The 574714-nt window shown below is 36.8% G+C and overlaps 48 protein-coding genes and 4 long non-coding RNA genes across 80 annotated transcripts; 22 read left to right on the top strand and 30 right to left on the bottom strand.

Moving 5' to 3' along the window:
• Positions 1–2222: 2222 nt before the first annotated feature.
• Positions 2223–5382, bottom strand: LOC119084026. Its single transcript, XM_037193847.1, has 3 exons — positions 5003–5382; positions 4369–4568; positions 2223–3520 (listed from the first exon to the last, which is right to left on the bottom strand). Exons 1-3 carry the CDS (start codon positions 5259–5261, stop codon positions 2255–2257), a joined length of 1725 nt encoding a protein of 574 aa, XP_037049742.1. The 5' UTR covers positions 5262–5382; the 3' UTR covers positions 2223–2254.
• A 7522-nt stretch (positions 5383–12904) lies between these two features.
• On the bottom strand, positions 12905–20002 carry LOC119084046 (glycine N-methyltransferase). 3 transcript variants are annotated; one of them, XM_037193881.1, is made up of 5 exons: positions 19984–20002; positions 13677–14027; positions 13357–13613; positions 13001–13265; positions 12905–12954 (listed from the first exon to the last, which is right to left on the bottom strand). In XM_037193881.1, coding segments are annotated over exons 1-5 (879 nt in total). In that variant the 5' UTR covers positions 19988–20002; the 3' UTR covers positions 12905–12952. The 3 variants fall into 3 exon arrangements, with proteins under 3 accessions (XP_037049776.1, XP_037049777.1, XP_037049775.1); XM_037193882.1 differs by lacking the exons at positions 12905–12954; positions 19984–20002 and adding exons at positions 14439–14441; positions 17302–17595 and having other exon boundaries at positions 12961–13265; XM_037193880.1 differs by lacking the exon at positions 12905–12954 and having other exon boundaries at positions 12961–13265.
• A 6460-nt stretch (positions 20003–26462) lies between these two features.
• LOC119084072 lies at positions 26463–26726 on the bottom strand. The gene is made up of 2 exons (XR_005088991.1): positions 26575–26726; positions 26463–26500 (listed from the first exon to the last, which is right to left on the bottom strand). It is a non-coding gene; the product is annotated as an uncharacterized LOC119084072 (long non-coding RNA).
• Positions 26727–33467: 6741 nt separating this feature from the next.
• LOC119084076 lies at positions 33468–52900 on the bottom strand. The gene is made up of 3 exons (XR_005088995.1): positions 52891–52900; positions 43300–43309; positions 33468–33554 (listed from the first exon to the last, which is right to left on the bottom strand). It is a non-coding gene; the product is annotated as an uncharacterized LOC119084076 (long non-coding RNA).
• Positions 52901–71429: 18529 nt separating this feature from the next.
• Positions 71430–77082, bottom strand: LOC119084077 (GRIP and coiled-coil domain-containing protein 2). The gene is made up of 12 exons (XM_037193912.1): positions 76927–77082; positions 76740–76854; positions 75971–76684; positions 75043–75819; positions 74448–74975; positions 74197–74387; positions 74027–74129; positions 73126–73964; positions 72288–72484; positions 71836–71998; positions 71662–71770; positions 71430–71598 (listed from the first exon to the last, which is right to left on the bottom strand). Exons 1-12 carry the CDS (start codon positions 76942–76944, stop codon positions 71543–71545), a joined length of 3810 nt encoding a protein of 1269 aa, XP_037049807.1. The 5' UTR covers positions 76945–77082; the 3' UTR covers positions 71430–71542.
• A 2363-nt stretch (positions 77083–79445) lies between these two features.
• LOC119084079 lies at positions 79446–81173 on the bottom strand. The gene has a single exon (XM_037193914.1). The coding sequence runs from the start codon at positions 80551–80553 to the stop codon at positions 80200–80202; it is 354 nt and encodes a 117-aa protein (XP_037049809.1). The 5' UTR covers positions 80554–81173; the 3' UTR covers positions 79446–80199.
• Positions 81174–93978: 12805 nt separating this feature from the next.
• Positions 93979–109889, top strand: LOC119084080. Its single transcript, XM_037193915.1, has 7 exons — positions 93979–94707; positions 103742–104044; positions 107333–108275; positions 108333–109054; positions 109121–109291; positions 109607–109724; positions 109788–109889. The coding sequence occupies exons 2-7, from the start codon at positions 103768–103770 to the stop codon at positions 109810–109812; spliced, it is 2256 nt and encodes a 751-aa protein (XP_037049810.1). The 5' UTR covers positions 93979–94707; positions 103742–103767; the 3' UTR covers positions 109813–109889.
• On the bottom strand, positions 109879–118672 carry LOC119084084 (structure-specific endonuclease subunit SLX1 homolog). 2 transcript variants are annotated; one of them, XM_037193921.1, is made up of 5 exons: positions 118668–118672; positions 115697–115889; positions 110680–110731; positions 110416–110610; positions 109879–110348 (listed from the first exon to the last, which is right to left on the bottom strand). In XM_037193921.1, exons 2-5 carry the CDS (start codon positions 115870–115872, stop codon positions 109959–109961), a joined length of 813 nt encoding a protein of 270 aa, XP_037049816.1. In that variant the 5' UTR covers positions 115873–115889; positions 118668–118672; the 3' UTR covers positions 109879–109958. The 2 variants fall into 2 exon arrangements, with proteins under 2 accessions (XP_037049816.1, XP_037049815.1); XM_037193920.1 differs by lacking the exon at positions 118668–118672 and having other exon boundaries at positions 115697–116005.
• Positions 111541–114739, top strand: LOC119084082 (UDP-xylose and UDP-N-acetylglucosamine transporter). The gene is made up of 7 exons (XM_037193918.1): positions 111541–111734; positions 111804–111903; positions 113363–113579; positions 113651–113782; positions 113851–113929; positions 114026–114135; positions 114198–114739. Exons 2-7 carry the CDS (start codon positions 111821–111823, stop codon positions 114612–114614), a joined length of 1038 nt encoding a protein of 345 aa, XP_037049813.1. The 5' UTR covers positions 111541–111734; positions 111804–111820; the 3' UTR covers positions 114615–114739.
• Positions 116066–117602, top strand: LOC119084083 (deoxyhypusine hydroxylase). The gene is made up of 2 exons (XM_037193919.1): positions 116066–116435; positions 116906–117602. The coding sequence occupies exons 1-2, from the start codon at positions 116156–116158 to the stop codon at positions 117520–117522; spliced, it is 897 nt and encodes a 298-aa protein (XP_037049814.1). The 5' UTR covers positions 116066–116155; the 3' UTR covers positions 117523–117602.
• On the bottom strand, positions 117552–120561 carry LOC119084085 (mediator of RNA polymerase II transcription subunit 31). 2 transcript variants are annotated; one of them, XM_037193922.1, is made up of 4 exons: positions 120415–120561; positions 119955–120158; positions 118527–118616; positions 117552–117977 (listed from the first exon to the last, which is right to left on the bottom strand). In XM_037193922.1, the coding sequence occupies exons 2-4, from the start codon at positions 119983–119985 to the stop codon at positions 117640–117642; spliced, it is 459 nt and encodes a 152-aa protein (XP_037049817.1). In that variant the 5' UTR covers positions 119986–120158; positions 120415–120561; the 3' UTR covers positions 117552–117639. The 2 variants fall into 2 exon arrangements, with proteins under 2 accessions (XP_037049817.1, XP_037049818.1); XM_037193923.1 differs by lacking the exon at positions 119955–120158 and having other exon boundaries at positions 120415–120559.
• A 1501-nt stretch (positions 120562–122062) lies between these two features.
• On the top strand, positions 122063–124045 carry LOC119084081. Its single transcript, XM_037193916.1, has 2 exons — positions 122063–122200; positions 122269–124045. The coding sequence occupies exons 1-2, from the start codon at positions 122126–122128 to the stop codon at positions 123769–123771; spliced, it is 1578 nt and encodes a 525-aa protein (XP_037049811.1). The 5' UTR covers positions 122063–122125; the 3' UTR covers positions 123772–124045.
• A 2186-nt stretch (positions 124046–126231) lies between these two features.
• On the bottom strand, positions 126232–127945 carry LOC119084086 (calcyphosin-like protein). Its single transcript, XM_037193924.1, has 6 exons — positions 127768–127945; positions 127522–127679; positions 127269–127455; positions 127007–127086; positions 126826–126940; positions 126232–126553 (listed from the first exon to the last, which is right to left on the bottom strand). The coding sequence occupies exons 1-6, from the start codon at positions 127849–127851 to the stop codon at positions 126452–126454; spliced, it is 726 nt and encodes a 241-aa protein (XP_037049819.1). The 5' UTR covers positions 127852–127945; the 3' UTR covers positions 126232–126451.
• Positions 127946–140467: 12522 nt separating this feature from the next.
• LOC119084087 (BTB/POZ domain-containing protein 2-like) lies at positions 140468–142065 on the top strand. The gene has a single exon (XM_037193925.1). It carries the CDS (start codon positions 140598–140600, stop codon positions 141912–141914), a length of 1317 nt encoding a protein of 438 aa, XP_037049820.1. The 5' UTR covers positions 140468–140597; the 3' UTR covers positions 141915–142065.
• A 1157-nt stretch (positions 142066–143222) lies between these two features.
• Positions 143223–145105, bottom strand: LOC119084091. The gene is made up of 3 exons (XM_037193930.1): positions 144796–145105; positions 144562–144732; positions 143223–143288 (listed from the first exon to the last, which is right to left on the bottom strand). The coding sequence occupies exons 1-3, from the start codon at positions 144958–144960 to the stop codon at positions 143259–143261; spliced, it is 366 nt and encodes a 121-aa protein (XP_037049825.1). The 5' UTR covers positions 144961–145105; the 3' UTR covers positions 143223–143258.
• A 3759-nt stretch (positions 145106–148864) lies between these two features.
• Positions 148865–150142, bottom strand: LOC119084089. The gene is made up of 4 exons (XM_037193926.1): positions 149686–150142; positions 149605–149626; positions 149370–149540; positions 148865–149303 (listed from the first exon to the last, which is right to left on the bottom strand). The coding sequence occupies exons 1-4, from the start codon at positions 149839–149841 to the stop codon at positions 148966–148968; spliced, it is 687 nt and encodes a 228-aa protein (XP_037049821.1). The 5' UTR covers positions 149842–150142; the 3' UTR covers positions 148865–148965.
• Positions 150143–154839: 4697 nt separating this feature from the next.
• On the bottom strand, positions 154840–156232 carry LOC119084090 (general odorant-binding protein lush-like). 2 transcript variants are annotated; one of them, XM_037193927.1, is made up of 5 exons: positions 156054–156229; positions 155911–155986; positions 155494–155549; positions 155275–155425; positions 154840–155214 (listed from the first exon to the last, which is right to left on the bottom strand). In XM_037193927.1, exons 1-5 carry the CDS (start codon positions 156126–156128, stop codon positions 155126–155128), a joined length of 447 nt encoding a protein of 148 aa, XP_037049822.1. In that variant the 5' UTR covers positions 156129–156229; the 3' UTR covers positions 154840–155125. The 2 variants fall into 2 exon arrangements, with proteins under 2 accessions (XP_037049822.1, XP_037049823.1); XM_037193928.1 differs by having other exon boundaries at positions 155075–155214; positions 155271–155425; positions 156054–156232.
• Positions 156233–159365: 3133 nt separating this feature from the next.
• On the top strand, positions 159366–161119 carry LOC119083972 (tetraspanin-33-like). The gene has a single exon (XM_037193775.1). The coding sequence runs from the start codon at positions 159588–159590 to the stop codon at positions 160431–160433; it is 846 nt and encodes a 281-aa protein (XP_037049670.1). The 5' UTR covers positions 159366–159587; the 3' UTR covers positions 160434–161119.
• Positions 161120–170817: 9698 nt separating this feature from the next.
• On the bottom strand, positions 170818–172726 carry LOC119084468 (putative inactive cysteine synthase 2). The gene is made up of 7 exons (XM_037194452.1): positions 172308–172726; positions 172097–172228; positions 171946–172026; positions 171795–171880; positions 171559–171735; positions 171301–171503; positions 170818–171204 (listed from the first exon to the last, which is right to left on the bottom strand). Exons 1-7 carry the CDS (start codon positions 172390–172392, stop codon positions 170991–170993), a joined length of 978 nt encoding a protein of 325 aa, XP_037050347.1. The 5' UTR covers positions 172393–172726; the 3' UTR covers positions 170818–170990.
• A 3238-nt stretch (positions 172727–175964) lies between these two features.
• On the bottom strand, positions 175965–181969 carry LOC119084430 (tubulin-specific chaperone cofactor E-like protein). Of its 2 annotated transcripts, none has more exons than XM_037194407.1 (7): positions 180965–181969; positions 177915–178040; positions 177392–177855; positions 177171–177330; positions 177002–177100; positions 176523–176939; positions 175965–176465 (listed from the first exon to the last, which is right to left on the bottom strand). In XM_037194407.1, the coding sequence occupies exons 2-7, from the start codon at positions 178022–178024 to the stop codon at positions 176279–176281; spliced, it is 1437 nt and encodes a 478-aa protein (XP_037050302.1). In that variant the 5' UTR covers positions 178025–178040; positions 180965–181969; the 3' UTR covers positions 175965–176278. The 2 variants fall into 2 exon arrangements, with proteins under 2 accessions (XP_037050302.1, XP_037050303.1); XM_037194408.1 differs by lacking the exon at positions 180965–181969 and adding an exon at positions 178113–178185.
• A 3055-nt stretch (positions 181970–185024) lies between these two features.
• Positions 185025–191545, top strand: LOC119084164 (dopamine N-acetyltransferase). Its single transcript, XM_037194019.1, has 4 exons — positions 185025–185372; positions 188079–188287; positions 188351–188620; positions 188681–191545. Exons 2-4 carry the CDS (start codon positions 188090–188092, stop codon positions 188861–188863), a joined length of 651 nt encoding a protein of 216 aa, XP_037049914.1. The 5' UTR covers positions 185025–185372; positions 188079–188089; the 3' UTR covers positions 188864–191545.
• Positions 191546–192242: 697 nt separating this feature from the next.
• LOC119084162 lies at positions 192243–213465 on the bottom strand. The gene is made up of 8 exons (XM_037194017.1): positions 213049–213465; positions 197312–197605; positions 197007–197235; positions 195636–195873; positions 193363–193539; positions 192933–193077; positions 192656–192863; positions 192243–192593 (listed from the first exon to the last, which is right to left on the bottom strand). The coding sequence occupies exons 2-8, from the start codon at positions 197511–197513 to the stop codon at positions 192515–192517; spliced, it is 1278 nt and encodes a 425-aa protein (XP_037049912.1). The 5' UTR covers positions 197514–197605; positions 213049–213465; the 3' UTR covers positions 192243–192514.
• On the bottom strand, positions 201648–202971 carry LOC119084163. The gene is made up of 2 exons (XM_037194018.1): positions 202838–202971; positions 201648–202783 (listed from the first exon to the last, which is right to left on the bottom strand). The coding sequence occupies exons 1-2, from the start codon at positions 202877–202879 to the stop codon at positions 201890–201892; spliced, it is 936 nt and encodes a 311-aa protein (XP_037049913.1). The 5' UTR covers positions 202880–202971; the 3' UTR covers positions 201648–201889.
• LOC119084451 (probable dimethyladenosine transferase) lies at positions 206425–209161 on the bottom strand. Its single transcript, XM_037194432.1, has 2 exons — positions 209156–209161; positions 206425–206925 (listed from the first exon to the last, which is right to left on the bottom strand). Exons 1-2 carry the CDS (start codon positions 209159–209161, stop codon positions 206425–206427), a joined length of 507 nt encoding a protein of 168 aa, XP_037050327.1.
• Positions 213466–219144: 5679 nt separating the features above from the next.
• On the top strand, positions 219145–232566 carry LOC119084166 (cysteine and histidine-rich protein 1 homolog). Its single transcript, XM_037194022.1, has 10 exons — positions 219145–219346; positions 219671–220038; positions 226385–226443; positions 226508–226622; positions 227351–227474; positions 227536–227688; positions 227752–227912; positions 227982–228098; positions 231633–231718; positions 231790–232566. The coding sequence occupies exons 2-10, from the start codon at positions 219745–219747 to the stop codon at positions 231815–231817; spliced, it is 1137 nt and encodes a 378-aa protein (XP_037049917.1). The 5' UTR covers positions 219145–219346; positions 219671–219744; the 3' UTR covers positions 231818–232566.
• Positions 232567–238227: 5661 nt separating this feature from the next.
• Positions 238228–242131, top strand: LOC119084177 (aminopeptidase N-like). The gene is made up of 9 exons (XM_037194037.1): positions 238228–238901; positions 239008–239316; positions 239385–239479; positions 239819–239904; positions 239975–240131; positions 240190–240271; positions 240406–241069; positions 241138–241704; positions 241769–242131. Exons 1-9 carry the CDS (start codon positions 238267–238269, stop codon positions 241988–241990), a joined length of 2817 nt encoding a protein of 938 aa, XP_037049932.1. The 5' UTR covers positions 238228–238266; the 3' UTR covers positions 241991–242131.
• Positions 242132–242140: 9 nt separating this feature from the next.
• Positions 242141–248272, bottom strand: LOC119084178. 3 transcript variants are annotated; one of them, XM_037194039.1, is made up of 10 exons: positions 248171–248262; positions 248042–248097; positions 247878–247973; positions 245593–245640; positions 245456–245521; positions 245307–245393; positions 245174–245242; positions 244986–245110; positions 242292–242320; positions 242141–242227 (listed from the first exon to the last, which is right to left on the bottom strand). In XM_037194039.1, exons 3-10 carry the CDS (start codon positions 247941–247943, stop codon positions 242172–242174), a joined length of 546 nt encoding a protein of 181 aa, XP_037049934.1. In that variant the 5' UTR covers positions 247944–247973; positions 248042–248097; positions 248171–248262; the 3' UTR covers positions 242141–242171. The 3 variants fall into 3 exon arrangements, 2 of the variants coding, with proteins under 2 accessions (XP_037049934.1, XP_037049933.1); XM_037194038.1 differs by having other exon boundaries at positions 248042–248272; XR_005089018.1 differs by lacking the exons at positions 247878–247973; positions 248042–248097; positions 248171–248262 and adding an exon at positions 246367–246404.
• A 5293-nt stretch (positions 248273–253565) lies between these two features.
• Positions 253566–256537, top strand: LOC119084179 (L-gulonolactone oxidase 5-like). Its single transcript, XM_037194040.1, has 7 exons — positions 253566–253686; positions 253754–253872; positions 253948–254655; positions 254714–254942; positions 255239–255485; positions 255550–255658; positions 255863–256537. The coding sequence occupies exons 1-7, from the start codon at positions 253607–253609 to the stop codon at positions 256336–256338; spliced, it is 1968 nt and encodes a 655-aa protein (XP_037049935.1). The 5' UTR covers positions 253566–253606; the 3' UTR covers positions 256339–256537.
• Positions 256538–257554: 1017 nt separating this feature from the next.
• Positions 257555–275786, top strand: LOC119084181 (choline-phosphate cytidylyltransferase B-like). Of its 5 annotated transcripts, none has more exons than XM_037194042.1 (5): positions 257555–258062; positions 263087–263706; positions 274111–274434; positions 274494–274656; positions 274751–275786. In XM_037194042.1, the coding sequence occupies exons 2-5, from the start codon at positions 263428–263430 to the stop codon at positions 275272–275274; spliced, it is 1290 nt and encodes a 429-aa protein (XP_037049937.1). In that variant the 5' UTR covers positions 257555–258062; positions 263087–263427; the 3' UTR covers positions 275275–275786. The 5 variants fall into 5 exon arrangements, with proteins under 5 accessions (XP_037049937.1, XP_037049939.1, XP_037049938.1 ...); XM_037194044.1 differs by lacking the exon at positions 257555–258062 and adding an exon at positions 258636–258652; XM_037194043.1 differs by lacking the exon at positions 257555–258062 and adding an exon at positions 258729–258744.
• Positions 271890–274115, bottom strand: LOC119084180 (scoloptoxin SSD14-like). The gene is made up of 3 exons (XM_037194041.1): positions 273292–274115; positions 272588–273235; positions 271890–272529 (listed from the first exon to the last, which is right to left on the bottom strand). The coding sequence occupies exons 1-3, from the start codon at positions 273846–273848 to the stop codon at positions 272028–272030; spliced, it is 1707 nt and encodes a 568-aa protein (XP_037049936.1). The 5' UTR covers positions 273849–274115; the 3' UTR covers positions 271890–272027.
• A 2591-nt stretch (positions 275787–278377) lies between the features above and the next one.
• LOC119084183 lies at positions 278378–289831 on the bottom strand. Its single transcript, XR_005089019.1, has 3 exons — positions 289703–289831; positions 286413–286414; positions 278378–278405 (listed from the first exon to the last, which is right to left on the bottom strand). It is a non-coding gene; the product is annotated as an uncharacterized LOC119084183 (long non-coding RNA).
• Positions 279620–282178, top strand: LOC119084182 (L-gulono-1,4-lactone dehydrogenase-like). The gene is made up of 6 exons (XM_037194048.1): positions 279620–279710; positions 279777–280276; positions 280342–280894; positions 280949–281195; positions 281361–281469; positions 281528–282178. Exons 1-6 carry the CDS (start codon positions 279640–279642, stop codon positions 282040–282042), a joined length of 1995 nt encoding a protein of 664 aa, XP_037049943.1. The 5' UTR covers positions 279620–279639; the 3' UTR covers positions 282043–282178.
• Positions 289832–294208: 4377 nt separating the features above from the next.
• LOC119084184 (adenylyl cyclase 78C) lies at positions 294209–352475 on the top strand. 6 transcript variants are annotated; one of them, XM_037194050.1, is made up of 25 exons: positions 294209–294469; positions 302981–303247; positions 322858–323050; positions 323121–323292; positions 327748–327983; positions 328748–328892; positions 328959–329143; positions 330759–330951; positions 332230–332363; positions 335783–335872; positions 335999–336160; positions 336361–336497; positions 336561–336701; positions 336768–336978; positions 338653–338757; positions 338924–339218; positions 339518–340116; positions 340174–340333; positions 340393–340568; positions 340623–340910; positions 340983–341153; positions 341219–341344; positions 341414–341639; positions 351984–352120; positions 352180–352475. In XM_037194050.1, the coding sequence occupies exons 2-25, from the start codon at positions 303159–303161 to the stop codon at positions 352297–352299; spliced, it is 4491 nt and encodes a 1496-aa protein (XP_037049945.1). In that variant the 5' UTR covers positions 294209–294469; positions 302981–303158; the 3' UTR covers positions 352300–352475. The 6 variants fall into 6 exon arrangements, with proteins under 6 accessions (XP_037049945.1, XP_037049949.1, XP_037049948.1 ...); XM_037194054.1 differs by lacking the exon at positions 294209–294469 and adding an exon at positions 341918–341960 and having other exon boundaries at positions 302729–303247; positions 352183–352475; XM_037194053.1 differs by lacking the exon at positions 294209–294469 and adding an exon at positions 341918–341960 and having other exon boundaries at positions 302729–303247; positions 352180–352310.
• On the bottom strand, positions 344746–347127 carry LOC119084186 (acetyl-coenzyme A transporter 1-like). 4 transcript variants are annotated; one of them, XM_037194057.1, is made up of 5 exons: positions 346880–347127; positions 346131–346790; positions 345924–346055; positions 345099–345844; positions 344746–345023 (listed from the first exon to the last, which is right to left on the bottom strand). In XM_037194057.1, the coding sequence occupies exons 2-5, from the start codon at positions 346750–346752 to the stop codon at positions 344829–344831; spliced, it is 1695 nt and encodes a 564-aa protein (XP_037049952.1). In that variant the 5' UTR covers positions 346753–346790; positions 346880–347127; the 3' UTR covers positions 344746–344828. The 4 variants fall into 4 exon arrangements, with proteins under 4 accessions (XP_037049952.1, XP_037049954.1, XP_037049950.1 ...); XM_037194059.1 differs by having other exon boundaries at positions 346131–346795; positions 346880–347042; XM_037194056.1 differs by having other exon boundaries at positions 344747–345023; positions 346131–346817; positions 346880–347042.
• Positions 352476–354710: 2235 nt separating the features above from the next.
• Positions 354711–355503, top strand: LOC119084187 (39S ribosomal protein L30, mitochondrial). The gene is made up of 3 exons (XM_037194060.1): positions 354711–354911; positions 354984–355113; positions 355173–355503. The coding sequence occupies exons 1-3, from the start codon at positions 354784–354786 to the stop codon at positions 355464–355466; spliced, it is 552 nt and encodes a 183-aa protein (XP_037049955.1). The 5' UTR covers positions 354711–354783; the 3' UTR covers positions 355467–355503.
• Positions 355504–356295: 792 nt separating this feature from the next.
• LOC119084188 (UDP-glucose:glycoprotein glucosyltransferase) lies at positions 356296–362274 on the bottom strand. The gene is made up of 18 exons (XM_037194061.1): positions 362002–362274; positions 361711–361946; positions 361053–361647; positions 360794–360989; positions 360521–360734; positions 360057–360461; positions 359959–359987; positions 359527–359897; positions 359182–359452; positions 358406–359121; positions 358228–358348; positions 357854–358167; positions 357625–357795; positions 357440–357563; positions 357150–357383; positions 356849–357082; positions 356451–356781; positions 356296–356383 (listed from the first exon to the last, which is right to left on the bottom strand). Exons 2-18 carry the CDS (start codon positions 361922–361924, stop codon positions 356364–356366), a joined length of 4560 nt encoding a protein of 1519 aa, XP_037049956.1. The 5' UTR covers positions 361925–361946; positions 362002–362274; the 3' UTR covers positions 356296–356363.
• A 2164-nt stretch (positions 362275–364438) lies between these two features.
• LOC119084452 (39 kDa FK506-binding nuclear protein-like) lies at positions 364439–365594 on the top strand. The gene is made up of 2 exons (XM_037194433.1): positions 364439–365334; positions 365558–365594. The coding sequence occupies exons 1-2, from the start codon at positions 364439–364441 to the stop codon at positions 365592–365594; spliced, it is 933 nt and encodes a 310-aa protein (XP_037050328.1).
• A 1922-nt stretch (positions 365595–367516) lies between these two features.
• LOC119084189 (sortilin-related receptor-like) lies at positions 367517–390266 on the bottom strand. Its single transcript, XM_037194062.1, has 21 exons — positions 389901–390266; positions 380779–381048; positions 380533–380694; positions 379440–379563; positions 379141–379352; positions 378867–379048; positions 374602–376016; positions 373760–374545; positions 373518–373697; positions 373343–373449; positions 373133–373274; positions 372904–373065; positions 372597–372840; positions 372418–372522; positions 372266–372354; positions 371626–372203; positions 371080–371560; positions 370785–371007; positions 370430–370720; positions 370206–370374; positions 367517–370137 (listed from the first exon to the last, which is right to left on the bottom strand). The coding sequence occupies exons 1-21, from the start codon at positions 390141–390143 to the stop codon at positions 369829–369831; spliced, it is 6474 nt and encodes a 2157-aa protein (XP_037049957.1). The 5' UTR covers positions 390144–390266; the 3' UTR covers positions 367517–369828.
• On the bottom strand, positions 383909–402181 carry LOC119084195 (vitellogenic carboxypeptidase-like). 2 transcript variants are annotated; one of them, XM_037194073.1, is made up of 3 exons: positions 401870–402181; positions 400675–401775; positions 383909–383919 (listed from the first exon to the last, which is right to left on the bottom strand). In XM_037194073.1, the coding sequence occupies exons 1-2, from the start codon at positions 401937–401939 to the stop codon at positions 400709–400711; spliced, it is 1137 nt and encodes a 378-aa protein (XP_037049968.1). In that variant the 5' UTR covers positions 401940–402181; the 3' UTR covers positions 383909–383919; positions 400675–400708. The 2 variants fall into 2 exon arrangements, with proteins under 2 accessions (XP_037049968.1, XP_037049967.1); XM_037194072.1 differs by lacking the exon at positions 383909–383919 and having other exon boundaries at positions 400018–401775.
• On the bottom strand, positions 396079–398077 carry LOC119084196 (FGFR1 oncogene partner 2 homolog). Its single transcript, XM_037194074.1, has 6 exons — positions 397793–398077; positions 397526–397723; positions 397431–397459; positions 396446–396529; positions 396247–396375; positions 396079–396172 (listed from the first exon to the last, which is right to left on the bottom strand). The coding sequence occupies exons 1-6, from the start codon at positions 397872–397874 to the stop codon at positions 396116–396118; spliced, it is 579 nt and encodes a 192-aa protein (XP_037049969.1). The 5' UTR covers positions 397875–398077; the 3' UTR covers positions 396079–396115.
• On the top strand, positions 399826–410697 carry LOC119084190 (ornithine decarboxylase 1-like). 3 transcript variants are annotated; one of them, XM_037194064.1, is made up of 9 exons: positions 399826–399925; positions 404639–405523; positions 405583–407347; positions 407432–407681; positions 408142–408265; positions 408323–408496; positions 408555–408863; positions 408927–409150; positions 409204–410697. In XM_037194064.1, the coding sequence occupies exons 3-8, from the start codon at positions 407161–407163 to the stop codon at positions 409107–409109; spliced, it is 1227 nt and encodes a 408-aa protein (XP_037049959.1). In that variant the 5' UTR covers positions 399826–399925; positions 404639–405523; positions 405583–407160; the 3' UTR covers positions 409110–409150; positions 409204–410697. The 3 variants fall into 3 exon arrangements, with proteins under 3 accessions (XP_037049959.1, XP_037049960.1, XP_037049958.1); XM_037194065.1 differs by having other exon boundaries at positions 409216–410697; XM_037194063.1 differs by lacking the exons at positions 407432–407681; positions 408142–408265; positions 408323–408496; ... (1 more) ...; positions 408927–409150; positions 409204–410697 and having other exon boundaries at positions 399830–399925; positions 405583–406493.
• Positions 410698–420236: 9539 nt separating this feature from the next.
• On the bottom strand, positions 420237–437483 carry LOC119084197. The gene is made up of 3 exons (XR_005089020.1): positions 437474–437483; positions 437008–437013; positions 420237–420370 (listed from the first exon to the last, which is right to left on the bottom strand). It is a non-coding gene; the product is annotated as an uncharacterized LOC119084197 (long non-coding RNA).
• Positions 430724–432377, bottom strand: LOC119084192 (vitellogenic carboxypeptidase-like). The gene is made up of 2 exons (XM_037194069.1): positions 431954–432377; positions 430724–431858 (listed from the first exon to the last, which is right to left on the bottom strand). The coding sequence occupies exons 1-2, from the start codon at positions 432291–432293 to the stop codon at positions 430777–430779; spliced, it is 1422 nt and encodes a 473-aa protein (XP_037049964.1). The 5' UTR covers positions 432294–432377; the 3' UTR covers positions 430724–430776.
• Positions 434822–436564, top strand: LOC119084191 (D-alanine--D-alanine ligase-like). The gene is made up of 2 exons (XM_037194066.1): positions 434822–435706; positions 435766–436564. Exons 1-2 carry the CDS (start codon positions 434846–434848, stop codon positions 436510–436512), a joined length of 1608 nt encoding a protein of 535 aa, XP_037049961.1. The 5' UTR covers positions 434822–434845; the 3' UTR covers positions 436513–436564.
• Positions 437341–440201, top strand: LOC119084193 (ornithine decarboxylase 1-like). The gene is made up of 7 exons (XM_037194070.1): positions 437341–437540; positions 437635–437884; positions 438773–438896; positions 438953–439126; positions 439185–439493; positions 439563–439708; positions 440079–440201. The coding sequence occupies exons 1-7, from the start codon at positions 437354–437356 to the stop codon at positions 440164–440166; spliced, it is 1278 nt and encodes a 425-aa protein (XP_037049965.1). The 5' UTR covers positions 437341–437353; the 3' UTR covers positions 440167–440201.
• Positions 440202–441784: 1583 nt separating this feature from the next.
• On the bottom strand, positions 441785–443006 carry LOC119084194. Its single transcript, XM_037194071.1, has 2 exons — positions 442887–443006; positions 441785–442831 (listed from the first exon to the last, which is right to left on the bottom strand). The coding sequence occupies exons 1-2, from the start codon at positions 442989–442991 to the stop codon at positions 441788–441790; spliced, it is 1149 nt and encodes a 382-aa protein (XP_037049966.1). The 5' UTR covers positions 442992–443006; the 3' UTR covers positions 441785–441787.
• A 43179-nt stretch (positions 443007–486185) lies between these two features.
• LOC119084199 (elongation of very long chain fatty acids protein AAEL008004-like) lies at positions 486186–491866 on the top strand. 3 transcript variants are annotated; one of them, XM_037194077.1, is made up of 5 exons: positions 486186–486412; positions 486474–486661; positions 491173–491422; positions 491491–491627; positions 491684–491866. In XM_037194077.1, exons 1-5 carry the CDS (start codon positions 486355–486357, stop codon positions 491861–491863), a joined length of 813 nt encoding a protein of 270 aa, XP_037049972.1. In that variant the 5' UTR covers positions 486186–486354; the 3' UTR covers positions 491864–491866. The 3 variants fall into 3 exon arrangements, with proteins under 3 accessions (XP_037049972.1, XP_037049970.1, XP_037049971.1); XM_037194075.1 differs by lacking the exons at positions 491173–491422; positions 491491–491627; positions 491684–491866 and adding exons at positions 486725–486974; positions 487059–487195; positions 487469–487655 and having other exon boundaries at positions 486201–486412; XM_037194076.1 differs by lacking the exons at positions 486186–486412; positions 486474–486661 and adding exons at positions 490540–490634; positions 490923–491110.
• Positions 491867–493010: 1144 nt separating this feature from the next.
• LOC119084200 (elongation of very long chain fatty acids protein AAEL008004-like) lies at positions 493011–494605 on the top strand. The gene is made up of 5 exons (XM_037194078.1): positions 493011–493199; positions 493621–493808; positions 493884–494133; positions 494233–494369; positions 494426–494605. Exons 1-5 carry the CDS (start codon positions 493142–493144, stop codon positions 494597–494599), a joined length of 807 nt encoding a protein of 268 aa, XP_037049973.1. The 5' UTR covers positions 493011–493141; the 3' UTR covers positions 494600–494605.
• Positions 494606–535737: 41132 nt separating this feature from the next.
• LOC119084211 lies at positions 535738–537805 on the top strand. Of its 2 annotated transcripts, XM_037194106.1 has the most exons (3): positions 535738–536059; positions 536099–536125; positions 536224–537805. In XM_037194106.1, the coding sequence occupies exons 1-3, from the start codon at positions 535997–535999 to the stop codon at positions 537784–537786; spliced, it is 1653 nt and encodes a 550-aa protein (XP_037050001.1). In that variant the 5' UTR covers positions 535738–535996; the 3' UTR covers positions 537787–537805. The 2 variants fall into 2 exon arrangements, with proteins under 2 accessions (XP_037050001.1, XP_037050000.1); XM_037194105.1 differs by having other exon boundaries at positions 535739–536125.
• Positions 537806–547055: 9250 nt separating this feature from the next.
• Positions 547056–549253, bottom strand: LOC119084212 (4-coumarate--CoA ligase 1-like). The gene is made up of 5 exons (XM_037194107.1): positions 548910–549253; positions 548642–548849; positions 547980–548582; positions 547727–547923; positions 547056–547659 (listed from the first exon to the last, which is right to left on the bottom strand). The coding sequence occupies exons 1-5, from the start codon at positions 549042–549044 to the stop codon at positions 547138–547140; spliced, it is 1665 nt and encodes a 554-aa protein (XP_037050002.1). The 5' UTR covers positions 549045–549253; the 3' UTR covers positions 547056–547137.
• Positions 549254–560759: 11506 nt separating this feature from the next.
• On the bottom strand, positions 560760–568778 carry LOC119084219 (multiple inositol polyphosphate phosphatase 1-like). Of its 3 annotated transcripts, none has more exons than XM_037194117.1 (2): positions 567450–568778; positions 560760–560969 (listed from the first exon to the last, which is right to left on the bottom strand). In XM_037194117.1, exons 1-2 carry the CDS (start codon positions 568631–568633, stop codon positions 560810–560812), a joined length of 1344 nt encoding a protein of 447 aa, XP_037050012.1. In that variant the 5' UTR covers positions 568634–568778; the 3' UTR covers positions 560760–560809. The 3 variants fall into 3 exon arrangements, with proteins under 3 accessions (XP_037050012.1, XP_037050011.1, XP_037050013.1); XM_037194116.1 differs by lacking the exon at positions 567450–568778 and adding an exon at positions 561028–562645; XM_037194118.1 differs by lacking the exon at positions 560760–560969 and adding an exon at positions 567178–567380 and having other exon boundaries at positions 567450–568775.
• Positions 568779–571630: 2852 nt separating this feature from the next.
• On the top strand, positions 571631–574483 carry LOC119084453 (ionotropic receptor 75a-like). Its single transcript, XM_037194434.1, has 7 exons — positions 571631–572100; positions 572163–572334; positions 572396–572697; positions 572758–572969; positions 573050–573415; positions 573980–574094; positions 574167–574483. Exons 1-7 carry the CDS (start codon positions 571631–571633, stop codon positions 574423–574425), a joined length of 1896 nt encoding a protein of 631 aa, XP_037050329.1. The 3' UTR covers positions 574426–574483.
• Positions 574484–574714: the final 231 nt, after the last annotated feature.

Raw genomic sequence — 574714 nt, forward strand, 5'->3', positions numbered from 1 at the left:
TTGCGTCACACTTTCAATGTTCAAGTGGTTTTTGGGGCGATGATCTTATCCTACTTCCTTTTTAGTCAGTGTGAAGAGAAAGTTTACCGTGACCTTAATTGTATTTGCATTTGAAAAGCATTTGTTGTGGCAACATTATGTCTATTGACATTGATGGCTGTTTTAATAATTAACAACAGGAATGAAGGGTCTGAATTTTCATTTACTTTGATTTAAAAAAAAATCAATTTCAAGTAAATAAGGTGAAAGTAAATTAAAATTAAAATGGTCGATTCTGAGTGTATCGTGATTTGAAAGCCAGGAGAGGGATTACGACATCAGTTCTCTTTTCTCTATTCAATCAAAACTCTACCGATAGAGAACGAAGAGTCTTTAAAAAGGATGTGATGAAACGGCAGCAAACGTTCTTTCAGACCCTTATCCCCTTACACGATGGCATTTAATTTGACTAAAATCCGTCGAGCAAAAAATTAATTATTTTTCTGATGACATTGGTTTTGTTGCAGCGACATCTTTCAATGAGATAGTGAATCGTCCTCTATCGGTAGAGTTTTGATTGAATAGAGAGAAAAAAACTGATGCCGTAATATCTCTCCAGTGCATAATAGTCTTACATACCGACCATTTGAACGAAATTGTTCGAAAGCTCGTTATTAAGTCCTGTACTTGTTTACCTTTATTCAAATCACGATACGCTAAAAATCCTCATAATCGATCATTTTAATTTACCCTGCTTTTAATTCCAAATCAGTTTCAACATAACTGACAATATAGAACGAATGCCACAATTTGGTAACCAAATCAATATTCAATTATTAAAAACGGATAACGAGATTTTTTTTTGTGTTGTGTACATAATTTGTTAATTGATACTGATAATTAAAAATCGTAGAGTGGAAGTTAATTACCTCAATGGTAATTAGAAAATATAAAAAAACCAATTCTGTATTTTATGCAAGGAATTTATTCGTTTGCAAAATTCTGTGTAAAATCTTCTAGGTACAATATAGCACAATATTCAAGTAAAAATTTAGGGTTCAGGCTTTTTTGCGTGTGTTTACAAGTGAAAATGTATAAAAATCGCCGGTCAAGACAGATACGCACAGTATTTTTCATATAAAGGGCTGAAAACCCGACAAAATTTCTGCAAAACCCCTGTTTTCGGCCTCGACGCATGACAAAGAGAAACATTAACGAGGGACGTGAACTGGTGAAAACATGAAAAACTTGCAGATTTCTTAAGATTTTATATGTACACGGTGCGGCTAAACCACTTTTTTTTGACAGGTCATGCGCCATTGCTACTTTTAGATGTTAAATCACTAGAGGGCGTCCACAAGTAGTTTTGACATGAATTTAAAATATTTTACTTGGCGCCTTTTGAAGAAAGTTGATTTTATTGGCTGTACTGTACAGTGTACCCAGGGTGTAGTTTTTTTGCAAAAAGTTTTTTTAATTGTTTTCCAGTGATTTCATGCAAAAGTAGCGAAAGTACATTCCAAAAAAAAGTTGTTCAGTCGCACCGTGTGTACTCTTCAATTAATAAACGAATTTCACAGCGGTCATTTCAGATTTACGTAACTTTTGCAAAATAATATCGGTATAGTGCACAGTGAACTTGAAAAAAAAACTTTGACCAACGCACTTCAAGCAAAAGTAATCATAGTGTTTAGTTGCAGAAAGGACTCTATTTTACATGAAAATATTTTTACAGTGTTTTACAGTTGTGTGACACACTGTCAAATTTCAGTACCCTATTTAGAGTACCATGCTGGAAGTGCGTTGCTGTGACCACAACTATAAACTTCTAGTTTTATTTTTGATCGATCAACGACTGACAGTTAATTTATAGTGAATGGTTTCGGCCACGGTTTCGATCTGTGAACTGATTTGAAACTTCTTTGAACGCTTTATATGTCTCATTATGGTCCCTGCACTTTGTTGCACATTTATTTTAAAACTACAAATATCTATCTCTCTAACAGTAAAAAAAACTTCTGAGAAAAAATAATTCTTTAAATTTGTTAATTCATTTGTTTAAACTGTCTCGTAATGTTTGAAAGAAAATCTATTACTTCAATATTTCAATATTAATGTTTGACTAAAAATTCAAACCACTCCCTGGTAAAATACTGATCTGCAAATCAATCAAATCCATAGCCTTATGAGGGTCTGATTTGCATCGACTGTCGGTCGTTTATCTATACAATTTACGAAACAAATCAGAAGAGATCTAGATCTAGTATTGATCGATCTAGTATTTTAAATATTTCAGGTTTGTTACTTTCCTGAATACATTTTTCAAGGGACAAACCGCCCCATCACTGGGCACATTTTTCAACAGCCATAGACTGATGTAAAAAATTCCAAAATCAGTTAGCAGAGCGCCCAATGATGGGAACAAAAATATAGTCATCAAGAGCAAAATGTGCAGAAAATGTTCGAGGCAACCAACGAAAGCCAGGCTCCATAATTTGTAATTGCCATTTTCTTCATCGTAAATTTCTGCAATTTGTCCATATTGTAGAACGTCAAGCTTAAACGGTACTATCATGTAAATAGTCATGATGGAATATACAAAAATTGCCATTACGAGAACCGGTGGTTTAAACTTCATAACATCCAAGCAACTGTAAGTCACATAGATGACAAATGCACTCAAACCCCACACGAAGGCTAATTTATAGCAAAATCGATTGATTTTCCATTTCATACCGAACAGTAGAAGAACTACTCCACACGTAAATGCAATTGTCTTAAATCCAAGCAGCACATCCAGTGAATATTCCATCTCTTTGATATCATATGACATTGTCTCATTATAGAACCATTTGAGATTCGTCTCCTCATCAAAAAGTAGTACACGCGTGAACATGACGGATACAAAAATGCTGTTAAACAATAAGCTCAGAATGCGAGTGTGATATAACAACATCAAAGATTTAAAATTTTCTTTCCGGAAAATGTGCATGGAGTGTTGTGGATGCATCAAAATAGAATTCTTCCATTTCTCAAATTCGCCTACTGAACTTGAGTCATTTTCACTTATCTGAGCAAGAGCAACGAATTCCTTGTAAGCAATCTCGTTGCTCTTGTTACGTACTAAGAACGGTATGCTTTCTCTGGTTATGAATGGTGTCAATATTAACGCTATGCTTGCGATCACCATAATAACCATGCCAGAGATCGAAACAATATTTAGATCATCAACCACATACTCCCTATCTTCGAGTGCAATTGTAGCATTTTCAGGATTTTCAATTAAATCCTCATTGAAACCCGTATTGCCGATTGCGAGTCCTGTTCCCATCCAGATCGATAACATGTTGATAAATGCCAAAGATGACAGAAGTTTGATGCGAATGCCTTTTGTTGTCGCCTCGGATGCATAAGTGATTACAGTCAGCTGAGCAATTGAATGTACAAGTCCCAGCAAAATGCGTCCGATTATATGGTATGGTGCTACGTAACAATTTTTTAGGAGTTCACCACTGACGATGAGAAGAAAGGCGCAAACCAACTGGAGACAGATAAGGAAAAAGACAAAGTTTGAATATAATTGTTGGTGGTGCTGCGTACATATTAGGGGTAACTGTGCTTCTCAATTACTATTCTCACATTTTTTCGGAAAAATCTCTGTGATAGCCATTTGTAGCCATTTTGACCACTTTTCTCATTGGATTTTGTCACAATCTTCAATTGTAGACTGACAAAAGTTTCGCAGTGTCATAAAAAAAAAATTAGAATTTTCCCTGCCAGCTGCAGTTATTACAACATTTATTACAAGATCTTGTTCTGGAAAATGTTTCCTTAATAGGGGCAGCCAACGCTATTCTACGAAATTTCATAAGGATTCCGGGTAAGGTCTAAAGTTGAATATTTTGCAATCAAATGATTTCCATGAATGTAAAACGTTTCACATTATTTTATTGAGCACCCTATGCGAAAGTTGACCATTAGAAGACAGTTTGCCCCCTGCGAAAATGATCCATTACACAGACGAAGAATATTTTTGGTTCATTTTACGTAAGTTCCTTTGTGATAATCAACTTTGTGTTTATATAGTAAAATAAATGTTAAAAAATTGAAGTACAAGATTTGAAATCAACCGATAAAAAACAGATTGATCTATTGAAGTAATAGACCTGATGATAATATTGGTCATATGCTTGCCGTCTGTAACAGGTTAATATTATAGAAAATATACGAAAAACCAATGAAGGACAAGATTTTGCATTAAAGTACGCGATATTTTAGACAAAAGATTTAAGTTGATTGTTCAATATCAACTTGACATTGAGAGAATAAGTGATTGAGAAAAGCTCACATTTCTACTCACTGTATGATGTACCGAAAACGTATACTCACATAAATGAATTTCTTTCTCAGATGAACAACTAAAATTGCACCAACCAATTGACCCAACATTGCTCCGAGATAGAAACCGCATACTATTATCATTCCAATTTTGTATATTGAATCCGAATACATTTTGTTGTAAACAGCCATATCGAACTCTGACACAGCCCAACATAGTTGTATCCCGGTTAGCAAAAGTATAATTATGCCTAGAAACAAATGTATCGAACATAAATATACCTCAGACCTGGCACACTGACTGAAAAATGCAGGTGAACATTTTAGGTAATCTGATTGAATCTACATTGACATGAAAGGTTGAGCCCAGGACAAGTGCTTCTCTTATATTTCGGGGTCTGGCTTTTCCGAGCTTTTTTCCGAGTGGTGCCGAACTTCTTCTTACTAAATTGAATCCCCTGAGTCCCGACTGGGCTCATCCCATTTATCCCGATATGATTTAGTCCAAGCAGTGCGGCAGCTTTTATTTTTTTTTGAACTTTATTTTTAAAAAGTAACAAACGCATTTCAAGCAAAAGTGCTTCTAATGACAGCTGCCAAGTACAAGTATGCTTGAAGTGCGTTGGTAGTAGGCAAATGTAATGAACGATAGCTAGTCAGCATAGAACTAAAATTGAATACTTGCCAGGTGTAATACCAATCAGTTGCCGGAAAAACTCCTTTACGCTACTTCGATGCTCTGGTTTAATTTTTTCTGTTGGTAAAGATATTACTTCGATCGTTGGTACGTCCAAGTCAAATTCAGCTGGCTCTATCGATTTCGGAGGTTGAATCGAGGCAACGGTCTGTGAATCAGTTGTATCCAAATTTAACTTTTCATTGTAAGAATTATCGGTGTTTGGTCTCGACATAGGTGTCTCCGAAGAATTAAATGGAATTCCCATTGTGACGCTTTTCAAACGACCGTGAACAGGTTAATAGTATTAACATTCAACCACGCCACAAACTGAATGATTTTATTTTATGCAACCTGTTGACTGCACCTTTTAACACTACTGGATGGACGAATAATGTTGTAGCACGATACGGTTTGCTATAAATGCGTCTGCGGCAAATGAATATTTTAAATGCAAGTCCCCTATGCATATGGTGCATGTGTTTCGTAATATGAGTCGAAATAGCGTGGGAACGTTTTCAAACATTCAACAGATCGATAAACTAATCGGAGAAATTTATAAAATATTGTGAAGTTCAATAGCAACACGGTGATATAATTAGAAAGCATAGGTAGACTGTTTCGCGAGCATTTTCACGTGTATTTTACTGGGATAAAGAAAAGCCTTTATATTGTAGATAACGATCAATTTCTTCAATTAGCTGCAGTTCAATTTCGGCTAACTCCGAAACTAATCTCAAAATCCGATCCGTGTAAATGCATCCCCAATGTTTCGGGATATCTTCCACAATTCATCTATATCTATATGTTCAATTAGGCAGAATGGAAGTCGTGTTCAGCTATTTAATTGATTTGGTAGACACAACAGCAGGTCGCCTCGCCTATTTTTACGGACTAACGAGTTTAGGATCCACAGAGACGATGGTTTGGTGATGGCCCAATCGCTAAATTGTCTTCTATCTGTTAGGGACTTGAGGTGCAAGGTAGTAACATAATTTTTGCTAACGATACGTCAAAAATATATGGAAAAATGGACAGCTCGTGACATAGTGCTTTGGGTTACGAGCAACGAAAATGGATTTTTTTTGGACTAGTCGCAAGCTTGTCCAAACGAGGCGAAGCCGATGCAATTGTTAAATGTTCTTCGGAATGGAGGAAGTAATTTTTCCGTTCAGTTACGACGGTCAGCTCGACAATGTACATAAGCTTTTGCACTTCATTGCCTTTCGAATACGTCGGTGTGGCTTGATTTTGTTCCAAATTATTTCGCAAATAAAGGCAATTGAACTTACAGTCCAGCCACACCAGATAACTGTCGGTATTGGAAATTCATTCAGGTCCGATGCTTCAGTGATTGTAATTTGATGGCTTACTTTCAGCTCCAATACTCCTTCCTGCCCTATTTCGTTAGCTTCTTTTAGCCACTTATCGATTAATCCTGCACCATTCAATCGGTGAATTATGTCGTTTATAGTTTCCATGAATGGAAAATCCGATCTTATTACATATGATACCAAATATCTACCAACTGACTCGCCCAATACATGGTACGCCTTTAGGGTCAACCGTTTTTGTACTTCTATAAGTTTTAGTCCCTGAACATCGGGCAGCACAAACGCTATGGAATTGTTAAATGTTTTGAATTCCGTTGTTAGTTGATGAAGAGATATCCCATGGACCTTGTCACTCCATCCGCCATGCTTAGAAAAATCTTCCAACAGTTGAACCAACCTGTCTTTCCATTCGGTTTCACTAGCCACAATCGGAATTGTGGATTTGTAAAGATCTTCAATTGAGTTAATTTGCGGCTGGTAGATAGGCGTCGTAATGTAACTGTGGAATCTTGACAGAATGCCGTTCATCACAATTAGTCCGGTAAAGGTTAAAGGTACCATGATGAAAGCGTCTGCACAATGAAGATTTCGGTATCGGATGGCTCCATTATCGTTCATTAAGAGATTGACGACGTCGGCGATACATTGGAAAAGTAAAATTTTCTTCTCATGCAAATAGCTAGAAACGATGAGTAGGAACGATGATGCCACAATTACGACAAAAGTGTACACAAAAAGAAGGGTCCACGTTCCAGTTCCATTTTGCAAATATGCAAGGAAACTTGTATACGGCTGAGCATGAGGAACGATCAACAGTAAAATGGACTGTCGATATGGGTACAGTACTGTCGAAGTTGGTTCTACGAAATTTTCGTGGGAAATTATATCTCCAATTAATTTGCCGTTTGCAATCTCCGCGTAACCTATAGGTAACTGCGTCATCGAGGCATTTAAAACCATCCGAACTGTTTCAAAAAATTTCCTTTCAATGTAAGAGTTCCTTATTTCACGAACTTTTATAAGTCGAAGCGGATGCTTGCGATAATTAGGTGTCTTGGAGGGAAAGAGTTTCCGAAGAGACTCACCACTTGTCACATTAATCAAGTCAAACGTTCCAAAAGGATCGTATGTGAAAACGTTGAATGATAGGTCCTTAAAACTTAAGTAAAATACACTAAAAATGTTGACAATACTAATACTCCAAATCCAGCGGAACAATTGCTCTATGATATCCAATGAAGTGACTCTGCTAGTGAAAAACATGCCAATTTTAACATTGATTTCAAACGCTCGAATGGCTTTAACCGGACCTAACAATTTCGATGCATTAAATTTTAAACCTACGACAACAATTAGAAATGTATTTTTGCCAGTTTTAGCCTTTGCTACTGTCTGTTCCGCGAAGTCGTCAAAAGTAGAGACTGTTTGTGGTGTAAAGTTGTCCGACTTCGAACTTGATGTCGTCTGTGGAAACCAACGACAGAAGTCGACCGAGGGGTCCAACAAGAAAATATTATGATCGAAATGATATAATTCATTCAGTCGATTGATTAAATCAGAGTAATGATGGCACCAGACCGTTGCTGACAGAAGAGTAATAATTATTTTCAGCTGTAGCATCATGGCGTTGATTGTGCTGAACGGTAAAACTTTCATAAATCAAATGGATTCTGCCAACGCAAGTTCTTTAACACTGTGACTCTGCGAATGAAAATCGGGTGACTACTGAATGAATATTAGCTAGCACGCACATACTGATTGTTGCTTATGAAAGCTCTGATGAGTAATTAAAGACCAGGACCACAGCAATGCTTTTAAGGAGCAGTGCTGTAAAAATTAGAAATTACGTACGTCCAATAATAGTTTTCTTTCTCTGCTGTTTTCTTCTTTAAAATCCTCTCTTAATGATTGAATTGAAACGAGCGGATATTCTCGAACAAGTTATGAAGGTTTGGCTCTCAATATGAAGGGTAAGGTAGTAATATAAACGATTGTGCAACAATTACAAAGATTTTATGATAAACTAAAAATTATTTTAATTACTACCTCTGATAGATAGATCTATCGATAACAATTATTTTTTATTCGAATATTTTTACGAACAAGCTGCGAAATAGAGAACTCCAACGAATGATTTTGTAGCAAAGACCGACATACATTCACCTCAAAATACTTAGCAATATTAATGCGCATCTTTGTTCTTCTACGTCCCAGACGTTCTTTATACTCGGATTAACTGCTAACGCTCGCACGCATAGACAACTGGCGTAATGTACACAGGTGCGTAACATGTAGTGAGAATTGGAATTGTTGAAATTTAAGAAAAACACTCCGAAGACATGAGTTATACTAACAATTGCGGTGTAGGTGTATCGAATGTTGAGCCTACGACAACAATTAGAAATGTATTTTTACATACTCTAAGAGTATTACTCTAGCCTTCATTGCTGTCTGTTTCGAGAGGTAGTCAAAAGTTAAACAGTCTTGTTGTAAAGTTGTCCGACTTGGAACTGGATGTCGTCTGCAGACACCAATGATAGAGGTCGACCGTAATGAAATACCGACCACATGATGTGTCAAATGTGGTACAGTGTACTACACTGTTATTATTTATGTCCGAGCGGATTGTAAATTAAGATAATCAATTATGCAACAATTATACAAAGATTTTATGACAAATTGAATTGAAAAATTATTTTACACTCGCCTCACCATGAAAACACTGAAAATCACACGCCAAAAGTTATCGGAAACCACATTTTTCAGCAGACCTTGTAAACAGGTCTAGGGATGTGAGCAATGTTTTACTTAACAGTGGCATTTACTGTGGTTATTTACGTTATTCGCCAAAGAGAGAAATTTGATTTTAAATGAAAACGAAGGTGGAGCTTACTCTCCGTATTATAATGAACATCGAACGATCGACTCGTTTGGCTTTGTATCGCGTATTTTCGGTTTCGTTTTTATTCTTATTCTTCTTCTTCTTCTGTACATTTAAGTTTAACCTTGAACGATGTGTACAAATGCGATAGAAATGCTTTGTATTTGTTTTTGTTGTTTGTCTATTTCATGGTGTGGCAAGTGTAAAATTTTGTGCATCACAGGATTGAAACCACTCAATCACAGTATATGTGTGAATTTGTATACCACGAGAATAATTTTTGCATACGTATGTATGATTCGTCTCGACGAAACATACATACTCAACTCATGCAACAATTATTCTCTCGGTATACGAATTCTCACGTATACTGTAACTTCGTGGTTTCAATCCAAGTGATGCAAATTAACTATTAATTACTACTTATCGATTTCCATATCATTTACGAACATTTTTCCGAACAAGAGGTCAAATGGAGAACGCCAACAATTCGCAATATCTTCGAACAGACGGGATTCAAACCGACGGCGATCCCGAAAAAATTATGTTGGAATGACTGACCATTTTGAAAAAAAAAAAAAAACAGAAATTATATCGAAAATCGTTTTTCATCATTAACTCCAAAAAGATGTGAATAATTTCAAATTGTGTGCGGCTGCTAGGAATTTCGCGCCGCGTCATTCACAATAATTGACAAAATGACACATTTTGTATAACGAAAATGTCACTTTGTGGGTTATTGTGAATGACGCGGCGCGGAATTACTCAACACCCGAAAAAACTGAAATTTTTGAATGGCTCTGGGCGGCTAGGAAAGTTAGAAGCAGGAAGCTTTAGCCTGGAGTTTTGTCGTTGACATCAAACACTATTCATTGATATCCCACCACTCGGCCATAGTCTTTGTCAGAGAAATAAATTATGTTGATTTTTCACAATTCATCACAACCAACACTCTCTCTAGCAAACAAACTACTTTTATTAAGGTGGTGAAAGAATCGCCTTTTGAATTTACATATAAATTACAGCGTTGTCGGTCAAATGTAGAATAGTGTTTGTAGAATAGGTGTGAATTTGACACATAGAGCTGAGAGTTTGTTTTCTAGAGAGAGTATTGTCTGAACCCATCAAATTTTGGAAAATTTTCGAACTTTGACGTTCCCCAAATAACGTTTTTTCGAGCACAAAATTTGATCTTATTCACAACTTGTTGGAGTTATTGACAAACAGCGATTTTGGCGACAATTTTTCTAATTACCATGACATCCCAACAAAAAAATTTCGGGAAATATGTTGTTACGCGAATGGAGCGAAAATTCATTTTTGCCATAGATCGTTTGGATCGCCGTCGGCTTGAATCCCAATTCCATATAAGTTGTTCGAAGTTTTGGTGAATTCGCTCTTGAGCATTCGAGGTGGGCGTTCTCAGCGATTCCATGGTGCGATTTGTCACAAGCCTCAAATTTTCGCATCTCCTCTTTCCCCATACGATTTCGAAAAAGTTTGTGATTCAGAGATAAGATTATAAATGACAGATCAAAGTTCAACATTTCTGTTTTACTACCTTAAGATTATAAAATTTCCATTTTCCTTCAAAAGTAGTTTTTGAAAATTAACATTTTTTCTGGATTACGGAGTAACGAGTATTCCTGGTAAATCCATTGATATAATATAGAATAGATAAGCAAACACACTACTACTACACAAAAAAAAACAATAATCACAACACAAATATCGAGAACAGCGGCAACGGCGGCAACTAACACAAACTTTGACATTTTTCAAATTAAGCGCCATTTTCAGAACGTGAGTTGCAAGACTGTAAATTTTGGGGTCATCAGACGTGGTGTGTTCCCGCGTATCTAATAAAATGACGGTCTGCGTGACCTCACCAAAGTTTAGAGCCTTACGTGAGTTGTACGTAGAGGTGTGCACCGCCGATTTTACGCCGGCGCACCGCCGATTTTTTTGCTAAATTTTCGGCGCGCCACCGCCGAAAAATAATAGCTCACGCCGCCGCCGCCGCCGATTGTATTTTCGTCGCGCCGAAATTTTATACGTTTAGTCTCGCGTTTAGTGCTTTCAGAAATTTTAATGGGCGACAATAAATATAAACTTAAATTGAAAAATCTATACAAAAGTGTGTGCCTGAGTACATGTACAAGGTTTTAGCAAATGTTTATCGCTCTTAATTTATAAGTCAGGTTTCTATATGCTGCTATGTTTCTATATGCGTAGAAAGGAGTTTTTTGTTAAAAATTTTTTGTTGAAACTTTGGGTTTTTCTTCTTACTTGCACTGTACGACGGTGATTTTGTTTCTGATGCTACGATAGGGTTATCTTCGAAGTAGCTTTCTATAACGTATCCTATTTCTATCAGTAGATGGCAAGTGTTTTATGCATATTTTTAAATACTTCTTCTTCTTCTTTTTCAGCCTGTTTCTATCCACTGCTATCCATTGCCATTTGCTGCCAGTTTGTACCTGCAATATTCTTAATTCCGTTTGTCCATCTCTCTGGTGGTCTACCTATAGCTCGTCTTTTATATGGTCGCCATATGAATACTAGTCCAAAGAAAAAGTTTGCTGCTGTCTTGGGAAGGGTATCGATGGATACTACTGAGGATGGTCAGATCACGCTGGCCCGAGACCGCCATCGATACCCGAGGTCGAAACAGCATTTGTCTTTTCTGTATCCTCACTTAACGTGAACTCTTGGGTACGTTACTCTATTTTCTGTGCATATAAGAGGAAGAAGAAGGAGAACAAAATTCAGTGAATCAGTCAAAACTACTGTAATTGTAAAGTGGCAAACTTAAGACCTTATGTGGAATTTGGGTGGAAAATGGCGCAAATCACGTGTTTTAGGAATTTATAAAGTGGAAAATCTTTCCGGTTTCAAGTTTTTTCGTCAAAAAGACGAGACACGGGTATCTTTATTTTCAATTTTTAGCTGCTTTATTTAAAAAATTTGGGAAAAAAAATCATTTTGGGGTAGTCTATGCACTTATTACTTATAAATTTAAGTTTATCTAAATCTCTTATTTGCGAAAACCTTCTACTACGATCTCACTCCTTCATCGAAGATGGACTAAAGGCAACGGGAACGGTTATTGCATAAATCGAAAGATAATAGTAGTGAGTTTGCGTAAATGACATAAATTATAAGTTGGAAATAAGAAGCCTGCAGAACATCTGGTATGAAGATGTGACTTAAAATTTCCAAATTATAATTTGACTTATAGCTTACATGTCATTTACGCAAACTCATTAATCATTCTTGGATTCATTAAATTAGATGTTTTCAAAATAATAGGTGATTGTACATTGTACACAATATAAAAGGTGAGATACGCCTCAGTTGATTCCCCTTGTATAAGTGGTTGATACTTCAGATTACAAGATAGTAAGATTTCAGTGTTCGGAAAAATGATTGCGCACGCTTTTTCAAATGTTTTTGCATTATTTTCGAAAGTTTAGATTTTTTGTAAATTTATCGGCGCGCCGATCGGCGCACCGCCGCCGACTATAAATTTCTTCCGGCGCGCCGCCGCCGATCCCTTACCAGTCGGCGCACCGCCGCCGACTATTTTAAGATCGGCGCACACCTCTAGTTGTACGTTACACATTCCTACAACTTTGTCGACTCATTTAGGATCGGATCCGGTTGACGGTCTTAACATGAAAAATTTGCAACGAACGACTGTTTACAGTGGAATAGTAGACTTTAATCAATTCATCGAATTATTTTTGGCTCAGTCATAGCACTGTCTACAGTGCTTTGACTCTGTTCATAATGTTGATTTTTCTATCAAATGAATATAAAATCCTGGTACGTCAATTTCTTTCAGCTGTTTGAAGTCTCCATAGATCTCATGTTTGGTGGACGTCCCGAAAACGTCTGTCAACATTTTACTGAACACGTCCAATTTGTGCGGGTAGTAGGAAAGTCGAAATTCACTGATCTCGTCACCAGTATCGATCAAGTAGTCTAATGTTATCAAATATGGCTTTCCTTCGATGTATAACACAGATGTTTTGATGTCGGAGGTATGTTTGCTCTGAAAATTGAAATAGAGTTTTCTGAGCACAAGTCTCTCCGGAGCGGATGCAAACTATTAGAAACCATGGCGTCCCATAAATTTTACTTACATTGTAGTAAATGCATTTCGGTGGTGTGCATCCGGTGTTCATAATGTAGTCATAATTTCTGTGATCGATGAGCAACAGTCCTCCTGGCTTGACGCATTCTTTGAAATTTTGAATGGCTCGTTTCTGTTCCCGTTGATCGCCGAAACTGTCCAACATATGAGCAAATGAATTACCCAAACACAGTACGGCGTCGAAACCACCGTTCACGAAAGGCTCAATATCTTTGGCGACGGTTAACCAGTTCGCTTCCTCGATCACTATTTTGCAAAGTTTTTTTTTATTCAAAGTTCACAAAACCTCCCATTAGCCTATTATCATACCCCATTTGTCGAAACCCTTTTCGTGGCGTCGGTTCCATCTCTCCTTCAACGCATATTTCAACATTTTATCAGAAGCATCCACTGACACAACTTCAAAACCTTCCTCAACCAGCATAATGGAGTCGATGCCGGTGCCACATGCCGTATCCAATATACGTTTGCAGCCCTTTTCACGCAGTAAATTCACCAAGAATTGGCGATAGTTATCGGTTCGAGAACTTTTGTCACCAATGTACACCTTCCAGACTTTGGCTGCTTTCCCATCGGCGTATTGATCGCGTACACCTTCTGCGGATATACCATCGGATCGGGCACGGAATACCGAATCAGCTTCTGGCATTTCGACGAATTCTAAACAAAGAATAATGGATGTGATCGTTAGACCAAGATTGTTAGCTTTGGGAGGTCACGCAGGTGACACACAACTTTTCTATAACTGAAAATTCTGAAAGTTGCTTCGAGTGACAGATGCCAAATAGAGAGTATTATTTTATATGAAAAGTCTTTCCAAACGTGTTTACAGTGCCAAAATTTGTATGATACACTGTCCAGTTTGAGTACTCTATTTAGAGCTCCACTCATGCTTGAAGTGCGTTGGTTACACGAACTCTTTCACATACAATAGAACAAGAAATTTGTTCTGACATTATTCGTTCATCAAGCGAGTCGCCACCGGTCATCGGTGAGTTTTTATGTTTTTATTGTTACCAGTTGGCACACATGCATTGGTACACTATACCGAGTAATAAACACAAACTCAGCGAGCTAACCTGAATTCTTTTGACGAATTTCGTGAGTTAGATATATTTCAACTTTGGGCTGAACACTTTGGGGAGGTCACGCAGATACGGAAACGCCTCTAGTGATGATTATCGTCATAGTGACCATCAGAAATCATCGTTAGTGTTGTGTTCCCGCGTACACCTATAAAAAAAATATTTGGGTATGGTACCCGTGCAGTTCTTTTTACTACACAGCTGAACATTAGTTTTCAGCATATCTCTATATTGTACTATTGTACGTAATTGCTGAATTTTGAACGTAATGACAGTACTATGTACAGCTAAGATGTACTACTGTTCTGTTACGTTAACAAATATACTGCTACGTTAACAAATGTACTTGTCCCGAATTTGTACAGCAGAGCAGTACATGATTTGTGACAGATTCAAAGTACCATTCAGATGGACAATGTACACTATAGCTGAATGAATGCCAATTTGAATGTAGTGGTCGTGAAAACGTCCATAATGTTAAATGAGACTAAACACTGCACGAACTTTCGAGACAATTTAGGAACTATTTGTAATTAGTAGAGGGGCATTTGGTGTCTAGCCATCCTAAATTATTAGCGAAAATGTTTTGATGGGATTATTTTGAGTATTATTATTAGTAGTCAAAAAAACACTAATTAGAAATTTTTTAGGTCGCGGATCAACAAGTTTTTTTTAACAAACAAAATTTCGACCGCCAATATAAAATCGGCGGTACAATATAAACAATCCGTTTCTTCGGCGACATTCCATGATTTTCAACAGAGATTGTATATAAAATATAAAATTAACTAAATAACGCGACACTTACGTGGAATCCGAAATATGAACGTTCGCGATCTTTGTTAACGTAAGTACAAGATGCACTTAATGACGTCGGTTCTTCATTCATGCGTGCATTTGTACATACGAATAAAGAACCGACGTATATGTAGAAGAAGAAGAAGAATCGTTTTTACCTACGTTAACAAAGTACGCGAAAGTTTAATTTTCGATGATGATTCCACGTAAATGTCGTGTTGTTTAATTAATTTTATATTTTATACACAATCTCCGTTGAAAATAATGGAAGAAATGAAGTGTTTATATTGTACCGCTGATTTTATATTGGCGGGTGAAATTTTGTTTGTTAAAAAAAACCTTGTTGACCTTGAATTTTTCTAATTAGTGTTTTTTTGACTACTAATAATACTCAAAATAATCCCATCAAAACATTTTTTATAAAATCCATAGGAAGGCAAATCACTTTTTTTGACGAAATGCCCCCCTACTAAATTCAGATATTCAAGTTTTGAATAATAACGTATTTGAATAATGAAGGCTCAAGAAATTTTTTAAATAAATGACTTGGTAAATGATTTTGTTACACTATAAACCTATTTTTTGACATTCGTAAATATCAATCTTTCTCTTCTGTTCGAAAGTTAGCACTTAAGGAGCACACGTTATTCCACGAATTTTGTCATAAATGTAGCCGGCGAAAGAACTCAGCCTCGATGCTTGTGAGAAAGAGGCACTGATTAAGTAAATCCACGCAATCGATTCTTAACACATTTTCAAACATTTTGCTCAAAAAAATGAATAAACAGCTTTTCCTAAGAAAAATTTCTCACTTTTAGTTTTCATTCGCATACAAAATCATGAAATGAAAAAACTGAAGTCTGCAAACAAAGGATAACAAATTTGACGTACACATGTGTAGTACTAGTTGCGTTTTAACCGCTTTTGAGCGAGACAGCAATGACGTATTAGTAAAATTGACTATGTTGCTACCCTTAATTTTAATAAGCTTCTGTCAGACTGTTGGGTGTCTAAATAATATGTGACAAAAGCCCATCTGCCGGAAACTTAACTTTTTCTTTCAAAATATTTATTCTTAGAATTATAGAATAGGAGAAGAAGACTTAAGTCTTACAAATTCCTAACAAATAATTTACAGAAAAAAAACTTCCTTCTTGAACATTTGGAAATTACATTACCACACAACAGTATTAAAATACGAGAACTTTTAAAGTTCAATTTCACAATACTGATCAACTGAACATAAATGTTCAGCAAGACAGTACAGTGGAGACGTACGATGTTATAAGATAGCTTTCCCATAATGTCTTCCAAACACAAGTACTGAGTTGGGACATGGGTAAGGTGGTGGACTGGAGTGTCGGAGGTCCCGAGTTCGAATCGCACGGACGGCAGTTTTTTTTTTTTTTTAAATAAGTTGACGTAAATAAACGTACTAAATAGTTTAAAGATGAAAATTTATGAACTCTGAATAATATTTTCTGTACAACTTTTATTTTTCGATGAGACAACATTGATACAGCTGTACTGTAAATATTACTGCTACGTTAACATAATGTACTTGTCCCGAATTTGTACAGTACATTCGTACAACGACTACAGCTGAGCTGGACAAAATTTTTATAGGTGTATCTAATAAAATGGTGACCTGCGTGACCAAAGTATATAAACACTGAAGGTAATGCAAATGTGTAGTGACGCACGCAGTTACTTTCAGGTTAATTTAGTTTCGTTATGCAGCACGCTTATTGAATTTGTTTGCTTCAAGTTTCAGTTAGTGGTGAGGTGAATTCGATTACATAGCTTCCATACAAACTTAGGTGCAACAATATTGGTCACAAGATAATATGACGATGGCAACAAAAATGAATTCACCTCACCAAAGTTTATAGCCTTAGTTGTACTGGATTACATATTTCCTTGTAACACAAGAAATGCATAATTATTCTTTCTAATCAGTACACTACATTTCAGCAGCGTATTCACTTCATTATCTTGTGGTCATGAATAACGTTTTTAACTTGGTTTAAAAAAAAATGTCGAAAAATCACTCACAATATCTAGAGGTGTTAGCTCTTCACTTCGTTCCAGTGAGTTGGAAGCAGTTGTAGTAATAATTCTTATTATTCCCTCGATTCAGCGATAACTTTGACGATAGGCGATTGAACAATCTACTTTGTGCTTTAAGTCTTTTCGATTCTTCTTCGTCTCTGCCGATCGGTGTGATATTGTTCACGTACCAATAAATCATTTAACACTCCAGTGCGATTGACCGACTAAACGAGAAATTGCAATTTGGTTGCTACTTAAACGGTTTGCGAGTTAGTGGGATACTGATTTGCGGATTTGAACTTATCACAAGCGCAAGTACATCCAATGGAAAAAAACGAAATTTTGCGCGATCAGTCGCTGGTAAACAATAAGATAACGAAATGTAGACAAAACTACGCAGGTTTCAATTTCTTAGTTCAATTTGGTTTAGATGAATAAACAAAACTACGCACGTTTTCAATCTTTTGGTTCAATTTGGATGAGTTAACGGATGTCTGATCCATATTGAAACTAATGGATGATATGTTTTGGTGTTTCACGAAATGTTTGGTTCAGTTGATGGTCTGAGTATGTGCAGAAGAGTACACTTATTTGATTTGTCACCTGTTATCGACAGCAGTGAACATTAACGAGCCTATGTAGGTTTGTATATGTATATTAGAACATTTGTTGAATCAAGTGAAGTAAAAGATTTGGTTTTTAATCCTAGGCTAAAAGAAGTAATAGACTTGAAAAATGTCCATTGAAGCAGCGCACTCTAATAACAGGTACAAGAACAGATTTTTTAACGGTCATTTGCCCTCCTATTTAGACTCGTACGAAGTACTGGGGTCTTATAGGTTTACGCATACGTTTGTAACACGTCGAATTGGACTCCCTGAGTAAGGGGAAACCTATTGTGGTTGTCTAGAGATGCCAAATCCGCGAAAAAAAAAATGTCCGTCTGTCTGTCTGCACGATAACTTGAGTAAAACGCATCCGATTTTGAAAATTCTTTTTTTTCCCGTTTGGTAATGTCAAAAGACAGGCTAACTTCGAAGATGAGTGATTTTGGATCGACCCCTCCCGAGCTGTGGCCCAATAAGTGCTTTTCAGTTTTTCGAAGATATCTCCGGACATTTAAACGTTAAACTTGTAAGTGATACGTCAAATAAAAGGTATTTACAATACCGACCGACAAAAAAAAAGTTTATGGAAATCGGATGACCGACTCGTGAGTTAGACCCCTTGGTGTGGAACAGGCATCGGGCGGCAAGCAGTTTTTGCTTGTAGGTCGGCCACATTTGAACATATTTCGTTCGTTTTAGCTTTATTAGATAGGTATTGACCGTACCAATCAGGGAAAAAAAAGTTTATGAAATTATGTTCTCCGGAGCGTGAGCTAGGTCTCTTGGAGTGAGCTCTTATCTGGTACTCGGAAGTACAGTGAACGTGGTGTATTTTGACAATATCTCGAGTAAATTTTGACCGAATTTCATGAATTTTTTTTTGTTTGAAAGGTATTAACGAATATAAAGCGTCGGTACTATTTCCGGTCTCCTAACAAAATGGCTGCCGGCGGCCATATTGGATTTTAGTAAAATAGAAATATCTTGGGAAAAATGATACTTAGAGAGTTTCTGTTAACATGGAAATAATTTGTTATGTGTGTGGGGTTTCAGGGATTCCATATAGGGACATCTATATATACCTATATACAGCTATATTGAGCTATATACAGGCATATAGAGCTATATAATAGCATATATTTATCTGTGAAATGTTTATTTACAGTGAAATATAGGTAAATATAGCGGTATATAGCTGTTTAAATAGGAATTTATGAAATTTGTCTTCGTACGGGGCTGTCTATATTGCCTCCGGCAATTTAGTTGTATATGATAACAAGGCAAAGAGTGGATAATGAAAGTGATTTTAAAGGGAGAATAGTTTTTCAGCAGAGAAGAAAATGAAGTAAGAGAAATGAAGAGTTTCACATTAAAGGCTTTTGATACGAATAGGTGTTTCGTACGGGTCGGCGTTAGCTATGTTTTGTATGGAAAATTCGCAGAGTGGCATATACCATAACACTGTCACTGACAGTGCGTTGCCTATACCAACATAAAAAAAAAGATTTTATATGAGAATTTTAGACTATACTGCATCGTGAAAGCCTCATATTTAAGTTATTTTTTCCGATCCATTTTGTAGCGCTTACGTGCATATTAACGTCAATTTTATGTTATCTCAAATCTATCATACGGATATACCTTCCTGGCACAAATATGTCCTCCGCCTATAAATGATGAACGTATATATTCAACGCACTACAAACAAGCACATCAGAGCAAATTTTTTAACGTTCGAAAAACCTCTTGTTGTGGGCTTCCTTGGTGGTATATCATACCAACATAAAAAACTAAATTTATAAGAAAAAATAGGCTTGTTGGAAACGTATTTTTGAAAGCCTTCATATGACATCAAATATCACCATGTTGAGCCACTGACTTTGAACGTCCACAACGCAATTACCTTTTGATAAAATTAATAGAGAATCTAACAAATGGGGATGGTTTTCGAATTTCTGATATATTTTTTTGGCATTGAGTACCGGCGCCGTGAGAGGTATCACTGTGCAACATTATAAAAATGAATTCACCTGAAAGTAGGGATCTAAAATAATTCTAATCTGCCGAGGGTATGCATTTTATTCAGTGTTTATAAACTTTGTGTGATACTGCATATCGTAGTCGTATGCTTAATATACAACATGTCGAAGCTACTAAAATGTCGTCTATCACATAATTGAAAATAGAATATGAGATTAATTACAGACTAATTTTGACTGTATTTTTGGCCAATACAAAAAAATGCCTAAAGTCTGCGATTAGCTAGCAATTTCATACTTTATTAGGTATGGTAGCTACGACAACGCACTCTTATCTCGAGTAAACAGATTTTTTTGTCGCAGACGATATTCTAGCTTAATATTTACGACACCTTCGACCTATGTATACGTGATACGTGAGCGATTTTTTCGTAATAAGAATCTGTTAGGTTATCATCTTCGCAAAGATTCAGTTTATTATTTTTGCTATATTAAATAAAATTAAAATAAAAACAATTTGACGATTGTTATTGTAGGTTATTTATAGGGGCTTGGTGTGTTGTTGTTTCGTATTAGATTAATAAACAGCATAAAAAATCGAATGGGAGCAAGAGAACGATTACATGACAGGCTGATATTAAGTAGAAAAACCAGGAACACAAATGGTAGATTAATGTATCAGTAACGTAAACGTAAAATCAATTTTTACGTAACGTAAAATCAATAGACTATGCCAATCATATTTAACCAATGATGCCATTTTAAAGGTCATCAATAGTGGTGACTTTATCACTATTTTATTTTACCGGAATCATGCACACATTCAAATAAAAGCATTTCCGCCAAAAAAATCATTTTTTAAATTAACGGATAAAAAAATTTCAGTTTTGTGGTGTCACTTACGACTATCTTCACAACAGACATGTCAAGAATTTTGTTTACCTGCATGGCAACATATTTTTGTATGTTTTCTTCACATTTTACCGATTGAATTAGCACGAAACGTATTGCAGGCAATTTCTAGGCACATAAAATTAAGGAATTGAACACTGAATGGCACAATTCACACCAAATTACTTTTAAAAATGAGATTTTCACAACACCTACAATGTTTGACCAAATTAATTTGTCTTTAAAAGTATTTCGGAGAATTTGTCCTAAATTCTGTTTAAGACACTAGCATGAGCACACTCGGAACTATTTTCTGTGCGAAATTTAAACTGAATCACTTTGTTTTACGCGAAATACTCCAAATTTTCGACACAAACTTGTTTGAGATTTAAAATTTACTGTCCCGATTTGACATTTCATCAAAACAAAATTCAGTGAATCAGTCAAAACTGGATGAACTGAGTGAACAATACTACTCATACTACTGTAATTGCAAAGTGGCAAACTTAAGACCTTATGTGGAATTTGGGTGGAAAATGGCGCAAATCACATATTTCAGGAATTTATAAAGTTAAAAATCTTTCCGGTTTCAAGTTTTTTCGTCAAAAGACGAGACACGGGTATCTTTATTTTCAATTTTTAGCAGCTTTATGTAAAAAACTTGAGAAAAAAAATCATTTTGGTGTAGTCTATTATAAAACCCGGGATAAAAATAAAAAGTCTCGTTTTCATGTGTTTATTGACCTCGGCATCGCGAAAATCGCACAAAAAGTCAACTTTTCAACTTTTTATCCTTTGATATGTAATAGTACATTACCTAACAATGGGGCAAATGATAGAAATGGTACTAATTGTGTGAAATTTGCCGATCGAAGTGTAAACGAGGTCGGTAAACACACAAGAAGTACCATTTCCATCATTTGCCACATTGTTAAGTAAGGTATTTTATTCAAAAACTTGAGGTAAAGTTTTGGATCTGTGCAGTAAAGTTAACTTTACCTCACGTTTTTGAATAAAAAAAACTATTTCCGAAGCTCTACGGAAAATGAAAATAATCCCTAATTCAAAACATCAGCAATAGAGATGTGCGGACGCGAAAAAATAAGTAAATCGATCCGATCGGACCCAAATTGGTCCGATATGTTAAAGCGTATATGCGTAAGGGAAAAAATTTCAAGAACCTACAATTACAATACAATTTTTGTTAATTATTACACCAATTAAACGTACGATATCGACGTTATTATAACGAATTAATCTGATAACAATGAAGTTTAAAATTAATTAACTTATTAGGTAACTGTCATCGTACAACAATAATATTTTATGTAGGTAGATGTTTCAAGTGCGTAAATTTGTTAGAATTTCTAATTATGAAAGCATTCAAAATGCATAGGTGACAGAGGTACGGGAAATCATTATTGTTAAAAAAATCCAAGTTTTACGCAGGTCTTTGGAATTCTTACAAAAATATCATAAAATGGTCCTACTATACCAATAATTGCGCATTCATTCCTTTTATGTTATTCAAATCTAATTTTCAGAATCATGACTAACAGTTTAAAACAAGCAATGCCTATAGATTGTGGATTTGAGCACTATTTCACAGTAATATCAATGACTGACGCTGTCGGCAAGTCGGTCACAGCTGTCACTTCACCGAACAATATTTTCATGTGATCGACAACAATCTATTGTCTACTAAAAGGTGCTACAATAATAAATAGTTTCTTGCGTACCTATTAAATAAAATTGACTCGTGTGAATTAAGGCCTTCGTTTCGCTCTGAATTTGCACTCGTTGAAGAAATCAGAAAAAAATTCTTTTTGGAATAACTCCTGAAATTTTACTCCAGTATTTTCCATTAACGAACTTAGCCAAAGGTATTTATTTTCTCGTAGAATAAAAAAATTATTTCGATCCGTTGAAAATTACTCGAGGTATCGAGTTTTCAAGGAATTAACTGGGTTTTTGACCATGCATTTTCTATGATAGTGAAAATTTGGTGACAGACATTTTCGAGTATTTTGTAGCGTAGACAGTTGCACGTCTGACATATTTAAAAAATGAAAAAAGCAATTTCCCGCTTGGCTTTTCATAACTCAAGGAAGCAACTTGTATCAAAAATGATTTGTGATGATGTATTAGTGTCGAAGGTTGTGAGGCATCCAATGTACATTCACTTGTCTAACGTTACTCACGAATTACTCCTGCTAGTTACCATGATACTAACAACAATAATTGCAAACATTTTATCAACACTGGTTTGGTGCCACCAGTATCATGATCCACCACACTTATTCAATCGACTAATGGACTTCTATCGTTTTGACCTTCACATATTTCTTACGGACTCAACAGCTGATTTCAATTGCTGGTGTACAATGTCATCATCACGTTCTGGAAATAAGCTGGACAATGTTACACCTCAAACTGTACTCACTTTAGACGAGTATCTATCTGATGACTAGAACATTAAAAACCATGCAGCATTAAGGGCGATGCGCAGCAAAAGTACATTTCTGGTTGTCGTCGTTGAGGGTTTGGCAACTCAAAGTTTAATACCATTGTTCTTTCAAATTCAAGCCATTCGAACACTTGATTGTAATGTGAAAATTGGTGTGGTTTTCACTCGTAACGTAATTTCGTTAAACTTCATAGAACTATTGTTCCGTTGGAGTTGGAGTGTTAGTATTGTGAATATTTTTGTCGCATTTTACTTAAGTGTCGAGGATGATAAACCATCATTCAACGTTTACAAATACGATCCTTTCGAAACGTTTCACTTGATTAATGTAACAGAAAGTGAGTCACCCACCGACTACTTTCCGGACAAAGTGCCTAATTATCACAAGCACCCACTTCTATTTTCGAAGTTTCGTGAGATTGACAACACTTACACTGAAAGACAACTTTTTGACACCGTTCGGAGTGTTCTTAATGCCTCGTTGTCGGAGTTATATATAAGTTACGCGGAATCAACTGATATCGGCCAAGTAGATATACTGTACCATGAAAGACATGCAGAAAACTCATTGGTAGAACTCTATCCGTATCGGCAATCAATGTTATTGTTGTTTGTTCCCCATGCACAGCCGTATTCCGATTTCCTCGCATATTTACAAAATGGAACTGGAACATGGACTCTTCTCTTCATTTACACATTCATTGTGATTGCGACGTCATCTCTGGTGCTTATTGTCTCATCCTATTTGCATGAGAGAAAATTTTTACTTTTCCCATGTGTCGCCGACGTCGTCAATCTTTTAATGAATGATAACGCAGTCATCAGATATCGAAATCTTCATCGTGCAGACGCCTTCGTCATAGTACCGTTAACCTTTACCGGGCTTATTATTATGAACGGCATTCTATCAATCTTTCAGAGTTACATTACGTCCCCCATTTACCAGCCGCAAATTACCTCAATTGAAGATCTGTACAAGTCCTCAGTTCCGATTTTAGCTGATGAAATCAAATGGAAGAACAAGATTGTCGCATTATTAGAAGACATCTCGATGCATGGCGGATGGATTGACAAGGTCCATGGTTTAAATGTAGATCAAGTAGTAAGAGAATACGCTACATTTAATAATTCAGTAGCGTTCTTCATTCTTGCTGAGGACGGACAAAAAGTGTTAGAAGCACAAAAGCGGTTGCGGTTAAAAGCGTACCATTCAATAGAGGAATCACTTTCTGTTAGATATTTGGTATCACACGTAACTAGACCGGATTTTCCTTTCGTTGAAGCTATAAACGACATAATTCACCAATTGAATGGTGCAGGATTAATCGATAATTGGATTCAAGAGCAAAGTGAAGAAGGGTTGCGAGGATTATTGAAAATAAATCGTAAGCTTAAATTCACTGAAGCGACAGGCGTGGATGAAATACAATCTGGAATACCGACTGTTGTTTGGTGTGGCTGGATTGTGAGCGTAATTGTGTTTATTTGTGAAGTAATTTGGCACAGAATCAAGATATACCAACGCGTTTCTAGGACACACATATCGGTATCTAGGATCGGTATACAATAACGGGGCTAGCAAAATGGTCTAAAAAATATTCAATCCATTGCTGGTTTCACATTAATCTTTATTGTGCTGGTTTTTTATTCGTACTGTATGTTTGGACCAAATACAGTTTTGTTAATTATTTATTAATACAACGATTGATAGAAAATAAGAAAAGTTGTGATGGTGATGGATTGTTGGTGTTTCAGTTTCATATATAATTTTAATTAAGGAAGTTGTTCCAATGGGTGTCCTTAGATTCGGGATCTGAGCGAAATCTCAGATTCCATCAGGTTTTTCGATGAATTCAGGTTAACGATCTGAATATGCGAATATTTCCAGACCTTTTTTTCCTGATGTCATTGCAAAATTAGGATTAAGGCTGCTATTGGTATTATTTGTATCGTTAGTATATTTGAAGTGGTAAAACCTCTAAAACCCTGCTAGCTGGTTTGCTCCGGCATAACCAACGGGCTGACGTCGACATGACATAACCAATAGTAAAATATGAGGTAGAATGCGTCAGAAAAAGGTTTTACCGTTGTCTTGTATTTACGCTATGTTCCGTAAATGTACCTAGGATTCAATCAAAGGAAGTAAATAAATTGTTAATGAATTGAAGAAGGAAGATTTACATTTTCAAATTGTTGTATTGCTGCTCTGGTAATATTAAATTACAAATAGGCTGTCAACAGAGCAGCACCCAAAGAACAAGTAATACGAAAAAGATCCGATCCCAAACTTGTCCGATACGTTAAGTTAATATCACTACCTGTCAGGGAAAAATTGTAAGGACGGAGACAATTTCAATTCAGTTTATGTTGATTGTTACATATGCACTGATTTTGAAGGTAATTAATTCATTGGGTAATCGTCATCGAACAACAACACATTCGATGCAACTCGGTATAGAGGCGGGCAACATTTTCAATTTGTTTGAAAGCAGTCACACTTCAATTATACGTGACGTAACAGAGGTGCAGGAAATGATTATATTGTCAAAGACGATCGGTTACAGGATCAAGTAAAATGAGTAACATTATTCTGTAAGAAGTTGATATTTGAGTAAACAATTGAAGTTCAGTTTATAACTATATGCTTCCTTTGTAGAGTTAAGTAGATTTTTTTAGCAAAAAAACGTCGGTCATAGACGGTGACTTTTTCGAGTAAGAGTACTTCGAAGTGTAGGTCAGGTGCTATATAGGAATTTTCCTGTATTTTGAGATCAAAAAAGTTTCCCATGTTGGTTTTGTTATTCTGTCACATAGTGCACATCATTACCTTTACAATGATACCATACAAGCCAGACTTCAAATTTGCATTTTCAATTCCACCAAAAACATTTCAAGTTGGACTTGTATGGTATCATTGTAAAGGTAATGATGTCTTCTATGTGACACAATACCAAAACCAACATAGGAAACTGTTTCCGATCTCAAAATACAGGAAAATCTCTTATACAGCACCTGAAATTCTCTAACTCGAAGAAGTCACCGTCTATGAACAACTTTTTTTTTGAAAAAAAAAATTCTAATTAACACGAGGAACAATAATCAATAAAAAAATTGAGTTACATCACACTTTTCAATTTAAGTCCAATTCAACCGCACCATGTTTTCTTGTTGACCTGGGATATAGCGGCGGATTGAAAAGACAGTTTTAATTTTGGTGCAATATTTCGCTCTGTTTATTTAGAGCTTCTTCAGGCTGTAATTAATAGCACAAAATTTTTTTTTGAATTAGATTCACAAATTATTCTTAAAATTCTATCGTTAATTTACCATCAACTTATTTACTAAAAATTTAACTAACTGATTGCACTTGCATGAAAATATCACAGAGTCATTTCGGTTTGTAAACAAAAACATTGACAACTCCTATTTCTTCTTCTTCAAAATTACACATTCAGGTCCAGACTTTGTTCAGACCTCCTCTTATCAGTGTTGACTATTCATTATTTTGTGTTCGGATGTTTTTTGAAGATGTTCACATAAGACGAGTGGATGTTGTTGCAATATTTCCTGTAGTTGACTGCGTTCGGTTCCTTCAAGATGTGAATAGCTTCTGCTGTTAACCTTGACCAATAGTTGTCCACATGTTCAATTATTTCAACGTTATCCGTGTCAAAATCGTGATTATTGGCTGGTGCATGTTGAGTGAGCATAGACGATCCATCCGTTTTCTTATTTCTGATGTCAAGGTTATGTCTGTACATTCGATTTTTCAGTTTCTGCTTCGTGTTTCCGATGTATTTGCCTGGACAATTACGGCACTTTGCTCTGTAAACTACTTTCGACTTATTGCTGGTTTCGATCTTGTATTTCGTTCGACTGAACACATTGTTGACTTTGTTGGTTGTTTTCGTTGATAGGATGATGTCGTGTTTCTTTAATGCCTTTTTTATTCGCTCTGATAGTCCAGGTATGTAGGGCGCTGAGACATACTTTTGACGATCTTTTTGTTCAACTTTCTGCTTGTCATTGTTGTAAAATCTGTGGACTCGATTTTTTATGTTTTCTTCGATGAATTCTCTGGGGTATCCATTTTCGCTCAACAGTTTTCTCACTAAACTCAGTCTTTCGGGTCTATCCTTCGGATTTGTAAACGCTACGGCTCTGTCAATCAATGCAATGGCAACGTTTCTTTTGTGTCCGATCGGATTTTGTCCTTTGTAGTTCAGGTATCTTCCAGATGATATTTCTTTTCGGTACCAAATTATGTTCAACGTTCCATCTTCTTGTCTTACAACCGTCATGTCCAAAAAATTTAATTTCTTTTCAAACTGTCTTTTCAATCCGCCGCTATATCCCAGGTCTACAAGAAAACATTGTGCGATCACGGCAAAGTAAATTGAAAACATTCAACCGCACCGTGCTACCTAATGGGATTCTCTATTCAGTTTGTAACAACTACTTTAGGCTTTTAATGGAATCGCAATCACTCAAGAGGGAACAATTAATATAATAAATGTTAAAATCCCACTTCAATATATTAAAAAAACGTTATTGCAGAAGGTTGTGCAACGATTTAATGTTCATTCAGAGATCGAACGTTACTCACGAACAGAATTGCTCCTCTTAGTTATCATGATACTACCAACAATAATTGTAAACCTTCTATCGACACTGGTTGGGTGCCAGCAGTATCTTGATGCGCCACAGTTAATCAATCGACTGACTGACTTCTATCGTTTTGACCTTCTCATATTTCTTACGAATGCATCAGCTGATCTCCATCTCTGGTCTCCAATGTCATCATCAAGTTCTAGAACTAAGCTGGACAACATTACACCTCAAACTGTACTCACCTTAGACGATCTACCGGATAAAGATGTAAACATTACAAAACATGCAGCATTAAAGGCGGTACGCAGCAAAAGCACATTTCTGGTGGTTGTCATCGACGGTTTAACGACTCAAAATAGCTTCAAATTGTTGATTCAAATTCATTCCATTCGAACAGTTGATTGTAACGTGAAAATTGGTATGGTTTTCACCCGCAGGGTGACATCTTTAAACAACATAGAGGTGTTCCTCCGTTGGTGTTGGAAAGTTGGTATTGTTAATGTTTTCGTCGCATTTTACTTAAAACGCATGGACCATAAACAATCGTTCAACGTTTACAAGTACGATCCTTTCGAAACGTTTCACTTGATTAATGTAACACGAAGTGAGTCACCTACCGACTACTTTTCGGACAAAGTACCCAATTATCGTAAACACCCACTTCAGTTTTTCATGATTCGTGAGCTTGGCAACGGTTATCCTACAAGGCAATTTGTACACACTGTTCTGAGTGTTTTTAATGCCTCGATGTCGCAGTTGTTTATAGGTTACGAGTCGCCATTTTTGGGAGATATGTTGTACCATGAACGAACCACAGAAAATTTACCAGGAGAACTGTATCCATATCGGCAGTCAAAGTTTATGTTCATAGTTCCTCATGCTCAGCCGTATACAAGTTTCCTCGCATATTTGCAAAATGAAACTGGAACGTGGACGCTTCTCTTTGTCTACACTTTTGTCGTGATTGTGTCATCATCGTTACAACTTATCGTTTCCGGCTATTTACAGAGAAGGAAAATTTTCCTTTTCAAATGTGTTGTCGACGTAGTCAATCTCTTAATGAATGATAACGCAGCCATCAGATACCGAAATCTTCATCGTGCAGACGCCTTCATAATAGTGCCTTTAACCTTTACCGGGCTTGTTGTGATGAACGGCATTCTATCAATCTTTCAAAGTTACATTACGTCTCCCATTTACCAGCCGCAAATTAACTCAATTGAAGATCTGTACAAGTCCTCAGTTCCGATTTTAGCTGATGAAATCAAATGGAAGGACAATATTGTCACATTGTTGGAAGTTATCACGAAGTACGACGGATGGATTGATAAGGTCCATGCTTTAAACTCAGTACAAGTATCAAGAGAAACCGTGACATTTAACAATTCAGTAGCGTACTTCATTCTGGCTGAGGACGTACAAAACATTTTAGAAGCTCAAAAACGGTTGGGGCTGAAAAAGTACCATTCATTAGGTGGGTCACATTCCGCTCGATACTTGATATCACATCTACTTAGATCGGATTTTCCTTATATTGAATGCATCAACGACATAATTCACCGATTGAATGGTGCAGGATTAATCGATCAGTGGCTGAAACAACAAGGCGATGAAGAGTTGCAAGGGTTATTGAAAATAAATAGTAAAATTAAAATTACTGAGACATTAGACGTGAATGATTTCGCAATACCGACCATTGTTTGGTGTGGCTGGATTGTAGGTGTAATTGTTTTTATGTGCGAACTGATTTGGAACAGAATCATCAAGTCATACCAACGTGTTCCTATCATGAGAGGTTTCCAGCACGAGCCAGAGGCGAGTTCTGGAATCGAATTCGCTAAAAAAAGTTTTTTCAGCATAGGTAAGGAACAACGTTTTTCCTGAACGCACGGCAGAGTAAAAGTAACCCAGGCAGGAGCGCTTGTTTGACTAGGGACCTGAATAATCTAGTAGCCCTATGTTTTTTGCGAATTAAATTTTTCAACTTATGTCAGTGTTCATTTGAGTTCATTTTCATACAGTGCATTAGGTCCCTCATTTGACGTTTCAATAATGAACCGCTCCTGCCAGGTTCACTTTTACTCTGCCGTGCTAAACGACGTTGGAAATACTCGACGAAGTCACGATATTTTGTTAATGTGTATCAGTGTAGTCACTTCATTTTGATGAATAAATGTAGCATATCAAATGATCAGTACAAACGCTTCATGTCCTACATAACAGGGCATTACTAGAGGAATAACCAAGGCCGCAGTAAAGATAGTTTTTTTTGGTGGGATATGGACTCTGTCAATACTCTCTCTAGCATACCATCTCTGTGTCAAATTCACACCTTATTTCTTTGTATTCTACAAATACCATTCTAAATTTTGACTGAGTACTCTGTAATTTACATGTAAATTCCAAAGACTACTTGACACTTTCACCACCTTAATTAAAGTAGTATGTTTGCTAGAGAGAGTATTGGTCAGTTTCATGATTGTTGAAACTTTAACCCCTCAAAATTGACATTTTTTTAAACTTTCGGTACCCATAACAAGCAAGTGTCGTAACAGAGGTGCGGAAAATGTTCATTGAGCAAGCTTGTAATTTTGATCGGTTACAAGATCAAGTATAACTTGCAAAAATTAGGGCTTTCTAGTGGATATGGCAAGGCATTTGGGTCAGCAATATGACATTTGTCTACGCTTTCGACATCGAAAAATTTTGCTGCACAGCACTTAAAGATACTCCACCACAAATGTGTTAGCTTTAAAAAAAACTAGACTACTTTGTGACACAGTCCATTGTTTGTATACAATTAACATAGACAGCTGCAGGTCTGTCATTATAATATTGAAACAAGCACTTTTCCTTATTGCTTTTGACATAGAAACTGTCTTCCAAGCACTAACATAGAAAGAAATGGTTGTCTACTGCGTATAGTATCTGCGTTTCTTTCGTTGCCGCACATCTTCTTTGTACGAGTTAAACCACACACAAAATGCAATTTCGTGGGAAGGTATGCGTGAAATGGACTCCAAATTTGACACCTTACAATTGAGTGTACTTGATTCGAGGTAGAGTTCTATGCTTTTGATCACTCAAGGGAGCAATTTGTATAAAATATTGCTTTTGATGATATGTTAGTTGAAGGTTGTCTGCTATCTACTGTCATTCAGTGGTCGCAGCGTTACTCGTGAACAGAATTATTACTGCTTGTTATCATGGTACTACCAACAATAATTACAAATCTTCTGTCGACAGTGGTTCTGTTCCAGCAGTATGATAGCGAGCCACAGTTAATCAATCGCCTGACTGATTTCTATCGTTTTGATCTTCACATATTTCTAATGGACTCATCAACTGATCTTAGTCGCTGGCCTCCAATGTCAAGCTCTAGTACTAAGCTGGAGAACGTTACACCTCAAACTGTTATCACTGTGGACGATCTGTCGGATAAAGATGAAAGCAATACAAAACATGCAGCATTAAAGGAGATAAGAAGCAAAAATACATTTCTGGTTGTTGTCGTCGAGGATTTGTCAATTCAAAATGGCTCCAAATTGTGGGCTCAAGTTCAAGCCATTCGAAATCTTGATTGTAATGTGAAAGTTGGTCTGTTTCTCACTCGCAGGGTAACTTCTTTGGCCACCATAGAGCTATTGTTTCGTTGGAGTTGGAGTGTTAGTATTGTGAATATTTTTGCGGCATTTTACTTAAGTGACGAGGATGATAAACCATCATTCAACGTTTTTAAGTATGATCCATTCGGAACCTTTCACTTGGTTAATGTCACACGAATTGAGTCACCTAGCAGCTATTTTTCGGAGAAAGTACCGAACTATCGCAAGCATCCGCTTCGATTTGTGCAAATACGTGAAGCTAGCAACACTTACTTTGAAAAACAATTTTTTCACTCTCTTCTGAGCGTTTTTAATGCCTCCATGTCGCAGTCATTTGTAAGTTACTCGGAGTCGACTGGAGATGATAACTTAGAGGGAGATATGCTGTACCATGAAAGAATTAGATATAATTCACTGGGAGAACTGTATCCACATCGACAGTCAATGATATTGTTGATAGTTCCTCATAGTCAACCGTATTCTGATTTCCTCGCGTATTTGCAAAACGGAACTGGAACGTGGACGCTTCTCATCGTTTTAACCGTCATTGTGATTGCGATGTCATCACTTCTACTTATCGTTTCGAGTTATTTACACGGAAGAAAAATTTTTCTTATTCAGCCCGTTGCCGACGCTGTCAATCTTTTAATGAATGATAACGCAGCCATCAGATACCGAAATCTTCATCGTGCAGACGCCTTCATAATAGTGCCTTTAACCTTTACCGGGCTTGTTGTGATGAACGGCATTCTCTCACTCTTCCAAAGTTACATCACGTCTCCCATTTACCAGCCGCAAATTAACTCAATTGAAGATCTGTACAGGTCGTCAGTTCCGATTATAGCAAATGATATCAACTGGAAAGACCAGTTTGTTGAATTGCTGGATGGTATATCGAAGCATGGCGGATGGAGTGACAAGGTGCATGGTTTAAATGAAGATCAAATAACAAGAGAAACCGCTACATTTAACAATTCTATAGCGTTTTTCGTTCTCGCTGAGTCGGGACTACCACTTTTAGAAGGGCAAAAACGGTTAGCATTAAAAGCGTACCATCTATTAAGCGAGCCATTTTTGGCTAGATACTTGATATCACATCTACTTAGACCGGATTTCCCTTTCATTGAATGCATGAACGACATAATTCACCGATTGAATTGTGCAGGATTAATCGATAAGTGGCTTAAAGAACAAAGCGAAGAAGAGTTGCAAGCTGTGTTGAGAATAAATCGTGAAATTAGAATCACTGAAGCATCAGGCGTGGATGAATTTACAATACCGACTGCTGTTTGGTGTGGTTGGATTGTAAGTATAATTGTCTTTATTTGTGAACTAATTTGGAACCGAATCAAGTTATGCCGAAGCGGTCCTACATCACACATTATCGGAAGTGTAAGGGGATAGCTAGATCTGATAAAAATTGGAAAATATGCAAATTATTGTTTTTACGTAAATTTTGTGATGTGTAATATATTCATGTTGCGTTCAATTATAGCGTATTGGAGTTTTAAGCGTATTGATTTCACAACTTCTGTAAGGGACTTTGCGTGACGAAGCAAGGGTACAATGGGTACAATAGGTACGATGGGTACAATATCGTGACGGTAAACTCGAAACTTAAGTGAGGCTACGTCTGAAAGTACCGTATCTTGAAGATGATCTATAGGAACACGCTCCGACCATAACCTAAATTACATAAAATAAATTATGAAACGCTCACCCTGAAAGTTGAAACAACAAAAAATCAGGAATATTTTTGCATGCATTAGTCGTAGGCAAAATAACCCGTGGAATAAAACAATGAATGTAGTCAGGTTGCTAGAGAGGGTATTGGTGACTCACAACACCCTCGAAATGCAATTTCCAACTATTCTTCCCTCGTTCAACAATAGTATATTTCAACATACCCCAATACGCACAAGACTTGTGTGCACGCGCGGGCGAAGCCCGAGCGAAAACACACATCGAATTTTTGAAAGATATTTTCTGTAATAGTGAGAGTGTGTTGGTGCATTCCTTCCCACCGTTACTTTCCCTACCGACCGGTTCATTTCATAGCTCACCAATACACTCTCACGTATACAGAAAAAACTTGTAATATTCTCATAACAATACTTCGCTTTTCGTACTAAATTTGAACTGTCGATAACCAGATTGTGCACTTTGAAAAATGTGCAAAATCGTGCCAGGACTATTTTTCGTCGTGCGCTATTTGAATTGCCCCATAGCACTGTTTCCAGCACGAACACTAACTTTTCCAGTATGTGTTGTGTGTTTTCATTCACACCAAGAAATCGTGATTCCTATTCGGAAGGCTCCAAATATTTCTTATGTAAAGAATCGGCCATACTTGCCATACTCTTCTTTCAATAAACAGTTGGAAAACGTTCAGATCTACTTTGCGACACGTAAAACAACCGAACATTACCTTATCTCAGTACGAGGGGCGCCTTTTAAGTGGTGAGACTCAGCCAAACTAGCTAACAAATGATGAAGATCTCAGCAAGCATGAAAAATTTGACATTTTTTGTGGTATGTTCGCGAACAACAGTTTTAATTTCGACGCGAAGTTGTATTTATAAAAATAGTTCGAAAAAAGTCTTACCACCGAAAAATGGAATTGACTCACGAAAATTTCCGTGCAATGATTTTTTATGACTATCGCCGTGGCCTCACTCAACAAGATTGCATGGATCAACTCCAATCGACTTTCGGTGACGAAGCACCATCCAAGGCCACCATTTACCGTTGGTTCAATGAATTCAATCGAGGCCGTGAATTCCTCCAGGACGAGTATCGTGAAGGACAACCAAGAACTGTTGTCCTCAAACATAACATCGATGCCGTGCAGAACTTGTTAAAAGAAGATCGGCGTGTGACATACCGAGAGATTCAGTCATCCTTGGGCATGAGTTCGACCAGCGTCCAAGCAATTTTACATGAACACCTGGGTGTAAGAAAAATTTGTTGCCGTTGGATACCACATAAATTGACAATCGCTCAAAAGGAGGCTCGTGTGAATTGGTGTGAGGAAATGTTGGCAAAATACCGTTCCGGAACGTCCAAAAGCGTATTTGACATCGTCACTGGTGACGAATCTTGGATTTATGCCTACGATCCGGAAACAAAGCAGCAATCGACCGTTTGGGTCTTCCAAGATGAAGTGAACCCAACGAAAGTCACACGCGCGCGAAGCACATCCAAGCAAATGGTTGCTTGTTTCTTTGGAAAAACCGGACATGTTGCCACTGTACCTTTGGTGGAACGGAAGACAGTCAATGCGGATTGGTACAAAACCATCTGTTTGCCGGAAGTGATTGGTGAAGTACGGAAAAACAACCCCAAACGTCGCATCACGCTTCATCATGATAACGCCAGCTCACATACTGCTATCGCGACAATCGAATTTTTGAGCGCTCATAACGTCAATTTGATGGGTCATCCGCCATACAGCCCCGACCTGGCACCCAATGACTTCTTTTTATTTCCTAACATCAAGAAAAAAATGCGTGGTCAACGGTTCTCGAGTCCTGATGAAGCGGTGAGCACATTCAAAAACCACGTTTTGGAGGTACCGGATTCAGAGTGGCAAAAATGCTACGAAAATTGGTTCAAACGTATGAGTAAGTGTATTGAGCATCGTGGAGAATATTTTGAAAAACAATAAAGCCATTCGTTATAATAAATAATTGTTTTAAGACAGCGAGTCTCACGACTTAAAAGGCGCCCCTCGTATATGTCCAGCTTTCCTTCCCTAACCTAACTAAAAGATTAAACCATTCAAAAATGCGAAAACAAAAGACATCCTGAATCTGAATTATACAATGCCAGTCCAGGAAGGTTCCGATTCCGAAAGCAGTAAACGTCTAAAATATTATGAACAAAATGTACGAATAACTGTCCAAGTCCATGTATTCCTTTGAGTATTTCTTTGTACACATACGGAATCTTGAAAACCGACACATTTTCTGTTTCTAAGTTTTACTTAGTAACTTAGTTAAACAGAAAATGTGTCGGTTTTCAAAATTCCGCGAGTGTATGAAACTGTAATCTGATAATAGATTATTTTTTAATTGCGTTGAGAGGACACAACGGACATAACCCTCCGTTTTGTACTACGCTAACGACCACTAATATTTAGCTTGGTTTTTATTCACTCAAGGGATTAATTTGTTAAATAATCGTTGAAGTTGATGTAAATGTAAAGTCAAAGGCTAAGTCTTTGATTAATATTCGTTTAGTTGTCACACAGTTACCTTTCACTGCAATTACTTTTGATAGTTACCGGTCAAACGGAATGAATTCTTTGCTACCATCGACAGTTATCATGAGTCTTCTGACTACCATAATTTGGTGTCATCAGCAACATGATGCCCTACATTTAATCAATCGACTGAGTGATTTCTATCGTTTCGATCATCACTTATTTCTTATGGACTCATTGATTGATTTGGATCGTTGGTTTCCAATGACGTCATCGAATTTAGAAACCAAATTGGACAGTCTTACACCTCAGACAGTTTACACTTTTGACTACGCACTTGAAAGCGATTTTAACTTTACAGAACATCTTGCAGCATTAAAGTCGAATAAAAACGCATTTCTAGTTGCTGTGGTTGAGTCATTGGAATTTGAAAATCACTCCCAATTATTGACTGATATTGCAGCGATTCGAGCGCTTGATACGAGCGTGAGAATTGGAATGTTTATCGAACACAATATCACATCTTTGGATGTTCTAAAGAGAATATTCCGTTGGAGCTGGAGTGCCGGTATTGTGAAAATTTTTATTGCGTTTAATTTGAGTGTTGAGGATGAAGAGCCTTCATTGAACGTTTTCAAATACGATCCTTTCGCAGACTTTGAGTTGATAAATCTGACAAGGAGTGAGTTTGTTGGGGACTTTTTTTCCGACGAAGTTCCCAATTATCGCCAATATCCTCTGCGATTCATGAAGCTTCACGAAGCGAACAACTATGTTGTCGTAATCAAACTTTGGAAAACTGTAGTTTGGGCCTTTAATGCGTCGATGACACTGGAAGAAACCAACTATGCGGAACTCATAGCAATGAAGTTCATAAACGGTAATGTAATACATCAAGAACAGGAACTGTCAAGTAGGACCAATGATGTACAATATTCGTATCCACATCGCCAGAGCATTTTATTGTTGATGGTACCTCATGCTCAACCGTATGCTGATTTCGTAGCATATTTACAAAATACGAAATGGACGCTTCTCTTCGGTTACGCTTTCATTGTGATTGTGACGTCAACAATCTTACTTGTCGCTTCTCGCTATTTACAGGAACGGAAAATTTTACTTTTCCAGTGCATTGCCGATGTTGTCAATCTCATAATTAACGATAATGCCGCCATCACATACCGACATCTTCACCGAGCAGATGTCTTCGTTACTGTACCTCTGACATTTACCGGGCTGATTGTGATGAATGGTATTTTGTCGGTTTTCCAAAGTTATATAACGTCCCCAATTTACCAGCCGCAAATCAATTCGATTGAAGATCTGTACAGATCCTCCGTTCCAATTTTGGTCAATGAAATTGAATGGAAAAGCAAGATGGTTGATCTGTTGGAAGATCTCTCCAATTATGGCGGATGGATGGGTAAGGTGTGTGGGACAAACTTGGAAGATCTATCACACGAAGTGTATACGTTTAACAATTCCATATCATTTATTGTACTTGATCAGCAGGGACTGACACTATTAGATGTACAAAAACGGTTGATTTTGAAAGCGTTTCATTTGTTGCGAGAAACTTTTTTGGCTAAATATCTCTTGTCATATCAAATCAGTCCCAATTTTCCTTACATTGGACCAGTAAACGACATCATTCACCGGCTGAATGGGGCAGGACTGATCGATAAGTGGGTCAACGAGCAAAATGCCAAAATGACGAGAAACGTGTTGCAAAAAAATCCTCGTCAATTCAAAATCAGCAGCGAATCGAGCATGGATGAATTTACAGTGCCGACTGTTGTTTGGTGCGGTTGGATTGCAAGTGCAATTGTTTTTATTTGCGAAATAATTTGGAGCAAAATCAAGTCATACCAACGCACTCCCAAAACAATTAGGAGGAAAGCTTGCAACGTGAAGAAGCGAAACACTACTGTGCAGTTTCTGTGCAGGCCTGTAGCTAAATGTGGACACAAGGGGCATAAACAATATCCTCTCTAGCAACTTAGCTAAGGTCCCTGACAATTTTTAACTTTGTGCGTCATTTTCTTGGAATCATTTTATATCCAGTAGTAGTGGCTAACTTTATTGTGAAGATTGAACATTTGGCTTTGATCAAAAATTAATCAATATTTAAAGAATTTCTTTAATTAAGTTTAATATTTTAATTGGATCGTGATTTGTGTTATGGTGTCCGTGATTTGCGGTATTTCATATGAAATTCAATAGAGACCGATATTTGGAGGTATCTAAAGCGTCATACAAATTATACCGCAAATCAAGGTCCAATAGAATCGTGATTTGCGGTATAATTTGTTTTACATGTAAATTTACACAAGCAAATCATGGTCAGATTTTCGCATCCGCAAATCACGGTCAGGGACCTTACATTTATTAAGGTGGTGAAAAGGAAACGTGACCTTCGCACTTTAAATGTAAAATTAGAAAGTAGTCTATGATTCTGAAAACAAAGGAATAAGGTGGTATTTTGACAGCGTCAAAATGAAGTTTGTTTGCTAGAGAGGGTTTTGGCATAAACCATAATTTTTCGTTAAAAAAAATTTAGTTAACAAAACAAATCAACACCAAATTTAATCAATTATCAATTCATCCTGGCTATTCGAATTCCAATTAAAAGCACTCTGACAATGCACTGAAGTAGACTCTACAAAGGCTTAAAGATGAAAATTAAACATTTACATGATCCAAATCCATAATTTTGTATTTTGCATTTCTCATGAAGCTGCGAAATTTACGTAGAACAGCTTTATGCTCTCTGTGCCGAAAGTGAAACGAGCCCTATGCCAACTACAAGATTATGTTTTTTAGCCAAAGTCAATGTGATTTCCGATGTCCCTCGACAAATAATTATATAGTTCGAGGCAATTTTCATTATACGTTTGTACAAATACGGGATTCTATTGACTTATTCTACAAAGTCAGCTACTCCAAGGTCTCTAATTTAACTTTCGAAAAATCAACCGTTCCATCCCATCCTTTACTGCGTCGTGACAATGGTGGAGTGAATTAGATTGATAAGTGGGCGTGGGGTAATCTGGCACATCATACAAATTGAATACGAAAATATCACAGATAAACTAAGTCACTCACTTCATAAATTCAAATCCAGGTTTTCCAACCACAAAATTGATTCCGTAGTCATTGAATGTATCTCAGATATGCCACCTGAGAATCGTCTACCAGGACAGTATGATGTGACTCATTGATTGTATCGATGAACGGTCGCAATCGCACAATGGAGAGTCCACGTAACTCCATTGAAACATTTTCTCTGCACAGCACCCATGTCCGGTGCGCAGTCGATTTATTGTTTTCCAAAGCTTACGGGGCATACACAAGCCAGGAACAGCTTTGGTTGGGTCGTCGATGAGAAATTTGTTTTCAAAATCCGGGCATTCCATCCATTTTTGTCGCTCCTCAATGGAATAGTGTTCGTCAGTGACAATATGATCCTTCCAAATTGGGCGTCTGGAACTGAGTCGATGCGGTGGTGGGTTCGTCAAGTCATTTACGATCGGCAATCTGTCGGCGTGTTGGTGGTTCATACACTGAAACCAGATTCTCTGAGCGGCCTTTTCTCTCCTCAGTTCAGGAGGAGCAATGTTTGACAGCACCGGTAGCCAAGGACGTGGCGTTGATTGCACTGACCCCGTGATAATTCTCATGGTTTCATTTAATTGCGTGTCAATTTTATCTACGTGTGCGCATTTGTACCAAACAGGCGCCGCATATGTAGTAAAAGGACGCATACTATGATCGCGTGTGCCATACTCCCCGATGCCGAATTTAACTGGTACAAAACAGCACCGCTGCAAATAAAAAACAGAGAGTTGCTAATATGACGACTGGGTCGTTTAGACGGGTAGAGGGAATATGTCGAGTGACAGTTGGGTTTTTGAGAGAGAATTCAATACGTCAGAGAGAGCTTTTTTCTCCTTTGTTACGATCTGTCAGTTTTTCTTTTTTTTTGCGATTTAGTATGGAAATGAAAACTAAAATTGAGATATCTTTGCTGTTTTTGGTCCAAAAAAATTTGAAAAACCACTTAAAACAGCAAAGATATTTCAATTTTAGTTTTCATTTCCATACTAAATCGCAAAATAGAAAATGACAGATCGTAACAAAGGAGAAAAAAGCTCTCTCTGACGTATACATTTATACGACTAATGGCGTGGAATTCAAAATCATTCGCCATTCCGTCGAAACGAACCAGTCGTCATATTAGCGTCTCTCTGATAAAAAACAATCACGAAGATCATGACAACATAACAAATGGAAGAAGAAGAAAAACAAAAAATATAGTGAGGAGGTAATGCCATATATAACCGAACCAGATGTGCGGTGGCACGAAAGTTCGATACAAACGCCAACTCACCCCTTCGTTGAAAGCAAAAAATGGAATAGAAAGTCGGGCCATCTGTTGTGAGATTGCGAAAATATTTTTGTGAAATACAAGTAAATCGTAGTCAACCAATTAAAATTGGCATCGAACTTATGTGTCAACCAATTAATCGGAACCAATTATCGGAAAATTTTAGTTTTTTTGCATTATAAGAGTCGATATTAGTGAAATTATTGATACTGAACAGTTTAATCAAGGGAGACTTGGTTTGTGCATACAAAATTCATCTAAAGTTGATATTCTTTGAATTTTGCATGGAAAGCTGAATTTCGATTAAAATAAGCGATTAAGTGAGTTTTCAGCCTACAAAACGCAATAATAAATGTTTGTTGAGCCTAACCTAAGTGATAACAAGCATTTCTAATACCAATTTGTGATTTTCATATTTCGTTTTTAAACCTCTAACAACATGACGTGTAGAGATGAGTGGGTATAGCAAATTTTTGTGCCCACATGCCCACTATGCCCATCATTTGAGAAAAAAGCCCAGTGCCCGGCCCAATGCCCGCAAGGGAAATGCCCATGGGCACTGGCCCAGCCCACAAACTATGTGTACACAAATCGTCGAATTGTAAAGTTTTGAACGTTTATTTTAATTGTTTTCGCTTCATATTTCACGTTGTTCTGATATGTACAATGAGTTTCAAAGTGTGGTGATGTAGACGGCATACAATATAATAACATGATAAAGTCAATGTTCCAAAAGAACGTTGTACATATCGCACACACTCTTCACTCACTGCTCCTGCTCCCTGTGAAATTTCATGCCAACTATTAAAAACGATACATTCACGACGGCTAAAATTTGATGAATCGCTGTACTTAACATTTTCAATTCACTCAACTTTCTCATATGAAGAATGTTGAGGGCTCACCTCGCCTCTCCTTCTTTCTTATTTTATACCTGAAATGCCTAACAAAAAAATAAAATCGAATAAGACTTGCCACAGATAAGGCTTGCCATAGAAAAAGCTCGCCAGAAAAGCAAATCTCTTAACAGAGTTAAAAACTCTGTCCTTACCCAGTCTATCATCACGTAGTGTGAACTTTGATAGCTTGACTATCGGACAGAGAGCTTTATCTATGGCAAGCCTTATCTATGGCAAGTCTTATTTGATTTTATTTTAAATTTGTTAGGCATTTCAGGTATAAAATAAGAAAGAAGAAGAGTCGGGTAAACCCTCAACATTCTTCATATGAGAATGTTGAGTGAATTGAAAATGTTTAGTATTCGTTGAAAATTCATCAATTTTATTTTTGATTTTGTTGACAATTTTGAATTGAAGGAAGTACGATGAACAGTCCTAGTTTGGTGGGCGCCCACGTTTTATGAAAGTGCCCATTCCCTGCCCACCGCCCGCCAGTTTCTGAAGCCCATAACACTTATGCCCATGGGCCCACTCATCTCTAATGACGTGTCGAACCGCGATTTTTGCCATACTGTCGATTGTCGAACCGCGATCCAAAATGTCGAAGCCAGAATTCGATTAAAACTTTAATAATTAACTGAAATTAACATTAAAATTAACATAATTAGGCTAGTTTCGTAGAAAAATAATTGTTCCCATAGTCTAAAACAATTACCGCATACATATCTTCCAAGAAACGGAAACAATCGAGTTGAAACTCAGATTTTCAAAATTCTTGTCGAACCGCGATACTTTACCTTATATTAACTCGATGAAGGCAAAATGTAGTGAAATGTATGGGATCAACAGAATTGGAAATGAGTTTTCTCAGGTTCTAATGCATCGTTTTTAGTGATACATAGCTCGTTGAACTCGCATTGAAGTCTATTTTCATTATCGAAAGGAATTTTTTAGATTTTGGACAATGTGGAAAAGTTGAAATGTTCGCCTATGGTTGCCTTGTTCGTAGCGCTAGCTGGTCGCTTCCTTCGTTTTAAGAAGTATACAAACTGCGTCAAGTGGAGTGGAGTTATCGCTACGCTCATGATCGAATAATACAAAAAATTGTTTTGTATGGCAAAATTAACTTTATACAACAAATAAGCTACACTCAAAATAAAATCTACCAAAAACAATGTTGATTTCGAATGAACATTGCAAATTGATACACTATACCAATTACCATGATTCAGTGTATACTAATTTTTAATGTCGATTCCAAATCTGCCTTAATTTGTAAAAAAAATAATAACAAAAATTAAAACAAAAGATTTCTTTTGTTTTATTTTTTGATAAAGTTTTTTTTTTAAATCAATAATAGTTGAGCTAGCTAGGATTGTAAATATTGCGTTGTACATAAAGAAGAGTACCATTTTATATCATAGTTTCTTTTAAGAACTTGCAGCAGCAATCAATTGTAATATTTCCGTCTTACCACTTTGACTCAAACTATGAGCTGCTAGCCTTACGTTTCTTATCCAATTACCAAGAGAATTTATTATATCGGGAAGAAAATAGATTAAAGCAGAAACCAAAAATGTGCCTATGGAAATTAATGGATGTTCAGCAAAAACAGCACACATAGTAGACAATATCATCTCTCCCATTGCAATTAAAGCGGCAACACCTGGTAAATGCCGATTCATGTAAAGGACATCCAGAGCGCTTCTAATAACTACCTGGTTTATCATAATTTTATTTTTTTATTCTGTGGAATGTAACAAATTTTATTAATCTTTGGAAGGTCGTGATAAAACTATTAAATTATTACCTGTAAGTCTGCGTAGTTCAGTTTCTTTTAAAGCATCAATAGGTGCAGATATAGCAAACAACAATCGAGTTACGGCTGAATTAAGTCGTATAAACCAGGACTCTACACAAGAACTAAGCAATTCACCGAAAATAGATTTGGTATTTTTAATTAGACTTGCTTGAAGTCCATTCATTCGGTATGGCATACCTACCGGACTGTTTTTATGTCGCAATAGAGCAAATTATTCTGTAACGATCCAATTTTCTGTGTTCTACGAATATTATCTTAAAAACAAAAAAGTGTTATTCATTGTTTTATTTTATTGATAACACCCATATTTTTATAACAAGATAATAAGTCCAAGATGATACAAATCATCAAAACAATCAAAGGAAGTATCCACTCCTTGGACATTTTGTCACATCGCTAATCTTGATGTGAATAAAATCGAACAAAAAACTTTGTCATGGCTTCGTTGACGTATATCGATTCCACATCGATACAGCCTGATACAGTTGTTTGTGATATGACCAGTAACTAGACAAGACAAGTACCATTTTCTTTCTTTTATCACCATCCAGCGTTGATCAACATTTTTGCTCAAAACCACTTCACACTGCCAAGGTTTTTGCCATGAACTATAGTAAATCCCCCCAAAAAACCCTAAAGGGTGAAAGTGTGACGCAAGTCCCTGTTTCTACTTACAAAATAACTGATATCTCTGATGGTGACGCTTTCTGCGCCTCAACGCAAAAGTTTTATCAACAAAAAATTGACTCAAAAAATTTAAGAAAGAAAATTTTAGCAAATATTGCGTCACAAGTGGCAGATGTTGAGGAAACTAATGTTAGGAAAATAGTTAAAATAGGGAAAAATATGTCCTGAATCATCTGCCACATGTGACACAGTTTTTTCTAAAATTTTCTTTCTTAAATTTTTTGGGTCAATTTTTTGTTGATAAAACTTTTGCGTTGAGGCGCAGAAAGCGTCACCCTCAGCGAAATCAGTTATTTTGTAAATAGAAACAGGGACTTGCGTCACACTTTCACCCTTTAGGGTTTTTTGGGGGATATCAGTTCTTTTGGAAGTTTATGGGTAAGGGTCCATCCATCGAAAAATCCGGTGGAAGTTATGAAGTGCCAGGAATCATCTCTCATCTCAAAATTTAGGAACCAACCTCGGAACACCTCACTTATATCGAAAACAACCCAAATCCATCGAAAAATCCGATGGAAGTTAGGTAGTGCCAGAGAAATCATCTGTCATCCCAAAATTTAGGAACCAACCTTGGAACACCTCACTCATATCGAAAACACCCCAGATTTATCGAAAAAACTGATGGAAGTTAGGAAGTGCCAGAGGAATCATCTCTCATCCCAAAATTTAGAAACCAACCTCGGAACACCTTACTTATATCGAAAATAACCTAAATCCATTGAAAAATCCGATGGAAGTTGGGAAGTGCCAGAGGAATCATCTCTCATCCCAAAATTTAGGAACCAACCTCGGAACACCCTACTCACGACGAAAATAATCCAAATCCATCAAAACACTTTTTCCAACATTTACCAATCATAATTAATAATTACTAGCTGAAAAAAAAACTTCTGACACACACACACACAAACACGCTGTTATATGGCATTGTATGGAAACTTCCGTGAGTCCTAACTCCCAAAAAGGCTTGCATACCCCAATTTTTTAAGGCCGTTGCTAATCGCCCGCGCGGGCGAATAGCATCTTATGGACTATTCGCCCACGCGGGCGAATAGCATTTTATAGACTATTCACCCGCGCGGGTGAATAGCATTTTATAGACTAATCGCCCGCGCGGGCGAATAGCATCTTATAGACTATTCGCCCGCGCGGGCGAATAGCATTTTATAGACTAATCGCCCGCGCGTGCGAATAGCATTTTATAGATTAATCGCCCGCGCGGGCGAATAGCATCTTATAGACTATTCGCCCGCAAATGACAGTTATTGCGCGATGAACATATAATATACAGTTAGTGAAGATGCTAATTAAGTGTGAAAATAGCGTAGAAATATACAGATCAGATGAAAGAGTTACAAATGAAATGTGAACGAATCAAGAAAAAAGTGGTGTTTGAAAAACTTTTGATTCTAAACTCCAAGGTTAGCATAGTATTGTCAAATTTTGTGGCTCTTTTAAAAGTCAAAAACTTTAGTCTTTCTTTTCGGCCAATGGTTCCGCCTGTTACATTACTTCACACTTTCAGTTTATTGTATTACAATTTCTAAAAGACATCCTTCTATTCGTAAGTTACTTAATGTAAAAGGGAGTAATTTTGTAAACCACGGCATAAGCAACATGTGTCATATTATGTAAAGGGGAGCATAAGCTCCTTCTGTCACATTATGTAAAAGGGAGCATAAGCTCCTTGCGTCGCATTTTGTAAAAGGAGCATAACACGTAGAGAAATCTTGTGTTTATCACAAAGGTAATTTAGGGATAACAGAGAAAGTCTTTTGTGAAAAACGATTTACCTTTGTACGAAACGACCGATGTACGAAGCGAAAGAAAATATAATTATTTTTTCTGCACTTCTTCCTACATTTTTTTTTTCTTCAATTTATCGGACTGTGTTGTATGCAGTGGAATATTTGGTTTATTTCAAAGATTTTTTTTTCATTTAAAAATGTTTTACCTTGTAATGGTTTTGAGCCCCCGACCTCATGATCTTCAGTCCACGATCTTACTAATGTTGCTGTTTAGTCATACAAATAGTGACAGCTTATTTCGAACAATTGGTACAGAAGTATTTCTTTTGTTACAAACGTTAATCTTTTGTGACAATCGTCAAACTGAAACTAATTGTTTTCGTAAAGATTGACTAGGATGCGGCCTTTAGTTCAGAATAAAAAGCAGGTAGCTTTTCGATATGCGATCCGAAATTAATTTTCGAAACTTGGAAATCCAACTCATCTCGAAAGTTACAGCGATCTACACCTAAAATAACCGTTGTGTTATTGATTTCATCGTTTCTCTTACTTCCCTCATTTCTCCATAACGAAAGTGTGAAGATATGATAGAAATATGAGAAACAATGAAATCATAGCACGACGATCATTTTAGATGCAGATCACTGTAAAATATCTCGAAATTGTTTGCACAATTAGTCGCACATAAAAATAAAGCGAGAAAGAAGAAGAGAATTCAACTTTTGCTTAAGAAAGTATTGAACCCAAGAAAAATTCCTTCAACATTTTTTTTAAACGCAATCGTTTGGGAAAAACGTTAATTAGCGGTTATCACAAAAGAAAATGGCCAACAGAACTAGTCCAAAAGAGAAAATTTTTGTGAGAACAGATTTACCTTTGCTACAAAAGATATTTCTTTGAGGTAAACGAGAATCGTTTTACACAAAATAAAAACGTTTCTCACAAAACAAAAACGTTTTTCACAAAAGTAATCGGTTTCGGCTTTTTTCTCCGTGAAGCTTCATGTGTCACATTTTGTAAAAGAGATCGTAAGCACTTTGCATCATATTTTGTAAAAGGAAGAAAACAAAGAAGTTGTTTTTTTTTTACTACGAAAACAACTGTCACCGATAATTTTCTCTAGGCTTTTTTTTGCGAATTCGATTCCACGTGTCTAAGCTAAGAAAGCCTTAAAGCATGCGTTAGTAAAATACCTATTTTAAAATAAAAAAAGGAATTTGCGGGCGATTAGTCTATAATATGCTATTCGCCCGCGCGGGCGATTAGTCTATAAGAAGAATTCAAAAAGTTGCTGTAATATGCTCCGCCGTCCTCCAAAAAAATTTGTAAAACATTTTTGGTAGTGGACTTGCGTCACGCCCGCTTACTAACGTGCGGGCGTGATACGACAATTAGCAGCAGAAGATGACTCTGGCTCCTCGTACTTCGCAACCGCAAATTCTTTTTTTTTCGAATTTTTATGTTGAAAAGGAAAAGGATCCAACGTAAATCGACGGCTAGCGGCTTCAGCTCCTCGTTGCATCCGGTCCCTAAAAGTTTTTAGACCCGTACGAAGTACTAGGTACGACTCCCTCAATTACGGTTTTGTAAAATAGTGCGTTTGTCCACTCTGTAACTTGAGTCAAACGCATTCGATTTCGAAAGTTCTTTTTTTTCCTCGCAGATAAAAATATGGACCTAGATTTAAATCTCTTTGGGATTAACAGTACGCGACCGAATCTTTCTTAGATTTAATTTAATCCCTTCGGGGATTTTAATTTTAATCTGACTTCTTACTCCTCGAGGGAGCATAGAGAGTCTACAAATTGTCGCCATCGAATTCGGTTTGGTGCGAGGGATTACATATCACCAAATGACTAATCCCTAGATATTGTATATAACAAGTGAGCGAAGCGAACGCGTGTGTTTACAGTATGTACATAAGATAAGCCTACCTCGGGACCTGAAAAACTAAATACATTGCGTGTGAAACTATTCATACGCCCGACGGTTCTCGTATTTTCATAACTCCAAATATTCGTAACTTAACAGTTACGTGTATTAAAACCCATAAGAACTCTTACGTTATGCATTCTTAAAGTTACGAACGCTACGAGAATCTACGCCCAGTATATATTACTGAAGGTGTTTGTTTTCAAGGTTCTGAAAGACACATCTGAGTTGATCACGAAGGCGGTGCCACACAAATTTTGACAAATAGATACTATTTATTGAACATACTCATAACATATTGTTTGAAGTGTCAACTTGAAGAAAAAAACGAGCCATCAGAACAGTCGGAGCGTTTGCTGCGACTGAGCCCCGTACAAACCCGTATATCTATTGCGTACGTGACCCTAGTGCGTCTGTCACCCTACTTTGACCGTAAGCCTATTGCGCCGGTTAATGTAGTTAAAGTAAAATTATTATGTAATATGTACATCTTACAAATTGCGCATAGCGCAATTACGAAGCCCCGTACGACGTTCCTTTCAAATGAAACAAAAATTTCAAATCGCCCTAAAATTTTATTTTTTTGAAGGGCCTAGTATCGGCCTCAGTCCGAGGACCCACATTTAAAATTTTTTTCAACTACATTCTATTCGGACCCTAGTAGTGGCCTTAGTCCAAGGACCCAAATTTTTTTTTTTTTTCAACAACATTCTATTCGGCCTTTGATTACCTTCCAAATCAAACAAAAATTACGAAAAACGAATGAAATTCGAGTTCTATGTAAAATACACATAGGGCCCTAGTAGCATTTCACTTCTAAGGCACTAACTCACGGTCCACTCACCCGATTTTAAAAAACTTTTTTTTCCTGGATTGGTATTGACAATACCTATCATTTGCCGTGTCATTTACATTTCCATCGTTTATTTTGCCATAAATATCACCAAAAGACCTTAAATCACTTAGGTGGCCCTAACTCACGAAGGGCCGACCCGAATATGCCCATCTTCGAACTTAGCCTCACTATTTCGACTATCTTTCAGGGGAAAAAAAATTTGAAATCGGATTTGATTTGCTCAAGATATCGACGTGACAGACGGACAGACGGACAGACAAAATTTTTATTGCAGATTCGTCATCTATGAACATAGGCAAACACTTTGCCCTTACCGTCTGCTTCGAATTCCATCAATTACACACAGCATCGTAATCCTATAAGCCCCTTTGTACTTCGTACGGGGCTAAAAATGGTTTTTATCAAGTTGACATTTCAAACAATCTGTAATGATGTTCAATAAATAGTATCTATTTGTCAAAATTCGTGTGTCAGCCGCCTTCGTGGGTGTCTTAACCTGTTCTTTCAGAACCTTGTTTGTTTTAAGGGGTAACAAGATCTATCGCGTAGTGTTTTAATAGCCTGCTTTCAACTACTTGATTGAGCTGACAGCGTGAGAGTTCAACACTCAACCACAGAGACAGATTTAAATCGATTATTGTTTAGATTTGCAAGGAAAACAAAGCTGATTGAATCGGTTCAAATCAATTGTTGAGTGCACATGGCTCATCAGAAACATCATTTTTGAGCTTTGCATAGTAAAATGGTTCGGTAATCAAAGAGTCTCAAAGGATAATTTGAATTTATTAACCAACAGAGAAGTAGTACAAAATAACAAAAGTAACAATCACATTCTTCGAAGTGCAGTAAATCTACTATAACAGCAGGGCATGTAGGAAAAAAAAACAACAAAAAAAGAAATAAAACGATAACATGTATATACAATACACTGAAAATGTTGAGTTACAAAATCGGCACTGTTGATTTGGGTCTGTAGTTGGTAAATCATTAACCAACAGTTTTTTAGTATTAAGTACGAAAATGTCAGTTGTATTTACAGATTCGTGACTTTACTAGTTTACTGTTGCGACTGTTGATTTTACCAGTTTCGATTTTTGTACCTACTTGTTATCGGGAACCATTGTCGCTGTTAATTTTACAGATGTTTAGCAACTGTTACCTATTTTTAAGTTTCTGCTTGTAATTTTTTGTTACGAACTGGAGTTGGTAATAACAACTAATTTTCTGTAATGGTTACGAATTTTCGGTTTGCTACGATTTTTGGCAGGTAATGGCATTGGGAACATGGTTTAGAAAATCTCGTTAGGTTTCTCGATAGGTTTCTCAATAGGCTTCTCGTTAGGAATCAGGGTCTGTCTCTTGGCAACAGTTACCAATCAACAATTCGTATACATAACCGAAGAAACTCTAATTTGTACAAATTTACAGCATTTTTGATTAGTAAATGAGTAAAGCTTTATTTGAATGTGGAATGTTTTAAGAAGTTATGTTTTGTAATGGTGACGAATTTTTGTTTTTCGCTGTTTTTGGTGATTAATGACATTGCGAAAATTATTTATCAACTTGGATTGGTAACTATTACAAATTTTCTGTAATGGTTACGAGTTTTCGGTTATTTACCATTTTTGATGGTTAATAGTACTAAAAATGATATCTGCCAACTAGCATTGGTAACCATTACAAATTTTCTCTTCGAAAATTTGTAGCCATTACAGAAAATTTGTAACGGTTACCAATCCGAGTTTCTGATATCGTTCTTAATTCTTAATGCTATTGACCAGTAAAAATCGTAAACTAAAAAGTAAAAGTGTGTAAACTACTACGCAAAGAGGTGAAGTTTTTGAAATATTGTTTAATAAAACAGTTAACATAGAAAATGTTAATGCAAAATTGAATTAACCACTTTTAGTAACCGTGAAATGTTTTTATTTGAAGTCAATGAAAATAAAAGCGTTGAACTGCTCGAAAAAATATCTAAACGTTTAGACCTCAGGCTAAACAGCAATTATATTTTTGTGATCAAACGAGTCACCAGTGGAGTCCGAACAGTCTTCAAAGCTTCCCGCAGGTTCCAAAAAAATGAAAAATCGATTAATTAAAAATTTTCCCATCGAAATATTTTCTTGTTATGTTATTCTTATTCGTGGTGCCGCCCTCTACAAAAACCACTAGAACTTTTCATGTCCACGAGAGGTCGAATAAAAAAAATTTCAAGCTCACCGTGAAAGCGGTTCATTATTGAAAAGTCAAATGAGGGACCTAATGCACTGTATCAAAGGCTCTATATAAAGGTATAGAGCCTTTGACTGTATGAAAATGAACACTGACATAAGTTGAAAAATTTAATTCGCAAAATATATAAGACTACTAGATAATTCAGGTCCCTAGTCAAACAAGCGCTCCTGCCTGGGTTACTTTTACTCTGCCGTGGCCATAACAATAACACTTTTGGGAACAATTTGTCAACAGACCTAAACATCTTGTGAGAATTTTGGTTGAATGATTGAACAAATCAATTGAATCGTAAATGGGAGTGATTCAACATATGGTTTGTTTAATCCTTACCACTTTTGATTTTGAATTTTCAGCGGCCTTAAGGCGTCAATTGCACGACCGTTCCTTTAGTAAATTGTTCCAATTTTTGTTTGAGCTAGCCAATTCTCGATTCCCGCAACTTATACCAAATTTTTTCGCAAATAAAAACAATTGCACTTGCCACCCAACCACACCAGATCACAGTCGGTACAACAAATTCACCCATATCCGACTCGTTACTGATTTTAATTTGACGATCTCGATTTAAATCCCACACAACTTTGGTCGTTCGTGCATTACGTTCTTTCAGCCACTTATCGATCAATCCTGCACTATTGAGACGGTGAATAATGTCATTTATGGCTTCAACAAAAGGATAATTCGATCGCATTCCGTATGATATCAGAGAACCAACCATAAAAGAACCACTTACTGAATGAAAGATTTTCAGGTCCAATCGTTTCTGTACTTCTAAGAAACTTTGTGCTTCCTGATCGGATAGAAAAAATGCTATAGAAGTGTTAAATGTCCGGGCTTCGTGTGTAAGTTGATTCGAATTTATTTCATAAACTTTGCCAATCCATCCACCATGAGGCGAGATCTGTTCAAACAACGCTACCATTTTATCTTTAACTTGCACTTCGCTAACAAAAATCGGAACCGTGGATGCGTAGAGATCTTCAATTGTGTCGATTTGCGACTGGTAAATTGGTGACGTTATGTAACTTTGGAAGATAGACAGAATGCCGTTCATAACAATTAATCCTGTGAAGGTTAGAGGTAAAGTAATGAAGGCGTCTGCTAGACAAAGTTTTCGGTATCTGATGGCTCCGTTATCGTTCATCAAGAGATTCACGACATCGGCAACACATTGGAAAATTAGAATCTTCCTTTTCTGCACATATCCGGAGATTATAAGCAGCAGCGATGATGCCGCAATCACAATGACGGTGTAAACGAAGAGAAGCGTCCACGTTCCAGTTCCGTTTTGTAAATATTCAAGAACATCAGCATACGGTTGAGCATGAGGTACCATTAACATCATAGTTGACTGTCGATGTGGATACACAGTATCATGTGCAAACCTTTGTTCATGAAGCAACACGTCTGCCTCTATAGGTATGGATTCTCCTAGGCTGATATCAATCAGTGATATTGATGCGTTGAGGACAGAGACAACGCTTTCCCAGAACCTGTGATCAACAAGAGTGCTGCTCACTTCACGATACTTCGCAAATTTAATGGGATCTTTGCGGTAATTGGGTACTCTGTCGGTAAAATAGTCCCGAAGCGACTCACAACTCGTAATATTAATTAAACCGAAAGTTCCGAAAGGATCAAATTTAAAAACGTTGAATAAAGGCTCATCATACCCAATATTTAAATGAAATGCGCTAAAAATGTTCACAATACCAGCAGTCCTGCTCAATCGAAACAATATCTCTATGATGTCGAGAGAGATGACGTTTTGAACAAAAAATACGCCAGTTTTCATGTTGAAACCAAACGCTTGAATGACCATAGTCAGATTCAACCATTTCTGCCAATTAAGGGTTAACCCGTCGACGACAACCATCAGAAATGTATTTTTGCCGGCTTTCGTCTGTATTAATGGCTCAGAAACATCATCAAAAGCATAAACTGTCTGTGGTGTAAAGACATTCAGCGTGGTACTCGTTGATGAAGACATTGGGAACCAACGATCGAAATCGGTCCCGGAGTCTATTACGAAGATGTTATGGTCGAAACGATAAAAATCATTTAGCCGAGTGATGAAATGAAGACCGTCAGTATTCAGCTGGCACCAGACCACTGTCGACAGTAGACTTATAATCATTGTTGGTAGTATCATTAAATTCACTTTGAACTGACAAGTACTGTGCCGCGATTGAATATCGTTTGACCATCTAGCTGGTATGGCCTTCCAAAACCAATGACGATTAATAACAGACATTATTTTCTTGTGATTCAAAGGCCAGATATGTATATTGTAATGGCAGTTAAGACAATGAATTGATGGGTTGGGTTTTTATTTCAACGAAACTGACAAAAGTACGCGATTATTATCGATGGTGAACTGTGAACTCTGATCAGTTAAGAAACGAAATTACGCGTTGATCGGAAATGTAAACCTTTATGCTTTATTAACAGATCTAATGAAAATTTCAAATTACATCCTATTAAATACCACAAAAAAAAACACTCCTGAGCGAATTCCAACCTAACTCTAGAAAAATCTATTTTATCTGGACGTTCATATCCAGGTGTGATGCAGCCTAAAATCGTCCAGATCACAAACTTCTAATAGTTTCAATCGTGGTAGACGCAGGACAATTTAAATGTGAACGGTGTGGTACTCAGTAGTTTGTACTTATACGAGCGCCTGTGCGTGTATTATCGTATGTTGAGTATGAGCTAAGGTGTAAGGGGAGACATTTTATCGCAATGGGAAAACTAGTTTAGTATATAGTGAAGCCAGGGCCTATTTTAAGGAATTTAATTTCCAAAAATTTCACAAATTTCACAAATTTCACAGAAATTCTTAAAATTTCTAAATTTTGTTTTCTCTTAGATCTCATTTCAAAGTGATCATTTAAGCTCAATGACATGAAAAACAACTAAAAATGCAGTAAAAACAACATTTACATCAATCTGAGTGTTTTTAGATAAAATGACGAAAAGTGAATGAAAATTTTAAGAATTTTTGGAAATTTAATTTCCTTAAAATAGGCCCTGAGGGAAGTAGCTTTGCCTGCAAATCCGTCACCTAGATATATGCATTTTACCTCATACCACTATGTTCAGTTAGGATTTCTACACCTTATCCACGGCAGAGTAAAATAAACCAGGCAGGAAACGTCGAAACGTCAAATAAGGGACCTAATACACTGTATGAAAATGAACTCAAATGAACACTGACATAAATTGAAAAATTTTATTCGCAAAAAATATAGGGCTACTAGATTGTTCAGGTCTCTTGTCAAACGTCCACTCCTGCCTGGTTAACTTTACTCTGCCGTGCCTTATCCCAAATTACTTCGCAAATAAAAGTGACTACACTGACAATCCAACCGCACCAAACAATAGTCGGAACTGCAAATTCAATAGTGTCCGATTTGCCAGTGATTTCAATTTGACGATCAAAATTTCTTTTCAGCAAATCTTTGACCATTTTTGCATAGTCTTCCTTGGTCCACTTATCGATGAGTCCTGCACCATTCAATCGGTGAATAATGCCGTTTATAACTCCATTGAAAGGACAATCACATCTAATTTGATATGCTGCCAAAGAGTTACCAACAAAATTACCCCTTAACACGTGATACGCTTTCAAGTTGAACCGTTTCTGAACTTCTAAAAGTGATTGTGCTTCCTGATCAGAGACGAAAAATGCTATGGAATTGTTAAAGGTCCGGGCTTCCTTTGATAGTTGAAACAAATTTATTTCAGAAACTTTATCAATCCATCCATCATGCTTCGAGAAATCTTTCAATAACGCAACGATCCTATCTTTAACTTGCACTTGGCTAGCAAAAATCGGAACTGAGGACACGTACAGATCTTCAATTGTGCTGATTTGCGGCTGGTAAATTGGCGATGTAATGTAACTTTGGAAGATAGACAGAATACCGTTCATTACAATAAGTCCTGTGAAGGTTAGAGGCACAATAACAAAGACATCTGCTCTCAGAAGTGTTCGGTATCTGATGGTTGCGTTATTGTTCATTAAGAGGTTGATAACATTAGCAACACGTTGAAAAAGTAAAATTTTCTTCTCGTGCAAATAGCCGGAGATAATAAGTAGCAGCGAAGACGCCGCAATCACAATTACGGTGTAATAGAAGAGAAGCGTCCACGTTCCAGTTCCGTTTCGTAAATATGCAAAGAAATCAGAATACTGTTGAGCATGAGGTACAATCATCACTAGCGATGCTTGTCGATGTGGATACACATTTTCATGTGAATACCTTTGTTCATGGAGCAACACGTCGCCGTTAAAAGGTTTTTTATGGTTGGTAGTTATCAGGGACATTGATGCATTTAGGAGCCAAATGACGACATCCCAGAATTTAATGTCAATTACACTGTTGTTGATTTCACGATACTTTGTAACTCGGAGTGGATGTTGGCGATAATTGGGCGTTTTGTTGGAGAAATAGTCTCCCCAGGAATGAGTTGTCACATTAATCAATTCAAATGTTCCAAAAGGATTGTATTTGAAAACGTTCAATGAATGTGGCTGATCATCTTCAACACTCAAAGTAAATGCGGCAAAGATGTTAAAGACACCAGTTCTCCAGCTCCAACGGAATAGTTGCTCTATGGTATGCAAAGATGTGATGTGTTGAGCGAAAAATACGCCTGTTTTTACATTGATATCAAGCGATCGGATGCCCCTAACCTGAGCCAATAATTGCTTGCAATCAAATGTCAAATCGTCGACAACAACAACCAGAAAAGTATTTTTGCCGTTGGTCCCTAATACAATCTGCTGAGAGAGATCGTCAAAAGCGTAAACTGTTTGTGGTGGAAGGTTGTCCAGCTTGGAACTCGTTGAAGATATTGGCAGCCATTGATCAAGATCTGATGAGGCATCCATTAGAAAGATGTTGTGGTCGAAATGATGAAAATCATTCAGGCGCTTGATGAGTTGAAGACCATCATTTTTCAGCTGGCACCAGACCACTGTCGACAGTAGATTTATAATCATTGTCGGTAGTATCATTGAATTCACTTTGTTGTTGAACTGATAAGACATGAAGTACATGAAGTTTGATCATTGAGTACTGTCCTCCAAAAATCAATGACGATCAATTACAGAAATTATTTCGTTGTGATTCAAAGTCCAGATAAATTTCATTGGCAGTTGAAACAATGGATTAATGATGGGTTGGATTAATTGTGATCGGATATGGAAGCAAAGGAATATATCATTCGTTGATCAGTAATAAAAACATTTTTCCTTTATTATCAGATGAAATGAAAAATTCAAATTACTCTAAAACAATTTATCAAATATCGCAAAGAAATTCACTTCTGAGTATACCCAACCAAATTCTAGAAAAACTTCCTTTCACTGGTAATCATATCAGATCACAAATAAGGTCCACAAACTTTACTTGTGGTTGGCATAACAGTTTATGATTTTGTCGCTGAAATAGCTGTATTGCTAACTTGTTAAATAGTAAATGGAGTTTTTCGAGCACTGGATGTGATCATCATTTTACCAAACCTTAATCCACCAATCTTTTGAATCTCACCATCGTTCCCAACCATCTATCCCTAATCGAAACTTCCCTAAAGACTACCGTTTCGGCCCGCTAGTTTCAATGATCTCGACAGTTCGTATCTATTTTATTATAAAATATAGAGTGAAAACAAACTCTTCCAGGGGCCATCGGCGATTTGGCAACAGACCAAATGTAACACTGGAACTCACCCACAGCGCCAGGCTATAAATACTACCGAGGCAAAAACAAAGAAACAGAGCAAACAGCTCTATCCTTACCCAACTTGATCTCGTGAAGTGAAAAATAGTGAAGCTGTTTCGACCGCGGGATTCAGTGGCGGTCAGCGGTCATCATCAGTTGTTTCCACTAATCCCTTCCCGAGACAGCAGTACACTTTCAGTTGAACGAAAGTTTACAAGACAGTTTACAAGACTGACAGTGCGTGGGTAGTCCACACATATATGGATATATGAAGCACCTAGGTGTTGAGGAATTTAGCGCCGTGTCATTCACAATAAACCACAAAGTGACATTTTCCTTATACAAAATGTGTCAATTTTACGCAGGCAGGGGTACAATTATGAACAATTTGACATTGCAGTTAGTTAAAGTTAATTTCGACGTATGTATTTGGTAGTAAAATTGTCATTTGAAAGCTTTGATGCACTGAGGTATTTTAATCAAGGCAGTACTCATTGCCTCCATAACTCGTTGCCGGTTATTGTGACTTTTCAACTTAAGGCACACCGGAAAGTGCTAAGTAAGTCGAGGAATACCTCCAAATAAATTTCTAAAAATCAAAAAGTTTACTCTTGATTTTTAGAAATTTATTTGGAGGTATTCCTCGACTCCCTTAGCACTTTCTGGTGTGCCCAAAGTGCCTGCTCATACTAATGAAGGTGCTAGACACTAACATGCGTACGCTTATGTTTGTCTGTACAGTGCCTACTGGTGATGCTGAATTTGATTTCACCAAACTTAGTCAAATAAATATCACATTAAGCTAACTGTTTAATTACTTTCTGTTAGCACATACCTCACACCAGTAAACTTAGGATTTCTGAACTTTATCCCAAACTATTTCGCAAATAAAAGTAACTCCGCTGACAATCCAACCACACCAAACAACAGTCGGCAATGCAAATTCAATCGTGTCCGATTTCTCGGTGATTTCAATTTGACGATCAACATTTCTTTGCAGCACATCAGCGACAATTTTTGCATTTTCTTCTTTGATCCATTTCTCTATTAATCCTGCACCATTCAATCGGTGAATAATATCGTTCATAGCTCCAATGAAAGGACAATCAAATCTGATTAGAAATGATGTCAGAGAGTTACCAACAAAATTTCCGCTTAACTTGTGATACGCTTTCAAATTTAACCGTTTCTGCACTTCTAAAATTGATTGTGCTTCCTGGCCGGATGCAAGAAATGCTATCGAATTGTTAAACGTTCGGGCTTGCTGTGATAGTTGTGACAATTTGATTTCATAAACCTTATCGATCCATCCTCCATGCTTCGAGAGATCTCCTAGCAACCCAACAATCTTATCTTTATGATGGACCTCACTAGTCATAATCGGAACTGACGACACGTAAAGCTCTTTAAGCGAGTTGATTTGCGGCTGGTAAATTGGTGACGTTATATAACTTTGGAAGATAGACAAAATCCCGTTCATTACAATAAGCCCGGTAAAGGTTAGCGGTACAGTGACGCAAATGTCCGCCCGATGAAGGCTGCGATATCTGATGGCTGCGTTGTCGTTTATTAAGAGGTTGACGATATCGGTGACACTCTGGAAAACTGAAATTTTCTTCTTATTCAAATAGCCGGAGATGATAAGAAGCAACGATGATGCCGCAATCACAATGATGGTGTAAACGAAGAGGAGAGTCCACGTTCCAGTTCCGTTTTGTAAGTATGCGAAGAAATCAGAATACGGCTGAGCATGAGGTACAATCATCACTAGCAATGCCTGTCTATGGGGATATACAAAGTCACGTGAATATCGTTGTTCGTGGAGTAACACGTCTCCTTTCAAAGGTTTTCCATAGTCGGTGTTTATCAGTGACATTGATGCATTAAGGACACAAACGACGGTTTCCCAAAATTTGACTTTGTAGCTCTCAACGGATGTTTGCGATAATTGGGCACTTTGTCGGAGAAATAGTCTCCAAAGAAATCGGATTTTGTCACATTAATTAACTCAAATGTTCCGAAAGGATCGTATTTGAAAACGTTTAACGAATATGGTTGATCATCTTCAACACTCAGAGTAAATGCGGCAAAGATGTTAAAAATACCAGCACTCCAGCTCCAACGAAATAGTTGCTCTATGGTATGCAAAGATGTGATGTGGTGAGCAAGAAACACGCCTGTTTTTACATTGATATCAAGCGCTCGAACGACTCTAACCTGAGCCAATAATTGCGACAAATTAAACTTTAAATCGTCGAGGACCACAACCAGAAAGTTGTTTTTGCCGCTAGTCTCTAATACAATCTGCTGAGAGAGATCGTCAAAGGCGTAGACTGTTAGTGGTGTAAGGCTGCCCAGATTGGACTTCGTTGAAGATATTGGCAGCCAGTGATCAAGATCCGTTGAGGAATCCATCAGATAGATGTTATGGTCGAAACGATGAAAGTCATTTAGTCGAGTAATTAGATGCAGACCATCAGTATACTGCTGACACCTGACCACTGACGACAGTAGGCATATAATAATTGTCGATAGTATCATTGAATTCACTTTGTAGTTGAATCGATAAAAAATGAAGTGCTGTGCCGCGATTGAATATCGTTCGACCATTGAGTATTGTCCTGCCAAAATCAATGACAATGAATTACTGAAATTATTTCTTTGTGATTAAATGCCCAGATTAATTTTATTGGCGGTTAGGACAATGAATAAAAGGACTGGATTGATTGTGGTGAGATTGCAAGGAATTTACCACGCGCAAAGCACCTAGCAGGGTAATACCTTTTTTTTATTGTCATTGAAAAATTACCATGAAGGCTGCTAATGGTATTATTGGTATCAAAATACTGCTCTATTTGACGTGTAAAAACCTCTATTACCCTGCTAGGTGCTTTGCCACGCGTTTATCGAAATGAAAACCTGTTTCGTTTATTATCCGATCTAATGATAAATTCAAATTACAATGACATAACTTGTCAAATACCACAAAAGTTACTGGTGTATATCCAACCAAATTCCAGAAAAACTTCCTTTCACTGGTAGTTCATATCAGATCCCAAATTCCGCAAATTTCACTTCTGGCTGACAATTTATGATGTCTCGTCGACACTGAAAATTTAATTTCGATGTGGAAATTGGTCAGGAAGAACATTAAAGGGGAGGTAAATTAATCAAAACAATCCTCATTGCCTCCAGTTAGGTCCGCTTTAAATACAACTGTAGGTGCTAGGTCTTGCTAGGTACTAACGCGTAAGCCTATGGTCGTTTGTACAGTGCGGATCGATGGGGAAGCCACTCGGGTAATTGATTACACACCCTGCTCGGAATTGACGGAGAATCCGGTAATTAAACGGAATTGACAAGAATTGAAAGAAATTGACAGGAATTAATGGGAATTGACAGGAAGTGATAGGAATTGAAATGAATTGAAAGGAAGTATAGCGAATCCGGCAATTAGATGAATTGATCCGGTAATTGAGGTAATTAAATGGAATTGACAGGAATTAAAAGGAATTGACAGGAATTAATGGTAATTGAAAGAAATTGACTGGACTATAGAAATTGAAAGGAAATTGAAAGAAAATTGAAAGGAATTGAAAGGAAATTGGGCGAATCCGGCAATTAGACGAGTTGCTCCGGTAATTTAGGTAATTAAACGGAATTGAAAGTAATTAGAAATTGATTTGCCACTTTTTTGGCCAGTGACTTTTACCCATCGGTGCGGACTCACAAGTAGACCTACAAGTTATCGGTGTCGCAAACACCATTTTAGTTTAGTAAATCTAAATATCATCAGAATTGTAAATGGAACACTAAAGTAAGATTGCTCACGAAATTGTATTATTTTTAATTAATTTGAATTAAATTTCTCAGCAAACTTAGTCAAGTTGATAGTACATAATAACAATTGTCTTTTAGTAACACATACCACTACGTTCAGTTAGGATCTCCACATCTTATCCCAAATTTTTTCGCAAATAAAAGTAACTCCACTGACAATCCAACCACACCAAACAACAGACGGCACTGCAAATTCAATCGTGTCAGACTCCTCGGTGATTCCAATTTGACGATCAACATTTCTTTGCAGCACATCTTCAACCATTTTTGCATTATCTTCTTTGATCCATTTCTCTATTAATCCTGCACCATTCAATCGGTGAATAATGTCGTTCATAACTCCAATGAAAGGACAATTAAATCTGATTAGAAATGATGTCAGTGAGTTACCAACAAAATTTCCGCTTAACACGTGATACGCTTTCAAATTTAACCGTTTCTGCACTTCTAAAAGCGATTGTGCTTCGTGGTCGGAAACAAAAAATGCTATCGAATTGTTAAACGTCCGGGCTTCCTTTGATACTTGTGACAATTTGATTTCATAAACCTTATCGACCCATCCACCATGCTTCGAGATATCTTCTAATAACCCAACGATCTTATCTTTCTGATGGACCTCGCTAGTCATAATCGGAACTGAGGACACGTAGAGCTCTCTGACCGAGTTGATTTGCGGCTGGTAAATTGGTGACATTATATAACTTTGGAAGATTGACAGAATGCCATTCATGACAATTAATCCTGTGAAAGTTATAGGCACAGTGACACAAACTTCCGCGCGATGAAGGCTACGATATTTGATGGCTGCGTTGTCATTCATTATTAGGTTAACTACATCAGCAGCACATTGGAAAATTAAAATTTTCTTCTTGTGTAAATAGCCGGAGATGATAAGTAGCAACGATGATGCCGCAATCACAATGGCGGTGTAAACGAAGAGAAGCGTCCACGTTCCAGTTCCGTTTTGTAAATAGGCAAAGAAATCAGAATACGGCTGAGCATGAGGTACAATCATCGCTAGCAAGGCATGTCTATGGGGATACACAATTTGATTTAAATATCGTTGTTCATGCAGTAGCACGTCTCCTTTCAAAGGTTTTCCATAGTTGCTACTTATCAGTGACATTGATGCATTAAGGACACAAACGATGGTTTCCCAAAATTTGGTCTCAATAACAGTGGTGCTGATTTCTCTAAACTTCGTAACTTGCAGCTGATGTTTCCGATAATTAGGAACTTTGTCGGAAAAATAGTCTCCCAAGGAATGAGTTGTCACATTAATTAACTCAAATGTTCCGAAAGGATCGTATTTGAAAACGTTTAATGAATGTGTCTGATCATCTTCAACACTCAAAGTAAATGCAGCAAAGATGTTAAAGATACCAGTACTCCAGCTCCAACGGAATAGTTGCTCTATGGTATGTACAGATGTGATGTGGTGAGCAAAAAACACGCCTGTTTTCACATTGATATCAAGCGCTCGAATGACTCTAACCTGAGCCAATAATTGCGACAAATCAAATTTTAAATCGTCGAGGACCACAACCAGAAAGGTGTTTTTGCCGTTAGTCTCTAATATAATCTGCTCAGACAGATCGTCAAAAGCGTAGACTGTTAGGGGTACAAGACTGCTCAGCTTGGAACTCGTTGAAGATATTGGCAGCCATTGATCAATATCTGTTGTGGCATCCATTAGAAAGATGTTGTGATCGAAACGATGAAAATCATTCAGGCTCTTGATGAGATGAAGACCATCACTATTCAGCTGGCACCACACCACTGTCGACAGTAGACTGATAATCATTGTCGGTAGTATCATTAAATTTACTTTGTTGTTGAGCTGATAAGAAACGAAGTACTCTTTGCTGTGATTGTATATTGCCTTGAGCATTGTCCTCCCAAAATCAATGACGATTAATAACAGAAATTATTTCCTAGTGATTTAAAGCCCAGATAAACTCTAATGCTAAGATACTGAAATAGTGGGTTGGATTTTTCTATTTCAACGAAACACATAAAAGTCCACAATTATCTGATAACCAGTAGCAGCACCTTTTTGAACATTTAAAAAACGAATCTTTCTCCCAGGGTCGGCGTATCCTTCGGGCAAAGTGGGACGTTGAAATGTTGTTAATTTTTTTTAGCTGCGCTGTAAGGCTCATTGCACAGGAAAATGCGGGCCTGATCTCTCCTTTCCTCAAACAATACATTTCATAGTCTCCTAAGATACAGTCTACACGTGAAACCATACTTTACATTGTTGTGTTACATTGTGTTGACATGGATGTGGAATGAATTGGATTGACATTTTCGTGCATTTCAATATTAAATACGATCTCCTGAGACGGCTGTCATCTGTTATCGACAACGACAGCAATAATAAACGAAAACAGTCTAATGAGGTCTTATATAACAAAGAAATATGTTCAAAACAATTGAAGTAGCAGATTTTTGACATCAATCTCTGAAAATCTTCGATCAAATGAAGTAATAGATCATATAGTAAAACTGTTAATATGCCTGCCGCCTGCGACAGGTTAACCACAAAAATTATTAGTTTTGTTGCTGCAGACAATTTATTTATGACTTCTCAAAAGCCGATGTTACATTAATTGTGTTACTTTAGACATATTAGAGTTATAGACTTGCTAAGAGGGATTCCTTTGAAAAACCGCCTACCGAAATCGGACGCATTTTCTAGTTGATTTCTTTATATGTACCTAGAAAGGACTTCGACCCTAGAAGCCAAAACCACTTTCAAAACAATTCTTCGAATCTTGTGAAAACTTGCACTGTTCTTACAAAAATTTCTCCAGTTTCTCAGGGTCGTGTGGGGTGTCATTTGAAAGGAAATCACATGTTCTATTGAGTCGAATAGCGACTTATTGGTTTTAAAATTCATTCACACTGAAATATGTGCAGTTAAAGTTTCCAACCGGAGACACTGTTCTTACAGAAATTTCTCAAGGTACACAAAACGTACATGGTCGTGTGAGATATCATTTATCAAAAATACTTTCATCAACCAAAACAAGTGGATAGAGAATTGACAATGTTTTTATGTTGATTTTTTTACCTTTTAGGGCGTACCACTACGTTCACTTAAGCGTTATAATTACCCAATTTCCGCACCTTATACCAAATTATCTCACAATTAAAAATAACTCCACTAACAATCCAACCACACCAAATAACAGTCGGCACTCCGAATTCAGATATGTCCAATTGGTTAATTTTACGATCCAGATTTCTTTCAATCACATCTTCCACCATTTTTAAGCTTTCCTCCTTAACCCACTTCTCCACCAATCCTGCACCATTCAGCCGGTGAATAATGTCGTTTATAACTTCCATAAAAGGAAAATTCGGTATGATTCTATATGCCACCAGAGGATTGCCTATAAAATTACCCCTTAGCACATGATAAGCTTTCAAGTTTAACCGTTTCTGTACTTCGAAAAGCGATTGTACTTCCTGTTCGGATACAAGAAATGCTACAGAATTGTTAAACGTCCGGGCCTCCTCTGTTAGATCTATCAATTCTATTTCATGAACTTTGTCAATCCATCCATCATGATTTGAGAGATCTTCCAGCCACTTAACAACTTTGTCTTTATAATGGAGTTCACTAGCCAAAATCGGAACTGACGACACGTAAAGCTCTTTAAGCGAGTTGATTTGCGGCTGGTAAATTGGTGACATTATGTAACTTTGGAAGATAGACAGAATGCCGTTCATTACAATTAATCCTGTGAAGGTTAGTGGTACAGTGACACAAACTTCCGCGCGATGAAGGGTACGATACCTGATGGCTGCGTTATCATTCATTAAGAGGTTGACGACATCGGCAACACATTGGAAAATTAGAATCTTCCTTTTCTGCACATAGCCGGAGATGATAAGCACCAGCGATGATGCCGCAATTACAATGATGGTGTAAATAAAGAGAAGCGTCCACGTTCCAGTTCCATTTTGTAAATATGCAAAGAAATCAGAATACGGCTGAGCATGAGGTACAATCATCACTAACATTGCCTGTCGATGTGGATACGATGATTCTGTTGTATATCTTTGTTCATGGAGCAGTACTTCTGACCTTAGAGGCCATCCAAACCTTATAGGTATCAGCGACATTGTTGCATTAAAGACGGAAGCGATGGTTTCCCAGAAGTTGATATCAATAACTGTTTTGGAAACTTGATAATAGTTCGTAACTCGAAGTGGATGTTTGCGATAATTGGGCACTCTGTGGGAAAAGTAGTCTCGAAGGGAGTTGCTCCTTGTCAGATTAATTAAATGAAAGCCTCCGAAAGAATCGGATTTGAATATGTTGAATGACGGTTCATCATCCGCAACACTGAAATGAAATGCGGTGAAAATGTTTAAAATACCAGCGATCCAACTCGAGCGGAATAGCTTCTGTATTGCATTCAAAGATGTGATTCTGTGCGTGAAAAACACCCCTATTTTCACGTTAATATCAAACGAGTGAATGAACTTGGCCAAATCTAACCATTCCTGCAACTCAATTGTGGAACCATCGACAACAACAACCAGAAATGTTTTCTTGCCGGTTTTAGCTGGTAACAGTGTCTGCTGAGACAAATCGTCAAGAAAGTAAACTGTATACGGTGTCATCGAGTTATCTATAGTGGAACTCGTTGAAGATATTGGGATCCAACTATGAAGATCCGTCGAGGAGTCCATTAGGAAGATGTTATGGTCGAAACGATGAAAATCATTCAGGCGCTTGATTAGATGTAAAGCGTCAGGATAATGCTGGCACCAGACTACCGGCGACAGGAGATTTATTAATATTGTTGGTAGTGTAATAGAGCTCATTCCGTTCAGCTGGTAAAGCTTGAAACTATCAAAAGACCTGCAGCAAGAGGTGTTATTTGACCAGTAAACGTACAGTAGATAGCACACTTGGCGACTGATTACACAAATTATTCTTTCGAACGATAGGACAGCAATGAAATAGATGGTTTATGTTTTTCAAATGAACGAAACCAAAGAAAGCTTCAATTATCTGATTGTGATCTGATTCGACCGCCAGGAATATTATTGTATGGTAATAACGTGGGCTAATTTGTAAAATAAACCTTGAGTCAGGTCCACTTAAACAAACGGAGTGTTCATCAGACATTTTTTTTTACACTTGGATCCGTTGAACCATTCGCGATCATAAATATCGAAAATAGACTACTCACATTAATATTCATAAAAAGATCTGAAAACGATGTCCCCAACGTCGAAATAGTATATTGTGTTACTAGCAACAAAAAGGTGCGTTTTTGATCCAGGTGGTGAAAGCGTCCGAGTATGAAGCACCTTTTCATCAAAGAATTTCGTTTAAGCAATTCACGCCGTAAGTGCGGCCGAAATTCAAAATGCAAAGTGCGGAGGTCTTTCCAACGTAGCGTCATTTTCATATAATGAAGCGTTGAAATGTATTTTTCGGTTCACTTTTTCATCGAATCGATCACTTAAAATTCAAATTTTAGTCACACTTACGCTACGGCGTGAATTAAGTACTAGAACATAGCACTCAAGATCATAGTAGTAGAATCTGTGTTGGTAGTACTAGGAAACCTTGCTTGACCTGTTGAGGTCCTTGCACTCTATTTTCCTTGAACGAACGAACGAACGATTTCATCCACCCACAGAGATCGGTTTTCATATGTTTCTGTGGATGAAATTGACAATTCATATTCCGTTGGAACAGACCTATAGATCATATTCAAGGAAGTTTGAAATGCCATCCATACAAATGAATGAATGAACCGAACTTTGATGAAACTTAAGTGAGGTTACGTCTGAAGAACCGTATCTTGAAGATGATCTCTATAGTCATTCAAGTTGGTTCACAAAAAAAATAGAGCGCTGACATTAGTAACTTTATGACGAATTTTATAGATTTACACAAATATCTATTGCACTAGAGCCTAGAGCTCTAGTTTATTATTATTGTTGGTATCAACTGCAGTTGATATAACGATCTTTTTAACCTTGCGGCCTTAGCAACGGACCACTCGTACATACCTAAATCTTGATGGTGTTAGGACCATCGAGAGTAAGAAAAGACAAACACAATGGCAACGCCAAGACAGAAACAGAAAGCCAGAGTCAACAGGGTAAAGAGGTAAGTGTAAGGTCAGCGAGCCGTAAGTGCGGTCGAAATTCAAAATGGAAAGTGCGGAGGTCTTTCTAACGTAGCGTCATTTTCATACGAGGAAGCATTGAAATGTATTTTTCGGTTCACTTTTCATCGAATCGTTCACTTAAAATTCAAATTAACGACGTGAATTAAGCAAGGTCCTGAATTATTATTATGTTCTCATTCTGCTTATTGCAACTCAAAACCTTGAAATTATCAAGAGAACTGCGGCGATGGGTGTTTTTCGACCAGGAAACATACAGCCAGTAGTACCTTTGTCGACTAAATAACACAAATCATCCTTTCCAGTGATAAGATCGTTAACAGTTAGCAACACAACCGATGGTAGATGTTTTTCAAAGCAACGACATTGAGAAAAGGTTCAATTAACTGATTGTGAAGTGTATTATAGTATGTTGTATGTTAGTATTATAGTATGTGAGCCAAGGTACATTTTTGTAACGCGTGAAAATAGATTTTTGGGGAAAATTTACCATCTTTCCAGTTCCAGAATTTTGGGATTTCGAAGTATTGTTGAGATTTCTTTGGAATTCTCTTCCAAACTTATGGGATGATTGAGGTGATAGCATGTTGGTACTCAAAACTTCAGCACTCCAGCTGCACACGGGGCAATACATTTGAGGTGTTTTGGGTTCCTTTCTGGATTTCATTTGATTTTATACGAAAGTCACATCGTATTTTTAAGAATGACTACTTCCAACGTACTCCAATAACAGGCACAAGAACAGATTTTTCGATGCCTCTTGGCTACTTTTGGACTACTGTGTCGTGGGACCTCTTATAGTAACTGTTAACACGATTTTTTACTGGCCGAACGAATACGATTGCATTCATAGAGATCGGTTTTCAAATAAATATTGATGAGCTTATGTCTCTATGGATGAAATTTGACAGTAATTTGAATATTCATATGGCCTTGGAACAAACCTATTACAATTCTGTTCCTGTGCCTGTTATTGGAGCGCGTTGCTACCTCCTGTAAAGTTGTACGTGTCGCAAAAGGTACGCGAGATTGTACAGGACTAACGTCACATCATCTGCTACGTTTTCCACTTGTTTAAATATGAAGTCGGTTTCAACGTTTTCTAACAGTATATTTCAGATAGATCAGGTTCAGACCGGGTTATTTGAAACAATGGCTCAAAAACTGAAATTTTCACCTGGTACTGTCTTACAACGTGTCTGTAAGTACCATTTCCGCCCATTATACCAAATTATTTCACAAATGAAAACAACTGCACTTGCAATCCAACCACACCACAGAACAGTTGGCAGAGCAGATTCCCCCATGCCGGACGCATGTTTAATTTCACCACTAAGTTTCGTTTTCCACTCGAACTTTGCAAAGTATTCTTGATCTTTTTTTCCCCATTTATCGATCAGTCCCGCACCGTTCAACCGGTGATTTATGTCGTTTATAGAGTCAATGAATGGAAAATTAGAACTAAGTTGATATGTCAACATTTGTCTAAACAAAAAATGTTCGCTTAACAAATGGTACGCCTTCAGGTCTAACCGTTTCTGTACTTCTAAAATTACACTTGCCTGTTGTTCGGTCGCAAAAAATGCAAATGAATTGTTAAATGACTTGATTTCTTCGTTAAGTTGACTCATGTTTGCCCCATGAACTTTGCCATTCCATTCACCATATTTTGTGGAATATTCCAAAAGTTTGATAATTTCATCTTTCCATGCCACATTATTCGCCATAATCGGAACTGAGGAAGCATACAGATCCTTAAATGAGTTGATGTGCGGCTGGTACATTGGCGATGTAATGTAACTTTGGAATATTGACAATATTCCGTTCATCACAATGAGTCCGGTAAAGGTCAAAGGTACCATGATGAAGGCGTCTACACGATGAAGAGTGCTGTACTGGATGGCTCCATTATCATTCATTAAGAGATTGACAACATCGACAACGCACTGGAAAAGTAAAATTTTCTGTTCCTGTAAATAGCGAGAAACGGCAAGTAGCATCGATGATGACACAATTGCGACAAAAGTATAAACGAAGACAAGGGTCCACGCTCCATTTTGTAAATATGCCATGAAATCAGAATACGGCTTGGCATGAGGAACTATCGCCACTAACATTGTCTGTCGGTGTGGATACATTAAAGCTGACGCTGACATGCTATTTCCCATAGTCATTTCATGCAGCAATATACCTTCGCTTCTACGTTTGGCAATCATTTCGGCATATGTGATATTTATCTGTGACAGTGATGCGTTAAAAGCGTCAACAAGGGTTTTCCTAAAGTTTATTTCAGCAATGGTATTCCTTATGCGGCCAATCCGTACAAATGGAAGTGAATGCTGGCGATAATTGGGACCTTTGTCGGAAAAATAGTCCTGCAGTGATTCACTTCTCGTCACATTGATCAAAATGTCAAATGTCCCGAACGGGTCGTATTTGAAAACATTGAACGACCTTTCACCTTCACCACTCAATTGAAATGCAGTGAAAATATTCACAATACCAGCGCTCCAACTCCAACGAAATAATTGCTCGATGATATCCAGGGAGGTGATGGTATGATCAAGAAACACGCCAACTTTCACGTTGATGTCAAACTCTCGAATGGCTCTAACCTGAGCCAACAATTGCGAGCTATTTTCAATTTTTAATGAGCTAACGACAACAACTAGAAATGTACGCTTGCCGCTTATCGTCCTTAAATGCCGCATGTTCTGTAATATTTTTTGTAATGTTAACACGACAAAAGAATTTTCTTCAGATTTTGAATTTTAACCGCTCTAAAACTAAGTGGAAAACTAAATTTCTTTAGTCGATAAGTCTGAATTCACAGTCATTCGGTTTTGCATGATAGTTGACGTAGTTGACTATTTACAGATCCTTTTGTTTGAAATGACAACTGTCACGTAAACGGAGGCAAAACGGATGACTTTGAGCTTAAAGCTCAAGGGTGTCGTAAGAGTCAAATCTTATACCGATATCTTATCACAGCGAAATAATTATATTACGGAAATTCAATTTAAGTAAGTACGTACCCCTGTTAGGATGTGATTCACAATATGACATTTTGTGAAAAAGTAACTTTCAATTTGTAAATGACGCTGAATAGATGCGAAAACATCTCTCATTGTACAAATAATTCATTTTGAAGTATAAAGCTGTCAGGGGACTTACACCATTTAGCACTTCTTTTACGAGGGAACAATTGAAGCTCTTCCCACTTTCCATTGTTAGAACGTAAACGGGAGCTAAACGGTGTAAGTCCGCTGGCAGCCTAAACATACGCATAGTCAGGAGCAGTATGTATGTTTATACGTCGGACATGTACGATATACATGTCTGCCAGCCATTTCATACATACGGGACGTGTGATGACGAAATGTTTTTGTCAGTGAAAAGTACGTCCCGACCGCAAGAATTACATATGATAGACCACAGCTCTTGAGCGTTTCATTTTCCACTCATGACTTTCTTCGAATTCTGAGAATGAAGATCCGGCCTCACCCTTGAAACTTTTATATTGGAGGTGATTGTTCCATATTTTTGAGCAGCCAAAATTCAAATATTGAAATGTTAAAATCGTCTCTGCAATATTTTTTTTACTGTGAGTGTATCCGTGAAGTCGTTCGCAGTGTTAACTGTCTGAGGTGTAACATTCATTCCTGAATTCAATGACGACATTGGGAGCCAGCAATTGCAATCGGTTGCCGAGTCCATGAAAAAGATGTGATGATCGAAACGGTAAAAATCATTCAGCCGATTGATGAGGTACACACCGTCAATACATTGCTGGCACCAAACCATCGTAGACAGAAGATGCATGAATGCTGTCGGTGGTATCAAACGATTCATAACCGTTGAAATAGTAGAATCGGAATGAATCTATCAAAAGGACTGATGCAAATCAAAGTCATTTGACCACTGACCAAACATTGAATTAATAACACTTAACCTTTGGACACATTAATCGATGACGATTTATCACACAGAGTAATTATGTTTCCTCATAAATATATGCTTAGCCCTTAGCAACCATATGTTTACGTTTTCAACGGAACAGAAGTTTTTCGATTTCTTTTCGTTCAGCAACGTGGTACAGCGTTGAAAGGATTTGGATTAATTGGTTCGGTTAGACTTGAATGTTTCTTCTAAAACTAGTTTACCTTTACTCAAGGACTTGTTTGCTCGATGTGTTACGTGCAAAGTTCAAAGTTTTTTTTACACCAGGTGTCGCTTGTCTGACTAGTATAGTCCTTTTTTTTATTGAGTTTCACCCTAATGTCCAAAAGTTTTTTTTTTAACGACAGATTCAGGCCGGGCTTTTTCTGAAGTTTACTAATCTGAGAACTTTCAGGTTAAGAGTCATATCGCCAAGACTTTAGGCGATTGGGGAACAAGCGGTCTCCGATTGTAATGAGTGACAGCTCGTTGGATTCGTCTTCCAATTCTAGCAAGCACGTTCACGACATAGCCGTTTTTCTATTGATAAGGTAAAAGAATAGTAGACGATAAAAAATGACTGACGTAGTACCGTTCCAGATGTTCTTCCAGCTGTAGAGCCCCCAGAAATAAGGAAAAAATCTACATTTTGGCACCAAATTTTTTCCAAGACTTTTGTAGGCTTTTATATGTGGAACGATAGTGGGTGAGGCCAGCTACAATACCCTATACTCAGTTCCGTGGAACATCGAAGCTGCGGGGAAGGCGGACTCTCCGAGCATTCACTATATTTTTAGTCATAACTCTCGTGGTTGTACTCGCACCAGCCAGTGCGTATACTCTACGAGTAGGTCTTTCCAAGGTCGACATTCGTACAACATTACAACAATTTAGAATAATTTTTTCTTGAGATATTGTCGAAAAACTGTTTTCGGTACCCTCTGACACGTCTTTACTTTTGAACGCTTTTCACAGAAAATATTTTTTTTTCGAAAAAGTGAAAGATACGTGTTTGCTGGAATTGAAAGACGAATCCAACGAGCTATCACTCAGAGATCGCTTGTTCCCAAAGCTTATAAAACCACCTGAAGTTCTGCCGATATTACTCAACATCGTCACCGGTTTCGATCGGACTTTGCTTTTGTTTTTTTTACACGTTGACCTAATTTAAGAAGTTTTAATTAGAAAGTTACGGAGACTGCTTGGTGCACGTATAGACATATATTTCACACTGTATTGTGTGCAACAACGTCCAGACACTTAATGTCAAAACCCACCGAAACTCAGTGCTTCCACCGTATTTACCGACCTAACGAATCTTAGTCTACTCTACTCGACAGCAGTTACAGCACACCGTATCATGGGCGCGCGTTAGCATAGCCCCCGTGACGCAAAATTTTTTTTTTTGTCATATAAGTGAGTTAGCTTCAATCCAATAAATGTAACAAAACATCGCAATTCCCAACTCGGTGCTTGGATTCATTCGGATAGACGATGGAGTATTTTAATCGGAAAAACTAATTTTTCTTGCAATTTTGTAACATGTTATTGTAATCTGAACAACGTAACGGTCAATATAACGTTCAATTAGGTTCCGTTGAACCAGAACTCTGTCCACACATATTTGATTCTATTTACTGGTTGCCGGACCATCCCGGTAGGTAACTACCCCATTTCCGTTGACCTTCACCTGATAAAAGAAAAACAAAATTCTGAAAATCAATACAAATCGATCCAACCATCCGGTACAGACCTCTGGCTGCCCTTTCCAGTTTTTGTGTCTCCTCCGGGCTGAGTTTTAAGATCGTATTTAGCACAGGAACTAGATGCGACTTCTCATCGCCGCAATTGATTGTGAGAAACTGCAATTCCGCATCAATCGGTCAATACTTATAACACGTAACGTAATCGACCTCAGTCCACTCACCTTGAAGATGACATTTTTCAAATATTCCAAATTGTGTAAATGCTGTTCACGGGCTGTAGATCGTTCCTGACGACGGAGTTCCTCCTTCAACACATCGTTCAATTGCGTCAATTTGACCAAATCTTGTTCAGCCTCGGCAAGTAATGACGTCAAGTGCTTGACACTGAAAATGAATAAACCATTTTGAAGGTGGCATTAAGTGGATGAGAGTTTGATATCCCGACTCATCTGACGTTTAATTAGAAACCCCACGAAAATATTCAAGAAGCATCACTGACTTGCAAAGACATTGAATTCTACGAGTTTTGAAGGTTCTAAGACCACTAGGTCAACTCTCAAGATATTTCCAGTCTCAACATTCTGTACATCTGATCTGACGAGTCGCTTATCTCAAACACTCTTAATAAGACAGACCGTCACATAGTTACTGTGACACAGTATCATCATTTTACCTGCTTTCTTGGACGGTAAGTTTAGCTTTTGTTGTCTCCAATTCAATAGTCGGCGATATGGAACGGTCGGTACTAAATGCGGTCTCATCAAATGAATTGTTGAGCAGTTCGTCTAGTGGAATTAAGTCTCTGCGACCTTTGGCTGACGAAGTGTTTCTTTGAGCCAGGAAATTGGAATTGGTGGTGTTTTCGGAACCCTGCGAGTTTGATTACGCAATTTGACTGACTCAAAGCACAAAATAGTACATTGAATGACAAGGGGCGAAAGTAAAAAAATTCAACCGTGTGCGAGAGTTGATGCCCGCGCCGAAGGCAAGGGCCTCAATCGCACAGGTTGAATTTTTTTATTTTTGCCCCGAGTCGTTCATACTATTTTTTTTGATACCAACATCGAAAGTTGATACGTATCGCAAACAGCAGAACAAAATGTTGAAATATGAAGGCATTTAGCCAGAAAATGCGGGGGTCCAGGGGGCGGCAGCCCCCTGGTATATAAAAAATTTAATTATTTAGCCATCACAACAACAACACACACAAAAATTAACAAATAACTAACAAATCATTCAGCAACAAAAAGTATCAACTTCGTATGTTAATTTCAATAAGCGCACTGGCGCACGCTTTATTTCAATTTTGATCGCAGTACACTTGTTGACAAGAGTCGACTATTACATTATGTAGTCGACTTTCGCATTATGTATATTGACTTTCGCTTTATGTATTCTTTCTTTCTCCCCGCTCAAACACATAACTTGCATTTTTTTACTTTCGCCCCGGATTTCGAGGGCGAAAGTATCAACTTTCGATGTTGGTATCAAAAAAAATCAGTTTCATTTACCTCGCCCGCTTGCCTCTCCATAAGAATCCAGTCGATCTGCTGTTCATCGGTTAGCATCGACTTGGTAACATTACGATTGTCTGCGGTTGACTGTGACATCTTTTCGTCGATTCGGGACGTATTATTCCGTTTCAGGTCTTCGATCTCCTTGAGATATTTCTCTTCCAATTCGGCAACCTGCTTCTTGTAGCAACCGGTCAATGTGTCGATTTGAAGACGCTGCGACTTCAGAGTTTCTTGACGCTCAGCCAGTTCTGACCGATTTTGCTCTTGGATGTCATCGATTTGTTGGCGCGATTCATCTAACAGCCGTAAAAGCTCCTTGCATCGGTCCTTCAGATGATCACGCTCTTGTTTGATGGCATCGAAATCTGCGGACATTTTACGATTCTGTTCACTCAGCGATGCAATCTTGGTGTTTAGACTATCGTTCGTTATGCGAACGGAATTCAATTCTTCATCCAGCTCCTTCTCCCGACTGCTTTCCTTCGTCTGATTGTTGCGTAGAACCGATTGGGCCCGCACTTTGTAGCTGGAGAATTCGGTCTGAGCGTCAACCAATTCCTGTTCCGTTTCGGCCAATTTCGCTTTCATTTGATCGATTTGCTCTTGCTGCTCGCACACTTGTCGAATGTTTTTCTCATTCTCTGCCTGCAACAATCGGATGATTTTCTCCTTTTCGCTGATATTCTTGGCGGTGTCCAAACGGAACTCTTCCAGATCCAAAATCGTTGAGTTCTTCTCCTTGCTCAGCAGATCGTTCTGGATTTTCAATTCGGATATGCTGTGCTGGGCTTCTTTCATATTCAGTTGCTGAAGGTTGATCTGCTCTTTGAGATCTGTGAATGATGGAGCGGTTGAAAAGCTGATCTATTTCGACCTGACAACCTGTTGATCTTACCAATGGAATGTTGTCTCTCCGACTCGAGATTTTCTTCCAGAAATTTAATTTGACTTTTCAGGGTTTCAATGGAATTCTCATGTGAGGAAATCGTTGACTTAAGCTGCAAGATAAAGAAAAAAGTTTCCTTCAGTCACGCCCATCCAATCAGTTACAGTCGTGAATTTTACCTCGACCGTTTGCACGTTCATCGTTTCCAGTTTTTGAGTCGCTTCGTTCAGTGACTTTTCATAGGCATCCATTTCTAGGCTCAGGACATTCGTCTGTTTCAACGACATTTTGATTTTGGTTTGCTCAGCTCTCAGCGATTTCTCCACTTCTTTAAGCGAATTTATCTCCTTGTCCTTCGCATTCACTTCGCCTACGAGAATAGTTGGAGCATTTCAGTCAGACCAATTTGCATACCAGTCACCATTCTTACCTTTCAACTTGATCAGCTCGTTCTCCAGTGACTTCTTGTTCACCAAATTCTCCGAATTTTCATCCTTTAAAGCCTGTATCTGCTTAACGTATTCCTTGATCGCTTGACTAGAATTGACCTTCTTGACATCACTCTGAGCCTCGGTGCATTTCAACTCAATCAACTCATTGGCCACTTTGTCCAATTCCATTCGACTCTTGTCCAACTCCACTTGGTCACGCTTCCAGTTACTCTTCACCGTTTCTAATTCGTCCAGCAACCGATCGTTTTCACTCTGAAGCAATTGCAGATTCTTGACTTGTACCTCCATTACGCCCAATTTTGAAGTGATTTGCTGACCTTCGGTTGTGTTATCATTGTTCCGAGACTCTAACGATTGAATGATGGACGCTTGTTCGCCAACTTTTTTCTTCAACTTCACCGCCAGGACGCGCAACTTATTGTACTTTTCTTCGAAACCTTCTTCAATGTCTCGCATGCGATTCACTTCTTCCGCCCGGGATATGGTAGATACGGACATTTGGGAGTCTGGAAATTTTGAGAGGAAAACAAAATCTTTGGGCTGCAGATCGAAAACATGACTGAATGAACTTACCGTCGACAAAGCTTTTACTTTCCAATTCCTTGACACGATCGTTCAGATGGTCCACCTGCTTGTTCGCAGCATCGTTCGCCACATTCAGCTGTGCATTTTCAGTCTGCAGTCGATCGATTTTGTCATTCAATTCGCCAATGGATTGTTTCTGCTTCGAAATTACGTCACCGCGATTCTTTAAGGCCTCGTTAATTTCCCGCATTTCACTCAACAATTCGTCCGTTTCCTGTGACCGTTTCTGTTGCAGCTGCTCCAAGGCACCGTTTAGGTCGTTCAGTTCAGCAGTCTTCTCGTTCACCTGAACTGTCCTCTCTTCCAATTTATTTATTAGGTCGGCATTGGCATCGCTCAATGCGTTCAGTTTCGATTGATGCTCATTCAACGTTCGGTTTAGGGTGTCAATATCGTTCAAGAACTTTGACTTTTCACATTCAAAATCGTCGGAAGAGGATTGACGATCCACTTCATGGTTACTACGAATATGTTCAATTTCAGCCGCCAATTTTTGATTGTCCTCGTTCAAACGACTGCATTGGGTTTGTAGTTCGGCAATGGTTTTCTTATCTTCGCCGCGATCAGACTCCTCATTTTGCGATTTTTCCAACATCAAATTGTCGTGGTCGGCAAGCTGTTTCTTCAGATCTTCAATTTCGCTGGTCAACTCATCGTTGGTTGCCTGGAGCAGATGAATTGCTTTCTCTGCAGACTCCAACTTGTCGGAAATTTCGACTTTAATTGCACTTTCTGACTGAAGTTGTGTTACCTCGTCGGGTTGGTCTGGAATAAAATAAATGAAGGAATTGAGGAATCGAAGAGTGCAACGCGTGTCTTTCGTCACCACTTATCTTAACTAACACATAGGGACTGGTGGTGACGACATATTGACCGAAAATACTTGCTTAGCATGACATACAATCAACTCACTCACCTGTCGATTTACTTCCGATTTGTTTCATTGCAGCGATAATATCGGCTTGCCACTTCGTCACCGACTGCGAATACTCAGCGACAATTTTGGCCAGAACTTCCTTGTTTGACTTAAGTTGCTTCAGCTTAGCGGAAATGTCTACGATTTTCGATTTGTACAATTTCAGTTTGTCGGCCTGTTTCCGGGAATGTTCACTTAATGCTGATAGGTCTACGACGAGTTTGTCGTTGGTTTCTTTACTCGCTTGCAGTTCCAGCGCAATTTTATCGAACTGCTCCTGATGGTCACTCAATTTGATCATAAACTTCTCGTTATTTACCACCGTTTCCCTCAATTTCTCGTTCTCCAATTTTAAACTTTCACAGTTTGCGATGTCGGCCAGATGATCCCCCTTTGACTTAGCTTCAAGCTGTTCCATTTCACTGATCAGCTCCTCATTTTCGTCGGTAAGCCTTTGGATTTGTCGCCTCAACGACTCATTTTCGATTGCATGCTGTTGGAGTGCATTCACTTCTTCGTTCGTTTTAGCTATCTGCGCATTAGCCATCGACAGACTCTTCTCCAGATCACAGATTCGATTCGCTGTTTCCAGTTTCGTTTCGGTTAAACTGTCCACAATTTCTTGCATCGCCTTCAAACTCTCCTTGTCGGCCAGTTTTTGCGTTTCCAATTTCTCAATGACACTCGCTTTCCTGGCGTTTTCTTCTGCATAGTCTAGTGGAAGTCATGATCTTATGATCGGTTCAACGGCGAAAAGGAAATTACTCACCATCCTTGGCCTGTTTGGCATTCTTAGCGAGTAGCAACAGACCCTTACACTTCTTCACCAATTCATCCCTGTCGAGATTGTCGAATGGGCTTTTCTTGGGCACGTCACCATCAGCCTTGAATAAAAAATGTTTCGGCTTTTACAATGACAAACGGACTATATTTCAGATGTCATCACGCTTTATCACCTGATCCTTCTGATCCATTTTCTTCAAATCGTCCAACTCAGCGTTGTGTTCAAGCTTTAACGTTGAAAACTTATTTTTGTTTTGCTTTTCATTCGGACGATACACGATGATGTGATAGAAAATAAATAATGACAGACTGACAGCTCAGTTCTTCTTCTTCTTTGAATTCAGATTGGGCTTTGCACCGGTCGAAAAGTTGTTGTATAACCGGAGATTCGGCGACTATTATTTTCAAAACTCAACCTGATCTAATCGATGAAACTATAGAGTGTTTTATTTCGTTATAACACTAGCACTAGTGTGTTGAAAATCTACTAAGTCCCACAGATCAACTGTATGTAATAACTTCACAGCTAAAACTGTGCTAAATGTTCCAAGTAAAACACTCTATAAGTTCACACGTTCATTGACAAAAGCATCTGAGTTTTTTTTCTTCAAAAATTGTTGATTTGTTACTGTTGTTTTTTATAGCAACATGAAATGTTGAAACTGAAGAAGTACAAGAGTTTGTCAAATCGTTAAAACATCTAATTCACTCAATTTACATTTTTCATCAGTTTTTAGAGTCGGTTTTTTTTAGTTGTGCATTCTCATACTTGTCTGATTTTCGAAATTACTTTTCGCTTTTATTCTCAGGTAATTTATTAAGATGGTCTTCAGGGAATTGTTGTGTCATATCACAGAGATTTGAACCAATTTTACGAAATTTTTTACCTAGGACTTGGCTTTTGAGGAAAGTAATAGCTCGTTCAGTTCTTGTCTCTTCCGGGAAATATTTAATTTTCTCCTTTTGTTGCCTATTTTTTTGTGTAAAGAGGTCAAAAGTGTAAGGTATGCATGTCATAGTGTCGCGAAAACAGTTTTTTTTTGTCAATTATTCGAGTCTTTAGAATATTCCTAAAAGTTGAAATGTTGTCCCGATATCGGTCCCTGGAACAATGATCACTTCCTATAGTGCTGTTGGCTTGAAGCAAACAGAGCTCTTTCACCAAACCCTTGTTTCTAAATTGATTCTAGTTTTAGCAATATCACTCTTACGGAAAATGTCTCCAATGAACTAATGTAGACGAAAAAGATGCCCTGTATCCGGATAAAGGGTTCACCATTATTACGATTACTAAAATCCTATCTCGTCAGCTCTTTAATATTCAAAAATTTCGTTATGTCCCGTTGTTGTTAATCCACATGAAAATGACTTTGAGTGGACTGATATTCTGCTAGTGAGTTTCTACATTCTAAGACCAGAAATAAAATCCATAACCTACAGTCTCTAATCAGTAAACGTACCGCATTTAAGTTTTTATGTTCTCATTCGTTTCGCTTTATTCCTTCGTTCCACTGGTTCGGAACGAGTCGTTCCATATGCATTTCTCTGTGTTAAATATGTGAACCAAACAAATATTTACCAACATTTTAAACGTAAAAATGCGGTGCTTTTACAATTGATAAAATATTTTCTAAGATTCTCTTTAATTTTCGAGACTTTCCTCGAAAAATGTTTTCTCCAACAATTTGAATATCCGTCCATCACGGCGAGCTTGAACGAATTTATATATAATTTTGTCCTGCACATTGGGTTCGTAACTTGACAGTTCATATGGGATTTTATGCATGTAACTGTCAAGTTACGAATATTTGGAGTTACAAACGTATGAGAATTGAGTCGCAGGATTAAATCAACAATTAAAACGAAATACCAGCGAGCTGTTTAAAAAAACAATTTGGTGTTCTTCTTATCATCAGACGGTTGGTGAAAGTTTTTCGCATTATTATAAATTGAGTTAAAGGCTTTACATCATAAATTAATGACAACAGAAATCAGTGAAAAGAAGGTTATTAAAATCGGTTCTTGGGTCATGAGTCAAAGCCCCTCAAAGCGGGGGTCAGTCATGGTACTCGGTCCTTGGAATAAAGTGTTCAGATTTTCGCATACTGCGATGGTAGCATAAACATAAAACACACAACTCCGTTTATTGTATGCGAAGAACTTTCACCACCTTATACAGAGCACCAAAGAAATTTGTAAAAAAAAAACAATCGCGGGCTGGTATCAAGGTTCTGAGTTGATCATGAATGCAGTGGCAATAATGATAATTCTGAGATGACCCCTAAACAAAATTTGAAGTGCAAGTCAATATGCACGACAGCTTTATTTAAATTTGTTCAAGCGCGCCGTGGCGTAGAGTTGAAAAATGTTTTCTGCTTCCTTTTGACGCCTTTTTGAGTTTTATGGACTAAAATAATTTAATTCCACCACTTTTTCAAACAGTTCATAATGATGAAGCAATCCATCGGTACCATGCTCTTGAGAATTTGGGATGAGATCACTAGGCGATTGATCGAAGAACTCGTGATTTCACTCTTAAAAGTGTATTTACTTATAGAAGACGTTTCGACAGGAACAATTGTTTGAAAAAATTTTAGCGATACTTTACGACAATGTGACCTTGAACTAAAGATGTAAATGTTCCCATTCCATCGTTCGCAGTAAATGAAACCATAGATACGTGGGTTGGGTTATAAATCGGATTTTATTTTACACTTTACACAATCATTATTAACATCATTCGCTAAAAAGTAATTTCTGGAAAGAATAAATTCCCAAAATTTAATAATTCGATTTCCAGAAATTCATTAATCGCACAACAATGTAAGTACCTTAGTTTAATGAATAAATTAAATAAATAAATTAAATCAAAATAAATAAATAAAAATTCTGTTCTCACTACACAATTATTATGAATACAAAACAATTATATCTACAGAAGAGGCACCATAAAAAATCAATTATGAATGGATCGCAATTATCGCATGTTCCAGGCATATCTCATACACACAATGGTGATGATGATTTGTAAAAAATCACCCATTAAAAGCATTAATCGTTTGATGAATCTAAACGCATTATTCTGCTGTTTACACAAAAATTTGTGCTAACAACAGTTGATTTTCATATCTTCACCAATGTTGTACACATCAAGATAAACAAAGAAAGAAAGAAAAAACACACTTTTCGCCTTCGTTTTTAGTGGTTTTGCTGTAACAGTTCTCTTCGTCTGAATAAACAATTTGAAGATTTCACATTTTTTAAGAAATAAATTTAAAAAAAAATCGCAAAAACCGTTACGAGCTCGCTGATATATTGGTATGATAACGTTATTAGAAAGAATGCCATGACATCATGTCTTAAGTAGGTGCGATCTGGATGAATTTTTAATTTAAAATTTCTCTGTTGTATGTGTCACCGCCAGCCTCATTTCTTCTCCACCTCGCTTAAAAATCAAACAAATCGTCACCACCACCATCACCAATCTCGCCCAGAAAACCGCCCAATCCACCGAATCCATCGTCATCGTCGGCATTCGGTGGCACAAAGATACCATTCAGAAATCCCGCTAAACGATCTTCGGCTCCGATCTGCACGGCAATGCCATAGATCAGTCTCATCAACAGCAGACGCAGGAAATTCGGAGGATCCGTTTCGCGACTTTGTAGTAAATTCTGGCGATCGTCACCGACAACATCGGCTTTTTGACTTTTGGTTTTTGTTTTCCGTTTGCCATTTGCTACGCTGGCCATTACAGCGATTAGTATCACAAATATTAGCACTTTTCGCGTGGTTATCATCGTGGATTGTTGTCTGTGTATTCTTGCTGCACGAGTTTCTTGCTTATCACTTTCTGGTAATTCAAGTTCTCTTCAATTATATAATACAACACTGTGTACCACAGCGTGCGAATACACTTCGAATTCACTTTCTTAACAACATTAACAGTTCATAAAAACGTATCGCCTGAAGCAATCTCATTCAAAATAGACTTCCGATCATCAGCTCACATCAAATGTTTAAAAACTCATTAATCTTTCCGTAGAACAAAAGATCAAATCACACGAGTAATGGACTGTCTATCTAATAATTAAATCGTTAACTCACAGCTCGGGTGATAAAAGTTTTTTTTTAAATGTTCGTACGCGCGCTTCAGCTGTAAATCTGTCTGATTCCGATTGAGAAATGAATTGGTAAAATTGGAGACCTTATCCACACCTCTTTTGTGTGTGATTCACAACAGAAATATAAATAAGAAATGAAACATAAAAATTGAATCGCACAGATAACCGTTACGAAAATGAAGTTCTTTTTTTCTTCTTTCTTTTTTCGTATAAAAATATTGTTCGCTTTGATATATATCTTAATAAGACACACCAGCCAACAAGAGTGTGCTTCCTCACTTGTGTTATTACTATCATTTTTTTTCTTCTCTCCACTCTTGCATTCGGACTTAATAAAACGATACGCACACGGTACCATGGCATATAAAAAAAATAATTCTTAATACGGTGACGCTTTAAACGGTTGTGTGTAGGAATTTCACTTCTTTTCTTTCAAACCTTTGTATTATGATCGTTCAATTCAGTGCCACACAATATATCGAAATCACATAAAAATATATTCAAATTGCAGGTGATGGGCTTTTTGGTTTGCATATCTAAGGTCGACGGCGATTTTACGAAATCAGCGAAATAAACGAGGGGATACTCACTTTAGTAGCTTGCAAAAATCCGAAAAATCTCTATGGGAATTTTGAGATTTTTAGGACAAAGATTTTATGAAGTTTTTTTTTTTTAATCTTCAAAAGTCTCCTGATTTGACGATTTTTATTTTTCGAATTTTAGAACCCGAGCTGTGATGTTTAAAAATCTACAAGATGCAGAAAAAATGTTTCCATAAAAATTCAGAAGAAAGATTCTCATGATATTTTAAAATCTTGTATAAGATCTCGAGTGCGTACCTGCAAGAATCCGAAAAATCTCTACGGGAATTTTTAAATTTTTAGGACAAACATTTTTCTGAAGTGATTTCTTGGAGTTCGTAAATGCAAGAAGCCGAAAAATCTCTACTGTAGCGTCACACACATTCAAATATTTGTGCGCTACCAACAATCAAACATCAATCAGACAACATCACCAACAGGTGGCATCAACACACAAGTCAATGTCAAAGTCGAACTTGGAGGAGAACAGAAAGAAGGGGAAATGCAGCGGCCATATTGAAATCAAGCGTATATAATCAGGACAACGTTGCATGGAAACTCATTCAATGTTCAGCCTTTGCGTGCTCGCCTTAATGTTAGACAGTACCTAAGTATATGAATAAAAGAATATTGTATTTTTGGAGGAAAGTTGTTTATGTATGACGTCGATGCTATTCTTTGAAAAGGAACACGCCTTATTTTAGACTGTTCTAATCAAATTGATTAGCACCTGGCCAACTAAAAAGTACCCCATAGCAGCAAACCTCTACATTGGCGCCCAACTAGTGGATTAACCATCGACCAAGTGACGTCAACAATACGTGACGTCATCAAACATTTACATCATATCCGACTACGGACTACCCGCAAAATCAAATTTCGGCTACGGTATACCCACACGACAAGAATTTGAATTTTGGCTTCTGTATATACGTACAATGAAATAACGTTTCGGCTACTGGGTCAACTACAGACTACCCGCACGATTCAATTTCAAATTTCGGCTACGGTATACCCACACGACAAGAATTTGGATTCTGGCTATACGAAAATCACCTTTCGGCTACTGGTTCGAACTACGGATTACCCGCACGACATCAATCTGGATTCGGAATACCTACACGATCTAAGTTTGGTGACAGAATATCCAGACTCGGCAGAAGATTACCAAATCGACACAACCACATCTCAAAGTTTACCGGATCATCAGCAACAAGTGATGGCCATACAAATGACACAAGAGCAATTTGCTCACATGATACAAGCAATCGCACAGGCTCGTACTGAAGGCAGTTTGGCAGATTGTTCTCTGAAGTATGATGGAACTCGAGATTGGACCATCGTAGAAAACTTCATTAACAGTGTGACTACGTACATCAATTCAAAACATATCCAAGAGCAAAATGCCATACGAGACTTTGGACTACTGCTATCTGGCAACGCCTTGAACTGGTGGAACGGAATAAAAACTTCAATTCGATCTTTCGATAATATCACGACAACGCTTCGTGATGCATTTCAGCCACCTCAACCAAATTGGTTTCTGATCAATGACATTGGTAATGATAGACAAGCTGACAAGGAAACGACCGACACTTATGTGACTAGGCAAATGGCCCGGATAAATCGTTTAACCAATTTTCCTCTGAATGACAATCAGAAAATTGATCTACTCTACGGACATTTACGCTTGAAAATCAAGAAAACTGTCGATCGAAACTCAGTCTCAACCATTACAGCTTTACTAGAGAAAGCGCGCGTTACGGAACAACATGAACAAGAAACGGAAGCGTCAAAACCAGCAAAGAAAACTTGTTCATTCTGTCACAATTATAATCATACGGAATCCGAATGCAGAAAGAAGTTACGTGCTCAAACCAAACCGGCGGGTGAAAAACCACAAAACAACGGAAATTCACAATTGAAACCAGCAACTCCTCAAGGAAATTCATTTTCCTGTTATGGCTGTGGAGCACCAAATACGGTAAGGAGCAAATGTACTACTTGCAAGAAGGTCGCGAAACCACTTCCTGCAAATAAGGAATTTTGTTCGCTATACCAAGAAGTCGGCACCGATCTGCCTAACGTGACTTGCAATATCAGCAATAGGTTGACAACAACATATCTGGACACTTGTGCTAGAGCTAGCATAGCAAGTCGTGAACTATACTTGCATTTACTGAATACTGACCATCCGTTCGAAGAAGTAATGATAAATATGAAATTGGCGGACGGATCACAGACTTACAAATTAGTCATGCGGACATCAACTACCATCGTAATTGGTTTGAGAAAATTCCCGATACAATTCATTGCCATTCCGGATGCAACTGCAAATAAAACATTAATTGGAGCTGATTTCATCAAATCCACAGGACTTATAATCAACCTAAGTCAAGACGCCTGGTGTTTTTCAGACGATTTAACAAAATGGCATCTGTTCGACTATACTCAGTCACTCCCGAATGAGCTAACTCACACGTTAGACGAAGAAATCGACCCGATTCATTCTATGCCACCTCCAGCTGAAACAACAGTCAAATTATCACGACGTCAACGAAAACGTGCCAGGAAAACGAAGAATTACAACATTGCCCCATTGGTTGATTATTCACAAGACATGTCGAGTGCACCACTGGATTCAGCAATAAAACCATTGCCAGCAACTCCTTACATTCCATGCTCTCCAGTCTCATTATCAACCCGTCCACCGCAAGAAATACTTGAAGAAACGGAAATACCAACGATTTCAGATCCAATTATGGAAGAAATCAATTTAATGGGACAACAATTATCAATCAACGAGATTTTGAAGAAATTCACCAGCCCAAGCTACTTGCCAGCGATGATTTCTCCAATAAATTCAACTCCGGAAGCTGCTAGAAAAATGGAGGAAACTCAACACGAAATTCAGTATTACGAGCCACCGACTAGAAATACTTCAGTACAAGATATACCTCTGTTAATGATAGATTTAAATTTACGAGCTGAAGAAGCCCCAAATTTAAAAAATCAGCAAAAACACAGCCTGAATGACCTCATCAACCAACACAAGGACATTTTTAATGAAGCTGGACCAGCCACAACGAAAATCGAACACCGAATCGATACACTAAATCACTTACCTGTAGCATCAGCCCCATATCGATTACCTGCAGCAAAAAGAGAAGCACTCAAAGTGGAAATTCAGAAAATGCTCGACGATGACATCATCGAGGAAAGTGATTCTCCATGGGCATCAAATGTCGTAATGAAACTTAAGCCAAATGGTAAATGGCGAATATGCATAGACTATAAACGCCTGAATGAAGTTACAATCTCAGATAAATATCCTCTACCAGTCATCGACGATTTATTACAAGATGCTCGGGGTACACTATTTATGTCAACAATTGACCTTCATTCAGGATTTTGGCAAATCGCAATAAGGGAAGAAGATCGGGAGAAAACAGCCTTTGTTACCCCTTTCGGAATGTACCAGTTTAAAAGGATGGCGTTTGGACTGAAAAATGCTTCAGCCACGTTCCAGCGTCTAGCAAACAGTTTCAGAAACAGCTTACCAAATATGAAAATCCTTACCTATTTGGACGATATAATTCTGATCTCAACGACTTTCAACAATCATTTACAAGAGCTTGATAAACTCTTCAAACAGCTTCGACAATTTGGTCTAAGAGCAAACAGAGAAAAATGCCACTTTGCTTGTTCCGAAGTTAAGTATCTTGGTCACATCATAACACAGCAAGGAATAAAAGCAAACCCTGGGAAAATTGAAGCCATCCGATGCAGGAAACCACCTCAAGATCTAAAGCAATTACTTTCATTTATCCAAACGTGTTCTTGGTATCGCCGTTTTATCAAAAACTTCGCCGAAATCATCAGACCTTTAACCAAGCTAACAAAAAAGAATGTTAAATGGGAATGGACACAAATGGAACAAAATGCATTCGACCAACTGAAACTAGCACTATGTTCTGCACCAGTACTTCAACAGATCGATCCAGATAAACCTTTTATCATTAAAACGGATGCTAGTGCCTACGCAATCGGTGCAGTACTCGTACAAGGCGAAACCGAAGATGAACATCCTATTGAGTATGCAAGCCGGTTACTTACAAATGCCGAACGAAACTATTCTACGATTGAACGGGAAGCTCTAGCAGTTGTCTGGGCCATGGAAAAGTTCAGAGGGTACATTGAAGGAGGAGTGACCTTAATCTCAGATCATCAACCGCTGAAATGGCTTATGTCTATAAAATCACCATCAGGCCGATTAGCCAGATGGGCCTTGAGACTGCAAGCATATGACTTCAAAATACTGTACCAACCTGGAAGAACGAATGTAGTTGCCGATTGTTTATCGCGACCTCCGTGCCCGGATGAATCAGAAAGACACAACGAAGCACAAGACTGTACTATCTGTATGCTGCAAATCGACATACCATCGAGAGGCGCAAACGATATCAGAGAACAACAGCTTAAAGATGAGGAATTAGCCAAGATCATCAACATCTTCGAAAATGATTCGAAACATGAAGAATTCACAAGATATACAACAAGAGGATACTTCATGAATCAAGGAGTTCTATATCGCTACAATCAATCAGCCGACGAAGACTCGGAAGACGCACTTCTAGTGGTACCATTACATGAGGTCCAACGCATCTTGACAGAGTATCACGATGCACCGACAGCTGGACATTATGGAGTGCAAAGAACCTTAGCTAGAATTTCAGCCAGATATACGTGGACTGGCATGAGAAAACAAATAGCAACGTACGTCGACAAATGTAAGGAATGTCAGAAATACAAGGCACAAAACCTCAAACCAGCAGGATTAATTCAGAGCACAGCTTCACATCAACGATTTGAAACCTTGGCAATGGATTTATTTGGACCACTTCCCACATCAACCGACGGATTCAAACACATCCTGGTAGTCGAAGACTTGGCAACAAGATGGGTCGAACTATTCAAACTCAAAGAAGCGACAGCAGAGGCATGTGCTGAAATCGTACTAAACGAAATCTTCATGCGATTTGGGCTGCCCAGACGAATCGTAAGTGACAATGCAAGTCAATTCGTATCATCGGTAATGCAGAAATTAACTTTCTGTCTCGACATTGAACATATCTTGCTGCCTGTCTACCACCCACAAGCAAACCCAGTTGAAAGAAAAAACAGAGACCTGAAACATCAATTGGCCATACAAGTTGGAACGAATCAATCAAATTGGTCAACACAATTAGCCGCGATTAGATTTGCAATGAATACAGCTCGAAACGCCAGCACAGGCTATACACCGGCCTACTTGACATTTGGTCGAAATCTTCGAACGAAAGAAGATTTACGCAACGACATACGACAGATAGTAATCAGCGAAAATTTTGTACCTGAAATAACACCACGATTGCTTCAACTTACAGAGACGTTTCGGCAAGTAAAAGAAAATGTGGAGAAAATGCAAAATCAAAATCAAACACAGAGCGACATACATCGACGACCGGATCCAGGTTATCAACCAGGAGATAGAGTACTAATTAAAACGCATTTACAAAGCAACAAGGACAAGAATTTTTCTGCAAAATTAGCACCTAAGCGAGATGGCCCATATGTGATATTACAAAAAATTGGAGCAGCAACATACGAAATTGCATCCACTCAAGATCCAGACAAACCAATTGGAACATATCATACATCGGACATCACACTGTTCAAGGAAGAAGAAGGCAAGCAATCAGCAACTGAAGAGCCTAGCTATCCATTGAGAAAGAGAGGAAGACCAAGAAAACAACAATAAGCTGCACCATACACTAAGTTCAGCAGCCTCGGAACCCTCACCTTCTAAACTTGGGGGGGTATGTAGCGTCACACACATTCAAATATTTGTGCGCTACCAACAATCAAACATCAATCAGACAACATCACCAACAGGTGGCATCAACACACAAGTCAATGTCAAAGTCGAACTTGGAGGAGAACAGAAAGAAGGGGAAATGCAGCGGCCATATTGAAATCAAGCGTATATAATCAGGACAACGTTGCATGGAAACTCATTCAATGTTCAGCCTTTGCGTGCTCGCCTTAATGTTAGACAGTACCTAAGTATATGAATAAAAGAATATTGTATTTTTGGAGGAAAGTTGTTTATGTATGACGTCGATGCTATTCTTTGAAAAGGAACACGCCTTATTTTAGACTGTTCTAATCAAATTGATTAGCACCTGGCCAACTAAAAAGTACCCCATAGCAGCAAACCTCTACACTACGAGAATTTTGAGATTTTGAAGTTTTTGCCTAAGATTCCATCAATGTTTCAAAAAAAATTCTATTCGATTCATAGTCTTTAAATAAATTTATATCGAGATTTATAAAAAAATCTTTATGTGATCCTGGAGAATTAGAAAATCATCGATGTTTCATAATCGTCTATTAAGGAAAAATACCTTGGATTCTCGACACTGAAAATCATTCCGATATTATCGACCTTTTTAATGTAGATAAAACATCTTGCAGAATTAGAGAATCTTTGATGTTTCAAAATCTTTTATTAAACGCGGATGATTATTCTTACAAGAATTTCTTTGTGTTAGATTTGAAAGCATCAGAAGGATTCTTTGTGTATATAACCGCCCTCTAAGAATCCTTCTGATGCTTTAGATTTTTTTAGTGCTTCAAAAAAATTCTACTACGGAAAAACATCTTTTGATTCTAGATAAAGAAAATTCTTGTAGAAAAAAATCATTCGTTCACAAGGTCCTTCCGAGGTTCCTTCAGTGTATGAGTTTTATAAACGTCTTATAAAGCTATGGTGAACAAAAAATGTATGTAAAGCCTTAGCGTCTGAGAATATATTGCTAAAATCATATTGTGATTCTTCATATGACAAATGTATGTAGAGAAATTTTCATTTAGTGAACGACAGTTCGAAAATTCTTCAGATATTTTAAAAATCTTCTTCCGGAGAAACAAGATTCTTCTGATGTGTAAAAATCTTCAGTGATGTTGGAACGATCTTTCCACATTTCTAAAGAAAGAAGATTCTTCAGTTGTTCTAAAATCTTTCATAAGATTTTCTAGAAGAAAGATTCTCATGATGTTTTAAAATCTTTCCTTTAGGAAAAAGATTTTTAAGAAATTATTTAAAAATTTTCAAGTCTCTTAATTTAAAGATTTTAGAACCCGAGCTGTGATGTTTAAAAATCTACAAGATGTGGAAAAAATCTTTCAATAAGAATTCAGGGGAAAGATTCTCATGATGTTTTAAAATCTTTCATAAGATTTCCTGGAGTGCGTACCCCCTCGGAAATAAACGAAAGATTCAGCTAAGGGAACCTCTGTCGAATTAAAAGAGTCAAATAATTTCTTGTGGTTCTCAACGCCAAGGCGTCGGTGTGACGCATTTCTTGGCCGAAATTGAAAAGGGGGCTAATTTCATTTAATGGAATTTCGCGCAGTCCGACCTTTTGATATGTAAAATCCGTTTCATGTAGACTTTTAGAAACTCCTCGACAGATCACTAGCTTGAGTCACGCTTCCACACAAATAGAAACCCGAGAATGTCATCTGCAAAGTCAATTGTGGTGTAAAGAATGATGACTGCATCAATCTATTACTGCTTTTGATCTAAGCATTTCAACAGGTATTTCATCCGTCATTTAAATAACTAGGGATAAAAAGATGAAAAGTAGAGATTTCATCTGAATTTTGTTGATCCGAGGCGTAACCGAGTTCAATAAACCCAATGCAACGTAATTTCCTACTTTTTCCCACTCGTTGAACAAATAACTATTGCACACCGGAACTTGTGTATTGTAAATTTTCTACGCATGGCAAGCGTTTCATTTGAAAAAAAAAATCCTACTTTCGAAGTTCGCGGCCGACCTAACAAAAATGCTAGACATTGAGATGTGAACGAGATATATGACTTTATTGAACGAACCTACATAAAAGCCATTATATATTGTGTACCTTTCGGTTTTAGCACGTTCGAAGATTGACAGAATTAACGACCTAGATATATCATTTCGATGTTGACTGTTAGTTGTCGTCGCATTATTATGGCGCTGACAATATGACGAATGATAATTACACTGTAATCAAATAGATCTTTTCGTTTCGAGTGAAATTACTATTTTCGGTGCTAATCAGCAATGAAAAGGGCATTCACATGAACTGTAGACATTTCCTAATGGTGAAATTATTCACACCTATTTAACGTCCATTGTTTACATAATGATCACATGTACATAACTTTAGAAGAGAATGTAGAATCATTTCATCATTTTTATACCTGATAGACCATCATCTACTTGATTTTATAGTCCCGTACGTAGTACAGTGTGTAAATTGATTATGTTGCCATTTCCAAGGCTATAGGAGAATGATGTTTAGAAACTAAGAAGAAATTTAATAGAGTTTTCCCATATTTTAGTCTGCTGTCACTGCGCTTATTTTCATGTGAACCAACTTCACTGCTGTGACATTTCAAAGGAATGAATCAATGTGAAGATGGTTCACAAAAAAAAGTCCAGTAAGTATGAAGTACTATAAAAAATGTGGCGCCTCTACAAGCCAACCGACTAGGCGAATAGGTGCAAATTGTTTCGGTGTCGTTCTAAATCGGATACATCACCATTTGCAAAAGATTAGCTCATCGAGAGAAGAGGTAAAAATTAAGAAAGGAACTTTAGCTAGTGTGACCTTGTAATAACAAAGCGAATGTTAAAAACTTTTGAAGCAATAGATTTGAAGTTATCGGTTTATAGTGCTTGATTAAAAAACATGATACTTGTCGCCTGTGGTTGAGTTTTAATCTAGTACTTCAATTTTTGTTACATGTATTTTACCATATAAAGGACCGTATTACCCATAGCTTGTCATTATTTCTGTCGTCGGTATCGATAACAGATGTACAGCCGTATGTGATCGATTTTTTGCAGAATAAAAACTTTCGATGAACATCTCTGATGGTTATTGGAATCTTTTTTACACGAAAAGTATGAGGGAGATTTCGTCATACAGTGGTTGCATCTTTGATTTTTCGAAAAAACGTTTCACTGAATCGGTTTGAGTACTTGTCCCATGCTCTTGCAAAAATAATATTAAAACTACTGCATAGCATAGGTATGAAGAGATTGACAAGGGCTTAGGGGCTGTCCAAAAAATACTTCTAGATTAAGGGAGAGGAAAAAGTTCGATAACATCGGCCAAACGATATCGACCGTCTTTCACGAGTTCAACGGCTCTACGATCCATGATGGATCATCCATCACCATATTTTCCGTAAAGTTTCATTAATAGGGAAGACTGTCAATCATCTGATAGTATAATACTTCGTGCTGGGCTGTGCGTAGCTTGCCTTTTTTCTTCTCAAATATGAAATTATGAAAATTAGCATTTCTCTTCTTTACAGAGTCAAGAATTATAATTGACGCTGAAACCGTTCGAAGAATTTAGCATAAAATTAAAATACCGAAAGAATCATCACATAAACAACAGTTTCGATCCTCTTTCACCGATTCTAAATCACAGTCGTTCAATAGAAACTATTGTATTATCATCCCACTTATACACGCAACATACTAATGTTAGACCGATTAAAGGCGGGCAAAGAAATGGCTATGCGGATATGAACGACGAAAATTAGCTACTTTGAGATCGATACAATTCATAAAAAGCGAACAGAAAATGACGATGGTATGAATATTGATAAACCATATGACACGACCTAGTTGTTGTGTTTTTCGGTTGAACGAAAAAATTAAATGCAAAAATCTAATGATGTTAAAGTCGCGCGAAAGTCTTTGACTGAATCAATTAGTCTTGTGTGTCTGTCAAACATACCCATTTATACCCACCAATAAATAATATTTTTTGCTAATTTCATGAATTATGCATTGGATGATACGAATTTGAATTTAATCTCTCTCTGTCGTGCACATACCATTGAGTACAATACTCATTCATCATCTTTAGGTTGGACTTTATTTACGCCCAGTTATCGCCTTAGATCAATGTTTGAATATCATTAGGTCTTGGAAAAATCTTAAAATTTTGGAACTGAATTATATTGTCATCTTTTCAAATTAGGCACAAGCATCATCATTGTTAGTATTGTACAGCTTCAATAAAATGAGCACAAATCAAATTATGGCACGCAATTTGATGGAGTACTCTAAGTGGGTCTCTTAAATCTGCTGTTGGTTTGAATTAGTACGTAGGTTATTATGGAGTATGTATGCTCTGAGTGGTTCTCTATAATCTGCTGTCCGTCCAAATAAACAATCATAATGGTCTTTCAGTATACTTTTATAGTTTGAATATGGCTCCGAAAAAACATTCTAAGTCACACCAATCATAAACAGCAACAACCACAAAATAAACAAAAATTTAGTTTCCACTCATTGAAACTGAATTAAATCTTAGAGAGATATTATAAGTCTTCCTATTCATACATGCTGTGCCAATATACCCCTATAACTATGTAACTGTATCACTTTTCGTTCAGCTGCTATTACACCTTCAAACCAATGATTTTGGTTCTGTTACGCCTCTGTTACGCCGTTATTCGGATCGCCTAAATGTATGTTTTAAAAAAACGAAAATAGTAGGGGCCACTTGAACGGTTTGAAGAGCGACTAAAAAAACTGATCGGACCAATCAATTGAATTTTATAATTCTATGCATAGCACTAGAGCTAGAAATGTTTTTGTCTTGGTCAGCACTTAATTTTGACACATTTCTACGTATTTTGGCTAACTCAGCACTACCAATATTCAGTTCTGCCATTTTCATGTATTTCGGCTTATTCAGCACTTCAAATACTCAGTTCTGCCATTTCCATCCATTTTACCTAATTCCGTATTCCACCAACTCAATTCAGGACTTGTATTTTGTCGAACTCAGCAGTCCACACCCTCAATTCAGCCATTTCAATGTATTTTGGCTAATTCAGCACTATTTGGTATTTTCTCCTAAGTTATCTCTTCGTTTGTACCATTTCCTTTTACGATCCTTTTTAACTCATTTCCACTTACGTAAAAAGTGCGAGAGACAAAATGATTTTTTTCAATCCACGCCATTAGTCGTATAAATTTATGCGTCAGAGAGAGCTTTTTTCTCCTTTGTTAGAAATTTTAAGAATTTTTGTGAAATTTATGAAATTTTGGAAATTTTTGGAAATTAAATCCCTAAAATAGGCCCTGAGCCATGAGAGAGCGAGCTGTCAAATAAAGAAAGCAAAAATCCACGCCATTAGTCGTATAAATTTATACGTCAGAGAGAGCTTTTTTCTCCTTTGTTAGAAATTTTAAGAATTTTTGTGAAATTTGTGAAATTTTGGAAATTTTTGGAAATTAAATCCCTAAAATAGGCCCTGAGCCATGAGAGAGCGAGCTGTCAAATAAAGAAAGCAAAAATCCACGCCATTAGTCGTATAAATTTATACGTCAGATGGAGCTTTTTTTCTCCTTTGTTACGATCTGTCAGTTTTTCTATTTTGCGATTTAGTATGGAAATGAAAACTTTCTTAAAATTTCCAAATTTGGTTTTCTGTTAGATCTCATTCCGAAGTAATCAGTTAAGCTCAAAGACATGAAAAACAACTAAAAAGGCAGTGAAAACAACATTTACGATGCAATATATTGTGTTTTTAGATGAAATGACGAAAAGTGATGGAAAAATTTGAGAATTTTTGGAAATTTAATTTCCTTAAAATAGGCCCTGTCTCACGGTGTACTTTTTGTTGAGTGGAAACCATACTTAAGTATACAGAACTACAGAGGGGTTACAATTATCTTTGAATGTTTGGTAAATAGCTGAAAGAACAAAATTTCATTAAAGTATTCTGATCCGATTGCCTCGATTGCCAAGTTTTGAGATCCTCAATCCCACATAGCCCATCTTCGAACTTAAACTCGTGAATTTAATTCCACTCTTTTTAAGAAAGGATTCATCCAGATTGATACAGATATTTCACATTGTTTCTATGGCTAGTAGCCATTGGCTACAGTCCAAATAATGTTAAAGAATAATAGCGATTTACATGACTAGAGATAAAGAGTTGTTGTTCCCAGGCGAGGTCAATCAACACACGAAAACTAGACTTTACATTTTTATCCCGCGTTTTGTAATTGATTTTATATGCTAAGAGCGTCGAAAGAAATGCCTGAGAAGTACGATTTTCGACGCAGGTAACATGAAAAGAAAATACGATTCGTTCTTACATTTTGCAGTTCTTGGCAAGAAGTTCTTGCATCATCATCATATCGGCTAATACAAACGTATGTCTCATCAACTTAATTGAACTAAAAAATGTTCTTGACTCGACAAACAATCTGACTAGAATGTTTACAGAGGGCACGTCGATCCAAGTACAATTGCCATACTTGAACCATATTCAATTTTTAGCTGCCACCGCACAATACATTATTAGCCTCATCAATTTCACGAAAAGCGCAACGTTGGTACTTTGAACATACATATACTTTCATGGTTACATACTCTCAATACTCTCAGTTCATTCCTACACACATTGCTCGATTACATTTTTTATTTTTCGGTCAGCAAAGTACAAATGTTTGTATTAACCACAAAATAGTATCAGCCAACTTACGTGTTTTGATTTCCATTAATTCGCTCTCGTACATTCAGTTGTCGATCGCGTTCCATCAACGTAAGACCGTTCTACTGGTAACACTCTTCGCGTTCACCTGTTGAACACTTCGCGCATATATTGTTTATGTTTTTTGTCGGACGAAAATATTATGGTAGTTCAGTGCTCGATAAATAAGCTCTCATTGTGCAGCACGTAGAGTAACAACAAAATAAATAAACAGCCACAGCATAACAACAATAAGACAATAATAATACTTTTTCGTTGTTGCTGGAATTTATGAACCAGCGTTTAATAGTTGGATGGATTGAATTAAAGAAAGAAAAAGAATTTTTGTGGTTTACAAGTTGATTATACCTCGAAAAACCATCATTAATCGAACAAAAAAATTGCTAAAATGACAATGTTGTGAGATGATATACGTTAATGTATTGTCGAAGGAATTTTAGAAGAGTTAAAAAAGAACAGCAGCCGAATAACTAGTTTTCACAGGTCATTAGCAGCTTGGCTATTGAAGGCTTAATAATCTGTGTGATGTATTCCATACGACTTTGGTGACTTGACTATACATACGGTTACAACACGACCAATAAATGATGTGAACTTTATCGAATCCAATAATTTTCTAACAAGGTGAGCTAATAAAATTATTAAAAGTTAAATAAAACAGGTAAAATGATCGAACGAATTCTTGAATTCTTGTTTGATTATTATAATAACATAGAAGTGGTCGCAATCAATCACGTTCACTCACTTCAATAATATAAATTGTAACGTCCTTTCTAATTGACATCGACTCGGAGAATGTATAAATTATCGTGTTTGGTTGAAGATACAAAGTACGATAGATAGGGTTATTAATGGTGTTGGAATAGTATGGTTTGATTAATTCTTAGTCTTAGATTGATTTAAGGGCTAAGCAGCTTCGGAATATTATATCTCAATATTCGATAGTATCGCCAACTGTCTTGATATCATTTGACTGTGAAAATCACAGTCCTTCTAAAGTAATTCTCATACCACTAGCATCAGCTGGTCTCTTTTCTGCTGCACACTATTAAATAGTTAAATTTTCATTGTTAGGTCGATCTTAATTATTCGGATAGTACCAGTAATACATATATTTAAGGGGAACACTTTGATAAACACAGAATCAAGCAAACGTTGTTCCAATGTTGACCAGCTGGTTATGATAATGAAAATTATTTTTCGACCGTATGATTTACTGCCTGCCTGATTACTTAGCAATTATAGGCCTTAGCAATTATATAATCTCGAATGTCACTAACGAGAAGAGAGCTACGCTTTTCCTTAGGCAGAGACTATCCATAGACATTCAACGTGGAAATTCATCTTCTGTGCTCGGAACATTGCCGTCAACCCAAGCATTGGACGAGGTTTATTATCTTCTATCGAATGAGAATAAAAAAGCGATAGTTAATGTTTTCCCCTGATTGTCCTGAATCAGGCCCGTTTCCATGGTTCTGGATAAATAGAGTAATTTTTGTTAAGAATAGTAGCCACTCCATGGGTTTGTGTCATGTACATGTGGAAAATTTTCTCTCCTTTTTTCGTGAATTTTTATGTGATATTTAAGTTTCGCATATGGTCGGCAGTAAAACAGAATACATTGGATGGATGCTGCTAGTTCATTAATTCGGACACTCCCTCGAGTATGTTATCTTATGTAATGATTTACTCTCACAGCATCCAATACAGCCTGCTATTACATTATTGCGGATAAAAATTAAGAAATATTTCAGTTGTCGTATGAATCTTATTTATTCGAGTCGAGGCCGAGTTCAATAATCACACTAAAATGTAGCATTCCCTGAAAATCTTTGATGGATCCGGAAAATGTTACAACGAACTTATAAATCCTTTGTACATGTATCTACAATAGCTGCCACAGCTGTAGCACCGCATACAAAAAATGCAGCTGTCGCAGCAATTGTAGATTACCTGGAGCCAAAACAACCAAAACAACCAAAACAACCTCGGTGTAACAGTAAATTACGTACTGATTTTGAGATTTTTATTTTGATGGGTGTGGCGCCTGAAGCTCGAGCCGACGGCGAGCGATGCAACCACACAAGTCAAAATATCAGTCTTTAAACCAGTAGATTGTATATTTTACTCATTGAGACCTCTTTAACACCACTGTTATTGACGAAAAGCGATTTCTTGGTAGTGCAACGCGCAAAATAGAATTCCTGCACAGCATTTTCAATCAATCAAAAAACTAACAGGGACATAAATCGAGAGAAAACATAATCAACTCTGCAATTTTTTTGTTGTAACTGCGATTCACTGACTAGGAATTCGAAAAAAATAAATACAAACAAGAAGACGAGGTGAAGCAGCGGCACATAAATATATCTGGAACATAAGAATCTTGTATTTATTCAGGTTGCGAGTACATTCCTCATATTCAACGAGATCTGTGTGTAATTCTTGGAATTAAATTGAAATATTTTAACCATTCGAACCGTCTATTTCGTATGGCTACACATGATACACATGAGAACGAATTATATTAGTTGCCATTACAATAACATTTAACGAAATGAAAAGCAGACGTTTATCGATTTGACCAGACGAGTTAAATAAATAAAATAAAAAACTGGTGATTGATGATCCAGCACTTCACAAAGCCGACAACTAATTCTTTTTCGTTGAAATTAGAAACTTCCTTTTATAAAAAGTTGTAATTTGGTATCATTTATGAAAATTAGCAGTTTTAAAACGGAACGGCGAGACTTCCCATTTATTTTCGTAAATGTTTCTGCAATGTTTACTGATTTTCGATTGGGCTGTACTGATATGTAGTAGAGATGAGCACAGGTTAAATTCTCAGATTCTAGTTGCTCTTGCAAAGGTTTTCTAGATTTACTCGCTACAGTACATTTTCAAGAACAGAATACTTTAGTTGATCTAAAAGCGCAAAATTCTTGTTAGCAGGGACTATTTCCAGAAAACATCTTCTTACAGATGTCGTCATTTTCTAAAAATCGTTCCACGCTTTTCCGAAAATATTTCTGGGAAAACTTAGGAGAAATTTGGAAAACTGTAGGAACACGTTTTCTGAAAATAGGCCCTGTTTGATAGTCTAGCTATTTTCTGTGCAAGGAATATAAAACGACGACCATTGCACACGCAACATTGCACCAACGGTTTTTTTTATTGTACAGAAAGTTAACGTCACATAAAACTAATTCGCGATGTAGATGACTGCGTACGAACAAGGCTATTCAAGAAAAGTCAAATACTTTCAACACTTCTATTGCAACAAGTTGAATAATCGTCAAATTATTCTAAGTTATGAAAAAATAAATTCGTAAATTTGCTTTGCTTTGATGGGCTTCGTAATTTGGCATGTCAGATTCTGCCATAAAATGTTTTCATAAGGCAGTTAATGATAAACCACCAGTAGAAATGAATATTTAGCATCGACGTAAACTATTTAGCAATTCGAATTAAATTGGCAACATTAAAAAAAAACCTAACGGCGCTAGTGACTCTGCAGATATGACCAGTAAAAATACAGTAAAGTATAGTACTCACTTCGTTCGGGCTGCAACTCGCGAAATCTAATATATACTGTCCACAACAGATACATAAATAAATATTAAACTAATTAACACTCATGTCAAACAGTAGGACATACTATGTAGGCGATAGGCGATACATTAATAAGACGAAGTAGATCTGAAGATGATACGCTTTCCGTTTGTGAAAGTCTTATGAGGAAAGGAAATTATTTTCTTTGTGTTATGCTTCAACGTTCAAGAAATCATCAAACTCTATCAAAATGATGGAAAAGCATCGTAACAGCATCGGACTGTGAAACTGTTCGTTCATTGTATGACCCATCCTCAACTTACCTTCGTTTCATTGTTATTGTAAAAGTCTCCAAATTGTGTAACGTTTGCCTATTGACGAGTTCGGTTCATTTCTCTACGAAATTGAAATTTACATCACTTTTTGTTCGACATACAAAGAGCGACACGAATTTCACTACAATAATTTGTACATTTTGTGTCACACAATTCAATATTGAAGACGATAGTCCAGTTTTTTTTTATTGTTATCAGGTTCACATTTCTTTGAGCTTCAACAACAAAGACACCAATATTTTTTCGACGAGACTTTTTGTTGTTATGTCGGAAGTGATAATGTTATGTCGGAACAATGATTGAATACGATTGAGGGAATTGAGAAAATCGTTTGATCAAGTAATTTATTTTTATAGATATTTGATTAGAGCCACAGCAGATAAGAATCCCAATTTCTTAGGAATGTGTAAGTTAAATAAAAGATTAGTTTAGTGAAGAGTCTATCGACTATTTATAATTTTTTGTCTCTTCAACTTTAAGCATTTAAAAGTCTTGTCCCAGAACTAAAGCGAAACCACGCACTTTCTTGTGTATATTGACCTCGGTATCGCCTCGGATCAATATTATTCACATGAAAACTCTACTTTTCGACTTCTTACTACTATTTATGAAAATGACTCTTGCCAGAAAAGACTTCTTCTGAAGATACAGAGCTGAAGTGGCTACTTGAAGGCCTATTGGATGATATCTGAAGCTTCAGCCAAAATTAATTCGGTCCGAAATGCATGTAAAAAAGCTAGCGGCCTATCGAGCTCCGTTCGATCGCCCAACATGACCAATTAGTGCATGCAGAAGAGGAAAACTGCAACTGGAGTATGTGACTGCAGAAAGTAAGGTATTTTAGTCAACAAAAATTAGAAACGGTTGAGTATTATCTCAAAGCTAGCACTAATGCCTTCTGGACCTCTTTCAGTCCGCGAACACTTAGTTCAAATGAAGTGCTTCGAGTCGTATTTTATAGACAAAAGACAAAGAGGGATTCTTTTGAAAAACAGAATCTTGAAATCGGACGCATTTTCCATTGGACTTTTTTATTTTTGCCCAATAAGGTATTCTACCCCAGGAGCCAAAACCACTTTCAAAAAAAAAAAAAAAATTCGAAGCTTGTGTGGCTAGTGTGAGGTGATCAAAAATCGAAAACATGGACTTTTCTTACAAAAATTTCTCCAGTTACACGAGTCGTACAGGGTCGTATGGGGTGTTATTAGAAAGGTAATTGCATGTACTTTCGGGGGAAGTAGAGCTTACGGAACTTTGGTAGCATCTACGATGAATGATGTGAAGTTGAAATGTTTAAGTGCTTATATTGCATCGAAGATGCTACCAAACTTCCGTAAGCTCTACTTGTTCTGAAAGTACATGCAATTACTTTTCATATGACACACCACACGACCATGAACGTTTCGTGTATCTCGAGAAATTTCTGTATGAAAAGTGTGAGTTTTCAGTCTTTTTTCGGTTGAAAACTTTAACTGCACATATCTCAGTGTGAATGAATTTTAAACCCAAAACTATTTGCCCCGAAAGTACATGCAATTACCTTTCTAATGACATCCCACACGACCCTGTACGGCTCGTGTACTTGGAGAAATTTCTGTAAGAAAAGTCTATGTTTTCAGTTTTCGATCATCTCCCATCAGCCATATAAGCTTCGAAGAATTTTTTGAAAGTGGTTTTAGGTTCTAGGGACCAATACCAATCTAGGCACATATAAAAAAAGTCCAATGGAAAATGCGTCCGATTTCAAGTTTCTGTTTTTCAAAAGAATCCCTCAAAAAGAATATTTGAAAAAGATACTGAGTGACCAGGGCATTCGTGAAAATGTTTTAAGAAAATAGCTAAATTATTCGAAAATTCGCGACAATCCACGAAAATTTGCGACAATTATTAAAGATTTGCGACAATTAACGAGAACTGGCGATAATTCACGATAATTCGCAACAATTCACCGAACTTCACGTAAATCAAGATAATGTTTTTACGCCCTGGGGAGCTTCGTAAAAGTTAACAAATTTCTTCAAAATCTCCACTCGAACAATCGGTCAGTTTGGAAATCAATGCACTCGACTAAACATTCATGATTTTCTATCTTTTGAAATTGTGCTGTATGCGTACGTACACACCACTCATCATATTTTCTATTCATCACTACAAACAACAATGTGTTTCGATAATTTTAAATATGTTTTTTTCTTCTACCATTCATCGCAAATGACTGGTTAAATATTATTTAAAAACATTTTTATTTTTATGATATTCGTTTTGATGATCGATACACATGATGAATTACTAAAATAATAAATGGATTATAATAGCCATGTTAAACGAAATTTCTTTTTTTTTTCTTCTATTTACAAAATATGTTTGCCTTCAACACAATTCAATAAAAAAAATTAGATTTTTAATGCTCCAATTACTATGCCATTTATAACGAAAAATATATATTTATAAAAAAGCCAACTTTGGAAGCAATTTTTTCTTGTTATAAATTAACGAAACGATAAGAAATTCGTTCGTTAGAGAATGCAGGTATGAACATTGTTGATGGTGGTATGTCTTAATAATACCAGATCATAATATGGAATGCATATCTCTGGTCGGTCAGTGTACATTTCCAAACAGAAACTTATAAACAGGTCCGCACCGAACAGGCCTGATAACAATTTTTTATAGTACAAAAAAAACTCTGGCTCTGCGGTCGAATAGGCTGAGTGACCACTAAATTAAATATTTTTTGAATAGTGGGCGCAAAAATTAATATTTTTGCGTAGTGCATTGCTTAATCGGGCCTGAATACTCAACTTTCTTAAACAATTTCGTATGTGCGGTGTGATTAACCTTATTTTTCAGAAGTGCGTTATTTACCTTATTTTCTTCCTTCAATATGCCATGAGAAAATTGCGTTTCGCCAACGAATGGTCGAATGACAATATGACATATCTAGTGAGAATAGTACAGAACTTTCTCTCTCGTGGGGAGAAAATAGAACTTTTCTCACGTAAACTGTCACTTTGAGTATGAAATTTCTTACTTTTTTACTAAGGTCAACAGAACGGAGGCTTCCGACATTTCAGCTAAGGTGAACAAATAACTATTCTCTTGCATTGTGAAGACAACTTCTGTTATGAATAGATGAGTGAACCTTTCACAAACGGCTAACTAATCTTTCATCGACTGTACAGTGAATAGCTCTGACAAATATGTTTTTATGTGGCCAGATGTTTGCTTATTAAACTAATGAAGTAAAAGATTTGGTATCAATCTCTACTTCAACCCTTCTCCCTTCTATTTCAAAAGAAGTAACAGAGTTGGTACCAGTGTGGATACGATATGATCTTTTTCTATCATAGAACCAATTGGCAACCAATCCAGCCCTGACTTCAATATAGTAAGTTGAATTCAAAACAAAGGACATTCTTACATGTTCTTTCCGTCACATGAAATTATTCACGGTAAAGGTTTGAGAAATTAACTGATTTTAAAATGGAAACACGAAGATAGATGAAGTGAAGAACTCTGTCAACCGAAATAATGTATGGCTAGTTGTGAAGGTAAACAGCATCAAACCATTTCAAAGGTCAAAATCTTTTAACATTTTTGTACACAACAGTTCGATTTCCATCGTTCACCGTCCATTCGATTCTGGCTCATCAATCTTTCGTTAACGATTCTGTTGAATGTTTCTCTTATCTGTTTTCAACTGGACGATTGTAATAAATTGTGATCGTGTTGATGGTTAGAGTGTTTTCGATGAAATTCGCAAAAGTTTCTCATCATCGTTAACCAGATTAACCTTTCATTGATCGGACATTGACTTCGACAATATTCCAGTTTCTAATCAAAATTACAAAAGAGCAATCTATTGGCGTGCGCATTCTCGACGAAAGCTCTTAATTTCTTATGTCACTCACGGCCTAATACCTCTGAGATAGATGTACTTTCATTGTATATCCAGTATTTTATATGTTTGCTCATAACGGCATATCATACCATACCACTAACAATGTTTACAAATCGAATAATTTCTCAATAATAATCGCGCAAATATTAAAAGCAATCAAATCGCATAAAATCGTGTACCTTTTTTATAGCAAGTCTCATAACATATTCTGAATTTTATTAGTGAAAGTGTTGCTTTCTTACGGATTTAATACAATAATATATTCGCTGTTTATGAGCGTCGATGCCTAGTTATGCTTTTAGGTTTTAGTAAAATATGAAAAATCAAAAATTAAAACGAAGATATTACACAAACGGTTGAAGAAGAAATTGCACATTTTCTGCACAAATTCTCCCATTTATCATTTTTTAAACGACTGAATATTTTTAAGAGGAATAGGTACGACTTTTCAGATTTTAGTCAGGACCCTCAACAATAAACCTTACAGTGCCCTACAAAAATGAACCCTGGGCAACGAGGCCCACAAAAATACTATTCAATTTTTAACCAGATTTTTCCGATCTATTCCACTTTTTCTTTAATTTTCTACTTTTTCTACGCCTTGTATTGTGCCGGGGAAGTTGCCATATGCATCAAATCCGGACCTGGTTTTAATTGCACTGATTTCCCTTCGTATTAACTTTTTAACGATATGTCGATAACCAACAAAAGCAAATAAATGTTTCGATTAATTTTTGAAAGTACTCTGCAAATACAACCAGTGCTCAAAATACATGAACATTGTGAATTACATGACTACGGCTCGTTGTGGGTACCGAAACTTCGAACTATTTTTCCTAACTCATGCTAAGGGGCTTTTTTTAGCGAATGAGATGTTTCCAGGACGAGCCGGAGGCGAATTTCGAATCAAAATAGTTTGTGCCACCGAGAATTGAAATACGACTCTTTTCAGCACTCATTTTAGTGTTGTAAAGTGACTTATTTCAGCACCCGTTTGATGTGATATTACAACACTCAAAGCAGTGTTGATATGGAATTTGTATGAGTTGTTACTGCATTCGTTTCAGAAAATGCAAAGCAATGTGATCGATCAAATTTGAAGAGTGATTGTTTACAATGAAAATTATGATTTTTTGTTCTCTTGTCTATTTCAATTCTCGGTTGGCACAAAGCATGATGTGATGTGTTACACGTATTGTAATAAGATTTTTTCAGCACAAGACCCAATTTTTTTTTAACTTGGGTCTAGTGCTGAAAAAATCAACATTACAATACTTGTAACACAACATACTATTATGTAACAAGAATCGTATGAAGGTATTTTTCCTAACTAGTGTTGAAATATCGCGACTTCGTCCGTCGTGTACTTCCAACGTCGTTTAGGAAAGACGTTGTTCCTAACTTTTGTAAAATTTTTTTTAATCGCAATCGAAAAAAAAAATCACTTTACCGCACTAGTTCGAAAAAGACGTACATATCCAGAGTACAGTAAAAATTATAAAATGAAAAACGAAAGGCTTCTCAAACCTATCGTTTCAAAAATCAACCTGTTCGCGGACCATACTAAAATCTTATATTTTAATACAAACAATAAATTTATTTATTTATTCATTTTAGCAATATTGCTGCGGGGTATGTACGAACGTATATAATACCGTACCATATACCATTACTTTGCATAAAATTAAGCAAAACATTGTATTTTAACCAGAAATAAATAAACTTTTGTATACGTACCACACAAAAATATTTTAAAATTGAAGTCGTACTCTTACATAATGCATCTCCCCATTTAAATTTAATCTTTTTAGCACAGAAATTATTATCATTGTAATGATCTAATGAACGCCTCAATTCAATTTCTGTTTAGATGACTGACGACTTGTAATTGAAATTATGAGACTGTTCAAAGGGAAAGCAACTCATAATCAGCATGTGTCCGTGTCACATGCAGCGAAAAATGGTGCGATAATAACGGCACACGAATATAACGATGAAGACGATAACGAATTAATTAATGGAAATTCAAATGTTGATGCAAATAACCGTAACACATCATCGGAAACAGGCACCATAGAGGCTGACCGATCGAACGAGAAAGTGGCAAAAAATGAGGATAGGAGTCAGCAAAAGAAGAAAATTGGCGGTGGAGAACATCCGATGGATAAAAATGGTGAGTGGAAATGATAGAGGGCAATTTGAGCGGTAGGTGGGTCGTACAGTAGATGTTTGTTTGATTGCATTCTTTTAATCAATGGGAGAACTTGGGAAAAGTTGCAGCTTAGGAAGCTATCGCGCAAATGTGAGAACATACGTTGAAAACCGTTGCAGTTTAAAATCTTTTACTACATTTGTTGACATGCGGCTTTCGACTTAGTGCTCTTCTCATATTTTTGTCACCGAAAGGTGTACGTCGATTATGGACAGTCCCTTAACCCCATCTCATGTCTAACGTTGTCTAACCTTTAAAGTTGTCTTTAGCCGCCAATATTTTTCTGCTAGCCGACGACGTCGATGCTTTATAAATAATTGTTGGAAAAGTTAAAAAGAATCGCAACAATTCTTTTACCGAGACTCTCAGCCTGAGATTACCAAGAATTGTGTGGGGTAAATTCTTTGTAACCTGAGTCTATATTTAGCAAACATTGTCTTACCAAACCTGAACGAAAAATTGTGCGTCTGAGATAACCGTAGCAAAGTTAAATTTATTCATTTGTTGTTCCCAAAACATTTCCCACATTACGAATTTATCAGAGTTATTAAATATGGCAATCTTAGCAACGATTTACAAGAGCATTCACGTTACCACTCGCCATAAAATCAATTAATTTACAATTCATTCTCTAAATGAAGCTACCGTTCCCTCGGATTATTTTATGTCGTTCAAAATCAATTGATCGCATTTTTGTGTGTGACGACGTGTGGGAATTGAATATGATTATCTGCTCGCGTAATCGACACTTTTGTTATTCCGTGGTAATGTATACCTAAAAACTGTTATAGTTGATCTTTCAAATAAAATTTGCATGACACGGCGACAACGAGCGCAGAAAAAAAAACGAATTGGCTTAACCTTGATTTTGTCTTGTTAGAAGTCAATAAATTTATCGATTCATTTTTGTCCATCGGAGAAAAATTGTCGTGTTCGTTTACTATATTTGAATTTGTGTAAAAACTGAAACCGGAATGCATAATCCAATGTGGAACGCCTAAGTCGGCTTTACATCCATTTTATTTGCTACAAATATTATACGTTCTGGGTGGGTGGTGGATATGTGAAGCATTTTAGTGATAAATCAAAGGGCCACAGTTAGCTCAAACTGTTGACTCACTTTTGTTGTTATTGCTTTTTCGACTTTTTCGGTAACACTTTTGTAGGCATATCTTATGTCTTGTTTTGTTCATTAAAAAAACCTTAATTTTTGTTAAATCATAATTATGGCGCAAAACAAAAAACTCGATGACTGTACTGGTTTGCGGAATTAAGTTTTTGTTTCGTTTGGATTTTTTAATTACAAACAAAAAAGGAAAATTTTTCATTAAAATCGAATCAAGTGATCGAGACGAACTAAAAAAAGAATTATAAACGAGCGACGTAGGGAGACCCCGCACGATAAATGTATACATTATGGCTTGGTACGAATACCTTTTAATTGCAAACATTTTTCCACAAAAGTCTTGAAGAACCTACACAATGGTGCTTCTGAAAAACTGTGCACCTACACCTTGCATCCAATTGTGCTCTATGGATCGCTTATTTACTGTAATTTACCGTGAATTCAGTATGATGTTAAAGTACTCACCAAGTATTTTAGTTAATGGTCATCTGGTATGTTCGTATAGGGAGAGTTTAAAAAGTTTAGGGACCCATCCTTGCCATATTGGGCGATTTTTATATATAGATTGGACCGAATCGGAAATTAGTGTATATCTCGACAGAAGGGCGGTTATGTGAGCAATTCTGTCCTTATCCATATATTTCCCTGGAATTTTAAAAAATATTTCAGAGGTCGGGAGCAGTGGATTCTTTCAAAACTATGAATACACGGGTTAGAGGGAAACAGCACGGGATGTTTGAACTCTAACAAACGTGTTTGCACGTTTGTATGAATCCCTAGATATTTGTAACTTTGAGTGATTCTTTTGAAAGCGTGAAAGCGTTTTGAAACCGAAATCAGACACATGTTTCAGCGGACTTTTTGATAAGTGCCTTGAAAGGTATTGGTCCCTAGGAGCCAAAACTATAAAAAAAAATCCTCGATGCTAGTAGGAGACAATCAAAAACCGAAAAAATGCACTTGTTTGTGGAGTTCTGGTGTTGTTGGAAAGTAAATGCGAGTACTTTCGGGACAGATATGATCTCATTGTGTTTTAAATTCACCTACACAGACATTCGGCAAAATTGTAACGGTTCCTCTGTAACCTAAAAGCAACAGAAACACCGAAAAATAGTTTTCCCTGGCTGCTACTAGCCTCAGCTTCCCAACGACACCAAATGGATAAACATGCATGGGTAGTGACACGATGAATGAACCTCTTCTGATTTTCCACATCGCCTAGTATCGGATGACATAAGAGACTTGCATAGCATGATCAGTTATTAAATGACATTTTAATGCAATAAGAACAGATTAATCCTGTTGCTGGTTGATGTTGTAAATGATCTGCAAGCGCATCTGTTATATCTATGATGTTTTAAGTTCAGTTGACTCTTACTTCTTAATATTCCAGTTCGAGAACAGATTCGAAAGAAACAGTTTGGTATGAGTAATCAGATGGTCATTTCTGGTGAACATGGAGTAATCACTCCCTAGACCGAATAGAATCCTATTACAATATTGTCTGCGATAACTTCCACTGTTAATCATGATAAGGTGCCTAACTGAGTATTAAATCGTATACGATTCTCTTCAGTGTAGAGGAAGAGAGTGACCATGCTAGCTCCATGGTCCTATTTCACAATGTTTCCAACTGCCAAACTGACCTAATATACCCACTGTTTCTCGTACGGGCTTGAAAATGTATAAATGGATGGTTAAAGTAGACGTATACATTACACATTCACTTCACCGTTATTGAATATGGTATAAGTTATAGCGCAAGTGACCTTCCATAATATGGACATGTTATGTCTTAAGTCTGATATACACTAACCATCATGCATGCCTACGTAACAACAGCAACATCTTCAAATTAAAAAAATCTTTGTACGACTGAAAGTACCGTCACTTTGCACAAGATCTCACATTTCGGATTGATTAATGAATGCAATGTTGCAACCAGAAATCTTTCCGATTAATTGCGGAGATTTTGACTTTCGAAAATTAAGACTCTTCAACTAACGTTACCCTTCAAAATATGAATTTGGACTTAATCTTAGTTCTTACCTCTCAATAGCAACATTTTTAAACTTCAACCGTTCAACCCGATTTAACTTATCACCCTACCCTTTCCATTCCAGTGTTTACATGGGGACGTCGCATGAGTAAGAAGCTGGAACAACTACAACGAACAAATAGCCAAAAAGCGAAACCGAAAATCAAAAACAAATCGTCGCACACCATCGAAAACAACCGCCCCGTATCTGTGTTCAACGATGAGCCCAACACACAACCGAAAACAATTAAAACCTTTTTCCATCGCATCGGTTCCACTGGCATGCTGTACCATCGTTCGCACAAATCGAACAAACCAATCGATCCGAGTCCGCTGTATCGAAGTAGTTCAACCAGTCAGCTCAATTCGTACGTTAAATGCGAAGATCCATCCGATGGACTGAATTTGAAAAAGAAATCCTCGTTCGATGCACAAATTAAGTCGTCCAGCTGTGATGATATCGCTCAGGTTGGTGATGGCAATCAAAAACGAGGATTTCCCTATGCGTTTCTACGATCCAAACTGTCCGTTCTGCCGGAGGAAAATGGTGGATCTGTACTGAAACCGAAACAACTGTCCAACGAATTGCAGGACAGGTCAACAACTACATTTAACAGGAATGAAAGATTGAATGAGTCCAGTCAAAGAATGACTTATGCAGCACCATACCAAAGAGTCAATAGTTGCCTAAGTTCTAACGAATCTGGCTATGATAGCGACAGTCGATGTACCGAAGAAAATGTTAAGCTCGACGTTCCCGAAATAAGTTTCGTGAATCAGCATCCGTTCAGGTTTCACTCGGATAAGAGACACTCTATGTCGTTCCGTGACAGCGACCTGATGGAGGAAAACTTCGATTATGGTACGATTCAACGGAAATTCAAACAAATTCAGTTGACAATGAGACGTAGTGATGACCGAGTCGGAATAACGTTGAAACTGCAAGTTTACAAATGGGGTAATGTACATTCCGAAAAGGAGAGGCGATATCTTATAGGTGAAATGGCTCCTGAAGGTCTGGCATACAGGTAACTACAGCAGGAAAAGTTATTTGAAAGAAATCTAAAATTTTAAAACCTTTACAGTGACGGTCGCCTGCGTGTCGATGACGAAATCGTCAACGTAAATGGGCATCATTTGCGTGGAAGTCTATCCCTTGATGCTGCTCATAAAGTTCTGCAAACGTTTATCAATGGCAGCATAGAACTAGTTGTAGCGTATGATTGCCAGTCCTCAAAACCACTAGCACAATCTTCCTATCACAACCTAGACAAAACGAATGGTTTCAACAGTCGTGGTGATGTGGAAAATACGTACGATGATAACTGGGATCGAGTCGCTTCCGAGATCCCAACAGGACTCGAAAACGGAATCGTACTACAAAGGTTTAAGAAGATGAGGCACGATGGTCAATTATTGTCTAGACGAAGTTCACTGAATAAATCTTTGTCGCTTACACCGCTCCAACATTCCACCGAATACAAGCCGGTGTATGCCAATCGTGTAACAAATGCAATCAACGACGATTCGAAAAAGAAATCGGACCGAAATACGATTCACATCGAGAGCTTCAGTGATGATGCGCCTGGTAACAATGATTTCAATTCCAAAGAAATTAGTGATAGAGTTCTGAACGATTCAATGTACGCTCTTTACCGACCGTCTAATTGTACAATCGACGGGATGGGAATTTTCCCGAAATGCCAGGCCAAACGAAACGAGCCGTATGCAACTTCCACATTTGATAATCAAATTGTCGGTGAAGTGAAAGACAATGCATCAAGCGACACCAATACTGCTGGCGACGGTATGGACAATTTTTTCTTCTACTTTCGTGGTAAAATAACTGCAGTTGTTGCATTTAAACTTTCAGATGTCAACAAGGGCATTGAATTAACGGTGCAATACACAAAAGGATACGGCATGAAGTCCCTTGGCTTTAGTATTGTGGGTGGTAGGGACTCGCCGAAAGGTCAAATGGGAATTTATGTGAAAACTATATTTCCGAGTGGTCAAGCTGCTGATGAAGGAACGCTAATGGCAGGTGAGTTGTGTGCATTGTGCAACCCATTCATGTTTCCGGAATTTGTTAAAAAAAAAAGTTTTTGAAAAAATTTAAGATTTTGTTCGAGTTAGGAGGGAGAGATGATCTTCCATTTTTTACGTTCCCAAGGGAATGGGTTTGAGAATTTGATTAATTGTGAACGATGGGGTAGAGTCAAAATTATGAGTTTAATATGAAGATCATGAATGAGCTCTTTTCGTTCTAACTTTCACTTTGAAAACATTAGCAGTAAGCAAGTAATTTTGCTGTTAAGTTCATTGAACTAACTGTGTCACATTGTTCATTTTCTCCAAGGCGATCAAATTCTTGCCGTCAACGGAACATTGGTTCAAGAGATGAGTCACAGCGAGGCGATATCGTTGTTTAAGAATATACGCGAAGGAGCAGTGATTTTGAATGTCGCGAGGAGAAGGTAAAACAATATGTTACTTAAGAGCAGGCTGATTATTCAAAAAAAAATTCTTTGCTTTTACAGAATCCAAACGACCAGATCCACTTAGAGATACCTTTTCGGTTATGCTCGATGTAAACCAAATTGCGAACATTTAGATAAATAAATTTGGAAATTTTGATTGTTTTCGCTTTCGTTTTTAATTTAAACAAAAATTTTTGTCTTAAAGAGAGCCCTGATGGACCTGCTATAATTCTACAAAATATCATTATCGTCACTGTCACCATCCTCCTCACTCTCGAATTCCGAACACTTTTCCAAATCCGAGCATCCATTTTTCTTACGCATCAAATCACCCCACAACACAGTTTTCTTACAACTAGGACATGTCCCTTGGATTGGAACATACTGGCCCGGCTCCAAAAATAATTTCGCCAAACATATCAGATGCCCAACAAAACAGCAGCCCGGCGAAATGCAGCGTACAACATTGTCCGGTCTACAATAGTCGTAACATATTTTACAGAGGGTGGTCATTGCCGTGGCATCGTTGGCAAGTTGATCGGTCGCGCTCAGTTTTGGAATCTTTTTTATTTTAACCCGACCGTGACAAATTGGCATATGTACTGGCGGTGATCTACCAATCTGAATGCGTAAACAATTTTCGTCCGTTTTCGAAAAAAATTGAAAAAGAAAAATTAAATCAACTCACCGGAAATGTCCGTGCATAATCATCCGATAACCATCTAATCGTGAGTGGCAGACGATTCCACGGTCCTATCCGAAGCATTACAGCAAGTACACGAAAATTATAGTCGAAATGGCTCTCGCGCGGTTTTCGCCTTTGAATATCGGGGACCACTTTCAGCCGTCTTGATTCATTTGGCTGCTGCCAGGCCCATTCAAACTGGAAGTGGATGTACACGATCATTCTATGATGCTGGTTTTTCTAATGAGCACAAAGCGTAAACTATACCCGAAGAGCTGATATGTTATTAGGGAATCCATGAATTGTCATTACCATTTCCCTGGAAATTAACAGAATTGAAGTTGAAAGCCTGATGTGTCTGCTATAGTTTGTGTGAATTACTGTTGGATGGTTTCGTAGAAAATACTGTCGGAAATTTTCCTCATACCGTTTTCTAATTAAGAAAATATTTCCTAACCGCCGTGAGGCAAAAATTGACATTTCCCGCAACTCCAACAGCTACATATAACTTTCATCATTTATTGGAAAATTCGAACATCGTTTTTCAGAACAACGGAAGCTTCAATTGAAAAATTAATTTTCGTATGAGCGGTGTTATTTACCTTATTTTCTCCCATCAATGATCAAGATGCTATTTGTTGACGATTGGTCGAATGACATTTCCAGCCAGAAAAGAGCACCACTTTCCCTCCCGTGGGGAGAAAATAGAACTTTTCTCACTTCAACTGTCACTTTGTCTATGTTTTTAAAAATGTTATGGCGAATTGATGTTTTTTGTTTTGTGTAGAAAAACAATAAATCACACCTTGAAAATATGGGAAACGCTGTGTTCACCTCTCTGAAAAATGTGAAATTCCACCTCAATCAAAAATGCGGCCCTCGCTTCTCTGGCCACAAACATAGTCTTGTTGGAATTTTTTGTTTTATCCCTCGGTAAACCAATAATTTTTTTCAAATATCAACTGTTTCACCAGATACAAGCGATGCAAAAGCACTTCTTCATGTTTCAGCGCTAAAACACGAAAAAAATTGGTTTCTTTGACTTCCTCAGCTCCATCTTTTACTCATTTCTTAAGTCACATTGCGTTACTGTAACACACAGCTGATTGTGACACTTGTGACAGCAACCTTGAGCTAGTTTATACCCAAAATATAATATCAAACAACAAAAACTTTTCCTGTTTAGGTTAACATTTAGACGAAGATTGTTTAAATTTTCGTCTTTTTTGTTTGTTTCAATTAAATTTATGTGAAACGGTATTAGTGTTAGACTAGTGAATATTAACAGCTGCAGTAGATAGTATTATTACAGTTAATTTGTAGGTAAGTTGATACATTGTTCAAGGAAGCATTCCGACTCGTATCACTAAAAGTTCCTTTCAAATAATTTCTAGGATTTAAGACAAAAATGAATTACAAAGCAGCTACTGCAATTTTAATGGTGTTCGTCGGATGCTGTACGAATGTTGTGTTTATGGAATTTCTTGTAAAGTGAGTGCCAAGTGGACAAAATCGACTATCATAAGTGTTCGGAACCTACGACGCGACATACCTATGTTCGTTGATAATCATAATGACTTTCAATTTTTTTTTTCGTATCAAACTACATGGTATAGCGAACGCTTGTCTTTGCTACTGTGACGTGTTATTACACCTTGTCTGATTTTATTGTTAGGTCATTAAAGTTTTGCTGTCGATAATGTGAAATTAGATTAAAATATTCGATGTGTGAGACTGTATAAAGCCTAAAAACAGTTCAATAAATAGTAGAATAGGGTACCCTTTTCTGGGCCAGACTGGATACTAATACTAAAAAGCGATGAATGATGAAAAGGCTCTTATCTCATACTAAAAATCAAAAAGAGCATCGACCATCGCCCATAGGATCAATTCGGGCCTCGTACCCGTTACACTAGTAATTTTGGTGGTAATCTTTAGTTTCTATACTGATCATCTGGCCTTTAACCAGAAATGAGTTATGTTATGCGCTGACCGTCACAAAAAGACATTTCCCAAATAAAAATAAAAATTTGGTTCATGCATACCTCTCCTTAACCTCATATCCCATTTTTGAGGTTCTAAGTGCAGACGTAACTTCTAGTAATTACTGTGTCAACTTCATCTTTTGTAATTAATATTTTCCTCAAATAAAATGGTGCCGAATTCGTGTTACTTAGAAAGTTTTTTGCTCATTATAAAAACCAAAATTAAATTGTTAGAGATTTCGTTTAAGCCATTTTTCCATGCACACTTTTTGTACATGACACGAATACATTGACTCGTGTAACAGGCGACACGTAACAGAGTCTGTTAAACAGACGGTACCGGTACTGTATATGTTTCAATGTAATAATAGATGGATTGTATTTGTGGGCTGAAGAACGGTTAAAAAGTGAAAAAAATCTAAGTAATTTTGGTTGGGTGCAAGGACTCCAACGCATGAAAATCGTTTGGGTCGAATTATACGAAATTTCTTTCCCAATTCTAATTTTTCTTTGAAGAAAATGGAAGAGTCAGAGAACTTTGAAATAACTTTTGACTTCAGGTCAGACCATATCTGTCATAGGTGGTAAGGTATTCCTCCTAAATAGAAGTTAAATATATTTAAGAGAACGGGTGAGTCGAGAAGCGGCGGGAATAATTTTTCTGGAATCTCGAAAGTGATACGAAGGGTAGAGTGGTAGATAAAGAAAAAAATGTGAATGGTGGGAGGTAGTAGAAACCAGGAAGAATATGGTGTTACAGCTTTTGCCGTTCATAAATGACGTCATGATCGCAACGTGTGGGATTTACAAGAAAAAGTGACGTTTCTAACAAATTTGGGTGAATTTTAGCCCTAATTTCCGTAAAATAGTGTCAACCGCCACTATTGCACGACACAGTAAACTCGATGTTCCACAACCTACATCCAATGTATTAATGAAATCCCTTTTCAAACTTCTTTCCGCAGAGCCGACCCCGGCTGTGGCAACCTAATAACATTCTTGCAGTTTCTATTCATCGCACTCGAGGGCTTCCTATTCACCGCCAAATGTGGAACTGCAAAGCCGAAAATTGCGTTCAAAAACTACACCACCTTGGTGGCGATGTTCTTTCTAGTGAGCGTTTGCAACAACTATGCGTTCGACTTTAATATTCCGATGCCGTTGCACATGATATTCCGAGCGGTATGGTCCATTCATTTTTTTGTGGAACGTGGAGTTGAAAATTTGTTTTTTTTTTTCTTCAAATTTTGCAGGGTTCACTCATTGCCAACATGATAATGGGAATATTGATTTTGAAGAAGAAATACGAATTTTCGAAATATTTGTCGGTGGTGATGATAACGGCGGGAATTGTGACGTGCACAATAGTCTCTGGTACAGAAGTGGTAAGTGTGACCTGATAATATTCAGGTTGTGATTCTTTGACTGATTTTCGTAACATTTTCTATCATAGAAAAGTACGGCGAATCCAGATCTAGTAAAAGATGGTGACGAGCCCAGTCAGTTTTCCGTATTATTTTGGTGGGTCTTAGGTAAGCAGTCACTCACAATTCCCATATATTAAGACACCTATCCCTCACAGAAAATCGTTTTCAATTTCTCAAAATTTCGTATCTAATCACTTGCAGGTATCACATTACTCACAGTCGCACTCTTCGTTTCGGCACGAATGGGAATTTATCAGGAAGTTCTCTACAAGAAACACGGAAAACATCCCCAAGAAGCTCTCTACTATACGGTTTGATTTGCATGTAATCAAAGTTCATCCTGCGATTCCAACAAAAAATATTTCCATTTCAGCATCTTCTTCCTCTACCCGGATTCCTGTTACTGTATCAAAATATCTGGCAACACTTGCTCATCAGCTCGGCTAGCGAACCAATGGCTTTGCCATTGATTGGATTTTCATTACCCAGCCAATGGGTGTGGACCATTGGCAATGTGATCACGCAGTACATGTGCATTAGTTCCGTTTATGTGCTAACAACGGAATGTTCATCGTTAGTGGTCACACTGGTGGTGACGCTACGGAAATTCGTTTCGTTGCTATTTTCCATCGTTTATTTCAGCAATCCGTTTACGATCTACCATTGGATCGGAACGATTTTAGTGTTCGTCGGCACTATTATATTTACGGAGGTGATACCAAGCATTCAGAGATCGTTAGCAAAGAAAGACACGAAACAAAAACTAATCGCCGGAAAGAAGGTCGACTAAATTATGTCTCCTTACTTTTCGTTTGTTAGCAATGGGACGCAGAACCTTTTTTAATTTTATTTCTCTGTACATAGCTCCGCTGTCAGCATTACCGAATTGTATATTAAAACATTTTCTTCGCCAAATTAATTCTTTTTCATGGGAAATTCCGACATCATTTATAAAGTCATTCAAACAGTCAATCAGGTAAGAACTTCCACTCCATGATTTAATCTTAATCAAAGAAGAGGTTCCAGACAAGTAAATAGGTCGGTCCAGCAAATAACTATATCATTGGTATCGTCAGGCAATGGTCATGAGCAATTTTTTCCATCCACCAATAATTACATTGTGTTGAACAGTGGTTCAGGAGCCGACCGACCATGAGAAACTTAAAAAAAAGTTGTGATGGAAACCTAACCCCTACAATGCCCCGTAGGCTGATCAAGAGATAAATTGGTCTTCACTGAAAGATTTCATATCGAAAAATGCTGAATGCTCGTGGAACCAGACCTCTCAATTTATCGCTTCTGAGTTGACAAAGTCAGGTAACGCTTAGAAAATTCCAAGTTGTCTGAACCTGATCTTGACTTGATCCTGAAAGGAACCTGAGAACGTGAAACCTTCAATTCAAGTGAACATGAAATTGAACAGGTCGCAGGTCAGCCTTAACCAACATGAACTTAAACAGGTCACACGCCATCCTCATTATTTTGAAATGAAATACAGTGTTTACCACAGGTAACAAGACACCGATTCAATTGATTTTCCAATGTTTCATCACTACCTGACCTACACTACTGACCTGACTTCTTAAAGGTGGGATTACAAGAATTAAAAATCAAATTCACGCCACAGTTGATTCAACAATCTGTAGCCTTGGATTCTTGTAGATGCAATAGGACTAGAAGAAATAGATGTTCATATTTCAACGAAAATTACGTTTGTTTCCACCTCCGACTTCACTACACCCAGCGACCGATGTATTTCAATCGTAATGTCTCATAGACCAGCCAGACAAGTGGTGAAGCACAAATTGTGCTGCACAATACATTTGTTTCCATAACAACATCACAACAAGACCATACTCTTCAAACACTTACCATGGTCCACGATCGCTTGTCTTCTTTGCTCCGCCGAATTTGCGACCTTTGTTGTGTTGATTGATTCGTCGGTTAGGATTTACGGTGTAGCCAATGTAAGTCCGGTTTCGATACTTTGGAATTTCACTTTTACTACACAACATGTACACACCATGAAAACCTTGAACGGTTTCCATTGCGAAAATGAGGAAAGCTCTAATGAGAGGGGACTATAGCATTACTCACAGACTAAACAATCCATCACTAACGACTAGAATTGATGTCCCCCCCGATACAAATGCGCGAACCGGGTACATAACACTATTTGTTTACATTATGCAGTCATTAATAAGTACGCAGCCATCATTGCCGTCATTTTTACAGCAGTGAGGTTATGTGTGTTTTATGTCAAAGATTCACTCAACACAAAAAAATCCGCACGCAGTTTTTGTTGACTAAACAGAATCGAGTCTGAAAAATATGGTTAAAGTGGACGACAGTAAATTGCAATCAATTGGCAACGTGCTAAACGATCCCAATCGACCGCTAAAAGAACGATTTCGTGCCCTTTTCACGTTGAAAAATATTGGCGGACATCAATCCATCAAATCGATAGCGGAATGTTTCCGGGATGAATCAGCTCTGTTGAAACATGAACTGGCCTACTGTCTGGGTCAAATGCAGGATGTTGCCGCAATACCGTGTCTGATAGCCGTATTGGAAGATGTTAACCAGGAGCCGATGGTACGACATGAAGCTGGTATGTAAATGAATTTGCTCCTTAAATGATCTGTCGCTTTTAGTATTGTCATTGTCAGGATTTTGTTCCTGTGACACGTCTAGCTGTCAAACAAAGAACAGAGAATTTTTTGCGTTCTTAGGAATCCTTGAAAGCTACGAATGTCTGTAAGCCTTGAATCCTTGCAAGCCCTGAATCCTTATAAACCCCAAATCCTTATAAGCCCTGAGTCCTTACATGCCACTAATCTTTGCAAGTGACGAATCCTTGAAGGCCATAAGCCTTTGCTTACAAGCCACCAGACCTTGTAAATTTGAACATCTTCTGAGAGTGACTCCTTGTAACTGCTCTGCAATCTTCCAATAACTTACTGACATTTCCACAACAGTTGCACGGAACTTTAGCCTCCAAAGCAATTGTACGACGATTCACTGTTGTCTAAAGATCTCTCTTATTGTCCATATTACTAACCCAAAACAATTCCCTTTTAGCTGAAGCATTAGGAGCGATTGGAAACATTGAAGTCAAAGAAATTTTGGAACGATTTGCAAAAGACCCGGTTGTCGAGGTGGCGGAAACATGTGAAATCGCATTGGACCGAATCAATTGGCTGGCCAATAATAACGATCGTGTCGTAGACAATAACCCATATGCATCCGTTGATCCATCGCCACCATCGAGTACGAACAATATTTCCGAACTGAAGGCAACATTATTGAACGAAGATGCCAAGCTGTTCGATCGCTACCGAGCCATGTTCAGTTTGCGCAATTTGCGTACGAACGAAAGTGTTTTGGCGTTGAGCGAAGGACTGCGATGTGGCAGTGCTTTGTTTCGGCATGAGGTGGCGTTCGTTTTGGGCCAGTTGCAGGAAGAGTGTAGCATTCCGTTTTTGGCCGCAAGTTTACGAGACATCAACGAAAACGAAATGGTTCGACATGAATGTGCTGAGGCCTTGGGTGCTATCGCTAGCGAGGAATGCGTCCAGATACTGAACGAGTATTTGAACGACGACAAGCGTGTTGTGAAGGAGAGTTGTGTTGTTGCTCTAGATATGTGTGAATACGAAAACAGTCCAGAATTTCAATACGCCAATGCACTGCAATGATTGTACCGACAAAAGCAAATCGTCCACCGTTTGTTATAAGAAATTTCCGATTTTTATTCAATAAATTTCAGTCAAAAAAAGACTTTGGTCCAACCCTGCATTTCCATTGAAATTCGTTCAAGTGACCTTTTGACTGCCGCCGATGCCATTGGTGCCATTTTGATTGGAGCTTGTCGTTTCCCGTTCCATCTGAATGACCCCATTGTGAATGGAGAACAATTTCGTTCGTCGCCGTGTGTAGTGTTGCCACAGTAATATCGCTTGATCATCGATGAATTTACAGCACTGTGAATTGACTATCTCGCGCCGGAAGTGTTCGTACTGCAGCAAATCCAAGAAATACAAACACATCGGATATTTTAGATAACGGGCGTATTCCGGCTCCTTCCAGTACAGTAAATATTTCAAATAGTTGATGAAGGCCGAGTCTTTGAAGAAGCCGCGCTGAGCGATGACTGAAAGGGAGAAGAGAAACGTTAGAAACGGTAAGTCGTGGGAGTAGTAGATTAGTAGTGCCAGCAAGTACTTTGAATCATTATTACGTTTCGACCTTTAGACCTCCAAGGGTATGAAAGAAATTTGGGAAAATTCATGAAGATTCGGGAAAGCTTCAAAACCAAACGGAGCACCAATCCCAGGATTGCTTTATCCTCTTAATTTCGATAACTCTCGGTATCAACCATTGTCCATCACCATTCAGGTAATGTCTCAATTCAGCTTGGAAGAATTTCTTTTTCCCGAAAATCGGGCGTGTCGCCCTATAAAACATTTTGTAACTACGGAGGAAGTATTGATGCTTCCATGTTCACGCACTCCGTTCAGTATTATCTTCTCTGTCTCTTTCTCTCTCTCTGAAGCCTGATTTGGATTAATAGAAAAGCAGCTGCCGTAAGACCCATGGGTGCACCTTCCATTACTCAAACAATGTCTTACTAATAAGGTCGGATGTTGCTGGCATTAAAGCAGCGTAAAAAGTGTGTAGAAGTTTGTGGTCGAATACTTACAGTGAAGGTAATTCGGATTTGCCAGACACTGCACAAACTCCAATTCGACTTGGAATCGTAATCGTTGCTGTTCCTCATTTTCGGCTGGTACTGAAAAATTGCATTTTGAATTTAATTATGTGCAACGGTTCAGCCAGTAACTTCTGAGAGACGTAAAAGCTGTCCGAAAATCAGCCGCTGTTCTAGCAGTGTGGAAACTGAAAATTTTGTGACCCGGACGCTTTTTGATAAATAGCAATTTTAAGGAACGAAAGTCTAAACAATTTAGCGTGTTCAGTGCGGTTGTTACGACCGCTCATAAGTGGTTTGTGCCTGGTTTCTTGCCTTGAACGGTGTGTCACTGTAGTACCGAAATGATATACTTTCCCGTACAAGTGTTTCTGAATTCAAATTCATTACGATTCAAGTGCTGACACGGAGTGTTCTTATCGGCACTAGTTCCCAAAAAAATGAGAAACTCTTTTTTGAAACCGAATTCAATTACAATACAGTCAAAGACAGTCAATTTTCATCATAAATTTGCTTCAGCTGTTTTTCAGCTGATCCACACATACAATCAAAACTGGTTTTCCTTGTTCATACGGTTGAAGCTGCTACACGCACGCGCATGATAGTGGTAAAACCGAAAAAGACGTATAAACGGTTGTGATTGTTTATATGGATCAGCTGAAAAACAGCTGAAGCTAATTTATGCTGAAAATTGACTGCCTTTGACTGTAGCAAATTTAAACCTTTTTATATTGATGAGTGTGAAATTTGTTGTTTCAAGACGAAGCCGAGGCAAAGGCTTTAATCCAACTAGTCAAAATAACAATTTCCAGATAGGTTACTTTACATGCTTGCCCGTCGAAAATCGTTCTTAAGATATACAATCCAGGATTACAAAAATCAGATAAAAACTTAAAGGTCACATTTCTCCAAGAAACAACAAAATTCACACGAAAATTAAAATTTTCGAATTTTCATTCCTAATACTCGTCCTTGCTTGAAAGCTATTAGTTTGACTAGTTTGACCATATCAACCCTTTGTCTTCCTTTGTCTTCACATTCGTCGAAACAACGACTTAGTCTACAATTACATAACTCGAGGATAACAATGAAAAGCCACGTCATCGTGTACACATTTCTTCGCCTCGGATCAACAAAACTCACTCGACAATTGGCATTTCCCCCCGATTATTATTTCAGCTGTGTGTAGCAGACTACCACCGAAACTTAATTTCGGCTAGTCACAGTCTCGGCATTTTTTCAACAGCCCTCACGTCTCATATGTCTGAAAAAGTTCTGATTTTTTCGTTTATCAAAATGTGTGTCGATTAGTTGTTTTGTGATAAGAAGTGAGCAAATGATACGAATAAAAAGAAAAAGGAAAAATGATGAAAATAACAAAAACAAGAAAAAAATAAAAATGCAAAATTCTTTACTTACTTTTACCTTTCCCATACACTTTACTAGCCATTGTATTGTGTGTTTGTATAATAATAATTTAAGGAAAAGGTTCAATTTAACTGTAGAGTCGGTAGTTTAGTGTCTGAATTTATGTGTAATGTGGGTGGTGCGTATTCATAAGATTTATAGATAATGTTGAAGGGAAACAAAATAAAAATGTTCGAAGTGGAGAGTTGTTGTGAACTAGAAAATTGTATGTACAAAAAATTTAATCAGTTAATCGGGACAAAAATACAAAATTAAAGAAAATTAAACTAAAAGTGGAAAAACTCTGTAAACCAATTTTTGTAAATTAAAATTGAAAGAAACAAAACAAAAATTTTTTTTGGGGTGTGATAAGAGTAAAAGAAGCGCTTCTAAAGAGTCGATCTAAAAATAAGGTTAAAGTAATAAAAAAAAAACGTCTGATAACCATCAACCAATTATTTCGATTACTCACAACAGAATGTATTCATAATATCTACGAAAAACTCGGAAAAGATTCTACGTTTTGGTTGAAATCTAATTTATAATTTTATTTTTTGTTGCTGAACTGATGTTACAGTCATTTTATATTTTTGTTGTCAATCGAACTGTCAAATCACAATTAAACACAACATCGCACGCACACATGTACAATGCAAGAAAGAACTCAACCAATAATTTATAGAATCGGTAAGTCAAAGTCCAGCACACGATCAGACTATAATCCTAGACAATCTCACACCTACCAATATATAAATGTCAAGTTATCATAAACAGATCAAGTTTCAAAGTTATTCGAGACGTTAAAAATCATCCACAAAGAAGAAAACCTGAAAATATGTGCAGGCGCGTTTGAAAATAAACCCAAAGGATTAATTGGTTTTCATACTTTTTATGTAAAATAATGAGCATTAAAGACTTGCGTCGTATCAGAAAAATTATAATTTAATCTGAATTTTAACATTTTTGTTGTTCCGAACATTACTCAAAATTAAACGGTTGGACTTGGACTTGGACTTGATCTATAGATAGAGTATAGAGTGTTATGATGAAAGAGAAAGAGATATTTTGACAAGTACCTCAAGGCAAGTTATAATAAACTGGTCTTAGGTCCTCTCGCTCTCAACGTAACATGTTGAAAGTTAAGTAAATACTTAGACAAGTACCCCAAGGCAAGTTATAATAACTAGTCTTCGGTTTTCTCGCTCTGATCATAACACATTAGAGCACAATGAAAATTTGTATAAAAAATGTGTATAGGTAGATGGTGTAGATGATTGAGTTTTATACTCGAGATGTGTCATGGTGGCGCTGGCATTGTTTGAGCATGCCTGATTTACCATATATTCTTGTGGTTTCATTTGATCGACAGCGTCCCCATGCCACTTCTCGAGTACAACTCTATGGTATGGATGAATGGGATGGATCGTCTTTCATATTGTCGTTATGCGAGTGTGTGAGAAGTTATTCGAACTTTGAAATAAACAAAAGTTTTGAGGGAAGGTTACACAAAGTTTGAAAGGTTCCGAAAGAACTGGTTGAGACACCCACCAAGGTATCTTAAACTGTTTTTTACAGAACCTTGGTTAAGACAGAAAACTGTGTAGAAATACATTTTTTTTTTTTAAATTAAGTTGAAATCATAGAGTATAACTCTATGGTTGAAATCGTCAGACTTTCACAAACCTAGTTGGCATTTGCGTCATAACCTGTTCTTTCAGAACCTTAACAGTGTTAAGTTAACATAGCTCGCGGTAACAATGTCGGTGGCTCTAACTTCAATACGAAATGTCAACTGAACTGAAATTGTACTAAAAAAAGTATTTCTCCTATCAGTAACTTAAACTTCATTTCATACAAAATGTCAACTTAACTGAAATTACGCTACAATTTTGTCTGAAAATAACAGCAAAGTGGATTTTTTTGTCCCAGCAGTCGGCGTAGACTCCTCATATACAACCTTGTGTGGAACCTTGCAGGAAACCCACCATTTACGAAGCAAGCAGATGTCATGTGATTCGATTTAGTACACACTTGACAATCAAAATATCGAAATGTCATAAACTACTTTGACAGTCGGACATGTGTCATATTGTAGTAAACAAGGCATCTTTATAGAAAGATACATCGCGTGAGTTCAGAACGTTCAGAAGTTTTTTATTGTTTGCATTGAAACCTGTGTGAATATGAACGGTCAAATTTTCTACACGGAGTATGGGTTCCCAGTCGATACACTGTTCCTGAAATCCTTGCCGAAAGATGTAAGACTCGCATTTGGTTACTCATTGTACATGTGTTTGCATCCATTTTGTTTTTCTTCTGCGTTTAGATGAGAGACGACGACCTCTTCAACCATTTTTCTACATTCGGCAATGTCCGAAGCGTACGAACTTACATTCATGCGACGGATTCGTCTGGATTTGTTCAATTTCAGGAAGCCGAAGTGACTGCAAAAGTATTGAGAATTAAACATCATTTAATCGATGGTCACAAGGTACATGTCGAGATCGCACGTACATGGCATCACAATGTATCGTCGACAGCGAAAGACGATTTACCATTAGAGTCGACCAATCTCACTGGGACAATGTTGATGGATCTCAATGATGATTGCTTGCGTGAAATATTAGCCCGCGCAGCACCCATGACATTGTGTTCTTTACTTGAATTGTCGGAGAACTGTAAGAACAATCGTTTGAAGGCAATCACCATCGAAACATTTGCACGAAAATACAAAACCTGCCAACTGAATCAATGTGCGCCTACAGTGGATAAAGCACACCGACTATTAGCCAACTTCGGACCATTGATATCGAATTTGGTGACAGCAGAATATTACGCAGCAGACAAAACTATGTCTCATGCAGTGAAATCGATAGGACAATTCTGTAGTGGAACGGTGACATCACTTTGTCTTGTATCATATACATTTGATAAAACTGATGCAAAGGCTTTGAAAGTTCTGTTTAACAATCTAGAAAAACTCGCTTTGTATTTTTGCCATTTCGAACGCGATGCAATGGATTTATTGGCCCACTGTGAGTCATTGGTTGAAATAGACCTTTCTGATGACGGTTTCATGGGCCATCACGACAAAACAGTCTACGAAGCTTTATTCCAACATACGTTTCCTAATTTGGAGGTCTTCACCGGGGACACGACAAGCTACAAATTAAAAAATTTCATTTCACGACACAAAAAGCTAAAAACATTAAGTTTGTCATTACAAGATCACTCAGACCTATTGCCAACAATCGCTGACAATTGCAGTGAGCTGAAGATATTGGTGATATGTACGGGAAGATTCGATTCTTATCCTGTTCAGCAGGGGAACTCTCATTATTATCCTATTAGGTATAAAATGCCGGTCACTCGCATTGCGTCTTTAAAACACTTGGAATTTCTACAAATTGCTTACGTTCAGAATCCGTTGGAATGCATACAACAGCTACATCATTTGGAATCGTTGAAGGAACTTATATTCGAAAGTAAATGTGGTAGCAGTAGGTTCATGTCTGCTCTATCTCAGCTGAAAACGCTGGAAATGCTACATTTTTTTTGTAGCGACAAATGCGTAGATTTTACCCCACTCGCGAAAATGGACCGGTTGAAAGATTTGCTCATATCATCGAGTCATGGAAAAATAGCTAATTTAAACCTAGTCTATATGGTCAGTCGTTTAACCAATTTAGAAAAATTTCACATTTATATGTTCCCAGATTTCGAAATTGACGACAAAACGAACGCTGAACTTGTCGATGCTCGATCAAAAATGATCGGTCCTCGAAGAAAGCTTGAAATTATGTTAAACAGGAAATTATTCAATATCTAGCACGCACTCGCCAAGACGGGGTTTTTTGACTTTGTTAAAAAAAAGGGCAAACAAAATCTTGTAAACCAGTAGAACACTCAAAAATTAAATTCGTAAAGCAAGTGCTTTTCGGTAATGATTGAGGAGAGCTATGCACTAACAGTTACAAAAAGACTTTTCCCAAATAATTTTTTTTTTCGGTTCATGTATATCTCTCGTTAATTGTAGTAAGTCCATACGCAGGACTTTTATCATAATTATGATGTGCGCACATTTAATGAAAAAATAAACGAAAACGAAATTCTAACAAAAGTCATTTCATTTCAAGTACTCAGTCGAAAAAAGACAACCAAAGATCTGAAAAACAAGGACTGTACGAGTTCATCCGGATTATGATAGGTAAATTTGCGAAACCATAGTTTTTTAGTTCTCTCTGAGCAGACCTTGTAAACAGGTCTAGGGATATAGATGAAGTTTTACTCACATGCGACCTGTTTTGAATTGACGTAAACGAAGGCGGAGCTAACTCTCTCACTTTCTTTTGCCCTATTTTTTCTGTTTTTCGTGTCATAAAGCGTATAAAATTGTGTTCATCGTATGGAGAGAACACACTCAATCACAGTATGTGTGTGAATTCGAATCCCACGAGAATTATTTTGCAGACGTATGTATGTTTCGTCGAGACGAAGTCGATGCAAAATAATTCTCTCGACATACGAATTCACACGTATACTGTAATTTCGTGGTTTCTCTCCTTATGATGAAAATAACTATTGATTTGAATGATGATATCCATTAAAATTTACCTGAATAACAGGCCATTGACATTCCAGCCGGTACGCCACCACACACAATGATATCATAAAGTTTATTCCATTACGGTATGTAGCTAGTTGCAAAACATTTCCCATTTGTCTGTGGTCCAAGGTTCTGAAAGAACAGGTTAAGACACTTTCGAGTTGATCACGAAGGCGGTGTGATCAAAATTTTCCTGTAGCAGGAAAACTAGGTTTGGAAACTTTTATATGACGATTTCAACTTAACAAAAACAAAATCTGTTTTCAAGTTGACTTTTCAAACAATATACATGTCTGAATTGTCAAGATTTGTGTTTCACCCGCCTTCGTAAGTGTCTTAACCTGTTCTTTCAGAACCTTGGTAAAATCGTTGGCGATTTTAAAATATGTTTAGTGACTGTGGCCACCACTGGTGCCACTTGACTTTGTTTATTTCAATTTTTCGATTACTTTTCGTATTTAGGCACCATCTGTTTGTGATTTTATTGGTATGTGTGATGGTTTCGAATGGTAAACGTAGCGTGAATGAATCTTAGACGAATTATTAGTTCGTCCAAGGAATGAACTAAATTCGGAAATCGTGTTGATCAAGGTCGATTGTTATTGATTTATGTTTGTAGGTAATTGGTAGGTATGACGCAATCAAAGGGTAATGACTTTTCGAAATAATTGGTATTTTGAGAGAGTACCTTAAAATTTAGAGTGTACGTTAGTAAGCGGGCGTGACGCAAGTTCACTACCAAAAATGTTTTACAAAAAAAATTTTGGGGACGGCGGAGCATATTTACAGCAACTTTTTGACTTTTCTTCTTGGCTTCAATGGCCCCAAACTAAGATATCTAGGAATCCATACGAGTTCAACGAGCTATCACACGTTACTGCAGCTTCAAAATTGGGCGAGATATTGAACTTTGAAATATTGATGTTTGTATGAAAATAAGCAAAATTTCGTATTTTTAGATAACTTAAATTGGCTACGTTAGTTAGTTAGTTCCTTTGAAAAAGGACGATTTCGTAACTCCTAAACGTTTCTTACGATTTTCCTGAAATTTTGGTTATAGGTCAATCTCGGGCCCCAGATTAAAATAAGATTTTAAAAAATAAGGGTATGCAAGCGTTTTTGGGAGCTAGGACTCCAGGAAGTTTCCATACAATGCCATATAACATCGTGTTTTGTGTGTGTGTGTGTCAGAAGAATTTTTTTTTTCAACAAAAAATTGACCCAAAAAATTTAAGAAAGAAAATTTTTAGAAAAAATTGCGTCACAAGTGGCAGATGTTGAGGAAACTAATGTTAGGAAAATAGTTAAAACAGGGAAAAATATGTCCTGAATCATCTGCCACATGTGACTCAATTTTTTCTAAAATTTTCTTTCTTAAATTTTTTGTAACAATTTTTTGTTGATAAAAGTTTCGCCTCAGAAAGCGTCACCCTCAGCGATATCAGTTATTTTGTAAGTAGAAACAGGGACTTGCGTCACACTTTTACCCTTTAGGGTTTTTTGGCGGATTCTCATCACAACAAAATAACAGGAAATTTTGCATATCATTGTTTCGTTGCATCCATGTTCAAATAAATCTTTTGCAGCTCAGGCTAACAAAAGTATTAAGTACAAGCCACTAGGCTACAGGTTAAAGTTCAGGGGCTACTTACACGTCAAATACTACTGAAAACACCGTCGTTCAAATGTGAGCTAAAATTTATTTGTGATGATTTTACTACAAGACTGGTAGCGCCAGTTTACACTGAGTTAAAAAAGCAAGCTACACTCTTTGGTTGCAAACAAGTGTGAGTTTCCGTTAAAAATATCGCAGACAGTGCCAGTTACAATGAGTTAAACGAGCCATCTACACTCTTTGATTTTACAAACAATTATAAATATTAAATTCGAAATGTTTAAGCATTTAAAGATTGTACTCCTCTCTGAGCAACAGATCGAAATATCCATCCTCCTCAATGGTGGCGCTTATTCCGGCATAGTAATTGAGAAATTCTTCGATAGTAATCTGTAATTGAATGAAAAATGATTATTGGTTTCGCGTAGATTTATAATTAATTCAAGACAGTCTGGTTGAAGAAGCAAAACGTTAGTATATCATCAATGTGTACGAGTACAGATGAGAGGTTGTACACAAATTACGTCACGCTATTTTATCTCCATTCCCTCTGCGTCACAATAAGTGTCAAAATTGATTAACATTGATGACTACCAACCCGCATGAATCATTCAACCGGGTAAATTTGAAAAACCGACTACGAAAACATAACTCCGACATACCTCAGCCCGAAGATCTCCTCCCTCCTCGAATGTAGCCAAAAATCGCTTCATTATGGTTTCCTTGTCCTCGTCACCATTCACGTACAACGGGTGATGTTTGACGGAATATGATCGTCTAAGGGAAGATTGGAACGAACAGTTAGCAATTTACTGAAAATAAGGAAAGGTAGAACTAGCCAACCTTAGATCGTCAACTGTGATAACATCATCATTGTCTCTGTCAGTTTTCTTAAAACATCTGTGAACGAGTGCTTCTCGTGCCTGAGGGAATCGAGAAAGAAATTAATTTTTGGTTTTTATTGATAAGTACTGGACTGGCTATCCAAAGTCGGTTCGAGCGATAGCACTTAGGGTGTCAATTTAGGATTAAATTTTCAGAGGATCAGCCCAATCCGCCCTTGCATAGTCAGTCTGGGTCTGTGTTAGTCGATTTGAATTTTTACCAAACTCATCAGTCTGAGCTGAAACAAGAACTCCTTCGTGTCAACATGTCCAGTTCCTTCAGTGTCAAAGGCGGTAAAAATTTCATCTGCCTCTTCTGGAGTGCAATCAATTTCGACATCTTGCAGTGCCTCAATAAATCCATCCTTTGACAACTTATCACCTTGACTGGCCAAACGTCTGAATGATCTGAATGGAAGAAAAATGAATTTGGTAAGTTTTCCAATTGAGTCACACCCTCTTTTCCAGTTGTACCTTCCCAAATTGTAAATTCCGGATGCACCGCGAGACAAACACAACAAGCGAATGCGATCCATTGGGTTCTTCAATTTGCCATCAGTCAGTGCACGTCTACAATCATTAACCAATTCCGATTCATTTGTCGGCATTGAGCTGGTTGGACGATTCGACATCTGTTTAAATGTCGATGATTTGAGCATTTCATAGAACAGATGGTCAAAACCAATAAATGGAAAAAAAGCCGATTCGACTACTACTTACATTGACGAACTTTGCATTTGGTTCCAGTTGCTGAGAATCGACTTGGGTATCCCAATGAGTGGATTGTGTATGAGTTGAAAACATTTTAATTTTTCTTTTTCGTTTTATATTTTCTTTTGCGTTTGATTTGTTCTCTTCAAGGCTGACTTTGCAATTAACTAGAATTTAGTTTGAGGGTTTGAAGTATGGTCTGAAACTTTTGGTCTTGACACCCAGTCGAAGACCAAACATACTATTAATGAAGGTATATACAACCCATACAACCTTGGTTTTATTATAGACGAATAGCTGACATCAGGGTGTGTATACAAAAAACACAATTTTTTTTCAAATAATACCCAGCCGGCACATCAGAACAAATGAACAGAAAATATATAGCAAAGAACATTAAATTATCGAAAATCAAATACAGACACAGCATTGTTAAATAAAGAAAATGAGATATAGATATAGCACAACACAACAAGTAGCATTGAAATGTGGTACGTTGTTATACCAAGAAAATTGTTGTGCAAAAAAAATGGGAAGTGTTGAATGTAGGATTATTTGTTGTGTTTGGGCAGCTTGTGAACATTTTAATAGCGTCTATATACCGATGTACCGAAGCAAATGTTGTGATATCACAACATTGAGCCTCTCACCGAAAATAGGAATCACCACAGCGCTGTTACTAGCAATAACATTGAAAATATTCGGAGGTGAATGAAATAACTGTGGGCACTGCGATTGTAAAGATCGATAACTTGTTTTCGTTGAATATGATGAGTTAAAACATACAATACAAACAATCCTAAGCGGTAGCTCTTCCAAATTTGACTCTTGTCAATTCAGTGTTCATAAATTATTCAAAATTATACGTTGTCCTAGAAGGTGTAGTCGTTAGTTGCCTGGTTTTCGTGTGTTTAATGACCTCGGCTTCGCCTCGGACTAACAAAATTCACACAACTTCACGACTTTTTAACTTCTTATCCCTTGTTATGTAAATAACTATTAAATTGGGTATAACATAGCTACCCATATTGTCCATATATACATATAGTCTAGGAAGAGATCCTCAAAAAAGATTTTAAGTTGCACCGCTACAATTTACACCGAGTCTGCAAGCGATCAGTGATCGTGACACTACCTGCACATGTTTGGTCATGGCAAAGCTGAGACCAGTAGCGATAATGAAAAACAGTTTTTTGATGTTAGTTGCGTTTTGGATGTAGGTACATCATGTAGATGAACCGCTACAACCAGTTTAAACCAAGGTTTAAACCTAATAGGACCCTATTCGCCCCGAAAATACATGCAGGAAAGGTACATGTTTTCGGTGTTTAGACGATTTACCTGTCCATGTAATAAACAAGACAGCTCTCTAGCAACCGAATACACCTTGTTTACAAAATTAGCAGGCTTTAGAACTGACAGTGTCCAGTCCACATGCAAATTTCGTGACTTATTTTAGACCTTCTAATTTTGAAGACAATGTGTGTGCGTGCGGTTGCTAGAAAACTGCTTTGATAGAACATGTTTACTCCAAAACAGATTTTTTTTATCCGGTCATTTGGCCTCTTATTTTGTATGGAATGACGTTCCATTGCAACGTACGTAAAGCAGTGGCCTATAGATCTCTTCGTTTGGTGAAACTGATGACGGAAACGTGAGGAATGGTGGGGAAAAGTGTGCAAACTAATCGAAACCAACTTCACAATTTCACAAAGTAATGAATAAGTGAGTGGGTCCAATTCTTTGAAATGAATGCAAATGAACTAAATACGGGGAATTCCCTTAGAAGCAAAGTTGGTTGTCATTAGTTTGCACACAAAACCGAACCGTCGATCGTCACGCCAGCGATCATTTTAGTGATCTATACCAACATAGAAAACTGAATTCATATGAGAATTTTGGACTACTGCATCGTGGAGGCCTCTTATTTAAATTCTGTTGAAGAACTAGATTTAGATCACGTTTCTAAAATTGTCGTTTTCAGAGTTCATTCTTTTGAATAAATTTTTTTTATGGAGCTGTAAGCGGAAAAATTTATTTTTATCTGTCTAGAACGATAATCTCGAGCTTATCCCTCTAGGGAGTTTTTGTTTATCTCGATATATCTGTTCTCGACAGATAAAATATGATATGCACCTATTGCCAGACTGTTATTTTGACGTGTAGGCATTATGGCCCACGCCTTCGGCTAGGGCAATAATGTCCTACACGTCAAAATATCAATCTTGGCAACAGGTGCATAATATATATTACTCAACTAGATTTATATTCCGCCTTTTATGGACACACTTATGGACTTAGTACAGAATATCAAAACATATACAAATCCGATATACTCTGAAAATTTCTTTGTTCTGAAGTTTTTCGTCCAGGGCCTATTATTTGGGAATATTTGGGAATATTCGGGAATTTTGGGAATATTTGGGAATATTTGAGAATATTTGGGAATATTTGAGAATATTTGGGAATATTTGGGAATATTTAAAAATATTTGGGAATTTTGGGAATTAATTCCAAAAAATTGATCATTTTGAATATATTCTGCCAAAATGTTAGGTTTCTTTTTTTGTATTGTTATCAACCAGGCTTTACGAGTCGTGTCTAAATGCCACTGACATTTAATGACATCCATCAGAAGTTTTTTTTAGAGGGTATTCTTTTGAATTTCGACTGACCGAAATCAGCCCCATTTTTTTCGGAACTTTCTCATATATAGTGGTAGAAAGTCCCGGAAAAAATAGCGCTGATTTCGGTCAGTCGAAATTCAAAAGAAAGCTAAGATTAGCTGTTTACGAGTGACTTAGGAATATACAGCGACATTACAGCAGGTATTTTCTATCGTATACATTTCTTCAATCTTCTACTTCCCAAATATTCCCAAATATTCCCAAAAATTCCCAAATATTCCCAAATATTTCCAAATATTCCCAAATATTCCCAAAAATTCCCAAATATTCCCAAATATTCCCAAATATTCCCAAAAATTCCCAAATATTCCCAAAAATTCCCAAATATTTCCAAATATTCCCAAATATACCCAAAAATTTGGAATTTCGGACGTAATGTGCTTGACGTGATTAGGCAATGTCAATACATATTCCTTATGAACAAAGTGTTATTTTCATTGCACTTAACAGTTAAATCTTTTGGGGTTCCTCCATCGGCTTAAAACAGGTCATTTTGTGTATTAAAAAGTTTATTAGGATAATATCCACTGATCGTTCAAATATTTAAAGAGTAGCTCCTGAGTGAAAAGACATCTCCGTCTCTACAGACGACTTCTTCAATTCTGTTCAATATTTGGGAATTTTTGGGAATATTTGGGAATATTTGGGAATTTTGGGAATTAATTCCCAAATACTAGGCCCTGTGTCACACGCTACGATTTATAAAGTGTAACAACCGCAGACGAAAAGTATTTGGCGTACACTTAGGATCGATTGGGTAAAACAATTTTTTATTGAAACTCGAAACATTTTGTAACAATACTTACACCATTTATGGTGATGCTGTTGTTGTTGTAGTTGTAGTGGTCGTTGTAGTGACGGGCTCAACTGCCAGATAGCAATAGTTTGCCGGGAACGACGGACAAACGTAATCTGGTTGACATTTACCTGTTGCCTTACCTGCTGTTGGTGAGAAAAGTGTTCCCGGTGGACAATAACGAATTTCGTAACTCGGTTCGTACAGTATGCGCTCAGTAGTATCGTCTTGGCATTCAATGAAACTCCGACAACTATCGGATGGATAATTAACGTATCGACCAGGTCCACTGCTGCACGGATCCTTTGAACAGTTTTCATTGGTAACATGTGCACCGTAGCATTTTCTCAGATGCGATGAAAAGAATGTTTTGGCGGGACATTCCTGCTTCAAAATGCCGTCTCTGTTAACGTAATTACCATAACTATAACCATCATGATCTTCGTACCGACACGATAAATACGACTTCTGGGTGCTGTCAAAGGGATTTGGAATAATTGGAAAATTTAACTCTTCACACGGATCCACCCCGTCGTGAGGATCATTTTGATCACAATTGTAGAACGAGTCACATTTGTTAAATTGCGGATTGAATCTTGAATTAGATGGACATGAAATCACATTCGAGTGCAATGTGGTGATAGGACCGTTGTCAAGCCACATTTCACGTTTCCAGCATTCAACAAAAGTCAAACATTCAACGCCGTTTGGGTTCGGAAAGACACCTTCGCTGACGCATGGATAATTGGCACACTTATAACCACTCACACATCCCACATCCGGTCTGAAAGCACTTCCAGCGTCGCATTGTATGCTTAGTTGTTGTAGACATTAGCCACTTCGCATTTAAAATACTTTGAACAGTCTGCGGAGTTCGAATCGGGTATATCATAATAATCGTACCCTTTGCAGGGATTCTCATTGCCTGGAAAATAATCTTCAGCGCAATTGTATTGACTGAAGCATCCTTGTTTGGCGGGCCAGAAAAATGAATTTTCAGGACAACTATGAACTTGTGGCTGCATATTGTAGTTGCAACTTACAAATGTTTTGCAGTCATTCGCGTCGGTGTTCGCGAACAAACCCCATGCGGTGCATGTGAACGCTGGAAGCAACAAAAAACAAACAATTTTATTCTTATCCAATTCCGTTTCAGTGCAAAATCATCCACGAATAGGCGAAGGAGTGGATATGGATGCACACAAGATTGTATTCATCTTTTTACAAGTCCACCAAAGCAAAGTTTTAAAAAAATATTCTTAAATCTTCACCATTTGTCGTGTTGCCGAAGCATCCAAATATGATAGCGATGGAAAGTCCAATTAGACTTTTCATACTTTAGTGTTGAAGTCTTCTTATTTTGTCCGGGTTATTTTGTCCGGAGTTATTTTGTCCGGGGTTAATAAGTCCTAGAGCCCTGTTGGGCTCTAGGACTTATTAACCCCGGACAAAATAACTCCGGACAAAATAACCCGGACAAAATAACCCGGTCAAAATAACCCCGATCAGGTCAGGACAAAATAACCCCTGGACTAAATGATGACGACATTGAAGGGGGGATACTCCCCCCTTCACCCCCCTCTGCGGGGGCTGCCGCCCCTCGACCCCGCTTTTTTTTTTTTTTTTATTTTCCACGGCCTGCGGCGCAGCATATAATCTATTAAATTATATCAATTATATACTTGAGTATATTCGAACATATCGACTATATACTCAAGTACATTCCACTCCACTATATTCGAATATATCGACTAAGAACTAGACTATATTCGAATATATCGACTACATACTAGTATGTATGTATCGCCTATATTCGCATATAGCAAACATGATCGATTATATTCGAATATATCGACTATATTCGCATATATCAAATATATTCGACAAGATACTCGAATATATTCGAATACATCCACTATGTACTCGACTATATTCGAACATATCGACCATGTACTCATGAATATTCGAATATATTGAGTGTATTGAAAATATTCGAGTAACTATATCGTTTTTTTTATTTGGGAGTTATTCTGTCCGGAGTTATTTTGTCCGGGTTATTTTGTCCGGGGTTATTTTGTCCAGGGGACATTATGTCCGGATTTATTTCGTCCGGGGTTATTTTGTCCGAACGCCCTTCAACAGTACTCAATCCTTCAATATACATCTGCGAACTGTGTGCAACTTCAACGCCGCGTAGCTTTTATACGTTCCCGAAAAAAATCTATTTTTAATTGGATGATCTGCAGTTTTCAAAAGCCGTCGATTGGGAACGCTCGAAAAATATTTTCGATTTGATTGAAGGGCACCAGTCAGAGGTTCGTTTTTCTCTCACTTATCGAGCACTTCTCATTAGTCATTTGGGGTATTTCCCGTAACAAAACTGCTGTTAAAACATAGCCTTGGAAGCGGTTTAATTTATTCGGTTGATGTTTTCTTTAAATTTTTTTTAAATTCCGTACAAGATTGACAGTAGATGCAAATTGACACCAGATGACATTTTGAGCGACACGTTTTATACGACGTACTAAAATAGTCTTCTGCAAATCGAAAAATCCAGCGAATCCATAAATGTACGCGTTATGGCAACAACTAAACAACCTGTTTCACCTGCTTCAGACGGCAAGCATCCCTTCAGGAATAAGTGAACACAATATCAGCGATATCTCTACGATTTCGTAAATATTCATATACCATTATTATCAGGTCTATTACTTCCATCGATTTAAATATTTTTAATCGATTGATTTCAAATCTTGTACTTCGTTTTTTAACATGCATCATTTTACTATATAAAGGACTATATATATTACCCACAGCTTGTCATTATTTTTGTCGTTGTTATCGATAACAGATGATACTATCCGTATGTGACAGTTTAAGGCGTGGCTGGTTATTAAGAGTGTATGAGAATCCTTGTGTTCGTATAAAAAAGATCGTGACAAAAGCAATCCTATTGGGATTGTTAGTTCTTGAGGATATCTACCAAACGTCTCAAAAAATACCACAGGAGCGTTTTGAGAAAAGTTAAAAATTTCTCGCTTACTTATTTTTTTTGAAAGCTTGTGATGTGACGATAAGTTCTTGTAAATATCATACGAAATGGAAGTCAAGTTTGTGTTTTTGTAGATTGTTACGCTCACTGAGAGATCTTTCGATAGGTCCAATGCCTGAGTGATGATTTCGCGATTGGACTTCTAATTCTGTGAGCACTTGGCAAACATCGTCCACAGTTATGAAAAACGTAATGTCAATGTTAAATTGGTGTGTCGGCATGTTTAGGTTATGTCACTGCTGTGATTCTGATGGCGTGCGATAACGCTTATTGTTTCAGTTGTTTATAAAAAAAACTTCATGCATTCCTAGGTCCAACAGCAGTAAACGTCTTAAAGAATAGCTTTTTTCGTTGGAAACTGTGAAAAATCTATCATTTAATCAAATATCCTTATAAGAAAATGACACGCGTTAAAACGATTTGCGTGAGAAAGAATTTGAATTTCGACCGCACTTACGGCGTGAATAATAATAATAATAATAGTCCTCGGAATCCTGCTCGCTCTAACGAGTTTTTATGGAGGTCTTCACATCCACTTCGCGAAAACCTTGATTTCTAGGAATGTTGAGAATTAAAAATTTTCTGTTTTGTCTCTGTTTAACCACGTCTTTATATTATTCTAAAGCTCAGAACAAGACGAATGTTTTTTGTTGAACGGCACTAAACGACCGTATTCAGCTATGAAAGGAAATGTAATAGAGTTTGTCCACATTTTAGTACATTCTGTACATGAAAATAAGCGCAGTGACAGCAGTAGTTTTATGACAGAATGTACTAAAATATGGGAAAACTCTATTACATTTCTTCTTAGTTTCTAAACATCATTCTCCTATAGATCTTTTAAGTTCGAAAAAAGACTAGATGGTCTGGAGGGATGAATTGACAGCTGACAGGTGTAACCGGTTCGCTTTTGATTACTTTCGTTCACTTTAGTTGAATAAAAAGTAAAAAGTGAACGAAAGTCATCAAAAACGAACCAGTTACATTTGTTAGCTGTCAATTCATCCCTCCAGACCATCTAGTCTTTTTTCGAACTTAAAAGGTCTATTACAAATGTGTAACAACGTATAACACTTAATGAAATTTAATTTAATTTAATTTAATTATACAAAAGCCAACGGTAGACAAAAACCTACTGGCTCAAGTCACAACAATATTCGTACATATCATCTCGGTAGTTCGTCAATAACATTACAGCTCAGTCACAGCATTACGGTGAAATGACTGAAAAGGCAGAACCGGAAGCAGCCATGTTGGCCCAGTCGACCCGTCGGAACCTCATCTGCCCTCTGCCTTGTATGCCACCAATGAAAGTTGGTTAAATTAAAGACGTCCACAGAAATCGAATGACGCATATCACACGGCTCCACAATGTCGTTCCAACGCAATTGACGTGAGAACTGCCAACATCAAAAATAGCCGCGTTCAATCCAGTTTCGGTTAATGCCACAACGTCATTGGAACAGCATGTAGATGACAGCTTGAAATTCTTCGTTTTTGTCCGAAGACCCCGCACGTTCTGATAGTATATGATGATTTTCCGTAACGAAATCCGGATAGATTGAGAAGTGATGGGCTCATTTCGCGGTACGTCCAAAGTCGACTCAGTCACAAAATAGTTCATGCAGGGTCTGATGTCCTTATCCAGATGCTCACGACGATTGTCAAGATTGTCAAAAGTATCCATTGAGCAATCCATAGGTGAATTGACTGTCACATTATCTAGCTCGAAACTAACGTCAAAATTGTCCAGATTTCCATCTTCATCGTTCAGGCTTTCGAAACTCTCACTTCCGAAATTGTCACATAAAGCTGCTTGTCTTAATCGATTTGTTCCATATTCGAGTCCAATTGAAAGGTACACTGTGTGATTTTTTGCCTCCAAATTTTGACGACAACTCATGTGCGGTTGCTAGAGAGCTCGGTTTCGTTCAAATTTTTCATTGTTTTAATTTCGTAAGCGTCAAAAGCGACGTTAGAACAATGAAAAATTTGATCGAAACAGAGGTTCTCAATGCTTCGTCTGTTTTAAGCTTAAAGACTTTGTCATCTGAATTGTCAATCATGTCCGGAGCGATAGCGGAGGACTTGACGCAGTCTAACTTCCAAAAAAAGAACGAAGAAAATTTTTTGAGACGCGGCAACTATATATAGGCGAGAATTTAAGTTTCTTTCCTTTGACCTGTATCACCACAAATCCTATTCTATCTTATTCGCGCTTCAAATACGAGCAAAACGAGCTATCACTCGACTATGTAACTTTAAAATTGCCGGAGATACATCGTTTTGAAGTTGGTCATTTTGTTAGAAAATGCACCAAATTAACGTTTTCCAAACAATCAAAATCTTTCAACTTACTCTGTATGTTTCTATCTGTCTATCTATCGACGGTCGATCTCGGAAACTAGTCATCCAATCTCCATGAAATTTTGCAGGAACCTCAGGGTGGGCATAAAAATGAAAATGTGATACGCCATTACCCCAGGAAAAACCAGAATTTTGTTTTATTGGCTTCGAAGTGGTTTCTGAGTGAGGTTTTCGAGGGTCGGGAACGCGTTTTCGGTTGTAGCTTAGCTGTATTGAAACCTACAGAGGCGTGTGACCCATCAAATGAAAGGTATTCACGGTGAGCTTGAAAAATTTTTTATTCGACCTCTCGTGGACATGAAATGTTTTTAATGGTTTTTGTAGAGGGCGGCACCACGAGTAAGAATAACATAACAAGAAAATATTTCGATGGGAAAATTTTTAACTAGATCCATTTTTCGTTTTTCTGTGCCCTGCAGGAAGCTTCGAAAACTGTTTGGACCCTACTGGTGACTTGTTTGATCACAAAAATATAGTTACTGTTTAGCCTGAGGTCTAAGCTTTACAGCGATACCAATCATGACATTCATGACTACCAACAAACATCTTTTATGAAGGAAAGTCATTCTGCTATGTCGATGTGAATTTTAAAGGCTGTATCATACGTGGATTACTTTTATTTTCTCTTATAAATTATTTTTAGTTATTTTACATAATTTAAGGGGTTAATAAAAGGTCGAAAGAAGATTTTTAACTCGAAATAGGTTTCTTTGTAAATTGCACCCATGAGTAAACTGCATTATCTCGAGTCAAAAATTAACAAACCTTTCTTTTGTTTCGTTCGTAGTTTCTCCAATAGTCATTCTAAGCTAATTCTGCAACATTTTAGTTGTTTCCACTAAAAAATGAGACATTATACGAAGAAATTTGGGTGGTCGTTCAGGTGTACCAACAAAGATTTTGTCAGAATGAAATCCAAGCTCATCCTTTGACCTTTTATTAACCCCTTAAATTATGTAAAATAACTAAAAATAATTTATAAGAGAAAATAAAAGTAATCCACGTATGATACAGCCTTTAAAATTCACATCGACATAGCAGAATGACTTTCCTTCATAAAAGATGTTTGTTGGTAGTCATGAATGTCATGATTGGTATCGCTGTAAAGCTTAGACCTCAGGCTAAACAGTAACTATATTTTTGTGATCAAACAAGTCACCAGTAGGGTCCAAACAGTTTTCGAAGCTTCCTGCAGGGCACAGAAAAACGAAAAATGGATCTAGTTAAAAATTTTCCCATCGAAATATTTTCTTGTTATGTTATTCTTACTCGTGGTGCCGCCCTCTACAAAAACCATTAAAAACATTTCATGTCCACGAGAGGTCGAATAAAAAAATTTTCAAGCTCACCGTGTATTCGTAACACGATTCGAACAAAAAAATAATTACTTTCTTCGGCAAAGTCTCAGAGTTTTACGAGTAGAACAGAGGGGCATATGTGAAAAATGTCGAAAGTTGGAAATGGGTGGGTCAATTGGGGTTTTGGAGATATTTCTTGAATGGTGGCAGATAGAGAATTACTTTCGTCAAATTTTCGATTTTCGTCAAATTTTCTGAATTTCGTCAGATTTTGGAATTTCGTCAAATTTTCGATTTTCGCCAAATTTTTGAATTTCGCCAAATTTCGTCAAATTTTCGAATTTCGTAAAAATTTTTGAATTAAAACTGTAAACTGTTATAAAAAGCAGTGTTGAGTCTAAATAAGAGTATCCCAACAAAAATCTCTTCGAGAAAAGTGTGACGCAGTCTTTAAAAAACAATTTCTAAAATGAATGATATCGCTAGAGTTGACGCTTTCAGCTTCGTTACGCAAAAATTAAATTTTACACCCAATTAGTTCAAACAAGCTGGCTTAGGTTTTCTCATCATCTGCCAAATAATTTTTACAAAAAAAAAATTAGACTGGAAACAACCAAAATTTTACCAAAAAAATCTGCGTCGCATGTGGCAGATAAATTTTCTTGCTGGTCTGTTCCTGAACATCTGAAACTTTGCGACGCAGATTTTTTTGGCAAAATTTTGGTTGTTTCCAGTCTAATTTTTTTTTGTAAAAATTATTTGGCAGATGATGAGAAAACCTAAGCCAGCTTGTTTCAACTAATTGGGTGTAAAATTTAATTTTTGCGTAACGAAGCTGAAAGCGTCAACTCTAGCGATATCATTCATTTTAGAAATTGTTTTTCAAAGACTGCGTCACACTTTTCTCGAAGAGATTTTTGTTGGGATACTCTTATTTAGAGGATAACATCAACTTTTCAAAACATTTGAGAGGACACAAACATGAAAATAAAGTAATATTATCCCATACACGCGGTATTCGGATGTCAATCACTTCAGGTCAATGTTGTTGTCTCGTTTTCGCTTATGTGATAAAATAGAGTACACACTTGTTACTATCAGTCTCGACAAGTCTCGACTTCTTCGTGACAAGTGTGTACTGTCAATACTCTCTCTAGCATCAAAACTCTCTCAAAAAATCGATGTAGGGGGGAAAATAAGTTTGAGAAACGCTGATTTTTAATATGACTTAAAACCAACAACAACAACACGAGCGAACAAAGTAGCAGTGATTCATAAACGTATCTACCACCTTAATAATTGTAGTTTGGTTGCTAGGGAGAGTATTGGTACTGTACAAGAGAAGGAATCTGATATTTTGTATCCGAGGTACTTTAACTCATCGTGATATGAAATATCAAATTATTTCCCGAGTGTAGTATGACGTTTTCCATTACGAAGGAGGGAAAGACTTTTCCCTAGGGACGGAAAGTCCATTTTCCCTACCTAGTAAAGGAAAATATGCAATACGTACTCTTATGTGTATTGAAAGCATTGAAGTATACTGAACAATATACAATTGCTTCAGGTAAAACTTAAACCATTAAATACTGCACAACATGTAACAAATATATTGTGTACACCTGTCGTTGGTTTTTTTTTTCACTAGATCGTTAATTTATATATACAAAATCTATTCGTTTATTGTTGTCGCTCTCTTCACTTTTCTATTCTCTGAACACAGCATGGATCTGTGTGTGCTGATATTGACTATGCAATCGTCTAAACGTGAAATAATAAATTACATCAGTGTATGAAGAACAAGTATAGTTATACCTCAACCTTTTCAATATTTTTCATTTTTGTTCTACCTTCGCAATTCTCTTTTCATAAAAAACTTTAAAAATTTAATTTGTGAAAAAATTCTTTCCTATTATGTTCTTCATTCCCTTTATCTCTAAATAAGTTACTGTGTTTTCTGAGCAGCACTTCAAGCATTAACACTGATTTGCCAAACGTCAGATTTGAAGGCTTTGATGATACGAGTTAGTGTGAATTACTGATTGAGATTATATAGAAGTTTTCACAAAGTTTTATTCAATCGACCTAATCTAAGCCCCCAAAATGCACCGCTGAGTGTTTGACTAAACAATTCCTTTCTAGTTATTTTAGCCTTCGCTAAAAATTTTCGTCATAGTTTAAGGGTATGTTATATACTCGCTGCGCTCTAATTATATAAAATTTTATTTCTATGGGTGCGCCTGTATCTATGGATGAATTTTCCATTATTTTATATATAAGGGAAATGCTGATCTCTATTACAGCGAACATTATTACACTAATACCCCTAGATGCATTTTCCCGAAAGATCATGAGTCACACAGTGAAGTCCCTTTTATAACCGCTCAAAACATAACAGGCAAAATATAAAATTCAAAAATGAAAAAAAAACTGTACCTTAAAGACCCTTTATGTAACGGTGTCTTTGTCGTTCTCTTCATTTTTATTTTTTTTTCAGGTGTGCAAAGAGGAGTAATGATTCAGTTCACGTACATCTTTTACCAGTTCAGGACCGATTTTCTATTCTATCTTTTACTTTGCATTTCGTGTGTCGGTCGTTGAATTTAATTTTTTGCTAAATCAGTCAGTGCAGTTAAAGAATGACTACCAAGTTTATCAATCCGATCCCACGGAAAGCAACGACCAGTATGTTTTTGGAAGGTGATTTGTCCGACCTGAAATTCGCTTTCGTGGTAGAAAATGTAACAAAAATATTACCGGCACATCAATGCATCTTGGCACAGAATAGCTCAGTGTTTCGCAATATGTTCAATAGTTCAGTGCCCGAAACAGAGGTCACTATTAACATTGTCGACGCATCTTACAGTGAATTCGAAGAATTTCTGCAATTCTTTTACCGAGAGGAAGTAGCATTGACCATGACAAATATTGAAGGTGTTGTTCGTTTGGCTGATAAGTATGACGTGACCGAGTGTTTGGATATATGTGTCACGTTTTTGGAGGGCCAGTTGACGTTCGCTAACCTGTTTTTGATCTATCAACTGGCCGAAACGTTCAATATTTCCAGACTGACAACGCTTTGTGAGGATAAGATCCAGTATTCGACGTTGGAAATGCTAAAATCGTCTGCATTTTTGGACTATACCAAGGAAGTGTTGAACAGCATTTTACTGATGGACGGATTGGCGTGTACCGAGTCTCATTTATTTGATGCTTGCATTGAATGGGCTAAAAATTCCTGCCGCAAAAATGAATTGGACGAGAGTGAAGCGCAGAATTTGAGACAACAACTCGGGGACAGTATATATTTGATACGGTTCCGTGCTATGATTGGTGAAGAGATCGTACAGATCATGACCAATAAATTTTATGCTGGACTGTTTAGCCATAAAGAACTTGTTGAGGTGTTGTGCTTGAGAAACGTGGCTGATTTTAAGTGTGAAACTTTCTGTCCAAAAACACGAGCCATTCTATCGTTTCAACTGAACAGAAGTCCGGTACTGATTTGTAGAGGTGGCGAATGTCACGTCGAAATTATTCGGAAAGAAAGCGAAGTTTTTTTTCAATCTAACGTTCCGGCTTTATTGAACGAAATTCATTTTTTGGCTATACTCGAACTAACATCTTTGAAGTTCAGCATAACATTAACCGAGAACAATGTGCCGAAAGTTTTGTTCCATGGATCGGTAACGTACGGTTCATTCAATTCGGTCGGGCCGAAGTTATCTCTCACGAAAGTCGTCCTAATCAAACCTAATACAGTCTACCGAATTAGTATTGCTACCGACGGTTTCAACGGTACCTTGCCTAACACAGTAATTGGTACTGCGGATACAAGCGATCTGATGAAAGATGTCCCACTAAGTTTTGTCAACGATCCATCTATGCCACCACCGACAAGGAAGTGCAGCGTATCAACGTCCATTGTGAAGGCTTTGTATCTTAAACAAATCTAAAGGTAACTTTTTCATTTCTTGTAAAGACTTTATTTTAAGCGCAACTTAATATGTATATCAAGGGGTTGGTATTGGCAGGGTTCTTTCAGAACCTTGGGCATTTGTAAATTTCGTTAACTAAGGATTTTCAAAAAGAATGAATAAACTACTCACAGACTCAATAAACTTAAAACATTGTCCTATTCATTAGAGGAGTACTAACGTATGTGGACATCCATGAAGGAAGGGGCGTTTATTGTCCACATTTAACAAAAGCATATAAACACTGAAGGTAATGCAAAAACACAAAAGTCGATGATGCAAATTGTACGAATTGAATCTTATTCTACAATCCATTCTAAGTAAGTATTCCACATGAAATTACCTGTCTGAAGCTTTTCTACTTGAAAATTTGTTACTTGAGACTTACGATTTTGGCTTCTTTGTTCCCTTTGCTGAAAGTCAAGGTTTCAAGCCAGAAAATCAATTAAAATATCCGCCACAATAAGATCCAAATGATTTTTAGGGAATCATTTGTTACGATCAATATGCCATTTGTAACACATAGAACTTGATGCAGACGGTATAGAGGGTAAGGTTGTAGATGATGAGTATATAAGAGTATATAAGCACTGAAGGTGATGTGTAAGAGCTCGCCTCCTACTCTATAATGAATCACAATCACAAATCACATATGTAAATGTTTGTACGCTCATCTTATCCCTAAACTTGTAAATAGAGATTCATTCCATTACCGGCACTCGAGTCAACACGCAATAAATATTCGTCCAGTAAAGTCTTCTGTGTTTCAATTATTTGATAAAGGGACAGCCTTTCCAGGTGTAAATACGCACGGATCTCTACTTTCAGGTGAATTTAGTTACTTTATGTTGCACACTTATTGCATTCGTTTTCTTCAAGTTGCATCTAGTGTTGAGGTGAATTCGATTCCACAGATTCCATACAGACTAAGCAGGTACAACAACATTAGTCACAAGAATTCACGCCGTAAGTGTGCCTAAAATTTGAATTTTAAGTGAACGAGTTCAAAATGGAAAGTGCGGAAAGCGTTGAAATGTATTTTTCGGTTCACTTTTTCATCGAATCGTTCACTTAAAATTCAAATTTTAGGCACACTTATGGCGTGAATTGAGTGATGTCAAAGACAGCTTCGGTGCTTGACAGTACATTGGTATTAACCAATATAATTTTTTTTTCTTTGAATTAGAGTAGTTATTTATTTTCGTATTAAAATTGCAACAACAAAGTCAATAAATCAATAAACAAGTATACAAAAGTGTAAATATGAAAAAACGGTTAGGGTTGTTGAAAAAAAGAAGAAAACGATTACAACTCGCTTCGCTTTCACCATGGCTTGATTGACAGTTGATGAGCCTAGCAACAAACAATTATTTTTTTTAGTACAAATTTAGTTCATTAATTACGTAACGCTTGGCTCGTGTTCGCATATGAAAATATTCTCGATCATTAGACTGCAAAAATTATTCTCGGGCAGTTGAACCCGAAATCAATCAGATTTCCCTCAGATTCCTGTCCAATTGCATCTAAAAGTTTACATTGAATTTTGATCGGAACGTGACAAGGACACAGTCTGTTTAATAAGTGAGGTAGCTGTAAATTGAGTCTGAAGAATATATAAGGAGAATGTGAGCTCTCAACAGTAAATGGGTCAACAGAAACCTGAAAAATGAGACTTGCCTAGGTGATTTAGGTCGTTTATAAACCTGAACTAGATCTGAACTTTATCCAGAATAAAATAGAAAATGACAGTTATGTAATCATCCTCGCAGTAGTCTGACAATATGTGCAGTTATTCTATTTCAGGTGGAATCAGGTTTTACGTATAGTCAGGTCAGTTAATTTTATTTCAGGCAAGCAAGTACTCTATTTCACAGTTGTGTGACACACTGTCAAGGTTCAGTATCTTATTTACAGAACCACTCATGCTTGAAGTGCGTTATTTCTGGTCAAATCGGATTGACATTTCGATAGTTAATCTCTCCGCTCACACCTTAAAGTAAAATGTAGTGAAATTTCAGCATGAATTGGCTTCAGTGGTTTTTCAGCTGATCCACACAAACAATCAAATCTGTTCACACGTCTTTATGCGGTTTTAACACTACCACGCAAGTAAAACCAGCATAAATAGTTTTGATTGTTTGTGTGGATCAGCTGAAAAACAGCTGAAGCAAATTCATGCAGAAATTTCACTGCCTCTGACTGTATTTTCTGAAAAGTTTTTTTGAAATATGGAAAAATTTTGGAAAATTGGAAAAATGTTTTCTCAAAAAATAGTGGCGTCGATACTCAGGGTCAGGATGTAAAAGTTTTGAATGATGATATAGAACAGCTGTTGCATAGACACAATAGTCTTCTAGTCCTCTAGTTTATCAGGTGCTGAGCATCATCGCTACAAACTACACTATAAAGCCTGTGAATACGTTTTCCCGAATTTTCGTGAATTTTTAATAATTTCAGTGATTTTCATGATTTTCACTAATTGTGAGATTCACGAAATTCGGGAAAACCTTTTCACAGTTGCAGGCTCTTGGCTCTCTAATAGAATTTTCCTATCATTTCATTATATCTCCGAACCCGATGCTCTTGGCGTTACGTAATTTTAGAACCGGATTGATGTTGTACTAACCCGCAAGAAGGGGCTGCGTAGTTTCCAAATTTCATCGTCGTAAAATGAACTCTTCCACCCATATGGCATTGTTCCATCGTCGACAATGCTGCAATGCTTTTCGATGACGGTTTTATTCTTTTGTGGTCCACTATTGTTGGCACGTGAATAGTAGTAGTCACACGAATTTTTCTGCAAACAAAATTTTAGAGACCATCCTCTCTTTCACGTTAGAAAAAATGATTTTACACTTACACCGTCGGATCGATGAGATATCGACACTGATCGACTTCCGGATTCCTTTGTATCGGGAGCAAATTTAACTTCCGCTTTAGTTGAAGCTAATCGCCTACACAATCGATCAGTTTCGTAACTAACGAGTGGCTTGTACAACCAACGATCACTTCTGTCGTAAACCATTTTTATTTAGAAAATTAAATCAAAAAGCAAACCGAAAATGAAAACGTTTTGTTGAAGATATATACGAAATGGGAAAATCGATTGAAACTTATTGTATTCTACTTATCGACCGGTTATCGTTGCAAAACTAATCGGAAGCATTCTGGTACATCCTCTATTTATATCGGAAAATTCTATTTCGTTTTTCCATTGATTTATTCACAAATTTTGTACGAATGTCTCCATTGATAGATGAATGCGTAACGACAATAATTAGTTAACTGATAACTTATGCCTCGTCTACACCGATCAATATAGGTACTCGCACGACTTTATGATATTTAGCACAGCACTGCTACTAGCACGAACATAGAAAATATTCGAAGGTGATGAAATGACAGTAGGTACTGAGTTTCTGTTATACATATAGATGACTTGTTTTCGTTGTATGAGTTAAAACATACATTACAAACAATCCTAAGCGGTAGCTTGTATCACTAAAGCCTCCAAATTTGAATCTTGTCAATTCAGTGTTCATGCTGTCTATTTAGCGTAAAACTTCAAGCATCTCTTTATCGTTGTCGTAGATTTCTCAATCAAATAAGTTTTCGTATGCATTAGCATTAGTTTCTGTCGGACACCCGACGACCCTGCAAGTTTAACGATGAGCGTCCAAGCCCACCATTAAATTTAACTAGATGCTCTAATTCCTGTCAATCTCGGCTCTAGACATCTGATAATGTCATGAAGCTTCTTGTCTCAAACTGAAGCAAATGAAGGAAGGTGATGACTGTACTAGACATTAATGAATCTGAGTACGAAGCAGCACAACTCATATCACTCTTTTTGCACCCATGAACGGACGGGTCTAATACTTGTCACCAAACTATGCAATTATGCAATCACAATAGATTGTTAAAGCGTACCCAGCTTTGGTTGGCTGCTATCTCGTTTGGAAGAATTTCCTCTTATTAGCTTACCACAACGAACTCGAAGTTTTTCATCAGCTGAAAAGATCTACGATTTATGACATGTTCAGTTCACTCATTAACCATTTGGCTAATTTTTTGCACAGTCCTCTTCGCACAAATGTTGAAACTTTTGGGACACTTGGAAATTTTGGAAGAAGATCCAATTTGACGAAAGTTAGATTTTTCTAAGAAAGATTGATACCAAGTGTCCTTGAAGTTAACCGCTCGCGAAATGACCGCTAACCTCTAATTGAAACATGGCGTGTCGCAATTGGCTAATGATAAGTCAACATATATTAGTCTGTATGCAGCTTAAAGGGTTATAAAAAAATTCAAAGGTTTCGTCATAAAAACTACTCGCTCCATGGTACCCAATGGGCCAAAAGCTTATATTGTGCGGAATAATATAAGGGTCGTCGAACAAGAGTTAGCATAAATAACACTTGCTTTATGTAATAACACGGCTGAAGTTCTCGATTATTAATATGATTTTCTCTTCATAATTTAGAATGTGGGCGGACATCATACAGAACGTATATTATTTGTGCAATTAGCTTCGTTGTTGCATTATTTAAATGGTTCGTTCAGTTATTCTATGAAATAATTATTGTGTACGAAAAATTCACATCTTTTTGTTAAATAATTAATTAACATCATTAATTATGGAATCGTATCGTTGTACTGTAATAAGCTTCGGTGTTGTCTTCTAAATTTGGCGACAACTTATTTATTTACTTAAGGTTCGGTTATCAATTCGAGATTTTTATCAATTTGTAATTAATAAATTGAACATGCATTTTAACACGACGATTAAACACATCAATTTGACTTCATTAATAAATCGAATTATAGATTCTGCAACTGCGCTGCGAAAAGTGAACTTTTTCATGCCTACTTTGATGAGCGTAATGGGGGTCTTTTTTTACTTGTTCAGTGCCGCTTTTAGCTTTTGGATCTCGGGCGCCATTTTCTTCTGCTCCACTTCGGGCGCCACGGGCATTTGCCCATTTGGCCATATGGAAAAGGCGGCACTGCTTGTTGCGAAAACTCTTTTTGCAACTAGTGTCGAAATAGTAAGTTATGTTACAAGTATTGATTAATGTTGATTTTTTCAGCACTACATCCAATTTTTCCTTTCGAGTGGAGCGAGTATGGAAAATTGGGTAGTGTGCTGAAAAAATCTCATTACAGTAAGTGTATAAGTGAAAACTAGAGTATGTTGTACACCGTGTGGTGCATTGCTACAAGATATTTGTTAAATTTTCAATCATTTTGCATTAAAATGCATCATTTTGTGTAAATTTGGTGTTTGTCTAATCAATTCAATGACATAATAATGACTCTATTATGATATTGAATCAATTAGTCGGTGACTGGAAATTAAAACTTTGGTAAAAATTTGTATTAGGTTTGCATTTCAAAAGTTCACTTTTCGCGCCTCTTGCAGAAAACGTTGTATGTAAAACGTTACGAAAGCGGTTGTTTTCGTCACACGATGTGGTTATCATCTAGTGACTAAAACAATCACTTTTCGCAACTTGTTGCATAAATAACTATTATGCAATTCAGTGATGATATTTGTAACTTACGCAGCCTGTGTGTAATGTCGAATGAACGTCTTTTATCGTACTAGTGGATAAAGGTATTTATTCGATTTTTTTCGTTGCATGAAACGTTGTATGCAACACGAATCGTATGCTGGTATGCCTCCATACGATTCTTGTTACATAAATAACTATTATGAACGCGTCAGACGAGTGGGATTTATCGTTGAAAATGCGATCCTACCTATTATGGTCGCCAAGGAACAGTACAAAGAAATTCACTTATCCCAGGAGGTGCAAAAACACAAAAGATGTATTAGATTCAAGGCCGTTCATATGTATCAGTATTCAGTACAGTTTTTAAGTTGAACACCCTATGTGTTTAAAAGGATTACAGAAGCCTCTTAGCTAGCATGTAACATATATTACCTCATCACGTCCATGGTTCACAAATTTTATTTTGACGAGCGAGGACGTTTGCCCGACCGGAATGGGAAATGTAAAAAGTCTCACCAAAAAAACCCTTCCCCAAGGCTTTCCCGTAAAATATCGACAAAAACATTTTTTTGTCATTTCGATTTTTTTTTACTCGGCTACACTTCGGATCAACAAAATTCACACGAAAACTCTAATTTTCATCTTTTTATCCCTAGTAATGTAAATGACTATTTTTATTGTTATCTTTGCAACATGGTAAATTTTTCGGTCGGTTATAATGACCAAAAAATTCTTTGGATTTAGGTCTATCTACCGATTAAAGATCAATTTATGCAACTCAACATCATAAAATGTGGAATAATGAATCGGTTGTGACGTTTTCATCAACACACTCTAATCTATTACAATAAAACTATGTTTAAAAGAGCCTAATACTCCCCTCTGGCGTCACCCTCGGTGTGCGTACATACACACATTGTGATGATTCGACTATGTTAAAATATACTATGGTGAAACACAAGTAAATCATAGCCAAGCATATAACGGCAGCATATTAGTGTTGTATACGAAGGCTCCTCTTGAAAAATCTAGTACTTGCTTCTGTGCTATGTATTTATACAAGTAAATATATAGTTTTTATGCGTCAAATAATCCACTATAGAATGCAAAATAAATCGTTGTTGAACAGAGAGATGATAACAGATCCCTATCTATTATTCACTCTTAGCCTTTATGCCTAAAAGACCAAAGAATTTAACGGAAAATCCGCAAGTCGAAGTTCGCAGGTTCTTCGCAGACATGCAGCATCATCCACGTGATCTACCTATAACTTTACACAGCCTTAACAGATTAAAAACAAAAAACCCTAACCAACCTTCGCTTGGTGTCTCTAAGAACTCGACATCTACAAAAGTTTTCCTGAGATCGAAAGTCATTGTGAAACGTAATAACTGACTGTAATTCGTACGGGCTAACACTTCTTCGCTGTTTGCAAAATCTCTCAGTATATTAATGCCAGCTCATTCTTATCTTTACATTAAATTTCACAGCAATGACACTCAATCAGAACCTTTTCATGATTTCTCCGGCAGAATACTTTCCCTAGTGGTTCCAATAACGTCTTTAAATTGTTGATAGCCACTCTTAAGCGCAGCGATCGAAGAAGTTACGATTGTGATGCACAGGAATATTTTCAGAATCCATCTGACTTCCTCGGTTGCATATTCTCGAATAGTTCGCTTCTCGAAGCCGTAATACAATGCAGCCATTCCCAATACGAAAGTGACCAGAGCCATTAAGTTGTGAAAGAATCGTTGGTACACCGGTTTGACCAATGATCGCATTTCCCTTGAAAACAAATTCGTTACGCCGTTCAGCATTGTTAAGATGAGAAAGGCAAACGATGCTAGGCCTAGCAGATCAATTGTTGTCGTCAATGTTCGTACAAAGAGTCTTAAATTTCAGTTAAAAACTTTACCCAGTTTTGAGTGAATGCTGCGGAAGTGTGATGTTCTACCCCAGTACTCGTATGCCATACCTATAATAGCAAAAGCACCACCAAATGCCTGCATAGACCAGTGGATTATAGTTTTTGTGCGTCTGGTAAAAAATATCGTCCAAACATTAAATGGAGCCAAAGCTAAGATTCCTGTAATTGAAAATCCTCTAACATTTGCATGATATGTCCCACACAATTTATGCATCTCATTTACCTTCGGCCATCAGAAGCTGATACTAAGAAAGAAATGAAATTATTAAAGAAAGCTCTTACTGATCAAACTATAGAAACATACTCCCAAAGCGCAAAGAAGGACATGCATAGATATGTTACTGTAGCCACGTTCGTAAGCCACATAGCACATGTAAACACTGACAAATCCGACCATAACATGAGTCAATGTGTTTACAGCGTTTACAGTCACCTCCCAAGTACTAACTTCTCGGCCCATTTTCTTTCTACAATTCTAAGTTTTCCTTTGAAAGTAATTGCAACGAACCCGGAACAGCTCTTCCAACGTACTGACGGGGCCAGTATAGTTCTGATGAAACTAAGTATATCGTCCACTCGATTTGCGGTCATTTGTTCAAGTGTTGTTTTTTATCAGCACCGAAAAAATCGATGCTGATTGATATGAGTGATTTTAAAAGTGTTTGGATTGCACGTCGTTTTACGTGAACTACGGACAAGTCAGCAAAACTGCTTGGCTGCATGAGAATATTTAAAATCGAATATCGTCTGTGGAATCGAATACATACATGTAGACCCGGCACAGGTGGCAGTTTGAAAAGAAATTGGTCTGATCAGGGTCTATTTTCGATTAATTTAAAATTTATCGCGAAAATAGGTCTTGGTCCTATTAATCAATGTATTTGCAAGTTGAGAAAACATCAACTTGAAAATGATCACATAGTTGATCGAAACTTTTGGTACAATTTAAAAGGCGTTTTATGGCTTCAATGAAAACCGTCAGTATTTGATCATTGAGATTAATTGTGCCGTTCTGTTCGAAAAATCTTTTAATTTATTTGCAAGTCGTAAATAGTATAATAGTGTGTGCAGAATACAAAGGCATAGGCTGTGAATTTGACACAGAGAGCTGGGAGGTTGTTTGCTAGAGAGAGTATTGTTCCCGCGTTTTTTATAAAAATGGAGACCTGCGTGACCTCCCCAAAGTTTACAGCCAAATGACTGTATGAAACTAATTTTTCTTTTATTGATTTTTCAATCTGTTGTAATTCTTTCATTTGACGTTTGAATCTAATTCGAGCAACAACTGACTCTTACTCGTGAAGTTAGGAATTTTCTTTAAAATCTGATTTTACACCAGAATCACAATTATGGAGAGTATTAACCCGGAAGCAACCAGGGACAACAAAACATCCCGAATCCATGCAGATTGTTTGGATGCATTGACGAAAGATGTTGGCATCAATATCAAAGAGTTAATGCATGCAATAGCCCGGGACTCGGACATCGTATTTGACGAAGAGGAAGCGAAAGATGCTGCTGCTTCTGGTGAGAAAATTTACCGGAATGCTATTTTAGCTGGAAGCTCGTTATCTTGTGCAGAAATAAAAGCATTCAAAGCTGTCATTCCAAACAAAGAATGGGGATCGGAAGAAACTTGGAAAGTGACCATTCAAGACGATATCAATCAGGCACTCAACGATTACTGTGCAACGGGGGCTTGCAAACGCTTTGTCGTGTAAAGAAACAGAATAAAGAGATTTCTTGGTTTTTTAAAGAGTTTTTCAATTTGACTTTGACGCTACAAAAAAGTCAGTAGATTTAAGTGCGATTCTACAAATTTCCGATTTTTAATTAAAAAAACTAAAACAATGCTTGCGAAGCATATTCGCTGCAAAGTTATAACTCTCTAAAAGCGAAGAGTAAAGTAAAAGTAAAGTGTCGAAATTGGCAATAGAACTGTAATAGTTATTTGTGTATCTGTTTTGGACGATTGTTTTTAGGCAATTTCGCTTGTTGTAGCCCGAACGAAGTGCCTAAAATCAATCGTCCCAAACAGATACTCAAAAAATTTTTCATGTAAGGGGTCGAAAACCCGAGAAAAATCTCGAAACTCCCTCATTTTCGGCCCCGACACATGAAAATAACTATTACAGTTCTATTTCCAATTTCGACACTTTACTTTTACTTTTAAATAACTATTACGTATCGATTGAATAGGCCGAAAGAGTTACGTATTAAGTTTTATATGCTGCCTACTTGGGACGAAAGTTGAAAAATGTAAACCGAAGGGGCGAAAGCGAAGCTTTCGCCGCGTATGCTTACATATCTATCACTTTCGACCCGTGCGTTTACATTTTTTTCTTTCGTCCCGCGGTAAAGCATATAAAGTATAGTTTCCACTTCGCTTTCGCCCTTTCGGCTTACATTTTTCTGTCACTTTCGGCCCTTGGGCTTACATTTTTCAACTTTCGTCTCCAGTAGGCAGCATATAAAACTTAATACGTAACTCTTTCGGCCTCCTCAATCGATACGTAAATAACTATTCCACTTAATAAGAAGGAAAAAATTGAAATAAATTCAATTTCCACTTCGTTTGCGTGACAGTTCTTTTGTTCTATTTTACAACTGTCATGTAGCCGGAGGCTAAACGAAGTGCTCTTTTAAGTGGAAACTATACTTAAATTGTGACACTATACGTTGTCAATTCATGCCGTAAGTGCGGTCGAAATTCAAATTGGAAAGTGCGGAGGTCTTTCTAACGTAGCATCATTTTCATACAATGAAGCGTTGAAATGTATTTTTCGGTTCACTTTTTCATCGAATGGTTCACTAAAAATTCAAATTTTAAGCGCATTTACAGCTGAGTTGATCACGAAGGCGGTGAAACACAAATTCCAGTTGCCTATAGAAATCAAACAAAATTTTTGATTACATAAGATGACATTACGACATACAGTGCACTGTATACACGTTTTTCTAACTTATCATAAAATACGAAATTGAATTGTCCGGTTGAGATAATTATTAAACTTAATTGCTACGTTCTGTCCACAACTGATAATTTTATTGTTTGTTATTTTAATTGCACGTTAATGAAACCCATGAGTTTGAATGTGCAAAATAATTGGTGAGGTATGAGTCGCTTGTGGGCTTGTGTCATAAAAGACCCTCGAAAAATTACGTCAAATTACTTGAACCTGTGTGAGGAAAAGAAAAGCTGATTTTTCAAGGTCATCACTAACCACCGAGAATTGATTAATGTCCGCTGCCAGTTGCACTCTATTGAGCACTATTTGCACTGTATTTCTATTCGCACTCATGGTAAATAGTAGCAACCTAAATACATTTATCAAGGTAGTAAAAAAGCAACGCAGCCGTCGGGCCATCTGTTATGAGATGGCGAAAATATTTTTGTGAAATACAAGTAAATCGTAGTCAACCATTTTAAAAAAAGATGTCATTGGCATCGAACTTATGTGCTAGGTCGCCCGTCTGAATGGCATTACCTCCTCACTATATTTACCTTGGTAAAAGTATCTGAGGGCGGCAGCTCGAGGTACTTTTACTCACCGTGATACGAGATAACTAGTTACTTCCCAGTTATCAGGGCCTATTTTTTGGAAACATGTTTCTAAAAGTTTCTCAAGTTTCTCAAAAGTTTTTCAAAGTTTCTTAAGTTTCGTGGAAACTTCAGAAACTTTAGAAACTTTGAAAAATTTTTGAGAAGTTTAAAAAACTTTTGAAAACATATTTCTAAAAAATAGGCCCTGCCAGTTATAGTATGGTGTTTTACCTTACGAGGTCGGTAAAGGCTTTGCTCTAGGGCAGTAATGGCCTTAATACTTTCCTAGTAAGGTAAAATAAGAAATTAGTTAACAGTGTATGTGTTTGCAAACAAAGGAATAAGGTGGTATTTTGACCTGTCAGAACGGAGTTTGTTTGGTATTGGTGTTAGACATGATTTTTTACTTGTAGCGGCGAGACCCATCGACCCAGCAACGTTTGTTGGTCGTCAGTATTCACCTCATTGCCCTTCATAGAAGTCATTTTTTAACAGTACACTTAACGGTTGACCTAAAATATTCGCCAAAGCCACAGAAATTATATCATGACCAATCATGTGAACAAACAATATAACTCTCGGTGATCTGCTGATGTGCACGTTAAAATGTTTTGCACGAGGTCTCGATGAGCCTGCAATTCACATCGTGTCATCTATTGCGTTGTTTTTCTTTGTTTATCGGTTTCATGCAGCGTTGAATGTTATGCGTTAGACTATAGCACTGTCAAGCGACAGTGCTTTGGTCTAACGCATAACATTCAACACTATGATTAGACGCATGGACGCAGGTTGGACAACGGCAGTCACAGAGAACGGACGTGTTTATGCGTTGCTCTCTAAAAGTGTTTCTTTTGTGTGGCTGTGTGTGAATTCATTTTCGATTTTGTCTAATTTCTGTGCCAACTTTTACGGCTTTGGTGTTTTTATTTTGCTGTAATGTTTAAATGGTGAAATTATTTTAAAGGTTTTATTAACGAAGTCAAAGTGTTGTTCTCGTAGGTCATTTTCTCTTTGATCAATAAAGTCGTTCTCGCCTCATTGTGCGATATCAACAATTGTGTTATTTCCTTTGTTATTTAACATGTGCTTCGTGGCGTCGGTTTACGGATTAACAATCGACTCTACCAGAAGCTAATGCTAAATTACGTGCTCGATTAATGTACGAAAATGACACATTGCCGTATGGCATCTGGCAGTCAATTTTAGTGCAGGTAAGGTACAAACGCTTCGGGTTCTCATTTGACACCCCAAAACCACATAGCAAATTTTTACAAATTTGCTGTGGTACAATCCCAAGATACAGAAACTATCTTGTACTCCAAAATGACCGCGAGGTTTAACAGATCTATTGATTGATACGTTGTATGGATGTCAAGGGATATGACGAAATACGAATCATTCAGACGCTACAACCTGCAACGCCAGAACGAGTTCAGTCACATGGTGGCATGGCGATTTATACGAAGAGGCAACTCATGGCCTATGGTGATTAGACACTTGCTATTACCTAAAACTAATAGCCGTAACCGTAACAAAGTCGGAAATATCAAAAAACCCAACATTCGCTTTCTCCATAAAAGAAACCATATCGACATAATGTCAATAGTAGAAAGAGCTACAACATGACAATGTTGATAGCGCCATCTTTGGGAAAATGTACAGGTCAATTAGTGATGGTTGTGGTATTCGCATACCACCCACGGCTTGGAGAATTCACAACGTATGGGACGTTAACACACGGTCGATTTGTGAACAATCTAAGTCGGGAGAGATATGATGTAAAATCACAGTCCATATGATCAAGAGACTTGTACAATAGCACAACAGGCCCATCTGAGGCTTAGGTGCTGGGCTTACACCCTCCCATCTAATCTAATCTAATCTAATGATTAGACGCATAAACAAGAAATTGTAGGTTAATTTCGTAATTTTTATTATAGTTTTCATGAGGAAGGTAGTCAGATTAACCTTTAATTCAACCAATTTTAACAAATTAAACTTAGAGCTTAAAGTATTCTTATGAGCCGATAAATCCAAGGCTGTAATAGTATAGGTTAGTGAAAACTTGTCTCTCTTCTGACGATTTTTTTTTCAGCATTTATTATGCGTTTATAGTTTAACGTTTTGCTTGTGGCCGACCGTATTTTTAAGTTAAAATAAGAATAAAGCACGCTGTAGACATTTTACCATCAGGCCAGTGTTAGGGCCACACAAAAAGCTTTCCCATTTGTTCAGCGCTACACTTTGCGGTGAAAAATACCTTGTCGCACGGGTCCTTATAAGTTTTTTCTGTGTGCAATAAAAGTTTATGAAAAAGACAGTTGGACGGACTGTCAGATAGATACTTACGGATATCTTTACAGTGATGAGCTGCATCAATGGCCGATTGCTTATTCTCCGATTGATACATGGCGTCGATTTGCTTTAAGGTTTTCTCCAAGTGTAATTCGTTTTTCTTGGTCAAAACGCCTGCCATTTGGGCGGTGCAATGCAAATAGCACTGAAAGTTATTAGAACACGAAAACAAACAAAATTCAAAATTTTCTTCGATATCATTTCAATTCTCACTTTCACTTCTTTGTCGTCATTGTCGAAGTTCCCAAATCGTAATGCGTTTAACTGATCTGAAAAGTCAATCAATTTGTAGGAGAAGCGTAACAAATCTTCCAAATAACACAAGGTCTATTTTCAAGAATTCTCTCAAGAGATTATTAATTATTTTTGAAATTTAGAGACTTTACGAAGTTCGAGAATTTTCCATAATTTTGGAGAAAGAGAATTCACGAAAATAGGCCCTGAAATGTTGCTAGTTAGGAATGGTTTCTAACTAAGTGGTATGTGAAATTTTGAAATTCTGTTAAGCGTGTGGAATTTTGAAAATTTCACAGTCTTGGCATACCTTATGAAATTATTAAATTACTACAAATAACTACCCGATCTTCTAATATTTGCAATCTATCCACAAATCACACTCTACCCACTTACCTGCACTAAGTTTGAATTTTGGAGTGCATAGATTCCTTATCGTATCGAAGGATTTTATCATTTGATCGCGTGTCATCTACAAATTGAAATACCAATCAGCAAAAGGCAAATTTAGTGAAGAGGTCGAATAAGATTTTAGTTACAGCACAAAATGATACGCCAATAATATTGAGAAGCAACACTAGGCTTATTGGCAATCCGAACCACATTCGTCTCATGTTGATGCAAATGTTATTTCTTGTACAGAGGAAAATCTTTGTCTGTTGAACGGAACGCAAGACACACTCAATGTGACTCGATTGCCGATCATGCTAAATCATTTATTCGTATCTTAGCAAGTTATGAGTTGGAAGATCTTTTTAAAACTAATTAAAAATCGTTTAGATGTGCAATTAAGTTTTGACACACTAATTATCGGATAGAAAATTACATTTTTGCCAAATCAACACTTTTTAAACTGCTTAGTCATAAACAGGAAGTAGAAAATCAGTTAACGAAGCTTTTGGACATTTATTTAGTTTTCATAATTGCGTCGTGTGGACAAGACTAGAGGACATTTATTTGTACATTGTTTTCGTTTTTACTCAATACTGTGACTTTGAGTTTCCCATTCTGTTCTTAGCTGTGATAGATCATGGGCAAGAAAGTCTTCCAAGCCAGTTTATGCAGACCGGTGTTTTTCACTAGGGCAGTAACACAAACATTACTGCTTGTCAGGTTGTACAATTCCACAGCACCTTCTAGCATGAACATACAAAATATTCGGAGGCTGATGAAATCACAGTAGGCACTGCGTTTCTATTGTAAAGATAGATTACTTTTTTTGTTGTATGAGTTAAAACTTAAAATACAAACAATCCTAAGCGTCAGCTCTTATCACTGTGTTGATGCTAGGAACAGTGTTGTGACAATTCAAAAAGTTAAAGATGCAGATACGCGTTTAGGTTTAGGTTTATCTTTGCATCGACACATAAACTGATCTCATCATAGGAATGTGGTGGGTTTCGTTTGTTTCTTTCGTTTTATTTGTTCCACATGTATCCCACCACATAGAAGTAGCGTTTGTCTTTACGTTTCTTCACGGCAGAGTAAAAGTAACCCTGGCAGGAGCGGTTCATTATGGAAATGTCAAATGAGGGACCTAATCCTTTGTATGAAAATGAACTCAAATGAAAACTGACATAAGTTGAAAAATTTAATTCGCAAAAAACATAGGCCTACTAGATTATTCAGGTCCCTAGTCAAACAAGCGCTCCTGCCTGGGTTACTTTTACTCTGCCGTGGTTTCTTCAATTCCACACGTATACGTGTGAGTGGAGCGACACTCTTTACTCTTCTTTTGTTGACAACATGTAGAACGATGTGGAACAATGTAGAATGCTAACCAATTGCAAACTTAAATTGAGTTGAGTTCAAAAAATGATATACACCTCTGGGAAGTGGTCAACATCGTGAATTCGCGACCGTTAACATATGTGCCGTCCAAATGTTTATTTTGACGAGTTGAATTAGACTACTGCGTCATGGAGCCCTCTTATTTAATTCTTTTCTCGTGCCTGTTCTTGGAGTGCGTTGGAGGAATATTTCTACCTTGCCTACGGCATTCTATTTCCAAGGTATATGTGCCTATATATTTACTTTGTCTATCATGCCCGCACGTTAGTAAGTCCACTACCAAAAATGTTTTAACGAAAATGTTTTGAGGACGGCGGAGCATATTTACAGCAACTTTTTGACTTCTCCCCCTTAACTCCAACAGCCCCCAAACTAGGATATCTGAAATCAAGGAATCCATACGAGTTATCATACGTTACTGCAGCTTCAAAATTGGCCGAGATATTGAACTTCGAAACATTGATGTTTGTGTGAAAATAAGCAAAATTTCGTTTTTTCAGATAACTGAAATCGTTAGTTAGTTAGTTCCTATGGAAAAGTGGATCCAGCAACTCCTAAACGTTTCTATAGATTTTCCTGAAATTTTGGTTATAGGCTAATAATGGCCCAAAAATAAAAATGGAATTTTCAAAAGTTGGAAAAAACCCATATCTTGGGAGCTGGAGCTCCCCGAAGTCTCCATACAAATGCCATATAAAAGCCAATTTGTGTGTGTGTGAGAGTGAGTTGTATTTTTGGTGCATGATATGGATGGTAATGTGGTGAATTGTGTATGTTGTTTTGGGATGTATTTCTTGTAGAAACTTCTTGGGATCATTAAGTAAAACTTCCACTAGGTCGGTTCCTAAATTTTGGGATGACAGATGATTCCTCTGGCACTTCCTAACTTCCATCGGATTTTTTGATGGATTTGGGTTATTTTAGACATGAGTGAGATGTTCCCAGGTTGGTTCCTAAATTTTGGGATGACAGATGATTCCTCTGGCACTTCCTAACTTCCATCGGATTTTTTGATGGATTTTGGTTATTTTAGACATGAGTGAGATGTTCCCAGGTTGGTTCCTAAATTTTGGGATGACAGCTGATTCCTCTGGCACTTCCTAACTTCCATCGGATTTTTTGATGGATTTGGGTTATTTTAGACATGAGTGAGATGTTCCCAGGTTGGTTCCTAAATTTTGGGATGACAGATGATTCTTCTGGCACTACCTAACTTCTACCGGATTTTTCGATGGATTTGGGTTATTTTCGACATAATTGAGGTGTTCCAATATTGGTTCCTAAATTTTGGGATGACATATGATTTATCTGGCACTTCCTAACTTCCGTAGGATTTGAGTTATATTCGACATTAATGAAGTGTTTCAAGGTTGGTTCTATAATTTTTGGGATGGCAGATGATTCCTCTCACACTACCTAACTTTCATCGGATTTTTTGATGGATTTGAGTTATATATTTGGCATGAGTGAGATGTCCCGAGGTTGGTTCCTAAATTTTGGGATGACAGATGATTCCTCTGATTTGAGTTATATTCGACATTAGTGAAGTGTTTCAAGGTTGGTTCTATAAATTTTGGGATGACAGAAGATTCCTCTGGCACTTCCTAACTTCCATCGGATTTTTCGATGGATTTGGGTTATTTTCGACATGATTGAGGTGTTCCAAGGTTGGTTCCTAAATTTTGGGATGAAAGATGATTCCTCTAGCACTTCCTAAAAAAATTTTACAAGAAGAAATTTGTGTCACATGTTGCAGATGTTGAGGAACGTATTGTTAGGAAAATGGTTGAAAAATGTACTGCTGAAAGAATTTAAACGAAAGAAAACCGAATCATTTGTCACTTGTGACGCAAATTTCTTGTTGTAAAATTTTCTTTCACAAATTTTTTGAGTCACAATGCGCACAATGCGTCACCCTCAGCGATATCAGTTATTTTGTAAATAAGGGCTTTAAGGGTTTTTTGACTGATTTCTTTTCGCTCACATCACCGTCCATATGTACTAAATTGTCTTAAACTCCAAATCATTGACATTTTAAGAAGAATATGAAAGTTATGTCAAATTTATACCATTTTCTCCTCAATCAAAACGTATAACTTCTCGACGAGCCATTATTGTTTTGTGCCAACAAAATAGAAGGGAAATAAAAATTAGTCATTCCGATTACATCTAAGTTTATCTTTGTGACCGAAAAAGCAATGTTTTAACAAAAGTGCAAGTGCGTGTTAACCAGACGAAGAACATTTTCAATTACCAAACCAAATATACCAAATATTAGCAAAATGCATCACCACAATATGCATCGACGAATTGCACACAATTTCACATATGTGTCCAGCTGCGTAAAATACATGATTTTCTTGCTGAATTTTGTATTTTGGCTGTTTGGTGGTCTACTAATCGGCATCGGATTCTACGCTTTCTATGACAAATGGCAAGCAACTGGTCTGGTTCGAGTCGAGACAATCTACGACGTTGTGCTCAATATTTCACTAGTTCTCATCATATCGGGATCGGTCATTTTTATTGTCAGTTTTGCAGGCTGTTTGGGGGCCTTGCGGGAAAATACTTGTCTCCTAAAATTCTATTCGATGTGCTTGCTGCTGTTCTTCCTATTGGAAATGGCCGTGGCCATCGTTGGCTTCGTATTTCCGCACAACATGAACAGTTTCCTCGAAGATTCATTTACGGACAAGATAATTCACACGTACCGCGACGACCCGGATCTGCAAAATTTCATCGATTTCGCGCAACAAGAATTCAAATGTTGCGGATTGAGCAATGCCGGCTACTTGGACTGGGGCAAGAATGAGTATTTCAATTGTTCGTCACCGAGTGTCGAACGAGGTGGTGTTCCATATTCGTGCTGCATAAATGCCACGGACATTTCGTCGGGACTGGTGAACATAATGTGCGGTTATGGAGTGCAACAGCAATCGGTGGCAGCAGCCAGTAAGAAAATATGGACCAACGGATGCATAGAAATTGTTCGGGTGTGGGCTGAACGAAATTTGTATTTCATAGCGGGAATAGCTCTTGGTGCTGCGCTCAGTCAATTGTTAGTGATTTATTTGGCTAAAACGTTGGAGGGTCAAATTGATTTGCAGAAGAGTCGTTGGTCGTCATGAATGTAAGTTTTTTTGTTGTAAATTCGGCGCTGGCATTTGAACGACAAGGTCGCGTCAATTTACCGTAAAATGAATGAAGTATTCGAAATATTTACACCGGTCATCCAATAATCTCGTAACACATTATTATGTATTAAGCATAGTCGGAACCGACGCCAGAGACTTTCCAGTTTTTAGTCCTTTGACTTAGGACAATTTGTGTGATTTTACAAAATAAATCTGTTAAATGATAAGACGTCAATCGAATCGATCGACAAAGTATAACTGAACGATAAAATAACTCAAAGAAGATTATGGAAGAAGAAAACGGTCGCCAAGCCAAATATCGTCAACAACATTTCTGTTTTTACTCAAATAAAATAATTAAATAAAATGAGAAAAAAAAACGTTCCGTGGGGTAGATCTTAAGCATAAATTTAAAATTGAAACAGTGAAAAATAACAAGAAAAAAAACAAAAATTTAATATTCCATCCATCGTCCTATATGTGGATTTATTAGGAATTTTCTAACAAAAAAATTTTCTTTTCTAGAAATTTTATAAATGTGAAAAACGAACAAAAAGTTCAAAATGTTCGAAAAAAAAAAAATAAAAATTAAATCTCAATTTACGACTGAAACGGTTGTTGAAACTTGTATCGATGAAAAATAGTATACCGAAAGCGGACGCATTTCCAGTGGACTTTTTTTATACATTTTACGCCCAAAAAGGTAATACCACACGGTGCGGTTGAATGAATTTTAACTGAGCATTTCGATGCACTTTCGATATTTTTAGTCAGCTTGGAGCCCTCAACAAGGTTCCACAAAAATTTTAGATTTTCATCCGTACCGTCGTTGACATTGGTGCACCGCCCATCCTGTCTACAGAGAGAGTGGTGGAAAACTGGTTGTGGTTTCAATCGATAGTGCCTTTAAATTCTAACAACAATTGTACAAAAATTTGGTACCCTAAGTGCAAGTGAATCATGCACGAAATTTCACTGTCAAAGGACTCATTTCACTTATTCATCCAAAATATCAGCACTGTTGACATGAGTCATTGCATGTGTGGTGTCGATGGACAGCTGAGACCTACAGCATTTCAGAATTTACCATTTTTATTAATTTTTAGCCCCGTACGAAGTACGAAGGGGCTTATAGGATTACGATGCCGTGTGTAATTGATGGAATTCGAAGCAGACGGTAAGGGCAAAGTGTTTGCCTATGTTCATAGATGACGAATCCGCAATAAAAATTTGGGCCGTCTGTCCGTCTGTCCGTCACGTCGATATCTTGAGTAAATCAAATCCGATTTCAAAAATTTTTTTTTCCCTGAAAGATAGTCAAAATAGTGAGGCTAAGTTCGAAGATGGGCATATTCGGGTCGGCCCTTCGTGAGTTAGGGCCACCTAAGTGATTTAAGGTCTTTTGGTGATATTTATGGCAAAATAAACGATGGAAATGTACACGGCAAATGATAGGTATTGTCAATACCAATCCAGGAAAAAAAAGTTTTTTAAAATCGGGTGAGTGGACCGTGAGTTAGGGCCTTAGAAGTGAAAAGCTACTAGGGCCCTATGTGTATTTTACATATAACTCGAGTAAATTTCATCCGTTTTTCGTAATTTTTGTTTCATTTGAAAGATAATCGAACACCGAATAGAATGTTGTTGAAAAAAAATTAAATTTGGGACCTTGGACTAAGGCCGCTACTAGGGCCCTATGTGTATTTTACATATAACTCGAGCAAATTTCATCCGTTTTTCGTAATTTTTGTTTCATTTGGAAGGTAATCAAAGGCCGAATAGAATTTTGTTGAAAAAAAATTAAATTTGGGTCCTCGGACTAAGGCCGCTACTAGGGCCCTATGTGTATTTTACATACAACTCGAGTAAATTTCATTCGTTTTTCGTAATTTTTGTGTCATTTGGAAGGTAATCGAACGCCGAATAGAAAGTTGTTGAAAAAAAAAATTAAATTTGGGTCCTTGGACTAAGGCCACTACTAGGGCCCTATGTGTATTTTACATAGAACTCGAGTAAATTTCATTCGTTTTTCGTAATTTTTGTGTCATTTGGAAGGTAATCGAACGCCGAATAGAAAGTTGTTGAAAAAAAATTAAATTTGGGTCCTTGGACTAAGGCCACTATTAGGGCCCTATGTGTATTTTACATTGAACTCGAGTAAATTTCATTCGTTTTTCGTAATTTTTGTGTCATTTGGAAGGTAATCGAACACCGAATAGAATGTTGTTGAAAAAAAAAATTAAATTTGGGTCCTTGGACTAAGGCCGCTACTAGGGCCCTATGTGTATTTTAAATACAACTCGGGTAAATTTCATCCGTTTTTCGTAATTTTTGTTTCATTTGAAAGATTATCGAACACCGAATAGAATGTTGTTGAAAAAAAAAATTAAATTTGGGTCCTTGGACTAAGGCCGTTACTAGGGCCCTATGTGTATTTTACATATAACTCGAGCAAATTTCATCCGTTTTTCGTAATTTTTGTTTCATTTGGAAGGTAATCAAAGGCCGAATAGAATGTTGTTGAAAAAAATTAAATTTGGGTCCTCGGACTAAGGCCGCTACTAGGGCCCTATGTGTATTTTACATATAACTCGAGCAAATTTCATACGTTTTTCGTATTTTTTGTTTCATTTGGTAGGTAATCAAAGGCCGAATAGAATGTTGTTGAAAAAAATTAAATTTGGGTCCTCGGACTAAGGCCGCTACTAGGGCCCTATGTGTATTTTACATATAACTCGAGCAAATTTCATACGTTTTTCGTATTTTTTGTTTCATTTGGTAGGTAATCAAAGGCCGAATAGAATGTAGTTGAAAAAAAATAAATTTGGATCCTCGGACTGAGGCCGATACTAGGCCTATGTGTATTTATACTCAATAAATTAAAATTTTAGGGCTATTTGAAAGTTTTGTTTTATTTGAAAGGAACGTCGTACGGGGCTTCGTAATTGCGCTATGCGCAATTTCTAAGATGTACACATTACATAATAATTTTACTTTAACTACTTTAACCGGCGCATAGGCTTACGGTCAAAGTAGGGTGACAGACGCACTAGGGTCACGTACGCAATAGATATACGGGTTTGTACGGGGCTCAGTCGCAGCAAACGCTCCGACTGTTCTGATGGCTCGTTTTTTTAATAAGTGCGTCTCAGGTGCCTTTGAAACCTGCAAATTTTACCAAATATGAGAGAAAAACTTTGAGCTACTGTCGGTCTCTACGTAGTTGGTCTTCAAAAATAATTTTTTGGTCATTGGCAGAGGAAATGTAGCTCTACTGCTAGAGCTATTTATTAGCTTCATTCCTCAAGTATCCACGCCTCTATGACTGTTTGAAAATCACGTTTGTTCAACTTTAGCACTTGCACTTAGGGTACCAAATTTTTGTACAATTGTTATTAGAATTTCAGGCACTATTGATTGAAACCATAACCAGTTTTCCATCACTCTCTCTGTAGACAGGATGGGCTATGCACCAATGTCACCGACGGTACGGATGATAATCAAAAATTTTTGTGGAACCTTGTTCAGGGTTCCAAGCTGACTAATAATATCCAAAAATATCAAAAGTGCATCGAAATGTTCAGTTAAAATTTATTCAGTTGCACCGTGACCACTTTCAAAAAATTCCTTGACGCCTCTGTGGCTAGTAGCAGGTGATCGAAAACATGTAATTTTCCCACGGCAATTTCTCCAAGTACATGAAACGTAAAGGTCGTGCGGGGGGTGTCATTAGAAAGGTTATATGTACTTTCGGACGGTGGAGTCTTTAAAATTCACTCACACTGATATATGAGTAGTTGAAAATATTGGTAATTTGACTATTTCCTACCTTTGCATCCGTAAGGCTACGTAAACATCAAAAAACTGTTTCCCTGGTCGCTAATGGTCTCAGATTTACAATAGCACTAGATGAATGTACCTTTGAAGTATAAATTTGGGACTCAGTTCCTCCTATACTGGAATATATCCGTGCTCAGGGAAGATTTTTTGATGGTTTTGTGATAGTTTCGGCTGTGGAAACACCGCTGGAAATTCGCCGAAATAGACTAATTGTTACCCTATTCTTCAACTGCCCATCTCTCAGTGTATGGATTTTAATTTTAGACCCTTGCCCTGAAAGAATATTCAATTACCTTTCAAATGACACCCCACACTGTCTTTCATGTTTCATGTACCTAGAGAAATTTCCATTAGAAAAGTGCATGTGTTCGGTTTTTGATAACCTACCACCAGCCAAATTTATTTTAAAATAGTTTTAGCTTCTAGAGACACACACCTTTCTAAAAACTTAAAAAAGAAGTCCGCTGGAAAATGCGTCCGATTTCGGTAGGCTTTAAAATAAAAGAAATCCCTCATTGCGGAGCTGATGATTTTTACTAAGTCAATTAAATTGTAAGACACCGGTTCGATCGTCTTTTTTTACAATCCGTAGACTTATATCCAATTTCTCGAGTATAAATTTATGATCTAGTGCGACTAGGGTCATCAAATGGCTTGATTCTTAAACAAACGCAGTATAATTGACGTTCAAAATTGAACGTGTGTTTTCGGCCTATATTTGGTTGACTAAGAGTTTTTTGTATCAATTCTAAAGCACTGTCCACTCTTACCTTTTCAATAAAACGGCAGAGCTGTAATCGCACTTATACCGTCCTTTAATTGGCGGTTTACGACAATAAAAAGTGGAAGGAATTTTCGTTGCTTGTTTGTAAACACAGTGACTGTGTTTCTCTCTTCAGTATTTTGACAATACACAACATTTTTCCTTCATACAGAGTCTTCTCTTTCAAGTCTCATAACTTATGGTTTTCTAGCTCAACAAAGCTTTTACTCAGAAACGACTACATCATCAAGACTTTCTAATCAACAACGTTTCTTCAAAACGTCAACTACTCACGATTACGTGAAAAACTGAGCAATTTCTATTTAAAAAGAAAGATTGAATCAGTACAAGCGCCCTAATCTGATAGCCTCTGAGACTCTGTAGAAGTATTCAAGATCTGAAGCCCGGAATGCAGTGAGCAATTCATTTTTATTACACCAACAACGATAATTTTAACTTGGTGCTTTCCGAATTAGAATCGAAACTCTCCTCTCAGCCATTGAGTTAACGAAATTTACGGTATTCGTATTTTGTATAAACAAAAGTAGTTCTATATACGACTGAAAACTGCGCACATAGTTGAATTCCTTTTCTTGTGATGCAAATGAATAAGATTGTGTTCGTAGTCACCCCATTACCTTGGCAAAATTATTTTACTTTTGTTGTCCATTTGACTTCCTGGTCGCACACAGAACCTTAGAAAAAATCTCAATTTGTTGGTCATTGAAATAATTTTGTACATAAAGTAATTTATAAACTTCTAGACTGATAGCCCATATGGAGTAACAGTCCCTAATAAGGCCACGGTTCGAAACCTATACCATTATATTACCCGGTCCGAAAAATATTTCTATTTGACGAATTTCGTTTTCTAGCGCTGGAAAATCCAAATTACTGTCAAAAATTATATTTTCGTTTGCAGGTCGGACGTGCCTGACGAGTAAAATATGTGACTGACTGGTCACTTGACCTCAATTTGGTATTTCTACTCGATTTTCTATTATACTATTCTATCAAGGTAAACGCTAGGGCTACTGGAATACCCTCTTTAAAGCCCTTCTATCGCTAAGACACAAAAGTCGTCGAACAGGAAAGGTTTTTCGTTTCGGGCAATGTCTCAATATCGCTTAGGTTTCAAACCGTGACCTTACGATCGACTGAAATGCACACAAGCTATCGGTAAAATATTAGGAAGAAGAGAGAATGAAAAATTTAAATAAAAAATTTGTCTACCTGCAAGCAAATAGAGTTAACATTAAAATTCTAATTCGAATGGAAAATGTAAATTTTGTGGGGCGGGGTTAATACAATTAAAATTGTAGTTGATGAGACGTATGTTATGCATGCATTTTATTAGAATTATTAAATGTAATTGAATGTTTTATTATCAAATTGAATAAACTTATACACATTAGAGAGGCGATGAAATATTTGCAATTATGAACCAACATTTGTTTATCATTATTGAGAGATCAAGTAGCTCGAATCAGCGCCACAAAAGAACACTTCTACCAGACAATTCCACATTTCCTTGCGATTGGTCGCAGCGTTAAGAGCGCTCACCCCCTGGCAATTTTCTAGCCTACATCTGTGCGCAAAAATATTCGTTTTTGATGATTTCTCTGAACCATTTTTTTTTTTGAAAAAGTAAAACCATTAAAGCATGCAAAAATTTCTTACTTTTAAGGGAAAAATTGGTTTGTGGCCGAGAACTTAACCCACTTGGAGAAACCTTTGCAAAACACATAAATTTACACATTTGCAAAGGTTTCTCCAAGTGGAATAAGTTATCATCCACAAACCAATTTTTCCCTTAAAAGTAACACATTTTTGCTTGCTTTAATGGTTTTACTTTTTCAAAAAAAGATTTTGGTTCAGAGAAATCATCAAAAACGAATATTTTTGCGCACAAATGTAGGCTAGAAAATTGCCAAGGGGTGAGCGCTCTTAAGTCCTATAGTTCACCCAAGCTTCATAATTTTTATGACGTCACCCAAATACGACGAATTTCTGTGCAGATCAAAAAGGTAATCCTCTGAGGATTTTCCTTTCGTTTCCCAAGATTTTTTTTAATGATTCTGGAGGGATTTTCAAACGATTTTCTTTCAATTTCATTTTGTTGAGCCTTTAAAAGGATTTTCAATGATTTTACGAATTTACTTGGGGATTTTATTTCGTAAAATGTTGAATGATTTTGTTTAGACCGACAAAGGAGTGCCTAGTCTACATTTAGGCGAGATACCAATATCCCTAGACAGTAATTGTATACTTCGAGGCGCTGTCAAAAAAAAATGGCAAAAAGATGGTCTTTAAGAAGTTCGTTTTTCCGAATTCAACTGTGATAACTATGTCTGTCAACACTGAATTGCGGACGTCATTTATGGATATCTTCTCAGTGGAACATGAATTAATCATTTCAGTCTTAATCGTCAATAAGCTCTGATGCGATTAATGGATGTTCCTTAAAGATTTTTTGCATAATAATTAGCGTAATGTACCTCAGTCTCTCCGACTATCACCCTTCAAATACCCAATAAAAGTTAGATTCTTCATCCTAAAGCCAGGACTCATGCAACTCAAAAAAGAAGAAAAACAAAACTGAAAATAGAAAATGAAAAACAACAATCGAACCGCATTATACACACTTGCATCGATCAGATATGAATGCTCCAAATTAAATGCTTCTAACAAATTGGCATATTATCTTTACAACTTAATAACAGAATATGTTTAACATCATTCGCCACTCTCCGAATTCATAAATTACTGTTTGACCTACAAATGTATTTTTAAACGCCAGAATATTGTAAAATGTAAAAGATTTCGTTGGTGTATTTAATTCGCTCTCAGATATCGCCAGCGTCTCATTTATAATTAAAATGTGTACGCATTGCGACGGAAAGTAAAACAATTTTTTTTTACCATTATGTAAATGAGACTGAGTATGCAAGGGCCGAGTAATTGTACGTATATAAATGTCGTAGGTTTCATCAATTTTGCACGAACTTGTACGAGTGTGACACAGTTTGGTTTCACATATTTTTCCGTCAGATCGTAGTGTTGAGTAACGTTTATGAGTTGAAATCATTAACACCACCGATGATTTAACAGAGATAAAGATAAGTTATCAATGCCCCAAGCGGTTGCACTCGTTGCACTGTAAATATTACTATGACGCCTTGGTCGAGGTCTTTCACCATTTATAAGGGAAACATATCATCACTCATTCAATCTGTTGACTCTTTTGTTTCAACCTTTTCCTAATGTCTGCAACTTCAAATCTTGTACTTCTTTAGTTTAACCGAATACTTTGCTACAATATAAGAGAATTCTGGCTAGAGACCAACATTTATTGTATTGACAACAACAATAACCGATGATAAAAATTGGCAGTATGCCTGTATCTTTGTACGTCTATTATCTTTTTACCTTCGAAATGGATCATGAAATTTTGGAGAAAAGTCAAGGACGTAATTTTAAAACTGCCTTTGGGCTCTACGAAGTTCTACATGTTTAAGAGGCTATTCACAAATAACGCATGCTCTGTTGCATTCTGCAAGTGTGTAATTCGTGAATGACCTCTAATTGAGAGTGATACTTCGTCGTATGATGTAGCGGCGTTTATATAGAAAAGGGACGAAAACTCTGGGATGAAGAAATAACATCCGATTTGTCAAAGACATAGAAATGGGCATTTTAACAGACCAGCGCTTTCGTAAACGCCTATAATTTCCTATAAGCAATTGTTCCAATTAAATATCATTAGAAGTTTCTTGTTAAGGTCGTTTTTAACTCATTGCAGCAGAGATATTGTCGTAAAAAAGTGTATTTCAAAAATTGTGAAAATCGAAAAAATTGTAACAAAACATTAATAATATTCCAAAAATCGTTTTCATGCTTACAGGCTCTGCATTACAGCTCGTTTGTGCTTACAAAAAAACGACATTAAAGTAGACAATAGGGGTAAACCATCATGGTTCGTAAAGTTCGTCGTAACTTTTCACATTGGAGGACGCCAGCATTTTTCGACGAAAACGATAATGCCCCACAATAACAGTAATTCCCAACAATAATGCCCCGTCAAAAATGGCGACCATTGTGAATGCATTCACATGGACAAGTCAATTTTCTATTTATTTTTGATTTTTATGCTAAAAGTTCGTCCGGATCTATATTTTATCACAGCAATCCGTAGATCTAATCTGTAGCGAGCTAGCGACTTTGAGCTGGAAAAAATCTATTCACTTTACAACGCGCTGTACGACAACAAACATCATGTGTTCCGCTTGCAGGTTAAGCACGTGTTTGTTGTGTAGTGGATGATGTTTGTCGTCGAACAGCGCGTTGTAAAGTGAATAGTTTTTTTCCAGCTCATTGTCGCTAGCTCGCTACAAATTAGATCTACGGATTGCTGTGATAAAATATAGATCCGGACGAACTTTTAGAATAAAAATCAAAAATAAATAGAAAATTGACTTGTCCATGTGAATGTATTCACAATGGTCGCCATTTTTGACGGGGCATTATTGTTGGGAATTACTGTTATTGTGGGGCATTATCGTTTTTGTCCAAAAAAGCTGGCATCCTCTATTATCCGTCATACTCACGAACTTTACGAACCATACTGGTTTATTACGGACGATGTGGAAAAGTAACTGTGAAACAGCGATTAAAAATACCAACTTGTCAAATTCTTGAGACATTGTCCCTAGCAACCAAACTACAATTATTAAGGTGGTAACTACGTTTATGAATCACTGCTACTTTGTTCGCTCGTGTTATTGTTGTTGTTTTTAAGCCATATTAAAAATCAGCGTTTCTCAAACTCATTTTCCCCCCTAAATCGATTTTTTGAGAGAGTTTGGATGCTAGGGAGAGTATTGCTTCGATTGTATTTTTTGTTTGACATCTTTTTAACCTCATTTTAGCGCGATTTTGCTTAATTGTAATTGTAAAAGAATTTTTTCGGTACAATTTGTTTCACAATTTTTGCGTACAAGCGCAGAAAGCGTCACCTACAACGATATCAGTTGTTTTGGAAGTATACACAAGGACTTGCGTCACTTTTTACTTTTTTAAGGGCTTTTGACCGATCTATACTACGCCTTAGGTGAAATATTCGATATGCACATGATCGCAAAACCTCTTAAATCAGTTGAATTGCAACAGATACAGCATGTATGTAGTTCTGGGGTGCCTAGCAATGTTTTCAAGATAGACAAAAAATAGTGTTTTTTTCAGAACGTGGCCCTCCGAATCGATCGGTTATGGGCTAGAATTGTCTCCCAGACACGTTACTAATAAAAAAAAACGATTTTGGACGTGAATTTGGTTGAATTTTACTCTTTTATTCCAGCCGTAAAGGTCAACTTTTTTTCAAATGGTCCGCAAATCCTGCAACACAAAACTTCTGAGGTCAAATTTTGGTATTTGATGGTGGCTGAGGTCTGCTAACATAAAATGTAGTCGGCCCATCAGAACAATGATGCTGTAGATGCAGAGGTACAGTACTATTTGAAAGTTGACCATACTTTGACTGATGGTGAGTGCGGACGTCAGAGTGGGCTCAAACTATCGGCCGTGGATAGGCCAACAATCCTACAAAGTTTCAACTTTTTGTGTTGCTCCTTCATCAAGTGAACTTCTGCAGACCCTGACATAAGACCCTAACTTTCAAGCAATAAAACACAGATTTTTGAAGAGTCACAGTTAATCAATCAGATTACACACCTCCAGATAAAACTACAGTGAGTGGAGTGACACGATAAGTTTTTCTTTTGTAAAAAATATTTATTTGCTGAATGTGTGACTGATAAAAAAAGCCAATGAAAAGAGAAGACTTCAACCAAGTTGACAGACAAATGACCAACATACACACTCCGATAAAACGAATCAACGATTTCACTGTACAATTACGTGGCCATTATTTCAGCTGATCAGCATAGAAACTAATCGTCATCGGTGAAACCGTAATCTTCCACTTCCGGATATTTCAGTCCCGTATCGTTTAACACGGTCACAACCCATGCGTCTGGCGGAAGTTGACCGGATCGGAGTAGTTTCACGGCAGCAGCAACATTAGCGCCACTCGTGTAGCCCAAATAGAGACCTTCCTTTGTTCCCAGTAATTCCTTGTATTCAACGGACTCTTTATCTGAAACGCTTCGCAAAGAAGCAATGCAAATTCGGGTCAATAAAAAATCGAACCCACGGTGTTTAAGAGGATACAGGGAATATTAACTGGGCTATCGGGCTTACCTCAGTGTTCCATCCAATACATCGAACTTGAATAGATCCGGTACCGAACCGTAGCCCGATCCTTGTAGAAGATGCAATGGCTTCGTTATGGTTTTACCGGAAATTGGCTCAACTCCTTTCGGTTCGACTGCAAAGCACTTAATGTCTCGATTTTTTGACTTCAAGAATCGACTCACTCCCATGAATGTACCAGCCGTGCCAACCTTTTGAAAACTTGATTTTAGCCGAAAAATTGGTAAGCGAAAGAAGTCGACATACCGTTGCCAGAAATGCATCGACTTTTCCGCCAGTTTGCCTCCATATTTCCGGGCCGGTTGTCTTTTCATGCGATGAACAATTGTTGTCGTTATGGAATTGATTGACGAAATAGGCTCCGGTTTCTTTGACCAAGTTTAGTCCGTGGCTCTCTGCAGCACTGACATCAGCCAATGTAACCTAACGGAAACGATTTCACATCAAATTCATTGAAAAAATTGTCCAGGCTACAGTCGTACATTTCCAGGTTTTCCCTCTACTTGATCTACTAAAACAGCATTTGCACCCAAAGCCCGCATCATTGTAGCTCTTTGAGGACTATTGCCTGCGAGAAAATTTCAGAACGATCGTTATACTGCCCCTGAAGATTTTTATTCCACAAATGTTTACCCTTTGACATAACAGTTGTTAATGGATGTTGCAATACAGCCGTAACCAATGCAAGACCACAACCTTGATTTCCACTTGTAACTTTAATTAGTAAATTGGAATTTCATCAGAAACTGAGTGCGCATTCAATGTATCGATTAAATTGACTCACCCTCTAGTACCGGACCACCAGGCTTCAGATCACCAGCTTCAATGGCACTTCTAATCATTCCAAGGGATGATCTGTCTTTGATACTACCGCCCGGATTCAAAAATTCACATTTTGCCAGAATTCTGCCCGGTCCTGTGCGACATGAATTATTTCGTCATCCGTTTCAGACTCTCTACCATCTCTATGAATTAAGGGTTTTCAAATCACAAACCTGGCCAAATACGATCGAGGGCCAACAATGGAGTGTTTCCAATGAGATCTAATGCACTCGACGCAATTTCGGTTGTTCCGGACATTTTTTTCGTTCTTTGAATATGAAATCGGAATGTGGGATAGTTACTAGGACCGACACACAATCAATCACCGCCAGTAATGTTGTAATCTAAATTTTAAATTCGAAATTTGTTTTGTGTGTTGTTTATGCGATGACTTGCACACAACTTTAAAAATCAATTTATAAGAGCAAACTCGTTTGAGATCGCGATACGATGGCTATAATGGATGAAGTAAGTTTTTTCGTGCAGTTGTTGTTTGCTTTCCTTATTTACTCTGTGCAGAACAAAGAGAAGTAAATAAATTGATGAATGTCTCGCCGAATAAAATGTTATTTTTGTATCAACCGCTCTAAGAGAATCGCTGTACGAATTCTTCAATTTCATTCGTGGTCCATATGTAGAGTTATTTCGGTGATAGGTCATGTCCAGATACAAACAGACGTAAATTACGTTGAATTTTTTTCAAATGACCTTTGGTTAGAGACGTCGAGGACTACTTCAAAATAGGAAGTCGGTGACCCCTCAATGTTGAGGTCCAAGTGAAATGAAATATGCTACCGAATTCACTGTTCGGTAAAATAATCAAAAGAAACTGCATTCAACAGACGTTAGGGCAATTTAGACATGCATTTGTTTCAGCTGATTCCCATCTGGTCCACTCATACAAACAAAGTGGTTACAAGCGGTTGATAGTGGTAAACAGTGTATAGACGTATGAGCCTAGTTATATGAGTGGACCAGCCGAAAAACATCTGAAGCAAATTAATGTCCAAATTTCACTGACGTCTTCTTTATCAGTCAGAATATCTTTTAACTTGGAACTATATATCAGAGGTCAAGGCCTTTATCTTTTATTTGTAAGTACCAGGTTGCCAGTGCTTTCGGATTTAATTTCCAGGAATTACTCAAGAAGTCAAACAGTTCTGTGAGCTTCAAAAAACGCTCGAAATGATTGTTTCAGTAATTCGAGTTGGTAGTTGCTTGTATATCATGCTCCATGAATTCTAATCATTAAACGAGTATTTCTATATCGTATACACAACACTAGATGAGACAACATTAATGAACACATTTATTTAAAGATAATAAAAAATTGACGCGTTGTGTAGATTTTGATATAATGTAGTGCAGTCACTCATGATGTGAGATTAAATCTATTAGAACATGTGTTATTGACAACGAAGAGAAAACCGAAACGATGAGCTATGGCCATCCACTGTTGAAGTAAAACATTTCAGATCAGATATTAGTGATTTGTGAAACAATTAAACCCTGGAGCAAAGGAGCAATGAAACAACAGAAGTAACAGATTATACATAAATGACGATAGGTCTGTCGCTTACTGTAAGTTACGCTACAGGGAAACCATTTTCTTATTTTTTTTTAAATTTCTAAAATTTTTCTTAAGAAACTTGGGAAACTTAAAAAAAATTTGGGGAAACGATTTCTACCAATCTAGTCTGTGAGGTGATCGGAAAAAGTAGTGATAACGATGTGATGTGAGATTTGTCAAGGTTTGGAGAATAATGTCACGAGAATGTCGTTCTGTCAAACTATACACCCCACATCCCTCAAGTTGAGGCATTTTAAAAGTAATTTGAAACTTTCACAGCTCGACCTATAAACTTTGAACTTATCTAATTGTATAACATGTAAATTATGATATTCCTCATCCAGCATATACAAATTATTTCTGTCTAGTTTTGTAGAACATTTATGACGTAACTCCATCGCAATGACAGAATGTATACCGTGTATTGGATACAGAGTTAAAATTATTCAAATAATAAAAAATGTAATTCGAATTTCAGAATAAGTAACATCAAGGTTAGAGCAATTATTCCACGAGAGACGAAAATAAAAACAAATCTGACTCGGTAAAATTGGTTGAAAAGATGAACATAGTTGGTTTATCTGTATTTCACTTTAAGTAGATGGAAGAAGTGATTTTTTTGTAGAGTAATTTATTTTTAAATAAAATTCTTTCATTTTAAAGAGTAAAATACGAATTATTGGTTTACCAAGGGAAGAAAATAGGAAATTCAAACAAAGGCGAAGTCTTACAGCCATTTTCTTCCATAGAAGTGAATGCAACGTTTCTCATATGTACGAGGTGCGGTTGACCATTTTTCTACACGAAACTTAAGCATCAATTCGTTTCGCTATTTTTCAAGATAAAAAACAGTTTGGTGGAGAAAATGTTGATTTTTTACCTCAGTCACAACAAGAGTAGAGAAAATTCATATTTTCTCCCCCGAACTGTCATCAGACAAAGCGTTAACAAAACATCATTTTCTAATGGCTTTTGAGTGGAGAAAATATGGTTAATCACACCATACGCAATGCGTATTACGCATGCAATAGTTATTTATGCAATCGAGGTGCAAAGTACTTTATTAAGCCATAGATCTGTAATTACGACACAAGGCCGTGTGTCATAATGCACATCGTGAGCCTAATTAAGTACTTTACATCGAGTTGCATACAATGTTTTATGCCGCAGAGGCATCCAAAGTTTGCAAATTTTGCATATTATGATGCTGAGTAAAGTGCATTAATTTTAGACTTTACACAAACGTCAAGAAACATACTTTTTATGACAAAACAGATTGCAACACTCTGCAAAAGTGAAGTTTTCTCAAGAACACACCATCGACACTTGCGATAATTTTCATTGTCGCAGGGCTTCGCAAGTAAAATACCTTACGTAATTGTTCGGAGATTGTTATTTCTGTAGGCCTCGCCTTCGGCCCTGGTAACAAACCTATAATGTACTATTTTCTTGCTTGAGTGGAACAGTGAGCAGATTACGTTTTACAGCATCTAATCATTACTTCAGGAATCAACGATACGTTCTGACTTCTAACTAATGGAGTCTTATACAGGAAAAGATTATGTTCAAAGAAATGAAGTAAAAGATTGAAAATTATTACATCAATGAAGTAACATACCCTTTCTAACTGATGATATACTTACCATCTGAGAAAGGCTGAACGATGAGCAGCTTCTTCATACAAGATATATGAACAGTTAAATGAAAGCTGACATGTCGCACTAGCGAATTATTAAAAAAATGAAAGTTGAATTTTATACCGCTGTCGGTAAAGGTTTAACGAACAGACATTTATTTTCGATCAATCACATTCTATTGACATCCTGTAGCTTTAAGAAAGAATCGAAAATAACTTATTTTCATTTTTCTTATAATTCGCTAATGCAAAACGTTGCCTCTCTCATTTAACTGTACATATGGAAGAAAATCAGTTTATGAAAAAAGCACTTAATTTTCTCTCCGTTTTCACTTCAAATAATAGAAAAGAAACGTGATTTAGCTAAACGTAGGCAAAACGTAATGGTTTTTTTGTAAGTGGAAATCAAGCCTTATAAATGAAAATCGCTATCTCCTTTCGATACACACGTGAGTATTTATCGTAATTGATATGGCGCGTGAGATTGGATTCTTTCAATTCTTGGGAATATTCTTGGCTTATTGACAATTTTCACTGTTAGTTCGATGTCGACCTCTCAATTTGGTTTCGTGCGTCCAATGAAACTCAATTGAATTTAGATTTTCCAGATTTTCGTATATTTTTAAAAAACAAAATCTTGAATCAAAATTAGTACGGAATTGGATTTGTTTTAAAACCTAAATTACAAAATATTTTTCGTTTAGATTTCCATTATGTTAGTTCTATTTTGCATTGCTCTAGCACTAAATTTTACTAAAATTGAGAGTAAAAGAAATACTGAACCAAAGACGAAACCAAAAACAAAAACTAAACGGAAAACACAGCGCAAAATTACTTATCATTTACTCAAAAGTTCGTTAAATTTTTTCAAAATTTATTCCAAACTCTTTCGTCAAAAAAAAATCGAACAAAAAATTGAACAACGAAAGTTTGCTGCACTAACGTTTTAGATCGATAATGATCTCGTCACCAGTACTTATATTGTAACTGTATAGCTGCTTATGTGGATACTTCATTTCTTCGGGCCCCTGATCGCGCAGATCTTTGTCCACGTAGAAGAGTCTCATTTTTGCTGCCGGTATATTCAGTAATCGTTCCAGCCGATTCTTCAAATCGATAACCGTTCTGTGTAGGACGAAAAATTTGTACATTTTTGCGGTTGTACACCAATTACATTCATACCTGTAAACATCCACTTGACGAACTTCGCTTGTTTCACCGTACGTAAAAGTGACCTTAACCCGTTTGTCCGGTCGCAAATCAATGTTAACCAAACGGTCCAATTTGCCGTGAATGTGAGTCAACTCATTGTACCGTTCTGGCCGGTCCAATTCCGGTTTCTCCAGATAATATCGAATGAACGCCCGTTCAGCATCTTCACGTTCGTCCGAACTGATGACACCACCGCCGTTCAACTTCTCTACATATGGCAAACGGGCAATCAATAGTTGCCGTCGTTCATGTTCGGTTGAATCACATTTTTCCCATAAAGGCCAGTTCTGCACACGTAAATTGCGTAGGGAGGGGAATTTGGCAAGACGGTCGATATCGTCCCATGTGTTGATGTGTGTGCTGCTTAAGTTGAGCAGTGCGAGGTTTCTACAATTTAAAACGGGAGCAATGTGATTGAAATGAATTGCGTCACTGACAAGATGAATTACCTAAAGTGTGCATGAGGTGGATCTTGATTATCACTTGGTTCACTTGACAAATCGCTATCACTTCCGCACGATGAGGATCGTGGAATTGGTTCAACGGCTCTGTAAAACGCACAAGAGGTTTTTGTGGTAATTCTTGGATGTTAAATCCTACTCAGCGACAGCGACTTACTTCAATGGACAGTCTGCTAGCACCAAAGACTCCAAGTTCGGAAAGACTCTACCCAAGCGGCAGATTTCATTCCATTCCGATACTGGATTACCTGTAAAATGTAGTTTCTTAACACCCTCGTGAGCGTCCGTCTTTTTATACGTTGAGCATGTAGAGTCGCCTGTTAAAAGATTTATTTTGAGTTCACAGAGAGTTAAGCATTACGGAGAAATTAGACAAACTTCGTGTGGTTGTTCTCGGTACAACGTTACAGGTGTACGTGTGATCATCGTCTTTCATTACCATCTCATCATCCACAAACACATCATCGTCCAACGTATCAATCAGCACATTCGAATAGTCGTTCAAACTTAAATGAAGTTCCTCCAACACCGGCAACATTCTTATCAACGATTCCACACTCTCCCAATTCAAGTGGGTGTTATTTAGCACCAAACTACGAATCTTGTTCATTCCGCTGTAGTTAAGTGGCGGCTGTTCAATCGGGCCCATTAGACGGTTTAAGCTCAAATTGACAAACTCGACTTTCGGTAAATGCGTCAAAATTTTAAAGACTTCGTTCCAGTTCTGGAGTTTGTTCTGTGCCAGGTCGAGTTCCTTGACACTGCGACATTTCTCTTTTATGTCATCCGGTTCGCCGGCTTTGTCGATGTCACAATCATTTAGGACTAGCAATTCAGGAACGCTACGGAAACCGTTTCGGTTAGTTTCTCGCGTTACAAAGTTTCTGATGGGAAGACTTACATTAATCTGGGAGGCAATTTCGGAACGAATATGCACACTTGCGACTCTTGAGCTTCCAGTCCATCGCCCAGTCCATATTTCTCTTCTAAGGCTTCGAGAAGTGTTGGCATTTTATCGAAATTTTACCTGAAACGACAAGTTTCAATTCAATTTAATCAGAGACAAATCACAGAGCCACGCAGGTTAGGTTTATTTTACAATTTTTTTCTCGGGTGACATAAACTCAGGAAAAATTTTCAAATACAAAAAATTTAGAGTGAAGTCAAGCAATGTCTACTGCTTTACAATAAATTATCAATTAGTCTTTCAATGTAGACCTTGCGGCTTGTTAACATTTCAGAAACGAAATGCTGCAGAATCTGTTATCTGATTTGATCCAAGTATTTTCAACAAATTGACACAAAATCTGTTACTTCATTTGTTGTAGCATACATTCTCATTCCATTTCTTTGTCGTCTTTGGTAACAGAGGACTTTAATCAATTCATTCCAACATTCGTACATGTTACAAATAACAGAAGCTACAAAAGTAAGTTAATTGTTCATAAAAGGTTAAACTAAGCTATCAATTGAGGGCATTGACGAAAGAAATACCGCAGTTAACCGGATCACACTGAAAAGCGTAGAGGTCCGGAAAATCAAAAAACAATATTTCAGCCACTCATACAACAATTTCATCGTTCACAAAACTATCATATGTACACAAGCAATGTTCGAAACGTAGGTACATCATCAACAATTACATAGTCACGACATTACAATTTTTTTTGCAAACAAAACACTGCTTCCTACACGTAAATATTCAGTTCGCTGCATGCCTCTTATATCGTGAATGGAGAAGGGTACCTAGTGTTCGTTAGTTTAATCGTTTCCAACTGTGTAATCCGAGCTGGTAATGTTTTTGATCTTTACCAAACAGAAGCAAGCATTTGATGGCATATCCGTTACATCGATTCATTCCGCTCTTTTAACTATCCAATAAAATTTGACAAAAAAATCTTTTACTTCATTAGTGTTAACATACTGCTGTGTGAGAGACCAACAACCAGATTTTATCGCCTACTGAAGTCGGAATACACGGTGCGGATGAATGCATTTTAACTGAGCATTTCGATGCATTTTTGATATTTTTCGATATTATTAGTCAGCTCGGAGCCCTGAACAAGGTTCCACAAAAATTTATGATTTTCATCCGTACCGTCGGTGACATTGGTGCATGTGCATAGCCCATCCTGTCTTCAGAGAGAGTGGTGGAAAACTGGTTGTGGTTTCAATCGATAGTGCCTGAAATGCTAATAACAGTTGTACACAAATGTATACCCTAAGTGCAAGAGACACGTTAAAGTTGAAAAAACGTGATTTTCAAACAGTCATAGAGACGTGATGCTTGAGGGATGAAGCTAATAAATAGTTCTAGCAGTAGAGCAACATTTCCTCTACTAATGACCATGGAATTCTCTGGAGCCACAACTAAAATAATTGTGAAACATCGGCCTATCGGCAACGACTGAACAGCATTAACGAAGTATTTCATCTGTTAACAATAAGACTACAAATCAGGTATAAGGTAAATGCCGTCGTCTAACGTAGTAGAAAGTGAGCCAATTAGTGTTGTGCTAAAGGACAGGCCCATCTCTTTTCTCCCTCATGTATATTGCACATTATAGAGTGAAGAGTACTGTTTACCCTAAGCTGGAGAAAATCTGATACCAGCACTTACCAACACTTCGAACTGCAGAAGTAACACTAACACATTTAATGCTTACACTGCGATACATTTGCCATTTGTAAAAGGTTAAGGGTGTTTGAAGTGCAGATACCATTTAAAAGAACTTAAAGCGAAATAGCAAAATGCCGTTTCAGTACATGTTCTGACAATTGAATAGAAAGGTGTAGTGTTTCCTAGAGTGCGGGTCATGTACAAATTACGCTCGCTCTACATGAGAAAGGAGTCTGAAAAAGACTTCATAAATTTTTGAAATTTTAGAGTTGTGAAGATTCGCGCGCGTAATTTTTAAATGACCACTTCAGGATGAAGGGATGGTATAAAGCTTGCAATAAATTTCGACCCTCATCTCTGTCTATCAGTAATTTAATATTTGAATAGACCTTAAATCTACTGTAGCCATAATCATCAGCAGAATCAGATCCACGTAAAACACATCGTCGTTTACAGATGCAGGACACTAAATAATTTCTTCAGTTGGCTTAAATCAGGGCCGTACTGGTACTGGCCATATATGGGCTAATCGGAACAATCCTGATGCGCCTTTGCCAGTCCGGACCTGGCACAAATAAAGCAAAGAATTTTCGCGTTTCTTTTCATTTAGTTTTTAGTAAAACCAGACCTTGAAACAATTTGATCAGAACGAGTCGGCGATTGAAGAAAATCTTCGACTCGCACAACTCTACCAATGGCAACCAGTTACATGTTCCGACCTTCCGGGTTAAAAATAGTCGGCTCAATGGTAAATGGTTTTGGATTATGAAAATTATTCAGACAAGACGAGTTTTTTTTATTTTAGACAAATTCAAACAAAAATCCGCAAAAAAATGTGGAATTGCTTTATAAATCAAAATCTTTCATTGTTCGAAGTGATGACTGTTACTATTCTGCACAACATGATCGTCATCGGTTTATATTATATTACATGCACAACGCAATTTATTTTCTTCACTTTTTTTTATGAATGATTTTGTTTTACACAAATCGATATAAATTTTCCACTGCATCCACGAGTCTGACTCGGAAACGTTTAGACATTACATACGTAAAACAGTTAGCTTTCGACTTTTAAACAATAAAAGTTTTCCCATAGTTTCAATGAAACAACAAGTCATTGGACTCCACATATATACCCATAACACAACAATAGAACTATATCGTATAGGGTTCAGCCGTCGTCTGAATCATACTTCAGTATATTTTAGAACGTAAAATTGATTAAAACATCGAAATGAAATTATAGTACGCAATAGCCTCGGCATTTTATCTCTTGCCATGGTTATAGGTGCAAACAACGAAATACTAAATACGTAATTCCCATTTACCTCTTCATATGGCTTTGATGGTTGACTTCTCTGTCGGATATATATTTTTTCTTGTGTTGTACAATCCCCTGTCTGAATCAAATGCAAATAAATATTAATGACCCCAGCACACCCAGAACAATGGAAACGATTTTCTTGAATGCAAATTTCTTATTCCTCGTCTACAGCAAAAATCGTCGTAATTGCCAATTTGATCTCTCTCTATTTTTGCACCACAAAACCATTGACGAAATGATTTCGTTCTCGAAATGTTAAAAGTGGTTCACAATCCGTACAAAACAATTCACTTTTCAATATTTTTTTTTTTGTTTTTTATTACGTAGCCAATTTCAAATCGGTGTGTGGCTGAACGTTACAAAACAGCAAAATTTTATTTTTGTAATTTTATACAAATTATATGTGCACTAGGTCGCGGAGCACTATGAGCACCATTCATGCACGTAATCAGCTGAAATTATCAATTAACAATTTTCGCTAATAATTCTTAAGGTTCGAAGTTTGGTAGTGTGTGTCGTATCATAGGAAAACTTTTTTTTTTATTGTTTCTACCCAGCGTTCGGAAATGATTTATTTGAAGAAAACCGAATATGTGTACAAAACCAACAACAACAATAACTCTTTGTTAACCTTCACATAGATAGTCTTTTCGTATGAATAGAAAATTGAACAATTTTTTATTTCTTTTACAATATTAATCCACACAACGAACTTCACGTCATTTTTCTCACTGCTCGCTCATCAAACAAGAAATTTGGTTAATGAACATACATTTCTCGTTCTATTTCTGCTAAAAGGTTTTCGCGTTTTCATTTATTGACTACTAACGACTTCCACTAATTAATCGACTTTCAACTCTATTATTAGTCAGACACTTTGATGATGGTGCAATAGATATACTACAAGTCAATTTTAATCTCAAAAGAGTTAAATAACATAAAGTCAAATGCTGAAAGCGTTGTTACGCGAAATAACAACTACTGACTGAGACGACTGAATTCGATTTTTTCGTATGAATGTCATGTATAGAGAATTGAGGCTATAAACGTGAATATATGTGTTCAATGAAACCATATGATGAACCATGGAGTTGGAAAATTTGTGGACCGGTCAGGCGTTCAGGCAACAGCTGATTGTCGAAGAACAAAGAACGGTTCTCATTATACAATCACGCACATGATCCATTTTAATGCGACACCAATCCCGATTTAATATAGTCCCTTTATTTCTTTACCCCCTTCTCACCCTGTCGAAGACGCTAGGGAAAATATTTTTTTTTGTAAATTCAAATTTTCCTCTTTTATCAAATCAAATTCTCCAGAAGCAGGACGTCCCACTTATACGTACTGTCTTTAATGTGAGTGCACACATAAGTTGTTCATCCATACACATTTTACGAATCCATATCCGCGATACTAATAGGTGAGTGTTGTAAACAAAGAAAAACCTGCGTCCTACTCGCTATGACTGCTGATTCTCAACACATATACACTGCTATGTAAACATAAACATAAACAGAGAGAGTTGTTATTTAAACGAAGTCCAACCAGCCAGCAGAAACACAACACTCTAAAAGAGAGGAAAATGAATATGCGCAATCGCAAGATGATGCAAAATTGAATTCATATGGAAACGTACGTCTTTTCGTTGGTATATACAATGTTGAAGTGATGTGTAGTAAGGGAACTCTTCCTGACTATAGTTAAAGTATCGCGACTTCGTCGCTTATTTCCGAGGGGTGAACCACTCTGTTGTCGAAATGACAAAAATAATTTGTGATCTCTGGCTAATGCAGTCGTAAAATATGGTAAAATTTTTGTTAAAAACAAATGAAGTAGAAGATTTGGAAGAGAGTAAGATAACTTTACACTTCTTCGAATTTGCCATTTTTTATCAAAAGCAAAAGATTTGTTAAAAACTAATGAAATGTGCGCCTTTGCTTGATACAAAAATATTTCTTCCTGTTAAAAAAAAATGAAATAAGATATTTGGCATGACGTAAGTTAATTTTATACTTCTACAGATTTGCCATCTATTATCGAAAGGTAATTGAGGATCTCTGGCTAATGCGGTCTTATTTGGAAAAATGTCTGTTAAAAACCAATGAAGTAAAAGATTTGGAAGATAGTAAGATAACTTTACACTTTCATGGATTTGCTATCTATTATCGAAAGCAATGGCAAAAATAATTGATGACCTCCGGCTAATGCGGTCTTATATAGCAAAAGGTTTGTTGAAAACTAATGAAGTAAAAGATTTTGTTGAAAATGTTTCAATATCAGAAAAAAGTAACATACCAACGCATTGCGAGCTTGAGTGATACTCTTAATATAGTACTGAAACTGGACAGTGTATCAGTGTATCATACGAATTTCGGCACTGTAAAAAATGTGGAAAAAACGTTCATACAAAACGACCCCTTTTCGGTGTATATGTGCATTTTAGCGTTGACGTATTTCTTAATAAATAATCAGAATGACTAATATGTTATGTACTGTACCGTCGATAAAGTCGTCTTCTGTGAAAGGTTATCGTAGATTGTGCTATTAGTATTTACTTACTTTATAGATTTTATTTCTTCATTTATAAAGCGAAAAGTGAGTACAAAAACAGATTGCTTACTAACGACCCCGACCCCTATAAACCTCTCAAGTCTGGGAATTTTGATTTCTGTTAATGAATAATAAAATTTAGCGAAATACACTGAACTCATCACTAGATTGCAGAGAAATGATAAATTAGTACGCCTGTGGCCCTGTGGCGAGATAGAATGAACATATGAATGGATAGTTGGTTTCTATGGGATAGAATGTGACCATAGTGGCCAACTGTCATTGATATGTCCCGTCTATCTCGCCACAGGCGTAACAACTTATCATTTCTCTGTTCGATTGTAATTTTCGTGCGTTTCGTTCCTTAGTTCGGCCTACATCGTTAAACATGTTTTCAACAACAGAAGCGCAAAGAGAGGCACGTACGTGTGGAATTGAAGAAACGTAAAGACAAGCGCCACTCCTATGTGATGGAATGCAAGTGGAACGAATAGAGCGAAAGAAACAAACGAAACCCACGGAAAATGAAATCTAATAAAGAGTTCAGTTTATATGAAAATGATTTCCAAGGTATATAGGGTATAAAGGAAGGTAGCGTCATACATTACCGAACCGTATAAGTAGCCTGCACAAATATGCTCACGAAAACTACCTCTTTCTGATATAAATAGCTAAAAATTACACGGAGCCTCGGAAAAATTTGGTTCCAGCATTAAAGAAATGTGTTAAAGGTCTTGGGTCTTAGTGGAACTACCTTCCCATTGTTTATATAACACTACGTGTCATTAGAAACCTTTAAGGACAAATAACAAGGGAAGAAATATCGTCTAAGGCACAGCATGTGGCATTAAACTATCAATTAAAATGAACGTATTTAGCCAATTTGCTTTGTTCAACCTCTCGCTATAATGCAGTAAAGCCATTACAAAGTCATTAAATAAATGGAAAATTCATTTCATCGTTCCTCATTGCGTATACAGCGAGAAACAAAGAGAGCAGCCACAAATCTTTTTCATTTTTAATTGAAACTACCGAAGAGTATATAATTATGGTACTGGCTACAGTCCCTAGTGAGTAAGTCTAATCATCGTATTTCATCAACTCAACATTTAATAGGGTTATGACATGCAATATCATCCAAAGGACCAATGGAAACTCCCAACTAGAGATACGTATCTAGAACAGTACAATTCACTGAATCTATTCGCATTCCCATTCTTCTCCCATCTTTTCGAATCTAATAACCCCGGCGCCCATACACATATCTCTATATTGATAACATATACGCCGAATGGGTTCAAGGATAAAAACAACACTACACGTTTGGTAAGGGAATTCATCATCTTGTCTTAAATTACAAAAAAAAAATATCCAAAACCATGCTGCCGTGGATCACACATACCCCCAGGATACGTGATGTGATAAACATGCGCAATTTGATATTCATCTATCGCGGTACGTTTATTTGTCACACACAAACTTACAAACGAATCGTGTGTGAAAAGCACTCAACAGTGTTTTCTTTTCAGTTGCTTGTCGACGCCAGAATCGAAACGATTACACGTTCATTTTCGAGGAAGTAAATTAGCTTCATTCTATTCAAGCTCTGAACAGCCAAGTGAAATCCTTTCCTGTTCATTGTTTCGGTTTGGTTTTAAATTGATAGGGAAGGTAAAGTGCGGAACGGTGACACGTTTGAAAGTTTTTAATTAAAAAGAAGAAAATCGTCTAAATAAGGACGAACAAGTTTTCAAGTTTGTCGCTCCGTTAAATTGATTAAAATTTGCTGTTGGGGGATTGTGATTGAATTATACGACTGCTGCTACTACTATATATTATACGCACACGACAAGGACATTGTGAGTGAAATAAATCCCCAGAAGCGTTTTTTTTTGTGGCTGTTAAAGCTTCTGTTTGATTTTTGTTATACGTTCTATCGATTTTGTGTCGTTTCGATATTAAAGGTGATTTGACTTGTGGCATGTTTTATTATAATGATTAAATGGACTGCCAATGAAAATGATGCCAATTCTGTTTAAGCTTAGGATACGTATAGGATTCAGATTTGAAACCGAAGACGAGACAGATTTAATCTTTAAATAGCGTTTACAGAAGGTCATTGACGTTGACAAAATTTGCAAAAAAAAGGCCACGAAAATCGGTTTGACCAATACAGAGGCTATTCAACAATACAATTCTAGCGTATAATGTTTGCGGTAAAATTGAGCTTAAAGCTTTATCTCAGAAAGTAATTGCCAGACGGGGAAATAACAATGTACGGACCAACAGAGAAGTGGAATTGAATCCTTAGATGGACCCTGGAACAATTTTCTTGTACATTTTGTTGCTGTAGCAGGACACACGACCACTTGAATGCTACGTTATAATCAAACCATTACGCTAGCATTCTTATTGAGCGAAGAATTTACTACGAGACGTGACTATAATATACACCGATGCGATGTAACAAGTTGCAATGATCAAACATGATTATATAGGTAGCATTCGCTCGCCGGGACAAGACAGTATAATATAACCTTGCCTAACAACAAACTTATTTTCCTTTTCAGCGCTGACGGATTTTATTCCTTCTTTTTACTTTAATCTCATTTAACAACAACATAGCGCATAAGAACATAAATGGTGCGTGAATAATTAATTGGAGCGAATTTTTTCTACTTTCATTGAGATAAATGACTTATAGTTCAGATAAATTGCCCGCTGAAAGCCGTATTACATCGTTAATATTATTGGCATATTCATTCGTTTTACTGTCTTTCGTGTCATATTCTTCAGCACATTGTTTCACACGAGACATATAAATGAAATAGATGAAAATTAATAACTGCTGAGCTGACTAATTGGTTAGTCTCAAATACGTTTTGTTGCAGAGGAGATGAGACATGTGCTTTTTGTTTGCGCTTGGCGACCCGTACGTAGGGATTCTTTATTATATTTTCAAGGAATTCTTTATACCAGACCAGAAGTCATATCAAAAGATATAACTGTAACAAACGAAGTAGTAGAATCGCAACTTCTCAACCATTTTCGGTGTAAAGAAGTCGTTTTCAAAAGAGTTTACCAACACATTTTACTGCCTGCCCTTTCGAAATGTGACTATTAAATAACAATTCGCTCCTTGCCAGAATGATCCATTACATGATGAATATTTTCGCTTGCTTTATCGTTTGTTCGAGTCATTCTTTAAACCATTTTTCATGGCTCATTTTTGTTGTAATGCAAAAAAAAATGTCGTAGAACCATCAGGGGTTACTGGGGAAATAAATAAAACTCCTTTATTGATTCCACTGGTGATCAGGGGCTCATGGTAAAAATAGATTTGAAGAACGTCTCGTCTGAAAATATGTTCACAAGTTCTATGGATCTTTAGATAGATATTTGCTTCAGCTGATTTTCCACCCGTATAGCTAAGTCTAAGCACTTTTAATTGAATGAGTGTAATTCACGTAATATGGAATTAGGGGTAAACCATTATGTTTCGTAAATTTCGGGAGTAAGGTGATTTCGTAAACTTTTGACATGAAATATATTAGAGAAATGTCAAAACTTCACGAAATTGCCATACTTCTCAAATAACCACTTTGCATTCACTGTCTTCATTCACAACTATTTTCTGTCAGTCATCTGTTCAAAAGTTCTCTTTCAGCTCACCCATTCAAATAATTTTTCCTAATTTCGAGTCTTGTAGACTAACAGTCTAAGCAAAGGTTTGCACATATGTTTGAACGTGAACAAATGAAAGTTTTTTCAAACCTTCATAAGCCAAGAACCAAAGAACTTTTTTGTAACGGATACAATTTTCTCAAGTTAGGTAATAAAGTATCTGCGAAAGAGATTCAAGATATAGTTGAAAATGTGATAGAGATGCAAATAGTCGTCACGCTTGACCAATTTTATGAATTTTTCGCGGTTAACGCTAAACGCATAAACGTCGATGCTTTCGTACGGGTTTGATAATATAGATGTCTATATGGTTTAGCAGAAAGTCGTTAAAACCGTTTATTGTTGCTGATGGTATGCATTGTATAATTTGTACTTTTATTGGCAAGGATTGAAATGAGTCTCGTGTTTATGGTTATTTCAATAAAACAATTTTTAATTGTAATCGTTATACATGTGATAAGTACCCCGTTTTGTTGTACACAATCAATATTCGCCCAACAATACATTTGTTTTCTGATAGTTCGACTTAATGCCACTGCGAACATAGTTCCATTTCATCTACTGCATCTACCAATAATTACCTATCCCATGTCTTATCGACGAAGACTATAAAACTCAGCGATAATCTCTGGTTAAGCAGATCTTATATAGCAAATTGCATAGTCAATGATTTGAAGTAATAGATTGTGCTTCAAATTTAGAACAATAGAAGTAAAAAAAACTCAAAAATAATTCCGAGGATTTGCTGACCGTTTGTGACAGGTTTATACGTTATTGAAGTCATATAGGACGAGCATCCGTTTTTCGTAGTTTCGTGAGACCGATGTGTTCACTCAGGTGCATAACAAAAACTGATAAGAAATTATTTATCGTTGTTTCAGCATTGCACGAAATGATTTTCCAAAGAATCACTCCAGACCGTTACAACGACGTCATAGTACATTTACGAGATTCGTTTTTCTTCGACGAGCCACTTAATAAAGCGGTGAAACTATGTACAGCCGGTACGGGAAACGAAGAATTAGAAAATTATTCCATCGCAACATTGGAGGACGGTCTAAGTATTATGGCAATAAATGATAATGAAGAGGTAAATTACCGAACGACGATTTTCGTTTATTGAATGGAAATTATTGTCGATGTGAATTTGTAGATTGCCGGTGTTGCATTGAATGGAATATTGCTGAGAGGTGATATCGAGGAGGCACTCATCAATCTCAGCCAATTGAAGGATGAACGAACTAAGAAAATCTTTCGACTGTTGTACGATCAAAATTTAAAATTGAATTTGTTCCATCGTTTCAACGTTGACAAAATATTCGAAATTCGCATTTTATCGGTTGACGCTAAATTTCGAGGACAAGGCCTAGCGAAAGAACTGTGGAGACGGAGCGAAGTGATGGCTACGGAATGTAATTTTCAGGTAAAATGACATTTTATTGACAAAATGGTTTGATTAATAATTAAATTACGAATTATTCAGTTGATGAAGGCCGATGCAACTGGATTATTTTCGCAAAAAGTTTCGATATCTTTTGGATTCAGCCCATGTCTAGAGCTTTCGTACAATACGTACACGGATAAGCAAGGTGATCCTATTTTTAAGGTTGATCCACCTCATGACAATCTGAAAATTATGTACAAACTAATCAATCAAAAGAATTAAGAAAGAAGATGTTAAAGAAAAAGAAATGAAATGAGTGTGTCAAAGTGGGTCCTATAATGATTCCTAGACCCATCAGAAACGTTTATTCATTTGTTTACGAGACTAAGTAGGAAAACAATTATGTGTTAAAGCTAATGAAGTAAAAGATTTTTGTGTCAGACATTAGGCGAAGCTTTATATATATTCATAACACACTCTAGGTCTACTATCTTAGGGCTTGTAAGCGAGTGTGCTATTTTATACAAGGTTGTTCAGAACCTGGTTTTATATTACAAAATAATGAAGTAATAGATTATAAATGACGATACGTTCGCAAAACGTTTAAGGCACACAATTTTGCTGCACTTCATAAATCAACACAACATAAAATCGTTCATAAAGGTTCGTTGGTTCGTTTTTCCATTTCGGCGGACATTCAATTCATTTTCAATATATCTGTCGGTATCTTGTTTATTACATGGCAACGCTGCGCTGTACTATCATACTATGTTCACATGTAAGCTTGAATGAATTGTTCGAATAAATTGCAACGAAAGTACTATTCCAGAGCCAAGTGTCTGTTAAGTGATAGCCGACGTCAATCTTTTTCCCGGAACTGTTTTAATGCAGGTCTAAAAATTGACTTTAGTGTCAGTGGAAATGCAATGTAAATGAAACTGGTTCTGAAACTCCTTCGCTGAGCAATTCACAAATTCATGAATCACACCTCATTTTCATCGTCAACTTCAAAGGCAACTCGAGACATTCAATTTTCCAAAAAATTTCCATTGATGTGACGTAATTATGCTACGAGTCGAGAGATATAGAAAACAAACTCCTCATGTAATGTCGACAATCCTCTGAACCTCATTTTCCTTCAGCGTCTAAAGTGGCACTTGACAATAAACCGAAAGCATAATTAAAGGGATGTTTTTGTAGCCACTGAAGATGACTCTGATCTAGAGATCTAGAAATATTTGGCAGTGAAACAGATCACATTGAGCTAATCCGACGTTCATTCTCAATTGAAGTGAAGTTGAAGATTGCGTCGAATTAAAAAACGAATTAAATTCAATGAACTTATAAATCGTTTTGAGCCTTCATGCAATGCATAAACTCTCCTAAAGAACCACACAAATAACGTTTAATTCAACCTTTTGCAGCCCTAAATTCCTGGAATTTTTCAAATTTGTAATGATTGGAATATGCTTCGACAGAGCCGTCATATAAAGTAAATTTTATGTCAAAACGAATGAAGTGAAAGATTTATTGTATCAATGTCTTACATAGATCCAATAGAATCATGATACTAATGATACTTATGCTTATAATATGGATGTCTTTGTCTCTGACAGGTTAAGATTATTGTAATTCTATTTTCTTATTGAGCCATTTAGAAACGATTAGATATACGACTAGTGTTCAACTTCAACTTAAGACTAGTAAAATGGATGCTGGATATTAAAATGAACAGATGAAAAATGACAAAGAATTATTAGGAACCGACCCTTTTTATCCAATCGTTCATTAAATTACACACATAACGTTACCACATTTGGACAGCATACTCCATATAGCATATGATGGGGGAACAAATAGAAGGAATGTAAAGAATTTAATTGGTCGGTTCATGTAATTCTCCTTCGACTAGAAAGTTTAGATTGAAAAAAAAAACTTTTGTTCAATTTATTAGAATCTTTTTATTAAAAAATAAGAAAAATCTATCATCACAAGCAAGGTGATGTTTCTTAACAATAATTTAATTTAAGAAACGAAAACCATTTTCATTAACTTACTTTAATACTACGCTACATAATATCGTAGTGTTCCCATTTTCATACCACCACCACTGTAATTTTGTCACGAACTTAGTACATTACGTAACTGTGTAACCAACTCACTTACTACATTTATCACCAATACACGATCACAATGCCACAGAGAAGAAAAGAGGGGAGAAAGGTTTTTCGGTACCTTAGGAGGAAGAATATAGGATCAGGTCAGTGCTCCGCGAACTTGCTAATAAACCAATCTGATAGATCTGAGTTCTTAGCACCGAGGCCTGTTTTTTTTTTGTCCTGTGTGTGATTCGCCATCTTTTGCTCACACCCGGCAACTCGAACGTCAGTAACTTCTCCGCAAGTGCATTGGTCGTGTATTGCATAGATTTTGTCAGAACATGAATCAGGACTTGTTTATCACAGAGACAATCTACTTAGTGTGAAACGTGACGCATAAACTAATATTGCCTGTTGCTAGCCGACGGCAAACATTAGAGACCTACACATTTGTTAGTGTAGCAGAAGCACAACATATGCCCGAAGAGGGCTTAGATGCAGGAATAAATACCACCCACCTTTAACTTAACTCCTAAGCAGACAAAAAGATTGGAAAGAGGAGGAAAAAAGTAAACCAAAATTGATAAATCACGACAATCACATTCGATTGCCCTAACTGCTGTTACAATAAATTTACTATTTTGCGTATACCAAAGTTTAAGTAGAGATTTAAGTGATTTAGATTGTAAGCTAAACTATTTTGTGTATTGTTGGTTGAAATCGCAACCAACAGTTGAAAAAGAAGTGAATTATTCACGTGTTAGTTTTATATGAAATGGGCCTAATGCGTTTAACGTCATATTTTGCATGTTAAAAATGTCATCCTTTCGTCCCATTCATATGCGTAAAGGAGATCTGCCACTTAAAGAAAAATGACAATAATTTATGCAGCTGGACTATTCCAACCCTCCAATCATTCTGATCGATGGTTTATTTGAATCCAATTCAGATTTCTCGAATAAACGTTCAAAGAAATGCCTCCAACGTTCGAGTATTCGAAATTACACATTCACCCGAGTGAATTCATTTTCTGTCATAATACCGTACCGTTACGCTATTTTACTCTACAAAACGTAATCAATTTTGACAGCTTGAAATAGAGTCCTATTTACCTCCCTAGGAGAAGAATGCGTTGAGTAATAGATATTTACGTGTTACGGCATGTTCCATTTTCATTTACATTGCCTAATCACGTTAAGCATTGTACTTACGAGGTTCCATGTTGTTGATAAGTAACACCCCACTTATCAAATACACAACTTGGAACCTCGGAAGTAATATACTATTACGACACAAGAACGGAATAGTTGAAAAGTAGTTTTCGCGTGAAATTTGTTAATCCGAGGCGTAGCCGAAAAATTTACGGAATTATTTTTGTAGGAGCTGTAGAGTGTAGGTAGATTTACTATAAAAGTTTGCTGCGTCGATTTTAGAGAAACATCATCGGTGGGAAGGGCTGCTGGTAGTAATTTTCATGGAACGTAGGATTGTCAAAAAGAGGTTAAAGGTATGCTCCAACGCATTTCTTTTCTCTCGATAACATGCAAAATATAAGGCAACAATGACAGGGGATAGTTGTTAGTAAATTAAGGAATTTTATGTCTAGACTACACTATCATTATATGATCAAAGTAGAATATTTGTATAAGTGATAAGCCAATCGACCAATATAATGAAAAGAACTAAAAACTTACTACCAAAGGAATTAAAACTATCTACAGAACTACTCGGAAAGTTGTTTCATTTTCGTCTTCTTGTGTGGGATCAGTCTTCTCTCATCATTCATCACTATCACCTAATTGTAGAGTTTTATCACCGGCTTGTGTTCCATCCATTAGTAGACCTGTGCATAAGGTAACGTACCACCATACGGGATCAGAAGTCTGCTCTCGATTCGCGAATTAGAACTCGAACTACAATTGGAGAACATTCACACAAATCAAGAATAATCGATTTGAAACTCCCACTCATTTACCTCGACGAAAACATGCTGACGCTGTTTGTTGTCAGGAACGTTGATTCCTTACTCCTTGCTCGAGCCCTCAACAAGCACACAATGGAAACAATGACCGCAATTAGGAATATCATACCGAGAATGCAAAACGATATGGCCAGTTTGGAGGTTGACATGCACAGAATCCCGTCCGAACGCAGTGACCTCACTTTCGGCGGATATTCGTCGACTGAATTTACAGAAAAAAACATGCTTATCATCACTGCCTGCAAAGATTTCGGTTATCGTTTTATCTTACTCGTCACGTCATCTGCGGCGCCGTTGGAACGAACTCTATCGATTTCGATTTGCGGTGCTGTTACTGCTAGAGAATTGAATACTTGCAGTCGAGACAATCGTGTTGTTGAATTCAAAAGAAATTCGTCGTTGCTGGTGCAATTGATCTGAAAGACAAAAAGCGAAATTTAATTCGTATAGAGGGAGAGTATATTGGCGAAGCCTATGAATACTCATAGAGAAACAAACCGTCTCAATTGTATTCCTTGTCTCCCAACCTCACAATTATCTACCAACAAAAATTCAATCTTCATGTTCCATTAGTTCCACATTAGTGACTTTCACCTGAATTTTGTCAAGCATTGGCATTTTCAGATCGGTCACACATCGAACACTTTTCCTTCATATTACCGAAAAGCTTTGAATTTTCTTAAGACATAAATTACACCCACCGTTGGACACTGCTCTCTACATAGTTGGACGCCACAATTGACATGCAGTCGTTCACGATCGGGAAATTTGAAGGCTGGAAATGTAGCAGTAAACAATTTTTCGACTATATCGTCCTTGCTGGGCTTAGACCATCCTTCTTCGATGTATCGTTTGTTTAGTGTTAGCGCGGGCATCACCTAATAATAATGCAAGAAAAAAAAAATCGGCTCATGGATTAAATGGAGGTTTGTGGACTAAATGGTATTTTAATCGATTTTTCCTTCAGTGATATGAGTTCAACGTTCGTAAAGGTCTAAATTTCTTCAAAAACAGTGTAGAGCAACACTCTCACATTCTTGCTCACAGGTCCTAGAAACGAACGGTGTGGTTGAATGAATTTTAACTGAGCATTTCGATGCACTTTTGATATTTTTGGATATTATGAGTCAGCAGCTCGGAGCCCTGAACAAGGTCCCACAAAATTTTTTGATTTTCATCCGTACTGTCGGTGACATTGGTGCATAGCCCATCCTGTCTACAGATAGAGTGGTGGAAAATTGGTTGTGGTTTCAATCGATAGTGACTGAAATTCTAATAACAATTGTACAAAAATTTGGTAACTTAAGTGCAAGTGAAGCCGGCAGAGACATGCTAAAGTTGATAATATCCAAAAATATCAAAAGTGCATCGAAATGCTCAGTTAAAATTTATTCAACCGCACCGTGATCGTGAAAATGTTTTCGCAATTTTTCGTGATTTTCATGAATTTTTAATATTTTCTTTGGATTAGAGATAGAGACTAAAAATTGGAAATGGGTGCAAAATTGATTTCGAGTCTTTGGAGTGGCTATAGACAGTGCGAGTGTTCTGATAGCAACTCTGTAAAAAGTAAATTCCCCCTCAAAACACGCTAAATCGAGTTTCAGCCACTTCTAAAATTTCCGCTCACACACAGCTACCATTCGCATTTCGAATTCGCGAGATTCCTTGATATCAAAAAAAGGAATTATGGCGAAAAAGTCGTTGCTCGATACGGAACGATACAATGAAGTATGGATTTCGAGTAATTCACGAAATATACATGAGCAGTCGAGCACCAAATATTTACAATATATAACCTTGTCTGTTAGCGATAACAATTAGGGTGGGTCGTATTTTCATTTTGTTTTTATTTTAAAAGGCCTGGCCCCAGGCTGTTCTCAGAATTGACCAAGGAATCCGAAACAGCAAAAAAAAATTAAATTCATTTTTCCCTTGCCTCTAGGCTGATTTTTTTTTGCTGTTTCGGATTCCTTGGTCAATTCTGAGTACAGCCTGGGGCCAGGGCCTTTTAAAATAAAAACAAAATGAAAATACGACCAACCCTAATAACAATGCCAGAAATAAGCATCAGCTCTGGCTGATTGGCTCTTCTATAGCAAAGTGTTTTGTTAAAAGCAATGAAGTAAAAGATTTGGTTTCAATCTGTTGAAAATACTTAGATCACAAGAAGTAACAGATTCGATAAATAGATACTGGTCATACGCTTGCCGATTGTGAATCCACAACAAAATAAATGTAATTTAATTTACCGAGTCTATTGACATGCATAAATTATGCAAAAAAAACAACTTAAATTAACAATTACAAATGCTCTAATCATTGGCATCGCTTCATTTAAAATACGTATAGATGTACGGTAACACTCGCACATCGCTACCGAAAACAATGGCCAATTTCAAGATCAGAAAGTCTTTTTTATCTATCGTGGAAAAGCATGAAAAAAATGTTTTTTCAATTTTCCGACCATCATTTAAATTTATGCAATTTTTTTGCCGTTGTTATGTTGATATAAAGTGTGGTGTTTTCTATGTCGTACTTTAATTGCTTGATTGTTAAACACAATGGAAGAGCAATAGCCGCTTAAATATATCGTTACCGCAGTTCGTTTGGTTGTTTTTTTTTGTGAATTATTTCTCTTTTGTACAAATCAAATGAAATTCATATTTCAAAAATGCACAACATAAATTTGATCGTTAACGATATCATCAGCAAATATTCGAAACGATTCGTTCAAGTGTTAAAAGGTAAATGAAAGTGAAATTTATTCGTCTTTTTTTTCATTCAATGTGAACCATACACACCAAACATACCGCTTTTTTTCGATTTCAATTTTTCTTCACCACAAAATGATTCAAATGTTTATGTTAAGTAATTCACAACGATTTATGGTGCGTGCAACCATTATAAATTGATTATGTGATTTTCATCGCAATAGAAAAACAAAAGTTTTCTTTCCTATGAGTTAACATACCTGCTCATCGATTGGGCAACCTCTCTCATCGAACAATTTCTGCGAAGCTTCGCCGATGCCGTCCAGAGCCACACAATCGATAACCCGGACGTCGATTCGATCTGGCAAAATGACCTTCACATTCATTGATGTTTGTTGGCCAACTTCAACGGCACCAGATCCATCATTTCCTCCTAATTCCAACCAGGCTTGTATGCGCTCCGTTTCGTTAATGATTGTGCCATGCATGCGACCGTTTCTTTAAAGGAGTATTAAACGAGATTATATGACGGTCTTGTGAGGTTTGTGAGGACGACGAGTGCAAACCGGAACTTTGTGGTGAATGCAAAGGTATTACGGATTTATATTCTTATCGATAGTGCATGGACCGTGTTGACGTTTTCACCACTTGTCAGCAAATTTTATTTAGCTGAATATGGCGCTTTTGAAATTTTCAGTGTAAACTAGTACATCGTCCCATGCCCTATTGTTACTATAGGTTTCTTCCAAGGCCGTTCAAAATGTCAATCGTCATCCACAGAGAAGCCAACACAACCTCACTTTGAAGTTTTAACGTACAAATTTGTTTAAGTTGCGGTTATGTTTGCCTCTGTGGATGAAAGTCGGCCGACATATGACCTATGTTATACTGATGGCAAAAGTCGTGTTCTCAATGAGACCTGACTCTTTATCTCAATCATAATTCACTGAAGCTTGATTTGAATAGAAATTTTCATGGAAACTCAGCGAAATTTCTTTGTGTACCATGATACTGTTTGAACAGCATGACCTTGAACTAGTACAATATTGAGGTTGTTCAATTTACTGAACATTACCACGAAATATCGGCAATACAAAACACTGGACGGACGGGTTGTCACTTACGCCAGCGAAACCTGGACTTTGACAGTAAATCAAGAAAGATTGAAAGGATAATCCACGCTCATACGGTAGACCAGTCAATGTGGGCGATACGTGGAGTATTTGGACAAATAGTTAGCTTGCGGAAATTTTCGTTGAAGTAAACATTGTAGGCGCTATCAAAGCAGCGCGACTAAGATTGTAAACGATCACAGGGTGACAAAGAAGGTTTTTGTGATATAAGTCAATTTGATGGTGCAACCGAGACCACGATGAAAGAAACGCCGGATTGACCGCTTGGTAGTGAGTTAGGAAAGCCGAGGATTCGTGTGTTATTGAAATGGTGTTGCTGAGGATCTTCAGAGATTAGTGTTGAGGAGTCAGTCGAAACCCGACGTTTGTTAAGTAACTTCGAACGAATAGGTTAATAAGGTCAAAAAATGAGCTAGTGGGGAAATGCGATTGAGGATATTGTACATCATTAAAGTTAGTCCTCCATTCGCGACTTTAAAAATGCATAAAAATTCGAACCTCGAACTTTTCTTCTTAGTTCCTGCAGCCATAGGAATGTCCGTTGTCATTTGTTCGGTCGATACCGAGCACCGTACTATTCGCTGTAAATCAGAACTCTGACGCAATTTTTCGTCCATTTGTATGATCAAATGAACAGAGAACTCGTGCAATCCATCGACTGGCGTCTCGGACCGGATTCCGCATCCCGATGTTGGTAGGTGGATTTCCACCGTTGGTGAATAGTCACCTGTGATCAGATTATTGGTTTTTTGTTTAAGAAAGAGACCAATTCATGCTCGATATGTTGACGAGACTGATTTTACCTTTCACTCGACACTCGTCGGAGAAATCTTTTGGAAAGATGACGCCTTTGAACGATCTGTCCAGATCCAATTTGATGTTGAACAATTCACGTGAACAATTTGTACTAATTAAAATTCGACTTTTTGTTGGTAATGCCGTTGGACTACTTGACCAGACCCCGTAAACAATTAAATGCAACATCAAAATAATGAGCCGAATCATGTTTTGGTTTTACTTTTGTATACGGTGTGAATGTTAGATATATGTGGATTGTGTACAGCTCGGCTGGTTGATGGTGATGATGATGATTTTTTCTGCAGAAGATTTATAGAATATTTTCCATTTATTATTTGGTCTCGTCTCGAATTTATCAAGTTACGTAAATCGATTTCGAGTTGAGAGTAATAAGCTTAACATAATATAACTGTGTCTGGACCCACGAAAACGTTGGTGTTGCATTCATTATTATTACTGGTTTGCAATTTTAAATAAATATGTTCTTATATAACAAACAAAAATACGTCGCCAAACATATGAAGTAAAAGATTTCATTATCACTCATTTTATTTCTCTCAAATCAGTTTGAAATTTCAAAATTTACACACTCGGCAGAGTGAAATACAAACTAATATCACAGACATCAAATCTTAGTTACCTTTATTTAACTATTTCATTATCACTCTAATTGAATACTTATAGATCAAAGGAAGTAACAGATTCGATGTGATCCTGCTCTTGTGTCTGCGGTCTGTGGTAAGCATTCATTAATCAAGAAATATATTTTGCTCATGCTCAATGCAATGCAATAGAAACTTAGAAACCACCACGACCACCAGCTGAAGCGAGACCAAATATTGGAATTTCAGGCTTCAGGTCATTTTTGACATGACCTGAGAATTTCAGGTTGACCTGACCCAATAGTAAGCCTTGCATTTTCGTTCCCGTTAGTCGAATAATAAAAGTATCAGAAACTCAAATGAAATTGTAATTGCTGATGAATCAATTGGCCCTCCTATATAAGATGCCATGGTTGAATAAAAGTTTTACATTTTTGTTGACTTATATTTATCTTTCTGAAATGTTTTTGAAGAAAAAGAAGCTAGCGATGTTATCAGCTATGCTTTTTTAATGTTGTGACCATTTCGTGAGTTTATATTATCTCCCAAAAACCACTTACAGTGGAAGTGTGACGCAAGTGGGGGTGACTCTTACAGCTTCGACCATAGAGGTAGACTACCTAGAGGAATTATGACCAAAATTCATTGAAAAATTATATCACACACACCACTAACACGAAAACGTCAACTTTGCTTTGCTTTTGACATTATGAGTCCCTTTACTTTTGACATTAAGAGTCCCGTGTACTGTCTGTACACGGAGCTGTCACACACACATTCAAATATATGATTTTTCATTTTAATTTGTCAGTTTGTTCTATTGAGAGGGCCCTTGGCTTCGACACGCCAAAAAATTTGTCACAAACGGAAAATGATGAGGATAGTGTAAACAGCTGATTCAGAAAATTGGTTTTTCATAGTACTTTATTTCATATGGAGTGGGATCCTCGAGCGACAGCGATATATGAAATACAATGCTTTATTGCATGAGAGAAAACAAGACAACAACATGTGACATTAATGACAGCTACGAGTAATTTCTCATTTAGAACTCTAGGTAAGTAATTTTTCTGTCACAACAACACTCGAATGCAATAATAGTACATTACGTTACAAGGGAGAAGTCAGAAAGTTACTTTCCGAGTGACGTATATAGTTTTACATGCTTGCTAAGCGGGGCGAAAGTAAGAAATGTCAAATCCCCGTGGGTTTACATTTCTTTTTCGCCCCTCTTAGCAAGCATGTAAAAGGAATTTATCTACCTAGAATCTCGAGCTTATATCCCTAGGGAGTTTTTACTTATCTCGATATATCTGTTGTCGACAGATAAAATATGGTATGCACCTATTGCCAGACTGTTATTTTGACGTGTAGGCATTACTGCCCACGCCTTCGGCTCTGGCAATAATGTCCTACACTTCAAAATAACAATCTTGGCAACAGGTACATAATATATATTACTATGTCATTATAAGGAAGTGGAAGGTGCGTCACAAGTGACAGATAATTCGGTTTTATGAATGTATTTCTTCTGTGTTCTTAAATATTCTGTACAGTGATTTTCTTAACATCTGCCACTTGTGAATTTATTGTATTATAGTGATCTATCTACTAAAGACCTTGCTCTGGCAAGTTGAAAGCTAAAAAATGTGGTAGTGATACCAAAATAATAGTTAGTTCAGTTTACTTTCCATATGGTAATGGTATAGTAGTATTGACAACCCACTGAAGAATTTATAAATCTCACTATTTACTTCAATAGGAATAAAATTGTGCTACTCGCTGGGAATAGATGCTAATGCTCATCACTGTGCATGGGGCAGCAGTAATATATATCCAAGACGTACTAAATTATATTATCTTCGCTGACCTTGTTATTCATTAGGGCTAGTAGATCGGAGGTATTAGATAATACAGTAAGCCTTTATTAATAACTGGCACACCTTTTTCTAAATCGCTTTTTTCTTCATCTTCTCAATATTTTTCCATAACGAATATATAGAGAAATGAGAGAAGTAAGGGAAATAAGAAATTTAGAAAAAGACGGTCATTTAGAGTGGATCGCTGTAATTGCGATTTACTAATAGGTTTGTTACATCGTACGGTAAAAACGATTTTTGAAAAGCCGAAAACGAACGAGAGCAACAGAGCCATAACCTAAACGATTTTGCGAACAATCTGTGCGAAATATCGCCAAAGTTAAATCGTCAAAATTTTGAACTTCACCGAAAAAAAAATCGCCAAAAAGAGAAGAATCGCACCAGAAACACCAGAAAATATTTCTTGACTATTTTCGTTTCTTTTAATTTTGACGATGTTTTTCGGCGTTTCATCCAATTTTGGTGACAATTCTTGGCTGTTCTAGTTTTAGCGGTTTTAACCTGTTACAGACGGCTGTCATCTGTTATCGACAACGACAGTAATAATAAACGACAAGCGCTGACTAAAAAGGTCCTATATAGCAAAAAGCATGTTCAAAACAAATGAAGTAAAAGATTTCTGAACTCAATCTAGGAAAATCTTCGATCAAATGAAGTAATAGATCAGATAGTAAAACTGTTACTATGCTTGCCGTCAAAGTCAAATTGTCAAAATGAGAAGAAACGCCAAAAATTTTGTGTCTTTCCAAATTTAGCTCTACGTGATGTTTCTTGGCGATTCTTCTCATTTTGGCGATTTGACTCTGGCTTTTTTAAATTGACGATATTGTTGAATCACTCGATCTGGGAAATAGAATGAAATTTGAGTATTGAGCAACGAAATAGAAATCGCCAAAATTAGAAGAAACGCCAAAAACATCAAAGAAAACTACATTTCTGACTTTCGGCGTTTCGGTGATACGTTTTGGCGATTCTTCTAATTTTGGCGATGTTTCTTGGCGATTTTTTTCTACTTCCCGGTTTTTCTTGGCGTTTCTTCTAGATTTTGGCAATTTGACATTGGCTTTTTTAAATCGCCAAAATGAGAAGATTCGCCAAGAAATATTGCCAAAATGTGACGAAACGCCAAAATTGTCTTTGGCAATTTCTTTTTTGGCGATATTTCTCGACTACAACTATACTTTACAATTTAATTTTTATTTTGAACTTACCTGATATGAATTTCAAGATTTTTTTGACTAATGAACCAGTGCCCATTTTTGGGCAAATCATTTTTACTTAATTCACCGAAGTTAGCCAAATGAATACTTTTCTAAAATAATTTGCTAATATTTTTGGTGGAAATTGCAACGAACATATAGTCCAGAAATGTTTGGATGCCAAGCTGAAATTCTGTCAGTTTTCGGGATAAGGAGGAAGCCCTCCAGCACTATTTCAGTTTTCGACCATTTTCGAACACTCTGAACAAAATCTTTCGTATTTTTATGAATGACAATCGACAAAGAATTAAATTTCCTAAATTCAAGAAGTTTTTTCAAAATTTTTGGACAACATAGGGTGGTCCAAATTTCGAATATCTAAAGGCATCTGAAGGTTACATGTTACACTGCAGTGTGGTCCTGAACAATGGTTATGTCGCGTCCGTAGAGAAATAATGGCAGCAATTTTTAACCAAATATGTTGCAGAAATGTTGAAGAATGACGATGGAATTATATTTTTCTATGATCTGTTAAGTGTAACAGGGTGTTCAGGGTATTAAAGAAAGAAGACTTCACTACAAGTTTCTATCAGTCTGGCCACTATGTTGATATTATCGCGACATTTAGAAGAAAGCAAAATTCAATTTTAATGTATCGAGTGATAATTTTTAGCTTTTTATTTTCAATTTCTCATTGATAGCACTAAAAATAGATTATAGCACAATAGTAAACACATTATGTACCGATCTATTAGACCGACAAAATTTATTAGAAACTTCACTATGAATTGAACATTTTGAAGTGAAAGGGAAAATGGTGAAAATTGAAAATTTAGGTCAACTTTTGGATTTTAGCATAGCTCTTCTTTTAGCATGTTGATAAAAATGTTCAATGAGAAATATTAAACAGTCTGCACTTCCCCTTGCTGTTCGCTTAGCACGGCTTCACTACAGCTACTAAGACCGTAAAAGCAGATCACTATGTGTTCCAAAACCAATTTTACCACCGTCACAGCATCCTGAACGAAATTAGTAACTGGATTGTTGATGATGTTCTCAGCAATGTTTGATGTGCTATTGCGAATGGTTGGAACAATTGGTATAATTGGCTTGGTTCCAGACAAGATTCCTAAACCTCTGGCGAGCCTGTTGTGTGATCCCCCTAGTGGAAGTGTATCAAAACCTTTCTCAACCGGATTCTGAGTCAATTCCATCAAACTGGATACGGTATTATTAAGAAATTCTAATCGTTTCACAACCGGTTCATAATCAACTTTTCTTTTATTTCCACGTTCATCACCCCGAAGGAATTCGGTCATGTAATTTTTAAACGAACTTTCGAGGTCACTCATGGCTTGAGTAATTACAGGACCTGTCACACTAGTTAACATTGGCGAAACATTTGATACGATGCCTCTATATGTTTCCATTAACGTCGGAAGAATTCGATAAAATTCATTGATGACACCAATGGGTGTATTTTCAAGTAAGTTTACCTTCTTCAGCACTTCCAATATTGATTGCGAACCCGATGAAAGTACTGTTGAGTTTGAATTACTTAACGTAACAAGTTTAGTTATATAGCTTTGAAATGTCGTAGTCACAGCATTTGATTTATCCATCAACGGTCCAGGCGGAAATTTACCGAATGCCTCTATTATATCGTCATGGTATTTTTGAACTCCATCCGTCCAAGCTGGCCTAGGCCGTTCAGTAAAATCAGTTTTAGAACTTTTCCACACATTCTCTACATTATAGCCGCCAGCGTCGCCTTTTATCACACCAGCGATGAGAGACTATAACAGATTTACATCTAAATTCAATGAAACCGATAAAACAAGTCTTCTTACCCCCAAAAAAACAGTATTAACAAGACTTAATTTCAATGTCATTTTTTAACGCAACCAAATCTTTGGTGACTATTTCACTGAATGATACTCGCGTGTTGATCGACTTCTTCTTACAATTTTCGATACTCAGTAGACTTGATACACAAAGCTGCTAATTTTCTTATCGACGACTAAAAGTTGAATGTCAAAGGTGGAATAACGTCCATATCGTTTATTTGGTTTGTTTTTAAACAAACTCGTACGCATTATCACGGATTATACGTATGTTTACTTTTACGCTTAGTCCTACTACCATATTTTTCAACGAATTTTCTCAAAGCTTACAGCGCTCCCACAGTGTCCTACTTTTTGGAAATTCGTCCTACGCAGGACAAGTTTGTTAATCTAATCGATCCTACTGGATGAATTCCATAGCCGAAGGATATACAACAGTTCACCATAGAAAGAGTAAATCTCACGAGGAGAAGGTGACCTCAAAAATTTAACCTGTCACATACGGCTGTTCATCTGTTATCGACAACGACGACAAAAATAATGACAAGCTCTGAGGAATATGGTCCTTTATGTAGTGAAATGAATGTTAAAAAGATTGAAGTACAAGATTTGAAATTAACAGAATAGCTCTTTCGTAGCTCTTTCGAATTGACTCTTCGTCACACTAGAGCTACGCAGATGTTTTTGTATTTGTAATTTTGATAACTGAAATAAATGGAATGAAAATACTTTGATGGAAGTATTAGATCCGATTGCCGTCTGTAACAGGTTAAAATTTCATTGTCAGTTATAGAGATGAGATGATTGTATCATCAGTTTTTAAGATCCGTAGCATCATATAAAAGCAAATTTGTGTTCTTGAATAATTTTCGTTCATTAATGATTTTTCCAATTCAATTAACTAACTTACCGGTTGTCAAGAATACTGAGTCGTATGGCTACATTTGTTGAAACTGGTCAATAAAGTCTTGTATGTAAGGGCGTGGGGTAATTTGGCACACAGTGCTAAAACAACGCATTTTTCAACTACGTAAAAGGTGAACTCGCACACGATTTTTCGATATCAATTTCGATTGCCTTTTACGTAGTTTAAAAGTGCGTTCTTTTGTCACAGTGTGCCAGATTCCCCGATACCTATGTAAGCTTGGAGGTTTTTTTTTATTATTTGTGGTTCGTTTTACAGAGCGCAGTGTCATAAGACACTGCCTCTGAAGTTTGCTCAAGTAATCGAAACCAGAGAAGGACAAAAACTTTGTGCAACAGCAAGGGTCTTTCACTGGTCGGCAATTTAGAATTTTATGTTCCACCGAAGCATCTGCACCTCAGCCACAAAAATCAAACGGAAAATCGATTTTGTTTTTAAATTTTATTTAATTTCTCGATCGCAGTTTTTTTTTATCATTTCATTTTGTGCGACGCACTTCAACAGTAGGTTGTAGAATTAGGAAAGAAAAATAAAGAAAAAAAAGGTTTTTTCTTCAGCAAAAAAAAATTATTGAAATTGAATCTTTCAAATTAAATTTGTAAAAATAAGAACAATGTTCCGCGGGTACGCAAGTAACAGCTACGTTTTCGGCGTTATTTGTCGTGATTCGAGAAAACTGGTGTAACTTTTGATGAACGCATCTTCATTCTTCCGTCTCATAATCGTTGCCGCATTCGTTTTCGTTACTATTGGCATATCCAAATGCGATAAATCGTCAATGTTACAGTCGATTGGTGGCGATGCAACCGGCGATTGGATGGCATTGTTGTTGGGCGTAAGACCGCCGACATCAATTACATTCGGCGATGCCGAATCGTGCGATGTTACATCGATGGTGCTCTCTTTTTTCAGTTGAAATTCGCTTTGTTCGTACTGGAACGAACTGGCCACTTGTTCGTAGAGTTCGTCACCCGGTTTGATAATCTGAGTTGTGTTATCGTCGTATGTGATTACGTAATTGGTTGGCTCTTCTATGTATAGTTGATCAGACACAAGTGGTGGAGCTGGCGGTTGTTGAATGTACGTTGATTGTTGCATTGTTGCTGGTGAAGGTACTGAAGGCTTTTGAGGCATTTTCCGTTGTTGTGGTTGTAGTGGTGGTACCGGTTTCGGTGGCACTTTTGATGGTGGTGAAATATAAACAATTTGAGTTTGGGCAGCCGATGGGACGTTAGTATCAGTGCGCGGCTTTTTATTGACGTAGGTCGGTTGCTGTCTATACACAGAATTTGTTTGTACTAATGGTGGCAGTGTCGGCTGTACAACGCGTCCGCGTTTTCTTTTATTTTCATCCGCAGTCGTCGTCGGCCGAACAATGACATTGTTTGTATTCTGGATGAGTTTTGTGTTCGTCGTGTCGTCTACCATGAAAATCTCATCTTCAATTTTAACGTATCGCATTTGCTGATGTTGTTGCTGATGATGCTGCTGCTGCTGCAGTTGGGGCTGTTGCTGCATTTGATGGGACTGGTGTGTCGACGGCACAACGACCATTGTTTCAGCAGGCTGTGGCTGAATAACTTGATGTTGTATGGGTTGAATTTCGATCGGTTGGACATTAGACGGAGGCATCACCCAAAATCCTTTCGATAAATTATCCTCTGTAGTGCACGTCGGTGAATTGGACATCAACCACAAGCCAGTAGTGTTCAATGTCGTATTTGTCTCACTCTCATTGATGACAATGTGTTGATTATTCGGCGCTTCGACCCATAGATTCGGCAACAGATAACGGTGCTTGTCGTGGAAGCAATCAACGAAGCACGAATGCAAATGCACCACCAATTGTCTGACCAACTTGAATCGCGATCCGCATCTAGCACATCCGTATAAGTTGGGATTTGGTGGTGGTTGTGGTGCGGGCGCTAAAAGATTTGTCGAACGCACCACACTTTGTACGATGCTCACCGAGCATTGGTTCACATGTTCGGTGATTGCACGGACCGACGAGTGTGTCACCTTACACTTGGCACATTGGTACAGTTGATTCGACTCCAATGTCCTCTGTTCCGGTTGCTCTTCTTTGACAACGGTGCCGATCTTTTTCTTTATCAATTCCTCGAAATTTTGCTGCAAGTTGAATGTTCCGTCCAAAATTTGGTTGCGATGATAGTCCTCGATGTGGTAAAGCAACAGATTTAGATCCATGTACTCGCTGCGACAAAATAAGCAGCTGTAATCGCTGAAATTGCTTTTATTTTGTGCTAGTTCCGAATACAGTTGTTCAACAAATTCGATCACTTCACGAAACGGATCACTTTTTTGACCAAATTCCATTGTTTTTGTACACTTTTTTCCATAAATTTTGTGTGCAATGTGTGATGCTGCTGTTCATCGATACTTTGATTTGACTTTTTGCAATTAGTTTGCGTAAAATTTCTGCATTTGTTACAAAAATGCTTATAAAACACCGAAATATAATTTTTGTAACTACGAACCATGCATCAAATATAAAAGTGGTCTGACAGTCCACATAATATTTTTCCATAAATTGCCAGTTGTGTAACTATAATATTCTGCGTGTCGCTGAGACGATAATGCAGTCGATTGGTGTTATGGAGGGAGAATTTTTGAAAATGTGTGTACGATGCGTTGCGCTTTTCTATATTTATTTATGGTAATGTGGTCTAATAGAGTGATGTGAAACGGCCAGCACCGATGTCTGCTTGAATGAAGCGGCCAGCGTTTTGTTTTTCCGCAAAAATGCTATTCTGGTCAATCCGTCCCATTCGGAAAAATTGATTGGCGGTGGAGGATTTCGCGGCTCAATGCGCACCACACTGGATTCGACTTTCGGCGGTGGTCGGAAATTGTTCTTTCCGACTTTCATCAACAGATCGACTCTTGCCAGCAATTGTGTGTTGATGCTAAGGCGACAGTACAGTTTGTCGCCGGGTTTTGCCACCAATCGCTGGGCAAATTCGCGTTGGAACATCAGAACGGCACATCGGAAGAATGGACGATGCAGCAGCAGTTTGAATACCAATGGGGAACTGATTTGGTACGGAACGTTGGCTATGCAAATGTCGAAAAATGGTAGCTCTGTTTTGAGTGCGTCGCCGACGAGAATTTGCAATTTCGTTTGGAGTGGTGTTCCTTGGCAATTAGTCTAAGACGATGCACAACGAACAGACTAATTGTGCATACATCTTAAGCGATGCACAAATAACTACACTAATTGTGCATACATCTTAGGCGATGCACTATTACCTAATTGTGCATGTCTCTCAGACGATTAACTAGACTAATTAAGCATGACTTCTCAGATAGCTGGGTGATAATGCCTATTGAATAATTCCTATTGATCTGGGTGATAATGCCTGGGCATTAATTCCCCGGGTGATAATTCATGTCGCCAACAATACTTAGTGGCTGTTAATAGTTGACATCCATGATAAGGTAGCTATGATTTTGATACACTAGCTTATGGCAACACTGGCGTGAGTATTTAACAAAATACCGAGGGTCTGTCACCAAAATAACAAAAAAACAAAACTATGAACAAGCAAAAAAAAATTTGGATTCGATATTTTTCAGCCAAATTTCGTCAAAGAGGATAGAATCGGTAAGCACTGCATTCGCCAATGTTCAAGTTGTAAAAATAGTTTTGAAAACTTGAACGGTAACACTGCTCCTAGCATTAACATCATTAACATAGGAAATATTTGGAGATTGAATGGCAGAGAAATGATAAGCACGGCGCCTCACACCTGAGATAGAACACGCCTGACGGATTTTTTTTGAAAAATTTGAAGACGATGTGACCAGAACGTCAATCATATAGTCAAGCCATAAATGTCGTTAAGGTCGTTAACGAAAACGAAATATATCGTTATTAAAACCAGCTGTGAGGGGCCGCGCTTATCATTTCTCTGTTGAATGGTGATGATTGCCTTTACGGTCCCTTTAGTTGTTTTTATCCCATTGAGCTAAACTCATTTCATTGGGACGTCATTTTTCAAGATTGAACGAAATAGAAATAGAAAATAGATTATGCTCAGGCTTGAGACGCTTTACTCTATAGACTATGACAGACTAGCATTTCAAAATCTTCAAAGCAACAATTTTCCAAGCAAGAATGTAATAACACATTTTGCCCCGGTAAGAATACTTTAACCGGATCTCACTCAGTTTAGGTTCTATTTTGGTCGTCGTTATCGGTACAAACGACGATAGAACCGTTTCAAGATTTCCAACCAGTTTCTTGATCTGAACCCGAAAATATTTGAATCTGAACTGAACTGATCTGAATCTACCTGGAATCTGAAAATCAGTAATTGTTCAGGGACGTTACAGTTGAGATCAGGTATGACTGAAAAATTTACAGATATAACTACCTGAAATCTGACCTGATTTATCTGTACTTCAGATTTCAGGTAAATTTAGGTCAGGTAAAAATTTTCATTTTCGGTTTAGTTCTAATCAGACTTAGATAATATGAGCCTCAGGTTTCGTCGACCTGATCTGTTCCCAACTTTATTGCCACAGAATCGGTCACATTGTTTTTTTCGCAAATTAATCGAAAAATTTCGAAACGATAGATTGTAATCGATTCATTCAGTTTTATTTGGATAAGAACTTAATACTGAAAAGTAGTAACTTTCGCAAATGGAAACGATTTACTCTTACTAAATTGTCGAATCTACCACTTCCGTTGATCCACACTGAGAAAAAAGTTAACAGTTCCGTCCCCAGGTAATGTAATTTTTCATATAAAAATCACATTGTCTGTGACAGGTAACGCTGTTTTTGTATGAGAAATTACATTACCTGGGGAAAGATTATCTGTCACAGGTAATAATCTGAAAACTTTTTTGTCAGTGCAGACTTTTTAATTAATGCAGAATCTTCAGATCCATAAATCACGTCAGCAGTTCAGTGGGGACGTGATTTGTGGATGTCCCCTTGTTTATTGTTAAAATGTATTTTCTTATGTTATGAACACACTACACCAGAGAGTCAGAAGATCCACCAATGCTAAAAGAAATGACGTTGATTGACGTAAATTTAGATTCACCTCATCGCATATAAAGTTAAATTTCGTTGTTTCTCCGTTTAGAAACCTTTCTCCTCAGGTGTGCACATTATTCAATTAGTGCATTCAATTTCGAAGGAGCATGTCACGTTTCGTATCCATAGAATACAGAGACGAGCGTAAAGTTTTACTTTTTATTTTATTTTTTAATAAAACTTATGCATGCACAGCAGAGGCATTCTTGGCCCAATTAAAATTCCGTTATGCACCTACTTTTTAGTTAATTCTTCTTCTTGCATAAATATGTACTGGTACGCCAAGCTCATTGATATGCAACAATGTAAGTGATAAATTTGTTATATACCGTCATTATAAGAGAGACAAAATAAAAACGTTGCGAACGTTGCTGTTACGAAATAATCTGTGCAAGAATATCACCGTTCTATGGTGATGCCCGTTGCTAATAAAATGTTTTAATTTTTCTCGTTCACTATACGATATGGGTCAGAAACTGCATTACATTTCATAAAATATAATACGATGAATTATGATGTACTTCACATCGCGTACAAAATATTCTATATATGTACGATACAGTAAAGTACAACATGACTTAGATGTGTGCGCTGGTCAACATATCGTCAGACCAGGCCCACACCGTTCATATGGGCTTTGGTTTAAAATTATCATTTTGACGCCTCATCCGAGCAAAATACATAAACAATTGAAGTTAATGCCAATCCACAAAAACTCATGGAACCCTAGTTTCAGGTGAATAATATTCACTGAATATAAGTTTTAAAACTTTGGTCAAGTGAAATTCAATTTGCTAGACAGCACCCTTTCTCTCTGTCTTCACGCAAAGCCGATGAGGATGAAAGTTCGATACAAACCCTTTTATTAAAAACAAAGCGTTGCATGGACACAACACTTTGTGAAACAAAAGTAAATCGAAATCAACCATTTTGAAAAAAGAAGCATCGAATGGGATTACCTCCTCAACTATCTTCCTTGCTTTTTGTAATTTAGCATTGAAGCACGGAAAATGTTCTCCAACATACTTGTAAAGGTCTTTTCGTCTAAGGCACTAGGATCATGAAATGAGTATGAGTACACAGAAATGCATTTCGCAATAGCTATTTTTATAAGAAGGTAGTAAGTGGGGATGTTTTCCGCACTAGATGTGAGATTGCTGACACGAGCGAAGCGAGATGTGCATGTGCATATTGTTAATGGAGACCACAATACACGTCTAGTATGTGCCTACGATGCCTGAGCGTCTAGTAAAACCGAAAGGTGTATGTGACATGTGACATGTCATGTAATACACATCAACTCAATGACGAAATGAGAAACTTTCGTTGCCATTTTTGTGAAAAACGTTAAAAAAACCACAAAAGTTTTAGTCATCGAGTCGTAACTAAGTGAGTCGTAAATTAGTTATTTTCGACGAAGTCGCGATATTTTAACACTAGTTAGAAAAAGGAACTATTCAGCATGAGGCACCGCAGTACTTTAATGACAATTTTCGCAGGGCCCATTTTTGGAAAGTTGATTTGCCTAATTTTCCAAAATTTTCTAAAAATTGTATTTGCAAATCTTAGCAAATCAATTTTCCAAAATGGGCCTTGAATTTTCGTATTCACTCATTAGACATGAGACAATAATGTTTATGCAAGAAATACACGAAAACAACCGTTATCATTGGGTCAGAATGTCCGCGCACATTTCTAACTATAATAACTGCGGTCGAATCTGATCTGAAAATCGCACGAACATTTTTTTTCTTTTTTCATTCAATTTCTTTTCAAGAAATTAATTCAGAGAATACTTGGACCATGATGTACACCATAATAAAACATAAAACAATTAACGTAATAATTTACCACATTTTTCGAACTCTTTTTTTCGCTGTGAAAACTGTGCTATTATTGCTGTGATATTTTGAGCATAATATTAAAAACATTTCACCATATTCATCAAGACCATATTATACATAGTTTATTGTGTGAAATAAAATCTACATAAAAGTCTTTAAAAAAACCGAAATCAAATCTCATAGAAAACCGTACAGACAGTTAGAAAAATGGCCATTCTACGACAAACCGCGAATAATCAAAAAAAAATTGTCTGGTGTGTACATACAACAAACATTTTAGCATTTTTATTGCTAAAGCAATGAAAATGTTTTAAATGAAACATTAATTTATAATTATAGAGTTTGTCATCTCATCATCATCATCACAACACACACCGCGATATAAAAAGCGGCTCTTGAATTTTATGTAATTATATCATGGAATAGTTAGAAATGTACGAAATCATTATCTTTTCTGCTTAGTTTTATTCATTTTTCATAGAGAAAGATCAACCTAAAAGATTATGAGCAAAGTGTTTTTCAAATGTCTTTTTTGCGTCTCGAAAAAGTAACGTTCTTTCTTTTGTAAACCATGACTTGATGTATAACTTGATTCTTAGCGGGAATTCTATTTTTTTTAATGTTTGCATAACATTTCGGTATGGAAATTCTCTGTTATTATGACTGACTGATTAAACATAAAATGAACGTTAAGTACGTCAATTATTTCCGAATGAATGTAATAGAAATGGATTAGCAGGTGTTTCAATTGACTTTACTTCTGCAATTATGATTGGTGATTTGCGTACGGTTCGTTACAGAAGAATAGAGTTGTGAATCGAGCATTCGCATTACCATTTACCATTGAAGAATCTTTTTTTTACTTTTGATGACTCTGTTTACTATCGTTGAGCAAAGGCGACACACGGATCGTTTTACTAAATATAAAAAAAAATAGGTTATGGGCCCAGCAAATCAGTCTTCAAGACAGCGGCGACAGGGCCTATCTATTTTTGGACAATTAATTCACTGAATTTACTAAAGAAATTCAAAATTTGCTAATTGGCTAACATATTTTGGAAAATTTTAGGAAATCAATTTTTCATAGGCCCTGAGCGGCGGCATTGAAATAGTGAAGCTATGGGTGTTCCCCTGATTGATGAGTCTTATGATATCCTAAAGTTTCATATTGTCGGTCAACCGGGAATTATAATGTGAAATATTAAACTCATGACGAACTTTACGTTATACCGCTAACTTCTCACCACATTACATGGTGTACATCTAAAATTGTTTGCGACAGAAGCTACTTTTTGAGCAATAATTCCAAATTTGCTTAGATTTAAATCTGACTTTTGACCCCAAACGTTATTCAATACAAGACAAGACAAACAATGACTTTGTAAAAGCGCAGGATCTATAAAAACTAAAGTCGGACACACAGATATTTACTGTAGATAGATAGATTCGAGCGACCGAGGCTTCCGTCGGTCTGAAAAACGAAAATACAGATAAAACTTAGTTTGTACCTTGGGGGTAGGAAGCCTTACTGCTTCTAATACTGGAATCTCCTAGTTGTCTATAGGAAATATTTAAGGGGCTTAAAGAGCTTTACATTAAAAATGCCAGATATTCATCAAGGAATTCCTAAAACTCAAAGGTGTTAAACAAAAGGCCAGTGTAAAAAGGAAAATCATTAAGGAGAACCACAGGTTCTAGGAGACAAGAACAGATAGAATCTATTAAAAACATTTTTCCATTATTTCTAACAACTTTCCCACATTTTTACGTATTTCCCTATTTTCCCAAAAATATTTTATAGGAAAATTCGGAAATTTTTTTGAAAATTCGTGAAAATGTTGGGAATTTTTTTTTTCATCAAATATAGTGCTTGTTCACACAGTAAACATTATCATCAACAAAGTTATCGAGTCTGGTACTTCTGCTGATCTAAGTATTCTCCACAGCTTATGGAAAAATCTTTTACTTCAATTGTTTAATTATAAATGTTTCTATAATAATATCGCACTAACCAGAGCTTACGTATTATTTTTGTCATCGCTGCCGATTACAGATGGGACGTTTAATGCGGCTTCTGATTTAGTTCTGAATCAAAGCTGGCCTGAGAAATTCTTCACAACTGATTTTCTATTCAAATTTTCACGGGGCAAGAGGTGAGGGATATGGGTTCATTGAAAACCTGAGATCGAGTAAATATGAAGAAAATTCGAAGTTTTTGATCAATTTTGGGTTTTCATTCACATATTAGAATTAGACATTCGTCAGTACTTTAACATTTCTGTAAACCTATCTTTGAAAAGGTTAAATGATCCATTCGCTTTGGTACTGTTTCAACCATCAACCATATTCATTGTGCTCTTTGGTTTCACGAGACTTACCTCACGTATTTGGGTCAAATCCAAATCTAAATGAAGTGATCCTTGTGTTCCTTCGTGTTGGATCACATATCACGTGCCGAGAGTCGTTAAAATTAGTTTAAATCAACATTTACACACATTACAACAATCATAGCTTTAAGCCAGTATCATGCGATCAAATTCAATTCTCGAACCAATTGAACTAACGCGCGATTGACTATCTTTCGTACAACACAAAGAACCGATACAATTTCCATTAACAAAACGAATCGAATAATATGAGCAATTGTTCGACATACAATTTTATTATTCAAAAAGAAAAACGGCCGAGATTCACTCGCAAACAAACATATAAAAATGAAACTCTTGAACAATCTAACCGATCAGAGTCTTCTTCACCGTTGTTTCTTCGTTCAACGATATCGATGAACTGTTTGTTCAACTGTTGGTAGTTGCGAAGAATTTCTTTCAAAAATATTACGTTCAAGAGTAGAAGAAAACGGTTTTTCTGCATACCCGACCAACAACAACACGATATTATTACACTCACCGTGTGTATATTATACCATCCGCAAAGAGTTCATGATATGCTTACAATGTTTATTGTTGCGCATAAAATAAAAAGTTTCATAAAAAAACCATCGTCAAAACATCAGAAATTTATATGAACTGATAGTGAATTTGGTGTTCCTCAAGATCTTCCGCTTTCCCACTCGCTGTACATACTCAGGCAACGAAAAAAGCTTTCAGATTCTCTCAATTTTCTTTTTCTTTTCTCTCTCAAATTCAATCTCAAAGAGAGAATTTGGTTTTCTGCTGATCGTTTGGTGGTCTTTCTTTTCGCGGTCTTGATCATTATATCGTTTTCTCTTCTCGGTCCATATACAAAATAATAACATTGAAAGCAGGTGCTTTGCCGTTCTCTGTACATGTAGTACCTCGTATTGTGTAAGAATAACCAATGGCAAATCACGTAATTCGTGTTCGGAGAAGAATAATTGAGCGATTGTAATGGGCATTTTGTCTTGTCTGTTTTTAACGTTATTCAAAGCACATTAGCAGAGAAATGCGCAAAGAATATTTGAAAGGCCATAGCTAATTGAATTAGGTCAAAAATAATGTAGAGAAAAAAAACAACTGTGGTCTGGTCATAAAGTATGAACGTTCTGTTTAGTTGACCCACATAAAAATCGTTGATGTGCGTTAAAATAGTTGCCGGATTTTTCAATTGAAGTTGTTTTACCATTATGCATATACACGACACACATGTCACCAGAATAATTTTATCGAATCATTTTCTAACATTTTTGGGGTAGATCTTTTACTTCGTTTAGTTGGCATACATTTTGTTTAGCCAGCCATTTGTCCCAGACTGAAATGAAATCTTATACTTCAATTCATATTTACAAGCATTTTGCTATATAAATGAACGCTTTGGTCATTGTCGTTTATTTTTGTCGTGGTTATCGATAACAAATGAATGGCTGTACATAACACATTTTTCTTCCTTTGCTCGTTGGAAAAACAAATTTTGCAAAAAGCTCTTCATTGCATCTTATCCATACAAAATCGAAAAGACCCTTTGGGCATCGGCCGAATGCCCATAGGGCCAGGTCAGGCCTGGTGTTTTGTTTCAAACTATTGCTAATAGATCTAATGTATAGGTTTGTTCCATCGCAAGGCTGTAAACGTTGGGGAGGTCACGCAGATACAGATACGCGGGTGACACACAACAGTTGACGATAAGATGGCGGATGTCAGGTCGAAAACAACCAGCAGTCATTCACAAGCAAACATAACAGCAACTTAAACAACGATTGACGGTTGACATTTTGATTGGCTTGGAACAGACCTATTCAGTCTGTTGGCGTCTCTGTCATGAATAATTAAAATTTCAAAAATCTGTTACTCCGCCATACGATGCTATAGATCATTTTCGTTATACGGTACTTGTCAACGTAGCCCCACTTAATTTTTCGTCAAGTAGTCCTTAACCTCAATCAATTGACGTTAACTGCGTTCAATTTACTGATTTTTATATGAAAATCGTTCGTTCAATTCATTCGATAAATTTCGACATGTCTGACAGTTGGGATCGTGTCTGACGTTTACAAGGTCATGAAAATGATCTATGCGAAAAACTGGAGCAGGAAGTGGTGCATGTAACGCATTTCAACAACGCACTCCAAGCAAAAGTGCTTCGATTGACACCTGACAAATAGAGTACTATTTTGTATGAAATTTTATCCCCACCCTTTTTGCAGTTTACAATTTTGTATGAAGCACTGTCAAGTTTCAGTACTCAATAGGGTACCACTTTTGCTCGAAGTGTGTTGATTTCAAGCAAAAGTGATCATAGTTGACAGCTACCAAATAGAGTACTATTTTATTGAAATTGTTTTTATATTGTTTTACGGTTGTATGACACACTGTCCAGATTAACTACCCTCAGTACTACTCATCGTTGAAGTGCATTGGTACTTGTTAAAGAAGCAGCCGAAACACGTTGAATTGACAATGACAATGACACGAAAATATCTTATTTGTATGAACCATATATGAAAGAGTGATATATACGCAAAGTCGAATATTCGTGGGACAAAAAAACCTGTGTTGGTAACACTGATTTTGAGCTACAATCTAGGGGACAATCTAGCGTCATCTAGCGTAGCTTCATTTAACAAGGAATACTAGCTGAAAATCAGTGTGACCAACTGAGGTTTTTTTGGCCTATGTTTTTCTTCTACATGTCGTATACGGTGTTTAAGTAGAACGAGATGGAAAATCAACTGGGGGTCTGCTGTCATCGATAATACAAAAGAATCTGACAGCAGACCCCCGAGATGGAACAATAGGTAGTCGTTTCGCCAACTCTATCACTATATATCTCCCATTCATAATATGGTATGAACTTGTCTTTAGAAGTGTGAGAGGTGTCTGATACACTGTCTTTTTAGATTTAAAAAAAACTCACGTACTGGTGCGTTGCCATCAAGTGAAAGTCTAGAGCTAAGACGTCAAAAAATAAACAAACGATGTGAGTGAACAAAGAACACTGACTGAAATTGAATTAAATTGACAATTGTTTGACAAAATTAGTTGCAAGTTCGGCAACAATCTTTTTACTTTTAAATAGCACTTTCCTACAGACATGGGTCATGCTTTCTATGTATGAGCTAAAACCAATGAATGTACAAACCAGGTATGGTCTGTCCGCACAAGCCGGAGGAAATAGCGATTTCATACAAACAAACTCACCTTTCAATGAAAATCATGGGGTGAGTTTCTTTATATGAAATTGCTATTTCCTCCACTCCATACAAATTTTGACATTAGACCATCATGGCCCTACGTTAGTGAAGGGCCGTGACGCAAGTCCGTTCACACTGAAAAATTTGAAAAAAAAAAAAATTCCGCAGGACTGAGGAACATATATACACGAACTTTTTGACTTTTCCCCCTTTGCTCCTACTACCCCCAAAGTATTTTATTCGTAATCAGGGCGTCCATACGAGTTCAACGAGCTATCACACGCCTCAAAAGGTTAAAATTTGGCCGAGATATTAAATTTCAAAACTTGGAAATTTGCAGAAATTTGTATGAAGAAATTCATTTTCATACATTTTGAAATTGATGAATTTTACCAACCTTTGTTACTTTGTCACTCTGTTACGGCGAAACTTTTTAATTTACCGGTGAATTTGGCTGAAATTTTCAGGGTATGTTAAGGACGTAATTCTAAGAAACTAATTTGAAGGAATTTTCTTAAAAGCTTATAATTTCGGAGCTATGAGCGTTTTGAGCCATTGAGCTATATGACCCATAACTCAGAAAATATAAAAGATAGAAAGTTCGTTTAAAAGACAAATTTATAGAGTTTCAGATTTCATGGTTTTCCTAAAAAGTCGTCTATTTGGGAGCTATGAGCGTTTTTAGTGCGAGCTATGTCAGCCATAACTCGGAAAATACGGCAGATGGAAACCTCGTGTAAAAGACAAAGTTATAGAGTTTTAGATTCTAGTCGATACGTGTTTCATGGTTTCACTAAAAAGTCGTCTATTTGGGAGCCTTGAGCGTTTTAAGCGCGTCAATTTTTCGATTTTTGTCAAATTTTCGATTTTTATCAAAGTTTTGATTTTCGTCAAATTTTCAAATTCCGTCAAAATTTTCGAATTTCGTCAAATTTTTTATTTTCGTCAAATTTTCGATTTTCGTCAAATGAAAGCTGGAAGATTCAGATCAAAGAGAAAGTTATACAGTTTTGTAAGAAGAATATTTTCGTTCAAACTGCACAATATGATTGTCTATTATCTGCGACCAAATTATAAAAAATCACAACTTACAAAAGAGCTGATATCGCCCAAAACCATTTACAGTGGAGGTGTGACGCAAGTCCTGTTATCCACTTACAAAAGAACTGATATCGGTGTAGGTGACGCTTACAGATTCGACACGCAAAAAGGTATACGTCACAAATGGCAGCTGATGAGGAAAGTACGCGAAAGGCTTATCAACAAAAATCTTACCAGAAAAATTTTAGGAAGAAAATTATAATAAAAAAGTTTGCGTCACAAGGGGCAGATGATTCGGCTTTCTTCCGTTTGAATTCCATTTTTTAAAGGAATGTATTTCACAATTTTAAAAATTTTCCTTCCTCAACATCTGCCCCTTGTGACGCAAACTTTTTTATTATAATTTTCTTCCTAAAATTTTTCTGGTAAGATTTTTGTTGATAAGTCTTTTGCGTACTTTCCTCATCAGCTGCCATTTGTGACGTATACCTTTTTGCGTGTCGAATCTGCAAGCGTCACCTAACACCGATATCAGTTCTTTTGTAAGTGAATAACAGGACTTGCGTCACACCTCCACTGTAAGTGGTTTTGGGCGATACCTATAGAGTATACTTTCATTGGTTAAAACAACTTATGAAAGTATTAATGCTAGAAGCAGTGCTATGGCGTTTATCACTTTTAAATTATGATGAAAGAAACTGCAGCAGATATGATTAGGAAGTAGAAAATTATTATGAGACAGAGAGTTCTTCGTTCTCATTACCATTCATGGCTAATGAATTGAGTTTCTTGCTCCAGGTAGTTTTGGAACCCCATTAGCTGCTGCAGGCGCATACGGCTGAGAAACAATTTGCATATGTATACCTTACTGCGGCTACATCCCATTTGTCACCGAATATGTTCCTTTTCATTGGCATTGCCTTTCAATTATTTCACAAAGTTTTACGACTACTTAAGCCTTTACTGAAAACTGAATGTGTCACCTCACCATTTTATCAATGGTTTTCTTTATGATTGAGGTGTTTAGCAATAAGCAACGAACATTCGTTTTCTGCATAAAATTTGACCTGTGACATGCCTTTATAAATAGCATGAAACAAACAGCTATCCTTCCTTAATAGACACAGCTGAAATGTGTACGAAATGAACATGGACATCTGATAAATAATTCTGAATGAAGAACTCGCTGAACGGTTAACATTAATATCATTGTTAAAATGGCAACCTGGTTATGAAAGCCACATGTATTGACATTGATCAATGTTTTTGTAACAAGAGATTGTAACAAAGAAACAACAACAAAAGTTTTCTAGTTCCGAATCAGTTACTGTAACATTAGAATTACTTTACTACAATTAAATAATCACAAATGGTTATCGCTGTGTTGGTGAGGAGATTGTATTACAATCGTAAATCTTATGTATGCATGGGTTGTGTGAATGTATGTGCCTGTCGTATCATAAGAAAATGTAAAGAAGCAAAACAAAAACAACAAAACCAAAACACAGCTGCTAGAGAATATATATTGTATACACCAAAAAATGCATTCACGTACTTCATGATTAGTTCGATAACAGAGACATTTTGTTGTTCCTCTCTTACTCACTGTACGTATGCCCTTTCTCCAGACCAAATCGTTTGGCTCCATCTCTTTCTCTCTGTTTTCAATTGAACATATGATTTTGAGTTGAAAAAAAAAGTATGAAAAGGAAAACGGTTCGGAAGAGATAAAATGCACGTAAAATATGAAATGGTTCTCGTTCTGTTTCGTTCCCGCACCAGGGACTGAATGAAATTTACGTCGTATATTTTACATCTTCTTTGCTGCGTAGTTCATTTGATAGAAAAGTCTCTAATTCGTTGGACATAAAGTCAGTTTTTGTGCGCTCCCATCAACATAAAAAAAATATTGGAAAAAAAGAGGAATCTGTGCCAGAAAAGTTTAAATTAGGAACTGAAATTGAATGAAATTCGGGAAATAGTTTTGATCGCAAAGTGTCGTTCGAATTGACGTACATAGTTTAGTGCAGAAACGGCTACATTTTATTGAACAAAATCAGTAGGCCCTACCTTCATCATACGTCTTGAACAGTTCCAATCTAAAACACATTCGTTTATATCGTCACTGTATATGGAAAAAAATTCCTTTGTTCGTTTCTTTCATTTGATACTCAACATACACCACAACTGCAAACGTAGTCGTGGTCGGACATATTAATATTTCAGTTTAAACAAGAACTTTATTTTCGATTTTATTTCTCTGCTCCTCGGGTCAGTTTATTTTATTATTGTTGTTCGATGATTGCGATTTTGTTCGAGTGAAAAACCGTTTTGAGGATAACCAAGGAGAGACTGTTCCGTTTTCAACGTATCAAATTTACGTTCATTGAATTTTTCCCGACAAAAGATACACACAAAATTAGAAATGGCTGATTCTATCGTCGAATCGGGCAGCAGTTCGGTGTCGATACAAGCACCAACCGTTTCGGGAATCAATCCCATACCGATTATTGCGGCTGAAATCATTCAAATGGATACTAGCAATCCACCGCCACGCCCTCCGCCGGACAATGCTAGTCCGGAACCGGAGCTAAAGCGGAGAAAAATCGAATCAGCTGTAGCCAGTACGTCTGGTATTAACGAAAAGCTAGAGCTGCGATTAGGTGGAATATTATGTTGTGCGGTGTGTTTGGACCTTCCAAAAACGGCTATGTATCAGGTAGGAATAAGTTGACATTTTTCTGCATTTTTTTTCCTTTTTTTTAAAAATTTTTTGATTTATTTTTTTGGTTGATTATTGTTTTGTCGTGTAATTTTTGGGTCAAATTTTTGTTTTGTTTTTTTGGCAAATTTTCAAAAAAAGAAAGAAAAATTTTCGTTTTATTATCTCATCGGAACGTACAATATTTATAAAGCGAAAAAAAAGACTGAAACCAACGCCCTTCAAATTAGTGTTTTCCTCAACATTTTTTTTTATCTCAAATTTTATTTTACTTTGTCCTTGCATGGCAATGCCACATTATTACATAACAATTTGTTGTTATACACGAAAATGTTTTTTTTTTAAATATTTTTTATTTGTATTGGAAGGTATGAACAGATGATTTTTGTTTTGGTTTTAAATTTAAAAATAAAATTCAAGAAACGAGAACACAGTCTGTTCAAATTATTTATTCAGTGATAGGTCTTGTGACGCGTACGAGTTAAGCATACGTACGGCGTTTATTAGATTTACACAATCAGTCGATCTTAGATTATTTTTCATATATAGATTTGAAGCTTAACATAGTAAAGTGGCACAATGGTCGAAACAAAATTCATTGTTCCACTAACCGACTGCCTGACTTTGTTTCGTAAGATCAGAAAGCGATTATATTTGAATACCACATTCTGCAAGCAATCGGAATTGATGAAGTAATTTGGTATCAATGTAGCATGTAAATGGAAAAAATGCGTTTAAGGGCTCATACAGTCAGAGACAAAGAAATTTCAGCATGAATTTGCTTCAACTGTTTTTTAACTGATCCACACATCCAATCGAATCCGTTTAAATACTGTTGAAGCTGCTACAGAAACGCTCGTGGTGTATGTGTGGATCAGCTGACAAACAGCTAAAGCAAGTTCATGCTGAAATTTCACTGTCTCTGACTGTAACATTTGGGAATTTGATTTTTATGAATTTACTGATATGTACGCATCAGTTCCTCTTGGGGCCACAGTAAACCTATGCCGTACTATCCAATACGAAATCCAACTTTATTTTTTGAGAGCTACCAGTCAGCACATCTTGTCCAAAGCTGTGCCAAAAAGCTATTCGTTCCAAACGAAAGATTAGACTTAAACGTAAACGCACATTTTTATAGAACGGTTTGCCGAGCCAATTTCTCAAATTGTCTGGTACGACAAGCTCCACAATAAAAAGTTTCGTTTTGAATTTTGTTGATCATTCGGGACGAATTATTTTTGTTTTGACAATAGTTTGGATGATGTCCTGCAATGTATAGTCTGCATTAGGTCTACTCTTATTGGGGTCCTCCTCTAGTAGGATAAAAATCTGGTAGTGTGATAACATGGGCTAGGTTTCAAATGAACGAATCTTATGCACATCGAGTCTTAAATAAAATGCTTGCGAAGCCAATAAGTTAGAAAAGGCTGGGATGGGGCAATTGGTTAGGATATCGCCTAGATGCTTACTAGATTTCCAAGAAAAATCCCTTGGCATTAAACAAACGAATCGTCTTTGAAGTAAGCTCAAAAGCACAGGAGAAATATTGCTTTGATGGGACCGACAATTATGCTGCTTTTTCCATTGTTTTTCATTCCATAATTGCCACAGACTACAGCAGAAAACGCACGGGAATTGATCCGTTATTTACCTTAAAGAATGAAGCAACACAATTGTCGATTCTATCAAATCAAAGTTGATCGTGTGTTTTCGGCTTAAGATGCACTAACAACCAAATTTCCAGTTCTTAAGAAATGGTTCCCGAAAATTTCGATTATAACATTCTCCACTGGAGGTTTAAATTCATATCATGGAAAGGCCGCATTATTTACATTATTTGCAACCACTTAAAGTAGACCAAAATTACAATGCTAATCGAACGAAATTTGCATTTTAACAACGGTCGTACGAACGGTTGCAAATAACTTTGGCGTTGGCTTTTTATTACACAATATAAACAAGTCGTGTTTGTGTTCCACATTTTTTTCATTGTTCCGGTTTTTAGTTCACATACTACCGAACCGAATGCGTATTACGTTATACAGTTTTAACCCTACACTATTATGATAAAGATTGCCACCGAATTTTCTATTATTTGCGCATAGAATATTTTTTCTTGTAAATTCGAATCCGAGTGGCTTTTCACCATTCGCTCTCTGGTTGTGTTTTGGTAATGGTACTGTGTACATTTCTACTTTGCACAATACGCACATCATGAAAATTTCATTTAAATAAAAAGCAACAACAACACCAAATAACTTCTTCCATGCTAAATAAAATGTTGCCATCAACAAACAAAGAAACGTTTCACCATTGCGCCAGTGCATTCTATCGATTTTTTTTCTTCACCAAATTTCGGTTTTTTTTTGGGTTCGTTTGTTTTGGTCATGTGCATGTCATGTGGGTCTGGGCACAGAAGAGATACTTTTGTTTACATTATAAACTGTGCTCATGTCTGCTTGGGGAATTCCATTGATGGGAGAGAAGAAGACAACAAATCGACAGATTATGAAATTTACGGAATTTTTTGTTCATTTCAAATTTCGGTAGTTGTAAACAATATGGAAAATGTGGATGGGTGTGGATCGGTTGAAAGTAACATTATAGCCGAATAGAGTGTGACTTAGATTTTCGAAATGATGTCAGAATATTTAAGTTATCGTGAACATTGAAATTCAAACACAGAGTTCATGGCTGAACATCTGCTTTTAGAGAAAAAAAATTCTTAAGTTTTCTTTGGGGTGACGTTAGCAACACAATTTCCGTAGTTTTTTTATTTCGTGACTCTAAATATAATAAAGTCAAGTGGTGGCCGACTGTGTCAGTCTATGTATTGGTAAATTATTCTGCCTTAAACATAGAATGTTCCAGTTCGAACAGCTACCACGGTTTTCGAAAACTTAGCACAGTTTTCGAACATTTAGCACAGTTTTCGAACAGTTAGAATAGTTATCGAATATTTACCACAGTTTTCTAACAGTTGAGGCCGCAGACCAAAATTGAGTTATAAAAAACTGGAACACTCTACCTTGGATTACGTTGGATCTAAATTAACAAGCAATTTATGAACATTATTTCGAATAAAATCAATTTTTATTGGGGTTTCCACCCAACCACTCTTGCTCCTTTAGTACGTTTTTTCAAAGATTTAGGAACTATTTGTTTCAAACGATAGCTGCACAGAAAATTCGGAGCTCAGATGGAATCATAAGCTGGACATCAGAGTTTGAAGAACTTCTTCTTTAATTATTTCAACCTTCACCACATCTTCTTCCAAGTAGTAAAAATTCAATTTTCGAAACGATTTTTCTATTTTGTAAATAAGGCAGACGAAGCAAAAATTCCTATTTTCTTATTAAATACGAAACCGCGCCATCCAATAATAAAATAAATAATCGCCCAATGTAATACACGCAAATTCAGCAAATACCGTGACAGAAACTAATAAATTGAAACGAAAATGTAGCTCGGATAAATATCACGAATTTTCTACCAGAAATTAGGTTGAATGGAATGTTGAAATTGATGTCGGACCGACTTTGGGTATTACTTTCGATAGAACGTTTGGGTTTACATTCAATCATTCAAATTTATCACCACCATCCAGTCTCAATGATTTTTATTCAAATTTGTCACGTAAAAAGTAAATAACAAAATTGAAGTCAAATTGGTATTGACTCAATTTTCCGAGGGGTAAACCACTATTTTGTGATTAACATGGTTAATCAGTTAATCTGTTAATCAGAAACATAAGTTTTGTGAATCCAAACGGTTAATCGGTGATTAACATTGATTAACCGCTATATTTCACGTTTATTTGTAGTTTTGCGACGATTCCCCCGGTCAAATGCTGGTTAATCAGCAATTCGTCATCATGTTAATCACTGGTTAATCATGTTAATCATGTTAATCACGTCAAAAAATAGAGTGGTTTACCCCTCGCAATTTTCCATATGAAAAACGGTTAAACTCTTCGATTTCACTTTTCGATCTTAACATTTTAGAAACTGGAAGTTTATTTCAACAAAATCTGTTACTTCACAATCCTGGTACTAAATCTTTTACTTCAATTTTTTGTATCATACTTATATCGCTAGTTCAGGGTTTATTTGTCACAGACTAGAGATGGATCAAATGTTAAACATTAAATGTACGATAAACAAAATTCAGGCGGAAGGTGTCGATAGGTTTGACATTTTTCAGATTTTCCACGAACATTACGATCCAACATTGACACAAAACTACTTACTTACGGTCGAAATTTGATTTCTAAAAGAAACTTTTCTGGGGACATTATTTAAGACTGAGACCAAGTCTTATTTCGTCGAAATGATCACGGCTCATAAAAATGTCCTTCGAAAAATCTGCTAACAAACAATCCTTTACTAGAGAGAAATATTAACAGATGGCGTTGTGAGACCATTGCATCACCACCTGTTATTATTTCCATGAGTCGATATTCTAAAAAAAAAAAAGATTTCACAAACGTTTTGTAAAATACTTTGTGATTAGAATAGTTGAATTGACATCTATGTGAAAGATCTGTCGAAATTTATTTTAGTTCTTTAATGTAATGAGTAATGGGGGGGTGTAGACTTAAAACCATTTTACTTTAATCAGTTTTGTCTCGTTGGGATAATTATTGGAAATATTGCTTCCTGTGTCATTTTTTCTGATTCAATACACAAGAAACCATATTCCAATCATTTGTCCTAATGAAACGTGAGGTGTTTTGCTCAACATGGGGAGGCAAAGTGAAATTTTACCTTACATTGTTGAGTAATTAATGGATTACGTAACTGTTTAGACATTTTTGTTTTGACAAGTGAGATATTCCTTTAGTCAAAATAGCCATGTGCAAACAATTACATAAGTTAATTGACTCGCGACGCCCCGTGGAAATGTAGATTGCCGGAAATGTTATCAATTTTCGGAAATGTGTCCGGTAATGAATCATTTTCGTGAGGTGCGTCGAGTAAATTTATTTTTATCGATTAGTTGATTGAATTTTTCATTATTTTTTTTTGTAGAATTATTATTTTCGATTGGTTGGATTTTTTTAAAAAGAAAATGTGTATCGAAGAAGAAAAAGAAATTTGTTCATTTTCACTATAAATTCTTAATAAGAGAATAACAGAATGACAACCAAATCATTGCCTAAACATTGATTCTTGCATTGTTTTAATGAATGAAGTTTTTCGTTTAAAAAAAATAATTTAAAAAAAAGGAAACGAGAAAATCATGAAGAAAAAATTAATTTAAAAGAAAAAAGAAACAAAATTCGATAAGAAAGAGAAGAAGAAAAAAAAACTGAAATGAAAATAGAAAATATTTACCATTAATATACCGAGACTTGTAAAATATAAAAACCAAAGAAAGAAAGTCTTAAATAAACATTCAATTCAACCAAAAAAAATGGCTCCTTTTCATTTGTTCATTATATAAGCACGATCAACTCTAATACTGGACCCAGCCATCGTTGGAAATATGTTTTTTTTTATATTTCAAAGTAGACCGAAATTTAATTTTAATTTTTGATATCATTGGCTCTATTATTCAATTAGAACGCAAAACCAACGTAAAATGAACTGTTATACATCAGCAGTGAGTGGATGTAACAGACAGTTGCTTTCTGATGTGGTATATTGCATTGAATGACCCGTCCAATGACTTCAAAAGCGGAAATATCTTTGAACTTTAGTCGGTCTACTTAAAAACTGTATGAGTAAAATGATAACAAAACTTAGTGTAGCCATTTACTGAAGGTAACATGTAACACATTGGAAGAGTCATCGAGTTTTCGTATTAACCCATGGTTGTAGGTTCTAGGCTAAGAAATGAAATTAGTTGAAAGTATTTAAATTAAATGATGAAAGAAATTGGGATGAAGTTGAGAATATATTTGATTGTATCTGGATGGTCTTGGTTGACGTCACTGATTGCCCGGAAAAGTAGCTACGTAGGGCCGTTATAAAAATTTAATTCCAAGAAATATTTTTTGAAACCCCCCAACGAAACTAATTTTCCCCCAACGAGCTATTCGATTTTATCAACAAGAAATAAATTTAATTTCGTTTCTTTTCAGCCGATCATTTTCATTTACCACATCATTTCCATTCAATTAACCATTTTTCATTTCATTAATTAACTTATCGTTAACAAACCAATTAATCTAAAAAATGTATTTTCTTTTCTCCTTTTACAGGTGGGTAAGTAAGCAATTGAAATTTTTGTGATATTCTTCCGCAGTACCCTATCTCCTTAAAATCTATTCAAAATAATGCGATTGCCAAACGAACGTAAAAAACACGACTAACCAATTTCTCTTATACTATTTCAGTGTCAAATGGGGCACTTAATTTGCGCCAGTTGTTTCAATCATTTAATCGCCGATGGAAGGTAAGCAACAAACGAGCAATTTTCTCATTAGAATTTCAATTAACAATTGGAAATCTGTTTTTAGATTGAGAGATCAAGTTGCAACATGCCCGAACTGTCGCGTTGAAATATCAAAGAGCACTGCATCCCGAAATTTGGCCGTTGAAAAAGCTGTCTCCGAACTACCGAGTGACTGTCAGGTGAGTTAAAGAATTTCAATTTTACAATCACCACTTGCTATACAATGGAAAAGTCAGCACAATTCAAAATTGCTCACATTAGGCTGAAAAGACACGAGCTCTTTACGATGCGATGGACAATTATGCCGCGTTTTCCATTGTATAAAGTGTGCTCGGATAAAAGACGAGTTTTGATTTGCTGAAACCGAACATTTGTGCTAAGTAATTCGATTTGGAACATACCAAATAGCTTAACAAAGTCGATGGTAGAAGAAGAGGATAGACGTACTAGATCTGATAGATAGCGATGTCATATCAGTTTGCTATCCGAACGAAAATTAATTTGTTTTCTGTGCGTGACCCTAGCGAGCGTATCGAGTAATGTTATGGCATATAAGGTACTGATATGCTCAGGCCATGACTCAGAAGCCTCGGGTTCGAGGTTCGGGTGAAAAACGACGAAAATAAATGTCATTCGTCAGAATCGTCAGAAGCCATAGCATATGGGTCATAGGACCATGTCAACCCTTGATATGGCTTAAGTAAAGGGTGAAAAAGGCGAAGAATGTGCACCAACTATTACGAACAGTCATGTCCTTCTACCAATCTAATGCCACATTATATGGCCAATACTTCATGGATGTAGATTCTACCACTCTACCTTGTAGAAACTGAGAGTCGACTACTACGCCCCAACCCATAGTCTTATAGTCGCTTCGGGTTAATTAATTTTTTCTTCTCCATTTTAGTTTTGTGGCAAAGAATTCCCCAGCAAATCATTGGAACGTCATGAACAAAATGAATGTGAAGAACGACCAACTACATGCAAATACATACGCATCGGATGCCAATGGAAAGGACCACTACATGAAGGTAATATTGCCGCACAAGATATGCTCATCCGTTCATTCATTCAATTTCATTCTTTGAACAGCTACTGAACACGAAACAAATTGTTCACATCCAAAGAAATCGGGCGCCGAAGTGATGCTTGCGCTTCAGGCCACCGATGCTACACAATCGGAGGACAAAAAACTGTTCAACACTCTGATTGAACTGCTGAGTTACGAGAAGATCATCTTCAATGGTTCGTTGAGCTTTGGTTTTGATTTGAAATTTTTTTACTTTTTTTTTCTTCTCATTGGAACAGATCTACAAATGAAACCGTATCGCACTGACGAATATGTACACAAATTATTCTACGAGACGTCTCGATTTTCTGCATTCAATCATCAATGGGTGGTCAAGGCACGAATTAATAACGGTCAACGCGATCCGCATACGGTCAACGAGCGACAAATTACCTATCAGGTACGACAAAAATGGCATTTTGAATTTCCTAAGACATGAAATTTCAAAACGGAAATTTTTTATTTTCAGTTGATTCTGAAAACGAAGACCAGCTCACCGTTGTCGATACACTTTTTTGCATTGAAAGGACCGTTTTCGGACATGAAAAACAACACCCAGATTTACAAGCATGATTTTACCGATCAGGTATGTGTGGCGTGTTGTGTGGATATGTGAAATAATGTACAGGCCCACGGAGACTTAAAAATCTAAATGCGAAATGAGTGAGACACATAATGTCTGATCAAAACATTCACTCCACCCAAACGTAATCGTACGTTCACGACAATGACCTGCGAACTGATAACCTTGTTGTCTATTGAAGAAATTATGAAGTGAGTTTGTGATAAATCGGCCGGCAATGCATGTGACGAAGCAATGATGCATTACATGTTTCATTCACTTCGCACAATTTCAAATGCAGTTACTCTCACTTTCAACCTAATCAGTTGTGAACTAAAAATGATCTATCGGCGTACCTGTTGTGTATATGTTTGTAAATTGTTAATTTTGGGTTTGTCATTGAACTCGCTTGAAGTTCTTTAACTAAGTAACTAGCACCGTCACACGAACAGAATGCAGCTTAGAAGTTTCTTTCCGTATTTCCTCATTGCCCTGGTTTTCAGAACTCAAGGCTTAAAACTGAACCGGTTCTTTCGAGTCGAATTAGTATTTTTAGTCTCAGCTAGATAATTCCTTCAGTTCGGGTCACTATATTCTGTATATGAAGCCATCAAAACTATCAGAATTCTTAGAAGAAACTCAGAGAGTTCGGTGGATTCAAAACATAGGAATTAGCAAACTTCAACTGCGGGCATGAGCTAATCAGTGGCAATGAATTCGTATAGTGACAGGCTTCGTAATTAGTTAATTTTGTCTATCTCGGTACCCGGACAGTGACTTGAAGCCCAAACCAATTGATGTAAATTTGATGCTGACTTACCGAAGGTCATTTTGAATTTTAGCATGAATAGAGGACCATTTCGGACTACTTATACCGAGCGAGTCGGTGCTTTTCTGAGTGATCATTCATAAAGTACACATGGTCCACACTTTATACAATTTCCGAAACTGAGTTTTGTCATTCTTTGTGTACACACTTAGTGAATGGCCCATACATAAGACCATTCATTCATATGGCATCGGAAAAACAGCTAGGTTTCTTTAAGCATTTTTCGCAATCGTGACTAGAATCCACTTTTTCAGCCCTTTAGAAATGGCAATTACATCGTGCGATATAATCATTAAATCTGTTACTTCTACTGTTCGAAGTGTCGCCTATAGTTTTATACAAAATCTTTTACTTCATTTGTTGTACCATACATTTGACTGCATAATGTTACATTAACTGTAAATCATCGCTTATTTCTGTCATTCCTGTCGATAACGATAATCAGCCGCTTCTGAAAGGTTAATGATAGCAGCAATCTGTCTGTTGAAACAACAGCAGGAATAGATTTTGTCTCAATCATTTGACCAAACTTTAATCAATAGAGTATCTGCATCCGCTAAATTATCCGCCATTGCTACCGAATTGAAATTTAATATTTTATGTGGTTTTTCTTCCAAAGTGAGATCGGTACCACTTTCTTGGCATCTATACGAAACTTTTTTTTTGTTGAAGAAACCGTGATTCCCAAATCGTTCGTTGATGAGATATAATGTCTAAATTAGCGAAAATAATAGAAAAATGCGGCTTTCTGCATTTTCCTGAACATGTCTCATCAAAAAACGATTGGGAATCGCGGTTTCTTCCCAAAAGCGTTTCATAGAGTCGTATCCTCACTTTAGAAGAAAATCGCCTAAACTATTACATTTCATTTAACGAGGAAATTAGCGAATACAACCCTGGATTGAAATTTGTGTATCCTACCATACAATGCGTCCCCCTAAAGAGATTTAATACCCTTACCATTTCCATAAGGTTAAAAGACAAGCCAAATTGATTCTGGCTACATTAAGAGCGCTCACCCCTTTGCAATTTTCTAATCTACATTTGTGCGCAAAAATATTCGTTTTTTGATGATTTCTCTGAACCAAAATCTTTTTTTTTGAAAAAGTGAAACCATTGGAGCACGCAAAAATGTGATACTTTTAAAGGAAAAATTGGTTTATGGTTGATAGCTTATCTTACTTATCTCCGAGTACGTAAAATTATGACTCACAAACCAGGCCTCTCACACTTCCTTATTTCCTTGATTTTCCTTATTTTTATGAAAACCTCCTTATTCCTCCTTATTTTGATATAATATCCTTATTTTTCGCAAATTTTACTGACAGAAAACCAAAAATTAATTTTAAAAAAATTCGCTGCGCGGCAAATATCAATTTTAAAATTACTTTTATTATTTAACACAAAGAACTCTAATAGAAAAGTAAAGTGGTGGCGCATTGTCATTCCAATATGATTGATGTACTGGACTTACCATGTTTTTCTGTGGTTTCCTTCTCGAGTACCACTTAAGACAAAGGTTTTTAAAATGGAATGGAATGACTCATTTATGCGCCTTTCAATTCTAAAAGATACTGTTTCACATTTTTTTTTAATTTCTTATTTTCGGACTTATAGGCGAAGCCAAAGTAAATGGCAAAAATTGCAAAAATGTTTTTTTTTCTCGATATAATTGAAGCAAGAGACACAAGAGACACAAATTTTGGTGGCATGCAATAAAAGAGTTCTGCGAAACTTACCCATAACAAAAAAAGTGGACAATCGCATCATATGGAAATAAAACCCCATGACTGTTTGTTCTATTGCAAGCTTAGTAGCATAGTGCCTACTGAATTTTCCATTACAATAAGTGACTCAAGTAAGCTTTCAGCAGGATTTCTTAGATAAAAATCCGCTGAATGTATTCTGTAAAGATCCCATCACCCCCGTGAAACAGTTCGAACCTAAAGCCTCTGCTAATCAAATTGGTATGTGCAAATATTGATTGCAATCTTTAGTCTATAGACTACTAAACTTTCGAACGATACCATACACACCCTATTTGGTTCGATAAATATCAATTTTCGTTGCCCGAAGTCGAGTAAACTCGGTACACTTCAAAAAACATGAAAAACCGATTTTGTACTTTTCGAACAGACACTTACAGTCAATACCCTCTCTAGCAAACAAACTGCTTTTATTAAGGTGGTGAAAGATTCAAGTCGCCTTTGGAATTTACATTAAGATTACAGCGTAGTCAGTCAAAATGTAGAATAGTGTTTGTAGAATACAAAGAAATAAGGTGTGAATTTGACACAGAGAGCTGAGAGTTTGGTTGCTGAAGTGAGTATTGTTACAGTTCATGACAAATTCGTTAAAGTTGTAAAATAGCGAAAATTTTCAGTTGAAAAATTTGTATTTTTCTCCTTATTTTTCCTTAATTTCAATTAACAATTTCCTTATTTCTCCTTATTTTTGAGCTGAAACCTCCTTAATTCCTTAATAAGGAGTCCGGAATTAGAGTGAGAGGCCTGCTCACAAACCGATTTTTCCCTTAAAAGTAACACATTTTTGCATGCTTTAACGGTTCTACTTTTTCAAAAAAAGATTTTGGCTCAGAGAAATCATCAAAAAACGAATATTTTTGCGCACAAATGTAGGCTAGAAATCTGCCAAGGGTTGAGCGCTCTTAAGCGAATTTAAGTGCAAATCTGGAAATAATTTGATTGAATTTATCTATTCATTTGCAGGAAAACGAAAGCGAATACTTTTTGCTTCCACTTCCGGACAGTTCGGAGTGCAATCGACTGTTAGCTGCGAAAGCAATCAATTTTAGGTAAGTTTTTCGATTTGTTGTTATCAATGGGACTGTGAATATTAATTCGAATTACTTCTCCGTTCTCTCAGATTAATCATGTTCTTACTTTCCAAATAAATGAATGTGGCTTGTAAAATGGAGACAGACCGGCCCCTATACATGATTAGATGTAAATGTGATTGCAGGCGGAATATTTATGAAAGTTTGAAGAAGAAGTAGAAGAAGAAGTAGTAGAAGAAGAATTAGAAGATAAATTACAAAGAAATTAAGAATGAAAATATTTATGTAGAATCTATATACAACCATGCACCTATAAATGCATCACCATTATAATTAATTATATTTGAGAGTAAAGAAAAATCTAATTTCTATTTACAAAGAAAATTTATTTTTTAATTTGAAATTTTCTATTGAAAGTTTCGTTCAATATTTTTACCGTTTTTTTTTGTTGTCCTAAAACTCGTATTTATTTACGCGCCAAATTTGAAATTTAACCATTGCCAATCCAAAATATTTTTTGCTCTAAGCCATTTGTTCGAGTGACATTTTACTTTATCTAACACACACGCTATATTTCCATCGATTTATCTTTAGGACCGAGTTTAAATTTGGCTTTGAATAGCAGATTTTAGGATCTAATTTGAACTCTTCAATAACTCTAAAATCAATAATGTAAAATGTACAGTTAAGAAATGTAATTAAAAAGAAACAAAACAACCGTAAAATAGGCACCTACGATAAGCGTTTCTCATTATTTAATGTAACTATAGCATAACAAAAAGGAGAAAAGTTAAGAAAATATTGTTGCATGACACACATACACACTCACTCACCACCCATAAATACCACAAAACACTCACATAGAAGAAACGTTCAGCACCAACAAAATAACAAAACCGTAAATCATAATAATAACTAGGGGTAGGTAAGGTACTCCATGCCCCAATCATTACAAAAAATAGAATAAAAAAATAAAAATAAAAATAAAGTTGTGCTTCACTGTGACCAAAAAAGGACTAATAATTTCGCCTCATTTTTTGCGGCTAGTCACGTCTGTTCGAACCAGTAAAACAGATTTGATGAATAACACATAATATGGCGATGCGGCTTGCCGTTTGAAAAAGGGTTTAAGAAAAAATTAATAAAAATTACGAAAATTGTAAAATGAATTTTAACACCTTACATCTATGGAGGGAAGGGAAAATAATTATTTTCGAAAAGCGATTTTGTAATAAGACCATTTGACCATTAATAGATTAATTATTGAATTAGTAGAATCTGTTGACCTTTTACCTCTGAACTCCTCTCTATAGTATAGTCACTCTTGTAATATTTTGTTTTCCTTTCGAATACCTAAAATAGTTGATATCGTTCACTTCAAGTAGTCGACTTAATACGATCACTAATTTGGTACAGAGAATTCAGTTTCGAGGAGTGCATTTTTCAAGTGGCATTACTGAGACAGAAAGCGAAATTAGCGTCGATAATTCATCACGCTAGCACTTTGTCGTTATCATTACCAAGTTATTGACTGTCTTGTTGGATTAACGTTAAAAGGTGCGCTTTTTCGTTAAGCAGATTATAATTGGCCGGACTTGTTTAGGGGTCTTATTGAAAGTCTCACATTATGTACGAAAAACAAACTAATTTTGTCAAATGTGAAGTACTACGTGACTGGGGGTTGAAGATTATGCGGGCTTTCTACAAAATTCTGGCGATAAATTTACGCACTAGTGTGTAAAAGTGACGTTTGATGGCGTTTTTAAAAGTTTTGCGCATCCGATGTGTTGTCAACCTCAGCTATCGATCGGATTCAAAAGTTTTAAGTCTTTTGCAAAAGTGTCTTAAACCAACAAATCCAAACCAGAGAACTGATTCAGTAACAGAAACAACAATATCAACCCATCGACAGTATACAATCCTTATACAATTAGGCAATTAGGTCAATCTGCCGTTCGTTATTATCTGATCAACCTTTCACAGACGGCCTTATTACTATTACGTCATTTGATCTACGTATTTTCAAGAGAATGATTTCAAATCTTTTACTTCATTTCTTTAAACATGATTTTTGCTTTATAAGACCGCGATAGGCAGAGTTTGTTGCTTTATTTTTGAAGTCGTTATTGACAACAGATGATAGCCGTCCATACCAGATTCAGAAGAATCGTCCACTGCACCCAATCCTCCGAGCGAATAAACATTTTAGAAGCTACTCACTTCGACTATGATCCTATTTATCTGAGTTCTTTGAATATGTACAGTTTCACAAAAATACAAAACAGTTGAGAGCTTGAGCTTGAGGTTTTTAAGTCGACTATGCCGAAGTGAATTGCCGAAATAATTTCATTTTATTTATACTTTTAGTAAATTCATTGTATAGTTGTAGCTTTTCGACAAATGATCTCAGATATTTTAATAATTTAAATAGAAGGAAATGTTAATGTTAAACGTATAAAAAAGCCAATATTTAACAAACCAATGGAATGAAAAAAGCAGATTTGATTTGAAAAACAAAACAAGAATTTTAAATCCTAAAAAAGTTTTTAAGAAAATTTTGTTTTTATTATTATCAATAACAAATGAACTAAGAAGAATTATTGTATATCTTGCTGGTGAAACAGAAACTGTAAAAATTTATTATATAAAAAACAAACATTAAAAATAATACTTAAGATAGGTACACCTACTTATAAGCTGCTTATTAACGTAAAACCTGGTCATTTCGGATGAATTTTAAATTTTAACTTTGATCGTTTCCAACTAAGTTCCAATTTTGTTGTACGTTTAGAATCGAATTGCACTTGTAATTGCACATCTTTTCTATTTTTTCTTTGAGTTTAGCTCGGATCTTAGTTGTTTAGCATGAGAAATTTCACTTATCAATGAAAAAATAAAATAAAAAATTGAAAACAAATATTTTTACGACAATTTGTTTCTTCGAAATAAAACAGACATATTTTAAAATGCGTTTGTGCTTCTTCATTATTCGTGTGTTCACTTGTTAAGTATAAAAGGGTAATATCGTCCATTGAAAATTTCAGCCGGTTTACGATCCTCCAAAAGTGGGTAAGTTTTGATGTAATTGGAAAGACAGTTAACGAAGAATTAGAGGTTGGTAGGTATGAAGAACGCGACTTCAATCAAAAATATGTGTGATTCCAAAATTATTTTAGTCGCTCCCTGAACCTTGGACTTACTTTTTTTCTGGTTCAAACGTGAACTTTAGTGAACCTTTTTATGCTCTTTCAAAGTTCACCAATTAAAAAGTTGCCACTTTCCTAATGGCTTCACAAATCGAATCCGCGTTTTTGGTGTAGTGGAATTTTGTAACATTTTTGTAATTTTGTATTGTTTGCATTACAAAAATCACAAAAACGCACGCTCTATTTCTGAAGCCATTTCAAAACTTAAAATTTTAAGGCTTGTATATCCTGAAAGAGCTTCAAAAGTGCACCAAAGTACACCGATAAACCTGACAAAAAGTAGGGCCAAGGCATTAGGCGCCGTCTTTGAACTTGGGTATGCACGACGGTTTTTTTTTACAAATTTTGAGGAGTTGGTTAAGCGACTTGAACGAAATTTTTTGTCGAGTTTAAGGGGTATTTTGATGAACTTTTTAAACCTTTCGAATGACACTACTTTCAGCTATATAACTTATCTAATGGCCTTAAAAATGAAGACAGTACAAAGTGTCATTGTGGCCATATTACATCTTTACGTGAAATTATTGTTTTTGGTGAATTTTTCGATGTTTTTCAACGAAAACCCTTTTTCTTTTCATTTTCTCATTTCAAAAGTCTCCTTAATTTGGAAATTCGATGTGTTTGTCTGGCTCCGTAATGATTACCCGGCATTGACCGGCTCGTTCGTTGAGTACAAAATTTAACGTATGTTACGATTCTAGATTCGACGATGGAAACGTTAGAGCTGGAATTTTTAATAATTTGAAAGTACATCAACATCATATAGAACGAAAAGGAAAAGAAATAATTTTAGCATAAAAACATTTGTTTAGAATCTTATTACAATTTCCCGCAACTTTCTGGGTCAATTCTAATTTTTATAATTAAATAAATTTGGTTCAATTTGGCCCATTGTCAGCACACTATTGTTAGTGTGGTAGGGGGACATCCATAAAGGATGCCAGCAGTTCAGTATTGCCATACAGATCTTCACCTTATCATTCATAACTCCATAAATATGATTTACTGAAGTGTCAAATGTATGATACCCACGTATCGACCTTATAGGGGGTAGAGCATAAATTTAACTTCCGCGAATACGTATTCCTCGAGTTACTTTGTCTGACAACACCGAATTGCAGGAGTCCTTTATAGATATCCCCCAGTACATCGACGGAATATTAAAAAGACTCAAACAGAACCAAATGATGGAAGGAAATAGAAATTCAAAACAAATTGAACTGAACGTGCTACATACAAGTACGTTTGATGAACACAAACAAGTCGGGAAGTGAGTGACCGGCTGAAATATTACGACGAAGGTAATCACCAAAAAAAGAATGAACATTGGTAAACAGGACCCACCAATACTATTCAAAGACTAGGTAACTCTGGAAAGGTAAAATTACACGAAGGTAAAATAATTGTGGTGCCATGTAACGTACATTATTTTTTAGCGGAATTTCTTTGCGAGGAGACATTAGGAAGGCTTGGAGAGATTGGTACTCTTCTCAGTGGTGTGTCACTGCCAGGACTCTTAGTTGCTTTGCCTCACTCGCCAGCTTTAGCTCTCCGACTGGTTCATGGTCTAAAAGTTTACTCACTGATGTGGCTGGGTCCTATTTTGCTTCTATATGAGTAAAATGATCCGGACTATTCATAGAGCTTAGGCTTTCGGGCTATAGAGTGGACAAGGTCGACGGATGGATTGGTGGTGTTATGTCGCTGAGAGATGCTAGTTTTTCCCGGCTTTTATTTTGATTCCTCGCAAAGACAACGTATACTCGATGAGGGTACATCTCTCTGTATTAATATTCGAGGAATGTATTCCATGTTGTGCAAAACTCTTTGCAAAGGGACGATATGGTCGCCGTGTCGGGTCGTTGTGCTATTCAGTGGTGTGCCATCGTCTGGACACGCTGTCATTTCGCTTTTTGCACCGAAGGTCCTCGTCTCAAAGGTGGCTCGTCCGTCAGTCTAATTTAGAAGTAAGGGCTTTTGGGCTAAATAGTGGTAAAGTTTGGCGGTTGACCTTTTGGCGGCGCGCTGCTGAGTGACGCTTCTGTCTGGCTCGGCTTTCATATTGGCCCACTGCAGAGAAAGTTTACGTTCGAACGGGCTAGTCTTATAAAATATGAGACTGGACCAGGTCAATATCGAGCGGAATGTAAATCACAGGCTTTATCAATCCCAATGATAAGGACTGTGATTCGGGCGACAATGTTGCCTTACTCGCTGTCATTAGTGTAAGGTCTAAGGGGTGAGACACAGCTGTCCTCCCAGTGGCTTTCTAGAATTTACAGTCTAATGAAACGAGGTTGACGCCAGTCACTCTTTGCTTTCTGCCCTAAGGATTAGCTATCATTTTGGTACCTAATCATAGGGATCAGTTTGCTCGCCTGGAGTGATTCGTGTAGAGCGTAAGGCAATAGGTTGAGAAGGAGATGAGGTCCTGAAAAGGGCTTCAAGATTTTCATGATGACAGGGTAGCACAAAGGATCCCATGATCTGTGTGCATTGATCAGAAATGATCACCCTAACTGATTAAATCTAACGTACATTATATTATTGGTGGACAGAACTCATAAGTAGCCCCATGCATTAAAAAGTATCGACAACAGCCAAAGGTATAGCAAAGACAATATCGCACTTCAAGCAATAAGCTTTTAAAAATTAAAAGTGGAAGCTCAAATTACAACAAAATAAATTGTTATTTAGCTGAATCTTTGAACCGAATGGAATTTTTGGTATTGACTTTTCAGCAGTTGTTAATATCACTTAACAGAAACGGGTGTCTTATTGGAAACTGGAAACTTATGCATGAAAAAGGCTATTAACAGATGTATAAACAGTTTCTATGAGATCTATAACGTAAGGTGCTTCAACATCAAAGTACCAACTGTTCAATGAAATGGTTGACTTTTTCGCACAAGACAAAAAAAATCATTTTTTCCGCACTAGTTAGGAAAAGTATATTTTTTTTTTCAAAGTTTGTTTGTCTACAATTTTTTGATATCAATCAACGGAATGACGAAATGATTGTGTACTATTTGGTCAATGTTTAAGTGACTATGATATCAGTAAAAATTCTGAATAAGTTCAGAAAAACCTAATTTTACCTAAAATTTTCGGAATCATTCCACTCTGGTTTATGCTTCGGTTTGTAGCATAAAACGATTGTAAGTCTATCAACTTGGATAAAAGTTAGATTTTTATAGCCACTGTGACACACAATCTCTGTAGAAATGTAAGCGATAAGAACATTCATCAGAGATACAATGATTGATGTATCGGTTGTCGTTGTACCTACCATTGATTGGCAATAAAAAAAAAAATTTAAAGAAAATTAATCAGTCGCTATCGTCTGTTCACTCAATCGACATGTCTACTCTGTGGATTATTTTCGTATTTTTATCAACATTTGCAAAAGGGTCACTTTCCACTGACTCATACAACGCATTACAAGACGACGGCATCCAGTATCGTCTCCCAAACGCTACGAAACCGGAAACTTACGACATTTACATATCGACCAGCGTACACAATCAGAACTTTACCTTCGAAGGAAGTGTATCCATAGTCATACTGGTCACTGAAGACACATCGTCCATAACGCTTCATTCACATCGGCTACATACTATCCATGGTGTGAGCCTTCTGCAAGAGGAAGGCCGCGTTGAGATTCCGTTGACCGGTTCTACGTATGACGACAACAACAATTTTCTAACAATACCGCTCGTAAGCGGTGTATTGGAAAGAGACAGACGATATGTGTTGAACATTGTGTTCGATTCGACGTTGCAAGACGATCCCAGAGGTTTTTACAAAAGCTCGTACGTTGACGACAGTGGAAATGTACGATACTTAGCAACAACTCAATTGGGTATGACTGATGCTAGACATGCGTTTCCCTGCTTTGATGAGGCGCGATATCGAGCTAATTTTTCCATAAGAATACGACACGGTTCAAATTACCATGCTGTGTCCAATATGCCGATTGATAATACCGCGGATGAGTTAGTGTTCTTCTGATTTTGTTTCCAGCTTTTGTTCGTTACATTGCATTCCGAGGACTGGGTGAACGTTCAAACGATTTTCTAACGAGTATTGTTCAATTTACAGTGGCAGTGGTATGACAACAACGACTTTCTTAACAACGCCATTAGCGCCCACTTACATTCTTGCTTACACAATCTCCGATTTCGTATACGCAAGCAACGGAAATAGCGGAACCGATTCAATTCCAATACGAACATACGCTCGCTCTAATGCTATACACGGTGCCTCGTACAGTGTTGAAGTGGGCGAAAAGCTTCTGATGGCATATGATGATTACTTAGGCGTAAAATTTGCACTTCCGAAAATGGATCAAGTGGCTGTGGCAGATTTCCCATTCAGTGCCATGGAGAACTGGGGAATGGTGGTCTACAAGTATGTGAGAGAAGAGTGGGAGAGAGAGAACATGTTTAATTTTGCCATTTTTTAATGACCTTTTTCAGGGAACCAGTCCTGCTCCTTTTTCCAAATTCTACTCATGCCACGAAAACTCGCATAACTACCATCATAGCCCACGAATTCGCTCATCAGTGGTTCGGTTTGTGAATTTTTTGTGTGTATGAAAAGGCCTACTTTTGAGGATGATTTTCCAAAAAAATCCGTTTTCGCAAGCATAACGGCAGTTGAAGAATTTTCAACAGATTTGTTTCAAATCTATTACTTCATTTTTGTTGAACATACGTTTTCGCCTATAAGTAAGAGACCAAATTAGTCGAGCATTCCTGAATTTGTCAATAGATAACAGATGACAGGCGTCATCATTCCCAAAGCCCCGTTAATTTCAGCTTCAAGGAAATTTGCGGAAATATTTTCTTCAAAGATGGGCACTGGCTCAAGAGGACACCCTAACTCATTACTTTTTTCGTTCAAAAATAAGGTAACTTGGTGACTCCCAAATGGTGGACTTGGACTTGGCTGAGTGAGGGCTTCTCTACTTTATTCGAACATTTGGCTACAAATTGGGTTCGTCAATAACTACTCTTAACGGAAGTGTATGTTAACAAAGCAAAATTTCACTTCCATCCGCGTTTAGGTTTTCCCCGAATGGAACATCAATGATTACTATGTGTACAACACCTTACAAAATGTCTTTCAATCTGATGCTGAGGATAGTACCCGTCCAATGTCTACCTATGCGGAAAGCCCAGCTGCAATTTTGGACGTTCTGGATAGTGTTACATATGCTAAAGGTATTCGCCCATGCATATTTTGTCAGTGGTAAAATTTGACTTTGAATTGACGATTTAGCTAGCTGCGTTCTGCGGATGATTATGCATGCAATCACTGAAGATGTATTCAAGAGTGGACTGAGGAATTATTTTAGAGAGAGGTGGGTACAAATAGCTCAGCATTGATTAGGGTTACACAGTCAGCGGAGTACGAATTTCTGAGAAATTAGGAAACTGAGTTCGGAACCAAGAGACGTTCTAAACTCAGTTTACTCATTTCTTAACTTGTTTTCAGAGCTTATTTGGCCGCCGATGAGAACGACCTATTCGACGCCATGGCAGAATCAATTTTGGCTAACGTTCCATCCGCAAACCGAGTAGACATCACAGCAATTATGTCGTCGTGGACCCAGCAGAAGGGATATCCATTTTTAACAATCACAAGAAATTATGACACCGGATCGATAAGCGTACGTCAAGACAGATATCAATCGTATATTCCAGCGCAAATGGATCGATCGTTATGGTGGATTCCCTTGAACTATGCATCGGCCACGAGCTATGATTTCACGAATACTACCGCACAACGCTGGTTGTCGAATGTAGATCGGAGCACAACCATTACTCAAACGAACGAGTGGACGGCTGATGATTGGGTAATTTTCAACAAACGAGAAACTGGATACTTTAGGGTGCTCTATGATGCACAGAACTACAAAATCATAACAAGAGAATTGGTCGAGGGAGACCTATCGAAAATACATTTGACCAGTCGGTCGCAATTGGTCGATGATGCTCTTAATTTCGCTAAAACTGGACGATTGCCCTATTCAGTGGTCTTCGAACTGATTGGCTATTTGGAAAAAGAAAGAGAATTTGTACCTTGGGCATCGGCATTTAGAGGTTTGGAATTCGTTCACAGAATCATGGCTGGTTCTGCTTCCTACGAACATTTGCGAGTAAGTGCTCATTTGATACTAGCCATTTCATCTCGTTCAGTCGGAATTGAAAACCCTAATTTTCGTAGACATTTACTCTTAACTTGGTGGACGGTCTGTTCGATTACATTGGAATAAAAGACTTAGGTGACAACGAACCGCATTTCAACAAAGACTTACGAATTCTGGCAACGAATTGGGCTTGTCGCTTGGGCTCCATAAATTGCATTGAAAAGACCAACGCAGAGCTTCGTCAAAATTGGGACAACATCCATTCGAATATGAGGCCAACAATTTACTGCAATGGCCTGCGTGCGAATGGCGACAATGATTTTTCGTCTTTAATGATTATCCTTTACGACACCGTCGATTCAACTGAACGAAATAACATTCTAGCTGCATTGGGATGTTCGTCGAACGAAGCTCAACTCAAGGTGTACATTCAGACGTCCTTGGGAAATAATTACTTGTCTGCGGCGGAGAACTATCAAGTGTTCACTGCAGTTATGGAAAATGGCGAACTCGGTTTGAATGTTGCGCTGGATTTTTTGGATAATTATTTGGCAGAAGCTGTTGTCGCTTATGGAAACACGAACATGAACAATGCTATAATTGCCACAGCGAACAAGATTGTCGGCTCGGATAGAGAACAAAGGGTAAGTGATATGCATTCGGGTTGTGTTGACATTGGACAAATCTGAACATTTTACTTTTTTAAAGTTCATACCGATTTTACAACGGGCGTTGCCTAGCGGCCAGATTAGCGTTCAGTCGTACAATGAAAGTCTGAAAATCGTTGAAGACAATAAAAATTGGTTAACTAATCATCAAGGGTCAATTGACAATTGGTTGAATGATTTCTATAAATCGAGTGGAAATACCGTTGCAGCTGGAATGTTATCGGTGCTTGTGGTATTAGCTTCTTGTTTCCGCTACATATAACAGTCGTTCTGATTGTTCGTGTCATTTTTTTACTGATATATTGAGCAGTCATGTCACTTAACATTGTTGAATAAATTATAGTAACAAGGACGGCTCCAGCTCTCCTTTATTTTTACAGAGTGATGAAGGTTGTTGTTGAAATTCCTTTAGTCCTTTAGTCAATCGGGTAACAATTGATCTACTAGAATTTAATGCTGCGACTTCTCGGTTCTTCGCTCGTCATTCTTTTGGTTAGGCCTTTACGAAAAACGAAATTTTGTTCTTAATTTTTATTTTTTTGAAGAATACGAAAAAGGCTCACCTCTTTGGAATCGGTAGTAATCGATGTCGCTAAAAAATATTTTTAATAGTTTGAAGACAATTAATTAATCGGAATTTAGAATTACTGGGGACGTCAGTAAAATTTAGAATGTGCACCCGCTGTTTTTCAACTCCTACACTAGTAGTATGTGTGCAAAGTGCAAAGTTTTGAAAGAATCTCGCGAAAGTGCAAATACTAGTTTGTAGTTGTAAGACCGTATAAAGACACAGAACTTTTTTCTGTATGAATGAGCCAGCCTGAGAAACAGCTGAAGTAAGTCTAAATTTCATTGATGTGCTCTGGAGTTATATCTTTGTTAAATTGGGTGTTCAATGAGACAAAAAACGACTATTGAGATTTGCAGGGTTCTAGGTGTCATATTTCCTTCTGTACGGAATCAATTGTTATAGTGGTGGATAAACGTTTGACGTTTGACACGAAAAGGTGTAGTTGCCTCACTCTCGTCTTTAATCGCGAAAATAAGTAGTTAATTGAACCAGTTGAATTCCGAATCGCGTTTCAGAGTGTAAATAAGTAATCGGTGTTTTCCGGATAGTTGAAGTTTTACGAGCTTTAAGTTGTGGGACCTAATAAAATAAAGTTGCAATTTGTATTCGTCGATAACCTCAAAATATATTGCCCAGCTTCACCATTGTTCGTCGTTTTCATCGAACGAGTACTAGATCAACATTTAAACGTACTCAATTCATTGACATCCATTTTGTCGTCACATCAGCTGTTGCTTTGTCCGTTCAAAATGTCAACTAAATGCTTCACTTGTTCCGAACCAATATCCAGCGGCGATTTCATCAAATGTGAAGGCATTTGTGCCCAGAAGTTCCATTCAAAGTGCGTATCGTTAAACAAGACCACTCTAAATGCTATTACCAGTTGCCCAAATGTACACTGGCTTTGTCACGAGTGTAATGACGGAAAAACGATCAGCACGTCCATCAACAACATTAGTAAGGCCGTTGACAACTTGAAGACATCAATGACCAGTGATTTGTTGGCCGGATTTAAACTGTTAACGGAGACTCTATCGGAAAATTTATCGGAAAATCCTCGTAGCTTCGAAGCTGAGAGAAGTAACTCAATGAAGCGCGGCAGAATTGAGTCAACCGACGACATGGAGTTAGAAGAATCAGCCCCTCGAAGGAAAAGATTTTCTTCCTCCCATAACAGCAGATCGAGCATCAATACATTGATCAGAAATGATCACCCTAACTGATGAAATCTAGAATCTAGAATCAATACATTCACCACCACATGCGAGCACGACACTAAGACATCTAGGAGGCAAAGATTCACTGCCACAGTACCCGAATCCAACAGACGAAAGAGCATTGTCATCTCCAACATCGAAAATGGCATCTCTCCGGAGTACTTGAATAATTATCTGTCAAACGAACTACACATAGACGAGTCAACTATAATGACAACGCTGCTGAAGCCTCCAGGGACTACAGAGCAAACCATGAGATTCCGACAGTTTAGAATATCGATTCCAGAGAATGTCTACAGCAGAGCTATAGCACCAAGTACTTGGCCAGCAGGAGTTCGCGTTCGTGATTACATATTTAACCGCCGTGGAGGAAGCGCTTCAGCGTCCGTCTCTAAGGAGCATTTTTTATCGAAGCGAGCGTCCCATACACCGACACAACCAACGACGATTCATGCGATCGGTTCGCAATTGATACCGGAAACGGTATTAGAGGAAGTAACGATGACGTCGCCTGCAATCGAAAGCGCAACAATAATGTCACCTGCATTGGAAGCAACGAAGAGGCAACTGGTAGAAGCAACTGGAACCGAAGATTCAACGACACTTCATTGACCGAAATCTGCAACCGTAATGATGACAACGTAACACATGCAACGAACCGTTTAGACAATGATGCTGCGATAACGAATTTGGACAATCGAAGAGATTGCAATACGAGCGATCTTACCGAGCATTGCACAGCATCTGCTGATTTATTATTTTATGACGAAATGTATTCCTCATCGGCGACTACATTACCAACTATGGACAATCGAAGAGATCACACCACGAATGATCTCACCGAGCATCACATAACACCTGCAGATTCATTATTTTTGGACAAAATTCATCATACATCGGCCTTGCTACTGCCACAATCTTCAAAACCACGAGGATCACATCCGTCACCCATATCAGCACAATCGACCAGATTGTCCATGAATAACCGAACCGATATGGATTGCCAAAACGTTAAATACCTGCGTACCAAAACTGGAGACTTCATACTTTTCCCATATGGTTACGATCTCGACATAATTACATGGACAGAAACTGGTCTTCATCCGGCAACATATGAAGCACAATTGACCAGCTTGCCCTCACCACAATCACAGTCGAATGTCCGCATAAATTCGAGATTCGCCAGTCGTGAGCAAAAAGCTATGGTCTTCTATAGAGCATTGCACCTCTATCACAATGACCTGATGGTATTCTTGAACTAAATATGAATTCAAAACGCCGAGAAACGTATTTAGACATCGATATGATAACACCTGGCGATAAAGACCGAGTGAGAAAGATCAATAACACCTTGGCGGGAACGATGCTGAGAAGTTGAACCTGCATTTTGCGGTCAAAGACGGTGCTCATAGCTTATTATTATTGTTTTGTCTGTCGACAGCAGAAACATCGAACCACAGAATGTTTACCTGTCGTATAACGCCGCACAATTTGATTGCCTTGCAAAACGCGGTACACTAGAAGCGCGTGGTCGTCGAATTTCTTGTAATTTTGATGCTGCTGATCGAATATCATCTTTCATCGCATTGAAGTCCTAAATAAACGAAAAAGAAATGGCATTTTGTTCTGTTCTCTAGATCTCAGATATTCCTCCTACCGATCCATAGGTGAAAGCGTACATTTCCGATTCGGGGAAGATTGGCGGTGACAACATTTTTGATGGAGCCTAGAGCGTCATTACGGAAAGTGATCACTTCGTTTTGGTTATTAAACTAAATTGATTCACTCACAACTGAGGTGTAAACTGGCCGGGAAGTGTAACTCGGAATGCTATATAGGTAATTACAACTGCTCCTGTATGGCACGTAAGCGCTGGTCTACAAAATTTGTTATTTCGTTTACAAGAGTTAGAGACTGGGTTTTTGTTAGTGCAGCTTACAGTGCAGTAGTCGTAAAGTGATGGATATGCTAGCGGATATCGTTGATGCCATGATCTCCATGGAATCTGGAACAATATAAATTTTGATTGGTTGTTGTTGTTTTTGATGATTTTGAATTGATGGTTGTTGAACTTACGTAGTTTTGATACGAATAGTTGTACCTATCGCCTATGTAATAGCTCGGCTGCGAGAAAATCAAAAAATATTTCAAAATTTCAGTAATAGATATGGATAACTCTTTCAACAAATAAAAGCAATAATGACATAGTTTTTATAGTTTGTAATTGTTAACATATAAATTTTGATTAACAAATGAAAATCTAGATTCAGTGCCTTCGAGTTAGAAAATAAAAATCTAGATTTTCTGCACAAAATTATCAAAAGTAAATGTTCGAATTACAGGATTTAACATTTCAAATGTCTCACTGTCATTTTTTTCAAAGAATGTCATTGTGAATTCGCAATGACACAATGAAATTCTCAGAAACATTTGACAGTGAGACATTTGAAATGTCAAAGACTGTAACGAAAGCAACAAAACATTTGCAATAAAAATCTAGATTTTCTATTGTTAAAACGAAAGGTGTGTGGGAACAATTACAAAGCACATCAAATCTCCCAACTTAGAAAATTTGTGGGATTTCACCATTTCACATTACTGCTAAAAAATCTTAATTTACATAAATTTACACAGTATACGCCGGCCTTTAATTGTCGCTTACTAATTTATTATTAGCCTAACCATTTATAAACCCATATGAGCTATGAATCATAATCAAATATTTCACTGCTGTAAACAAAATCTATTTTTAAAAGAAAATCATAAACCGTTTCTCGCGCATACACACGATCAGAGCCGTGACGATCAAGATGACGAACATAATTTAAAAATGAAGAAAATAACACACACCTGAAAATGCTGTGATGAGTGCTGCAAGGTTGAAATATTTAAAATGATCGAATAGAAAATGGAAAATTATTTTCGCGCTCTTGTGACTCTCATTTACAGGGCGTCCAAAAAAGGTTTGGACATACGGATAAATATGTGTAAACAATAGACATACCAATAACAGAACCTATAAGGTAAGTTGAAGAATTTCAATGGATTGTTCTATTGTTTGCATTTGTTTATCTATTTATCCAAACTTTTTGGGCGCACTGTATTTCATAAAGTGCTAGGTATCAATTCGAATTGAAATTCGTAATATTTAAATGAGTGCATCCAAGTGGTGGTATAGCTCATTAATTATGAGTGTTTGGAATGGCTTAAAATCTGATTTCTAGATCTGCATTTTTAAGTAACTGCGAAGCAGTGGACACAAATTACAAAATTCATTTTCTTCACTTTTATGTGACAAATTATATGGTGAACTTGTCCGTGATGGATGAAATTTCGTTTCAATATAGTTCGAGATTCATTGGAGTGAACCGAATTCCGACGTCTCTAAGAAAAAGTCTCAAAGATTTCGAGCTATTTTTCCTTCGGCAATGCCGAATCGGCATGGCTTTTTGAAACACACGAGCATTTGTAATTGTAGATCCTTGCAAATTGACACTACTGTATTTGTAACCGACATCACTCAATAGTGCGAAATAAAATCTGTACTAAAAACAAACTTTTAGTACTGAAAACTTGTATGAGAATTTATTGCTAGAGTCGACAATTTCAATTGCTCTAAAATGGGAAGAAGGATATATAGTGAAGATATAATGGATAAGAAAATATATCCCATGGCATATGTAGCAACTTTAAAACTTTCCTTCAAAAGTGTTGGGGGGGCAACATTCTATGAAAAATTTCTCTGTGGACGCGGGCGAGCAATAGCCTCACTTGCAGTCGAATCACTTTTCATATTTTCTTGAGTCTACTTTTAGAATTTGTAGTAAGAACTTAAGGCAGTGACTATCTTTGGGTAAACAAATCACCAACTTTTCCATTTTTTCCCAACATTTTCCAAAAACATTTTTTTTTAAATAGCCGAGATTTTGAGGAAAAGCGGGAAAATTTAGGATGTAAAAAATGTGAAAAAACTTCTCTAAAAATAGTCCCTGATCTAAGGTGAATTCGTGATGTGATAGTGTTGTGCATTGCATAATCTCTGAACATAATTTGAACAAAGAAAATTTTTTTCCGATGATGAAATTGTTAAATTGTTTACAAACAATGATTGGCTGTAAATATGCGGAGATAGCAATAAACGGTTTATAATGCGACTCAATTTTGTCAACCTGCATTTTATGTAATGAATGTGACACGTATGTGTTCTTGAAATATGTGACTAAAAATACTAAAACGAACGACATTCTTGATATGGTAGCCAAAAATTATGCTACTGAAATTGTCATAGTTTCACCAAAACGGGACATTGATTTGATTAAATTTTTAAAATCATTTCAACGATAATTTTCCACAAATCCTACCGAATATGTTGAATAGTATCGCGGTCTGTAATACGTTGGATAGTACAAATCATAGTCGTAAAACATTTTTTATCGGTTGATTGTTCGGCAGTTCAGCTAAATTTACAGAAAATTCCACTGTTTAATTAAAATGTTACAGAAAATGGCACACTCAACGACTTTACCACACTGAATATTCCACTAATTTACACCTCCGTTCGATCGGTTCAACAACAAATAACTAAAATGAAAATCGAAAATTTTTTACAAGATTTTCGTGAATTTTCCCGAAAATTTTCCCATTTTCTTCATACTTCATTTCAATAGGTGTGAGTGTTTTATATGTACTCCTCCAGAATTAAGATTGAGTCAAAATATTTTCCGATCGTCGACACCTAATTGTGTGTTTACTTGACGAACGTGATGGTTCTGTTTGAAACTCACATTGACCTGGTTCATGAATTTTATTTATTACATCATCTCCCACGTTCTAACCATCCGCGTGTAAATATAAATTATGTACGAATTACAAACACAATCATCGGGACGGTGATGTGAATACTGTTCAGACAATTTTCAAATTACGTTAAACATGCGAAGATGCACATGAACATTGAACATTGAACATGAACTTGAATTTTTCCAATTCGAAAGAATTATAAAAGTTGTGAAGTTGTAGAGATTGGTATCCGATAAGTAGGACTGCAATGATTTCTTCGGTCCAGGTCGACAAAAACTCAACCTGAACCTGACCTGAAAAAGCAATTTATCATTTCATGTTACAGGTTGCGTCCAGGTCGGCACCAAATTATCAAAACAGGTTCATACCAAAAGTTGGAATAGTAACAATTTATCCTTACAAGTACTTTATGTACACAAATCATATTAGTAATGCTGCCGAAATTGTGGAAAATGCGTTCTGTGGCTTGCTCGTCATTTTTAAACACAGGGTATATTGGTTGTCATAAAGTTTTCCTCAACTTTGAAATGTGTGTACTTTGGTCGGACCATCATAGTCAGTAGGTGGAACCAAAATGATCCTCAATTTTGAGTTGTGTCTATTTTGGTCGGACCAATATATCTTCAAGGCTGCTGTGAATTTTGGTTATCTGATTGTAATGTATAGTTTTATGAAAATAGACGTTCGACCACTGTTTCGATCTGAGAGAAAATCAAGTACGTCAATAGTAAACCTCAGTTGGCCTGTGGAGGCAAAGTATATAAACACTGAAGGTAAGTTTGCAAGAAAACACGGATCCAAAGTTTCGGGTAAATAGCAGTTCCAACAACATTATCACGCCAAACGTCACGGATACAACATAACAAATCTTATATTCATCCGAAACTTTGGATCCGTATATGCACGGCAGAGTAAAATAAACCAGGCAGGAGCGGTTCATTTTCGAAACGTCAAATAAGAGACCTACTACACAGGATGAAAATGAACTCAAATGAACAGTGACATAAATTAAAAAATTTTATTCGCAAAAAATATAGGGCTACTAGACTATTCAGGTCCCTAGTCAAATCAGCGCTCCTGCCTGGTTAACTTTACTCTGTCGTGGTATATGTATATGTACCCAAAGTATATAAACATACTGAAGGTAATGCAAATCCACACAAACTCACAGAACACTACATTCGGTTGAATATAATTTTTACCTAGTTGGCCACTAGTTAAATTCGTTAAATTCACTTTGTTAGGTTGCATCCTTATACTCAACACAAAAAATTGTATGCAGAACAACACATTTCTACCAACATTAAAACGCCAAACGCCCCTCAAGCAACATAACAAGTCTTATATTCACCCGAAACTTGAGTTCCGTAAAATTTGTGATCCGCTGAGCATTTGAATTACCTTCAGTATGTTTATATACTTCGTATGTACCTTGTGTAGAGACACCATTTTTTTCAGCACTTCGTTCTTTTCGCTCTTTTTTTTATTGATAACTTCACTCTGGTAAATATCAATGAAGTTTCATTATAGCAGTGAAGTTGGTTCACATAGTAATAAGCCGCTGACATTATAGCAATTTTATGACGAAATGTAATAACAACTACACAAAAATCTGTTAAATTTGAGCTATTGTTTCCTTACAATATTTGCATTTAGGGAAAAAAAAACTTTCATTATGTTCACATACATACATGTGCGAAGGCAAAACCTAACTAGTTATGCAAATTTGAAAGCTATTAAAGATTTAATTACAAGTATATTGTCATATTCACATATGGAAATGTTGTTTTTTTCTTCAATTAAAGTTTACATTTATAAAGTCGAAGGTGCAATGACCCTCATCCCTATCAGGAAACATAATGCAATTAATTGACAATTTCATATTACACAATCACAAACTATAAATCATTAAAGCAACATAAAAGCAGGCAACATGAAGCCCACACGAAGTCAAATCAGAGAACCATTAGCAAGATTTGTTGATGCAACTGCCAAAAAAACTGTTGTAGAGCATGTCTCTAAGATGCACCATTTTTTTATCACTTCTCAAAATCTAGTCCATCAAAAAAAAATCTTAGAATTTTCAACGTTTTCTTTTTAAGGTGGAAAATTAGGGTTTTCAACGTTTTCTATTTTTTATCGCCATACTATTTAAATACGAGCAAGAAATGGTTCTACTGTAGTACTCAAACCGTTACTACTTTTATACGCCTGGCGAAAAGAACAAAATCCTGCAGCTGTCGAAAGGGTTAGTTCACTTTATAAAGAAACGGTTCATTTTTTACACATATCGTATTACGATAATCGTAAAAACATATTTTACTCAGATTTACGTTTTATACGTCGAATAAACATATACAACAAAATCGATTTCTCGGTCCATTTTCCCAAGGCTGTATACTTTGGGGAGGTCACCCCCAAAGTATACGGCCTTGCATTTTCCAACAAAGATCTACAAGTGCGAGTGTTCCTCTTAAAATAAACGTTTTTCGAGTTTTTCTGTTTGCTTCAGGATTTCGCAGGAGTAGGCGGGTGAAAATGGCTGTAGTAGTGAAAATTTTGCTCGTCGAATTTTTCAGTATTTTTGTGTGTTTTTATTGGTTTTTTGTTCGGTTTCTGTTGTTTTGTGATCTGATAGACTCGGAAGTGTGTTTAAGGCTGTGGGTATGCTGGTTTTTTGTTCCAATAGTTGCGAAATTCGACGAAGATTGAAAGTGGAGAAAGAGCATCAAAATGTCAACGACGAAAGTGACTGAAGCAGTGTGAATGAGCAGAACCGCAAGCTGAGCAATTGTGTTACGGGCCGTTGGAGGTCCATTATTCTAATGAGACCGTTGGAGGTCCCCGTGGCAGCTAATTGGAGGTTTCGTCATTTACTGGCTCACCATGGATTGTCTGTAGCTTGTGGTGAAATTTTGTTAATGTTGCTGCTGTATTATGGCAGTTTCGTGTTCGAGGGCTATGGTGTGTGGTAGGTCAATTTAAGTAACGATCCAGCACAGGAAAGTGGTAGAATGGAAAGTGTCACGTTGTAGTTGCGCTGGACTGAATGAATGGTATGGTTTGTATGAATGGTGTTGCGTGAAAGCCGGAAGCACGGAAGCAGGTAAACTGTAAGGACAGGTACTTGAATGTATTGAAGTTTTTTGAATGAAAAGATTTAGTAGAGTAAAGTAGGATGAGCCGCGTACGAATGAATGAGGACGGATGCTGAGCTTGTTGGAATATGCAAAGGTTGAATGGAAATGCAGGAAGAACGACGTGCTTTTCCCTTGCTGTTCTAGGAGAGCCTGACTGGGATCAGTGCCTGGTCCCCAGCTCAAGATGTGAAGTCTGAGTCTGAGTCTTGTTTCAGGATTTCGCAATACAAACGGCATAAAATATCTATTATCACAAACGCGCGATGTTCGGATGTCAAAATTACTTAACTAGAAGAATAATTCAAAAATTACACTTCATGTTGTTGTCGCTGTTGTGATAAAATAGATTACACACTTGTCACTATCAGTCTCGGCAAGCCTCGACTTCTTCGTGACAAGTTTGTAATATATATTACACCGACGAAGCTTCGTACCGGTCTAAAACTTGTCTCCAGTTGTATACGACGATAAAATTGAAACAATGACAAGTCAATTTAAGTACATAATATCACTCAATTGAACTAACATAAATTATAAGCATTTAAATATTTTGATAAAATTGCAATAAATGCAGCTTTTGAGGGCATTTTTCATGAATTGTTTTTGTGCTCGGTACATTGACGTCAACCCAAGCATTGGACGAGATTTATTATCTTTTTTCGAATGAGAATAAAAAGCGAATGTTTTCCCCTGATTCTCCTGAATCAGGCCAGTTTCCATGGTTCTGGATAAATAGAGTAGGGTAATTATTGTTAAGAATAGAAGCCACTCCATGTGTGGAATTTGTGTCATGTACAGGTACAAATTTATGATTAATTTTAACATGTATTGAAGATTTAAATAAAAGAAATTTGAAATAGATAGATTTTAGTACAATTCTATCACATGTCTAGTCTAGTACATGTCTTCGTAAAATTAGGTATTTTACCAGAAAATAGAGGACAATGAATGAAAAGTACTGCAAAACATTGTGGCGCCTCTACAGACCAACGTAAATCAACTTATACAAAAATAGAAATCATACGGGGAAAATAGTGGAAAAAGAGCAGATGACGTTACTTTGGTCCCATGGTACAAAGGTAAAATGCTCGTATGGGATGCTACGATAAGAGATACACTCGCGCCTTCATACATACATTCATCATCGTTAAGAACTGGCAGTGTGGCGCGACGAGGAGCAAAACAAAAATGTAATGTTTCATGTGAAACATTGGACCATGGTGCACGGAGGCTTTGGACTTTGTTGGAAAGTTGGGAAATCTCCTTAAAATGTCAGCAGGAGAACCACGATCAAAGCAATACTTGACGCAACGCATAAGCCCCGCAATACAAAGGACAACTGCTGCCCATATAATGGGAACATTTGTAAACGATGAACAGTTGGATGAAATATTTTATATTTTGTCAAACGATGTTTAATTTTAATTTTGTTTTGTTTCATTTTATTATCATAAGTTTTTCGCCTCTCGTGATCTAAATAACTATTACATTTTTCGATAAAAAGAGAGAAATCATACGACCTCAGCATTGATCAATATGGTGTGGCAACCGAATTTTCTATTGGTCCCACGAACCTACAAGTAAATTGCTTGTGTGCCAAATACACTGTAAATTTTTTGGAGATTTTCTTTGTTCGTTCAAGGGAAGGGAGTTTGTGTCACTCACCATGTTAGCTTGAAAATGGAAAACGGACAAGTGACATCTTGACTTGTCCTTTAAAGTTACCACTTTGCTACCCATAAAGTTATTAACACATTGAAATTAATTGCGGCTTGCCAACTTTCGGCACCCTGGACTTTACTTAAATAGTCGAGGAATTCCTCCTAATAAATTTCTAAAAATCCAAAAGTGAATTCTCGATTTTTAGAAATTTATTTGGAGGTATTCCACGACTATTTAAGTAAAGTCCAGGGTGCCGAAAGTTGACAAGCCGCAATTATTTTGAATGTGTTAAGCGAGATTTTCTAAACACAAATAACCGAACTCCCAATAGAAGTATTTCTATGAGAAAAAATGTTGGAGAATTTTTCTTGTCGAAATGAGCCCTACAAGTTGTGATAAAATAAAGTTATAAAACTATGTACAATCTGCGATGTTTCAGCTATTGTTCATTGGCTTCGCAACTATTGGCATCGTTGCTAGAAAGTGAAATGTATTTAAAGAGAAAATCTAATAATTTTTTATGGGCCGGATTAATTATGTTTTCGTTACGGGCGTTCTCCTGTAAAGAGTGAGTAAAATTGGCCTTCAAGAAATAAGAAACTCAGCCATAAAATTCATCTGTTCATTGCCTTTAGTCCACCGAAACAGTACTCTTCGTACAGACCATTACCGGGCTGTGATCCAGCTACCTATTTTCGATATCCAAAGACAGAACAAGAAGTCGTTGACATCGTCAAGGAAGCAATCGCCAAAAGTATGAAAATAAATATCAGACTCTGTCACCCGTCGTCCGATCGTCCGACTGGCACTTACTTTTATTTCTTATTAGACTTAACAGTAAAAGCTTTCGGCTCACGTCATTCCCAAACCGACATCATCTGCACAGATGGCATTCCCATCGACAACAGCGGACTGCAATTCTATCAGATGAATAACGATGGCGTAACAGCGACATTCGGTGCGGGAGTTAATTTACGCGAAGCATCTATGTTTCTCCGCAAATTTAACAGAGGCTTCCGAACGACTCCTGCATACGGCAATATTACCATTGGTGGTGCAACAGGTACCGGTTCGCACGGATCTACTATTAAGTACAACGCATCACTATCGTCGCAAGTGGTTGGCATGAGAATTGTTGATGGGATGGGAGAAATTCAAGAAATTTGCGATTTGGAGGAATTGCATGCATTCAGGGTACACCTCGGGCTACTCGGTATAATATTGAAGGTTACGCTGTACACGGTACCGTTGTACAAAACACTTGCAAACAATTATCGAGTATCTGAAGACGTTCTAACGAATGGCGAAGCGATAAAGATGGCACAAAATACTGACCAGATTTCACTGTACTGGTTTCCGGAATTTCGTGAAGTTATTGTGGCTAATTGGACTATCGTCGATGTGCAAACTCAAGGGAATGCATATACTTTCGATCACGTTCCGTCTATATATCGAGAGACCTCTCTCGTTGTTGCCCCAGCTGCAGAGGCTGCATTTAGTTTAACAACGAGTACTTGTACACTGGCCAATGCAGTTGGTATTAATTATTACGGATTGGAGCCACATTTGTGCTTATCGATTTTGGAACTTTTTAGGCTACACGATTGCCTATGCCATTTCCTACTGGAGCGATCTAGCGCTACAGATTCAGCTTCCGTTCTGGGTGCCCATTTATACGGAGGATGGGTTGACGACGAAAATGCCTGCGGTGGGATATTACGATGTCATGTTTGCTCCTATATGCTATGATGAGCCGCAAGGATTTTTGGGTTCAGCTTGTGTTTGGGATCACGGACCAAACAATGTTACCCTTTTAGATAATGAGTGAGTATGCACGGCAAGGCCTCTGATTTTTGGAAATGAAAGATTACAGAAATTCGGAAATATCTCAGAATTGTAATGTTGCACGAGCAATTTCGCGTTGCTGAGACACAAGTATGCTTCGTTTTCCATTATTTAACGGATCGGATTACATTGAAAAACGCAGCATAATTGGCGAACTCAGCAATGCAAAACTGCTCGTGTGTTTTCGACCTAATAGTTTGAAGAATTTCAATTCCATAAAACGGCACTTGTTTGTCACGAGACGAGATATTGACATCATCTTTGCCGTCGTTCAGATTTTCCGTTGATTTGTCTGATCTGCCGAAGTTCATCAAAGAGATCAAAGACATCAGAACAAAAGCGCCGACGGTCTTTCCCTTGCAAGGTATCCTCATGAGGTTTTCGGATAAGGACGAGTCTTATATGTCGAACTCGTACAGAAGGCAAAGCGTGCATTTTGAATTTTATTTGTGGCAGAGAAAGGATCCGTACAAACAACCACCCTGTAGTTTGGCTGGATATCAAACCATCTTACAGTTGTTGGTAAACGGGAAATTCGCGGTGTTTTTCGAATCGGAGATTGATCTCAGCAAACTTTCATTTCTAGAGGGATAAATACAGCTCAAGGTCACACTGGGGTAAAAGTGGTTTGGCGTACCATAACAGCGAAAGTCTGGATTTAAAACTGGATCTTGTTGCTCGTGAAAAATTTGTTGGTAAATTTGTTTTCGGGACTAGAACCTTTGGTTGAAATCAGACCCGGACGATTCCCAAAGGTCCTTTTGGATTTTTGTATGAATTCGATTTGTTTTACAAATGTGTTGTAGCGCCTCGAGCCTGTCCGGCAGTGGTTCAAATCACAGTCCCGTCTTTCCTAAGCCATCTAATTTTTGTTTTTGTTTCTCATTTCACTCCTTCAGCTGCTATGAACCGCTTCGATCCGAACGAAGTTTTCATCAACAGTTTTGGACGACGAATCAAAAAAACCGGAACGAAAGTGGACGTCGATCCTGCAGTGGATCGGTGTGCGATGTTAGATTATTGCTTTTGCACGAAAAATGGTGATTGCGGAGACACGCAAATCTGTACGAAATTACCCGGCTACGATTACAACGTTTGTAAAACGAAGAACGAAGCTCCGATCGATTTCTTCCCGAAAATCATACTACCGAACTCGACTGGCATATTCGGGTTTCTTGCTGACGAAGCCAAACAGTTAGCAAAGGCATTGCATGGTGAATGCACATTTCAATCGTTGCTTGCCACATTGGGTGACACTACTGGAAGTACTTTGGGTCAATTTATTAAAGGTCTTGGCGGTGAAATCAATGAGCTTGGACAGGGTGTGATACATAACGGTTTCAACATTATCAAGAATTTTGTTCCGGGTGGTTGATGATATATAAGTTTCTAAAAATTTTGCGAATAAACAACGCACTTCAAGCATGAGTGGTCTAAATACGGTAGCAGTTAAATTTGACAGTGTGTCACACAACTGCAAATCAATGTAAAAAACTGTTTCATTACAGTACTGCTCCGATGTTCATGCTTGAAGCAGTGCTGTGATCACTTTTGCTTGAAGTGTGTTGGAATAAACCAAAAAATATTTTGAAAAAGTTTACTTACTATTTGCATCTCAACACATCTTCCGTCTCTTTCGCACGCGTGACATACTTTACGAACGATTCCTCACCGTCACCACACAACAATGCCTCTGGCTAGCAGAAGTCTATTTCCAAACTGAAATTACAAGAAGCTTGGCATCAGGATGATTGTATCTGTATCATCAAGTTTTAAGTTGGATATGAAAGGTGATGGTTGTTTTGACAACTCGGATGGCTCAGCAGGTCATCCATTCCTTAATGGTTACTTTAAGGCTGGGATGGGCTCTTAGCTTGATAGCAATTCATTTGTCATATACAAGCTTTAAGTCCTGCAATCTTCAATAATAATTATTCCTGTCAAAGTGGGGGAGTGTGGAAGTCTTAACCAATATTCAACTCAATATTGCTATCAGGAAAAAACACTTAACACTTCTGTTGAGTATTTACTAATTCGCTGAGCTTGCACAGCTCGAATTCGAAAACCTGAGAGCTATTGTAACGCACCAACAGAGAGTTAAAAAGTTAGGTCTATTCCCGAGGAGCAGATTCAGAGAATTTTCTTTTTGAAATTCCTTTGTCAACGATATTTAAAAATATCCGACCTCATCCATTTCTAATGTTTTCTCCGAAAAACCTATGCGATACCAGACAGCAAGACAATGAAGTGGTTAAAGAAGAACTATCGCAGTTCCTACACCTACAACATTCTTGTAGCACGAGAGATAAATTCAGAATTGATCAATGATGGACTGACAATGGCAAAGTCAATAAAATTAGGCGATGCTCGATCACCGGATCCAAAATTAGGAAAAAAAGTAATTTAAATCTGCCGCCATTTATCGGTACAGCAGATGCGCTGAGTTTTTTTTTCTCAACCAGACCAGTTTTGCACACCATAATCATCAGTTGTGTCGTGTATTATGGTTTGTCGTTTCACAATATGTTTTCCTTCCACAAAACACAGTGTCGTCGCGTTTATGAGTTTACAACGGAGACGATCGTCCCCCACCAGTCAAACTGTATATGAAATTAATTCAATGACAGTGGATGATTTGTTGTCGTTTAACTGATGACTGGGGTTTATTTTCGAATTTAAGCTTTTTACATTTGTGTCACTTGTGGTGGTTGTGCTTAGATAAACAAAACAAAAAATCATCTCCGGCGTGGAATCGAAAAATATCGACGCCTCTGCACACAGCCTCTACACAACATCCACAAACTGTCATATGCTATCGTTTCGTGTAATATAAAATCTAAAGTTCTTGATTCCGCTTGATTTTCTCATTACGGACGAGAAGTTGTGCATTGAAATCGAGTTCAGAAATAAAGTTTACAAAAGAAATAATTGCTGGTCGATTGAGTGAAGTTATTTTTGGCGAAATACGCTAGACGTTGTAACCATTTTTCAGTTTAATTCATTTCGTTTTTCGTTTTTCTTTCATCTTTTTTTTACTTCAATTTTTATCACCGAAAATTTATTAGAAGTGGAACGTCATCAACATTCTGTATGGACTGGGTAAGTTGAATGAATTTCATCAATTTGACCCGTAAAAAAACGTCTTATCAAAACCAAAGATTTGTGTTAAAGTGGTGACTTTGGTGGAAAAAAATATTTCGTTGCAATGATGACTAATCACAGTCGAATTTCCGCATAAATTTACATTTCATATTCCGGTTACAAGTGAATGTAGAAAATTGGGCCATACGTTGCCCATAACAATTCGTTTACCCAATCCTAAAACAGAAAATCTGTGTCATTCCCCTCGGTGTCATGCGATGCCTTTAACTCTTCATTTCTATGTAAAAAATAAAAATAAATAAATTTGATTTTCTTATCGAACGAACAGTTCAATGTGTTCCATACGTGTGTAATCATGGGAAAAGCGCTAGAAAAATCATACGATATTGCATCGCACAAAATATTGCGTCATCGGTTTTTGTTGTATACATTGTGTGACTAGACTATATACACACAGTTGAACTTTGAGAGCGAACGTACTCACTTCTATAACAAAATATAAATAGTTAGCCGGTCGACAAACATTTGTAGTGCATTAAAGCGTAAAGTACATAGGATTATTGTGCAAAGCAGTCAATCGACGTAAGGTTGTTAATTGCAATGTAATTTACCAAATCAAACGTTCTGTGTGTGTACAAATTTCAATTGCAATTTATATTGGCTAAACTGGCTTAAAGTGGTAAACAGAAATGTCATTAGGGAACGTCTGTTCGAACAGAAACGGAATGTCCAACACAAACGATTTTTCTTTGGCAAAGCTACATTGTCCCAAAGAAAAATTGTTTGTGTTTCCGTTTGTGTTGGACATTCCGTTTCTGTTCGAACAATCTGACGTTCCCTATTTACCTATAAGTGCATATATGCCATTTTATCAATGAATCCATTCAACCTGACTATGTTTTTCCGTTGGAGTGTTTACATAACTCAGCGCGATGTCCTAATAACAATATTGCAACATTGTAGGACAATTTTATCGCGGTATTTATCATTGATAACTCGTAACCCATCATAATCGGCAAGTCCCACACTCGTAATTAATCGGAAGATTATAACATTTTCAAGGCGATAGTAAATATATCGGACCTCTGTAGGTACAATTCTATTTCTACGTTGAAACGATTCGATGGAGAGTTTGATTCAAGTTTTCTTTTTTTCAATTGGCTCGTCACGGTGTCCCTGCCCGATGAAACTTAAACGAATATTCTGTTCTAATAATGCACCATTAGAGAAGTGTCTTGCTCTGAGTAACCAACTCACAAAGTCGAACATTTTGTGCATGTTCATTAAACACTAATTATCCCCAGTGCTCGACAGTACCTTTTGCAGTTTTAAAACTCGAATCGTTGTACAGTTAATGAGATGATAAGTCAAGGGTACTTCCACTAATGATGTTATCACTCGAAGGCTCTTACGTTCATGTTTCTAAATTACTCAACATGTTAATCATATTTAAATGCAAAAGCCATTACGTTGACCTTGATTAATGAATCCACAAAAAAAATTGCATCGAGTGAATAACAAATTTTTTTTTGGACTGAACAACTAAGCAAGAAGTTAGATTTTACCGAGTTAAGGTCAATAAAATTCAAATTTTAGATAATATTCATGGCAAATATTGACTTTCAGTGGATGACGTCGACCGTCGAGTTAAAATAGAGTTGTGTTTTACTAAAAAAAAAAAACACCAACAAGCACATCCAGTTGTGTGTATAAATTCTCGTGTTTTGGCTTAAAGATTATCGAAGCATACCAAAGTTATCACATGATTGTTATTTGAATTAATTTTAGAAATTATTTACGACTTTCTTTGAATATCTTTACTGTGTCGTTTTGTAACTTTGAGAATTTATCTCTTTCTGTGACAGGACTACATTTTGCTGGTCAATCCCGATATAGCAATTTTAATAACTATAGGTAGCAGATGGGTTTGTTTTGCGCACTATATGTGAAATTACCGATACGAGCGAAGCGAGTTCGACAACACATCATGTGCGCAAAACCATCATTTACGATGTTATGAACAAGATTTTATCAACTGTAATGTCTACTACATATCAGAATTCCCCCGGTCAAATGTTTTCTGCTATTTTGATTCTCAGGTACCTGTCCCTGTACGTTTTTTTTTTTGGTAGCTAGACCACGCCAACTTCAAGAACCAGAAATCTACGTTGACCGAAAGTGATTTGCAAGGACCTTTTAATATCAATGTTATTCCTTTACCAACTCATTTTTCTTTCAATTTACTTCAATTCCGGACTTGAAAAATAAGATTACATCACACAACGGCGAACGTTGTTTTTACTTTTGTCGCACACACAAAGCAAAGCACAAAACTTATAGTCAAATTTGTTATAAAAAAAAAAATCAAATTGAACAGCTTCGCAAGAAAAAACAAATTCTTGCAAGTTCAACAAACAATGAAATGTAAATGTATTCAGATGCTAAAACGCTAAATCGTTTTGCATTTTATATAGCTACCTATCCTACGTTTGAACATGTTGCACTAGAAACACGAACAAAATTAAATTGAAAAGAGTTATACAAGACGTTGGCTGGCGTAAATACTAGTCGCGAAGTTTTGTTTATTTTGTTTAATTAAAATGGTATCAGGCAAACCCAATTTTGGATGAAAATAATTGCAGAAACCGCCTCACTTTGATAACAAGTTTTGCTAATTTTATTGAAGTTAGAAATGGAAGAAATAGATTTATTCCTTTGAGGCTGGACAATAACTCGATCTTGAAGTACAATTCGGGTCTTACTGTTCATTATTTAAAGAACGCAGTTCTTCCTGTCTTCACTAGTAATCTGTCCAGTACGGCAGCTCCTAGCTCTATCACTCCTTGTGGACATAATTTCCCAATTTTTTTTTTTAATCTCAGTTGAGACAATTTATGTCTCAGTCACATATGACATAGATGCACATTCAATCCTAATTTGTAGAAAATGACTGTTACATGCAAGATGTGGGAAATCGAGTACTCGGTCGGATTCGAGAGTCTAACAGAGAGATGACATCTTCAGAAATGAATTCTGACTATTACGGTTAGGTTAACTGGGACAGTTGGGATCAAAAGTCGGTCTATTCCATCTGTCAAAGTGACTTTTTAAACGTCAAACCAAAATTTCTATGCCAAATAGTTACGAAGTTGGTTATTTTTCCTTAATTCTATCAATGTAATAGACGATTTTGTGACTATTTGGCTAAAAATTTTGGTTTGACGTTTAAAACGTCAATTTGACAGATGAAATAGAACGACGTTTGATTCCAACTGTCACAAATATTTGAGAGGGCGGATAGTGCATGGAAATAATATATGATCTTTAGAACTTAGCTAGTGGTCATTTATAAAGTATGTCACGCTAAAAACGTCATTTTTCACAGCCCTTTCCCCCTGTCACACAAAAATTGATGAAATTTGTTAAAAAATTGTATGAACTGTCATGCTAGCCCATAACCCTTACTCCCATACTACGGTGAAGTTTTATCCAAAACGACCAAAATTATGAAGAAAATACAACGCAAGATAGTGGAAATACTTTCGGTTGATACGCTTCGTAGAAGGAAAGTGATCCTAGATCTTTCCCCTGCTTTTTGTGCAAGGTATATCCACTTTTGTACAGGGGAAACATTTTTGGTCGTTTTGTTTTTGGTTAAAACTTCACTGTAATTACTCCCACTCGAAGCATTGGAAGAATTGGGTGGTTGTAAATTTTGAAAGGATTTAATCAAGTGCGCTGTAAACTGATTTCTATTCGCAACTTTTTTCATTGTTTTTATCGTCTAAAGGAAAAGTTTTGTCTCTCCGACAACTATTTTCATTTCTTACAAATTCAAATTTAACGTTTCCTGTAAAGTCTTGCCTCGTTTACGAAACCGCCCGTAAAACACCAGACTCTTTATGAAAATCGATTATTTTTTTTCATGAAAATTGTACGGACAAAAAGAAAACTTTTTCTCTTTATTTAAATATGCGAAAAAAAAGGCTGCTCACAATGATGCAGCCCGTAAAAAAAGAAAAAAGAAAACCATAAAGTTTAGTGTCCGTATGAAAACTTAATAACAGAAAAGTGGAGCCAGTTCATTCATATATCAAAGGGGTTCTTTTTTGTTCTCTCGTTCGTTTTTAGAGAATTAAATATAGAAAAAAAGTTTCTTCGACAAACAATTTCATTTGAATAATGGATTTCTAAGTAGAAAAGGTGGAAAGAGCCCGACAAATTTAACTGGCACCACTATAAATATACAAATGTGTAATGATATACAAAGTTCTCTCTATCTCCTACTCCACATATTTTCCACTTTTCATTTTTTTGTAACCATAACCGATATATTCACAGATAAAAATACGGGCGACTGCTATTACGACACAAAATTTCCATATGTTCAACAACGTTTTTCCTTGCACACATTCGAATGGAATGAGTATGAGTATATGTGATAACAAAATGATCACGAAAAAATTTATTAACCGAATGAACAGTTAGTGTGATCTTGAATATATGCATCAAGGTCAAAATGAATTTAAAAAAAAAAATTGTAAATAAAATAAACAAATAAAACGATGAACCGAAACATTAACGAAAATGATGTGTGTTGGGTAGAACATGGCTATATACCAAACGTTCATTTTCGAATTAGAGACTGGTGAATAATTAAATTAAATTAAATTACGAATATATCGAGAACGAATAATTCGAGTACAATGTTTTCGGATGATAAGGTGACAGAGTTCTGCTTGTTGTTTCGTTTGTCGCGCTGATAAAAAATTCGAGAGGATATGCTTGTACGCTTAATTTAAAATTATCGCAAAATAATTTCAATTTTCTTCGTACCGAATTAGGTCAATTGATTTAGTCATTCAATATATCGGTCCAGCATAAGACCAAAACCGTTTATAATTGTTTCAATGTCAGTTCAAGAGTAATATAATCATAGAATTTCTCTCTATACATCTCTCCATTCTTCTGCACAAATATATCCGCATATTAACAAATCAATTTATCTTTTCTATTTACAGGTCAAATGTTCCCTCATCATAGACGATACACCACAAATTTATTTCAATTTTCGATTAATAGCTTCTTGTGAATGACATTATTTTTTTAAAGTGCGCGCACATTGTCATACACATTTTACATAAATATCACACACAGAACGAGTAAAGTGCTTTCAAGTGCCTCAATTTAAATCAATAAATGTGCTGGAATAAAATAACGCTTTACATTGAAATCGTGTGACGATATTTTAATTTGTCGCGTGTGTTTGAATTAGTTATTCGAACCCAGTGTGGTAGACTAAAAGAAAAAGAGTTCTAAGAACCACACAAAAAAACACTCAAAATCATTTTTTAACAATAATATGGATGCGTCGCTAACGCTTCAATCACCGTCACGTAAGCGTCCACGCGAATTAGCCATGTCATCGTCGATAAACGATAATCACAAATCGGTGCCCACAACCGTCAAATCATCGCCCACAACGAATAAAGCCCACGCAAATGGTTCGACGTCATCGAGTTTAAACGGATTTCCGTCGTCGTCGTCGACGTCGTCATACGTGTCGATTATGGACGATCACAGAAATGGATCGGTTGAAACGGGAAAGCTGAGTCCGACATCCAGTGATCCTGATTATATGGTGAGTTAAATTTTAGTTTATGTTCTGACAACTGTGAAGCGATGCGTTCCAAGGAAGCGATGCGTTCCAAGGAAGCGATGAGTTCCAAGGAAGCGATGAGTTCCAAGGAAGCGATGAGTTCCAAGGAAGCGATGAGTTCCAAGGAAGCGATGAGTTCCAAGGAAGCGATGAGTTCCAAGGAAGCGATGAGTTCCAAGGAAGCGATGAGTTCCAAGGAAGCGATGAGTTCCAAGGAAGCTATGAGCTCCAAGGAAGCTGTGAGCTCCACTGGAGCGGATTCAGCCAGATGTTGTGTAGAAAATCTTCTCTTGTCAAAATTGAGCTTCTAGCCAATAACAATTTGACCTTAACATTTTAAAACATTAGAACGGGGAACGCAGACGGGTGTCTGGTTTCATGCTGAAATTATTGTGGCCATTCAAGCCTAAAGAAACTTTCAACGCAAGACTGCCTGATGTAGTCACAGAGCCCCACACAGCGTCCTATGGAAAATATTGAGAACTAAAGTTTTGCACACTTGCCTTGTCATAACAGGGTTCGTCAATATCAGGCTTGGCATTTGACTGGAACTTTATATAAAATCTTTTGGTCTCTTGCTAGATGTGTAGATCTGTATCTGCGTCTTTCGGTTGAATTATTCACGAACAAATTTCCATTACCACATTCCATATTTTAAAATACGGTTTCTCGCCTCATCATCAATGCCTGGCGATGGTTATTGACAGCCCGTTAGGTTTTCTCGAAGATTTTTGGTCGATCCACGACGGACCCAAGGTGAATGACCACACGAAAACGTTGTACATTTCGTTATACTTCCGAGTTACACTCTCCACTTTACATGGCAATGATATCGATCCAAGTGCTTCAATACACGACGAAAATCATGCATTTCGACCCTGATAGGTATTTTTTTCTGAGTCCAAAGGCTGAACATTTTTTTCCCGTTCATTTTCATGTTAAATGTACAATGTCGTAAACGATTAGAACAGTTATAACAGTGGGTGTAGTGTGTAAATATCGCATGATTTCCATGATGAAATCATCGGTTCTAACGAATTAGCCAACATCACAATTTTTTATGTGTGCGTCGTCGTGTGTTTGGGAACAAAGTACATTCGACGATGATTTTTTTTTCAGTGTTTAAAAGGTCACTGCTCATTATAAATGTATACACACTTCATGAATGAATGCCACGTTTTCCAACGAATTGTTTTCTTTCAGAAGAAAGATTATTTCACCAGAAAATTGTGAAGCATAAAACGAATTTATTGCAAATTGCTCGAGTTTTTCTGCTACACAGTTCCTATCGTTGATGAGACTAATTTGGCCATATATCTTGTTTGTTGGTGGTTAAAACGGAAAACTTTTTGCGCTACCAACATAAAACATTATCTTTCGTACACGTCGCGTATATTGACAAAACATTCGATAACAGTTTTGATTCATAGTTTGTTTAGTCTCGAAAAAAATATGCGGTTAGTCACGAGTCATTAATCTCGCGGCGCAAGACATGATTGTCGTTTGCATCAAACCGTTACTCAAGTTTTTATCTGAGATTCAATGTATTTCGGTTTTTTTAGTGGCGCCTTGGAAGGTTTTTCACTGTTATCCACGCAGGACTGACTTTAACATTACAGCTTTCGTAGCAATATTAGTTGTAACACCCGCAAATTCCGTATGTTTCTCAGAAATATATTTCACACGACAATATGCAGGTACACAATGTGTCACTTCAGTCCGTACTACATCACATTCCAAGAATGTTGGTAACGTCAGAAAACTGCATTCTTATCGAGTGTTAACCACAGTACAGAGAAAAGTTATTTTGAAGAGAGAAAACCCATTCCAGTGTGTGAGAGACAGATACGCTTGAATGGGGTTTCATATTCAGGTCTGTTAATTTGGCACATTTGACCGATTTTGCGGTTAAGCTAGATCTGAAGAATTATAAATAAGATGAATGTGTGGCGCCAACTATAGGAACTGTGCTAAACTCATTTTTAAACCGTTGAAAAACTGAACAAAAAGTCAGGACAAGGGAATGTTGACGTTGAAATGTCGCAGCTATGGGTTCCATAGTAAGCTGTTCAATAAGGCGAGTGTAATTTTTGATTGTGATAAGAAAGAGGACAAAGAATGGTTTTAAATTTAGCTCATAATTGTCATACCTAATTGTAGCAACTTCAGTGACTGTATCTCAGTGTTAGAGTTGTCAGTGTCTCTAATAGCGAGACTAAATTCCAAATTCTTGCTAATAGCGACTGATATTAGCTACTCCTAAATTTCGCTAAATTTTCTTTTTGCTTAGCAGATTTTTCGTCCACTGACAATGTAAAAAAGATGTAAGACGTCCAAGACTACCAAATTCGATCCAATTTCGTAAATTACCCTGTGCAACTGGACCCCACGACGCCACGACTCACATACATTGAATTTGTTCGCCGGCGTTATTTTAACGTCTCAAAAGTTGAAATCTTGTCATTTGTTAAGCCTTGGCAATTAAGACTAATCGGGCACTGACTAAAATTTTACGTGAGAACTAATCTTTAGATCTAAGATTTTGCTTTTGAAATTGAAGAATGTCTAATTGTAATGCACAATAAATCACCTGATAACATTTTTCGAAAATTACTCATCTCGTACGACTTTCGCGTGATTATATAAGAAAACAACTCAATTTCTAAAATTATATTTAAATTCCTTTAGTTCAACGAAAGATAATAATGATGATCGGGCAAAGGCAATGAATATATTCGTACTTACACCAGCACATTTTATTGAGGGCAAATCTATTGTGCTCAAAGACAAAATCGCAACATTTCAGTAAACGACGCAATGATTTTTGTGAATGTAATCACATTGAAAAAAAAAAACGAAGCAACAAGAAACTTTATCAACCCAAACCGGTGCGTTGAGATTATGCCTTGCTTTTTAACCTGCAACGTTTTTTTCTCTTTTCTTTTCAATTTGTTATCGCAAAACGTATAATGTTCTTCATTGCTGTCGTGGTTATATTGTTTAATAAATGAATTATTTCCTGATTTTGACTAATTACATTGTTCATTATCAGAATTGAAATTATTTCTCGTATGCAATCGCTGGTATATTCAAAACTGGAATGCCAGTTATCGATGTGTCTACGTGAACGCGACAGACATGGTAATGTTTAGCCTATAGCGTTGTGCTTTTAAGTGATAATAGGGTCTGATAGGTCTTATGTAGAGGTGAACCGTATGAAGAGGTAACTTCTAGGATATGGTGCCTTTGCTGCATCTTAATGACTCAATCGTCTTTTCGGGTTCTATCGTCGACATTCGATTATCCAGTAAGGTTGGACTTTAGTTGTCTACTTTGTTAACCTTTTAGACGATGCAAGTGGATCTCGATACTAGGTCTACTACTTCTCTTATTACAAAATTTACTTCATTTTCTTTAACTTACTTTTACTAGAACTTTGTATAAGATCAACCTCACTCTAGGTTAACCTCAAAAGTTAACAAGACAACGTCAAACACAAAGATTTCACTTTAATCCTTTCGGGGGGGTATTTTCCAACAAAATAGAAACTGCCTTTCTGAATGACGATACTGATATGTTGAATGAGATAAACTGATTGCTGTTCCGGAATCCTGAGGTCATGTGCTTTACGATGACATTTTTTTTAAACTAAAATCCATCGAGAAAATAGTATGTTACATACCAAGGATCAAAAAGGTGTGTTTTAGACCCAGGTGGTGAAAACGTCCAGGGATGGAGCGACGCGAAGCGGAGCGGAGACTAAGGACGTTTTCACCACCGTGGTCTAAAACACACCTTTTTGATCCGTGGTTTGTATACTATTTTTCTTCCTGGAGTACCAAAGTCACATTCCGAACAAAACATAACAACAAAACTGAACAACATACCGGTGCAAAAGCATTCCATATTAATGCCGAAAGTAATCCGTATGAATGCCTAAAGAAGTCCGTTCCGTGTGCATGTATTCTCACAAATGTCGAAAAATAAGCAATCTGTAGGAATGCCGAAAGACATCCGAATGAATGCGGAAAGCAGTCCGTATGAATGCTGAAAGCAATCCTTATGAATGCATTGTCACAAAACACTAAAAACATTACATTCGAGTACATACAACAACTTGACACATTTGGGAAAGAATAAAGATAGGATCGAAAATGACATAAGCGGGAATGAAAATTGAGAGAAAATAGTAGGGGAGAATGTTGCTCTTTCGGTACTAAATTTGGTGAGTGAATGTGACGGTTTTGGTACTACAGGAAGAAAAAATAAATTATCTTTCCGTTGACATTGGCCTTGTTGCATGGGTGAAGTTAGCGAAATCTTTCAGTGAAATAGTGAATCGTAGTCTATCTGTAGAGTTGACATCGAATAGCGGAAAGGGAACTGATGCCGTAATCCCTCTCCTGCATGTCGTGATTTTGTACTTGTACGTATTGATTCACTTACTCCCCACATACACAGACGCTGAACTATCGATAATTCGAGTCGTAATGATAATGCAATCCGAAATTCGTCGTTGGTTAAATGATCTGATTCATGTGTGGAATTTGCTAAAAATATCAATTTGTCACTTTTCGTTGAACGCAGTTCCTATGTGCTGTTTAATGTGTGTATCTCTTAATTGAGCATTTACATTTTCATTTAAATTCCTTTTCGATCTAGACTTAATTCCGCAGTTTATAGAAATTTCCGTAATGAACTACTTGAAAAATTAATTGCTCCACTCAATGGGAACCATCAGCACATAAGTAGACGATAGAATTAACTCTGTTTCCAATTAAATGGAATCCATCCACCTACGTTGCTGTTTATGAAGTGGGGGATTAAAGTTGAACGGGTCTGCTGCCACTTCATTAAAAAGGATTTAGCTTTTTATGTGCAATTCAAGGAAAAGAAACTAACAAAGAAAACTTCATGGACGTCAGTCAAAAGATATAACATTCCTTCGATTACGAAATAGTTATTTATGTAACAAGAATCGTATAGAGGTATATTATCGTACTAGATGTCAGATTACCAATCCGAGGCAAAGCCGAGGTTGGCAGGACATCGTGTGCGATAATATACTAGCATACCACGGCAGAGTAAAATAAACCAGGCAGGAGCGGTTCATTTTCGAAACGTTAAATAAGGGGCCTAAAACACTGGATGAAAATGAACTCAAATGAACACTGACATAAATTGAATTAATTTTATTCACAAAATATAAGGCGACTAGATTATTCAGGTCCCTAGTCAAATCAGCGCTCCTGCCTGGTTAACTTTACTCTGTCGTGAGCATACGATTCGTGTTGTGAGAAAACCCCTTGCAAATTCTTTATCGCACTAGTGCGATAAGATACGTTCATATATAACATTGCACACAGACGGGATAAGTTACAAATATCTTCACTGAATTGCACAAATTTCTAAAAAAAACATAGCTAACGCCGACCCGTACGAAACACCTATTCGTGTCAAAAGCCTTTAAAATCACTTACATTATCCACTCTTTGCCTTGTTATCATATACAAATAAATTGCCGGAGGCAATATAGACAGCCCCGTACGAAGACAAATTTCATAAATTCCTATTTAAACAGCTATATACCGCTATATTTAACTATATTTCACTATAAATAAACATTTCACAGATAAATATATGCTATTATATAGCTCTATATGCCTGTATATAGCTCAATATAGCTGTATATAGGTATATATAGATGTCCGTATATGGAATCCCTGAAACCCCACACACATAACAAATTATTTCCATGTTAACAGAAACTCTCTAAGTATCATTTTTCCCAAGATATTTCTATTTTACTAAAATCCAATATGGCCGCCGGCAGCCATTTTGTTAAGAGACCGGAAATAGTACCGACGCTTTACATTCGTTAATACCTTTCAAACAAAAAAAAATTCATGAAATTCGGTCAAAATTTACTCGAGATATTGTCAAAATACACCACGTTCACTGTACTTCCGAGTAGCCAGATAAGAGCTCACTTCAAGAGACCTAGCTCACGCTCCGGAGAACATAATTTCATGAACGTTTTTTTCCCTGATTGGTACGAACAATACCTATCTAATAAAGCTAAAACAGACGAAATATGTTCAAATGTGGCCGACCTACAAGCAAAAACTGCTTGCCACCCTGTGCCTGTTTCACACCAAGGGGTCTAACTCACGAGTCGGTCATCCGATTTCCATAAACTTTTTTTTTGTCGATCGGTATTATAAGTACCTTTTATTTGACGTATCACTGACAAGTGTAGTGCTTAAATGTCTGGAGATATCGTCGAAAAACACTTAGGCACTTATTGGGCCCCAGCTCCGGAGAGGTCGATCCGAAATCACCCATCTTCGAACTTAGCCTATCTTTTGACATTACCAAACGAGGAAAAAAAGAATTTTTAAAATAGGATGCGTTTTACTCAAGTTAGAGAACCCACAGACAGACGGACAGACGGACGGACATTTTTTTTTCGCGGATTTGGCATCTCTATACAACCACAATAGGTTTCCCCTTACTCAGGGAGTCCAATTCGACGTGTTACAAACGTATGCGTAAACCTATAAGACCCCAGTACTTCGTACGGGTCTAAAAACAACTTAACCCATGTGGAACCGTCCAACGAGAACGTATAATATATCAAACGATACATTTACTAAATTGCATTCATTTTTGCTGCTCTGTTCTCTGTAGAGCTATAATTAAAATCGAGGTCATTCTTGTCAAATCTCTAAGAAATCACTTTGTTGGCTGTATGGATTTGGGTTCGTTATTTTTTAATACTCTTAGAGTTATTGCAGAAATTTTAACAAGCGAAGCAAAGAATTTTGAACAAGAGAAAGTCCTTCAGTCGAATTACCTTCCCTATATTCTTCCCTGAAGATTGTAATCCACTTTAGCTTGTTGAACTCATTCATAAATTGAAAGGAAATGCAGCAGAATGCTTCTTCGAAACGATTATACTTATATCGATTGATTGATTCGACAGTTCTCCTCTCGCTGTTTGCAAAAATAGACTAGCGAAAACAAAACAAAAAATAAATTTAGAGCCGATCGTACACCGAGACGGTATAAATAATTGTGTGAATGTGTTAGAATGGAGAGAACAATTTTCGGTTGTTGAAACCAATTAGCTAAATTGACAAAACTCGTTTTGAGTATTCACCAAACACGCCACTATTATGGGCGAATAATGTTTAGCTGTTGGAATATTAAATTGAAACGTAACTAATGCGGCACTAGTTAGGTACACGATACGAATATACTTTTGTGCTTATTGTTTTCAATCGGTGATTGAAGAACTCTTTTTCATTCATCATCGGTTAAAATTGTTTCGTTCATACACTCTCCGAGTCAGTCGTAAAAGAGATCGTTCATTGTGATCATCCAGTCAGTCAGTAGGCACCGTTTCGCTGTTGTGAATCAGTTGCGATTTTTTTATTTGTTTCTTCTAATTTTTGCAATTTAATTTTGTTTCCGTGAAATTTCTGCAATGAATCAATTACCGGATAGTGATGTGACCTCGAAACCGGAGGATGATGTCAATTTTGAGAAATTTGTGAGTGACAGAATTTTCCTTTTTCTTTTTTGTAACATTTATGTGGTTACGTAGCTGAATAGCCGGCTGCTTGTTCTTGTACACCAGAAATCAATTAATCTCTGCCACGTCGGAGATAAATATTTGAATTATATTCGCTTAAATGCTGCCGATCCGGTGCCGCTAATTAAGTTCTCTGTTGGAGGCGATGTGTTTGTACTGAACTCTTACGTAACATTACTTAGAACGTCGATATTTAGTGAGAGGTGTGTCGTTTAGTCACGTCATTTCTCTTCTTTTTTTTTTGATGTATTTGTGAAAGACTGTAGCGAATTTATAGTGACGAGATATGAGTGACGACATAACATTTCAAAATACTAGGCGAACTAACACTAACAACGGCCTAGCAAACGATTGAAATCAGTAGAACTGATAATATGCACTATGAACAGAGATATTCGGTCTATGTGTTGTGTATCGGTAGCAAGAATCACAGGGAGTCAGGTCGCAGAAATTGTCCTTGATTTTAATAAGTCACAAGTTTTCAGAAGATGTTGCTCGATGTTGGTGGTCGTTATTGGCAAATGAACGCTTCATTCATCAGACATTTTTTGAAAACAATATTTCTCGGACGAAAAATTTATTACAAATGTGGTTAGGTAGAGCTGATCGGCAGATGCTGTAACAAAAATTATCATAACTGCCTGCGCCTTTGAGTAAATCAATGTTGTGACCGATCAGATCCCTAAAAATCGTCGCTCCTGAGCACTTAAAAAATATTGACTTTACCACCTCGTCTTTCATCCATCCCAGCCTCGATTTGCCCGTTCCTAATTCCGATTCCAGCAATTGCCGCAAATCCACTTAAAGGTGCCGCTTCCGTTAGATCATGACCCTTCGCACTCAAATACTCCAAGACTTTTGAATCGTAACCATTCTCATGTCGTATGGTCATCGGCTGCAATTGATGATGCAACCGTTTCATATCGATCGATGTTTGCAGTGATTGATTGAGATACAAATAATTTAGAATAACTTGTACGACGGACGTCGGGATCATGTACCCACCAGCAGCGCCTAAAATTAACTTAACATCGTTATTATCGTCCAACACAAGAACTGGCGTCATGGACGACAGAGGACTCTTTCCAGGTGTGATAAAATTAGCCGGTGTAGGAATGTTCGTGTTTCCTGGCTTTGGAATTGAAAAGTCGTCCATTTCGTCGTTGAAAATTATTCCGGTGCTCTCTGACATGACCAGGGATCCCATTCTGGAAGACAGAATGAATTTAGCATCCGAACCGGTCGGTTGTTTCCTAAAATTCTTACACGTCGTTAATAGTGGCAGTAATTGAAACAGCATCACCATTCGATGCTAGTATGGAAAAGTGTGCCGTACCGTGATCCTCAACGGAGGTCGCATTTGCCCCGTAATAGCCGATATCGTAAAATGTTGTGTCATTGCTAATCTTGCTACGGACAAATTCTGCATATTCTGGACTAGACATCTCGGCAACTGCAGTTAAAACACCTTCCGACATCTCGTCGCCGAGTTTCGTTCGTTTACCGAATGCAAACTTGAAAGCTTCCACCAAAATGTGATAAAGAATTGGATTCTCGTTTTGGTAATAATCTAGTGTGTGCTCATGGAATCTGTAGCCTTCAAGAATGTTGAAAACGTAAGTCACCAGCGATGACGTTGATGGTGGTGGACAACTGAACAGTCTGTTTCCATTAAAAAGTCTACTTTCGATAGGTTTTCCCCATTTCGGCTGGTACAGCCGCAGATCTTCCATAGTCACAATGCCACCAGCGTCTTGAATTTCGTTGACTAAATTCTGGCCCAAGGAACCATCGCCGTAAATGGCATCGGAGCCTTCTGCGGCAATGATCTTTAAAGTGTTAGCCAACTTGTGATTGTGCATGATGTCTCCGGTTTTGTAAAATTCTCCGGTCAGTGGATCAGTGAACGTTTTACTAAAATCAAAGATGTTTTCTAAATCAACCGAAAATTTAAGACACCTTTAACATACTTGAAGAGCGGCAGCGATTTAAATAGATCACTCCGTCCCGTAAGTGTTCTGTCGAGAAAACTAGTGACTGCAAATCCATTCTCTGCAATTTCCGCTGCCATCAGCACAATTTCCTTCCACTCCATTTTACCGTACCTGCTATGCAGTGCATAAAGTCCTTTAAGGGCTGCAGGTACAGCAATTGACGGTCCATACTGATGGCTTGGTGCATCGTCGAACATATCACGAGTAGCAGCGAGCGGTGCAACTTCTCTAGCATTTAAGGTTTCGATGATTCCAGTCTCTTTAATGAAAACTTGCGCAATTATTCCACCGCCTAGGCCACTACTTTGTGGAGTTGTAACGCCTTCACATAAAGCAACACCAACAGCACTATCAACAGCTGATCCACCTTTCAGCAAAATATTCATTCCCAAGTCAATACATTCGTCTGTACCGCCGGCAACAGCCGCCCGTGGCGATGTTGGCCGTAGTCCGAAATAAAGACCGACTCCTAGTCCAGCAATGACGATGGCAGCAATGATTGCCACTACGGCAATGAAAGTGGCTCGCTTCATGGTTAATCGAAGTTTGGAACAGAACTATCTGTGTCTGTTACCTTACGATTCTGTCGAGTTATCATTTAATGGAGACTGTTCGCACGATAAGATGAGGCTTATCTGTTAAGATGCTATTTCCACTTCAAGTTATCTGCCCCGAAAGTATCAAAATTTTGCCGTCATATCTCATGATTAAGATAGTTTTACCCTGGCAATGGTTAACCGAATTGATTTACGTATTGCGCCTCAAAGTAATCGAGAAAAATTTATCTTCTTCCAGACAATATGCAAACCTGCACCGTTTTGTGGAGACCTGGACGCAATCAACGAACGTGATCACTGTGACTACACATCAAGGATAACGTACCAAATGGCCAAAGGCGGCAACACAAATCGACGAATTCGCGTTTATGCCGACGGTATCTACGATCTGTTTCATCAAGGACACGCAAGGCAACTGATGCAGGCTAAAAATGTTTTCCCAAATGTGTACTTAATCGTGGGTGTGTGCAGTGACAAACTAACGCATAGCAAGAAAGGGCGAACGGTCATGAATGATATGGAGCGGTATGAAGCAGTGCGACATTGTCGATATGTTGACGAGGTTTGTTGATGGAAATTTTTCTCTTGTGTCGAATTCAAAATGACGCGCATGACCAACAGATTGTGCCAGAAGCTCCGTGGGAAATATCCGACGAATTTTTGGAAAAACATAAAATTGACTTTGTGGCCCACGATGAAATCCCATATGCCAATGATGACAGCAATGATCTGTACGCACACATAAAGGCTCGCGGCATGTTCGTTGCTACTGAAAGAACCGAAGGTAAGATACGAGGATTCAATTACTACATTGAGTGCTTGACAGAAACTCATTGCAGAACACTTGCTCTAACATGCAATTTCTTATCGCATTACAGGCGTCTCCACATCAGACATTGTTGCTCGGATCGTCAAAGATTACGATTTGTACGTTCGCCGAAATCTCGCCCGCGGTTACACTGCCAAAGATTTAAACGTTAGTTTCCTGAAGGAGAAGAAGTTCCGATTCCAAAACAAAATGGACGAACTGAAGGACAAAGGCAAACGAGTCATCACCGAAGTGAAGGGCAATCTGATCACCAAATGGGAAGAGCAGTCGCGTGACTTCATCGAAACATTTTTGCTGCTGTTCGGACGGGAACGTTTAACGAACATTTGGGACAAGTCTAAGGGACGTTTGATGCAAGCCCTAAGTCCACCGGGCAGTCCAGCCGGTGGCTCACCGAGCGGATCGATCAATGGCGACGATGATGTGTACGAGGACGATGACGACGATGATGATGATGATTCATATGCCGATGCGTTATACGATTCGCCGCCGTCAAAGAGATCTGTAAAAATTACGATGGAACCGGATTTGGGTGCTGTGAATGGCGGAAAAGATAAATTGCGTTCATGTTAGTTATGTTGTCTGTTATTGCCACATGAAAAATGGAAGAAAGAAAGTTGTGTGAACGAGAGGTGTTGATGCGCGCGTGTTTGTTCGTTGTACGACCAGGGGCTTATTAGAATTGATTTTTGTTTTCGTTTTGGAAATTTTTAATTTTTTTTTTAGTTTCGGTTTGCTGAACAATTTCTCCACAAAATTTGTTGGTCGTTAGTTCGGCTGTTAGTCTAGAAAATAAACCTTTTTTTTACATGTTCGAGTGTATGAGAAAATGAAAGAAAAAGAATGGGAAAATCCCAATTTTGTTAAGAAATAAAAACGGAGAAAAAAACTAATTTATAGTGTTACGAGATGTGTAGCGAAGCATTATACCTATTGCAAATTCAAAAAGCATCAAAAGCATAACAAATAACAAAACAAAAACATTGAAAAGAAAGAAGAGAAAACTCTACGTAAAATTTATCCAATTATTTATTCCAATCTTCACTGTACTTTATTATGGTAAAATTATAAAGTGAGAAAATGTTTCCAAAATTGTTTTCTTTCGATACAGCCACCCACAAATAAATTAATCCCGGATTTTCACCGCGTTAAAATAGTTTGAGAGCTAGAGGTAGTAAGGGTGCCACCAAACTACTCACTATTCAAACTCATTACTTTACTTCAGTTAAAGTCAATCGAATTTGTGTCTAAGTTTCCATTACCTACTCAAACACTGCGTAGTAGGGTAGATCAATTTTCCAATTTTTTTAGTCGTAGCTAAACCCGAATACAAAAGTCCCTTATTCCCTTTCGGGTGGGTCAGGTCGCTTGACTGACTCATTTTCTCAATCAAGTTTTGCATAATCCTTTTTATTTTATCCAAAACAAATTTTCAGAATGGATAAAGCGAATTATGTCTCACATTTTCAAACGATCGATGCTATTGTCTGCTATAAAAAGCGTTGGAAAGATTTCTTGAACAAAAATGAAACTTGTGTAGATTATGGCCCTCGCTCCGCTCTGGTCGCAAAGTTCACACTCGTTTCATTTTTTTTTTCATACAAACAACTACCACGAAAACACTCAAAAAATTCTTCTCTGAATAACTCCTAGATTATATGGGTAACTCCAGGGTTAGTTGCGTTACAAATTTCTATGTTGTCTATGTTTTGCGTTAACAAATCAGTCTATAAATTTTCTAATACTCAGGAGACCCAGTGCTTTCATGTCAACAAGAATTGGAATTGTTAGCCTTGTGTGATCGAAGAGGTCTTCGGTTAGTTTGTGACTTTTCGAAATATTTTCACCAAATGTAAACTGATTTCTGTAAACTTTTTTTTTCCCTGAAAGCTATGGTCAAGACACAATATCTAAGCCCAATATGAGGTCGGTAGCCTTAAAATGTGGGAGATATGTTCGGTGGTCATTAATAGCCAAAAATATTTTTTTTATTTTTTTTTCGAAATTGGTGGCTGTTGCCCCACAGAAAATGTTGCTTTGGCTCAAAACTCAAAACCGTTTATAAAAATGGTTACTAAATTTTTCGAAATAACATCGACGAGTCAAAATTCGAGGATGACACTTATCACCACTGGGAAGCTGATTTCACCTCCTTCACTCACCAAACTAACCTGATCGAGCCAAAGTTATTTTTCTTGTGAAGACATATACTTTAGCTTTCAGGTTTTGTATGAAAAAATATAATTTTGTGTCATTTGGAGCAATTATGGAATTATAACGTTCGTTTTTACAAGAAAACAAGTTTACAGAAATCATTTGAGATTTATTGAGAATATATTGGAAAGTCGAATACATTTTTTTTGTATACACCTTTATTGGTATGCATAGTACAATCTTAACTATTGGTTAATTTATTACTAGTGTTGAATTGTACATCTCCCTTTTACTTACGTAATTAGAAGACATAAGACGTGTGTAGGATTGACGACCCAATGGTCGAGGCCCAAATTAACGTTCTGTAAGCATCCTTCTTCAGGTAAGTTCGTGTGGTTTAACTCGTCGAATACAAACAAACATTTTTTGGTCATATCTCCCCGAGACGTTATGCCAATGACCTCATATTGCAAAAAAAGTTTAGTGAAATCGGTTCAGGTTTTGTGAAATAAAGTCGGAGCATTATAATTTGATCGATTCTATTCATTTTTAAATAATTGTAGTTTTTCAAGAAATCATTTCGAAAACATTACAGTATAAAAGCTTAGACACGTGCATTTGAACGGATTACCCGCAGGTATACCGCGAGTAAACAGCTCTAATGCGCATGTGTAAGCTTTTATACTGTAATTTTTTCGAAATGATTTCTTGAAAAACTACAATTATTTAAAAATGAATAGAATCGATCAAATTATAATGCTTCGACTTTAAATAAGAACTTTCAAAAATGTGCTAAAAACAAGCATAAATTTTTATGGTGGTATGATACCACTGGTATCTCCCCGAGATTCTCAGCCACCGACCTAATATGTAGCTTAAACGACGCGTCTGGTCAACAGCTTTCAAGGAAAAAATTTTTTTACTGAAATCGGTTTTCATTTGGTGAAAATATTTTGAAAATTCACAAATTAGGTGGAGACCCATATACTCCGATACTTACAATTAACGAACTTAGCCTCAGGAATTTCAGTCCTCGTAGAATAAAATAAAGTTTTTGGAAATTCGTGGAGGATTAGATACTTAAGTTATCGTTTTAGTCTCTGCTTTGTGTGCAAAAACCTTTTGGTTTCGGGGGTTCGATTTCTGGGCAATGCAAGATTTTTATTTATAAAAATTTAGCCTTCGTTTAAGGTAATAGGTTCTTCAGCGTGCGAAAAAAAGTTCATATTGCACTGTGTCCGGGAATACAGTGAAATAAATAGCTTCAAAACGACATTAAATGGATGCATGGAAAGGTGATGATTATGGACCGGAATTGCGAAAAGATTTTTACATGTTACATGCGTCGAAAACCGTACTTTTCGCATTTCAAACACTACTTTTCGTGTGTTTATTGGCCTCGGTTACGCCTCGGATTCGTGTGAATTTTGTTGATCCTTGGCGTGGCCGAGGTCAATAAACACACGTAAACGAGACATTTTTATACCGAGTTATGTAATGGATTTCACATGCTGAGAGCGATGAAAGTAGTGCTTGAAACGTGGAATGTACTGTTTTCGACGCATGTAGCAATGTATTTAGCATTTAAAATACTATTGGTCATACATTCATGCATTTTCAATCATACAATCGCTAAACCGAATTGGTGTGCATACGTTATTTTGCACCAGCTGGTCACATACAATTCCAAATGGGACCAGCTGGTGCAAAATAACGTATGCATACCAGTTCGGTTTAGCGATTGTAGTGAACATTTTGCCACAAACATTTTAAAGTGTTTATCATCACTGTAGGACCCATGACTTTGAGTCAAGTGAATAAGCTTGCGCCGCCACCGATATCAGTTCTTTTGTTAGTGGATAAAGGGACTTGCGTCACTGTAAGTTGTTTTTGGGCGATCTAGATTAAACTAGTACAATAGAACGCTCCATATTACAGTTATGGGAAAAACGTCACGAAAAACGTGGACATCATAATGTGAATGTCCCGGAGCAGGTTTCTGACAGATTGACAAAGTTGAGTTTTGAAAATATTCGTCACTATTTTGATCTGCATTGAATATAACACTCAATATATATGTAACATTTTGTAAGTAGCTTATCTGGGAACACCTCAATATATTGTTGAATGAAAACAACCATTTTGAACAGACACAAAACACCTGTTCATATAGGAAGAAACTCATACATTTATATTTAAAGTGTAAAAGGGGCAACACCTGCAAAATAGTACAGCCGTAATTGATTCTTAGATTTCAACAGCGATCAACAATTTGTATGAAGACTAAGAGGAATTTCTGCTCATATCATCGTTAGGTCGTTAGGAAATTTAGGTTAAGTCCACTAGTAAATGGTTTGGAACTTTTTATTTTGCCGGGTCTGAAGGCCATCAGCAAATGAGTTTTAACGCTCATGTCAACGAAGTAATCACTTATTTGCCAACAAATTGATTATGTTCTTTCTTACACGAACTGTCGTGTATTCCACCTATAACAGATACATGATCAAGGTAGACATATTGCGGCACAATTATGTATTATATATATGTACCTTGTGCGAGACCTTGTGCTTGACATAGTCAGAATAAGCAGGATGTTTCTTAATTTTGAAGGAAAAACATTTTTAGCGAATTATAACAGATATGAAATTTGATTTCATTATCAATTACACTATGATCCTGACTAAACTATTTTGCTTACGTAAAACCTTTGTCATTACTTGTTGTTTAAAAACGGATTATAATAAAAACATTATTACAGACGTGTTCCCATTCAGTGACACGAAAATGAAGTCGATGCGAAGTTTCCAATACATTTTCCTTGTAACCAATTTTCTGTTGCGGGTGGGCATTACAATGTAAGTTCAGCACTATATGCTCAGACAGTTCAAAATACGAGAATTGTAATCGCTTTGAAAAAACAGGGCCACGAAGGAATACTCATCTTATCGGAGATATCCAGTGTGCAAGCCGATTGCGTCCATTAGATATCCCAAAAATACGGACGACGTTGTAGGCATAGTTAAGGAAGCAATCAGCAAAGGCCTTAAGGTAAAAGCATTTGGTAGTCGACATTCCCAAACGGATATTATCTGTACGGAGGGAATACCAGTTGATATGACTGGACTTCGTGCAGCAAGAATGAATGATGACGATACAGCTACGTTCGGCGCAGGATTGAATGTACATGAAATCACTTCTTTTCTGCGTTTGTACGATCGTGGTCTGGAAAATCTTCCCTGTTTCGGAAACATTACGATAGGCGGTGCAATTGGAACTGGCGCTCACGGCTCTACTATAAAGTACCGTGATTCTTTATCGGCTCAGGTGGCAGGTGTAAAAATTGTTGATGGAATGGGAGAGATCAAAACCATTACTGATCCAACGGAATTGAAAGCCTTTCGAATTCACCTTGGTCTTCTTGGTGAGGATGGTCTTGTGGTTGTGATGATTTTTACTCAAATTTTCTGTTAAATTTGTCCCTTAAAGGAATTGTAGTGGAAGTTACTTTGAATACGGTGGAATTGTATAAAACACTTGCTCACAACTATGTCGTACCTGACGACATACTGACAAACGGTGTTGCGGCGGATATGGCAAGAAATGCGGATCAAGTATCACTTTACTGGTTCCCTGAATTCAACGAAGTTGTAGTAGCGAATTGGACGGTTATTGATAAAGAAACACCAGGAACTGACAAAACGAATTATTTTGCGCCCTCCGCGTACAGCAATCTTGCACTAGTAGCATCTTTAGCGAAAGAAATAGCCTTCAGTCTTATGGAGAGTAACTGTGCCGTAGCTAACACATTGGGCTATACTCTTCTACATGTATTCGAATATGTTATGGAACTAGCTTTGTTGATACCGGTTCCTGACTTTATTCCAATTTATTCGACCCAAAAAGGACTGTTTAAGAATCCATCTGTGGGATACTATAACGAAATGTTCACAACAATTTGTTATGACGAGCCTAAAGGAACCCTTGGGTCGGCTTGTTCCTGGTCACATGGTGTCAATAGTGTGTTAATTCTGGACAACGAGTAGCTTCACAAACCCTTTTTGTATCCCACAATTACCTTACTCTTGCATTCCAGGTTCAATTTAGATCTGCGTCGATTGGGTGAATTCACAAAGGTCGTCAAAGACATAATCAAAAAGACACCGACAGTGTTTCCGATCAATGGAATTCACATAAGATTCTCCGGCAAATCGGATATCTACATGTCAACGTCCTACGGAAGACAATCGGCTCATGTTGAATTTTTTGCGTGGAAAAGAGACGATGAGTACAAACGGGCAATGGGAAGCTCGGCTGGTTACCAGACTATTTTGCAAACGTTGGTAAGACGGAAATCATAGCACTGCTCCAAGCGTGAACTTGTTTTCATTGTATGAGTTAAATTTCATACTTGTCAATTCAGTGTTCTTGCTAGGAGCAGTGCGCAGTGCTGTGCAGAAATCAATTCTTTTATTTGTCGAAATTTCTTGCTGAACATAACATTTCAGGCGAAAGATTTCGGTGCCCGATCACATTGGGGCAAAAGTGGTCTGGTGTATCATAACAGGGAGATGCTCGACATGAAATTGGATGAAACGGCAAGACGAAAATTTATTGGTATGACCATCACTGGACCATGAAAATAGTTTAACAAATTAATGGGGTACACTTACAGGTGTCATGAGCAAATATGACCCAAACGAGGTTTTCATGAACAATTTTGGTCGTCGACTAAAACGTACCGGAACGAAGATCGATACGGATCCGTTAACAAAGCATTGTGCCATTTTGGATAATTGCTTCTGTTCGAACAACTCTGACTGCGCAGCCAATCAAATTTGCTCTCAATTGTCCGGATATTTCCACAAAGTCTGCAAAACCCGAAACGAAGTCTCTCCGGTGCGATTTGACAAGAGCATCCTTCCGCCACCTTTCAGAATTTTTCCGTTCCTTGTGTCAGAAGTGCCAACTTTAGTCAAGTCTGTCTTATCCAATTGCTCATTGACCGATGCAATCGGAACTGTTGGTTTGTTACTGCCTGGTATATTGCCAGTTGAAAAAGTACTTGAGACTGCAGGTACGTTGGGTAAGAAGCTCGGAGAAATACGTTCATTGGGCGATGTGGTTGGAGCGGTAGGTGAAGTTGTCGATGGTGTTCTACACATTGGAACTGGTAAATTAGGTAACTGAATGGACTTCTCAACGTAGACATACAAGACGCAAACACAACCAGATCATGTAGAGTTTTCTAAGCGACGGAACGTTCATAAAGTATACGAAATTTCAAATTTTTCAAGTAACTCGAACTGCAAATAAATTTCATTCAAAAGCTTGCGTTGTAGTTTTTCACCTGTTGATTTCGACAACGGACATACTCGATATGCAACTCAGCACGACTTTGGTTGCACGACCCAGTTGCACATGAAATGGCCGATCGTTATCTTTTAAGAGGCGAGATTGGTAGTTATGCACAATGTTTATCATTTAACCAATTGCTGTAGCAGTAACAACTCACAGTGTGTAAGTCGAGACTTCACATTGAATTATTGAATTGCCCGTCGCGGGTTCGAAATCCATCAGAAATCGGTTATTTGGTTTCCGTCTCAATTTTAGTACGGATAACGTCTCCTCTGTACTGCATGTAACTGTAGATACTCATAGCAAAGATTTTTATGTCAAACTCGCGTTTCTGTGTATGTTTACAGTAAGTTTCGTTTGTAAGGCTGCGAGCGCACTTACGCCGTTTAGCACTCCGTTTACGAGTGAACAATGGAAGCTCCTCCCGCTTTCCATTGTTAAAACGTAAACGGAGAGCTAAACGGTGTAAGTGCGCTCGCAGTTTAAATGTCATTCAGTCTACTGGGCGAAAGCCTGTGACGGTGTTGTGTTGTCTTTTGGCTAGGAGCAGTGCTATGATGGTCGATAATGAAAATTTTTCACTTGTTTGTACCCAATAGCTTGTTGTCTTCCAAGGAATCTACCATAAATATCGCCAATCGATTATCCTGTTACATAGCTAATTGGTGGCCACATAGGTTTTCCTCCCCATCCAAATTTTTTGTTGGCTGTCAAATGGGTGTTGAGTGGGTTCAGTATATGATATAAAATGATTTTAACAATAGAAATCGGTGCATTTTAGAGGCAATCGGAAAGAAAAAATTGGCTCTGAAAATATGTCCGCCCACTTGACTAGAGATATTTCTTCGATAATTTTCGTATAACGCCTTTCCGCATTCAATAAAATCAGAATAGAAAGACGAAGAAGAAATAATCTTCCGTCGTCAACCCAATAAAAATGCTTCGCATACAATATTGACTTGCACTTACTCCAGCCGCATTATTTACCTTCATCCTTTTACACATTCTGATGTCCAGTATTTTAGTAAAAATAATTTCATTTTATGAGTTTACCTACATAAACTGCATGATATCCTTGTCCATATGTCTATAACTATGTGTATGTAATACATACACGGAACTAACTCAACAAATATCCATATATTCCAGTAAACATAAGTAAAGCTACTCTAACTTGCCCACTTACCTTATAAAGAACGATGAACGAACAATTTGCGAAATAATAAAAGTAAAAAATAATAAAAAAAATAATAAAAGGTGCATGTCGCCAGCCCCCCGACTTCCTAGTGCTGTGTTGGGGTTAACGGCACTAGTTGCGCCTGAATTAGTGCTATCGAATGGTACCAGTCCCACAATTAGTGCTGTTCTGGTGACCCAGCACTGACTATTTAAAAAGTGATTTTTTGATTTTTCGTCATTTTTGTATGGAATCACTCTTTAATTCACATTTTATTCACAAGAAACGCAAAGCACTAATTAGTGCTCAATTAGTGCTGACGATTGACACCAACCACAGGTTTCTAGCTTACCAGGAGGCCGAGCACAATTGAAAAAACTGGTCGAAATTTTGATTTTTTCTTGTTTTTGTATGGAATTATTTTTTCAGTCGAAGTTTACTAATGTATCGTTCACAGCACTAATTAGTGCTCAATTAGTGCTGCAAAATGACACCACTCACACTATTATGAGTTGTCTGAGATCCGAACACTACCGAAAAAACTAATGAAAATTTCGATTTTTTCTTACTTTTGTATAGGATTCTTTCATAACTCATGTTTTACTAATTTAGAACTTGGAGCACTTTTAAGTGCTCAATTAGTGCTGGAGAATGACACCAACCCCGCAACAGCGTGTTGCCAGTAGACCGGACACGGGTGAAAGAATAGAAAAAAATATAGTGCTTTGGCACTTCGTGTTGCGTCAATGAAAGCTTTGAACATTACGCCCTAACAAACACAGATTTCGTTTTAAATTATGTTTTGTAATTAATAGTAAACAGAAAAGATTTATTTTCAATCATTTAAATATAAACAAAAGTATTAAAGTGCAATATTTTGATGAAAACTCTCGTGAAAACTACTCCGAAGGCTTCTCGTTGTTTTTATTGGTGTCTTCCACCAACTCCTGGTGGTACAAACGGTAGAATGACTCGAAGCCATGTTCGGAAATTTCAAAGCTCTACGGAAGTAATTTTTTAGTAAATCATTCCAGAGTTAAATCAGACGAAACTTACTGTTGAATTTCCACTTTGAATTGTATCATCGCGCAAAACTTGCGAATTTACACTTACTTCTAACAATGAATTATCTGGGCTCATCGAATGTGGTGGATCGTGTAAATTATCACCGGGCGATTTCTGATGCTCGTTTGGAAAATCATTACGGATCTGCTTTGAAACTGGTATGTCGTGATCGATGTCGATAGAACTTTTGTGTAGACATTTATTTTGAACATCATTAGACGCGCCCGATTTTATGTACATAATGGAGTGTACTACCACATTCGCATTAGGCGAAATAGTGTATGACTTCGACCGATAATCGTCGAACATTTCCCATTTATTGTTTATCCGGATAGCAGATGTGTAATGACCAATGTCACACTCCAGAAACGGTGGCTTGAAGATTATCAATCCAAAGAGCACATACTTGTTGTTAAAAACATTCAAAACGAGTGGAACATCTTTTATTTGAAAAACCGCTGTTTCTTCAAAATCCGACGCAGAGTAATTGGTACAGCTTGGCAACTGTAAGAGAAACAAAACAAAAAGAATTTTCGTAATATTGTTAATATCAATTAATGCAAATGTGAAGTTATGCGTTAGAGAGCTATGATGATGTGCGGATGTGCCTAAAGCTTAGAAATAGCATTCTTACCTCAATAAAAAAATGTTCACTAAATTTTCTTTCGGTATCCAATATGTTCGAGCATTCGCACAGTATGTAGACTGGGAAATTACTTATAATTCCAATTTCAAGATTTTTCATGTCGTTGTTGTACACGTTCGAATCGACACCGACAATTGGGACTGATCTTTTTTGGAAATATTCGCATGACAAGCACTTTGATGTCTCACTGTAGCTCGGAGTGTTCTTAAGAACGTTATTGAGCATGGTCGTTAACACCATTTCGAAAGAGCTTTTGTTGTACATGTTGTGGAGAAGCGAGGCTCGTAGGTTGTTAACCCTTTTGAGATTGGAACTGAAAGAGGAGTTACACGAAATAGACTTCATTTATCAATTTCGGCCTATAAAAACAGTTAAACTTACTTCTTAGCCAGCAAAATTGCAATCTCGAAAATAAGATCCTGGCTCTCTTCGCAAATCTTTCTAAAATGTTCGAAGTATGCGTAGGCTCCGGCTAAAATCTAAACAGAAGTTATTGGTATAGGTTAACCATCTAAAAGCAGTTCTTAGTTTTACCTGCGCTATTGAGTCAAAGCAACATGTATTTCCTACAGCTACTGGAACTTTGTTCACACGGTGCACAGTCTTAGAAAGATTTCCGTTGGTCAAGAAACCCAATTTTACTTTTTTGTTAATGTTTGTGGTAAGGTCCCAGTATGGAGATGGCTTTGTGTAAATACTTCTCTTCGTCTTCTTCCGCTTGCACCACTGCTCCTTATGGTTCAACTCTTTGTTAATGTTTTCGCAATTCGATTTTTCCGGTTCATTTGTCAGTGTATCCGGTCCACGATGTGTATTTTTCGGTATGGCTTCTGGTGGTCTTGAAGACGTTTGCTTCCTCGATGCCTTTTTTTTTGTCAGCGAAAATTCATTGTTCGTACGTGCGTCGTTTAGTTTCTTGCGGAGTGATTGCCTTAGTGGCTTCGCTTTAACTGTAACCTTAGCAGGCGGTTTTGTCGGTGGCTTCGCTGAGTGTTCTTTTCCAGCTGATTCTTTCTTTGAACATGTGATACAGATCCTGTTTTCGCCGTAACCCTCTTCTTGCCCGATTGATAGTGAACAGCCTGGTAGTATGTGAACGTTTATTCCACATTTGTAACATTTATGAGCTCCACCCGGAACATCGTTGTTCGCACAAGCTACGCAGGTAACTTCAACACAATTGTCATTTGAATCATCTTCTCCGAAGTCAACAATGTTATGTCCTCTATCCGAATCGGCGTCCGATTCAACCGTGTGATCGTCGCTGCACTCACCGTCAACCGTTTTAACATATTTCTTTGAGGCGATTTTTACCGCTCCATCCAACATTTCTAAATGTTTCTGAATGAAAACGTCTACTCGACAAGGTATTACATCACTTAACGATGATTTAACATTCTTAAAGTCACATTCGACGTTAGCGCTACTACTCGTTTCGTATGGCGAATTGAAAATTGGGCAACACATTGCCGACCACAGCAGTAGAAGTTTGCAAATTTTTCGAAAATGTACTGCGAAGCTAGGGTTAAACATCAAATTGTCACGATCACCATCGTCGCAATTCTTCACTATGAGCTTAGCTTCGGTTTCGATTTCCATGATCCAGGTGTTGAAAGTAGATCCAACTGCGTCTACGAATTCAAGCAGTTCCTCTCGGCTAGCATTTATAATTGCATCTTCTTCTGATATTTCTGGAAGATCAGGCTGATCAAAATTGTTTACAACCAATGTATGTATCTCATCAGTTTCCTCTACGCCTTTTATTTTTCGAATAATCGACCGTTTGAAAATTTCACACGGTGTGTCATTGCCAGTGTCGGATGAACATCCTGAAAACACAATAAAACGCAACATTTACTCACAAATTTCTTATCATAATTTGAATAGCCGTGAATGACTATGTACGTGCATTCCTTTTTCAATCAAATGCAATAAGGCACCTTGCTCACCTTCGGTCGTTGACATCGCAATTACCAGAACTTCTAAAATATGCTGTCGTGCTCGCTCTAAATCATTCATCTTCAGCATGAGTGCCACACTTCTTACAAAGAAATCTTTGTGTTTGAATCGGGCCGTCTTTAATGGTTGGCAGCTGGTCACACTCTTAATAAAATGTGCAATGTCGATTCGTATGAAGCAATTTGGGATTCTCTCTTCGTTTCCATTGAGAATGTTAAACAAGCAATTTATATATTCAACCATAGACGATTTTCGCCCGAATGACTGTACGGCTGCTCCCAGTAGAGCTGGTGACATATCAGCGGTAAATTCATTGGGTATGCTTCCGCCTAATCGTTGCCATTCATTCATTAAATACTGAATGAAGCACATATCCTGTTTTTCGGTTAATGCGGAGGCAATGGAGACTTGATAATCGTCTGATATTGCAAATGAATAAAGAAATATATGAGACGACAACTTTCCACCAGGGCGTTCTGAAAAGGATGTGTTTTTATCAGATATTGTAGCTTGATCAGAAACTTACACGCACACATACCCAATTTGTGAGCAAGTCCTCCTGTACTATCGCCAGTAAGTTTTGTGTAAGGATTAGCCCTCTTATATGCATTGAACAGTCGTAATTGGTTTGGACTTATGTAAATTACAACAAAAGGACTAATTCCAATCAAATGAATTGTGTCGGTATAGCAATTCATTGCTTGGAAATACGTAATCGCTGTGTAAGGGCACGAAGAAATTTTCTTCATAGCTTTTTGTCGCATCTTTCCACAGCGGATTGCATTTAAAGAAAATTGGCGGCCTTTTGGATCCTCAAACATTGTCATATCTCTTCCCATTTGTTGGTGCAAGCTTAGCGCGGTTTTTGTTGAAGAAAATACTGACGTCGCTTTCTCGCCACTATTTCTCACTGTTTTTTGGTCATTCATCGTATGCAGTTTCTCATTGAAATTAATTATAGAAAAACAAAATTTTACAGAGTCACTTTCATTTTGGGGTTTTTCTTTAACAAAGCCGGTGATACTAGCACCACAATTTACACATTTTCCAGCAATAGTGACGTAAAATGACCCTTTCACATAAACTTTATTCCTTTTAAAGGAAAAATTACAAATAATGTTTTTTCGATGGTTCGAAATTTTTTCAAGTAAAACATTTGTCCAAACACCAGGTTTCAACACGAGATATTGCCGCCCATGTCCTTTGTAGTAATTTCCGTTTAAAGTTTCGTAATTCTTTGGAATAGGTGCTATTGTCTTCCACACTTCAGCGGAGAGGTGAACATTAAAATTTATGCGGGGAACACTGGGGTTTGACATAATTGAATTATCGAAAGAATCATCACAGTCCATTTCTATTGAGATATTGTCATTGTCACATTCATAGTCTTCAATATCACTTTCGCTTCCGTTTTTACAATCGTCAAACCAACGTAATGCAGCCGAGTAAATCGATTTCGGATTAGTTTTAGTCAAAATATTATCATTTAAATGCTTCCAAATTATGTCACTTGGCTTCACGATTTTATTATCCTGAATAATTTGGCCTTTAAACGAATCAAATGTTTTTTTGTACTCTTCGCGAGTTACTTTACCGCGACGTCCGGCCATTACGGCCACTCGAGAAAAAGTAAATACTGAAATTCTAAATCAATGTAGATACTCGTTCCTATTCGTAAGAAGAAACTGCCTATTGTCCTAAATAGTTCACACATTTAAGTGGCTAAAGTATGTATTAGTAAGGTGTTAAGCACAAATACAGTAGAATGGGTCTGTTGAAAGTAATTGCCTATTAGTCGTTACATGTCCTACAATGAAAATATGAAACAGCATCACATGGAACGTACGTCTAAAGACTACCGTTGATTAACACTAACAGACCATATGAGTCTAATAATACAACTTTTATAAAGTGGCTATATAAACATAATCTGCACCGACTAATTGAGTAGATACTAAGGATTGAAAATTGTCAGCCAACAATATATTGTTTGTGAGGTTGGTCAATCCTCATCACTGATTCAACATTTTACGCACAATAGCACTGGCGAATAAACTAAAATACTGTTGTAATTGTTTTGAACAAATTAATATTGCTGAAACGAGTTGACTCGACGCTAACATCAGAAACATAACAGAGGAAGAAAATTTGACTAATTTTTTTCACCCGTGTCCGGTCTACTGGCAACACGCTGTTGCGGGGTTGGTGTCATTCTCCAGCACTAATTGAGCACTTAAAAGTGCTCCAAGTTCTAAATTAGTAAAACATGAGTTATGAAAGAATCCTATACAAAAGTAAGAAAAAATCGAAATTTTCATTAGTTTTTTCGGTAGTGTTCGGATCTCAGACAACTCATAATAGTGTGAGTGGTGTCATTTTGCAGCACTAATTGAGCACTAATTAGTGCTGTGAACGATACATTAGTAAACTTCGACTGAAAAAATAATTCCATACAAAAACAAGAAAAAATCAAAATTTCGACCAGTTTTTTCAATTGTGCTCGGCCTCCTGGTAAGCTAGAAACCTGTGGTTGGTGTCAATCGTCAGCACTAATTGAGCACTAATTAGTGCTTTGCGTTTCTTGTGAATAAAATGTGAATTAAAGAGTGATTCCATACAAAAATGACGAAAAATCAAAAAATCACTTTTTAAATAGTCAGTGCTGGGTCACCAGAACAGCACTAATTGTGGGACTGGTACCATTCGATAGCACTAATTCAGGCGCAACTAGTGCCGTTAACCCCAACACAGCACTAGGAAGTCGGGGGGCTGGCGACATGCACCTTAAACACAGAGGATTTTTCCGTAAAGCTTCATGGTGTGGCGCGGCGATATGAATGGTATACGATGCCAGCAAATGGCATGTCTATAGAATATAATGTATGCTCAATATCAACACTATGGACGTTCAGATTGGGCTCTGGTATAAGTGCAACATGGAAACTTTTTATTCAACAAGTTACATTCGATGGCAGTGCTATTCCGTTTTGAGACAAATTGTAAATATTAGCTATAGGCTTTATACATACGTTTCGTAGTTATTAATTTCATGGTCTGTAGTATGAATATGGGCGCGAAAGTAACAACTTTCCAAACAATTAAATAATAGTAGGTTACGTTGGACGCTGCAACAGTATTTCGGTCGAATCGTTACATGCCTTGAGGTTACACCGGTTACACTTTTGTGATAAAAACAAACTTGCAAGTGTGTGTTTTTGAGCAACAGCCCTTGGTAACTGTCTTTTCGACAAGTTTAGATCTTGTATATCCGAGCCGAAGGCGAGGTACGCGACTACAATTGTCGAAAAAAAAGGTTGCTGAATCAAGTGGCTCAAAAACACACAAGTCATAGCACCTAGCAGGGTAATAGAGGTTTTACCACGTCAAATCGAGTAGTTTTTAGACCCGTACGAAGTACTGGGGTCTTATAGGTTTACGCATACGTTTGTAACACGTCGAATTGGACTCCCTGAGTAAGGGGAAACCTATTGTGGTTGTCTAGAGATGCCAAATCCGCGAAAAAAAAATGTCCGTCTGTCCGTCTGTCCGTCTGCACGATAACTTGAGTAAAACGCATCCGATTTTGAAAATTCTTTTTTTCCCCGTTTGGTAATGTCAAAAGACAGGCTAAGTTCGAAGATGAGTGATTTTGGATCGACCCCTCCCGAGCTGTGGCCCAATAAGTGCTTTACGGTTTTTCGAAGATATCTCCGGACATTTAAACGTTAAACTTGTATGTGATACGTCAAATAAAAGGTATTTACAATACCGATCGACAAAAAAAAAGTTTATGAAAATCGGAGAGAGTTTCTGTTAACATGGAAATAATTTGTTATGTGTGTGGGGTTTCAGGGATTCCATATACCTATATACAGCTATATTGAGCTATATACAGGCATATAGAGAGTTTCTGTTAACATGGAAATAATTTGTTATGTGTGTGGGGTTTCAGGGATTCCATATACCTATATACAGCTATATTGAGCTATATACATGCATATAGAGCTATATAATAGCATATATTTATCTGTGAAATGTTTATTTACAGTGAAATATAGGTAAATATAGCGGTATATAGCTGTTTAAATAGGAATTTATGAAATTTGTCTTCGTACGGGGCTGTCTATATTGCCTCCAGCAATTTAGTTGTATATGATAACAAGGCAAAGAGTGGATAATGTAAGTGATTTTAAAGGGAGAATAGTTTTTCAGCAGAGAAGAAAATGAAGTAAGAGAAATGAAGAGTTTCACATTAAAGGCTTTTGATACGAATAGGTGTTTCGTACGGGTCGGCGTTAGCTATGTTTTTATACTAATAATACCGTAGGTTTGTTCCAAGTAACTGTAAACACGAATTTCGACTAGCCGAACGAAAACGATTTCATCCACAGAGATCGGTTTTCATATAAATATTGATGAGGTTATGTCTCTATGGATGAAAGAATCATAAAACTAACTGACATATTTCTGGCCGAGACATTTTTTTAATCGATTTTTCACCATGAAGCCATGATGGCTCATTTTTGGCCAAATAAAGAAAAGTTTAGATCTGGTTTGTGGTCAGTACAGTAATTTGACAATTCTTATGGCCTTGGAACAGACCTATTAGCAGCCTTAATTGTAATTTTGCATTATAAAAAAGGTATACTTCGATTAAAGTACTACTTTATTTCTTTCAGGGGCAGGTTGCTAGTTAACAGTCAACTTTCGCATGGGGTAGGTAGGAAAATGAAAATTTTTTTTAATATGTCGGGGCCGAAAATGAGGAAGTTTTGAGATTTTTCTCTGGTTTTCGGTCCGAAGTATGAATGATTTGGCGAGTTGTACACATGCGAAAGTGCCTAAATCAATCGTCCAAAACATATACTCAAATAACTATTTCATACTTAGGGGCAGAAAATAACAGTTTGTAAACCAAAGGCTTATGCAGAATTAGCAACAGCTGAACTTCACCAGCTGATCGAGAAACACACTCTACTTGTATAAAATACAATCAAAACACAAAAATTCTAAACAACGAGTTAACTACAGTCATACGTGTTATTTGCGCACAGCACATAGATGACCTCAACGTGTTTATGCACTGTAAGTAGCTTGCTTTTGAATGTTGTTTTCGATACAAAGGTATTGTCGTTGTCGACCAGCTGGAGATGTTCAGCTGTTGATGATTCTGCGTAAGCCTTTGGTTTACAAACTGTAGGTCAATTTTGGATTTATTTTCTCTAATTTTCGTTCTTTAACATGAAAAATTACATACGTTGAACGACTGATTTTTTTCATTGACGCTTGTAACTCGCGAAACTGCCTGAGAAATCAATTGTCCAAGACATTCGAGGCATACGCAAATAACTATTCCAGCTACACCAAAATTTACGAAGAAAGTGTATGTTAGGCCCCTACATGGGCCTTGTAATTTATTTAAGAAATTAAATTTTTTACCTCATGCTGAACGTCATGCTCAGACCTCAGTTTCCTTCTTGAAATTTCCTTCTTCTTCTCAAAAACTGCTACTAGAGACCACATAATAACAACTAGAAACAGTGGCGATGAAGACATTTTGATTAACTTTCGAATGACGCTAAACTTAGTGTGCAACTCAAAAAATTGTTTTTTGGAAAATTTGGCAACATTACGTTCCATTCAGCTTCGTCCGGTTCCACATTTCCACCTGAAGAGGTATTTCTAACGAGTCCTCACTTGCAAAAGTTAGAACACTTGTATGTAGTTAAAGTTTTAAGGTAATTTTGACCGTATAGCCTATTTCACAGAGCTCGTCAAAATAATCTGGACACTTTTGAAACTTTTTGGAAAACCGTGCGCTGGTTTTTCGATCTGTTTGTTGGTACTGTGACCCGGGGTGGTGCAAAATAAAGAGTAAGCCAAAATGCACGACAGCCTTATTTAAATTCGTTCAAGCTCGCCAAAATGTCCCCACTTGTGCAACCTGCAAAATTAAAAATTAATTTCCACGAATTTATCTAATCTATTTCTTCAGCTTATGTTCACTGAATATCACAGTGAAAGATTCTAATTAATTTTTAAACCTGAAAACTTGACTTGATTCTCTAGAAATGGTAAGTCGTCTTGTCAAAGAATGATTAATGTTATCGCTATCATCTTGTACATGTTATCAATATCATCTTCTGACGTCAATTTACATAAAACCTTTTACAGAAGCAAAACACATCAACTTATCAACAACTAAATCAACTAGTCTCTTCCTTCTTCTTCTGATCTTTGTTTCTTTAACATATTGATACAAATTCGTTGACTTCATTCATAGTGTCATACATAGATTGAATATTAAAAAGAGAATGCATCGATTATCGTATCATCCAGCAAAATACACAAAATTTGTCTGATCCCGATTTCTAGAAAGGAAATAATTGAAGTCCTAGATTGTTGAATGCTGATACATAATACGCAACACCCAAACTAATTAATTTTAACTCTTCGTTAAAGTGTCTGCCATCAGACAAGACAAAACAGTTTATCGAGAAAAGTTGACCTCCGATAAATTCTATATCTGACCGGAATGGATCTAGTTAATATTTTGGTTGTTCCTCTAACCATTGATAGCCTCATTTGGGATCATTCATAAATTACGTAACGTTTTCCAGCGCTGTCTTCAAAATTAAATCTTAAACAACTCGAGGAATACACGCGCTCTGCAAAGTCATAACTATGTTCCTCCTTCTAATTAGGGGATATTGCACTCATAAAACGCTACGTAATTTATGGATGATCACTTTCTTTTTTGAGAGTTGGACTCTACGTCAGTTGGATCGGGAAAAATCCAATCCGTTTATCCATGGATTCCCTTCCTTAACACAGCAGAGTGAATAAAACAACATTCTGTTATGTCTGTAGAAAGAAAACGGAATACGATGAAAATTCTACAGGAATTTCGATACAGCTACACCCATTGATTAACCCCTCACATTGTACATATATATCGTATCGTGTGTGCAGCTTTGTATTTGCAAAAAAACCTTATTTTATACGTTACGTTCGAATCGTGTCAGATTGTGTGGTATGGCGTTTATATAGTGGCAAACAGCAACGGAAGAGAAATATGTATTTCAAAAACTTTTATCGGTTCGTACGGTTTCAAACATTGGCAATGTTTTCAGTTTCATTTCAGCAGTGAGTCGGGCTAGACGATTTTAGTTCGGAAATTTATGTGCTTTTCAAATTTGAAATGCCAGTTTAGTGAATGCAAAGCTAAAGATACTAAATAAATCACTGGAACATTGGGATGATGCAGTAAAATGTGATCGTGAACAGTCGTGGACTTTAAAGGACAAAATTTAATTTAAATTTGCTGAGCTTTTAAAAGTGTTGCAAAAGAAAATTGATTTAAATCAGTTCAGTCATTCGATTAAAAAATGAATTGTTTCGTTAATGTTACGGTATGATACTGATACATCCCCTTTTTGCTTGTGCATAAAATAAAATATAAATTCGATCGTTAAGCCTGATGAACCATTTAATCATTTCCGTTAATCGCATAGATCCTATAATGATGCCATGCCAATATGTTTCAACATAATGTTAGCACATCAGAGCAGTGTTCTTTCTGATGAATTATAAAAATGTTCATCAATCATCAATTGATGGGAAAAGGAAAAGTAGAAGTGAAGCGTTTCGGTCAATTAATTAATTGAATTATTCTGTTTGAATTTGTATCATTTAAGATTTTCGTAATGTAGAAGTGAAGGAAGAAATTATTGTAGCTTTAATTGTACCTGAATGAAGTAATGAAAGTTTGCACAGTTTCATTAAGTTCAAATTGAAAATTTAAATGATCGAAACGAGACCAATCTTTCTACAGATTCATTGTTAATAAAGATTATGGTCGTTTGAGTAAACAGTATCTTAACATACGGAAACATATAAATGAATTTGCCGATAAATGTGGTTCTTATCTCCAATTCTATCCCGCAACAAAAAATGTTAGCTTTACGTTCAATTATATCATCTGTTGTCCAACAATGATGACAACAAAATTAAAGCACAGTGCGTTGCAAAATATAAAACGAGCTCTATCTAATGTTATCTTATGTAGTAGCATAAATGTTAAGACAAATGAAGTAAAAGATTGTGCATCAATTTGTTGAAAATATTTGGATCAAATCAGTAGTAGATTCGATACCCTTTCTATCATTTATTTTTCGAAAGTCAAATAATTAGGAACCTAGATCATAGCAATTAACTTGATAGAATAAACAAAGTGGATTTAATGCGGCGCAAAATTCTACATTCATAGTCATAAACTCTGTGCATGAAGATCTTCGTACTGAGATATTTGTCATTTGTAAACATCCCAAAATCTTAGTCTCTTTGAATCAGTAACTCCTGCCTGTGCCTTTGCTATGTCGTGGCGACGTTAAAAACGATTTGAACGATAAATGTTAAAATGAAATCTTTGTGACTCACTCATGTGTAGATTACATACATTGAATCCAGTAAATTTATCCCCCAAGTAGAGTTTGTTGTTGAAATTAATGGAAATAACTGGAAATTGAAATTAAGAGAAATATTTTCAAGAAACAATAGGAAAGCTTCAGGAAATATTTAAAGCAAGTCAATTCCATCATTCGAGTCCAAATCGCTATGATACTCCTTGTTTGGGAAGGTGTGAGCACAGCACTGCTTCTAGCTAGCTAGAACTTCGAACTCTGATGAAATCACACTAGCACATTGCGTTTCTTTTGTACAGATAGACGACCTGTTTTCTTTGTATGAGTTTACAACACAATACAAACAATCCTAAGCGGTAGCTCGTATCACTAACTAGCAGTGCTGTGGTGTGACGAATGATCGTTATATTTAATCTTTCAATTGTTTCATCAGAAGATTTGTCGGATCTTGTACTTCTTTTGATGAATGTCTTTTTTTAAACAATTTTTTAGCTCCTTCGTTTTTATCATTCGCTTTTCTGTATATGTCGGTATTAACCAGATCATCCATTTTGTCATCATCTATTTTGTCTCCTCTGATGCTAACAGGATGGCATAGACGTCTGCAGTTATAAGGACCTGAACATACCTTTTCCGTATCGTAGAGATTCTTATAAATTCTTCAACTGTGAGGAGTTATGTGACAGTGGATCACTTGGTTTTAAATATCTACTTTAAGAAGCAAACTATTTTTGGCCGTATAATTGGTATAAATCATCGTAAGACACTTGGTATTTTTCCAAGGAAAGATTTTCGTCAACTTACATTTTCTTGTAAAAAATATGAAGTTTACTAGAATCTGACACTATGGTCTGGTCTGGTCATCCATAAGTGACTCGGTAAATACTGTCGGGGTGCTCTAAAAATCTGCAAAAACGGTGACCGTCATTTATGAATGATCCCTAGACGATATCGAATAGACATATGGACATTTATGTAGGAAACCATATCAAAAGGAAGTTTCAATTTATTAAATTCATTCAAAAAACGTATACCTGCTACATCTAATGGAATTGAATTCAATTTATTAAGTCCGCAATAGAGTATGATATCGTAAAGTTATATCTCGAAGACTACCAAATGTTCAACGGAATTGCACGATAAATGAAAAACAGTGCTGTTGTCTGACATCCTTCGACATTCAGAAATAATTGGCGACTACGTTATCACAAATTGATAGCTAAAGTGTACATTAGAGCATAATGAAACTTTTATTTAAGAAGCTGAGTGATGAAGATTGGTAACATTTCAATAGTAAATTGTTAAGAGTTCAAATATTACGACCTTTTCACAATAAATTGCTTCGTCATTTACACATGGAACAGAAAGTAAGACCGTCGAAATTTTCGATTTATTTATTTACAGTATAATTGAAGAAAATGTAATTACAAATCTTTTAGCGCACATAAAAACTGGTCATTTCTATTTTAGTTAGATTATAGTTAATTGGTACGTATACACAACAACCAGTGTATATCGCTCAGTTGTTGTGTATTCGCTGTGCTGTTTACAATTTTTTTTTTGCTTTTTCTTTTGATGATTTTAATTAAATTGATTTGTATCGAATTTTCTGTTCCGAATTTCCAAAATTGGTTGACGTTTAAATCAATCGACTTAAATTGGACGTGAACATTTTTCTTAATGATTTGAAAAACGACATCACGTTCACTTCAGAACGAAGTTAGCTTAGATTGTGTACAGAAAAAGTTGTGTTTAGATATAATGATTTGAGCTATGTACAAATATCAATTTCAATTAACCTGTTACAGACGGCTGTCATCTGCTATCAACAACGACAGCAATAATAAACGACAAGCATCCTCTTTCTGAAATCAATCTTTGAAAATCTTCGATCAAATGAAGTAATAGATCAGATAGTAAAACTGTTAATATGCTTGCCGTCTGTGACAGGTTAAACTGGCCATATGATTGTTTTAGTTGTTTATTAAAAAATATTTAAATCTTTTCATCAAACACCAGAAAATCATTTAGAAAACTGAAGTTGTAGATTGAATAATGATAAATAAATGATACGCTTACAGCTTGTGATAGGTTAAGAACGATCACCCTTTCGTAAATTTGTAACCTACATTTGGGAGGAAGAATATTCGAGGAAAAAATTATTTTTATGGGTGATAGCTTATCCCACTTGGAGAAACCTTTGCAGATTGTGTAGATTCGTGTAATATGCACAGGTTTTTTGCGTGCTTTAATGGCTTTACTTAAAAAAAAAATTGTGTCAGAGAAATCATCAAAAAACAAATATTTTTCCGCCTAAATGTAGGCTACTTTGAAAATCGTTCAATGCTCTTAATAGTGAGTTGAAGTGAACTTTAACTACCGCCAACAATTCTGTTCAAGATCAAATATTTTTTTTTTTCAAATATTTTGTAAAAACCGATATCATTACGCTGGGGGAATTAATTAACCGTTATAGCGCACCGGTAACGTCCTAATTATGCCTAGCATGTCGTTGTTTTGTCAATTACACTACGTCATAGATCTTATCAGCCACTCAGCCAATGTTTCGAGTCATAATACAATTAATTTTACGATAAATTGAAATGAGACCGATCCTTGGTAGAAAGGAAAAGAAAAATAAATTAAAAATCCCCAAGCGTATGATATGCACTGGCGCTGTGTAATTATTTATTCCTTGTGCTTTTCATAACGATAGAATTGTAAATGGGACAACGCTCGTTTTATTAACACCTCCCCGCATTAGGATTTATGAGTTCATGAGCCGGGAATTGTGTCTGCGTGTGATGGCGTACAACACTACAGTTAATTTATTATTAATGAAAACATGCGTAAAACTTAGAAGAACTTTCACTTGTTGCTTTTTTGTGTGCTATAAATGATTATGAAAAATGTGTTAATACACACAGCAAGGCTATAATCGAGACTTTAGCGGAAACTATAGACATTACGGTTGGTATACTAAACCGTTTATGGCGAAGCAAACATGTTGCTACCACTAGGATACTTGCCATTTCATTATGACTCCGTAAATGATGGTTTTTATGTGTATAGCGCAAGCTGTAAATATGGATATGTCGTATAGGGGTAAAGTCAATGGGCCGATCAAATCATCCAGTGAATGAAGCAGTTGTTTACTAAAGATATGATTTATCTTCTTAATTACAAAAGGTTTCACATTTTGATTGCAGTAGTAGATTTTGCGATCGACCGAACATCGAAATACATATTTTCCGAGTTTCAACTTTAATCACAGCGTTAGTGTTGTTGTATCCGCAATGCAACATCGCAAATTCATTTCTGAAATATTGAGACGGGAAATTCTTTCAATTTTATTTTCCAATTAAAAATCCATTAGCCACACGACGAAACTCAAAGACAAATTAGCACAAAAATATTTGCTTTGTTTAGCATATTATTGTTGAATAATAGCTGTGCATGCATTGCAATCGATTGATTCGGATGAGAGTATGAGTAACATCGAGACGGGTAAAAGGATAGCATGAAAATTGAACATTGTGATGTAATTGCATTTTAGCATTTTGAAAAAAGGGAAAACATAGACCAATGAAAATCTATCTGGTTCTATCTAGTTATTGTCCTTTTAAAAACATCTGCAATTTCTTTACTAAACGGAAAAATATTTGTGCAACATGTTTTATCTTGCTTTTGAGATGCATTCATGAGATTCATATAAAATCTGTGTTGTAAGACCAGATAAGAACGACATAGTCACTATTTTTGTTGTCGTTATCGATAACTGTTATTGTAGTCGTGTTGCAGCTGAACACGATTCTCAGGAGAGAACAGAATTTCATTCTGTCTGCATACAAACTTTCAGTATAACCTGTTTCAGACGGCTGTCATCTGTTATCGACTAAAGAGGTCTCATATAGCAAAAAGCATGGTTAAAACAAATGAAGTAATAGATCAGATAGTAAGACTGTAACTATGCTTGCCGTCTATGACAGCTTAATGTGACTGTATGAGTTAATACATAGCTGAACATAACAACTACTGACAAGCAGGACCGGACTGGCCACCGAAAGGTGGTCTTGTGAAATTTAGTAAAAATCGTTTGTAGGGAAGATAAGGTTCCAAAAAACAATTCCGCAGAACGCCAATATAGCTAATTGAAGGAAAATTACAAAAGCGCACTTGTGGTTTGAAAAGTCGTCACATATGGCCAGTACGGATCTGCAAACAAAAAAGTGATTCTACATCACAACTACACACTACTTACTTACTTACTTACTTACTTACTTACTTACTTACTTATTTACTTACTTAGGCGGGCACTACAACCTACCATTGGTTTTGGCCTCTTCCAGCAATCTTCTCCAATCGGACCTATTCCGCGCCAACGTTCGCCAGTCGCTCACTCTTAGTACTTTTAGATCAGACTCAATTGCACCTTTCCATCTCGCTCTGGGTCTTCCATCGGGATTTGTATTTAGCTGTTTCAGTGGTACACGTTCCTCTTTCATTCTTTGTACATGACCGAGCCATCTTAATCGATTGATTTTGATGAATTTGACTATATCAGGCTCGTTGTAAAGCTGATACAGCTCATGGTTGTATCTTCTTCTCCAGTTGCTGTTCACATTGACCCCTCCAAAAATCTGTACAATTCGCACTTAAGGTTGCGGTTGAGTGGTTCACAACTACACAGGACATTCGATATTTTAAACGTTGCCAATTACAAGTGGGAAGACAGTAATTTACTATTGACATCTTTATTGTGCTCCTCGTAATCAAATAAGTTTGAACAATTGTCCTTAGTGTCACCTTCATTCACATTGATCAATTTATAGATTTTGGAAATTGGTCTCGTTACTCCCTCAAAAATCAGTGATGGCATGGCACTACAGACCTATCGTTTTTTTAAGCTCAAAAATTCAAATCATTTGCTAACAAAACTTGATATTTTCGATCAAGACTTCAAATGAATGAATGAAGGAAACATTTATAGCGAAACTTAAGTGAGGTTACGTCTGAAAGTAGCGCTTGAAGATGATCTATTGAGAATTATTGTTCAAATCCACGCTGTATTGGCGGTTTGTATTGATTTAGAAACATATTAGGGCTGTTTTTTTGATTCTGCACGTTTTTGGAATGTAGAAGCTTCCTCGTGTATTCAATTAAGTTATTTCGTCTTTTTGACGAATTTTGCAAGAATGTAAACATACAATCAATTGAACTTGCAACGACGTTAACACGGGATACACTCATTAATCGGTCTTGACTACATCCATGCGATTTAATTAGTTTTATTACAAGCCCAAGATGACTTTCGACAAATTGATAACAGAACGTTTAAACTGTATAATTCTCAGCAGCCTTCCATTTGCTTTTGTTCTTTACGAAATACAATTAAAATTTCCAACTTACAGCATCCTACCGGTGTATGCAGATAATCTTAAGTTCACAAACATTACATATTGCAGCCTCATATACAAAGAAACATAAAAATTAATAAAATTCGTTCGCTCGCTTATCTTTTCATTTATTTTTAGTTTAGTAATTTAATTTTGTTTATTCAATTATACATTTTTTTAATGATTCTCTCTTTCTCTGACGAGCTATTATTTCACGCTGCTTGTGTTTACCCACAAAGTCATAAGATTATTTTCAACGAAAACATTCTGTCGATTATGGATATACTTCGCTCTTCTTAAATTCAATGTGAACAAAAATTATCAGAGTGTTTTGAGTGGCGCGATAAATGATACCGGCTTAACACAGACCTGTACTGGCCGTGTGAGCTAATAGGGCAAATCCTGATGCATCCTTTTAACTTAGAATTCATACAAATTGGCATATTTCCCTTTCCTCAATCAAAATTAGATTTATTTATAGCAACAGGCACCAACTCGTCCAAATGAACATTTGGACACAGGTGCAAAATATTTATTATTAAATCTGTTATTTCGAATGTTAAAGTTATCTCCCAATGTTTCCTTCAAAATCTTTTACTTCCTTCGTTTTGGTAAATATTTTTCTATATAAGACAACATTTAGCCAACGCTCATGGTTTATTTTTGTTGTCGATAACAGATTATAGTGGAATTTGTGAAGGAGGAAAGATTCAGACTTTTTCATTCAATTTCGTGGAAAAAAAAAATTACCATTGCAGCCAGCACAAGTTCAAATAACTACGAGCTTTGCTGTCTTGGAACTAGAACTGGAACATTTAACAGATAAAGGGGCGCGAGTAACAATTTACGATTGCTAGATTACACTAGCATGGGACCTTACACTGAACCTTAATGTCCAAAGATCAAAGCCTACGAGTTAATGTTTTCGTTAAGTTTCACGAATTTTTGTGGAATTTCACACAATTTCATGATTTTTGCGAGTTCTAAACTTAGTGAAAATTGGTGAAATTTCGAGGAAATTCGTGAAATGATTTACATTAACAGCAATCTATACATGGCTAAATTGTTGCCTACATTTGGGCGCAAAGTTACTATTTCGCAGATAATGTTGGACTCGCATCCTTTTCTGAAAAAGTTCGAACATCGTTTGGTGTTCAAATGTGTTAGCTATCAGAAAAATTTGAAATGTTTATGGTAATGTTCCTAGGTCCGAGAAAACTCGATATTTCAGGAAATTTTTTATTGAAAGCCAACACGATGTTAATTCGTATTTTTTCAGTAAAGGATGCGAGAACAACATTATCATCAAAACAATGACAATTTTGCGCCCAAATGTAGGTAACAATTTACCGATGTGTAGATTGCTCTTAATGTAGATCATGCCAAACGACATCTCTGCTGGGATGAAAAGATCTTTCAAAAATATAAACAATGAGTAAGGCAGTAATGAAGAGGGAGCATGCGATTTTCTATTACAATTTATAAGTTGATATAGTCGTAAAACTTGAAAACCGTAAGATGACTCTACTCTCCATGTAAGTTGTATGCCGAGTGAACTTGTAATTTTCTTCCTGCGTATCTAATACAATTGCGACAAAGTTTACAGCCTTGTACAAGACTGTCCTAGGTTCTCGTATTTTTTTTTGCGTTTGACCAGAATTAGGTCAAGATCGACCGATTGACTTACAGAAAAATGAATTCAATTTTTGCATTGAATCCGCATGCTTTTACTGCTCCCTTTAACTGTTGTTTGATTGACACAAAGAAAAAATCAAATGAACGGATACCATTAACGTTCGTATAAATAATCTTAATTTTCGTTTTGCTATCGAACGGGATAGGTCAAATATAGGCAATTATGTTATTAATTTTTTGTGTTTCTTAAATATACTATAAAAACTGACGACTAAATTAATGCATAGAGCCGAGTGTCGGATGTTTGGAAATAAATCTGTTTCCGTTCGAAGTTTAATCAAACGTGTCTGGGAAAGAAATTTGTATTTAAAAAAAATGAAAAAAAAATTGTTTTGATTGCTTAGGCGATTATTATAATCTATCGCATGGCTGTGTGTATATTTTAACTGGATCGATTCTATATTTATAGAAATTTATATTTCGAATTAAATTATTAAAAAACAAACTTTGAACGATATGGTGGAAGTGAAAAGTGTTTGAAAAAAAAGACTGGAAAATGTAGTGAATCACTGATTGGTATTAAGATCGCATTTTGTGTGTGATTTAATAACCTTGGAGTGTGGATTTTGATTTTGAAGAAAATTAAAATGGATTGCGATGTGCCACATAAATCTGACAATTTGGAAGCTGATGAGTCCGAAGAGGAGGAAGAGGAGGCGGAACGGAAGGCTTTAAGGTAATGAATCAAATTTTTTCCTTGTTTTATTTTCTAAGTTAATTGTAAGACTGTGTTGTTCAAGACTGTCAATCGTTAGAAGCACAACAGCTTCCTATTTTCATACAAAATAATTCACTTCCTACGATAAGGTGAGGGGTCATCACCGAGGAGGTCTGCTAATAGTACATTTCGTACCTAGGACTAAAAGTCTTTTTTAGCGTGTGAGAAGTTTCCAGACAGAGCCGAAGGCGATTAAGTACAATTAGGTGTTTAAGTACAACCATTCAAAAGAGGTTACAAACACTCTTGTTCACCATCAATTTATCTATTATCTAACCTCAAACAATGACAGCTTCATATAAATTTCTGTAACATTGTGGTTAGCTTTGTGAAAGTGATAGCGCATTAGACACAGGGACTATTTTAGGGAAAATTTTAGAGAAAATCGGGAAAATTAAGGAAAATAGGGAAAAATGGGGAAAATTAAGGAAAATTGGGAAAATTGAGGAAAATTATAAGGAAAATAGGGAAAACTAAAGAGATAATAAAAAAAATATTTTTTTTATTGCGTAAACCTAAGCATTTTGAATTCAATATTCGTTTGTCAGCCGCCACAGTTGTCGGGTGTTTTGTACTAATTGTAGATGTTTGGGGGTTCTATAAAGTCATCAGTCAATCTAGATTATTTTATTTGAGGAACAACGAGAAGTTTGCAATTTCGAAACATTTACCAAAATTTCACAATCTCATTGTGAAGGATTAACTAACTAGAGCGAAAAAAATTATTTGGTTTGAATTATATTCTGCGCTGATGTTTTTAATATTCGTCATATTTAGAATACGAAATGGAATTTGGAGCTGGCATACTACGGGACAGTAGTGGTGATCTTTAAAATGATTAACATCCTTGACATAGTTAATAGTCACTAAAAATTGTAACTCTTTTGCAACTCTTCTTAACGTGTGCAACTCTTTTGCAACTTCTTTCAATGATTTCCTCTCGGTCTAGACGAATTTTATCCGATACCGAACGAAGTATTTAAATCCCTGATTGCTAAAGGTTGCTGGTTGCTAAGTGATGGAGATAATAAGCCTGACCGAGTTATTAGATATCATTTGTCATGTAGAGTTAGCGGTTGACTGGAAAGTTTAGCTTATGATTCTGGAGTATCTAGTTAAATGAATTTCGAGTGAGTTCACCTTGCACGGTGATTATGGACAAAGTTGCGATTTAATGAAATTGTGTTTAGTTGGTCATTATTTGAAACTAAAAAATTGTTCTACTTTATGCCTCAAAAATGCAACGGTTTTTTTCGGAAAATTAGTTTAAACAACGGAACGGACAGTCGAATATAAAAAGCCAGAAGTGGCGGTTCTATATTTCCGCTTCATTTTAACAATCGATATTTTGATGACATGTGCCTAATTGGAAATTTTGCGCAAAATATCAATATATGTAAAAATTGTCAATCCGAGGCGAAGCCGAGTCCAGTTTAGGCACAAGTTAGCAACAAGATTTTATGTACAGGAGTGGGATCTTCATTTTTCCAAACGTCATATATGAACATCCATTTACGCACTACTGTACAAAAAGTTCATATAAAAAATGAGTTTGGCGGGTCTTGGTCTTTCTTTACTAACAAAATCGTTTCGTCAGTACTCATTATGTGATTTCAGATAGAATTCTATTTATTATTGATTGAAGAAGTCTAAGAGACTTACATTAGTATTTAGATAACGTGAAATATCGAGATGCGGGTCTAGTTCGCTATTCACTACAAGGTATTTTCTTCATTGGAGAGAAAAAAGGACTCGATGGTTTCAATCCACTTTGAGATGACAAAAAATACTTTCAGGAAATCGTCCACCACTATCAAGCCATTTATTTTATTTACCCATTAAATCTGGAAGAGAGTTTTGAAGTGTAATTTAGAGTTAACATAAAATCGGGAAAATCGGGAAAAATTAGGAAAATCGGAAAAATTCAGGAAAATAAGGAAAAATTGGGAAAATTGGGAAAATCAGGAAAATTAGGGAAAATGAGGAAAATCGGGAAAACGTTTTCCCTAAAATAGTCCCTGATTAGACATCTCAAACGACACTGACAATGATCTATAATCTTTTGATGTTCAAGAATCTGCCAGTTGTCTTCTTTAACAGTGTTCCAGTAACACTTTTGGTTTTGAACTGTCAGGTCCTTGGGTGGGAAAATTTACATGCAACGACAATATTCCGGGTGGATAGGCAAAAAAACAGCATACATTGGATGCTACTTGGTAATTCATTACACTTGGAATCAATTTTGTGAACTCGCTAACTTACTCGTGTGGTTTTAACCAACTCGTTTTGGAAACGGTTATTTTGACTCGTGTAGTTGGTGTAGTTGCATAAACTCTACACTTGTCAAAATAACCGTTTCCAAAGCTTGTTGCTGAAAACCACACTTGCGAGATCGGCTCGTATCACAGAATTGATACCTCATGTAATGAACTACCTCCGCAACATCCAATGTAATCTACTATTTTTTGTAGGTATAAGCCACTGCGAAACAAAATAAGAGGCCAAACGACAGTAACGAAATCTGTTCCTTTGCCTGACCTTGGAGTGCGTTGGAAAACCGCAATTACATTCATTATTTACGAACATGCCATTTTATACATTCATTCCATTCGTATTAATTTGATGTACTGAAGCTTGACAAGTTATCATTATGTTTAAATTGCTAGCTTTAGCAGCGCAAAGACCAGATTGTTTTATGCTATCGATTGCAAATTTCTCCGAACAAATAAACAATCTATCGAGGCGAGCAGCGCGGTCGATGGTGCATTGTGATTGCTTTGAAATCTCTGCTTTAATTGTGTAAACATTAATTGAAAGTCCTTTGTTAGCCATTCTACACCATGTCAAGTTACTGTTTCCAGTTTTCAATTTAACAGAGTTTCTGTTTAGTTGCTAATTACAAAACACATTTCATGTTCATGTAACCATAGTTTTTCATTATATGTTGCCGTTTACAGCATGATTGAAAATATTTTGTAATTTCAGTTTCCTTTTGTTTCACTATTACTGATTTAAATCAGACCTTTATAGTATAAAGTTTATACAGCACAGAAAAATGAATTTAAAAAAATTAGTGGGACGTAAAAGATTAAAATTTAATTCTCCCATTGACACGTACAAGCAATCCCTGTGGCAATCGAATTTTAATTCTAAAAATGATTCGGTCGCAAACGGCATACTTTTAATATCTAACAAATTAAGATGTGTGTCCATATTTCTATCTGTGTATTAAATCTTAAGAGGGATTCTTCTGAAAAACAGAAGACCGTAATCGGAAGCCTTTTATATTGGAATTTTTCAAATGTTCCCAGTAAGGTATTCGACACCAGAAGACAAAACAATTTTTAGAAAAATTCTACGAAGCTTGTGTGGCTGGTGGGAGGTGATAGAAAACTCAAAACATGGACTTTTCTTACAGAAATTTCTCCAGGTACACGAGCCGTACAGGGTCGTGTGGGGTGTCATTAGAAAGGTAATTGCATGTACTTTCGGGGCAAATAAGGTCTTAATAGGTTTAAAATTCATCCACACTGAGATATGTACAGTTGACGTTTTCAACCGAAAAAAGACTGAAAACTCACACTTTTCATACAGAAATTTCTCGAGGTACACGAAACGTGCATTGTCGTGTGAGGTGTCATTAGGAAGGTAATTGCATATACTTTCAGGGAAACTAGAGCTTATGGAAGTTTGGTAGCATCTGCGATTCAATATAAGCACTGAAACATTTCAACTTCTTATAATTCGTCGTATATGCTTCCAAACCCCAATATTTTCTATTTGCCCTGAAAGTACATGCAATTACCTTTCTAATGACACCCCACACGACCATGAACACTTCGTGTACCTCGAGAAATTTTTGTAAGAAAAGTGTAAGTTTTCAGTCTTTTTTCGGTTGAAAACTTCAACTGTACATATCTCAGTGTGGATGAATTTTAAACCCAATAAGACCCTCTTTGCCCCGGAAGTACATGCAATTACCTTTCTGATGACACCCCACACGACCCTGTACGGCTCGCGTAACTGAAGAAATTTTTGTAAGAAAAGTGAATGTTTTCGGTATTTGATGACCACTTACCAGCCACACAAACTTCGAAGAATTTTTCTAAAAATGGTTTTGGCTTCTGGGGTCGAATACCTTACTGGGCAAAAATAAAAAAAGTCCAATAGAAAAGGCTTCCGATTTCGGTCTTCTGTTGAGTCTTCGGTCTGAGTTATATGAGTATTTTGCCAGGTATATAGACGCTTTGAATCAGTCTACAATTTAACCTTTAGCAGTGACGCTCCCTTTCATCCTTGGTCGTCTTCACCACCGTGATCAAAAATTACACCTTTTTGGTCCGAGTAACATCTACTATTTTTTATTCAGGCGCAATCGAACAAAAATTGACGTAACTGGGACGAAAAAGTGGGAAAATGGCTTTCGTTTTGACTCTATCTGGTGAGAGAATTTGACGTTTTTGGTCCGCCTGAAGAGTTGTTTTACTCATTTGTTGTGGATTGCAGACAAAAAAAATCCCAAAATCTACCATCGACATGCTGAACGTAAGATTTAAATTTCGTTATAGATTTTGAAGTCAGCTTGCCTCGTGGGTTTCGTTTTGAACAAAATGTATTGAGAACAACGGTTTAATTTCTGGTTATTATTCCATGAATTTCAACTTCTACATCAATGCACTTATTAGTGTGGCATTGATTAAATAACATTAAATTCAATTCGATTTCTTCCGAGGGTATCCTTCTTTTACATTTGAGAAAATATTTTTCTTTTCCCTTTTTTCCTTCGCTACTTCATAGTAGAATACATTGAGAATATTATTGTTCCATGTCCGATGTTTATTTAATATTTGATATTGATTTAGAACAATACTCAATTTACTGTTTCTTTTCCTTCTTCTTGAGAATGGAAAGCAAAAGAACAAAACCGCACATTGGTTCCAAAAGTGTTGTAGTCCATGACAATTATTGAAGCATGTGGGGTCATGTCCCATGAATGTTTTATGCCTAAGCTTTCCTTTTACACATATATTGTGTCTGATAGAGTCCCCCACATCATGTGTGCGCCATACAGAGAATATATACAGGAAATTTGCACATTTCTTTGTCGGAATTTTTGCTCGAAATGGTTGACACTCGTGTATAATGTGATTGCGGACGGGACGGTAGTATATAGCTCGACGTTTATATTATGATTAGGTTTATTTCTTATTTGTTTGCTAGTTTGTTTGTTCGGTCATTAATCAATCAAACAATAAACTTTTATTAATCGACGTTTTGTAATTCGTATTTTCTTCCAATTTTATGTGCTTTTCTGATGAGTCACAGACGTTTGCTGGGTAGAATGAGCTGGTAATCGTTCAACTTTACATAATTTATGTTAGGAATGATTTGATATGACTACACAAAAATGAGCGAGTTGGCATTTGAACTCTCATTGAGTTTTTGTCGTTCGGTTAGCAAACCTTACGAAAAAAAAAGTTTTTTGCTAGTCCTGTTACAAGGAGTAAACATGTTCAACGTATTGCATTGCTATTTGAATCATACACTGGGCAAAGCACCTTGGTTAAGTCAAATAGACTTTTTGCTCTAATTCCCCTGACTGAAAGTCAGACAGAAAAACAGAAATGCGAAAAAACGAGTGTGATTACGGCCAGAGCGAAGCGAGCGCCGTCATTCACACGGGTTGCACATTTTTTATCAACCACAGCTTGTAAGGGTGTCTGTGTAACTTTTGAGCTGAGACCATCCACTACCTTAACAGTCATATCGAGCGTAATAAGCAACAACACCTATATTTCCCTTTAATAGGAGTCGTAATTTGACGAATGGGGCTTTGAAGTGAAATCAACTTTGAAGTCGAGGGACCCGATCATCCATAAGGTGAAACCTAGTAATCACAGAAACAGTGTAAAAATGGTGAAATTACAGTATACACTGTCGTGACGTAATACTCTCTTTCTTTCTATTTGCAATGCTTGTTGCTTCAATTAGTCAAAATTTCTGTATTCACAGACTCTCGTGTTTACTACTCCCTTCTTGACAATCTATTTACAATCCGTCATTTCGTTTCTGATATCGTCAGCCCTGAACCAATTCTTTTATGCCATGCGATAGGAAATTGTGCTAAAAGCTTTCATTGTGTAGCATTTATCATCGGGTTTCTTTATGTTTATTTTTCCTAACAAGCCACTTCGTACTTTTATATTACTATGTTGTTGCAAGTAGTGTGCACAATATTATCAGTGTTGATGGTATACGGTCTAGACACATTTTATGCAAAATACGAAAAGAATTGTATGCAACACATTGCTGAAACAGTTGACATTTTACTCTCTTTTTTTTAAATAAATGTCCTTCTTCTTTATTCGCTGTGAATGTGGAATAATGTGTCGATTTATCACAGATGTACTGTGCTACATCTATAAGCTAAGATTGAAGGCGTTTTCTTTATATACGCAAACAAATAGATAAAATGAAGGACAATGTTCGCAGTCTGTGCATTTTTATAAATTAAAGCAATTGCCGTGGTGGTGAACCAGAAACTAGACACGAAGACTGTCTGTTGATTGCAAAAATCTTGGTAAGGAAAAAATGGACTCTTGGTATATCGCTATTACGAATTATTCACGAATATAACGACGATAAAAAAGCAATATAAGCTCTGGCAAACGTGTTCTCTTTTATAGCAAAATGTAAAAGCGAACGAAGTAAAAGATTTTGACATTTTCAGGATGGAAGATGTCGGGTTCGGGTAATAACTCTAACAAAGCTACTCTTAACAGTATCAAACGTACATTGGCAAAGAAGGTTATAAAAGTGCTACACGTAGCAGGTAACGTTTCCTCCAGCTACACATTTTATTTATTTCGTTATCAATGGGATCGATCAAAAAAAGATCTAAAAGATAAAAAAGGAAAAAAAAAAACAATTTAAAATTAAGAAAAATTAAAAAAAGAAAGAAAAATTGAGAGACCGAAGAATCTTCAAATCAAAAAGCGCCAAAAGAATTCGGCCTCCAGGCTACGAAATTTCATTCTCGTCATGGACGAATAGTAAAGGTGTGAAAAGTAAATGAAATACGCACTCAGCGCATCCACTGCTTCGTGATAGCCATACCCTGCGCGGTGTTTATTAACAGTAAGAAACTTGTGGTCGTCACAGTTACCTAGACGGCTCACTGATAATGAACCTCAAACGTAACTGAGAAGCTGTTGCAAATAATGTAGATTACCTGGATAAAAAGTTACCTGGCACAGGTAAAATTATGAAACCTTTTTTTTTGTCAGTAAAGAAACAAAATCTGTTATATCACATGTGCCGCACTTGAGTATACATGAACAATAACTGGTAGCTTAAATGTTTCCTTCGGGCTCGTCCTACCCTTCCTTATTGCAAAGAAATTATTATATTATATTCACAAATGTACCTGATTTGAGGTGTTCCTAGCCTTTTGAAGACGTCTACCTTACTGGTTACAATAGCAATGACAGAATAAACTCTGACTACTAATGTCCTCAATATATAGGCAAATTTAAGTTGAAACTACCAACGTAGAGGAGCTTTTTCTGGAAATTCGCTGGAAACTCTTTGATTAGAAGAAATACAAAATAATTACCGCCGGTGAAACGTTTATACCACACCAATCGATAATCTGTCACGTTGAATAAAATTTGTCGTGACCTTCTCAAATGCACAATGCTAATTACAGCATGAACCAACGTTCCCGGTACTGAACGAGGACAACACTAAGTGACTGTGCTCCATCAGAATTGCATAATCCGAAGAGTTTTCGATCGAACTAAAATTCATATCCATTTCACTGAACGCATAAAAACCCACGACACACACGTTGATTGGATTGACAGTAAAAATGTTAAACAGATAGCGTTTCCATAGATCCTATCGATATCTATGCTCGTTATCTTCGCATTTCATATCCCATCCTAAACGTTCATATACAGAACCGAATGAAAAAAAAAAACTTTCATATTCTGGAGGGTGGAAAATATATCTTCAATTTTCGTTTTTTTTGAATTTGTCGATTCGCAAGTAGATTCAGTTTGAGGTCGTTTATTAGCGCGAGTACACTGGTCGACGGTCGTGTGTGTGTAACGACTCGGGATAAAAACGGTTAACGCAATATGTATATTGTGAATTTGTTGGTGATGAGATGGACAGGAATAATCCAAATAGATTTATTATTGATGCTACATTTATGGTCGGATTAAGGTCGTCTTTATGTGATGTACCCTTTTTTAATGTTATTCTATTGACATTGAGTGCTTACACAACGAGTGTAATTTTGTGCTTCTTTAAAAGAAAAGTAAAATCATAAAACCCCGAGCCTATAATTGAATTTGTGATATGAAAAGAAATTGTTTTCCAACGGATTATACCTGAAGGATTTTTCAATTTTGGTAAAAGGTAAAAAAAAAATCTTTTCGTTAGTTTTCGATTTCCATAGTTCATTGTTGTGAAGATCAAAGCTTTGGACGGAGCAATATTTGTGGCTATGAACGAATCTAGTTTTATTTCCGTATTTCCATTTCTCATGGTCATCAATATTTAAATTGGTTATTGTACACACACCCACCGAGGTTTATTTTCCTCGTGAACAATTCCTCACTCTGTCAATAACTAACAACATGAAAACAGAAAAAAAAAGTTCTTCCAACATTGTAAATTATTCGTTAACGGCAAAATGTGCAAATGCGGATGGTTTTTTGCCTGCTCTGAGCTTTTTCAGTATGGTTTTGGATAAACTAAACTTTTTTTTTTAACGCAACAAGTGGAAATAAAATTAAAACTGTTTCAATGCGCTACCCCGATAACATTACTTAATAAACCAACTCATTAAAATCGAAATTTCAATAGAGTTCTCGGTATAACTCAAGTGCTCGTTACCTGAATAGGCAGAGCAGCACAAAATATAGTTATTTTCGTTGCGTTGTTTGATATAGTTATTTTACTAACGCATGCTGAAAGGCTTTTTTTTAGCGAATGAGAGGTTTTCAGCAGGAGTTATTGAACAAAATACGCTTTTTCTTAGCAATAACGTTTCCGGGTGATTGTCAAGAATTTTAACAAATTCTTCTTTGTTCGTCGGCCGCTGCATTGATGGTTCCACTGTTTCTACTTGTACTGGAGGGATATTCTCCCCAACACGCATGTGCCAGTACATCTACTTGAGAAAAACTCGTTACTTAGGGCATGTTGCCCGTTCAGTAGTTGTGTTTATTCTGAATCTTTTTCATATAAATTCGCCGTATTTATAGGCCTTTTCGATGTCTACTTGATCTTATTCAATTGAAAAGGACACTTTGATTTGTGATTTTAGTAAAGTGAAAACACTTGCCAGTGACTGCTAATAATATTTTCGACACTCCCACCAGTTTCCGTAGGTCTCGAGGAAACTCCAAAACGAAAATATGCTAATTCGACTGTTGTCTTTTGCCAATGCGAATTTTACCAATGCTTCCGTTTGAACCAATGCTTGCTAATGACTGATGTTATGCGAATTTTACCAATGCTTTGACTCTCCCACCTATGGTATCCGAAATGTTGAGGAAACCATAACATGCTTTTCACTTTCTTTGCTGTTAACGTTTCTTGATTGTTACAACCATCATTCGACCACCGAATGATTCGACCAACCAGGCTGCTATTTATCTTCGTGCTGCTATGCCCATAGATTTCTGCCAATTGAAATTGAAGTTCTCCCTTCAGACTGTGCTATCTTTCTTCGTGCCAATTGACCATCTCTGCTGGGCGTTACGACGCCCATCAATTCGGTGTCGCTACCAAATTGGTTCGACCAACCAGCTTGCTCCAATTCTCCTGCCGACTTTACTCTTTTTGCTGCTGCCGATGACGCTTACCAATTGACCTTCTCCTCTGGGCGTTACGACGACCATCAATTTCCGAATTGACTCGACCAACCAGACTTGCTAATTCTTCTGCCGACTCTGGTCTTTTTTCCGCTGTCAATGACCTGCTCTGCTGGGCGTTACGACGACCATCAATCTCCAAATTGATTCGACCAACCAGCCATGCTCATTTCTCCCTTCTATAACTTTCTTCTTCTTGCTGCTAATGACGCCTGACAATGAATCTTTGACGTTACGACGACCATCAATTTGATTTTGACCATCAAATGACTCGATCAACCAGCCTTCCTCTTGTACTGACCATCCTCAACTTGCTGCTGCTGTTAACGACTTCTTTTGCTGGGCGTTACGACGACCATCAATTCGATTCTTCCACCAAATTGACTCGACCAACCAGCCTTGCTAATTTCTTCTCTTCTGTGACCTTTTCCTCTTGCTGCTGCCAATTGACGTCCTTTGCTGGGTATTACGACGACCATCAATATCCAAGTTGACTCGATCAACCAGCCTTGTAACACCACGACCAATGTTACCAAACTGCTAATTCTTCTTTGTGCTGCTGCCAATTGACGTTCTTTGCTGGGTACTACGACGACCATCAATCCGATTCTTCCACCAAATCGACTCGACCAACCAGCATGTAACACCACGACCAATGTTACGCTTGTTACTGTTGGACTTACGTCTTGCGACTGCCGCTTTGTTACTGTTGGACTTACGTCTTGCGACTGCCGTCTCGTTGTCAATGACGCCTGCCAGTTGACCTTCGTTGCTGGGCGTTACGACGACCACCAATCTGATTCGATTGACTCGACCAACCAGCGTGTAACACCACGACCAATGTTACGCCTTGAATAGCTCATGCTGCTGCTGCTGCTACGGGACCACCAATGTCACGAACCTTCCACACACGTTGGGCGCCATGTCAAGAATTTTAACAAATTCTTCTTAATTCGTCGGTCGGCCGCTGCATCGATGGTTCTACTTGTACTGGAGGGATATTCTCCCCAACACGCATGTGCCAGTACATCTACTTTGAGAATGAAACTCGTTACTTAGAGCATGTTGCCCGTTCAGTAGTTGTGTTTATTCTGATCCTTCTTCCATACAAAACCTTGTATTTATACTGATTTCAAGGCTTATGTGACCAATTTTAATTTAAAGGAATACTTTGATGACTTTTTCCTACTGTTTTGACTAGAGTGAAATCACTCTCCATAATATTTTTGACACTCCCACCTGTGGTATCCGAATTGATGAGGAAACCACACCACGATTCACTACTCTTTACTGATGTTTCTGGATTGTTACGACAACCATCGATTCGACCACCGAATGATCAACCAGTCTCTGCTAACTTCTTCTTCCTCTTACTGCTGGCTTTTTTTTGCTGGGCATTACGACGACCCTCAATTTGTGATTTGACTCGACCAACCAGTCTTGCTGATTTCTTTTCTTCTGTGACCTTTTCTTCTTGCTGCTGCCAATTGACGTTCTTTGCTGGGTATTACGACGACCATCAATATCCAAGTTGACTCGACCAACCAGCCTTGTAACACCACGACCAATGTTACCAAACTGCTAATTCTTCTTTGTGCTGCTGCCAATTGACGTTCTTTGCTGGGTACTACGACGACCATCAATCCGATTCTTCCACCAAATCGACTCGACCAACCAGCATGTAACACCACGACCAATGTTACGCTTGTTACTGTTGGACTTACGTCTTGCGACTGCCGCTTTGTTACTGTTGGACTTACGTCTTGCGACTGCCGTCTCGTTGTCAATGACGCCTGCCAGTTGATGGTGGTTTCTGGGAAAGACTTGTCCGAACACTGAAAGAATATCTGCGAAAAATACTTGGAAACGATAAGTTGAATAAAGTTCAACTGGATACGGCATTAGCATTCGTAAAATCGTTGATGAATTCACGTCCTCTAACTTATATCACGGAAGATCAGGACGATTTGGTACCATTGACACCAGCAGCGTTTCTTCGAGATATAGAGCCAAGTGAATTTCCGGAGTTAGTCACCTTAAACGAAAGCTGTTTCCAACGACGCTATAAAGAACTTCTGACTATGAAAGAAGAACTCCGTAGCCGATTCAGAAGTGAGTATTTGGGACAACTTGTACAAAGGTCAAAACCAACACAAGATATCAAATTCGAAGTTGGGGATGTGGTTTTGGTAATGGATGAAACAAAAAAGAGATTAGAATGGCCAATGGCGAAAATCATCGAAATTTTTCCCGGTCACGATAAGAAGACGCGAGTGGCTCGAATCAAAACTAAACAAGGGGAAATCGTTAGAACGTTGCAACGTCTGGTACATTTGGAAGTTAAAGCTAGTGAAATAAATATCCAAGAAGAAGCCGTACTGAAATCAAAGAAATTAAACAAGAAAACTCCGACACAGTTCAAATTAAAAGGATCGGTAATCGAAAATGATCAAAAGGAAATCATCACCAAGTCTGGCAGAAAAGTGAAAACACCAATTCGTTTTCAATTTTAATCGAGTCAGCCGAACAATGCAAGAAAAATCAAAATTCACAGTCAGTCATACAGTCAGTTACAAATTGTCAACATGGATACACCAAAAACTCCACCGTGGGCAAGACGTCTTGAAAAGAAAATAGATGTATTGTTGCAAGAAAAAACCGAAAAACCATTAACAAGATGTCGTTATCATAAGAAATATGGAGCAGAAACCAGAAAAATTTGCGATCCACCTTGTGAATATTCATTGTCGATCAACAAACCAGAGAAGCGATCATTATCACCAATCGTATCGTCCATATTAACATATATGCAACCTTTGAAATGTTTGTCACCCATCAAGGATTCACCCGTCAAACGTAAGAAGAAGGAAATGGCTTTTAATCCGGAAGATTGATTAAAAGGGTGGGAGAATGTAAAAACACCGGTCAAATGAATTGTTAATCTAAGTTTGCCATTAAATTAAAAACTATCCAGTAGCCTGTAAAAAAGCATTTAAATAGAGAAATTTGTGTGAAAATCAAATTAGAACATTTTGAACACTCAGACGAGTAACATCTCTAGTTTCATTTTGTAGTTAGGAATCGGCGGTGCTAATAAATTCACCCCATTTCTTTGTGGAAGAAAGCGAACAAGAATCGTCGGTGCTAATAAAATCACCACATTCTAGAAAAGGATAATAAGAAAGTTGCTCTAGCAAAAGCCACCAAAATCGAGACTGGTTTAGAGTTTCAATTAAATTCTACGTTGATTAAATACAAATTTTTTACGTCGAGCCGAAGACGAGTATCAGTGAATTACAATTTTTTAACCGATTACAATATGTATCTTCCCAAAACTCGGTTAAGTTATAAAAAAACCTAAAGTTCAGTGGAAGGCCTTGATTAGCCTTGGTCGAGAGTTAAAATTTTTAGCCCCGTACGAAGTACTGGGGGCTTCTAAGATTAATATGCCGTTTGTAACATGTCGATTCGACATTGTCGAATTAGAAGCATACGGTTAGTGCAAAGCATTTGCCTATGTTCATAGATGACGAATCCGCAATAAAAAAAAGTCCGTCAGTCCGTGACCCCTATAACTTGAGTAAATCACAACTTTTTTTGATAATTCTTTTTTCCCGTTTGGTTATGTCAATGGAAAAGCTAAGTTCGAAGATGGGCGATTTTGGGTCGACATTTAAATGCTACAGTTGTAAGTGATACATCAAATGAAAGGTATTTACAATAGTTTATAAAAGTTTATAAAATTCGGATGATCGACTCTTGAGTTAGTGCCCTTGGTGTGAACGAGGTAAAGGGCGGCAAGCAGTTTTCCCACTAGGTCAGCCAAATTTAAACAGATTTCGATTATTTTTGCTTTATTAGGTAGGTATTGACCGTAAAAGCAGGGAAAAATAAGTTTATGAAATTCGGTTTACCATAGCGTGAGCTAGGTCCTTGAGAGTTAGCTCATATCCGCCTACTCGGCTGTACAGTGAAGGTGGTGTCTTTTACCAATATCTCCAGTAAACTTTGGCCGAATTTCAAAAAAAAAATTGTTTGAAAGGTATTAACGCATGCAAAGCGGTCGTACTATTTCCGGTCTCCTAACAAAATGGCTACCAGCGGCCATATTGGATTTTATAAAAAACGACATAAATCGGTAAAAATAAAGTAAAATTCATCCGATATCTCCAATCTTTGTTTAATCTGAGAGGTACTTGCACACCGAATGGCGTGATGTGAAAAAAGTTCTAGAATTAGGTCTTTGGAGTAAGGCTGCTACTCCGCCCTAAGTGTTTTTGCACATAAATCGAGTAAATCTCATCCGATTTTGCTAGTTTTTATTTCGTTTCAGAGGTTGAATTGAATACCGAATACCGAATAGAAGGTTAGCAAAAAAATTTAGGTTCCGAAAATAATGTCGTAGATTGTTGGTATTATTTGAGAACTACTTCGTACGGGCTTTCGTAATTGCGCTAAGCCCAATTTTCAAGATGAACACTTTCAGTAAATTTGCACATGCCGTTCTTGGGCTAGGTAGGCAATAATTACAAGTACGCAATAGGGTTACGTAAGTATTTTGGCAACGGGCGCATAAGAATGTTGTAGACGTATTGGGGCTACGGGACGTATTATAGCTACGGACGAAATTGATTTACGGGTCGTACGGGGCAATGAAAGTCTAGAACAGGTACGGTCGATCGGCGAATTCGTCTTAAACGCGCTCACATTTTATGTCAAAATAATATGAAAATGAGTGCGTTTAAGTACGAAAATCAAATTTTTATGTCCTCCGGACAAACAATAGACCATACCTGTTTTACACTTTCATTGGTACGGGGCTCAGTCAAAGCAAACGCTCCGACTGTTCTGACGGCTTGTTTTTATTTAAATTCATTATTCATAGATCCCTTTGTCGATATTAACACGCAGGAGATAAGAAATTGATTTTTTCTGACTAGACTTATAGACATAAGTCGAGAAGGACCGCACTGAATATGCAACGGTGCAACTCTTTTACAACTCTTTATTTTTGCGTGCAACTCTTTTTGTCAGATTGCAACTCTATGCAACTCTTTCCAGTGCGGTCTTCCTCGACATAAGTTTCTAGATGAAAAGAATCAAATCGACGTTTCATTGAAATATGCTCATGGCATTGTCGTTATCAATCACTCAGCCTCTCACAGACCGCACCAGCCTAATTATAAATTCTAATACCTCTATGGTGTACGATCATTTATTACCTGTCCCATGCGAAAGTTGACCATTACACGGCAGTTTACCCGTAATGATCCATTACATGAAGAATATGTCCGTGAACTTCTTTGTAATAATGCATTTTCGCAAAGTTACAATAGGTTTTTTTGAGCAAACAGCTAATCTATTACTTCGTTAGTTTAAACATGCATATTGATTTGTGAGACCGTATTTGTACAGCCAGAGCTAATCGCTTGTCATCCGTTACCTATTTATCTCCGGCTTCTTTTCTTATCTGGGGACAATTCAATTGTGACTTTTCAACATAATAACTCTCGGCTCATATCATAGATATAATGCAATCAATCCAATCTGAAACCATAAGTTTCTCCAACCCCCCAAAAAGTTTTTTATTTTCGTTATGATATTCTCCAGCAAAATTAAAAACTTACAACGATCCGCTAATCAAAACAAAGTACGTGGCGAATCAACAATGTTGATAGCTTTATTAGAAGCAAAGTGAAAATAATCATGCAAATAAACTCCACAAAATCGATAAACATACTTTTTGTGGGTGAAAAAAATAGCGAGAATAATAATAATAGGTTCATGGATGTATATTGCAGCGCAGCTGTGTTTTCCATTCATTTGATATTTTCAATTTTTAGCAATAAAGAGCTCAACTACAGTACTTACATTATATAAATGGATGGATCAGCTCTCTTGATTTGCTATAAATTTAGGTTACATTGTTGTTTGTTTGAAAAAAGAATCCTAATAATACCTTATTAGGTATCATAAGATCAAATACTGGGATAGATACAACACTTACCTTAAAAACTTGTGTACAATCTTTGAAAGAAATACACACCACAAAGAAAATGCTGAGTGAAACATGATTCGCTCAAATTGATGCAATTACATTCGCACTATATCAGTGAATCATCTGCATTCATGAGTAATTCAAAATTGAAGTGCAGGGAGGTGCGGTAATCATGGTTTGATAGCGAAATGAAACGCATTTCTGTGTAACAAAATAATTTAATAATTTGAGATAAAAAAGTCTTCGCAATTCGATTAATCTTTTCGAAGAAGAATTTCTATTTGAATCAAAAACGTACACTATATTGCACCAGACCAGAGAGCCGAAGAAAAATCGTTGGCGGCGGCTAGCCGTCTCAAAAGAGCTGGCGGCCGGCGGCTGAGTCGGCTTAGCCGCTCTGAAAGAGGTGGCGGCGACTGGGCCTAGCCGCCGGTAAAAAAGTCGGCTGGCGGCGGCTGTAGTAGTGTAGTATACATTTTCTTACATATTTTTAAACAAAAGCTGAAGTATTAAAGACTACAATGTAGAGCACAAGTGTGAAAGTTTTTTCGTTTAGGTAGGTCTCAAACACGAAAGTCTGAATTTGTCAGATGTTACCCTCTCAAGTGGTTCTCCTTGATGAAAAAATAAGTTTTTTTTATTCTATGGTAACCCTCTTGGAGGTTTAAGGTTGCCGAAGTTCGTCGAAGCGTAGAATCGCGAGTCGTGACATGAAACTACTCTAAGCCACGCACATATCGGCATAGGACTGAAAATTCACAGGAAGGGAAGGATAGTTCTTTAAAAATACTTTTGAGTGGAGTGGATTAAAAGTGAAATTCTATTGGCCATCTTTCCTGCTAATTTTCAGTCCTCTGTCGATGTGTTAGGTTGCGTGGATCACATTCGGTAGCGCTTCAAGTAGTGTTCAAAAACGCACTATTCTACACTTTGACGAATTTCCGGCCAATCTGAAAAAGGATTATATTATTTAGGGTCAAGAAAAAATTAAAAAAAAAGTTATAAAAATGAAAAAAAAAGTTAAAAAGTTGAAAAACTGAAAATTACTTATTTACACCTATTGCTTTTGAATCACTAGGTTGCATGGGTCCTGAAACAAGTACATTTGTAAAGAAATTGGGCTCATTAATGCGAAAAGCTTCTGGCGAACCACGATCAATGGATTACCTATTACAAAAGGTTTCTATTGCAATTCAACGGAGAAACGCTAGTTGCATTTTGGGGACTTTAGGACGCAGTAGAATTGATGATTTTTATTTATTGTAACTTTGTTTTTTTTTGAAAAGATCGTTTTTTACTGGTTGCGCATTGCAGCCTTTTTTTCGCTTTTAAAAATAAATAAAAAAAGATATTTTTCCTTTTACGAAATTTTTCAATTTTATAACTTTTCTTTTCATTTTTTTTCTGTCCTAAAATAGAATCTAAATGGTTGTTATAAATTTTAATTCAAAAATTTTTATTAATCGTCAAATAAAATATATCAGCCGCCGAGTCAGCCGACCTAAACCACTGGCGGCGGCTGTCGGCGGCTAGCCGCATTCAGCCGACCAAAAACACCGGCGGCGGCGGCGGGCATTTTAGCCGTCAGCCGCCGTTTTCGGCCGGCTGAAAATCGGCGGCTCTCTGGTCTGTATTGCACTTACCATGCCAATTATTCATTCAAAAATAATCACATTGATTTATTTTCATTTAAGTTTGCAAGAGTACACTGTGCAAACATTACATGGAATTGTTCTATGACTTTTTTGTAAACCATGCTTGTTTCAAAAAATGAAACAAAACGAAACAAATCAAAATAAAACAAAACAAATCAAAACGAAACAAATCAAAACAAAACAAAACAAATCATGTTTCGGCCATTTGGCAACAAATTACAAGATCTGTTTTAAAGATTAATACATGGATTTCGATTATCACTCTTTCCAGGTAGCATCTTTGAGATTGAACTTAGAGGTAAACAAAGTAAAATTTTAAATTTTTTAATTTAAATTGCTTCGAAACAGCTAAAAACAAATTGTTTTTCCGTGGGAAATCTACGGAAAACAAATTTAATTTGTGCTGTTTCGCGACCTAATACTTACAATATTTTTATGTTTCACTTTGTTTACCTCTAAGTCCAATCATAATTAAGCTACCATAAAAGAATAATTAACGAAATCCAAATATTAATCCTTAAAACAGATCTTGTAATTTGTTGCCAAGTGGCCGAAACATGTTTTGTTTTGATTTGTTTTGTTTTGTTTTGTTTTGATTTGTTTTGATTTGTTTTGTTTTGTTTCACTTTTTCGAAGCAATGTTGGCAACTTACAATAAAAGATCTCACAGAATAATTTCGTGTGTATGAAAAGTCAATGCACACATGATTTCAACTTCTAGGATTTGTATTAAAAAATCAACGTTGATGTGATCATTTTTGAATAAACGTTTCGTGAGTGCAGTGGTGTTATGTTTTCGTTCGAATAGAAACCTTGTTTCGAAATATGTGAACAATCTGCAAGACATTTTTCATCTCAATTATATATTGTTTTAGAGAAATGCTTTTCATTTTCTGTAAAACCACGATTCCCGCACCTCCCAGGGAATACTTTGCCATTACATTTTATCTCACTTCAAAGCGGATATAAAGTGAGTCTGTTTTGTTTTATCTGCGCCGTAGTAAGTGTGGGCGGCTAATGGGTTGAAGATGACGAATTTCACACGTTGTCAGCTTAAATAAAGTGTTCATGTGAAGTTGAACTTGAACTCAAAACCACATTTTGACAACAACAAAACATCAGTCAAACCTTTAGAGTAATTGTCAGTAGTGGCGAGTCGACATAATACCGCAGTATGAAGTATTTTGAGAGTTTGACACTTCTTTTTGGCCATGTAAAGCGCTTTGACCCGGCCACTGTTGGAGTTTGCACTTGGTAGTCATACTGGTGTCAAAAATCGTAGAAGCCGCCTGGTGGCAATTTAAAAAGAATCTGGCAGAATCTTAAGGTTCCTGCCCTGCATATCAGACTAGTTCCAAGTTGGAAGGTGCAGTGAATTAATGCATTTTAGTTATGCTTCCACTTCGACATAAAAAGATTTTTGGTGCAAATTTTCCCAACTCGTAATGCAGACCTAGTATAGCACTTTTGTGGGCAGATTCTAAGATCAAATTTTTTCAGCAAGATGTGTATAGCCAACGAAGTAGGATAAGTGGAATGCGTTTATTAGGAGATGTCCTAGGTCATGGTTCGGCCTGTTGATGCTAATTCAAAAGAAGTGCTAGATTCGATAATAATTTAGGCTTGAAGTGTTGGGACGAAGTACCTCGAATACTTCTGGCCTAACTATAGCTCGATATGATGCATTCATCCCAAGCATACACTTGAATATCGAAATGATTGTAATCAAGTTTAACTGATCGTTAACAAGCACAGCATGTCCGATGGTGACCTAGGTGCACGATTTCCTGTGGATTTGACCCACATATCCTATCCTATCCTATCTCGCCTCAAAAGTTCGTTCCATAACTCCTGTTTTCAATGCAAACCAAAAAGAACATCAGATATTGATGGCCGATCAAATGCACTGTTCCGATATTGTTGAATGGAAAACGTCTCCATTTCATTTTTTATATTACATGCCAAGCTACATTGCATATCCTATTACGATAAAATGATTAAGTTAAAAAATGAATGAATTGATTGCAGGCCCAAGAAAAATCTGTGGCTAAAAGCAATGGACAACATAAGTGACCGTAGCTTTAAAAAATCCACCGACACTGTTTTCGACACTAAGGAAAATGAGTGTGCATCTAGTGGCATTGACAACAGTGGAACGACTGCAGATTTGGATGAGGTGGATTTACGCAACGGTACAATAGCTGACTTTCATCCAAGTGAGGTAAACGATAAACTAGACTGCAATCGATCAGATCTGAATTTGTTTTTTAAAAAAATTGGAACAATTGCAGGATCTGTCGAAAGATTCCCGAATACCAGATGCTCAATTCGACAGTGAACCGGTCGAGATAATTCACAAATTTTCGCAAAACAATTTCGAACCAATTGAAGATATTAACAAGGATATCGAACGTAATACATCATCGCAAACAGCTGTGAATATTGATTTTGGCAATAAAGAAGGTGAGTTCCTAGAGATAGACTCCAAATTAGTTGTATTTTTATGAGTTCGTTTCGTTTATGAGTGGCATGGTGTTTTTCCCCCATCCACCCATCCACAGGCCAGAACATTTGTTGAACTCTTCTATCGATTTATAGCGAAATGATGAAATGTGTGTACTTAATATCCATCCACTAATTAATGCGATAAAAGGTGATAAACAAAAAGATAATAAAAAAAATATTTTTTTTGGTTCGATTCGGCTTGAACGTAATGTTTCATCGTGGATGATGATTGTTGTTTTTAATTCTTCCAGTTTTATTATGTATTCGATCTAAGTTGGCATTTATGCTGAAGGTTTTATACCTACAGACCACTCGACTGTAAATGGCAATTTACAATAGAGTCAGCCAGGCAAAACCTGTTATACTAGACCAAGTATAAAATGTTACCTCGCATTTTGATGTATTTGGTCATTCCAATAGTAGAAACGTATGCGAATCAACGAATTTGTTTATCCGTATCACCAGTATCGGACTGGCGAAAGGGCACTTAGGGGAAATCCCAGTAGGGCCCGTGCGGCACTGCTTCCACTTCCTATTTACATTTCAAATAATAACTCGAACCTGAAAATTCTGATAACTGTCGAACGACACAAAATTACTCACAGTGTTCATACCTCCGACGAAAACCACTGCAAAGACATCACGTATCCTTTTTTTGTTTAAATTGAATACCGAGGAAAACCATATACCGGAGCATATACTTGGTATAGATCTCGAGATAGTTGAAATGTCTTAACATTATACAGCTAGGACACCGAACATTCCAACATACAAACGAATTTAAAAAATTATAATGACAAAAGTGCGCAGCGTAAGCTCCGCAAAAAATGTATGTCAAAATCGAAGCGTTCTCATTCCTGATGCGAATTCCTTGTTGTTTCAACGATCACACTATTTTTCGAGTTGCTTTACTTCAGTCGAAGAATATACATCAGGAAGATTATTCACACATTTTGTGAATCGTTCACCGTTATACATGATGAGTGTGCGTTGATAACATAGCCACCATAGGCGAAGAGTCTAGGAAATCTCCAAACCTTTTATTGATTTTAAAAAAATTGTTTGTTTTTAATAATTCTTCATGGAAAGGTACATAGGGCTAACTGGGTTCGAAGTTCCAATTAAAGTAAGGTTTAAAGTGACGTCACTTTCAAGTAGCATTTCAGAAAAAATAACTTATTCGTTAAATTAACGTTGTAGCAACGTTGCCACAACGGTTGTGCAACCGTTGTTGCCCGGTTATAGTTTAACCTAGGTCAATTAACCGTTGGATAACCGTTAAACAACGAAAAAGTTAAAAATTATAGTTGCTCTACCTTCAATTTTTAACTTTTTCGTTGTTTAACTGTTATCCAACGGTTAATTGACCTAGGTTAAACTATAACCGGGCAACAACGGTTGCACAACCGCTGTGCCAACGTTGCTACAACGTTATTTTAACGAATAAGTTATTTTTTCTGAAATGCTACTTGGGCAACATTTTATGTAGCGAAACGAATGTTGAGGAGAACGAAGTAAAAGATTTTAAAATATCAGAAGAATTACAATGATAGAAAATCTTCGTCTGGCGAGCGATCCGAGAAGAACAAAACTTAATCTATGAATCAACTGATGACCTAGTATAATTCTCGGTTAAATTTATTTCTCAATAGAGAAGATATTGGTCAGCAAAAGTGTATTCAAATTACGTTAGGCATCGATACAATTGTGATGGATACAATCGACTAACAATCATTTAACGATTTCCAATCTAGAAATCAGACACAATGCAAATATTATTTGGCTATTCGATGTTATGTACACCGTAATGTTGTCATAATAGTCTAATTTCCGATTTACTCTACCAGGCCAACTCACTTTCGCATATAGATTAATCCCATTATTAACATCGAAAAGGTTATCAATTTCAGCTTGGTTGATGCGTGGATACTGTATATGAAATGAATGATTTTATACTCTGGCATATTCTTGCTGGAACGAATTCAATTAGCCATATTTCGTTAATTGCTTCACATACATTGCCCAAATGCAAACATACATGCAAACAAAGAATAGGCGGAAATGTAAAATGATGATGTGCTGTTCAGCCAATGTGCTGGTGGGTTATGCGAAAATGTTTTGTGTTAAATTAACAAAAAAAGTGAAATCGATAGAATTACATCGGCAGAAAACAGTTTTTCATTTCGTCAACAAACGAACCAAAAACAACAGGGTGACCTGAAATCATATTGGAAGAACACCTAAGGCGGGCATTTTTTTCCTAGTCTGAGGAAAAGTTAAAAATCAATCAAAAGATGTGTTGGAAATTGACATTTTCAAAACCTAACCCGACCCAAGCTAAGAAGCACGAACCCTGCTCAACCCGGATAGACATTCCACGTAAACTAATAACTTGCATGGAAATTGTTAATTTTGTGGATCATAGCCCTTACCTTACACCAGGGCCTATTTTAAGGAAATTAAATTTCCAAAAATTCTTAAATTTTTCAATCACTTTTCGTCATTTCATCTAAAAACACAACAGATTGCATCGTAAATGTTGTTTTTACTGCCTTTTTAGTTATTTCTCATGTCTTTGAGCTTAACTGATTACTTCGGAATGAGATCTAACAGGAAACAAAATTTGGAAATTTTAAGAATTTTTGTGAAATTTTTGGAAATTAAATTCCTTAAAATAGGCTCTGCCTTACACTGGGGCTTCAAACCTTTCACTAGGAGAATGATGTTTAGAAACTAAGAAGAAATGTAATAGAGTTTTCCCATATTTTAGTACATTCTGTCATAAAATTACTGCTGTCACTGCGCTTTTCATGTGAACCAACTTCATATGGTGACATTTGTTCTGAAATGACAAATGTGAAGTTGGTTCACATGAAAATAAGCCGCAGAGAATGAAGTACTATGAAAAAAATGTGGCGCCTCTACAGGCCAACCCACTTGTCCCCTAGTCAAAGCAACAAATTTCCAACCATGTAATCTACCATTGCATTAGCATTGTGATTACATTCACCGACATTGCCAAACCCCATTCTTTGAATAAACGTAAAAACACTGAGTATTGAACCCAGATCATTCTAACTTCATCCCTGGAATTATGGACTAATGTCGGTACTATGATGAGTAAATATGAACAGGCATTGGAACAAAAATTGAGAAGCTTATCCCAGTGGATTTGAAAGTTTCCGAAATGATTGCAACTGCGATAACACAGATAATTCCTTCAAAATCGACACAAAGTACAACAATAACAGCAGCCGAGGAAACGGATTTTCCATAAATTTCATATTTTTCAATTTTTCAATTTTAAATCCCCTTAAAAAAGGAGATTGTTGCCTCACCCTTTACCTTTTCCAAGTGTATGAAAACACAGAAACTAATAAAACCAAACCAAGACAGCAAATAAACTTTCTGAGAAAAACAATTCGTCGATGTTATATCAACAATCGTACTATCAAAAGGACTAACCGTAAATGTTAAGCTGATGTGAACATATCAAAATCCCACTGTACAGTTATAATAGTCCGTGACATAATTCTTCAAAGGGTGAAATTTAAGAAACAATACTAAGCGAACTGGGAAATTTTTTGATTTCCCTCCTTGTACTCGAAACAGGTAGACATAATTTCAATAAATTGTGGAAAGCGTATATCGTAGTGTCCGATCCGATCTACGAAAGAAACTTTTGTAACTAAAAATGAAAATGGACAGGAGGTGACTGGGGATACGAATGGGAAATGTAAATGCACGGAGAAGAACTGGAAGACACCTTGAGGGACTTTACTCTTCTCTTTTTTCTTGAGAAAACATTTCCACCTGTTGGGCCATATTTACCTGATAGTAGACATGAAGTCTCTGTAGTCGGTGCCTTGTTGGTTTGTGCGGAACGATTTTCACTGAAACATCACATAGTTTATTGTCGCATTAACATTGTCAGAAAAGACATGAAATGTAATCAGTGGTTTGAGGTTGTACGTGTACAACATGCAAAGCTGACAGACAAACTAGTAGAGAGCAGACTGAATAATTGGATATAATATTAAAATGATGTGTAACAGGAAGAAGAAAAATTGAGACAAAACAGACGAAACATAATTCTCATATTGCCAAGCACTCCAGCTGAATACAGTGAACGACATCTCAAATGTCTCACTGACATTTTTTTCAGAGAATGTCATTGTGAATTTGCAATGACACAATAAAATTCTCAGAAAAATTTGGCAGTGAGACATTTGAGATGTCGTTCACTGTAGCAAATGTGAATTGTTACAATTTTATGTTGGATGTTGTATAACCTTTCGGCACCCATAATATTATACGTTCAATATACGACTTTCACAGTCTGATATGATAACGAACTCAAAATTGTTTTCGTACCGAAAGTCTAAAAATAAAAATTTATTTTCGATTTTGCAGATGGAAAACCACCACCGTTCAATAATGAAGCCTATTCAGCATTCAAGCGTGGCAATGTCGTAAAAGGCATACTTTGTCCGTCCCTTACGAACTCATTTAAAGCTCGTTCATTAGAAAGGTCGTACCTGACCTATTCGCACCGTCAGCGGCAAAAATCCCTAATTATAGTTAACATAGTTGATTTGGTGCTGAAGGCCATATTGTCGGTTGTATGGGCATGGCGGCGATCCGAAACGGTAAGGTTTCTTAACGAAACTACGAAACTTAGCAGAGCAACGATTCCTTGGACTTGGACTAGGAACCCAAACTGTACAATATTTTGTGTAGGCTCGACTCGTAGAGTCGTCGGTTGAATTGTATTGTAACTAACCTAAACCTGAAATGAAAACTCGTGATATAAATCGTGTCAGGTTGATGTGAGCAATTTTTCAGGCCCGAGCCTGACCTGCATCTGCCAGTTCTGAAACGATAGATTTCGGGATCAATTTGAACTTGGCATTGCCGTAAACCATCAGGTTAAATACAATGAACGCCTTCAGCTAGTCATCTGTTGCCTGCAATAAACGATGAGCTCTGGCTAGTGTGTTCTTGATTATAGTAGAATGTATGTTAAGGCAAATGAAGTAAAAGACTTTGTGTGAAACAGATTTGTTAACACAAGCAGCCGCGGATTAAATCTGCTATCAGCTAGCCAAATACAAACGTAGCACTACTTACAGGCATGTCGGTCGTAACTGTCTGTAGTTTACGCTAATTGAAGGAATCGTTGCTCTGTGCACTCATTAGTGCCTTATTTCTTTGCACGTTTGTGTTGAGGTCCCCATGTTATCCGAATTGTATGTGTATGTGTGTTAAAGAGTTCCGGTTGGGTGCAACAAAATTTTTATTTTCTATCGTGACACACAGTTCGGATTCCTGGGAAGATCCCGACATCGCACTGATAAACTATGATCGATGCACGAAATTGTTATTGTCACAAATATTTTCCAACCCAATCCAGACAACATCAGCGGAAGCAATAACTTGGTCGGTATGTTGTATGGTTGCTAATCTAGGCATATGCATTTTGGGACTGTGGAGATGTTTTGCGAATAATTATTTACATTGGGCGGCAACATGCACATGGTTGTTACTTAATTTACAAGGTTCGTCCGTTTGTGAAGTGAATTTTCTGTGTGAACAAGATTTTATTATCACAATTTCCGCCACAGGATTTATCGGTGAAGGTGTTGGATTTTCCGACCGAGAGTACCTCGTCTGGTACGTTCTATTCATTGTGTTCGTTCCATACGCTATGCTACCATTGCCGCTGAAGTGGTGCATGATTGCTGGCATTGTATCAGCAGCTTGCCATTTAATTGTTATAAGCATTGTAAAGTTTCAACGAACACACAGTGTAAGTATACCTACCTACCTATATACATGTATACACAGTATCATTTGGTTGGCCGTGCGACAAAGAACACGTCATAAATGTGTACTCTGTCCATTGCAGGACATAAAGTCCTTTGTACCTTTGTTTCAACAACAAAATGGGACGATGCAAACTGGGGATTAGTCTAAGTTGATATTTTCCATTACGTACCCTTTAGCAGACGGCTATTTCATCTGTAACGACGACGACGACGACAAAGAACGCGATGTGTTCTGTTTGTCTTAAAGCAAAATGTATGTTGCAATTAACGAAATAAAAGATTTTATTTCAACTTGTCGACAATCCTCACATCTTAAAAAGATGATGTGAAAGGCCCGGAACAGGTCAATTTCAGGTGTTCGACAAAAAATTCAACCGTCTTGTGTCGGTGCCGTTGAGTTACGTATGCTACCTTAACTATGTGTTATGTGTTAGGAATCAGAACATATGAACTTCAGGTTCAATGCTGACATTTTAAATTGATCTGTTTACGCGGGAAGCCTCACAGGTAGTCTTTGCGATAGAAGATACATAAGCAACGAAAAGGCACTTGTGCTGACTAAAAACTGTTCCAAAACTTGTTCAGAACCTCCATAAGATGCGTAGATGAAAATGTAGAAATACATTCTGCAACTACATGCAGTAGTTCGTTGAATTTTCAACATTTTTTTTCATCGACTATATGTAAGGCAACATTTCTAAATGGGACGGGATGGCTACGTACTAACGTCCTGAAGATCCTGAAGCTCCCTCAAACTTCATTTCATAATTTTGAATACTTGCAGCGTGTTAGGCGACTGCAACGATGTCAACACTGAATGACTCCTTTCACGTATAGTAGCCCAAATAAGATGAATTTGTTTGCATGACTACATTTAGGGGATACATCAATTAAGTACCCAACTTTCCTCAGCGAGTATTTGCATACTTTGAGGCGTAAAAATCACTTTAAGCTGGTGGTTCAGACTGCACAACGTAGAATTATTTGTGATGTTTTGCACATATCGCATTGAATGGCTTGAAAGATGTGGTGGAAACATTTCGGCGAACTTTGAGGATACCCCATGACTGACTGTGGGATTTAGACTCGGGAAATGTTTTGAAACATTTCAAAAATGCTGAAACCGCTTTTTAAAAAAAGTTTATGAAAATCGGTTGAGTAGTTCCAGCGATATGGTAGTTACGGTCGTTTGACCAAAAACCAAAAGAACTGCCTAGACTCAACACATCGGAAGAACCATGGAAATCACTTATGACTTAACATCTTTTATCGACAGCGACCACAAGAAAATTGATAAGTTCTGGCTAATGTGACTTTATATAGCAAAAAAAAGGTATGCCAAAACGAATGAAGTAAAAGATTTTCGAATCAAAATGTCGAAAACACTGAGATCAAATAAATTACCGGATTCGATAACTATCGTACTGATATGCTTGCCGTCTGTGTATGTCGCTTAAATTACCTCTATGTTGAAAATGACAACGAAGCGGAAAATGCCGTTTTTTTGCGTCTCGCACTAAAGATGAAAATATGCGCAATATTTACAAATAAATCGTTTATTATCCATCTACATAATATATACAATCTCTCACACAGGAGACGACGTGTGTAGCCCGTCAATTATTAGCGAATTCGTTACTCTATATTGCTATCAATTTTGCCGGAATGTACACTAAATATTTAACTGATCGTGGACAGAGATTGGCATTTATTGAAACCCATAAAGCAATGGAACATAAAAAAGATTCGGAAAAGGAATACCAAAGGACGCAAAAACTATTGGATTCAAGTAAGGTTTCATTTTGTCGTTTTTACGTGTTTTTTTGTGTGTGTTTTGTTTCGTAGATTGCTTAACGATTCATTCTGCGCTGTGATTTGAGTTCGAACAGAGTTTATATCTTTTATTTAGCGAAAAACTTAATTAGAAATAGGTGAAGACTCATAAAATCGTTCGTGCATCCATCTGCTGAATGTTTCATATAAATCCAATTAAGTGACTGGGGAAATACCGTCATTGATTAGTTGACATCGTCATCTCGGTAGTTTGTATGCAGAGAAAGAAATACAGAGGGTGATTCTTAAAGGAAACTATGGTGCAGAGGTATTTAATGTCTTATGCGGACAGCTAGATCATCTGTTATAGATAGCCGTGGCGAAAATAATCGATGAGCTCAGTCTTGATAAGTTTTTATATAACAAAATCTGTGTTAAAACTAACGAAGTAAAAGATTTTGTGTCAATCTTATGAAAATACGTTGAACGAAAGAAGTAACAGATTCGGTAACAATACTAATGATAAACTGACCGTCTGCAAGAGAGAAGAAAGAGATAGAGAGAGAGAGTAACGCAGCGCCTTTAACTTTATCCGTCACATCATAAAAACTGTTTCCACACTTCCACAGCAACCATAGCATCACATTTCCAACGAAACTCAATTCTTGACAACTATATGACTCGTACAGTTACGATTCCTGCGAATTTACGAGTCCAGCTGACTACTTACTGCATTACGATTCTTTGAAAGTTAAATACGACATCTCGAATATGCTTTGACTCTAGCAGAGTTAGAAGGTTGCGAAACAGCTACGTCTCCTTATCGTTAATATTTCAGTTCCTTGAAAGTCACAATATAACCGAAATTCAAACTCGTCAAGAAAGTCAATTTACCGAAGCCGCAGCTCCATTATCCCATCACAAGTTGTATTTAGAAAAAAAACACATTTTTATTGAGAGAAATTTTCCTTGGTCTCGACACGTAATTTACGTGTTCTCTGTGATTTATTGCAGTTTTGAGAACATATCATCACCCAACGGGAAATGTTTTCATTGCGCTTCAAAAGACTTCTCTTCATTTTCCTTTTTAATTATCTTTTCACTTGTCTTGTGACAAAGAATGAAAATTTCTCAATAATTCCTTTGAGATGCAGCCATCCGACGCACAAGCACAATCCCGACCTACCTAAATATCTTTTGTATTTGACGTCAGTTAAAACATAAATTTCTGTATCATCTTCGTGTGTAGTTTTAACAGATGTTCAGTTGTAACCCGAAAATTTTCATTTTTCAGTTCTTCCAATGTTTGTAAACAATGACATCCGAAAAGAAATGTACAAAGGGGCCGATGCAAATGTTGACGCTCAGTTTAAAAAGCTTTTCATCTACCACATGGAAAATGTCAGCATTTTATTTGCGGATATAAAGGTGAGTGAATGTTCTTAGCCGGTATATTACATTGTAAACGCTTTGTTATTTGCTGAACGATGTATGTATGTATGTCTGGTGTATAGTCTCTAGATAACAAAATTTAGGGCGTTTATTAATAGAACATTTTAATGATTAGATTCGAATTTCTATCGAACGAAAAAGTCTTGCAGAGAATGAAATGCTGTAATACTCAAGCGAGCATGTAAAGTGATGAAAAAAAAAAATGATTTGCCCTTTCTCTGCAACTAATTGAATCACAAAAGGGAAAGTAGGGTCTGCACCACATATATATGAACACTTCGACAGCTTTCAGTGATTTTATTGCTAACTCGAAATTATGATATGCTGCAGGACTGAATTTACTTTAAACGTTCGAAAATGGGCCATTTTCTTAGCTCTTACATGTCCATGTCCAAGTAGAATGTAGAATCTAAGAAGGATTTTTGAGGGAAGGGGTGCTTTTTAAGTATATTATGGCTGTTGCAGGTGTTATAGATGAAACAAGGGTTCGTTCCAGGCCCTCAGATTGGGGATCGGATTCGGGAATTTTAGAGCCTGTCCAGGAGATTCAGGGCAAAGACAGATATCTTATATGTCCTTAACTACTGTCAGAAAGTTGCTAAAAAAATAGAACCAAAAGCCGAAAATTTGGGCGAAATGTAGAAGGTGATACCTGGCACAGAATGTATGTTTAGTAAACATTGTTTACATTTAATGCAAGTCTCTTTTGTGAACGTCATTCTGTCTCTGACATGACAGCGGTGTTCTTTCAGGGGGTTTCAGGTTGACTTGAAATTTTCAAACGAATTTTCAGATATGCCTTTCAAGTTTCCGTTTCAAGCTAAGTCAGATCTGACCACTTCATTTAATTTTCAGATTACAGGTCTCAGGATTCAGTCATCAACAGACAATCAGCTTTCAGGTCAAAATTTTTAGAATTGGGTTCAGGCCATAACAGGACTCAGGTAAATCCTGTTCTGAGCCCTAAATTCTATATAAAGAGGATATTCAAATCAAAGCTACATGCTCTTGTCTATGACTGTTATCGGTAACAGATGATTGGCTATTTCAACCGTTTTACTTTCGATAAAACAATAATGGCGTTTCCGTGATTATATATTTGTCCATCGAACGTATCATGAAAAATGCATACGTTAAATTGCAATAGTTTATAAGCTTCAACATTTCGAATAAAATGATCATCGATTTTCTCTTGAATAAAATACATTTTGCTTGAACTCTACTGGTTACTGAACTTTATTTCAACACGACCAACAGCAAGACACAAAATGAAAAAAAAATCAACAATTTCGCTGGGAGGCAAGCGAAACTTGAATTTCCACTGATAGCTCTAAATTCTTCCCCATACTGTGTAGTGTATATGTAAATACGTACAATATGTGCGGTGCACATTGCATGCTTTACTTATGATGATAGATTATGTGCATTTAAAATTTATCCTGAAGGGCATAATGTTTAGTAATTTGGTGTATGGTATAACACGATGCATCTGAACACTATCACAAAGTTCAACAGTGACATTAGAGTTGACGACATTATATTGGTGGTTATTCAATGTTGCCATTTTTTTGTATTTATTTCATTCGAAGACCTCGATGGCATGTAAAATGTTGAATAATAATCGAGATGATGAATTATGCAAATGTGACGATTGGTAATAATAGATACGAAACGAATCGATAGTGACATTTGTCCTTGTGCATCGTTGAACAAATTTACATCTACAAATGGCTTAATGCACTTACCATGTCAGAGATTATTATGGAAAGTGTAGCTACTAATGTACAAAGCTGAGCTGGAGCTCTGGAGATATTTTTGGGAAATTTATTTCTTCAAATTGTTCGTATTAGAGGCAGCTGTTATTTTAACGTGAATTTCCTTCAGCTGTTTTTCAGCTGATCCACACAAACAGAACTGGTTATAAGTCTTTGTACGGTTTACCACCACCTCACGCGTGCATGTAGCAGCTTCAACCGTATAAACAAGTTTAAACAGTTTTGATAGTATGTGTGGATCAGCTGAAATTTGACTATATTACCTCATTGTTCTGTTGATTTTCAGATGCATAAGAACCGTTATTCAAAATAGTCAAATTTGTACATGGAGATAGCTCTATGAGAGAAACGAATATTTTCGGTTTTCTATCATCTCCCACTAGCCACACAAGCATCGAGGAATTTTTTAGCTGTGGTTTTGACATCTAGAGACCAATACCTTTCATTTAAAAAAGTTTCCTGGTGCTGGCATACCTTAGTGCAGAGTGCAGACAAAATTTTTCATGTCTTGAGGTCAATCAAGGTCATTTCGGGAAATTTTCTATCGAGTTTTTCCCTCTGTATGAATTTTTTTTTGAGTTTTGACCATATTTTTAAGCTATTTTCGCGTGCTGTAGCCCGAACAAAGTGAGTACATCGTCCAAACCAAGTACACAAATAACTGATTCGAAAAATTTTCTTATTCTCTTCATGGTTTACTGACCTTCATCTTATTTAAATGCTTGTAAAGACTATGACGACCGTGAAATATGACAAATATGAGCGTTAAGCACTTATTCAAGTGGTCTTATATAGCAAAAAACCATGACGAAATTAATGAAGTAGAGGATTTTGTTATGCTAAAACTACCAATCGATATCATCAATATATCGGATGCTCATGAATATATGGTTACAAGCTTGTCGTCTGTGAGGGTAGACTTGGCTGAGTGTTTTATTGCCTTTTCATTAGTTTAGTGGTGCTCTGCAGATAATTTGTCTTGATGCACTCTCAATTATCAGAAGTTAATTTGAACCGGCGTTGACGGTGAATATAACGAAAGTTTTTCGAATTCTCGATCATTCCCATGACGCTTGGATGCAGGAAGATTGGTAAGGCTCGTATCAGGTCGGGTTAACCTAACAGCATGAGTTGACCAGCGGCAGATTTCTGCCTTTAACTTTAGCTCGTACAGCTTGTCTGGTTGCCTGATTTTTTAGGATAAAATTTAAATCAGATCAGGACAGGTCAACGATGAATCAAGTCAGGTCAGGTTCAGGTCATTTAAAAAAACCCTGAGCGGCCTGAGCTGACTTAAAGTCTTCAGACTGGTCGAACACAACCTGTGACGAGCTATACAGTTCGGGATGAGTTCATGGTTGCTCAGATGCTTAGTTTTGTTTCACGCTACTGAAGCAGAAAACTTTCGTTATTTTCCGGAGATTAATTCTGTTCCACGTTCTCCTCGAGTCTTGAGTGTGGTGTATCTATGACTGTTGTGAGAGTGATTACACTTTACACTTTTACACTTTATGTTTTATCAGGGAGTCAGAGAATACCAATGACATGTGTGATGGTCGAACGAGGCGAAAGATTAATGCTCAATATTACTATATTACTTTACTGTATCTTCTGTTTCAGGGCTTTACTGAATTGGCAAGCAATACATCAGCTCAAGAATTGGTGAAAATATTGAACGATCTGTTCGCACGCTTCGATAAGATAGCCGAGGTAATTATGAGCTCATATGCTTGCTATTAGCATCAAATGCATTGTGTGGATATACCATCACCATACACCCATTTTCTTTGGTTAATTATTTTTTGTTAAATGAGTGTAATCATTATATATCCACAGGACAACCACTGTCTGCGCATTAAGCTATTAGGTGACTGCTATTACTGTGTATCTATGTTCGATTCGCATAGTTGGAAATCTAGGCCAGACCATGCTGTTTGCAGCGTAGAGACTGGTTTACATATGATAAAAGCCATTAAGGATGTGAGACATAACACACATGTAGGTCAACAATAATATTTAGTCGCCACGGTATACAATGATTGGGGCTAATTATCTGGGTGTTTTTTTTTGTGTGTGTAATGGACGAATGTAATTCAGAGCTTGAAATAACTTCTCATTCTTCCATCAACAGTTGCAAATATTTTTGTGTTTCCGACAATGAAACGCAACGAAAAACTGAACTTCTCTTCCATTCACAGGTTGACTTGAACATGAGAATTGGCATCCACAGTGGCTCAGTTATGTGCGGAGTTCTTGGTGACAAAAAATGGCATTTTGATGTCTGGTCGAACGATGTTATCATTGCCAATCATATGGAATCGGGCGGCGTGCCGGGGTATGTATTTTAAATCTGATGTGAATCGTCTTTGAAGCTAATATTTACGTGTGGTGGCAACAGACGTGTTCATATATCTGAAGCAACGTTAAAATGCTTGAATGACACCTACGAAGTTGAACCGGGCGATGGCGGCAGTCGAGATAATCATCTGAAAATGATGAACATTCAAACGTTTCTCATTAAACGTACCGAACCGCTGAGGTGATGAAAGTGTTAGCTAACGTGAATGAAACGAAAAAAAAATTGAAAATTTTTAAAATTTCAAAGGCTAAGGAAGCGATATCAGCAACGATTGAGCTTACTGCCGGACCAGCAACAAACGCAAAAATTTTGTGATCCATCCGTCAACAACAATATTTCGAATCAGAATGCTGACACCGAATCAGGGCGGTACCAAGCTAATAAACGGGAATCGAAGGGTATAATCCATGATGATGAGACAACTACGGACTGGACGCCCGAAATACCATTCCGAAATGTAAGTTTATTTTACTCATTTTTTCACGTACTAGCTACAAGCATTTACACTTGACTCTGAGCCGAACTTACACAAAGAAAACATGTCTCCTTGTCTGTACAAAAGAAGCGCAAAATTTTCTGTAGTTTCATTAAACTCTAAGATTGCACGCTTGAGTGCTGCTCAATAAACAGTCGAAAGGAACAAAGAAGTCGAACGTATCAACACAGTAGGGAGGTACAAAGGATCGAAGATCCATGTGCCGATCAACACTGTTGATAGCCCAACAATTCCTTCTAATCTATCTATCTATCAACACAGTAGATCCTTTAAGGTCTACGGAAAACCTATAGGGATATCGTGGGAACGGAAGAATTGAATTGCGAGCGAAAGTGTTTTCGAGAAAAATACACTGCGAGAAGTGTCATTTAATTGAATCACTGTTCCCACCATAGCACTGCTCCTAATATTGCCGCCTATCACGCCGTTATCTACGAATTATTTAATGCAACACTTCTCTCTGTCCTCTGTGTATTCTGATAGCTTTCAAACAAGTTTCTATTAAACGAAATCGCCCAAAACCACTTACAGTGGAGGTGGGACGCAAGTCCTGTTATCCACTTACAAATAAACTGATATCGGTGTAGGTGACGGCTTACAGATTCGACACGCAAAAAGATATGCGTCACAAATGGGCAGCTGCCACTTGTGACGCAATTTTTTTTTTTGTTATAATTTTCTTTCTAAAATTTTTCGGGTAAATCATATTGTGCAGTTTAAACGGAGTTATTCTTCTTACAAAACTGTATAACTTTCTCTTTCATCTCAACCTTCCAGCTTTCATTTGACGAAAATCGAAAATTTTACTAAATTCAAAAATTTGACAAAAATCGAATTCTAAAATTTGACAAAATTCGATAATTTGACGAAATTTAAAAATTTAACGAAAATTGAAAATTTGATGAAAATCGAAAATTTGACGAAAATCGAAAATTTTACGTGATATGATTTATTGATCCTTCACTGGTATACGGTACTTGAACTAAATAATTTTCTGCAAAGAATTGAATTGCGAGCGAAGCGAGTATATTTTTGGTTAAGTACATTTGATGCTACTGATGCATTGCAGTTACTTTAATAGTATTATTTCAATCAAAATGGAACTGAAAATAAGGATATTCAGGAGGATTTTTCAAAAATAAGGAAAATAAAGAGTGGTAGGCAGACTATTTGCACTCGCAAAAGTTAGCAATTTATCAACGACATTACCTTTACATCTGCATGCTTTTTTGATTTAGCTATCACTAAGTTGCTTGACACAAAATCTTTTACTTCATTTGTTTTAATATACTTTGACATATAAGAACACATCCACAGTTTTCAGAACGTCACTGTTCGCTTTATAGTTAGGCGGGAGTGGGCGATCTTCTATTAGCTCTCATTATTAAAGATTACCTTGAACTTCAGTCTGAAAACATTTGACTACAATTGAGACTACAATGTTAGACGGAATGACATTTCATGCATATTTTAACGACACAAAAATCATTACCACTTGCCGAACAAATTTAACTCGCCGTCGATTATATTTTCCTTGAATACCACACAATAAATCCATAACATTAGCATAATCATTAACAGAAAAACCTCACAGACAAAAATGTTCACCACAAAACTAATTCAATCAATTTCCAGTTAAATGAACCAGAAGACGGTTTAAATCCGAACGATTCCATAAAAGTTGGCTATGCAAAGCAAGAAGATGTTGTTGCAATGTCGGGAATGTCGGCCACCGAAGAGGTTTGTTTTAATTTTACAATATTTCCAACCCAACTCACTTTTTTTTCCACACATACACATTCACACGACGACGACGCCGACAACAACCACCCATCCGACGGTCGTGTTGTGTTTATTTTATTAAAGCGAGATTTCCATTTCTATTTTTATAATCTTCGAATTATAGGTGGATGAATTCATCGACCAAAATATCCAAATAAATTCCAATAAAAAAATGCGACACGAGTATCTGTACCCGATTTCGCTGAAATTCAAAGACAATTCCCAGGAGTCCAAGTATTGCCAAGTGCGTGAAGACATGTTCCGTTCCAATATGCTGTGCGTTTATGTTGTCTGGATTTTTATTGTTATTTGCCAAGCAATTATTATGCCCAAGTGTACGGCACTGGTGATATGTTTGGCTGTGTCGACGGTACTATTAACAGCTGGCTGCATCTTGGTTATGGCCGAAGAGTTTAAAGGTAAACGCTTTGTCCGTATTGACATAAGTTTGGGTCATCCAAAAAGAATGTCACATGAAGACGTAGCGTCTAGTGTAACATAAATTGTTATTCCTACATAACGTTGGCTTTATTGTGACAACTGTGCGAGAGGTGACGCACTTCACCATCCTCGTCCATTATTTAATCCTTTCACGCCCGTACTAAGATGAAGTGTGTCTCCCCTCGCGTCGATGCGAAAATTGTCAATTTTCGTAAGACATCCCTTATGAACGACCTCAGCTTGGCTTCAAAATTTTAACGAATGATTCTCAATGTAGGTCTACCAAATGTACTCCAACGCAGTTCTGCGTCCCTAGTTCATCATCGGAATCGTCGCACAATGTTCATTTGTTGTGTGATCGTTCTCATGTCAGCGGTCAGTGCAATAGGCTTGCAACTTTGTCCAATGGCTTCTACGAGCAACAAATGTTCCAATGAGAGTGATACAACAACCAGCGTCTATGCACTGCGACCGCAGCCCACATTCCAAAGTTTGCTGGAAGATACGAAGGCCGATCCGGATGTTCAAGTGAACGTTTACGTATCCGCTATCATCAATCATAATAACATTACCATCAATTCGGATAAATCGATTAGCATTGACATGAAGTCTGTTGATAACGTTACTGCGACGAGTCATAATGGCGACGGGTGGCAAAAGCTACTGCCGAGTCAATTTCAATTTCTCCGAAATTTGATTGATGAGAGCGTTAACGCCAGTCACGTTGGTGGTGATACGGCGGAAGCGCTTCCAAGGAACGAGTTTTTACGAGCCAATCATAGTATCGAACAATTAGTATCGAGTGGCATTTTAGAGGAGAGTGACGACGCGCATGTCGATCCTTGTTCACATCCGGAATACATTGTATTCACTTGGGTGAGTATGGTGGACACACACGTCCATTCAAAATTAAAATCGTGCTTCGGGTTGTAGGTCCTATGTTTGATCGCTCTTGCTACGGGACTCAAGCTTTATTATCTCGTCAAAACGTTCATGGCCTTTGCAATGGTTATATGTTATGCCGTGCTGATTTTGGCAGTATTTCCCGATGTTTTTGAGAATTCATTCTTGGAACAGGAATATCAAGAACAGGGTATGCTGTCTCTTATACCATTTAGGTTACTATTTATTGCACGATTAACCATAACGCAGGCATGCCGCTCGGAGCTCAGATGACGATATTGTTGGTGATTTTTTTGACAATGGTTACATATCACGCTAGACTCGTCGAGGTTACTTCCCGATTGGATTTTATTTGGAAGGAGCAGGCCGAGAAGGAGCTTGCCAACATGAAATCGAATCGTTTCTTGAACGATGTTTTAATAAAGGTAATGGTGTCTCGAACAGCGACGATGTTCATTTAAATATTCCAATTCGAACAGAACATACTACCCGATCACGTGGCCAGTTACTATCTATCCGAAGGACGGTCAGACGAACTGTATGCCAAGATGCACAAAATGTGCGGCGTTATGTTCGCTTCGATACCCAATTTTCAGGACTTTTATTCGGAGGACATTGAAAACGGAAAGGCCTGCATTCGGATACTGAACGAAATTATTTGCGATTTTGATTCGCTAATGGAGGAGCCAAGATTTTGTAATGTGGAAAAAATTAAAACGGTTGGCGCTACGTACATGGCTGCGGCTGGTCTTAATCCCAGGCATCAGGTGAGATTCGGTTGTGTGTTGATTCTAATTTCTCGTTTTGTAACTCTGAAAAATTTTATTTGCCGAAATTAGCATGAACGAGGCAATACTGATGATGATAATGTCTGTGATTTGGTTGAATTTGCAATAACTCTTCGTCAGAAATTACAAGAAGTCAACAAAGATGCGTTCAATACGTTTCAGTTACGTGTTGGAATTAGCAGCGGACCGCTGGTTAGTGGAGTGATTGGTGCAAGGAAGCCGGTAACTTTTAACCGAATAAGTGTCCACAAAACGAGAACAAATTTTTGAATTTTCATTTTAATCAGATTTTCGACATATGGGGCAACACGGTAAACGTAGCGTCTCGAATGGATTCAACCGGTGAAAATTGGAAAATACAAGTTCCTGATTACACAGCTCAGTTACTAATGAGCAAAGGATACACTTGTGTTGTAAGTCAAACTGGTCATAAGTCATGCAGTCGAATTTCACTTGAATTTCATTTCGTTTTTGTTCAAAAGAAACGCGGTGAAATAAGCGTCAAAGGCAAAGGACTGATGAACACATTCTGGGTATTAGGCAAAGGAATTTCACCGAGCCAACTCGTCGGCTCTGGACCGATACAAGCTGGTGTTCCACAGGCACAAACGCCGTCGCTCCAGAGGCAAACGTCCCATCACAGTTCGTTGGCTGCTGTTGTGTTCGGTATGATGCAGGCATCGAAACGTACCACCATCAATACAACACGTGAGTATTGGCTTAGAGTAGAAATGCTCAATTTCACTGTGTTTTTTATGGTCCTACTGGCTACACCGTTTCACGCTAAATAGAGTGATTTGTTTGAGACCAAAAATTGATTCTTTTTTTCTTCGTTAAAATGGAATCACAATTTTTGGTGCTATGGTACCGTATTGAATTTTAGCGAGCACAATATATGATTATACAAGGACGTTTGTTTGATTGATTTTTTAATTGTTGGATTTTTTTCCCGTTCTTTTTCGTTCCGAATTCGAAAATGCTTTTAGGCTGGGGACGCGCAAAGAGATTAACATTAACTTCCATACTTGCGTATGTATTTTTTTTGGAAAAGAAATTTTTGATTTTCTCCCTAACACCGTCCGTGCCCTGTATTTTATAATTGGAATGATTTAACCATGGCATGTAAACCTATTGAAATGGCCAATAAACCAAGAATTCTGTCTAGTAGTATAGTTCTCTCCTATATAATCTGTAGGTTGGCATCTATGGCATTTTAATACACTGCCTGATTCGAAAAACATTTGGTCTACGACTTATTGTGAGCGCAGAGAGTGCGCTAAAAATTACATACATATCCCAGTCAGCTGTCACACATTGCATAATATCCAAATTGATGTTAAAATGAACGTAATTACATCCATGGCTTGACCAGCAGGAGAAGTTGCAACTTTTTAGTTTACTGCCACTTGACAAAAATTCCTTCACTTCCACAGCAATTTGGAATTTCTGCAATTTGTGACGTCCATCGTCAGCCTTCCTAGTACTCAAAAACAAATGCTGATATGTAAATATGTTCTCCGATCCGGCGATACAAAAAAAAATGATGAAATAACAAATATTCAATGATTACAAAGCGATCCGCTTACCGTGAATAAGTGAAAAAGTGCTATTATTTCGCCTTCGGTAGATAAAATAGCGTATTCACCTATGTTCAAATGGTTATTTAGACACTTGGGGAGTTATTGCATGAGCCGAAGGCGAAACATGTGGACAGAGGCGAATAATCTACTATTATGCACTAGATATGTGTAGATTGTCATTGTCACTCGAGGCCCGTAGGTCAAGTGTGAAAATGCACTCGATTTACATAAAATGTTTTTCTCAATAAAGGTAACGAATGTTTTACTTTGAGTCGCTGAGTTGTGAAAATAACTATCAATAGAAATTAAAAATTGATTGAAGTCGATTGTATATGTGATTTTTGTTGATACGAGTCGAAGTGCTCTTTCAATTTTTAATCCATGTCGTCCAGGTGCTTGTGTCAGAAAAAGTGGCTTCGCTCGCCTTGCAACTTTTGAATTTTTTTGATGGCCCATGTTTGTGGTGAAAAAGTATAGAACTAAATTTTCTTCCGGAAAATGGAAAATCGATTTACCGTCCGGAATAGTATATTTCGTACTTAGGACTAAAAGTCTTTTTTAGCGGGTGAGAGGTTTCCAGACAGAGCCGAAGGTATGAAAAAGCCATTTATATGGAAAAAATTAAAAGTCAAATATCTCCTGAAGGAATGAGGCTTTTTATATAATCTTTTTTTTTTTGAAGAGGGTCATCTAATGTCGACATTTTGTGGAACAATTTTTTTGCTCTATTTTATAAAAAGTCGTCATAATGTAGATCGGCGGAGGTCGGTCCTACGTGATGCAATATCGATCAACTCAGGAACTGACAACTGACGACGTTGATCTTCTGAGAAGATGAAGTATCAATTATGAGATGAGGAGCGCTCAAAACGTAGGAAGTGACCTCTGACGATGTCAATTATGACGGCTTTTCATGAAATAGAGCAAAAAGTGGGATGGAAGTTCGTTGAATCTGTAGGTTCTAGGACTTGGAAGATGTAGGTATCAATTGCTGGGGTGAAGAGTGCCCAACACATAGGAACTGTCCTTTGGCGATCTCAAGAATTACATTTGCTGGGAAGAAAACAAAAAAAGTCTCGGAAAACTCGTTCAATCTCTGAGTTCTAGAACCGGGAAGAGATACTTATCAATTACCGGTATGAGAAATGATGCCTACGTAAATGCTCTTTAAAAATGTCGAGTTTTTATTTTTAAATTGTCACAATAATACCAAGGAAAAATGTTACAACGATAACTTAATTCTGGAGGTAGGTGGGAATCCGGGCGCATATCCTGGGAACAACAAATTGGTCCAAGCTCTGCCGGGCGGATTTCGAAAGAGTTTACTTTTTAAATTTTTTAAATTTTAAATCCATTTCGATTCTAGTATATCTAATGCTGAAAATTAAAAAGAATTCGTCGCGGAATATAGCGTTTCTCTAGAAATTTGTCCACTACTCTTGATTGAGCTCTCCTATGTTTGCAATACATTCTGAACTGCAAGCGGTGTTCTCTGTGTCTAGAGTTTCTGAAAAATATATCGATATGATGTATACTAACTAACACATACACATCTAATGGAGACTGAAATACACATAGAAGAAAGAACATTCACATATGTGTTGTACCAACGGCTCAAAATTGGATTTGAAATAAAAATGTCCACGGTAGCTCAATTGGTTAGATCATCACCCCGGCAAGTTGAAGGTTGTGACTTCGTGTCTCATCCGTGCACATCAAAATTTGTATTTCAAATCCACAAAAAATTCATTTTGGCATAGTCTCTTCGATTCTAGTACTTTTAAAGCTGAAAATTAAAAGGAATTCGTCGCGGAATATAGCGTTTACTTATACCTTTCCAAATCACTTTTACTCATCAAAATGGACTAAGAAATGAGCAAGGTATCAGGTACACCAATGACCGAGGTTAACTTTTTGGGATAGTACCGATACCAACGCCATCTGGACTCTTCAAAAAAAAAAGTTGTTCCACAAAATGTCGGCATTGGATGACCCTCTTCAGAAAAAAATAGATTATAGAAAAAGCGTAATTCCTTCAGGAGATATTTGACTTTTAATTTTTTCACATAAATGGTTTTTCCGGCCGGAAAATCGATTTTCCATTTTCCGAAAAAAAATAGTTCTATACTTTTCATACTTTTTCACCACAAACAACATGCGATACAACAGCAGTGGGAGGATGGAGTGAACAGATTGCACTTACATCTTTCTTTAAAACACTGTGACGCTGCGGGTTTAGTAACACATATAATTCATATATTTCGTTAAAAAAGTTCCACATAAATAAAGGATTCTCTTTACCGCACCTCTTACACATTTACAAATCCACATTGAGGCGCCAAACTTTCGTCGGTAGTCGTTGCAAGTAACGAATTTTCGATTTACCCCAGAAGTACCACAGAACACCATACATCATACATATGACGGCCTCGATATAAAACCCATCGACGGTAGTTCTACATTTCAATTTCGGCTCCGACGATATCGTTGATGTAATGTTTGTCGTACATGTCTGATAAGACAGAGTGGTTATCTCATTGTCAAAATATGTAAATATTGAACGAGAGTCGCATTGCTATTTACTTACATCATTCCAATTAGGGCAAGTTGAATTAAGCGTAGCATTGAAAGCCGTTTGGTTCATCACTTCACATTCTTTCCAAGTCAATAAGTCAATCATCCATAAGGACAACGTGGCCGGCCATGTACCGCCAAAATTTTCGACCGTATTCCACAGTGTCATATATGTGCCACCGACCCTTGGGTCACTTACTTTGGCAAAAAATGCCGTCATACCCAAGTACATCGAATTAACGCATGTGTCGTACAGTATGTTGTATGTGAATAACATCACCAACAGTATGATCGGAGCCTCTCCGGACTCGTTAATCAGACTCGGAATGTACCATACAAGTAGCACCGCACAAGCGGAAAATAGCAACCGGAACGGGATGAATTTGATGTAAGTTTCGGTTGGTCGCGGCCCCGTTGTATATTTGGTCACAATTAGAGGCAGAAAAATTTCGGTAGGCATCATCGACAGCATGATCAGAATGAGTAGATCGTCGGTTTTGATGCCAGCATCCAATAATTTCAATTTCATCACATTGTCGCACAGAGCGTAGGCGAATTTCGATGTTAATAGAATCAACACCAACAGTTTTACGCCGCGTAACTTCAAAATGTCGAACAGCACTTTGTACGATTTGATTAGACTGAAATCGGATTCTACGTCAATATCGCTGTCCGCATCGTCCGGTGGTCGTTCGTGTTTGAAAATCGCTATTAAGATTGTGGCACATAGGAAACAGATACCCCAGCACCGCAAAAATCCTTGAAGAGAACATTCAGTTAGCGTTCCTGTACTGTAACTTGCTATACGAGGAGGGGCTTAGCCTCCGAGATTTTTTACCTGACATTGTTATCAAGCCATCTGGCTCAGGAACATTTCGTAAATATTTGTTACAAAATTCTGCTGATTCGAGTGCCGTAAATAGAGCGAACCCGACAAAGAAACCAGTCTTCTGTCCACATTGATTGCATGCTAATCGAAGATTTCGAAAAAAAAAAAATTAAAACTTGTCAACCCGCTGGCATTGTACGTTAACATTCACTTTACTTGCTATATAACCGGTATTCCGTCTCTTCACCATCTGCACAGCCCATCCGTCGACGGTCACATCCTGGCTTGCAGCCAAAAAATTCAAACCAAAGTACAAAATCGTAAGAATTTCAATATTCGGCTCCTGGCCGTTGCCACTCAACCACAAATTGATATAAAACGATAAAATCAGCATAAAAACTCCGGTGAGAAATTGTGTCGGAATCAACCACGACTTTCGTCGACCGAACCGTTTCGAATACAAACAGTCGATAATCGGTGCCCAGACCAATTTCAAACTAAACGGCCACACCGCCATACTGAATTGAGCCTGTTGCGAATAAGTTGCACCATAATTTTGTAACAGTAAGGGCATTGCAGCCGACAGACCCGAAACAATTCCTTGCAAAAAGTATAGGAATGTTAACAGTGCCACATTCCATCGATCACCTTGCAAATTGGGTTTCTCTTCTTGATCGGCATTATCGTCGTCAATATCACTATCGTTGTCATTATCGTTGTCATTTTCGTCTAATCCATTTAACATTTGATCGGTCGCACTCTCCGAAACGATGCATTTGCCTAATTCATCTCTTCCGTTCGTTAAGTGGTCATCATTCAATTGGCCGCCGTTGTTCATTTTAGACTCGGTACGATATTGTTGAACACGGCTGAATTCTGCTCTAATTTAATCAAATCGCACGACTAATTAACCAAATTTCGTCTCGGTTTAATTTAGAACAATTGAGGGGAAAAAATGCTCTGACCTGTTCCGTTCGCGTGATACAAATGGAACTGATGAAAATTCGTTTATCGCCTCTGCGATTTCTTTGCATTTCAATCTTGAACTTACTTAAGATTTAACAATGAATCGCAAAGAAATGTGTAGTAAACAGAGCAAACAGTGTCGACAATGGCTCGGTCTGATATAAACTTGCTGCTTATGTGTCTATTGTTTTAATTAAATTTTCAAATTTGTATTGCTACGTACCAACAATTAAATGCAAATAACATCAAACGTGTGCTGATAAAGTGTTGCTATTTAAAGAAATCATACTGGATATTCAATCTATCAATTACGAGACAAATTGTCGCAAACCTGACTGACCAGTAATTCGTTAGTGCTTTGTTGTTTTTGTTTTTCTTCTGGTCTGGTTTGCGTAAAAGTATGATGTTCTATCAATTGCTATCGTCATCATATCGTTTTCTGGAAATCGAAATTTTCAGATCGCACTTGGCAGTGCCTATTTACGAGAATCAAATTTTTTGAAAATTCTTTAGATTCTCGAAATGAATTTTCAGAAATTTTGAATTAAAACAGACCCCGCTATTTGGTAAGAGACCAAGGCTATAAACTTTGTGGAGTTCACGCAGATTATGACATAGCTAACGCCGACCCGTACGACACACCTATTCGTATCAAAAGCCTTTAGTGTGAAACTCTTTATATCTCTTACTTGATACTCTTCTCTACTGAAAAGCTATTCGCCCTTTAAAATCACTTACATTATCCACTCTTTGCCTTGTTATTACATACAAATAAGTTGCCGGATGCAATATCGACAGCCCCGTACGAAGTCAAATTTCATGAATTCCTATTAAAAACGGCTATATAGCGCCATAATTACCTATATTTTCCTATAAATAAACATTTCACAGATGAATATGCTATTTTATATCTCTATATATTTGTATATAGCTCAATATAGCTGTATATAGTTATATATATGTCCATATGTGGAATGTCCTACACACATAACCAATTCCTTGTATGTTAACAGAAACTCTCTAAGTACCATTTTTCCCGAGATATTTCAATTTTACTAAAATCCAATATGGCCGCTAGCAGCCATTTTGTTAGGATACCGGAAATAGCAATGACGCTTTACATTCGTTAATACCTTTCAAACAAAAAAAAAATCATGAAAGTCGGTCAAAATTTACTTGAAATATTGACAAAATACTAGACGTTCACTGTACGGCCAAATAGCCGGATAAGACCTCACTCCAAGAGCTCACGCTCCAGTGAACCCAATTTCATAAACTTTTTTTTCCTTGATTGGTACAGTCAATACCTATCTAATAAAGCGAAAGTATACGAAATATGTTCAAATTTGAGCGCCCTACAAGCAAAACTGCTTGGCGCCCTGTACCTAGTTGACACCAAGGGGTCTAACTCACAAGTCGGTCATCCGATTTCCATAAACTTTTCTTTATCGATTGGTAAATGTCCGGAGATATCTTCGGAAAACCGTAAAGCACTTATTGGGCCCCAGCTCGGGAGGGGATCCAAAATCACTCATCTTCGAAATTAGCCTCTCTTTTGATATTACCAAACGAAGAAAAAAAAAAGAATTTTAGAAATCGGATGTGTTTTACTCAAGTTATCGTGCACAAAGTATATAAACACTGAATGTAATGCAGACCCTCAGCGGATCAGAGAAATTACGGATCCAAACTTTCAGGTGAATTCATTTTCGTATGCTATCTACCTTACACTTGTGCAACATGACGGTCCTAAATCCATCCAATTCACCACTAAATACAACTTGACGCAAACGAATTTTATGTGTGTGCAACATAACGCCGCTAAATCGTTCCGAATTCACCACTAGATGCAACTTGACGAAACTTGACGCAAACGAACTCAATACGTGTGCAACATGACGGAGCTAAAATTCACCTGAAAGTTTGGATCCGTGTGTAACTGTGGATTTGCATTACCTTCAGTGTTTATTTACTTTGATCGTGCAGACAGACAGACGGACATTTTTTTTTCTCGCTGATTTGGCATCTATGTACCACCACAATAGGTTTCCACTTACTCAGTGAGTCCAATTCGACGTGTTACAAACGTATGCGTAAACCTACTAGACCCCAGTACTTCGTACGGGTCTAAAAATTCACCACGACATACAAATTCACGTGGAAAATGTGTTTTCCCGCGGATTCGATATTGTGTGAATATAGGCCCTGTCTACGCTCTTCTTCAATTTCATGTATTAGTACTGGGCTAATGGGCTAGTACTTATAATGTTCAGTTTTTAGCAACAAAAACTGCTTTTTAGTAAATAGTACAGTTAATGTACGCCGAATTTGTGTCTCAATTTACTTCAGCTGAGTTACCAGCTGTTCCACTCATACAATCATACTGCTTATGCGGATTTCCACTTCCACGTGCGTGCGTGTGCCTATTAAATCCGTACGTTTACAAGCAGTGTGTTTTGATAAAACAGCTGATGCAAATTAAAACTGAAGTTTGGTTGACCATCAATGGTAAATTATTTTCTCAAACGCAATAATCTCCAGTATGATAATTTCGATAATGACGTCTACAAATCTCGTTACAACATACTGCTGAACGTACTACTATTCGACTCGATTGAGATCTTTCAATATTATGCTAATGCACATTAATAGCTTGTAGAGCTTGTCCATAAATGACGTCCACTTTAATTACAGGAGTAGGGGTCTGATCAAGTGAAACACGTTATGGTAAAGGAATTAGAAAATTGTGGATGATAGAATGAGTCGTTCCAAGAATCTAAAATAACAGTCGACGTCATTTATGGACGCGGCCACTACTGTAGATATCTTATATATTACCACATGTCATACAATGCTTGACCACATTCATATCCATCTGACGTATGAATTTCTAGGAAAGATAAAGAAATTCAGATTTCCATATCCAGTTTTCCATACAATCAATAACATCGTAAATCACATCGATAAATTCCATTCTATCATACGATGTAGGAGTGGAGAGTGTCGAATGCTATATGAGTAATGAGGTCCAGCATTGCATTTACACATGGTGTGTGAATCCAATAATCTATTCGTAAAACGGGTTATTGCATTTTTCATGGTTCTGTTCGTATAGTTTACTTGGTAGATGAGCACGTGGGATATTGGAACAGGTTAGCGACGAATATACCACATGCAGGCCTATTTTACCACGGACATACGTACTATTCAGAAATTCTCCCATTTTGTAGTTTTGGAATTCTGCTGACATTGAACCCATCTTGGTATCTTACTCAAATAACTTAACCGAGGTCGACCGCGGTCAAAAAAGTGACTGACCTGAAACTTCAGGTCAGGTCAGGTTTCTTCACCTGAATTTCTGAAACCTATCAGGTCAGATTTCAGGTTGACCTGAATTTTTCATACAAATTTTCAGGTCAACCTGTCATGTTCTAATCAGGTTTCAGGTAAAATCAGGTCAGGTCAAAGTTAATTGAATCAGGTTCAGGTCGAAACAGGTTCAGGTATTTTCAGGTCAGGTTCAGGTAAACCTGACCTGTTCCGAGCTTTAGGTATTTAGGTATTTTAGCTTTAGGTATGAAACGTAAAAGATCAAATGAGGTGTCATTAGAACGATATATGTATGAACTTTCGGGGCAAATTTTCAGGTCAACCTGTCATGTTTCAGGTCAGGTCAGACCTGATCACTCTAATCAGGTTTCAGGTAAAATCAGGTCAGGTCAAAGTTGATTGAATCAGGTTCAGGTCGAAACAGGTTCAGGTATTTTCAGGTCAGGTTCAGGTAAACCTGACCTGTTCCGAGCTTTAGGTATGTACATGAAACGTAAAAGATCAAATGAGGTGTCATTAGAACGATATATGTATGAACTTTCGGGGCAAATACTGTTTTTATCTCCTGTAATGTCATAATGTTCACAATTTGAGTGTCACTTTTAGAATCAAAATGGGCCAGATTTAAACACGTCATTCACAGGAGGTTACGTTTATTAACTGAAAATTTCGACAATTGGTTATTTGCGCACCGCTATCTTCGATATTTTCTCATTTATTCACGGCGAACTTCGATATTTTCTCATTTATTCACGGCGAACTTCGATAATTTCACATTTATTCACTGAAAATTGACAAATTCTTGACAGTGTACTAGATGTGTGTTTTATTTGTGGGGAATATGAATGAGTGACGGTGTCATGGCGTGTTGATGTTTCAGTTTGATTTTTTTAAATTGGTTTTTATGGTGATTATGACATTACAGGAGATAAAACCATGTTCCTAACACGGTAGTAAATGGGGGTTTTGCGCAGACGATGTGTTGCCGAACTCGCTTCGCTCGTATCGGCAATCTCACATCTAGTGCGCAAAACAATCCCATTTACTACCTTATTATGAAAATAGCTATATTGGGTTTAAAATTCATCCACACTAAGGTATGAGCAGTTAAAAAATTGGGTAAAAATTTGACTATTTTTCAGTGAACTTCTAGGGGTTCCACTGCATACGAAACACAACAAAAACATCAGGGACCTGTCATGCTTGAAGTGCGTAGCAAACATAAAAAACTTTTTCAAATGGAATTTATATCCACAATTTTTAGCACTATTGTTCCGAAAGAACATTTAAGTACTTCGGTGGAAATGAATTTGATTTCAGCATTCACTAGTTTCAAAAGGCTACCCATCTCGATAATAGAACAGCAGTTTACTCGAATATTAATTTCTGATTCTGTTAGTAAACCCAGAACCTCGCATGCACGTTGAAAATAGAGCACCCCAACTCCTGAATTTAACCCGATGTAGATATTGAATTCGCCATTAAAAGATATTGCATCGAATCAAATAGAAACCAGAAAGCATTTGTTAGGACCTTATAAGTAAGAAAGAGTTGAGTTGCATGTCTCTGAATTAGCTATCCGAAAACGAATTTGTACAAATACACTTTAGCTTTCTAAAAAGAAGCTAACTCTCTTCTCTTCTCTCATAACCTTCGCTGTTGCATTAGAACGCTTTGTATATTATCCCACACAATTGTAAAATATTATGTACGTCTGGTAATACCACGAAGGCATTGGAAATATTAAAAACCATAAATTGATACTATCCACAGCCAACGCAACTCCGTCACCGAAACGGTTCGATGGCCGGAGGGGGAGCACGTTCAGCTCAATGCGACTGTCTCAGAGAGTTCCTTCTAATCCGCCGCGAAGGAATACGACACGGGCCAGGGGCTACAAGAGAGATAAAGTTTGCATAGATGGATTGTCGCTAGAGAGACAATTTTAATTGATTTTGATTGTTCACAGCAGAATTCCATAATGAATATGGCGACCGAAGCACCAACAATATCAACAAATAACCGAAATACGGTACCAAATTTTACCACTATAGACGTGAATGGGAAGAGCCAAAATACATTTTTTTAAGAAGAGAAAAAATAAATAAAATTTGATGAACACCATTCGAGGAGACAGAAAGGAATTTGCTTTAATTTATTGTACTTTTTCTTAGGCTAAGTGGAATATTGAGTGTAATTTAATTAACTAAGTATTTAATGTGTGTCCAAATAAATAAAATACAAAACAAAAATCTAGCAACTTAATGGAGCCTCTCACTACGATCGGTAGTTTTAGATGTTACCACACATTTGAGTCCACTATTGGGTTTGATTTGGTTCACCATTATCGTCAGAAACATGCAGATTTGTCAAGATGGATGCAAACGGATGACCGTACTCCAGGGGTCATACTCAATTTCAGGATATCTTAGCTAGTCTGATCTTCCATAAAAATATCCCTATTTTAAAGAGTCGTTAGTTTCGGTAATAGTTACTTACATCACTAAAAGAAATTTGTTTACTCACTGCACCCACGAAAAATGAGTCATTATTGCATCGACACCTCTGATGGACCTGTTGTGCAACCCACGAAGTTTTGGTACCTTTTTGTACTGTTTATGTATTCGAGGACATGCAACAGTTTCAAGAGATAATTCAGCGAACAGTCGCCTGTTAATCTGTTAATCATTTTATGTGCCCCCTATTAAGAGAGAGGAAGTATTTGGAGAATCTTAGACTTTTATGGTAATGCAATTTCTTGCTAGCCTCGCTATTTGTATTTCGTTTCAGCCACTTTGGAAAGCCCTTGCCTTCCACTGATATTAACATATCAAATAAATAAGAAGTTTATAAAGTGGTTGATAGCACGATACGTTAATAAGGTTGGCTTGTAATGAATTAATTAAAATAATTCAGGAAACAATACAATCCATCAGAGTTGTATACCACATTTAAGGGCAAAAATTTCATTTTAGTATTTTAATGTGTAGGCATCCTGTACGTTGTATTTACATTGTCTGCGATGAGAATGTAAATGAAACTTACATGTTAGGTTTTTCGATGATTTACATGCTATGCGCGATCATTTACATGCGCTGGTCGGAAATTTTTCGATGATTTTGTTTATGTTTTCACTTCACACAAACCACGATATAAATTAGAATCTACACAGGCAGAACTATTTTTTGGTACACATGCCATCGATAACATTAAGAAAACACTAAAATGACACTGAATTTATAGTTTAAAACAACAAAATCAAAAATTTTTCACTGAAACTGAGAATGACAACAACAAAAAAGTCAATTAAATATAGCCGAAATGGCGTGCACAACCGATGCCTACTAAATGAAAGTAAAATTTTAGTTCAAAATGGTTATAAGTGGAAAGGTTCCGAAATGCTGTTTTATGCAAAATTGTTTCGTAGTTTTCATCTTGACAATGTAAATACAACGCACAGGATGCCTACACATTAAAGAACAGTACAGAAGAGCCTATGTGAATGAGTAATACATGTGTGCGAAATTAGTCGGTTCGCCTTCGGCTCACACGCCACAAACATCGCACACATGTATTACTCATTTACATAGGCTCTGCTGTAATCTACTATAAGTAATGACCCAAAGGGAAAAAAACAAGAGCGAATGGTGGGACAGGCTACATTCGCCATTGGAGTGAAGAATGTAGGGAAATATTAGCTAATGAGTGTATAACGAACAAGCGCAATGACAGGAAAATTTGGTGGAATGACAAGAAAATGTGGTCGACTGCAGGAAAATATGAACGAATGAACGGTAAATATGAGCGAATGAATGGAAAATATAAGCAAATGAATGGAGCGAACGACGGGAAAATATGAGCGAATGAATGAAGAATATGAGCGAATGGCGAGGCGAATGGCATTCGCATCGCATGTGAATGGGTTGTGATTTCCGCCATTTTAAGAAGAAGAAGAATTGCGATCAAGGTATATGACGCTCGTAAATAAGACATGTATTCTGGTTCTGGTTTTGACTCGGTAGTAGAGTTTGAATTTTTAAGTAAAATTACAAAATTATTCGCGTTTGAGTAGAAATTACGTGTGAAATTCGAGAAAGAAAATTACAAAGTTGGCGCTGGAGTCGATTTTTGCGGCTAAATCTGTAACTTCCATCACAATCCATGGTGGGACAGGATTTCCCGTTGTTGTTTTCCCCTCGAAACGGCCCCTGTTATTCAACCATGGTACTGAATTCAAAACATCAATAATCGTCGATAAGCAGCAACAAATTTCAATCAAAGTTCGTCTTTCAAACTGAATAGATTTTCAATCGCATGCTCGTCAAACTATTTCCGACACGATAAGCACGACTAAAGTCACGCTCGCCAATCTTATCGCTTTTCCGCTTTCAAACCACATCTGATTCAATCTGTGTATTTTGCAACAGGCACTCAGTTTTAAAAACTTGTCTGGCTATATGGCGAATGCAAACCTCGACTTTAAAAAATCGTAACTGAAGAAGAATTCAATGAGAAAATTGACATTCGGCTCGATACCCACAATAATCATTGAATCGAAAATCAGATCGACAAAATGCTGCAACAGGACATTCTGAAAGTGCGGCAAGTTATGTACGTTTGTTCGCGGTTTGCGAGCCATAACAAAAAGAAAGTTTACAAGAACGAAGGCAAAAAATACGAAAAACTTCGCTACTATCCAAGGTATGGAGTGTCCTGTTACATACAACTGAGAGGTTAGGGAAGATGAAAATTTTTCCGTCTCTTTCGATACAGGGATCCCAACTATGTCGAAAAGCCGATCGAGAATCCAGTCAAATTGTTTAAAGTCCAGCGAATTAAGCCGATGAAAGGGAATCCCTACTGGGAGAAAGAAATCCTGGTGAATCTGGGTGTATCCGAAAAGGTGACACTATTTTTCGGCTGCCAATTCACTGTCTCACATTCAACCCGTTTCGATTTCAGATGAGCGATGTAGCCGTTGTTAAGAATATCCCTGAAGTAAATGCTATGCTGTGGAAGGTAAAACATTTGGTGGACATTAAGCCGATTGTGTTTCCGTACGGTGAGCCGACAGTGGACGATGTTAATCACACATTTCTGAAAGAAAGTGGCGAGTGCATCGTGACGAAGGAAATTAAATTCGATGAAAGCAGATTGCTGGCACGGAATGAATTTGATGAGAAAGCGGAACGCTTGGATGGACCCACATTGAAGAATAATAGCAGACTGAAATGGTTGAGCGGATATGAGTGTTAAAGATCAGTAAAGTAGTCATCCAGTTGAACATAGAAAATCGATTTTTTTTTATTCTACGGCAATGATGCGACGTCATGTCATGGTATCCAAGGAGGATAGTGTTAAAGACCTCAAGTATCTTCATTGAAATCAGTTCAGTCAAAGATGTAAAATAGCGGCAGACTCAAAATGTTTTTTATGAGTGCCCGCTTGTCGCGCAGAGCGTTTTTAGCCTTGAGGTAGTTCGAAGTCAATTCCGGAACAGGAAACCACCAAAAAAATAGTCCTGTGCTCAGTGGAAATTGTTCTGAGGAGCTAATTTTGGAGTATTTTTGAGGATCTTATGTGGGTATTGACTCCGTGATTATGAAGTGACTACACCAATCAGGGAAGATTAATTTTAAACAATCGACCTAAGAATCGGGAAATTTACTAGTGGCTGGAGGACAGAAGTTTGAAAGTTACCGCAGTGTCTAAAGTCTGTCTGCTCTGCCGTGTAAAAACAGTTTTTTGTGCTTCAGCTACAGATGGGTTCCTAAAAAGGATATGCTCAAACCAGCTACAGCAGTTCCTCTTTTCTCTTTAGGACTCATAGCGAGTGATGTCGTGGGTGAGAAGGCCATAGACTGGCTCTATGGGAATTCCCAAAATTTTACAAAATTTTTCAAAATTCCTTCGTACAACGCCCGAAGGACTTTTTTGAGCCAGTTCGGCACTAGAAAGCAATCGAACGAGTCGTTTTCGGAAACTGCCGTTGGAAAAAATTCGTAAAACAAAGTCCGTCAATTGACTTACCTCCTGACATTACTATCGCACGGACCAAATTCTAAGACTTGCTCATCTTGAGCGCATTCGTTTCAAAGGTGGATTTTATTTCTTAAAAAAAATTTACAACATTTCCTACAACACCTACAGTCATCACAATTCAGAATGTATCTCTGCAACAAGAAGAAAATCATCGCATTAGAAACTGACATTTCCACCAACCTCTTTTCGTCCACTCACCTTTTTTCTCAGCCCCATCTTTTGCCGTTTCGTTCAGCTCCTCCTCATGTTCCACCTCGCCCAGTTCGACCTTAATCAACAAATTCTTTATTTCCTGATCGTAGTCCTTCCACTCGGGTACGATTCTCTGTGCGGCCGTCAGTTTCGCCTCTTTGGTCAACGGATTGTTGCACAAATCGATTGTCTTTGCCGTTGATAAGCCTTCGTCATTGCACCACGTCTGACACCACAACCATTCTTGTGGAAGCGATTTTATGGCAACTTGATGGATCATATTGTTGGGCAGATCCTGGTCTAAATTCGATAAACTGTTCGGATCTTGGCTGAGTGCCTGAGCGAAAGTGATTTAAGAGATTAGGTTTCGTCGAAAGCAAGGGAGCCGATCGAATTTTGATTACCTGATATTGTCCACGCAAACGATCGCCAGCCGCCACCTTTCTAAATCTCTTCAAATCGACCACATACAACGCTGAAATGTGATACTTTCTGCCCTGCAAATGGTTGCGCCAGTAGCCTTGTTTCCAAAACCGAAATCCTTCCATCTCCTTACGGGAATCGCAGAACGGAGTGTATGCGTACGGTGCATTATTCAAGTCTAGATCATTCAATTCTTTAATATCAGCCCGGACGATCTGTGAAGGAAATCGGCGATTATAACGTATGAACTGAGCTGAACGGATGATTTAGAAAGCAACGAACCGCATCAGCATCAACGAAAATGATTTTTTTCACGTCCAGTGGAAAGAGGACGTCGAGGAACAGAATCTTATATCCCCAAATGGTCCTCTGCTTCTCGGTCTGTTGGTGTAACCATCGCGGCCACTTGTATTGGACCAATTCGTACTGGAAATTGTATTCGGAAGCCATGTGCGGCAGAAAGTCAACGAATTGCGGCGAAAGATAATTTTTCAAGAACCAAAATTTGACCGGTGACTGGCAACGAAAGACAATTAGAAACACTGAAACTATGTGCAACTGAACCAACTTACCGCTGTGTGCTTGAGCAATGACAACATCATTATCCGGAGAAGACGTTCGTACAAATGACCAGAAGCTACTGAGAAAATGTTTATCACCTCAGGCGTTTGTGGATCCGAGCTGCCACCGAAAGAACTAAGAGAAAAATCGAGTTTTCAACCACAGAAAATTGTTGCAAAGATTCGTCGCCACTGACCTCGTTATGGAATCCCATATTCCAGTCTGTACATCACTATCATCGCTCAACAGATCGGCATTCATTTGACCGGGTTTCTTTGTAACTCGAATCTTTAGCACATGTGAACGTAACGAACTGATAATGACTCTTGTCTCTTCGGTGCCATGAATGGTATTCGGTCCATCAGCACTGCAAAGATGTTCGATTTTTACAGAAAACTGATAGGGATCCATCATCACATCCTTACCTGGTAACATCGTAAATTTCGGCACTTTTTCCTGCTCGCAATTTCAACGTCCACGCTCCGGGATTGGCTTTCAACTGGAAGTAGCCCAAATTCGCCATAACAATGGTATCGACCACCACTGGCGTCTCTTTCGTTCCCAAGGTGAACTGTAGTCCGCGCGGTGGTGCTCCCGACGTTGAATCGAAACAGTGTCCCTCCAACAGTAGATGTTCCAGTTCGTATTCGCTATGTACCGGACCATTGATGTCAATCAGCTTAATGTTGTCCAAATCGTAAACGGATCGGACGACTTCTACTAACCAATTTTCTGGTACCTAGACATTAGAGACGAAAATTAGCTTCGATCTTGTGTGCTCCGACTCCGACTGTAATACCTGCAGATTTTGTGTTAGAAGTGGACCGGCTGGGAGTCCAGTGAATTTTGCATAAGGACCAGGTGTGGATTTACCATCTGGACCAAATTGAAGTTCTGGTTCGATGACAAATCGATAGAAACTGGAAAGAACGGCGTTAGCATTCATCAAATCGTTGGGTTGACTGCGAGAGACTTACTTCTTCACTGGCATATCACTGTGCTTATCCACGGCACATAGTAGCACCCTCATATTACAGTTAACGATGTTACGCAACAAAATCAGAATTGGAGCCAGCTTTTGAGCACCTCGAGATGCAGGATCGAGCACAGCGAATATCTCGAAGAACGGAACATTGGCCGACTTATGTGGTAATTTGACTGCAGTGTAATGGTCTTGAAGGTCAGTCGGTATGGCGAATCGTGTTCTTGACTGCTGACGTGGCACCAGAATCGTGAACAATTTCAGAATGACATCACTGTCGACGTTTAAATCCTCGTCGGTGCTGGTCTGTAACATTTTCTTGATTTTGTCACTGTACGAATGGCTGCCAAACCGCTCGATTAATCCATAATCGTCGGTGGTAAACACTTCATTTTCGTCCAACGGTCCAATCACATTACCATTGGATATCACAGCATTCTCGGATGTCTTCAATTTCAGAACTCGAGCACAGTAAACGCGCAACATTTTCAAATGTAATTCGGTGGCGGAAAGTAAATCCTTGACTGGCTTTGGTATGTCTTTGGTTTTGGTTTGCCGGTTCTCCAACCATTTGAGCACCACATTAGTGGCTTCGATACCATCGAGCGATTGCGATGCGGCCAAAACCAAACGATTCAGATTGTCTTTGCTGGACACCGACGCACCCTCAGTGTTCGGAATGAAAGCGACACGAAGTCCTCCCGACGATTTCTGAATGGAGAAACATTAAAACGATGGAACATCGAAGCGATTGAGCCGTGATTCACTCACCATGTACGTCAGAGCATTTTTAAGCATTTGAGCTCCGACTTCAGTCTCCAGATCACCGACCACCCATAGAGTCAAGAAATACACGGAATTCCCATTCAACTTCTCCGGAGTGTGCTTGCTGTAGAAGTACTTTATGTTCGACATAAGCGTTGCAGTCATGTCTCTGTGGGAGAGTTGAGCCAAACTCTTCACGTTACTGAGATCATTGTGAGCATTACCGGACACATCTAAAAATGTTGGCTCCTCCGTTTTCAGAATGCGTTGATTCAGCCTGTTGAAAGTTGAAACACACGGAGACGAATCAACCAAATCCGTTACCAAATATCAATCTGATTCACCGCTTACCTGGGCATTATATGCGGCATATCCATCAAGTAGTCTAACACATTGTCGCTGTCCGATAGATCGCCTTTGTAAACTGCTTTCTGAATGTTGGGCGTTTGTTGCATTATTTCCGTCAAAATGGTCTCCTCAAAATCGTCGGTGTTCAGTTGAGACTGTTGCAGTGGTACACCGTTGATCAATGCTTGTGGCGACGATTTGAAGCCCAAACGATCTAGGAATTCGGATGATATCTGTCGGCCATAATCAAAGTCCGAGTCTTCGCCCAAAATATCATCGATCTCTTTGGCGGACAGCTTGGAGAACAATCGTTTCAATTCACTGTGAACGGTTTTGCTGGTTATGTCCTCGTTCGATTGGATGGAAGCAAAAACCTACGAAAATATTGATCTTAAGCAACGAGTAGAAAGACGAAAATTTTAATCGAATTCATACGTCAGTCAAGAAACCCAGTGCATCGCGACCTGGAATGGTGAACGTGGAAATACTGAGTTAGTGAACAGGATTGGGATGATATGACCTGGAGATCAAACCTGATTTCTGCTGTGTAACATAATTGAACGCGCAGAGAATGCTCCTGTAATCTCCTTCCTGATCGGCAGCCGCATTCCGACTATCGAAAACTAGACCCAATCTCACTGGCGCCAAGTGAATGACAAAACTTTCGGCCAATTTAATGAGGCCACGACTTTCCGGTGTGATTGGATCCACCAACAGCACCAAATTGAACAGATTTTTGCGCACGTTGCGTAACATTCCGGGGAACGATGGTCGCAACAAATCCATTATACTGTCCGGCCATCGTCTGTACTGCTTATCATTTTCCAAATCGTTAATCCACATGATGGCCGAGTCTCGAATATCGATGGCGAACTCTTTGCCGCCGGACGAAGATAGATCCAGAGCCAGTAGGTCGGAAGCTAGTTTTCCTTCGATGTCTAAAAAAGATGTGGTCATTTGTAGCGAAGTGTTGGTATGACTTTCACTGAGACCTTACTCAAATTGTACAGTCCGTTCAATACTCGCAACTCGCTGCGTAATGTTTCGTGCAGCGCACCGATTTCCAACGTTTCAGCATCGAAAAACAAACCGTTGATGAATAGAGCGGCATCCGGTGGCTGTAAATTTAAAGTGCGACCCAGCACATCGATGTTATGTTTCATTTCTTTCCGGAAATCTTCAGAGACTTGCTGGTGTAGCAGAGTTTTTGCCTGCAACAAAAATTGCGATTTTGATCCACTGGATACTACCCGGCAAATGAGGATCAGACCTGAGTAGGAAAATTTTGCGATGTAAACTGAAGAATTTGCAATGCCTCTTCGCCTTGGATAGCAGCTACTCTTTCGGCTGCTTGTAGTCCCAACTCCTGGAATTCCCAAGCTTTCAGCAGCGCGATCTCGTCACTCTTTTCGGAAAGTGAAACGCGAAAACGATCGAGAGAGTGCGCCAATGATGCATACCGTTCCCTGTTGAACCATTTAAACGTGTTAACGGATTCAATTCACTGCATCCACAGCAAAGTCACTTACTTAAGTCGTTTGAAGTCAAACCCATCAACTTCCATATCAACATCACTTGGTTGCTCGGTCGCATCGTCCACCCGAGGTGAATCGTCCTGACTTTTGTACTCGGTGGATTTTAAGTGCAATTCGACACCGTAGCCAGACAGTCTAACCTTTTCTTTCGTCAGATTTTTGACGAAATGTCGGCACACGTACTTGACCTTGCCGTTCATTGCTTCCTTCTTCAGATACTCATGGAATTGTTTGAAGTCTTCGGTGCCGATTTGACTGTACAAAACGGTTGTCACCGAATTATTTTCGCTGCCTGGGTAAATGTGATCGAAACTGTAGATCTCTTCATCACTATCACTGGTCGCCTCAACGCGTTCCAGTCCCTTTTTCAATTCGTTCATATTGCATGCCACCCGATTGCCAATCGTCACGAACGTTCCGGTGTTACAATCTCCGTGTGCAATAACATCGTTGGCTATTTGAAAGTGAGCCTGAATGCGCGGTGATGTGGTATGCATCGATAACGATAGTTTCAGCAACGGTAAATAGGTGGGACCGATTAGCTTCTCGGCCGCTTTGATGGCAGATTTGTACAGTTTGGAGTCACCATCTAGAGAACATTATCGACTTAGTGTTTGTTTAACGTGCACGCTCTATTGTAGTGCGAATTTACCGATTTTGTAGAGCGGCGTTTCCAAACCGTTCAACTGGTCCACGTAATCCCAGAACAGGGCTGGATTTTCGTCGAATAAATATTCGGCAACTTCCAGTGAAACTGGTGTGACAGACCATTTTGCATTGAGTAAAGTGGTAATGGGATGGCTTTTCGAACAAAGGATCGAACGGAACGAACAACTGACGAATAAAATTGTCAACAGCAACTTCATGTTTCGTGGAATGATGTCTTATCTGTGAGAAGTTTGTGTCAGCAATTTCTCGGTCAACAGAAAACAGATTTTCTTACAACTTTGTACTGCTGGCAATCACAACTATAAATCTAATTGGTTTTCTAACGTAACCTCACTGTTATTTCAACGGACAATAGATCAAGGATCATAACTTAAAACGCACATTATGTACTCGGAATTGATGAGCCAAGTGACTGGCAAATGTATGCCAATAAAATTTTCAGTCAAATTTATTTATTTCCTGGCGCTTTTACGTTTTTATTGCAATTTTCTGCAGAATCCAAACAAACTACCAATCAAATTAAGCCACACACAGTGACAGTTGTGACAAGCACTATTTTTGACAGTTCTTTTGTTTATTGCGCACACCGGTTTTTGTTAAGGGGATTGGCGTCGCATTCCGATTTCTCCAAGCGGTTACTAGCGTAACTTCTGTGAACGGAGAAAAGTTTGAAATCTCTATCTAGAAAAAATTACATTGGAGCACCTCAATCATGTCTAACCCGAATATGATTTCGACAAAAACCTGAAATCTGGTTGGAACTTGAATTGAACCTGATATTTTCGACTTCGGATGATGGATCAGGTCGAAATCGAGTGACTCTCAATTTTTCGTCCATCCTGAAAATTTCAGGTTCAGGTCAGGTTGAACCTAAAATTTTAGTTCAAGTTCGGGTCGAAAATGAAATTTGAGTTTAGGTTTTAGTTGGAATCCAGTTCCTGAATTGAAACATGTCGACCCAAACCTGACCGAAGCTTCATGTCGAATTTAACCGGGAATTGTTACCAATGTTAGATAAATTACGTCGAATCCTAAAATCGAGGAAAAATTATGGATACACATTTGTAATGTCGAAATCGACCCAACTGCATCGACCAACTTTATCGAGATTTACTAAAAATTTATTGAATTTACCGAAAATCAAATTAAAAGTCAATGCCCTGCTCTGCGTAAGAATATTTCACTCATCCACATGCAAAATTGCTCTCAGATGGTAATATACCTAGCTTTTATGACCCTAGCTCCCAAAAAAGATCGACAATAAATTTCGTATACAGCCCCGAGATTGCCCTTCCTAAATGCTGCTTAAAATTCATACCTTGCAAGGTAGTAATTTCAAGGAAAAAAAAGTTTATCAAAATCGGCTCAGTAGTTTCTGAGATACCGCAGATATATCCTTTAGTGATGTTGCCCTCGATATGTTCCATATTCCCTAAGATAGCTTTGTGAATTTTTTGTTAAATAAAACTTCAAGAATTACACTTGTTGAAAAAAGACAGCGCCATCTCTGGAGTTAAACTTCAAAGCAACGCTACAGCATCATTTTTCCCAAGGTAAAAATAAATGGGCGGAGGTAATGCCATTCAGACGCGCGGTCTAGCACAATAGTTCGATGCTAATGACACCTTTTTGTCAAATGGTTGACTATGATAAATTGAGATTGGCTCGTTAGGTTCGTGTTTTTTATGTAGATGGAAGCACGGGGTTTCGGGGGGGTTTTGAAATTAATTTTCGCTATGTTGCTTACATTGCAATGTCAAATATGTCTAAGGTCGTTTAATTTGTGCTAGGTGAAGTCCTTTTTCACTAAGCAATCAGCGTAACCTTCGTAAATAACAAATCTTGAATTTGTCAACAATGTGTGGCAACATGTAAAAAACAAAAATCAAAACCCCCTCAAAACCGGTGGCGATCCACTTGTCAACGGACAATACATAAACAAATTACATCCCCTATTTACTTGTGTTTCACAAAAGTGTTGTGTCTATCACAAAACAGATGGCCTAGGTTTCTAAGCAATTTTGTGTTTTTAAAGAAGTGGAGAGATGGCAGTTATAGCAAACTTTCGTGCCACTGCACATTTGATTCGGTTATGTATGACATTACCTTCCGCCCATATATTTACCTTGATTTTTCCCATCAATCAAAGTTAGAAACTTGACTGAGGTCAAAACAGTCTCGCAGATCAAGGAGTGATCAAACTCTTCAAAAGGCTTGGTCCATGGTCTTAGGCGAAGAACTTGTCTACTGATTTTTGTGGCAACACAAACACTTTTATCTGTCAGTTGTTTTCTGTTGATTGAGAATTTTTCTGCTAGAACGATGAACGACCAAGGTTCAAGGAACGATGGCTGGTTTGATCTCTAAAATGACATCAACTGACTATTTTCTACCTGTTCTAATGAAACGTGTTTCCATATTATCTCAAAGATCGGTTTCTTTGCTCAAAATTCAAATTCAAATTCGTTGTTGGTGCGTACTGATCGATGCCAGCAACGCCATCTCTCTGTATTTACCATTATTGTTGTGCTTATCACTATAATGTGCATAATGTGTCACCGCTAATCGTAACACACTTCAGTTCAAAAGCAACACAACGCGGTTTGGAAGTGAATCTATTGAAAACAGTGTTCGTTTTGTAAACAATAGACAAAAGAAGAATTGTAACAATATTTCATCAATACGTCTGTGAACTAGTTACATCAGCGAGAATGTTCTGGGGCCTTAAGGTTGAACCGAATAGAAGTTATTCGCAAAAAGTCATCCAACCTTTCCATCTAAGTCAAGCGGTCTTAGATGTGAACATCCCAACGGCAAACAAGGATGTTCAACTGATTCTGAGCAGCACGAATTGCGAGAATGGCGACAATATCCACACCGTTGACTACATTCTATGTGTTTTAAAGATGTCCAGAACAGTGCAGGTTCCTTTGAATCTAATTTTCTCAGCAGGCGATGATATTACGTTTCGTAGTGTCGGCGGAACTGTACATTTGATTGGATATTCGCTAGATGAACGGAGTGACGAAGCTGAAACGTACGATAGTAGACATACGGACAGACGTCGAATTTCACAAGAAAGTGGTGACAGTGAGGGTGGTTCCGGCGACGAAGGGGATGGTTCAGATGATGAAATGGGCACTGAAGCAGAGGATGGTTCAAATGATGAAGAGGGCGCTGAAGTCAAAGTGGAAGAGGAAGAGCCAATCCCCCCACCAGTGAAAAGACCTAAATTTAACGAGACTTCCAACATCAATGAACCTAAGAAAGCACAGACGCCGAAAGTGGTTAAAAATAAAATCCGGCGACTCGATGGCGATATAGTTATTGAAGATATTCGGAAAGGAAAGGGCACTGTCGTCAAATCGGGGAATAAAGTTGAGATCTATTTCGACGGCCGTTTGGAATCAAATAACAAATCCATCGAAAAACTTAATGTTGGCAAAGGATATACGTTCACAGTAGGCAAAGGTGAAGTCATCCAAGGATGGGACATTGGAATCGTGGGCATGAGAACTGGTGGCAAACGAAAAGTCATCTGTCCACCAGGAAAGGCCTATGGCCCAAGAAGCTATCAGAAAGGCATACCACAGAACGCCACATTAGTGTACGTAATTGAGCTGAGGAACATTTTATAGCCGAGTTCAAAATGGTGTATTTGACTAAGGAACTTCCAGTTTGTAAAATATATTTTTGTTGTTTAGACTAAGGGTTTTATGGTTGAACGTTCATATCAAATTTATTTAGTAGCTATGAGCCATTCATGTAAATATTATACGCTAAATACATGACGATGTTTGACAACTAAATAATCCGTATTTTGCTTGCAGGTGTTTGGTCAACATATTAACACCACCGGCAATTTAAATAACTTGCTTAAATGTCATTCACCGTTTGGAACTAATACCTTTAATACCTTCATTTATACACCATTTACAACTTTTAAGACACTATGTCGTGAGTGGCCAAATCAACAGTCGAAAATTTTCTAAAGTCTCAATCAGCCATTTTGCGAGAGGCTCTGATCTGCCGTAATTTGTTGAGAGAGACCTGGTGAAAAGAATTCTTTTGTTTAAAAGCTTTACTAAGTCTCTTATGCAAATGACGGCAGGTGTATTTTCCGGTTCTAATCAAAGGTTTTTCATTCGAAAAATCCATTACCATAACCTCTAGAAATTTGCAAAGAGTACATTGCTCTTAAGAGGCATCGATGCTTCGCTGAGAAGCATAAATTTTGGAATTTTTTAAGTACTGGAATTTAGTTTACTGTTGATGATATCTTTCCACCAGAATCCTTTTTCAAAAATATAGGACCGCAAGAACGACCATGAAGTTGACCAGCTATGAGAAAACTGAGCAGTTTATGAACATTTTGTTAAACGACTACGAGGGATTCTTTTGAAAAACAGCCTGACGAAATCAGACGAATTTTCTAGTGGATTTTTTGATATGTGCCCAGATAGGTATTGGTCCCCAGAAGCCAAAACCACTTTCGAAAAAATAATCTAAGCTTGTGTGGCTACTGAGAGATGACCAAAAACCGAAAACACTCAATTTTCTTATGGAAATTTCTCGTAGGCGACGAAACGTACAAGGTAGTGTGGGGTGTCATTAGAAAGGCATATATACTTTCGGGCAGATTGGGTCTACAATGACCTCGAAGTGAACTAGCAGCTAAAATTGATGCAAAAAACATTTTTTCATCAAAAATTTCACATGCACGAAATGAGCATCAAATTTCCATTCCAAAACCACATTCATCGAAACACTACCCATGAATGTTTGGCATTAGTGGGAAGCTAAGAGGAAAATGAGGAAAGCAATTTTTTTTTTTGAGTTTCTTTTGGTTTTCGGATGCAAGGGAACCGTTAGAAGTTGGCCGAAATTATCGATTTTTTACCCACACTTTCGACTGCTCCAAAGCACTGTCAGTGCGTTGACTGCTCACATGACCTTGTACGTTTCGTGGTAAACGAGAAATTTCCATAAGAAAAGTGAATGTTTTCGGTTTTTGGTCACCTCTCACTAGCCACACAAGTTTAGATGAATTTTTTTGGAAGTGGTTTCGGCCTCTGGGGTGGGGACCAATAACTATCTGAGCACATATCAAAAAATCCACTAGACAATGCGTCTGATTTCAGAATTCTGCTTTTCAAAAGAATCTCTCTACAATAAACACTAATTTTTATTTGAAGCTAACACATTCCTGGTCGTTGTTGCGGTCGTACATTCTTCAAAAAGTATTCTGATGAAAAGGTATTATCAAAAATGAAATACGAGAGTCGCAAATGTAGGCCACAATTTTAGCTAAGCATCGATGCCTCTTAAGAGGCAGAGCTGGTCAAACTGCTACAACCAAATCCATTTTCTGTCGAAAGCTAACACATTCGTGGTCGTTATTGCGGTCCTATATTTTTGAAAAATTATTCTGTAGTAAAGATATCATCAAAAGTAAACTAAAATCCAGGATTTAAAAACCGCCCAAATGTATGCATTTCAAGGAAGCACCAATGCCTCTTAAATTTTTTTTAAATTTTTAAATTGATTTTCCTTAGGGGAAAATATAAATTTTTTGAGAACGCCTTCCATTTCGATCCCCGAACCATCACACATCCCTATTAATCACATACCTTTGAAATAGAAAATCTGAATTTTACAATTAAAATTATGAAATTTATTTACAACCTCAATGTATTATACACACACTCCAGTAATTTATTGTACATTATAAATACAAAAAAAAAAATTATTAAATAGGACTCGCGCCTAATGTTTCTCATTTTTTAAAATTTAGTTTCGAAGTTGTCACGATCCGTTTTTTTAATATCAAATTTTTATTTTTTTTTCAATTTTTTTTCTTAAAATTTTTACATTTTCTATATTAGAAAATTGGCAAGCGAGTAAGAAAGGAAACCGGTAAAAAAGGAATCGAAATTACTGTCTTCAGTTCCTTCACTCGGAGCTCTTGTCTGATTTATTTTTTTGTTTTTGTTTTCCTTTTCTTTCTTTTTTTTTAAATTTTAAATTCAATCTCGATTTAAATTAAAATTTTACATTTTTTGACTGACAAACAAACTCAAAATACTGGCTAACCCACTTACTTACATACTAACCACTAGAAATATTTTTTGGAAAGTTACAGTCAAAAAACTTATTTTTCTCTCGTTTTCGTTTTTTGTTTTAATTTTTTCTTCTTTTATTTCTTGATTTCATTTTTCATTGTTTCACTTAAATTTATTTTATCCACAAATATTATTGATTTACATATTCAGTCGGGAAGTGTTTTTTTTTCTCTTCTCATTTATTTATTATAAATCTGATTCTATGATGCTGCCACTGTCCATTATTTTATGTATGCGATTTTACAAGAAACGAAACAAACAAAAAATTTAATAAAAAATCGACTGCATCCGTCTACTTCGACTAATATAAGTTAGACAAATCCTGACACACTTTCAACCAATGAAAAGAAAAACAACAGAAAACTACGTGATTTACCAGCGTTTGATCTGGCCTTTACATTGTCTTACATGTTCGAATGACATGTCGATATTTTTAATTTGGTTTTATTCACTAACATTTAGGTGCGGTAAAGTCAAGAAAATAGTCGCAAGTCTCAGTTGTGTTCGAACAGAGGGAAATACGAAAGGGATCAATGGGGGGATGGATGTTATCGTCAAGTTATTTTCAATCGACGTAAAAGATTATTTTAAGCGAAAAAGGGTTCTACGGTATGCCCCTAAGCCACCTAATGAACGGAATTTACCCAATATGTAGATAGTACAGCCGTCAAAAAGTAGATATATCAGAATAGCGGCAGTCAGTAAAATGCGGTTTTTGATCACTGCAGGAATTTTAGTTAGTCTACCCGACGAATACCTTGCAATGAATTTATATTTGAAGCTGAAGAACGACTAGATGTTTGTTGATAACATAATTGGCGGCTGTCCATTTCGGGAACGATTTATTTTCTCGAAACCTTTGGTTACAAAAACTGGTGCATTTTAGAGACATACCACTGAGCAGTATTTTAGGATAAATCTTTGACGTTGATGAAAAATGACTTGTGAAAACAGCAAAGATTTCCCCGTTTCAATTCGACAAAGAAATTCTTTTCTGAAAAATGAAAACCACCAGAAGTAAGGGACTTATGGGCAGATTAGAAAATGAAATCTTCAAACAAATCGAAAAACGAATTTCCGAAAATCACAAAAGAATCCTTTGGGATACCACAATATCATGTGAAAATGACGCAACAGGTCTTTTACACGCTTCAATCGTCGAAAGCCGTGATGTTCCAAGCACATCTTTCTTGAAAAATCCATTACAAAACTCGGAATAAACGTAAAAAGTCTCGTTCTTATGTGTTTAATGACCTCGGCTTCGCCTCGGATCATAAAAACTCACATAAAATCTTGAACTTTCAACATTTGGTCCCTTGTTATGTAAATGACTATAACAAACCGAGAAAACCTCTGCACACTCAAACTTATGTTCAATCCTCGACACAACATTCATGACTGTTAATTGACATTTTACGTTCATTAGGAAACTTGGCTATTCGAAACGAACAATCTCTAGCACGACTTCGCTATCTGAAACTGGCATATCGAATAATTCACTGGCAATTGTGATGCACAAGAAATTAGTTCTGTTCTGTTCAGTCTGATGGCAATTACCAACTTGTAAGTCTATCTGGACAAGACACCACGGGACTGAGTCTTTCTATAGAGTAATTTGATGGAGAGTTTCAATGGATTTTTGTTTGTCTTCGCTTTATAGTTGAGCAATCATTCCGAATTAAATGAGCAGTTGGCACAGAATAATTTGAGTTTTTCGTTTATCTTGGAAATTTTCATCACATTTCTTTATCAAATGAAATTTTTATCTTACGTCAGGGTCGTCACTACCACAATCTTTAGGCATTTTCATCTACATTCCGTTTTTCCGTTTCAATTAAAAAAATTCTAACAAAGAAATCACTAAAATCATATTCACAGCATCCCCCCTTCAGTAAATCAGTAAAATAAAAATAAAAAATCAACAAAATTCAATATAAGCGAAGTGGAAGAAGAAGACCGTTGGAATCAACTCCGATCAATTATGCTATGACCAATGGTTCATCATCTTCCACCGAATGCGGATGATTCGGTTCGTCATCGTCCAATGCGCCCAGCCGTGTCGCACCCGTTTTCGTATCGTAGTGCGAATTGGCGAACCGGGAAAATGAATGAGCCAGACGCCGATGTCGCTGCACCAAAAACACTACGACTGCGACCAAGCTGATTACAATCAAAATGGAAATAATGACTAGCCAAGTGGTGGGCGCACTCGATACGGCGATGGTCGACATCCAGGCGTCCGGTTGGATTTCAATGTGTTCGATTTCGTGGATATCGGAATGGTAACCCTGCGAAGAAGAAGATAATTCATTTGGTTACTTGATGCGATCTTTATGAGCAGACTAGCGGAACTTACGTGTACGCTTTTCAGACGGACACCCAATGTGAATATCTTGAGCGCAGCATCGGCTCCTCCCAAATCGCTTGGATTGACCAGTATTGGTGGAGATTTCGATTCGATCGTCAGCAGCGGCTTCGTTCCATTTATCTCTAGTCCCGGTACAATCAGCAGCTCGTACGTGTATCTGTTGGAATAGGTGTAATTCACAAAGTTCCACATTTGTTGGTGCTGTCACTTACCTTCTGCCGCTAACTTCTTTCCAGTAGACCACATACGTTCCATTCCTTTCGGGCCAGACTCTTAATTGTGTCGGTGCTGGCAATCGAGGTGCATAAACTCGTTTCGTGGCCCATTCCGTACCTGTGCTCGTAGCTATGCTGACGTCCAGTACCGCACCGTCCTCGATTTTATCGAATGTGTGCATCAAGACCTTGCTTCTGGACGGTTTCAATTCAATCATTGACGTGGTGTTGAACGTTAATTCGGTGATGTTGATGATGTAGCCCGGGTATTTGTCGGCGAATGGACAGCTACATGCAATGGTAATACATTCAGTGGAAATTCTTTTCGGTCAGTCCAATTCCGTTACGTTACCTGTGTTCCCATATTACAATCAAGTCCTTAGTTCCAATGTCAACTGTAGCTCGGATAGTTCTTGGTGGCGAGTCTGGCTTGATATTTGTGGCTAGCGATAACGGCTCACGTGACAACGGACCAGGACCTTTGGGTCCAATAATACCAACCGATATCAGGTACGAATGGCAAGGACGTAAGTATAGCAACGAGGTGTTTGTTGCCTGTGTTGTTTGACGAGGTTCTGAACATTTATTGGAAAAAGGAATTTTTATCGACCATCGAACCAGCAAAAAAATTGATTTGTGTAACCTACCGTCGTACATCTCATCCAATGTCGTTCCGTAGTACACTCCGTAGGTCAAATTCGCTAAATCTGTCTCTGGCTTGTTCCATCGCAGTCGTGTCTGATGTTCATTGTGATATATTGAGACGCCTGTTAATTCCGGTAAAGCTTTGCCCCGTAACACGACATAGATCGACGATTGACGTCCGTAATACTTATTCTGGTATGCCGACACTTTGATGGTAAAATGAGCGCCGGGCACTAGGTTTTCCAATCGAAGCGTCGTGTTTGTGGTTCGAGTGGAGGGCAATTTGGGATACGGTGGCGGTAGCGAAGGCTGAACAATGTATCCATCGACGTCTTTAATTGCATTCCATTTGAGTTCGATAAAGTCGGATCCAATGCTGGTGGTTTGCAGGCCAGATAGACGATCGATGCTGGTCACGTCGTTGAAGGCCAGCCGAACCAGAGTTGACGGTGGTGACTCGTTCTTCGAATTTCGTGCGCGAACCTAAAATTGACAGAAAAAGTCAGGAAACCGCAACGATGCTGACAACAGACGACAAACGAACTTACCCAGAAATTGTACGTGGAATTCGCTTCGAAATTCGATTCCAACACAATGGATCGATCGGCTGGACTCACTTTCACCGAATTGACGGGACTGACATTCGGTGACTGAATGCCATAGTAAACCGTGTACTCCTTCAGAATGCCAAACACTTCTTTCGGCGGCTCCCAACTGACTTGAACGCGAGATCCATTCAGTTGCGTTACATTCACATTCAACGGCTCTTGTGGCATTCCTTCGGCGGTTGTCACATTAATGCTCAGATACGGCGGATCAACATGTTCAGTGCCCTTGACGCGGACATACACTTGTACATTGTACGTGGTGAAAGCCGTTAAGTTGGTGAAACGGAATTCGGTGTGTTCGATCCATGACGTGTGATTGGTCCACTTCTTTGTGGCAACTTTGCTGATCGACGGCAAATATTCGAAGGACTTTCGTTCATTGCCTTGCATGTACCAGAACACAAGGAAACTGGACGAATTCAATGTTCGCTTGTACGGGAACAGATATCCGACTTGGTACACTTTGCTGGTGCCATTGCAATTCTCTTCGTCCGAACCGTCGTAGCAATCGGTTTTGTCTGTGAAGCGGAATGAAGAACATTATTTACAGTAAATGGATATGGATATGGCTGTTCATTACTGTCGCATCGTTTCGATTCCGGGAAGCAGGTATTGTCGCACATAAAGAACCCTCTTCTGCATAGAATTGGGATGTCATCCGTATCGGGGCTGAAGTAGAAATTAATTTTGATAAGTGAACGAGAAGGGCAAAAATATGATCGGTTGCATTACGTGATGGGCTTTTTGGTACAGTCATCTTCGTCACTGCCGTCGACACAATTCTTTACACCGTTACAGTGTTTATCGAGCGACAAACACACACCGTCACTGCGACATCTGAAAGATAAATTGTCACATCGACTCGATCCAAAAATGAACGGGAAACAACGGAAATTGTCGTTTGCCCTTACCTGAAGAAGTCTTTGCCGCAAAGATTTTCACCGGGGCAGTACTTTTCATCTTCACCATTGGGACAATGATTTATACCGTCACACAGTTGCGGTTTCGATATGCACAGTCCCGAATCACAGGTGAATTCGTTTGTCGAACACTCTTTGACCGGTGGCAACGTCGTTGTTGCCTCATCCGAACTATTGCTGGGACTGACATTGGTACAACCTAATTCATCCGAATTGTCGCCACAGTCGTTGATTCCTGCAAATCGATAAAATTTGTACCTCAAGGCCGAAATGTTAACTCAACAACAGCCAGCCATACCGTCACATTTCCACCAATAAGGAACGCAGCGTTCATTCTGACATCTAAACATCCAATCGTGACAGGTCGGGATTATCAAATCCGGAAGATGTGGCACGTTCGTGGAACTGGTGACATTGCAATTCTCCTCGTCCGCTTTGTTGTGGCAATCGTAGTCACCGTCTAAAATCAGGAAAAATTTAATGGAGTTGAATGGCGCAGACAATATGCCATCTCGACAATCTCTTACCGCATTTCCATGTTTGGTAAATACAGCGACCGTCGCCACAATTAAACATCCACGGATCACACTCCCGTTGGTCGCAATTCAGTTCATCTGATCCGTCAGTACAGTCCTGGTCTTGATCACATCGCCACGCATTGGCTATGCACTGAACGAAAAATGGGGAAAAATTAAAAATAATATTCCGTTCGAATAACATCGGAATGGACAACATACCAAGCCATTTCCACATCTAAACTCATCCGATTTGCATGTCACAGCGGTGATGTCGGTTTTGTTGCAGTTCATTTCATCGGAGGAATCACGGCAATCATCTTCAGTGTCTGGAAGAAATTATTTGATTTCTGTGACTATCTATTAACGAACCGCAGACGCTACGAGACACACTTACCACACAACCATTTACGATTGATGCATCGACCATTGTTGCATTTAAATTCAGTTGATTTGCACTCGTCGAATTTGCATTCAGTTTCATCGCTTCCATCCGAACAGTCACGGTCGTGGTCACATAGGAAGTAATCGGGAATGCATTTGCTGTCGGATACGCATGAGAACATGTGTGGCGGACCTACAAGGAGGGAACATTTTGTTGTCAAACTTAGATTTCGTCGCATAGCACAAGTGGCTTACATTGTTGTTTCGACGTTGGACATCCGGTCTCATCCGAATTGTCACCACAATCGTCTTGGCCGTCACATCTAAACAGCATCGGTACGCACAGCTTATTGCCGCACGTATAAAATCCGGAACTGCACGTGTTCTCCAATTGTGGACAGGTTTTGTTTGCGAACGGTTGTGTTGATCCGGGACAGAGACATTCGCCGTTCGTCGACATGAGCATTTCGTTCGGACACAAGCAGGTGAAACTCTTGTTCGGCGCCCCAACACAGATATGCGAACAATTATTCGATGGGGCACATGCGTTTGTGCCGCTCTGTATGGAATGAGCGTACACTTTCAGGTCCATTAAGCTGGGCATACTGTCGGCAACGACACGTATCATGATGCCATGATCTTTATCGGCTGAGAACACTGAATTCATTTTCCAATCGTCCCAGTACATCAAATCTTTGTACACTCCGACAGCGAATGGATGTGCGACGCGTGAGTCCTGATCGAGTATGGTTTTGAATGCGCGTCCGTGCAAATCACAGCTAGCTATGTAGTCTTTGCTGGCATCGACCCAATAGACACGTTCCGCAATGTAATCGATGGTTATGCCATTCGGCCAGACCACATGAGGCTTTTGGTAGAGAACACGAATGTCAGAACCATCCAAATTGGAACGAGAAACCGATGGCTTAATTTGACTCCAATCGGTCCAGAACAGATATCCTTCTATTGGATGGACAACAATACCACGCGGCTTAGACAGATTCACAGTGTCGATGATGGTTTTTCGCATTCCAATTTTGTCTGGGAAAAGGCAAATGGTCAAAGTAACGTCTTGAAAATACAGCTCGTATGCTTACCTTTCGCATTAGTGGACGTTTTCAGTGCTTCAATTTTGAGGCGAGTTCCATCGACGAAAAACAGCAATTCGGATACCCAATCATACGACATGCCTTCAACCGACGCAAGTTCGATCTCGAGCAGAATTTCTGTACTTTGATTGCCATTGAGACATTGCCGACCAATTTCGTCTGTCATAATGTCCGCCCAAAACACACAATTGTGCTTCATGTCGAACTCTATCGCAATAACATTCTTTAATCCATTGATCGGCAACACTTCCTTCTTTCCCGATGGTATTTCGATCCTTGATATTTTATCGCGTTGAGCAACAACCAAGAAATCGTTTGGTTGGCCGATCGGACATGGTGTCTCTTGCGGTAAATATTGTGACTGAAAACCATCAACGCAAACGTCTCCTTCAATCAACCGATATCCTTTGGTTCGATTGTAAAACTCGCCTGGTTTGCAAGTGTCCGGTACTTTGTAGGGATCGTATGTGGTCTGGGTCTTGTTTCGGATGCACGGTGACTTTGAATTTAGTCGAGAAAAACCGAAGTCACACTCAAAATCCCACGAATTGCACGAACAAACTTCGGTACGCATTTGCCGTTGATAGTCCTTGCCATTGTAACATTTTGAATGGGCAGCTCGACGCTGATAGGTTTCCAGCAATCCCAACTGACATGGAACTAGTGAATCTTTATTCTTTGAACCGGGCGACCAAAATTTGTAGTCATCTTCAGTGCAGTTGTACTCGAAAGCATTTTTCAAATCGATTTTCACTATCAACCACCTATGTTCATACGGTTCCGATCCGAACAATGTAAATGTTGTGGTATTCGTATTCGGCTCAGTCATGAGGCCATAGACTTTGAGATCGGTAATATGGAACGAATGCGACAGAAACTGTTCGCCCTCATCAATCGAGTACAAGATTTGGTTTGTCTCTCCTTTCGATTTGAAATACTTTACGGCCACCAAAACACCGCCATGATCTCCGTAATTGAAGAAGTGATATGTTTTCAGTATTTGTTTCCACGTTTGACCAGCGTCTCGCGATATAAACACACAAGCATGTCCTTTGAGCGATTTTCCCACCACGCCCGTTGCCATTATGACACCGGGAGCCGATTTGGAGCTCATTATCGTAACGGATCTTGTGACGGGATACAGTTGACTGAATTTCTGCGAGAGATGTAACGTGCAATCCGAACAATTGAGCTTTTGACCTTCCTCGTCGTGTGTTGGAGCCACGATCGGCTTCCACGTGGCACCATGGTCAAACGTGATTAACGAGCTCAAATGTTCCGGACCGACAGAGCCGAACATTTTCAGTAGACTGGATGTCATACGGGTCACTTTTGACGCTATGTAAATGCCTCGCATTCCTTCCACTTTGTACAGTTCGGTAAATGCTTCGTCGGACGTTTGCCTGTTTAAAATTGAGAAAGGGACGCTATATTGATGGCCTAGTCATGGAAACTTAAATTAATTTTTTTTTATGTTTCTTGCAGTCGTTTACTGTCAACTATAATCGACCTAAACTTGGAGGAAAATCCAGATTCGGTTTAAAACTGTAAAATCATTCATGTTGGGCTTAAAATGAACTTACAGGGGACGTCAGTGGAATTTAAACATGAATTTCCTTAAGGTCTTTTTCAGATGCTATACACATACAAAACAACCTGCTCATAGCAGCGCATCTTATTCGGAATTTCAATTCTTGAGAAATTCTAAAAATACTGGAAAAATATGAAAATCCTTAAAATTTCTGAAAATATTTAAAATTCTGAAGAATTCCCGGAATAATTTTTAACACCCGTGTAACTATTCAATCGTTTTATTTGTATGAGTGGTCGAGCCAACAAAACAGCTGAAGCAAATTCATGTCTAAATTTCACTGATGTCAACTATGCGAATTTTCGTGGAAATTTTTTCGATTACTTGTCTCAAACATCAGTAAACCTCAATCTTCGTGTTGAATAAACGAAATAGTAGTCTAACCAGAGCGTTGACAATAGATGGCGTCCCGCCTCGTCGGACGGAAATAACGCCATCTGTTATGATCTCACACTCTCACTTCATTTCAATAAAATAAGTTTTCTCTGACAAGGTAAAGATATTTTTGAAGTGGCATGGGCAGCTGATTGCACGTATACGTATTAGAAGAAAATTCTACTGGTCTTGAGTATGATTCTCAGTAAACCTACACAACAATGTTTGCCACAGTTTGTCTATATTCATTACATTTTGCATAAATTAAGGATTCACTCGCGTCCATGCCCAAAGCACCATTTCGATCTCAATTAATTGGCAATTAGCATGTCTAATACTTCGAAATTAGTTAAACTAAATGACGTGTTCGACAGACAAAGTTTTAAAAATTAAATTATTAAAACAATTTCGTACGTGCGGATCATCCTTCGCATTTAAATTGGAAGTCCATTGTTCAACAAATGTAATTAAAAAATTTTTAATTACCATTGGGTGCCGTGGAAATTGTTTAATGGATTTGTTGTTGAGTATTTGCTACGGATGCGGTGTTGAAATACACATACTCACACACTCTACAGTCAATGAGAATTGAACCGTGCCGTCATTATGCAACTCGTGAAAGGATCTCTTTGTATAATGTATGTCGTTGGATTATTGCCAGTTTAGTTATTTAAAGAAGGAAAATCGAACACGTTTGACCGAATTACTTGTGCTCACAATGTTATCATTTGATAAATTGGCAGGATGAACGTTTAGCAAAAGTTTTCAGTTTGAAATTTTCACTTTGGAAAAAAGTTTTATTTAACGCAAGGACATACACAATACGTGTTGTGTATTTATGCATGTATCACATTTATGTACAATGTACAATGTACATTCAAGCGTCTTCGTATGCTTTCGAAGTTATTAGGAAACAATTGTTAATTGTTTTGGAAATCAATTTGGAATTTTTGAAAGAAAAAATTGTCTGGCAAGTTGTGTGTGGTCTGGAAGTATTATTTTGGTAATAAGTTACGGGCATGTGTAATGTACCTCAGTGGCGAAAAACATTTGTCCTGCGAGTTTTGTTTTGGAGCGCCACACATCCGAATTGGTGTCAAGGCGAAGATAATAGAGCCGAATGAAGCATTAAATTGAAAAATCAAATTTTATTTGGAATGTCTGTTGTTACTGACAAGTACAATTTCTATCATGTCTGATCGCCGAGATCTGCCTCTAGGGCTACCCTCGTTTGTGGAATTGCATAATTTAACGATATTAAGCTGCACTATCGCATTCACTCCCTTTAGCTCTGCGTGCATGTACAGCAATCTCTATCCGAGATCCGATAAGAGACGATAAAGTCCGCGAGTCTATAGAAACCAAACATCTGGATTTTTTACGTCTAATTACAGCGAACGTCAGTGAAGTTTGAATAAGAATTTTCTTCAGTTGTTTTCAGCTGATCCACAGGTCTTTACACGGGCTTAGCACTATACTTGTCCGTAGTAATAAAGAACTCATTGAGCCATAGGAGGAAAACGTTCATCAACCCCAAATAACTAGTGAAGAAAGTCATTTACATGACGAGGGGTAACAGGTTGAAAAGTCCAGTTTTCGTGTGATTTTTGTTGATCCGAGACGAGGTTGATCCCAAATTATCCAATGACCTTTACACTCTTCGGACATCGAAAGTAGTTGTTGAAACATGAAAAGTACAGATTTCGACGCACGTAGCATGTAATAGCACATTACTGTCATGCAAGGACACCTTTTGTTGAGACGTGCGGGAAGGCTGGCTGTATTTCGAGGAATTCATCCCACAGGTCGAAAGAAAAAAAAAATCCCAGCAAGACAGTGCGGTACTTTGTTGTCTTGATGTCAGAAAATGCGACGAACTGGTTTTGAATAAGACGGTAATGACTAATGAGTCGTTTTCTGGCGGCAAGACAACAAAAGAACTCTCTTCGAAAGCACTCGAAGAAGAAGTACCGAATTAATGATTGCATGCGCTTGCTGTTGGAAAAAGACTGCCTGTTTCGAGAGCATTTAGAGGGATTCTTCTGAAAAGCAGAAAACCGAAATCGGACGCATTTTCTATTGGAATTTTTTATATGTGCCCAGTAAGGTATTCGACCCCAGAAGCCAAAACCACTTTACTGTTACTGATAGTAACCGACATTCTCTTCGTGCAATTTTGCTTAAAGCGCAGAAGTTTAAATTACACATTGAACTGAGAGATCATGAAAGTTAGCTGTTGATCAGAACAACGGGACAAAAAAGTATAGAAATAACGAGTAATACTTACACCAACCAACTGGTCTTCCACGTCACATCCGGAACATACGAAAATATATTTTCCAAACTGGGAACAAATTTAATGTCGGTCAGGTCGCTGTTCGATTCGGACACGTATAAATGCGATACGATTTCCGAATGAATGCCTGATGCCATAATTCGTTTGCCTTCGACGTCGGCGATATGGATACCCTGGTGGTAAAGGTACAATAACATTATCATGAGAATGAGGACGGGAAAATAATATTTTCTTCAGGACCGCAAGCAACCACCCAATCAATTACCTTAATTTCTAATTCCGTTTGGAAGTCAGCCTTAACAAAGCGTCCCCGCTTGTATGATATGTGTAACTGGGTGTTGTTGAGCACTTTTCTCGTGGCAAACATAAAGTCTTTTTTGATATGGAAGTCTTGCACATTTTCGATCAGCAGATTGTACTTTTGCGGTTGATTTTTCAGCAAATCGGAAGCATTCATAAATATTACGGATGAGGTGTCTGCAAAACGAAATCGAAACAACAGAACGATTAGGTAACATGCAACAAATTTCCACGGTATCGTTTGCAAGCAACAACATCACGTACTTGTCGGCTCTTTCCGTTCAATGTATAAATGGATTGGTAAACCATCGCCGGACGACCAAACAATTGATTTAACATTCGTTTGCAATAGGGTAAATGTTTCGCCAAAGTTCGTTGTGAAATATAACTGGAAATAGAAATTTAATCCGTCGTTGAAACAAGCATGGAAACCGTTCAAAGATATAAGTAGATGATATACGGCAGTGGGTGTATACGTGCAGTTTGTAACGGGTTTATACCACCGTAATGATCGATTGAAGAAAATTGTAACGGTCAGAGCTTCCGTACAACATTAATTAAGTTTACAATTTGCCCGAATTGAATTACAACCACCAATTAGTTTGTGAAACTTTCCCGGATGTTGCTCTCACGACTAGTTCTAGGTCAACAAGCTATACTAATCAAATACTTCCAAATTGCAATCGAAGAGATTCCAGATTCGCACCGAATGTTATGAAAACTTAACGAGACGTCAGAACCTTCGTGAAAAAGCGTGGAACTTTAAACTACGTCAAGAGGATGGTTTTAAGATAAAGCTTTCAGTGGTGTGAACCAATTCTTTCAAAGCAGAATGATATCGATCGCTGACCCATTTCGAAGAGAACACATCTTTGTTTGGCAGGGGCGGATCCAGGAAAATTCCTGACATAGGCGAGAATTTCGTAAAACTCTGATCCGGGGCGTTATTAAGTGCGTTTTCTGGGTACAGAAATTATAAAATTAAATCTTTTGACCCGGTTAACGGCTACGATCACTAACAGGTAACAGTACCTATTGTTTGGTTGACACGTTGGAAGTACTGGTTCTGATTTGCTACTGAACCCTGAACCCATTCTCACTAGTTCATCAGCCTATACATTTCAATTGGAAATATCAGCAGTCCGCAGTCTTCTCATATATGTCTAAGCAAGTCCAGACACTGTGTAACTAACGCTTTAGTGGATGCTCTACGTTTGGATTGTGTAATTTTTGTCAGTGTGTGTACTCTACACCCAAGACAGATCTTAACTTGGAACATACGGGTCTTAGAAGTTTCCCATAATATGTTGGAACAACTGCTAATTTACGAGAAAATTTCAATCAAACATTTCCTTACCTTTCTGTCCGGATCCTGTTTATCCAATACCAAAAACGTTTTCGCATCCTGTTCGTAAAACGATATCTCAGACGGTGTAAAATCGAGCATATGTCTGACTATCGTTTTGCCATAATCCGAATTGGTGAATATTGCTTTGTTTCGAGGGTCGGTGAACACAATCTGTAACATCAAAATGAGTCAATTCAACAACGACAACAAACAATTTTTATTCACGAAATAAACAAGTGCACCGCTCCGACTCACCGTATTAAAATTTGGATGCGTCATGAACTGATCCAATGTGGAATTCTGTTCTTTTCCATCGATGCTAATGTTGAACGCTAGTGTTTTATCGACGAATTTGTCTCCGTAATCGTAGGAAAAATATACGGATGATGGTGCTGGTGGAGGCATTGATTTCGGATCTTCTAATGGCCCCAGTGGTGGTTCACGAGCCAAACAGATCATAACGTTGGTTCCCTCGCCCAGCCAATGCACCATTAATTGAGCATGAGAATCCAACAGTGGATTGATCTGGAATGTGTGAGTGTATGGGGTGAATATTGAACATTACATCAAATGTACGGGCTAAATGGAATAAATATCTCCGGGGCGCATTAAATCGTTTTCTTCTAAATAAATCAATAAACCAAATCGATTCAATTTATGCGGGACGTTTGAATAATATTGTTTACTCATAACACAATAATATATTCAGCATGCCGTTGTTGTTGCTATTGTGTGCTACTTTATATGTCCGAAACACACTCAATTAACGAACCACGTCGGAATAATTGAATATTTCCTCAATAAGCTTTTACTCACTCTTATTGTTGTCGTGTTGAATTAAAGTGATGGACAAAAATAACTTAGAACGAAATCAAGTGTTTACTACGAGTTCGTTGTCAGTTAAGCGTATAGTGATATTATACGGCAATTGTCTTACGTGTTCGCCGAGATATATGATACACGAGTTAATTGTTTGATTAAATCGTTGTCCTACGGTATACAATTGGCACATCGATTTGGAAATTTAGGATTGAATGGTGTTCAAACTAATTAACCAAACGAAACGGACTAACCATCTGTTATCGACAAAATAAATGTTAAAACAAACCAAGTAAAAGAACTTCCACCAGCCGTTAGAGGCGTTAAAACAAACGAAGTAATAGATTTAATGAGTATATCAATTTCAAAAAATTCCTAACACACTAGAACCCAAAGTATTAACAAGAACTATCAGAAATAAACCTGATGAAGTAACTTTGACACCATGGTTCAAAGAGAAACCATTTGTGTGATTCTTACTTTTCAAAAACATCTAGAAAATCTGGAAAACTTGTTGACTCTGCCGCACTGTAAATGCACAAACACTATTCAAACTTGATTTCTTCTGACAATTATCTTCTTGTAGCCTTCGAAGTGAAGACAATTGGTCTATCATGAAGTACAGAATCGGAAAATGACATCGTTAAAATTGGTTCGAAATTGCAGGAGATAAATTCAGTGGAGATGAAGAAGCCAAAATTTATATTACACAAAGAATCTCCATGGACATGCAACGATACAATTCTAGTTGTATAATGGGCACGATTTCTGCGGCGAAACATTTGCAAGAATTCATCAAAATGTTGTGTTGTGGGTTAGAATGGAAGAAATATTTTATTTGTAATTTGAAAAGACCCAAACTTTTACAGGTCGGAATAGCGGCTTAGCTTGGCCACCGTTTCTTAGTGGGCACAAAATGTTTTTTGAAACGTTTTTATCTGCGGAAGAATCAGAAGCGTGTGTATGGTTTAAGAAAGTTTCAATTTGTTTTCAACATCGTCTGACACAAAAGATACCAAACTCTGCTTAGCTGTTTTGGTAGCTCAATCACTGACACCTCGAGTCAGCTAGGTTTGTGATATATTAATATTTCACTTCAATTATAATTTGGAGTACCATTCTCTTAGAGCATTGCATCAGTGCCACTGTTACCGTGGTACCTAATGAGAAATGGTATTTCCGAACAGAAAAGCATCCAAAAATGTATTTAATTTAGGATCAGATCGAAACCGTGATGAAGTAATGTCTACTACAAGTCAACTCTCTGGCAACCGTACACACCTTGTTTACAAAATTTAAAATTGCCTTAAGAAAGGACAGTGCCCGCTTGCAAAGTTCGTTGTATTAGAAGTGAGTACAGAATAGGACAATTACATGTAACTTATGAATTGGTAAAATGGGAACGGCAATTTCATGAACAAAATTTTTTTTTTTAGTCGCTTCTGCACTTCCTAGACATCTGAGTGTTACCCATTCTACATCACTATGAAATAACCCATTAATTGATGGTCAATTGCTCAAATTCGACAAATTCCAGGGATTGTTTCTTTATACAATTGCAATCACACGCTGTGTAATACACAGTGTAATGAAATTTGAAAGGAGATTTGCCTATGATCACTATGACTATATCACTAGGGCAAGCGTGATGGACAAAAGGTTAATCCACTTTTGACACCAATTTTCCATTAATTTTGTTTGTGAAACGCAAAATGAATTCGCAAAATTGCATTTTGTGATTGAATCGAGAATTGAATTAAATTAAATTGGAAAATTACGGGTATACATCAACTAAATCAACCTGAGAGCTTATTACACATAGAACGATTCTATATTGGATTTAATTTAATAAAACAAATTGCGAATTGACCCATTTTCCTTTGACGTTCAACGAAATCAATGATGCAACTTTACAATTTGCATTAAAAACAATGTTTGTTCCGTTTTCTTCTCACCAGTTGTCCGATGCGAAAATTTTCCAGTGCAGAGACTATATGAGGTGACTTTCAATTTCCCATCATTTCTTTCCTTTGCAAATCAACACTGAATTGTTTGGCATATCAAATTATCTATTTGCATAAAGTGCAACAGTAGCTTAAACGCTGATGATTCGTTTGGATTTAACAGCATGCATATATGTGTAATGAATACCCATTTTTCATCAGTACCAATACCCCAACGGCTGCAGTTCAAGAAAATTGAACCTTTGTTTAGTAATGAAATTGCAATTCGATCAATTGTTCGATGTGCTGCCGGGAAAATTCTGAGTAAACTTAATTATGGAAAGCGTACACATCCGGATCAATGTTAAGATTCAATCGTAATTGAATGAAAATGCTCTTCCAACGTTCGCAATAAAATCAATTTGGCGAGATAAAATGAAAGCTTTTATCCGGGCTTATCTTATTAATAAATATTTCAACGAGAAAATGGAAAAGAATGAGACCAGAAGTCAGCACGTATATTATATTGAGAACGTCAGTTGCTGTCGATTTCATCGAAAATCGAATGAAAATATTTATCCAGCCGATAGTTCTTCCTTCTACTTTCCTTCTACAACAGGATACGCCGTCGTTTCTGTTCTTTTTTTCTTGCAATGTAAATTTTCTGTTCTGTGTGAGATTAATGCGAAGAATGCTCAGTCGGGTAGCCGCCTCATCCCTAGCTGGGAAAGGTTGAACAGGTTTTTGTTTTGAACACGTAGCCCAAGCCCATTAATCGGCCTAATTAAAACGGTTGTACCGTTCCGTCAAGGATCTGATGTTTCGCAGGTAGTCCACTCATGCAAAGAAAACTATTAAAACGTCTTTCCTCCGTATACGGAGTCATAGTTTCGTGCACCGTGTAAGGACTTGTGAGCAGTTTTGTATGAGTGGACCAGCTGAAAAACCAGATGAAGAAAATTCATGTCTCAATCGAACTAATAGTTGTCTTTTGTCTTATATGAACTCCATACGACTGTCGAATTACGGGAATTAAGGGAGGCGGACAGAGTTCTGACAAAATAACAGTTAAAAACACAGCGGCTAAATTTACAGTCCTAAAACAAAATGATATGTGGACGATTTGTTAACAAACGAATACCACTACCTTCCATACATCACTTTCGGACCATCGGAGCACCGGATTCATCTGGAAAATATCGAGCAAAATTTGGAGACCATTTTTATCCCTAAATTCTAGAGTGTGTGTTGTTTGTACTGAGGTTGAAAATGAAGTTCAGAATAATGATCTTGAACCCATGGGCAAAATCTAAGCCGGCTCCTCTTCAAATCCTGAAGTGCATGAAACGGCGTGCTCAAGTGCCAAGATCTCAATTTCTAAACTATATTCAGTTACCCGTCTAGGTTAGCCAGGATAACAGCAGATCTATTGGGATAGTGATAATACACAACGTCCGCTTTTAAATTAACAAAAATTGTTCTTAGCATCAAAGGTCTAGGTCATACTAGTCATTATGGGCAATAAACACACCGAAAGACATGAGTCATCGGTTGCAATTACTGCGAAAAATGTTTTTGCAAGTAAACAAGTATAGTCAAAATAACGCAACGAAATGTTGTCAATCATGTGACAATCATATTTCGTCATTCTTCGAATCACCGTTGTTGTACAGCGTCGCAATAGTTTCGGATTAAAAATGCTCAACGAATTAACAAATTGAAAAGTGCAGTACTTTTGCGAAGGTAATCTTATCAATTCAATTTATAGGAGATTGAACCGAAAGTTATCAAGGGGATTTTCACGGAATAAAAAGAAAATTTCTTTTTCCATTAAAATCGTTCAATGTTATATTCAAGTATTCTATGCGTACAAATATATATATAACCATGGCACCGATAAGATAAGTATGAATAATGCATATCCCCGGTTTGATTTAATTAACTTTATTGAAAATATTGTTTTCTATTTCAAAAGTTAAAAAAAAATCTTTTTCGATAAGAAAATGAATGAGGATGAATTTGATACAGAAATAGAGCTAATTGAGACTAGCAATTTTCTTCAGCAGAATTCCAATTTTAGATAATAATTAAAATGCCAATGGATAACATCCTACATCCAATAGGGTTTGAAGTTCGAATGGTAAGATTTTGAGGGGGAAGAGCGAATTAAGGCATCAATTAGTTGAAGACAGGTAGAGATAAGTGGGCCCGTTTGAAAACATTTAGATTTTTTTAAAGATGAGTTCACAGTTTGTGAAAAATGCGAGGAAAATTGCGTGCGGCTTCCGCGAAATTACCAATCTTCCAAAACAGGTACGCAAATAACGATAGTAAGCACTGTGTAAACATTAGGATTGGAACAGCTGGTAAACAGCTGAAGTAAATGCCCATCTAAATTTCAATTACGTTCACCGTAAGATAATATTGAAACGTTTCAATCCGAACCTGAATTCACTGGTTTAATGGATTAATAGATCTGTGTTTCAAGATCGGGCTTACACCGGATCGTCCGTATCTAGGACTGAGTCTTAGCAACAAATATCATCGTGGGACGCTCAGCGAGGTTTTGCAGATATTGAAACATATGATCATTATACAGAAAAAGCGTGTAAAATGAGAATAAATGTTCCGAGAAAAGTGTGACGAGTACTTGTTTTTCTAAAAGAGTGTGACGTCAAATAAATTCCGACAATCTATGTCTGTGCTTCTGGAAAATAAAAACAACCAGCAACAATTACAAAAATAGTGTGAATAAGGGGACCATCTTTAATTCATTATTTTAGAGTTGTATTAAATTTCCCAGACCTAATATTTCAGAATAATTTTGCTAAAAATTCCGATAGAATTTGGGAATTTTATGATTTTTTATAAAGTTTAGCAACACTGACAGAAAAGATAACGTTTGATATTTGTCCGACAAAAGTTTCGGGAATCGGGTTTTCCCGTCGCATTAAAGTATTTAATTTGAGCATGTTCGTAAATTTCAACATTTTTTAAGTAAAATAACGTCTTAACATAGTAAAAAAAAGATTTTGATGTGAGTTGAGGAACATTTATAAAAAGGCATGTCAGCCATTTTAGAAAATGGAGGAATTCATTTTCTGAAGTGCTGTACGCTTTGTTATTTCCGGCTTGCCAACTTTCGGCACCCTGGATTTTACTTAAATAGTCGAGGAATGCCTCCAAATAAATTTCTAAAAATCCAAAACTGAATTCTAGATTTTTAGAAATTTATTTGGATGCATTCCACGACTATTTAAGTAGAGTCCAGGGTGCCGAAAGTTGACAAGCCGCAATTACTTTGAGTGTGTTAATTAAATAATTATTTTTTATTTAAGTATTTTTATGTTTACATGTAAAGTATGGTCCATCTAAATGGTAATAAGTCATATACGCGGCCTTCAAATGTTGCCACTTCGTAGTAATGCGATAAAGTATTTGCTGTTGCACTGGACTCTCAGCTATCAGAAAAGTCATAATTCATGTGAAATAATTTGATATACGCAGATAAAACCAGTTTGATCTTAGTCAGTGTCCCTTGGCAGTAGTCCTTGAACAATTTCGCTAAAAACTTTCCGAGAGCTTATGTTTTTACTGTATTTTTTAGATTATAAATTCCTCACGTTTATTCAAAGCAAATTAACCAAGAAACAGCCACGAGATAGGTCTTAAGGCACGCAAAATGTGATCTCAAAGTGAGACTTCAGTATCAGGCTTTTTCGTAATCTAAATTTCGCAGCCTCAATATCTCAGAAGCGGAAAAATGTTCTGCCTGGAAAAGGATGGACTTTCATAATTGAAACATAAGCTATTGTTTCACAAGGAAACAGGCCATGTTTCATCCCAAATTTTATTAAAAAAAACTGATTCATTTTATAGGGCCGCTCTCGCAGTGAAATTGCATGTGAATCTAATTCATTCGATTTTTCCAGAAATTTCTGATGAAATCTGTTAGGATTCCTTAGATACATAATTTTAGGATTCTTTTATCGATCTATGCTGGTATCACATCGATACTGCGACCCAGACAATAGAAACCTTGGTCTAAACTTGCCAAAGTCGTGAAATTTTAGTTCAAATTTTAAATGGTAAGCCATAATGTCTGAAGACACCCCTTTTTCGAACTGAGTTAGCTATTTACCTTAAAAAATGGTGAAATTTACCAATAATTTTAAATCAAATACTTTCATGCGTCGGAAATGCCAGCTCTTTTAATGACGCACTTCGTACACGTACTTCGTATACGTACGGTTTCTATGTGTGGTATAACGTATACTGTTCTTTGACAATTTTTGTCGATTGTATGTTGATGGTTATGTCAGAAGTAAGGCAAAAAAAAAGGCCGTCTGGCATCCGGTTCGCGTGTGCATCCAGGAATTTTTTTTTGCAAAAAAAACGGACACCGGGAAATCTACCCGGCCCAGCGGAAAGAAATTATGAAAAGGAGGAAAGAAGCGGGAAAATGACTAGAAATCGCGAAATGTCCAGAAAATGACTAGAATTCGGTCCTTGCAATCGAGGTCGAGAATTGATTGAACAACTAAAAAAACGTAAAAAAAGGGAAATGAGTGGAAAACGAACAGCAATCAGAAATTAAAATGATTAAATGCCAACAGGACATTATACAACGGGAAGCGAATCGAGATCTTTTGTAGGAAAATCGCAAACGAAGCCTTGTCATTAAACTGTAATGGTGATCAAAATTTCAACTCGCTTCGCTCGCGATTTTAGGTTTTCAATAGTCGTTAATCGATTTTCTTCATTTCGGAAACGTTGAAATTGTGTAGCTCTTGTCGTCAATATACTTTTTCCTCTGTATTCGCGTCATTTCAAAAGAATAGAATTCAAACGTCTGTACATTTACTTGTCATTTCGCGACGACGGAGATCAATTGCGTAACATTATCATCGAGCCAAACGTTCCTTCTAAGCGTTCTACGACAACATTCATATTGCAATGTATTCTAAAAGGAAAGGTTGATACCCCCGAACCATGCATTTCCACATTTTCTTTTCTTCTTCTCTCTCAGACGCTCTCATCAACTCATCTCAACACAATAATAACATGCACCCTTTCAACAATGTGTCATAATAGAGTGTGTACCCGGACATTAATAAAAAATGTTAAAACAGAATGCACAGTGATATCAGATGAACGGAGAACGCGCCATACACACGAACGCTCGATAACGTTCTGCAGTATTATATATGCGATTACGGGGGTATCAATATTATTATATGAATTTCCAGGAAAGTTTTATTAATGAAAAAAATGCATTCAACGCTCACGACATTTTGTTAATCAAACGACTAGCTGTGTGTAAATTGGTGTTGCATTCTTATCAATTTTCTGACAAATTTCATTCACCAAAATGTTTATTTTTGGTGATTTATTACATTTATGACGAATACCAATGCACCCGAATATGTAATCTGACCCGTATGCAATTATGCTCGGTTATGTGTCATTACTAGTGACACACGTTTATGATTATGATCTTTTGTGTTGTGTGACATAAAGCCAGACCGGGATGATTTCTCAGTGATTATCATTTTTTGATGTGAATCATTGGTGTGTCCAATAAAAACTGTTTTTTATGATGTCACCAACCGATAGGGGTATAGATGACAGAGATATGATTTTGAAGACGCAAACAAACAATAAAATGAATGGTAAATCAGTTCAAAGGACTGGTACAATTGTATTCGAATGACCGACTCAACAACAACAATTTTGTTGACAAAATCGAAATTATAATCTCTGACGATTATACAAAAACAAAACAAGAAAAAATATTTCGTTTTGGATTAGTCATGTGAAAGTTAGAATTAGTTATTTACATTTAAAAGTGTGAACAGATTTCGTGCATTTTATTGATACAAAAACATGATACCTCGTTCACTCATCAGTTGCCTCTGTTATCGATTTTAACGACGACACAGACAACACCACCAACAACAACAACAATTCCAATAAAACAAAGAAAACAGAAAACTTAAACTGTTGCAAAGAAAGTTGTTGTTGTAGTTATCGTGAATAGAATGATATGATAAGACGACTTTGTATGTTGATAATATTGTACTGTGGCAATCGTCCAATATATTTTATAAATAAATTCGACAACAGAAAAAATTGTGACGAATGCAATCTGACTACGCTAAACGAAAAACTAAAATCTTGAGAGGAGACAACAAAACAAAATTTTTGTTTTTTTTTTCAGATTCTATTTTCCTCCTTGCAGAATTGTATTCATAAAATATACGACGCGATGACTGTCATTATTCCCGATATGTATGAAATTGCGTAGAAAAATTATATTTTACTGCGGTTCGTCCAACTAAAAGGACCATATCTATATATGTATAGCCCCCCGACTGATGATATTGTAATGTCATTTACATTTCATATTTTGTCAATATTGAGTTTATTCATCGCCTATGTTGTATACAATAATCATCAGTCATACAAATGAATATGAAACGTTCAATGGACGTAAACAGTTTTTTTTATTTTTTGTTCAACAAAGAACGGCAAAATGAACACGCAGTGATTTTCACAATTTTTCCCGTCCCAAAACAGAAATCGGAAAGAAAAATCTCATTTTCGTCAACTTACCACTGCCGTAATATTTTTATTTGTTTCCCCCTTGTCACTGGATGCATTGGAATCCCTTTTCTGTCGTTTGTGAGAAACATTTTTTTCCAGCGAATCGGCGGTGAAAACAGCCGGTTTATTTATTCGATCACTGTGCGATTCGTACACATGCAATGTTTTCGGTTGTCGGTCACCGTTCTCATATTGTAATGTTTGCACAATCATACAACAAATTATCAAAAACATACGAATCATCCGCGCCATTTTGGCTTAAAAAATTATTATTTTGGATTGATACATGCAAAATCAGAGATGAATTTTTATTTAAACACGCGTTGATACAACTTATCACTTTGAAGTTCGATCACAGACTACACAGAAAAACTAAACATCAGCAGGAGCAGAGAAGATGATGGGAAAAGATTTTTTTTTGCTGCGATGAATGCAGAGAGAGTGAGATAATTAATAACCAAATGTGAACGCAACCATCAAAATGAAGAATCTACTGTGAAGCAATTGGTGCGACTCGCACGAATAACAGATTTTATCAATATACCTATACCGTGCTTGTATGGAGAAAGACACTTTTAAAACAATTTTCGACAACCCAACGATCTGGTAATGTCGTTTAGGGAAATGTTGTTTGGAAACTAAGGCTCAAATGTTTCAAGGACATTTCGTCACAAAATTAATAATGTCGTGGCTCTATCAGAGGAATGATAAGTTGGTAAGATATGGTAGAGGCAGACCCCAATATTGTATGGAATTCTCTCACATTCTCTACCATACAATTCAGCTGTCATCCTCATGCGCATTCTATATCGGCACAGACGTACCAACTTATACACTTCACTGCTTATGGCATTTAATGCAAAGTATATAAACACTGAAGGGATCGCAGACCCTCAGGTAATAACAAGAAATACGGATCCCGACTTTCGGGTGAATATAAGATTTATTATGTTGCATCTCTGATGTTTGGCATAAAAATGTTGTCTGAACTGCGTTGATCAGTATAAAATTTTCCATGGTGAGTATTGAGCTGCGTGAGATGCAACCTAACAAAGTGAATTTTTCTCGATTTTACTTGTGTCCAACGTTATGAAAATTATATTCACCTGAAAGTAGGGATCCGCGTGTTTTTGCGGATCTGCGATTAACCTTCAGTGTTTACATACTTTGCATTGAATGGATTAAGTATACCAGAGTGAAGTTATACCACCTGAGAATAGAGCGCAAAGAATGAAGTGCTGAAATTATGGCTCCCCTACAGGCCAACCAAGGCTTCCTCCACACGATAAACTTTTTATTTGTCGTCAGTTTGCCAAAATATTTTGACCGTCCCAACTCAAGGAAATATTGCGACGTAAATTCACGGTGATTGTAAAAGGTCTCGGTATCCGAGGAATAATTTCGCTATGATTAGACAAGAAACACTTACAACTTGAACAGTATGTTTATGACATCGATATAATATAGGGTAGATAGGTAATGTCAAAGCAACTTTATGCGGAAAGATCAAATGGATGCGCGTGTGCAAATTATGTGTATCCTTGGTATCCAGGATACCGGGAATTTTTTTTGCCGAAAAACTGGATACCGGGAAATGCGGGAAATCTACCTGGCGCAGCGGTAAGAAATAATGATAAGGACAAAAGAATCGAGAAAATGCTCTTACTAGTCATGACCTGACCAGATATCGGGAAATTACCAGAAATCGGGAAATGATCAGAAATAGGGAAATGACCAGAAATCGAGAATTGACCAAAAAAAGGGTCCTTGCAATAGAGAACGAGAATTGATTGAAACACTTGAAAATCGTAAAAATAGCGAAATAAGTGGGAAACGAACAGGAATTATGAGTTAAAATGATTACAAGAAGAAAATGATCTAGATCCTTTGTAGGAAAAAGAAACCTTTTCAATGAACTGTAATAGTGATCGTCGCTCGAAATTTCAGTTTCAATCGGTTTTCTTCATTTCGAAAATGTTGCTTCAGTCAATATACGTTTTCCTCTGTACTCGCGTCATTTCAAAGGAACAGAACTCAAACGTCTGGACATTTATTAGTCAAAAAAAAAATCGCTCGCTCCTCTCGTGCTATTTTTCTTTGTAAGTACGTTTCCATTCATCCGAAAGAATTTATTCACAAAATCTTTCGTTCGCTTCCACTCCCGTGTTTCTGATGAAACACATTGTTTGTCAGCATTATCGAAAAATTATGGTGAAAATGTCATATGTGTCCTTAAAGGAGCCTTAAAAATTATCTAAATAGGTACTTTGCTTCCGTAAGATTGAAGATAAATATTCTTTACCACAAAGTCCTAGCATTTAACCGGGAAATACCAATATTATTACCGGTAAATTTGGTTGAATTTTAGTGGATACGGGAAAAATTCGGGAAATCGGATTTGGATACCGGGAAGAAAACATTATTTGCACACGCGCATGGATGCATGTGTAACATAACTTACGTTTTGAGAAAGCGCGCGAAATAATGTCATACAAATATTTGAAAATAATTGAAGCTCGGCATTTCTCAAGTTCCTTTTTCTCTTCGTTTTGTGTTGTGATTCGTATTTTTTGCACTTGTAAGTGTGCTATATTTCCGAAATTTCGTTCTTCGTGTCTCATTATCTACAGTATATTATATCGATGGTGGATGGTTTATGAGCTCAAAAGACTTACATATTCAAAACGCACTTACTTACTGTATAACCATTAGGCTCTCTTTGCGAGTTCATTTATCGTTCTGGTCTATCGACAACATAATGTTAGAGCGAGATGACGCTACCTTTCGTTCTGTCAATATTTTTATTCTCTCTGTCTTCTCTAGCTGTGCGTTCATTTTCAGACATGTGTTCATCCGGCCTTGATGATTATGAGACAAAAAATGCTATGCTGATGGGGATGATGAGTTGCAACAAACTTGCAAACTTAGTTGAAAGTATAGAAAGGATTGTTATTACCCCGCGTGTGCGAATAGTATAGGACAAGCGAATTTAGGAAATATTTTCGTTTTAGAGGTGAATTTTGACGATACACTGATCTTTACTTTATCAGACGGCTGTGAGACAGAGGAAAGACACATAAGAAGCGGTTTTGTGATTCGTTTAGCTTTGTATTTGGCTTTAGAGATTTTAGTATTTGAGTGAAACAATAAACAAAAGTCCAACAACAGTCCACAAACAACAGTCCTGCCATAGCACTGCTCCTAGCATTAACACTAGCATAACAGACTTCAAAAAGACAATTTTTGATTTATGTAACGGGCGTTCACCAGCATGTGTTGTGTGTCTTAAATCACACCAAGAAAGCCCCCAAATATGTTCTATGTTAATGCTGGGAGTATGGCTATGATACTGCAATAATGACACACTGCGTTGACAATATCGGCTGAGCCAGGAATATTGATCAATTTATTATTTTAAATTGCATCTCTTGAAGACCATTTTTGTACAAACTTAATTGGCCCATACAGACTCAGTATAGTTTCTGTCCGGGTGGTGTTTGTAAGGTAGAACGGCGCACATCTTCACGTCAAATGTTGAGAATTGAAAGGTTTTCTTGTATCATTATACAGGCAGGAGAAGAGACCAATTTTTTCTTTGAAAACGAAATTTCGATTGTTTCTCTCACATGATCGATGTAGAAGTAGGGACCTGCCATTGATACTGCTTGTAAATGATTGCAACTTGATCTGCGAAACATGTATGGAAAAGCGAAAAGCTAACACTATTGTGTACACATGTGCAACGTCACATCATACATTCTATGCGGGAAAACCATCGGACTCGTAATTTCCGCTTCATTCCCGCGTTTCGAATTGTATCAGTGGTACCTCGTTCATGAAAATTTACTTCTCAAAACATGTTTTCTTATCAAGAAGGAAGCAAAATGTTTTCTTTCCGTTCCTTTGCATAATAAATTCATCAAAAAATCGCGTTTGTTACAGAATTTTTACACTCGACCAGATAAGAGAAGTGCATTAGTCATCGAAAGTGCTAGAAAATACCTTCGGTGACAATGTAATCGGATATGTTCAAGGGTTCAGTTTATTATGATGTGATTCACATAATTGAATTAAAATCACGCTGAGTATGACGTTTCTCGGTAATGAAATGATTTTAGAATTTCTATCGTTTTTGTGTTATATGTTAACACTGTTAATATAACTGTAGCACTGTATAACTGAAATACAGTTAGAGTTACCGATAAACACCATGCTTTTTTGTGATACTGCCTCCTCAGTGGAAAAAATAGCGAGGAGTAACCTCCTCAAATACAACCTTGGGAAAAAATTTCTTAACTCACCTTTCGTAAGGGGCTGAAGTGTATTTTCACATACTTTACGTTATTAACGGTAGAGAAATGTGAAAACAGACACTAAAAACTTTATGGCTTAATTGTTGTTTCACTACAGGTCTGCGGGAGAAAGATTTTTAAGTTCTAGAATTTTCATTCACAAGCCTGTAAGCCGACCTTCATAAAGTTATGTCGTGCGTGTTAGTCTACTATTTGCATCTATTTCCATCAAATTTTCATCCAAATCTTACACATCTTTCGCATCTTTCGCATGACATGAACGATCAATAATGAAAGTTTTTGCAGATTTCTGAGAAATACCTCTCAGTAAGGCCAAGTATAAGGCAACAAGGTATGGTGAGGAACAGTTCGATTTTCAAAAATAGCACACACCGAGAGTTTTTTTTTTTGCTGAATCGACTTATTTTTTCAGACGCAAGCAGAACAACTGACAAAACCATTTAATTTTTCTAAATTTTGAAAAAATTGAAAGATCGACAAAATATCAAGAAAATTTTTCGATTTTCTCGAATTTGTTAGACAGTAATGAACTAATACTGTCTAGCTGGGACATTTTTTGTTGAGATGGGAAGGTTGTATTTCGAGCCAAAGCCTAGGAAAATATCCGAGACGTCAAAAAAAAATTCCCCGATGCCAATCTATGAGCATTCCGTCAAAAAAAATTTCTCTTGATGTGAATCTTGTGAAAACATTTTGCATTTTTACATTTTTTTCTTGCATTTTGCCCGGTCTACAAAAACTATGTACTCACTTTGCGAAATCTTCGACCAATTGAAATCCAAGGGGTCTCCGAATACAGCTTTTTTGGTGTGGATGGATTCGTTGGATTCTGCTGAGTCATTTGTAGAAGAAGTTTGTTCTTCAAACACTTTCACCTTAGGTGTGGACCTCTGGGAAAAATCAAAATGCACTACACCGAATGGGGCAAAAGTGTATTTAGACAATATTCTTCTTACAACTAATCGGTTAAATGTGAAATTATGGTCAACTACTAGCCTCAACAAGGACAACATTTAGTAGTATCGATATGTTCGAAAAAGTTCAGTTGCGTCACTCCAGCAGTTCTTTTACCTCGAAAAATTGACGATTTTCAAAGAGGTCCGGAGGACGGCGCGATCCTGATACCTACAAAGTAATGGTATGGGATGTCATCACTAGGTACCTAGATTAGAACATTATAAAAATCGCCAAGGTTAAGTGGTCGCGCCGGCAACAGTATCACGTTTTCAAAAAAAGAGCTCAAAAATGACACCCCCGTGAAAATTTGGTCACTCTAGCTCATCCATATCAAAACTTTTGTTAGAGAAATTTTGTCTGATATTGTTCCCTGACCGCGATAAGTGTGATCTGTAGTCACGTTTTAGCAGTAAAGTCGACCTACGACGAAGCTGGAAAAACTTAAATTTTTTGATCGGCAATTGCGAGCGAAGCGAGCAGATTTCTTTGAATGTACTATTTGATGCTCGTGATGCATTGCAGTGACTTAAATCATACTATTTCAATCAAAATTAAACTGAATGTGAGGAGAATTACGAAACACAAGGAAAATAAGTAGGAGTGGGCCTGAATAAATGTCTACAATCGTGGAAATGTTTTCGAGATACTTGGAAATATTTGCCAGAATTCTCGAGCATCACAAGAATTGCGAAAATTCTCGAAAATTTGCAAAAAAAATATTTTAATGATTGCAGCAACTGGTTCGAACGATTTCCTGATTTTCATTCACTTCAAAAATATCTTCTTTTGTGGGTCCTGTGTAAATTTTAAACTTAAACTTCACTGGCTTTACTAGATTTATGTTTTTATTAGTTTTGGTTTCCCACTTCCAATCGCTTGTGGTTTTAGAAAAGTTATGTTGTTTGTACATGCCGGAGTTAATTGATTTTCATTGTTTAATAAATTAGAATTACGTTACATATCCTTCACCGTACCGTCCTTTTCAGCAATCTGCAGCAGCTGCCGAAGAGTCTAAAATAATAGTAAAAAAGAAATGTTTGGAACGATCGTAAGAGCAAAACAAGTCTACTCGCAATGCAACATACACAATTTTCGGTCGCTAATCGATGAATTAATCCAATTTGTTCATTTTCCTTCTCCTCATTCAAACTGGCAGCCTTTTGCATAATGGCAGCCATTTCCAAGATCTTTTCATTTTCTTCCGATTTGGCTTTCTGTTTCAACAAAGGGAAAAGAAATCGTTTTGTGCATCCAATGGCAATAATTTCGCTTCGATTAACTTACCAGCTCTCTCTGCAAATGAATTTCTTCAGCGGAAAAATCGAATTTTGTGTTCAGAACCGTGTGCTGTGTATGCTGTCGAAATTTCTGTAACAGAAAGAAAAGCCGAAATTGCAAAATAAAATCGATCGATTTGCCATGAAGCATCATTCTGGCAATCATTCATCGCTGATACGCTGACTCCACAAGAATCTAAGAAAACCCTCAGATCTGCGGAATCCCGTTAATACAGGAGGAACAATAGCTGTGATTTTCTGGTCGGCTCTCTTCTATTTGACGATTTACTTGACATTTTTTGAAAATCGTGACAAACTGTAGTAGAAATAGGCAAAAGTGTCTGCGCTGAGAGGTGATGTCCAGTCCTTTTTAAGGTTTGAAACATATGACAAATTGCTTCAAAAAACGTTTGTTCTGACTCTCGGTACTCGGTTATGTTTAGTGTACAGTAGTTTAAGTAGTTTAAACGGTAATTTAACGAAGTTGTTTGTGATATTTTTGTAGAGTAACTCAAAGTTTTATTTTATACAATTACAGCCTGAAGAAGCTCCCATTAAATGAGCGAAATATTGCGAAAATAAAAATTGTTTTTCTTCTGTGTATGCCGATCACCCATGTCAACAAACCAACAAGTTTGAATAAACTGAGCCTAAGCTGACCTGATTTATCGTTGACCTGACCTGAGTTTTACAAGTAACCTGACAACCCGAGTTCCGAGTCTGTTACCCACAGGAAGAATTTTAAAAGGAAAGGATGTAAGCTGATTAAGGCTTTAAACAAGCTGCACCCTCTTCTAAAACACGAAAGTCAAAAAACAAAGTCATTTTGCGTATTAGGTAGTGCAACAATATATGGCAATGGGTTCGGTCTCCAACTGACGAAGACATTGTTTCACTGTGCGTCGAGCAAAACTATAAATGTTTTAGTTATACTCATTCAAGCCGAACTAGCGAATCAAATTGAACCACGTGAATGAACTGAACATTATTACCGTCATAATATGCTCCAGAGCTCGTTGATCTGTCAAAGGAGAAATCAATTTCAGTTTACGTGCATTTCTTCATGTTTGTTTTTCAAATTCCTTACGATCATTCAAACACGCGCGCAATTCCCGATTTTCCATTTGGATTTCCCTTATGTGCGGATACTCATTGTTGATTGTTTTCACCAATTGTTGGTTGGTTGTTTTCCTGGCCAATTTATTCAGGGAATCGAATTCGTTTTGTAGACGTTTCAGTGTCACCAGATTCTCGTTGACAGCTTCGGACTGAGATACCAATGAATCTATAACGAACAGAATACATAATTAACATGATTGTCTGTCTGTACTACTGCAGAGTGTTTTGTCAAGACCTCCCAATACAATTCTGTCCCTTAATCGAAGTGCCATTTTTCGGGAATCGTCAACCAATTTGTCGATATTTGTTGACATCATTTTATGTGGTACCAAATTCAACGAATTGATTAAATTAAACAAATTTAATGGCCGAAAAACATGAGACAGGGTCAATGTTTGTTATCATTAATGATTACAATTGAAATTATGATCCCCTATTTACGAATTCAGTCAACAAATTTCAGTAAACAGAAATAAAATTGCTCGATATGCTACACACACACACTCTTAAACACAAAAAATCTGTAAACGTCAAATCCAATTTTGACATTTTCTGGTTCTGTTCACTTTTCGTGTGCTTTTTTCTTTTTTTAGATAAATTTGATGTATTGACAATAGATGGCACTACATCCAGGGCCGAACGGGTCGAAAGCTTTAAGTTTTAAAAGAGCAGAGAAATGAATAGTTGGTATGCATCTGCAATGAAAGTATAACCAGGTATAAACCAGGTATGGTCTGTAAGTTTGACATTCGACCATACCTTGTGTTGACGTTCATTGCGCATCTGTGGTGAGATAGAAGGATCATGTGAATGAAAGTTGGCTCATCTAAATTAAATTCTACCTATATGATGAACACATACTAAACGAGCTAATCTTGATCTACAGATCAAGTCCAAGGTTATTCGAAATGTCAAAAATCATCTACAGAGAACCCTAACCTGAAAGTATGTGCAGTGAAAATGAGCAGGTACTTTGCTTGAGTTTGAAAATAGAAATAAATGTTTGAATGGTTTGCATTGTGTTTTTGTTGTAACTTACACCATACCACAACAATTACAATTTCACTTTTTATGCATTGGAAATGTATTAAATTTAGTGTTTTTGTTGATCCGGACAAAACACAAAATTAAACGGCCCCTCACAAATTACAATTTTTTTCCACATAGTTGAGGTTAGGGTTCTCTATGAATGACGGTGTAGCTGTCAGTGTTCGGGTTACTCGGACCTATATAGGTCTGTTCCAAAATCATACGAATTGTCAAATTTCATCCATAGAGACATAACCTCATCAATATTTATATATGAAAACCGATCTCTGTGGATGAAATCGTGTCCGTCCGGCCAGTCGAAATTCGTGTTTACAGTTACTTGGAACAAACCTATTGTGGCAGTGCAAAAAACGTGACATGACCTCGGACATGACATATTACACTTTCGTGACTTGTTTATTTGTTCGTTTATTAGATGTGTTTAGAACTAGAAGAGGAAATATAACCAGCCAAATATTTTAAAATTTTCAAATTATCTGTCTGAGAAGTTGGTAATTTTGTACAGAAGACAACTTTTCTATGGGAAGAATTACCAACTTCTCAGACATATAATTTGAAAACAGGCTGGTTATATTTCTTCTTCTCTATGATTACTAACGGTAGACCAAAAGTGTTGCATTGTTGCATTTTTGTAGTATTTCAGTACAAAATTTTTTGAAATTGTTGTATTAAAACAACACGTCTCCTAAGGGTTAAGTTTCGAGTAATACTAGGTTTCAAGTAAACAGAGCAAAAATTGAAAAAAAAAAACAATTTTGTCTCTCTCACGGAGTACTTTTTTGGTAAGTGGAAATCAAGTATTAGCCTACAATTCATAATTGCGGACCTATAAGGAAGGAAAAAATTTTCGTAAACAAAAGTAGGAAATTTTATTTAAATATTTACACGACTTAATGACGTAAGTAGTGTATAAAAAACAAAAACAAAATGAGACCCGTACGAGGCGTGTACGCAACAGAAATCCGAAATTTCTTTAAATAACTACAAAAATCCATTTAAGCGTTTCTTTGTATTATCTTTCACTAAAATTGCTCCGAAAGTAAGAGTTTTTCTAAATGACTATTTATACACTGAGCAACAGTCGTTTCACATACCTTTTGTATTCGAATTCGCAATGTCCTGACAAACTCATAAGCCCTGTTTAGTTCCTGCGGGTCGAAAAGTTGTACGTGATAAAATATGAGGGCATAAATCGCATAAATGGTAACACCAACCAGTTAAACAATTTGATTTTAGTCTGTTCGTTAACGTGTAATAAACACTCCAGTCGATTGCAAAGTAAAAAAACACAATTAAATTTTACAAATATCTTGACATAGTAAGTACAACTCATTGTTTTTTACGATTTTTTTACGATAATTTAATCAAGCCAAAGCACCTAGTAGGGTAATAGAAAAACATAAAGTGGTATGCGAATATATCTTTTTTTTTAATGTCATTACAAAACTATAATTAAGGCTGATAATGGTATTATTGGTATCAAAATACTACTCTATTTGACGTGGTACCCTGCTAACCTCTATTAACCTGCAAGGTGCTTTGATCAAGCTTTTGAGGCCTGTGCGTTTCACCTCAGGGGTATAGTTTATTTTAAAAAAATCATTAGATTTTTCGTTTGAGGGAGTGTGCCTAAAATGAAAATCAAGGCCACATTACCTCTTTGAATTGCTACAGCAATTCTTTTAATTAGGGAACTCTGTCCTCCTGGGTTACCATTTTAATTTTGCTTTCGATTTTTGTAAATAAGTTTTAGGCCTACTTCTCCAAGAATCCCTGAAGTTTCCGAAGCAACAGGAACAAATATTAACAAATCCTTCACACCACTGTTCTTCTGCTTCAGCCTGACTAAGATCCATTTTGACGAGTGAGAGTTTGTGATCCTAATGCCGAAGGTAATCTCAGCCAAGGGTGTGACACTATTTACGCAATTCGCATGTATTTTTTGTCGAAGTGTCTAGGTGGTGATCTCAGCGTATCTACAGAATGTAACATAACGAAATTCGGAATATTTTCCTTGAGTCGTTAGCGTTCATTTAAACGTGCATTTATTTTTGCTGTCAGTTAAACAAACATCTCTTTATTGTCAAATCAGCCTGAAACATTACAACTTTTTACCTGTGCCGGTTAATTCTGATATTAGGTCAAAAGCCCATTTTGGTTGGTCATGTGGAACCATGTGTCGTGCTAGACGTTCAACGCTGTAAGTGAAATTTGCCGCTTTCTTTCTATATCCGGCAATTTCACCATCCACCAGCCATTGCGTAGTTGGAGCCGTCCTAAACGTATCAGACCCATTGAAAAGCAGTTTTAGCAAATAACTTTCGATTCCCTTAGGACCACAGAGTAAGTCTAACATTCCACTGTAGATGTGCACTTTGTAATTGTCAATGAGAACTTCCAACCATGGTGCAACCGAAGCCAAAATATCGTTCGCCAAATTACCCAACACAGGGTTGTTCTCGTCAAAAGCCACGAAAGTTCTGTCACCGACATTCAGATACTTTGAGATAGTTGAGTTAACCAAATAGTTGCTTACAATATGAATTGTCTCATCGTAACCATCAGGTATCAAAAAGTTGTAGGGCGATGTGAATCCAGTCAAGTTGTTGAACAAACAAGTTCGCGTGTTAATCAGAGAAAATGTGTAGTAAAGAGCAGCTGCATATTGTTCTTGTTCGATGAGTGCGAACGCATTACTTTCATATTGATTGAATATTTGCAGTGCATTTGCGTCAATGAAGCCCAAATTGTGGAATAATTCGCCGAAAGCAATTTGATTAATGGGATCCGTGACCCCGTTGCCTATCGCGAAGCCTTTCAGATTGATGCGATCGTTGGGATTTTGGCTATTTCTGTTCAAATAAATCGTATAAGCTAAAGATGGTACGTACTTTCCGGCGTAGGACTCTCCGGAGATGTAAAATTCGTTCTTTCTTAGCTCCGGGAACAATTGGAGAAATTGACTGACGGTGGAGAACAAATTTTTTCCAACATCCACTTGATTCGTTAAATACCCATCCGAACTGTTTGTAAAGCTGAAGCCAGCGCCCACTGGATTGTCGATGTACAGTAAATTAAGATTTTCATTCCATGGGAGAGTGTTGTCCTTATTGACATAGATTGGTCCGTTTTCCATGAACAGTCCGTATAACGACGAAGCACCAGGACCTATTTAATGGGCGAAAGTTGTAAATGTAAAGTCAGTAAAGACAATGCAACAACAGAACATTTAATGTTCGTTTAGTGTGCGCAATTGACCTACCTCCTTGCAACCATAAAATTAGTGGAGCGTTCTTTTGGTTGTTTTTCGCAGGGAAGAACCAGAAGAACATATTGGAATCGAACCGTTCGTCAACAGTAAAATAGCCGGAATAGCTTTTAATTTTCTTCTTCAACAGTTCCGGTTGTCTAACTTCTGCTAAAAACTGTCCTTCAGCAATTTTTCCTCTCTGAATGTATCGGGATAAGAACAGGGGAGTTCTTGAGTTTACATTTTCATTCCCGAAGACATTGTCTTCTGATGACGAAGAATCACTTTCCGACGAACATTTAGCAGCAACGATTGTTCTTTAAAGAACAAGAAATTCAAATGAATGATATTCCAAGAAAAAAGTGCCGTTTTTATAGGAAAATTTTTGAAGATAATCACCATCTGATGATGTATACAACCAAATTGATAAAAGAAAATTTTCATTCATTAAAATATAATTACAATAAGTGCCTAGGTAACTGACACTCAGATTTTGCTTTGATAGTGAAGACGTGGTTAGCATTTATTGATTATTGAAATCAGTCATCGCACGATATCTTTGGCGAAATATTTTAACATTAATTGCAACTGTTCGAATTTGCCTTTTCCTTTTCTATTTTTACTTTACCATTTATCGGTTCGATGAAAAAGATAAATTTTACATGTTGAAAATAGTCCGGGATCTTGTGTAGAGGCAGCATGGTTCTCGGAGAATGAAACTCAACGAAATAGAATAGCATCCCTGTACTCGACGCTTTCCTATTTCTAGACGTTGTGTCACATTCGTGTGTTTATGATCAAATACATCTTTTATTTTCTAATTGACGCCGGAACCTCAAGCCTCTTATTCAATGACACTCACTTAAGACTGTCCACAAGATTGTCACTTTTGAAGAAAGTTAAAGAGTTAAGTCGAAAGCTTCATCAAAATTTTAATAAGCGCAGATCCACAGAGACAAATTTAGTGTTTAAGCAACGCACTTCAAGCAAAAGTGCTTCGATTGACACCTGCCAAATAGAGTACTATTTTGTATGAAATTTTATCCCCACTCTTTTTACAGTGTAAAATTTTGTATGGAGCACTGTCAAGTTTCAGTACCCTATTTAAAATACCACTTTTGCTTGAAGTGTGTTGGTTTAAGCTGTTCATTCTGAACCAATTTACTTTGGAAAAATACCACACAACTAAAAATAATTTTGCTGCATCTAACTATAGACACGTGCGATGAATGTTCATGACGTGGATTTAATTGAACATTTTGATGGAAATTAAAAATGTTTAGGAAGTTAAGTCACCAAAAAAAAAAAAAATCTCCTTAAATAGGGCAGACTGCTAAACTGTTTCTATAATTGATGTTGGTGCAAAGTCATGAACTGCTTCGTTTAGTGTTAATACACTTTGAAAGATTAACTTTACCGTAGATCAAATCCTTATCAATTTAGGTAATCGCCTACCAGCTGTGTCAACTGTTAAAGAAAGGTTGTATATTGTTGAGTTATGGAGCCCGTGTTACAAAAACTCTGAACTACATAGCTAAGAATTAGAAACCTTTGTTTCTTGGAGAATTTTTAGCCCCGTACGAAGTACGAAGGGGCTTATAGGATTACGATGCCGTGTGTAATTGATGGAATTCGAAGCAGACGGTAAGGGCAAAGTGTTTGCCTATGTTCATAGATGACGAATCCGCAATAAAAATTTTGGCCGTCTGTCCGTCCGTCTGTCACGTCGATATCTTGAGTAAATCAAATCTGATTTCAAAAAAAAATAGTCAAAATATTGAGGCTAAGTTCGAAGATGGTGGTTTTTTGTTAATATCTCGAGTAAAATTTGACCGAATTTCATGATTTTTTTTTTGTTTGAAAGATACTAACAAATGTAAAGCAGCCGTACTATTCCACCTCCTAACAAAATGGCCGTCGGCCGCCATTTTGGATTTTTGTAAAAACAATATAAATCGATGAAAATGATAATTACAAAGTCACTGATCAGTTGGAAGTGTAGTTTGTGTTACATTTGAAAGGAACGTCGTACAGGGCTTCGTAATTGCGCTATGCGCAATTTTTAAGACGTACACATTTCATAAGAATTTTACTTTACCGACGTTTACGGCCGCAGTAGACTTACGGTAAGAGTAGGGCGACGGACGAACTAGGGTCACGTGCGCAATGGATTTACGGGTTTGTACGGGGCTCAGTCGCAGCAAACGCTCCTACTGTTCTGAACGGCTCGTTTAAGACGAATCTACACATGGCTAAATAGTTGCCTACATTTCGGGGCAAAAGTACGACCATCATTTGGTGTTAAAATGTGTAAAATGTAAAATAAACACTGACATAAATTGAATTAATTTTTCTTCGCAAAATATAAGGCTACTAGAAAATTCAGGTCCCTAGTCAAATCACGTGCTCCTGCCTACAATGTCGAGTCTTAACACACAGGCACATGGGAAATAACCATAGTAATGAAACCACTCACCCCAGATGAACTTTAAGTAAACGGGTGGGTGAATGGAAGCGATTTGAGGCTGCGTTCTTACAATTTTCATTTTGATTACTTTAGCGCATTTACAGCGTGTCCATATGTGTCTCAGATAGGGGGCCGTGCCTAGTCTTTTATACGTTGCGATTTGGCAACAGACCAAATACAACACTAGAACTCACCCACAGCGCAAGGCTATTAGACTAACCTCCTTTCACCTGTTTATTAAAGAACCAAAAATGCAACCTCCTTTCTTGAATTTATTGGAAAACCACAACGTTAATATTTCATTTGTTTTTCAGTAAAATCAAAGGCCAGACTGCAATATGAAGATTTGCGTTCTGTTATCGTCTTACGGTGGAGTCGGTTCATCATTTGAACACTATGAGTTGTATCAGAACCCAGGACTCTACGACAAGAAACATGTCTATGAGCAGAGAATCATAGCCAAAAACAATGCCAAAGAGGAAATCGACCGAATATTGCAGGAAGGATTTGATTTAATTTGGCATTTTTTGTGGGGACCAGTAAATGAGGACATTGCCGGTGTAAACGAAATCAAGTATTTGGAGACGAAGAATGTGTCGATGATTGGGACATCATCAAAATTTTTATCTTTAACAAAATTGGATTACAAAGAAGCTATGGCGTCTGCCAATATTAAAACACCAAAGGGAATTGTAGTTAAAGGGGACGACGAGTCCTTAGCTCACTTGGAGTTAGGCCATCTAACGTTTCCATTGATTGTGAAACCATCGGTAGGATGCGGAAGTGAGCACATGACGGAGGATTCCGTTTGTCATAATGTCGTGGCACTGGAACAGCAAGTTAAACTATTGAAGTCCAAAATCAACGTAAATTACGAAATTTTAATCGAGGAATTTGTTGAGGGCGACGAGGTTGCTGTAGTTATTTTGGAAACAAAAAACGGAGTAGTAGCATTGCACCCAACGATTTTTGTTTTTCCGGAAGATTGGCCACCGACAAAAAAGTTTTTAGATTTTGATGCCAAGTTCGTTGGAATTGAGCGCGGTGATATCATTCACAAATTGTTCGATGGAAATACAGAAATGAAAGAAAAAATTGAGGAAACGGCCATTAAAGCTTACGAAGAATTGGGTGTACTGGGAAGCGGTTATGCAAGAGTAGATTTTCGTGTCAAAGGATCAGAGGTGTATGTATTGGAGGTAAAACAATAATGTTGGCTGTGCGGTGATTGATTCTAAATCTCATCTCCATTCTTTAGATTAACCCTTGTCCAGCATTTTTTGCGGAGCTTGGTAATAGGAGTGGCGACGATTTCGTTATCGAATCAACATTTCCTGGAGGACACGAAAATTTGATTGAAACGATCATTTCGTCCACGAGACGTTTTGATTCAATTCTCAAAGAATACAACGGTGTGACAGCAAGCAATTATGACGCCACTATTGAAGTCAAAGGGAAAAATCTGTTTGCGATTTGGGAATGTCTAACCGATACATTTGATTATGGTGGAACTGTTTTGGATTTGGGATGTGGAACGGGCTTGGTGGGAAAAATAATCAAGAAAAAATATGATGCGAAATTGACTGGAATTGATTTGTCGCCCGAGATGGCTAAATTGATCGATAATTATGAAGAACTTCACTTAGGGTACATGGAAAATGTTGTGGTAGAATTGAAGGCAAGGTCCTTCAATCATATTGTAAGTGCCGGTGCTCTAGCGTTTATTGATCAAAAAAGTTTCGTAAATTTGTTCGTCCGACTGTTCTTCTTGGCGACAGATTCACTCACTTTGATTATTGATGAAATGAGCGACGAATTTAGAACAGATTGTGCCGTGAAATACAACGTTATGTTATTCAATCATGCGGATACAGTGAACAATTACTCCATACCAAAGGGATGGAATTTGGTCTACAACAAACGAGCATTACTTTGGACATCGCCTAGAATTGGAACCGATATTTATGGGCTCGTTCTTCGTTACGAAAGATGCACGCGAGTTTAAAATAATACTGACAATGATACGTCAATAAATCAGCTTGGAAACATGAGAAAATTATTCCAACCAATCCTTAATAAATCCCTTTGACCACACATCAGAAGAGGTTTTGAGCAAAGCCGAATTCTACTTCTACTGGCAAACTTCTCCAAAGCTTTCGATACGGTACAAAACACATGAAAAGCTGTTGGAAAGGCTTCGAACTGATTTTAATTTTCTGTAAACTTTGAAAAGGTCGAAAAATGTGTCCCTTTCCAATATATAAATTCAACGGAACGGAAGTATTAAGGCAAAACACCGTATCGCAATGTTTGTGTGCTTTCGAGAGCTTTCGAAAGCTCTGCGCTTCTTTTGGATTCCATTGCGAAAGTGGAATATTTCAGTAGAATACTAAAGAATAAAATGGAAATTTACGTGAGCTTCCCAAATACAGCCTTGTAAAGGACGACCCTCCTCATATGAAAACTGTAAGCTCTTAGATTTTCGCCCGACTGAAGAATCTCTACTCTCTGACCAAACTACAACAATATCTCTCTCTCTTGGCAGACTAGACTAATAATAGTAAAATCGCTTAAATTCATGCGTTCTCCGCAAAGTCTATGGCTTTTTTGTAAGAAAAACGTAACACTAGTCTGATCTTTAGGTACTTTTGTTCTGGCTGTTGGGGCAATTCCAAGTCAACCAGAATGACACACCAAACAATCGAAAGTGAATTTGAAAATGGTTACCGCTACTAGGTTCCGGTGGTCGGCCCTGCCATTTAATTATTCAAAATTTATTTTGCTTTATTGAACAATTGATATTTCAAGGGAACTAGACAAATTGCTCTGTTCACCCATGAATCACATTGATGCAGACAAAGTACACATCGTCGATGAACCATTGGATGCTATCAATGTGATCCGAGAACGATCTTTGCGTGGTCAGGTGTACGATGAGTCTTTCTACATTTGCAACATTTCCGATATCGTGAAAAAACATCGCATCTGGAAACAGTACATGCCCAGAGTTATTCCATATTATGGTGAGTTAATCAATGTTTCAGTTCGAAGGGTCCAGTTAGAATCTAATTACTCAGAACCTTCCAATTTTTTGATTCCAATTACAGCTGTGAAATGTAACGACAGTCCAATTGTTATTGAAACATTGGCTCTTATGGGTGTCGGATTTGATTGTGCATCACGAGGTGAGATTTCCAATGTCATGAATTATGACGTAGACGCCAAGTCGATCATTTATGCGAGTCCAACGAAGCCAATCGCTCACCTTAAATATGCGGCTGCGATGAATGTTAATGTGATGACAGTTGACAGTGATTCTGAATTACAGAAAATCCGTGCTCATTATCCCAAAGCAAAGTAAGTCTGAATTCACAGTCATTCCGTTTAGTGTCCATTTTTCCTCCGTGTACATGAAAGTTGGCATTTAATACAATAGAGCACTGTTTGATATGACAACTGTCACGTACACGTAGGCAAAACGGAATGAAAACGGCCACCTTAAGCAGTTACTGTAACATAGCAATGCAACGCGAAAGAGACCTGCCTTGATAGCAGTGATGTTCGTTTGCAAAAAAGTGGAGCGCTGACATTAGTAATTTTATGCAAACAACATTCACAGTGTTAAAAGAGACTCTCTTTTAACACTGTTATGACTGTTATGACGAAAGAGAAGAAAATATAATTCGGCCCAGCTATTTTAACTTGCCTTGAGGTTCAAAATTCATATGAAAATATTCAAGGCGAGTTATACTTTGTGGGTATTCTTGCTCTAATCATAACAGGAGAGTGATCTGTCTGTAATACATTTTCGTTACAGTTTGCTACTACGCATTCGATGCGATGCAAAGGTATCTTTGAGCCCACTTGGTGATAAATATGGCTGTTGTCCAGACACAGAAGCTGAACACCTAATTGAATTAGCCAAATCAATGGATTTGAACGTATTTATCGATACATCGAAAGGATTTGCTTGCAAATGATTTTTTTTTTCTTACTAGATTGTTGGGATTAGTTTTCACGTGGGTTCTGGTTGCCAGGATCCACCCGCTTATTCAAAGGCAATTCATGCTTCACGCAAGCTATTTGATTTTGCTGAAAATCTAGGATTTCATTTCAATATTTTGGATATTGGTGGTGGTTTTCCCGGTGATAATAATACTAATATCGAATTGGTAAAACTATTTGCAGAACAAATCGCTGCTTTAACAAACAATTATTCCTAATTCGCAGATTGCAACCATTATCAATGATAGTCTCGATTTACACTTTGCATCGTCAAACGTAACGTTTATCGCCGAGCCGGGTCGATTTTACGTAGCATCAGCATATACGCTTGCTTGCCAAGTACATTCGATACGTGAAATTCGTCAAAATGGACAACTCGACAGCATGATGTATTATGTTAACGATGGCGTTTATGGATCTTTCAATTGTAATTTGACCGATCACAAAGCCATTTATCCGCTCACTTTGAAGGGTGACAATGAAAAGATGTTCAGAAGTACAATCTGGGGGCCCACATGTGATGCACTCGATCGGGTAACTACACTACACACACACCCACAGAAAACCAATCCATTGGAAAAACGTTGTGTATTTTAGGTGTGTGAAAACATTTCAATGCCACGTCTTGATATCGATGATTTTATCATATTTGAGAATATGGGCGCTTACACATTGCCAATGGCAACCAACTTTAATGGTTTTGCGTTGCCAAATGTTGAATATTTTATCGAACGCAAGCATTTGAGGAGCTTATTTCCAAAAGGTACCAAATCCATTTGATTGCTCCGGAAAGCTCTGAGCCAAATAAAAAGTTAATTGAGGTAAATAAAACTTTGGAATTCGGTTACTGTTGCATCATGAGGTTCTGTTTAAGCTTTTCTTCCAGAAAATACTTGCTTTCTTTCTGAAACAAGCGACCTCCATCAGCGAAATAGGTGGTTCCGAATATTTAATTGATTTTGACGCAAAACTTTTTCACTTATTGTGGTAAATTAACAGAACTTTGAAGATAATTAAGTTAACAGAGCTGTCAACGGTAACGACAGACCTTAATCTAAGATTTGCACGTATGGGTTACTTCGACCAAGGCTGTAAACTTTTCCACACAAATAAATTCAAGAAAATCGAATTTGTATGGCGTGATGAATTTACAGCCTTGACTTCGACACAATTTTTTATTCTTGTGAGGTGGCTACCAGTAAAGTTTTAATAACTCAACCTTTCTTTCATCATAAGTAAGTTGGTTGGTCCTAAAAAGTAGTTGAAGAAACCAAAATCAAAATCTATACCTTCTCTTATTTTTAACAAAATTTACTATTTTTGTCATTAACGCGAAAATAAAAGCGTCGTTCAATCGACTTAACAGTCATTTATTTTTTGATACTCGTCAAAGGGTTTCCACAACAATATAGATCATTTAGAATGACTTTTGAAGTACTTAGGTGTACATTCAGAGTTACATTTTTACAACAATAAGAATCATGAATTGAATCAACTCATCATTACGAAGTGGTGAAAATCAAACAGACGAAGCAAAATAATAATCGTAGGAGCCACTGAAGAAGTATACACAATGACTTTCTGTGTGTTGGTTTGTATAGGATAATAATATTTCACGATCCCACATTAGTGTGATGCAATACACATTTATCTAAACAATAGATAAATGGCGACAGGTCAAATTCAAAATTATATAAACCGATAACCGACGTGTCAGTTTTGGAACTAAATTATTTTGGTCGTTTTAATCCTTTGGCCGTAATAAAAATGAACGCGAACATATCTGACGAATTCCCTGAACATCCCGAAGAAACGAACAAACCAAGGAAGAAGAAAGTTAATAAGGCTAACTGGAAGAAAAATGTCGACAAGCTGAAAATATATTCAGCAAAAGCAGAAAAACAACCAACGATCGCGTGTGCTCATAACAGCCATTGATGTGAAAACGCCAGACAGACGAAGACCTGGCCAGGGGAAATCGGATCGTTCAACGAAAAACATCAGCAGCACCTTTCATATTCAAACAACAAAAGGCCCCGTGAAAGTTTGTCGAAAAACTTTCTTAAGCATTTTGAACGTTGGTCGACGGCAGGTCGAAAATGCTGCGAATGACAAATTAAATCTACGATTTTCCACTCCCGAGAGACGAGGAGGTGCTAGACAGCGAGCAGCGGTGGTATTACGCCGAGCTAAAGTTATTGCCCACATCAAAAAGTTTAAGTGCCGTAGCATTCATTACGGACGCAAAAAGGCCCCTCTGCGAAAATATCTGCCAAGCGAATTGAATGTGCGCAGAATGTGGAAAATGTTTTGCGAGGAGGAACAGTCGGAGGAAACTGAAGATCAGTGTGACTATTATTACTACCATCAGGTTAGAATTTATACTCTCGTGCACATATCCATCTGAAAAGTATTTTTTTCTTATTAAGGTTTTTACGGGCACGTTCAATCTGGGCTTTGATAGCGTCAAAAAGGAGACTTGTAACGACTGCATGGCACTATCCACAAAGTTCAAGGCAGCTACTGACATAAACGTTAAGAAACGTTTGATTGCTGAGCGAATGGTTCATGTATTCAAGGCGAACAAATTCTTCAAATGTCTGAATGAAAATCCACCCGAAACAATCAACCTCAACTTCGACCTCATGCAGAACCAGACTGTGCCGAAAACCCAAATCAACCAGGCTTATTATTCCCGTCAGGTGTGGTACTACATACTTGGAATAGTAATCCACACACCGACTAAAGAATTGAATCATGACACAGTACATTTTTTTCGTTGGTTGGAAAGTGACGGTGGAAGAGGCTGTGACGAAATCAGCTCGTGTCTATGGGATTTCTTTGTCAAGTGTATAAGACCCATGTGCGTGGCGGACAATGTTAAAACAATTCGCATGTTCAGCGATAGCTGTGTTGGACAAAACCGAAACTACTGCATGCTGAACCTGTTTGGTGTGATTGCGTCGCAATTCGATTTGAAAGTAGAATGGTACTTTCCTGTGCGTGGCCATTCATACATGCCTGCAGATAGGGCTTTTGGACTAGTCGAAACGCAATTGCGAGATATGAGCACTGTGTTGTTGCCGGAGGAATATGACGAAGTATTTAGTCGAGTTGGTACTGTGCATGTACTCGGCAAAGACTTCAATTGGCTGAACTTTCAAAATTTGTCCGACAAGGCCACCGCAGCGAAAAAGACCTTCAAGATCAGCAGAGCGAAGAAGATATCGATTTATCCGGAAACCGGCCTAATAGGTGTTCGAGAAAGTTATATGGAACCACTGTGCAAACATTCCATAATGAAGAAAGGAATGACTTATCGAAACTTACTTCTTTCGCTAGCTGAAAAACCACGGAAAAATCATGTAAGTGATAAGAAGAAAAAGGATGTCGCAAATTTGTTGAAGGTGATGGGTCACGACCATACAGCACTTCCATTCTTCAACGAGATTTTAGAACTACCAAGCAGTGGCACAATGAGTGGCATAAATGACAATTCTATGTCGGATGCCAGCAGTGACAGTGATTCAAATTGATCCGTTTGTTCCTTTATCTTCGCTCGTCGAAGTGAATTTGCTTTAAATTAATTTTAAAAATTATTGGTGCTTGCAAATTGTAAATATTTTTAGCGGATTGGACTTTTATCTAAATTATTTGTTTTTAAATTAATGAATTAAATTTTAAATTTCTGTTATTCCTCGCGTTTTGACCAACTAAACACGACATTACAACTGCTACCTAGAGATGTGCGGGTCTGCCTTTTTCGAAAACCCGCCAGACCCGTGCCCGCCCGAATGCAGACTTTCAAACCCCGCAATTTTTCGACCCGAAACGACCAGAAACCCGCCCGAAACCAGAAACAAATTCAAAATCTCATAAATGAATTAGAAATTACATGGAATTAGTAGCGTCTACAGATTTTTCGTTACAACACAAAATAATTATTACATTGTGAGTACGTGATGCAGAAAAACATTGAACTGACAAACGCGATATTACATCCAATCTACTGGAAAATGGTTTCGCGAGTTTCTCTTAATTTTTTAGCCCCGTACGAAGTACTGGGGGCTTATAAGATTAATATGCCGTTTGTAACACGTCGAATTGGAAGCAGACAGTAAGGGCAAAGCATTTGGTTATGTTCATAGATGACGAATCCGCAATAAAAAAAATGTCCGTCCGTCCGTCCGTCCGTCCGTGACCCCTCTAGCTTGAGTAAATCACAACCTTTTTTCAAAATTCTTTTTTTCCCCGATTGGTATCGACAAAAGTAAGGTCAAGTTCGAAAATGGGCATGGTAGGGTCGGCCCCTCCAGAGCTAGGGCCCTATAGGTGTTTTTCAGTCTTTCGACGATATCTACCAAAATACGCACGCAATAGCTGCTTGTGATATATTAAATGAAAGGTATTGACGAGTAGAACAAAGTTGCTGAACATTGTTTTTGGGTAGGATGCAACGTGGGCTTGTTGGGAGGGCTCAAGGGTCGTTACTCGGCCCTAAGTGTTTTTTGCACTTAAATCGAGTAAATACCGAAAAGAACGTGTCGAAAAAAGTTTCAAATCTGGGCGCTTGGACTAAGGCCGCTACTCGGCCCTAAGTGTTTTTTCCACATAAATCGAGTAAATCTCATCCGATTTTGCTAGTTTTTGCTTCATTTGAGAGATAATTGAATGCCGAATAGAATGATGGCGAAAAAAGTTTCAAATTTGGGCCCTTGGACTAAGGCCGCTACTCGGCCCTTAGTGTTTTTTGCACATAAATCGAGTAAATCTCATCCGATTTTGCTAGTTTTTGTTTCATTTAAGAGATAATTGAATGCCGAATAGAATGATGGCGAAAAAAGTTTCAAATTTGGGCCCTTGGACTAAGGCCGCTACTCGGCCCTAAGTGTTTTTTGCACATAAATCGAGTAAATCTCATCCGATTTTGCTAGATTTAGTTTTTTATGGAAGGTAATTGAATACCGAAAAGAACGTGGCGAAAAAAGTTTCAAATTTGGGCCCTTGGACTAAGGCCGCTACTCGGCCCTAAGTGTTTTTTGCACATAAATCGAGTAAATCTCATCCGATTTTGCTAGATTTAGTTTTTTATGGAAGGTAGTTGAATTCCGAAAAGAACGTGGCGAAAAAAGTTTCAAATTTGGGCCCTTGGACTAAGGCCGCTACTCGGCCCTAAGTGCTTTTTGCACATAAATCGAGTAAATCTCAACCGATTTTGATAGTTTTTGTTTCATTTGAGAGGTAATTGAATACCCAATGGAAAGTTGGCAAAAAATTTTGGGTTTCTAAAAAAATATCGTAAATTGTTGGTTTTATTTGAAAGGTACTTCGTACGGGCTTTCGTAATTGCGCTATGCGCAATTTTAAAAATGAACAGTTTCAGTAAATATGACAATGCCCAACTTGACTTGCATTTTGGTAACAGAAGCATTAGAGGGTTGTAGACGTATTAGGGTTCCGGGCTTATTAGGGCTACGGACGTATTATGATTGCGGACGAAATAGGATTACGGGTTGTACGGGGCTAAGTCGCAGCAAGCGCTCCGACTGTTCTGATGCCTTGTTTTAATAGTAACTTATTTCTTTCGGGTCGGCCAGAAGCGTTTACGTGAAACCCGACCTGATCCGACCCGTCTGAATTATAGACCCGCCAGACCAGAACCAGTTCGAGTCGGGTTTAAAAGTCGGGTTGCCCGAAAATTCGGGCGGCCCGCACATCTTTACTGCTACCTAATATACGAATTACCTTAATAGCAGTGCCTTGAGAAGCTCTGCAGAATTTCTTAAAACTTTGTTGGTAAGTAACCCTTCCCAAGTAAATGCAAAAATTTGCCGAATTGTCATACAATCGTTACATTATCTTCAAAGTTTTGGAAATTGACTGCAACAAAATGAAAAGTTACTATGCACAATCAATTCCATATTCGAAATAACTTATTTCATCGATAATGGCCGCTAATTTCAGCTGCAAAAATTATTTTGTGGTAGAAAATCTTCTATAGTACCTCAAAGATGTAACAGTAACCAAATCCCAAAGTTTTATTTAATTTTGAAATGACTCACTGTTGTAGAGAATAATAAACTGGATTTGGTACCTTTTGGAAATGAGCTCCTCATTTGTAAGTGGCTTGATAGCCAAACACAAGGTAGAATTATGTGGAAAGGTAATCAGAAGCTCGGCCAATCGCATTAGTTCGAAGTTCGATGCTAATGACCATAGCACTGCTTCTAGCATGTACATAGAAAATATTCGGAGGCTGATGACTAAAGCCTCCGACTCTAGTGAATTTAGTGATCATGCTAGGAGCAGTGCTGTGTAATTACCCAATTTTTTGTTTTTACCTCTCCACATAACCTGGAAACCCAAACCAAACACAAAAACACTGAAATGAATCTATTTGACTGTCGACTTCAGGGACGAAATAAACATTGAAGTAGTCAACAGATGGCAGAGCCAAATAAAAATCGGCAGCGGTGGCAAGTCAGCTGGCAGGGCCTAATTTACCGAAAATAAAAGAACTCTTCATTGTTTGATAAAGAAAAATGTCTGATGTTTCAATCAAATATTGTCCACAAAAACGGTTCCGTCGCAGATCTCAAATCATCCATGACCGTGAAGTCATTCCCTAACTCTTCTCCTAATTTTTCTTCTTCACGAAATAGCAGCATGCCAGGCCATATTCTTTCGATCTGTTCTCTTGGCCGCAGTTCATCAGTCAGAAGCATCCACTCTTTCTCACAAATATTTTGTGTTGCCACAAATATTCGCACGGACTTAGTATCACGGACGTTCGAGTTGTTGTTACAAATATTCGCATCAAAAATATTTATTTCTAAGATCGCGGAAGTGTTACAACATTTAAAAACAATTGTCCGAGCTGAATATTTATTTACCGTACAGAAAGTCTAACAATTAATTTTTCATAAAAAGTCTGACTGATTATGTTTTCACGCGCGAAATCATATTCCACGAATTTGCCTCGCGTCCGAATAGTCTCCACCTGTAGGATCGGCTACAACTTATAGCATGATTCTTCAGTATTAAATGGATCTTGATTTTCAAGAAAACGTTGTGTGAAGATGAGCTCAGGGTCTTTATGACAAATAAATGAAATTATTATTATGTATCCACACTGTATTTTTGAGTGTGTAAGTAAATGACAATTTTGATCAGCTGAATGATTAATACAATTTTTTAGTGTCATTGTTTAAAGGGAATAACTGATCTTGCCCATTTTTAATCTTCATTTTTGATATGTTTACTTTTTCAACATTCTTTCAAAATAGTCTCCATTTAGACTGATGTATGACAGTTGCTTTCAATACAACTTTATCCACTGTAAGTTGAAAAAATTCATAATTTTCAGCATGAATCATTTATTTAAGAAATTTGCATATACCAAGAAAAGGTGGTCAGGCTAAGCCTTCATCCCAACCTGTAAAAACTTGGATCTTTTCAGATTACATTATAAATAAACAAGGCATCAGAACAGTCGGACCGTTTGCTGCGACTTAGCCCCGTACGACCCGTAATCCTATTTCGTCCGTAACCATAATACGTCCGTAGCCGTAATACGCCCGGAACCCTAATACGTCTACAACCCTCTAATGCGTCTGTTACCAAAATGCAAGTCAAGTGTTCATTTGTAAAATTGCGCATAGCGCAATTACGAAAGCCCGTACGAAGTACCTCTCAAATAATACCAACAATTTACAATATTATTTTAGAAACCCAAAATTTTTTGCCATCATTCTATTCGGCATTCAATTATCTCTCAAATGAAACAAAAACTAGCAAAATCGGATGAGATTTACTCGATTTATGTGGAAAAAACACTTAGGGCCGAGTAGCGGCCTTAGTCCAAGGGCCCAGATTTGAAACTTTTTTCGACACGTTCTTTTCGGTATTCAATTACCTTCCATAAAAAACTAAATCTAGCAAAATCGGATGAGATTTACTCGATTTATGTGCAAAAAACACTTAGGGCCGAGTAACGACCTTTGAGCCCTCCCAACAAGCCCGCGTTGCATCTTACCCAAAAACAATGTTCAGCAACTTTGTTCAACTCGTCAATACCTTTCATTTGATATATCACAAGCAGCTATTGCGTGCGTATTTCGGTAGATATCGTCGAAAGACTGAAAAACATCTATAGGGCCCTAGCTCTGGAAGGGCCCGACCCTACCATGCCCATTTTCGAACTTGACCTTACTTTTGTCGATACCAATCGGGGAAAAAAAGAATTTTGAAAAAAGGTTGTGATTTGCTCAAGCTAGAGGGGTCACAGACGGACGGACGGACGGACGGACGGACGGATGGACGGACCTTTTTTTTTATTGCGGATTCGTCATCTATTAACATAACCAAATGCTTTGTCCTTACTGTCTGCTTCCAATTCGACGTGTTACAAACGGCATATTAATCTTGTAAGCCCCCAGTACTTCGTACGGGGCTAAAAATTTGCATGAATCTAGTTAGCAAAGGCAGTCAATTTACACACTAAAATTTCCGTGCGCATAAGTTTATATATTTAGTTATATGCCATGAACATATAACCAATACAGCAACTTATGCGCACAAAATTGACAGAATCCTACTACGATAATGCAGGATTTTGTGTTGATGTGTTTTGCTTGAAAATTATGAATATTTCAACTAACAGTAGATAAAATCTTGTTGCTAACACGTTAGTAAATGGGGTTTTGCGCACACGATGTGTTGCCGAACTCGCTCCGCTCGTATCGGCAAACTTACATCTAGTGCGCAAAACAAGCCCATTTACTAACTAGTTAGCAAAATAGCTATTATCTCCTGTAATGTCATAATATTCACAGTTTGAGTGTCACTTTTAGAATCAAAATGGGCTAGATTTAAACACGTCATTCACATAGCGTACGTTTCTTAACTGAAAATTTAGATAAATGGTCATTTGCGCACGGCTAACTTCGTTAATTTCACATTTATTCACGGAAAACTTCGACAATCATTTATTCACTTAAAATTGACAAATTCTTGACAGTGTACTAGATGTGTGTTTTATTTGTGGCGAATATGAATGAGTGACGGTGTCATGGCGTGTTTATGTTTCAGTTTGATTTATTAAATTTGTTTTTTATGGTGATTATGACATTACAGGAGATAAAACCTTGTTCCTAACACGGTAGTAAATGGGGTTTTTGCGCACACGATGTGTTGCCGAACTCGCTTCGCTCGTATCGGCAATCTCACATCTAGTGCGCAAAACAATCCCATTTACTACCTTATTATGAATATAGCTATATATTCAATTTCCAGGCGCACTAAAAAAAGGTAGAGCGGAGTCGTCAACATTTCTCTTTATTTCACGGAAAAGTTCACAATAAATATTTAGAAAATTTAATGTCCTATCATAATTTGTATTGTAGCACGGTCCGCGAAATTTGTTGTTCAAAACGAATAATGTGAGAAAAACCTCATTTCTCCATACAAAGTCAGCAGTTTGTCATCATTGGAACATTTGAAACGTCGGTCAAAAATAGCACAGGTCACTTTCACTTGTGAACAAGACACTATCTGTAATATGCTGGCTAACATGTTAAAATCAATCCTATCTCCTTAACGATTAAATTTATTGAGATGAATAATTAAAATAAAATCGAAGTAAAAATTCGACCCACCCATTGCTTTGGGAAGACAATAGTAGCGTTGTTTTTTTAAATAAAAAAATCAAAGAAACCGGTATTTTACGACGCCTCCTGACGTCGAAATTAAAAAAAATATATTGGCTCAAAGAGTGGCTTTGTTAGTGCTGTGTCAGCTTGAATTCGTAACTTATTTAGACATCATGACAAACGCGAAGTTTAGATTATCCCCATTACATGTAGCCTGAGGATTCGTAAAACTCTATGTCCCACTAGCTATCGAATCTTATGCATTAGTATCATATTTCTATCTAGGCCGTTGCACCGTAAGTTATGGGGATCAGCTATGGCAATGGTCATTTAAACTCTCATAAAACTAGTGTAAATACCTCTTCACACACCGTTTTGCTGAAAGCGAAGATCCAATCTTTTACGCTCCATGAAATCATGTTTCACGAATTTGTATCGCGTCCAAATAGTCTACACCTGTAGGTTTGGCTATTCGCACGCACGTCCCAATAGTCCACACCTGTAACAATGGCTATTCGCACGCGCGTCCCAATAGTCAACAAACATAAGAGTGACTATTCGCACGCGGCGTGCGAATAGCCTACGGCCGAAGGAAAGACTATTCGCACGCGCGTGCGAATAGTCACTTCGAATTTTCAAATTCCGTCAAAATTTTTGAATTTTGTCAAATTTTCGATTTTCGTCAAATGAAAGCTGGAAGGTTTAAATCAAAGAGAAAGTTATACAGTTTTGTTAGAAGAATATTTTCGTTCAAACTGCACAATATAATTGTCTATTATCTGCGACCAAATTCTAAAAAATCACAACTTACAAAAGAGCTGATATCGCCCAAAACCACTTACAGTGGAGGTGTGATGCAAGTCCTGTTGTCCACTTACAAAGTGCTCGGGAACCGGAGCCGTTTTCCAAGTTGTCATTTTCAGTACAAATACATGAAAAATGGCATTCTCCAAACAATCAAAATCTTTCAACTTACTCTGTATGATTCTATCTGCATATCTATCTATAGATGGTCGATCTCGGAAAATCCGCAGCCAATCTCCATGAAACTTTGCAGGAACCTTAGTCAGGCCATTAGAACTTAAGTTTCATTCATCATTATCCCAGGAAAAATCAGAATTTTGTGGAATTAATTAATTTTCGGAACAATTTCTCTCATATATAAATGTACAGCCATTTTGTGTTGATAGTGTTGTGTAAATCAAGGTACATATACATACTGAAGGTAACGCAAATCCTCAGGGAATAGCAAGAAATACGGATCCAAAGTTTCGGGTGAATATAAGATTTGTTATGTTGTAGACGTGACGTTTAGCGTGATAATGTTGTTGGAACTGTGTTGTTTAGTATTGAGTTTTGGCATGTGTTGCAACTTTGCAAAGTAAATTTGACTTATGTCCAACATTATAAAAGCTATATTCACCCGACACTTTGGATCCGTGTTTTCTTGCGAATTCGCGTCAGTGTTTATATACTTTGGTGTAAATAGCCTCAATACGAACAACAAACACTCTACGGATAATAACGGCATAGTCAAAATGGCCCAAAATTATATCGGCTAAATTTGAAGTTTTTGGACAAAATGATGTATGGACGACTTTTTCATTACCAAAAATACATACATTACTTTTCGATTGGACCACGGTAACCACTCGGAACCACCTGGAACCACTTGCAAAAATCAATCAAAATTATCCGTAGAGTGTGTGTTGTTTGTATTGAGGCTATTTAGTGTTTTGATGATAGGTGTGAAGTTGGTTGTAATTTGGTCGAAATTTCAAAATACAAAGTTTGTGAATATTATGGTTTACATGTTGGGTAACTAGAAAAATTGGGTTGTAGTGATCGACTAAATACAGTCCCATCATAATCTAAAATTAGGAATCCATTCACAAATACAATACCACATAGCGCTAAAAGCATACCACCACAGATTCTTATTATCATAATTATTTAATCGGGTAAAATTTTTGTTGATTTTTGCGTGTCGAATCTGTAAGCGTCGCCTACACCAATATCAGTTCTTTTGTAAGTGGTCTCCACTGTAAGTGGTTTTGGGCGATTACAGCTTGTTTGAAATGTCAACTTTAAGAAAAAAAAATAGTTTTTATCAAGTTGACATAGATCAAGTCCAAGGTTCTTCGAAATTTCAAAAATCATCCACAGAGAACCCTAACCTCAACGTATGTACAGTGAAAATGAGCAGACACTTTGCTCATGTTTGAAAATAGAAACAAATGTTTTAATGGTTTTCATGGTTTTCTTGTAAAATAATGAGCTTAAACACTTACACCATACAAGAAACAATCAAAATTTCACCTTTTATACATTGGAAATCTATTAAATTAAACGTTTTTGTAGATCCGGAAAAAACATAAAATTAAACGGCATCTCAATTATTTCAATTTTTTTCACCGAGTTGAGGTTAGGGTTCTCTATTGATGACGGTGCAGCTGTCAGTGTTCGGATTTACCACGGCACAGTAAAAGTAACCCAGGCGCTTGTTTGACTAGGGACCTGAATAACCTAGTAGCCCTATGTTTTTTGCGAATTAAATTTTTCAACTCATGTCAGTGTTCATTTGAGTTCATTTTCATACAGTGCATTAGGTCCCTCATTTGACGTTTCAATAATGAACCGCTTCTGCCAGGTTTACTTTTACTCTGCCGTGGATTTACAGTTACTCGGACTTGATCTGTTCGATCTGTTCCAAACAATCTGTAATGAGTCTGTTCAATAAAAAGCATCTATTTGTCAAAATTTGTGCGTCATCGCCTTCGTGGACTCAGACTCAGAAGTGTCTTAACCTGTTCTTTCAGAACCTTGGTTTTAACTCAACTGACAATCTGACTTTTTTTTAATTATTTTTAACTATATTTTTGAAAAAGTGCTAAACATTTGAATTTATTGCCTTTTCGACTTTCGAACTCAACCACCTATTCTGCCTTGTTTATTTATTTTCAACACGTATTCTAAACAATGAGTTTACTTTAGTCATACGAGTTATGTGCGCACGATGATCAACTCAAGGTATGTATGTTTAGCTGTTGCTAGTTCGGCATAAGCTTCTGGTTTAGCTTGTAAAAATAAAATATATAAAGTAGAAAACATTAATCGGTCTGGAGTCTGTAAGTCTTTAACACGCTTAAGACAAATACACCATACTTAGGTATTATACGAGTTTTTTTTTCTTCTTGTGAGTATCGTTACATAATAATATTTAAAAAAAAGTAACAAAAATACGTGGCAAAATGAAACTGTTAATAATGTGTTATAAGTTAGGTTGATCCTTTTTATTTTTTTAATATCTTTGTTCAAACGGGTAATGGTTTTCGACTCGAAGGCAGTGCTATCATGTCCGGAGCGATAGCAGAGGACTTGACTCAGTCTAATCCCCAAAAAAAGAACGAAGATTTTTTTTTGAGGCGCGTCAACTATGTATAGCCGAACATTTCAGTTTCTACCTTTTGGTATTTATCACCACAAAACCTTTACCATCCTATTCTCGCGTTAAATATGAACAAAACGAGCTATAACTCAACTATGTATGTTTAAAATTACCGGAGATACATCGTTTTGAAATTGGTCCCATACCATACTAAATACACCCAATTGATTTTTTCCAAACAATCAAAATCTTTCAACTTACTCTGTAATGTTTCTATCTATCTATCTGTCTATTTATCTATCGACGGGCTATCTCGAAAAATCCGCAGCCAATCTCCATGAAACTTTGTAGGAACCTTAGTCAGGCCAATAGAGCTAAAGTTTCGTTCGTGTAATTAATTAATTAATTTTCTGAACAATTTCTCTCATTAAAAAATATACAGCCATTTTGTGATGATAATGTTGTTCGAGGGGTGAGTCACTTTTAGATTAAATGGATTAAATGGTATTAAATGGATTAAATGGTATTAAATGGATTTAATGGATTAAATGGATTTAATGGATTAAATGGAATAAAAATTGGATTAAATTGATTAAATAGGAAAAAAGCTCATTTTACCAAATACTTTAAAAGTCTTAAAAATGGTTCATTTTGATCGAACCACGTACTACAAGTCATACTAGAACGTTAAAAAGCATAAAATTCCACTTTTAGAAGTTTTTGGTGTAAAATGGATTAAATGGATTAAATAAACTTAACACCATTTTTACAAAAAAAAAATTCTATGCCTCACGAGTACTTAAACGCCCTGGGGATTGTGCGAATCTAATTTTCGTAATTAGTTTACAAATTTTTTAGGTGGGTGGCCTAATTATTTCGGTAAAACAAAAAAAAAATTTTTTTTGAAATAATGGATTTAATGGATTAAATGGAAGTGACTCACCCCTCGGTGTTGTTATGATTGTTGTGAAGTTGGTTGTAATTTGGTTGAAATGTCAAAATTCAAAGTTTTTGAAATTATGGTTTTCATGGCGAGCAGTTGGAAAAATTTGGTAACTTTCTGTGTATGTTGGGCTGGAAAAATTTGGTCACTTTCGGGGTATGTTGGGCAGCTGGAAAAATTTGGTCACTTAAGGTGTAGCTGATTTTCACCAAATTTTCGATTTTCGTCAAATTTTTGATTTTTGTCAAATTCTCGAATTTCGTCAAATTTTCGATTTTCGTCAAATTATCGAATTTAATGAAATTTTGTCAAGTTTTGTGAAATTTCGTCGTGTTTTTTTGAATTTCATCAAATTTTCGATTTTTGTAGAGTGACGCGGTAAAGTACACTTTACTTCATTGTGAAAATGTGCTTACAGGACGCTTACATGCAACATGACTTAATTTAAAAAATAAATATTTTACGTGTTACGGCATGTTTCATTTTCATTTACATTGCCTAATCACGTAAAGCATTGTACTTACCCCTTTGGGTCGGGCTGTAACACCCCACTTATCAAATACACAACTTGGAACCTCGGAAGTAATATACTATTACTCCCTTGCACCCCTGGGAAATGATTCATTACCTGACGACATTTGTCAGTAAAATAGCATACGTGCATCTTTCCGAATGGCTATTTTGACTAGCGTGGTTCAAATTATATGAGTTAATAGGATATAGGATAGTTAGAAGTGATGGCTTTGTATTTGGGATAAACATCGTCAGTTAGATTCGGATATGTGAATTATTTTTAGAATCTCCAGTTTTATTCCTTACAATATTTCGAGAAATTAAATTTTTGAAGTATCCACTTACGAAATTATATTGTATGTAAGTTCGGTTAAAAATGCCACAAGTCTGGGTGTTAAGCTCCATTTTAAGAAGTGATTCATACTTTTAAGCAATTTACCTATCAAATTAATTCAAGTATAAATCTAATCGCCCGCATAATACAGAGTTCTGTAGAGTACAAATATTTCTCCGACAGAAAATTTTCTCAAATATCTGCATAGTATAGTATACTCTGGATACTGAGGTAACAATTTTGTGATAAAGCAAACTCTCAAGTGTGTTTTTGAGCAACTTGTTCCCGTAACTCTCTTTTTGACAAATGTAGAGTCTTTATATCCGTGATGACGATGTATAGATCTCTTCGTTTGGTGAAACTGATGACGGAAACGTGAGGAATGGTGGGGAAAAGTGTGCAAACTAATCGAAACCAACTTCACAATTTCACATAGTAATGAATAAGTGAGTGCGTCCAATTCTTTGAAATGAATGCAAATGAACTAAATACGGGGAATTCCCTTAGAAGCAAAGTTGGTTGTCATTAGTTTGCACACAAAACCGAACCGTCGATCGTCACGCCAGCGGTCATTTTAGTGATCTATACATTTACACTTGTCGAAAAACAGTTACCGACGCAAGTTGCTCAAAAAGCCACAAATGAGTTTGCGAGTATCACAAAGTAGTTTCCGGGTTAATGAAGTACGTAGCAGCTTCCAATTTATTCTGATTTACTACCTACCCCATGCGAAAGTTGATTTCCACATAGGGAAAGGGAAAGGAAAAAAATTAACCCAATAGTCCACATTTTCAAATGGAAGTAATTTTTATCTAGAATAGTGATACCCTACTGAACTTTTTCATGCTGGAGTACATAAAATCTTGTTGCTAAGACATTGGTGTTCTCATCTCTTGCGCAAAACGATTCCGGTGAAGTTTCGACTGAAAATCGGTCAATTCAAATTTGTTCGATTCTACAAAATGAAATAAAAAATCTTTTACAAATCGACCATAATTACAAAACTTTCAATTTTTAAGCACTAGTTAAGGGCTCCGTATAAATAGAATGTGCACTATTAGAATGGTCCCTAACGAGTGGTCCAGATTTAAAAATCAATAATGAAGAACAGCCTCGTTTTTCAAGTCAATTCCGAAAAAAGTTTGAAGACTCGTTTTTAAAAGTGTTTTTATAAGTGTTTACAAAAAAAATAGTGAATTTCAGGATGACAAAGTAATAAAGTATGCAAATTTATCTAATTTGACAATAAAAAATCATTGAAATTGACGTTTTACATTCAGAATTTCTCAAATTTTAGAAATTTTAGAAATTTTAGAAATTTTAGAAATGGCATTTTTGAAAAATAGGCCCTGGGTGGTTTAAGAGTTTTTAGTGTTCCACACGACCCACAGCACTTTCAAAGCTAATAGAATAATTATGTCCTGCTTCCCTCTCATTCAATTTATATCTATTGGATCATTGTCCACGGTGGGGCTGAACGAACTTTAAATAAACATGTCGACTTCCATCTTGGTTCTTTTCATAGCTGAGTTAGGGGAGGCGTGTACTATCCAACGGCACATGTTGCAGGTGCAACCGCTGAGCCGTTTCTGAGAACTAGGAATATCGTCGCCTGGCTCCGCGGAAGTTGCTGGACCAGTGTTTGAAACTGGAATCGGTAGAGGGACAAATTCTAAGAACAACCATGTAAAAATTATTGCTCTCGGTCATTTGGTCGCAGAGCAATAGAAGCTGAAAGTCGAAAATTCCACCTCTTCAAGGAGTGATGCCTCCTCGACGAAGTTCCCGATCCAGCACTTTAATAGCGTTTCTAGACAAGGTTAATGTGCTCTTTCGAATGGCAATAAATTTTTTTTGAAAGTGGTCTGTTTTGGTACATTTTCAGAAAAGTCACTTTTTTGCTACCCTCGGTGAACTTTGGCTTCAACACAATATACCTTGTTAAAGTTAGTCCTGACGTCTCAGCTTTCCAATGATACCGAATATGCCATGTATGATTCTCAGCAAGAACTATTTATGATAAAGATTTTGCATCGAGGTCGGGCTACTAGCAAATTTAGGGTCATTGAAAACGAAATTTACAAATATTACAAATTTATGTCTTTGAGTTATGTCTTATCGACTTATGTGAGTTATCCATTGTTTTATATCTGCTTATTTTGCCATAACAAACATAAAAATAGAAATTTCGTTTTCAATGACCCTAAATTTGCCAGTAGCCCGACCTCGATGCAAAATCTTTATCATAAACAGTTCTTGCTGAGAATCATATATGGCATATTTGGTATCATTGGAAAGGTAGGAATTCAGGCTAACTTTAAGAAGGTATGTTGTGTTGAAATATTTTAACCGGCAAGGTATAGAACCAGCCAAAGTTCACTGAGGGTAGCAAAAAAGTGGCTTTTCTGAAAATGTACCAAAACAGACCACTTTCAAAAAATTTTATTGCTATTCGAAAGAGCACATTAACCTTGTCTAGAAACGCTATTAAAGTGCTGGATCGGGAACTTCGTCGAGGAGGCATCACTCCTTGAAGAGGTGGAATTTTCGACTTTCAGCTTCTATTGCTCTGCGACCAAATGACCGAGAGCAATAATTTTTACATGGTTGTTCTTAGAATTTGTCCCTCTACCGATTCCAGTTTCAAACACTGGTCGAGCAACTTCCGCGGAGCCAGGCGACGATATTCCTAGTTCTCAGAAACGGCTCAGCGGTTGCACCTGCAACATGCGCCGTTGGATAGTACACGCCTCCCCTAACTCAGCTATGAAAAGAACCAAGATGGAAGTCGACATGTTTATTTAAAGTTCGTTCAGCCCCACCGTGTGTCATGTGCATTTGATATGTCAAATTAGTTGTCATTTTCACAAAGCTAACCTCATACTTTGAAAAATTTGTATGATATTTTATTTTTTTAGAGGTTAGCTTTATAAAAATGTCAGTTAAATGCATAATATCAAATGCGAGGGTAGCCTTTCGATGAACACACCCTTGGTGCATGACATATCTTTTATTCATTATCTTTGTATTCTACTTGTGCAACTGTCAACCAATTCTGTTTTTTTTGTGCTTTAACCTGTGAATTAGTTAAATTAATTTTGATTTTCCCCAAGAAAACGTTGAAAAGATAAATTCAAACGTTGCACTGTTGTTTTATTTGATATTTCGACAGTCAGTGACGGTTTGACATTTCATTTCACCTTGGAAGAGTCCTTACTTGCGCCACTAGTTCTACTACCTTCGTGATAAGCACAGATGTGTCTAAACCTTATACGAATTATTATATAGTTTGTCTACGGTCTCAACCTGTTCTTTCAGAACATTTGTCATTGTAACGGTGCAAAAACGTGACATGACATATTACACTTTCGTGACTCAATGTCGTGTACATAAAAAAAGAAAAAGAAAATGAGACCCGTGCGAGGCGTATGAGGCGTGCACGCAAGAGAAAGCCATGAAAATATCGGTCCATGATATAGAAAATAAATACAAAGTCAATTTATACTTTTCTTTGTATTATCTCTTTACTTCCTAAAACTGCTCAAAGTCGCGTCTGAAAGTAAAAGTTCTCCTAACTGACGATTTATATACTGGGCAATGTATAGGTGGTTTCACATACCTTTTGTATTCGAATTCGCAATGTACTGGCAAACTTGTAAGCCCTGTTTAGTTACTGCGGGTGGAAGAGTTTTATACGTGATAACAAATGGGGACATAAATGGTAACATCACCAGTTAAACAATTTAATTTGAGTCTGTTCATTACCGTGTTAAATCACTCGTCAACTGAAAAGTAAAAAATTAAATTTTCTTTTCAATGTTGTAAGTTACTCATTGTTTTTTACAATTTTTTACGATTCGCTAGAAAATGACCTCATTTAATTGTATTGAATTATATTAGAAAACCATATTTCTCACAAATTGTATCAAATTCTACGCAAAAATTGTCAAAGCAAAAATTAGACCAAAAAAATTCTAAAAGAAAAATTTTACCAACAAAATTTTGCGTCACAAATTGGCAGATGATTCGGCTATTTTTCATTTGTATATTTTTTTAAGGACGTATTTTTCCCAATTTTAACAATTTTCTTAAGAGTGATATCGCCAAATCTTCAGGTGATTGGAGAACAAGCGGTTTCGATTTTAATGAGTGATAGCTCGTTGGATTCGTCTTTGAATTCTAGGCAATCTTTCACTTTTTCTAAAAAAAAAATGTTTTCTGTGAAAAGCATTCAAAAGTGAAGACATGTCATGACATGTCAGAGGGTACCGAAAACAGTTTTTCGACAATAATTCAAGAAAAAATTATTTTAAATTGTGTAATGTTGTACGAATGTCGGCATTGGAAAGACCTACAGGTAGAGTTTATGAACCGCTTGGTCCACGAGAGTTATGACTAAAAATATAGTTAACGTTCGAGGAGTCCGCCTTCTCTGCAGCTTCGATGTTCCACGGAACTGAATATGAGGTGTTGTAGCTGGCCTCACCCACTATCGTTCCACATATAAATGAACCCAGTACTATTGTGCTGCAAGCCTACAGAAGTCTTGGAAAAAAAAGTCGGTGCCAAAATGCAGATTTATCCTTTTGGAAAAACGATATGATCAAGTGGGAGCAAACGGTTTTCCAAACTCCTGTCACGTAGCAAATATTGGTCCGAATGAAAATTAAATTACTGTTCCGGAGTCCTGAGGTGATTTGCTATACGCTAACATTTTATTTGACTAAAATCCTCCGAGAAAAATTTAATAATTTCTCTCTTGATATTACTAACATTGGATCTGTTTTAGCGACATATATTCGCGACATAGCGAAGCATTTTCCTATTAATAAGGTAAAAGAATAGTAGACGATAAAAAATGATTGCCGAAAGAATGAAAAAATCTACATTTTGGCAGACTTCTCTAGGCTTACAGCACAAAAATACTGGGTTCATTTATATGTGGGACGATAGTGGGTGAGGCCAGCTACAACATCCCATATTCAGTTCCGTGCAACATCGAAGCTGCAGAGAAGGCGGACTCTCCGAACATTCACTATATTTTTAGTCATAACTCTCGTGGATCTACTAGCATCAAGCGGTGCGTATACTCTACCTGTAGGTCTTTCCAAGACCGATATTCGTACAACATTACAACAATTTAAAATAATTTTTTCTTGAATTATTGTCGAAAAACTGTTTTCGGTACCCTTTGATATGTCTTCACTTTTGAACGCTTTTCACAGAATTTTTATTTTTCAGAAAAAGTGAAAGATACGTGTTTCCCAGAATTGAAAGACGAATCGAACGAGCTCACTCATTAAAATCAGAGACCGCTTGTTCCCAAAGTTAAAAAAATCACCTGAAGATTTGGCGATACTCTTAACAGTATACTTTCCTCAACACTTGCCACTTGTGACGCAAAAAATTTTTTGGTAAAATTTTTCTTCAAGAATTTTTTTGGCCTAATTTTCGCTTTGACAATTTTTGCCTACAAGTGCAGAATGCGTCACCTACAGTGATGTCAGTTGTTTTGGAAGTATGCACAGGGACTTGCGTCACTTTTAATCTTTGAGTGTTTTTGACCGATATCTGTTCTTTTGGAAGTTTGGTTTGATTTTCTTTTACTTTTTTCATAAAAGTGTTTTTTCGACGTTACAGATGATACTCTATCCGAATCTGCAATTAAAAATTTAGGAACTAATCTTAGAACTCCGAACACTTCACTTACATCGAAAAATCCGTTGGGAGTTAGGAAGTGCCAGAGGAATCATTTCTCATCTCCAAAGTTAGGAACCAACCTTTGAACATCTCGCTTATATCGAAAATAACCCAAATCCATCAAAAAATCCAATGGAAGTTAGGAAGTGCCAGAGAAATCGTCTCTCATTCCAAAATTTAGGAACCAACCTTGTAACACGTCACTTATATCGAAAATAACCAAAATTCGTCGAAAAATCCGAAGGAAGTGCCAGAAGAATCATCTGTCATTCCAAAATTTAGGAACCAACCCTGGAACACCTCACTTATTTCGAAGATAACTAAAATCCCAAATCCATCGAAAAATCCAATGGAAGTTAGGAAGTGCCAGAGAAATCGTCTCTCATTCCAAAATTTAGGAATCAACCTTGTAACACGTCACTTATATCGAAAATAACCAAAATTCGTCGAAAAATCCGAAGGAAGTGCCAGAAGAATCATCTGTCATCCCAAAATTTAGGAACCAACCCTGGAACACCTCACTTATTTCGAAGATAACCAAAATCCCAAATCCATCGAAAAATCCGATGGAAGTTAGGAAGTGCCAGAGGAATCATCTGTCATCCCAAAATTTAGGAACCAACCTTGGAACACCTCACTTATATCGAACATAACCCAAATCCATCGAGAAATCCGAAGGAAGTGCCAGAGGAATCATCCCAAAATTTAGGAACCAACCCTGGAACACCTGACTTTTATCGAAAATAACTTAAATCCATCGAAAAATCCAATGGAAGTTAGGAAGTGCCGGAGAAATCATCTCTCATCCCAAAATTTAGGTTTAGGAACCAACCTCAGAACACTCATGTCGAAAATAACCCAAATTCATCAAAACACTTTTTCATCATACAACCGACGTAAGGGCATCGCCGGGTTTTTTTTTTACGTTACGCTTTAGCAACGGACTAGAAGAACATTTAAGTACTACCCGAAAATCATAGCTAAACACAAGAAACTCAAATCAGAAAAATTCAAAAAAATTTCAAAAATCTCTCGAAAGCACAAATCTCAAAAACCTTCAACAGAAGGTTCAAAGAAAAAATTCAAAGAAAAACTTCAAGATCACTAGCTGAAAAAAAATTAATTCTTCTGACACACACACATAAAACACGCTGTTACATTTGAATGGAAACTTCCGTGAGCACGTGCAATTGCGGAATTATAACGTTCGTTTCTACAGGGAAACAAGTTTACAGAAATCATTTGAGATTTTTTGAAAATATCTTGGAAAGTCGAATACAAACAAACACTTTTTGGTCATACTTCCCCGAGACGTTATGCCAATGATGGTGTCAAACTACAAGTCTTGTCAATAGCTTTCAGCAAAAAAGAAAAAAAAAGTTCAGTTAAATTGGTTCAAGTTTCGTGGAATAAACTAGAATTTTCAATAATTTGCTAAAAACAAGCATAAATTTTTATGGTGGTATCTCTCCAAGATTTTCGGCCACCGGCCTAATATGTGGCGTAAACGACGCGACGCGACTGGTCAACAGCTTTCAAGGAAAAAAACGTTTACTGAAATCGGTTTTCATTTGGTGAAAATATTTCGAAAAGTCTCAAATTAGCTGGAATTACCCATGTATGGTTCCGCAATCTACGACATTTTTTTTATTTTTCTAGTAATAGGACTTGCGTCACGGGCGCTATGCTAACGCGCGTCCATGACATTTATGATTAAATCAAGCTTTTGAGTTTTGTCAGTTTCACGTCAGGGGTATAGTTATATATATATGCAAGCCGAAGGTATTCTCAGCATTATCTACAGAATGTAATATGACGAAATTCGGAATATTTTCGTTGAGTCGTTACCGTCCATTAAAACGTGCATTTATTTTTGCTGTCATTTAAACATCTCTTTATTGTCAAATCAGCCTGAAACATTACAATTTTTTACCTGTGCCGGTTAATTTTGATATTAGGTCAAAAGCCCATTTAGGTTGGTCATGTGGAACCATGTGTCCTGCTAGACGTACAACGCTGTAAGTGAAATTTCCCACTTCCCTTCTGTATCCGGCAATTTCACCGTCCACCAGCCATTGCGTAGTTGGAACCGTCCTAAACTCATCAGACCCATTGAAAAGCAGTTTTAGCAAATAACTTTCGATTCCCTTAGGACCACAGAGTAAGTCTAACATTCCACTGTAGATGTGCACTTTGTAATTGTCAATGAGAACTTCTAACCATGGTGCTACCGAAGCCAAAATATCGTTCGCCAAATTACCCAACACGGGGTTGTTCTCGTCAAAAGCCACGAAAGTTCTGTCACCGACATTCAGATACTTTGAGATAGATGAGTTGACCAAATAGTTGCTTACTATATGAATTGTCTCATCGTAACCATCAGGTATCAAAAAGTTGTAGGGCGATGTGAATCCAGTCAAGTTGTTGAACAAACAAGTTCGCGTGTTAATCAGAGAAAATGTGTAGTAAAGAGCAGCTGCATATTGTTCTTGTTCGATGAGTGCGAACGCATTACTTTCATATTGATTGAATATTTGCAGTGCATTTGCGTCAATGAAGCCCAAATTGTGGAATAATTCACCGAAAGCAATTTGATTAATGGGATCCGTGACCCCGTTGCCTATCGCGAAGCCTTTCAGATTGATGCGATCGTTGGGATTTTGGCTATTTCTGTTCAAATAAATCGTATAAGCTAAAGATGGTACGTACTTTCCGGCGTAGGACTCTCCGGAGATGTAAAACTCGTTCTTTCTTAGCTCCGGGAACAATTGGAGAAATTGACTGACGGTGGAGAACAAATTTTTTCCAACATCCACTTGATTCGTTAAATATCCATCCGAACTGTTTGTGAAGCTGAAGCCAGCGCCCACTGGATTGTCGATGTACAGTAAATTAAGATTTTCATTCCATGGGTACTCTCGTTCAGAGAGAGTGTTGTCCTTATTGACATAGATTGGTCCGTTTTCCATGAACAGTCCGTATAACGACGAAGCACCAGGACCTATTTAATGGGCGAAAGTTGTAAATGTTAAAGTCAGTAAAGACAATGCAACAACAGAACATTTAATGTTCGTTTAGTGTGCGCAATTGACCTACCTCCTTGCAACCATAAAATTAGTGGAGCGTTCTTTTGGTTGTTTTTCGCAGGGAAGAACCAGAAGAACATATTGGAATCAAACCGTTCGTCAACAGTAAAATAGCCGGAATAGCTTTTAATTTTCTTCTTCAACAGTTCCGGTTGTCTAACTTCTGCTAAAAACCGTCCTTCAGCAATTTTTCCTCTCTGAATGTATCGGGATAAGAACAATGGAGTTCTTGAGTTTACATTTTCATTCCCGAAGACATTGTCTTCTGATGACGAAGAATCACTTTCCGACGAACATTTAGCAGCAACTATTGCCACGAACAGAACTATTAGAACTTTGAATTTATTCATTGTCAAGTTCAAACACTTTCAGTAAATGGCAACTCAATCTGTCCAGTAAGCGATTGTTCTTTAAAGAACAAGAAATTCAAATGAATGATATTCCAAGAAAAAAGTGCCGTTTTTATAGGAAATTTTTTTAAGATAATCACCATCTGATGATGTACAACCAAATTGATAAAAGAAAATTTTCATTCATTAAAATATAATTACAATAAGTGCCTAGGTAACTGACACTCCGATTTTGCTTTGATAGCGAAGACATGGTTAGCATTTATTGATTATTGAAATCAGTCATCGCACGATATCTTTGGCGAAATATTTTAACATTAATTGCAACTGTTCGAATTTGCCTTTTCCTTTTCTATTTTTACTTTACCATTTATCGGTTCGATGAAAAAGATAAATTTTACATGTTGAAAATAGTCCGGGAGCTTGTGTAAAGGCATGAAACTCAATGAAATGAAATAGCAACCCGGTACTGGACGCTTTCCTATTTCTTGGTGTTGTGTCACATTCGGATTTATGATCAAATACATCTTTTATTTTCTAATTGACGCTGGAACCTCAAGCCTCTTATGCAATGACACTCATCAACGCACTTCAAGCAAAAGTTCTATTAACAACAGCTGTCGATTAGAGTACTACTTTGTATGAAAAAAGTGTCCTAATTTTTTTACAGTACCAAAATTTGTTCGATACACTCTCCAGTTTCAGTACCCTATTTAAAGTACCACTCATGCTTGAAGTGCATTGCACTCACTAAAGACTCTTCGCGAATTTGTCACTTTTAAAGAAAATTAAAGAGTTAAGTCGAAAGCTTCATCAAAATTTTAATAAGCGCAGGTCCCCAGAGGCAAATTTAGTGTAGTGTGTTAAGCTGTTCATTCTGAACAAATTTACTTTGGAAAAATACCACCCAAATAATTTTGCTGCATCTAACTGTAGACACGTGCGTTATATATTTATGACGTTGATTTATTCGAACATTTTGATGGAAATTAAAAATGTTCAGGAATTTCAGTCAAAAAAAAATCCTTCTTAACTAGGGCAGACTGATAAACTATTTCGTTTAGTGTTAATCCTTTCAAAGATTAACTTTACCGTAGTGCCCATCCTTATCGATTTAGGTAATCAAAGTACGACCATCGTTTAGTGTTAAAATGTGTTAACTTTCAGTAAGAATTTAATTGTTTATGGTGATGTAACCTCAGTCCAAGAAAACTCAATATTTCACGAAAATTTGAATCATATTTTGAGTTTCTCGGAGTTAGGTTACATCCACACCACAAACATTAAAATTTTTGCTCTAACTTTTAAAATCGACGCAACGCACTTCAAGCAAAAGAGCTATTAATGACAGCTGCCAAATGGAGTACTATTTTGTATACACCGTTCAGTTTCAGTACCCTATTTAGAGTATCACTCATGCTTGAAGAGCGTTGATTGACGCCTTTTTGGTACTGATGGTATTTGAAAGCCTTTAGTTGGGCTTATCGGAAACGCTTGCGAAATTTTTCCATCGATGTGAGAACGTTTCTAGATTTCTCGTTAATTGTATCGTTAAGAGGCACCGGTACTTAGCTAAAATTGTAGCCTACATTTGTGTGCCTCGTATTTCATTTTTGATGATATCTTTTCATCAGAAACCTTTTTAAAAATGTACGACCGCAATTCCGACCACGAATGTGTTAGCTTTAAATCAAAATTAGTTTTGCTTGTAGTCGTTTGGCCAGCTATGAGAAAAGTGAGCAGTTTAAAGAAAATTTCAGAAAGTGCTCATTGTTCTCATAGCTGGTCAAACTGCTGCAACCAAATCTATTTTCTGTTGAAAGCTAACACATTCGTGGTCGGAATAGCGGGCGTAAATTTTTGAAAAAGGATTCTGGTGGAAAGATATCATCAAAAGTAAACTAAAATCCAGTATTTAAAAATAGCCCTAATGTAGGCTTTTCAGCAAAGTGCCGGTGCCTCTTAAGCCTTAACGGTTAAGGGTCGCCAATGATAGTATTTGTTTGCTATGGTGTGTATTCCACATGACTACAAAATAAGTATCGCCAAACAGTAGGCAATTCGTGTAGGATTTACTATCAGCATTTTTCTATCGATTCTTAGTTTGGTTTTTTCGTTCGCAATACTCCTTGTTCATTTTTACAGAAAGCTGATGCATAATGTATATTTTGACGACGACAGAGTAAATCCAGGCTGGAGCGATTCATTTCTCGGATGTCAAATAATGGAACTATAACACAATGTATAAAATGAACTCAAATGAACACTGGCATAAATTGATTTAATTTTTTTGGCAAAATATAAGGCTACTAGATAGTTCAGGTCCATAGTCAAATCAAGTGCTCCTGCCTGTATTTACTCTGTCGTGTCTTAATACACAGAACATATAAAAATTAATATCACGGGTGGGTGAATGAAAGCGATTTGAGGCTGCATTTTTACAATTTTCATGTTGATTACTTTAGCGCATTTACAGCGTGTCTATATGTGTCTAAGTCCATGTCGTTACGATTTCATTTGTTTTTCAGTAAAATCAAAGGCCACACTGCAATATGAAGATTTGCGTTCTGTTATCGTCTTACGGTGGAGTCGGTTCATCATTTGAACACTATGAGTTGTATCAGAACCCAGGACTCTACGACAAGAAACATGTCTATGAGCAGAGAATCATAGCCAAAAACAATGCCAAAGAGGAAATCGACCGAATATTGCAGGAAGGATTTGATTTAATTTGGCATTTTTTGTGGGGACCAGTAAATGAGGACATTGCCGGTGTAAACGAAATCAAGTATTTGGAGACGAAGAATGTGTCGATGATTGGGACATCATCAAAATTTTTATCTTTAACAAAATTGGATTACAAAGAAGCTATGGCGTCTGCCAATATTAAAACACCAAAGGGAATTGTAGTTAAAGGGGACGACGAGTCCTTAGCTCACTTGGAGTTAGGCCATCTAACGTTTCCATTGATTGTGAAACCATCGGTAGGATGCGGAAGTGAGCACATGACGGAGGATTCCGTTTGTCATAATGTCGTGGCACTGGAACAGCAAGTTAAACTATTGAAGTCCAAAATCAACGTAAATTACGAAATTTTAATCGAGGAATTTGTTGAGGGCGACGAGGTTGCTGTAGTTATTTTGGAAACAAAAAACGGAGTAGTAGCATTGCACCCAACGATTTTTGTTTTTCCGGAAGATTGGCCACCGACAAAAAAGTTTTTAGATTTTGATGCCAAGTTCGTTGGAATTGAGCGCGGTGATATCATCCACAAATTGTTCGATGGAAATACAGAAATGAAAGAAAAAATTGAGGAAACGGCCATTAAAGCTTACGAAGAATTGGGTGTACTGGGAAGCGGTTACGCAAGAGTAGATTTTCGTGTCAAAGGATCGGAGGTGTACGTATTGGAGGTAAAACAATAATGTTGGCTGTGCGGTGATTGATTCTAAATCTCATCTCCATTCTTTAGATTAACCCTTGTCCAGCATTTTTTGCGGAGCTTGGTAATAGGAGTGGGGACGATTTCGTTATCGAATCAACATTTCCTGGAGGACACGAAAATTTGATTGAAACGATCATTTCGTCCAAGAGACGTTTTGATGCGATTCTCAAAGAATACAACGGTGTGACAGCAAGCAATTATGACGCCGCTATTGAAGTCAAAGGGAAAAATCTGTTTGCGATTTGGGAATGTCTAACCGATACATTTGATTATGGTGGAACTGTTTTGGATTTGGGATGTGGAACGGGCTTGGTGGGAAAAATAATCAAGAAAAAATATGATGCTAAATTGACTGGAATTGATTTGTCGCCCGAGATGGCTAAATTGATCGATAATTATGAAGAACTTCACTTAGGGTACATGGAAAATGTTGTGGTAGAATTGAAGGCAAGGTCCTTCAATCATATTGTAAGTGCCGGTGCTCTAGCGTTTATTGATCAAAAAAGTTTCGTAAATTTGTTCGTCCGACTGTTCTTCTTGGCGACAGATTCACTCACTTTGATTATTGATGAAATGAGCGACGAGTTTAGAACAGATTGTGCCGTGAAATACAACGTTATGTTATTCAATCATGCGGATACAGTGAACAATTACTCCATACCAAAGGGATGGAATTTGGTCTACAGCAAACGAGCATTACTTTGGACATCGCCTAGAATTGGAACCGATATTTATGGGCTTGTTTTTCGTTACGAAAGATGCACGCGAGTTTAAAATAATACTGACAATGATACGTCAATAAATCAGCTTGAAAACATGAGAAAATTATTTCCACCAATCCTTAACAAAACCCTTTGACCATACATCAGAAGAGATTTTGAGCGAAGCCGAATCATCCTACTTCTACTTGTAAACTTCTCCAACGCTTTCGATACCATACAAAACACATGAAAAGCTGTTGGAAAAGCTTCGGACCGATTTTAATTTTCCACTGTAAACTTTGGGAAGGTCGTGAAACCTGCCTCTTTCCACAATAAAAATTCGCCACGCCATACACTGACAAAAAAGTTTCGAAAAACTCAGCTGTTGCAGGTAGCTTTGTCTTCTTTTGGATTCCATTGGAGAAGTGGAATACAAAAGAATAAAATGGAAATTTACGCGAGCTTCCCAAAGTTTAATGACCTGTGAAGGACGACCCTGCTCATATGAAAACTGTAAGCTCACAGATTTTCGCCCGACTAAAGAATCTCTAATCTCCGACCAAACTACAACAATCTCTCTCTTGGCGGACTGGACTGATAATAGTAAAATCGCTTAAATTCATGCGTTCTTCGCAAAGTCTAAGAAAAACGCAATACTAGTCTGATCGTTAGGTACTTTTGTTCTGGCTCTTGGTGTAATTCGGTTGGGGGGAATTGAGGTAAACAATTCCATTAACTTCGAGAGCATTGTGAAGTCAACCAAAAAAGCGAAAGTGAATTTGAAAATAGTTACCGTTACTAGGTTCCAGATGTCAACCCTGCCATTTAATTATTCAAAATTTATTCTGCTTTATTGAACAATTGATATTTTAAGGGATTTTCACCTAAACGAATTGCCCCGTTCACGTGCACCCATGAATCACATTGATGCAGACAAAGTACACATCGTCGATGAACCATTGGATGCTATCAATGTGATCCGAGAACGATCTTTGCGTGGTCAGGTGTACGATGAGTCTTTCTACATTTGCAACATTTCCGATATCTTAAATAAACATCGCATCTGGAAACAGTACATGCCCAGAGTTATTCCATATTATGGTGAGTTAATCGATGTTTCAATTCGAAGGGTCAACTTAGATACAAATTTAATCTAATTACTCAGAACCTTCCAATTTTTTGATTCCAATTACAGCTGTGAAATGTAACGACAGTCCAATTGTTATTGAAACATTGGCTCTTATGGGTATCGGATTCGATTGTGCATCACGAGGTGAGATTTCCAATGTCATGAGTTATGGCGTAGACGGCAAGTCGATCATTTATGCGAGCCCAACTAAGCCGATTGCTCATCTTAAATTTGCGGCTGCGATGAATGTTACTGTTATGACAGTTGACAGTGATTCTGAGTTACAGAAAATCCGTGCACATTATCCCAAAGCAAAGTAAGTCTGAATTCACAGTCATTCCGTTTTGTGTCCATTTTTCCTCCGTGTACATGAAAGTTGGCATTTAATACAATAGAGCACTGTTTGATATGACAACTGTCACGTACACGGAGGCAAAACGGAATGAAAACGGACGACTCTGAGCCCACCTTAAGCAGTTACTGTATACTTGCAACGAAGCGAAGAAATGACAGAAAATGTGTCATTTTACGAAAATTACGCTTCGCTCGGTAGATCAGTTGAAGTTAACTAGTCATATATCGCTCTTAAAACTCTATACAGTGTTAAAAGAGCATAAAAACATCGGAAAAAACGGTCAATTTCACTGATCTCGGTATGTCCACTCTCTTTTAACACTGTATACACAGTGGCGGGTAACCTATGGGCAAATCGGGACATTGCCCAGGGCGCTGGAAATTTGGGGCGCTGAAGAATGAGAAATACAAAGGTTCGAAAGTAGGAAATCTCAAAATTTTCTCGCTCGCTCCGCTCGTGATACATTCCTCCCTACATAACAATGAATGCATGGGGCGCTGCAATCACCTACTCACTTCACGACAACAAATGCCCAGGGCGCTGGATTCCTTAATCCGCCACTGGGTGATGGGTGATATGTCAAAATTTGTATGTAAAAAGGGGAAAAAACCAGTTATTCAACTGATCTCGATAGGTGATATGTCAAAATTTCGACTCTCTTTTAACACTGTTATGACTGTTACGACTGTTATGACGAAAGAGAAGGAAATATAATTCAGCCCAGCTATTTTAACTTGCCTTGAGGTTCAAAATTCATATGAAAATATTCAAGGCGAGTTATAATTTGTGGGTATTCTTGCTCTAATCATAACAGGAGAGTGATCTGTCTGTAATACATTTTCGTTACAGTTTGCTACTACGCATTCGATGCGATGCAAAGGTATCTTTGAGCCCACTTGGTGATAAATATGGCTGTTGTCCAGACACAGAAGCTGAACACCTAATTGAATTAGCCAAATCAATGGATTTGAACGTATTTATGGAAACATAGAAACGATTTGCTTGCAAATGATTTTTTTTTCTTACTAGATTGTTGGGATTAGTTTTCACGTGGGTTCTGGTTGCCAGGATCCACCCGCTTATTCAAAGGCAATTCATGCTTCACGCAAGCTATTTGATTTTGCTGAAAATCTAGGATTTCATTTCAATATTTTGGATATTGGTGGTGGTTTTCCCGGTGATAATAATACTAATATCAAATTGGTAAAACTATTTGCAGAACAAATCGCTGCTTTAACAAACAATTATTCCTAATTCGCAGATTGCAACCATTATCAATGATAGTCTCGATTTACACTTTGCATCGTCAAACGTAACGTTTATCGCCGAGCCGGGTCGATTTTACGTAGCATCAGCATATACGCTTGCTTGCCAAGTACATTCGATACGTGAAATTCGTCAAAATGGACAACTCGACAGCATGATGTATTATGTTAACGATGGCGTTTATGGATCTTTCAATTGTAATTTGACCGATCACAAAGCCATTTATCCGCTCACTTTGAAGGGTGACAATGAAAAGATGTTCAGAAGTACAATCTGGGGCCCCACATGTGATGCACTCGATCGGGTAACTACACTACACGTACACACACACCCACAGAAAACCAATCCATTGGAAAAACGTTGTGTATTTTAGGTGTGTGAAAACATTTCAATGCCTCGTCTTGATATCGATGATTTTATCATATTTGAGAATATGGGCGCTTACACATTGCCAATGGCAACCAACTTTAATGGTTTTGCGTTGCCAAATGTTGAATATTTTATCGAACGTAAGCATTTGTAAGTGTCTTGATAGCCAAACACAAGGTAGATATATGTGGGAAGGTAATGCCAATCAGACGCTCGGCCATTAGTTCGAAGTTTGATGCTAACGACCACAGCACTGCTTCTAGCATGCGCATAGAAAATATTCAGAGGCTGATGACTAAATCATCCAAATTTGACAAGAGCCAATTCAGTGATCATGCTAGAGTAGTGCTGTGTAACGACCAAATTTTTTGTTTTTAATGAAAAGAAGTGAGGGCGTTTGTATCGAACTTTCGTGCCACTGCACATCTGATTCAGTTATATTTGACATTACCTCTCCACATACCCTGGCCAAACCATACATAGAAACACTGAAATGAATCTATTTGCTTGTCGACTTCAGGGACGAAATAAACATTGAAGTACTCAACAGATGGAAGAGCCAAATAAAAATCGGCAGCTGTGGCAAAAAATCAGCTGGCAGGGCCTAATTTACCGAAAATAAAAGAACTCTTCATTGTTTGATACAGAAAAATGCCTGATGTTTCAATCAAATATTGTCCACAAAAACGGTTCCGTCGCAGATAGATCTCAAATCATCCATGACCGTGAAGTCATTCCCTAACTCTTCTCCAGGCCTCCCACTAAATTTTGCCCTGTCCGAAATTCGGACATTTCGGACAATTTGTATAAAATTTCGGACATTTCTTGAAAATATTTCGGACAAATTTTTTCCAGTTTTCACTAAAGAATCGCAATAGGAATAGTCTGTGAGACATTTAAAATCATTCCTTCACCAAATTTTAACGCTTTATATCAGCAGAATTTGGTGACAAATTCTAAACTCAATAATTTGTTCGGAGTATATTTTGACGTGACATGAATTGATCATTAACCGGTATATAGGACTTGAAAAATGTTTTACTAAAAGTATTGTTAAATTTGAGGGTTAACTGAAACCTGGCTGAAAATGTTTAAAAAAGAAAGAAAAAGTTTTAGAACGGCTTTCTTCATATAAGACTAGTTGAACTTCCAAGCAACATACTTTTTTACCGCAGACGACCCTCAACTTCAATTCCAAAAATTTTGTACTAATGCTTAGAAATGTATATTACTTTACTAATGTAGCCTTTCTCTCACTAGTGAAAACCCTTTCCCTCGCTCGTAAAGTAAAACGCCATACTATACACCGGTTTAGTAATTATACAATAGTACGTTCGATTGTTCGCACTTCAAAGTGCTTGATTTCTAATACGTCGACCTTCAAAACATCAGTCGTATTTTTACTTTTTCGAAGTTCGATACGCCACAGGCAGGTAAACTTTCTATTTACTTCCACGTAACTTAAAAAAATTCCACAATAGTTCCCTTATGTCATACTGAAGAAAATGTGTCGGTTTTGAAAATTCCGTGAGTGTATGTACGTAAAATTAATTTACTGCCTCATGATAAAAATTTTAAGACAAAGAATTGGTACACGGAAATTATAATTGAAAAATGTATTAAGCGCGCCGCAGGCGATTTTTTTTTGTAGAGTCTTTTATAAGTTTCAATATTTAAATCCGGTCAGATCTTGAAGAAAATTTCGGACATTTCGGACAATTTCGGACAAATGTGTAAAATTTCGGACATTTCGGACAAGTGCCTGCTCTTCTCCTAATTTTTCTTCGTCAAGAAATAGCAGTTCATCAGTCAGAAGCATCCACTCTTTCTCACAAATATTTTGTGTTGTCAGAAATATTCGCACGGACTTATAAGAAGGGTTTCGAGTTGTTGTTGTTGTTGTTGTTACAAATATTCGCATCAAAAATATTTACTAAACTTTAGAATCACAAAAATTCGCACGGGCTTAAGAAAGATCAGCTCCGACTCCTTTAAAAACATTTAAAAACAATTGCCCGAGCTGAAGATTTGTAGATTTTTTTTTATTTTACTCCAACGTACAGAAAGTTAAGAAAATTGTTCATAAAATGTCTGACTAATTAAGTTTTCGGTGCTGCAAAAAAAAGTCGGAGTAAAGTTATTGATGATGAAATTAGTCTGTTGGGTGACTTTCAATGAAGAAAATCTCTTTTTGCTACTTCGAATAATATAACGATTAAACTTATCAGTTTACTTGCGCAGTACTCCCTTTAAGATGTTAGTCCGGTCATTCGTAATGGTTTTCGTGAGTTTTAGGCCACCCAATAAATTTTTGGCCACTTCTCCGACAGTTATTCCTACTCCTTCCACTAATCCAAGAACACTCTTAAGCACCGTATTTAAGACCATGGTAATGTCGACGAAAACGGTTAGTAGCGCTGTAAGGCTCTCCTTAAGTGGGAAAACAACGGCGTTCACAGCTTCACCAATTCCTATGATCGCATAATCTAATGATAACGAGCTGGATTTAAAAGCTGGTGATACGTAACATTTCCGGTCGTATTGCACATCGAGAACACAACTATTTATTCCTTGTACGACAACTGCCATATAGAAACACAGCAAATCCAGAACCATGACCGATTCACGTGTGTCCTGACTAGCTTCACTGTCACATTTGTTTAGCAATGTTTCGTTAATCAAGGCCGCAGTGTTCATAAGTTTTTGCAATTTCTTGAGCACACTTTCGAATTCTACCCTTCGTCTGCAACCCAACGGTTTCCAGCTTTCGAGAAACTCTCTCATATATTTTGAAAATGTGGCACCAAGATCGCTAATGTCATTGGTAAAGGTACATACCAAGTCATCACCAATATGATCAGATAATGCTCTAGTGATGCCATTAAAATCTTCGACTATCTTCGGAAAAACTTTTTCGAATTCAACGATGATTTTCCAACTGGACTGATTCAGATCCTTGCATGTACTTAGCGATTTTGCGATCGCTGTAGCGCTTGATGTTACAACGGTTGAATTGGAATTCGTGAAATAGATTACCTTCGTCAGGTATTCCTCTAGTGACTTCACAACGGTGTCTGCTAATTCGTATGAATTTCCTCTGAATCCACGGGTAGCTGAATAACATCCGTCGTAGTACGCTTGAATATCTTCTTTCCACGAATCATCTTCACACTGACATGTACAGCTACTGGCTGCGATGCGATAGGTTTGCCAAATTGTTTCCACACTGAAGCTGACATTTTCTTTTGTAGTTTCACCATACACGCTGCTGGTCTATAAAAATTTTCCATTGAAAAAATTATTTTATTGAAATAATTACCTTCTATACCATGTACAGCACCAACGCGAAGAATAATTTGTTGAGGTCCATTATTGAAACGTTCTCAATTCGACTGTGCTTTAATGGCGCACTAGTTTTTGCTTTTATTCTCATTTTGGCAGAGGAGGGCAACGTACTACTGAAAATGGTGTCCTATCAATCTATGTTGCGACGGAAGTGCGCGAGTAATTCAAATATTTTACCGGTGAATAGAATATCTGTACGTTGGTGTGCTGTCAATTGTAGCCTTACTTTAGTTTCGTTACATTTTTCGTTTTTTATTCATTTCTATGACTCTATTTTAACGTTGATGGAGTTTCGATAGATCATTTTCAAGTAACGGTACTTTCAAACGTAATCGCAGATTAGTTTCGTCGTGTTTTATGTCAAAGAAGAGCTGCCATTGGAGTACTATAAAATCCTGTGTAAAAAAAGAACAAGCAATAGGCGGCGGTTTAAAATCTCTCGGTTCAAATGACAATATTTTTAACGTGGATGGCATTTCAAACAGCCTTGAAGATGATCTGTATAACATGTTCAACGCCGTTTGAAACGTCAGAAAGATGTGACTTTAACCTCATAGTTATCTCGGCATTTTCTCTTTTTCGCAAATTGTAGAGAGTTGCCTGGGTCTAGAGGGAATATGTCGAATGACAGTTGGGTTTTTGAGAGAGAATTGAATACATTTTCGCTCAACCAATTTCAAAATCATTCGACATATTCCCTCTATTCAAAATCATTCGACATATTCCCTCTATCCGTCGAAACGACCCAGTCGTCATATTAGCATCTATCTGGCAAATTGACGCGACGTAGGACATTATTTTTCTGCTATTAATTACTCCCTTTTTGTTGCACGAGTTCCTAAATTTGTTTGCTTTAGAAATATCAGACTATTGGCACAGATCGCTTAAGAGCTTATTTACAAATAATCAAAAAACAGCTTCATTGACGTTAGTACAACCAAAAACCTGTGTTTGTTATCAGAAGAGTAACAACTGGATTAAATTCTGCAGCCAGCTGGATTATAATATGAAAAAAAAAATATTTTAAGAAATTATAGCTATTAATATTTGTGTTCATAAGTTATTACTGTTTTGCACGTGTAAAATTAAGCATTTTCATTTCTACTTCGGTTATCTGACTGCTCTCTTTTTTGTCATTTGAAATAAAATTAAAAAAGAGAGAAACAAGAGAAACGAAAATGCTTATTTTATGAGTGCAGAATAGTATAATAGATCGAGAGCACACGCCCATATCCGTTTTCCATAGGTAAATTCTATCCATCGATATAGTATTGGGTAGATAAGTAATGTCAAAGCAACTTTATGCGGAAAGATCACATGGATGTATGTGTAACGTAACTCACGTTTTGAGAAAGCGCGCGAAATAATGTCAAACAAATATTTGAAAATAGTTAATTGAAACTATGCATTTCTCAATTTCCCTGTTCTCTTCGTGTTGTGTTGTGATTCGTATTTTTTGCACTTGTATGTGTGCTATATTTCCGAAATTTCGTTCTTCGTGTCTCATCATCTACAGTATATTATATCGATGGTTCCATCATACTGTAAAAACGATTTTTGACGCTCCGAAAACAAACGAGATTCATAATCGCAATGCATTTGGGAACATTTAGAGAAGAACCCAGTACACCACTTTATAAAAAGACCTCAGTTTTTCCCATATGCTTTCCGACATTGCCATAAAGATACGGTTGCCTTTTTAATGCTTGCGTCAAGATTTAGGATACATGTCATTTGTGGAATGTTGAGGTATTTTTATGGGATATGATTTTGGGAATGAATAGTAGATCCTAGTATTACTTGTAAAGAGATTCCTACATTTACGTCTCACCACCCCGAAACTATGTCTACGACAGCTGCAATAACCTTGAAGAAGACCAAGGTAAATATAGTGAGGAGGTAATGCCTCGTTAAAAAATTGGAATAGAAACTCGAGCCATCTGTTGTGAGATAGCAAAAATATTTTGTGAAAACACAAGCAAATCATAGTCAACCATTTAAAAAAAAGATGTCAGTGGCATCGAACTCATGCGCTACACCTTGGAGAAGACGTATAGCATTGAAACCTGTGTAATATTATCATGTCCGGAGCGATAGCGGAGTCAAATACGAGCAAAACGACTTTTCACTCGACTATGTAGGTTTAAAATTACTGAAGATACATAGTTTTTAATTTGGTCATTTTTCATAGAAAATGCACCAAATTAACTTTTTCCAAACAGATTATCTATCTATAGAGATAGAGTTACTTTCTTCGTCAAAGTCTCAGAGTTTTACGAGTAGAACAGAGGGGTATATGTGAAAAATGTCAAAAATTTGAAATGGGTGTGTCAATTACGTTTTTAGAGCTATTTCTTGAATGGTGGCAAAGTAGTAGGGGAAGTTGTGGCGATCATTTTGATGAATAGAACGTGGGGTCGCCGAGGCGACGAAAAGGTTAAAAATGTCGACCGAAATTTCCATCAAAAATTTTTTTATCGACTATATCGTTGGGTCGCTGGTAAAAATTATTTGGCAGATGATGAGGAAAACTAAGCCAGCTTGTTCGAACTAATTGGGTGTAAAATTTAATTTTTGCGTGACGAAGCTGAAAGCGTCAATTCTAGCGATATCATTCATTTCAGAAATTGTATTTCAAAGACTGCGTCACACTTTTCTCGTAGAGATTTTTGTTGGGATATAATATTTAATAAGGTTAAACATAAGGTTAAAAGTTTGTTTTTCGACGATTTTTGTTTCCAGGACAAGGGACATCTTAGCTGTATGTCAAAATAAATAAATTAATAGCACATTGGAACCAAAACTTTAAAAAAATGTCGTTTATCTGACATGACTAAGAAGTCACGTCACTTAAGTGGAAATATATTTTTGACGAAATAAAAAATATTTGCACAGCTATCTAGCTACGTAAATGCTGCGAAATAAAAAAATTGTATCATACAGTGTGTAAAATATCATCAAAAATATCATCTAAAATAATAAAAATATAACGTTCGTCGATGAAAAAAAATAATCAAAAATCCAGTATTTAAAAGGCTCCCTACCCAAATACCCGCACTGAACCAAATATTATGTTTGTCACAATATTATTCGGGTTCAATCATGTCAATTTTCTATTTCTGATTGTAATAAACATGTCATGTTTGCAGCATTTACTTATAGTCCAGGGGCCACAGAACATTCTGTGTCCACGAAAGCGGCGCAAAATGTCTTGACGGTTTCTGGTAGAGTTCGATGCCCTGATTACGAAAAGCTCGGGTGCCAGGCTGGATTCCTGGTCGTTTTCGAGAAAAGAGGGGGGGAAGTACAGGGTGCAGCACTTTCGTTTTCGACAAATTTTGGGTCAAGACAGCAAGAATTTCGAAATTAAACGAAGCTGCTGCCATAAAAAATATCTTAGACTCACCCTGTGCTTTATGTAGTCTATTACATGATTGATCATAAAAACTAAGTTATGAGGGAACACCTAAATGAAAAATGTGAACATTTTGTGAAGGAATTTTTTTTTGACTCTAGGTGTCACTACTACGTTTTGTGTGTTCGGAAGCACCCTGTGGCCGCTAACTAATGTGAAACACGTTTAATCGATATAGAATTTTACGGGCATCAAAATCGTACAACATTTATTCTGCCTAAAATCATTTTTTCAGGTTCAAAAATGAAAAAAACAGTGCAAAAATCGGTACTCGAAAATATTTTTTGACTTTGGTGACATTTTACAATCACCCTGTGATGTTTGAAAATTCGGAAAAAGTTCTATAATGTAGGAAATTTAATTCTCTATCGATTCCAATAATAATATGACTAGATATGTTTTTTTATGTGGCCGAAAAAACTCGAAAACGAATTTTAACGAAGTGCTGCACCCTGTACTTCCCCCCTCTTTTCTCGAAAACGACCAGGAATCCAGCCTGGCACCCGAGCTTTTCGTAATCAGGGCATCGAACTCTACCAGAAACCGTCAAGACATTTTGCGCCGCTCTCGTGGACACAGAATGTTCTGTGGCCCCTCGACTATTACTTTTACTTGGGCGCACACCATTGGTTTTGACCCCCTCCAGTAATCTTGTCCTATTCCGCGCCAACACTCTCCAATCGCTCACTCTCAGTGCTTTCAAATCCGACTACATCTTCCCATCTAGTTTTTGGTCTTCCTGGTGGTTACCATCGGGGTTTGTGTTTAGCAGTTTCAGAGCAAAAGGTTGCTCATCCATTCTTTGTACATGCAGTTATTCCACACAAAATCTGTACCGAAAAAATGGAAATAATTACCAAAAATGGTTGAATTTTTCGATTAGAAAGTTGATCAAAAAGTGAGTATTGAAAAACTTTCTCACTCAGTGTTTTCAAAAGGAAGCTCTTGTCATGTTCATTTGATATTATGCAGTTAACTGCTATTTTCGCAAAGCTAAACTCTAAAAAAAAAATTCATGTAAATTTTTCAAAGTTTGAGGTTAGTTTTGTGAAATAAACAACTAATTTGACATATCAAATACACATAAGAAGGATCTTCGTGGCACGCAATCAAGATTGCCTTTTTAGTCTTTAAGCAAATACTCTGAGTACTAGCTTGTATGAAAAAAGTGTCCGAATTTTTTTACAGCGCCAAAATTTGTTCGATACACTGTTCAGTACCCTATTTAGAGTACCACTCATGGATGAAGTGCGTTGCCTATGAGTGTATCACTATAAAATTTTCAAGAATCTATAGATTTGGTTTTGTTGATGGTTAGTTGTTCGTCTTAATAAAAGACCTAAACTTTAAGGAAATTCATGAAGCTGGAAATATACAGAAATATACTCAGTGTATTTCGTATATTTTTGTAAATCTCGCTGTCAACTGACAACTGTCAACAGAAAAATATTTCAATTTCATCAATGACAATGTGTAGCGTGCGATCACAGGATAAGACTTTGATCAATACGAAAAAAAAAACTTTTTCCAAAGTCTTATCGCTCGGTAGTGGATATTAGACCGATACGATAGAACATTGATCATTGATCATTGTCAAGCACGAGAGTGCTATAAACCACCACAACGAATGATAAAAAATCTTTCAAAATATTTAATTTGAATCCGAAAGTATCGGTCACTGTAATCAAAAAAAAGATCTAAATCTATTGCAAGATTTTTGTCTGAGAATTCGAACAAATTATGATTTTTAAATAATTTTGAAGTGATTTTCCGAAAAGTGAGAAAGATACAAAATAGTTGGAAAAAGTGATTAGTGATTGGCCAAGGCTAATAGTGCGGAACTTTTCCATAACGTCGAAAAAGTTGAAAAAAGTGAATTAGGCGAGTCAGTGGAACAGCTGTACATGACAAAGCCATCTTAATCGATTGATGGTCGTATCTTCTTCGCCCATTGCCGTTCACCTTGACACCTCCAAAAATTGGTCGAAGGCTAAAAACTTAAAGTGTCTGTTCACCTCGTTATGGCATGCCATGCAACAAGCTTCTGGTTCATATTACAACTGGTCGAACAAGCGATCAGTACAGCAACCATGTTATTATTATTTTGTTAACTGTTGTAGAATCTTTATGGTAAATGTTCTACATGTTTGTCACAAACACACCTGATGTGCAATACTGTTGACATCATCTAAGGTCGAAGGACGTTCGTGCCTTTTTCTAAGATGTTCGTTTCCTGGACTGGAGCCTCAGCTTTTTTGAAGAGAGCCCACATAGGAAACCAATTTAAAAATATTTTTTTATGAATATCTAACACGTCAATTTAATCAGTAGCTGTGGAAATTTTTTTATTTCCAATAAATATTTACACAGCTTCATAAATGTTGCGAAATAAAATTTTGATAACACAAATTATAGAACTGCCGAAAACTTAATAATGGGGTTTTTCCAAGTTTTCGTTCGAAGTAGGTGCAAAAATATTTTCCTTTTACGAATTTTGCAACTTTTTGCAGCTACGTCAGGCTGGTTGAGGTTTTTATATTCAATTCAATTAGTCGGGAAACGGGGAAACAGGCAATATTTTTATAATTTAATTACATTCTTTATACAATTCTACATTTTTCATAACAATTCTGCGTTTACAGATTTTTTTTACGATAATTAAAATATATTTATGACATCGAGTGCAAAGTATTTTATTAGGCTCCAGATGTGTAATTATGACACTAGGCTGCACATATAAAATTGTGTTTTTTTTTTTTAAGAAATTCCCTTGACTATTAAGTCAAGGGTCTTATATCATAAAATACGTTCACTATGATCAATTTTATGAAAATGTATGAATTGTTAACAAAAAACGGAAAATACTGAAATGTCCGTAATGCTTGATGGCACGACAACAACTGAGGTAGTTCTGACCAAATTTTAGAAATTTTTGCTTCCTTCATTGAAGAAGGCTGGTTCACAGATCAGCAAATTCGATCTAATGTTCTGGGAGTTATTCCCAGAAGTGTTTTGTCCTGAAAATTTGATGGTCGATAAGTATATACGTCTTGGAGACTGGGTGAATACAATCCTTTGACTGAATAACTATAATAAATGAGGTTGTCAATTCGAGATTATGAATTTTAAGCCACATTCATATTTGAAGACACAATGTACAAATTTCTGTTTAACAAGAGTTCAAAATTGGAAATGTTCTCCATTTTTACTAATTTAAATCTTTGAAATAGGATCTGTGGTCCCAGAAAATGAATTGTGATATACTCGATCTGATTTCACTAAAATGTTCCGGAGGGCTGACAAGATATCAGAACTATTTTTCAAGGATGTCATTAAAAATTCCAATTATTTTTGGATGTTTGCCTACTTCCTACGGTATTTACTCCAAATTTATGCCTTTGATTGGATTGTTTCTTTTTTTATTGCAGTCCGTTTAGGATTATGCATTTAAAGCTAGAAAATTTACACCCATAGACACTTGTGCATAAATTTACTGTTTTATGTACAAAAGAGTTAAAAAGATATTCTCTTTATTTAAATATGCGAAAAAAAAGGCTGCTCACAATGATGCAGCCCGTTAAAAACCAACCTTTTCAAAAATCAAAGGTTACAAAACATAAAAATCATCTACTCTATCCGGTCCCAAAGCCCCCAAAATACACGCAGCGTTGCCTCTTTGTATCGCAATTGAAATTTTCTGCAATAAATAATTTATTGATCGCGGTTCCCCTGAAGTGGCCTTTATAATTTTTCCTAATTTCTCAATGAATTTCTTTGTTTCAGGTCCCATACAGCCTAAAGTCTCGAAAGCTAGAGGAGTAAACAAATAATTTTCTTTTAAACGCTTATAATGATTGTGTTTAAATCTTTCTGCGTTATCCGCAATCGACCGCTGTTTCTTGCTAGATTCATTAATGTATGAAGGCGCCAATGTATCTCTTATGGTTACATCCCAAATAAGAGATTTCCCATGACTCCATGGAATCAGGGTCATTCCATCAGGTCTTTTACCATCATCTCTAGACATACCTGGCGGTTGTAACATGGTTGGAAATCCTGCTGAAGAAAATGCATGAGAAAAAACTTTGTTGACTTCATCATGCGCAGCAGATCAGACACATCATGAACAGATTCACCATATTAAGGTTGATTGCATAAATTTTGCAAACATCCGTGATTCTGACATATGCGAAGTGCTTTTTAACGTTACAATTGCGCAACGGACTATTTCTAACATTAGCACTATCCCACAGCGCGAAGCTATTATACTAATCGCGAACCATTCGTCTGACGTATTTGACAAATCAGAAAACAACGCAAAAAGGCCAAATCTCTGTCGTCGTTAAGTCAAAATTACGTTAAACCGATCAAAATCAAATTGTCTAAGTCGCGTTATCCCTAAAGTACCTAGAGACACCGTTTCGTCCAGCTAATCTCAAAACTCACTAGTTCACTTCCATAAAATTCCCGTGAATTTTATGTGGAAACAGAACACTGGGGGACTCGTCAGGAACGACAGTGTCGAGAGTTTTGTTATTGTGTGCGCTCTACGGTAGGGAGGGTAAACTTTTTGTAAAAAATCAAGCAAACAAATGAAACCAAAAAGAAGAACAAAAATCAACATTTTAATGAAACAACCAATTCAAAACTCAACCCACCGGCTCACGCACAGATCCATTCACCCATTCATTCACTTTTGCACAAAAACTCACAACAGTAAACTTCACAAACATTTTCACTAAAACTGAAACTGAAAACTAAACAAACGGAAAATACTGACACTAACACTAACAAAAGCCGTGGCCACTAATCTGAAAAAACAAAAAGGAACATTAGAACTAACGAAAAACAAAAATCAAAGAGAAGATCACCTAAGCACTCCACTAACACTGGGAGACGTGTTAGCACGGCCCACAGCGCAATTCCTCGGTGTTTTCTTTTTTTTTCGAATTAAATGGTCAGTAGTGCTTGTCCGTCTGAGGAAGGTTAAAGAGTTAAAAATGTCTATTATTTTAAGATGTTCAATTCTGTGGTGTATTATCTCCTAATAACATATGCATTCAACTTCATTGTTTACTTTTAGAGTTGTTTTTAACTCAAAACAGCGTTTTTATAAATAAAGAGAAGCAGTCAAGGGACCTGACCCTACCAAGTGGCAGATGTTCAGGAACAGACCTACAAGAAAATTATCTGCCACATGCGACGCAGATTTTTTGGTAAAACTTTTGTTGTTTTCAGTTAAATTTCCTTTTGTAAAAATTATTGGGCAGGGCAGATGATGAGGAAAACTAATATAAGCAACCTTGTTTGAATTAATTGGGCGTCAAATTTTATTTTTGCGTAGCAAAGCTGAAAGCGACAACTCTAGCGATATCATTCATTTTAGAAATTGTACTTCAAAGATTGCGTCACACTTTTCTCGTAGAGATTTTTGTTGGGATATCATTCATTTTAGAAGTTTTGGACTCTTAACGTGAAATTTAGGTAGCAATCTTTTCATCAAAATGATACCCGAATGAAGATCTATCGATATAGCCAATAAAATATTTTTGATGAAAATTTCGGTCGCCGTTTTGAATATCTTTCTCGCCTCGGCGACCCCACGTTCTATTCATCAAACTGATCGCCACAATTTCCCCTACTACTTTGCCTAAAGAAAGTAAGTCTATATCGGTCACCATTCAATAAATACCTCAAAAAACGTAATTGATCCACCCATTTCCAACTTTTGACATTTTTCACATATGATGCCACGATGTTCTACTCGTAAAACTCTGAGACTTTGCCGAAGAAAGTAACTCTCTATTTGCCACCATTCAAGAAATACCTCGAAAAACGTAATTGACCCACCCATTTCCAACTTTTAATATTTTTCACTTATACCCCTCTGTTCTACTCGTAAAACTCTGAGACTTTGCCGAAGAAAGTATCTATCTATCTGCCACCATTCAAGAAATACCTCTAAAGCCCTAATTGACCCACCCATTTCCAACTTTTGACATTTTTCACAAATGCCACGATGTTACAAATCTCTTTGCCGAACAAAGTGACTCTCTATCTCTCATAACCCAAAAAATGTTAGTCCTTTCATCCTACGCTCGAGTAGCTTAAAATTTGGCCACTTTGACCACTCTAGCTCGACCTGATCTGCAGCGATATTTATAACTATTTTTTTGTTCGATTCGTGTGGGTCACACGCCTCTGTAGGTTTCAATACAGCTGAGCTACAGCCGAAAATGCGTTCCCGACCCACACTCAGAAGCCACTTCGAGGCCAATAAAACCTGGGGAAATGGCGTATCACATTTTCATTTTTATGCCCGCCCGGAGGTTCCTGCAAAATTTAGATAGATAGAAACATACAGAGTAAGTTGAAAGATTTTGGTTGTTTGGGAAAAGTCAATTTGGTGCATTTTGTATGAAAAGTGACCAATTTCAAAACGATGTATCTCCGGTAATTTTAAACCTACATAGTCGAGTGATAGCTCGTTTTGCTCGTATTTGAAGCGAGTGAGGGGTGACTCACTTCTAGATTAAATGGATTAAATGGTATTAAATGGATTAAATGGATTTAATGGATTAAATGGAATGAAAATTGGATTAAATGTATTAAATAGGAAAAACGTTCATTTTACCAAATACTGTAAAAGTCTTAAAAATTGTTGATTTTGATCGAACCACGTACTACAACTCATACTACAATGTTAAAAAGCGAAAAAATCCACTTTTAGGAGTTTTTGGTGTAAGTGGATTAAATGGATTAAATAAATTTAATACCATTTTTAACAAACAATTTTTTCCTATACCTCACGAGTACTTAAACGAGCTGGGGATCGTGTAAATCTATTTTTCGCAATTACTTTACAAATTTTACAGGTGGGTAGCCTAATTATTTCGGTAAAACTAAAAAAAAATTGGATTCAATGGATTAAATGGATTTAATGGATTAAATGAATTAAATGGAAGTGCGTCACCCCTCGTATTGTGGTAATATTGACCAAAGGATGTTCGCATATACATAGTTGACGCATCTCAAAAAAATTTCTTCGTTCTTTTTTTGGTGGTTAGACTGCGTCAAGTCCTCCGCTATCGCTCCGGACATGATTAATAGCCCTACTCACGTTAAAAAAATGTGGTTCAGATCCTTCGGAGGAATGTCGATTTCGTTTCATTATCGGACACTAAACAATTCTCTAGAACATCATAATTGACAAAAAATTGTTTCTGAGTCGCGCAACGCATTCAAAGTTTACATGAAAACGCATAGAAACGCATGGTAACGCATAGAAACGCATGCATTTTCGATTGCGTTGCGCGACTCAGAAACAATTTTTTGTCAATTATTATGTTCTAGAGAATTATTTAGTGTCCGATAATGAAACGAAATCGACATTCCTCCGAAGGATCTGAACCACATTTTTTTAACGTGAGTAGGGCTAATGATTAAGTCAAAGATACTCAGAAAAGGTACATAAGAGGAGGAAACCAATGATTATTTAGATTATTTTCGCATTATTTTCGTCACAAGGAGCAGATGTGCAGAAGGTAAAATTGAGATCGAAATTTATTGATAAAATTTTACTTTACTACCAGTGAACTGGACTTCATAAACCTTTTTTACCTAATTGGTATAAATCCAAAAACCAAAATCCACCTTATCTCGAGAGTTGAAAGTGCGTCACACAACTGTACAACACTGACAAAAACTATTTCATACAAAATTGTCCTCTATTTAGCAGCTCACTTTTGTTTGAAGAGCGTTGGATGAATATAAATATGGTTAGCACTTTATTTATCCAATAGCTCAATCCAAATTCAGAACAAATATCGCACATTGGAACAGATGCAAATTACTAAAAATAGTCATTGAAATACGTTGTTCAAGATGTAATAACAGTCATGAAAGCTAACTATATTTTGTTGGTTTTTCTAAAGTTTATTCAGCTCACTTAATAGATGCCTAGTCATTATTATACCTATATACTCTGAAGGTTGAAAACGTTTGCAAAATTCTTGCAAAAAATAATTTACTTTTACTGCGTTCCAAGCGCAAATTTCGGATAAAAATGTGTTTCTAAAGATAGAATTTCTAGAAAAATCTGTCAATTTTAATAATTAATTTGTTCAATACCTAGAAAGTTCTATTATTCATTAGCGAAGTGATTAGCGATCAGCGAAAATAATTTCGCTAATGACATTCTAGCGAGCGCTAACGCTAGTAGCGACAAATTTTCAGAATTAGCGTCGCTATTAGCGGCGCTAGTAGCGACGCTAGTAGCGTCGCTAACGACTAGCGACGCTAATGCAACCTTGCAAAAAGGATTACATTACAATGAAAATTTCTTAAGAGTGATATCTTCAAAACTTGAACCAATTTGAAAACAATGGCTCGGCGATCCGGGCAAGCTATGGGTCGTTTGAATTGTCTTTCAATTCTAAGAGATAGGTATCGTTTACTTTTTCGAAAGAAATTTGGCACGACACCGGTAGCAATAGCATCTTGTTTGACTTCGAAATCCACTCTGCCAAGTCCAAAGAATTCACACTTCCCCGTAAGTTGTGGAGTAATATAAACAGACTAAGAACTGGGCACGGTCGATGCAACGATATGCTATACAAATGGAAATTGGTTAATAACGCCAGCTGCTCATGTGGTCATCAACGACAAACAATGTTACACTTATTGATGGATTGTCCGATTCATAAGTATGGTGGCCCTGTGGCAGACTTCCACCCATTGAACGACCAAGCTTTACTTTGGTTAGCTAACCTGGATTTGTGATATACGTTTTCTTTTTGTTTTTCTTTTTCTCTTAATTTATTTTTAGCCCCGTACGAAGTACGAAGGGGCTTATAGGATTACGATGCCGTGTGTAATTGATGGAATTCGAAGCAGACGGTAAGGGCAAAGTGTTTGCCTATGTTCATAGATAACGAATTCGCAATAAAAATTTTGTCTGTCCGTCTGTCCGTCTGTCCGTCTGTCACGTCGATATCTTGAGTAAATCAAATCCGATTTCAAAAATTTTTTTTTTCCCTGAAAGGTAGTTGAAATAGTGAGGCTAAGTTCGAAGATGGGCGATTTTGGGTCGACCCCTCCAGAGCTGGGGCCCCATAAGTGCTTTAACGTTTTCCAAAGATTTCTCTGGCCATTTAAAGGCTACACTTGTTAGTGATACATCAAATGAAAGGTATTTACAATACCTATCCACAAAAAAAAAGTTTATGGAAATTGGATGACCGACTCGTGAGTTAGACCCCTTGGTGTGAACTAGGTACAGGGCGGCAAGCCGTTTTTGCTTGTAGGTTAGTCATATTTGAACGGATTTAGATGGATTTTGATTTATTAGATAGGTATTGACCGTACCAATCAGGGAAAAAAAAGTTTATGAAATTCGGTTTACCGGAGCGTGAGCTAGGTCTCTTGGAGTGAGCTTATATGTGGCTACTCGGCCGTACAGTGAAGGTGGTGTTTTTTGTTAATATCTCGAGTAAAATTTAACCGAATTTCATGAATTTTTTTTGTTTGAAAGGTACTAACGAATGTAAAGCAGCCGTTGTACTTTCCACCTCCTAACAAAATGGCCGTCGGCCGCCATTTTGGATTTTTGTAAAATCAATATAAATAGGTGAAAATGATAATTCCAAAATCACTGATCAGTGGGAAGTGTAGTTTGTGTTACTTTTGAAAGGAACGTCGTACGGGGCTTCGTAATTGCGCTATGCGCAATTTTTAAGACGTACACATTGCATAAGAATTTTACGACGTTTACGGGCGCAATAGGCTTACGGTAAGAGTAGGGCGACGGACGAAGTAGGGTCACGTGCGCAATAGATGTACGGGTTTGTACGGGGCTCAGTCGCAGCAAACGCTCCGACTGTTCTGACGGCTCGTTTTAACTTAATTTTTGACTTCGCTTAATTTCTTGTGCAATTGTAAGAGTAAACACCATACGCTAAATAAATAAATAAATACTTTTTCTGTTACTCTCACGGAATTTTGTAAACCGATTTCCAAAAACTTTCCTGTTCTGAATAGCCTACAACATTCCCAAGAATTTAAGTCCGAGCAAAAATTGAATCATTTTGCAGATGAATTTACGAATTTTCAAGTTCAAAATCCATTCAATTTTTCATAGTCGGCGAACTTTGACGACTCATGAAGAAGAATTTTTCGACCAACTTCTTCCGGATTTTATTTTTTTCTGTTGTATTTGACTCCAATTAGTAGAATAGGACTGATACAGCTAGCAAAAATCTCAAAGAAGTTTGTTGTTGGAGGTCAAAATAGGTGGGAGGCCGAAAACTCGAAAATTGAGCTTCTATGAAGCTATCAATCTATATTTAGCTATCAAGTTGTAAATGAATAAAAAAAATCGATTTTTGACATCTAGGGACGATAACATTTTTTTCCAAGAGGCCACAACCGTTCCCAACTATTGAAAATGTATGGAAAATCGAGTTTTTCACACAAAAAATTGTTTTAGGGCCTTTACTAAAAACAGTTTAAACCTCCGTGTGGCAGTTAGTAATTGGATGATTACGTTGTGGTCAATCTCCAGATGCTTTTGTTCTAGTGAAAATGCGTGGATGGATTCAATGTTTGCTCGCGACTCGCGACACGACGTGTAGTAAAAGTAAACGAGCGAAGTGAGTGATTCTGATTGCCGATGCTGTGTTTTGACGTTCAGATTGGTGGTCCGACGAAAATGCCCGGGCAACCGCAATATTGTTGAGTATACGATCTGTTCGAAATGTACGCTCCGCGTCAAGATACAAGCACTTTACCTCACCACCAGCGTGCGTGTGACAGATTTGCGTCTTACTGGTCCGATATTCACCGAACAGTTCGGTTATGACACCTGTTTTTATTACCGCCACCCAACGACTCATCATTTTGGTCTTACTTATTGAGTGATGTCAAAGTCATCATCGGTGCTTGACAGTGCTATGACTCTTGTCGTTTCATGTGCAAATCGTTTGCTGGCTTCCATGTGGATATAGTGATGGCCTTAGAGTTTCAGAAATTCCTGGAATTTTCACTAGAACTATAAAACAGTGGATGTGCACATATCGTCGTTTGGGTTGCCTGGCGCGTACAAAGCGTAATAAGTAAGAAGGAAAATGGCGACGAATTTTCAATGGTGTAATTGAATTACATCTGAAGCGAATCATAAGTCGATTAACTCCATATCACACATGCATATAGGTATGAACAACATAGAACATACATCACAATTATTTTACATTTATTAATATACCGTGCGCTTGGGTTATATTGGTATTCACATAGAATGTATGCGTATGGCTTACATACATTATACACAGCGCATACATTATTCCTATTTATGCATGTAAAGTGCATATATATAGCATGCAGTAAAAACGTCTTTAACAGGTATGGCGGCCGGTGTCGTACGTCGAGGTTTGCGCAATTGATATACCATACATAACACGTAAAAAAGTGATAACTTTAAGGTAAGCGAACATACATATCATAATTATTATGGAGGGGCGGTTTGCCAATGCTTTAAAGGAAATATTTTTTTTACGTGCACATTATGTACAAATGAATGCATTGAAAATGGCGTAACTATCACATCCTTGCCATTGTTCTTTGGTAAAACACTGTGATTCGTTTGCGGCGGAATCGAAATATATAAAAAATAGAATTCCTTCAAAGTTGACAAAATGCGTGTAAAAACCAATAAGGTTGGAAGGTATGGAAAATGCCTAATTTTACTTTACATGTCTACTTTATGAACGACACAATAGAATCAAAATGGTTTGCCATTCCCGGGAAAAAAGGGACAGATCTCCGAATGATTTTAGTTCGGCTATAAGTTTTTCAAATGAAACTGTTAGAAAAGTTATTCAATAGTACGGACACTCGGAAAGGCTATTTCCGCAACTGAGCTGCGAGCACTGGGGGTTTTACTTTTTGTCACTAGTTACGCAAGCAAGTGACAAAAGATCTTATGAAATTGAACTTTCAAATTGCACTTTCAAATTGCACTGAAAAATCGACGCCACGAGAAACGACGATTTTCTGAAGAAACGGCGAGTTTCAAGTTCCTGAAGAAGCAGTGAGTTGTCGCCGATTTTTCAAGAACTCACCTTTTCTCCAGAAAATCGCCATTTTTTTAACATGTTGTAAATGACCTCTTCCTGAAGAAAGCGATTCCTTATTCTTCTTCTGCATCCACTGCTGCTTATTTGCCATTTTGAACAATCTATTGCCACTTGTTACCAATTCTTACCTGCTATTCTCTTGATTCCATTTGTCAACCACAACCTTTCAGATGGTCTGCCTCCAGGTCTTGCTGGTGGTATCTAATTCATGATGGTTTTAGTCCAGCATTCATCTGCCATACTTGCAATATGTCCTCCCATTAAAGAAACTCATTTCTATTCTTTCCGCGACATCAAAGACTTTTGTTTGGTGTCTAATCCATTGATTTTTCATCTTGTCCGTGTGGGTTATTCCAAGCATACTTCGTTCCATGGAGGAAGGTGAGGAAGGTATTAAAAAACTGTCGACTTTTTCCAATTTTGGCGCCTCTGTCGTCGTTGGACATTCTTGTAAGAAAAATCTTACTTCACGAAAATGTACAATTCGTCAAGTTGGATTTTCTTGAAAATAAACCGAGTGTACTAGCCTCGGTACTAGCAGTTGACAGTTCCGTACAATACAGGAAAAGTCGTAATAGATTGATCAAATAATCAAATAATTTTTTGAAAAAATAGTCAACTAGGAAGGAAAATCTCATCAGTTTTCCCATGACTTGACGTGAAGTATCCCATCCAGAGACTTTTTAATTGTTCTGATAATTTTTCTTCTCTTTTTTTGTAATAAATTATCCATAATTCCCTGCAAGCCACACACGAACTCTATAACTTATGTTTTAATAAAAATCTCATTTATCCCTTAATTAGCCCATTACCACTGTTATATACCGTGTTCGACTTCATAAAATGTTGTTAACTCGTGATTCATAAATCAGAGACGGATACAATATACACACACAGGTCTCTTTTAACCATCCCGTCCGTCGTCGATCATCATACGTATAAATTATTATTAAAAACTTTCGGACTAAATGGTTTACGGTCAACGGGCGAACCGATTTGAAGAAAGTCTCTGGTGGAAACGAGAGATGAGAAATAAGAATTTATTTTATTACCAAACACAAAAATTTAGAAACAAAAAAAAATGACGACACAACCAAAAGCAAAGAGAATGATGAAGAAAATGCGTTATAACATAAAAAGGGCATAAATCGATGTTTGATGGCGCCAATCTAAAACATTTTTGAAATTCTTTTTAGTATCATTATTGTAAGCAGCACAACCTTCCTTTTTTACTCGTTCTCCTGGTTTAAATGTATATAAATGAAGTTGAGAAATAAATAACAAAAACAAATGTTTAACAAAAATACATAATCGGTGTAATGATTATGTGATGAGATAAAAACGTATGGAAAAAAGATAAAAATTTCTAGAGTTTTACTCTACTTTTAATGTCATTCACGGAATTAACAATGCTTTGGTCTTTGTTTTTTGCATTTTTATGTTAGTTCGTTCTATTTTTTATTAGCAATTTCAGTTCGTTTGATCGAATAATTTTATTTATATTTAAAGAGCATAACAGTTTCGCAAAGCAAAATAAAAACGAATTTTATTGAATGATTTTTTTTTAAAAGTACGTATCCAATAGTACACACAATAGATCAGGGATCGGAATGAGTAAAATCCCCACAAACAATTCTTGCGTTCCATAGATCAAAAACCGATTTTAAAAAATGTAAAAAAATCTTTTACAATTGGCGCGAAATCGATAAAGTAAAATTTTCAAGTTTTGGTGTGCCCATCACATTTGCCCATTTGGTCTTCTGCCAAAAACAGAAATATTTTTCACATACGTTATTCCCTTGACTGTAAGTCAGGGTCTTATGCTGGAAAATACCTATAATGTTTGTCCCGAAGGTTGTATGAAATGTTATGAAAAACGGAATTGTTAGTCCCAATATTTTGCTTGTAAACACGATAACTTGAGTAATTATCAACCAATTACTAATTTTAATCGACGATCTTTGAAATTCGCAGGCATCTAGTTGAATGACTATGCCTCATACAAGATGTTTGTTGGTAGTCATGAATGTCATGATTGGTATCGCTGTAAAGCTTACATCTCAGGCTAAACAGCAACTATATTTTTGTGTTCAAACAAGTCACCAGTAAGGTCCAAACAGTCTTCGAAGCTTCCCGCAGGTCCCAAAAAAAACGAAAAATCGATCTAATTAAAAATTTTCCCATCGAAAGATCGAATAAAAAATATTTAAAGCTCACCGTATACGGTAAATCAAATGAAGTAAACCGATACTTTAACTCTACACATACGGCTGGTATCATCTATTTTTAGAACAAAAGAAGAAGAATAGATTTCCAAGAATTCTGTAAATTCGTTACCATTGAGTTAAACGAAGAAGTTCGGAGATGCGATTTAGTAATAATACTGGTCATTCGTATTCTCAGAATATTGCATTTTTCTGTAGAATATTCGTAGACAATTGTGTAAGCAAGGCTGAAATGACCCGTGAAATTAGATAAGGCTACTCGGTGCCAAATCGAAGCATTCAAATTGCATCAAACATAAACATTTACACATTGCATACTATAGATGTAGTCAAGTCTATCTTGCATTGTATTTAAACAAACAAAAAAATGTGTATCTTCCAACCGGCACGTACAGACATTTAAAAGATAAAAATCTAAAATAATTGTTTACAATCTTGCTGGCACAATAACGAAATAATAACATGAGATGAGCACGAAAAAAAAAAACAAAAACAAAAGGCGACGACAACGTGTTGTATAGCGCTTTTTCTTTTCTTGTAAATTTAATGCAGAATAATTAAAATAATTTGCACTTTTGACGAGCTCTTTTATGTTCAGCAATATTAATTGTAATTAAAAAGCAAAATGAGATTCTCATTGAGCCTTTATTCAGGACCTATTTTTCTGAATTTAATTCGGAACAATTATATAAAAAATATAAAAAATAAGTACAGTCGAGGAAATTTAGTTTTCGGGTATTCCAAAGGTATTAATCTTATTTAACCCACACTTTATCCCACAACAATGGAATCCACAAATTTAAATTTAGTTAACACAACGGTCACAATGACGGCGCTGCAGTCACGATTTCAAAATGTGATATAGGGTGGCTAATTAAATTTTGGTTTTAGCTACATTTTCTCTTGCTTTTTAATTATTACATCAGGCTTCTAAATTAAGAGTACCTTTATGCAATATAAACCGTTTGAGTTTGAAAAAAGATGTTTTGTATCAGTGAACGATATAGGAAAGCGTTCAGTACGTCTCAACAAACAAAAGAACGTAAAACATATTTGTATATTTAGCCACCCTACGTCCGTCATCGCTTCTATTGTCTTCAAAAACATATTGTGTGCTTGTCATGATATGTATCAGAAGTTTGTTTATTTATGTGTCTCATCTAAAATGCTGGCCAGCAAAATTTTGATCATTAATTTCAACGGCAAAATTGATCTAAATGTTAAAATAATTGTGAATAATAGTGAAGTTAATGTGGTTTTGTTTTCTCTTCATAAAGTAATTTGCATCAGTTCGACGTAAAGTGCGGAGCACCATTAGAAAAAAAACTTGTCGCTGAAGAATGATCAAAAAGTTGCTGGACGCATAGCTACAACTAATGCTTTGCAGGATATAGAATACAAATTAGAGAAACACCAAGAGCCGTACATTTGAAATCTTCACAATCATCATTTCAACTAAAGGCTTTTTTTAACGAAACGGAAGTTCGCTCGCAGACTCGGATCGGAACATCAAATCATATTTACAAAAATATTTTTTCTGTGGAGATTTTAACTGCTTTTAGTTAAGGTCTTAAGCTATGTATTCTTAAAACAATTGTTTTTGTGAAAAAAACTGGATTTTTGACACATTTTCTATAGCTGGGAACGGTCGTGACCTCTTGTGAAGTACAAATTAAATCTTGGGTGACCATTTATTGACTGTAAATGAACGATGCGCATCTCTGCTTTACAAAAAGCCCATATTCGGTGAAAGCAATTGAGTTCCTGATATTTTTATGAAGTCAAATAAATGATGTTTTCCACCTACTACGAAGTAGGAGGAAAGCAACATTTTCAAGGACAATGATCGCACGGTTCAGCACAATTTCGAGCTGAACATGTAATTTTGATTTAGTTTATTTCATTCCTATCGCTCCAGCCTGTTTGAACACCAAAAACAAGTTGAAAACACTGAAAAATATGGGTCTGTTGGAGCGACATTTTACTTCGACTAACTTTGTGGCTTGCAACACAATTTTTCTGGGGTGTATTATACGAGGAACGAAAGAGGGTAAGTCCAGCTACAACACCCTATAGTCAGTTCCGCGGAAAAGTTCTGTTGCAAGCCAGCAGCACTGTCCAAACATTCACCATATTTTGAGTCATAAGTCCAGAACGGGTAGCTGTCCTTACCGATGATTATACTCGTTTTGAAGGTCTGCTAGAGGCCTATATTCCTACAACATTTCACATTTTAGAAAGATTTCTATCTCGAGCTATCACCGAAAAACTGTTTTCACGACCCATTGACATGCTATTACTTTCACGTGTTCACTCCGAAAATGGGAAACTAACAGAAAAAGTAAAAGATCCCTATTTCTCAGAATTGAATGACGATTCAAACGAGCTATAGCTTGCCCGAATCGCTGAGCCGTTGTTTTGAAATTGGTTCAAGTTTTGGCGATATCACTCTTAATGTTTGATTCAAAATCTCTTACATCATTGTCTGAACATTTTATTTCTGTAAGACGCGACTACAGCAGAGCGTGTGTGTAACTGCTTAAACCTTAGAAACAAGCAATTTTCTTTGTGTGAGTTGAGAAAGAGCTGAATCAATTTTTTATTTTTTCGTTGACGTCCACTGTATCGATGGTTAATTGTTAATTTTTGTGGTAGCTGTCGCTAACAGGAGAGGAATTAAGGCATCAGTTCCCTTTTCTCAATTCTACCTGACAGAAAAATAATTAATTTTCACTCGATGGATTTTAGTCAAACGAAATGCCATTGTATAGCACATTACCTCAGGACTCTGGAACAGTATTCAGTTTTTAAATCGGTTTGGCAAAAACCTTCTCTAGCAACGTAACTACATTTATTAAGGTGGTAAAAATACAACGTAGCCATTGCATTTTACAAGCAAAACTAGAAGAGAGTTGTTTTGGTAGAGAGATTATTGGCTAAGCGTCTTAAAAAGGACATTATGAGCCGACATCAAACGTTTTTCAAATCCTTATCGCCAAGCCGATTGAAAAACGTATTATTGTTCCAAAGTTCCAAAGGTCATGTGCTATATGATGACATTTTATTTGACTAAAATTCAACGACTAAATATTTAATTTTTTCACTATGTTTGTAAGAACGTGATCTTTCGAAAAATGGCGAACCGTACTCTGATGTCGTGATCCCTCTCTAGATGATTCAGTTTTTCTAACACTTTGAAAACACGTAGTGACTCGATATAAGCGTGGAGATATTTTTAAAATGAGTGTGTAAAATTTCAGATATAGCACAGCACTCGAGGGGGACTCACTTCGGAGTCAGTAAGGTAACTGATTGAAAGTTGACCTAGTGGAAAAGTGATCGTAAGTTGTCCGTGTAAATTTGTATGGAGAAAAAATTATCGGTCAACTCAACATTCAATAAATCGTGATATGTCCTATGACTTTTGTATAGATAGGACAACTCACGATTCAATGTGTTTAAATGTAAAATAGGACCACTCACGATTCATATAGGTCAACTCTGCATTTTTATTAATTCATTAACTTTGTTAGACGAAATCGGCAATAATTAATAAAATTTATATTACAATCGCTAAACCGAACTGGTGTGCATACGTTATTTTGCACCAGCTGGTCACATACAATCAGGGGCTATTTAGTTAAATTTTTGGCGAATTTTTACGAATTTGGAGAATTTCGGCAAATTGGCGAATTTGGTGAATTTCGGCGAATTTTGACGAATTTTGACGAATTCTTTGTAATTAAAAAATTGTTGGATTATATTTTTTCATAATCTTATCAATAATATTTTCGGAAAATCAAATTAGTTATCTATCTTAGGTTGACGATTATTTTCAATATTCTTCTCAAAAAATTTCTCTTAAAAACCTCACGAGCATCCCCAAAATCTAAAAAAAAAGTCCAATAAAAACCTCACAAACATCTCCGATATCTCAAAATGATGTCGGATAAACGATAAAGCCTCACGAAACTCTACAAGACAGAGGTCTTTAGATCAGTTATTTTTCTAAAGCATTTTCCAGCTCGAAGCGGAGGTGTGTACTGGAGTCAAATTCGCTAAAAATGCCTCTTAGCATAAGTTAGGAACAACGTTTTTCCTAAACGACGTGGGAAATGAGAGACGACGTCGCGATATTTCAACACTAGTTAGGAAAAAGTACTTTTAAGTACAGAAACGTACTCTACTGAGCTAGAATTGATCAACGAATCGAAAGAGCTATAACTCAATAATATCAGAGCGAGCTGGCTTGCCAATTGTCTTAGAAATCGGCGAATTGACTCCTGAGATGATAAAGTCGTAATCAGTCTAAAAACCCTTAATGGGTAAATGTGACGCAAGTCCTTTATCTTACTTACAAAATAACTGATATCGCTTAGGGTGACGCATTGAGCGTCGTACGCAAAAGTTTTATCAACAAAAAATTTACTCAAAAAATTTGTGAAGGAAAATTTTACAACAGGAAATTTGCGTCACAAGTGGCAGATGATTCGGTTTTCTTTCGTTTATATTCTTTCAGTACCATTTGGAAGCATAATACAATATATAACATAAAACTGCTGATTATGAGTTTCCATAGATAGTTTCCATTTACATTTTTCAACCATTTTCCTAACAATAGGTACGTTCCTCAACATCTGCCACTCGTGACGCAAACTTCTTGTTGTAAAATTTTCTTTCACAAATTTTTTGAGTCAATTGTTTGTTGATAAAACTTTTGCCCTCAGCGATATCAGTGGTTTTATAAGTGGGTAAGCTAAAGGACTTGCGTCACATTTACTCTTTAAAGGTTTTTTTTGACTGATATCACTACTTTTGTAAGTATGTCATTTCGACAACATCAAAAGACCTTATGAAATTAAAAAATTCTAGAGAAATTAGTCTAAATCCCAAAATCTACAAATCTTGGAACACCTCACTCATGTCGAAGATAACCCAAAACCATTGAAAAATCCGATTGAAGTTAGGAAGTGCTAGAGGAATCATCTCCCATCCCAAAATAACCCAAATCCATCAAAAAATCCGATGGAAGTTAGGTAGTGCCATTGAATGCAACAAAAAAAATTGACACCTTGCAAAGTTTCGACACTTCCAACTATTATTGCTTAGTTCAATATATCCATTTTCTCCTTTACTGTGACTTTCTAAATTTTGGTTGTTATTTTAGAAGTTCGATCGATGGTGAAATCAGAAATTCGGCAGACAATCATGTACAAGTTTTTTCGATTTTATTCTGAAAATATTCGAGTAGAGCTATTTTTCTACTTTTCTAGTATTTTAACTGAATAGAAGTCGTTCCATTAATGGAAATTAGTGTGTGTGAATAATATTTTCTTCAAATTAAAGCTCAGAACAATATCTCACTTTAGTTTTTTCTTTAGTTTCTTTGTGAGGACAAATATACAGTCGAATTGAATATAAAAGTACTCCTTGGTAAGCTAGGAAGTCGGGAAAATTTTTGGAGAATTTTGGCGAATTTCGGTGAATTTGGCAAATTTTTGTGAATTTTGATAAATTCGGCGAATTTCGGTGAATTTGGAGAATTTTTACGAATTTGGCGAATTTTTACGAATTTGGAGAATTTCAGCGAATTAATTCAACTAAATAGCCCCTGCATACAATTCCAAATGGGACCAGCTGGTGCAAAATAACGTATGCACACCAGTACGGTTTAGCGATTGTAATTAAGTAAACAAAAGATAAATCTTAAAATAAAAGTGGTTCCAAAATCGGTGAGAAATTCAAGTTCAAAGTTGAGATTTGTCAAATTAGGTCAACTTTCAATTACCTTAAATCAAATTTAATCAAATTTAATCACAACAATATTCTTCAATGGCACTATACTTCGTTTATAAGCATCTTGCCCGACAAACGACATTTTTGACTTTGTTGATTTACTGTGATTTTCTAGAGATTTACTGGAGTGAGTCCCCCCTCGACAGCACTGTTACTAGCATGAACACTGAATTGACAAGTGTCAAATTTGGAGGCTTTAGTGATACGAGCTATACCGCTTTGGATCGTTTGTATTGTATGTTTTAAATCATACAACCAAAACAAGTCATCTATCTGTATAACAGAAACGCAGTGCCTACTGTAATGTCATCAGCCTCCGAATATTTTCTATGTTCGTACTAGTAGCAGGGCTGTGGATATAGCAAAAACGAAGACCCCCAATATTTGTAACGTTTTTTGTTGGACTCTTTCTGTTTTGTAATTTTTCTCAAGCTGCAAGTGGTTTTCTTTCGTTTAGCGTTTTTATGTTACATGCATCTGGCATGTAAATTTAAATAAAATAAAAATTCGACTGCACTCAAATGCACCATCATCCAATTTACCATACAAAGATTGATGTTTTATTTATCGATAAAAATAATAATTTTCTTCAATAACAAAAATTGTCAAATTGTTATTATTCAATAAAATAATTTGATACGCAAATTGTATGCCAGCCAAAAGCAGAATTTTTTTCTTTACCCTTAAAAATCTTCCTTTAAAAGTATTTTATTTCAATAGGCGATTGCAGGTGCATCATTTGCAAATTAAAGAAAAAAATGTTGGATTCAATGAATGCCTTTATGCAAAATGGTCCTTAATAATAATGTGCCGTTTTTTCCTTGATTTCAAAATGCAATAAATATTTCAAATAATAAAAATTGCGGTGGCCATATCAAAATTCATAAAAAAAACTTTGAATAAAATTTTAGTCAGACAAAAAAATTTAAATTTATTTATTTTAAAATATGCGAAAAGGACGAGACAGCTTTAGGTCACCTTTCCTATACTCCTATACTATATTTTCACTTGTACCACTTTCTGTGTGGAAAGTTTAAGCAACTTGAGCTTATCAGACAAATTCACATCTAATTGAAAGCTTACACAATAGCTCTTAAAAACACATGATGTGTTGATTAACTGCATTATACAAGGCAATTCTCGAAATTCGAAATGGTTCATAACAACGAAAATTCAACCAAAAAAAGTTTGCATTGCAAATGGTTGATTATGCGGCTTTCCCCTTTTATAAATAAATTCATTCAGTTAATTTTCTCAACGTCTGCCAGTTGTGACACAGATTTTTGCTGGTAAAATTTTTGTGATCAGAGCAGCATGAGCTAGTTAAAAGTATGCACATGTACAGTGTTTTGGGTTTTGACTGATATCAGTTTTTTTAGGGACCATTTTTGAGAAAACATTTTGCCATTGAGAAAATTTAAGAACTACATGTTGGAAAATGGGTTGTGATGAAAGTTCATGGTTTGACCGTCGAAACTGGTCGTCAGCGCCAATGTCAACATTTTCTTTTTGATTTTTCACTTCAATGATCTATTGAAATTGAGATATAGACTCAATACACCAATTTATTCAACGTACACTACATGCCTGAAATATAAATAAATCACAAATTATGTATTTACTGAGCGTCATAGACCTGAAACGTCATTCTTCTTCTTCTTCTTCTTAAAATGGCGAAAATCACAACCCATTACAGAAACCTAGATGCTATTTGCACCCGGGTGCAACAAAGTATTATAATCATTCGTAGAAGAAAAAGCCTAATTACTAACGTACAACAGAATATAAGCGTTCCCATTTTTAGAAGAAAAAATTAATTTTCTGAGCTTCAAAGAAGTATTTTTGTGTGTTTAAAGGTTATTTCCACAACAAAAGCATGATTTCCTTGAAGTTAGGTGCAAATAGTCTTTATATCACTTCGTTCCAGAAAATATGGGGGAAAATGTTCCCAAAAATAGTACCTAGTTCTAGAAGTATTTGATTCTTGAGTGGAATAATAAAATAGTTTGGATGTTTTTTTTGTATAGTACGCTAGGGCTATTGTCCACTAATTGTTATAGAAATTATAGATGTCTTTCCGGATTCCTAAATAAAGGAACCAGCTTTGGAGCGCCTCGCTTATGTCGAAAATGACCCAAATACATCCAAAAGCTCAATGGATGTAGTTGAAGAGAATTGTAAGAAAAATTCGGACAAATGTAGATAAAGGTTAGGGATATCTATGGGAACTGCTAGAAGTCATTGCTGAAGGATATATTCCGTTCGGTTTGAATATCTTACAAATGACTGCTATTTATGAAATTACGACTTCGGCAAATTTGTCAAATTTGAAAAGTAGAAAGAGTTTTCTTTTTTTACAGTAAGAGGAGAGGATTGAACAATTTTTAAAATATGAAAATATCTCACCTAAATTCCTTAATTTCAACCGATGAAGGTAAGTCCCATCATTTTAATTTTTATTTCTTTTATTATATCATTGTGATGAGAAACGTTAAATTTAATCTCAATGTTTCGATTCTTTTAATTGTCTCAAGAGTAGCATAATATCCACAAATTTAACAAAATATAGAAATCAATAAATAAAATTTAATATAAATCCACGAAAAAAAAACAACCATTAAATGAATGACTTATTTTATGAATTTTAAAATAAAAAGCAAATCATGGAAATAGACGGACATATATATATTATAATATGGATGCTCCAGCGAACGATGATTATTATTATACACAAGCGTTTATTGCAGGTTAACCCACCAAGTTGATATTCCAGATATAATTTATGAGAATAATTTTTATACCGAGATTTTTTTCTCTCTCTCCATTCTTTTTGATTTAAAAAAATAAATAAATATTTATCTAGATATTTATGTGTGTAGAGTATATGCTCGTCTCATATAATATTGGGACTGAATTCACATCGATTCTCATACTATAAATTAATATTAATGAATCCTATTAAAACATAATATATTTTTTTAGCAGATCTACCGCAGACCATAATTTTGATGTAACATTTTTTTCAATGCACAAATATTTTCGTTCATGCTTTTTTGTTTGTTTTTGTTAGTACGTTCGTTCATCAATTTAATTACCGATACGAGCACAAGTAAAACAAGAGGAGATTGACGCGGCAGGCGCGTTAGCAATAGACTCGCACGTTCCGAAACTACAATTTTCGCAATATTTCCACACATTTAGTATAGTTGAGTGTAACTGCTATTACAATCACAGTAGTCCTTATTACATAAATTAAATTTCGAAAATGGTACAATTGTGAAATCACATAATATGAAGAGTACTTACTATTAATAGTTAAATATTGATAGTCAAATGTCGAACAACGTAGGCGCAAGCGGATCATACATTTTAATCAGTCAAGTCTTGACGCTCGCCTAGTTAACATCTCCGCTAAAACATTCTCTTTCAACTATCAACTATTGATAGTTGACTATCAATAGTTGAGGAAGAATGTTTTAGTGGAGATGTTAACTGGACGAGCGGATCATACATTTTAATCAGTCAATTCGTGACTCTTGTCCAGTTGACATCACCGTTAAACATTCTACCTATCCAATATTGATAGACAACTATCAATAGTTGATAGTTGAGGGAGAATTTTTTGGCGGAGATGTTAACTGGACGAGCGTCATATATTGACTGATTAAAATGTATGATCCGCTAGCTACTAGATTGTTCGACATTTGATAGTCAACTATTGAATGTCAACTATCACACCATTATGTGATTTCGCAATATTTCCATATATTGCGTAATTGAATTTATTACATAATATTACAAAAATTTACAGCAGCACTAGTCTATGCGCAGCGCTCGTTCGGTGAACATCTTTGTTGAAGCATCTTAAATATTTGAGTTCTCATCGAAAAGGCTCACCCTCTATCACATATCAGACATACGTGAGAATGGTAGTTGGGCAGAGTGAATTCGATTGGGACTAAAAATCTTAATGGAGTGATGTGTGTCGTTGCGCGAGACGCTGTGACCTATAAATTTTTGAGGTCTGATCGAAAAGGCTCACCCTTCATCAATATACCAGACTCAAGTGATAATTGTAGATGGGCAGAGTCAAAAAGATCGGGATCAAAAGTTTGGATAGTTTGAGCGTGTCGCTTCAACCGTCCTTTCATATTTTTCTAAAGTTACGACACACGGACAGACAGACGGACGGACGGACGGACGGACGGACGGACGGACGGACGGACGGACGGACGGACGGACGGACGGACGGACGGACGGACGGACGGACGGTCGGACGGACGGACGGACTGACGGACGGACGGACAGACGGACGGACGGACGGACGGACATGGCTCAATCGTCTTATAATATCATACTGATAATAATTGCCCACTACGATATAGGCCATTTTCGATTATTTCACTTACTTACACGATGGTGGGCAAAACATAAAGACTCTCACGATTTACTTCGTATCGTGCGAGTCTAATGATTTTCATTTCCGTCTGATTGGACAAAGGGTTAGGATGTCTAGAAATATATACTGGGGGTGGGGATCTTCACGCTATATCCTTTTGACAATATCTTTCGTGCAATTCCCTTGTATTTTTTGCAATTTCCTAGTATTTTAGTTAAAATCACTTCTCGATATCGCCATTTTTGCTATTTTATTGTATTTTGGTTAACTCACCACTACATGTAGCCATTTTTGCCATTTCCTTGTATTTTGGTTAACTCACCACTACATGAAGCCATTTTTGCCATTTCCTTGTATTTTGGTTAACTCACCACTACATGTAGTCATTTTTGCCATTTCCTTGTATTTTGGTTAATTCAACACTTCACACAGCAATTTTTGCCATTTAATCGTACTTTGGTTAACTCACCACTACATGTAGCCATTTTTGCCATTTCCTTGTATTTTAGTTAACTCACCACTCCATATAGCCATTTCCTTGTATTTTGGTTAACTCACCACTTCACACAGCAATTTTTGCCATTTACTCGTACTTTGGTTAACTCACCACTCCATGCAGCCATTTTTGCCATTTCCTTGTATTTTGGTTAACTTACCACTTCATATAGCCACTTCCTTGTATTTTGGTTAACTCACCATTCCATATAGCAATTTTTGCCATTTTCTTGCATTTTGGTTAACTCGCCACTCCATACAGCCATTTCCTGTTATTTTGGTTAACTAACCATTCCATGCCACCCGGATTTTTGCTTCATTACGAGTTCAACGAGATATATCTCGCCTCTCTCGTTTTCGAAGTAGAGATGTTTGAAAAATTATTGGTTTTCAGGTGGAAATTTTTTCACCCTGATTATCGCGGGTAATAAAGGGTCGACTTCGTTCAAATTTTAGAGGATTGTTGTGCTAGAGTAGGCCGATGACAGAAGACATCAAATACGTTGGACCGTTGGCAAACAAACCTGTTCGTTGAGGGTTCCATGGGAAAGCATTTCTAAAAGTATAAAAACTTAAGCTGGAGGGTCTATTGGTCTATAAGTGATAGGGCAATTTCTAAAATGTCACTTAGTACTCCAAAGACCTTTTTCAAAGACAAATTGTTCAAAGAATTCGCGGTTTCTCCGTTAAAATCTACGTACTTTTCTGTACTGCATTTGAAAGGAGGTTAGGTTGATCGAAAAAAGGATACAAATGTACAGCCCAATTTTGTCACATTTGTTCGTTTATTTCTTATAATTTTTCGGCGATTTTTTCGCTCGAGACTCCATATTGTGGGTGCAAAATATTTTTTTAGATTTTTGTACCGTCATATACACAGTTTGGTCGATAATTGAAATTTTATCGTTTCTAAAATAATCCCAAAAGTGTAATTACCTCCTCGGTGAAATTCATGTGGTGTGAGTTTTATGGATAAATGGAACTTGTCAGAATAATATTAAAGTTATTGAGTGCCTTGAACAGAACTTATATCAAAGCGCACATATCATTTTCACAATTTTATATAACAGACGAAAGAAAAATGAACAAAATAAATTAATACAAAAAATCACTTCATTTACTTACACGGCTTTGTTCTAAAATATTGAGAAAAAAATCGCTCTCATCGTCATATGTATTTGCTTTTAGTTCGCTTTTCATCCAGACGAATTCTTAAATAATAGATATGAACCGCGACATTAAGCATGATCATTTAAACAAAACAGAAAAAAAAAAACAAACAAACATAATGAATGAATAGCAAAGAGCGAAAAAAAGACCGTAACTACAACAACAACAAAAAATTATTTCAAAAACAACTTCATCTCTTCTTATATTGGCCGAGTTTTTGTTTTTCGTTGTTTGGCGGTCTCTCATTTCATTTGATCTGACCGCTGCTTTATGTGTAATCGCGATATCCATCCTCTTTGATAGTCTGCCGATTAAACGTCTTACGCAGTATTTGCATTACTTACAAATGATCAGTTTTCTATGAATAAATCGATGCTTCAGCAACAACGATAATATTTTCTGTGTTTGATGAAATTTCGTGTGTACCGCGCGTTGTTATAACGTTCCGAGAAAGTTACTAAACAGCAGTTGAACAACGTTCAATTAAACTTTCGGTTTAATCTTTTACATGAAACAGTATATGCATGCATTCCAAATGCTTTATCAAAAATGTATAACAAAACCGCGATTTATTCATCAAATAAACTGTTTGTATCGATGTCCATGTTTAGTTCTGCTTCTTTCAGTAGAACATGGTTCCGAGAACTCGCCGAGTTCTCACAGTTTTGCTTAATTTAGTTGAGCTAACGATTGTACGAGGGGTAAACCACACGTTTTAACGTAAATGTGGTATCTCCCTGCCACAGAACATATTTCCAAGAGTAAAATTATCCGCTTACCTTCTTCATTTGACATCTTTGAAGAAAATCGTTGCCAAGCTCCAACATCCATATATTAAAACCACCACCACTGCTGTTTCCATCGGATAGCGAATTAAATTAAATTAAATTTCAGTGAAAACTTCTCATTCTTACAAAATACATAGCTGACCTTATTGTACCGATGCGATCTTTCTAACTTTTTTTTTAATTATATGGGTCTTGCAGTATCCCGTCAATAACACAGAATATATACAGTTACAACGAGCCCGAAATGAAACCGTTTTAATTAAACATCTTTGAATGCAGGGCAACCGTATCCTTTGTCTTTCTAGCCAAAGAGTTGAGCAGAAGTAATAAAATGTTTTATCAGGAAGTATTTATTCACAGAATGGTTGCTTTGGTACACAACGTCCGTTTTTTTTAAGCATATTGAAGGTAGTTAGCATTCTATTGATAACAATACGGGAGTAGTACAGACATATTCTCAAAGCGCAGAGCTTTTTATTGTATGAATAGGAAAATTGTGTATTCTGTTTGTGAACCGTGAACGCTGATGCATGACGATATAGAACGGAGATTTTATCGAACAATTTTAAGTGCTGAAGAATATTTAAAGCGTCTTTTATGACATAAAAGTGTGGCGAGAATTCTACTTTCTGCTGTTTATGTCAACTGAAGAAGTAGAGGAATTTGAGATCGTTTTGGCACGAAATTTTTACGTTTGTTGGTTGACAAAATATTAAGATTAAGTTCTTGAAATTGAGTTTGTAGAGGGTCAATTTTAGTTAAATATTCTTTAAGAAAATTGAAGATAAAGTGAACTTTTTACCTGTCGACTACAAAAAATAGTTATTTATACAACAAGAATCATATGAATTCAGTGAGCGAATTCCGCGCGGATATAGACAAAACATAAAAATCAAAATACCGAAACAATATCTGAAAAAGTTCTAAAATTGACAACTACTAAAAGACCGTTGTTACGAAATGTTACAACGATGTTACTGCAGTTGTTCCAGAATTTGATTGGTTTGTTCAGTCAGACGTGAATAGATGATAGGTTGGTTCCAAGTAACTGTAAACACGAACTTTGACAACCCGAACAACGACAATTTCATCCATAGCAACGTCGCTTACGTGATATTTCATACAAATCGAGCAACGTCGCCTACGTCATTTACACAGAGATATTATTGAGGTTATGGTTCTGTGGATGAAATTTGACAATTCATATGGCCTCGGAACAAACCTATTATGATGCTGATTATGATTATGGTGCGATAAAAAGCTTTGCAAAACCTTTATCGCACTAATGCGATAAAATACGTTCATATGACATTACACACAGAGACTGACAAAGGGTTAGGTTTATCGTTTATGATACGGTTTTTTACCAATATTTTTAAGAAAGATATACAGGGTTTTTAAAGGTCTGTAGAGGTTACATGGAGCTTTCGTTATTTTCGTTACTACCAGTGTTGGTTACGCAGAGTATATAAGACATCCTGATAATAAACGCCCATATAAATTCACCGTCAGTAGGAAAATCAATACTTTAGTTTGAACCGATTGAATTACTTCCGTCCTGATGACATCTTAATTTATAATGACGCATGTACACCTGATCCCCAGAAAACGTTCTGAAAGTAGGAAAAATGTTGCTTTGTGGTTTTTTACAGTCGTTTTTGACTCATTGCAGCGAGTTTGGGCTTATGCATTTTAAGTCGATTGCAATTGCATAATGAATTTTTTCCCTTTTCGATAATTACTTACTAACAAGGCTTATTAAAGATAAAATTTGTTCAACATTTTTTAGTAGATTACAGGTCATTGTCGGATAGCAAATGAACCATTTTTGCACCATTTTTACCTCTGATTATGTCTTTGTAATCGTAAAAACTACTTCCCAGCTCATTTGAAAATGATATATCTATTGAAAATTTAACCCTGTCAAGGGACCTAGTCTGAACGCTGCTAGACAATAACGCATTTCGAATCACAATTGGGCTGCGATTGCCCATAGACATATGCGAACCCCATGTTTGCTGGTGCGGAGCACAAATGGATGGGAAAGGGTACCACGGGCTGAAATGTCGTAAAAAAGCTGGTAGACAAGGACTTCACTCCGAACTGAATAACATTATCAAGCGCGCCCTGGTATCGGCCGACGTCCCGACGTTGGTTTATTTCGGTACGACATTGGTTCCTTGGTCAAGAGGCAGTATGTCGGTTTGGGACGCTACTTGTAAAGATACGTTTGCCACGAGCAACTTACGATTCAGTTCTAGAAAAGCCGGTAGAGCAGCAGCGGACAAGGCGCGAAGCAAAACAGTAAAATATCGGTTGTTAGTGAACCGGAACTACATCTTTGTTCCGTTTGCAGTCGAAACAATGAGGTCCTGGTGTGACGAAGCACGACACAGTAAAGGCAAAAGCGCTGTTTTGACTAGGGACCTGAATAATCTAGTAGTCCTATATTTTTTGCGATTAAAATTTTTCAATTTAGGTCAGTGTTCATTTGAGTTCATTTTCATACAGTGCATTAGGTCCCTCATTTGACGTTTCAAAAATGAACCGCTCCTGCCTGGTTTTTTTTACTCTGTCGTGGACGAGGCCATTCGGATCTTCGACGAACTGAGCAGAACAATAGCCCTGAAGTCGAATGTGCCCCGGTTCGACATTCCTACAACAGAGTATGGTCATCCAAAGGTGCAACGCAGCTGCCGTCATGGGCACCTTCCGTATTAGAGACAAAATGAACGAAATATTTTATTTACTCTGACCTGTGATAAAGATGCTGGAATTGCTTTCATTTGAAAAAAAAAGTCTGAACACTTAATCAAATACTAGATAACTTCAACACTTCAACAGAATCAACATGTTCTTGGTAATCTATCAATGGATTAGGGGAACAGGCCCACTCGTGGCTTATGAGAAGGTGATTAGGCCTTTAAAGAAAATTGTGTGCACCGATGATGTCAGCTTTTCGATAATCTTGGGATTGTGCGACTTTTATGGCCTGATGGTTGTTCTTCCAATAAACATTTTTTTACTTGCAACGGTATCTTCAACAAAATTATTTAATTCTTAAAAATTAACCTTTTCCCTTAAAATACATTGTGAACGTTACAATGTGCCCAACAGAACAATAAGCACAAAAGTATCACGTGTATTCGTTTTCAATTCAAATTCCATTTATTATGCAAAGAATTTTTTGCGAACAAATAAATAACATGTGATGGACATCTCAGGCCTCCCAAATACTAAGACTGTCTAACTGAAACGCATAATGCGGTTATGTAGTCGATTAACATATTATGAAAGGATCACATTATATGCACACGCGGGTATTTATGTGGCGCCAGTAATAAATCAAGCAAGAATCATACTTCTCCTCTCAATTTTTGTTTGAACGATTGACGGATTTTATTTTATTTTTCAATCACATCAGAAAATATTGTCCGAAAAAATATAGAATGTCACTCCAGGTAGAACATGTTGCAGTTGTTGTGCGGCTGCTAAAAATGGAAAATATGAAATGTTAATTCGAAATAAAAATCTTTGTCGATACAGTAGTATGTTGATTCCGAAGTGAAGACTGCATGCGAAAGTGGCTAAAATCAGTCGCCCAAAGCAAATACTCCACAAAAATTCATATAAGTGTCCCCCGATAAAATATAAAATATGATATAACAATGACCAAATAAGTGACTTAAATGCACTTGTTTGAATGTGTGCGCTTCTATATAACCTGAAGTAATAGTTATGTAAAATACAAGAGTAGAAAAACGCTCGGCAAACCTCGGTCCACAAACACGCATTCGCATGTTACAATACCCTCTCAGCTCACACATACACCTCGAATTTTTAAAAAGCGTTTTTCGACTCGAGTTATTTAATGGCTTTTACATTCGTCTTTCATCGAAAATCACGAAAAACACCAAAAAACATAGCTAACGCCGACCCGTACGAAACACCTATTCGTATCAAAAGCCTTTAATGTGAAACTCTTCATTTCTCTTACTTCATTTCCTTCTCTGCTGAAAAACTATTCTCCCTATAAAATCACTTACATTATCCACTCTTTGCCTTGTTATCATATACAATTAAATTGCCGGAGGCAATATAGACAGCCCCGTACGAAGTCAAATTTCATAAATTCCTATTTAAACAGCTATATACCGCTATATTTACCTATATTTCACTGTAAATAAACATTTCACAGAGGAATATGCTATTATATAGCTCTATATGCCTGTATATAGCTCAATATAGCTGTATATAGGTATATATAGATGTCCGTATATGGAATCCCTGAAACCCCTCACACTTAACACATTATTTCCATGTTAACAGAAACTCTCTAAGTATCATTTTTCCCACTTTATATCGTTTTACTAAAATCCAATATGGCCGCCGGCAGCCATTTTGTTAGGAGACCGGAAATAGTACCGACGCTTTACATTCGTTAACACCTTTCAAACAAAAAAAAATTCATGAAATTCGGTCAAAATTTACTCGAGATATTGTCAAAATACACCACGTTCACTGTACTTCCGAGTAGCCAGATAAGAGCTCACTCCAAGAGACCTAGCTCACTCTCCGGAGAACATAATTTCATAAAAAAAAATTCCCTGATTGGTACGGTCAATACTTATCTAATAAAGCTAAAACAGACGAAATATGTTCAAATGTGGCCGACCTACAAGCAAAAACTGCTTGCCGCCCTGTGCCTGTTCCACACCAAGTTGTCTAACTCACGAGTCGGTCATCCGATTTCCATAAACTTTTTTTTTGTCGATCGGTATTGTAAATACCTTTTATTTGACGCATCACTTACAAGTTTAACGTTTAAATGTCCGGAGATATCTTCGAAAAACCGTAAAGCACTTATTGGGCCACAGCTCAGGAGGGGTCGATCCAAAATCACTCATCTTCGAACTTAGCCTGTCTTTTGACATTACCAAACGGGAAAAAAAAGAATTTTCGAAATCGGATGCGTTTTACTCAAGTTATCGTGCAGACGGACAGACGGACAGACGGACATTTTTTTTTTCGCGGATTTGGCATCTCTAGACAACCACAATAGGTTTCCCCTTACTCAGGGAGTCCAATTCGACGTGTTACAAACGTATGCGTAAACCTATAAGACCCCAGTACTTCGTACGGGTCTAATTATCAATTTAATCCGAAACTAAGCACCAAACAAACACAAAATATGTCGATCACTTCAATAACACACAAAAATATTGCAACAACACGACAACGATTCTTGAGAGCGTTCGTTTTTGAAGAGAGAGAGAGAGAGAGAGAGAAGTCTCTCAGTTTGCTAAGTCTACTACAATATGATCAATTTGTATCATATACACGGCGCTTTCCAGATTGTTAACTCTAGGTGAACAATTTCCAATATTTAATCACCAGAGATTACAAATTTGTCTAAGTGTTAGCGGGGAACATTTGACATTTTCTCAATATGCAAATTCGAATAAAAGTCGTTTTTTCGATGAAAGGCAAATGTAAAAATCATTACATTCGCTACACTCGTTTCACGAACATTCACACTTAGATACATAATTTCGCACACATTTAAACTTATGCAATCATGACTCACTTCATAGTGCTGCGACACTTTTACCGATTCCCACATCCGAAGCTCCTCGTCAATGGCTGGACAAGCCTCCGAACGCGCAGCTAGAGAAAAACACGAACTCTACACCGAAATAGAGAGCAACAATTACATCTTCGTCGCGTTTGCCGTCGAAACAATGGGTCCCTGGTGCACCGAAGGGCTTTCATTCGCTAACAAAATTTTCGATTTTGATAGACTGCAGTGGAGACCGTCGCGCAAGGGATTACTTTTTCCAAAGAATCTCAATGGCAATTCAACGAGCTAACGCAGCTTGCATAATGAGATAATAGGCTGGACGAGATCTACTATTTGTGAATTTCCTCTTCTTTCCTTTTTTTATTGTACCATGACGCAATCCTTGTTAAAAATTTCCAATTCAAATGAATAAATAATACTTCACTGCTACTAGCTCATTCTATCAACGTCAAAATAGCCTAAAAATTTCAAAGATGTATGCGTGTACGATTGCACGTGTTGTGCGTTTTTATTCACGCTAACAAATCATGACTCCTGTCTTTACGATAGAAAAGCAATGCCTATTAAGATAGCATTAGCCTCCAAATATTTTTTATGTTCATGCTAGTAGCAGAGCTGTGCTCACTTACTTAATATTCATATTACCAAGTATGTAACTGTAACATACTATTATCACATACGCGCGGGGTTCGGATGTCAAAATTACTAGAAGTTTAATTCAAACATTACACTTCAGGTCTATGTTGTTGTCTCGTTTTCGCTTATGTGATAAAATAGAGTACACACTTGTCACTATCAGTCTCGGCAAGCCTCGACTTCTTCGTGACAAGTGTGTAATATATATTACTCACTAAGCCATCGGGACAAGTCAATGAAGTAATGATACGTTTTCCAGTGGTGCAGTAAGCAAAATAAGTTTTCAAAATTTTGGAACCATTAGTTATTGGAGCCAACTGCAAAACTAATTAATCGTAATATCATTTCTATTATTATCGACGGAACATTATTATAAATAATTCGCTGAATAATTACGCTATAAAATACCACTGGATTGTTTCAAAAACCGTGCCACACCACTACCCACCACCTATCAATACCAATTTCTTGGATCAAGAGATCATCATCATATGTACGATTATGCCAAATGAAATATAGACTGCGGTTTGATAGCTCAAATCAATTCCCCAAATTAATGTAAATCCACTGGATTTGAAATTGATATGGTTAGGGCGGTGAATGAAGGTAACAAACTTGTTTCAATTTATCTACTATATTATATGCTGTGTGTGTGTGTAGATGAGCTTAAAATACAATACGTTTTCACCATCGAGACGTCAATATCACTATATATACACCGAGAATACACAAACATTGAGCATCATGGTTATGCGAAAGTTATATACACCCACAGTGATATGCTAAGTGAAATTCACCCCCGATGCTTTTTATGCGGTATAGTAAATCTCATTTAGGTTGCTGTATGTACACTGTGCGTGCAAAAGGATTTCAACCGTAAGTACTCCACCCTCAGTTTATTCTAAATTTATTTTGGTACGCGTCGCAAAATTCAATTAGATGTCATGAAGTAATAGAATAGACGAATTATTGCAAGGAAGCAGTGTGTACTCTCGTTTTTCTTGATTGAATAAATAACTTTCCGATTTACTATTTCTATCTCAGCGCAACAATTTCACACTTAAAACTTCTTCGTTTGCAGATTTTTCACACATTTTTATTGTTGAAGTACTTTATTAGGCTCTAGGTGCGAGGCCACAGGTTCCCACATCGTGATCCTATTAAAGTACTTTGCAGCGATATTCATTCAACAATTTATATAACAGAGGCATCTATAGTTCGCAGTTTTTAAACACTATTATGCTAGGTTGCATAATAGTTTATTATGCAACTCAGCATCATAATGTGAAAAATTTACAAACTTTAGAGGAATTTTCTGTTGCATAAATCGTGCAATAAGTTGGGAAATGGGATGGGTTTTGTCACTAGGTGTGATGTTAACAAGCGAGCATGTGTTTATTCCCACAGTATTTTATTCAATGAAAGTCTAGAACAGGTATGGTCGATCGGCGGATTCATCTTAAACGCACTCACATTTTATGTCAAAACAATATGAAAATGAGTGCGTTTAAATACGAAAATCAAATTTTTATGTCCTCCGGGCGGACAATAGACCATACCTGTTTTACACTTTCATTGATTTTATTGTGTAAGACTTGCCACAAACTAGTACTTACAAGTACTTAAACACGAAATCTATAGATCAAGAGGCAGGGTGAAGAAAATCCGTTTTAAAAAAGAAGTGAAATCGCAAAGTGCTATTGACGAGTTCGCAGAATGGTGTGAAAAAACAAACTTCAGATTAATCGAGGAAAGTGCAAAGTTATCACTTTTACTCGTATGAAAAAGCCAATAGATTAAGATTGGCTCGTTCGGTATGTGTTTTGTATGTAGATGGAAGCACGGGGTCTCGGTGGGTTTTGACATTCAGTCTCTCTATGTTGCCCACATTGCAATGTCAAAAATATGTACAAGGTCTTTAATTTGTGCTAGGTGAAGTCCTTTTTCATCAAGCGATCAGAGTAACCTCTCAATTAAAACATTTTGAAATTGTCAATAACTTGTGGCAACGTTTAAAAAACAAAAATCAAAACCCACCAGAAACCGGTGGCGATCTACTTGTCAACGGACAATAATACATAAACAAATTCCATAATCTATTATTCATGAATACCTTATTTAAAGCAATTCTAAAGTTCATAAAGGCTGTCGCATTAGTTCAGTAATAAAACCGTCAGAATATGAAGCACTCGTTCGATCAATCTTGGAATTTTCATCGATAATCTGGTCACCTGTCACCATATGTTGCGGTACACAAGAATAGGCTGGAAAGCACAAAAGTACAAAAACCGCTCGTCTTGTTTATGTTGGGCGATGATAGACGCCATCTGACGGAATACTATATTTTACCACCACCACCACGGACAGATGTGCTCAGCTAAAAATGGTTACCCTGGTTCGACGACGTATCAATGCCACGATCCTCTTTATGCATTCATTAATCGTTGGGAAATTGCAGTCACCGCATTTGCGATCGATGATTACACTAAACAGGACAATATTTTGCAACGTCACCGTTTGACAAGGCCTGCTTACTGTTCAACATTGCTGCCAGACACATTGACCTGTCGTTGCCTCGTATGTCCCTGATCACGTGTTTGGAGATTGGACCACTCTGAGAGTAGAGTAGTTCAAAGATCATTTGAGAGCGTGACCATGGTCGTGCACGACATTGCCTTCTACGACCGTAACAAAAGTCGACATATTTGCTCGCACTCGACAACAAAAATAATGACAAGCTCTGGTTAATGTGGTCAGATAAACAACAGATGAAGAACCGTATGTGACAGGATAGAATACCATCCGAATTTTTTCGATTTACTTCAAACACATAAACAAAACGACTAAAAATACCATAAAACCATAAAGTATAGTTTCCACTTAAAAAGAGCACTCCGTTTAGCCTCCGTTTACATGACAGTTGTAAAATAGAACAAAAGAACTGTCGCGCAAACGGAGTGGAAATTGAATTTATTTCAATTTTTTACTCCGTTTACGTGACAGTTCCTTTGTTCTATTTTACAACTGTCATGTAAACGGAGGCTAAACGGAGTGCTCTTTTTAAGTGGAAACTATACTTAAGGGGCACTTGACGACTTGACGGAAAAGTTTCGGAAATTTAATTCCCCTAATTCCCGGTCGACGGTTCAATTTGCATTGTTCTACGTGCTTCGTGTTTTGTATTCTGGATCTGGTACCTTCCTTTCAAATGACATGAGAAGCCACAATCAACTGTTTACTAATTCCTTCTGGAACCAAAGCGAGGTCTGGCCACTCAATTAGGCTCCTCTAAAATTCAACATATTTTCGACTGTACTATGCTATATCCAGGGAACACATGTAGCACAGCAACTGTAACCGCCAAATAAATACAATATCATACCAAACAATATCCGAACTACACATCATCATAGAATTAAAGCCTGCAGCAACTTGTATACAACGGTAAACAAAATAAAGAATGGAAGATAATGAAATCAACTGATTGTAATTTAGTTACCGTGGGGGTTCGGGGGTTGGTATTGATGAAAAATTAGGAAAATTTTTATTTGCCGAACATTTTGATTTAACAAATAAAATAAAGAAACCGGAGAATGATGTGAGGACTAGCATATTTAAACGGAAATTTGGTTGCGTATTTGAACGAAAAATTACTTTTGTTTTTGGATATGCTTAAGAGTTCCATCCGAGTTGAATGTTCGAATCCTTTAACCTAATTGCGTTCTGTTTTCATTACTTTACTTTATGTTGAATCACAAACAAAAGATTTACAGTAGAATTCTTTCTTGCGAAAACTTTATCACAATGCACCCATTGATGTTACAAAAATTGTTTCAGGAAATTAGTTTTTTCATCGATAATTTGCAACACAAAGAAACTAAGTTGCCTTTCTTGATCGAAAATTAATGCAATAAAATTCAGAGTGAGTTCAATTCGTAACCTCGATACATAGTTGTCAATGAATCAATAGAAAATAAAATAAAAATAAAGGAAGCGCATACTTGGCTAGCAAAAATTTCACTTTAGTACCCAAGGAATTTTCCTTTATAATAGAGAAAATTGTATTTTCCTCTCTCTATCTGAGAAATCCCTTTGGCTTACATTTTTCTGTCACTTTCGGCCCTTCAGCTTACATTTTTCAACTTTCGTCCCCAGTATATAATATGGCAGTTTCCACGCTCAGTGAGAATTCACAGTTTGTACTAACACACAGTGACTGTCGTACTAGTGTTAAAAATATACATTTACCGGTATTTTACAGAAATTTGTAGCGGATTTTTGGTTGCTACCGGTATTTGGGGTCATTAATCTTTTGTTTTCAATGTGAAATAGCGCGCAAAGCGCTATTTGTATACCAATTTAATGCACTTTAGTAGCGGTTGGTTCGAAAAATGTTTGCCTATCGGTATGATGTTTTGGATTTTTTTACTAAGGAAACGTTCGGAACGGTGATATTTTTAATTATTTTATATTAATTTTTCAATCAAATTTAACTTAATCTGTGATTAAAATGAAGTTTTGCCATTCTTCTTATTTTTAAATTAAGTAATGGTTCAAATTTAATTATGAGACTATAAGAAAACACCTTTGCCGTCGATGACTGCATACAATTTTTCTCACTTTAGAAACGTTCGGAACGACGATTGATTTTGTTGTACTTGGCAGATTTTGCATAAAAATTTAGATTTTTTTGTCTTAATATGAAGATTCATCCTCATTTATCATTAAGAAACAGTTTTCAAATCATTTCCAATGTTTGCAATATCTTTATTTTGTATTGAAAAAACACCATGCACGAAAATGTTACAAAAGAACATGCCATATTATATATCGGCAAGCCTCGACTTCTTCGTGACAAGTGTGTACTCTATTTTATCACATAAGGCGAAAACGACACAAAAACCTAGACCTGAAGTGTAATTTTTGAATTCACGCCGTAAGTGTGCCTAAAATTTGAATTTTAAGTGAACGATTAGACGAAAAAGTGAACCGAAAAGTAAATTTCAACGCTTCCTTGTATGAAAATGACGCTGCGTTTGAAAGTATCACGCACTTTCCATTTTGAATTTCGACCGCACTTACGTCGTCAATTATTGTTCTATTTAAGTAATTTTGACATCCGAACACCGCGCGTACGTGATAAAACTTAATATGTAACTCTTTCGGCCTCCTCAATCGATACGTAAATAACGATTTCATGTGTCGGGGCCGAAAATGAGGGAGTTTCGATATTTTTCTCAGGTTTTCGACCCCTTACATGAAAATTTTTTTGAGTATCTGTTTTGGACGATTGATTTTAGGCACTTTCGCATGTACAACAAGCGAAATTGCCTAAAAACAATCGTCCAAAACAGATACACAAATAACTATTTAAGCACTAGAAGTGCAGATTGTCGTTTGAGGCGGCAGGGCGACTGTGGGAATGCAGATCGTGTGCCTGAAAATGCTATTTGTTTAGCGATGGAAAAAAAGTTGAAAATTTCATTTTGAATTTTTCACAACTAAGTCTCCCGAACTTTCAGCTGAGGTTAGAAAATGGTTAATTTCTTGTGAAATAGTTATTTGTGTATCTGTTTTGGACGTTTTATTTTAGGCAATTTCGCGAGTTGTAGCCCGAACGAAGTGAGGGCTACATGCGAAAGTGCCTAAAATCAATCGTCCAAAACAGATACTCAAAAAAATTTTCATGTAAGGGGTCGAAAACCAGAGAAAAATCTCGAAACTGCCTCATTTTCGGCACCGACACATGAAAAAGTATTTTACATGCTACATGCTTCGAAAGATGTACTTTTCATGTTTGAAGCACGTCTTTCGACGCCCTCAGCATGTAAAATCCATTACATAACTTGGGATAAAAGTCAAAAGTCTCGTTTTCGTGTGTTTATCGACCTCGGCTTCACCTCGGATCAACAAAATTCACACGAATCCCTAGTCATGTAAAATACTATATAACCGAGGTCGAGACCGAGATGTATGCAACGTTTTCTCAGTGCGTGTAACACAAGTTTCACTTTTCGTCAGCAAGTTGAGAAATGGTTAATTGTTGACCAAGGGGAGATAATGGGAAATTCCAACAAGAGCGAAAGTTGCAATTTCCTTTTTCTCCCCGAGGTGAACGCATAATTTCTCATCTATGCATGTCGTGAATGACTTTATTTTCTTTACTCAAATGCGGCGAGAAGAAGGCGTTACTTGTTTCGGGTCTGAAAAATAGCGAAACAAATTGATGTGTTTCGTGGATGAAAACGGTTACTGAAACTACGCACGGATGAAAAATTATGTGTTCACCTCGGGGAGAAATAGGAAATTCCAGGTCGGTCAAATTCGAAAACATTCGATCTTGTTGGCATTTTCTATTCTCTCCCTTTCGTATCCCGAGTAAAAAAAAGTTCTCACAAAGCCGAAATCGATCGATTTCAGACTTCTCAGTGTCTCAGTGAGGACAATTTGTACAGAGATGAGAACTGAGAAATCTGAATTCGTTCGATTTAGGCTTTTGAGAAGTCTCACTCAATTTTTTTTTTACTCTGGTAAACAAATAAATATTTCTCACCTGACATGATCAGTAATAGCGGTGCTGTGTACCGAGCGTGATCTAAAGCACCATCACTACTGAATTGTACACATATGTGCATAATTAACACGTTATTGTTTTTTAATTTATTATTATTATTCTTCATATTATATTATTATATGCTAATCAGTCCGTCAATATTGTACACTTAGTTCTATTCAACTAATTTATCTAGTTAGTTTAAAGCACACAGCCGTCAGTTTCGATCATCTAGAATTTCTTAACACAATTCTCTGGCGATATGGCCTTTGTAATTGGATCCATTTTTAATAAAATAATCGATGCATTGGATAACAGAGGTATACGTTCGAAGGATGTGAGTGAAAGCTCACGAATGGAAATTGTAACAATCCGTTTCAGATACACGCTTAGACCATCTTCCATTTACATCGCCATTAAGTGCAATAGTGGTAGCCACTAGTTATATGTACTTTGTTAAAGTCGGAGGACCTTCATTTATGAGTAGACGGAAACCATTTGAATTAAATAACGTGATCATCATTTACAATCTAATCCAAATCGTTCTCAATGCAGCCTTGTTCCTTTACGTAAAATCTTTTTTCAATAAAAACATTTTGACCTCCAGCGTCTGATTGATTTTGAAAATGTAGGGATTGTATGCTTGGTGGAACTATAACCCGAATTTTAATCTTGCATGCGAACCGATAGATTGGGGAACTAATGTGCCAGCCATTAAGGCGGCAGAGAGTGTGTACTACTACTATTGTTTGAAGCTGTTAGATTTGTGCGACACGATATTCTTTGTGTTAAAGAAAAAGACTGGACAAATATCTTTTCTTCACGTGTATCATCACTTGGTCGTATTAATATTCACCTATAAGGCTGTGGGATGGTCGCCAGGTAAAATATTTCGGTTTCACAAGCTTCCTCTACGCTCTTATGTATAACAAAGACAATCAGTAAAAAAATACATTTTTTCCATAGGAGGTCAATTTATAATCGTCGGAATGTTGAATTGCATTGTTCACACGATCATGTATACATACTACTTGTTCAGCGTGTTCGAGCCCGAATTGAAGAAAAATGTTGCAATTAAGAGAAGTGTTACCACCATACAAATGGTAAAGTATAGTTTCCACTTAAAAAGAGCACTCCGTTTAGCCTCCGTTTACATGACAGTTGTAAAATAGAACAAAGGAACTGTCACGTAAACGGAGTAAAAAATTGAAATAAATTCAATTTCCACTCCGTTTGCGTGACAGTTCTTTTGTTCTATTTTACAACTGTCATGTAAACGGAGGCTAAACGGAGTGCTCTTTTTAAGTGGAAACTATACTTTGAGAGAAACTTTTATGTGACAATGCGTGCGATTGAGTTGACGTATTTCTTTTCAGATTCAATTTCTACTTTTGTTATTTTATTTCGGGCGTCCTCTCCTCAATCCCGACTGTCCATTGCCGAAATTCTTTCTGTTTGAAGTCGTTGCTCAAAATATTTTCTTATTTTGTTTGTTCGCAAACTTCTATTACCGAAATTATTGTGTAAATCAACGTGTTTTGAATAAAGCAAAATGAACAAAAATTAAACGTTTTTGATGACCTAGAGCAGTTGCATTTTCATATTACCATTTTTCTATCTAATTAACTGTGCTCGTTACCACAAATATGAAAGCACTTTTTGATCGGATGAACGTTGATGAGGCTTGATCGGATGAACGTTGACTATTTCTATGAATTGCTAAATCGAGTGATCGTTGAAAATGTACCAAAGATCCGTATTAGGCGGAACCAAAACAGACCGAAGTGGTGCACTCTGGAGTGGCAGCAGAAAAAGAATAAGAAAAAAATGTACAAACAGAAACCGAAGGATATCTTGACATTAGACTATGCAAAGGCCGTAAGAGAATTCAACGAGTTGAACGAAAGGCTGAACAAAGAACATATCGATCAAGTCCAACAAAATATCGCGGAAAATCCGTCGGAGTTTTGGTCATACGCCAAGTCAAAACGAAAATGTGCAACATACCCGTGTGAAATGATGTTTGGTGAAAGAAAGTCTGAGAATCCGCAGGAAGTTGCAGAAATATTTGCCGATTACTTTGAAGGACTGTATACAAAGGACGAAGAACCGCTAGTTTTTGATGAGGAGTATGGTGCAGAAGCTGACGATACATGGGAAGTGGAACTGACAATGGGTGATATTGAAAATGCGATTGAAAAAGTAGATCCTAAAAGTACCAGTGGTTCTGATGATATTGCACCATTATTTGTAAAAAAATGTATGGACGCGTTAGTTTGGCCGCTTTGGATTTTGCACCAAAAGTCAATGGAACTGGGAAAAATTCCTTCGAAGCTTAAGATTTCAAAAGTGTGCAATACGGCTTCAGACCGAGACGTTCGGTAGAAGCAAACTTGCTAAATCTTTCCATTGTGGCACACGAAGCATTATCAAGAAAAAAGCAACTCGACATCTTCTTTGGTGACTTTAAAAATGCATTTGACAAACTTTGGCATCGAATCTTCATTTTAAAAAAATGAAATGGTTTGGCATCGAATCTTCATTTTAAAAAAATGAAATGGTTTGGCATCGAAAAAAGAACCGCCAGAAGGTTTTTAGAATTTCTTGTTGGCCGGCTGTTCTATGTTGTAATTGGTGATGTCAAATCTAGGACTTATACAGCAACTTCAGGTGTTCCTGCTGGAAGCGAGGCTGGAAGTATTCTTGGCAGAGAGTGTGTGTCATTTGCACTTCCACTTCTATTGGCGGATGACAGAAAATTGTTAATGGAAGTTGATTCGTCGGCTGATTCAAGACAACTCCAAGCTGACATTGACAACGTTTTGAGATGGAGATTCATCAGAAGTAATGAGACACCACTGGCTGAAGTTGTCTACGAAACGAATTATGGATATATAATCAACCGTTGGCAAAAATAATCAGACTATTGAACAAGTATAGTGGTCTTATGGTGTTAAGTCGTACTGCATTTAAAGCGAGATTGAAATAAAAACTGAAGGAAGTTGACGAGGTTGTAGATGACGAACTTTTAAGTTGATTGGATTGATGTTATGTGTTCACTTTGACTATAAGGACTGACTTCCCGATTAGATATCTAATTAACTGTGCTTCTTACCACATATATCCCACAATTCAAAATGAAACAACGAGATATTGTACCTTCTCAGTTTGGGACGATCAGTGAAGATCTCGAAACACAGATGTGTTGATCCTTTGTTTCCATTCAACGCAAATCATGGCAAAACTGACTGTCAGAAATATCTCTACAAAAAATTCAACTGTATTCTGTGTAATGTTTTAAAATAGAAATGATCATAATATATACGAAGTGTTAACTAGTATAGTTAATTAGCTGGAAAAATGGTAATTCTAGTTCAATTACCATTGGCCTTGTGTTATTTTTGGAACATAAAATGGAAGAAGAACGAAACTAGAAGTACAGAAAAAAAATCGTCAACTGATAAATAAATTAAAACGTTAACAGGTATGCGAGCCGCCGATACATTTTGACTAAGGCGAATCGCAATTATTTTAGGCCGGCTGGCCAACGCACTGCAAAAAAAGGCACAAGAACTTAATTTAAATAAAACTCCACTCCACGATGGAGTAGTCCAAAATTTTCATATAAATTCAGATTTTTATAATGCGGTATATGTCACTGCAGTAATGCTCAAAACAAACGAGGCATTGAAAACGTGTTTTGGTCCTATTTTTCATGACGAAATTTTCGAAACTGTCAAATGAAGTTAGAACTTTTTCTATTCAAAATCGCGATTGCTGCATCTGTCAATGAAAACAAGGACCAAAACACGTTTTCAATGGCTCGTTTGTTTTGAGCATAAGTATGTTCCATAAAAAATAAGAGGCAAAATGACCTTTAAGAGGCATCGATGCTTTGCTGAAAAGCATACATTTGGGCGTTTTATACTGGATTTTAGTTTGCTTTTGATCTTTCCACCAGAATTAATTTTCAAAAATGTACGACCGCAATAACGATGACGAATGTATTACCTTTCAGTTTATGCAGTCTGAGCAGTTTATAAAAATTTTGTGAAACTGTTTACGTCTCTCAGAGCTGGTCAAGCGACTAAAACCAACAGTAATTTTTATTTAAAGGTAACACGGTCGTGGTCGTTATTGTCTTCGTACAATTTTAAAAAAGGATTCTGATGAAAAGATATCATCAAAAAGGAAGTACGAAACATGCAAATATAGGTTAAAATTTTAGCTAAGTCTCTTAATAGTGTTAGCCTACCTGAACCAATATAGCCGGCAACTAACATCTTTGGACTAGTTGCCGCCGTCAATTTTCAATCGACTCTCATGTCACAGTCCTAAAAAATACAATTTTAGTTTATGCTTTGCTAGTAAATTTAAGAATTTACATTTCTACTCTTCAGAATGGCAACAGCAATTCTATAGAATAAATTCAGTTTCGTAGTTATTGTCTCAAAGGCCTTCACGGTGGACGTTACGTTGGCAGAATGGCTTCAGTAATTGGACTTATATCAAATGCAATTTCCGAAATATTACAAAGCAGAGGTGCGTATCGAGCATATTAATCTCCAACAAACCATTGCATCTTTTTTTGAGAATTCTGAAATTTTTTCGGAATTCTTAATAAATTTTCCAGAATTTTTCGTAATTAAAATTCCCAAAAAATAGGCTCTGGCCAGTTTAGATACGAGACTTTCTTTATTTTAATATGCCGTAGTCGCGTAGTATAGTCACCAGCCCCAGTTAGTTCAATGCTAATATCGGTCGTTGTTGTCGCGGTTGTAACCGTTTCGGAAATGTTTAATGGGAAATATTGGTAAAAATTCGTTTCAGATACTCGTATAGACGATCTTCCATTTACATCGCCATCAAGTCTAATACTGGTATTAGTCAGTTATATGTACTTCGTTAAAATCGGAGGTCCTTCATATATGAGTAAAAGAGAACCGTACGCCTTACAGAAAACAATCATTGTCTACAATATAATCCAAATTGTCCTCAACGCAGCTTTATTCCTTTACGTAATCTTGATTCAAATTAACAGTTACGACCGCCAGTTGATTGATTGATTTAAAAAATGTAGGCAATGTATGCTTGGTGGAACTATAAACCGCATTTTAATTTTGCATGCGATCCGATAGATCGCGGAACTGGTGTGTTTGCCATTAAGGAGGCGAGGGCCGTGTACTACTACTACTGTTTAAAGCTGTTAGATTTGTGCGACACGGTGTTCTTTGTACTGAAAAAGAAAACCGGACAAGTATCATTTCTTCACGTATATCATCATTTCATCGTATTAGTATTCACCTACAAGGCTGTGGGATGGTCGCCAGGTAAAGATATTGGTTCATTGAGGTCAGTGATATCAGTGAAAATAAAACTTTTTTTTTGTTTTCAAAAGGAGGTCACTTTATGATCCTCGGTGTTATCAATTCTTTTGTTCACGTGATCATGTATACGTACTACCTGTTCAGTGTGTTCAAACCGCAGCTCCAGCGGAATGTTGCAATTAAGAGAAGTGTGACCACCATACAAATGGTAAGAGAAACTTTTATGCGACAATGTGTGTGATTGAGTTGACGTTACCTTTTCAGATTCAATTTCTACTGTTAATGTTTTGTTTCGGACGTCCTCTGCTCAATCCCGATTGTCCATTGCCGAAAATGTTTCTGTTTGAAGTCGTTGCTCAAAACGTTTTCTTATTTTGTTTGTTCGCAAACTTTTATTACCGAAATTATTGTGTAAATCAACGTGTTTTGAATAAAGCAAAATGATCCAAAATTAAACGTTTTTGATGATCCACCATACCTAGCATGCCTTGTAACGTTTACAGTAGGTTACTATACACAGGAAGAAGCAATTTCTCCGTCAGATATGAAAGATATTATCCGTACCACGGACTAAAAGTCTTTTTTAGCGTATTCGATTCCAGACCTCGCCTTCGCTCGTTCTGGAAAATTCTAATTCGCTAAAGAAAACCTTTAGTTCTAGGTACGAAGTGTACTATTTCAACATTAATACGTCAGTTTTTGACAGTTGAACAGCAGAAAAATACGTAACATTTGACTGTTACAATGCGACATTGTCGTCGTGAAAGTTAGGACCAAATAGTAGATTACATACTTGTTCGGAAAAACCGTTGTTTTGAAGAGTGTTTGTATGCTGAGCCGAAGGTGAAGTATACAACCACACGAGTCAAAAAAATGATTTTCCGCACAAGTATGTAGTTTATTTCACCTCTTCTCTTAAGTGCAACGAAAGTGAAATTTTATTTTGCGGGCCGCTGCTAAAAATGGCGTTTTTCGCAGACAATATGATATGAGGTAAACATGTCCGGTGTGAGTTCAGCATTAAAACAAATCAACAAAACAATAAATTGAAACCTAAATTTGTGCGAAAAAATTATATATTTTCGATGATAACTTCGTATCCGTGTCCTTTCTAAGTTAGTATCCGTGAGTTTTTCTCTCTACTAAAAAATTAGGTTGGAAAGTATCCACAGAACGGTTTAAATTTGTATACTAACTGCTTTCTCAGGTGTCTTAACTTATTCTTCTAGAAACTAGACTAGATCCCAACCACTATGAAAACGGAGCTTCACCGTACTTAGTCTGTATACAATTGTGAATTACAATTATACTGAAATCAACAGTCCAAAATACTAGACAGGACGCGCCGACAAGATGTAGTGAATATATCAAATGATAAGATAGAATAGCTCGACGTTTTATTTTGAATTAAAGGGCACACTTAAGGTGTTAATTGGAATAATTAATTGGCTTGAAAAATGGAAATTCAATGTAAATGTCATTGTGTTCTGTTTTTGAATAAATATAAAAGAACGAATTTTGACAAAAATTCGTCAACGATACGTTAGCCGTACATACGAACACAATTAGAGTCTACGCTTTGTTTGTTATTTTTAGAATTAACAATTTTACTCTGCAGAATTGTAAATCCCCAACACCAATTCTATTCAGCTAATTCCTTTAGTTATTCAGTTTCAATCGTTAGTATCGCGCCGACCATCACAATCGACGTTACCTCGCAGAATGGCTTCTGTAATCGGACTTATATCAAACAAATTTTCAGAAATAGTACAAAACAGAGGTAATGGTCAAAACACACGAGGCATTTAAAACGTGTTTTGGTCCTAGTTTTCATTGACAGATGCAGCAGTCGCGATTTTGAATAGAAAAAGTTCTAACTTCATTTGACAGTTTCGAAAATTTCATCATGAAAAATAGGACCAAAACAACACGTTTTCAATGCCTCGTTTGTTTTGAGCATAAACACACCGTATCATCGACGTTATATTAATCTACTGAAAACGGTAACCGCATATGATCATTGAATCTGTTGCTTCTTTTGTTTAAACTTTAAAGTGTCGCTCAGGGTTCGATGAAATTTCGCAATGCCACGAGTAGAGTCGCTAACGTTCAATGCTTATATTAGTCGTCGTTGTCGGTAGCAGGTAGATGTATTCGTTTCGAAAATGTTTAACGTTTAAATTGTTTACAATTCGTTGCAGATACTCGTTTAGACCATCTTCCATTCACATCGCCATCGAGTCTAGTACTGGTATTAGTCAGCTATGTATACTTCGTAAAACGGTATGGTCCTTCATATATGGGTAAACGAGAACCGTTCGCCCTCCAGACAACAATCATTATCTACAATCTAATCCAAATCGTCCTCAACTCTGCTTATGTTCTTCACGTAAATTTGTTTAAAAAAAAAAAATTGAAAATAGTGACAGTCAGAGTTGCTGACTGATTTTTGTTTAAAATGTAGACAGTACACTACTGGTGGACACACAAGCCGTATTTTAACTTTGCATGTCAACCGATAGATTGGGGATCAAATGTGCTAGCTATTACGGAGGCAAAGACCGTGTACTACTTTCATTGTTTGAAACTGTTGGATCTGTGCGACACGGTGTTCTTTGTGTTAAAAAAGAATGCCAGGCAGATATCCTTTCTTCATGTGTATCATCACGTGGCTGTATTAACTTTAAGTTATAGATGTCTTGCATGGTCACCAGGTAAATATATTGATTGCGGGGTAGTAACTAGTCGGGATGAGAAACCGGTTCAATGCCAGTTAAAATTACTATTTAATCTGATGAATGATTTTTTTAAAGGAGGCCAATTTATAATAATCGGTACGGTCAATAGTTTTGTTCACGCAATTATGTATACGTACTACTTATTCAGCGTGTTCGAGCCCCAACTCAAGGAAAATGTTACAATTAAAAGAGGGGTGACCACAATACAAATGGTAAGGGAAACTTTCCAGCAGCAATGTGTGTGATAGGGTTGACGTTTTCTTTTCAGATTCAATTTCTAATATTAATAACATATTTCGTTGGTCCTCTGTGCAATCCGGACTGCCCATTATTTAAGCCCTACGTACTTGAACTTATTCTCCAAAATGTTTTCTTATTATATTTATTCGGGAACTTTTATTATAGAACATATTGTGTGAAAAAGGTACAAAAATGCAAATAAAGAACTCAAAGAACATTTTATTGAAGGAGGTCTACTTTCGATTTCAAGCTGTTTTCAATATCAATACAATATTCACTTCCCGATTTCGTATTGTCAAGTCCATTCCGTTTTCAGGTCACTTTCCGATTTCTTGATTTCGCGACACCGTTATAGACCGAGTGCTATTTTGACAAAAAAGTTTCGAACGTCAATAAAAATCAGATTTAGCATGATTACCACAAGAACAAATGTTTATATTTATTTTTAATAAATTATTCAAGAAATACATTGCCATCCCGGTGCCATCCCGATGGTCAATTTGTTTCATAGCAGAAACTCTAAAAAATGTAGAATGGGATATTATTCCACAGCTGATAGGGATATTTTGTTTGTTATTATTTTTATGTCAAATGATTTGATGAACGGCTGTCTGATTATTTTGGTTCTTTCTTTTAAATTAATATTAAGCGCTGAGTACGAGTAAGTGATAATTGTGATGATTAATTACATTAATAACAAATTTGTCGTTTGCGAGGACTATGTTAATTTGCAATTTTCGATTGCAATCCAGGCAATTAGTGGCGGCGTAGGCTGAAAAATTTCTACCAGATCATCTGTCAGTTTGAAAAATTCAAAATTTTATATGGAAATGCATATAAAATGTGTAATATTTTTGTTAATATTACTTCTTATTCATAAGAAAGTGGTCAGAAATGAAGATCAAAGCTATTACTACCGAGTGATATACAAAAATGTCTAAATCTGTCCGGAGAAATTATAAAAAATCTTAAAATTGTGTGGCTGTGTAGTGTTGCAATTTTTGGGTAATATTTATAAAAATAGTGAGTGTCTAGCTTAACTGTAACAACAAAAGTGACGGTGATAATCCAATAAACATAAATGACATCTTGAACGACTAAAATGTTGCAAGGAAAGAACAAAAAAAGGTCAAAAATATTCACTAAGTAAAAATTTCATTGAAAATGTATGGCAGCCATGTTCGTTTTCAAGCAAATTTCGGAGACTCACTTTGACGTCAATTTTCTATTATTTCGCAACATTTTAATCGGTGCAGATGTATATTAAATGATTAATTGAACTGTTATGGTCACTTTAGACGCATAATATAAGCATATCACTCAATAATTAATTATAGAAACAAACATCAACTACACACACTACACCGGCACAAACGTGTTGAGTTTTAATAATTTCACTGAACAAATGTTATACATATTTATATGTCGTTCGTTAATAAACATTTCGAACTTCATTTTTGACCACTTTCTTCTGGATAAAAAGTTTTATCGTTTACGTCCGCTATCGTTCATATTAAACTGTTTTTTCCGAAAATTTTCATGTGTTCACCATTTTAAACTATCAACACCACCAAACTGTCAACGATCAAAATATCCCATTCGGCGCCATTTTGGCTTTTCGTTTTAACTCTGGTAATTCAGAATGAGGTCTTTCTTTTTAAGCGCTTAAATTTTCAAACTTTTTCTGAAGCTTTCATACTCAAATTAAAAATACTAACTAATACTTTTTCAACTATTTATACACGTTCCGAGCGTTTTTTCTATGTGTTCATTTGGTAAAAAATAAATTACGTCATATGAACACGGTCTATTCCGTGATTAAAACTTTATTGCTTGGAGAGTATATCTTGGTTGGTAAGATCTCTATTTCCCGATTCATTTGCCAAGTGCTCCTCCATTTTCACAATAAAAAGTCCAATTTTTCTGTCAAGCTTCCATCTCCTCGTGGTAATTCAATTTACCATTAAATTTACACTTCACAATTAAGCTTTCATTTGTCGATTTTATTTATTTACTCGTATATGTTTATCATAGCTAACACAACAATATGAGACAATTCTAGCTTCAAACACAAATTAATTCACATTAAATTTAACAAAAACAAAGAAAACGTCGACAGATAGCATCGAACATTCCAAATCACTTTTTCCGTTTGTCTTTGAACTTGTGTTTATGTCGTAATGACGACTGTGGCCAATTATAATCATCAGGAATACCTTCTGGAAAGGATCGAGTTGTTCACCGGGAGCTCCATCCGGTCCATGTTCCGTAAAATGTTATACGATGACGTCTGAAGCCAAATAGTTATTGTCGTTCACTCATTGGACATAATTGCGTATGAATACGACGAATGTTTTGATAGCAATAACCACCGGGAGATCCTGTTATGGTTCGGTGCATAAGTGATGATTTCATAGTTGCAGGAGCAGCTTGTGGACACACTGGTAGTCAGGGTAATCATCATCCACAGCGGACAAACGTGACTTTTCAATGACAATTGTATTTTCGTATCGCACGGTACAAGTTATGTTATCGTGGCGTTGATTTGTTTTTTGAATAAATCTGTAGATTTGTCGATTTATCATAAAGCTCCATATAATCCGCAACCGCTAGGCTACAATGATTCAGCCACAAAGTTCCAGGCTCTACCTAAATTTTAGGTCTGTAAGTTGAGCTTCCTATATTAAATTCCTACTAATCAGTCTCACACAGTTTCTTCAGAAAATTCAACTTAATCAGGTTGATTTAAAGACTTAATAAACTACAGACAGTCCTTCAAGGTGACACACGAGCAATTTTCAGTTGCTGAGTGGATAATTAAGCTGTGTTTTCTATTGTAGTGTTTTTTTTTTTAATAAATCTGTACATTTGTCGATTTATCATAAAACTCCATATAATCAGCAACCGCTAGGCTACGATGAGTCAATTCCAATACTTTTGGCAATCATTAACACCACAAATATTAATGAAAACAGTTAAAATATGTTTTGTTGGCGCGAGTACGAGAAAATTACGACTTTTCGCTATGAGTGCGGTCACGTTCATTTGCCGATAGTTAACTCAACTATCACAATTAATTCCAGGTCGCTTCACAAGGGGAGTTCACGCAGTAAGTGTGCTTAAAATTTAAATTTCAAGTGAACGATTTTATGGAAAAATGCTCCGAAATAGTTATTTATCTACCAAGGTAGGTATGAAGGTATTTTTTCGCACTAGATGTCGATTGTCGATCCGAGGCGAAGCCGAGGTCGACAAGACGTCGTGTGCGAAAAAATACTGGCATACCTACCGTGGTAGATACAACGTTTTTCGCAATTTCGGGCCATAATCACTTTTCCAATGCAAAATATTACCAAAATTTCTACCAAACATTCATTTGCAAACATGAATTCATTTGAACGATCAAGCAACCTGCACTATATACACATTGCAATGTGATGTATAGAGACGCGCTCAATAAAATCAAGTAGTCAATGCTAAGTATGTACGCTTCAACAATACGTTCTGTATAATTGTGTGACTCTGTAGCCGAATGGCTATGGTCGTTGCTTGGTGTTTGGAAGAATTTTGGTGTTGGATGTTCAAATCCTGATCTGTGCGAAGTTTTTATTTATAAAATTTAGTCTTTCTTAAAGGTACTAAGCTATGTAGCGTGCGAAAAAAATGTGAAAAAGCCCAAGTGCGAAAAAAATAATCAAAAACTCGCTGTGAAATAAATACCTTCAAAACGACATTAAATAGATGCATGGAAAGGTGATGATTATGGCCCGGAATTGCGAAAAAAGTATTACGCACTTTCCATTTTGAATTTCGACCGCACTTACGGCGTCAATTGGTTGTAATTCTTCGAATAAATTGTAACTCCTTAATTGAGTTGTAACTCCTTGAAGAATAAATAGTTATTTTCCTATGACTAGTTTTAAAACATCGCAACTTCGTCGCGTATTTATTACATCATTCATAACTTATGCTCAAAGGCTTTTTTATTGAATTCGACTCCATAAATCACCTCTGGCTTGTGCTGGAAACCTCTCATCCGCTTAAAAAGGATTTCAGCATGCGTAAGGACTATAAAAATGAAAAACCGGTGGTTCGAAATGTTCTATTTATTTGTTAGTGTGCACTTATTATCTGTTCAACGCGTTCAAATCTCAACTCAAGGTAGACCATTGTCTAATCCTACAATTCGTAATTCAGTTGGTATTTATCTTCGGACTTCCTCTAACCAATACTGAAAAAAGAGTGAACCGACTGGGAGCGTGTGGAATGTTTGTATTCTTCCCGGTATCCGAGTCAAATTTCCCGGTATCTAAAATCGTAAATTTGATTTTTCACCACATATTTTTCCCGATTTTGTCGATTTCCCGGTATCTAAAGAATTTTTCTGAAAACTTTCCGGTATCCAGGATACCGCGGATAGCGTGAATTTCCACACGCGCGACTGGGAAGTCGTTGTTCAAAATGTTCAGCTGAAACTTTGGCAACTTTTATTGTGAAAACATTATGTTTCCATCGGGGAAAACGGTAACGAATTTCCCTCTACACCCTCGAAATGAATTTCCAACTTTTTCTACCGGTGACCAAATCGCTATTCTTTGCTTGATGGTTTGTCTATGTAAAAGTTGTAATAATAAGCAATGATCATCCAGATTATACCCGAAAGGCATGGTACGAAAATCAATTCGTTCGACCATTGCTAAGCGTACAAAGAGTTTAAAATTCCAATCGTTAGAAAGATCCACCATTTTCTATTCGTATCGATTCATAAGGCAGAACAACAATGAATTTCGTAATAACAAATTTGCCCAGAGTAAAAACATTGACAAAAAAGGCATAAGCGACGACACTTTGCTGGTCTGCACCGCCCTGTGGAAATTCAGCCATCCGCTCCGATTGGCTTAAAATTCTTTGCACTACGATAAAAAGTGCCACAAAAACTCTGAAAATTTACCATAAAATACTCGTGTAGGTATACGTAACGTGCATTTAAATATTTCGTTTTTATGACACCGTTTACTGGGAAACATTTAAAGGTGTTATTTTGCACAAAAGAATTGTCCGACCACTGGCGGGATTTTTTTTTTGATTCTGGTAACACAGATGCTTCATTGATTAGTTAGAGTTTTTGGCCTTTTTTCGTTATTCGCTTTGCGATGGAACTCAAAATGTGCTTGCAAATGAAATGGTTTGTTGTTCTTATCGGTGAAATATTTCATTTCTATTTAAAATTGTTCGTTCGTAATGTAAAATCGTAGATGAAGGCAGAAAAAAAGGTCATTTTTCGTGACCGTAATATGTGGAGAAAATAAGGTCAATCGCAACACACACATGGTTGCAAATGGTTGCATAAATAACTATTACGTAACAAGTTGTCAATGGGGTTGTTTTTGTCACTAGATGTGATGTGATCAACGTGTGACATACAACGTTTTCGGGTACCAGCTGTGAAAAGTGAAATTTTGAAATGCAAAACATATTCCAATGAATAAAGGCAAAATTTGTTTGAACTAGACTGCTTTTATGTACGCTTCAAAAATTGGTTCACTGCGCCACCGAATTTAAATTTTAAGTGAACGAATGAAAAGAAAAGAACCGAAATAGGAATTTATGCAACCGATGTTCAAAGTACTTTTTTAGGCTGTAGATGTGTAATAATACACATCGTGAGCCTAATAAAACACTTTTATGCCACAGAGGCATCTAAATTTGCAAATTTTGCACATTATGATACTGAGTTGCATAAAGCAAATTTCAACGCTTCCTTCTACGAGAATAGGTCGATTTAACACTGCGGAAATTCCGTTTTGAATTCGTAGCGCATTTACAGCGCTAATAGCCGAATGGTTAGAGGTGTTGCTCGATAAATATTGGGTTTTGGTGTTGGGGGTTTGAAATTTGATCAGGGCAGGATTTTTATTAATGGTTTCCACTCAACAGAAAGTATTTCGTGTGAGAGCCGTGAGACACGTAAACAAAGCAAATATTGAAAAAAATCAATTTTGGCTCTCACAGGGAGTTTTTTTTTTTTTTTTTTGTTAAAATATGTATTTATTTATTCAAAGCGAAAAAAAAGACTGCTCGCATACGGCGCAGTCAATAAAAAAACGATCTTTTCAATCAACAAATATTACAATAAATAAAAATCATCCGCTCTATTACTTCCTAAAGTTCCAAGAATACATGCCGCATTGCCTCTTTGTATAGCAATAGAAATTTTCTGCAACAGATAATCTTTGGAACGTGGCTCCCCTGATGCTCTCTTCATCAACGATCCCAACTTGTCAATAAATTTCTTTGTTTCTGGACCCATGCAACCTAATGATTCAAAGGCAAGGGGGGTAAATAAATAGTTTTCTTTAAGACGTATATAATGATTATGCTTAAATCTCTCCGCTTTATCTGCAATAGACCCTGCTTTCTTAGAGGATTCACTGATGTATGAAGGAGCCAAAGTATCACGTATTGTTACATCCCATAAAAGTGATTTTCCATGACTCCACGGAACTACTGTCATACCATCAGGTCTTTTACCGTCGTCTCTAGAAATACCAGGTGGTTGCAAAATATTGGGAAATCCTGCAGAGGAAAATGCATGACCAAAAACATTATTGACAGAATCGTGTTTAGCAATAATCCCTATCTTTAATTTGCACGATAAACCATGCAAACCGTCCTTCTTAACCACAGCACCACAATTACACTTGTACTCTTCACACAACTGGGATCCTAAACGAAGACCAACAGCAATTCTCGCTGTTGGAGTACTTTTTGGTAATTGGAAATCAAGCCTTAATGGTTTAAAAGGAGAGACAAAAAGCAAAATATAGAAAAACAGAGGAAAAGGACCCCTGAACACCGTTGCAGAGAGAACTCTTTTCTCACCTGCGTTGTGAAAAGTTATTTCATTTCAAATGTTAATGTGTCAGCACGTTAACAGAAGTGCAAAATGACTGAATCTTGGATATCTTTTTTCTCGGAATTATCAAATCATTTCATGCAAAGTCACTAATTTCTATAAATAACAACCCAAAACCTGAGTAAAATCCCGCAACGTAATCAGTTTCTCGTTTCTCATCTACAGCTATTAAAATATGATTACGAGATGGGATGCAAAGTCAAAATCAACATTTCAGCATCCAAATTAATTATTAATTCAAAGCAGTAAATAACTGTTTAAAATTGGGTCACACACGGCACCAAATGTGCACTGTGCACACTGCGCACACATATGTACACACGGTGAAATGAAATGAGTAAATATTTTGATTCAGTTTTGTGGTTACTTTTATTTCCTGCTGAAAGGGTACGCTTTACCTACACCTTTAACAATACAATATTTTAAACAATAATTTCGTTTCAACGAAATGGGTTTCTGGGGGTTGTTGGGTTATAATGATGGTTGGGATTATTAAATATATTGAATGGCATTTTAATTGACCGCTAGAGATAAAATTATTATTTCGGGGGATACAAGGATATTGTGGTAACCTCAAAAATTATTCAGATCCTGAAATTAACCTGTGTGTTAAAGTATAGAATTATTTCGCATCTGGTTGTACGTAACAACACATGTTATTTTGTCGTTGGAATATTCTCACGATTGACCCTTTTGTGTGGATTTTGTGAATGGAAAGTCAATTTTTATTTATCCGTATCACCACCGTAACAATAGCATCAGAAATATGTTCTATACGTTACGTAACATACACCACCTCTATTCCGTCCTCAGATAGGATATTATATTATATACCATACACTACACATGTAAGAGTCGGGGTCTATTATCTGATCGAAAATAGAACAATCAAAGTGAAGAAGATTAATGATTACCATCAAACAAGAACTGAAAGCCATGGTCGATTTAATTTGTTTGTTTTCGTTTTTGGAAATTGACTGGATAATGATACCTCCCGCACTTGAAATGACGATGTGCTGTTGGTTAAATACACACACTCTACTCTGATTGTATTATAAATGCGAATTGAATTTTATTTCGAAAGAATGCTATTTTCGTCCATTATTTTTAACAGCCCGAGAACGACGACGCTTTAAATGACCTTCGTCGCACAATAGAGGATGCTTAACGATTTATATTTTTGTACATTACGCTTTCAGGCATTCAAAATGTTGAATTGAAAAATATTTTCGATCGAAAACATTTCAATTTACTTCAATGGCCGTTATTCAATTGATTGCTTAATTGATGGAAATTTACGATGCACAGAAATAGATCAGATTCGCATCTAGGGTCAGTGAGTATAGTGTCAGAAAATGTTATAAATGTTATAAAATGATAATCTGGACCAATGGTTCTCTCTCTAATCTGTATCGATTAGTCTAATCTGGTCTCATGACCTCTCAAAATGTAAACCCCAAGTCTCATCGACTTGTGCAAAATCGGACCTATCTACAATGAAAGTCTAGAAGTATGGTCGATCGGCGAATTTGTCTTAAACGCACTCACATTTTATGTCAAAATAATATGAAAATGAGTGCGTTTAAGTACGAAAATCAAATTTTTATGTCCTCCGGGCAGTACCTGTTTTACACTTTCATTGCCTATCTAGTGGATTGGCACTAGCTGACCGTTCTTTTTCAGATCTTGCAAAATTAACTCAATCGCCTTCAGAGACGTAGGCAGGTAGATAGAATTTAGTATGATCTGTATTCAACCGTACTAGCTTTCCGTTCAACATAATAGTGCTGCAGTTTCCAATAATAAACTAGTTAGCCTCCAAGGAGTTCAGGTTGAACCTGAAGTTAGTTAGTTAGTTAGTTAGTTCATTTATTTATTGACGTTATACGCACTAGTTGACCTATTATTTTGTGATTTAAATACTGCATCACCGATATTCTCGATGGAACTAGTGTGGTTGACTACACTAAATTCGATCTATGGCCTATGTTTTTAAGTCTTTATTCTTATAGAAAATACCCTATTGTCGACACTTCATCTGTCCAGGTGTCTGTGCCACAAATCATAAATTCTATTTGTAAATTGAAAATTTGGTAGTCGGTAGTTGCACTGCTAGATTGACATTCAAAATTGCAAAGCCCACTGTGAGCGAAATCAACATCAGGCAAATAATAATTATTTGTTTTCTGATAAGATAACCGATAGATCACAGTTAACAATGTAATTCGAAAATGTTTTAGTTAGTAGCTGACTACCAACATTGTAACTGACTACCAAACGTAATTTTCGGCAGAGATGTTTACTATTCGAGAACTGCGCAACGACTGACGAAATTGTTCTGCCTGCCAACCTATTCAAAGCTTGAAATTTTGGTAGTTGACCATGCTGGTAAAGAGCTGGTAGAGATGTTAACTGTTGGAGAGCCGCACACCGACTGATGAGATTATTAAGTCTGCTTGCCTATTTATTATTCGATTATTTGGTAGTTGACTACCAACTTGGCAGTTGAATACTAAGTTGGTAGTTGACTACGGAACTGATAGACAGTTGGTGCAGATGTTTACTGTTCAACAACTGGATATCGACGGATGAAACTATCATTACTTCTTTCCTATTTATAACTCACGTATTTGGTAGTTGGTAGCACCAGAATTGAGAAAAATAGAAAGAAAAAAGACCTCATCACCAGGCATCAGCCGGTCTATTCTTGTAATTTGATTCTTTTGAAAAATAGCCTACAGAAATCGGACGTGTATCAGGATATCGCATTTTAAACTTAGTACAATTTTCTACTCCCGAGGTCTAACAACTAGTGATGAACTATCAAGCAATCATAACTCTAGCGAACTCGTAGAAAGACATCCTCCATTTCTATAAAGTAAGCTGTCGCTATACTAAACCGACTTAATCAAAAAATGTAATCAAAACAAGGATCCCTTTGAGATGCTTGTTGGTAATTTCACGCTTCGTTCTCAGTGTACTAATTTGCATCGACAAAGTTACATAATAACAATAATTAACGAAATCCGTTATGAATGAAGAAAGCCTGAGTTTTCCATTCATTTTTCATTCACAAGACAATTTGGTGCACCAAAAAAAAATCATTAGAATTTGAAATAAATTACGGAAATTCGAAATTTTAATTGAAAGTATAACAAACTGGTGCGGTGTTTTAAAATTGTAAAAATGTAATTCAAAGAGATAGTTTCAACAGCCTATAAACCATTCGAAATATAATTTTGAGAAATCTATTTTCTAATAAAAAAAATTTTCTTTCTCAATTTCTCAATTTACCGGGGTCAAACATTAGAATGGGCTGAATGTAGCTAATGACGCCTGTGACAATACCGAAACTGAAACCACAGAATGAATAAAATCGGCTTGTGTATATTTCCATTAAGTTTCTTCGGATAGACCACAATTGCAATATGTTTGATATCAGCCTTATGTCGAATGTTCTGCGTCGGTAATTTGTCGATGTGGAATTTCCAGTCGCTGTCGTGAGCATGGCTTCGCAATAAGGGAGGGACGGATCGATTTTTTTCGCGATTTTTTGTCACATATCAATAGAAACACGAAAAATGAGAAACTCGTACATCTGGCATTCTCAAAATATTGTCTCATTTAAAAGATTTTACAAAAAGAAAATCGATGAAAATAGCACTTCCCACTCAATTTCACACCCAAATCACATCCACTCTGAACTTAGTCAAATATGGTTTAATGAAGAAAATCGTCGTCAAAGTCGTTAATCGTAACTGGAGTATTGTTTTTGAAACGTCAAACAACCAACACAAAAATTTAGTGTCGACTGTGAAAATTGTAATAATTTCGGTGATTTCGATGTGATTTAATTTAGATTTTGTGTGGAAATGTGCTTCTTATGTTTTTTTAACATTACAATCAACGGTTTACTTAAAATATTCGTCAAAACCAACGAAATTATGAAAAATTTATGGTGACCAATCATGTAAACAAACAATAATATTGTCGTTTGGTGTGATGTAAAGTTCAAAAGAGATGACCCAGTAGAAATAAAATGTCGGCGGTAAGCTTAAAAATTACGTTTTAGCGGAAACGCTTTAGTTTAAATGTGTGTACGTTTCCGGTAAAATAAATTAGTGCGAAAGCAATCACTTTTGAGGAACTTTACGATAACACCTTTAGTTAGGGGTGGGTCACATCCCTCATTATGAACAGGTACTTTGCCGCTGTCGACTGCAGCCTTCAATTTTGTAACTATGTGGTGCTCCACCTCTGCTAGGTAATCGAACACATCATGTGAAGCGTTATGGTGAATGCTATCCAGCAAGACCCAACAGTACGCTTGCGACTTATTCGCAACCGAAAGACCGCAAGACAGGATAGGATACCTGATGCGAATGCAGCTTTCTTTTCAAATCCATGTTCATGTCGTGGTAACCAGCTGCGACCACTGCGCTTCCACATGACACGACTTTGATCTGATGTTTGCGTAGCGCTTTCTTGATGTTTGACCAGGTTTCCGACGCATACAGAGTTGCGTTAGCCCGGCTAGTAACGCCGATAGACAGCTGTACATGATTGCCGAATGTGTCGGCCTACGGAATAAATACGATTTGATAGATAACGTCTGGTCCGGTGAAATCATCGGGGATCGTCACTAATCGGAAACATTTGTCGATGTCGTCATCTTTCATAATGATGTATGTGTCTGTCAGTTCAAAGTGACCATTAGCGCAGTGACGATAATATGAATAGTTTTCTTTTGTAAAATGTTTACGGCACGTTGGGCACTCTCGTAATGTTTGACGGTCGGGATAATGTTTACTGAAAACGCGACGCTTTGCAGTACCCTTGCTCGAAAGTGTACTTCCACAAATAAAACAAATCCAACCGTCGTGACGTCGTTCCGCGTATCGTTCCCAATGAAACTGTTCCTCTGCATCGTTTGTCGTCTCCATTTCTGCATCGACGTTGTTATCTACGCCAGCGTTGAACACTTCCTCTTCTGTGTCGTAATCCGGTGCATCCCAATTGAATCTGCTAAATGAATCGTTCCATTCAATGTCCATTGTACCGTCCATATTAAAGTTTTGAAATTGTGTTGCGAGTGGTGTTGTAGATGGCTGGGGCTACGTATTAGCGACTGTAATGGTTGATGGCAACACTTCAAACTCATCCGTCGCAGCATTTTCGTTGGTCTGCATTGCCGCTGTAGACTCCGCATTTTCAGTACCGTTGATGATGTGGTGGTCCGGTTCCATAGCTTCGGTGAATCCGTCGAAGGTGGTGACGAAGTGCACACATTCGGACTCGCTTGCCAATGGGTGATGCTACCAGTGTCGGTGTTGAAATCCCATACGATGTTATGCTAGTTAAGATTTAGATTAGATTAATGGTTAATTTTTACACAGATGATAAGCCGACGAATGTTCAACCTGTTGCAATGTGGCCGATAGTTGGTCGATGGTTTTCTGTTTTTTTAAGTTATAATGTCGGCACACCTCTTGTAATAATTTCGCTGTGATTTTGTACTGTTTTCTTGTCGTCAGTCGTTGCTGTAATTGTTGCATATTTCCATAAATTGTCAAGTTTTGGTCGTGTCAGGACATCCTTACTTGTCGCCATTTTTGATTTTTTTTTAATCGGAAAAAGATTTTGTATTGAATGAAACGTAACCAAATTTATTTTGTCAACAAAGCGTAACTCTCAATTGAGTTACAGCACCAGAATTGAGAAAAATAGAAAGAAAAAAGACCTCATCACCAGGCATCAGCCGATCTATTCTTGTAATTTGATTCTTTCGAAAAATAGCCTACAGAAATCGGACGTGTATCAGGATATCGCATTTTAAACTTAGTAAAATTTTCTACTCCCGAGGTCTAACAACTAGTGATGAACTATCAAGCAATCTTAACTCTAGCGAACTCGTAAAAAGACATCCTCCATTTCTATAAAGTAAGCTGTCGCTATACTAAACCGACTTAATCAAAAAATGTAATCAAAACAAGGATCCCTTTGAGATGCTTGTTGGTAATTTCACGCTTCGTTCTTGGTGTACTAATTTGCAACGACAAAGTTACATAATAACCAATTAACGAAATCTGTTATGAATGAAGAAAGTTTTCCATTCATTTTTATCCACAAGACAATTTGGTGCACCAAAAAAAAATTCATTAGAATTCAACCAAGAAAAATATGAATTTGAAATATGGCGGCAAACAAACCAATTTTCTTCGTATTTTTGCTCTGTAAAAGAAAATGCTTTGTACCGGTTCCGCTATACTAATTAATACCTTTGATGATATCGTTTTGAAACACTATAACCCCCCATTTGAATATACATTTCCCGTACGTATATTCCGACTGAAAAGTTATAAATATTCCGGTTGCCATCCCTCGAAATTATATTTGCGACCGATGTGTTTCTTGTGTGTCAACAGTTTTTTTTTGTTAGTTTCTGTTTCTACCTACAAAATTTCTTGCTCCAATGTTTCTGTGTACCGCATACACACAATCTCGAATAAATTTAAACGAACCTCAGCTATCCACAAATGTATCCATCCACATTCCTTTAAACATTCAGAAAAACCAATTGAAAATACAAAATAAAAAAAACAAAGAAATCCCCAGGAACAAGCATGCATATTATACAAGCTTGTACAGCTCGTGTGTCGCCATTAAAATTGTGCAGAATTTCTTTGTTTTTTCATTTTGTATATTTTGTATTTTGTTTGTTTTTCAACGATTTTTTTTTCTTACTTTTTCTTTTCGAAAACTCTTCAACTTTATGCTTTTATTACACTAGCTAGCGTTGTTGCATATATTGACTATTTATATACAGAAAAAGGGTGGCATAATAATAATTCATGAGGTCAAGATAGAACACTGATTGCCTGTGGACAAAAGAGACTCATTTCAATTTTCCTTACACACAGTGTGTTGATAGTGTGAAGAAGAATTGTATGTATGTCGTTACACACACCATACACAGGGCACACATTAATGACTGCCCTTTGGGATGGAATGACGACTTCAATTTCCATTGAATACGTCATAGAATGCATCTATGGAGTACCTCTCAAGTCTTTGCAACAAATTGAAAGAAAGAAAACAAATGCAGCGAGGACGCAGTGGATGGTAAAATAAATAAATAAATGTCTTCAAAAATACATTTAGCAACAAAGGATGTGAATGGTATGCAAAAAGGAAAGAAACTGTTGTTTCAAGTCGTTTAGCAAATCTAATATTCAAATCTTTGGATAAGTTTTGCATAACATTTTCAGTTTTGTGCATGATTGTGTATACCTATATGTTCGTTCTCCAGTATCTTGATGTAACTTGTCAAAAAAGAGACTTCTGGTGAGTATATATATATATATATATATATATATATATATATATATATAGATTAAACAATGGTGACGCTGGACGAGTGTAAAATGTTTACCGTTGACTATGACTGAGTCAAGCTTCAAGCTGCTTGACTCCAGCAACTATTTCGGATGAGTTTGTGTAATGTATACTAACACCCAAACTACACAATTGTTTTATTCGTCTTCCACGTATTTCATCTATAAAAAAATCATCCCGTTTACCATCCCTATGTGTCATAACACATTAGATGCAATTCATAGATAGATTAGAGCTTCAACTGTAAGTACACAGTGTACTATACATAGTCCAGGTCCTTGTGTCGCAAAAAGGGCTCCGTGCGCCTTAAGTTCTTTAAGATTTTTCTTTGTTCCATGTTGTTTGCCACCAAAAGTTGTGGAACAATTTTTTTTTCCGGAAAATGGAAAATCGTTTTTCCGGCCGGAAAAGCCATTCACATGAAAAACTTTAAAGTCGAATATCTCCGAAAATACAATGTTTTTTGAGAAAAATTTCTTCTGTTCTGGAAAGTATGGCTCATTACCGATATTTCATGGAAGAACTTTTTTTTAGAGGAGTTGGAATGGAGTCGTTATTATGGTTCACCTAAAAAGTGTCCCGGAAAATTCATCAACTTTGAAGCCATTTTCACTGGCTATTTCGAATTTATTTTTCATAAAAGTGGCGTCATTCGAAAGCTACATTCAAGTACTTCTGATTTCAGCCGGCTTCGCATGATCCATGTTCGGAAGCCTAAGATATGACCTGGGAAAGTCATGTATGTCTATATAAGGATTTTTCAAGTTTTTTCTAGATCAATAAAAGATAGGTAGCTAAAATTGGGATACTAATTCCAGTGTTTATTATACATACAACTCGTCACTACTTCCCCTCTCCTTGATTTCGGTTCAAGAATTATGGGAAGTTTCATATTTGGGATGTTATTGATGGTTTTCCCTATGAAAATATTTATTTACTTTACGAAAGCATTTTCGTGTGACATAACTATTTTATTGGTCCCGTTCCAGGATGAAATAATTTTTGTGACTGTTTATGGAGTAACCCATCCAAAATAATGTCGAATCCTTACGTTTCTAGCTCTTCTTTGTTCTAGACACTAGAAATTTCTCACGTTTTTGGCAATTTTTTCGGCTAACATTTGAACTTTTAACAAGTTTGAAGACACCAGAGTTAAGTTCCTAAAAATAAGTCACGTCTTTATGGTCCACTGTCTTCCCTACCCTAGAACTATAGAATTACATGGAATTCTTTCGGTTTTTCTGGAGTTGTGGAACTGAAAGTTAAATTTTGATTTCAAGAATCTTTAGGTTAACTGATAGGTTTGGTAATGGGGGTAAACTCGACTTAGAGTGTTTTCCGAGATATTCAAATTAGGAATGGGGGCAAACTCGATGCAGAGGCGTTTTCCAATAAGGTAAAAGTTGAAAATGGGTGTGCGCTCAATGTGGAGTGTTTTCCGAGGAAAATTGGAAATTGGCGCGAACTTGAGTATTCGAATTCGTTACAAAGCAGTGGTCAGCGATTTTCCGGATCAATTTCAATGAAGCAATCAGTTTCATTAACATCCTGGGTTTAAGCAAGGAAAGCACAAAATTTTCCTGATGCAGCGAATCGGGGTTGCATTGCAACGATCGAACAATTTTGCATTAACGAATTTAATATTGTTCGACTTGTTCAATACATTCTGAACACTATCGTTCTATTTATAAATAGTAATCGGTCATTAATTTATTATAATTGATGTAGAATCAATCATTCATAACACTGGTCCCTTTAATTACTACCTAATGAGAGTTCGATTCCCACACACGACTATAAACCGAAGATTTTTAGACCCGTACGAAGTACTGGGGTCTTATAGGTTTACGCATACGTTTGTAACACGTCGAATTGGACTCCCTGAGTAAGGGGAAACCTATTGTGGTTGTCTAGAGATGCCAAATCCGCGAAAAAAAAATGTCCGTCTGTCTGTACGTCTGTCTGTACGTCTGTCCGTCCGTCTGTCTGTCTGCACGATAACTTGAGTAAAACGCATCCGATTTTGAAAATTCTTTTTTTTCCCGTTTGGTAATGTCAAAAGACAGGCTAAGTTCGAAGATGAGTGATTTTGGATCGACCCCTCCCGAGCTGTGGCCCAATAAGTGCTTTACGGTTTTTCGAAGATATCTCCGGACATTTAAACGTTAAACTTGTAAATGATACGTCAAATAAAAGGTATTTACAATACCGATCGACAAAAAAAAAGTTTATGGAAATCGGATGACCGACTCGTCAGTTAGACCCCTTGGTGTGGAACAGGCACAGGGCGGCAAGCAGTTTTTGCTTGTAGGTCGGCCACATTTGAACATATTTCGTCTGTTTTAGCTTTATTAGATAGGTATTGACCGTACCAATCAGGGAAATTTTTTTTAATGAAATTATGTTCTCCGGAGCGTGAGCTAGGTCTCTTGGAGTGAGCTCTTATCTGGCTACTCGGCCGTACAGTGAACGTGGAGTATTTTGACAATATCTCGAGTAAATTTTGACCGAATTTCATGAATTTTTTTTTGTTTGAAAGGTGTTAACGAATGTAAAGCGTCGGTACTATTTCCGGTCTCCTAACAAAATGGCTGCCGGCGGCCATATTGGATTTTAATAAAATAGAAATATCTTGGGAAAAATGATACTTAGAGAGTTTCTGTTAACATGGAAATAATGTTTTAAGTGTGAGGGGTTTCAGGGATTCCATATATGGACATCTATATATACCTATATACAGCTATAATAGGGTGTGTCGATTTCAATTATTTTTTTTAGTCATTCCGGGTTCCGCCCTACCGCGATTCACCCTCGCACTAGCAATAATAATCAGCAAAAATTTTTTTTTTCTAAGTCAATATAAGCTTGCACCGTCACTTTTTCAAAAATTTTCGAGCTACACGAGATAGCTGGATTATGGGTCCGAACCAAAAAAAATCTACAGATGCTTTTGCAAAGTTTTCACTCTGTACGGCATCTAGAGGGTCTACTAGAACATACAAAAATTAAAAAAAATTAAAAAAATGTTTTACCGTCATTTTGGTATAGCATCAAGTTTCACCGAGGTGGAATTTTCAAGAATTTTGTAAGTGGAAAAGTCATCTCTTCTGGGTGAAGTTTTTTCAAGCTATTGTTGTGATAGCTCATTTTGTAGGTATTTCAATAGCGCATCCAGCAAACATACAGTTTAGATAGATAAATTTAAATATTTTTTGGTTTCGCTGTTGGAAGGCCCAAAAATTGGGCATTTCTTCGAGTATGGAGACAATTAACATTTTAAATACAGCAAGTAAATGAAAAATTTTGACAGAAATTCAAATATTATTCATGAATAACACATTTAAAAGCTGAAAATAGTAAGATTTCGTTTTTTAAGAGAAGCCAATTTGTTATGTTTTCGAAAATACCCAAAGAAATGCCCCATTTTTGGGCCTTCCAACAGTGAAACCAAAAAATATTTAAATTTACCTATCGAAACTGTACGTTTGCTGGATGCGCTATTGAAATACCTACAAAATGAGCTATCACAACAATAGCTTGAAAAAAATTCACCCAGAAGAGATGACTTTTCCACTTACAAAATTCTTGAAAATTCCACCTCGGTGAAACTTGATGCTATACCAAAATGACGGTAAAACATTTTTTTAACTTTTTTTAATTTTTGTATGTTCTAGTAGACCCTCTAGATGCCGTACAGAGTGAAAACTTTGCAAAAGCATCTGTAGATTTTTTTTGGTTCGGACCCATAATCCAGCTATCTCGTGTAGCTCGAAAATTTTTGAAAAAGTGACGGTGCAAGCTTATATTGACTTAGAAAAAAAAAATTTTTGCTGATTATTATTGCTAGTGCGAGGGTGAATCGCGGTAGGGCGGAACCCGGAATGACTAAAAAAAATAATTGAAATCGACACACCCTAAGCTATATTGAGCTATATACAGGCATATAGAGCTATATAATAGCATATTCCTCTGTGAAATGTTTATTTACAGTGAAATATAGGTAAATATAGCGGTATATAGCTGTTTAAATAGGAATTTATGAAATTTGACTTCGTACGGGGCTGTCTAATTGCATATGATAACAAGGCAAAGAGTGGATAATGTAAGTGATTTAAAAGGAAGAATAGTTTTTCAGCAGAGAAGAAAATGAAGTAAGAGAAATGAAGAGTTTCACATTAAAGGCTTTTGATACGAATAGGTGTTTCGTACGGGTCGGCGTTAGCTATGTTTTTTTACAAATTTTCTCTCTAATGGATTTAGAAGAACTAAGCTTTTCAAGACCTTAATCCATTGTTATATCTCTCCAATTTAATTTGTTCCAATAAACTCGTTCCACCGAAATTGAACCCACTTTGTTGTTATCGAGGTTGTTATGCAACTTGAACTTGAAAATATCCATCATTCGGTTTTATGAACAATTCTCTTAATTTGTAAAAACCATTCTTACCGTACGATCTTATTGCTCGATATTAATTTGCTAAGGACGCTCTTCTACCAACAATACAAACGAATCGCCTCGAAACGTATTTTTGATACCAATTCATTTTAAATCTAATTAGATGGTAATCGCCCATAATTTCTTTATCTTGTAATAAGATTTAAAACGCAAATGCCGCCATCATATTTCCATATAAATATGTGCTTCTTTGCATCCCCCCTCTCTTACATTGTTTTAAGCACCTCCGTACATTTATAGCTATTGTTTGTGCAAGGAAAACATTTTTTTAAGGAGGTTTTCTCGTTGCATTTGTCAAAAGGAAAAGGAAAAGAAGTTTATGCACATTAAAATATGGCATCAAGTACACTATATACATGCATTCGTAAAAGTGGTTCGTTGCGCAATTCTAACGCAATGTGTGAGTAGAACATTCATTGATAAACATTTTTTGCGTATGCATTGCAAATTAATAATTAAACCAACACTTCAACAAAGGAGAAGAAAAAAAAGTCCTGCAATCATCATACACACACATCCGCATGGTTTTATTTGCCAGCCCCTCTCACACACAGTGTTGATTTTAACGAATACGCGAATTTAAATTCAGAAAAATATCAACAATGAAAACATTGAACATCGAACGACAAACTCAAAAATCATTAAATCGTAACGACACGGGTTGTTAATTCGGGATATAATATATATTCGCTGTGTATATAAATAGAGATAAAAGGAATAGACTGGAGGCACTCGTTATGCGATTGATGGTCCCGTTTTGAATACCATAAATAAAATCAAAATGTTTTATTGTTCAAAACTTTATGACTTTGGGGATGTGATGATAAATGAATGAAACATTCTCTCATTTTTTTCGTGACATATCACAGTGTATTATTCGTAGTCGAATGACGGGTGAGACAAGTATAATAATGTGTGGGGGTTAATATGTTATCTCTCTTCACAAAATTTTACCTGTTATTGATATTTGGTCTGTAATTTTATCTGTTAGTAACTATAGTAACTAACAGATAAAATTGTAGACCAAATATTAATAATCCGTAGATGGTGGCATGTTTGTTATTATATTTATCTGCCTAGATTCTAGGCCCTAGAACAATAATTTCCCGCTTATCCCTCTAGAGCATTTTTATTTATCTCGGTATGTATGTTCTTGGCAGATAAAAAAGTGTATGCACCTCTTGCCAAAATTGTTGACCAGAAGGAAACTCAGTAAAACTTGACAAATCCTTCAAATTACTCAAATTCTAGAACTGATAGCATGGTATACCATGTAAAATGGTGGAATTTTAGGAACTAACATAATATAACCTCAACAATCCCAAGAGTCCAGAAGGAAACCCAATAAAACCTAAGAAATCCTTCATAATACTTAAGTTCTAGAGCTGGGAACATAGTGAGCATGTGCAGTGACATAATTTTAGGAACTGACCCACTACCGCCTCAACAGTTCAATAAATCCTGAAGAGAATCCAAAAAAAATTAAGAGATCCTTCAAAATCCTTAAATTCTAGAACAGGGAGCATGTTTCCGTGAAAATATGAAACTCGGTTACGCCTTGAGTTACTAAAATTTACAGAAAATACAACTTTAGGTCGATTGTCATGGAAATACGTGTGATTATTTACTCTCAATAAATAATAATTTCGATGTATTTTTACATGAAGAACATGTGGTGACTTCACTGTTACGGACATAGCTCCGGAACGAGCTGCCCGATTTCAATAAATAAAGAACGAAAACGTAGCTCTTTAAATTCTTTATAAACCTTTTGAAGAAACTTTTTGCGAATTTACAGTCTTTCTATCGGTTTCAGAGATTTTCCTTCGAGAAAAAATATTTTTCGACTTTGACCAATTTTTTCCGTTATTTTGGATTCAAATGTTAAAAAATAAATTTCACCAAAAAAAATTTAGACTTTTCTCTATAACTTATCCTTTGGAAGTGGATTGATATCTCTTCTCGCTTACGAATGAAAAATCATATAAAAATTACTCATACATTTATAAGGAATCCATCAAAGGCGTGCAGGAAGGTGGAAGAGGTCTCGTCGAGGGTGACACAATATGTGATGAGTATTGACTAGGATTGCCCATATCAGTCGTAATTATGGTCGAGAAAACGTCAATCATTACCTTTTGGAAACACTAGTCAGCTGTTATCGACAACGATGAACAAAATAATCAATGCGCTCTGGCTAGTGCTTCCTCATACGATAAAATATTATTCTTTAAACTCGTGAAGTAGTAGATTGTATGAAAGCCCTTCTACCATGAAATGTGATCACCGAGGAATATGTGTGAAGTCAATCATCCAAATTAGATTTTTTCAACGCCCAATTGCATTTGCAGACTACATTTTGACTGCATATAACACAAGTCATACAGCCAAAAAATCTGTCCTCGTGTACTTGACGCTCTGCAAAGTTAACAGAGATTTGTCCCATTCCATTGCTCAAAACCGTGGAAACCGAATACTTCAAATTCAGTTATTTTGTTGCGGCATTTTTTTGTTGCTTTGTTTTGTTTGTTTGTTTGCTTCAAATTAAAACCAATTTGAATCTATAAATCACCATTGTGGGGTGTTTATTTCACCACTAAAATTGTCGTCGAATTTGCTTTCATTGCCACGTTTCACAACAATACGACAATAAATGTACGGTAAAGAGCGCGGTGGTGTTTATATATATATCTCTATATGATGATGATGTGTAAACCATAAATTAAATAAATCTGTGCTCTAATTTGCATGTCACCCAAAAACCTAAGGGTTGTTGATATTTAATTCTCTAAATTGGTTTGATTGTATTGCTTTTCGGGTGTATAACGTTGCCGTATCTATAAATCTACAATTTTATTCGGATACACACACTTTTATTTTCCCGACGAGTTGCTCTGCGCTAATTTATTCAATGAAAAGGGACGATGTGATATATTAATTTGCTTTTGAAACAGTTTATTTTACTGGTTTCCGAATAGAAATTTTAAACTTTTTTTTATGTGTTGTGTCAGAGCGTGAATATATAAAATTCTTTGGTACTTATTCATGGTGATGTATATATTATGGTAATTGGTGATTTCGCGAATGCGTAGATTCTGTTTGCAGTAAAAGTATCTTGTTGATCAAAGCTATTTTGACTGACTTCAACGCACTTCACGCATGAGTGGTACTCGAAATAGGGTACTGAAACTGGACAGTGTATCGAACAAATTTTGGCACTGCAAAAAAATATGGAAAATTGTTTCATACAAATTACTACTCCATTTGGCAGCTGTAATTAATAGCACTTTTGCTTGAAGTCCGTTGCTGATTTAATTATCAATTGGGTGAAATGAATATTCAGCGTTTCTAATGCAATGCATCTTTAAACGATTCCTACTCGGAGAGGGACTACAAGGTCAGTTCTCTTTCCTCTATTCTATGTCAACTCTATCGATAGAAAAGATTCACAAAAGATGTTGCCATCAAGTGAGTTCAATCAACGGTGGGATTCTCAAACAAAATGCAACAAAGATTCACTGTTTCACTAAAAGATGTCGCTGCAACAATGTCAATGTCAACAGAAATAGTATTTTACATGACTAGGGATAAAAAGATGAAAAGTAGAGTTTTCGTGTGAATTTTGTTGATCCGAGGCGAAGCCGAGGTCAATAAACACACGAAAACGAGACTTTTCACTTTTATCCCGAGTTATGTAATGGATTTTACATGCTGAGGGCGTCTAAAGTAGTGCTTAAAACATGAAAAGTACGGTTTTCGACGCATGTAGCATGTAAAATATATTTTTTTTACCCGATGAAATTTAGTCAAACAGAATGCTAGCGTACAGCACATGATCTCACATTTCGCACATGATTCCGGAACAGTAATCAGTTGTTCAACTTACCCTATATTTTCTTGGAGATAGGAGTTTGAAAAAAACGTTAGCTATCGATTCATCATAACCATTTTTAAGAGTTTCATCACGGCAGAGAAAAATAAACCAAGACAAGAGCAGTCGATTTGACGAGGAACCCAAAATTCATGAGTAGGCTTTTGATGTTGGTGCATAACGCTTATGCTCAAAACAAACGAGGCATTAAAAACGTGTTTTGGTCCTAGTTTTCATTGACAGATGCAACAGTTGCGATTCTGAATAGAAAAAGTTCTAACTTCATTTGAGAGTTTCGAAAATTTCGTCATGAAAAATAGGACCAAAACACGTTTTCAATGCTTCGTTTGTTTTGAGCATTACTAATTCAAATACATAAAACGAATGTATTTACGTCCTCTGCTCCTGCCTGGTTTACTTTACTCTGCCATGGTTACATTGTCCTGGGTCATGTGCTTAACGATGGCATCTTATTTGACTAAAATCAGTCAAGTAAATAATTAAATATTTGTCTGTTGACTTTGAATTTTTTGCAGCGACATCTTTCAGTGAAATTGTGAATCATACTCTATCGGTAGAGTTGTAGATATAACAACCAAGGTATGCAGGTATGACCATAACCGAATCAGATGTGAAGTGGCACGAAAGTTCGATTAAAACGCCATCTCTCCGTTTCTTTCAAAGCACAAAATTGCTTAGAAACCTGGGCCATCTGTTTTGTGATATGCATAGTCAACCATTTGAAATCAGCATCGAACTATTGTGCTAGACCGCTAGTCTGAATGCCATTACCTCCGCCATTACCTTGGAGTTGACATACAATAGTATGCCTTTTCGCAGACGACTATTGCATTACAACTATTTGGGACTCTCCTTGTTTTTTCAAAAAAAAGCTGTTGATTTTTCCTGCAGTGTTTGACGATTTTTTTTAATTTTATCATAAAATTATACAAAATCGAGATTGGAGTTGAACTCAAAACATGAACAACCACAAAATAAAAAAAAAAAATCCCAAATAGATTATGGTATTTGTTCATGTATTGTCCGTTTACAAGTGGATTACCACCGGTTTCGAGTGGGTTTTGATTTTTGTTTTTTACAAGTTGAATACGGCTATTCATCTGTTATCGATAACGACGACAAAAATTATGGCAAGCTCTGGGTAACATACGACACAACTTTATATAGTAAAATCCATGTTAAAAAAAATTAAAGTCAATGAAGTAATTGCCCCGGTACAGCGCACTTCAAGCATAAGCGTTACTCTAAATAGGGTACTGAAACTTGACAGTGCGTCATATAACTAGAAAACACTGTAAAAAACAATTTCATACAAAATAGTACTCTATTTGGCAGCTGTCGACTATGATCACTTTTGTCTGAAGTGCGTTGCCCGATAACAATACTGGTCATTTGCTTTGCCGACAAAAACATGTTGATAAGAAGATTACGTAGATTCCTTTTAGAAAAAAGGCCTTCACAAATCAAAGATTTTGGATATATACTTGCCATTGCAATGTGTGCAATACTAATAAAATTTCAAACACCACCGAAACCCCGTGTTTCCACCTAGATAAAAAACACACACCGAACGAGCCAACCTTAATCTATAGTTGTTACCAATGACATATTAGTATCCTGTTAGTGTTCTATTTTAGTTTAAGGTTATTTAAGGTGTCTTACTCTATAGAAAATGTATACATGCTCGCTCAAACTAATGAAGTACAAGATTTTATTTCAATCATGTCAAGAAATTCACATCAACAGAATCGACATCATTAACGAAAAGGAACGAGACATAGCCAGTTAATTTAGTTTGGCCGAATACTGAATCATTTATTCATATAGAGCGTGATGTGACTCGCTGATGATCACAAAGATAGAAAGAAACAAAATGTCACAAACTAGCTAGACCTTTGCTCCGAGGTCATAAGCGGACACTTGACCTTGAACTGACAATATTAAAAAAAATTGTGAGTGATTTCCTCACTCACTCACTCTAAACGAACTCTGTGAAACTACAGCTCTGCCTGAGGAGTACTCAGGTGAAACTAATAAAAAATAGATACCAGAGCCCCCATAATATCATCCACAGAACCAAATTCTGCACTATTCATTTCATACCTTTCATACTGACAACGAAAGTCTACCGAAATTCCAGCTTTTAGTTGAGTTATTATTCCTATCGCTCTCATCAGGACGTCTTTTTCGATAAAAATCCAGAAACCAAAAAAATTAACTATTCAAAATATCGTCCCAATAATTCACACAGCTAACGATCTGCCAATGCTAATATTCCGATAATCTGTAACGAACAATAAAGCGGTCTTGAAGCGATTTTTTTCCCTGTTTTGTTTGAACAAAATCGGACCTACATGAATACAAAAAAAAAACAACGGCTCATGCTTTGAACATATTTTTTTCTTTCGTTTTATATTCGTTTATAAAACAGTCTGTATAATTCAACAGATCATCTATATGCATTTATATTTCATATATAAAAAAAAATCAACTTAACGTCGAGATAGGTACAATAAATATATTAAAAAATAAAAACGTATAGAGAAAGTGGTGCTGCTTCGCCGATAGATCGTGAATATTATTATTTTTGTGTTGTAAGATTCGTTCAATAAAAGACCCCCCATTGATAATTGCGCGCCATATCTTGGGGGTTCCGCCCATCGTGAATTTAAGTATAAAATATAAAAAGTTGATTTTGTTTTCGCTGTGCAATGTGTATAGTATTTGTACACACGATTCTGATTTATGACCATCACATGGATACGAAAAAGAAAAAAAAAATCAAAAATGTTCTCCAATTTTCTCGACATCGCAAGGTAGCACTTCACTTACAGTAATTGGTGTATATGGAAGAAATGTTTTGATTTGATTAGATTTGAGAGAAAAAATCGATTTTCTATAAAAAAAATGAAAAAAAAATCCGAACTGAGGATTACGTCCGTATCCAATCCATATCCACATAAGATACCCAAAAGGTGTGTGTTGGGCTGTGTGTGTGCGTGTGCACAGCATAGATACGTGTATATTCGGGCCGTGTTTGTTTATTAATATTTCTGCATTTTCAATTTCTTTTTTTTTCTGTTTAACATAGAATTTGAAGTATCTCTTTTTTCCATTCCTTTTTTCTCTTTATTTTATGGCTTACATGTTTCCAGCAACATCTTATGGTTTATTGTATTCAAGAAAAAATGTATTTGTAAGATAACGATGTTGTTTGTGAAGATTCATCATTTCAATAAACACTCTTGCTTATAATGTGATGATATTTGCAATAAAATTTATTGTACAGGGCATTATGAATGATAAGATGATTTCTATCTGTTTGATGTGTAGGTATAAAGTATATTTTCTCGTTTTTTTTGTGTGTTTCTTTTATTTTATTCGTATTTTTGCTGGTTTTATTTTTACGAGAAATGAGTGAAAAAAATCACACACACAGGATGCATAAATTTTTCGATATTTTCGAGCTAATCTTTGAAAAAAATCTTTTGCATTTATTCGCTCTTGCGATGATGCAAGAGGTGTATATCATACGAAATGAAAAAGGAATCGAGCGCAAGATAATGGTATGGTTGTTGGAGGAAATGTAGTCCTATATTCTAGGGAGAGGGTTGTCAAAGTCAATGTTGTTATTTGTACAAGGGGGATCTTATTATTTGTTCCTATACCTATTTCGGAAATAATTTTCATTTAAATTTAATTAGTCAGATTGGAAAATGTTAATCGAATATTTATAGTTATTAAATTCTTAATAATTTCAAAAATGTTAGCTGTATTAGTCCTATTCTAACCACCAAAGTCCACCAAAGCTGCAGAAAAAATTAAATCTGACAGAACTTTGTCGAAATAGTACTTTTCGTAACGAGTGATGAAAAATTCTTCTTTCATCACGAGTTACGAACTACGTTTTTTGTGTCTGAAGGATCATAATGAGACGAAACCACAACAACATAAACAAGGATATCGATCTACAACAATTTAATCAACTATCACAATTCATGAACGCTCGATTGCGTCCGAAAAAATATTTCTGCAACTCCGTTGCGAAAAGTGAACTTTTTCACGGCTATAAGCGTAATGGTGGTCTTTTTTTCACTTGTTGCGAAAAGTAGCTGTGGTTAGCTGTAATTGTGTATTTATGCGAAATCTTTTTGGTTTCTCTTTGATTATTGGACAGATGCGGCGACAATGGAGTAAATAAAATTCGTATTTTAGTTTGCAATATTTCGGGTCATATTTCGACCCATCTTCAGGCTTTGTTATCGGCAATAAATAATGAAATTTTAAATGACTAGCAGGGTGGCTTTGCCAAGGAACTATATTAAAATCTGGCTAGGCCTTCATAGATCGATTAAAACTAATTAGAGCGTAAATAAGTTAATTTAGAACTTTGAAAATTAAATCTTTCTTGTCGGGACATTGCACTTGTTTATCGATAACACGACTTGTGCTGACAAAAACAACAATTTATGCGAAATCTGTCCATAAAAACGGAAATGTTTGATGAAGTGAACACATATTTATTTCGAGACAATTTGTATTTCAAAACACAACAATCTAAAACGTAAACATTCTTCAACTAGTCCTGAAAAATGACGAGTGGTGAAGTAAAAAAAAATACTATTTTTCAATCTTAGTTACAAAAAATGTCGAATTATGATCCTGAGGCACAAGAAAGACTGATTATATCGAATAACATTTCGTAAACGTTTGGCTACATGGCCTAGGTGATAGTGTGAGTGTGACTTCACTGCGATAGTAACAACTATCGCAACGATATTGCGTTGAATAAATTATGTCCTGCTTATATGTGTAATAAACGTATACAGCGAGATATGTATAGATCATCTTCAAGATACGGTACTTTCAGACGTAACCTCACTTAAGTTTCGTTAAATGTTTCGTTCATTCATTCATTTGAATGAGATTTTTTTATCGTGGATGGCATTTCAAACGGCCTTGAAGATGATCTATAAAGTTAACCTATCCACACAAATATAGAAAATTGATTATTTTTATTAAGGAAGGGACTAATCGATTTTTTTCGCGATTTTATGTCAAATATAAGAAACTGGTACATTGGGCATTTCCAAAATATTGCCAAATTGAAAACATTTTACAAAAAGAAAATCTATGAAAAAAGCATTTCCCACTCAATTTCTCACCCAAATCACATCCACCTTGAACTTAGTCGAATATGGTTTAACGAAGAAAATCGTCGTTAAAGTCGTTAATCGTAACATGAGTATTGTTTTTGAAACGTCAAATCACCACCACACAAATTTAGTGTCGGTTGTGAAAAATGTAATAATTTCTGTGATTTCAAAGGCTCGTTCAGGAACTAAAAATTCGTTACCCAAAGTGAAGAGTTTGACATATTTTATATGGAAGAAGTGTCAAAATTCTCACTCAGTAAAACTTAACGAAGAGTTCCTGAACGAGCTCCAATGTGATTTAATACAGATTTTGTGCGTAAATGTGTTTCTTGTGTGGTTTTAACAGTTCGTTTGGCGGTTGACTTAAAATATTAGTCAAAGCCAATAAAATGTTGAAAAATTTATTTTGACCAATCATGTAAACAAATATCAATATTATCGCTTGGTGAAGAGGTGACCAGTAGAAATAAAATGTCGGTGGTAATCTTAAAAATTGCGTTTTAGCGGAAACGCTTTAGTTTAAATGTGTGCACGTTTCCGGTAAAATAAATTAGTGCGAAAGCAATCACTTTTGAGGAACTTTATGATAACACCATTAGTTAGGGATGGGTAACATTCAGGGCCTATTATGTAGAATTAATTTGCAAAATTTGCAAAAATTCACAAAAATTTGCACAAATTTACCCTTCATTTTCATCACATTTTGCAAGTCTTTGCGTTCTTTTGTCTGTTTTAGTACAATTTAAAGTGAATAAAGCAATTAATTTGACTTTGAAGGTGTGTAGAAGTTATTCTTTGAAAATTTTTGCAAATTTGTGGTGAATTTTGTGCGAATTTTTGCAAATTTAATTCTACATAATAGGCCCTGGTAACATTCCTTATTTCTGAAATGAATGAACACAACCTTATGAACCATGATACTCTCCTCGTACATTCATTTTGGAAAACTACGAACGACATCATGGCAACAAACGACAATTATTTTTTTATATAGGATTATGAATGGGATTCAAACAATACATCAACAATGTCATTTTAAATCGATTAATTGTTAACAAAAGTTTTAATGAATTGAACAGTTACATCTCCAATTATACAAGTACGAAGGCCCGCGGAGTTTATTAATTTTTTAACTTTATTATTTTACTCTGTGTAAATCAATTTACTGTTTTTTTTGTTCCAATTTTGGTTTAACTATAGATAACTAGGAAAGATAAAAAAAAAATGTTTATGGCCAGATTTACCGTTTTTTTTGCTCGATACAAAAACACCAACCAATTCACCATACCATTTTTGAAAACATAAACATAATGACAGTTCAAGTAAGAAAAGTAGTCTCTCCTCACCAGAAATGTAATTCGACAAATCGTCAACAAATAGTACATTTCGTACCTAGGACTAAAAGTCTTTTTTAGCGTGTGAGAAGTTTCCAGACAGAGCCGAAGGCGAGGTCTGGAATCGAATACGCTAAAAAAGACTTAGTCCGTGGTACGAATAGTATTTTTCATATGGCCTATTGAGGTATGCGCCACAACACATAAAAAAATCATTTTTGACAGAACATGACTTTTTGTTGAAAATATCTATTTTCTCCCCTCTTGTTTTTCGCTTTTGTTTTGTCAAATTATGTAACAAATCGATGTTTTTGTTTCATTTATAAAAATGCTGAGTCACACCTCGCACATATGAAAAACTTTGTGTTCACCTCTGGAAGTAAATAGGAAATTTCAACTTACACCGCTCAGGTGTCACATCTTGCCCTTGTTGGAATTTCCTATTTTCTTCCCTCGGTAAAGTAATAACTTTTTCACTGGAGCCTATTCTGATCCAATACGTCTTACAGCTAATATTACAGAAAACATATACAATCTATGCAACAACAACAAACCAATCATTTATCTCAGAGCCATAATTTCAATAATTTCATTTATTACCCTCAGTTTTTTTTTTGCATAAATACAGACAGCAGACAGAAGGCTAAAAGAGCACTTGAAACGCCTTTAACATAAAATTCAACTCAGAAATGATTTCATTATATTGCAGATATAAAGAGTTGGTATATTTTTGATGATTTGCATAGAAAGCATACCTTCATGTACAATAATTGCTTAATTTAAATGTTGTAAAACAAACTAGTCATTACATTACAATAGACCTGGATAGAAATGTTAAATTCTCCTTCGTTCGAATGAAATGTCGTTAATACATCAGATTTATTAGCGTTTGGAATTTTTCTGTTGTCGAAAGTCGTGCGAATGCATTAATTAACACATTAAAATGTTAACTCAGTTTATCATTTCATGAATATCAAAATTAAATAAATTATGTTGCAAGCATCTTACCAGGGTCGGACTGGCCCACAATGAGCCTAAGAAGAAGAGAGCCAGGCGAATTTTGAAACCCGCAAAATTTTTCACACTCACGGAATATAGTCAATGTTCTATCTATAACAGTCGGCGACTTTGAAATACGTGACGTAGTTCGTTTCAGCTATTGTTTAGCTGACCCACTCATATAAGCAAATGTGTTTCTACGACTTTAAACGGTTTTACCACTACCACGAGCTATTTTACTAGCATGAATAAGTAAACTTTGTTTGTATGAGTGGATCATCTGAAAACAACTGAAACAAAATGTGTCACTTGTTTCAAAGTCTCCGACTATAGTCCAGTTTGGATACAATTCTAAGGCGCTATATTCATGAAAGAATAGGTTCGGTCGCCTTTGAATTTTTACCGAAAACAGTGCAATCTAGTGGCGCCTCCACGAACTTAGTAGAGAATTTTCTCAGTGATAAAAATGTCTTTGTAGGTTCTTAGAGTCAAACCACATCGAAACTTTTTGTCGTGAAGTGACAGTTTTGACATTGACATGTTTGACGTTGTCATTATTGAAAAGCACAGTTTAGAGCCAAACCACATCGAAACTTTCGGTCGTGAAGTGACAGTTTTTACATTGACATTTTACACGTTGTCATTTTTGACACCTGAAAGTTTTACAGTGTCCTTATTGTAATATTATTCAAAATTAATTGTTTAAAGACAAGTTTTGTGTTCAGTTCACGTTTTCAATTGAGGTTATGACAGAATTTTTCAGATGTCCAAAATGACAACGTGTAAAATGTCAATGTAAAAACTGTCACTTCACGACCGAAAGTTTCGATGTGGTTTGGCTCTAAACTGTTCTTTCATAACTTATTGACACAACTGCCTGGTAGATTGCTATTGTTTTTGTGTTTAGAATAACTGTTTGTTGTCTTTCAGTTTCAGATGCATCCTAAAAACCGTTTCGGTCTCGGTGACAGCTCTTTTTAACTCTCTTGAATTGAAAAGTCATTCGTTTTGTAACAAACTTCATTCGATAAATACAGCTCTGAACCAGGTATTCCTTGATCAGAATCTGAGACCAAATCTTACCTGAAATTTATCAAATGAGAAACTTATCGAATCTGAATTCTTCAGTATAACACTGCTTGTATTTCGTACTCTAAAAATATTGCAAAATTTAATAAAAGGGCTATCAACGCCCGGTAGCCCAGTCCAACTAGCCGAGTCTGGATTCTTAAATGCAACATCGGTCGTTTCTATAAAATCCATTAAAATAATTATGCATTTTGGTAGGTACGAAACGATTATTTTCATGTTCTATACCGAGTCTGCACTTCGAGGTGGTATTTTCAATCTTTCAATCTCATTAATTTAAGACTTATTGCATACCCATACCCATTTCGGTTTATGTACTTATTCGAATCTATCTCTTTAATAAGAAAGTCAAATAATGCGAAAAACTTTTTATCTCTTAGTACACCTTAGACGTTGGTCATATAATGTGGGTTTATACAAATAGCATAACCAAGAAAGCAAAAGCAGAAAAAAAGACCATGAAAAGCATCTTTGTACAAACACATTTTATAGTTTTTCATTTTCTCCAGTCAAAGAAAGCATTTACGGTACACATAGCTATAGAGTACGTATCCCAATGGTAACGTATGAAAAGCTATATTGTTATACACATCGAAAAGACTATCATTCTGGTATACGGTTACAAGTATATGGTTGCTAAGCAACACCCTTATTATGTTGACCTCTCAGCTACAGATGACCCCCTCTTGATAGGAACTGTATCGTTCTTGATGTTCAAATTATGCCTTCTTCCCAAAACCTACAGAACATGTAGAAGAAAGGGACATAGTTGTGCAATATCATCCACGCCGCTAGTGCCATGTACTTTGAAAATGTGTTTTGTATAGTATATACAACCGCACACCATATAAATATATTGAAGAACAGTGAAGCTTACAGTTCACTCGTATAAATATTCTCGCCGTGTATCCACATACCCCCAAACATAACATACATGAACGGCACACTGTTCAAAGTATTACTATATTATGATGGGTGGGTGTTATATACATTACATTTTACCCGAAGGATGAAAACATAATGCAAGAAATTCAAGCATGTATGCTCACGTATCCTGCTTACGGTTGACATTCTCTGTTCTGTATTTAAAATCCTCACACAAAAGTACACACTGCGGAACCATATATGAACGTACGATTGGGGATTGTGGAGTGATGATATCAGACAGAATGAAATAGGATTTTTTCTTCTTTCTGCTGTTCCCCGAGTTAAACGGATTGTTTGCAAGAAAAATTTGTACGGTTGTTGTGCCGCTGTTGTTGTTGTTGTTATAATAAGATGTTTAGAGGAATTTATTTCGGAGAAAGGAGGACGATTTATATTTCCATTCTTGTGTGGTTGTTGTTGTTGTTGGCCTCAATTGCACTACAGCAAATATTTGGTGTTTGTGTGCGTGTTCACTGCGATATCGCAAATTACTTTTGAAATTTAATTAAATTATTGAATGGCATGTAGATTTTGCTGTGAAATTCACAGTATGAGCAGAGGTGTCTTAACAGCTCGGCAGAATTGCTGTCAATTTATTGATGGAATTCGACATGAAATTCCAGTTTCCATCGAGTGGATAATGTCTCTATGATTTCCTTGCTTGCTGTCAACTCAGCCGAAATAATGCTCACACGTTAGTTAGCGAGTGTGACGCAAGTCCAATACTAAGAAAATGTAAAATCAAAATTTGGGGACAGCAACTTTATGAGGCCAAGGAGTTAAGGCCAAATCGACCCAGAAATTATGTTTTACCATACGAGTTCAACTAGCTATCGCATGTCGAAATTCGGTAACATTTGGCTGAGATGTTGATATCAGTCAAAAAATTTCTTAAGTGATGCAAGTCCTAGAAATAACTGATATCGCACCATTTGCGCCTGAACGCACAAATTTCACCCATAACGCTAAAGGCACCTCTTTTAAGAAAATTTTAAGAGGGCGACATTCTTAAATGAATCTGCCACTAGTGACGCAAAAATGTTTTGTATTAAGGCGCACAATGTGGCACCAATAGAACTAGGGCTTGCGTCACTTTTTCGCTTTAAGGGATTTTCGACTGATTGTCACAGTCGCTAAGGTCAAACGTTTACAAGGAATCAACTGCTTCAATGTCTCCTCAAAACACTTATAAATATAGTCTTACAAGATTATCGATTCAGCTGTGCACTGGATCCACTTTTTCGAAGAAAATTGAAGGTTTTGTCCGGAGAGATTGAAATGGTCGATGCATTGTAAACGTTTCTACGGAAAATGATGTTATCAACTACTCTAGTGAGAGATATTTCGGTATCAATCTCCGAAAAACTCGTTTAAATATTAAATGGGGGTGTAGAAGTTTTCACAAGTTATTTTGAAAAGACGTATGTAAAACTTTATTCTAAATAATTTAAAAAAAAGAAAAGAAAAATTAACAGCCAGCAATATTGCAATGTGAAGAAAACATTTTTTTTAAAGTCATTGGCATTCTTCTTTCTTCCTTTAAAATTTTAAATCAATGCTCCACAGTAGTGCGAACACAATTGAGTTCGTCTTCAGTCTCAATATTTGATTAAAATTGCTTCGACTGAATGGACTGAATGCTGAATGTCAAAATTGATTTATTCTTTCCATCCAGAGAACCCTAATTTCGGTCCATAATGATTCACACTTCCGGTGTTTCTCTTACATTCAACTACACTGGTATTCTACCATTGAAAATGGAAACGAGAAAAAAAATCGTCAATTCACACTTTGGTAAATGGACAGAAAAAAAATGCGCGTCACCAATGCTGGTGTTGCATAATACACAGCGAACATTACGCCAATATAAAAATTTGTTTGATTTTCGGATGCGGTGTTACGCTCATCATTCCAACAAAAATCTTTATTCCGTTATGTTTTGAGCTTGTGGCAACGGATTTTAGCATTAGCAAATCGGAAGTCGATTACGGAAATATCAATGACTCTGTGTATACGAATGGCACGTGTCGAAATGACACGTGATCGTCATATTCAATTTTTATTCGTTGCGGAAGTGGAAGGATTTTTGGTTCTATGATGTAATGTAAAGCAATAGAATCGCAGTGATGAGAGTTAGTAACAAATTGAATGGATTTTGGGAAATTAATGTACAGATTAGTATGGTGAAATGTAAATGTACTTTAGATACGTATAGGCAATGATGTAGGCAATTTGATATGAAAGTAGCATAACTTACGGCAATTTTTATTGAATATCAGTCGGTCGACACTACATGGCAAAGCATTTTTAATTAGTTCTCGCCTGAAAAAGTATTTTATTTTAGAAAAATGAACGACAACGAGCAATTAACAATTTCCAATTTCCAAACAATTTAAAATTTGAAAGAAAAATTTTGTGTCTTCCGACGTGTCAAACTTAATTTTAGTAGTTAGACTCACATGATGCGAATGGTCATTTGTTTACATAGGAAATTTCCAAAGTAAATATAGTGTCGAGGTAATGTGCCTCCACACTATATTCACCCTGGAAATTCCAACAAGAGCTAAGTTTTGCGGCCAGAGCGAAGCGTTTACGGCGTGAATAATCGGTTTTCTCCATGAAACAAACACATCAATAAATTTTTTAAAACAAAAACTAGGTGACAGGTCGGGGTAGAAAAATTCTCCGCTTAACTGTCATCAGACGAAGCGTCAAAAAACGTAATTTTCTCATGGTTTTTTGAGATGAGAGTAGTAGATTACTGTATCAGTGCAGATATCTCGTATCCAGCTGAGTAAAAGTATCCGATGCCACGCTATTTTTTCCTGGACATTTATGGTGCTGCGGAAAGGGTTTCAGGCGTTATCAAACAGCAAAAACATATTCAAATGACCCTGCTTGGCCCTGACTCCTGGTCCAACTGAAAACACTGTGTCACAAGCCGATATAGGGCCGATTGAAAAACTGATTACTGTTCCGGAGTCCTGAGATCATGTGATACACGATGGCATTTTATTTGACTAAAGTCCGTCGAGCAAACAATTATTTTTTTTCTGATGACATTGGTTTTGTCGCAGCGACATCTTTCAATGAGATAGTGAATCGTTCTCTATCGGTAGAGTTTTGGTTGAATAGAGAAAAGATAACTGATGTCGTAATCCCTCTTCTGAACAGCAGAGATTCACATAAAACCGAACACTTTTCCAAATGATCCTTATGTACACTACATACATCGAGAGACGCATAACATAACATTGAGAACGATAAAACATTCTGGAATTATAATGTTTTACTCCATACTTCGCAAGGGTTCATTCTGTTACGAGATTTCCAAGCCATTAAACATTTTCATAAATGAATTGCAAATTTGGACAACAGCCGAAAATTGGAAGTTTCAATAAATTACTGATATAACGAAACTAGCATATTGAAACGCTTTCAACCAAAAATATCTCAAGACTTTTGCTGAATGGAGTGTTGTGTTACGAAGTTTTATGTGAATGTGACATTAAGTAAACGCAAAAAAGATTTTTTGGCAATATATTTAGTGGAATATTCGGTTGGAGAAAAGGAAATCTCAGAAGAGATGTGTTTGTGTTTCCACATCATATGGGTATAACTTGGCGTATTTGTACACAGTCGAAATGTGTATCATTGATGCATTACATGATTCCATACAGAATCAGAGGTACAAAAACGTGTTATTGAGAAACTCTTTCATACCATGAGTTCACAACTCCAAAACTAGTAATGATGCCAAACCGACATTTTGTGTCGTTGTGGCTATTTAAAGAAAATAATTCGCCGACGCTCTTCATCATCTTCGTACTTCCACTCCAGTAATAAACAAGACTTTACAGTAACAAAGTACATAAGTCACAGAATACATACTTCGTTCCACTTTTTGACAAAGAATAGCGTTACCTGGTTCATAATGTTCACATATCACGTAAGGACGTAAACCAGGGCATTTCAAGCATGAGTGGTATTTTAAATAAGGTAACGGAAACTTGACAGTGTGTCACACAACTGTAATAGTATGTTGTGTTACAAGTATTGTAATGTGGATTTTTTCAGCACTAAACCCAAGTTTTCCTTACGAGCGGAGCGAGGTGGGTCGTGTGCTGAAAAAATGTCATTACAATACGTGTAATACGTAATACGTGCAATACGTACACATCATGCTTTGTGCCAACCGAGAATTGAAATAGACAAGAGCACAAAAAATCGTAATTTTCATTGTAAACAATCACTCTTCAAATTTGATCGATCACATTGCTTTGCATTTTCTCAAACGAATGCTGTAACAACTCATACAAATTCCATATCAACACTGCTTTGAGTGTTGTAATATCACATCAAACGGGTGCTGAAATAAGTCACTTTACAACACTAAAATGAGTGCTGAAAAGAGTCGTATTTCAATTCTCGGTGGCACAAAAATCCATTTCATACAAAATAGTACTATACTTGACAGCTGTCGAATATGATCGCTTTGGCTTGAAGTGCGTTGCGTAAGCACTTTGGCTGGTAGGTCCCTAGAAAAGACCAAAGAAGTTCTTACGCAGCGTATCGCTTTACTGGTTGATCCTAAAAACGACGTTATCACGCTTATGTAATATTTGAACGCTCTCAAATGGTTCAAATGGTTTTGAAAAAAAAGCCCTTTCCTCATGTCAGAGCCTATTTTAAGAGAATTCTTGAATTTTCGGAAATTTTAAGGAATTTAGAGACATTTAATTCCCTAAAATAGGCTCTGTCTGATGTGGATATATGGGATATATTTGAATTGATGTGGGTGAGATTTCTCCGCACCTTGTAAGAGGGTGTTCAAAATTCAAGAAAAAAACGGACATTTCTTCAACAACAACAGTTACTGCTAATTAGTATTGTGGTACAATCTATATTTGTCCCTATGATCTCTAGGCTAGTGTTTTCTTAAATCGCAATATTCCAACTAAAGATGTACAAGATTTGGTAAAAATAACTAGGCAAAAAGATGAGTAGATCTAGTTGTTGAATTGGCGTTTGTAAAAAGTTAAGGCCATCGAACCCTAATACTTTTGTGTCACGAAGAAACTTTACCGATTTATCAATTGCCATCAGAAAATATGACCCAATTATTTCTCATCACCGCTGTTCATTTCATATTCAATGCACACAATTTGAGTTAAACTGATCGTCGAGTAATTATGTAACTATTAGTAAAGCGTATCAGCGACAGTCTTGTCTTGATTTACATTATTATCACCATTTCCAATTCGAAACCAGTTGTTTTATTTATACGAAATGCTTTATTCAACGTGCAATTTTAACAAATCAATCACATACATTTCTCATTCGAATAATTTGCAATAATAATGTAATTGATTACGTTCGGTGGCTTTTTTTCGCGTATATTATCCACATTTATAAATAATTCATCGATAACTTTAATTATAACCACTTATACGGAATGTGGCAGTAGCTGTATAGGACATGATGGACATGAAGTCATATATATACACCATCAGCGATCGTTGTGAATATTTAACTTCTGTGTGCAGAGCGACATTTTCTTTTGAAGGTATGTGGAAATCGTGAAAATGAATTCATTTGTTAAAAATGAAGTAAACTTATATGCGACACAGTGAGCTCTATTTTTCCTTAACATTGGAAAATCCGTAAAAATTGTGTTTTCGATCCATGAACGTTGATAGAATCGATCTTATGTCTGTTTCTCTCAAATTTTACTCTAATTCTAGCACGTATTGTTGTCGACAAAACAAACAAAGACTTCAGAGTCGGCTTCACCATTAGGAATCTATTACTTCACGTGATGCAAGTATTTTTGTCAAAATCTTTTACTTCATTAGATTTATCGATGACATATAGGTCCGTTGTAATTAACGCCAATAAATCGTCTTTAGGTCACAAGGCTGCAGGTGCAACCAAGAAAGTGAAATGATATCTTCAAAACCTTCAAAATATTTGATTTTCGTTACCCTAACAACATTAATTTTTAGACTTATTTACTCATTGATGCAAAGGAAAACCATCGAAACCTATGTACCTGTGCCTATTTCCTAAAGAGGTTTACGAGTAGTTTTCTAGCGTTCTTTTTTTGGATCTTCATACTTTTTCGAAACCTCAGAAGAAGATGATGTGTCTAATAATACATGGGTTGGAAGTTCGTAGAAATTCTGTTATTGGGTTGATACACAATAGATGTGTATTACCTCTTCGGGAATTAGAGAACGTCCCGAGATGCGGGAATCTAAGTTAATTTAAACCTAGGTAAAGGACTTGCAGTCAAGAAATGTGGGACTAAGCACGATGGGAAGTCTGGACTAGTTGCTAATGTACGATTAACGTAATTACATCACGCACACTGAGACGAACCAAAAAAAAGTAGAAAATAATTTGTCATAGACACAAGTTTGGTCAAATAGTCCCACAAGCAAATTCAATTTCTCCTTTGCTCACAACCGTGCCATCTTTAATCCTTGGATCTCATTCATACAACAAGCGATTGCAATAACAACAAACATTCATTTAATTCCTGCATCTCCCCATATTATTGAAGTATTTGGCTTTTGTTGACAAAAATAATTCCACGCGCCAAATGATTATACCAAAACCCGAAACAAATTGCGGTTGAAGCGTTAAAAATTGATTTGCGAAATACCGAAATGACTGGGTGAATTCGTTGGGTAATTGTAATTGTTATGATAGGAAATTATGAAAATTGTCGGAATGAAAAGTTGAACATGACTGAGGTGTTATTAGTGTTACGTCTCAAGAACCCAGAAAGGACTAGTTAGGCAAAGAATAAATAGCTTCGGTAGCGAATGCGAAAATGTATTTTCCGCAGCCAGGCTCGTAATCCGTACCAACCAAAGCACTTTTTAATGGACCCGATGCAATCGCAATGACAGCGGAAATTTAATTTAGTATTGAGCTGAGCAACACACACGAAGTATATTATCCACGTATCCGCTCTATCAATTAAACAGTGTAAATCAATCAACGGTGAACGAAGAGCATTATAAACTATTTTCGGAAGCCTGTGCTACGACCATACATTTTATTGATCACTTTATTTCACTCCGTTAATTTCGTGCAGATGGGATAGCAATATCAATTTACTTGAATCCATTGCACAAAGGGATGAAATATAAAAGTGTCCATTCGTTGCGTAACATCGCACACAGTTCCTTTTTTATGTGTATATCGTCAGATCAACATTGACGGAATGTAACCATTGTACATCCTCACTCATACCATCCATAATAGATGGCGTATTAATGAAAATGCGTGGACTATTGTGCAATAAATACAATAAACATGCATTACACAAAGCTGGAATGGTATGTAACTCTATATCTGTTGGATCCAACAAATAAAAGCAATCTTTCACGCACATAATGGAAGAATTTCGTATATGTAATATGTTCGCTCGTTTAGGACTTGTGACCGTATTGAAATGGGGTGATGCGTTTGAACACAGGCGTATGATCTTTCGAAACGGGGTTACAATAATTGCTTTTATGTTAGAAGATTCTTGAAACATTTCGACAATCATTGTCGGACAATGGTACATGCAGTACAAACAAGATTTTTCTTGCTGTCATTCTGTTCTTTTGAGAGGCGCCAGAAATTTTATTCAAGTACTTACCGATGCGATGATGCTGTCCGTAAACGTCAAGTGTATGACGGTTTAATCGCATTTAATCGCTTTTATAAACAACACAACACCGTCAATGGACTTTTCGCCTAACTGACTGAATGAGACATTACTAACGAACTAGACATAATATAACACAAAATACTTCAGATCATTTGATGCTAATTATATCTCCGCTTTAAGTTAGACTCAGTTAACCCGTCCATCATTTTTGTTTAAGTTATCAACTACTGAAATCTTGTACTTCAATAGTTTTAACCTAACTAGCAAGACAATGTTGATTCCTTCATCAGAAGAAGTCCTAAGTTCTCCATACGAGCATAGTACAAACAAATGAAGTAAAAGATTTTCTGTCAAACACTTAGGACCCAGATAGTGCAAACTAAACATTCTGCTCGTATTCGTGATCAATTTTTATTGAAAAATGGTTGTAAGAATTTTATACTCATTCGGATCACAACACCTTAGTTCACTCAAGCTTCATAATTTGGGTAGTTGCGGTGTGTTTGGTGGCTGCAACGATGTACACACTGAATGAATCGTATGACGTAACCCAAATACGATGAATTTGTGTACATATGTCTACCCTACATTAAGGCGAGATATCAATTTCGCACCTAACTTTCCTCAGAAAGTAATTACATACTTCGAGGCGTGGTTCGGAAGTCACGTAAAGCCGGTGGTCCAGACTGAACTTGTTATTGGCTGTAAAAGGCTGTTAGAACGGTCTCAAAACCAACAAATAAATAAATAAATAAATAAACATTTCATTCGCATGTCGCACAGTCGAACCCACCGACCTCTTGACGAACCATTGAACTGAAATATTTGATTCGAATTTTCGTAATTTGTTTGCTGTAAATGAAAAGCAGAAACAAAGGTGTTGAGGAACTTCGCGCCGCGTCATTCACAATAACCCGCAAAGTGACATTTTCCTTATACAAAATGTGTCATTTTGTCAATTATTGTGAATGACGCGGCGCGAAATTCCTAGCAGCCGAAACAAAATGTAAATTGACGACTCTGCTGCCGATAATGTTATCCTAGTCGGAACCGCAGAGTTATACAATTGAAATACCTAGATGACTCTGAAGATAAAACGAAAAGCAGCTGATGTTTGATATATCTTCTGCAGCGCCTTTGTCCTCATTCATTGGTGATATCATTGGTCGATTAAGTGGACACCATTTGATACTCTCTTCAGTATGGTGTAAGAATGGAATTATTTTTGTCGACTGATTCCCGCTAAAAATTCAAAATTCATAAAATCATATTTCCCGTTTCATGAAATTAATTATCGGCGGAGTGGTATGAGCGTCTGATGTGCTAAACATAGAATGTCCCACAACTGCGTTGATGTTGTGCTAAGCGTAAAATATTTTCTTTCTATTAATACACATTTACCGCATATAATGAACGAGGGGCAAATCACTCGAGTAATTAATGTCACACGCGTGAAACAAACATTGGTAATTTTGAGCAAAGAAAAGTAAATAAGAGCAAATACGGGCAAATAGTGGCACATGTTTTTGGACAGTGGTTTGCAGGGTGGTTTGCCCCTCGATGATGAACGAACGAAAATATAAAAAATCCAACACCATCAGTACACCAAAGTATGTATTGGGTCACTGTTGGATTATTCTCAATCAGTAAATCAATTTTAAGATTAAATTCGATTTAATTCAAGTGATTCCGTCGTTCTGATTGTTATTTCTTACGTGTAAGATTACTCATTTACCGCGCCATTTAACGATCTAAAATTCATTGAAATGCCATTTATTTGGGACGATTTGTACTGGCACGTAATCGGTAAGGATGAGGAGTACGACAAAAATCGATTTGCTGTGGTCCGAACACTATTCATTCAATTGAATCCAAAGTATTACTACCACTCGAAAGTAAGTTTAATTTTGGGGTGCGTTCACATAGTACGTTACCTTACCTTCTCCGCTGGTGGTCGAATAAAGCGATTGTTTTCGTTTTCTTCAACTCTTAGGCTCTGATAACATTCAACCGAGTCCATCTCCGCAAAGAGTTCGAAAACTATGGGAACATCGAATCGGTAGAGTTGCTTACCAACGGCAAATCCGAGGCGTACATCACATTCGTTGACGACAAATCGGCTGCGATGGCATTTGGTTTGATGAACTGTGAGAACGATCTCAAAATAACGGAACGCGAGTATTTATGCTTCAAAAAGTATAACGTACACATTGCCAACACGTGGCATCAACCCACCGAACTGACAACCTCGTATGATGATAACGATAGAACGGCAGTGAATGCCGACGATTCAACACCGGCTATATTTGCACTGAATGAAGATTGTCTTCGCCAAATATTTACATTTTGTGATCTCGAATCGTTGAACAATCTTTCGCAAGTGTGCAAGACGTTCAACGATCTGTTGTCACCCGAAAACGGATCCACAACATTCCGACAATTTAAGACACTTCGGTTGGTTGTGGACGTGGTTGAGAAAGATCGGCTAGGTAAATTGATGACACTTGGCAAAGCTCGTAAGTTCCTGAAACATGTCGGGCCATTCGTAACGAAGTTGGTGATCAAGAAACTGGACGAAGCGAATGTGCAACGATATTTCGAAAAGATGGTCCAATATGTGGGCGAAGATATAAAAGAACTGGAAATTTATGATGTCCAATTAACCAATGGTTTGATCACGATAATTCAACCAATTTTGCGTCGTCTTTCAGTGTTGACAATTAAAATTTTTAAGAATAGCCAAGACATTGACTTTGAAGCAGTGTGCCCCAATGTTACAAAATTCAAGATCGCCGGCATAATGAGCATGGAACGAAACTGCAAATGTTGGCCCAATTTACGGCATGTCTCGCTCCTCAGCGACATACTCTTACCGGAAACATTTTGCGCGTTCGTCACCCTTAATCCACACCTGAACGGTCTTAAATTTTTCCATCAAAATTTCCAACAAATTCAATCAATCGTCAGCAATCTATCGAATTTGTCAAAATTGGGAATCAACTGCAAATACAAACCGATTACTGCATTGCAACTGAACCATTTGGTTCAGCTCGATCATCTGACTCAGTTGACTCTGTGGAATTTAACGGGTCACGCATCGATCGTTGAAGTATTTCTGGTTTTGGTTAAATTTACAGGATTGCGTGTACTCAAATTGCATATTTCTGAGGATCAAAATCATGAGGCATTGGACAGCACGGTCTATGAATTGAAACAACAGACATTAGCTGTTGTAGCCCAAAAACTAATCAACTTGGAGACACTGATGCTGTTCAACATAAAATTGGATGAGTCAACGGTGTTCGATATGGTACGATCGGCTAGTCAGCTGAAAGCGTTGCATATTCATGCCTTGAGTTTGAATGTCGAGTGGAACGAATCACTAGTAACTGGAATTCTGAACATACGAAAAATTCAACAACATGAGCATTTGCTGAAATTGTTTCTGGACAGAGATTTGAATGTGTTGATATCAAAAGGGGATCAGAGATATTTAAGGATTTATTGTTATCAATTCGGGTGTCGACACAACAAACTGAAAAATTGCAAAAAGTAAAACCATAGTCCAAATTGAACTTTTGTTGTGTTTTAACTGCTTCACGTTGTAAAATGCAGAGTTATTTGGAACAAAATGGTAAGACAAGACAAAGGTTACTTTTTTCTGGAAGAATTTTCCGAAATTTCAACATAAATTTAACGAATTCCACAAATTTGTCTCAAGTTGTTCTAAACGATTTTTTCCAAGCTTCTTTTTTCTGAAAAATGACTTAATTTGACGATATTGCCAAATGCACTAACGACAAACGCAAGGGATAAAGAGATGAAAAGTAGAGTTTTCGTGTGAATTGTTTTGATCCGATGCGAAGCCAAGGACAAACAAAAACGAGACTTTTTATTTTTATCCCGAGTTATATAATGGATTTTGTGCCACCGAGAATTGAAATACGACGGCTAAAAACTGTCAAATAGAGTACTATGTTGTATGAAATTTTATCCCGACACTTTTTACAGTGTAAAATGTTGTATGGAGCACTGTCAAGTTTCAGTACCCTATTAATTTAGAGTACGACTTTTCTTGAAGTGTGTTGAAAGAACACAAAGCGTAAAATTTTAATTTTTTTAGCTAGATCTATCAGTAATGATCCATTTTACAAATTCACACTCGTGGAAGTTGTAAAATATTGTGTTGATTGTTGGAAATAAATCATTTCATAAGAGGCATTTTTCAGACCTATTGTACGAATAAAATTAATTCAATTTTTGTCAGTGTTTATTTGAGTTCATTTTCATAAAGTGTATTAGGTTCTTCATTTGACGTTTCAAAAATGAACCGCTCTTGCCTGTTTCAATTTACTTTGCCGTGATTAGAATGAAAGCTCGATGAAATCAATGTTAAGTTTTTATAGCATAACTATAAGCGGTTGAGAAAGAAAAGCAAACTATTTCATTTGACATGTAACATGGGAATGGTACACGGCAGAGTAAAATAAACCAGGCAGTAGCGGTTCATTTTCGAAACGTCAAATAAGGGACCTAATACACTGTATGAAAATAAACTCAAATGAACAGAGGGATTCTTTTGAAAAACAGCCTACCGAAATCGGACGCATTTTCTAGTGGACTTTTTATATGTGCCTAGAAAGGTATTCGACACTAGAAGCCAAAACCCCTTTCAAAAAAATTCTTCGAAGTTTGTGTGGCTGGTTAAAGGTGACCAAAAACCGAAAACTCGTACTTTTCTTACACAAATTTCTCCGATCCGTACAGGGTCGTGTGTGGTGTCATTAGAAAGGTAATTAAATGTACTATTGAGCCAAATAGGGACTTCTTGGGTTTAAAATTCATCGACACTGAAATATGTGCAGTTGAAGTTTTCAACCGAAGGCTTACACTGTTCTTACTGAAATTTCTCGAGGTACACAAAACGTACAGGGTCGCATGGGGGGTGTCATTCGAAAGGTAATTTAATATGCTTTTGGGTAAAATAGGGTCTTATAAAGTTTGAATGTATCTATGATGAAATATGTACACATAAACATTTAAACTTCTATTCTAGGCGCCTAGAAATATATTTCTCAAAAATAGGCCCTGCTGGTTGGTGTCCACTTGGCCCCATTGATTATCCGTGAATACGCCTAAAGCAGTCGGCAGCATTGCCAAGAGGTCTGATTTGTTGTATTCATCAGAAACGCGACTGAAATTGTCCATTGTTCATTTTAAATTTTTGTAAATTTCTCAACATCTAGGCAAGGTACACACTAAACAACACGCAACGTTCTCGTTCTCATAAGAGGTATTTTTCTGGCGTAAGGCATGGTTGTAAAGGAAATAAAAAACTACCTACTTAATCAAATTTGATAGTTCACAGACAACTTGACAGTTGACTAACAATTTGGTAGTTTGCTAGCAGTAGATGTTTACCGGTTCAAAGCTGGACATCAACTGATGAAATTGTTCTTTCCACTTGCTCTTTAATAAACTCTATTCAGAACATACTTATACGATTTACAAAATCAAATTTCATCACAGTAATAAATTAAGATTGGCTCACCTAGTTTGTGTATATTACGTAGGTGGAAGCACGGGGTTTCAGGGGGTTTCGAACACTTAGTTTTTTCATGTTTCAGATATTGCAGTGCCGAATTCTGTCCAAGATGTGACATATTTGCAAGGTATTGGCCTTTTTCACAAAGTATAATCAGCGTAACCTTCGTAAAAAGAATCTTGAATCTGACAAGAGCACGTGTGCCAACGCGTAAAAAACAAATGTTCAAAAACCCCTGCTGAACCGTCGCGATCCTCTTGTCAAACGGACAGTACATAAACAAATTCCATCATTTATCTCTTTTGATTGAGGCTATAATCACCAGTGAAAATTCTGTTTTTCTGGGATAGCTTCTATATCCTTCATCCCACATAGCCCATCTTCGAACTTAGCCTTGGGATCTTAATTCCACAAATTAAAAAAAAGATTCATCCAAATTGGTTTAGAATTACTCAAGTTATCGTGCCTTCAACTAAGAATTGTTGCCCACATTTTGCGTTTCTCATACCATTTCGAACATTTTCAATCACAGTGAACCTTTTCGTTACCTATATTTTTCTGTATTTTCTGGTGCAAGACCCTGACTCTCAGTCAAGGGAATGAATGAACGTTATTCGTTTGGTTGAGCGTTAAAAATTATTCAGTTTACCAATATTTACGTTCAATTGGTACCAATTTTATGAAAAAAAAAACGGTCGAGTGGTGCAAAATATTTGTAAAAGAAAGATATTCAATTGTCATACTAACGTTAATGCTTAGTTTCCTCTTACCAAAAAAGTACTCAGTGTGAGAGACAAAATTGATTTTTTCAATTTTTTCTTTGTTTATTTGACAGTTTGCTCTCTCATGGAGTACTTTTTGTTGAGTGGAATGGACTCTACACTTAAGACGAATCGACACATGGCTAAATTGTTGCCTACATTTCAGGGCAAAATTCTTATTATTTTGATGATTATTTTGGACTCTCATCCTTTTTCGAAAAAGTACGACCATCGTTTGGTGTTAAAATGTGTTAGCTTTCAGCAAAATTTTACATGTTTGTGGTGATGTAATCTAACTCCGAGAAAACTCAAAATATGTGTAAATTTTCGTGAAATATTGACCTCACATCACCACAAACATTTTAATTTTTACTGAAAGCTAACACATTTTAACACCAAACGATGGTCGTACTTTTTCCAAAAAGAATGCGAGTCCAAAATTATCATCAAAATAATAAGCATTTGCCCCGAAATTTAGGCAACAATTTAGTCATGTGTATACCCTTTAAGATTCCTCTTAACTGATAAAAAAAATCATCAACAGACGTCCAGTATGCATGAAATGGCTGGCGGGCAGCTTCATTTCTGTCTTACTTCGGATATGTATATTCCAACGTCTGACGTCGTACAAATAAAATATATCGCCAAATTCAGAAGAATCAACATTTCATTGGGGATATTTTGACGACACTGTTCTCTAGGTATAATTGCTCTTAGGTTCGATTAGCCCATATGATCACCAGGCCAACATATTTATAGACATTTTTTTTGCACAAATTAAACCAAACAAAACCATGCAACGTTCACCAATTATTAATTATTACATGGTTTCAATTTCAGTAATTCGATAAATCAATCATGGTTATTTCAATCTCTGAACAAATATAATATTCACCATCAAATTCTGTCGAATGGTTATACGATTCTAATGGAAATGTCCAAATATCATATTTTAATCTGTCCGATCTAACGTTTAAAAAATTAATCCCAAATCATGTTTTATAAGTGACTGATTTCGAAAAGATCATTGATTGTTAAATGACACTCCAGTTTTTTTTTTCTTCTGTATTATGGTTATAGAATAAAACCGGAGAACCGAATCCAAATCACACAAAATATTTTTTATCTCATATCTTGAAGGCTGATGGCGTAAAATTGTGAATGTTAAAACAAATCATTTGGATCCGTTCGAGACGTTGCACAGAAATTAATTATAGATGACAGGTCTACACATATATTCCACTGGTAGGTATATATACCTGTACGTTAGACATTCATTTATTAATGAATGTTTATTGTCTCTTAGTGACCAAAAATCAAAGTTGAATAAAGGGTATAACCAACAAAAAAGAATGTGATTTGAATTTGAAAATGTTGGTGTGCATAGGCTATAATAATATGCTCAATGTCAGGTATCATATATCATCGTCAAATTAGATTATCTCTACACGAAAATCATTCAAAGTGTATGTACAATTTAATAAAACAATTCGATAATTTGATTGTGCGCAGTGAAGTATTCGATGGAAAATGTTAGAGATTTGTGCTACTGTAAAATTACCCGAAGAATATTACCCGAACCATTTGGTGTCTTGAAGACACATAAATTTTATTTGAAAGAAAGAAGAAATGAAGAAAACGTAAATATTCATCATGCTTGTCTATTAAATTACCGAACCCATGGGGAGGGCACAAAACGAGGCATGTTAATGCTTTCCTTATACCACACCATATAAATACTCTCGTATTACGTCTCCAACGAATCTTACCTTGTATTCCATGCCTTTAAATCATATTGTTAACACAGAACCCATTATATTGAAAGATAAAAACCAACAAGAAATTTATCTTCACTGTGTTTTCCCACAGCTGAAAGGCAGGGTGGCGCCATTGAAATCAATCGTACACATTTTCATATTATTACAATGCATATAGAGAGAATGTGTACGACTATCAATGCGGACTCGTGGACTGTTTAACTTAGTAGCAGGCAGAATGAATTTTATTGAATAGATCTTGTCGTCGCGTTGAAATGCCATTTCGTTTGTTGTTGTGTAGCCTTTAACAATGTCACGCTACCCCATAAATTATTTATTGAAATCACTTAATTAAGAGGATTAGCTCTATATCACTATTTTACTTGTTACGAATGATCATATTAAGTTTTATTGCTTTTTGTTGGAGAGAGCAAAGTTTCAGCATCAGACCATGCTATAAGCTTCATGATTCACATTTAATCTAAAGTTAAAGTGCATGATTAAGCGAATGTGTTCCACTGTTTCGAGCTGAGAGACAATCCAAATTTCAATTCCTAAAATATTTAAAAAAAATTTGGTGGCTAAGATACAACCAACCTTCAGAGGCTAGTCATACCTTTTTTGCATGTACATATCTAGTGAATCATAAGCGAAATGGAAAGTAAAAAAATGCCAATTTCATATAGAACATATATGAAGTACTAAAACTTCGTACGCTCACCCAAGGACATACATGATGTCCAGTATGTTCTCTGCAGAAAACACTGAAATGTATCCACATAGTTGGTTCGGTTAAGCAAAATCATTGACATCACTTTAGGACAACAGAGGCGCAAGCCACCAAACTCCCAACGAACAAACATACGTGGAATATTGCTGACCTTATATCAGTAGCTCAGACTAATCTCGCTCTGTTGTCTATGAAACGATTAATTTTATCCTTAATTAGACCTGTTCCGTACACAGTTTAAGGGGTCATTAATGAATTACGTAACGCTCCTCAGTGCTGCCATCATAATTGAATCTTTAATAAGTTGAATAAGTGTAAGTCAAGACTTCACATTAAATTATCAAATTGCAAATTGTGTTTCTAATAATCAGATGGTTGTCCACAGTAACAACATTTAATTGAATCGGTTTGCGTCTCGGATTTAGTACTGATAACGTTCTCTGTATTACGTTACGAGAATGTAAGTCTTGTTTGTGAATACAATTCAGTCAACGGCTAAAAGCCTGCGACGGTGTTGTGTTGCATTTTTAAGATTCAATTGTCATGACAGCACTGAAAAAGCGTTAAGTAATTTACGAGTGATCCTAATTTAATATTCTGGCGCAAAATTTGAATGTAAATTCAATTCCGATAATTCCTTGACAAGCGCAGTTCCAAAGCTCAAATCAGGTATTGTCTTTGTCAGCATTTACGCTCCACCTCCACCTCAAATCTTAAATCGAACTGAGGTCAAAATCTAAATTGTTATTATCATAAGGCACAGTTGAACCATGCCCTCATATAATCGTCTACAGACTTGTGCATAACCCAACGGTGCATCTAATAAAAAATCTCTGAAACCATTAAACAAAACCACAAAGCTCGTAACAGGCAAATACCTCATTTTATTCAACCGTGCACAATTTCGCCCTACAGGACATATATGAATAATTAACGAGGAAAAGAGGTGCACCATCGAGTGGCTAATTTAGCGCAAATACACCACCGAAATGTCAATGGATTGAGAATATTAATGCAACATTAAAATAGGCAAATAGAAAGAGAGAGAGGGAGAGAAGCGACAGCGACATTCATCGTAAATTGTATGCCCACGGTAAATGGACATAATTTTGATTTATGGTCATTGTGCATCGCTATTATTAAATAGGAAACAAAAACTCATTTGAATTAATGATGCGGTTGGATTAGGATTGGAGTGTAATTTTCTGTCGTATACATGTCAGTGGTATGGATATGTGGAGAATCGTACGTTTTATTATGCATTTTATAAGTCATTAAATGTATAATTCAATTGTTGCGATTATGTTCCAGAAATGTCACATATAGCATTATAAACATGCAATTTTCTTCTTCATAAAATATTTTTTTTTCCATTTTATATTTCCAATTTTTAATTTTATTAAATTATTGTGAAACAAAAAAAAAATAAATAAAAATCAACTGACGACGAATTGAAATTGAATATTATAACGACAACGACACACATTCCTAACGAGTAATTTTACATCTATGCTCATACTAATTACACACTTTAGAGGATTGCATGTCAATTGTTTACGTTAACAAACAATAGAAAATGGGAGAAAATGATTTTTCAATTACAGGTAGGGTAATATCTAACCTAACTCTTACCGTGTTACACGTTCTGGTTAGATTTACAACACATTCTTTTGTATCGTCAAATAGGCACTGTTAAATATAAAGCGCTGCTATATTATTAAAACGTCTCTGTTATGTCGTTGTTATAACAGCCCACGTAGCCTCCGCACATTTTTTTTTTCTCTAATGCGTCTTTTTTATAAATGTATTTAGAGACGAGTCAAATGAACCCATTGTTTTACCTGACTGTGATGTGGGCTACGCATACAATTTGCTGATTCAGTTACATCAATTGAATGTGGAATCTTTACAGTTTGAATGTTTGATAATAATTCCGATTCAGCGACTCTGGTGAGAAAACAATCCCCAATCAGAATATGTTCAGGGCGTTAATTACCATAAAGAAATGGAATACAGCAGCTATGAAATTTTCCGTTTAATTGATTGGTTGATGTTTTTGTGACAAACAGCTTATTATTCAGAAATCAGAACATAAAACCGTTAATTGCTTGAAGAGATCGTGCTCAAAATGGTTTCGGAATTTGTAGTTATTTATGGAAATTCACGAATTCTTCTTTCTATCAGCTTGAGATAAGCGAGTGAAAATTCATTAAAAAATTTATGCAGGTTATGGGCTCGATTTTCTGAACGCCTTTTTTATCCCGCACAGAGTCCCATTGTGTCTGCAGTAACAAATAACAATTATTTGTTTTAAGTATATTAAACAATAACTATTGCAGTCATTCATGCTAATTAGTAGGTAATCGATTTGTAATCATTATTCAATTGCACGCCCGCCCGTCTGAATCCTAACATAAAGAAATAAATGTAGAGATACAATGCATAAGCGATGAGACATCGTCAATTAGACCATATTTCAATTAATTTATTAGCAATGCGTTGATCATCCTCAATTTTGTGAATGAACCCTTGTATATCGTCACACTGAGTTGGGTCAAATATTTTCTAATCAAAATTTTAATTCTCCTATATCTATTGTCACTATTGACGCTTTAGTTATTTACTATGCTGGTGCATGTAATAAGGCTATTGCATGTATAGGCAATTGCCTTTACATCACTCGCATAGTAAAACGTCGTACTACACACGGAAAATAAAGTGATATCTCGTATCACGATGAGTAAATGTACCTCGGGCTAAAGCCCTCGGTTACTTTTACTCATCTGGATACGAGATATCACTTTACTTCCCTTGCATAGTAATGTACTATTACATAAAAAGGGATTTGAAAAGTAGAGTTTTCGTGTGAATTTTGTTGATCAGAGGCGAAGTGAAGCCGAGGACAATTAACAAACGAAAACAAGACTTTTCAACCTTTATTCCGAGTTACGTAATGGATTTTACATGGTTTTGAAACCTAAACAAAATGTCTTGTCTCCTTGGGAAGAGTGTAATAAACCATTTTCGACCCTAGGGAAAACAAATGCATGTAAACCAAATTAAAACAACTCACAACAGAAATTTTAACTTTAGGCTACGGGAATATAGTTTAATTTAGTTTGGTTTTTCTTTACGAAGACACCTTCGAATGTTATGGTTTGACTTCCTACATCATTGAACCTTAAACACTACGTTTTCGACCCTCTTTTTTTGCACAAAATTGCAATTAAATCTTTGAACTAACTAAAACCGAAACAAGAAACTGCAAGCGCCATCGAAACAGAAATCATATTTTTTACCAATTTTTTTTTTTTTTAGGTTTCAAAAAGAAACACACCACGGGAATATCGTTGGTTTTATGAAGCGCCGGCGCCAGACTCTTCCAACATTGCCGAAAATTTCAAAGACTTCATTATACATTCAATTTTTCTAACGCATTTAAAAATTGTTTTATTTATGCACCGTATCAGCGGCATTTCTTTAACATTTATGTCAATTTAACGAAATGAAAAAGAAAAGAAAAATGAAATGAGAAAACAGCATCGCAAATTGTTGCAAGCCCTTTTTCGTTACCCAAAATGCACCATACAACATAAAAATAAATGTACTGCACATAATGTCGTGTGTAGCGGCGTATGTTCTCATTACGTTGTGCTATGAGAGTGCTAAAAATGAAATTCAAAGCTCTGCTTCGTCAGATTTCCTGTACACCGTGTAACTCACTGGAAAACTTTATTTTTGCATTGTAACAAATCCCGTTGAGGTGATGTTGCTCTATGATACAAAGAAGGAATCTCTTGTTGCAGTTGGGAGATATGGTATTTCGTCACCGATGTCTCTTTTAGGTCTATGCAACACACTTCAAGCATGAGTGATCCTCTAAATAGATTAGTGGACAATGTGTACAAAATTTGCATACAAAACAGTACACTGTTTGGCAGCTGTCACGAGGATCACTCATGTTGGCAGTGCGTTGGTCTAAGGCATTTCGTTAAATAATATCTTCCCATTTCAAACAAAGATGCAAAGATGTAAAGATGCACCAAAATTTAATCAATCTCGGTAAATATGTACAAGCATAACGAGACCAGCAGTCACTATCCGTTCTAAATTTTCACAATTTTGATTTCGAGGCCTTGTACATATCTCGCATTTGCCGTCTCAGTATTTTACCACTCGCATTTCGCGGTATTTCATCGACAAATTTCGCACCTCCTCTCAATCGCTTCACTTTACTCGTATTGTCCGCTACGAATTGGACGATCTCTTTTTCTGTAAGCTGTACGCCCGGTTGCTTGACAACGTAAGCGAATGGAAGTTCTCCGGCCTTTTCATCTGGGATACCGATCACGCAACAATCTTTAACCTTCGAATTGGATAGCAGTAATGCTTCGAGTTCTGCTGGAGCTACCTGGTTTGCGTTGTATTTGATCAGCTCCTTCAATCGATCGACGATGAAGAAATGTTCGTCTTCGTCATAGTACCCAATGTCGCCAGTATGAAGCCATCCATTCTTGTCGATGGCATTGTTGGTGGCATCAGTATCATTTAGATAACCTTTCATGATCACGGGACCTTTGAAGCACAGTTCTCCTTGTTGATGCGGTCCCAATGACTTTCCATTTTCATCTACGACCTTTTCATAAGAAATTTTGAGGAAATGGAGGAAAACATTGCCTGTTCATCGATTAAAGAATTCTTACCTTACAGTAAATTCCCGGAAGGACTTGACCAACTGATCCCGGTTTTACTACCAAAGTCGAAGCTATCGTTCTAAGTGTTGATTCCGACATACCGTAAGCTTGCCGAATCATTACCTCCGTATTGTAGTTTTTCAAAAATCTTTCACGCACCTGATCTTCCACTTCTTTACTTAATGCAGCTGCTCCGCAAGCTATGCCTGGAAGTTACACTTATGCAGTCAACAGTAAACTCAAAATCCCTTCATTTCAATACTTATTAGAGACGACAGATCGTACTTGTCGACCAGAGGACTTTTAGCTAGAAAAACCATAATCGGTGGTACGACAGAAACGGTGGAAATTTTGTACTCCTGAATGCATCGTAGAAAGGATTCGTTATCGAATTTCGGTAGAAACACAAAGGTGGCATCACGTGAACAAGCATTTATGATCATTGCAAAAAAGCCCATCGAATGGAACCACGGTGCGACGGAAGAACCAACAATATTATCGCCGAGAAATTGTTTTGCTAAATTGATTGTATCACGCATGCCCTGAACGATGCTCATTATATTCATTTGTGTAATTAGAACCGCTTTCGGCATGCCCGTTGTGCCGGAACTGTTTGCTATGTAAGCCACTTGATCCCGACTAACCCTTTGTGCTACATACTTTTCGACATTGAAATCTTTCTTCTCGTACTTCTGGATGAAGTCATGTAGAGAAATGGCATTACTCTGGAGCTTGTCTCTACCGAACACTATCACTCGTTCCACAAACTTTAGTTTTTTGCACACTTTTAGTGTTTGATCAGCTGTGGATGGAGCTGTGAACACAAATCTGGGCTTGGAAAGTTGGAGTGAATGTTTCAGCTCACCTGTAAATTGTATGAAAGTAATGTTGATCACGAGGTGTCTAATTATAACTCATTCTTACGTTCGGTGTACGTGGTATTGATTGGAGCTACAATCGCGCTCAAATAAAATGCTCCAAAAACGATGGCAGGGAATTCGAATCGATTTTCCGACACTATAGAAACAACATCGTTCTGTCGGATTCCGGCTCCATACAGTACTCTCGCCAATAGACTCGTCTGCTCGAGCATGTCTTTATAGGTCCACTTTTCGTTGGTTGCCCCATTTATCTTTTGAAGAAAAATCGATTAGACTTTGCATACGGACCTATCGATAGTCGGATCTCATACAAAACACGTTTTATCCTCTCCAAGTTGAAAGTCAGACATAACCATCGCACCAAGTGAGGGACAATCAGCGTCCACTTTGTCCGTTTCGGTCGGATCACCGCCGTAGATCACATAGGGATCACTTTCTGTAGTCATCTTTATTCGTTCGAAACGATCAACAAATTGAAAACTACACACGATTGAGGCCAGTAATGAACTGAAGTGCTTGGAAGAAGATAAACCTTATCTCGATTTCTTTTCACTTTATTGTAAATAAAAAGTGAAGAAAGATAAGCACAACAGCGAAGATGATAATTTTGAAAAATATTTGTGTACTCAGTGTTTGTCAATTGAAGGCGCAGTTCTACGTTCGTCTCATAATCGTAAATGTAAGTGTAGTACACAGAACCATTATCATTGTATGAGTGCCAATAACTCCATCTAAAACTATTGGCGCGGACACTCTAATATATAATTATTTATGCAATGAAGTAATGACTTATTTACCGAACGTGCAGTGAGTAAACTATTTTTAGAGGAAACGTCAGTGAATTTAGGAAAACGACTTTGCCGCGCATTAATGCTCTGTGATTTGGTAGAATCTTCCAAGATTTGCTAAGATTTTACTAAAAAAAACATTTTGGCAAATTAACTTACAGTGAACGACATCTCAAATGTCTCACTGTCATTTTTTTCAGATTTGCAATGACACAATAAAATTCTCAGAAAAATTTGACAGTGAGACATTTGAGATGTCGTTCACTGTATAGAAAATCTTAGCAAATGTAGCAAATCAAAAATGCCCTCGTTGCTGTAGTCGTCTTTACTGATAACAGATAAACTCTTCTTCCACAAAATTATGTACTCGACATTAGGTCAGGCCTCTCACTCTAAATTTTGACTCCTTATTAAGGAATTAAGGGGGTTTTAGCACAAAAATAAGGAGAAATAAGGAAATTGTTAGTTGAAATTAAGGAAAAATAAGGAGAATTTTTTCGATAAAAATCGAAATTTTTTTAAGATACAGCAATTAACATCGGAAGTCCGCCTCAACTTTAAAATAAAACTCATTATTGTTTATTTTGACGTATCGTTTTTGTGAAGTTGTATCGTAAAATTAACTTTTATCACGATGAAAATTTGAATATTTTGGGCGCGTTTAAGGCTTGTATTAAATTCTTAGCAAAGCTTATCCTTACCAATTATTACTGTAACCGTGGATTTACATAGCAACGTAAAAGTGACAGATGCAATGTTTTTTAAATACTGCAACCCGAAATTTCATTCATAAAATTAAAATTATGAATGAAATTTCGAGTTGCCGTATGAGAAAATTTTTGCATCTGTCACTTTTACGTTGCTATGTAAATCCACAGTAAGTGAGCTTCAAATTCAAAATGCAGCGCATCACTGTTCATTTTGACGTACATATCGTTTTTGTAGGGTGGTAGTTTTCAATCAGTTTTCGAAGCGACAAAATTTTTGAAATTTAAGACGCACTTACGGCGTGAATTCTTACCTGACCCCACCTTCAAGTTTAAAAACTTGCTGGATTAGATTTTGATCTCGTTAACTGCAAAAGCTGTTGTTTGTTATCCCGTTCGAATTTCGGAAAAATAATAAATTGGTGAAAGTATAAAAGTATAAATTTTAAAGAAGTAAGTGTATATAAGGCTAAAACCTTGAATTGTTTGTAATAAGGACGCATGTCTCAGACAATGTTAAGGGTGATTTACATGTTAAATAAAATAGTTCTACTCGAGACTCTCGAGCCGAGAGGCGGCGGCGTGGAACCACAAAAATATATGTAGCAGTCATGTTAGAACGATCATGAGCTACGACACCAACTTTTTATTAGAGATCTTTGTGTTAAGTAATAGAACTTGTTATCTTTGCCGCGCAGCGATTTTTTTTTTCTTAATTTGGTTGCCGTCGATGAAATTTGCGAAAAATAAGGAAAATAAGGACTTTTTAATAAAATAAGGAGGAATAAGGAGGATTTTATGAAAATAAGGAAAAATAAGGAAATAAGGAGGTGTGAGAGGCCTGCATTAGGTTCTAAAGAAAATATCCTCACAAGTTATTTTGATTTTCTCCATTTCTCTTGACGTTTAGAACGTTTTCAGGAAAATTTGTAAAAATCTATAAAATTGCGTCCATTCCATCCATTATGAACACTTTGAACTAACGTTCAAGGAACATTAATCCATTTTCGAAATTTTATGAAAACAGATTTTTTTAGGTCGGCGTACGTACTGAGCAAAAAAAATGTTTTGCAATATACCTCGAAAATGTACCGTTGATATCATCAAAATCATAATAATATCAACAAACTCATCTCCTTAAGTTTCCTATCTTTTAAAGTTTTTGAAAAACTCACAAAATTATTCTAATTAGAAGATTTTTGTATTGAAGCTTAAGAGCGATGTTTCGCTGAAATTATTTGTATTATTTGATGTTTTAGTAAAACAGTTTTACCACAAATTCTATGGAAAAGATGTAAAACCGCAACACCGGCCTTTAATAAAAAATAAGTTTGTTCTTTTGATAGTTTGACCAGTTCTGAGAAAAGTGAACAGTTTGGATAAATCATAGACTTTTCTCAGAGCTCAAACTGCTGCAGATGGGATTAATTAGAGTGGATACGCCCTCGACTGCTGTTCAAAATCAGAGGTTTTTTTTCTCTTAATTTATATCTTTACTACTGTGGAAATCAAATTCCGAATAAGAGCTACTTAGAACATCACCCTTAGGTGTATAAGATGAAAAAGAGACCGATAGCTCAGGTCCTCCCGCCTCCATGCATACAATTTACTTATAATAACTTACTTATTACAGACAGGGGACAGTGTTAATCGTGTTAATGCTAATGTACGACGTAACAATCTAAATAATTCCCGCGAAACGTTCGAATATTGTACAACTGCCAAAATCCAATCTATTTTAGTTATATAATAAAGAAACGCACAAATGTAGGCTTTTAGGTGAAGCATCAATTGATCTTAAGAGCGCTCACCCCTTGGCAATTTTCTAGCCTACATTTATGCCGCAAAAATATTCGTTTTTTGATGATTTCTCTGAACCAAGATCTTTTTTTGAAAAAGTAAAACCATTAAAGCATGTAAAAATGTGTTACTTTTAAGGGAGAAATTGGTTTGTAGTCGTTAAGTTAAACCACTTAGAGAAACCTTTGCAAAACACATAAATGTACACATTTGCAAAGGTTTCTCCAAGTTAATACTAACACATTTTAGCGTGCTTTCAATTTCATTTATTTCCAAAAAAAACTTCTTAAATTAAACACACAGCGTAGCTCCAGTATGCGTTACAATTCTAAGGAGCTACAACAAATGCTTTAATGGTTTTACTTTTTCAAAAAAAGATTTTCTGTTCAGAGAAATCATCAAAAACGAATATTTTTGCGCACAAATGTAGGCTAGAAAATTGCCAAGGGTTGATCGTTCTTAAAGGGAATCTATACATGGATAAATTGTTGCCTTCATTTTGGGGCAAAATTATTATAATTTTGAAAATAATTTTAGATTCGCATCCTTTTTGGAAAAAGTCCGACAATCGTTTGGTGTTAAAATGTATTAGCTTTCAATAAAAATTTAACTTTTTGTGGTGACGTAACCTCAGTCCTAGAAAACTCAATATTTTGAGAGGTTACATCACCACAAACATTTAAATTTTTCCAAAAAGGATGCGAATCAAAAATTATTATCAAAATAATGCCCCGAAATGTAGGCAGTTTAGCCATGTATAGATTCCTCTTAAGAGCAACATGCACATTTCAACGGTACATTGTCGATGTATGGAAGAAACTTTTTGTTTAAAATATCAATTGTAATCAATAAAATTTATTTCAAAAGGTTCACGGTAAATTCGATCGGTATTTCGCTATAAAAACAAAGTTTTAACAAAAAAAAAAATTTCTGCTATAAAGGAAGGTTCAATTCTAATCCAATTGAAACATGAACGACTCATCACTCACTGTGTCCTCACAGAATCATTGGTACTTGCTACCTGCATGTGTACCAACCACGGACCAAAACTAAACTGATTTTCAGGAAGTAATTCAATCTTATATTTCTCGGGTCAATTTCAAACCAATTCCCTTTTCAAAAGAAAATACAGAATTTTCTCTTCAATTCAAAATTATATTGTTCGCATAAAGGTACTGCAGCCATTCAGGACATATATTATAAAAATATCAATACACCGATTCTCAAACGCACGGAATAAGTAGGTAATTGCAAACATTTGAGATATGTCTATAAAACACACAACAACAATAGCGCACAAAATGCGAAATTCCTATGTTGACAATATTCTGTATCAGCTACGTTATTTACCTAAAATATCCACTTCAGAACAACAATACGACAAATGGGGTTACCAGCCATGGCATTGTTGGGCGATACAATCATCTGAGCCAATTTTGTATAGAAAATACGGTTTGTTACATACATAGATCACATACACATATCGTATATCAAAGACTATTAAGAAACGATTTACCCATCTCATCCCTTATTTTTATCATAATTGCGGCAAACGAGTTAATCTCCTCCAACCAGGGGGTACTTAAGTTAAGCCTGTGCAAATATAGTTTCGAAAATAATTGTGCACATGAAAACCATTTAATGTTTCTCTTTAACTGTCTTCGATGTGTGTAAAATGGTACGAGAATTCGATAGCTCAAAGGAATAAACAGAAATAAATGTTGTGCTGCAGCAAAGATTAAAAAGATTCTACGTTCGGTCTTTTGTGTATGCGTAAATTGAATGCCAGCCACTGATATCGCTGACGGTTAATCCAATTGCTTTGAAGTATCAACAAGAATGCCGATGCTTTCAGGGTGGAATTATTCAATTTTATTTGCTCGTTTTTCCTTAAATATTTTTACTTTTTAAATTGTTATGCAAGTGATACTTTTCGTTCCACATGAGTCGTTCAAAAATTTGCAGGCACATAATGTGCGTTTGGTATAATTCATTCCGTAATCTTATATTCTATTTAGTATAAATGTAAAAAACATGTGAAGTTCACTGAACGAATCAGTCTACAATATTAAGAGAGTTCCAAGATTTCTCGTTTGCAACGAAATACATGAAAATTTGCTCAGCATTAAGCCACGGTAGTGGGTTCGAAACAAAGACGACAGATCGTTGAGTGTCTTATCAATGGTCTCTCATCGTCTTGGCTTTTCTTCAAAATGACGCATAGTGAGATTGTGGGATATTAGTTCGACTGAAGAAGGTTTGAATTGCAATGTATCTACGTTAATTTGTTTAATCTAGTCAAACAACAGCAACTTTCGTGATGAATTGAAATTTCATCACAATTATGATTCGTCAGAGTTTGTCGTAAGCCAAATGGTAAAGTGTTCATAGAGCATTTACCAGTACCACTAACACAGGGGCCTGATGAGAAATGGTGCTTTTGAATTGTATATAGGGTAAGCGCACCAATCCTCGGATAATAATCAACCGTCGTACACATATTGTTCTCTCATTCATAAAAGAAATTAATGAATGAAACAACAATATGTGTCTGAGAACTCCTTCTTGTCCGAGGATCGGTACGCTGACCTATTAATGCAGCACTTCGAAAGACGTATTTCATTTTCTCTCAAATCGAAACGATCTAATGTCTTACTGCTAGTGCAATAAGCTTAGTACCATGTAATATGTGGATATTTCAACGTAAGATTAGTTTATCAGAACGGTAGCTCTAGTACTTCAGTTCAAAAATGGTTTTGGTTCCGGGCTCCGTACAGCTAAGAAAATTCTATTTTATAGGTGCTTTGATTTGATTCTGATTTGATTCTTACATAATTTTTCTAGTCGACTATTGTTATTCGCTTATTCGTTTCATATGCATATGCCTTTATGCTAGATGAATATAATGTACAATTTGCCCATTGTTATAAATCTAGTTAATGGCATGTTCGATAATTCGTTCGATTGATAAAATATCGACTATTTCCTTACAATCTATTATCGATATTTTCACAAAATATCAATCGAATGTTTTATCGATAGTCGATATGTATCACTGATAATCGGTAAATTTTGACTGATTCGATTATCGGTCGATATTTGTCGGTTATCAATTGAATCGATTATTACCATAGCAAGAATCTTGATATATCTATGTAGCGACACTTAGTAGCAGATCCGGATATTACAGTATACAGACCTTCCACTTCTTCTTATTATCCTTATTCTCCTTATTTTTGATGAACCCTCCTTAATCCTCCTTATTTTTAGTAAATTCTCCTATTTTCCTAATTTTTCGACAAAAAAACGAATGAACATAAATTTTCGCTCGCTTCGCTCATATATATCTACTCACTTGTACCGAACAGGTACCAATTATTGATTAAGAACAGTAGAACACTTTCAATGTCGTTGTATGAGCTAGACCTAGAGAGAATCATTGTGATATGAATAGTTCAATCAAAAATTATTTAAAAATTTATGAAACAAAACTTTTACAAATAAAGACTTTTCGAATGACGAACGGTACAGTTATGCATTAATATGCTAAAGGTAAATTTTTTTGTGGAGTCGTAAAGAAGGAGGACTAAAACAACAATCTAATTCGTTTGTCAAACGTTCTAGCTTGACGACATTAGACGACATTTTTAGAAAGTCTACTCTAAGGCTCGGAACGGGTTCGGGTTGACCTGATCAGTTCAGGTTATGACCCGAACCGGTTTTAGACCCGAACCGGAACTAAGATTTCGGGTTCAACCCGAACTTGACCCGAACCAGAATTTTCGATTTCGGGTTCAAACCGAACCCGACCCGAACCCGAAATTATTCAACCCGTACTTGACCCGAACCCGAATTTCCATTTCGGGTTTAACCCGAACCTGATCTGAACCCGAAATTTTCAAATAGATCAGGTCTGGTTCGGGTGACCCGAAAATTTTACGCTAAAAAATGCCAAAAATTTCGGGTTAACCCGAACCGGACCTGATTTATTTGAATATCTCGGGTTCAGGTCAGGTTCGGTTCAAACCCGAAATAGAAATTCGGGTTCGGGTCAAGTACGGGTTGAATAACTTCGGGTTCGGGTCGGGTTCGGTTTGAACCCGAAATCGAAAATTCTGGTTCGGGTCAAGTTCGGGTTGAACCCGAAGTCTTAGTTCCGGTTCGGGTCAAGATCAGGTTCGGGTTCCGGTCTGACCGAACCCGACCCGTTCCGAGCCTTAGTCTACTCATATTCAGCTTGAGTCGTAAAATTTTGATGCCCGTTTCCAAAACCATCATTAGAGTGGTTTTGACAATAGTTTTCTTAAAGTTTATGTAGGAATGTAAGGAATAATGAGGAATTTTTGAAAATGAAGGATGTGAATTAAGAAGGTTTTGATTGTAGTGAAAAAGTAGGTTCAGAAATACTAAACAGCTACTTATGCTAAAAAATGCACAAAATATTTAAGGCTCAATTGTGAAAAAATCTAATGACTTGTGTTCATTTTATTCGTAGTTGTCTTCGTCCGAGCTTCATGCATGTATCCACAGCCCATTGCCAAATCGAAACGTGAAAAAACCAGTATCTGATTTAATCTGCGAATCTTTGTAAAATATGAGATTGATATTCGATTCTATCGGGTAGTACAGTCTTATATATATAGTTTTAGATCTAACCGAGGGGGAAATCGCTCTTCGATTTACACGCGATTCACATGATTTACGTGATTTACACGTTAATGTATCACGAATCTTCTTATTTTATGACTGAACCTCCTGAATCCTCCTGATTTAAAAAAAAATCCTCCTTTTTCCTGAATTAAGGAGCTCATTTTTGGCGTGGGAAGTCTGAGTACATATAGCGCATCTTGATATGACGAGAGTCGACAGAAGTTAGTTGTTCTTTAGATATTCATGAAGATCTTATACCAGAATTGAGAAAAATCTTAATAATTTTTTAAGCTATAACTTCTAGGGCATTAATCTAGTACTTCAAATTAAAAGAAAAATAATGTTTCGAACGTAATTTTGTTAGGCGGCTAGTATAAATCAAAATGACGAGGATTGTATTAATCCAGGAAAAAGATTAAAAGAATTGTTGAAATTCCAATGCGCCAATCGTCGAACGTTTAGTATGGTAACTCCTGTGAGAATCGATAAACGTATCGCGAAATTTTGTTAATTAGATTCGTTAAATCGTGGGATTTATAAGGCGATAGATTAGTCTGTTGGAAACGAAGAGCATTAGGAGATATGAACCTGCTTACATTGTCGAAGAAACCGCAAATGAGAAATAGAAAAAAAAATAGAAAAACAAAAACGTTTCAAATAATTTTAAAAGTAAAAATTTAGAAAAATCGGGATTCAAGAATTCGTGAATTAAATTTTTCGTTTCAGACATTCAATTAACACTAATTTATGTAAAATATCAGCGAACACGGACAAACATGACTCTTTAAACCATATATACACATTATTGTGTCGAGGTTAAAATATTCAATTTTGTATCTACAAGACGTAAGATGTTCTTTACCACACGAATAAAAGCAAAAAAAAAATTGTATCGTCCAACAGTACTTTCGTTGTTTCATCAACCACCTTTGATAGCACCGACATATAAAAGATCCGTAGTTCAGATAGCCCCCCGCACACCAGAATCAGTTTATGTATAATATTATTATACGAAATAAAGCACAAAATGCAGATAAATATACGTTTGCTAATTATGACGCCGAACACACACATCCAGAGCGCAAAAGATGTAAATATATGTGAATGGGTTCTTGCCGAGTAGGATAATATACGGGGAAAACCTTATGCTACGTCTCGCAAAAATATATATATTATTTTGGTGGCGCTTACTCTCTTTAGCTGAACTGTCATTTGAATGTTCCAACATAAACGGTTTGTTTGTTTGTTTGTTATATTTTTATTTTTCGATTTTTATTCTTGTTTTATTAAACTTGAGCTTCGCTCGTGTATATTTATGTGTATTTATAATGCTGCTTCGTTTAATGTTTCTTTTGAGGCTATGGGAATTAAGCGATTTGAGTTTATTTTACTTTAATTGGATGGTAGCTGCTGTTAGTTAATTGATTTTGATTGATTTGTTTCTTACTCGCTTCGTTCACTGATTTAATGGAGTTTAATTTAGTGGAGTAGCTATGCTGCCGTAGTTTTCTTGGAAAACTCACGATGCGATGGTAAGTATGTATTATGCACTCCTCCCTCAGTGTATCGACAGTAACGACAAAAATAAGACAGAACTATCCGGTAGAGTTTTTTTTATAGCAAAATGTATATTAAAACTGTTGAAGTAAAATAATTTGTTGGATCATTCATTAGTAACTGTTGAAAATACTTTGGATCAAAGGAAGTAGTAGATTCGATGATAAAGTGCATGATAAAGTTATTGTATTTTTGGTGATTGATGCGATGATATAACGGACACACATAAAACACACTACAAAGTGTTTGCAGTTTGGAGACTTGTGCAAGTTTTATATTTTGATATCTGCGATGTCCGCACAAATTTGGAGCAGTTTTACGGCACCAAACCGTACTTAGTTTTTCAACCGACCCAGTATCTCCTAGGCGATAAAACTTTGGAAAAGGGACATGATAATACCTCTCTCGCTGGAGATGTATGGTCAAATCATAACAAACGCTTTTCCAAAGTCTTATCACCTAGCTGATATTGGGCTGGGAGCTGGGATCGATTTTCTTCACACAGCAGTTCGCAACAATTCACACGACCTAAATCGTTCTTACCATAGCACTGTTCAGTGCTATGTTCTTACATGAAGTGTGGTAATTGTCGAATATTATTTAACTGGTCTCGTCGTACCAATTATTTCTGTTTGTTTTAGAGCTACTAGAAGGAAACCATGGACCTATGTCTCAATGTACTCAATTATATTGGGTCGAGGCTCCAGTTTCTAGAATTGTTCTACCATAATGAACAATTTTAAGTACAACAAAACTCTGAAACCGGTCATCCTTAAACACGAACAATTATTTATTCATACTCGAACAATAAATGCAACTTTCGACTGCATAAACCAGGGCTTACTAATCGAAACATTTGTTTTTGAAATTTGAGACATTTTTGGAATTTTAACCAGAACTAACAGGGATTTTGAATTATGAATAAAAAGCCCTGGTATACGCGAACTATATGAAAGCATCGCTGAGTTGTATAACAAAGTTTTAGTATCGAAACATGCATTGGATAGGAAATAAGCTGATCGCTCTGTGGTTTTGTTTAATAGCCACAACAGTTACGTGCCAAACTATTGATTTGATTAAGGATTATCTCACCTATTACAACGTTTAAAACTGCGTTGTTCGCCACTTGTGAAAGTACATACCAACGAAATATTGTAATTTATCGTAGAGCTTCATACATACTCGTATGTGAACGTGAGGAATTTAAATAATAAAAGTGTCGCATCCAATACATTGAACTTCACTCACTTCTTTGTGCGGCCTGAAGGTTCCCATATAGTTGTCGTCGACTTAGGCTGCAACCATGTGAACAGTTTCCTGCGACAGTCATCGCAGATGATGATTTTCCAAGAAGAAAATATAACTACAGACGCAAAAGAGGTTGATTTTTTCGTTATTCCATTGGGTACCAAATAAGCGATGTTGACAATCTCAGTAAATTGAGAGGTGATCGACTAACATAACCACTATCGGTAGTTGGAATAACAACCGCGGATATCGAATAACAGACTAAAATCGAAAGACCTTGGCGGCTTAGCGTTTTTGGTTGTTATGATGGTAAATGGTAAAGTCTAGGTAGTCTATCTCTATGGTCTACTGTCCAGTAATTAAACATTCATAGAGCATATCAAGTCCATTGAATTCAGGCCGCCCATACAAACTCTTCGAACTGATCATGGAAATGCATAGTTTCAATGTGTTGATTTGTCGATTTCCAGGGCACAGTGTTTCGAAAATCCGGAAAAAACGGTGTGCGTAAAATCTCAGGGAAAAATCAGCCGTTTTTCGTGGTTTTTTGTGTGTAAGGAATAGATGGTAGTATAAGATATACTACAAAGAAGTCGCATTCCTATCACGTCAAGAAATATTTCGAAAATACGAAAATCATCCTCATGTGCCGGTGCCGTGTCGTGAGGGTTAAAGGACATCTTTCTTATATCTATTCCTTACACAACAAAAGTTGAACTTCGCCGCAAAATCTAGTACCTTAATTGTTAAGCATAAAATTTAATAGAATCTTCGAGTATAAGCCACATAAGAAAAATTGTGACGATTTCCACCGTTCACCAAGGACTAGTTTTGAGAAAACATTTTCAAAGAAATATACAACCTACAAGAAGTTTCCTACGTGCAAAAACTTCCATGTCATCCAGTGGTAAAGGTCAAATAACCTCTAAGAGAACTCATAAAAGTCAGGTGTTCCTTAATCAAATTGTAAAATAATTTTTTTCATTTTCGATCTTACCTTTTAGCCTAAGGCCTGCTACTGATCGGAATGGCTACAAGCATTACTATTGATAATTGCATATAGGCTGTCACTAGTAAAAATGGCTTTCACTTGAATAACTTAAGTTTTGTCTTCATGGGTGAAAGGGGTCTATAATTACGTGTGTGGAAACGGAAATCGAAAAACAACAAACAGTGCAAGAATTGATAAGTCTTAATACTGTTGACATTTCTGACTTAAAGGTATTCCCAAATATGAGATGGAAAATTTTAGTGAATTGTAAGGCAAAATGAATTACGAAATTTCAAGTTCAAGTTCCACTCAAATTAACAAATATGACAATGCCTTAGCAGTGCTATCTGTCGATTTAAAAATTGTTCACCTAAATTTTGAATGTGACTACAGGACTTCATAATCAATCATCGTTCGTAAGAATAAGTAAAAATATTTTAATACAAAACGAAGCCCGTTTACACATTACACTAATTCTTACAGTAAAGCGATGCACAATTTGCTTTGGCAAAGTGACTGAGTCTGTTCAAAACAACAGAAATCTTACAGACTCCATTCGAGTCACATCCTGGAAATAGCAGTGGTTTTTCGTTGAGCTCGAACAAAACCTCATCTTCATCGTGTCTGCAACTGAAAGAACAAATGTTTAAAGACGTAGTAGTAGTAGTGCCATTTTATCAGAACCTACTCGTATCGGACGACTGCCAAATTAGCTGCCATTGGTGTAATCAAACTTGTTCTCCAATGGCGTGATAATTGTTTTTCGAAATTCTTTGCTGTCAACGGAATACGATCGTTGAATAAACCCATTGCCACCATCAGAAACTGTACAGTAGTGTCATGCCCGAAGCTAAGCTTTGCCCTCTGATTGTCTGCAGCCTGCAAAAAGTCTAACATGTCCTGAACCAAGTAGCAGTCCATGTTTTTAAACATAGTTCTGCAAGACGTGTATCCATAACCGCACATATAGTAGAATATTAGATCGTTGTAGTACTCGTACACTTGGACGTTTCCTGGTGAGAATGCTGAGCAGAATGGCGATGCTTTAAGGTGATTCAAAATCTGTTCGTACTGGCAGTGAGTCATAAGAGCAACAACTTGGGTCTGATTCAATCGATCTGATCCAACGAAACCGAGCTTGTTGCTGACTTGGGTTATCATCTCTTGGAACCTTGGTCCATCAGCGAAAGCTTGAGCTTCGATAGATCCACTGGATATCAGTTCCATCCATGCTGGACAGGTCCCAAACGGAAACATAAACAGATCTGGCCAAGAGCCACCCGTATAATTAACTCGTTGATATACGTCAGGTCCAAATAATCCTTCAGCAAAAGCCTGAGCTGTTTGACGAGTTCTTAGGTAGGGTGAATTCCTGAAGAAATAATGTGATTGTGAATAGGACCTAGGGAGAAGACCGGGAAATATGGTCTGATAACGTCTAGCAATGTTTTTAATTTCATTCCATCCAGTGACCGAAAGATTTGCTGGTCCAGCAGTCTGAACGAACGTAGGGTCCAAATGCCATTCCCTGATTTTCTGGGCATCGCGTCTACACAATGTTGTCTTGCCCGAGTCATAGTTTTCCATAATTTTACTCTGAATAGGGTCATTAGGGGATAGCAACTGGTCACGATCAGCAATTGATGGATATCTGGATCCATGTCTTGAGACGAGCCAAAAACGTTTCGGTGTGCACGTGGAGGGATTGTATGCTGAGCCTCTCACTGTATCGTATGGCGTTGTTGTTGAGAACATTTTCAGTTGCGAACGAATAGGATCCGTTGAGTAACAGTACTCTGGGTCGTGTACAAGCAGCGTAGCATTTGTACAGGCGACAAATGTCGCTACAACTACAGCTAAATTCACTTTCATTTTCACGAACTGTAATTGAATCGAGACCGAGACACAATTCACTTCTGAATGATGACTGATGAACGTGAACCGTAAAGCTTTTATACCCAGAAAACATTAAATAATGTTATCTCCAAGTAGCATCTTCATAATATTTCGTCTATAGTAAGCAAATTTGCCATACCAAATATTTCATTTATGGTTGAACATTTGTTTACTACTTTATCAATGTAGCATGGTTGCATATAGTGCAGTTTTATACATGACATTGCAATAATGTGCTTACTCGCGACCTTTACGCACGGTATTGATTAGATTTACTGAATGTTCAGCATAATTACATTCTCAATATGTTCAAAATCGAATTTCGATTGAGCAAAATTTTAGGTGCCTGTACTGCTAATTATTCGACCATAATTCACTTCAGAGATATTATTGCTTTTATTGTAAATAATTATTTTATCGCATACGGTGTACAACTGGTACAACAAAATTACCAGCACAATTGTAGTCATGTAATTACACTGATTGGTATTCTGTGAAATTCCTAGGAATTAAGAATTTCCCGCTAGATACAGTGAACGACATCTCAAATGTCTCACTGTCAAATTTTTCTGAGAATTTTATTGTGTCATTGCAAATTCACAATGACATTCTCTGAAAAAAATGACAGTGAGACATTTGAGATGTCGTTCACTGTAAGAATAATAATTTGATCGATGCAACTGTTTCAAGCGAGTTGTTTTTTCAATTTAGTTGAAATTGTGTGGTGGCGCAGCGGATGTTTTTCGAAGTATGTTTCTTGTATTAATTTCCACAGATTTTTACGGGGTACGTGAAAATATAGGATCTTTTGGTTTAAAATGATTTGTGGATACAGAACAAACATTATTTTCTATGAAGGCACCAACGTCTTAATGACATTACCACACTATATCTACCTTGGTTCAATCAAACACTCATGTGTCGAATATTTCAATAAACCAGAACTGATGCAAAATCGAAAGAAAAGCCCAACCGATCATGTATTTGGGAACTATTTTCTGCCGTTTTCAATTTTTATCCGTTCTCGACATACTCTCGCTCTAATATACCCTTCCATAGCTAGTGTACCTTTGATGATTTCGGTGTTTTCCTAATTGATTTAGGTGCATGTGTTTATTCCAATTTACATTTTAGTTTAGTCAAGTGAAATTATAAACAAAACATCGAAGAATTGCTGAGTAGCGCCGAAATTTCATTTACATTATATGCATACACTATATGTAATTCTAAGTACCGGATACCTCACGTTAAAATACCTTTCTTTGAAATTGGAAACGGTAAACTTCATACAAGGAAATTGTCGCATTCTTTGGTAAGTAATGTACTGCCGATAGAATTTGAGATTTAATACACACCGAGGAATCACCCGAGTGTGGCCAATGACATTGACAATGAACAACAAAAGATACGAAATTATCTTTTATGCTTTATGCCTTACTTGGCTTATCACCGTTTTAATATTTGGATTTTGCCACATACCACATGTTAGGTGGCTAGACAATGTTAGTAACTTTATATACTAACTTACTTTACTTTACCGGCGCTACAGCTATTGTATACAAAATTATCTAAATCGCATTAACATAATGAATAACAGATCAGCTGAATAACGGAAAAACTATGTCTTGGGGCGGTAAAGGGCAGACTATAAACAGGCAATGGGGAATTGAAGTTTTTATAAGTTATTTTTAACCGACGTAAAACATTGTTCTAAACAAAAAATTGTTCAACGGTATGTCTCTAAAATGCACTGATCTTTTTATAAGTTAGTCTAAATTTCGAAACGTAAGTAAGAAAATTACAAAATGACGGTCCTATATTTTTGATATTACACTGTTTTTAGAAATTCTTTTGATCAGAATTGTCGATACCCATTTAGTTCTTACTGGGAGATGCGGGAAATCAGAAACAAAACTACATTTTTTATTTACATCTTTAAAAAAAATTTCTATTTAAAATCGCTTAATAAGATTTTAGTGTAGACAATTGAGTTGTAAAACTTTACTATTGCATAGAAAAATAGGTCAGCATCCTCTTAAATTTTTTGTGTAACAGTAACTTATTAACCGTACGAAGAAACACCTTTGGATTTTTGGCTAAAACATGAAGAATCGATTTTTTTAACTGTGAAAATTCTATGTCTCCAGTTTCGTGGCTGATCACAATGTGAATGTGAGATACTCTCAGAGTTCTACAACAACCAAATACAAAGTATACAGTACAAGGTTCCAAAAATAACCAAATAAAATTGTACCAAGTCATACAAATCGAAACACTCCGATCCGAAACATGTTTCGAAGACTCTGCAGAATTCTGTGAGTCTTGGAGACAGTGTACCGTACATCAAATGCAATGGAAGCGAAGGGAAAATGAATTTTGCCTGGTTTATGGTCCTCATAGACAGAGGACCTCGGCATTGCACGATATTTGTTTCTAAATTTGGTCACCCATGTCAAAAATGGTCTAAAATATCAGTCGATACTGTCCAGAATCTGGAAATAATCTGCAATTCTGGAAAAATTGGTCACTTACATCAAACGCAATGGAGGCGAAACGAAATTTAATTTTGTCTGGTTTATGGCATACATAGACAGAGGACCTGGGCATTGCACGATATTTATTCCAAAACAGGGTCACCCATATCAAAAATAGCGTGAAAAATGGGTAAATAAACCGTCATTACCGTGCAATATTGCACGGTATCGACTGATTTCAAACTAATATTTCGCCTCCATTGCGTTTGATGTAAGTGACCAATTTTTCCAGAATTGCAGATTATTTCCAGATTCTGGACAGTATCGACTGATATTTTAGACCATTTTTGACATGGGTGACCAAGTTTAGAAACAAATATCGTGCAATGCCGAGGTCCTCTGTATATGAGGACCATAAACCAGGCAAAATTCATTTTTCCTTCGCTTCCATTGCATTTGATGTACGGTATCACTGTCTCCAAGATTCGCAGAATTCTGCAGAGTCTTCGAAACATGTTTCGGATCGGAGTGTTTCGATTTGTATGACTTGGTACAATTTTATTTGGTTATTTTTGGAACCTTGTACTGTATACTTTGTATTTGGTTGTTGTAGAACTCTGAGAGTATCTCACATTCACATTGTGATCAGCCACGAAACTGGAGACATAGAATTTTCACAGTTAAAAAAATCGATTCTTCATGTTTTAGCCAAAAATCCAAAGGTGATTCTTCGTACGGTTAATAAGTTACTGTTACACAAAAAATTTAAGAGGATGCTGACCTATTTTTCTATGCAATAGTAAAGTTTTACGACTCAATTGTCTACACTAAAATCTTAATAAGCGATTTTAAATAGAATTTTTTTTTTAAAGATGTAAATAAAAAATGTAGTTTTGTTCCTGATTTCCCGCATCTCCCTGCAGAACATCTTACACTTACTTATTTTCATCGAGATTGGAAACGGCCTCTAGCACATTTTAGGCAGCTGGCAAATTTGGGTCGATTTAGGGTCGTAATTTGTAAACCAGATTAATTTTATTTAAAAAATCTGTGCATTTTAGAGGCATACCGTAGAACAATTTTTTTTGCTTAGAATAACGTTCTGCGTCCAATTGATCAAAACTTCCCCCATTAGTGATTAGTATATTTTTGCAGTTAATAGAGAACGACAGATAACGCTAAGCTCTCACTGCATGAATGGTGGACTGTCATCTAAAAAATATTTACATTTTCACTTGTGACAGATCTTGACCAAGTTCCAGAGTCTTGAGGTCATGTGCTATGCGGAGGCATTTTATTTGACTTAAATCAGTTGAGTAAAAAAAAATAATTATTGATCTGTTGACATTTTGTTGCTCCGACATATTTCAGTGAAATAAAGAATCGCTCACTATCGTTAGAGTTGACATAGAATTGATAAAAGAGATCTCTTTCCATAGAGTTACACTAGAGAGTTGGCGTGATGGCGTTTTGTCGTTTTATCATCTATACATGTGGCCACTACATGGGCAACCCTATCTTTGTAGTATTGATCAACACTGAGTTATATATGTCAAAACGAAAATTATGCTGACTCATATCAAAACAAACCATTGCACCTTTTCGTTTTTGAAGATTCATAAAATCTGATTGTTCAATTGCTCGAACATGTAAATGGATACGCATGTACCGATAATTCAACAATATTTTGCAACCAAATTTTGTATTCTTGAATGAAATTTGTGGTTTTTTTGTAACTCTGAAACCGTTGACAGCACTAATTCATATTTTCACTAAACCACTTTCTTAGTCAAACAATTTTCAGTATAATTCGATAATTTTCACTATTTCCTTTAGTTTAATTTGTTCCTAAAATTTATTTAATTACTGTGACGAAATTTGCAGATTTAAACCAACTCCAAAAACAAACAAACACAACACATTTTAAATGACAAAAAATGTCAGACAGTATTCATGTAACAGCAGTAAAAACAACAGCTACTGGCCACAAGAATACAATTATTAGGAGCATCGGCACCCAAAATGCTGGTTTCCTCTTAGAAATAGCATTTTCATAGAGAAGCGCCATCTCATGATTTCAAAGTCGTATCACTCAGCAGATATACACCCGATTTAAAAACTAATTACTTTACCAGAGTCCTCAGATCATGCGCTACACAGTGGCATTATGCTCGGTCAAAATCCGTCGAGTCAAAATTTAATTAGTTGTTTAGATTCATAACAGTCCACCATTCATACATTTAGGGTTTAGTGTCTTTGCATTTAGCGGAAAAAAAATCTGACGTTCTCTAATATTGTTCATACTTTACGCTCATCGAAATTCAATTGTCAACAATGCAAAAGTCCTTAGGCGAAATTTATTTTAAAAATTAAATTTCAGACTCAACAGTGACCGTGCTGCAGTTGCAGACTTACCGACTTACAGACTTACCGCCAGTCCATGTTGAATAATAATTCATTTTTTTTTCAAATACAATTTTTAATCGAAATGAATGGATAGATAATGTACTAATTGTTACAGAACAAAGTTGCACAACTACCATTGGCAAAGTAACTCTTTAGTCTGTTTAGAACAACAGAAATCTTACATATTCCATTCCAGATACATCCTGGGACTTGCAATGGTTTTTCGTTGAGTTCGAACAAGACCTCATCTTCACCATATGTACAACTAAAAGGAAAAAAAAGGTTTGAAAACTTCGTAGCCAATCGTAACCAATAAGAGTTCAGTATTTCTTACTCGTATCGTACAACCGCCAAATTGGCACCCATCGGTGTAATCAGACCTGTTCTCCACTGACGTGAGTATTGCTTTTCAAAATTGTTTGCAGTCAACGGAAGAGAGTCGTTGAGTAAACCCAGTGCTACCATTAGCAATTGCACAGTGGCATCATGTCCGAAGCTAAGCTTCGCCCTTTGATTATCAGTAGCCTGTAAAAAGTCTAACATGTCCTGAACCAAGTAGCAGTCCATGTTTTTAAAGAGAGTTCTGTAAGCGGTGTATCCATAGCCGCACATGTAATAGAATGCCAGATCTTTGTAGTATTCGTACACTTGAATGTTAGCTGGTGAGAATGCCGAGCAGAATGGAGATGCTTTTAGGTGATTCAAAATCTGTTCATACTGGCAGTGAGTCATAAGAGCGGTTACTTGGGTCATATTCAATCTATCTGAACCGAAGAAACCGAGCTTGTTGCTGACTTGTGTTATCATCTCTTGGAACCTTGGCCCATCAGCGAATGCTTGAGCTTCGCTAACACCTCCAGATGCCAGTTGGGACCATGCCGGACAGGCTCCAAACGGAGCCATAAACACGTCTGGTGATACACCACCAGTATAATTGACTTGTTGATATTTGCCAGGTCCAAATAAGCCTTCAGCAAACGCCTGAGCTGTTTGACGAGTTCTTAGATAGGGTGAATTCCTGAAGAAATAATGGGATTGTGAATAGGACGGAGGAAGAAGACCGGGAAATATCGTCTGATAACGTCTAGCAATGTTTATCAGCTCGTTCCGTCCAGTCGCAGAAAGATTTGCTGGTCCGGCAGTTTGAATCAAGATCGGATCCAAACGCCATTCCTTAATATTTTGTGCATCGCGTTCACACAATGTTGTCTTGCCCGCGTTGTAATTTGCCAATATTTTACTCTGAATAGGGTCAGTGGGGGATAGCAACTGGTCCTGATCGGCAATTGATGGATATCTCGAACCGTGCCTGGCAATGAACCAGAAACGTTTTGGTGTACAGAAGGAGGGATTATATGCTGAACCTCTAACTGCTGCATATGGCGTAGTTGTTGAGAACATTTTCACTTGAGATCGAATGGGATCTTCTGAATAGCAGTAGCCTGAGTTGTGTGCGAGCATTGTAGCATTTGTACATAAGGCAAACGCGGCCATAATTAACAATAAATTCACTTTCATTTTCGCGGGCACTGATTGAATCTGATCTCAAACACAATCCACTCCTTTGTGATGACTAACAAACGTGGATGAGAAAGTCGACTTTTTATATTCGTTTGATTTTATGACCGGCACAAGTTGCTTTTTACTGCTATATTAGACTGTGATATAGACTTAAATTACCACTCTTTTATCAAAATAATTCGGCTGTAACTTTGTTTAATTTTTATAGCAGTACATCGCCCTGATTGCAAAAGAGGCTATATTCGCAACGAGTTTCACACTTTCACATATCAGCCCAACACGTATTTACCAAATTTTACCTAGTTTGAGAAAACTTCGGCTGATAAAATAAATGACTTTAACAATGGCCAGTAAAATATATGAAATCGTTGTGTGCTTTGTGCTTTAATTGTCTTATGTTATCATTCTAAATATTTGGATTTGTAATTGCATACATTATGTTCTTCAGATAGTCATCCATAAATTCTGTCCATAAAAGACGTGCACATTTAGGAGGTGGGGAGTTTTCGACAAACAAATATGTTAAATGTATAAGAAAAACCTGGATCCTAGGAAAAATTGTTTTCAAATTTATTAAGCAAAATACTTTCTTAGGGAATGGGGTCAATGGCATGACAACTACGATTAATGGTTGAAGTATTTATGAATGGTCCCCTAGCGATTTATGTCTTCTTTTTTTTAGATTTTTCGAAGCTCTTCATTAATGACGTCAAACTGAAAATTCTATTACGGCACATTAGCATAGACTGATAAGAGTAACACGAGTGCCAAACATTCATACTATCTTATGCGTCACAATGGTTGTCGATAAATGAATCTAACTCTGTCTAATCTACTTCCATGGGCTATGGAGTAACAATTTCCTTCTATTGGCTCACTATTTCTTTCTACTGGTTATGGATGGGAGACGTTCAAAATTATCGATAATATCAATCGAAAGAAATTATCGATAATTGATTAATCATATCGTTATCGATAATTTAATAATTATCGATAATTATCAAAATATCGAAATTCGATAATTATCAAAATATCGATATTTTGATATTTATCTGAAAATTCATGATAATATACCGATATATCGGAATATATCGACAAATATCGGATTTTTGGACCGAAATATCGACATATCGAATTATCGATATCTTGATAATTATCAAAATATCAATAATTATCGATAATTTTCGATAAAAAAAGTCGATAATTATCGATTATCGGTAATCAATAATTATCGATAATCATTATCATTATCGCCCATGCCTACTACTGGTCACCAACAGCAGATAACACCTGTACCAGTATTTTCTCGCGTAGCTTTTCACTCGGAAAATTGTTAACCAGAGTTGATGCCAAAGTTGACAGTATGTATACAGATGTGTTTATGTACAATGATGAATTTGTACAATCGGTGATCGAGGTAGGTTTATCAATTAGCCGTTTAAGTAAAAAAATTTCATTGATTTTTAAATTTTGAGGAATCATTTCCAGCTGAATCGTCAAACTTATCTTTTGAATGAAAAAAGATTTTGCCTGAACATTTCCAGACTTAGAATTTAGAATTGGGCCTAATTTGTTAACAAATGATTCTGCTGGTTCACTAAAAGTTCCGAAAGTTTCTACAGCAAATGGTAAAAAATGGTAATTTTTCATTATTTCTTCATATAAATCTTCCTTCTTTGTACAAGCAAAGTTAGCTGCTGCACCAGCGTTCTTCGATGACATAATATCTATATAGCTGGGAGCAATAATGTCGACACAGTTCGCGTCATTTACCAAACTCTTTCCATTCATGTAAGGCGTGATTGTCATTCCATCTGGTCGTTTATTGTCTTTACGGATCATACCCAGCGGTTCCAAAATAGAAGGAAAACATGCTGTTACCAACCCTTTCAAAATTAGATCGTATAAGAGGATATGTCGGAAAAACGTGCCCTTCTTTTTAATGCCAGACAACCCGTGAGTGCTAAATGAATCCTGTATAAGGACAGAACAAATTCTGATGTAAATTTTTGGTGGCATTTTATCTTGTAGAGAGCTGAACCACGCGTGGGGAAATAACACGGGTAGCAAGTAAAAGACGAAATATTTAAAAAGTTGACAGTACATCGTTTGCTCAACATTCCAGTTTAGGCACAAGTTACCAAAGTTATCAATAAGGTATTATATACGAAAGTGGGATCCTCATTTTTAAGACGTCATGCGTCACTTCTACGCACTGGTTTTTAAATGTATATCCATTTACGCACATAATCGTCATTTATGAAACAAACACGGCAACAAGTTGCGGAAAGTGGTTGTTTTGCCACTAGATGTGATAACTTTTAGTCACTAGCGATAAAACGTACGTACATCAATACCGTCCCAATGCAAAAAGTAAATATTTTACAGGACATGATTACCACTAACCTGATTACTAATTGTTATGGTGTCATGTATAATGTACATGCGAAAGCGTCTCATCAGTTTTCAATAGAAGACAAAAAGCTAGTAAAAGCACTTAAAAGCTTGAGACAAATTACAATGTTTCTTATGATGAATAACGGAACATTATTGACTTACCTTCAATAGAACTTCCTTTATAAACGATTTTCATTTCATGGAAACCCATTGACAATGGCATTGAATTCGATTTCATTCACTTAATTGGAAGAAATTTTAGAGAAATGTTATACACAAGTTCTGCAGAACATGTTACGATACCCGCACGTAACTCACCTATGTACCTTTGCTTACAGTAATGGCACTTTACTACAGTTCCGATTATAGTTCGGCTTACTACTGGTGCAGAGTGTAGAATTTCATGTAGCATTAGAATTGAACACTTTCGGCCGTCAAAGGATATTATTCTATCAATCTGTAATTTCTCTTCAGGCAAGGAAAAAAGGGGGAACCTCTTTACGAAGCTTCGGCACTAATATGCAAGCAATCGATAACTTGCATTTTACTATCGGTCATTTTTTAGAAATATTTCAAATGAATTTTTAGTATCGAAAAATGAAGCGAAACATAAGTACGTTACTTTCGGTCATAGTTTGTTTAATTGCCACAACAGTCACGTCGCCGACTACTAATCTGATCAAAGATTACATCAAATACGTCAACGTTAAAACTGTATTGTTCATCAGCTGTGAAAGTACCACTAAATTGTTGGAAAAGGTCACAAAACTTCATAGCACCGACACTTATGTGAATGTGTGGAGCATAAGCAACGAAAGTGTCGCTTCCAATGCATTCAATTTCACTCAATTCTTTGTTCGTCCGAAGGGTTCTCATGCAATTATAGTCGATTTAGGCTGCGAGAAAATTAAGAGTTTCCTGGGTCAATCATCGCAAGAAGTGTTGTTTCATTCCGAAAGGGCTTGGCTAATGTTTTCTAAAAGTATTGGTCGATCGTATGTTATTTTGGGACAGGAAAACATCAACCTGGACGCAGGTGTTACTTTAGTTACCCGTCTCAACAATAGGTCAATAAGATTGATATTGAGCTTGCACTGCCCAGACTTTGAAATTGTTACTAATTTTTTAGTGAGTACCAAATAAGCGACGTCTACAATCCCAGTAAATTGCGAGGAGGTCGACTCAACATAACAACGATCGGTACTTGGGGAAGAAATCGTCGATTTACTTTGATCACTGAACAGACCAGGATCGAGAGACGACGAGACCTCGGTGGTTTGACATTATTGGCTACTGTAACGGTAAATATATTAAAGAAATGTTCGTCATTAGTTCGATTGTCATTACAAACGGTTTATGTAGTTGCCGTCACCGATACCACACAATCAAACATTCATGGAACATCTAGAGTCCAGTGAATTAACACAAATTAATAGTCTCGATCGAAGTACCTACAAACTGTTTAAATTGATGATGGAAATACATAATTTCAAAGTGTTGATTCATCGAACGGATCACTGGGTGACGGTAGACTCTAGGGGACATTGGACGGGTACATTGGGTATGGTACAGCGAGGCGAAGTAGATTTTGCAATGACTGGAGCTCGACATCAAGATGATAGATATGGACAAGTGGATGCAACAGCAGATTCTTATTACGTTCAGTAATTTTCACTTTGTCCGCTTATTATATCTCTTGGCCGTAACATCGCCTTCGATTTTAGATTGAAATTCTTATTTCAACATCCGAAATCTATTTCTTCATCTGTGTTTCTATCACCTTTAAATGAGGTCGTGTGGATAGTTCTCGTTCTATTCGGGTTATTTACTGCGGCTAGTTTGAGACAATCATTTCTGCTTGAGAATAAACGACAGTGCACAGACTACACCTACAGTAACTCCTTTTTAATAGTTTTCGGGATATTGTTTCAACAAGGTCAGTATTTTGTCGAACGTTCTGGCTCAAACCATTCAAGCATTTCATTCATTGAACATTTCAAACCCTTTCATTTACAGGCCACAGAGGATCAACAAATTATGTGTCGTCAAAAGTCTTTGTCATTTCAGTTTTGTTGTTATCGTTTCTGATGTTTCAATTCTATTCGTCATTCATTATATCTTCACTGCTAATCGAACCACCAAAGACAATCAAAACGATGAGACAGTTGGCGCACAGCAAATTGAAATGTTATGCCGATGATGTACCGTATGTGCTCGACAATTTAAGACACTCTCAGGACGAATCGGCCAACGAGATATACCAGCAAATAATGCATGATGCAGGAACGAGAATTGTGAACGTTCAGAAAGGTTTGGACTTGATGAAAGAACACGGGTATGCGTTGACCACCGATGTCAGTTACGCATATCCAAAATTGAAAGGTAAAACGATTGAATGTTTTAAAAACGAAAGGAAAGTATTAGAAATCGGTAAAGATCCATACTGATGATGATACTACAGTCCAGTGGAGAAATATCAGTTAGCATCACAGATGGAGCATCGCTTATTTTGTAAAAGACCAAGCTCTCTACGACTTCAGTTTTTTTTTTAAATTTTGCGAAATCTGACTCATTTCTTAGAACACTGAATTCCGACCCTATCTGTTCTTGTGGTCTGGCACCTATGACTGGTTTGGGATTGTCCACTCTACACCAATCTAAGGTTTCGCACCTTCGGATATTATGAACTCCAAGATGAGGATCTACCATCATTAGATGGCAAGTGCCTTAACGACTTCTTATCGAAAACAGGGAAAGGGATGTTTGATCTGGGTTAGAAAAACGAATACAGCTGCCCTGTTAATATCACAAAAATTTTCCAAAATTATTGTTCCCGAAGTACTTCAAATAATCTGAATATGGAGATGCAACTGCGTCACAAGCTCTTCTACCGCCGTACTGTTTTCGCGACGTGACATGCATGAACGGTCACTTTCCTTTTTCTAGCAATTTTAACGGACAAACAAATATGTAACTTACAAGAAGTATCATACATCCAAGGCATCTACGGCTATCCAGTCGTTCCAATGAAATCTCCGCTAAAGGAATTGATTAAATTGAGGTGCCAATTGTATTCCACCCTCATCCTTTAAATTGTGGACAGATTTTTCTAATGCCAAGCAAAACGATTTAGCCTTAGGAAGTTTCACGAGACTGGTATAATGAGCCACCATTGGGACATATGGATCGGAAAAAAGCCCAAGTGTAACAAGTCAAACATTGAGCTAGTGCAGGTGGATTGGGCGCATTTCGTTTCATCTCTGTACGTACTCGCAACGGGAATCACAACAAGCATTGGTTTTCTATCAATTGAAGTGTTTACGAATTGGTACTGTACGAGAAAAACAAAACGTTTACGACGTTCAGCGCCATTTTGTTGGATTAAATGTTAAATGTTTGGATAGAAATTTTCTTTTCGCTTAGAATAAAATCATCCTCAATTTGAGGACCTCAAAACGGCTTAAATCAATCACTTTCGACGATTTTTTTACATATTAAAAAACGAACCTGTGAAATTTGTACGATATAAATAATGAATTCGAGCTGAGTCGTCGTTTAGCGACGAATTATTTGAAGAAAAAAATTCCCTTTCCTAATCTGAAACTTATCGAAATCAAAATTCCTTTACATCAAATATTAGATGGCGCCAACAAACACAATGTTTGACATCATATTAAAAAG

The sequence above is a fragment of the Bradysia coprophila genome, unplaced genomic scaffold, assembly GCF_014529535.1.
Source record: "Bradysia coprophila strain Holo2 unplaced genomic scaffold, BU_Bcop_v1 contig_732, whole genome shotgun sequence".
NCBI lineage: Eukaryota > Metazoa > Arthropoda > Insecta > Diptera > Sciaridae > Bradysia > Bradysia coprophila.

What these genes read in the sequence shown, in the direction of transcription:
- LOC119084026 (XM_037193847.1), bottom strand. Translation starts at nt 5,261, where the DNA reads ATGGGAATTCCATTTAATTCTTCGGAGACACCTATGTCGAGACCAAAC. An exon ending in ACTGATTGGTATTACACCTG is followed by an intron (nt 4,569 to 5,002) that starts GCAAGTATTCAA and finishes ATTTGTTTCTAG; the next exon opens with GCATAATTATACTTTTGCTA. An exon ending in TGAGAAAGAAATTCATTTAT is followed by an intron (nt 3,521 to 4,368) that starts GTGAGTATACGT and finishes ATCTGTCTCCAG; the next exon opens with TTGGTTTGCGCCTTTCTTCT.
- LOC119084046 (XM_037193880.1), bottom strand. An exon ending in AAAGGGTTTCGACAAATGGG is followed by an intron (nt 13,614 to 13,676) that starts GTATGATAATAG and finishes TTTGCAAAATAG; the next exon opens with TGATCGAGGAAGCGAACTGG. An exon ending in CGAAATGCATTTACTACAAT is followed by an intron (nt 13,266 to 13,356) that starts GTAAGTAAAATT and finishes TTCAATTTTCAG; the next exon opens with AGCAAACATACCTCCGACAT.
- LOC119084077 (XM_037193912.1), bottom strand. An exon ending in AATCGGAAGTAAATCGACAG is followed by an intron (nt 75,820 to 75,970) that starts GTGAGTGAGTTG and finishes ATTTTATTCCAG; the next exon opens with ACCAACCCGACGAGGTAACA. An exon ending in CGAGCTGATCAAGTTGAAAG is followed by an intron (nt 74,388 to 74,447) that starts GTAAGAATGGTG and finishes CTATTCTCGTAG; the next exon opens with GCGAAGTGAATGCGAAGGAC.
- LOC119084079 (XM_037193914.1), bottom strand. Translation starts at nt 80,553, where the DNA reads ATGATAACCACGCGAAAAGTGCTAATATTTGTGATACTAATCGCTGTA.
- LOC119084080 (XM_037193915.1), top strand. Translation starts at nt 103,768, where the DNA reads ATGAGACTGTTCAAAGGGAAAGCAACTCATAATCAGCATGTGTCCGTG. An exon ending in CCTGAAGGTCTGGCATACAG is followed by an intron (nt 108,276 to 108,332) that starts GTAACTACAGCA and finishes AAACCTTTACAG; the next exon opens with TGACGGTCGCCTGCGTGTCG. An exon ending in TTGAATGTCGCGAGGAGAAG is followed by an intron (nt 109,725 to 109,787) that starts GTAAAACAATAT and finishes TTGCTTTTACAG; the next exon opens with AATCCAAACGACCAGATCCA.
- LOC119084082 (XM_037193918.1), top strand. Translation starts at nt 111,821, where the DNA reads ATGAATTACAAAGCAGCTACTGCAATTTTAATGGTGTTCGTCGGATGC. An exon ending in ATTATTTTGGTGGGTCTTAG is followed by an intron (nt 113,930 to 114,025) that starts GTAAGCAGTCAC and finishes AATCACTTGCAG; the next exon opens with GTATCACATTACTCACAGTC. An exon ending in AAGAAGCTCTCTACTATACG is followed by an intron (nt 114,136 to 114,197) that starts GTTTGATTTGCA and finishes TTTCCATTTCAG; the next exon opens with CATCTTCTTCCTCTACCCGG.
- LOC119084084 (XM_037193921.1), bottom strand. Translation starts at nt 115,872, where the DNA reads ATGGAAACCGTTCAAGGTTTTCATGGTGTGTACATGTTGTGTAGTAAA. An exon ending in ACAAGCGATCGTGGACCATG is followed by an intron (nt 110,732 to 115,696) that starts GTAAGTGTTTGA and finishes GTTAATTTCCAG; the next exon opens with GGAAATGGTAATGACAATTC. An exon ending in ATTATGCACGGACATTTCCG is followed by an intron (nt 110,349 to 110,415) that starts GTGAGTTGATTT and finishes TTACGCATTCAG; the next exon opens with ATTGGTAGATCACCGCCAGT.
- LOC119084083 (XM_037193919.1), top strand. Translation starts at nt 116,156, where the DNA reads ATGGTTAAAGTGGACGACAGTAAATTGCAATCAATTGGCAACGTGCTA. An exon ending in GATGGTACGACATGAAGCTG is followed by an intron (nt 116,436 to 116,905) that starts GTATGTAAATGA and finishes ATTCCCTTTTAG; the next exon opens with CTGAAGCATTAGGAGCGATT.
- LOC119084085 (XM_037193922.1), bottom strand. Translation starts at nt 119,985, where the DNA reads ATGGCTAGTAAAGTGTATGGGAAAGGTAAAA. An exon ending in AGTGTATGGGAAAGGTAAAA is followed by an intron (nt 118,617 to 119,954) that starts GTAAGTAAAGAA and finishes GCAATTTTTCAG; the next exon opens with TACCAGCCGAAAATGAGGAA. An exon ending in AAATCCGAATTACCTTCACT is followed by an intron (nt 117,978 to 118,526) that starts GTAAGTATTCGA and finishes TCTCCCTTTCAG; the next exon opens with TCATCGCTCAGCGCGGCTTC.
- LOC119084081 (XM_037193916.1), top strand. Translation starts at nt 122,126, where the DNA reads ATGAACGGTCAAATTTTCTACACGGAGTATGGGTTCCCAGTCGATACA. An exon ending in TGAAATCCTTGCCGAAAGAT is followed by an intron (nt 122,201 to 122,268) that starts GTAAGACTCGCA and finishes TTCTGCGTTTAG; the next exon opens with ATGAGAGACGACGACCTCTT.
- LOC119084086 (XM_037193924.1), bottom strand. Translation starts at nt 127,851, where the DNA reads ATGTTTTCAACTCATACACAATCCACTCATTGGGATACCCAAGTCGAT. An exon ending in AGCTCAGACTGATGAGTTTG is followed by an intron (nt 127,087 to 127,268) that starts GTAAAAATTCAA and finishes CGATTCCCTCAG; the next exon opens with GCACGAGAAGCACTCGTTCA. An exon ending in ATCACAGTTGACGATCTAAG is followed by an intron (nt 126,941 to 127,006) that starts GTTGGCTAGTTC and finishes ATCTTCCCTTAG; the next exon opens with ACGATCATATTCCGTCAAAC.
- LOC119084087 (XM_037193925.1), top strand. Translation starts at nt 140,598, where the DNA reads ATGACTACCAAGTTTATCAATCCGATCCCACGGAAAGCAACGACCAGT.
- LOC119084091 (XM_037193930.1), bottom strand. Translation starts at nt 144,960, where the DNA reads ATGGTTTACGACAGAAGTGATCGTTGGTTGTACAAGCCACTCGTTAGT. An exon ending in TATCTCATCGATCCGACGGT is followed by an intron (nt 144,733 to 144,795) that starts GTAAGTGTAAAA and finishes TTTTGTTTGCAG; the next exon opens with AAAAATTCGTGTGACTACTA. An exon ending in TACGCAGCCCCTTCTTGCGG is followed by an intron (nt 143,289 to 144,561) that starts GTTAGTACAACA and finishes GTTTGTTGCTAG; the next exon opens with GCTCATCAACTGTCAATCAA.
- LOC119084089 (XM_037193926.1), bottom strand. Translation starts at nt 149,841, where the DNA reads ATGGGCCGAGAAGTTAGTACTTGGGAGGTGACTGTAAACGCTGTAAAC. An exon ending in TCAGCTTCTGATGGCCGAAG is followed by an intron (nt 149,541 to 149,604) that starts GTAAATGAGATG and finishes TTTCAATTACAG; the next exon opens with GAATCTTAGCTTTGGCTCCA. An exon ending in CAGCATTCACTCAAAACTGG is followed by an intron (nt 149,304 to 149,369) that starts GTAAAGTTTTTA and finishes TTGATCTGCTAG; the next exon opens with GCCTAGCATCGTTTGCCTTT.
- LOC119084090 (XM_037193927.1), bottom strand. Translation starts at nt 156,128, where the DNA reads ATGAGACGAATGTGGTTCGGATTGCCAATAAGCCTAGTGTTGCTTCTC. An exon ending in AAAATTCAAACTTAGTGCAG is followed by an intron (nt 155,550 to 155,910) that starts GTAAGTGGGTAG and finishes TTGACTTTTCAG; the next exon opens with ATCAGTTAAACGCATTACGA. An exon ending in ATGACGACAAAGAAGTGAAA is followed by an intron (nt 155,426 to 155,493) that starts GTGAGAATTGAA and finishes AATAACTTTCAG; the next exon opens with TGCTATTTGCATTGCACCGC.
- LOC119083972 (XM_037193775.1), top strand. Translation starts at nt 159,588, where the DNA reads ATGCATCACCACAATATGCATCGACGAATTGCACACAATTTCACATAT.
- LOC119084468 (XM_037194452.1), bottom strand. Translation starts at nt 172,392, where the DNA reads ATGTCCGGAACAACCGAAATTGCGTCGAGTGCATTAGATCTCATTGGA. An exon ending in CCTCGATCGTATTTGGCCAG is followed by an intron (nt 172,229 to 172,307) that starts GTTTGTGATTTG and finishes CATGTCGCACAG; the next exon opens with GACCGGGCAGAATTCTGGCA. An exon ending in GTATTGGATGGAACACTGAG is followed by an intron (nt 171,205 to 171,300) that starts GTAAGCCCGATA and finishes TTCTTTGCGAAG; the next exon opens with CGTTTCAGATAAAGAGTCCG.
- LOC119084430 (XM_037194407.1), bottom strand. Translation starts at nt 178,024, where the DNA reads ATGCCAACACTTCTCGAAGCCTTAGAAGAGAAATATGGACTGGGCGAT. An exon ending in ACCGAGAACAACCACACGAA is followed by an intron (nt 177,331 to 177,391) that starts GTTTGTCTAATT and finishes ATCTTTTAACAG; the next exon opens with GCGACTCTACATGCTCAACG. An exon ending in CCACCTCATGCACACTTTAG is followed by an intron (nt 176,940 to 177,001) that starts GTAATTCATCTT and finishes TTTAAATTGTAG; the next exon opens with AAACCTCGCACTGCTCAACT.
- LOC119084164 (XM_037194019.1), top strand. Translation starts at nt 188,090, where the DNA reads ATGATTTTCCAAAGAATCACTCCAGACCGTTACAACGACGTCATAGTA. An exon ending in CAATAAATGATAATGAAGAG is followed by an intron (nt 188,288 to 188,350) that starts GTAAATTACCGA and finishes GTGAATTTGTAG; the next exon opens with ATTGCCGGTGTTGCATTGAA. An exon ending in CTACGGAATGTAATTTTCAG is followed by an intron (nt 188,621 to 188,680) that starts GTAAAATGACAT and finishes CGAATTATTCAG; the next exon opens with TTGATGAAGGCCGATGCAAC.
- LOC119084162 (XM_037194017.1), bottom strand. Translation starts at nt 197,513, where the DNA reads ATGATTCGGCTCATTATTTTGATGTTGCATTTAATTGTTTACGGGGTC. An exon ending in ACTAAGAAGAAAAGTTCGAG is followed by an intron (nt 195,874 to 197,006) that starts GTTCGAATTTTT and finishes ACTCCTTTAAAG; the next exon opens with AAACGGTCGCATGCATGGCA. An exon ending in GTCAGCATGTTTTCGTCGAG is followed by an intron (nt 192,594 to 192,655) that starts GTAAATGAGTGG and finishes CTCCAATTGTAG; the next exon opens with TTCGAGTTCTAATTCGCGAA.
- LOC119084163 (XM_037194018.1), bottom strand. Translation starts at nt 202,879, where the DNA reads ATGACATTGAAATTAAGTCTTGTTAATACTGTTTTTTTGGGG. An exon ending in TTAATACTGTTTTTTTGGGG is followed by an intron (nt 202,784 to 202,837) that starts GTAAGAAGACTT and finishes AATCTGTTATAG; the next exon opens with TCTCTCATCGCTGGTGTGAT.
- LOC119084166 (XM_037194022.1), top strand. Translation starts at nt 219,745, where the DNA reads ATGGCTGATTCTATCGTCGAATCGGGCAGCAGTTCGGTGTCGATACAA. An exon ending in AACTACCGAGTGACTGTCAG is followed by an intron (nt 226,623 to 227,350) that starts GTGAGTTAAAGA and finishes TCTCCATTTTAG; the next exon opens with TTTTGTGGCAAAGAATTCCC. An exon ending in AGCGACAAATTACCTATCAG is followed by an intron (nt 227,913 to 227,981) that starts GTACGACAAAAA and finishes TTTTATTTTCAG; the next exon opens with TTGATTCTGAAAACGAAGAC.
- LOC119084177 (XM_037194037.1), top strand. Translation starts at nt 238,267, where the DNA reads ATGTCTACTCTGTGGATTATTTTCGTATTTTTATCAACATTTGCAAAA. An exon ending in ATTGATAATACCGCGGATGA is followed by an intron (nt 238,902 to 239,007) that starts GTTAGTGTTCTT and finishes TTCAATTTACAG; the next exon opens with TGGCAGTGGTATGACAACAA. An exon ending in TAGTGTTACATATGCTAAAG is followed by an intron (nt 240,132 to 240,189) that starts GTATTCGCCCAT and finishes TTGACGATTTAG; the next exon opens with CTAGCTGCGTTCTGCGGATG.
- LOC119084178 (XM_037194038.1), bottom strand. Translation starts at nt 247,943, where the DNA reads ATGTTTTACGACTATGATTTGTACTATCCAACGTATTACAGACCGCGA. An exon ending in ACTATTCGTATCAAAACTAC is followed by an intron (nt 245,522 to 245,592) that starts GTAAGTTCAACA and finishes ATATTGTTCCAG; the next exon opens with ATTCCATGGAGATCATGGCA. An exon ending in ACGCTTTCACCTATGGATCG is followed by an intron (nt 245,111 to 245,173) that starts GTAGGAGGAATA and finishes TCGTTTATTTAG; the next exon opens with GACTTCAATGCGATGAAAGA.
- LOC119084179 (XM_037194040.1), top strand. Translation starts at nt 253,607, where the DNA reads ATGTATTTAAAGAGAAAATCTAATAATTTTTTATGGGCCGGATTAATT. An exon ending in TACACTGGCCAATGCAGTTG is followed by an intron (nt 254,656 to 254,713) that starts GTATTAATTATT and finishes GGAACTTTTTAG; the next exon opens with GCTACACGATTGCCTATGCC. An exon ending in TGCTCGTGAAAAATTTGTTG is followed by an intron (nt 255,659 to 255,862) that starts GTAAATTTGTTT and finishes TCACTCCTTCAG; the next exon opens with CTGCTATGAACCGCTTCGAT.
- LOC119084181 (XM_037194042.1), top strand. Translation starts at nt 263,428, where the DNA reads ATGGATGCGTCGCTAACGCTTCAATCACCGTCACGTAAGCGTCCACGC. An exon ending in CCAGTGATCCTGATTATATG is followed by an intron (nt 263,707 to 274,110) that starts GTGAGTTAAATT and finishes ATCTTCTTCCAG; the next exon opens with ACAATATGCAAACCTGCACC. An exon ending in ATTGTCGATATGTTGACGAG is followed by an intron (nt 274,435 to 274,493) that starts GTTTGTTGATGG and finishes CATGACCAACAG; the next exon opens with ATTGTGCCAGAAGCTCCGTG.
- LOC119084180 (XM_037194041.1), bottom strand. Translation starts at nt 273,848, where the DNA reads ATGAAGCGAGCCACTTTCATTGCCGTAGTGGCAATCATTGCTGCCATC. An exon ending in AAATCGCTGCCGCTCTTCAA is followed by an intron (nt 273,236 to 273,291) that starts GTATGTTAAAGG and finishes CTTTGATTTTAG; the next exon opens with TAAAACGTTCACTGATCCAC. An exon ending in ACTGCCACTATTAACGACGT is followed by an intron (nt 272,530 to 272,587) that starts GTAAGAATTTTA and finishes TCTGTCTTCCAG; the next exon opens with AATGGGATCCCTGGTCATGT.
- LOC119084182 (XM_037194048.1), top strand. Translation starts at nt 279,640, where the DNA reads ATGAAGTCGATGCGAAGTTTCCAATACATTTTCCTTGTAACCAATTTT. An exon ending in AGACTATTTTGCAAACGTTG is followed by an intron (nt 281,196 to 281,360) that starts GTAAGACGGAAA and finishes ATAACATTTCAG; the next exon opens with GCGAAAGATTTCGGTGCCCG. An exon ending in GGCAAGACGAAAATTTATTG is followed by an intron (nt 281,470 to 281,527) that starts GTATGACCATCA and finishes GTACACTTACAG; the next exon opens with GTGTCATGAGCAAATATGAC.
- LOC119084184 (XM_037194050.1), top strand. Translation starts at nt 303,159, where the DNA reads ATGGATTGCGATGTGCCACATAAATCTGACAATTTGGAAGCTGATGAG. An exon ending in AATACATTGTATTCACTTGG is followed by an intron (nt 340,117 to 340,173) that starts GTGAGTATGGTG and finishes TTCGGGTTGTAG; the next exon opens with GTCCTATGTTTGATCGCTCT. An exon ending in GCAAAGGATACACTTGTGTT is followed by an intron (nt 341,345 to 341,413) that starts GTAAGTCAAACT and finishes TTTGTTCAAAAG; the next exon opens with AAACGCGGTGAAATAAGCGT.
- LOC119084186 (XM_037194057.1), bottom strand. Translation starts at nt 346,752, where the DNA reads ATGAACAACGGCGGCCAATTGAATGATGACCACTTAACGAACGGAAGA. An exon ending in GAATACCGGTTATATAGCAA is followed by an intron (nt 346,056 to 346,130) that starts GTAAAGTGAATG and finishes ATCTTCGATTAG; the next exon opens with CATGCAATCAATGTGGACAG. An exon ending in TGGCTTGATAACAATGTCAG is followed by an intron (nt 345,845 to 345,923) that starts GTAAAAAATCTC and finishes GTTCTCTTCAAG; the next exon opens with GATTTTTGCGGTGCTGGGGT.
- LOC119084187 (XM_037194060.1), top strand. Translation starts at nt 354,784, where the DNA reads ATGCTGCAACAGGACATTCTGAAAGTGCGGCAAGTTATGTACGTTTGT. An exon ending in AAACTTCGCTACTATCCAAG is followed by an intron (nt 354,912 to 354,983) that starts GTATGGAGTGTC and finishes CTTTCGATACAG; the next exon opens with GGATCCCAACTATGTCGAAA. An exon ending in ATCTGGGTGTATCCGAAAAG is followed by an intron (nt 355,114 to 355,172) that starts GTGACACTATTT and finishes TTTCGATTTCAG; the next exon opens with ATGAGCGATGTAGCCGTTGT.
- LOC119084188 (XM_037194061.1), bottom strand. Translation starts at nt 361,924, where the DNA reads ATGAAGTTGCTGTTGACAATTTTATTCGTCAGTTGTTCGTTCCGTTCG. An exon ending in GAACGGACTGTACAATTTGA is followed by an intron (nt 360,462 to 360,520) that starts GTAAGGTCTCAG and finishes CATCTTTTTTAG; the next exon opens with ACATCGAAGGAAAACTAGCT. An exon ending in AGATGGGGCTGAGAAAAAAG is followed by an intron (nt 356,384 to 356,450) that starts GTGAGTGGACGA and finishes TTCTTGTTGCAG; the next exon opens with AGATACATTCTGAATTGTGA.
- LOC119084452 (XM_037194433.1), top strand. Translation starts at nt 364,439, where the DNA reads ATGTTCTGGGGCCTTAAGGTTGAACCGAATAGAAGTTATTCGCAAAAA. An exon ending in CCACAGAACGCCACATTAGT is followed by an intron (nt 365,335 to 365,557) that starts GTACGTAATTGA and finishes TTTTGCTTGCAG; the next exon opens with GTGTTTGGTCAACATATTAA.
- LOC119084189 (XM_037194062.1), bottom strand. Translation starts at nt 390,143, where the DNA reads ATGGCGCGGATGATTCGTATGTTTTTGATAATTTGTTGTATGATTGTG. An exon ending in ATAAAAATATTACGGCAGTG is followed by an intron (nt 381,049 to 389,900) that starts GTAAGTTGACGA and finishes CACACATTCCAG; the next exon opens with ATCAATCCACTGTTGGATTC. An exon ending in TGTACCAAAAAGCCCATCAC is followed by an intron (nt 372,355 to 372,417) that starts GTAATGCAACCG and finishes TTTCTACTTCAG; the next exon opens with CCCCGATACGGATGACATCC.
- LOC119084196 (XM_037194074.1), bottom strand. Translation starts at nt 397,874, where the DNA reads ATGATGTCAACAAATATCGACAAATTGGTTGACGATTCCCGAAAAATG. An exon ending in GGACAGAATTGTATTGGGAG is followed by an intron (nt 397,724 to 397,792) that starts GTCTTGACAAAA and finishes TGTTCGTTATAG; the next exon opens with ATTCATTGGTATCTCAGTCC. An exon ending in GCGCGCGTGTTTGAATGATC is followed by an intron (nt 397,460 to 397,525) that starts GTAAGGAATTTG and finishes CTCCTTTGACAG; the next exon opens with ATCAACGAGCTCTGGAGCAT.
- LOC119084195 (XM_037194073.1), bottom strand. Translation starts at nt 401,939, where the DNA reads ATGTTCTTCTGGTTCTTCCCTGCGAAAAACAACCAAAAGAACGCTCCA. An exon ending in AATTTTATGGTTGCAAGGAG is followed by an intron (nt 401,776 to 401,869) that starts GTAGGTCAATTG and finishes CCCATTAAATAG; the next exon opens with GTCCTGGTGCTTCGTCGTTA.
- LOC119084190 (XM_037194063.1), top strand. Translation starts at nt 404,663, where the DNA reads ATGAAGATTTGCGTTCTGTTATCGTCTTACGGTGGAGTCGGTTCATCA. An exon ending in CAGAGGTGTATGTATTGGAG is followed by an intron (nt 405,524 to 405,582) that starts GTAAAACAATAA and finishes TCCATTCTTTAG; the next exon opens with ATTAACCCTTGTCCAGCATT.
- LOC119084192 (XM_037194069.1), bottom strand. Translation starts at nt 432,293, where the DNA reads ATGAATAAATTCAAAGTTCTAATAGTTCTGTTCGTGGCAATAGTTGCT. An exon ending in AATTTTATGGTTGCAAGGAG is followed by an intron (nt 431,859 to 431,953) that starts GTAGGTCAATTG and finishes CCCATTAAATAG; the next exon opens with GTCCTGGTGCTTCGTCGTTA.
- LOC119084191 (XM_037194066.1), top strand. Translation starts at nt 434,846, where the DNA reads ATGAAGATTTGCGTTCTGTTATCGTCTTACGGTGGAGTCGGTTCATCA. An exon ending in CGGAGGTGTACGTATTGGAG is followed by an intron (nt 435,707 to 435,765) that starts GTAAAACAATAA and finishes TCCATTCTTTAG; the next exon opens with ATTAACCCTTGTCCAGCATT.
- LOC119084193 (XM_037194070.1), top strand. Translation starts at nt 437,354, where the DNA reads ATGAATCACATTGATGCAGACAAAGTACACATCGTCGATGAACCATTG. An exon ending in GCACATTATCCCAAAGCAAA is followed by an intron (nt 437,885 to 438,772) that starts GTAAGTCTGAAT and finishes TTTTCGTTACAG; the next exon opens with TTTGCTACTACGCATTCGAT. An exon ending in TTTATCGAACGTAAGCATTT is followed by an intron (nt 439,709 to 440,078) that starts GTAAGTGTCTTG and finishes TGTCGACTTCAG; the next exon opens with GGACGAAATAAACATTGAAG.
- LOC119084194 (XM_037194071.1), bottom strand. Translation starts at nt 442,991, where the DNA reads ATGAGAATAAAAGCAAAAACTAGTGCGCCATTAAAGCACAGTCGAATT. An exon ending in TCGCGTTGGTGCTGTACATG is followed by an intron (nt 442,832 to 442,886) that starts GTATAGAAGGTA and finishes AAATTTTTATAG; the next exon opens with ACCAGCAGCGTGTATGGTGA.
- LOC119084199 (XM_037194077.1), top strand. Translation starts at nt 486,355, where the DNA reads ATGGCCTTTGTAATTGGATCCATTTTTAATAAAATAATCGATGCATTG. An exon ending in ATGCAGCCTTGTTCCTTTAC is followed by an intron (nt 486,662 to 491,172) that starts GTAAAATCTTTT and finishes TAAAAAATGTAG; the next exon opens with GCAATGTATGCTTGGTGGAA. An exon ending in GGCTGTGGGATGGTCGCCAG is followed by an intron (nt 491,423 to 491,490) that starts GTAAAGATATTG and finishes TGTTTTCAAAAG; the next exon opens with GAGGTCACTTTATGATCCTC.
- LOC119084200 (XM_037194078.1), top strand. Translation starts at nt 493,142, where the DNA reads ATGGCTTCTGTAATCGGACTTATATCAAACAAATTTTCAGAAATAGTA. An exon ending in ACTCTGCTTATGTTCTTCAC is followed by an intron (nt 493,809 to 493,883) that starts GTAAATTTGTTT and finishes TTTAAAATGTAG; the next exon opens with ACAGTACACTACTGGTGGAC. An exon ending in GGGTGACCACAATACAAATG is followed by an intron (nt 494,370 to 494,425) that starts GTAAGGGAAACT and finishes TTTTCTTTTCAG; the next exon opens with ATTCAATTTCTAATATTAAT.
- LOC119084211 (XM_037194105.1), top strand. Translation starts at nt 535,997, where the DNA reads ATGCCATTTATTTGGGACGATTTGTACTGGCACGTAATCGGTAAGGAT. An exon ending in AGTATTACTACCACTCGAAA is followed by an intron (nt 536,126 to 536,223) that starts GTAAGTTTAATT and finishes TTCAACTCTTAG; the next exon opens with GCTCTGATAACATTCAACCG.
- LOC119084212 (XM_037194107.1), bottom strand. Translation starts at nt 549,044, where the DNA reads ATGACTACAGAAAGTGATCCCTATGTGATCTACGGCGGTGATCCGACC. An exon ending in CAATACCACGTACACCGAAC is followed by an intron (nt 548,583 to 548,641) that starts GTAAGAATGAGT and finishes TACAATTTACAG; the next exon opens with GTGAGCTGAAACATTCACTC. An exon ending in TTCCGGGAATTTACTGTAAG is followed by an intron (nt 547,660 to 547,726) that starts GTAAGAATTCTT and finishes TCTTATGAAAAG; the next exon opens with GTCGTAGATGAAAATGGAAA.
- LOC119084219 (XM_037194118.1), bottom strand. Translation starts at nt 568,633, where the DNA reads ATGAAAGTGAATTTATTGTTAATTATGGCCGCGTTTGCCTTATGTACA. An exon ending in TTGGCGGTTGTACGATACGA is followed by an intron (nt 567,381 to 567,449) that starts GTAAGAAATACT and finishes TTTTCCTTTTAG; the next exon opens with TTGTACATATGGTGAAGATG.
- LOC119084453 (XM_037194434.1), top strand. Translation starts at nt 571,631, where the DNA reads ATGAAGCGAAACATAAGTACGTTACTTTCGGTCATAGTTTGTTTAATT. An exon ending in GTTACCCGTCTCAACAATAG is followed by an intron (nt 572,101 to 572,162) that starts GTCAATAAGATT and finishes CTAATTTTTTAG; the next exon opens with TGAGTACCAAATAAGCGACG. An exon ending in CATTATTGGCTACTGTAACG is followed by an intron (nt 572,335 to 572,395) that starts GTAAATATATTA and finishes CGGTTTATGTAG; the next exon opens with TTGCCGTCACCGATACCACA.